This window comes from Heterodontus francisci, chromosome 34 (assembly GCF_036365525.1).
Source record: "Heterodontus francisci isolate sHetFra1 chromosome 34, sHetFra1.hap1, whole genome shotgun sequence".
Taxonomy (NCBI): domain Eukaryota; kingdom Metazoa; phylum Chordata; class Chondrichthyes; order Heterodontiformes; family Heterodontidae; genus Heterodontus; species Heterodontus francisci.
In genome coordinates this window covers 14,247,500-14,824,215 of record NC_090404.1, presented here as the reverse complement: position 1 = coordinate 14,824,215, position 576,716 = coordinate 14,247,500, and the positions used below count along the sequence as shown (strand labels likewise).

Sequence of the window (576,716 nt, the reverse complement as noted above, 5' to 3'; positions counted from 1 at the left end):
AGAGCGAGAGCAAGTGAGAGAGGGAGAGACAGAGAAAGCGAGAGAGAGAGACAGAGAGAGACAGATAGACAAGAGACAGAGAGAGACAGAGAGAGAGAGACAGGGAGACAGGAGACAGAGAGGGAGAGAGAGGGAGAGAGACAGAGAGACAAGAGAGAGAGAGAGAAAAAGGTACAGAACGAAGGATGGAGAGGTTGAGAGAGAAAACGGCACCGTGATACAGAAAGACACAGAGAACAGAAAAGTGATATGGCGAGGTAGCTAGAGGGGAGGAGATGGAGACAAGGAGAAGAGATCTCTAATTCGCCTCTCACTGAGAGTGGATCTGACTACAGGTCCCAGATGGTGAAAGGTCAGATATGACCCACTGCTCCACCCAGTCCTGACGCTCTCAGTCAATGTGTTGAGGACATATTTTATTGTCCAGCTGTAAACGTGGCAGGAGTCTGGAGCCCAGGGCTTCCTGGCGCAGGCTCGGTGAAGTGGGGGTGGGACAGCAGACGGGCACAGTGCAGACCTGGCACTGCACATCAGAACATGCCACTGAAGGTGGCGTCAGGGCCAGGTGTAGTTGAAGGGTAAGCGGGGAAGGGGAGCTGGCATAGGACAGATAGGTCGAAACCTGACTGGTACTGTACGGCCCGTGTGTGTGTGTGTGTGTGTGTGTGTCTCAGTGTCAGCTCCTGTACATGTGCAGTACACAGCGGGTAAAAGGGAATGCTTCAGACCCGTCTGGTACTGTACGGCCCGTGTGTGTGTGTGTCTGTGTTTGTCTGTGTTTGTTTATGTGTGTATTTCAGTATCAGCTCTTGTATGTATACAGCAAACAGGCGGGAGTCAGTCTTTGATTGGACTCCTGCGAGACAGATGGGCCGAGGATTACATCCCCTCTGCGTTTATATGAAAGCAGATAATGATATTTCCTGAATCCCAGCGGCCTCCTGGCTGCAGCAAGAAAGAAGATTGATGTGCAGAAGATTGATTCTGTCTTTGACATCCCTGAACCTTGACCCCGGTGCGAAGCCACTGAGGGACCGGCTGCCTGGATCTGCCCAGCTGCAGGTTCACTGGAGCTGAGAGGTACCTGCAACTCTACTGAACCAAAGAGTTTTAGGGTCGGTTTTTTAATCCTTGGCTTCACCGTGACACCGTCAGGTGGTCAGAATTGAGCGAGCGACTTAACTCAATGATCTTTCGCCTGTATTCCACCATCAGACATTTCAATCTGTGATTGCAGGGGGGCCAAAGGGCAAAGAGCAGAGGTGCAGCTCGGGACAACAAAATGTCAATGAGGCAACATTGTGATTTGAAATCTTTGGTCAAATGAGGGGATGATGAGGAGCAGAACCTTGTACCTGTCCTGGGAGTGTTTGATGGGGACAGTGCAGAGGGAGCTTTACTCTGTATCTAACCCCCGTGCTGTACCTGTCCTGGGAGTGTTTGATGGGGACAGTATAGAGGGAGCTTTACTCTGTATCTAACCCCCGTGCTGTACCTGTCCTGGGAGTGTTTGATGGGGACAGTGTAGAGGGAGCTTTACTCTGTATCTAACCCCCGTACTGTACCTGTCCTGGGAGTGTTTGATGGGGACAGTGTAGAGGGAGCTGTACTCTGTATCTAACCCCCGTACTGTACCTGTCCTGGGAGTGTTTGATGGGGACAGTGTAGAGGGAGCTTTACTCTGTATCTAACCCCCGTACTGTACCTGTCCTGGGAGTGTTTGATGGGGACAGTGTAGAGGGAGCTTTACTCTGTATCTAACCCCCGTACTGTACCTGTCCTGGGAGTGTTTGATGGGGACAGTGTAGAGGGAGCTGTACTCTGTATCTAACCCCCGTACTGTACCTGTCCTGGGAGTGTTTGATGGGGACAGTGTAGAGGGAGCTTTACTCTGTATCTAACCCCCGTACTGTACCTGTCCTGGGAGTGTTTGATGGGGACAGTGTAGAGGGAGCTGTACTCTGTATCTAACCCCGTGCTGTACCTGTGTTTGATGGGGACAGTGTAGAGGGAGCTGTACTCTGTATCTAACCCCGTGCTGTACCTGTGTTTGATGGGGACAGAGTGTTACTCTGCCAGTAACTGGCACTGATAATCTCCTGTCGCAGTCCTTGACGACTCTCCTGACCTTCTCAAACCTGAAACAAGAAGTGTAATGCAGTTTGCACTCAGACTGATTTCCGGTGGTCTCTGACCTCCCTTTGAGCTGCTGTTTGCACAATGTCAGCACAAGTCGGAAACAGCGGGGGCTTGGCTCAGTATCCTGCAACACTTGATTGAATTGGACCCACCGATGTGGTGTCTGGAGACCTCAATTCTCTTTCTGACTGTCATTTCTGTCGAGGTAGGCGATAATATCACAGCAACTTTTGATGAAGGAGAGGCAGATCTTATGAGCTGAATTATTTTGAACACAAACATCTCTCAGCTCATCACAGAGTGTCTGATTTTAGATTTAATGAACTGCACGAGGGGACTGGGAGACATTCAGAAACAATTAAAGGGACTGCCTGTCAAGACACAGGGATCAGATTAATTCCCTGCTTCACCAGCACAAGGTCAGCACCCAAAACATCTCCCAGTTAAAGAGGGTCACAGACTGCTGAACACCGACTCAGCACCCCACTGACAGTGAGAGTAATGGGGCATATCAGAGAGTGTTACAGTGAGGGTACAGGGTATATCAGAGAGTGTTACAGTGAGGGTACAGAGTATATCAGAGAGTGTTACAGTGAGGGGTGTGGGATATATCAGAGAGTGTTACAGTGAGGGTACAGGGTATATCAGAGAGTATTACAGTGAGGGGTGTGGGATATATCAGAGAGTATTACAGAGAGTGTTACAGTGAGGGTACAGGGTATATCAGAGAGTGTTACAGTGAGGGTACAGGGTATATCAGAGAGTATTACAGTGAGGGTACAGGGTATATCAGAGAGTGTTACTGTGAGGGTACAGGGTATATCAGAGAGTATTACAGTGAGGGTACAGGGTATATCAGAGAGTATTACTGTGAGGGTACAGGGTATATCAGAGAGTGTTACTGTGAGGGTACAGGGTATATCAGAGAGTGTTACAGTGAGGGTACAGGGTATATCAGAGAGTGTTACTGTGAGGGTACAGGGTATATCAGAGAGTGTTACAGTGAGGGGTGTGGGATATATCAGAGAGTGTTACAGTGAGGGGTGTGGGAGATATCAGAGAGTGTTACAGTGAGGGGTGTGGGATATATCAGAGAGTGTTACAGTGAGGGGTGTGGGATATATCAGACAGTGTTACAGTGAGGGGTGTGGGATATATCAGAGAGTGTTACAGTGAGGGGTGTGGGATATATCAGAGAGTGTTACAGTGAGGGGTGTGGGATATATCAGAGAGTGTTGCAGTGAGGGGTGTGGGATATATCAGAGAGTGTTGCAGTGAGGGGTGTGGGATATATCAGACAGTGTTACAGTGAGGGGTGTGGGATATATCAGACAGTGTTACAGTGAGGGGTGTGGGATATATCAGAGAGTGTTACAGTGAGGGGTGTGGGATATATCAGAGAGTGTTGCAGTGAGGGGTGTTGGATATATCAGAGAGTGTTACAGTGAGGGGTGTGGGATATATCAGAGAGTGTTACAGTGAGGGGTGTGGGATATATCAGAGAGTGTTACAGTGAGGGGTGTGGCATATATCAGAGAGTGTTACAGTGAGGGGTGTGGGATATATCAGAGAGTGTTGCAGTGAGGGGTGTTGGATATATCAGAGAGTGTTACATTGAGGGGTGTGGGATATATCAGAGTGTGTTACAGTGAGGGGTGTGGGATATATCAGAGAGTGTTACAGTGAGGGGTGTGGGATATATCAGAGAGTGTGACAGTGAGGGGTGTGGGATATATCAGAGAGTGTTACAGTGAGGGGTGTGGGATATATCAGAGAATGTTACAGTGAGGGGTGTGGGATATATCAGAGAGTGTTACAGTGAGGGGTGTGGGATATATCAGAGAGTGTTACAGTGAGGGGTGTGGGGTATATCAGAGAGTGTTATAGTGAGGGGTGTGGGATATATCAGAGAATGTTACAGTGAGGGGTGTGGGATATATCAGAGAGTGTTACAGTGAGGGGTGTGGGATATATCAGAGAGTGTTACATTGAGGGGTGTGGGATATATCAGTGATTGTTACATTGAGGGGTGTGGGATATATCAGAGAGTGTTGCAGTGAGGGTTGTGGGGTTTATCAGAGAATGTTACAGTGAGGGGTGTGGGGTATATCAGAGAGTGTCACAGTGAGGTGTGTGGGATATATCAGAGAATGTTACAGTGAGGTGTGTGGGATATATCAGAGAGTGTTACAGTGAGGGGTGTGGGATATATCAGAGAGTGTTGCAGTGAGGGGTGTTGGATATATCAGAGAGTGTTGCAGTGAGGGTTGTGGGGTTTATCAGAGAATGTTACAGTGAGGGGTGTGGGGTATATCAGAGAGTGTCACAGTGAGGTGTGTGGGATATATCAGAGAATGTTACAGTGAGGTGTGTGGGATATATCAGAGAATGTTACAGTGACGGGTGTGGGATATATCAGAGTGTGTTACGGTGAGGGGTGTTGGATATATCAGAGAGTGTTACAGTGAGGGGTGTGGGATATATCAGAGAATGTTACATTGAGGGTTGTGGGATATATCAGAGAGTGTTTCAGTGAGGGGTGTGGGATATATCAGAGTGTTACAGTGAGGGGTGTGGGATATATCAGAGAGTGTTACAGTGAAGGGTGTGGGGTTTATCAGAGAATGTTACAGTGAGGGGTGTGGGATATATCAGAGACTGTCACATTGAGGTGTGTGGGATATATCAGAGAATGTTACAGTGAGGTGTGTGGGATATATCAGAGAGTGTTTCAGTGAGGGGTGTGGGATATATCAGAGTGTTACAGTGAGGGGTGTGGGATATATCAGAGAGTGTTACAGTGAAGGGTGTGGGATATATCAGAGAGTGTTACAGTGAAGGGTGTGGGATATATCAGAGTGTGTCACAGTGAGGGGTATGGGATATATCAGAGAGTGTTACAGTGAGGGGTGTGGGATATATCAGAGAGTGTTACAATGAGGGGTGTGGGATATATCAGAGAGTGTTACAGTGAGGGGTGTGGGATATATCAGAGATTGTTACAATGAGGGGTGTGGGATATATCAGAGAGTGTTACAGTGAGAGGTGTGGGATATATCAGAGAGTGTTACATTGAGGGGTGTGGGATATATCAGAGTGTTACAGTGAAGGGTGTGGGATATATCAGAGAGTGTTACAGTGAGAGGTGTGGGATATATCAGAGAGTGTTACAGTGAGAGGTGTGGGATATATCAGAGTGTGTTACAGTGAGGGGTGTGGGATATATCAGAGTGTTACAGTGAGGGGTGTGGGATATATCAGAGTGTTACAGTGAGGGGTGTGGGATATATCAGAGAGTGTTACAGTGAGGGGTGTGGGATATATCAGAGTGTGTTACAGTGAGGTGTGTGGGGTATATCAGAGATTGTTACATTGAGGGGTGTGGGATATATCAGAGAGTGTTACAGTGAGGGGTGTGGGATATATCAGAGTGTGTTACAGTGAGGTGTGTGGGGTATATCAGAGATTGTTACATTGAGGGGTGTGGGATATATCAGAGAGTGTTACAGTGAGTGGTGTGGGATATATCAGAGAGTGTTGCAGTGAGGGGTGTGGGATATATCAGAGTGTGTTACAGTGAGGGGTGTGGCATATATCAGAGAGTGTTGCAGTGAGGGGTGTTGGATATATCAGAGAGTGTTACAGTGAGGGGTGTGGGATATATCAGAGAGTGTTACAGTGAGGGGTGTGGGATATATCAGAGAGTGTTACAGTGAGGGGTGTGGCATATATCAGAGAGTGTTACAGTGAGGGGTGTGGGATATATCAGAGAGTGTTGCAGTGAGGGGTGTTGGATATATCAGAGAGTGTTACATTGAGGGGTGTGGGATATATCAGAGTGTGTTACAGTGAGGGGTGTGGGATATATCAGAGAGTGCTACAGTGAGGGGTGTGGGATATATCAGAGAGTGTGACAGTGAGGGGTGTGGGATATATCAGAGAGTGTTACAGTGAGGGGTGTGGGATATATCAGAGAATGTTACAGTGAGGGGTGTGGGATATATCAGAGAGTGTTACAGTGAGGGGTGTGGGATATATCAGAGAGTGTTACAGTGAGGGGTGTGGGGTATATCAGAGAGTGTTATAGTGAGGGGTGTGGGATATATCAGAGAATGTTACAGTGAGGGGTGTGGGATATATCAGAGAGTGTTACAGTGAGGGGTGTGGGATATATCAGAGAGTGTTACATTGAGGGGTGTGGGATATATCAGTGATTGTTACATTGAGGGGTGTGGGATATATCAGAGAGTGTTGCAGTGAGGGTTGTGGGGTTTATCAGAGAATGTTACAGTGAGGGGTGTGGGGTATATCAGAGAGTGTCACAGTGAGGTGTGTGGGATATATCAGAGAATGTTACAGTGAGGTGTGTGGGATATATCAGAGAGTGTTACAGTGAGGGGTGTGGGATATATCAGAGAGTGTTGCAGTGAGGGGTGTTGGATATATCAGAGAGTGTTGCAGTGAGGGTTGTGGGGTTTATCAGAGAATGTTACAGTGAGGGGTGTGGGGTATATCAGAGAGTGTCACAGTGAGGTGTGTGGGATATATCAGAGAATGTTACAGTGAGGTGTGTGGGATATATCAGAGAATGTTACAGTGACGGGTGTGGGATATATCAGAGTGTGTTACGGTGAGGGGTGTTGGATATATCAGAGAGTGTTACAGTGAGGGGTGTGGGATATATCAGAGAATGTTACATTGAGGGTTGTGGGATATATCAGAGAGTGTTTCAGTGAGGGGTGTGGGATATATCAGAGTGTTACAGTGAGGGGTGTGGGATATATCAGAGAGTGTTACAGTGAAGGGTGTGGGGTTTATCAGAGAATGTTACAGTGAGGGGTGTGGGATATATCAGAGACTGTCACATTGAGGTGTGTGGGATATATCAGAGAATGTTACAGTGAGGTGTGTGGGATATATCAGAGAGTGTTTCAGTGAGGGGTGTGGGATATATCAGAGTGTTACAGTGAGGGGTGTGGGATATATCAGAGAGTGTTACAGTGAAGGGTGTGGGATATATCAGAGAGTGTTACAGTGAAGGGTGTGGGATATATCAGAGTGTGTCACAGTGAGGGGTATGGGATATATCAGAGAGTGTTACAGTGAGGGGTGTGGGATATATCAGAGAGTGTTACAATGAGGGGTGTGGGATATATCAGAGAGTGTTACAGTGAGGGGTGTGGGATATATCAGAGATTGTTACAATGAGGGGTGTGGGATATATCAGAGAGTGTTACAGTGAGAGGTGTGGGATATATCAGAGAGTGTTACATTGAGGGGTGTGGGATATATCAGAGTGTTACAGTGAAGGGTGTGGGATATATCAGAGAGTGTTACAGTGAGAGGTGTGGGATATATCAGAGAGTGTTACAGTGAGAGGTGTGGGATATATCAGAGTGTGTTACAGTGAGGGGTGTGGGATATATCAGAGTGTTACAGTGAGGGGTGTGGGATATATCAGAGTGTTACAGTGAGGGGTGTGGGATATATCAGAGAGTGTTACAGTGAGGGGTGTGGGATATATCAGAGTGTGTTACAGTGAGGTGTGTGGGGTATATCAGAGATTGTTACATTGAGGGGTGTGGGATATATCAGAGAGTGTTACAGTGAGGGGTGTGGGATATATCAGAGTGTGTTACAGTGAGGTGTGTGGGGTATATCAGAGATTGTTACATTGAGGGGTGTGGGATATATCAGAGAGTGTTACAGTGAGTGGTGTGGGATATATCAGAGAGTGTTGCAGTGAGGGGTGTGGGATATATCAGAGTGTGTTACAGTGAGGGGTGTGGCATATATCAGAGTGTGTTACAGTGAGGGGTGTGGGATATATCAGAGAGTGTTGCAGTGAGGGGTGTGGCATATATCAGAGTGTGTTACAGTGAGGGGTGTGGGATATATCAGAGAGTGTTGCAGTGAGGGGTGTGGGATATATCAGAGAGTGTTACAGTGAGGGGTGTGGCATATATCAGAGTGTGTTACAGTGAGGGGTGTGGCATATATCAGAGAGTGTTGCAGTGAGGGGTGTGGCATATATCAGAGTGTGTTACAGTGAGGGGTGTGGCATATATCAGAGAGTGTTGCAGTGAGGGGTGTGGCATATATCAGAGTGTGTTACAGTGAGGGGTGTGGGATATATCAGAGAGTGTTGCAGTGAGGGGTGTGGGATATATCAGAGAGTGTTACAGTGAGGGGTGTGGCATATATCAGAGTGTGTTACAGTGAGGGGTGTGGGATATATCAGAGAGTGTTACAGTGAGGTGTGTGGGGTGTATCAGAGATTGTTACATTGAGGGGTGTGGGATATATCAGATTGTTACAGTGAGGGGTGTGGGATATTTCAGAGAGTGTTACAGTGAGGGGTGTGGGATATATCAGAGAGTGTTATTGTGAGGGGTGTGGGATATATCAGAGAGTGTTACAGTGAGGGGTGTGGCATATATCAGAGTGTGTTACAGTGAGGGGTGTGGGATATATCAGAGTGTGTTAGATTGAGGGGTGTGGGATATATCAGAGAGTGTTACAGTGAGGGGTGTGGCATATATCAGAGTGTGTTAGATTGAGGGGTGTGGGATATATCAGAGAGTGTTCCAGTCAGGTGTGTGGTTTATATCAGAGTATGTTACAGTGAGGTGTGTGGTTTATATCAGAGTGTGTTACAGTGAGGTGTGTGGGCTTTATTTCAGTGTCACATTGAGGTGTAGACATGTGTAGCTCCTATCGTGACCCTCTGCGATTCAGTCCCACTTGTTTTCTTCGACCCTCGGTGCAGTAATTGTTTATTTGTCCTTGATTCAAGGTTGCTGTATTGTGCGCAGCCTGTTGCTTTTCCTGACAGTGACAGCTGTCGGGAGCTGCAGTCAGTGTCTATCCCAAGCAGAGATTTGTCCCCCTGGTGTCTTCCCTCCCTGACATTTTCCCTGTGGAATCTCTATCCCCTGGACACCCCGGCAACAGGTATCGCCTTGGTGCACGGTCCCTTTAAGCGTTAAACACCTAACTGCAGTTCACAGGAGTAAAAATCTCACTATGTTTGACATCAATGCACAGCATGAGAAATTAAGACAAGGAGTTGTGATGAGCGTCTTAGAGGGGGAAGGACGGGCAGAGAGATTTAGGGAGGGAATTCCAGAGCTTTGGAGTCAGGCAGCTGAAGGACAGCCTGAATTGTTTGGACCCCACCTGACATCATTGCCTTCAGTTCTGGGCACCGTACCATTTTGAGGCAGCAGTGCAGATCCGAGGCTGAAAGGGTTACCTGCTGAGGCTAGCAGTGCTGAGGAGTCAGGGATAATCTCATTGAGGTGTTTAAAATGATGACAGGACATAGGGTAGAGAGAAAGATCCCAGGTCATCCGGTGTGGCGAGGGCGTGTCCAGAACAGTGGAGGAGTCCCACAGTGCTGAGGGAGCAGAGGAGTTGCACAGTGCTGAGGGAGAAGAGGCTGAGGGACGGAGGCTGAGGAAGGGAAGAAGTTCCACAGTGTTGAGGGAGGGGAGGTGTCTCACAGTGCTGAGGGAGAGGAGGCTGAGGGAGGGGAGGCTGAGGGAGGGGAGGAGTCTCACAGTGCTGAGGGAGGGGTGACTGCGGGAGGGGGAGTCCCACGGTGCTGATGTGGGGAAGCTGAAGGAGGGAGGCTGAAGGAGGGGAGGCTGAGGGAGGGGAGGTATCAGACAGTGCTGAGGGAGAGGAGGCTGAGGGAGGGGAGGCTGAGGGCGGGGAGGTGTCCACAGTTCCGAGGGAAGTGCGGGGGTGCCACGGCACTATGGGAGGGGAGGAGTGAGGAGGGGGGTGTGAGAATTCCAGGGGATTTGGAAGGACAAGCGATGGGAAGTTCAGAGACGCACTGACCAAGAGTAGAATCGGGAAGAGAAAGAGAGAGAGAGCGAGGGGCTGAGCTCAGTCACGTCTGTCCCCTCATTCGAGCTCTTTCAGGCACGTGTCGAGTGCAGGAATTGCACACGGGCCTTTCACACTCGTGTACAGATGACCATTTGTCACACAATGGCGTTCGAATGGGTCCAGATCATTGCGACGGATGGCAACAATGAGGGGGGTGCGTCTCAGATCTGTCTATTGAGAACCATTGCCTCACTCCCAAGGAAAGACATTGTTGCTGGGGATCCTTCAATTTTTTCAGAGCACGAAGGGAAGTTCAGTCGCCATGGAAACTGTTGTGCGCGGCCTATTCAGGCTAACCTTGAAATGTGCTGGCTCAGCCTCCTCGTCCCACTCCTCCGCTTCGCCTTCCTGAGCCGATGGAACAAGATGGTGCCTTGCTGCCTGCCAATCACAGGCCTCGCGACAAGGCCCCAGGCCTCAAGGACAGCCGCCATGTCTGTGAAGACTGGGGTCAGTCAGAGTGTGGTGAAGAGAGAGAGAGAGAGAAGGAGGGAAAGGTATAAAGAAAGGAAAAGAGAGTCACTGGTGTGACGTGTGGCAACATGGCAGCCGATTTGCGCACAGCAAGATCCCACAAGCAGCAAGGTGATCACTGACCAGGTCATCCCCTTTTTCTTTTATAAAGTGATGTCGGTTAAGGTATAAATATTGGCCCCAGAATGCGGGGGAGAACTGGGATATTTGACGTCCAGTTCATAGGGCAGAGGGGGGATCTCGGTTTTACACCTCATCCGGCAGTGCAGGGCTCCCTCAGTACTCGCACCGGAGTAGGGGGAAAGAGGAGGGGGAGGAATCTCCACGGTGCTGAAACTCCTGGGATAGGATGGATCAGCCGGGGCAAGTGCCTAGGCCAGGGTGGGGGCTGGGATTTGCAGGGACAATATAAAATATAAATTTGCACAGTTGCTGGGACAAGAGAGAGAAGGATCAGAGAGAGAGAGAGAGGGACTAGAGAGAGAGAGGGAAGGAAGGATAGAGGAGAGAGAGGGATCGGAGAGAGAGAGAAGGATTAGAGAGAGGGAGAGGAGGATTAGAGAGAGAGGGAGAGAAAGATTAGAGAGAGGGAGAGAAGGATTAGAGTGGGAGAGAGGGATTGGAGAGGGAAGGAAGAATAGAAGAGAGAGCGAGGGATCAGAGAGAGAGAAGGATTAGAGAGAGAGGGAGAGAAGGATAGAAGAGAGAGAGAGGGATCGGAGAGAGAGAGATAGAGAAGGATAGAAGAGAGAGAGAAGGATTGGAGAGGGAGGGAGAGAAGGATCGGAGAGAGAGAGAGGATAGAAGAGAGAGAGAAGGATAGAAGAGAGGGAGAGAAGGATGGGAGAGGGAGGGAGAGAAGGATGGGAGAGGGAGGGAGAGAAGGATAGAAGAGAGAGAGAGAAGGATAGAAGAGAGGGATGGAAGGATCGGAGAGAGAGAGAGAGAGAGAAGGATGGGAGAGGGAGGGAGAGAAGGGTCAGAGAGACAAGTTCCACATTCTCACCACTCTGTGGGTAAAGAAGTTTCTCCTGAATTCCCTGCTGGATTTATCATTGACTATCTATATTTCCAGCTCTTGCCTGCCCCCCGCAGGTGGAACCATCTTTATATCGATCCTATCGAACGAACCCCTTCACAATTTTAAAAGCCTCTCCCTGCTCACCCCCTCAACCTTCTCCTTCCTGAAGAACAGAGACTCCAGCCTGTTCAGTCTTTCCCTGTCCTTAATATCCTCTCAGTTCTGGTAACATCCATCTGAATCTTTTTTGCACCATCTCCAGTGTCTCGATATCCTTTGTATAACATGGAGAGCGGAACTGAGTACAATAACTCCGAGTGTGGTCTGACCAAGGTTCGATACAAGTTCAACATAACTTACGATGTGAAGAAGATATGTAGAGAGAGAGAGAGAGAGTTTGTCTGGAGAAACATCTGTGCTTTTTTTTTAGATTAGATTCGAGATACAGCACTGAAACAGGCCCTTCGGCCCACCGAGTCTGTGCCGAACATCAACCACCCATTTATACTAATCCTATATTCCTACCAAACATCCCCACCTGTCCCTATATTGCCCTACCACCTACCTATACTAGTGACAATTTATAACGGCCAATTTACCTGTCAACCTGCAAGTCTTTTGGCTTGTGGGAGGAAACCGGAGCACCCGGAGAAAACCCACACAGACACAGGGAGAACTTGCAAACTCCACACAGGCAGTACCCGGAATCGAACCCGGGTCCCTGGAGCTGTGAGGCTGCAGTGCTAACCACTGCGCCACTGTGCCGCCCCTGGAAAACAGGAGTTTGAAGAAGGGAAAAGGTTTTCCATTCTGAATGTGAAGAGAGGGGGTGAATGTGTACAGGAGAAGGGAAAAGGTCTTCCTAAACCGGGCAGCACCCAGACTGCTCTACTTGTCTCAGTTGTCAAAGAAAGAGAGAAACAAAGAGAGAAACACAGGCAGAGGGCGTCAGAAACACCCCCTGAACCCCCTCCCCATCACCCCCTCCCCATCACCCCCCACACACACAAAAACACAGGCAGGCAGCACAATGACAGCCAGAGAATGGGAGAGAGAGAGACGGAGGAGAGAGAGAGACAGAGAGAGACAGACAGAGAGAGAGAAAGACAGAGACAGTGAGAGAGAGAAAGAGAGAGAGAGAGACAGTGAGAGAGAGAGAGACAGAGAGAGAGAGAGACAGAGGAAGAGAGAGAGAGAGAGAGGAAGAGAGAAAGACAGCGGAAAAGTGAGAGGACAGAAGAAGAGAGTGACAGACAGAGAGACAGAGAGGGAGAGAGGGATAGAGAGAGAGAGAGATAGAGACAGAATCAGAGAGACAGAGGAAAAGAGAGAGAGACAGAGGAGGAGAGTGACAGACAGAGGAAGAGACAGAGACAGAGGAAGAGAGAGACAGAGGGAGACCGAGAGAGATATAGAGACAGAATCAGAGAGACAGAGGAAGACAGAGAGAAAGAGGAGGAGGGAGACAGAGACAGAGGAAGAGAGACACAGAGAGGAAGAGAGAGAGACAGGAAGAGAGAGAGAGGGAGAGAGAGACAGAGAGAGAGGGACAAAGGAAGAGAGAGAGACAGAGAGAGAAATAGACTGAGAGAGCCAGAGGGAGAAAGAGAGCGACTCAGAGAAACAGACAGAGAGGGAGAGAGAGAGAAAGAGAGAGAGAGGCAGACAGTGGGAGAGAGAAAGGAGAGAGAGGACGAAAGACAGAGAGGGAAAAACTGTTCCCATTAACTAATGTTACAAGGACTTGGGGACACAGATTAAAGGTTTTGGGTAAGAGATGCAGGGGGGAATATGAGGAAGAACTTTTTTACACAGTGGGTGGTAATGAGCTGGAACTCACTGTCCAGGAGGGGGGTGGAAGCGGAGACGAGCAATGACTTCAAGAGGAAGTTGGATGGGCACTTGAAGGAAATAAATTTGCGGGGGGCTACGGGGATCAAGCTGGGGAATGGGACTGACTGCACAGCTCCGCGGAGAGCCAGCATGGACGCGATGGACAGAATGGCCTCCTTCTGTACTGTAAATGACTCGAGGGAGAGAAAGAAAAGTAATGGGGAGAAAGAGACGGATGGAGAGAGACAGACAGAGAGAGAGAAAAAAACAGAGAAAAAGACAAAGGGGGAACAGAGCGAGAGAGAGAGAGAGAGTAAGAAAGAGAAATAGAGAGAGAGAGAGAAAGGAAGGAGAGAAAGTGAGCACAAAGGTGAAAGATTCAGCAGCTTGCGGTTCCTCCATCATTCCTCCCTGTGTTAGTTTTGGATGTAATTGCTTGCTCTCTCAGTCCCTTCTCAGTACTCTGTAATCAAACAGCAAGCTGGCAAATTACAGAAGAATGACTCGAAGCTCCCAGGGGCCCCATACTGGCTGTGATTCCCTGAATTCATCAACTCAAACAGAAAACCCAAAGAGTTTGAGCAAAGCAAGCCAGAATATCGTAACCCTTTCATTCCGGGGTCAAACTGAGTACCAAACACCCCCAGGGCAGGTACAGCACGGGGTTAGATACTGAGTCTCCCGATTGAGGAGGGCGGCCAGTCGCTGGTGTGCGTCCGCACCCCAGGCTGCGTCTCTCCGCCTTCGGACCCTGCAGAGATACCTGTACGTCGAGCGTCCTCCCAGATGGTGTGCGCTGGCGACGTGTTTTTTCCACCAGTGTCACTGCCTTCAAGACGACACGCAGCTCCCGGTGGAGTCCGTTAGCCGCGCCTCTCTGAGGGAGTTGCCTGTCTTTTACCGGGATCTTTTCCGAGTCTGGAACATGGTCGCCTCCAGTCAGGACGCTCCCCCGCCGGTGGAGGAGAGCGCCTCGGCTGCCCGGGCGGCCGACTCCGGGGACGGACCGGGGGGCGGAGAAGTGGCCGAAACCCCCGGAACGACCCTCACTGCGGGGGGCGAGGGGGCTTGGGAGTGTGGAGCGATCCCGGCCGAGCGGGAGTCAGCTCGTCCGGAACTGCTCATCGGACCCAGGCCCCGAAACCCTCCTCGGGAGCCGGGCTCTCACAACCCGAGCCGCCTCTCGGAAATGCCCTCCGTGCCATTCCAATTGGTGCGGAGGGGTTTCCTGTATGGGCTGCTCCTGCACACTCTCCACTTCCTCGCCCTCGTCAGCCGGCCAGACACGCCCTGGCGGTCCGCGTTGCCATCTGGCGGCGAGGGGAAACCCCGATGGAGGTCTCTCTACACGGGAGTCTTCCCCCTTTACATCGGGGACCTGGGGTGGAGGGTGCTGCACAGGGCAGTCCCGTGCAATAGGCTTTTAAGTAGGTTCATGGACTCCAAGGCCGCCTGTACTTTCTGCGGCCTGGACGAGTCCGTGTTCCACATTTATACGGAGTGTGCAAGGTTGCAGCCCCTCTTTGAGTATCTGAAGAGGCTGCTCCTCAAATTCTGGCTGCACTTCAGTCCCACGCTCCTGATCTTTGGGCACCCGGTGCGGAGGGGCTTGGGCCGGGAGGAGGATCTCCTCGTCGGTCTGCTCCTGGGCCTGGCCAAGGTGGCAATTCACAGGTCCAGGTTGCGGGCCGTCGGGGGTTCCGTCCTCCCCGACTGCCTGCCCCTCTTCCGCGGTTACGTTCGCGCCCGGGTGTCCCTGGAGAAGGAGAATGCGGTGTCCGCCGGTACGCTTGAGGCCTTCCGCGACCGGTGGGCACCGCAGGGACTGGAGTGCATTGTCAACGCCGAGAATGGCATTTTAATTTGAGTTTTTTGTTTATTTATCTGTTTTAATAAAGTTATTTTAAAACTGTAAATATGTACATAAAGGGGGCCTGAGGGATAAAGGCCCCCTCGATGTGAAAAATATAAAAGGGGCCTGGGGTATAAAGGTCACCTTGTGAAAAGAAAAAAAAAACAGGGGTTAGATAAAAAAAACAAAACGGGATTGGATCCTCTGTGATTGGGAATACTGAGTGCTGAGTGCCTCAACGAGATGCAGCTGTCAGTTGCTGGAGAAGGAGTGCTGAGGAGACACTGCAAAAACTTTTGCTGCAGAGGAGGAAAGACTTTTGGATTAAGCCTGTATTTCGAGGTGGGTGTTGAGCATCAGACTCTTACTTTATTTGGACTGTTGTGGGATGTGGAAGAGGCCAGAAGAACAAGGGGTGGGGGCTATACAATTCTGCAGGGAGCTGTGCAGTTGCACTAAAGTTGCAGGGAGACGCCTCCCCCAACCAGAAGACCAGGAGTGTTTACAGTGCTCAGAGTACCACCCTTTAAGGAGAAAAAAAAGCAAAGTCTTTCCCCTTTCCTGTATACCCTCAGCCTCTCCCCAAACCTCCTAGTTGGTTTCTTTGTTTGTTTGCCTGCAATTTGGGGGTGGGTTTGGCTCTTGAGCCATGGCAAGCCCATCATCACTGGTGGCGGGGCCTTCTCATACCTATGCGGCTGTAGCCTCTGTGGCCACCCGTGTGACCCCGTCACCTTTTAAATTCATTACTTCAAACCATGGGGGTAAAGAGCTATCCCCACCCCAATATGTCTATAGAGGCCTGCGTAAAGGCAATGGCCGAGGTTCTCGGCCCCTCGGCCATTGTGGCAGCCTCAGAAATGTATGGGAAGTCTGTGTTCTTCCTGAAGACCGAGCGGGCCGTGTCCCTGGCTCTGAATAAAGGGCTCACTGTGGGTGGGACTTTCCTACCGGTGGACCCTCTAGGGGCCACTGCGCAGCGGTTAATGTTATCAAACGTCCCGCCCTTTATTCCCAGTGAGCTCCTCCTTCTCCACCTGCACCACATGGGGGAGGTGAGGTCAGGGATCACCCCAGTCCGGCTTGGTCTTCGGGAGCGTAGCCTCCAACATGTCTACTCCTTCCGCCGCCAGTTATTTATGCAGCTGGCGCGGGAGGAGGACTCGGAAGGCCAGTTTGATGTGCAGTTCCAGGGGACGGCCTACCGCGTCTTTTGGACCTCGGACGGGGCACGGTGCCATGTCTGCAAGGGGGTGGGGCATGTTTGTAAGAACTGCCCCAACCTCCTGGCTGCCAGCTCAACCTCGGCGGCCCAGGGTCCTCCCACTCCCCCCACGCATCCAACAGACACCGCTCAGTCGGTTCCGGAGGCTGTGGTTTTCACAGCCTCCAGCGGGGAGGGGAGTGCCCATCCGAGTGGAAGGAAGACGCGGAGGCAAAAGAAACAGCAAGAGGCGCATCCCCTGGACACATTGAAACAACCCGAGCCTGAGCTCAGCCCAAAGCCCGTTCTCATGGAATCCACCTGTCCCAGGGCTGGGCTCAGGCCCAGGGTGACTAAAAAGAAGGAGGGTGCGGAGGCCTCTGATGACATGGAGGTCTCTGAGCCTCTGCGCCCTGGTGGGAAAAAGAGGAGAAGGCACCCCTCCACAGAAATAACACAGGGCCCTGAGGTGCAGGGCCCATCTGTTGGAGGGGAGCTGTCTCCTGTTTCGGGTCCCCAGGTTTCCCCAGCCGCCACCACCAAGGCTACAAAGTCGGGGCAGGAGCACCCTATTCCTCAGGATGGAGGGGAGGGGAAGGCCCTGGTACATGAGGCCCCACCTGAAGGAGTAAGTGGGGCCCTGCTTGTGGTGGGGGAGCCTGGCGACGCTGCCATTCTGCCACTGCTACTGGGTCGGGTGCCCTGAGTGAAGGGGAGGGCGAGGCCCCAGAGGGTCAGCACTCCCGTCCGGAGTCCACCACCTACCAGGAGACACCCGACCCAGTTATAACTGAGAATGCTGCCCCATCTGCTGGGCCTGTGGGTGCTGGCGGAGCGGGAGATGGCCTCCTCTCTCCGCCTCCGGTCTCGGCTCCGGCTGGATTTCCGGAGTCGGGAACTTCTGTCTCCCCTGGACCACTCATTGGCCTGGGGACGGAGGTGGAGGGGGGTCCTGAACTGCTGGCGCCCACAGGCTCCAGTTTCACAGTAAAACCCAGAGAGGACTCCTCCGCCATCGATCCTGGGGGTGGGATCGTGACGGAGGCAGGACCAGCTGGCGCGGCTGGGACGTCCGCCCCACAGTGTGCGGTGGATGTGTCGGCCGCTGGCGGTGACGACCCGGAGGAGGATGGGGATTCGGTGCGGGGCACGGAGGATGATCTTGATTCCATCGCCAGTGAGGTGGTGGAGTCCCTCGTGCCTCCCACCGAATCTCCTCTCATCCCCACGGCGGAACTCCGGGATTTCCTCGCGGCTTGCAGGGGTTGCCGCGATAAAGTTCAGCTGGCCCTCGGCCGTTGGTCGAATCTGGCGCTGATCATACAGTCCATCCGTGCCGCCCTGAAGATAGCGGGCAAGCGCGCGGGCGTGAAACTGGTTGAGAGGCGCCGTTGTAATGTGTTCCTCAATGGGTTGCTGGGGGAGTAGAGGGCCAGGTGCACTTCCACTCCCTCCTCACAGTGAGGTATTGGTGAAGGGTTTTAAGTACCTTTGACATGAAGATAACCATAGCCAGCCTCAACATCAACGGCAGCAGGGGGTCTCACCGCAGATTTCACAATCTCTCAGTCATCAAGGAAGGGAGATACGCGGTGAGCTTTCTGCAGGAAACCCACACCGTTCTGGGAGACGAAGCCACCTGGCTCCTGGAGTGGCAGGGTGGGGTCTACATGAGTCACCTCACCCCTATTTCTAGTGGGGTGGCTATCTTGTTGGCCCCGACTTTTCAGCCGGAGATCTTGGGGGTCAAGGAGCTAGTGCCGGGCCGCTTGCTCCACCTCGCCGTTCGCCTGGGTAGTGTGCTGCTCCACTTTGTGAACGTGTACGCGCCCAGGCCCGGCGCGTTGCAAGCGCGCTTCTTTGAAGAAGTGTCCGCTCTCTTGAGCTCCATCGATAGCGGCGAGTGCATCATCCTCGGGGGGATTTTAACTGCACCCTCGAGGTGGGGGATTGTTCCGGTCCCCAGCGCGGCCAAGCGTCGGTGGAGAAGTTGAGGGGACTGATCAGCTCCCTTAACTTGGTGGACGTCTGGCGGAATCTCCATCCTGACTCCAGCGCCTTCACGTGGAGGTCTGGAGGAGGGGGGTCGCGAATCGACCGCCTCTACATTTCGCAGGCGTACGTCTCCCGCATCTCGGCGGCCTCCATGCGGCTGGTGCCGTGCTCGGACCACCGCCTGGTGTGGGCGGAGTTCACTCCGCTCCGCACGCGGGCGGAGTCCGCGTACTGGCACTTTAACAACTGGCTGCTGGAGGACAAGCGATTTCGGGACTCGTTCTGTCGATTCTGGGCCGACTGGAGAAGGAAGCAGGGGGGCTTCCCCTCCTTGAGGCTATGGTGGGATGTGGGCAAGTCTCACATCCGCGTCTTCTGTCAGGAGTACGTGAAGGGGTCGACCAAGAGGCGGGAAGCCGAGATCGGGCACCTTGAGAGGGAGGTGCTCGACTTGGAGACTCGACTCGGTCATGCCGTCGTGGACCCGGCCCTGTGGCAGGCATACAAAGAGAAGAAGGGCGCGCTGAGGGACCTGCAGCTCATCGGGTCCCGAGGCGCGTACGTGAGGTTGCGGAACCAGATCCTGGAAGATTTGGACCGTGCCTCACCCTTCTTCTACTCGCTGGAAAAATGGCGGGGGGTCCGTAAGCAACTCGTTGAGCTGCTGGCCGACGACGGATCCTCCATCACGGATCCGGAGGGAATGGGCCTCCTGGTCTGTACTTATTACAGTGCGTTGTTCTCTCCGGATCTGTCTAGCGAGGACGCGCGCAGAGTTTTGTGGGAGGACCTGCCGCAGGTCAGCCCGGAGGGTGCCGAAGGATTGGAGCCTCCGCTCACGTTGGCGGAGATGACTAGCGCCCTCCACCAGCTCTCAAGGGGCAAATCCCCAGGGCTGGACGGGTTGACCGTGGAGTTCCTCAGGGCGTTCTGGGACGTCCTGGGGGACGATTACGCGCGGGTCCTGGGGGAAAGCCTGGCGACCGGGGGATGCCCCTCTCGTGGCGCAGGGCGGTCGTCGTCCTGCTGCCGAAGAAGGGCGATCTCCGCCTGCTTAAAAACTGGCGTCCGGTCTCCCTCCTCAGCATGGATTATAAGATCTTTGCCCGGGCTATGTCTACCCGCCTGGGCTCCGTGCTGGCCCACATGATCCACCCCAACCTGTCCTACACGGTCCCGGGCCGGTCCATCCAAGACAACATCCACCTGGTCCGGGACCTGATCCATCTTTCCCAGAGGACTGGTCAGTCGGTCGCCTTTCTCTCCCTCGATCAGAAGAAGGCGTTCGACAGGGTGGATCACGAATACCTTTTCGGGACTCTGCGCGCTTTCGGACTCGGGCCGCATTTCGTGGCCCGTGTCCGACTTTTATACGCTGCCGCAGAGTGTCTAGTCAAAGTTAACGGGTCCTTGACGGCGCCCCTTCGCTTTGGGAGAGGAGTGCGTCAGGGATGCCCCATGTCCGGCCAATTGTATACCATCTGCGTGGAGCCCTTCCTGTGCCTGCTTCGCAGGAGGTTGACGGGATTGGCTCTGCGCGAGCCGGCCATGCGGGTCGTCCTCTCGGCTTACGCCGACGACATGCTCCTCGCAATCACAGATCCCGTTGACTTGCGGAGGATGCGCGACTGCCAGCAGACCTTTTCTGCTGCGTCCTCCGCGAGGATCAATTGGGAGAAATGTTCCGGACTCCTGGTGGGTCAGTGGCGGGTGGGCTCCCTGCCGGAGGAGATGACACCTTTTGCGTGGAGCACCACACATTTCCTCTATCTGGGACTCCATCTTAGCCCTGCTGAGGAAGCCTGGCCGGCAAACTGGCAGGAGTTGGAGGCGAAAGTCACCGCTCGGCTGGGGCGCTGGACAGGACTGCTCCGAGTGCTTTCCGACAGGGGCCGAGCGTTGGTCATAAACCAACTGGTGGCCTCCATGTTGTGGTACCGGTTGGTCACTTTGGCCCCGCCCCCTGTACTTGCCACCAAGATCCAGAAGAAACTCGTCGATTTCTTCTGGGGCAAGAGGAAACACTGGGTCTCTGCCGCGGTCCTGAGTCTCCCGATTGAGGAGGGCGGTCAGTCGCTGGTGTGCGTCCGCACCCAGGCTGCGACTCTCCGCCTTCGGACCCTGCAGAGATACCTGTACGTTGAGCGTCCTCCAAGATGGTGTGCGCTGGCGATGTATTTTTTCCGCCAGTGTCACTGCCTTCAAGACGACACGCAGCTCCCAGTGGAGTCTGTTCGCCGCACCACTCTGAGGGAGTTGCCTGCCTTTTACCGGGATCTATTCCGAGTCTGGAACATGGTTGCCTCCAGTCAGGGCGCTCCCCCGCCGGCGGAGGAGAGCGTCTCGGCTGTCCGGGCGGCCGACTCCTGGGACGGTCCAGCGGGCGGAGGAGTAGCCGAAACCCCCGCGACGCCCCTCACTGCGGGTGGCGAGGGGGCTCGGGAGTGCGGAGAGATCCCGGCCGAGCTGATCCCCGCTCGGCCGGAACTGCTCATTGGACCCAGGCCCCGAAACCCCCCTCAGGAGCTGGTCCCGCACAACCCGAGCCGCCTCTTGGAAATGCCCTCTGTGCCATTCCAATCGGCGCGGAGGGGTTTCCTGTACGGGCTGCTCCTGCACACTCTCCACTTCCTCGCCCTCGTCAGCCGGCCGGACACGCCCTGGCGGTCCGCGTTGCGATCTGGCGGCGAGGGGAATCCCCAATGGAGGTCTCTCTACGCGGGAGTCTTCCCCCTTTACATCGGGGACCTGGGGTGGAGGGTGCTGCACAGAGCAGTCCCGTGCAATAGGCTTTTAAGTAGGTTCACGGACTCCCAGGCCATCTGTACTTTCTGCGGCCTGGACTAGTCCGTGTTTCACGTTTATACGGAGTGTGCAAGGTTGCAGCCCCTTTTTGAGTATCTGAAGGGGCTGCTCCTCAAATTCTGGCTGCACTTCAGTCCCACGCTCCTGATCTTTGGGCACCCAGTGCGGAGGGGCTTGGGCCGGGAGGAGGATCTCCTCGTCGGTCTGCTCCTGGGCCTGGCCAAGGTGGCAATTCACAGGTCCAGGTTGCGGGCCGTCGGGGGATCCGTCCTCCCCGATTGCCTGCCCTTCTTCCGCGATTACGTTCGCGCCCGGGTGTCCCTGGAGAAGGAGCATGCGCTGTCCGCCGGTACGCTTGAGGCCTTCCGCGACCGGTGGGCACCGCAGGGACTGGAGTGCATCGTTGACGCCGAGAATGGCATTTTAATTTGAGTTTATTGTTTAATTATCTGATTTTAATAAAGTTATTTTCGAACTGTAAATATGTATATAAAGGGGGCCTGAGGAATAAAGGCCCCCTCGACGTGAAAAATATAAAAGGGGCCTGGGGTATGAAGGCCACCTAAAAAAAAAACGGGGTTAGATACAGAGTAAAGCTCCCTCTACACTGTCCCCATCAAACACAAAGATGATTTTAGGATTTGTGAAAAATCTATAATGTTGAGTCATGCAGAATTGAGAATAAATTCTCAGCAAAATTATACAACACTAAATTTATTCACCAGTCAAAAATATAATTTCTCAATCGGGGCCCCTTTTAAAGAGGGAGTCTCTCCATCAGGGACCCCTTTTAAAGAGGGAGTCTCTCCATCAGGGACCCCCTTTTAAAGAGGGAGTCTCTCCATCAGGGACCCCCTTTTAAAGAGGGAGTCTCTCCATCAGGGACCCCCTTTTAAAGAGGGAGTCTCTCCATCAGGGACCCCCTTTTAAAGAGGGAGTCTCTCCATCAGGGACCCCTTTTAAAGAGGGAGTCTCTCCATCAGGGACCCCCTTTTAAAGAGGGAGTCTCTCCATCAGGGACCCCTTTTAAAGAGGGAGTCTCTCCATCAGGGACCCCCTTTTAAAGAGGGAGTCTCTCCATTAGGGACCCCCTTTTAAAGAGGGAGTCTCTCCGTCTGGGACCCCCTTTTAAAGAGGGAGTCTCTCCGTCTGGGACCCCCTTTTAAAGAGGGAGTCTCTCCATCAGGGACCCCCTTTTAAAGAGGGAGTCTCTCCATCAGGGACCCCCTTTTAAAGAGGGAGTATCTCCGTCTGGGACCCCCTTTTAAAGAGGGAGTCTCTCCATCTGGGACCCCCTTTTAAAGAGGGAGTCTCTCCATCAGGGACCCCCTTTTAAAGAGGGAGTCTCTCCGTCAGGGACCCCCTTTTAAAGAGGGAGTCTCTCCGTCAGGGACCCCCTTTTAAAGAGGGAGTATCTCCGTCTGGGACCCCCTTTTAAAGAGGGAGTCTCTCCGTCAGGGACCCCCTTTTAAAGAGGGAGTCTCTCCGTCAGGGACCCCCTTTTAAAGAGGGAGTCTCTCCGTCAGGGACCCCCTTTTAAAGAGGGAGTCTCTCCGTCAGGGACCCCCTTTTAAAGAGGGAGTCTCTCTGTCAGGGACCCCCTTTTAAAGAGGGAGTCTCTCTGTCAGGGACCCCCTTTTAAAGAGGGAGTCTCTCTGTCAGGGACCCCCTTTTAAAGAGGGAGTATCTCCGTCTGGGACCCCCTTTTAAAGAGGGAGTCTCTCCGTCAGGGACCCCCTTTTAAAGAGGGAGTCTCTCCGTCAGGGATCTCAATACAGGTTTTTCAGTTAAATTAACAGAGCAGACACTGTTTAAAATATTTTGTCACATTTATTTAATATTTTCTCTCGGTCTATGGTTATGAAGCAGATACAGATTGGAAATAGATAATGTACTGAATTTGTCACAAACACATAACTGGAGATGACAAACCTGGTTTGATTATATATATCCTGAGTTGTGTCGGGAGGAGGGGAGCGGGGACGAGGGTCTGAGCCAAATCTGGATCTTACTGAAGGATTCATGATCCTTTTTCCTTCAATGAATCCATTGCTATATGCTCCGGGGCACCTCTGATCCTAGCTGGAACTCTCCCATGTCTTCCACTTCTAAATTCCCCTCTAACAAGCTCAATCTCATCCCAAACACCTACCACTCAACAACTCTTCAGTCTCTACAAAATTCCAATTCCAAGACACTCCTGTATCTGGGAAAGTCCACCTAACCCCTTCTCTCGCACTCCAGTATCTGGGGAGGTCCCTCTAATTTCCCTCTCTCATTCTCCTGTATCTGGCGCGGAACCTCTAACCCCTATCTCACACTTCTGTATCTGGGAAGCTCCTCTAACCCCTCTCTCTCTCATCTGTATCTGGGGAGATCCCTCTAACCCCCTCTCTCACAGTCCTCTAACTGGGGAGGGCCCTCTAACTCCTCTCTCACACATCTGTATCTGGTGAGGGCCCTCTAACCCCTCTCTCACACATCTGTATCTGGGGAGGACCCTCTAACCTCTCTCTCAGGGGAAATTACAGGGACAATTACTTAACAAAATATTCCTCACAACCAGATCTCTGATGGTTTGAAATGAGGCCTTGCAGTAGGCCCCAAACCCAGCCTCTGTGGACAAGTAGAAGCAGAGGTAATATTTTTGACAGGTTGGCGTCTCATCAGCCGCCCTTTGACCCCATCACGTTCCCCCAGATCCCCCACACCCAGCCCTGCCAGCGTTGACAACTCTGCTTGGATGGATTTCTGGCCGTTTTATCACATGACCTCTGACCTCCAGCAACCGCCCCCTACCCCCGCCCACTCAGACAGCCCTTATTTCTGATCTTCAATGTGTTGATGACGAATAAAACAAACTGATCAAAGCAATATGTTTTTGACCTGACAATGGCTTGCTGCCAGTATTTCTTTTCCCCTGTTTGTCGCTGTCTCCAGGTGATTAACATTTCATTCCTGGAGACGTCTAACGCCAATAAGCAGAACGCACCAGGTTCAAACGGACCCCGGCTCATTTCCCAGAGGGGGTGAAAGGTCAGCATCTGACCTCGCCGACCTCCACCCAGCATCCCCCCCCTCCTCAGAGAGAGAAAGCAGGCCTTCCGCCCTTTCTGTCTGGCTGTAGATTTGACCCCAGGTGCTCAGAGGGTGGGAGGTCGGCGTCTGACCCCCTGGCTGCCTGTTCCCCGCTCCCCCCACCCCATTCCTTCAGGCCACCAGGCCACACCCGGCTCAATTCACCTTCCGCCTGATGGCTTGTGCCTGCTGCCACTGCAACATGCCAGGGCCTGAGATCGCCCTGAGCGAGGGTCACTGTGGTGGTGGGGGGGTGTCAGGGGATAACAGTGGTCACAAACCGGCACCCAGCCATCCCTCCATGTCAACTGGGGGGAACTCCCTTCCTAACAGCACTGTGGGTGTACCCACCCCACATGGACTGCAGCGGTTCAAGAAGGCAGCTCACCACCACCTTCTCAAGGGCAGTTAGTGATGGGCAATAAATGCTGGCCTGGCCAGCGACGCCCACGTCCCATGATTAAATAAATTGAGGAAACAAATACTGATTGGCTGCTCAGCCTGCCAATCAATACGTGCCCTTATTTCATTGGCTCTTTCTTGGTCGGCCAGCTCTGCCACTCCGCCCCATCCCTTCCCCTCTCCCTCCCGTCACGTCCCTCCTGGATCGGTGTCAAGGCCCAGGTTTTGCAGGCCCAGGCTTCGCTCCTGTGTTCAGGTGTGAGGCCAGGTATTCGAGCGAGGAAGGGGAATATGGGGCCTATCCCGCTCGGGGTGCGTCTCGGTCCCACGCACCGGGCTGGCCGGTTAAGGGGGTGTATGAGGGGTGGGAGGGGCGGCGGTGCAGTGGGGAAGAAGAGATAGTCGCACACAAGCTACGTCCTGTCACTGAAGGCGAGGCTTGCTGGGAAATATTCCCGGCCCAAGGCCAGTTGAGATCCCGTTGGTTGGCGTTGCATCAATTCTGGGCCGAGCTGAAGTCATCAGGGGCCTGATCCGGGGAGGTCAAAGGTCAGGGAGCTGCCCCTGCCGTGTGCTCCCTGACTAATACGCAGTTTAAGGCCAGTATAATCATGGTCCAGCACCAACTGCATTGGTTCAATCGTCAATGAATGAAAAACGAATGCAAGAAAAATGAAGGGATTGAGCGTAATGTATCCAAGTTTGCAGAGGTTACAAAGCTAGGCAGGAGATTAAGCTGTGAGTGGCATTAAAGGAATTAGAGACAGGTCCAGTGAGTAGACAAGGAGGTGGCAGATGGAATATAACGTGGGGCAGTATGAGGTTGTTCGCTTTCGTGGGAAGAATGGCAAAGCTGAATATGTTTTTAAAAAGGTGAGGGACTTTTAAATGTCGGGATTCAGGGGGATTTGGGGGTTCCATGCACACGTATCACAGAAAGTGAGCATGCGGGCACACCAAGCAATTAGGAAGGCAAATGGTATGTTGGCCTTTATTGCAAAGGGGATTGGAGTGCAGGAATAAAGAAATCTTGCTGCAGGTGTGCAGGGCTTTGGTGAGACCGCCCCTGGAGTACTGTGTGCAGTCTTGGTCTCCTTGCCTAAGGAAGGATGTACTTGCCATACAGGGAGTGCAACAAAGGGGGGGGGAAGAAGAGGACCCAAAAGGGTTGAAGGGGGAGCCTAAAACAGCATCGGCAAAAATTTAAAGGGGCAGTGTCTGATTAAAGGGATGGTGTGGAATAAAACGTATGGGGTAAATAAAAGGGACAGTGCGTGTCACTAAAGGGACGTTGTGGTTAAAAGGAATGGACTGTTGATTTTGTGTGATTAAAGGAATGGGAATAATTAAAGGGGCATTGTGCTCCATTAAAGGGATGGTGTGGAATAAAAGTTATGGGGTAAATAAAGGGACCGTGCATGTTGTTAAAGGGGCGTTGTGGTTAAAAAGTTAATGGGCAATTTTGTGGTGCGATTAAAGGGATGGGAATAATTACAGGGGCATCTTGTGCTCCATTAAAGGGGTGGAACAATTAAAGGGATGGTGTGAAAATGGGATTGGAATAGTTAGGTGCTTTATGGCTGGCACAGATACGATGAGCCAAAGGGCCTGTTTCTGTGCTGTATGACTCCATGACCGAGATGAGGAGACATGTCTTCACTCAGAGGGCGGTGAATCTTTGGGAATTCTCTACCCCAGAGGGTTGTGGATGTTCAGTCATTGAGCACATTCAAGACTGGGATGATGGAGACATTTTTGCATATCAAGGGATTTGAGGGATACGGGGATTGGGCCGGAAAGTCGAGTTGAGGTTGAAGACCAGCCATTGAATGGTACAGCAGGCCCGAGGGGCCGAATGGCCTACCCCTGCTCCTATTTCTTAAGTTCCTGTTAATAATAGCGTTCGCAAGATGAATGCTGAAAGTGGAATGATTTACAGGGCTGTGGGGAAAGCACGGCGGGAATGGGGAACTAATGAGACAACACTTTCAAAGAGCCAGTACAGGGGGTGACGGGCCGAATGGGCTCCTTCTAGGACTTGGCCATTCTATGGCAAGGCGACCTGATCCTCATATCCCCCTTCCCCACCCTACCGCAAGCCCGTGAATTTTGGGTCCTTTCTCCCTCCGTAGCTGTCCCCTGTTACACTCGTACCTTCTCCAGCAAAGTTCTCGACGGGCAGCGCACGCTGCCCAGCTCGGACCCTCAGCGGCCGACCTTTGTCGCCGAGAATGCCTTGACAGAACCGTCCGTACGTTCCCCCTCAGCTGTCCGCCCGCATCTCTATCTGCACCCCCCCCCCTCCCCCACCACCTCCCCCGCTGCTAAAACCCTCCGCGGGATTGGACCGAAAGCATGGGGCCCTTACAGAGAGGATGCTGGGTGGCAGACGTGGGGGTAATTGTGGGGGGTGGGGGGGGGGGGCGTTCGTGTGACACGGGAGAAACATTGTGTAGGATCGCTCAGAATTAAATGTCAATTTTGGGAAGGATTTGCGGAAAGGGAAGGAAGGCCGATTGAAAATTGGGTCCCCAAAACGTTGCTGCTTGCACAATCCCCCTTGGAATTATGGGTCAGTTGGCCAACCATCGCTGTTTCCATGGGGGAGGGGTGGATACTGGGGGTGGGGGGGAGTCGGGGGTTTGGTGTGCGTGACGGAGACACGAAAATACATTCAGCTGCGTGGAGGACCAATCCTGTCGGGACTGGGCCACTGGTTGGGAACCGCTCCGGAAGGCCGCGAGGACGTCACAGCGGGAAGACCAGGAAGCCAGAGAACGTGGAGTACTTCCAGCCGCCCATCAGATTGCCTCGCTCCAGCTTCAGGGAGGCCCGGTCCCCTTTCTCCATCTGCATGAGGCCGGCGTTGGTGGCGGCCTCCCGGGTCACATCCTGGTCCCCGGCGAAGGCCGAGATCACCGGCCGGCCGTTGAGCGTCAGGCTGACCTGGGGGGGTGGGGGGAAAGGGAAGAAAGTCGAGACGTTAGCGGCAGGCCAGTGGTGGAGTAAGATGGCGGGGAGGGGAAAATAGAGCCATCGAGTCACTTGCAGTACAGAAGGAGGCCGTTCGGCCCATCGAGTCTGTGCCGGCTCTCCCCGGAGCTCAGTCCCCCACCCCCGCTCGATCCCCGTAGCCCCTGCAAGTCTATTTCCCTCGAATGCCCATCCAACTTCCTCCTAAAGTCATTGATCGACTCCGCTTCCATCACCCTCCTGGGCAGTGAGTTCCAGCTCATTACCACCCACTGTGTAAAAAGGTTCTTCCTCACGTTCCCCCCCCCCCCCCGCATCTCTTACCCAAAATCTACAATCTGTGCTCCCTAGTCCTTGAACGATTTGTTTTTGGGAATAGTTTTTCCTTGTCTAACTTATCTCAGCCTGTCATAATTTTGTGCACCTCTATCAACTTTCTGCTCAATCGCCTTTGCTCCAGGGAGAACAAACCCAGTTTTTCCAACCTGACCTTGTAACTAAAATTCCCCCATCCCTGGAACCAGTCTGGTAAATCTCCTCTGCACCCTCCCAAGGACCCCCACACCCTTCCTGAAGTGTGGGGACCAGATATTCTTGGAGAATGTGCTGGACTCTCCAACATCCGAGAGAGAGCGAGCTTTCTTGCCTTCTGTTTGAGGCTGGGTTTGACCCTAGTGCCCAGAGGGTGAAAGGTCAGTGATGCGCCCATTGACCCCATGCCCCAGTCCATCGTTAGAGAGAGGAGACCTTCTTTGCCATCTGTCTGAGGGTAGGGTTGACCCCAAGGCCCCAGAGGTTAAAGGTCAGTCTTTGGCCCACCCAGCACCCTATCATCCCTCTCGACGAGCCGCGTGCCCATGCTGACTGACCTGAATGGTCTGACGGTTGTACACCTTGACGACATGGAAGGTGAAGCTATAGATCCCCCTGTGAGGTGCAATGAAGGCACTGATCTCTCGGTTGAAGTGGCTGCCAATATTCACCAGCACCTGGGGCAAAACAGACAAGATGGTCAGACTGGGAGCAACATCCAGAGTCACTGATAGGACAATCAGGAACATCAGACAGAGAGAGAGAGTGAAAGACAGAGAGAGAGAGTGACAGACTGACAGACAGACAGAAAAAGAGTGAGACAGAGACAGAGGACAGTGACAGAAAGAGAGAGTGAGAGAGACGGAGACTGAGAGAGACAGAGAAAGAGCAAAGGACAGACAGAGAGAGGGAGAGAAACAGAAAGATAGAGAGACGGGAGGGACAGAGAGAGAGAGTGACAGACAGAGAGAGGGGAGAGACAAAGAGAGGGAGAGAGACAGAGAGATAGAGACAGAAAGAGACTGAAAGAGACTGAGAGACAGAGAGCAATAGAGAGCTAGAGACAGACAGAAACAGAGAGAGAGAGGGATAGTTCCTGGGAGTGTTTGATGGGACAGTGTAGAGGGAGCTTTACTCTGTATCTAACCCCCGTGCTGTACCTGTCCTGGGAGTGTTTGATGGGGACAGTGTAGAGGGAGCTTTACTCTGTATCTAACCCCGTTTTTTTTTTCTTTTTTTCTTTTTTTTTTGTGGAGGGAGCTTTACTCTGTATCTAACCCCATGCTGTACCTGTCCAGGGAGGGTTTGATGGGGAGTATGAAGGGTTACAGAATCAAGGCAGGTAAATGGAGTTAAGATACAGATCAGTCATTGAATTCTGGACAAGGCTCGAGGGGCTGAATGGCCTCCTCCTGTTCCTAAGCACCTTTACGGCCATTCGGCCAGCACTGTCCATGCCCTCCAGCAGGGTCTGTCCCCTCCAATCCCATTTGCGTCTATCCTTCCGTTCCCTTTCCAATGTTGTTCCCGTCTCTCCCTCGGGAAACCCCTTGCGATTGACCGTTCCCTGCTGTAGCAGCCCTCGGTGTGAAAATATTTCCCTCCAATACTCCCTCTTCCAGTTGTGAGGCCATTCCCCAGTGGGAAGGAGCCCTTCACTATTCACCCTCTCGAAGCCTCTCTGCATTCTGGAAGGCCTGCACTCAGCCTCCCCTGAACCCCTCCCCTTTCCACCAGGCTGATGGCCATCTTAGAATGGGGAGGTGGGATCCCAGTACAACTGCCCAGGTGGCAGCCGCAGGTCAGTCCCTCTCGCTTTGCCCGCTGCCGAGTCAGTGGCTTCAATGAACGTGGGGGGGGCGGGTGGTGATGGGGCAAATTGAATAGCTGTTTCAAAGTGCTGGCACAGACAGGGTGGGCTGAATGGCTTCCCCCCTCTGTGCCGGGAGATTCCGCGAGAACGCACGGCTTCCCCAGCCTCGGACATCTGCCAGTGCACCCGCTGAGCTCCCTTGCGGCCTCCGCCACAATCTCCGAATATGGCGCATTTCCTGCCACAGTGCGGTGCCCACCGCAGTCGAAAAGCCCGCCGGCACTCGCAGCATCCGCGCTCCCCTGGGAAGAATGTTGTCTGGATGCTCCCTCCCCTCTTCTCACCCCACAACCTGACCCCCCTCCCACCCCCGCCGACCGACCTCACTCACCTGGTCGAAGTAGATGGTCATGCTGTGGTTGCTCATCTCCGAGGGCTCGTGGTTGGTGCCCCGGATGGCGGAGAAGGCGGCCTTGCTGCCGGCGGAGCGTACCGACATGCCCAGGACACCCGTCCCGCCGGCCGTCTCGGTCAGGGGGTCGGAGTCGCACACCACCAGGCACTTGCCCTCCAGCACCACCGGCTCTGTGTCGTTCTGGGCCCGGCCTGGGCCGACCGTGAGCAGCGTCCACAGCAGCAGCGGGCAAAGCGGGCACGGCATGGCAGAGACGATCCCAGGCGGATGCAAGGCCCGGCCTCTTTCTCTCTCTCTCTCCCTCTTTCCCTCCAATGCACCCTTAGCGTCACTCAGCAACCAGCTGGCTCCGCCTGTACCTAGGCCCAGAGTCCTCCAACTGCGGGCCTCCTGGTGACCTCAGTAACCTGGAAGTCAACAACAACAGGAGCTGCCCGGGGCGGTGGGAGGGGTGGTTACCTCTCCAAAGGCGGAGGCAGGCGTGGAATTTTGAACCGGTCGTGTAGGCCCTCCTCACTCCGGAAGACGTGGGGGGGGGGTCAAAGGTTGGAGGTCGGACTTCAGTCTGGATGGAATATGCCCGCAGGCGGCTAGGGCCGTCTCCCAGGTGACCCGGCCACGGGCGAGGCCTGGAGCTCAGTCAACTCTCTCCTTACGACCTCCTCCTGCCCCCACCGCCAGCCAGTGCCGCTGAGTTCGGTTCTTCCCTGTGGCGGGAGGTGTGGGGGGGGTCAGGTGTCCCGGCTCCCCGGAGTCTAGTGACGTTTCTTCTCAGCCGCACCCTCCTCGTCCTCTCCTCCGAAGGCCTGCTGGGTGATTTGAGCCCTCCTTCAATGTTGAGTTGGGGGGGGCGGTGGCAGTGGTCGTTGAGATCGGTGGTCTGTGCAGGGAGGGTGGGATGTCCCCCCACTTGTCTTGGTTGCACAATCAGCTGAAATTCTGAAAGGAGAAGGAAGTATGACAGATGTCAGTGCGAGCTCTGCAGATACCGACCGAGACAAGTTTGGCTGTTATTTTCTACAGGCTGCCTCTACGACACATCCCCTATTAAAGAGGGAGTGATTCACTCCCGTCTGGGACTGTACGGCCCGTGTGTGTGCCTCAGTGTCCTGGTACTAATTCGGAGGTGCCAGCGACTGATTTACCCGATGCCCCTCGTCCCATGCTGCAATCGGAGGCAGGACTATTGGGCCTCCTCTCAATAACTTTCACACTGACATTACTAAGAGCGCCTGGGCTGAGAGAATCTCAGAAATCCCTCAGCATTGGGCCCGACAAGCTGCGGACAGCACGAGCGGAGGCACTCGGCTGGAAGGGCAGCGATACCGTCCGGTGCTCGGCCACACGATTACCGCCCTTGGCACAAATGCAGCCAGAGATTGCTCGAATCTGGAACTCGCCTGATCTCCGCTCTCAGTTCATTCCCTCTGATCCTGCCTGATTCCCTCACCCCCTCACACTGACATCCCATTCAGACTTTGCTTATTTGTCGGTGTAGCACAGACCTGTTCACTCCGTGCTGCCTTTCTCTCTCTCTCTTGGCGTCACCCGAAGACTCGGCTTAAATTCCAAGCCTGCTCTGTTCATCTGTCAGTGCTGATTCTCTTCTGCTTCAATGGTCCAACTCTGCTGTTTCATTATCTCTCTCTCTCTCTTAGTCTCTCTGTCCTTGCCTCCCACTCTTTCTTGTTCTCTCTATATCCCCGTCTCTCTCTCTCTCTCTCTTTCTCAGTCCCTTTCTATGCCTTTTAATCTATCTGCCTCTCTCTGTCTCCGTGTCTCTCTCCGCCTCTCTGTCTCTCCCTCTCTCTAACGGTCTGTCTCTATGTCTCACTCTGTCTCTTTCTCTCTCTGTCTCTGTCTCTCTCCCTGTCACTCTCTCTAATGGTCTGTCTCTGTGTGTCTCTCTCTCTGTCTCTGTGTGTGTGTGTCTCTCTCTCTCTCTTTGATTCCCTCTCTCTCTCTCTCTGCCTCGCTGTCTCTCTTTCACACTCTCCCTCTCCTCTCTGTCTCTCCCTCTCTTTTTGTATCTTTCTAATGGCCTGTCTCTGTGTCTGTCTCTCTCTGTCTCTGTGTCTCTCTCTTTCTCTGATTCCCTCTATCTCTCTCTCTCTCTGCCTCGCTGTCTCTCTCTCACACCCTCTCCCTCTCCCTCTCCCTCTCCCTCTCCCTCTCCCTCTCCCTCTCCCTCTGTATCCCTCTCCCTCTCCCTCTGTATCCCTCTCCCTCTCCCTCTGTATCCCTCTCTATTCCCCTATTTCTCTGCTGTCTAACTCCCTCTACCTGGTTATATATATCTGTCCCTACCTCTCACAGTGTTCCTCTCCAATTGCCTGGATCTCTGTGAGTCACTTTTGCTGTGTGGAGCTCCTTTACTCGAGCTCCATGCTCTCTCCCTCCTCAACACTGCCCCCTCTCTCTCCCACCGTTAAAAGCATCTCTTTAATTTGCTGCCATGAGCTTTACTTCACTGCCCCACCTCCAATATCCACCCCCCACCCCCCCCACAGAATTTGAACACGATCATCTGTCTCCATCAATACAAATTCTATTAGCCTCAGAGAGCTTGTTGAATTATGAAGGACTGAACATGTCCTGCATGACAACCCTCAGCACCTTCACCCAATCTCTTCATTAACTGCCAAGATTTATATCAAACTTTCATTCAGGGCAAGACGTCGGTCAGGATTGCACCTCAGTGTTCCTGTCCCCATCAAAGATACGCGGTGAGCTTTCTGCAGGAAATCCACACCGTTCCGGGAGACGAAGCCACCTGGCTCATGGAGTGGCAGGGTGGGGTCTACATGAGTCACCTCACCCCTATTTCTAGTGGGGTGGCTATCTTGTTGGCCCCGACTTTTCAGCTGGAGATCTTGGGGGTCAAGGAGCTAGTGCCGGGCCGCTTGCTCCACCTCGCCGTTCGCCTGGGTAGCGTGCCGCTCCACTTTGTGAACGTGTACGCGCCCAGGCCCGGCGCATTGCAAGCACACTTCTTTGAAGAAGTGTCCGCTCTCTTGAGCTCCATCGATAGCGGCGAGTGCATCATCCTCGGGGGGGATTTTAACTGCACCCTCGAGGTGGGGGATCGCTCCGGTTCGCAGCGCGGCCAAGCGTCGGTGGAGAAGTTGAGGTGACTGATCAGCTCCCTTAACTTGGTGGACGTCTGGCGGAATCTCCATCCCGACTCCAGCGCCTTCACGTGGAGGTCTGGAGGAGGAGGGTCCCGAATCGACCGCCTCTACATTTCACAGGCGTATGTCTCCCGCGTCTTGACGGCCTCCATGCGGCTGGTGCCGTGCTCGGATCACTGCCTGGTGTGGGTGGAGTTCACTCCGCTCCGCACGCGGGCGGGGTCCGCATACTGGCACTTTAACAACGGGCTGCTGGAGGACGAGCGATTCCGGGACTTGTTCTGTCGATTCTGGGCCGATTGGAGAAGGAAGCAGGGGAGCTTCCCCTCCTTGAGGCTATGGTGGGATGTGGGCAAGACTCACATCCGCATCTTCTGTCAGCAGTACGCGAAGGGGTCGACCAAGAGGCAGGAAGCCGAGATCGGGCGCCTTGAGAGGGAGGTGCTCGACTTGGAGTACCGCCTTGGTCATGCCGTCGTGGACCCGGCCCTGTGGCAGGCGTACAAAGAGAAGAAGGGCGCGCTGAGGGACCTGCAGCTCATAGGGTCCCGAGGCGCGTACGTGAGATCGCGGATCGCGGATCCAGATCCTGGAAGATTTGGACCGCGCCTCACCCTTCTTCTACTCGCTGGAAAAATGGCGGGGGGTCCGGAAGCAGCTCGTTGAGCTGCTGGCCGACGACGGATCCTCCATCACGGATCCGGAGGGAATGGGCCTCCTGGTCCGTACTTATTCCAGTGCGTTGTTCTCTCCAGATCCGTCCAGCGAGGATGCGCGCAGAGTTTTGTGGGAGGACCTACCGCAGGTCAGCCCGGAGGGCGCCGAAGGATTGGTGGCTCCGTTCACGTTGGTGGAGCTGACTGGCGCCCTCCACCAGCTCTCGAGGGGCAAATCCCCGGGGCTGGATGGGTTGACCGTGGAGTTCCTCAGGGCATTATGGGACGTCCTGGGGGACGATAACGCGCGGGTCCTGGGGGAAAGCCTGGCGACCGGGGAGATGCCCCTCTCGTGGCGCAGGGCGGTCATCGTCCTGCTGCCGAAGAGGGGCGATCTCCGCCTGCTTAAAAACTGGCGTCTGGTCTCCCTCCTCAGCACGGATTATAAGATCTTTGCCCGGGCTATGTCTACCCGCCTGGGCTCCGTGCTGGCCCACATGATCCACCCCGACCAGTCCTACAGGGTCCCGGGCTGGTCCATCCAAGACAACATCCACCTGGTCCGGGACCTGATCCATCTTTCCCAGAGAACTGGTCAGTCGGTCGCCTTTCTCTCCCTCGATCAGGAGATGGCGTTCGACAGGGTGGATCACAAATACCTTTTCGGGACTCTGCGCGCTTTCGGACTCGGGCCGCATTTCGTGGCCCGTGTCCGACTTTTATACGCTGCCGCAGAGTGTCTAGTCAAAGTTAACGGGTCCTTGACGGCGCCCCTTCACTTTGGGAGAGGAGTGCGTCAGGGATGCCCCATGTCCGGCCAATTATATACCATCTGCGTGGAGCCGTTCCTGTGCCTGCTTCGCAGGAGGTTGACGGATTTGGCTCTGCGTGAGCCGGCCATGCGGGTCGTCCTCTCGGCTTACGCCAACGACGTGCTCCTCGCAATCACAGATCCCGTTGACTTGCGGAGGATTAGCGACTGCCAGCAGACATTTTCTGCCACGTCCTCCGTGAGGATCAATTGGGAGAAATGTTCCGGACTCCTGGTGGGTCAGTGGCGGGTAGACTCCCTGCCGGAGGAGATGACACCTTTTGTGTGGAGCACCACGCACCTCCTCTATCTGGGAGTCCACCTTAGCCCCGCTGAGGAAGCCTGGCCGGCAAACTGGCAGGAGTTGGAGGCAAAAGTCACCACTCGACTGGGGCGCTGGACAGGACTGCTCCGAGTGCTTTCCTTCAGGGGCCAAGCGCAGGTCATAAACCAACTGGTGGCCTCCATGCTGTGGTTCCGGTTGGTCACTTTGGCCCCGCCCCCTGCATTCGCCACCAAGGTCCAGAAGAAACTCGTCGATTCCTTCTGGGGCAAGAGGAAACACTGGGTCTCTGCCGCGGTCCTGAGTCTCCCAATTGAGGAGGGCGGCCAGTCGCTGGTGTGCGTCCGCACCCAGGCTGCGACTCTCCGCCTTCGGACCCTGCAGAGATACCTGTATGTCGAGCGTCCTCCCAGATGGTGTGCGCTGGCGATGTATTTTTTCCGCCAGTGTCACTGCCTTCAAGACGACACGCAACTCCCGGTGGAGTCCGTTCGCCGCGCCTCTCTGAGGGAGTTGCCTGTCTTTTACCGGAATCTATTCCTAGTTTGGAACATGGTCGCCTCCAGTCAGGGCGCTCCCCCGCGTCTACGTTTCGCAGGCATACGTCTCCCACGTCTCGGCGGCCTCCATGCGGCTGGTGCCGTGCTCGGACCACCGCCTGGTGTGGGCGGAGTTCACTCCGCTCCGCACGCGGGCGGGGTCCGCGTACTGGCACTTTAACAACCGGCTGCTGGAGGACGAGCGATTCCGGGACTTGTTCTGTCGATTCTGGGCCGACTGGAGAAGGAAGCAGGGGGGCTTCCCCTCCTTGAGGCTATGTTGGGATGTGGGCTAGACTCACATACGCATCTTCTGTCAGCAGTACGCGAAGGGGTCGACCAAGAGGCGGGAAGCCGAGATCGGGCGCCTAGAGAGGGAGGTGCTCGACTTGGAGTCCCGCCTTGGTCATGCCGTCGTGGACCCGGCCCTGTGGCAGGCGTGCAAAGAGAAGAAGGGCGCGCTGAGGGACCTGCAGCTCATAGGGTCCCGAGGCGCGAACGTGAGATCACGGATCCAGATCCTGGAAGATTTGGACCTGGAGTGAGACTCACTGAACCATGGCTGCAGTTGGGATTTCATGGAAAGTAAGAGAAACCCCAAAGCTGGGGGTGAAATTCCCAAAGGGAATGTTCAGACCGAATGGAAATATAAGAGGTCATTATGAAATCTCACATGGCAGCCGTACTTACTCAAGTGATAGGAACATAGGAGCAGGAGTAGGCCATTCAGTCCATTGAGCCTGTCCTGCCATTCAATACAATCATGGCTGATCTTTCACTTCAATGCCTTTTCCCCACACTATCCTCATAACTCTTTATGTCATTGGTATTTAGAAATCTGTCAATCTCTGCTTTAAACTTACTCAATGACTGAGCTTCCACAGCCCTCTGGGGTAGAGAATTCCAAAGATTCACAACCCTCTGAGTAAAGAAAGTTCTCCTCATCTCTGTCCTAAGTGGCTTCCCCCTTATTTTGAAATTGTATCCCCTGGTTCTAGACTCCCTAACCAAGGGAAACATCTTAGCTGCATCTACCCTGTCTATCCCCTTTCAGTATTTTGTAGGTTTCAATGAGATCACTCCAGAGAATATAGACCCAGTTTCACAATCTCTCTTCAGAGGACATTCCTCCCATCCTGGGAATAAGCCTGGTGATCTGAGGGGCTTACTCCGAAAACTACAACAACAATCTACATTAATGCAGCACCTTTTAATGCCCCGGGAGTGTTATTGAACAACATTTGACAGTGAGCCACATGAGGAGATATGAGGACCACACAGTCGCTGAGCTGTTGCATCACTGGACTAATAATCCAGAGGGCTGGTCCCCATATGACATAAAGGAGACAGAGGCACTGGGCGAGGTGCAAAACAGATTCACGAGGATGACTGCGTAGCTCAGAGTTTCGAACTATCAGGAGGGACTGAACAGACTTGCATCTTTCCTCTAGAAAAGAGAAGGCTGAGAGGTGACTTGATAAGAGTTCCATGGTGTCTATGTCGGGAAGATGTTTCCACTTGTGGGGAGACCAGAGACAGGGGCCATAAGTAAGAGCATAAGAGCATAAGATCATAAGACATAGGAGTAGACCATTTGGCCCATCGAGCCTGCTCCGCCATTCAATACGATCACGGCTGATCTTGGGCTTCAATTCCACTTTCCCGCCCACTCCCCATATCCCTTGATTCCCTGAGAGACCAAAAATCTATCTATCCCAGCCTTAAATGTATTCAATGATGGAGCATCCACAACCCTCTGGGTCAGAGAATTCCAAAGATTCACAAACCCTTTGAGTGAAGTAATTTCTCCTCATCTCAGTCCTGAATGATTGACATCTTTATCCTGAGACTGTGTCCCCGTGTTCTAGATTCCCTGACCAATCTGTCACTGTCTACCCTATCAAGCCCTTTCAGAATCTTGTTTGTCTCGATTAGATCACCTCTCATTCTTCTAAACTCCAGAGAATATCGGCCCAATCTACTCAATCTGTCATCATAGGACATCCCAACATCCCAGGGACCAATCTAGTGAACCTTCGCTGCCTCCAGTGCAAGTATATCCTTTCTTAAATGTGGAGACCAAAACTGCGCACAGTATTCCAGATGTGGTCTCACCAAAACCCTGTACATTTCTAACAATACTTCCTTATTCCTGTACACCAATCCCCTTTCAGTAAATGCCAACATGCCATTTGCCTTCCTAATTGATTGCTGTACCTACATGTTAACATTCTGCATTTCTTTTACAAGCACACCCAAGTCTCTTTGAACAGCAACAGTTACATGTTGCATGCCTTTCAAAGAAATTCTGCTTTTCTTCCGACCAAAATGGATAACCTCACACTTCCCTACATTATACTCTATCTGCCATCTTGTTGTCCGTTCATGTAACCTGTCTATATGTCTTTGCAGCCTCTTTGTGTCCTCCTCACATCTTACCTTGCCACCGAGCTTTGTGTCATCAATAAACTTAGATACATTACTCTCTGTCTCTTCATCTAAGTCGTTAACATAGATTGTAAATAGCAGAGGCCCCAGCGTCACTCCACGAGTCACAACCTGCCAAATTGAGAAGGCCCTGCTTATCCCTACTCTCTGCTTCCTGTCCGTTAACCAATCCTCTATCCAAGTGAATATATCACCCCCAACTCCATGAGCCCTAATCTTGCGTAATAACCTTTTGTGTGGTATTTAATCGAATGCCTTTTGGAAATCCAAGTATATTACATCTACCAGTTCCCCTTTATCTACCCTACTAGTTACATCCTCTAAAGACTCTTAATAAATTTGTCAAACACTATTTCCCTTTTGTAAAACCATCTTGCCTCTGTCGGATCATACTATGATTTTCTTAGTGCCTTGTTAAGACTTCTTTAATAAACCATTCCAGCACTTTCCCGATGACTGATGTCAGGGTAACTGGCCTGTAGATCCTTGTTTTCTCTATCCCTCCTTTCTTGAATAGAAGTATTACATTTACTAAATTTCAAAATGCTGGGACTGGAATCTAGAGAGTTTTGGAAAATCATAACAAATGCATCCACTATCTCTGCACCTATCTCCTTTAGAACTTTAGGATGTAGGCCATCAGGTCCTGGGGATTTGTTGGATGTTAATGCCTCAAGCTTCTCCAATACTTTTTCTTTGCTGATATTAATCTCCTTAATTTCCGCACTCTTATTAGCGCCTAGGTTACACTTTGTTTTTGGTATGTAACTTGTGTCTTCTCCGGTGAATACAGACATAAAATATTTGTTCAATAGCTCTAAATTTCCTCATTCCCCATGATAATTTCTTCTTTCTCTGCTTCTAAGGTACCAAGTTCACTTTAGCTACTCTCCTCCTTTTTATATGCTCGTAAAAGCTTTACAATCTGTTTTTTATATTCCTGGTTAGTTTACTCTCATTCTATTTTTTCCCTTTTTATTAACTTTTTGGTGGCCCTCTGTTGGTTTCTAAAACACTCCCAACTCTTAGGCCCACTACTATTCTTTGCAACATTATAAGCCACATCTTTTAATCTAATGCTATCCTTAACTTTCTTGGTAAGCCACAGATGGATTTTTATTGCTGAGTTTTTATTTATTAATGGAATATGTTTTTGTTAAACATTTTGAATTGTTTCTTTCAAGGTTTCCCACTGTTTATTTACCACCATGCCTTTTAATCTATTTACCCAATCAACATTAGCCAGCTCTCCCCTCATACCAAAGTAATTGGCTTTGTTTAAGTTTAAGATTCTTGTTTGTGATTGCCATATGCCGTTTTCAAACTTAATATGGAATTCAATTGTATTATGATCACTCTTTCCCAGCAGATCTTTTACTATGAGATTACTAATTAACCCTGCCTCATTACACATTACTAGATCTAAAATAGCTTTATCCCTAGTTGGTTCCACAATGTAATGTTCCAAGAAACTGTCACAAAAGCATTCTGTAAACTCATCTTCCAGACCACCTGTGTCAATTTGATTTGTCCAGTTTATATGAAGATTAACGTCACCCGCAATTATTACATTGCTTATGTTACAAGCTCCAATTATTTCTTGCTTAATGCTCTTTCCAACAGTATAACTGCTGTTAGGGGCCCATAAATACTCCAATATATAAGACAGTAATGATAAATCCAATAGGAAATTCAGGAGAAACTTCATTCCCAGAGAATGGTGAGAATGTGGGAGTAGTTGAGGTGATTAATAGTATAAGGTGTATTTAAGGGGAAGCTGGATAAACAGATGAAGGAGAAAGGAATAGAAGGATATGGTGATGGGGGAGATGAAGAAGGGATGGGGGAAGGCTCGTGTGGAGCATAAACAGCCAGTATGGAACCGTTGGGCTGAATGGCCTTTTCTGTGCAGTAGCTAATAGGCTCTATCCCTACTCTTCCTCCTAAATTTAATCTCCATCCTTATCTTCATCTTCTTCATCAACACTCTCTGCCTCTACTCTTTCCCTTCAGTTCCATTGTTCTCCTCTCCATTCTTTTCATCCTCACTTCTTCCTCAATGCCCTCCATCCGTCCTTGTCCTCCTCAACTTAATTCTCATCCTCTTCTCTTCCCCTCTCACCTGTTCAGTCAATTGGTATGTCCTTCGCCAACAGTTGAAAGCCTCATCCGTGCCTTTGTTACCTTTAGTCTTGACTGTTCCAATGCATGCCTGACCGGCCTCCCACATTCTACCCTCCCTAAACTTAAGGTCATCCAAAGCTCAGCTGCCCTGTGCCTTAACTCGCGATCAAGTCCCGTTTCCCATCCCCCCCGGTGCCCGATGACCTGCATTGGCTCTCGGTCGAGCAATGCCTCGATTTTAAATTTCTCATCCTTGCTTTCCCATTCCCCTCACGGCCTCACCCCCTCTCTATCTCTGTAACTTCCTCCGGCCCCACAACCCTCCGAGATCTCTGCACCCCCCCCCCCCCTCTAATTCTGGCCTGTTGGACATCTCCCGGTTTTAATGGCTCCACCATTGGTGGCCATGCCTTCAGCTGCCTGGGCCCTGAGCTCCGGAATTCCCTCCCTAAACCTCTCCGCCTCTCTCTCTCTCCTCCTTTAGAAACGCTCCTTAAAACCGATCTCTTCGACCGAGCCGTTGGCCACCTGCCCTCATATCTCCTGATGTGTCTCGGTGTCATATTTCGTTCTGTAATGCTCCTGTGAAGCACCTTGGGAATGCTTTGCTATGTCGAAGGCGCTATATAAATGCAAGCTGTTGTCAGGGAAATGCGAGGTTATGGGGGGGGCGGAGGAGAGGAGGGAGGCGAAGCCGCAGAGGAAGAAGAGAAGTCGGAGGGTGTTAATTAAGGAGATGAGGATGAAGGGCTGAAGATTGTCACTGCCAAAGTACATAAGGATTGGGGGAGGGGGGGAGATGGGTAGTGAGGGCAGAAGGGATGAAGAGGCCAATGATGAGGCTGAGGAGGTGATGTTCTTGATGTAGAAGGCGAGAGGAATAAAGAGTGGGAAGAGGGAAATGAGGAGGAGGAATGCAAAAGAGATTGGCCCCATTCTACATCTTAAAGTCTGTAAGTCATTCGTCCCAGAAATGGCACGTTTTATTCAAATAGAACGGAGAAAAAAAAAACACAGAGCCTGGCAGAACAATAATTCATTACTCATAACCGATTGGTGACTTCTTGGGAGAGACGGTTGCCTTGTTTGGTGAAAGATCGAAAGGCAGGGGAGGGGATGGGAACAGGACAAATGAAAACAGAACTTCTTTTCTCTCTCTCTCTTTCTCCCTCAGTCTCTGGCTCTTTTTCTCTCTGACTAGCTGTCTCGTTCTCTCGCTCTCCCCCTGTTCCCCCCCCCCCCCCATTAGGGTGAGATTGGTTTCCTTTTCGAAGTCGCCCCCAGTTTGCTTTGCTGTTGCTGAGGGAAAGGTCAAAGGCTCAACCGAACAAGGACCTGGCAAGGCCGGAAAAGGTAGGCTGAGGTAAAAATGGAGAGGAGAGAGGAAAGGAGTCCCGAGGGAAGGGAGGGGTTCTACAGTGCTGAATGAGATGGGGGGGGGCGGGGCCTGCAGTCCTGAGGAAGGGAGGCTGAGGGTTCTCACAGTGCTGAGAGACAGGAGACTGAGGGAATGGAGACATTTCACAGTCCGGAGGGAGGGAGACGGGGTCCCATAGTCCTGAGAGAGGGGAGGAGTCCCACAGTGGTGAGGGAAGGGGGAATGAGGGAGGGGAGGAGCCCCACAGTACTGAGGGAAGGGAGGCTAAGGGAGGGGAGGAGTTGCGGAGTGAGGGGAGGAGTCCCACGGTACTGAGGGAAGGGAGGCTGAGGGAGGGGAGGAGTCGCAGAGTGAGGGGAGGAGTCCCACAGTGCTGAGGGAGGGGAAACTAGGGGGAAGGAAGGAGCCCCACAGCATGGGGAGAGGAGAGGCTGAGGGAGGAAAGGCGTCAGGCACAGGTGGAGTCCCAGAGGGCTGATGGAGGGAAGGCACCTCATAGTGTTGAGGGAAGGGAGGCTGAGGAAGGGGAGGAGGTTTGCGGAGTGCAGAGGGAGGGGAGGAGTCCCACAGTGGTGAGGGAAGGGGGAATGAGGGAGGGGAGGAGCCCCACAGTACTGAGGGAAGGGAGGCTGAGGGAGGGGAGGAGGTTTGCGGAGTGCAGAGGGAGGGGAGGAGTCCCACAGTGGAGAGTGGGAGGGGAGGCTGAGGGAGGGGAGGAGTGCGGAGTGCAGAGGGAGGGGAGGAGTCCCACAGTGGAGAGAGGGAGGGGAGGCTGAGGGAGGGGAGGAGGTTTGCGGAGTGCAGAGGGAGGGGAGGAGTCCCACAGTGGAGAGAGGGAGGGGAGGCTGAGGGAGGGGAGGAGGTTTGCGGAGTGCAGAGGGAGGGGAGGAGTCCCACAGTGGAGAGAGGGAGGGGAGGGTCATTTGCCCAGAATCTGAAAGATGGCACCAGGGATGTCAATGGGGAGTTTTATGCTCAAGTCTCCGAAGTGGGACTCGAAGCTACAACTTTCCGAGTCGGCGAAGAGCGTCCTATCCAGTGAGTCTAAAGGAGGCCATTCACCCATTGTGTCTGTGCTGACTCTTTGGTAGATCAGCCCAGTTTGTCCCAGACCTGCGCTCTATTCCCAGAGCTCTGAAAGCATTTCCTTTTCCATGATTGATCCAATTCCCGATTGAAAGTTACGACTGAATCTGCTTCCACCTCCCTTTCAGGCAGCGCGTTCCAGATCACAACAACTCGCTGTGATATCATATCCTTCTTGGGGCCACCTCCGACCCTCCTATTACTGATATTAAATCTGAGTCCCTCTGGTTACCAACCCTGGGAATTGGACACAGTCTTAGCTTCTTTCCTCGATGTAAATTTCGCACCTCGATTAAATCTCCCCTTCCCCTTCTCTGCTTGAAGGAGAACAACCCCAACCTCTCCAGTCCTTGCACCTAACTGAAGACCCTCCCTTCGAGTCAAACCCCTCTGCTCCCCCTCTCCAAGTCCCTCGCATCCTTCTGAAAGTCCGTTGTCCGGATTCGAAGGCAATGCCCCAGCTGAGGCCTCATCAGTGGCTTGGAAAGTTTCAACATCACTTCTCGACTTGTGGGATCTTTGCCTCAAATCAAACCCTGGAAAGGGACAACCTAGGCCGAGGAGAGAGGTCTAGCAGACCGGCCTCGTATTAAATGTCAAACAGCTGTTCTGCCAAATGTTTTCGACATTGTGGTGTTTTGGTTGCCATAGTTCCTTTAACAACCAATTTGAACATGACTGATCGAGGATGGGTAAAGGGGAATGATTCACTCCTGTCTGATACTGTACGGACCATGTGTGTGTCTCAGTGTCAGCTCCTGTACATGTACAGTACACAGTGGGTATACGGGAATGATTCACTCCTGTCTGGTACTGTACGGACTGTGTGTGAGTCTCAGTGTCAGCTCCTGTACATGTACAGTACACAGTGGGTAAACAAGAATGATTCACTCCTGTCTGGTACTGTACGGACCGTGTGTGTGTCTCAGTGTCAGCTCCTGTACATGTACAGTACACAGTGGGTAAATGGGAATGATTCACTCCTGTCTGGTACTGTACGGACTGTGTGTGTGTCTCAGTGTCAGCTCCTGTACATGTACAGTACACAGTGGGTATACGGGAATGATTCACTCCTGTCTGGTACTGTACGGACTGTGTGTGAGTCTCAGTGTCAGCTCCTGTCCGTGTACAGTACACAGTGGGTAAACGGGAATGATTCACTCCTGTCTGGTACTGTACGGACCGTGTGTGTGTCTCAGTGTCAGCTCCTGTACAGGTACAGGACACAGTGGGTAAACGGGAATGATTCACTCCTGTCTGGTACTGTACGGACTGTGTGTGTGTCTCAGTGTCAGCTCCTGTACATGTACAGTACACAGTGGGTATACGGGAATGATTCACTCCTGTCTGGTACTGTACGGACCGTGTGTGTGTCTCAGTGTCAGCTCCTGTCCGTGTACAGTACACAGTGGGTAAACGGGAATGATTCACTCCTGTCTGGTACTGTACGGACCGTGTGTGTGTCTCAGTGTCAGCTCCTGTACAGGTACAGGACACAGTGGGTAAACGGGAATGATTCACTCCTGTCTGGTACTGTACGGACCGTGTGAGTGTCTCAGTGTCAGCTCCTGTACATGTACAGTACACAGTGGGGAAAAGGGAATGATTCACTCCTGTCTGGTACTGTACGGACCGTGTGTGTGTCTCAGTGTCAGCTCCTGTACAGGTACAGGACACAGTGGGTAAACGGGAATGATTCACTCCTGTCTGTACCGGAGTTCGCCCTCACTAGTTGTGACGAAATGATTCATTTTCCTCTTGCTCCATCCTTTGGGCAGGAAATGATGGGGGAACATTTCTTTTGTGCTGTTGAAATGGATTCCGTCCAGTGAAGAAATCGTGACCGCACATTGTACAAGAGCTTACGCAATCCCATTGCTCGTATCTGGAGGAGCTGCAGCCTCCTGCCCTTCGCCCAGCTCTGGCTGTGCCCGCTGCCGGGGCATGCTGGATAGGGGCTGCCCATCACCAGCACCCTTTCCAGGCCTTTCTATCTCTTCTCATCAGCTCTCCTGAAGGGGCTGTGCCCTGTGTTCTATGGGCACTCGCTGCGCTCCTGGTATATCACCAATCCCGTGCCCATGTGACGTAGTGCCTGACTATTCGACTGCGTGGGGAAATTCAGGGCCCACCGATCGGTCCCATGCTTTGCCGTTTCCCCCACTCCCACTCCCATCGACCCTCCCAACACCCACCCTTGGATTCCCAGCTGGAATCACTGGACAGTATCAGGAGTAGGAGTTAGGCCAGATTCTGTTCTGCCTTCCACATTCCGAATCCCGGGGATGCCCAATCGTTGTCGCCTCTGTCTCTGACTCGCTGCTTGTCTTCCAATAGTGACCGTGGGAGTTTTAACATCTGCCCACAAGGGCAGATGGAGCCGTCCTTCACATTCACCAATGGCGTGTTGGTCTCCAGGCTCACCATTGACTTATATGGTCATGGGTTCAAGCCTCCTAATCCAGGGCTGACACGCACCCCCCCACCTCCCCCCGTGCCAGTACTGTGGGAGGGCCAGTACTGAGGGAGGGCCGCACTGTGGGAGGGTCAGTACTGAGGGAGGGCCGCACTGTGGGAGGGTCAGTACTGAGGGAGGGCCGCACTGTGGGAGGGTCAGTATTCATGGAGGGCAGCACTGCACTGTCGGAGGGTCAGTACTGAGGGAGGGCCGCACTGTGGGAGGGTCAGTACTGAGGGAGGGCCGTACTGAGGGAGGGCCGCACTGTGGGAGGGTCCATACTGAGGGAGCACTGCACTGTTGGAGGGTCAGTACTGAGGGAGGGCCGCACTGTGGGAGGGTCAGCACTGAGGGAGTGCTGCACTGTCAGAGGGTCAGTACTGAGGGAGCAATGCACTGTCGGAGGGTCAGTACTGAGGGAGTGCTGCACTGTTGGAGGGTCAGTACTGAGGGAGGGCTGCACTGTCGGAGGGTCAGTACTGAGGGAGGGCTGCACTGTCGGAGGGTCAGTACTGAGGGAGGGCCGCACTGTGGGAGGGTCCGTACTGAGGGAGCAATGCACTGTTGGAGGGTCAGTACTGAGGGAGGGCCGCACTGTGGGGAGGGTCAGTACTGAGGGAGTGCCGCACTGTCGGAGGGTCAGTACTGAGGGAGTGCCGCACTGTCGGAGGGTCAGTACTGAGGGAGTGCCGCATTGTCGGAGGGTCAGTACTGAGGGAGGGCCGCACTGTCGGAGGGTCAGTACTGAGGGAGTGCCGCACTGTCGGAGGGTCAGTACTGAGGGAGTGCCGCACTGTCGGAGGGTCAGTACTGAGGGAGTGCCGCACTGTCGGAGGGTCAGTACTGAGGGAGTGCTGCACTGTCGGAGGGTCAGTACTAAGGGAGTGCTGCACTATTGAAGGTGCCGCACTGTCGGATGAGACGTGAAGCCGATGCCCCCATCTCCCCTCTCGGATGAACATAAAGAATCCCACCACCACTGTCATGCCGGTTATGAGTGCCATTCCCTCTTTCTCCAAGCTGGTTCAGCAACAGAGTCTTTGCACCTGCCCGACCCGTGTTGGTGTCCGAATCTCTGCCGAGCGGGAGTCCTATTCCTCTCAGTCCGCCTCCTCGTGCCTCACCAAGGTGCTGGGCTCCCTCTTTCCCCAGCTGGCTTCCCTGAGGTCCCTGGCTCGCGCTGGGGGGCCAAGGCACTGACGGCACCCGCTCCTCCCTGACGACTGACCACCCTATTGCCTCTTGGGAGCCCTTTGGCAGCGATAGTCAGCAGGTTATTCCTCCCTGCAGGGGAAGGGGAACTCTTGACAGGATTCCCAGCTCTGAATGAAAAGGGCAAGGCTGGAGTGAGGGGCTCCATTTGTTTTCTAGCTTTTGAGGAACTTTTTCGATGTCCAGCAAGTAATAAAGAAGGCGAATGGAATGCTATCCTTTATTACAAGAGGAATTGAAAATAAAAGTAAGGATGTTGTGCTTCAGTTATACAGGGCATTGGTGAGACCACATCTCGAATACTGTGTGCAGTTTTGGTCTCCTTATTTAAGGAAGGATGTGAATGCATTGGAGGCGGTTCAGAGGAGGTTTACTAGATTGATACCTGGAATGAGCGGGTTGTCTTATGAGGAAAGGTTGGACAGACTGGGCTTGTTTTCACTGGAGTTTAGAAGAGTGAGGGGAGACTTGATTGAAGTTTATAAGATCCTGAACGGTCTTGACAAGGTGGATGTGGAGAGGATGTTTCCTCTTGTGGGTGTGTCCAGAACTAGGGGGCACTGTTTTAAAATTAAGGGTCGCCCTTTTAGGACAGAGATGAGGAGAAATGTTTTCTCTCTGAGGGTTGTGCGACTTTGGAACTCTCTGCCTCAGAAGGTTTTGGAGGCGGGGTCAGTGAATATTTTTAAGGCGGAGGTAGATAGATTATTGTTATGCGAGGGAATCAAAGGTTATCGGGGGGTAGATGGGAATGTGGAATTCCAGACACAAACAGATCAGCCGTGATCTTATTGAATGGCGGAGCAGGCTTGATGGGCCGAATGGCCTACTTCTGCTCCTGATTTGTACATTCGTGTGTCCGCATGTATGTGCAACAAGTCCTGGTTGAGTCGAAAATTTCCTCCAACGAAATATCGGGAAGGCCGAAGCCATTTTTTTTTTTTCAATCCCCGCCACAAACTCCCTTCCCTAGCTACCGACTCCGTCCCTCTCCCTGGCAGCAGTCTGAGGCTGAACCAGCCTGTTCGCACCCTTGGGATCATGCCGGATCCTGGGATGAGCTTCCGACCGCGCATCCGCACCATCCCGCCAAAAAAAAACTTGCCGCATTTCCACCTCCGTAACACCGCCGGTCTCCGCCCCTGTCTCAGCTCATCGGCTGCTGAAACCCTCACTCATGCCTATTGTTTCCTCTAGATTCGACAATTCCAACACTCGCTTGGCCAACCTCCCACACTCTACCCTCCGTAAACCTGAGGCCTCGTGTCCGAACTCGCACCGGGTCCCGTTCACCCATCGTCCGCTGTGCCCACTGACTTGGTAAGATTTGCTTGGGTAAAGAAAGACGTGCATTTCGATAGCGCCCTTCAGAGCTTCAGAATGCCCCACAGGCACTTTACAGCCAATGAAGTACTCACTGCTGGAATGCAGGGAACGTGGCAGCCAGAATGCGCACAGCAAGATCCCACAGACAGCAACGTGACAATAACCCGATCATTGGTTTTTTGTGATGTTGATTGAGGGACAAGTATTGGCCGGGACACTGGGGTTAACTCCCCCACTATTCTTCGAAATAGCGTCATTGGATCTTTCACATCTACCTGGGTGGGAAGGCGGGGTGCAGACAGGCCCTCCGTTTAATATCACCCAACAACAAGAACAATTTGCATTTATAAAGTGCCTTTAAAGTACTAAAACGTCCAAGGCATTTCACAGGAGAACAAGCAAATTTGGACAATGGGCCGCTGAATGAGACATTAGGGCAGACGGGCAAAAGCTCGGTCGGTTTTGAGGAGCGTTTTAAAGGGGGAGGGAGAGAGGCGGAGAGGATCAGGGAGGGAATTCCAGAGCTCGGGGGCCCCAGGCAGCTGAAGGCACGGCCGCCAGTGGTGGAGAGATTAAAATCGGGGGATGCTCGAGAGGCCGGAATTAGAGGGGAGCGGAGATCTCGGAGGGTCGTGGGAGCTGGAGCAGGTTACAGAGATGGGGACGGGGTGGGGGGAGGAGGAGGGGCAAGGCCATGGGGTGAATGGCCTCCTTCAATGCTACAGGCTTCTACTTCCTGTCGCCAACCACGAGCGTGCTTGCTGGCACGTCCCACCAAAAAACCATGCACTGAATGGAAAATCCCGTCTTCCTCCTCAGGGTGTGTCACGCCTCATTTTGCCAGCATTTCTGCATTTCCACCCTGTGTGACTCCTCTGAAGCCATGCTGCATCTCTCTCACATGTGATCTCTTGCATCATCTTTACACTTGCTCAACATTAACCCTTTCAGACCCTTACACTACAGTTACCAACTGCGACTGTGCTGGTAACTCCCTGAGTCAGAAGGCTTGACTCCTTAGTACATCGTCCAGGACTGACATTGCTAATTTTTTAAATCCTTTTTTTTTTTGTGGAATGTGGAGGTCACTGTCAAGGTCAGTATTTGCTGCCCATCCCTAATTTTCCCTTGAACTGAGTGGCTTTCTCAGCCATTGCTGTGAGTCTGCAATCACCTGTAGGCCAGACCAGGTAAGGACAGCAGATTTCCTACCCGGAAGAACATGACTGAATGGGTTTGTACAACGCCTATTTCATGGCCGTCATTAGACTAGCTCTTAATTCCGGGTTTATTAATTAAATTCAAATTTCACCATCCGCTGTGGTGGGATTCGAACCCACGTCCCCACACTCTTAGCCTCGCCTTTGAATTACGAAATCTGGTGACATTACCACTCCGCCACCGGCTCCCCAAATCCCACAGCTTCAAATTCCACCTCGGCAGCCGGTGGAATTTAAACTCAATTAATTCAAATCGGGAATTGAGGTCTAGTCTCAGTAATGGTGGCCATGAAACTCTCATCAATTTCACTGCTGTCCTTTAGGGGAGGAAATCTGCCGTCCTTGCCCGGTCTGGCCTACGTGGGACTCCAGACCCACAGCGAATTGGTTGACTCTGAGCTGCCCTCTGAAATGGCCGAGCAAGCCACTCAGTTCTCAAGGGCAATTAAGGGTGGACAACAAATGCTGGCCTTGTCAGCGGTGCCCACGTCTCAAGTGCCAGTACATAGGGAGCACTGGCCATCGAGCCTGTTAGACAGGAACCGGGGGGAGGCCATTCTGCCCATCGAGTCTGTTAGACAGGAACCGGGGGGAGGCCATTCTGCCCATCGAGCCTGTTAGACAGGAACAGGAGGAGGCCATTCAGCCCCTCGAGCCTGTTACACAGGGACAGGAGGAGGCCATTCAGCCCCTCGAGCCTGTTACACAGGAACAGGAGGAGGCCATTCAGCCCCTGGAGCCTGTTCTGTCTTTCAATGAGATATTAGCTGATCCGTGACCTAACTCCACATACCCGCCTTTGCCCCATATCCCTTCATACCTTTGATGAACAAAAAATCTATCAATCTCAGATTTATAATTAATAATTGATCGAGAATCAATTGCCATTTGCGGAAGAGAATTCCAAGCTTCGACCGCCCTCTGTGTGTAGAAATGTTTCCTAATTTCACTGTGAAAGCTCTGGCTCAAATATTCAGACTTTGCCCCCCAGTCCTCGACTCCCCAAACAGTAGAAATAGTTTCTCTCTCTCTTTACTCTGTTCCCCTTGATATCTTGTAAAGTTCAATCAAATCACCCCGTAACCTTCCAAATTCCAGGGGATACAACGCTAGTTTGTGTAAACTCTCCTCGTAATTTAACCCTTGGAGTCCTGGTGCCATTCTGGTAAATCTACACTGCACTCCCTCCGAGGCCTATCTGTCTTTGCTAAGGTGTGCTGCCCAGAACTGCTCAGAGTTCTCCAGGTGTGGTCGAACCAGGGTTTTGTACAGCTTCTAAATTCAGAGGGGGAGAGGCCAGAGATTTCCTGCGCTTTGCAAGCTGCTCAGCTTTGGTTATGTCACGCCCAGTTCTCCTCCTTATATCAACTCAGGAAATGGTAGAAGGAATCACTAACAGATGTGTCGGAGAAATTGGAAGGCTGCTGGGGATGGTAGTGTGGTGGAGGGAAGGGAGGAGGAGCTTGGTGCTGCAGTTTGAGTTTGTCTAATTCCTTTGGCACTGTGAACGGGGGATTTCGAGACACCCTCCACTGCAGGCATCGCCTAAAAATGCACGAAGGGCTGCTCCTCCAGGTAATGTGAATGCTTATGAGTTGTGATCAGACGACACTGGGAAGGGAGCCAACATGCAGTTGTCCGTGCCTAAGAGGGTGACTCTCTTGCCTCTGAGTCAGAAGGTTGTGGGCCCCAGTACCTACTCCAGCACAAACTCCAGAGTGGCACACTGGGGGTCAGTACCGAGGGAGTGCCGCACTGTCAGATGTGCAGTCATATGCATGAGACGTTAAAGCAAGGGCCGTGTCTGTGTGAAAGATCCCATGACCGCGATTGGAAAAACGAGCAAAGGATAGATCTTCCTGGTGCGCTGGGGCCAATGGGTAGAGCCCGCAATCAACAAGACACGATGAATTGGTCATTTAACACTTTGCAGCTTGTGGGGCCTTGCAGTGCACAAGTTAACAGTCGCCTGTCCGGCATTGCAACATATTTTTTTCTTGGTTGGAGGGAGGTTGGCATCACTGGCTCGTCCAGCATTTATTGCCCATCCCCAATTGCCCTTGAGAAGGTGGTGGTGAGCTGCCCTCTTGAACCGCTGCAGTCCATGTGGGGTAGGTACACCCACAGTGCTGTTAGGAAGGGAGGTCCAGGATTTTGACCCAGCAACAGTGAAGGAACGGCGATATAGTTCCAAGTCAGGATGGTGTGTGACTTGGAGGGGGACTTGCAGGTGGTGGTGTTCCCATGCATTTGCTGCCCTTGTCCTTCTAGTTGGCAGAGGTCGTGGGTTTGGAAGGTGCTGTCTAAGCAGCCTTGGTGAGTTGCTGCAGTGCATCTTGTAGATGGTACACACTGCTGCCACTGTGCGTCAGTGGTGGAGGGACTGAATGTTTGTGGATGGGATGCCAATCGAGCGGGCTGCTTTGTCCTGGATGGTGTCGAGCTTCTTGAGTGTTGTTGGAGCTGCACCCATCCAGGCAAGTATTTCATCACACTCCTGACTTGTGCCTTGTAGATGGTGGACAGGCTTTGGGGAGTCAGGAGGTGAGTTACTCGCCACAGGATTCCTAGCCTCTGACCTGCTCCTGTAGCCACGGTATTTATATGGCTACTCCAGTTCAGATTCTGGGTAATTGTAAGCCCCAGGATACAGATAGTGGGGGATTCAGCGATGGTAATGCCGTTGAATGTCAAGGGTAGATGGTTAGATTCTCTCTTGTTTGAGATGATCATAGCCTGGCAATTGTGTGGTGTGAATATTACTTGCCACTTTTCAGCCCATGTGTGTCTCAATATCAGCTCCTGTACTTGTACACAGCGGGTAAAAGGAAATGATTCATTCCCGCCTGGTACTGCACGGATGGTGGGTGCCTCAATGTTAGCTGCTGTCCATGTATCTGAGAGTGGGACAGGCTGTGTGTTAGTGATGGAGGAGCTGGTATCTGAGAGTGGGACAGGCTGTGTGTTAGTGATGGAGGAGCTGGTATGATTAGATTAGATTAGATATACAGCACTGAAACAGGCCCTTCGGCCCACCGAGTCTGTGCCGAACATCAACCACCCATTTATACTAATCCTACACTAATCCCATATTCCTACCAAACATCCCCACCTGTCCCTATATTTCCCTACCACCTACCTATACTAGGGGCAATTTATAATGGCCAATTTACCTATCAACCTGCAAGTCTTTTGGCTTGTGGGAGGAAACCGGAGCACCCGGAGAAAACCCACGCAGACACAGGGAGAACTTGCAAACTCCACACAGGCAGTACCCGGAATCGAACCCGGGTCCCTGGAGCTGTGAGGCTGCGGTGCTAACCACTGCGCCACTGTGCCGGTATCTGAGAGTGAGACAGGCTGTGTGTTAGTGATGGAGGAGCTGGTATCTGAGAGTGGGACAGGCTGTGTGTTAGTGATGGAGGAGCTGGTATCTGAGAGTGGGACAGGCTGTGTGTTAGTGATGGAGGAGCTGGTATCTGAGAGTGAGACAGGCTGCGTGTTAGTGATGGAGGAGCTGGTATCTGAGAGTGAGACAGGCTGTGTTAGTGATGGAGGAGCTGGTATCTGAGAGTGGGACAGGCTGTGTGTTAGTGATGGAGGAGCTGGTATCTGAGAGTGAGACAGGCTGTGTGTTAGTGATGGAGGAGCTGGTATCTGAGAGTGAGACAGGCTGTGTGTTAGTGATGGAGGAGCTGGTATCTGAGAGTGAGACAGGCTGTTTTAGTGATGGAGGAGCTGGTATCTGAGAGTGGGACAGGCTGTGTGTTAGTGATGGAGGAGCTGGTATCTGAGAGTGAGACAGGCTGCGTGTTAGTGATGGAGGAGCTGGTATCTGAGAGTGGGACAGGCTGTGTGTTAGTGATGGAGGAGCTGGTATCTGAGAGTGGGACAGGCTGTATGTCAGTGATGGAGGAGCTGGTATCGGAGAGTGAGACAGGCTGTGTGTTAGTGATGGAGGAGCTGGTATCTGAGAGTGAGACAGGCTGCGTGTTAGTGATGGAGGAGCTGGTATCTGAGAGTGGGACAGGCTGTGTGTTAGTGATGGAGGAGCTGGTATCTGAGAGTGGGACAGGCTGTATGTCAGTGATGGAGGAGCTGGTATCGGAGAGTGAGACAGACTGTGTGTTAGTGATGGAGGAGCTGGTATCTGAGAGTGAGACAGGCTGCGTGTTAGTGATGGAGGAGCTGGTATCTCAGAGTGAGACAGGCTGTGTTAGTGATGGAGGAGCTGGTATCTGAGACTGAGACAGGCTGTGTTAGTGATGGAGGAGCTGGTATCTGAGACTGAGACAGGCTGTGTGTCAGTGATGGAGGAGCTGGTATCTGAGAGTGAGACAGGCTGTGTGTTAGTGATGGAGGAGCTGGTATCTGAGAATGAGACAGACTGTGTTAGTGGTGGAGGAGCTGGTATCTCAGAGTGAGACAGGCTGTGTTAGTGATGGAGGAGCTGGTATGATTAGATTAGATTAGATATACAGCACTGAAACAGGCCCTTCGGCCCACCGAGTCTGTGCCGAACATCAACCACCCATTTATACTAATCCTACACTAATCCCATATTCCTACCAAACATCTCCACCTGTCCCTATATTTCCCTACCACCTACCAATACTAGGGGCAATTTATAATGGCCAATTTACCTATCAACCTGCAAGTCTTTTGGCTTGTGGGAGGAAACCGGAGCACCCGGAGAAAACCCACGCAGACACAGGGAGAACTTGCAAACTCCACACAGGCAGTACCCGGAATCGAACCCGGGTCCCTGGAGCTGTGAGGCTGCGGTGCTAACCACTGCGCCACTGTGCCGGTATCTGAGAGTGGGACAGGCTGTGTGTTAGTGATGGAGGAGCTGGTATCGGAGAGTGAGACAGACTGTGTGTTAGTGATGGAGGAGCTGGTATCTGAGAGTGGGACAGGCTGTATGTCAGTGATGGAGGAGCTGGTATCGGAGAGTGAGACAGGCTGTGTGTTAGTGATGGAGGAGCTGGTATCTGAGACTGAGACAGGCTGCGTGTTAGTGATGGAGGAGCTGGTATCTCAGAGTGAGACAGGCTGTGTTAGTGATGGAGGAGCTGGTATCTGAGACTGAGACAGGCTGTGTTAGTGATGGAGGAGCTGGTATCTGAGACTGAGACAGGCTGTGTGTCAGTGATGGAGGAGCTGGTATCTGAGAGTGAGACAGGCTGTGTGTTAGTGATGGAGGAGCTGGTATCTGAGAGTGAGACAGGCTGTGTGTTAGTGATGGAGGAGCTGGTATCTGAGAATGAGACAGACTGTGTTAGTGGTGGAGGAGCTGGTATCTCAGAGTGAGACAGGCTGTGTTAGTGATGGAGGAGCTGGTATCTGAGAGTGAGACAGACTGTGTGTTAGTGATGGAGGAGCTGGTATCTGAGAGTGGGACAGGCTGTGTGTTAGTGATGGAGGAGCTGGTATCTGAGAGTGAGACAGGCTGTGTGTTAGTGATGGAGGAGCTGGTATCTGAGAGTGAGACAGACTGTGTGTTAGTGATGGAGGAGCTGGTATCTGAGAGTGGGACAGGCTGTGTGTTAATGATGGAGGAGCTGGTATCTGAGAGTGAGACAGGCTGTGTGTTAGTGATGGAGGAGCTGGTATCTGAGACTGAGACAGGCTGTGTTAGTGATGGTGGAGCTGGTATCTGAGAGTGAGACGGGCTGTGTGTTAGTGATGGAGGAGCTGGTATCTGAGAGTGGGACAGGCTGTGTGTTAGTGATGGAGGAGCTGGTATCTGAGAGTGGGACAGGCTGTGTGTTAGTGATGGAGGAGCTGGTATCTGAGAGTGAGACAGGCTGCGTGTTAGTGATGGAGGAGCTGGTATCTGAGAGTGAGACAGGCTGTGTTAGTGATGGAGGAGCTGGTATCTGAGAGTGGGACAGGCTGTGTGTTAGTGATGGAGGAGCTGGTATCTGAGAGTGAGACAGGCTGTGTGTTAGTGATGGAGGAGCTGGTATCTGAGAGTGAGACAGGCTGTGTGTTAGTGATGGAGGAGCTGGTATCTGAGAGCGAGACAGGCTGTTTTAGTGATGGAGGAGCTGGTATCTGAGAGTGGGACAGGCTGTGTGTTAGTGATGGAGGAGCTGGTATCTGAGAGTGAGACAGGCTGCGTGTTAGTGATGGAGGAGCTGGTATCTGAGAGTGAGACAGGCTGTGTTAGTGATGGAGGAGCTGGTATCTGAGAGTGGGACAGGCTGTGTGTTAGTGATGGAGGAGCTGGTATCTGAGAGTGAGACAGGCTGTGTGTTAGTGATGGAGGAGCTGGTATCTGAGAGTGAGACAGGCTGTGTGTTAGTGATGGAGGAGCTGGTATCTGAGAGTGGGACAGGCTGTGTGTTAGTGATGGAGGAGCTGGTATCTGAGAGTGAGACAGGCTGTGTGTTAGTGATGGAGGAGCTGGTATCTGAGAGTGAGACAGACTGTGTGTTAGTGATGGAGGAGCTGGTATCTGAGAGTGGGACAGGCTGTGTGTTAGTGATGGAGGAACTGGTATCTGAGAGTGAGACAGGCTGTGTGTTAGTGATGGAGGAGCTGGTATCTGAGAGTGAGACAGACTGTGTGTTAGTGATGGAGGAGCTGGTATCTGAGAGTGGGACAGGCTGTGTGTTAATGATGGAGGAGCTGGTATCTGAGAGTGAGACAGGCTGTGTGTTAGTGATGGAGGAGCTGGTATCTGAGAGTGGGACTGGCTGTGTTAGTGATGGAGGAGCTGGTATCTGAGAGTGGGACAGGCTGTGTGTTAGTGATGGAGGAGCTGGTATCTGAGAGTGAGACAGGCTGTGTGTTAGTGATGGAGGAGCTGGTATCTGAGAGTGAGACAGGCTGTGTGTTAATGATGGAGGAGCTGGTATCTGAGAGTGAGACAGGCTGTGTGTTAGTGATGGAGGAGCTGGTATCTGAGAGTGGGACTGGCTGTGTTAGTGATGGAGGAGCTGGTATCTGAGAGTGGGACAGGCTGTGTGTTAGTGATGGAGGAGCTGGTATCTGAGAGTGAGACAGGCTGTGTGTTAGTGATGGAGGAGCTGGTATCTGAGAGTGAGACAGGCTGTGTTAGTGATGGAGGAGCTGGTATCTGAGACTGAGACAGGCTGTGTTAGTGATGGTGGAGCTGGTATCTGAGAGTGAGACGGGCGGTGTGTTAGTGATGGAGGAGCTGGTATCTGAGAGTGGGACAGGCTGTGTGTTAGTGATGGAGGAGCTGGTATCTGAGAGTGGGACAGGCTGTGTGTTAGTGATGGAGGAGCTGGTATCTGAGAGTGAGACAGGCTGCGTGTTAGTGATGGAGGAGCTGGTATCTGAGAGTGAGACAGGCTGTGTTAGTGATGGAGGAGCTGGTATCTGAGAGTGGGACAGGCTGTGTGTTAGTGATGGAGGAGCTGGTATCTGAGAGTGAGACAGGCTGTGTGTTAGTGATGGAGGAGCTGGTATCAGAGAGTGAGACAGGCTGTGTTAGTGATGGAGGAGCTGGTATCTGAGAGTGAGACAGACTGTGTTAGTGATGGAGGGGCTGGTATCAGAGAGTGAGACAGGCTGTGTGTTAGTGATGGAGGAGCTGGTATCTGAGAGTGAGACAGACTGTGTGTTAGTGATGGAGGAGCTGGTATCTGAGAGTGGAACAGACTGTGTGTTAGTGATGGAGGAGCTGGTATCTGAGAGTGAGACAGGCTGTGTGTTAGTGATGGAGGAGCTGGTATCTGAGAGTGAGACAGTCTGTGTGTTAGTGATGGAGGAGCTGGTATCTGAGAGTGAGACAGGCTGTGTGTTAGTGATGGAGGAGCTGGTATCTGAGAGTGAGACAGGCTGTGTGTTAGTGATGGAGGAGCTGGTATCTGAGAGTGAGACAGGCTGTGTGTTAGTGATGGAGGAGCTGGTATCTGAGAGTGGGACAGGCTGTGTGTTAGTGATGGAGGAGCTGGTATCTGAGAGTGGTACAGGCTGTGTGTTAGTGATGGAGGAGCTGGTATCTGAGAGTGGGACAGGCTGTGTGTTAGGATGGAGGAGCTGGTATCTGAGAGTGAGACAGGCTGTGTGTTAGTGATGGAGGAGCTGGTATCTGAGAGTGGGACAGGCTGTGTGTTAGTGATGGAGGAGCTGGTATCTGAGAGTGAGACAGGCTGTGTGTTAGTGATGGAGGAGCTGGTATCTGAGAATGAGACAGACTGTGTTAGTGGTGGAGGAGCTGGTATCTCAGAGTGAGACAGGCTGTGTTAGTGATGGAGGAGCTGGTATGATTAGATTAGATTAGATATACAGCACTGAAACAGGCCCTTCGGCCCACCGAGTCTGTGCCGAACATCAACCACCCATTTATACTAATCCTACACTAATCCCATATTCCTACCAAACATCTCCACCTGTCCCTATATTTCCCTACCACCTACCAATACTAGGGGCAATTTATAATGGCCAATTTACCTATCAACCTGCAAGTCTTTTGGCTTGTGGGAGGAAACCGGAGCACCCGGAGAAAACCCACGCAGACACAGGGAGAACTTGCAAACTCCACACAGGCAGTACCCGGAATCGAACCCGGGTCCCTGGAGCTGTGAGGCTGCGGTGCTAACCACTGCGCCACTGTGCCGGTATCTGAGAGTGGGACAGGCTGTGTGTTAGTGATGGAGGAGCTGGTATCGGAGAGTGAGACAGACTGTGTGTTAGTGATGGAGGAGCTGGTATCTGAGAGTGGTACAGGCTGTATGTCAGTGATGGAGGAGCTGGTATCGGAGAGTGAGACAGGCTGTGTGTTAGTGATGGAGGAGCTGGTATCTGAGACTGAGACAGGCTGCGTGTTAGTGATGGAGGAGCTGGTATCTCAGAGTGAGACAGGCTGTGTTAGTGATGGAGGAGCTGGTATCTGAGACTGAGACAGGCTGTGTTAGTGATGGAGGAGCTGGTATCTGAGACTGAGACAGGCTGTGTGTCAGTGATGGAGGAGCTGGTATCTGAGAGTGAGACAGGCTGTGTGTTAGTGATGGAGGAGCTGGTATCTGAGAGTGAGACAGGCTGTGTGTTAGTGATGGAGGAGCTGGTATCTGAGAATGAGACAGACTGTGTTAGTGGTGGAGGAGCTGGTATCTGAGAGTGAGACAGGCTGTGTGTTAGTGATGGAGGAGCTGGTATCTGAGAGTGAGACAGACTGTGTGTTAGTGATGGAGGAGCTGGTATCTGAGAGTGGGACAGGCTGTGTGTTAATGATGGAGGAGCTGGTATCTGAGAGTGAGACAGGCTGTGTGTTAGTGATGGAGGAGCTGGTATCTGAGACTGAGACAGGCTGTGTTAGTGATGGTGGAGCTGGTATCTGAGAGTGAGACGGGCTGTGTGTTAGTGATGGAGGAGCTGGTATCTGAGAGTGGGACAGGCTGTGTGTTAGTGATGGAGGAGCTGGTATCTGAGAGTGGGACAGGCTGTGTGTTAGTGATGGAGGAGCTGGTATCTGAGAGTGAGACAGGCTGCGTGTTAGTGATGGAGGAGCTGGTATCTGAGAGTGAGACAGGCTGTGTTAGTGATGGAGGAGCTGGTATCTGAGAGTGGGACAGGCTGTGTGTTAGTGATGGAGGAGCTGGTATCTGAGAGTGAGACAGGCTGTGTGTTAGTGATGGAGGAGCTGGTATCTGAGAGTGAGACAGGCTGTGTGTTAGTGATGGAGGAGCTGGTATCTGAGAGTGAGACAGGCTGTTTTAGTGATGGAGGAGCTGGTATCTGAGAGTGGGACAGGCTGTGTGTTAGTGATGGAGGAGCTGGTATCTGAGAGTGAGACAGGCTGCGTGTTAGTGATGGAGGAGCTGGTATCTGAGAGTGAGACAGGCTGTGTTAGTGATGGAGGAGCTGGTATCTGAGAGTGGGACAGGCTGTGTGTTAGTGATGGAGGAGCTGGTATCTGAGAGTGAGACAGGCTGTGTGTTAGTGATGGAGGAGCTGGTATCTGAGAGTGAGACAGGCTGTGTGTTAGTGATGGAGGAGCTGGTATCTGAGAGTGGGACAGGCTGTGTGTTAGTGATGGAGGAGCTGGTATCTGAGAGTGAGACAGGCTGTGTGTTAGTGATGGAGGAGCTGGTATCTGAGAGTGAGACAGACTGTGTGTTAGTGATGGAGGAGCTGGTATCTGAGAGTGGGACAGGCTGTGTGTTAGTGATGGAGGAACTGGTATCTGAGAGTGAGACAGGCTGTGTGTTAGTGATGGAGGAGCTGGTATCTGAGAGTGAGACAGACTGTGTGTTAGTGATGGAGGAGCTGGTATCTGAGAGTGGGACAGGCTGTGTGTTAATGATGGAGGAGCTGGTATCTGAGAGTGAGACAGGCTGTGTGTTAGTGATGGAGGAGCTGGTATCTGAGAGTGAGACAGGCTGTGTTAGTGATGGAGGAGCTGGTATCTGAGACTGAGACAGGCTGTGTTAGTGATGGTGGAGCTGGTATCTGAGAGTGAGACGGGCGGTGTGTTAGTGATGGAGGAGCTGGTATCTGAGAGTGGGACAGGCTGTGTGTTAGTGATGGAGGAGCTGGTATCTGAGAGTGGGACAGGCTGTGTGTTAGTGATGGAGGAGCTGGTATCTGAGAGTGAGACAGGCTGCGTGTTAGTGATGGAGGAGCTGGTATCTGAGAGTGAGACAGGCTGTGTTAGTGATGGAGGAGCTGGTATCTGAGAGTGGGACAGGCTGTGTGTTAGTGATGGAGGAGCTGGTATCTGAGAGTGAGACAGGCTGTGTGTTAGTGATGGAGGAGCTGGTATCAGAGAGTGAGACAGGCTGTGTGTTAGTGATGGAGGAGCTGGTATCTGAGAGTGAGACAGACTGTGTTAGTGATGGAGGGGCTGGTATCAGAGAGTGAGACAGGCTGTGTGTTAGTGATGGAGGAGCTGGTATCTGAGAGTGAGACAGACTGTGTGTTAGTGATGGAGGAGCTGGTATCTGAGAGTGGAACAGACTGTGTGTTAGTGATGGAGGAGCTGGTATCTGAGAGTGAGACAGGCTGTGTGTTAGTGATGGAGGAGCTGGTATCTGAGAGTGAGACAGTCTGTGTGTTAGTGATGGAGGAGCTGGTATCTGAGAGTGAGACAGGCTGTGTGTTAGTGATGGAGGAGCTGGTATCTGAGAGTGAGACAGGCTGTGTGTTAGTGATGGAGGAGCTGGTATCTGAGAGTGAGACAGGCTGTGTGTTAGTGATGGAGGAGCTGGTATCTGAGAGTGGGACAGGCTGTGTGTTAGTGATGGAGGAGCTGGTATCTGAGAGTGGTACAGGCTGTGTGTTAGTGATGGAGGAGCTGGTATCTGAGAGTGGGACAGGCTGTGTGTTAGGATGGAGGAGCTGGTATCTGAGAGTGAGACAGACTGTGTGTTAGTGATGGAGGAGCTGGTATCTGAGAGTGAGACAGGCTGTGTGTTAGTGATGGAGGAGCTGGTATCTGAGAGTGGGACAGGCTGTGTGTTAGTGATGGAGGAGCTGGTATCTGAGAGTGAGACAGGCTGCGTGTTAGTGATGGAGGAGCTGGTATCTCAGAGTGAGACAGGCTGTGTTAGTGATGGAGGAGCTGGTATCTGAGACTGAGACAGGCTGTGTTAGTGATGGAGGAGCTGGTATCTGAGACTGAGACAGGCTGTGTGTCAGTGATGGAGGAGCTGGTATCTGAGAGTGAGACAGGCTGTGTGTTAGTGATGGAGGAGCTGGTATCTGAGAGTGAGACAGGCTGTGTGTTAGTGATGGAGGAGCTGGTATCTGAGAATGAGACAGACTGTGTTAGTGGTGGAGGAGCTGGTATCTCAGAGTGAGACAGGCTGTGTTAGTGATGGAGGAGCTGGTATCTGAGAGTGAGACAGACTGTGTGTTAGTGATGGAGGAGCTGGTATCTGAGAGTGGGACAGGCTGTGTGTTAGTGATGGAGGAGCTGGTATCTGAGAGTGAGACAGGCTGTGTGTTAGTGATGGAGGAGCTGGTATCTGAGAGTGAGACAGACTGTGTGTTAGTGATGGAGGAGCTGGTATCTGAGAGTGGGACAGGCTGTGTGTTAATGATGGAGGAGCTGGTATCTGAGAGTGAGACAGGCTGTGTGTTAGTGATGGAGGAGCTGGTATCTGAGACTGAGACAGGCTGTGTTAGTGATGGTGGAGCTGGTATCTGAGAGTGAGACGGGCTGTGTGTTAGTGATGGAGGAGCTGGTATCTGAGAGTGGGACAGGCTGTGTGTTAGTGATGGAGGAGCTGGTATCTGAGAGTGAGACGGGCTGTGTGTTAGTGATGGTGGAGCTGGTATCTGAGAGTGGGACAGGCTGTGTGTTAGTGATGGAGGAGCTGGTATCTGAGAGTGAGACAGGCTGTGTTAGTGATGGAGGAGCTGGTATCTGAGAGTGAGACAGGCTGTGTGTTAGTGATGGAGGAGCTGGTATCTGAGAGTGAGACAGACTGTGTGTTAGTGATGGAGGAGCTGGTATCTGAGAGTGGGACAGGCTGTGTGTTAATGATGGAGGAGCTGGTATCTGAGAGTGAGACAGGCTGTGTGTTAGTGATGGAGGAGCTGGTATCTGAGACTGAGACAGGCTGTGTTAGTGATGGTGGAGCTGGTATCTGAGAGTGAGACGGGCTGTGTGTTAGTGATGGAGGAGCTGGTATCTGAGAGTGGGACAGGCTGTGTGTTAGTGATGGAGGAGCTGGTATCTGAGAGTGAGACGGGCTGTGTGTTAGTGATGGTGGAGCTGGTATCTGAGAGTGGGACAGGCTGTGTGTTAGTGATGGAGGAGCTGGTATCTGAGAGTGAGACAGGCTGTGTTAGTGATGGAGGAGCTGGTATCTGAGAGTGGGACAGGCTGTGTGTTAGTGATGGAGGAGCTGGTATCTGAGAGTGAGACAGGCTGTGTGTTAGTGATGGAGGAGCTGGTATCTGAGAGTGAGACAGGCTGTGTGTTAGTGATGGAGGAGCTGGTATCTGAGAGTGGGACAGGCTGTGTTTTGCTTGTTTGTTGATCTATGCATCTGTAACCTGGGAGCTCTCTGCATCTCTGCTCTTTCTACACTCCCATTTCCCGAGGTCTTTTTTGCGTCCTTTGTTTTCCTGCCACAATATCCTGCCTGGCACGTATCTATATTTGAATGTTTTTTGCCACGTTCATGCCCAGTCTCCAAGTTTAATCTTGTAATCCTTTATTTTCTTACCATGCTCCTCTAATTAGCTGCACCTGCCATTTTGTGGTTGCCACAAATTTTTGCAAATGTATTTCCGATTCCTGAGTTTGAATCATTGCTGATCTGATCCCAAGCACCAATTCCCGTGGAACGCCACTTCCCACTTTCCGCCAGTCTGAGCGAATACCTCTAATCCCTGTTTTCTGGCTTGTAGCCAGCTTGCGATCCTTTCTGCTGCCTGATCCACCAACTCCTCATGTTCTGACCTTCGTCTTGGATCTATTATGTGTTATCGTATTGAGAATCAACTGCATTGCCGTCACTGTATTCCAACTGTGTACCCTCTCTGTACATCTTCAAATTCTGTCAGCTTGCTCACACATCCCGTTGCCTTTCGAATTCTGTGCAGGCTACTCTTTATTTGATTTTATAGCTGTTTCTATATTCTATCTTTGAGTTGGTACTCTGTTATCTTTCACTGAGGTTTAGCTGCTGGTTGTATAGCTCCCTGCACTTGTTCTATCTCCCTTTATAAAGATATGAATCACCTTAACACTTCACCCATCCTCCGGTACAATTTCCTTCTCAAATGATTTTTAAAATAAATATATAGTTGTGTCTCTGACACCTCTTCCCTATCCTCTGCTAGACTGTAGAGATTAACCAGCAGTCAGTGATTGTCAAAGGGAGGGCACGAGAGATGGAGAGAAGGGAACAGAGAAGGAGAAAAAGCAGTCACAAGCGGGAGGGAAATTCGTCAGTAGAGAGGGAGAGAGGTGAGAGAGGCAGAGAATAAAGAAAGGGAGAGGCGAGAAGGGGAGGGAGAAACTGAGAGGGAGAGGGGGGAGAAGAGAGAGAGACAGAGAAAGAGAAACAGAGAAACAGAGAGAAAGGAGTGAGCGGAGAGAGAGTGAAAGAGCGAAGGAGAGAAGGAGAGAAAGGCACATACTCTATCTCCTTCTGCCCCTTTCTCTCTCACTACCACATTCTCTTTTGCTATCATCTCTCTCTCTCTCTCTCCCTCCACTTGTGTTTTCTCTCTCTCTTACCTCTGTCCCTTTCCTGAGCTCCCTGCCTCACCCTCTCCCCCACTATCTCCCTTTGTTCCTTTCTCTCGCTCTCTGTCTCTCTCTCTCTCTCTCTGTCACTGTATTTCTCTCTCTCTCTGTCTGTCTCTCTGTCTGTCTCTCTGTCTCTTTCTGTCTGTCTCTCTGTGTTTCTCACTGCCTCTCTCTCTGTCAATTTCTATCACTCTCACTGCCTCTCTCTCTCTGCCTTTCTCTCTTTTTGCCTCACTGTGTTTCTGTCTGTCTCTCTCACTGTCTCTGTCTCACTGTCTCTGTCTCACTGTCTCTTTCTCTCTGTCTCTCTCTCACTGTCTCTCTCTCACTGTCTCTCTCTCACTGTCTCTCTCTGTCTCTCTGCCTCTCTGTCTCTGTCTCTGCCTCTCACTGTCTCTCTCTTTCTCACTGTCTTCCTTTTTCTCTCACTCTCACTGACTCTCTCTCTTCCCTTGCTCTCTCCTTCTCTCTGTGTCTCTTTTGCACACCCCCCCACCACGCCCCCCCACCCACTCCCTGACCCCGGCTCCCCCCACGCCCCCCGACCCTGGCTCCCAGCAATGCTCCTTCTTGTCCCAGTGCAAGCTCGGTTGGCAGACAGCTGCAGCAGGCAGGAAGTTGAGCTGCTTTTCCCCCAGATGCCTGTATGGAGGGAGAGGGTGCGGTGAGAGGACAGGGAAAGGGGGCGAGTCTGGGCAGGTGAGCCCAGCCCAGTCTGTCGATGACAGCCTCCAACACTCTCTCACAAGCTCCTGGCTCCACTCCTGCCTTTCGCAGCTCCAGCCTGGAACATTCTGCAGCTGGGAGGACGAGTGCCGGATGACTCTTGAGGAGGTGAAGAACTCGGTGGACCTTCCTGAGGGAACCCCCCACCCGCTACCCTGTAACTCCGTGAGGGGGGCCTCCTGCAAAAATGGTAAGTCGTGTGGTGACTCCTCACTCCATTCGCCTGCTATGGGAGGTAGAGAGAAAACAGGGAATTATAGACCAGTCAGCCTGACGTCGGTAGTGGGGAAAATTCTGGAGTCCATTATCAAAGATTTTATAGCAGAGTACTTGGAGAACAGTGGTAGAATCGGACAGAGTCAGCATAGATTTACGAAAGGGAAATCATGCTTGACAAATCGACTAGAATTCTTCGAGGATGTAACTAGTAAAGTTGATGAGGGGGAGCCAGTGGATGTGGTTTATTTGGAATTTCAGAAGGCTTTCGATAAAGTCCCACATAAGAGATTAGCGTGTAAAATTAAAGCGCATGGGATTGGGGGTAGTGTATTGCAATGGAGAGAAAATTGGCTGGTGGACAGGAAACAAAGAGTAGGGATAAATGGGTCTTTTTCCAAATGGCAGGCTGTGACTAGTGGGGTACTTCAGGGATCGGTGCTAGGACCCCAGCTATTCACAATATATATTAATGATTTAGATGAGGGAACTAAATGTAATATATCCAAATTTGCAGACAACACAAAACTGGGTGGGAGGGTAAGTTGTGAGGAGGATGCAGAGAGGCTTCAGGGTGATTTGGACAAGTTGAGTGAGTGGGCTAATGCATGGCAGATGCAGTATAATGTGGATAAATGTGAGTTTATCCACTTTGGGAGCAAAAACGGGAAGGCAGATTATTATCTGAACGGCTGTAAACTGAGAGAGGGGAATATGCAGCGAGACCTGGGTGTTCTCGTACACCAGTCGCTGAAGGTAAGCATGCAGGTGCAACAGGGGGTAAAAAAGGGCAAATGTTATGTTGGCCTTCATAGCGAGAGGATTCGAGTACAGGAGCAGGGATGTCCTGCTGCAATTATACAGGGTCTTGGTGAGGCCACACCTGGAATATTGTGTGTAGTTTTGGTCTCTTTATCTGAGGAAGGATGTTCTTGCTCTAGAGGGAGTGCAGCGAAGGTTTACCAGACTGATTCCTGGGATGGCAGGACTGACGTATGAGGAGAGATTGAGTCGGTTAGGATTATATTCACTGGAGTTCAGAAGAGTGAGGGGGGATCTCATAGAAACCTATACAATTCTAACAGGACTTGACAGGGTAGATGCAGGAAGGATGTTCCCGATGGTGGGGGAGTCCAGAACCAGGGGTCACAGTCTAAGGATACGGGGTAAACCTTTCAGGACTGAGATGAGGAGAAATCTCTTCACCCAGAGAGTGGTGAACCTGTGGAGTTCGCTACCACAGAAAGCAGTTGAGGCAAAAACATTGTATGTTTTCAAGAAGGAGTTAGCTATAGCTCTTGGGTCTAAAGGGATCAAAGGATATGGGGGTGGGGAAGCGGGAACAGGTTACTGAGTTGGATGATCAGCCATGATCATAATGAATGGTGGAGCAGGCTCGAAGGGCCAAATGGCCTACTCCTGCTCCTACTTTCTATGTTTCTATGCTACCCCACACCACTCCTCTGTCCTCCTCCTACTGGATGGTGCGGGTTCCACGGACACCTTCCCCACACCACCCCTTCCCCCCCTCTACTATTGGCCCGACTATTCGACTGCAGATTGCATCTCAGCCTGATCCTCTCCACTGAGGAGAGGCTTCAGTTGGGTTGGAGCAGGGTCAGGAGCTCAGTTGTTATTCCTCCTGTACCGGGGGTGGGGGTGTTTCGGAGAGTGGGGGAGGGGCTTGGAGACTGGGTGACGGAAGTGCGGAGGGGTGGCGGGGGTTGTTTGCAGGGAGTTCAGGAGGCTGTGTGTGTGTGTGTGTGTGTGGGGGGGGGGGGGGTGGGGGGGATGGAGGGAGACAGTGCTAGACTGGGGGTTGAGGATGGTTTAAGGGCATGCTAGAGATGCCCAAACGGTCAGTCACTGTGGAGGGGTGGCATCTGAGGGATTGGGCAAGGGAGAGGGCATGGTCCCACTCTCAGTGGCATGCATAACACCTCATTTCAGGATCTCGCCATGCTGCGAAGCATAGCCGTGGCAATGCAGGCAAATGTAGTGCACAGCAAGATCCCACGATCAGGTATCCGACGAGCCGCACCTGGTTCCGGGCACCCGTACCTCAGGGAGGACTTTGAGAGGGGGGCGCAGAGCAGATTGGCCAGAATGAGACAGGGGCTGAGAGGGTTTAAATGACCGAGGCGAGGCAGCAGTGAGTAGGCCTGTATTCCCTCGAGTGTCGAACAATGAAGAGGTGTGCAAGACGCTTAAAGCACTCGATGGGACGGACAGATGGAAACTATTTCTTCCAGTAGGGGCGAGTTCAGGACAAGACAGCGTAACCTTAAAATGAGAGCGGGGCCATGTACTGCACACGTACAGGAGCTGACACTGAGACACAGGCAGGATGCATAGCAGACGGGAGTGAATCACTACCTTTCACTCACTGTGCTGTCAGACTGGTTAAGCAACTTGTGTGATTTACAAGAATCCTACTTATGAATGAGAGGCTCATCCTGAGACTGGTGCTGGTGCTGTTAGAATTCTGCATTTTTTCTTTTTTTTTTCTTAGAGATACAGCACTGAAACAGGCCCTTCGGCCCACCGAGTCTGTGCCGACCATCAACCACCCATTTATACTAATCCTACACTAATCCCATATTCCTACCAAACATCCCCACCTGTCCCTATATTTCCCTACCACCTACCTATACTAGTGACAATTTATAATGGCCAATTTGCCTACCAACCTGCAAGTCTTTTGGCTTGTGGGAGGAAACCGGAGCACCCGGAGGAAACCCACGCAGACACAGGGAGAACTTGCAAACTCCGCACAGGCAGTGCCCAGAATCGAACCCGGGTCCCTGGAGCTGTGAGGCTACAGTGCTAACCACTGTGCCACTGTGCCGCCCCGCATTACTGTCAGGCAAGCACCAACTTCCGCCCCTCCGCCCGCCCATCCCCCACACCTGCCAAGAATGAGGAAAATTCATTTCGCCACATGAACATTGATTTTGGACTGTTGTTGGTGAAGAAAGAACTTGCTTTAAAAAACAATTGGAGACTTTGGCTGGAGAGGGACATTAGCATATCAACGGAGAAGTACTTCAAAGGAGCTGTTACCTGCTCCAATTTAATTCACGATGGACTTTTGATGACCAGACGTTGAAGGTGGAAAGGCTAGCATTCTAGGTTAACTGCGCAGATGGCCGAATACACAAACAGACGTGGTTGGACCGGGTTGGGTCACCTGACTAACTGACTGTTGGAGTTTTTTGAATTTGAACGTCCAACAGGGAATTGAAAATCAGAAGGCTGTTTTCTCCTGGACTGAGAACACCTCTCTCCTGTCTGCTCTCATCCCACTCTCACCAGCTTCAGAAACCATGGAAGACCCATGAACCCCAAGAGGGAAAAGTCTCCTACAGAAGAATACTAGGCCCCAATGAAAAGCAAGACTACTTACAAAAGGACTGTAGTGAACTCAAAGCACAGTAGACAAGAAACTCTTCTGATGTTGCCTCAAACCTCTACTTATTTTTTTCTTCTGCTCTTTTCTGTCCCTATTTGCATGTATATATTGCGTGCGTGTGCTAGCGTGGGCGCGGGGTATATCCGTAGGAATTAACCATGTTAGAGTTTAAGGTTTAATAGATTTCACTTTTCTTCTTTAAATCTAAGAAAGCCCATTTATGCTCATTTCTTTGCCTTATAATTGGAAAGTGGTGAACAAGGATTCACCAAAGGGGGAGCTCAAAACAATGTGTTTAAAATTAAACCCTGTTACAATAAGACCAGGTGAAGACAGTAAAAGACCCCTAGATACCTTTCTCACCTGGTCGTAACAGTTACACTGAAGATGCCGAGTGCAGAGAGAGTGCTATAGAAACATAGATTGACACAGGAGGCCATTCGGCCCATTGGTAGAGTTAGCGACCCAGACCCCTGCTCTTTCCCTAACGCCCTGTAAATTGCTTCCAATTTAAGCGTTTATCCATTTCCCTTTAGAAACTTATTGAACCTCCTTCCCTGTCCATTCAATTGGTGTGTTCCAGATCGCAACAACTCGTTGCAAGACTGTTCCCCTCATTGGCCATGGAGCCAGAGGTGACAATCACCTTCAATCTGCTTCCTCTAGTTAGCAACCCTTCTGCCGTTGGAAACAGTTTCTCCTCATTTGCTCGATCGAAACCTTTCACGATTTTGAGCACCTCCAGTCAGCTGCCCCTCCGGCCTCTCCAAGGCATTGATGCCCCTCCTAAAATATGGCACCTCGAGTCGAGCATAAAATTCCAGCTGAGGACCTAGCTCGTGTTTTCGAAAGGTTTATCACAACTTCCCTGCCTTGGTAACCCATTAATAAAGTCAAGGATCCCGTATGCTTTTCAAAAGCCTTCTCAACTTGTCCCATCACCTTCAAAGATACATTAGTCACCAGTTATGTCTCTGTTCCTGCACCCCTTTAAAAATTGCGCCATTTGGATTCAACAGCCCAGGTAAGTTTACCATTTTGAGTGCTGCCAACCTTTGAAGTATTCATTTTTTTGCCGGTTTTCATGCTATCAAATGTCTCTACCTCCTCCTCCTTTACTGTGAGATTGGCCGCATCCTCTTTCTTAGTGAAGACAGATGCAAAGTACTCATTGAATACCTTAGTCATGCCCTGTACGTCCACAGGAATTTTCTAGTCCCACCCTTACTTTGACTGGATTTAGGTGGCCTTCCTTTCCCGCTCATGTGTCTCCTCTGTTCCCGAACCATCTCCTGTTTGAAGGCCATCCCTTTGCCCGTGCACTGTTTCACCTGCGAATGTTTGATTCCAGTCCACCTGGAGCAGATCCCCCTTTCCACTCCCTGAAATTAATCCTCCTCCCTGAAGTATTTGCATGCTCGATTGTTTTTAGTCCTTTCCCATAACTATTCTAAAACCTGACGATATTAGTATCACTCTTCCCCAAATGCTCCCTCACTGATTCATGCTCCACTTGCCCCACTTCATTCCCCATATCTTGGTCCAGCTCTGCTTCCTTGCTCGGGCACTGATCGAGAGAGTTCTCTTGTACACATTTCAGAAATTCCTTCCCTATTTGCCCTTTACAGTTACGATCCCCGTCTCGATTAGAATAATTGATGTCTCAGTTGAGCCTTCAGCTATTTCACCCATTTCCAGTGTTGCTATAGTTTCTTTGATCAATACTGCCATTGACTCCTCCTTAGTTTCCCTCCCTTTCTTTCCTGAAGACCTTGTAAACCAAGCATATTAAGCGCCCAATCAAAGAACAAAGAACAAAGAACAGTACAGCACAGGAACAGGACATTCAGCCCTCCAAGCCTGCGCCGATCTTGATGCCTGCCGAAACTAACACCTTCTGTACATCCGGGGCCCATATCCCTCTATTCCCTTCCTATTCATATATTTGTCAAGATGTCTCTTAAACATCGCTATTGTATCTGCTTCCACCACCTCCCCTGGCAGCAAGTTCCAGGCACTCACCACCCTCTGTGTAAAAAAAAAACTTGCCTCGCACATCCTCTCTAAACTTTGCCCCTCGCACCTTAAACCTATGTCCCCTAGTAACTGACTCTTCCACCCTGGGAAAAAGCTTCTGACTATCCACTCTGTCCATTCCGCTCATAACTTTGTAAACCTCTATCATGTCGCCCCTCCACCTCCGTCGTTCCAGTGAAAACAATCAGAGTTTATCCAACCTCTCCTCATAGCTAATGCCCTCCAGATCAGGCAACATCCTGGTAAACCTCCTCTGTACCCTCTCCAAAGCCTCCACATCCTTCTGGTAGTGTGGCGACCAAAATTGCATGCAATATTCTAAGTGTGGCCTAACTAAGGTTCTGTACATATGCAACATGACTTGTCAATTTTTATACTCTATGCCCCGACCGATGAAGGCAAGCATGCCGTATGCCTTCTTGACTACCTTATCCACCTGCGTTGCCACTTTCAGTGACCTGTGGACCTGTACGCCCAGATCTCTCTGCCTGTCAATACTCCTAAGGGTTCTGCCATTTACTGTATACCTCCCACCTGCATTATACCTTCCAAAATGCATTACCTCACATTTGTCCGGATTTAACTCCATCTGCCAATTCTCCGCCCAAGTCTCCAACCGATCTATATCCTGCTGCATCCTTTGACAATCCTCATCATTATCCGCAACTCCACCAACCTTTGTGTCGTCCGCAAACTTACTAATCAGACCAGCTACATTTTCCTCCAAATCATTTATATATACTACAAACAGCAAAGGTCCCAGCACTGATCCCTGCGGAACACCACTAGTCACATCCCTCCATTCAGAAAAACACCCATCCACTATCACCCTCTGTGACTGAGCCAGTTCTGTATCCATCTTGCCGGCTCACCTCTGATCCCGTGTGACTTCACCTTTTGTACCAGTCTGCCATGCGGGACCTTGTCAAAGGCTTTATTAAAGTCCATATAGAAAACATCCACTGCCCTTCCTTCATCAATCATCTTTGTCACTTCCTCAAAAAACTCAATCAAATTAGTAAGACACGACCTCCCCTTCACAAAACCATGTTGTCTCTCGCTAATAAGTCCTCATCTTTGAGCCAAGTCTCTGTGAGTGCCACTATATCAAAGTCCCACATGGTGCCCTGTGCCCATATGTCTGCATCACACGGAGGCAGTGGCGTAGTAGTAAAGTCATTGGACTAGTAATCCGGAGGGCCAGGCTAATGCTGTGGGAACATGGGTTCGAATCCCACCACGGCAGATGGTGGAATTTGAATTCAATCAATAAATCTGGAATTAAACTCTAGTCTAATGATGGCCATGAAGCCATTGTCGATTGTTATAAAAACCCATCTGGCTGACTAATGTCCTTTAGGGAAGGGAATCCTCCGTCCTTACCCGGTCTGGCCTACACGTGACTCCAGACCCACAGCAGTGTGGCTGACGCTTAACTGCCCTCTGAAATGGTCGCTCAGTTGTCAAGGGCAATTAGGGATGGGCAACAAATGCTGGCCTTTCCAGCGAAGCTCACATCCACCCAAATGAAAAAAAAAACACGCGACTTGCATTTACAGACGTGCAACTCCAATTTAGGTGGCCTCGTACCCCCCTCTGCACCCGCACCCACCCCCCCCACCAAACCCCAGCCATCATCCCTCCTAATTCTGAATTATGCTTAATAACTGAGAGTGTTGTATTGAGGACGGAACACACTGAGACCTTCTCACTCATTTTCACTTGCCACGGCTGATGCTGAGGGGGTTTGATCAATGAACGTACTGCTGGCTGGTTTGTTCCTGCCCTTTCCCCCCGCCCCCTCCCCAACTTCCCCCCCCAACAACTCTCCTCGCAGCTGAGTCTCACCTCCATCTCTCTCCCTCTCTCTCCAGGACACTTTCCCTACAGAGCAGTCGGCGCTGTGCAACAAGTCCAATTCTACAAAGGATAACCTGCTGAGCTCCGATGCCTCAACCATCATTGGCAGCGTGATCCTCAGCTTGACCTTCCTGGCGGGCATCCCGGGCAACGCCTTCGTGGTCTGGACCATCCTGTTCCGCATGAGGCGGCGGACGGTCACCTGCATCCTCATCCTCAACCTGGCGGTGGCCGACGGGGTCACCCTGCTGACCACGCCCTTCTGGATCCACTTCCTGGTCAAAGAGCAATGGGTCTTCGGCTCGGCCCTGTGCAAGACCTTCCACTACGTCTGCTGCCTCAACATGTACGCCAGTGTCTTCATCATCGCCTTCATGAGCGTGGACCGCTTCGTGGCAGTGGCCCGCCCCTTCACCGCCTCCCGCCTGCGCCGCAAGGCCGTGGCCCTCAAGGTGCTGGTGGCGCTGTGGGCCTTTGCCGCCCTCATGGCCTTGCCCGCCCCCTACTACCGGGACGTGCGGTGGGGCAAGATCTGGTGCAAGCTCATCTGCGAGCCCATTCACAAGACCAAGGGCGACACCATCTTCCACTACACGGCGGAAACGGTGGTGGGCTTCCTTGTGCCCTACGCCATCATCGTCGTGAGCTATGTCTTTGTCAGCCGCAAGATGCAGAGCCTGCGGTTTCGGAAGAGGAGCAAGACCGAGCGGCTCATCGTGGCCATCGTGGTGGCCTTCGGCCTCTTCTGGCTGCCCTACCACGTGGTCAACCTGGTGCAGGTGGGGGCGAAGGTGGCCGGACAGGACGGCCTGCGCAACCTGATGAAGGAGCAGCGGCCCATTGTCACCGCCCTGGCCTTCATCAGCTCCAGCGTCAACCCCGTGCTCTACGCCTTCTCGGGCATCGAGCTGATCCGCAGCTCGGGCCCCAACTTCATGGCCAAGCTCTTTGAGGTCACTACCGTCGAGGGCAGCATCAGCCAGCCCAAGAGCCGCGCTGGGAGGAACGAGTCGGCCTGCCTGGATCAGCTGACTGGGCTCTAGGGCCCCTCTCCAAATTGGTCAATAGATGGGGTGAAGGGGGGGAGGGGGGAGGGAGGGAAGAGGGCCCATTGGGGCATTTGGGGGAACCGACTAGACGCTCACCAAAGATTGGAGACCCTCCCCTCCGAGGGTGGAGAGGGGGTGGGTGGGGGTGCAGAGTGGGTCATTGCAGAGATGGTCATGGAGGCTTTGTTGGTCCAGACGATTCACCATTGCCGTGCCGTCCGCATCGCCTCGCACCCGATTCTGTCTCTCCCAAGCCCTCATTCCCTCTCCCTCCGTCCCTCGCCCACCCCAACTTCCTTCGCTCCGCCCGTCCAGCATCCCATTGTGGCCGAGCCTGACCCCTGTTCCCACCTGTTGGAGGTCAGGAGCTCGGAGCTGCCAAATTGGGATCTGTCGGAGGGTGGTTACGGTGAAGGGAGAGAATAGGGAAGGAATTTGGGTGTGGGTACAAAGGCAGGGACAGGAGGAGGCCATTCAGCCCCTCGAGCCTGTTCCACCATTCAAGCAGATCATGGCTGATCTGTCTTACGTCCGTCTACCCGCCTTTGTTCTGTAACCCTTAATAGACCAAACCCAACAAAAAACCTATCGACCCCCGTTTTGAAATTTTTAATTGACCACCCACTCACAACAGCTTTCCTTTTGCGCGGGAGAGACAGTAAAAGCAGAGAAACCATCTCAACTGGATGGGATTGGGACAGCAAAGTCTATCAGATGGGGGTAAGGGATGCGCTAATGTATCATTCAGGTAGGGGGGAATGTGAGGGAGAGGGAAAGTGTCAGCCAGTGAATTCATCACGTCAGGTTTGCGGTGGGGGTGGGGGGGGGGAATTTCGTCAAGGGTGTTTCCTGGTGTAGGCCTCACTGAAGCCTCCAGATAGGCCCGAAACCCTTAGCAACCAACAGATACCCAGTCCCGGACGGGACGGACTCCCCGAACGTTTCCACCGCTCACCCGAGGAGTGTGGGATGAAACCTTTCGCTGCCCTTTAGACCTTCCTGAGCTTCTCTCCCGCCCTGCAGTGCTGGACATCCTGGAATTCATGCATTCCATGGCCAATGGTCATCTCTCCCAATCCGTCTCCCGGTTCACCCCTTTTATTTGGTGTCGCCGACAAGCCTGGATCTCGTAGGCCTTGATTTCTAAGTTGATGTACATAGGATGTGTAAATAAATGTGACCTAATCTTCTCAATAAAAGACACTACACTGTACCATCCCCGACTCTCACAACTTTGTATCAGTCTTTACGGTAGAGGGCGAGGCTAACGTGCCAGAGATACGAGGAAAATGCAAACTAAATCAAGTGGAGGAGCTTACGAGGCTCATGGCAAGCCAAACAAAATAGCGACGGGGAAAATAAGAGGCGGAATTTTCCGGGCCGCGTGGCAACGGGTTAGCCGGCGAGGCAGAGGCTGGGAGAGGAGCGGGAAACCCCGTCGGGACAACTCCCTGACGCCGTCCCCGCCTCCGGGGTGGTGGGGGGGGGGACTTTCCCACCCGGAATGGACAGCTGTCTCCACTGAGGCCTGCGAGCAATGACGCCCAATTAAGGCCCCGAGCAAGGGCCACTTTCCTCCAGCACTGTAACTTCCCTGGCTCCGCACGGGCTACCACTCTCCCCCCCACTGCCCCTTCGCTGTGTCAGGAGCCCAGCAACACTGTGGAGAAGGCCTCTCGTCGGTAGGCCGGAGAGCCCCGGGTAGCTGAAGGAATTGGCAGTGCCGGGCGTGGAGGCGGTGCAGGAGGGGGGGAGGCGGCAGGGCACTGAGGGGGTTAGCCGCGAAGCTCACAGGCATTCAGCAGCACTCTCCTGGAGGGGCGTGCTCAACCCTCCACCTTCAGGCCCCTCACAGTACTGTGTCATCTTTTCATTTTCACTACTGAAGCGGAGAGCCTTTGTGAGTGCCTGCATGTTAAGGTGACCCCTGCAGGACGATATAGATGGGCTGGTAAGATGGGTGGAGCAGTGGCAAATGGAATTTAATCCTGAGAAGTGTAAGGTGATGCATTTTGGGAGGATTAACAAGGCAAGGGAATATGGTAGGACCCTAGGAAGTACAGAGGGTCAGAGGAACCTTGGTGTACTTGTCCATAGATCACTGAAGGCAACAGCACAGATAGATAAGGTGGTTAGGAAGGCACATGGGATACTTGCCTTTATTAGCCGAGGCATAGAATATAAGAGCAGGGAGGTTATGATGGAGCTGTATAAAACACTAGTTAGGCCACAGCTGGAGTACTGTGTACAGTTCTGGTCACCACACTATAGGAAGGATGTGATTGCACTGGAGAAGGTGCAGAGGAGATTCACCAGGATGTTGCCTGGGCTGGAGCATTTCAGCTATGAAAAGAGAATGAAAAGGCTAGGGTTGTTTTCCTTAGAGCAGAGAAGGCTGAGGAGGGACCTGATTGAGGTATACAAAATTATGAGGGGCATTGATAGGAAGAAACTTTTTCCCTTAGTGGAGGGGTCAATAACCAGGGGGCATTGATTTAAGGTAAGGGGCAGGAGGTTTAGAGGGGATTTGAGTATTTATTTTTTCACCCAGAGGGTGGTTGGAATCTGGAATCTGCCTGAAGAGGCGGTGGAGGCAGGAACCCTCACAACATTTAAGAAGTATTTAGATTTTGAAACACCATAGCATACAAGGCTACGGGCCAAGTGCAGGAATATGGGATTAGAATAGATAGGTGCTTGATGGCCGGCACAGACACGATGGCCGAAGGGCCTGTTTCTGTGCTGTATAACACTATGACTCTATAGGCCTCCCTCTTCTCCAGCAGTGCTCACCCCTCCTGGTTGGGCTCCCGTCCGGCATCACTTTATAGTTCTCCTATTTGTACTTCCTAAACTGGATGGTCAAAGAAAGGTAGGAGAGATAAACGGGGAAACGAGAGGGCCTTTCAGTCTAACGCCCATCGGGGAGGAAGTTACTCGATTCTGTCCGTAGGGACCGAGGGACCCAGAATTTGCAGAAATATGAGCTGATCAGCAAGAAACGAAAGGGTAAGTCAGGTCAGAGGAATCGCATTAAATTCCTTGAGGAGGTCACTAACAAGGCAGGTGTTGGGATGTCCATGGACATTTATGAGATGGATTTCCAGAAGACATTCAACAAGGTCCCCACGTAAGAAGCTGTTTCACAAAGATGGGGAGTGCTTGGAACTGAGGGCAAGATATTGGCTCGGACGGTGAACTGGTAATGAGCTAGGAGACAGAGTTTAGGGATAATGGATGTGCAGATCTTCACAACCGACTGCGATGAAAGATTAGAGAGATGTACAACTACCGATAGAGGGAGGGAGGGAGAGCTGTGTATCTATGGAGAGGGGGAGGGAGGGAGGGATGGAGGGAGAGCTGTATATCTATGGAGAAAGGGAGGGAGAGAGGGACGGAGGCAGAGCTGTATATCTATGGAGAGAGGGAGGGAGAGAGGGACGGAGAGAGAGCTGTATATCTATGGAGGGAGAGAGGGATGGAGGGAGAGCTGTATATCTATGGAGAGAGGGAGGGAGGGAGGGATGGAGGGAGAGCTGTATATCTATGGAGAGAGGGAGGGAGGGATGGACGGAGAGAGAGCTGTATATCTATGGAGAAAGGGAGGGAGAGAGGGATGGAGGCAGAGCTGTATATCTATGGAGAGAGGGAGGGAGGGATGGACGGAGAGAGAGCTGTATATCTATGGAGAGAGGGAGGGAGAGAGGGACGGAGAGAGAGCTGTATATCTATGGAGAGAGGGAATGAGGGATGGACGGAGGGAGAGCTGTATATCTATGGAGAGAGGGAGGGAGAGAGGGACGGAGAGAGAGCTGTATATCTATGGAGAGAGGGAATGAGGGATGGACGGAGGGAGAGCTGTATATCTATGGAGAGAGGGAGGGAGAGAGGGATGGAGGGAGAGCTGTATATCTATGGAGAGAGGGAGGGAGGGATGGACGGAGAGAGAGCTGTATATCTATGGAGAGAGGGAATGAGGGATGGACGGAGAGAGAGCTGTATATCTATGGAGAGAGGGAGGGAGAGAGGGACGGAGAGAGAGCTGTATATCTATGGAGAGAGGGAATGAGGGATGGACGGAGGGAGAGCTGTATATCTATGGAGAGAGGGAGGGAGAGAGGGACGGAGAGAGAGCTGTATATCTATGGAGGGAGAGAGGGATGGAGGGAGAGCTGTATATCTATGGAGAGAGGGAATGAGGGATGGACGGAGGGAGAGCTGTATATCTATGGAGAGAGGGAGGGAGAGAGGGACGGAGAGAGAGCTGTATATCTATGGAGGGAGAGAGGGATGGAGGGAGAGCTGTATATCTATGGAGAGAGGGAATGAGGGATGGACGGAGGGAGAGCTGTATATCTATGGAGAGAGGGAGGGAGGGATGGACGGAGAGAGAGCTGTATATCTATGGAGAGAGGGAGGGAGAGAGGGACGGAGAGAGAGCTGTATATCTATGGAGAGAGGGAGGGAGTGAGGGACGGAGGCAGAGCTGTATATCTATGGAGAGAGGGAATGAGGGATGGACGGAGAGAGAGCTGTATATCTATGGAGAGAGGGAGGGAGAGAGGGACGGAGAGAGAGCTGTATATCTATGGAGAGAGGGAATGAGGGATGGACGGAGGGAGAGCTGTATATCTATGGAGAGAGGGAGGGAGAGAGGGACGGAGAGAGAGCTGTATATCTATGGAGAGAGGGAATGAGGGATGGACGGAGGGAGAGCTGTATATCTATGGAGAGAGGGAGGGAGAGAGGTACGGAGAGAGAGCTGTATATCTATGGAGGGAGAGAGGGATGGAGGGAGAGCTGTATATCTATGGAGAGAGGGAGGGAGGGATGGACGGAGAGAGAGCTGTATATCTATGGAGAGAGGGAATGAGGGATGGACGGAGGGAGAGCTGTATATCTATGGAGAGAGGGAGGGAGTGAGGGACGGAGGCAGAGCTGTATATCTATGGAGAGAGGGAGGGAGAGAGGGACGGAGAGAGAGCTGTATATCTATGGAGAGAGGGAGGGAGTGAGGGACGGAGGCAGAGCTGTATATCTATGGAGAGAGGGAGGGAGAGAGGGACGGAGAGAGAGCTGTATATCTATGGAGAGAGGGAGGGAGGGAGGGACGGAGAGAGAGCTGTATATCTATGGAGAGAGGGAGGGAGTGAGGGACGGAGGCAGAGCTGTATATCTATGGAGAGAGGGAGGGAGAGAGGGACGGAGAGAGAGCTGTATATCTATGGAGAGAGGGAATGAGGGATGGACGGAGGGAGAGCTGTATATCTATGGAGAGAGGGAGGGAGGGATGGACGGAGAGAGAGCTGTATATCTATGGAGAGAGGGAGGGAGAGAGGGACGGAGAGAGAGCTGTATATCTATGGAGGGAGAGAGGGATGGAGGGAGAGCTGTATATCTATGGAGAGAGGGAGGGAGAGAGGGACGGAGGGAGAGCTGTATATCTATGGAGAGAGGGAGGGAGGGATGGACGGAGAGAGAGCTGTATATCTATGGAGAGAGGGAGGGAGGGAGGGACGGAGGCAGAGCTGTATATCTATGGAGAGAGTGAGGGAGGGAGGGACGGAGGGAGAGCTGTATATCTATGGAGAGAGGGAGGGAGGGAGGGACGGAGGCAGAGCTGTATATCTATGGAGAGAGTGAGGGAGGGAGGGACGGAGGGAGAGCTGTATATCTATGGAGAGAGGGAGGGAGGGAGGGACGGAGGGAGAGCTGTATATCTATGGAGAGAGGGAGGGAGGGATGGACGGAGAGAGAGCTGTATATCTATGGAGAGAGGGAATGAGGGATGGACGGAGAGAGAGCTGTATATCTATGGAGAGAGGGAGGGAGGGAGGGACGGAGGGAGAGCTGTATATCTATGGAGAGAGGGAGGGAGGGAGGGACGGAGGGAGAGCTGTATATCTATGGAGAGAGGGAATGAGGGATGGACGGAGAGAGAGCTGTATATCTATGGAGAGAGGGAATGAGGGATGGACGGAGAGAGAGCTGTATATCTATGGAGAGAGGGAATGAGGGATGGACGGAGAGAGAGCTGTATATCTATGGAGAGAGTGAGGGAGGGAGGGATGGAGGGAGAGCTGTATATCTATGGAGAAAGGGAGGGAGAGAGGGATGGAGGCAGAGCTGTATATCTATGGAGAGAGTGAGGGAGGGAGGGACGGAGGGAGAGCTGTATATCTATGGAGAGAGGGAGGGAGAGAGGGACGGAGGCAGAGCTGTATATCTATGGAGAGAGTGAGGGAGGGATGGACGGAGAGAGAGCTGTATATCTATGGAGAGAGGGAATGAGGGATGGACGGAGAGAGAGCTGTATATCTATGGAGAGAGTGAGGGAGGGATGGACGGAGAGAGAGCTGTATATCTATGGAGAGAGGGAGGGAGAGAGGGACGGAGGCAGAGCTGTATATCTATGGAGAGAGTGAGGGAGGGAGGGACGGAGGGAGAGCTGTATATCTATGGAGAGAGGGAGGGAGAGAGGGACGGAGGCAGAGCTGTATATCTATGGAGAGAGTGAGGGAGGGATGGACGGAGAGAGAGCTGTATATCTATGGAGAGAGGGAGGGAGAGAGGGACGGAGGCAGAGCTGTATATCTATGGAGAGAGTGAGGGAGGGAGGGATGGAGGGAGAGCTGTATATCTATGGAGAGAGGGAGGGAGGGATGGACGGAGAGAGAGCTGTATATCTATGGAGAGAGGGAGGGAGGGATGGACGGAGAGAGAGCTGTATATCTATGGAGAGAGGGAGGGAGGGATGGACGGAGGGAGAGCTGTATATCTATGGAGAGAGTGAGGGAGGGAGGGATGGAGGGAGAGCTGTATATCTATGGAGAGAGTGAGGGAGGGAGGGATGGAGGGAGAGCTGTATATCTATGGAGAGAGGGAGGGAGGGAGGGACGGAGGCAGAGCTGTATATCTATGGAGAGAGTGAGGGAGGGAGGGATGGAGGGAGAGCTGTATATCTATGGAGAGAGGGAGGGAGGGAGGGACGGAGGCAGAGCTGTATATCTATGGAGAGAGTGAGGGAGGGAGGGATGGAGGGAGAGCTGTATATCTATGGAGAGAGGGAGGGAGGGATGGACGGAGGCAGAGCTGTATATCTATGGAGAGAGGGAGGGAGGGATGGACGGAGGGAGAGCTGTATATCTATGGAGGGAGGGAGGGACGGAGGGAGAGCTGTATATCTATGGAGAGAGGGAGGGAGAGAGGGACGGAGAGAGAGCTGTATATCTATGGAGAGAGGGAGGGAGGGATGGACGGAGAGAGAGCTGTATATCTATGGAGAGAGGGAATGAGGGATGGACGGAGGGAGAGCTGTATATCTATGGAGAGAGGGAGGGAGGGACGGAGGGAGAGCTGTATATCTATGGAGAGAGGGAGGGAGGGGGAGGATTGATGGATAGGTTGAGGGAGGGAAAGGGGTGAAAATTGAGGTTGGATGGAGAGTCAGATAGAGGGAGAGGGTTTGATTGAGGGCAGGGAATTGAAGGAGAGAGAAGGATGGCGGGATGAATTGATGGTGGCTTGGAAGGAGGGAGGGAGCGGGATGGACAGAGTGACCGACGACCATTGTCTCTCCCTCTCTCTTTCCTTCTTGGCCTGTAAGGTCGAGCACTGGCCCTGATCGCTCAGTGAAGGTTCGGGGGATGTGTGGTCATTATCTGTGGCTGCCATCCTTCAGAAACCTCCTGTAACTAGGCCTTCCCTTTCTCTCCACTTGCCGGCTGTGTTGGTGTCGGTGGGGTATTCAACTGCAGGGGCATCACAGCTCTCCTCGCATTACCAATTGTAGCCGCGCCCCACTCTATTGCCTGGCCCCGGCTGGGATTCGATCTCACCCAGCACAGACTGGGAAGGGGATGAAAAACTGAGCCTCTTCCTGTTTTGTGTGTGTGTGTGCGTGTGTTATCGAGGTGCCGGCGGAGGTTGTGCACAGTGTGTTTCGACAGCTCTCTGCGCCCCGGCGTGCCTGGGCAATCTCGGCCGGAGCCAGCGCCTCCCAGATCCTGCAGTCTGTCAGCCAGAAACTTGCCGATATCTGTCAGCAAGTGGCTGCCAACAAACACCCTCCAGGGGAAATAAGGCAGCTACCTGGTTACGTGCTCGAACTTGATGCAGACACAACCCAGCCCGACATCGGGCTGAACCTGGTCTGCGGGTCTGGTAGCTGAGTGGTTATGTTCATGAATTAATAATCCTGAAGCATGGGTTGATGATTTTGAGACACAAGTTCAAATCCCACCATGGCAGATGAGGGAACTTAATTTCAATCAGTTAAATAAATCCAGAGTTAAACCTCAGTTGCAGTAAAAGTGACCTGTGGCTCATTGTAAAAACCCACCTAGTTCACAAATGGTCCTTCAGGGAAGGAAATCGGCCGTCCTTACCCGGTCTGGCCTACATGTGACTCCAGACCCACAGAAATGTGGTTATCATAGCCTAGCAAGCCACTGAGTCCTCTTCAAGGAGGTGGCTCCCCCACTGCCTGCTGGAGACAGTGGGGGCCGTGCCAATGAAACCCACATCCTGTCAAAGAATTGAAAGGAAAATATTCTCCAGATGTGGGATTTTGGCCAAGATTTTCCCTGTGGCAGAGTGGGAGGCCTGGAAAATAGCAGAGAGTTGTGTCAGTACAGAGTCCTGCTGCTGGGGAACTTTCTGGACGCCGATTACGATATCGGGCAGGAAAGGTGGGCTCTCCAGAGGTCGTGCGCCCTCCGATCCACAGGGCCTGCCTGCTTGACCTTTCACCCACTGGGCCCAGGGTCCGACCCCAGAGCCCAAAGCAGCTGGTTCACTGAACACTCTACAGTTCTCAAACGACCCAAGTTGTCCCCTTAACCGTTCCCCTCCACGACCCCCTTCCGCCATCATCAAATAGGCCCGGATCACCTCTGCAATGCATATCAGGAATGGTCGGCCGTTATAAGGAGGCGATGGTTTCCATGGACGCTGGAAGCAGATGCAGGGCCTTCGTCACACCGGGTAGTCGAACAGCTCAATCTGACGGAGAGACTCCCCCTTTAAAATGGGTCCCTGATGGACAGACTCCCTCTTTAAAAGGGGTCCCTGACGGAGAGACTCCCTCTTTAAAAGGGGTCCCTGACAAAGAGATGCCCCCTTTAAAATGGGTCCCTGATGGAGAGACTCCCTCTTTAAAATGGGTCCCTGACGGAGAGACTCCCTCTTTAAAAGGGGTCCCTGACGGAGAGATGCCCCCTTTAAAATGGGTCCCTGACGGAGAGACTCCCTCTTTAAAATGGGTCCCTGACGGAGAGATGCCCCCTTTAAAATGGGTCCCTGACGGAGAGACTCGCTCTTTAAAATAGGTCCCTGACGGAGAGACACCCTCTTTAAAAGGGGTCCCTGATGGAGAGACTCCCTCTTTAAAAGGGGTCCCTGACGGAGTGACACCCTCTTTAAAAGGGGACCTGGGCAGAGATACTCCCTCTTTAAAAGCGGTCCCTGACGGAGAGACTCCCTCTTTAAAATAGGTCCCTGACGGAGAGACTCCCTCTTTAAAAGGGGTCCCTGACAGAGAGACTCCCTCTTTAAAAGGGGTCCCTGGCGGAGTGACTCCCTCTTTAAAAGGGGTCCCTGGCATAGATACTCCCTCTTTAAAAAGGGTCCCTGACGGAGAGACTCCCTCTTTAATAGGGGTCCTTGATGGAGAGAATCCCTTTTTAAAAGGGGTCCCTGACGGAGAGACTCCCTTTTTAAAAGGGGTCCCTGACGGAGAGACTCCCTTTTTAAAAGGGGTCCCTGATGGAGAGACTCCCTCTTTAAAAGTGGTTCCTGACGGACAGATTCCCTCTTTAAAAGGGGCCCGTGACAGAGAGACTCCCTCTTTAATCGGGGTCCCTGACGGAGAGACTCCCTTTTTAAAAGGGGTCTCTGACGAAGAGAATCCCTCTTTAAAAGGGGTCCCTGGCGGAGTGACTCCCTCTTTAAAAGGGGCCCGTGACAGAGAGACCCCCTCTTTAAAAGGGGTCCCAAACGAAGAGACTCCCTCTTTAAAAGGGGTCCCTGACGGAGAGACTCCCTCTTTAAAAGGGGTCCCTGATGGAGAGACTCCCTCTTTAAAAGGGGTCCCTGACAGAGAGACTCCCTCTTTAAAAGGGGTCCCTGGCGGAGTGACTCCCTCTTTAAAAGGGGTCCCTGGCATAGATACTCCCTCTTTAAAAAGGGTCCCTGACGGAGAGACTCCCTCTTTAATAGGGGTCCTTGATGGAGAGACTCCCTTTTTAAAAGGGGTCCCTGACGGAGAGACTCCCTTTTTAAAAGGGGTCCCTGACGGAGAGACTCCCTCTTTAAAAGGGGTCCCTGACGGAGAGACTCCCTCTTTAAAAGGGGTCCCTGACGGAGAGACTCCCCCTATAAAAAGGGTCCCTGACGGAGAGACTCCCTCTTTAAAAGGGGTCACTGACGGAGAGACTCCCTCTTTAAAAGGGGTCCCTGACGGAGAGACTCCCCCTTTAAAAGGGGTCCCTGACGGAGAGACTCCCTCTTTAAAAGGGGTCCCGGACGGAAAAACTCCCTCTTTAAAAGGGCCTCTGATAGAGGGAGTCTCTCCATCAAGGACTACTTTTCAATCTCCCCACAGCCCATGAACTGCTGAGATGTGACTGAGACAGTGTGATATTTACCCAGTAACTCTGAACTGCTGAGATGTGACTGAGACAGTGTGATATTTACCCAGTAACTCTGAACTGCTGAGATGTGACTGAGACAGTGTGATATTTACCCGGTAACTCTGAACTGCTGAGATGTGACTGAGACAGTGTGATATTTACCCGGTAACTCTGAACTGCTGAGATGTGACTGAGACAGTGTGATATTTACCCGGTAACTCTGAACTGCTGAGATGTGACTGAGACAGTGTGATATTTATCCAGTAACTCTGAACTGCTGAGATGTGACTGAGACAGTGTGATATTTACCCAGTAATTCTGAACTGCTGAGATGTGACTGAGACAGTGTGATATTTACCCGGTAACTCTGAACTGCTGAGATGTGACAGAGGCAGTGTGATATTTACCCAGTAACTCTGAACTGCTGTGATGTGACTGAGACAGTGTGATATTTACCCGGTAACTCTGAACTGCTGAGATGTGACTGAGACAGTGTGATATTTACCCGGTAACTCTGAACTGCTGAGATGTGACTGAGACAGTGTGATATTTACCCGGTAACTCTGAACTGCTGAGATGTGACTGAGACAGTGTGATATTTACCCAGTAACTCTGAACTGCTGAGATGTGACTGAGACAGTGTGATATTTACCCAGTAACTCTGAACTGCTGAGATGTGACTGAGACAGTGTGATATTTACCCAGTAACTTTGAACTGCTGAGATGTGACTGAGACAGTGTGATATTTACCCGGTAACTCTGAACTGCTGAGATGTGACTGAGACAGTGTGATATTTATCCAGTAACTCTGAACTGCTGAGACGTGACTGAGACAGTGTGATATTTACCCAGTAACTTTGAACTGCTGAGATGTGACTGAGACAGTGTGATATTTACCCAGTAACTTTGAACTGCTGAGATGTGACTGAGACAGTGTGATATTTACCCAGTAACTTTGAACTGCTGAGATGTGACTGAGACAGTGTGATATTTACCCGGTAACTCTGAACTGCTGAGATGTGACTGAGACAGTGTGATATTTATCCAGTAACTCTGAACTGCTGAGATGTGACTGAGACAGTGTGATATTTACCCAGTAACTTTGAACTGCTGAGACGTGACTGAGACAGTGTGATATTTACCCGGTAACTTTGAACTGCTGAGATGTGACTGAGACAGTGTGATATTTACCCAGTAAATCTGAACTGCTGAGACGTGACTGAGAGAGTGTGATATTTACCCAGTAACTCTGAACTGCTGAGACGTGACTGAGACAGTGTGATATTTACCCGGTAACTCTGAACTGCTGAGATGTGACTGAGACAGTGTGATATTTACCCGGTAACTCTGAACTGCTGAGATGTGACTGAGACAGTGTGATATTTACCCAGTAACTCTGAACTGCTGAGATGTGACTGAGACAGTGTGATATTTACCCTGTAACTCTGAACTGCTGAGATGTGACTGAGACAGTGTGATATTTACCCAGTAACTCTGAACTGCTGAGATGTGACTGAGACAGTGTGATATTTACCCAGTAACTCTGAACTGCTGAGATGTGACTGAGACAGTGTGATATTTACCCAGTAACTTTGAACTGCTGAGATGTGACTGAGACAGTGTGATGTTTACCCGGTAACTCTGAACTGCTGAGATGTCACTGAGACAGTGTGATATTTACCCGGTAACTCTGAACTGCTGAGATGTGACTGAGACAGTGTGATATTTATCCAGTAACTCTGAACTGCTGAGATGTGACTGAGACAGTGTGATATTTACCCAGTAACTTTGAACTGCTGAGATGTGACTGAGACAGTGTGATATTTACCCAGTAACTTTGAACTGCTGAGATGTGACTGAGACAGTGTGATATTTACCCAGTAACTTTGAACTGCTGAGATGTGACTGAGACAGTGTGATATTTACCCGGTAACTCTGAACTGCTGAGATGTGACTGAGACAGTGTGATATTTATCCAGTAACTCTGAACTGCTGAGATGTGACTGAGACAGTGTGATATTTACCCAGTAACTTTGAACTGCTGAGACGTGACTGAGACAGTGTGATATTTACCCGGTAACTTTGAACTGCTGAGATGTGACTGAGACAGTGTGATATTTACCCGGTAACTCTGAACTGCTGAGACGTGACTGAGAGAGTGTGATATTTACCCAGTAACTCTGAACTGCTGAGACGTGACTGAGAAAGTGTGATATTTACCCGGTAACTCTGAACTGCTGAGATGTGACTGAGACAGTGTGATATTTACCCGGTAACTCTGAACTGCTGAGATGTGACTGAGACAGTGTGATATTTACCCAGTAACTCTGAACTGCTGAGATGTGACTGAGACAGTGTGATATTTACCCAGTAACTCTGAACTGCTGAGATGTGACTGAGACAGTGTGATATTTACCCAGTAACTCTGAACTGCTGAGATGTGACTGAGACAGTGTGATATTTACCCAGTAACTCTGAACTGCTGAGATGTGACTGAGACAGTGTGATATTTACCCGGTAACTCTGAACTGCTGAGATGTGACTGAGACAGTGTGATATTTGCCCAGTAACTCTGAACAGCTGAGATGTGACTGAGACAGTGTGATATTTACCCAGTAACTTTGAACTGCTGAGATGTGACTGAGACAGTGTGATATTTACCCAGTAACTCTGAACTGCTGAGATGTGACTGAGACAGTGTGATATTTGCCTAGTAACTCTGAACTGCTGAGATGTGACTGAGACAGTGTGATATTTAGCCGGTAACTCTGAACTGCTGAGATGTGACTGAGGCAGTGTGATATTTACCCGGTAACTCTGAACTGCTGAGATGTGACTGAGACAGTGTGATATTTACCCGGTAACTCTGAACTGCTGAGATGTGACTGAGACAGTGTGATATTTACCCAGTAAATCTGAACTGCTGAGACGTGACTGAGAGAGTGTGATATTTACCCAGTAACTCTGAACTGCTGAGACGTGACTGAGACAGTGTGATATTTACCCGGTAACTCTGAACTGCTGAGATGTGACTGAGACAGTGTGATATTTACCCGGTAACTCTGAACTGCTGAGATGTGACTGAGACAGTGTGATATTTACCCAGTAACTCTGAACTGCTGAGATGTGACTGAGACAGTGTGATATTTACCCTGTAACTCTGAACTGCTGAGATGTGACTGAGACAGTGTGATATTTACCCAGTAACTCTGAACTGCTGAGATGTGACTGAGACAGTGTGATATTTACCCAGTAACTCTGAACTGCTGAGATGTGACTGAGACAGTGTGATATTTACCCAGTAACTTTGAACTGCTGAGATGTGACTGAGACAGTGTGATGTTTACCCGGTAACTCTGAACTGCTGAGATGTCACTGAGACAGTGTGATATTTACCCGGTAACTCTGAACTGCTGAGATGTGACTGAGACAGTGTGATATTTATCCAGTAACTCTGAACTGCTGAGATGTGACTGAGACAGTGTGATATTTACCCAGTAACTTTGAACTGCTGAGATGTGACTGAGACAGTGTGATATTTAGCCGGTAACTCTGAACTGCTGAGATGTGACTGAGACAGTGTGATATTTACCCAGTAACTCTGAACTGCTGAGATGTGACTGAGACAGTGTGATATTTACCCAGTAACTCTGAACTGCTGAGATGTGACTGAGACAGTGTGATATTTACCCAGTAACTTTGAACTGCTGAGATGTGACTGAGACAGTGTGATATTTACCCAGTAACTTTGAACTGCTGAGATGTGACTGAGACAGTGTGATATTTACCCGGTAACTCTGAACTGCTGAGATGTGACTGAGACAGTGTGATATTTATCCAGTAACTCTGAACTGCTGAGATGTGACTGAGACAGTGTGATATTTACCCAGTAACTTTGAACTGCTGAGACGTGACTGAGACAGTGTGATATTTACCCGGTAACTTTGAACTGCTGAGATGTGACTGAGACAGTGTGATATTTACCCAGTAAATCTGAACTGCTGAGACGTGACTGAGAGAGTGTGATATTTACCCAGTAACTCTGAACTGCTGAGACGTGACTGAGACAGTGTGATATTTACCCGGTAACTCTGAACTGCTGAGATGTGACTGAGACAGTGTGATATTTACCCGGTAACTCTGAACTGCTGAGATGTGACTGAGACAGTGTGATATTTACCCAGTAACTCTGAACTGCTGAGATGTGACTGAGACAGTGTGATATTTACCCTGTAACTCTGAACTGCTGAGATGTGACTGAGACAGTGTGATATTTACCCAGTAACTCTGAACTGCTGAGATGTGACTGAGACAGTGTGATATTTACCCAGTAACTCTGAACTGCTGAGATGTGACTGAGACAGTGTGATATTTACCCAGTAACTTTGAACTGCTGAGATGTGACTGAGACAGTGTGATGTTTACCCGGTAACTCTGAACTGCTGAGATGTCACTGAGACAGTGTGATATTTACCCGGTAACTCTGAACTGCTGAGATGTGACTGAGACAGTGTGATATTTATCCAGTAACTCTGAACTGCTGAGATGTGACTGAGACAGTGTGATATTTACCCAGTAACTTTGAACTGCTGAGATGTGACTGAGACAGTGTGATATTTACCCAGTAACTTTGAACTGCTGAGATGTGACTGAGACAGTGTGATATTTACCCAGTAACTTTGAACTGCTGAGATGTGACTGAGACAGTGTGATATTTACCCGGTAACTCTGAACTGCTGAGATGTGACTGAGACAGTGTGATATTTATCCAGTAACTCTGAACTGCTGAGATGTGACTGAGACAGTGTGATATTTACCCAGTAACTTTGAACTGCTGAGACGTGACTGAGACAGTGTGATATTTACCCGGTAACTTTGAACTGCTGAGATGTGACTGAGACAGTGTGATATTTACCCGGTAACTCTGAACTGCTGAGACGTGACTGAGAGAGTGTGATATTTACCCAGTAACTCTGAACTGCTGAGACGTGACTGAGAAAGTGTGATATTTACCCGGTAACTCTGAACTGCTGAGATGTGACTGAGACAGTGTGATATTTACCCGGTAACTCTGAACTGCTGAGATGTGACTGAGACAGTGTGATATTTACCCAGTAACTCTGAACTGCTGAGATGTGACTGAGACAGTGTGATATTTACCCAGTAACTCTGAACTGCTGAGATGTGACTGAGACAGTGTGATATTTACCCAGTAACTCTGAACTGCTGAGATGTGACTGAGACAGTGTGATATTTACCCAGTAACTCTGAACTGCTGAGATGTGACTGAGACAGTGTGATATTTACCCGGTAACTCTGAACTGCTGAGATGTGACTGAGACAGTGTGATATTTGCCCAGTAACTCTGAACAGCTGAGATGTGACTGAGACAGTGTGATATTTACCCAGTAACTTTGAACTGCTGAGATGTGACTGAGACAGTGTGATATTTACCCAGTAACTCTGAACTGCTGAGATGTGACTGAGACAGTGTGATATTTGCCTAGTAACTCTGAACTGCTGAGATGTGACTGAGACAGTGTGATATTTAGCCGGTAACTCTGAACTGCTGAGATGTGACTGAGGCAGTGTGATATTTACCCGGTAACTCTGAACTGCTGAGATGTGACTGAGACAGTGTGATATTTACCCGGTAACTCTGAACTGCTGAGATGTGACTGAGACAGTGTGATATTTACCCAGTAAATCTGAACTGCTGAGACGTGACTGAGAGAGTGTGATATTTACCCAGTAACTCTGAACTGCTGAGACGTGACTGAGACAGTGTGATATTTACCCGGTAACTCTGAACTGCTGAGATGTGACTGAGACAGTGTGATATTTACCCGGTAACTCTGAACTGCTGAGATGTGACTGAGACAGTGTGATATTTACCCAGTAACTCTGAACTGCTGAGATGTGACTGAGACAGTGTGATATTTACCCTGTAACTCTGAACTGCTGAGATGTGACTGAGACAGTGTGATATTTACCCAGTAACTCTGAACTGCTGAGATGTGACTGAGACAGTGTGATATTTACCCAGTAACTCTGAACTGCTGAGATGTGACTGAGACAGTGTGATATTTACCCAGTAACTTTGAACTGCTGAGATGTGACTGAGACAGTGTGATGTTTACCCGGTAACTCTGAACTGCTGAGATGTCACTGAGACAGTGTGATATTTACCCGGTAACTCTGAACTGCTGAGATGTGACTGAGACAGTGTGATATTTATCCAGTAACTCTGAACTGCTGAGATGTGACTGAGACAGTGTGATATTTACCCAGTAACTTTGAACTGCTGAGATGTGACTGAGACAGTGTGATATTTACCCGGTAACTCTGAACTGCTGAGATGTGACTGAGACAGTGTGATATTTATCCAGTAACTCTGAACTGCTGAGATGTGACTGAGACAGTGTGATATTTACCCAGTAACTTTGAACTGCTGAGACGTGACTGAGACAGTGTGATATTTACCCGGTAACTTTGAACTGCTGAGATGTGACTGAGACAGTGTGATATTTACCCGGTAACTCTGAACTGCTGAGACGTGACTGAGAGAGTGTGATATTTACCCAGTAACTCTGAACTGCTGAGACGTGACTGAGAAAGTGTGATATTTACCCGGTAACTCTGAACTGCTGAGATGTGACTGAGACAGTGTGATATTTACCCGGTAACTCTGAACTGCTGAGATGTGACTGAGACAGTGTGATATTTACCCAGTAACTCTGAACTGCTGAGATGTGACTGAGACAGTGTGATATTTACCCAGTAACTCTGAACTGCTGAGATGTGACTGAGACAGTGTGATATTTACCCAGTAACTCTGAACTGCTGAGATGTGACTGAGACAGTGTGATATTTACCCAGTAACTCTGAACTGCTGAGATGTGACTGAGACAGTGTGATATTTACCCGGTAACTCTGAACTGCTGAGATGTGACTGAGACAGTGTGATATTTGCCCAGTAACTCTGAACAGCTGAGATGTGACTGAGACAGTGTGATATTTACCCAGTAACTTTGAACTGCTGAGATGTGACTGAGACAGTGTGATATTTACCCAGTAACTCTGAACTGCTGAGATGTGACTGAGACAGTGTGATATTTGCCTAGTAACTCTGAACTGCTGAGATGTGACTGAGACAGTGTGATATTTAGCCGGTAACTCTGAACTGCTGAGATGTGACTGAGGCAGTGTGATATTTACCCGGTAACTCTGAACTGCTGAGATGTGACTGAGACAGTGTGATATTTACCCGGTAACTCTGAACTGCTGAGATGTGACTGAGACAGTGTGATATTTACCCAGTAAATCTGAACTGCTGAGACGTGACTGAGAGAGTGTGATATTTACCCAGTAACTCTGAACTGCTGAGACGTGACTGAGACAGTGTGATATTTACCCGGTAACTCTGAACTGCTGAGATGTGACTGAGACAGTGTGATATTTACCCGGTAACTCTGAACTGCTGAGATGTGACTGAGACAGTGTGATATTTACCCAGTAACTCTGAACTGCTGAGATGTGACTGAGACAGTGTGATATTTACCCTGTAACTCTGAACTGCTGAGATGTGACTGAGACAGTGTGATATTTACCCAGTAACTCTGAACTGCTGAGATGTGACTGAGACAGTGTGATATTTACCCAGTAACTCTGAACTGCTGAGATGTGACTGAGACAGTGTGATATTTACCCGGTAACTCTGAACTGCTGAGATGTGACTGAGACAGTGTGATATTTACCCAGTAACTCTGAACTGCTGAGATGTGACTGAGACAGTGTGATATTTACCCAGTAACTCTGAACTGCTGAGATGTGACTGAGACAGTGTGATATTTACCCAGTAACTTTGAACTGCTGAGATGTGACTGAGACAGTGTGATGTTTACCCGGTAACTCTGAACTGCTGAGATGTCACTGAGACAGTGTGATATTTACCCGGTAACTCTGAACTGCTGAGATGTGACTGAGACAGTGTGATATTTATCCAGTAACTCTGAACTGCTGAGATGTGACTGAGACAGTGTGATATTTACCCAGTAACTTTGAACTGCTGAGATGTGACTGAGACAGTGTGATATTTACCCAGTAACTTTGAACTGCTGAGATGTGACTGAGACAGTGTGATATTTACCCAGTAACTTTGAACTGCTGAGATGTGACTGAGACAGTGTGATATTTACCCGGTAACTCTGAACTGCTGAGATGTGACTGAGACAGTGTGATATTTATCCAGTAACTCTGAACTGCTGAGATGTGACTGAGACAGTGTGATATTTACCCAGTAACTTTGAACTGCTGAGACGTGACTGAGACAGTGTGATATTTACCCGGTAACTTTGAACTGCTGAGATGTGACTGAGACAGTGTGATATTTACCCGGTAACTCTGAACTGCTGAGACGTGACTGAGAGAGTGTGATATTTACCCAGTAACTCTGAACTGCTGAGACGTGACTGAGAAAGTGTGATATTTACCCGGTAACTCTGAACTGCTGAGATGTGACTGAGACAGTGTGATATTTACCCGGTAACTCTGAACTGCTGAGATGTGACTGAGACAGTGTGATATTTACCCAGTAACTCTGAACTGCTGAGATGTGACTGAGACAGTGTGATATTCACCCAGTAACTCTGAACTGCTGAGATGTGACTGAGACAGTGTGATATTTACCCAGTAACTCTGAACTGCTGAGATGTGACTGAGACAGTGTGATATTTACCCAGTAACTCTGAACTGCTGAGATGTGACTGAGACAGTGTGATATTTACCCGGTAACTCTGAACTGCTGAGATGTGACTGAGACAGTGTGATATTTGCCCAGTAACTCTGAACAGCTGAGATGTGACTGAGACAGTGTGATATTTACCCAGTAACTTTGAACTGCTGAGATGTGACTGAGACAGTGTGATATTTACCCAGTAACTCTGAACTGCTGAGATGTGACTGAGACAGTGTGATATTTACCCAGTAACTTTGAACTGCTGAGATGTGACTGAGACAGTGTGATATTTACCCAGTAACTTTGAACTGCTGAGATGTGACTGAGACAGTGTGATATTTACCCAGTAACTTTGAACTGCTGAGATGTGACTGAGACAGTGTGATATTTACCCGGTAACTCTGAACTGCTGAGATGTGACTGAGACAGTGTGATATTTATCCAGTAACTCTGAACTGCTGAGATGTGACTGAGACAGTGTGATATTTACCCAGTAACTTTGAACTGCTGAGACGTGACTGAGACAGTGTGATATTTACCCGGTAACTTTGAACTGCTGAGATGTGACTGAGACAGTGTGATATTTACCCGGTAACTCTGAACTGCTGAGACGTGACTGAGAGAGTGTGATATTTACCCAGTAACTCTGAACTGCTGAGACGTGACTGAGAAAGTGTGATATTTACCCGGTAACTCTGAACTGCTGAGATGTGACTGAGACAGTGTGATATTTACCCGGTAACTCTGAACTGCTGAGATGTGACTGAGACAGTGTGATATTTACCCAGTAACTCTGAACTGCTGAGATGTGACTGAGACAGTGTGATATTTACCCAGTAACTCTGAACTGCTGAGATGTGACTGAGACAGTGTGATATTTACCCAGTAACTCTGAACTGCTGAGATGTGACTGAGATAGTGTGATATTTACCCAGTAACTCTGAACTGCTGAGATGTGACTGAGACAGTGTGATATTTACCCGGTAACACTGAACTGCTGAGATGTGACTGAGACAGTGTGATATTTGCCCAGTAACTCTGAACAGCTGAGATGTGACTGAGACAGTGTGATATTTACCCAGTAACTTTGAACTGCTGAGATGTGACTGAGACAGTGTGATATTTACCCAGTAACTCTGAACTGCTGAGATGTGACTGAGACAGTGTGATATTTGCCTAGTAACTCTGAACTGCTGAGATGTGACTGAGACAGTGTGATATTTAGCCGGTAACTCTGAACTGCTGAGATGTGACTGAGGCAGTGTGATATTTACCCGGTAACTCTGAACTGCTGAGATGTGACTGAGACAGTGTGATATTTACCCGGTAACTCTGAACTGCTGAGATGTGACTGAGACAGTGTGATATTTACCCAGTAAATCTGAACTGCTGAGACGTGACTGAGAGAGTGTGATATTTACCCAGTAACTCTGAACTGCTGAGACGTGACTGAGACAGTGTGATATTTACCCGGTAACTCTGAACTGCTGAGATGTGACTGAGACAGTGTGATATTTACCCGGTAACTCTGAACTGCTGAGATGTGACTGAGACAGTGTGATATTTACCCAGTAACTCTGAACAGCTGAGATGTGACTGAGACAGTGTGATATTTACCCTGTAACTCTGAACTGCTGAGATGTGACTGAGACAGTGTGATATTTACCCAGTAACTCTGAACTGCTGAGATGTGACTGAGACAGTGTGATATTTACCCAGTAACTCTGAACTGCTGAGATGTGACTGAGACAGTGTGATATTTACCCAGTAACTTTGAACTGCTGAGATGTGACTGAGACAGTGTGATGTTTACCCGGTAACTCTGAACTGCTGAGATGTCACTGAGACAGTGTGATATTTACCCGGTAACTCTGAACTGCTGAGATGTGACTGAGACAGTGTGATATTTATCCAGTAACTCTGAACTGCTGAGATGTGACTGAGACAGTGTGATATTTACCCAGTAACTTTGAACTGCTGAGATGTGACTGAGACAGTGTGATATTTACCCAGTAACTTTGAACTGCTGAGATGTGACTGAGACAGTGTGATATTTACCCAGTAACTTTGAACTGCTGAGATGTGACTGAGACAGTGTGATATTTACCCGGTAACTCTGAACTGCTGAGATGTGACTGAGACAGTGTGATATTTATCCAGTAACTCTGAACTGCTGAGATGTGACTGAGACAGTGTGATATTTACCCAGTAACTTTGAACTGCTGAGACGTGACTGAGACAGTGTGATATTTACCCGGTAACTTTGAACTGCTGAGATGTGACTGAGACAGTGTGATATTTACCCGGTAACTCTGAACTGCTGAGACGTGACTGAGAGAGTGTGATATTTACCCAGTAACTCTGAACTGCTGAGACGTGACTGAGAAAGTGTGATATTTACCCGGTAACTCTGAACTGCTGAGATGTGACTGAGACAGTGTGATATTTACCCGGTAACTCTGAACTGCTGAGATGTGACTGAGACAGTGTGATATTTACCCAGTAACTCTGAACTGCTGAGATGTGACTGAGACAGTGTGATATTCACCCAGTAACTCTGAACTGCTGAGATGTGACTGAGACAGTGTGATATTTACCCAGTAACTCTGAACTGCTGAGATGTGACTGAGACAGTGTGATATTTACCCAGTAACTCTGAACTGCTGAGATGTGACTGAGACAGTGTGATATTTACCCGGTAACTCTGAACTGCTGAGATGTGACTGAGACAGTGTGATATTTGCCCAGTAACTCTGAACAGCTGAGATGTGACTGAGACAGTGTGATATTTACCCAGTAACTTTGAACTGCTGAGATGTGACTGAGACAGTGTGATATTTACCCAGTAACTCTGAACTGCTGAGATGTGACTGAGACAGTGTGATATTTGCCTAGTAACTCTGAACTGCTGAGATGTGACTGAGACAGTGTGATATTTAGCCGGTAACTCTGAACTGCTGAGATGTGACTGAGGCAGTGTGATATTTACCCGGTAACTCTGAACTGCTGAGATGTGACTGAGACAGTGTGATATTTACCCGGTAACTCTGAACTGCTGAGATGTGACTGAGACAGTGTGATATTTACCCAGTAAATCTGAACTGCTGAGATGTGACTGAGACAGTGTGATATTTACCCGATAACTCTGAACTGCTGTGATGTGACTGAGACAGTGTGATATTTACCCGATAACTCTGAACTGCTGAGATGTGACTGAGACAGTGTGATATTTACCCAGTAACACTGAACTGCTGTGATGTGACTGAGACAGTGTGATATTTACCCGGTAACTCTGAACTGCTGAGATGTGACTGAGACAGTGTGATATTTACCCGGTAACTCTGAACTGCTGAGATGTGACTGAGACAGTGTGATATTTACCCAGTAAATCTGAACTGCTGAGATGTGACTGAGACAGTGTGATATTTACCCGATAACTCTGAACTGCTGTGATGTGACTGAGACAGTGTGATATTTACCCGATAACTCTGAACTGCTGAGATGTGACTGAGACAGTGTGATATTTACCCAGTAACTTTGAACTGCTGAGATGTGACTGAGACAGTGTGATATTTACCCAGTAACTCTGAACTGCTGAGATGTGACTGAGACAGTGTGATGTTTACCCAGTAACTCTGAACTGCTGAGATGTGACTGAGACAGTGTGATATTTACCCAGTAACTCTGAACTGCTGAGATGTGACTGAGACAGTGTGATATTTACCCAGTAACTCTGAACTGCTGAGATGTGACTGAGACAGTGTGATGTTTACCCAGTAACACTGAACTGCTGAGATGTGACTGAGACAGTGTGATATTTATCCAGTAACTCTGAACTGCTGAGATGTGACTGAGACAGTGTGATATTTACCCAGTAACTCTGAACTGCTGAGATGTGACTGAGACAGTGTGATATTTACCCAGTAACTCTGAACTGCTGAGATGTGACTGAGACAGTGTGATGTTTACCCAGTAACTCTGAACTGCTGAGATGTGACTGAGACAGTGTGATATTTATCCAGTAACTCTGAACTGCTGAGATGTCACTGAGACAGTGTGATATTTACCCGGTAACTCTGAACTGCTGAGATGTGACTGAGACAGTGTGATATTTACCCAGTAACTCTGAACTGCTGAGATGTGACTGAGACAGTGTGATATTTACCCAGTAACTTTGAACTGCTGAGATGTGACTGAGACAGTGTGATACTTACCCGGTAACTCTGAACTGCTGAGATGTGACTGAGACAGTGTGATATTTACCCGGTAACTCTGAACTGCTGTGATGTGACTGAGACAGTGTGATATTTGCCCAGTAACTCTGAACTGCTGAGGTGTGACTGAGACAGTGTGATATTTACCCAGTAACTTTGAACTGCGGAGATGTGACTGAGACAGTGTGATATTTACCCAGTAACTCTGAACTGCTGTGATGTGACTGAGACAGTGTGATATTTGCCCAGTAACTCTGAACTGCTGAGATGTGACTGAGACAGTGTGATATTTGCCCAGTAACTCTGAACTGCTGAGATGTGACTGAGACAGTGTGATATTTACCCGGTAACTCTGAACTGCTGAGATGTCACTGAGACAGTGTGATATTTACCCAGTAACTCTGAACTGCTGAGATGTCACTGAGACAGTGTGATATTTACCCAGTAACTCTGAACTGCTGTGATGTGACTGAGACAGTGTGATATTTGCCCAGTAACTCTGAACTGCTGAGATGTGACTGAGACAGTGTGATATTTACCCAGTAACTTTGAACTGCGGAGATGTGACTGAGACAGTGTGATATTTACCCAGTAACTCTGAACTGCTGTGATGTGACTGAGACAGTGTGATATTTGCCCAGTAACTCTGAACTGCTGAGATGTGACTGAGACAGTGTGATATTTGCCCAGTAACTCTGAACTGCTGAGATGTCACTGAGACAGTGTGATATTTACCCGGTAACTCTGAACTGCTGAGATGTGACTGAGACAGTGTGATATTTACCCAGTAACTCTGAACTGCTGAGATGTGACTGAGACAGTGTGATATTTACCCAGTAACTTTGAACTGCTGAGATGTGACTGAGACAGTGTGATACTTACCCGGTAACTCTGAACTGCTGAGATGTGACTGAGACAGTGTGATATTTACCCAGTAACTCTGAACTGCTGAGATGTGACTGAGACAGTGTGATATTTACCCAGTAACTCTGAACTGCGGAGATGTGACTGAGACAGTGTGATATTTACCCAGTAACTCTGAACTGCTGAGATGTGACTGAGACAGTGTGATATTTACCCAGTAACTCTGAACTGCTGAGATGTGACTGAGACAGTGTGATATTTACCCAGTAACTCTGAACTGCTGAGATGTGACTGAGACAGTGTGATATTTACCCAGTAACTCTGAACTGCTGAGATGTCACTGAGACAGTGTGATATTTACCCAGTAACTCTGAACTGCTGAGATGTGACTGAGACAGTGTGATATTTACCCAGTAACTCTGAACTGCTGAGATGTGACTGAGACAGTGTGATATTTACCCAGTAACTCTGAACTGCTGAGATGTGACTGAGACAGTGTGATATTTACCCAGTAACTCTGAACTGCTGAGATGTGACTGAGACAGTGTGATATTTACCCAGTAACTCTGAACTGCTGAGATGTCACTGAGACAGTGTGATATTTACCCAGTAACTCTGAACTGCTGAGATGTGACTGAGACAGTGTGATATTTACCCAGTAACTCTGAACTGCTGAGATGTGACTGAGACAGTGTGATATTTACCCAGTAACTCTGAACTGCTGAGATGTGACTGAGACAGTGTGATATTTACCCAGTAACTTTGAACTGCTGAGATGTGACTGAGACAGTGTGATATTTACCCAGTAACTCTGAACTGCTGAGATGTGACTGAGACAGTGTGATATTTACCCAGTAACTCTGAACTGCTGAGATGTGACTGAGACAGTGTGATATTTATCCAGTAACTCTGAACTGCTGAGATGTGACTGAGACAGTGTGATATTTATCCAGTAACTCTGAACTGCTGAGATGTGACTGAGACAGTGTGATATTTACCCAGTAACTTTGAACTGCTGAGACGTGACTGAGACAGTGTGATATTTACCCGGTAACTTTGAACTGCTGAGATGTGACTGAGACAGTGTGATATTTACCCGGTAACTCTGAACTGCTGAGACGTGACTGAGACAGTGTGATATTTACCCAGTAACTCTGAACTGCTGAGACGTGACTGAGACAGTGTGATATTTACCCAGTAACTCTGAACTGCTGAGATGTGACTGAGACAGTGTGATATTTACCCAGTAACTCTGAACTGCTGAGATGTGACTGAGACAGTGTGATATTTACCCAGTAACGCTGAACTACTGAGATGTGACTGAGACAGTGTGATATTTACCCAGTAACTCTGAACTACTGAGATGTGACTGAGACAGTGTGATATTTACCCAGTAACTCTGAACTGCTGAGATGTGACTGAGACAGTGTGATATTTATCCAGTAACTCTGAACTGCTGAGATGTGACTGAGACAGTGTGATATTTACCCAGTAACTCTGAACTGCTGAGATGTGACTGAGACAGTGTGATATTTATCCAGTAACTCTGAACTGCTGAGATGTGACTGAGACAGTGTGATATTTATCCAGTAACTCTGAACTGCTGAGATGTGACTGAGACAGTGTGATATTTACCCGGTAACTCTGAACTGCTGTGATGTGACTGAGACAGTGTGATATTTATCCAGTAACTCTGAACTGCTGAGATGTGACTGAGACAGTGTGATATTTACCCGGTAACTCTGAACTGCTGTGATGTGACTGAGACAGTGTGATATTTACCCGGTAACTCTGAACTGCTGTGATGTGACTGAGACAGTGTGATATTTACCCGGTAACTCTGAACTGCTGTGATGTGACTGAGACAGTGTGATATTTACCCAGTAACCTTGAACTGCTGAGATGTGACTGAGACAGTGTGATATTTACCCAGTTACTCTGAACTGCTGAGATGTGACTGAGACAGTGTGATATTTACCCAGTAACTCTGAACTGCTGAGATGTGACTGAGACAGTGTGATATTTACCCAGTAAATCTGAACTGCTGAGATGTGACTGAGACAGTGTGATATTTACCCGGTAATTCTGAACTGCTGAGATGTGACTGAGACAGTGTGATATTTATCCAGTAACTCTGAACTGCTGAGATGTGACTGAGACAGTGTGATATTTACCCAGTAACTCTGAACTGCTGAGATGTGACTGAGACAGTGTGATATTTACCCAGTAACTCTGAACTGCTGAGATGTGACTGAGACAGTGTGATATTTACCCAGTAAATCTGAACTGCTGAGATGTGACTGAGACAGTGTGATATTTATCCAGTAACTCTGAACTGCTGAGATGTGACTGAGACAGTGTGATATTTATCCGGTAACTCTGAACTGCTGAGATGTGACTGAGACAGTGTGATATTTACCCAGTAACTTTGAACTGCTGAGATGTGACTGAGACAGTGTGATATTTGCCCAGTAACTCTGAACTGCTGAGATGTGACTGAGACAGTGTGATATTTACCCAGTAACTCTGAACTGCTGAGATGTGACTGAGACAGTGTGATATTTACCCAGTAACTTTGAACTGCCGAGATGTGACTGAGACAGTGTGATGTTTACCCGGTAACTCTGAACTGCTGAGATGTGACTGAGACAGTGTGATATTTGCCCAGTAACTCTGAACTGCTGAGATGAGACTGAGACAGTGTGATATTTACCCAGTAACTCTGAACTGCTGAGATGTGACTGAGACAGTGTGATATTTACCCAGTAACTTTGAATTGCCGAGATGTGACTGAGACAGTGTGATGTTTACCCGATAACTCTGAACTGCTGAGATGTGACTGAGACAGTGTGATATTTACCCAGTAACTCTGAACTGCTGAGATGTGACTGAGACAGTGTGATATTTACCCAGTAACTCTGAACTGCTGAGATGTGACTGAGACAGTGTGATATTTACCCAGTAACTCTGAACTGCTGAGATGTGACTGAGACAGTGTGATATTTACCCAGTAACTCTGAACTGCTGAGATGTGACTGAGACAGTGTGATATTTACCCAGTAACTCTGAACTGCTGAGATGTGACTGAGACAGTGTGATATTTACCCAGTAACTCTGAACTGCTGAGATGTGACTGAGACAGTGTGATATTTATCCAGTAACTCTGAACTGCTGAGATGTGACTGAGACAGTGTGATATTTGCCCAGTAACTCTGAACTGCTGAGATGTGACTGAGACAGTGTGATATTTACCCAGTAACTCTGAACTGCTGAGATGTGACTGAGACAGTGTGATATTTATCCGGTAACTCTGAACTGCTGAGATGTGACTGAGACAGTGTGATATTTACCCAGTAACTTTGAACTGCTGAGATGTGACTGAGACAGTGTGATATTTGCCCAGTAACTCTGAACTGCTGAGATGTGACTGAGACAGTGTGATATTTACCCAGTAACTCTGAACTGCTGAGATGTGACTGAGACAGTGTGATATTTACCCAGTAACTCTGAACTGCTGAGATGTGACTGAGACAGTGTGATATTTACCCAGTAACTTTGAACTGCCGAGATGTGACTGAGACAGTGTGATGTTTACCCGGTAACTCTGAACTGCTGAGATGTGACTGAGACAGTGTGATATTTACCCGGTAACTCTGAACTGCTGTGATGTGACTGAGACAGTGTGATATTTACCCGGTAACTCTGAACTGCTGTGATGTGACTGAGACAGTGTGATATTTACCCGGTAACTCTGAACTGCTGTGATGTGACTGAGACAGTGTGATATTTACCCAGTAACCTTGAACTGCTGAGATGTGACTGAGACAGTGTGATATTTACCCAGTAACTCTGAACTGCTGAGATGTGACTGAGACAGTGTGATATTTACCCAGTAACTCTGAACTGCTGAGATGTGACTGAGACAGTGTGATATTTACCCAGTAACTCTGAACTGCTGAGATGTGACTGAGACAGTGTGATATTTACCCGGTAACTCTGAACTGCTGAGATGTGACTGAGACAGTGTGATATTTATCCAGTAACTCTGAACTGCTGAGATGTGACTGAGACAGTGTGATATTTACCCAGTAACTCTGAACTGCTGAGATGTGACTGAGACAGTGTGATATTTACCCAGTAACTCTGAACTGCTGAGATGTGACTGAGACAGTGTGATATTTATCCAGTAACTCTGAACTGCTGAGATGTGACTGAGACAGTGTGATATTTACCCAGTAACTCTGAACTGCTGAGATGTGACTGAGACAGTGTGATATTTATCCAGTAACTCTGAACTGCTGAGATGTGACTGAGACAGTGTGATTTTTATCCGGTAACTCTGAACTGCTGAGATGTGACTGAGACAGTGTGATATTTATCCAGTAACTCTGAACTGCTGAGATGTGACTGAGACAGTGTGATATTTACCCAGTAACTTTGAACTGCTGAGACGTGACTGAGACAGTGTGATATTTACCCGGTAACTTTGAACTGCTGAGATGTGACTGAGACAGTGTGATATTTACCCGGTAACTCTGAACTGCTGTGATGTGACTGAGACAGTGTGATATTTACCCGGTAACTCTGAACTGCTGTGATGTGACTGAGACAGTGTGATATTTACCCGGTAACTCTGAACTGCTGTGATGTGACTGAGACAGTGTGATATTTACCCAGTAACCTTGAACTGCTGAGATGTGACTGAGACAGTGTGATATTTACCCAGTAACTCTGAACTGCTGAGATGTGACTGAGACAGTGTGATATTTACCCGGTAACTTTGAACTGCTGTGATGTGACTGAGACAGTGTGATATTTACCCAGTAACTCTGAACTGCTGAGATGTGACTGAGACAGTGTGATATTTACCCAGTAACTCTGAACTGCTGAGATGTGACTGAGACAGTGTGATATTTACCCGGTAACTCTGAACTGCTGAGATGTGACTGAGACAGTGTGATATTTATCCAGTAACTCTGAACTGCTGAGATGTGACTGAGACAGTGTGATATTTACCCAGTAACTCTGAACTGCTGAGATGTGACTGAGACAGTGTGATATTTACCCAGTAACTCTGAACTGCTGAGATGTGACTGAGACAGTGTGATATTTATCCAGTAACTCTGAACTGATGAGATGTGACTGAGACAGTGTGATATTTACCCAGTAACTCTGAACTGCTGAGATGTGACTGAGACAGTGTGATATTTATCCAGTAACTCTGAACTGCTGAGATGTGACTGAGACAGTGTGATATTTATCCGGTAACTCTGAACTTCTGAGATGTGACTGAGACAGTGTGATATTTATCCAGTAACTCTGAACTGCTGAGATGTGACTGAGACAGTGTGATATTTACCCAGTAACTCTGAACTGCTGAGATGTGACTGAGACAGTGTGATATTTACCCGGTAACTTTGAACTGCTGTGATGTGACTGAGACAGTGTGATATTTACCCAGTAACTCTGAACTGCTGAGATGTGACTGAGACAGTGTGATATTTACCCAGTAACTCTGAACTGCTGAGATGTGACTGAGACAGTGTGATATTTACCCGGTAACTCTGAACTGCTGAGATGTGACTGAGACAGTGTGATATTTATCCAGTAACTCTGAACTGCTGAGATGTGACTGAGACAGTGTGATATTTACCCAGTAACTCTGAACTGCTGAGATGTGACTGAGACAGTGTGATATTTACCCAGTAACTCTGAACTGCTGAGATGTGACTGAGACAGTGTGATATTTATCCAGTAACTCTGAACTGATGAGATGTGACTGAGACAGTGTGATATTTACCCAGTAACTCTGAACTGCTGAGATGTGACTGAGACAGTGTGATATTTATCCAGTAACTCTGAACTGCTGAGATGTGACTGAGACAGTGTGATATTTATCCGGTAACTCTGAACTTCTGAGATGTGACTGAGACAGTGTGATATTTATCCAGTAACTCTGAACTGCTGAGATGTGACTGAGACAGTGTGATATTTACCCAGTAACTTTGAACTGCTGAGACGTGACTGAGGCAGTGTGATATTTACCCGGTAACTTTGAACTGCTGAGATGTGACTGAGACAGTGTGATATTTACCCGGTAACTCTGAACTGCTGAGACGTGACTGAGACAGTGTGATATTTACCCAGTAACTCTGAACTGCTGAGACGTGACTGAGACAGTGTGATATTTACCCGGTAACTTTGAACTGCTGAGATGTGACTGAGACAGTGTGATATTTACCCGGTAACTCTGAACTGCTGAGATGTGACTGAGACAGTGTGATATTTACCCGGTAACTCTGAACTGCTGAGACGTGACTGAGACAGTGTGATATTTACCCAGTAACTCTGAACTGCTGAGACGTGACTGAGACAGTGTGATATTTACCCGGTAACTCTGAACTGCTGAGATGTGACTGAGACAGTGTGATATTTACCCGGTAACTCTGAACTGCTGAGATGTGACTGAGACAGTGTGATATTTACCCAGTAACTCTGAACTGCTGAGATGTGACTGAGACAGTGTGATATTTACCGAGTAACTCTGAACTGCTGAGATGTGACTGAGACAGTGTGATATTTACCCAGTAACTCTGAACTGCTGAGATGTGACTGAGACAGTGTGATATTTATCCAGTAATTCTGAACTGCTGAGATGTGACTGGGACAGTGTGATATTTACCCAGTAACTCTGAACTGCTGAGATGTGACTGAGACAGTGTGATATTTACCCAGTAACTTTGAACTGCCGAGATGTGACTGAGACAGTGTGATGTTTACCCGGTAACTCTGAACTGCTGAGATGTGACTGAGACAGTGTGATATTTACCCGGTAACTCTGAACTGCTGTGATGTGACTGAGACAGTGTGATATTTACCCGGTAACTCTGAACTGCTGTGATGTGACTGAGACAGTGTGATATTTACCCGGTAACTCTGAACTGCTGTGATGTGACTGAGACAGTGTGATATTTACCCAGTAACCTTGAACTGCTGAGATGTGACTGAGACAGTGTGATATTTACCCAGTAACTCTGAACTGCTGAGATGTGACTGAGACAGTGTGATATTTACCCAGTAACTCTGAACTGCTGAGATGTGACTGAGACAGTGTGATATTTACCCAGTAACTCTGAACTGCTGAGATGTGACTGAGACAGTGTGATATTTACCCGGTAACTCTGAACTGCTGAGATGTGACTGAGACAGTGTGATATTTATCCAGTAACTCTGAACTGCTGAGATGTGACTGAGACAGTGTGATATTTACCCAGTAACTCTGAACTGCTGAGATGTGACTGAGACAGTGTGATATTTACCCAGTAACTCTGAACTGCTGAGATGTGACTGAGACAGTGTGATATTTATCCAGTAACTCTGAACTGCTGAGATGTGACTGAGACAGTGTGATATTTACCCAGTAACTCTGAACTGCTGAGATGTGACTGAGACAGTGTGATATTTATCCAGTAACTCTGAACTGCTGAGATGTGACTGAGACAGTGTGATTTTTATCCGGTAACTCTGAACTGCTGAGATGTGACTGAGACAGTGTGATATTTATCCAGTAACTCTGAACTGCTGAGATGTGACTGAGACAGTGTGATATTTACCCAGTAACTTTGAACTGCTGAGACGTGACTGAGACAGTGTGATATTTACCCGGTAACTTTGAACTGCTGAGATGTGACTGAGACAGTGTGATATTTACCCGGTAACTCTGAACTGCTGTGATGTGACTGAGACAGTGTGATATTTACCCGGTAACTCTGAACTGCTGTGATGTGACTGAGACAGTGTGATATTTACCCGGTAACTCTGAACTGCTGTGATGTGACTGAGACAGTGTGATATTTACCCAGTAACCTTGAACTGCTGAGATGTGACTGAGACAGTGTGATATTTACCCAGTAACTCTGAACTGCTGAGATGTGACTGAGACAGTGTGATATTTACCCGGTAACTTTGAACTGCTGTGATGTGACTGAGACAGTGTGATATTTACCCAGTAACTCTGAACTGCTGAGATGTGACTGAGACAGTGTGATATTTACCCAGTAACTCTGAACTGCTGAGATGTGACTGAGACAGTGTGATATTTACCCGGTAACTCTGAACTGCTGAGATGTGACTGAGACAGTGTGATATTTATCCAGTAACTCTGAACTGCTGAGATGTGACTGAGACAGTGTGATATTTACCCAGTAACTCTGAACTGCTGAGATGTGACTGAGACAGTGTGATATTTACCCAGTAACTCTGAACTGCTGAGATGTGACTGAGACAGTGTGATATTTATCCAGTAACTCTGAACTGATGAGATGTGACTGAGACAGTGTGATATTTACCCAGTAACTCTGAACTGCTGAGATGTGACTGAGACAGTGTGATATTTATCCAGTAACTCTGAACTGCTGAGATGTGACTGAGACAGTGTGATATTTATCCGGTAACTCTGAACTTCTGAGATGTGACTGAGACAGTGTGATATTTATCCAGTAACTCTGAACTGCTGAGATGTGACTGAGACAGTGTGATATTTACCCAGTAACTTTGAACTGCTGAGACGTGACTGAGGCAGTGTGATATTTACCCGGTAACTTTGAACTGCTGAGATGTGACTGAGACAGTGTGATATTTACCCGGTAACTCTGAACTGCTGAGACGTGACTGAGACAGTGTGATATTTACCCAGTAACTCTGAACTGCTGAGACGTGACTGAGACAGTGTGATATTTACCCGGTAACTTTGAACTGCTGAGATGTGACTGAGACAGTGTGATATTTACCCGGTAACTCTGAACTGCTGAGATGTGACTGAGACAGTGTGATATTTACCCGGTAACTCTGAACTGCTGAGACGTGACTGAGACAGTGTGATATTTACCCAGTAACTCTGAACTGCTGAGACGTGACTGAGACAGTGTGATATTTACCCGGTAACTCTGAACTGCTGAGATGTGACTGAGACAGTGTGATATTTACCCGGTAACTCTGAACTGCTGAGATGTGACTGAGACAGTGTGATATTTACCCAGTAACTCTGAACTGCTGAGATGTGACTGAGACAGTGTGATATTTACCGAGTAACTCTGAACTGCTGAGATGTGACTGAGACAGTGTGATATTTACCCAGTAACTCTGAACTGCTGAGATGTGACTGAGACAGTGTGATATTTGCCCAGTAACTCTGAACTGCTGAGATGTGACTGAGACAGTGTGATATTTACCCAGTAACTCTGAACTGCTGAGATGTGACTGAGACAGTGTGATATTTACCCAGTAACTCTGAACTGCTGAGATGTGACTGAGACAGTGTGATATTTACCCAGTAACTCTGAACTGCTGAGATGTGACTGAGACAGTGTGATATTTATCCAGTAATTCTGAACTGCTGAGATGTGACTGGGACAGTGTGATATTTATCCAGTAACTCTGAACTGCTGAGATGTGACTGAGACAGTGTGATATTTACCCGGTAACTCTGAACTGCTGTGATGTGACTGAGACAGTGTGATATTTACCCAGTAACTTTGAACTGCTGAGATGTGACTGAGACAGTGTGATATTTACCCGGTAACTCTGAACTGCTGTGATGTGACTGAGACAGTGTGATATTTACCCGGTAACTCTGAACTGCTGTGATGTGACTGAGACAGTGTGATATTTACCCGGTAACTCTGAACTGCTGTGATGTGACTGAGACAGTGTGATATTTACCCAGTAACCTTGAACTGCTGAGATGTGACTGAGACAGTGTGATATTTACCCAGTAACTCTGAACTGCTGAGATGTCACTGAGACAGTGTGATATTTACCCAGTAACTCTGAACTGCTGAGATGTGACTGAGACAGTGTGATATTTACCCAGTAACTCTGAACTGCTGAGATGTGACTGAGACAGTGTGATATTTACCCGGTAACTCTGAACTGCTGAGATGTGACTGAGACAGTGTGATATTTATCCAGTAACTCTGAACTGCTGAGATGTGACTGAGACAGTGTGATATTTACCCAGTAACTCTGAACTGCTGAGATGTGACTGAGACAGTGTGATATTTACCCAGTAACTCTGAACTGCTGAGATGTGACTGAGACAGTGTGATATTTATCCAGTAACTCTGAACTGCTGAGATGTGACTGAGACAGTGTGATATTTACCCAGTAACTCTGAACTGCTGAGATGTGACTGAGACAGTGTGATATTTATCCAGAAACTCTGAACTGCTGAGATGTGACTGAGACAGTGTGATATTTATCCGGTAACTCTGAACTGCTGAGATGTGACTGAGACAGTGTGATATTTATCCAGTAACTCTGAACTGCTGAGATGTGACTGAGACAGTGTGATATTTATCCAGTAACTCTGAACTGCTGAGATGTGACTGAGACAGTGTGATATTTACCCAGTAACTTTGAACTGCTGAGATGTGACTGAGACAGTGTGATATTTACCCAGTAACTTTGAACTGCTGAGATGTGACTGAGACAGTGTGATATTTACCCGGTAACTTTGAACTGCTGAGATGTGACTGAGACAGTGTGATATTTACCCAGTAACTCTGAACTGCTGAGATGTGACTGAGACAGTGTGATATTTACCCAGTAACTCTGAACTGCTGAGATGTGACTGAGACAGTGTGATATTTACCCACTAACTCTGAACTGCTGAGATGTGACTGAGACAGTGTGATATTTACCCAGTAACTTTGAACTGCTGAGATGTGACTGAGACAGTGTGATATTTGCCCAGTAACTCTGAACTGCTGAGATGTGACTGAGACAGTGTGATATTTACCCAGTAACTCTGAACTGCTGAGATGTGACTGAGACAGTGTGATGTCTACCCGGTAACTCTGAACTGCTGAGATGTCACTGAGACAGTGTAATATTTACCCGGTAACTCTGAACTGCTGAGATGTGACTGAGACAGTGTGATATTTATCCAGTAACTCTGAACTGCTGAGATGTGACTGAGACAGTGTGATATTTACCCAGTAACTTTGAACTGCTGAGATGTGACTGAGACAGTGTGATATTTACCCAGTAACTTTGAACTGCTGAGATGTGACTGAGACAGTGTGATATTTACCCAGTAACTTTGAACTGCTGAGATGTGACTGAGACAGTGTGATATTTACCCGGTAACTCTGAACTGCTGAGATGTGACTGAGACAGTGTGATATTTATCCAGTAACTCTGAACTGCTGAGATGTGACTGAGACAGTGTGATATTTACCCAGTAACTTTGAACTGCTGAGACGTGACTGAGACAGTGTGATATTTACCCGGTAACTTTGAACTGCTGAGACGTGACTGAGACAGTGTGATATTTACCCGGTAACTCTGAACTGCTGAGACGTGACTGAGACAGTGTGATATTTACCCAGTAACTCTGAACTGCTGAGACCTGACTGAGACAGTGTGATATTTACCCAGTAACTCTGAACTGCTGAGACGTGACTGAGACAGTGTGATATTTACCCGGTAACTCTGAACTGCTGAGACGTGACTGAGACAGTGTGATATTTACCCGGTAACTCTGAACTGCTGAGATGTGACTGAGACAGTGTGATATTTACCCAGTAACTCTGAACTGCTGAGATGTGACTGAGACAGTGTGATATTTACCCAGTAACTCTGAACTGCTGAGATGTGACTGAGACAGTGTGATATTTACCCAGTAACTCTGAACTGCTGAGATGTGACTGAGACAGTGTGATATTTACCCAGTAACTCTGAACTGCTGAGATGTGACTGAGACAGTGTGATATTTATCCAGTAACTCTGAACTGCTGAGATGTGACTGGGACAGTGTGATATTTACCCAGTAACTCTGAACTGCTGAGATGTGACTGAGACAGTGTGATATTTACCCGGTAACTCTGAACTGCTGTGATGTGACTGAGACAGTGTGATATTTACCCAGTAACTTTGAACTGCTGAGATGTGACTGAGACAGTGTGATATTTACCCGGTAACTCTGAACTGCTGTGATGTGACTGAGACAGTGTGATATTTACCCAGTAACTCTGAACTGCTGAGATGTGACTGAGACAGTGTGATATTTACCCAGTAACTCTGAACTGCTGAGATGTGACTGAGACAGTGTGATATTTATCCAGTAACTCTGAACTGCTGAGATGTGACTGGGACAGTGTGATATTTACCCAGTAACTCTGAACTGCTGAGATGTGACTGAGACAGTGTGATATTTACCCGGTAACTCTGAACTGCTGTGATGTGACTGAGACAGTGTGATATTTACGCAGTAACTTTGAACTGCTGAGATGTGACTGAGACAGTGTGATATTTACCCGGTAACTCTGAACTGCTGTGATGTGACTGAGACAGTGTGATATTTACCCGGTAACTCTGAACTGCTGTGATGTGACTGAGACAGTGTGATATTTACCCGGTAACTCTGAACTGCTGAGATGTGACTGAGACAGTGTGATATTTATCCAGTAACTCTGAACTGCTGAGATGTGACTGAGACAGTGTGATATTTACCCAGTAACTCTGAACTGCTGAGATGTGACTGAGACAGTGTGATATTTACCCAGTAACTCTGAACTGCTGAGATGTGACTGAGACAGTGTGATATTTATCCAGTAACTCTGAACTGCTGAGATGTGACTGAGACAGTGTGATATTTATCCAGTAACTCTGAACTGCTGAGATGTGACTGAGACAGTGTGATATTTACCCAGTAACTCTGAACTGCTGAGATGTGACTGAGACAGTGTGATATTTACCCAGTAACTCTGAACTGCTGAGATGTGACTGAGACAGTGTGATATTTATCCAGTAACTCTGAACTGCTGAGATGTGACTGAGACAGTGTGATATTTATCCGGTAACTCTGAACTGCTGAGATGTGACTGAGACAGTGTGATATTTATCCAGTAACTCTGAACTGCTGAGATGTGACTGAGACAGTGTGATATTTATCCAGTAACTCTGAACTGCTGAGATGTGACTGAGACAGTGTGATATTTACCCAGTAACTTTGAACTGCTGAGATGTGACTGAGGCAGTGTGATATTTGCCCAGTAACTCTGAACTGCTGAGATGTGACTGAGACAGTGTGATATTTACCCAGTAACTTTGAACTGCTGAGATGTGACTGAGACAGTGTGATATTTACCCGGTAACTTTGAACTGCTGAGATGTGACTGAGACAGTGTGATATTTACCCAGTAACTCTGAACTGCTGAGATGTGACTGAGACAGTGTGATATTTACCCAGTAACTCTGAACTGCTGAGATGTGACTGAGACAGTGTGATATTTACCCAGTAACTCTGAACTGCTGAGATGTGACTGAGACAGTGTGATATTTACCCAGTAACTCTGAACTGCTGAGATGTGACTGAGACAGTGTGATATTTACCCAGTAACTCTGAACTGCTGAGACGTGACTGAGACAGTGTGATATTTACCCAGTAACTCTGAACTGCTGAGATGTGACTGAGACAGTGTGATATTTACCCAGTAACTTTGAACTGCTGAGATGTGACTGAGACAGTGTGATATTTACCCAGTAACTCTGAACTGCTGAGATGTGACTGAGACAGTGTGATATTTACCCAGTAACTCTGAACTGCTGAGATGTGACTGAGACAGTGTGATATTTACCCAGTAACTCTGAACTGCTGAGATGTGACTGAGACAGTGTGATATTTACCCAGTAACTCTGAACTGCTGAGATGTGACTGAGACAGTGTGATATTTACCCAGTAACTCTGAACTGCTGAGATGTGACTGAGACAGTGTGATATTTACCCAGTAACTCTGAACTGCTGAGATGTGACTGAGACAGTGTGATATTTACCCAGAAACTCTGAACTGCTGAGATGTGACTGAGACAGTGTGATATTTACCCGGTAGCTCCGTAGGTTGAACATTTGCTCATTTCAAGTGATCTTGTCCCCGTACTGTTTGAGCACAGGATCAGCAAACACTGCAAAGGTTACACTGACCATCGTAGCCTGGGCTCGATGACAGCTCCTGCTGAATACTGACAGGACTGTGAAGCTCTGGGAATCAGCCAAAGTGTGATGTGAAGTGTGTCGCTTCTGTGCTGGTAGTCAGGAGACAGCACCGAGCCGAGAGAGGGAACAGAGAGACAGAGAGAGAGAGAGAAGTTTGAGAAGTGTGAGAGAGAAACAGAGTGAAAGAGAGAAACAGGGGAAAGAGACATAGGGAGAAAGAGAGAGAGAGAGAGAGAAATACATTGAGAGACAGAGTCAGAGAAAGACAGAGCGAGACAGACAGTCAGAGAGAAAGATAGAGAGAGACAGAGTGAGAGACAGACAGAGAGAATGAGAGAGAGAGAGAGAGAGAGAGAGAGAGAGAGAGAGAAAGACATCAAGAGACAGGGTCAGAGAAAGGCAGAGAGACAGAGAGTCAGAGAGAGAGGCAGAGAGAGGGAGAGGGACAGACAGAGAGAAAGAGAGACAGAGAGAGAGAGAGAGAAAGAGAGACATCAAACAGATGGAGAGAGTCATAGAGAGATCCGACAGAGAGAGATCAGCCAGAGAGAGAGAGAGAGACAGAGAGAGAGAGAGCGAGAGAGAGACTCAGAGTTAGAGAGAGAGAGAGAGACAGAGAGAGAGAGAAAGAGAGAGAGAGATCAAACAGATGGAGAGAGTCAGCGAGAGAGATCAGACAGAGAGAGAGATCAGCCAGAGAGAGAGAGAGACAGAGAGAGAAAGCGAGAGAGAGAGAAAGAGACAGAGAGAGAGAGAGAGAGAGAGAGAGAGAAGGAGAGAGAGAGATCAAACAGATGGAGAGAGTCAGAGAGAGATCAGCCAGAGAGAGAGAGGGAGAGACAGTGGGATACATTGTGTTAGAGAGAACGTGAGAAAGAGAGACAGAGACAGAGAGAAGGAGAGGGAGAATGAGAGACAGAGAGAGAGATTGAGCAGGGGGATGCAGGTCTCCTCTCTGATGGTGGATTGGGGGGGGCGGGCTCATTGGATCAGACACTGACCTTTCACCCTGTGCTATTGTGGCCAAGGTGCTACTTGTATTTTCTGTACCCAGTGCGGTGAGTGAAGACTCTCAACCACTCCATGCTGATATCTGGGCAGTGAGGAGATCCATCGATGAGACTGCCTGAAATTAGTCTTGAAACTGCTCGTCCCTTGGGGCCTGAGAAAAGGAAGTTGAGTCGGGAGTTTACCCTCTCATCTGAAAGACGGCACCTCTGGCAGTGCAGCACTCCCTCAGTACTGGAACTGGGAACATCAGCCCTGGGGCAGGGGGACTCAAACGCGAGACCTTCTGACTCGGGAGAGTCGAGAGGGAGAGGGACTGAGCAAAGGTTTGTGCATCTTTGAAAGGAATTGGAGGTGAAGGGTGTGTTTCCCCCTTTAAGAAGGTTTGAGTGGGTCCCACAAGTGAAGGAGCTCCTCGCGATGTGGTCTCTGCCACCCACCCCCCCCCCCCCGCCCCCTTGCTGGCAGGAGGTCAGGCACTGCACTGACAGAAAACTCATTAAAGGCAATTACCCTGCTTTAAAGGGGTGGGCACATTTCAGCCAACCCCAAAATCTGGGCCACAGAAAGAAGTGGCAAAGGGCTGCTACCTATCTGATGGTGGACTGGGAGGAGGTGGGGGAGCAGTTGGACAGGCACTGACCTTTCACCTTCTGAGACTTGGGGTCAAAGGTGAGAAGTGAGGTGAGAGCTCCTAACCCAAAGTTAGCCCTGTTTGCAAGGCTCAATACCACACACTTAAAACCCATTGATGCAGCGTGTACAGTTTTGGTCTTTTAACCCATGGAAGGATATACTTTGTCCTCAAGGGAGTGCAGCGAAGATTGACTACACTGATTCCTGGGATGAGAGGGCTGTCCTATGAGGAGAAATTGAGTAGTGTGGGCTGATACTGTTATGATTGTTTCCATTTTTTTTGTTGAATTTTGAGAATTTGTGTTTTGAAACTGAAAATAATTCCATAGATGCTGGAACCTTGGGTGTTTTTTTTTAAAAAAAGGTCACCAGAAGGGTTGAACTGTAAACAGTCACTGGAAGGCACCTGTTTTCAAATAACCCAGCAGGGGTTGTTTTTTTTTTTGACTTGGGGAGATGTTTACAAAGAAGTGACAAGCCAAGATTTATGGTTGTTGGGAGGCTTGCTTTCAGAACTGCTTGAGTTTCAATTTGAACTGTTTTAAAAGCCAGTTGGTGTTTCTGGCTTCCAGAAGAAGACAAAGATGTTCCTCTCTCTCTCTTGAAAAGAAACTTTGTATTTCCATTGTGTCAGATTCCTATTTCCTCCTGTAGTTGAAGAAACCCTGCATGTTCGAAGAAGCCTTTGCATATCCAACGTGTGGGACTGAAACCTTGTTGCTGCATCTCTGTTGTAAGACCTATTTGGAGCCTCTGTAGCTGCACCTCTTGGAAAGCCTACCCAAACTGATCTTCGACATCGTCTGGAGAGAACTGTTCCAGGAAGATCCTAATGACGGCCACCGAGTCGCATTTGGGACTCTTAACCAAACCAAAGGACGTCTTGACATACCTTCTTTTCAGCCTAAGTGGTTTTTCTTTTATTCCTTCTATTTCTTTGCAACAGCTGTGAACAAAAATCCCTTTTATTTTTTTCCTGGTTAACCAGTGTGTCTGCATGTGTGTGTGTGTGTGTGTGTGTGTGTGAGGGCTAGGATAAATAAGGGGCCTTAATATTTAAATTTGTTTGTATCCTTTACTTCAATATTGGTTAGGACTTGGTTTATAACAAACTAATAATTTTGTTGTTTATTAAAGAAACCTGGTTGGTGTATTTTATTCTGGGTAAAATAGAGGTATATGGTTGACCGATTCAGTAAGTGGGAAAATATGTGTTGTGAACCGTGGAGAAGCGGGACTGAATTAACAGGGCACTCCTCCCGCCTCGGTCATGACAATAATCTCTGGAGTTTAGAAGAATGAGAGGTGATTTCATTCAAACGTAGATAATTCTGAGAGGGTTCGTCAGGGTAGAAGCTGAGGACTGTTTCCACACCACCCCCCACCCCCACCACCCCCCTGGCTGGGGAACCTAGAACTAGGGGTCATAATCTCAGGATAAGGGGTTGGCCATTTTGGACTGAGATGAGGAGAAATTTCTTCTTCAACTACAACAACAACAACAACTTACATTTATACAGCACCTTTAACAGAATAAATCATCCCAAGGGGTTTCAGAGGGGCACTATAAAACATTATGTGACACCAAGCTACATAAGGCGATATTAGGTCAGGTGATCAAAAGCTTGGCCAAAGAGGTCGGTTTTAAGGAGCGTCTTAAAGGAGGAGAGAGAGATGCGGAGAGGTTCAGGGAGGGAATTCCAGAGCTCGGGGCCCAGGCAGCTGCATTCACGGCCGCCAATGGTGGAGCGATTAAAATCGGGGGATGCTCGAGAGGCCGGAATTAGAGGAGCGCAGAGATCTCGGAGGGTTGCGAGGCTGGAGGAGGTTACAGAGATAGGGAGGGGGTGAGACCCTGGAGGGATTTGTAAAATAGGATGAGAGTTTTAAACTCAAGGTGTTTCTTGACTGGGAGCCGGTGCAGGTCAGCCAGCACAGGGGGTGATAGGGGAACGGGACTTGGTGCGAGTTAGGACATGGGGCAGCAGAGTTTTGGATGAGCTCAAGGTTACGAAGAGTAGAATTGGAGGCCGCCAGGCGAGCATTGGAATAGTCAAGTCCAGAGGTAACGAAGGCAGTGGATTCACTCAGAAGGTTGTGAATCTTTTAAATTCTCTATCCCAGAATGCTGTGGAAGCATCATCGGTCAATATATTCAATTGTTAGATTTCTGGACACTAAGAGAATTGAGGGATAGTCCGGGAAGGTGGAGTTGAGGTAGAAGATCAGCCAAGATCTTATTGAATGGAGGAGCAGCCTCGAGGGGGCGAATAGCCCACTCTTGCTCCTGTTTCTTCTGCTCGTTTGTTCTTAAGAAAGAGTTGGCCAGGACAGTCCACACAGAAATGCTGAAATAAACGCGGTTTAATATTCACGGTTGGAGGGAGCAGCTTTTTTTTCCACCCCCACCAACACCCAACAACCGCCCCCACCGAAATTGTGTCCCAGGTTTCCGGAATGATCCGCAAGGTCGAGCTTGGGGGGGGGGGGTGGGTGGCGGGGGGGGGGTGGTGTGTGCAGTCATCCTGTGTCGAGGGGTCGGAGTTCAGGGGTGGCACATCTGGGTACGGCGCTAACGTTTGGCTTTCCTCTTGGCCCGGCCTTTCTTGGTGATGTTCATGGTGTTTCGATGTCCGACCTGAAGCCCTTCAATATTGGAACTCAGGATGCAGATTGACCCTGCAGGCGGAGAGAGAGAGAGAGAGAGAGAGAGAGAAGAGGACTTCAAGGAGGTAGGCCATCCTGGCTCTGTCCGCGGTCACATGACACAAAACACCGCCACTCAGTCTGCAAGACCTCCCTCACCCCTCGATGAGTCACTTCTACAGCCCTCCGGACTCAACATCCAGGTCGACAATTTCAGATCAGAACCTCTGCTCCCATTTGCCGTTTACACCTCCTCCAGACCCATCTCTTGTTCCTTTATTTGTCCCATTACCATCTCCTTCTGCCTTGCACCGTCCTCCCTTCTGTCATTCACTCTCTCCTGCCTTCCCACTCTATCACGGACCTTCCTTTTTGTTCGTTCCTCCTCTCCCCCTTCCCCTGCCTCTGCATTTGTTTAAAACCTGCTGCATCGCCAACTTTTCCCAGTTCTGATGAGAGGTCACCGGCCCTCAAATGTTGACTCTGTTACTCTCTCTCTCAGCCTGACCTGCTGAGGATTTTCGGCATTCCCTGTTTTTTAAGTCACTTTGAAGCCTTCATTCCCCCCACTCTGGTTGAGGCCTGATTTGACACCAAGTCCCAGAGAGTGAAAGGTCAGAAGTCAGCCACTGGTTAGCAAAAATCTATCAATCTCAGAGTTAAAGTTAACAATTGATTTAGCATCAATTGCCGTCTGCGGAAGCGAGTACCAAACTTCTACACGCCTTTGCGTACCGAAACGTTTCCCAACTTCACTCCGAATTTTGGAGACTGCGCCCCCAGCCCTGGACTCCCCAACCAGCGGAAATAGTTACTCCCTCTCTACCCGACCCCTTCCCCTTTAATATTGTGAAAACTTCAATCAAATCATTCCTGTAAACTTCCAAATTCCAGGAAATACAACTCGAGTTGGTGTAACTTGGCTTGAAAGAGCTGCCGTGCTCGGTCTCCCGTCCTCGGTTTCTGTCTGTGACCCTGTGAGTTCCCATTCCTCGTTGACCTCTTCAACTTGCTGTCACAATGACCCATAGAATCAGCCTCCACCGCCTTTCCAGGTGGCACGTTCCACATCCTGGCAAATCTGAGCAACAAAAATTCTCCTCATCCGCCCTCGAAATCATTTGCCAATGATTTTGAATCCCGGGCCTCTGGTTATTGACCCACTCGCCAGAGGGAATAGTTTTTCTCGACCTACCCGATCAAAATCTCACATCACCTCCAAAAACCTCAACTCGGTCACCAGTGCGAAGAAATAAGTTTGACTCTTACCAAGACTGTGCCCTGATGCTCCTGTGACCATCTCCTGAAACACAAAGAAAGACAACTTCAGGCTCCCATCATTGTTTTTTTAATATTCGTTCATGGGATGTGGGCTTCGCTGGCCAGGCCAGCGTTTATTGCCCATCCCTAATTGCCCTTGAGAAGGTGGTGGTGAGCTGCCTTCTTGAACCGCTGCAGTCCGTGTGGGGTAGGTACACCCACAGTGCTGTTAGGAAGGGAGGTCCAGGATGTTGACCCAGCGACAGTGAAGGAACGGTGATATAGTTCCAAGTCAGGATGGTGTGTGACTTGGAGGGGAACTTGCAGGTGGTGGTGTTCCCATGCATCTGCTGCCCTTGTCCTTCTAGTTGGTAGAGGTCGCAGGTTTGGAAGGTTGTGTCGAAGGAGTCTTGGCACGTTGCTGCAGTGCATCTTGTAGATGGTACACACTGCTGCCACTGTGCGTTGGTGGTGGAGGGAGTGAATGTTTCTGGATGGGGTGCCAATCAATCGAGCTGCTTTGTCCTGGATGGTGTCGAGCTTCTTGAGTGTTGTTGGAGCTGCACCCATCCAGGCAAGTGGAGAGTATTCCATCACACTTGTGCCTTGTGGATGGTGGACAGGCTTTGGGGAGTCAGGAGGTGAGTTACTAACCACAAAATTCCCAGCCTCTGACCTGCTCTTGCAGCCACGGTATTTATATGGCTACTCCAGTTCAGTTTCTGGTTAATGGTGACCTCTAGGATGTTGATAGTGGGGGATTCAATTATGGTAATGCCATTGCCCTTGCAAAAAATGTTTCTCTCCGTCTGACCTTTGCATCTGACCTTTTGGTAGAGTTACCTGAGCACCTGGCTTCTGAATGGCTGGTTCCCAGTCCTGGCGGTTATTCAGTGAAGGCCCAGGTGACATTTTGCTGTCCAGTTGATAAGAAACTGGGGTTTGAAATCAGGACAGACAGATGTTAAAACAGCTGTTAGAAGTGTCTCCAATCACAGCTTCCCATTCACTCCCATTGTACACAATCCCAATGGACCCAAACCCCTTCCCATTCACTCCATTGTACACAATCCCAATGGACTCAAACCCCTTCCCATTCACTCCCATTGTACACAATCCCAATGGACCCAAACCCCTTCCCATTCACTCCCACTGTACACAATCCCAATGGACCCAAACCCCTTCCCATTCACTCCCATTGTACACAATCCCAATGGACCCAAACCTCTTCCCATTCATTCCCATTGTACACAATCCCAATGGACCCAAACCCCTTCCCATTCACTCCCATTGTACACAATCCCAATGGACCCAAACCCCTTCCCATTCACTCCCATTGTACACAATCCCAATGGACACAAACCCCTTCCCATTCACTCGCATTGTACACAATCCCAATGGACCCAAATCCCTTCCCATTCACTCCCATTGTACACAATCCCAATGGACACAAACCCCTTCCCATTCACTCGCATTGTACACAATCCCAATGGACTCAAACCCCTTCCCATTCATTCCCATTGTACACAATCCCAATGGACCCAAACCCCTTCCCATTCACTCCCATTGTACACAATCCCAATGGACACAAACCCCTTCCCATTCACTCGCATTGTACACAATCCCAATGGACCCAAATCCCTTCCCATTCACTCCCATTGTACACAATCCCAATGGACACAAACCCCTTCCCATTCACTCCCATTGTACACAATCCCAATGGACCCAAACCCCTTCCCATTCACTCCCATTATACACAATCCCAATGGACCCAAACCTCTTCCCATTCATTCCCATTGTACACAATCCCAATGGACACAAACCCCTTCCCATTCACTCCCATTATACACAATCCCAATGGACCCAAACCTCTTCCCATTCATTCCCATTATACACAATCCCAATGGACCCAAACCCCTTCCCATTCACTCCCATTATACACAATCCCAATGGACCCAAACCTCTTCCCATTCACTCCCATTGTACACAATCCCAATGGACTCAAACCCTTTCCCATTCACTCCCATTATACACAATCCCAATGGACTCAAACCGCTTCCCATTCACTCCCACTGTACACAATCCCAATGGACCCAAACCCCTTCTCATTCACTCTCACTGTACACAATCCCAATGGAGCCAAACCCCTTCCCATTCACTCCCATTGTACACAATCCCAATGGAGCCAAACCCCTTCCCATTCACTCCCATTGTACACAATCCCAATGGAGCCAAACCCCTTCCCATTCACTCCCATTGTACACAATCCCAATGGACCCAAACCCCTTCCCATTCATTCCCATTGTATACAATCCCAATGGACACAAACCCCTTCCCATTCACTCCATTATACACAATCCCAATGGACCCAAACCCTTTCCCATTCACTCCCATTGTACACAATCCCAATGGACACAAACCCCTTCCCATTCACTCCCATTGTACACAATCCCAATGGACCCAAACCCCTTCCCATTCACTCCCATTGTACACAATCCCAATGGAGCCAAACCCCTTCCCATTCACTCCCATTGTACACAATCCCAATGGAGCCAAACCCCTTCCCATTCACTCCCATTGTACACAATCCCAATGGACCCAAACCCCTTCCCATTCATTCCCATTGTATACAATCCCAATGGACACAAACCCCTTCCCATTCACTCCATTATACACAATCCCAATGGACCCAAACCCTTTCCCATTCACTCCCATTGTACACAATCCCAATGGACACAAACCCCTTCCCATTCACTCCCATTGTACACAATCCCAATGGAGCCAAACCCCTTCCCATTCACTCCCATTGTACACAATCCCAATGGAGCCAAACCCCTTCCCATTCACTCCCATTGTACACAATCCCAATGGACCCAAACCCCTTCCCATTCATTCCCATTGTATACAATCCCAATGGACCCAAACCCCTTCCCATTCACTCCATTATACACAATCCCAATGGACACAAACCCCTTCCCATTCACTCCATTATACACAATCCCAATGGACACAAACCCCTTCCCATTCACTCTCATTATACACAATCCCAATGGACCCAAACCCCTTCCCATTCACTCCCATTATACACAATCCCAATGGACCCAAACCTCTTCCCATTCACTCCCATTGTACACAATCCTAATGGACTCAAACCCTTTCCCATTCACTCCCATTATACACAATCCCAATGGACCCAAACCTCTTCCCATTCACTCCCATTGTACACAATCCTAATGGACACAAACCCCTTCCCATTCACTCCATTATACACAATCCCAATGGACCCAAACCCCTTCCCATTCACTCTCATTGTACACAATCCCAATGGACCCAAACCCCTTCCCATTCACTCCCATTGTACACAATCCCAATGGACCCAAACCCCTTCCCATTCACTCTCATTGTACACAATCCCAATGGACCCAAACCCCTTCCCATTCACTCCCATTGTACACAATCCCAATGGACCCAAACCCCTTCCCATTCACTCTCATTGTACACAATCCCAATGGACCCAAACCCCTTCCCATTCACTCCCATTGTACACAATCCCAATGGACCCAAACCCCTTCCCATTCACTCTCATTGTACACAATCCCAAAGGTCCTACTCCCCTTCCCATTCATTCCCATTGTATACAATCCCAATGGACACAAACCCCTTCCCATTCACTCTCATTGTACACAATCCCAATGGACCCAAACCCCTTCCCATTCACTCCCATTGTACACAATCCTAATGGACCCAAACCCCTTCCCATTCATTCCCATTGTATACAATCCCAATGGACACAAACCCCTTCCCATTCACTCCCATTGTGCACAATCCCAATGGACCCAAACCCCTTCCCATTCACTCCCATTGTACACAATCCCAATGGACCCAAACCCCTTCCCATTCACTCCCATTGTACACAATCCCAGTGGACCCAATCCCCTTCCCATTCACTCCCATTGTACACAATCCCAATGGACCCAAACCCCTTCCCATTCACTCCCGTTGTACACAATCCCAGTGGATCCAATCCCCTTCCCATTCACTCCCATTGTGCACAATCCCAGTGGACCCAAACCCCTTCCCATTCACTCCCATTGTACACAATCCCAGTGGATCCAATCCCCTTCCCATTCACTCCCATTGTACACAATCCCAATGGACCCAAACCCCTTCCCATTCACTCCCATTGTACACAATCCCAGTGGACCCATTCCCCTTCCCATTCACTCCCATTGTACACAATCCCAATGGACCCAAACCCTTTCCCATTCACTCCCATTGTACACAATCCCAGTGGACCCAAACCCCTTCCCATTCACTCCCATTGTACACAATCCCAGTGGATCCAATCCCCTTCCCATTCACTCCCATTGTACACAATCCCAATGGACCCAAACCCCTTCCCATTCACTCCCATTGTACACAATCCCAGTGGACCCAATCCCCTTCCCATTCACTCCCATTGTACACAATCCCAATGGACCCAAACCCCTTCCCATTCACTCCCATTGTACACAATCCCAGTGGACCCAAACCCCTTCCCATTCACTCCCATTGTACACAATCCCAGTGGACCCAATCACCTTCCCATTCACTTTGCTTGTCAAATTTTGTCTGATAATTGCTCCTGCGAAGCTCTTTTTGAAATTATGTATCATTAAATGCGTTCTGTAAATGCCAGTCTTTGGTGTTCTTGAACAGTGTGCCACAATACCTGGCTTGTTGTCTTCTAATGCGGGTTTTGATTGCTGATTTTTTGTTGTCTCCTGTCGTGTCTGTTGAGAAAAAAAATACGCTTTTCATTGCCCTTGTTGTTGAGGACATTTTTATGTCCCTTCACCTCCCTCTACCCTCCTTGCTCCTTCCCCACTGGACTGGCTGACGGAGAGTCTGTGTTCTTACCCCTATGAGCCTGGGCAGCGAGTGTCGGTAGGTACCTGCTCCCTCGGACCTCTGAAGGGATTCATGGGAAATGTAGGCCTGAGGCTTTGGGCCCAGCCCTGTTCTGATTGGAGAGCAGATTAGAAGCAGCCTCAATCCCCTGAAAATGTCACCCACTGCCTTCCTTGACAGCAAATCATGCCAGGGATCAGCTTGTAGTATTTGTTTGGTTGTTCCTCGTCCGCCGATAGGCTCCCAGTTGCAGGATGTCAGGGTGTCGATCAGCCGGAGCTCAATTGCCCTCATTCCTCCACTGCAATGATTTACAGATAATGAAAAGGCTGCCTGAACACAAATCTCCCCAATCTTTCACTCCAGCATTGACTTGCTGTGACAACAATTTTGTCTGCCTTCTCGGGTTTTGCTAATGGCCGCTTTGCAGCTGTCATGGCGATGGATGCCTTCATGTCTTCTTACCCGTGCAATCAATCTCATCTCCTTTGGATCAATTCCACACCTGTCCCACTGCACACACTACCCACCATTCTGCACCTCCCCCCACTGCCGCACCAGCTTCTCTTCTGTGCCTCAAGCCCTTAGAAGGCCTCGTAGTCATGGGGATTCACTGACCGGTGCTCCCTTTCCCAGAGATGGGACAGCCGCCGCGAGTGGAGGAGAGTCAGGCCTCATGGACTCTTCAGTACGTAGCTCCCCTGCAGAGACAAGATTGCAGATTAGGAACGGAGCAAAAGGGGAAAGGCCGTTTATCCCCTCAAGCCTAACTGCATCACTCAGTGTGATCATGGCTGATCAGTGACCTAACTCCATACACCCGCCTTTGCTGCCTTTTTATTAATACCTTTGATTAACAAAAATCTCCCAATCTCAGGTTTCAATTTCACAATTGACATGGCATCAAATGCCATTTGCGGAAGAGAGTTTCAAAATTCTACCACCCTTTGTGTGCAGAAGTGTTTCCAAATTTCACTGTGAACGGTCTGGCTCTAATTTTTAGACTTTGCCCCCAAGGCCTCGACTTCCCAACTAGCAGAAAGTTTCTCTCTCTCTCTCTACCCTGTCTGTTCCCCTTAATATGTTGAAAACTTCAAACAAATCACTCCTAACCTACTAAATTCCAGGGATTACAACACTGGTTTGTGTCATCTCTCCTGGGAATTTAACGCCTGTAGTCCAGGTGCCATTCTGGTAAATCTACACTGCACCCCCTCCAAGGCCAGTCTATCCTTCCTCAGGTGTGATGCCCAGAACTGTTCACAGTTCTCCAGGTGTGGACAAACAGCTGAAGCATGGCTTCTACCCCCAGACTGGTGAACAGTCTCGGCCTCGATCTGAGATTGTCATTCCCTCTTGGCTGCAGTTGGATTTGACCCCCAAGGCCCGTAAGGTGAAAGGTCAGTGTCTGACCCACTGTCCCCACCCAGTCTTGTTGGGAGCACATCACCCATTACATTCACCGCAGTGGAGTCTACTGGCTCGAGAGATCAGGGAAACAGATGCTAATATCTCACCAATTCCTTCTGACGCACTGTCTTGTAGGCTGAGGTCACGCATTCCATCTGAGAAGCTCCCAAAGCTGCTACTGGTGGCCAGGTTACTCTGCAAAAAAAAACACAACCCCCTTTATCCAGTGGCCACACTTCTCTGGGATAGGGAGGATCCCCTTTATCCAGTGGCCACACTTCTCTGGGATAGGGAGGATCCCCTTTATCCAGTGGCCACACCTCTCTGGGATAGGGAGGATCCCCTTTATCCAGTGGCCACACTTCTCTGGGATAGGGAGGAACCCTTTATCCAGTGGCCACACTTCTCTGGGATAGGGAGGATCCCCTTTATCCAGTGGCCACACCTCTCTGGGATAGGGAGGATCCCCTTTATCCAGTGGCCACACCTCTCTGGGATAGGGAGGATCCCCTTTATCCAGTGGCCACACCTCTCTGGGATAGGGAGGATCCCCTTTATCCAGTGGCCACACTTCTCTGGGATTGGGAGGATCCCCTTTATCCAGTGGCCACACCTCTCTGGGATAGGGAGGATCTCCTTTATCCAGTGTCCACACTTCTCTGGGATAGGGAGGATCCCCTTTAACCAGTGGCCACACTTCTCTGGGATAGGGAGGATCTCCTTTATCCAGTGGCCACACCTCTCTGGGATAGGGAGGATCTCCTTTATCCAGTGGCCACACTTCTCTGGGATAGGGAGGATCTCCTTTATCCAGTGGCCACACCTCTCTGGGATAGGGAGGATCTCCTTTATCCACTGTCCACACTTCTCTGGGATAGGGAGGATCTCCTTTATCCAGTGGCCACACTTCTCTGGGATAGGGAGGATCTCCTTTATCCAGTGGCCACACTTCTCTGGGATAGGGAGGATCTCCTTTATCCACTGTCCACACTTCTCTGGGATAGGGAGGATCTCCTTTATCCAGTGGCCACACTTCTCTGGGATAGGGAGGATCTCCTTTATCCAGTGGCCACACTTCTCTGGGATAGGGAGGATCTCCTTTATCCAGTGGCCACACTTCTCTGGGATAGGGAGGATCTCCTTTATCCAGTGGCCACACTTCTCTGGGATAGGGAGGATCTCCTTTATCCAGTGGCCACACTTCTCTGGGATAGGGAGGATCTCCTTTATCCAGTGTCCACACTTCTCTGGGATAGGGAGGATCTCCTTTATCCAGTGTCCACACTTCTCTGGGATAGGGAGGATCTCCTTTATCCAGTGTCCACACTTCTCTGGGATAGGGAGGATCTCCTTTATCCGGTGTCCACACTTCTCTGGGATAGGGAGGATCCCCTTTATCCGGTGGCCACACTTCTCTGGGATAGGGAGGATCTCCTTTATCCAGTGGCCACACTTCTCTGGGATAGGGAGGATCTCCTTTATCCACTGTCCACACTTCTCTGGGATAGGGAGGATCTCCTTTATCCAGTGTCCACACTTCTCTGGGATAGGGAGGATCTCCTTTATCCAGTGTCCACACTTCTCTGGGATAGGGAGGATCTCCTTTATCCAGTGTCCACACTTCTCTGGGATAGGGAGGATCCCCTTTATCCACTGTCCACACTTCTCTGGGATAGGGAGGATCTCCTTTATCCAGTGTCCACACTTCTCTGGGATAGGGAGGATCTCCTTTATCCAGTGGCCACACTTCTCTGGGATAGGGAGGATCTCCTTTATCCACTGTCCACACTTCTCTGGGATAGGGAGGATCTCCTTTATCCAGTGTCCACACTTCTCTGGGATAGGGAGGATCTCCTTTATCCAGTGTCCACACTTCTCTGGGATAGGGAGGATCTCCTTTATCCACTGTCCACACTTCTCTGGGATAGGGAGGATCTCCTTTATCCAGTGTCCACACTTCTCTGGGATAGGGAGGATCTCCTTTATCCAGTGTCCACACTTCTCTGGGATAGGGAGGATCTCCTTTATCCACTGTCCACACTTCTCTGGGATAGGGAGGATCTCCTTTATCCAGTGTCCACACTTCTCTGGGATAGGGAGGATCTCCTTTATCCAGTGTCCACACTTCTCTGGGATAGGGAGGATCTCCTTTATCCAGTGTCCACACTTCTCTGGGATAGGGAGGATCTCCTTTATCCAGTGTCCACACTTCTCTGGGATAGGGAGGATCTCCTTTATCCGGTGTCCACACTTCTCTGGGATAGGGAGGATCTCCTTTATCCAGTGGCCACACTTCTCTGGGATAGGGAGGATCTCCTTTATCCAGTGGCCACACTTCTCTGGGATAGGGAGGATCTCCTTTATCCACTGTCCACACTTCTCTGGGATAGGGAGGATCTCCTTTATCCAGTGTCCACACTTCTCTGGGATAGGGAGGATCTCCTTTATCCAGTGTCCACACTTCTCTGGGATAGGGAGGATCCCCTTTATCCACTGTCCACACTTCTCTGGGATAGGGAGGATCTCCTTTATCCAGTGGCCACACCTCTCTGGGATAGGGAGGATCCCCTTTATCCAGTGGCCACACTTCTCTGGGATAGGGAGGATCCCCTTTATCCAGTGGCCACACTTCTCTGGGATAGGGAGGATCTCCTTTATCCAGTGGCCACACCTCTCTGGGATAGGGAGGATCCCCTTTATCCACTGTCCACACTTCTCTGGGATAGGGAGGATCTCCTTTATCCAGTGGCCACACCTCTCTGGGATAGGGAGGATCCCCTTTATCCACTGTCCACACTTCTCTGGGATAGGGAGGATCTCCTTTATCCAGTGGCCACACTTCTCTGGGATAGGGAGGATCTCCTTTATCCAGTGGCCACACTTCTCTGGGATAGGGAGGATCTCCTTTATCCAGTGGCCACACTTCTCTGGGATAGGGAGGATCCCCTTTATCCGGTGTCCACACTTCTCTGGGATAGGGAGGATCTCCTTTATCCGGTGTCCACACTTCTCTGGGATAGGGAGGATCCCCTTTATCCGGTGTCCACACTTCTCTGGGATAGGGAGGATCTCCTTTATCCAGTGTCCACACTTCTCTGGGATAGGGAGGATCCCCTTTATCCGGTGTCCACACTTCTCTGGGATAGGGAGGATCTCCTTTATCCAGTGTCCACACTTCTCTGGGATAGGGAGGATCTCCTTTATCCAGTGTCCACACTTCTCTGGGATAGGGAGGATCTCCTTTATCCAGTGTCCACACTTCTCTGGGATAGGGAGGATCTCCTTTATCCGGTGTCCACACTTCTCTGGGATAGGGAGGATCCCCTTTATCCAGTGGCCACACTTCTCTGGGATAGGGAGGATCTCCTTTATCCGGTGTCCACACTTCTCTGGGATAGGGAGGATCTCCTTTATCCGGTGTCCACACTTCTCTGGGATAGGGAGGATCCCCTTTATCCGGTGGCCACACTTCTCTGGGATAGGGAGGATCCCCTTTATCCGGTGTCCACACTTCTCTGGGATAGGGAGGATCTCCTTTATCCGGTGTCCACACTTCTCTGGGATAGGGAGGATCCCCTTTATCCAGTGGCCACACTTCTCTGGGATAGGGAGGATCTCCTTTATCCGGTGTCCACACTTCTCTGGGATAGGGAGGATCCCCTTTATCCAGTGGCCACACTTCTCTGGGATAGGGAGGATCTCCTTTATCCGGTGTCCACACTTCTCTGGGATAGGGAGGATCCCCTTTATCCGGTGGCCACACTTCTCTGGGATAGGGAGGATCCCCTTTATCCGGTGTCCACACTTCTCTGGGATAGGGAGGATCCCCTTTATCCGGTGGCCACACCTCTGGGATAGGGAGGATCCCCTTTATCCGGTGTCCACACTTCTCTGGGATAGGGAGGATCTCCTTTATCCAGTGTCCACACTTCTCTGGGATAGGGAGGATCCCCTTTATCCAGTGTCCACACTTCTCTGGGATAGGGAGGATCTCCTTTATCCAGTGGCCACACTTCTCTGGGATAGGGAGGATCTCCTTTATCCAGTGTCCACACTTCTCTGGGATAGGGAGGATCTCCTTTATCCAGTGGCCACACTTCTCTGGGATAGGGAGGATCTCCTTTATCCAGTGTCCACACTTCTCTGGGATAGGAAGGATCTCCTTTATCCAGTGTCCACACTTCTCTGGGATAGGGAGGATCCCCTTTATCCAGTGGCCACACTTCTCTGGGATAGGGAGGATCTCCTTTATCCAGTGGCCACACTTCTCTGGGATAGGGAGGATCTCCTTTATCCAGTGGCCACACTTCTCTGGGATAGGGAGGATCTCCTTTATCCATTGGCCACACTTCTCTGGGATAGGGAGGATCTCCTTTATCCAGTGGCCACACTTCTCTGGGATAGGGAGGATCTCCTTTATCCAGTGGCCACACTTCTCTGGGATAGGGAGGATCTCCTTTATCCAGTGGCCACACTTCTCTGGGATAGGGAGGATCTCCTTTATCCAGTGTCCACACTTCTCTGGGATAGGGAGGATCTCCTTTATCCAGTGTCCACACTTCTCTGGGATAGGGAGGATCTCCTTTATCCAGTGGCCACACTTCTCTGGGATAGGGAGGATCCCCTTTATCCAGTGGCCACACTTCTCTGGGATAGGGAGGATCTCCTTTATCCAGTGTCCACACTTCTCTGGGATAGGGAGGATCTCCTTTATCCAGTGGCCACACTTCTCTGGGATAGGGAGGATCTCCTTTATCCAGTGTCCACACTTCTCTGGGATAGGGAGGATCTCCTTTATCCAGTGGCCACACTTCTCTGGGATAGGGAGGATCCCCTTTATCCAGTGGCCACACTTCTCTGGGATAGGGAGGATCCCCTTTATCCAGTGGCCACACTTCTCTGGGATAGGGAGGATCTCCTTTATCCAGTGGCCACACTTCTCTGGGATAGGGAGGATCTCCTTTATCCAGTGGCCACACCTCTCTGGGATAGGGAGGATCTCCTTTATCCAGTGGCTACACCTCTCTGGGATAGGGAGGATCCCCTTTATCCAGTGGCCACACCTCTCTGGGATAGGGAGGATCTCCTTTATCCAGTGGCTACACCTCTCTGGGATATGGAAGATCCCCTTTATCCAGTGGCCACGCTCCCCGGGGCAGAGGATCCCCTTCATCCAGTGTCGGCACTCCCGGGGGATACAGACTACCCTTTACCCAGTGTCCACACTCCCTGAGGTTAGACAATCCCCTTTATCCAGTGTCCACACTTCTCGGGAATATAGAGGCCCTTTATCCAGTTTCCACACACCCTGGGGATAGACAATCACCTTTATTCAGTGTCCACACTCCCCAGAGATACAGAATCACCTTTATTCACTGTCCACCCTCCTCGGAGAAACCCAATCCCCATTAACCAGTGTCCCACTCCTTGGAAATACAGAATTTCCATTATCAATTGCTGACACTCCTCAGGGATACAGATTCCCCTTTATCCAGTGTCTTCACTCTATTAAGGTAGCCAATCCCCTTTACCCACCGCAACCACCTATAAGAGACAGGTACAGCAGCCCCTCACACCCTCTCTCTACTCCACTCTGCACTCACCAGTATAGTCCCGACTCTGTGAACAGCATCAGCGACACTTGCCCTGTGAGCTTCGAAGGCTTCCTCAGTCCGAGTGCGGCAAACTGCAAAAATAGCAGTATAAGGAATCTAATCTTCACAGACATACAGTTGGCAATGTGTTTTCCGGTATCTAACCTGTTTTTTCTCTTTCTTTTTTTTTTCTGTCCTGGGAGTGTTTGATGAGGACAGTGTAGAGGGAGCTTTACTCTGTATCTAACCCCGTGCTGTACCTGTCCTGGGAGTGTTTGATGGGGACAGTGTAGAGGGAGCTTTACTCTGTATCTAACCCCGTGCTGTACCTGTCCTGGGAGTGTTTGATGGGGACAGTGTCGAGGGAGCTTTACTCTGTACCTAACCCCGTGCTGTACCTGTCCTGGGAGTGTTTGATGAGGACAGTGTAGAGGGAGCTTTACTCTGTACCTAACCCCGTGCTGTACCTGTCCTGGGAGTGTTTGATGGGGACAGTGTAGAGGGAGCTTTACTCTGTATCTAACCCCGTGCTGTACCTGTCCTGGGAGTGTTTGATGGGGACAGTGTAGAGGGAGCTTTACTCTGTATCTAACCCCGTGCTGTGCCTGTCCTGGGGAGTGTTTGATGGGGACAGTGTAGAGGGAGCTTTACTCTGTATCTAACCCTGTGCTGTACCTGTCCTGGGAGTGCATAGGATGTCCTTCCTCTGTAAGAAGGAAGTTTTTATGATGCCCTGTCCCTCAGCTTACTTGTAAAAGCTGGCCGCTGACTTGGTTCATTGTGCCAACATTCCTCCATCAGTGTCTTCAACTCTTCAAGCCCCTCCACGGATTCCTGGCTGGGCAGTTGGCTGAGATCCGGCCTTTGGTTCTGAGGGATGAGGATGTGGATGAGCGCCCGATTCCCACCTTCGAGAGTTGAGGGAAGTGGGAGCCCATTAAATCGGCAACAGGGCCTACAAAAACAGGCTTCTGGAGACAGATTGCTGAATACAGAGTGAAGGTTGGCCTCTGAGGTGTCGGTGTCTGCAAAGCAGATCCCGCCCTTTAGTTCCGCAAATCACGATAAAGGGGGACGATGTCAGTGCTGACTCGCTGGGGGGGCGGGCGGGGGGGTGGCGGAAGCAGCAGTTATTCAGGGACGTTGGCTGGAATTCGCTAACTCACCCAAAGAATTGTGTGGGGGGGGGTTGGGAAGGGGGCAGGGCGGGGGTGGGGAGGTGGGCCCTTCCTGCTCTGAGTGGTGGTAGGGGATGGGGAGCAGTGGGGCTCAGTACCGTGACATGCAACCACCCTCATCCTGAGTAACGATTGGTGGGATTTGTTTGGGTTCTAAAAACAAAAATGACCAATTCCCGCAATGTGGCTCCGAGGTCCAGTTCGCCTCCCTCCTGGGTTTCCCAGCAATGCCAGTGTTCCGAAAATTCCACCTTTCTGCGGAGTCCGGACGCGACAGTCCCAATGTCCTCCTACCGGCCTCCCACATCTTACCCTCTGTAAACTTGCACTCGACCGAAACTCCACTACCCCGTGTCCTAACTCGCACCAAGTCCCGTTTACCCATCACCCCCTCTGCTCGCTGACCTACACTGGCTCCCGGTCCGCCAATGTCTGGATTTAAAAATTCTCGTCCTTGTTTTCAAATCCCTCCACGGCCTCGCGCCCCCTCCTCATCTCTGTAACCTCCTCCAGCCCCACGACCCTCCGAGATCTCTGCTCCCCTCTAATTCCGGCCTCTCGAGCATCCCCCGATTTTAATCGCTCCACCATTGGCGGCCATGCCTTCAGCTGCCTGGGCCCCGAGCTCTGGAATTCCCTCCCTGTCGTGAGACGACCTGAAGGCGGACCACCTTAAGAGCTGTAAGTGAAGGTCACCAGAGGAAGTGATGGCATATCATATGTGACCAGTCAGTTGTGGGTGGAGCTGTACCTGGTACAGACATGGTAAGACATGTTCAGATGGGCTTGTGCAGCAACTGTTATGTTGCAGTTTAGTGATAATAATCCCCACATTCATTTTGGGTATCACTTGTAGTCCTGTGACTCTTCACAAGAGATCACACACCAAGGGACAAGTAATATTACATCCACCTCTCTATCCTTCTCTCCTCCTTTAAGATGTCCATAAAACCTACCTCTTTCACCAAGATTTTGGTCACTTGTCCTAATATCTCCTCATCTGGCTCGGCGGTATTGTTTGGTAATTGCCCCCATGAAGAACTATCAGGCACTTCACTATGAAGTAATTTCAGCACTTTCGAATATCAAAACAGGGAAGTTTCACTGCAGCTGTGCAGGACCTTGGTCAGACTACATCTGGAGTACCGAGTACGGATTTGGTCTCCTTATTTGAAAAAGGATATAATTACATTAGAAGCAGTTCAGAAAAGGCTCATTCGACTAGTTCCAGGGATTATCATATGAGGAAAGGTTGAACAGGTTGGGCCTATATTCATTGGTGTTTCGAGGAATGAGAGGTGATCTTACCGAAACATGGGAGATCCTGAGAGGAAGTGATAGAGTGGATACCAGGAGGGCGTTTCCTGTTGTGGGGGAGACTAGAACTAGGGAACACAGCTGAAGAATATGAGGTCTCCCCTTTAAGACGGAGACGAGGAATTTTTTTTTTTCTCAAAGGGTGGTTAGTCTGTGGAATTCTCAGCCCCAGAGAGCAGTATTCAAGGTTGAGTTAGATCGAGTTTTGATAGACAAGGGAGTCAAGGGTGATGGAGGGGGGGGGGGGGAGCGGAGAATAGGAAAGTGGAGTTGAGACCACAACCACATCAGTCACGATCTTATCGAACGGCGGAGCAGGCTGGAAGGGCCGAATGGCCTACTCCCGCTGCCGAGTCCGATGTTCCTCGGTTCCTATTGGGCCCAGCTGGTTTGTGCCTCTGTTTATGCTCCACATGAACCTCTACCCTGCACCCGGCCCCCTCTTCATCTCACCCCGGTAACATGATGTACCTTGCCACTATTATAAATGCAAGTTTCTGGTATCTGCAGGAGCAGTAACAAGGCACAGAGCCTCGTGTGCAGGGCGGCTCAGGAGGCCCGGTGGGGGGAGGTTATGACGACGGCGCCGTGCTCCACCCAGCCGCTCGCTGTCGGCCCCAGGCCCTCGCTCCCCCCCCCTCGCCCCGCCTTCCTTACCGCCGTAGGGCTGCTTCCCGCTCAGGATGCTCCACATCAGGATCCCGAAGCTGCAATCGAAACGGGGGCGTGCATGTCAGAAAACAGGCGTGGCAACAACGCGTGTCCCAGTATCCCGCACTCCCGGAGAGCGGGAGGTCATCGTCTGACCCGCTGACCCCTTCCCTCTCCTCCACTCCGCACCCGATCCCCCATCAGAGAGAGAGAGAGAGACAGAGAGCCAGAGTGACATTGAGATCGGCCATTTTCCTACGCCAGGGCCTCGGCCCACTCCAATCCCTTAATCCACGGAACATCTCGAGGTGGTTGCCGTCGGGAACACGGCACAATCTGGACACTTCCCGTTCTCCCAGCTCGTTGCCGCCGACCTACAATCCTTTGAATTTAGCTCTGCGTACTCCTCGCCCCTCCCCCAAACCATTCCACCACCACCCCCCCCCTCTGCCGCCGTGGGAGCCTCCGTCTCAAAAGCCCCTCGTGGTCAAGCATTGCTGCCCACAATCCCCTCCTCTGTGGGCCAGCCTAGTCGTCGCCTTCATTTTTCCAATGTGAGGTGGGAGGGGGCAATGGAGAGGCGGGGGGGGGGGGGGGGGGGTCACAATCCCCTATCCCTAATGGCATCGTATTCGGCCCAGTATGTGGCAGGGGAGGAGTGTGCGGGAGGGGGCGGGGTCAGTGGAGGGGTCATGATCCTGCCCCCGACCCGTATGGCATTGGGTTCAGCCCCATTATGAAGGGGTTGGCAATCCAGGGGTCATGACCCCACCCCGATGGTATTGCACTCAGGCAATTATGGAGGGGGTGTCAATAGAGGGGTCATGACCTTTTCCTAAACCAATTGACAGCGAACTGTGCTGAATACGTAGGGGTTAGTGGGGGCGGGGATCATAACCCCTTTCCCTCCATTGACATCAAACTCAGCTACTTATGTCGGGGGTCAGTGACAGGGTCGTGACCCCTTTCTGCCAATGACATTAGCCGCAGGCAATTATGTGTGTCCTTCCTGATGTGGGGGGTGGAGGAAGGCAGCTGTTCAGCGGAGGGGGGGTCATGACTCTCCAAGCTACACAGCTGCGCAAAAATATTTAAAGGGCCTGCGCACATAAATAAATAGCCCACGCACTCTGACAATACTTAGAGGGTAGGATGGTCCTGAGCCCTCTCCCCGAGGGGCCACACTGACCTGTACACGTCTGTGGCAGCCGTGGGCTTGTACTGATTGATATCAGAGTCAAGGGCTTCTGGCGGGAGATATTCGAGGGTCCCGGCGACAGAACTCACTGGTAGGCTCGAAGCAATCTGTTTCAGCTTAGACAGGCCGAAGTCTGCAATCTGCAACAGAAGACGAGACGTCAGGGGATTTGGAGCATGGCGGTCGAGTGATATAGCCGACAGCTCCAGAAAACGTGTGCAAACTCCAGGATTAGATACAGAGTAAAGCTCCCTCTACACTGTCCCCATCAAACACTCCCAGGACAGGTACAGCACGGGGGGGTTAAATACAGAGTAAAGCTCCCTCTACACTGTCCCCATCAGGCACTCCCAGGACAGATACAAAAAAAAAAAAAAAAAAAAACGGGGTTAGATACAGGGTAAAGCTCACTCTACACTGTCCCCATCAAACACTCCCAGGACAGGTACAGCACTGGGATTGGCTGCTCTCTGATTTGGGATCCTGAGTGCATCAACGAGGTGCAGCTGACTGTGGCTGTGTGCAGAGGTTGGAGGCTGCAGGCTGTGTGACTGCTGCAAGAGGGAGAGACTCAAACTGAAACAAAAGTTTTTTTCAAAATTTCAACAAAGGAAGGAAGGCAGAGAACTGGAAGAACTGGAAGAACTGGAAGCTCTTTTTGTGAGTTTGCTTGGTACTGAAAGTCTTTTTCATTGATTGTTGGGGGTGGGGAAAGAAGAGACCTGAAGACCTTGGGTGGGGCTGTATTGTTCAATAGGGAGCTCCTGTGTTTAACATCTTTGGATAGGGAGCTCCCTCCCCACCACAACTATTAAGCCTGGGACAGCTGGAGCTGCCCAGGTGAAGAGACTTATTATCTGAACATCGAAGGAGGCGTGTGCCTGGGCAGCTTACAGCTGACCCAGGTGAAGACATCACCCCACCCTCCCAACTGGAAGACCAGCTACAAGACTTGTGCAATACTAACAAAGACTGATTCCTCTTGGCCTTCCTCTCCCTCAGCCTCTTCCCCTGTGCTACATCCTTTAAGTGTTACATTTTTGATTTATTGTATTTGCTCTTTTCTTTTTTTTTCTCTCAGCAAAGTGCCTGTAACTCTTCCACCCCATGACTTCTCAGTCCTCTCCGGTGGCGGGGCCCTCCTATGCTGCAGCAGCTGCGACAGCTGCTCCTGTGGCCCCGTCACCATTTAAAATCTTAACATCAAAGCATGGGGTGAAGAGTTACACCCATCCTAATATGACTATTGAGGCTTGTGTTAAGGCAATGGCCGTGGTTGTCGGCCCCTCGGCCATTGTCGCAGCCTCAAAGATGTATGGGAAGGCTGTGTTCTTCCTGAAGACCGAGCGGGCTGTGTCCCTCGCCCTAAGTACGGGGCTCACAGTGGGTGGGATTTTCCTGCCAGTGGACCCTCTGGGGGCCACTGCACATCGGGTAACCTTGTCGAACGTCCCACCCTTCATTCCTGATGAGCTCCTCCTCCCCCATCTACACCATCTGGGGGAGGTGAGGTCAGGGATCACCCCAGTCACGCTTGGTCTTCGGGAGCACAGCCTCCGACATGTCTACTCCTTCCGCCGCCAGCTATTAATGCAGCTGGCGCGGGAGGAGGTCTTGGAGGGCCACTTCAGTATAGAGTTTCAGGGGACGGCCTACCGCGTCTTCTGGACCTCGGATGGAGCGCGGTGCCACGTCTGCAAGGGGGTGGGGCATGTTCGTAAGAACTGCCCCAACCTCCCGGCCGCCAGCTCCACCTCGGCGGCCCAGAGTGGTTCCACAGCACCTCCTCCCACTCCCCCCGCAGATCCAACAGACACCGCTCAGTCGGTTCCGGAGGCTGTGGTTTTCACAGCCTCCGGTGGGGAGGGGAGCGTCCGTCCGAGCGGAAGGAAGACGCGGGGAAAAAAGAAACATCATGAGGCGCGTCCCCTGGACACTTTGACTCAACCCGAGCCTGAGCTCAGCCCAAAGCCCATTCCCATGGAATCCACCTGTGCCAGGGCTGGGCTCAGGCCCAGGGTGACTAAAAAGGGAAAAAAGGGTGCGGAGGCGGAGGCCTCTGATGACATGGAGGTCTCTGAGTCTCCGCGCCCAAGTGCGAAAAAGAGGAGAAGGCACCCCTCCACAGAAATAACACAGGGCCCTGAGGTGCAGGGCCCATCTGTTGGAGGGGAGCTGCCTCCTGTTTCTGGTCCTCAGGTTCCCCCTACCGCCACCACCAAGGCTGCAAAGTCCGGGCAGGAGCACTCTATTCCTCAGGATGGAGGGGAGGGGATGGCCCCGGTACATGAGGCCCCTCCTGAAGGAGTAAGTGGGGCCCTGCTTGTGGTGGGGGAGCCTGGGGAAGCCGCCCATTCTGCCACTGCTACTGGGTCGGGTGTCCTGAATGAAGGGGAGGGCGAGGCCCCAGAGGGTCGGGCCTCCCAGCCAGAGTCCACCACCAACCAGGAGACACCCGACCCAGTTATAACTGAGAATGCTGCCCCATCTGCTGGGCCTGTGGGTGCTGGCGGAGCAGGAGATAGCCTCCTCCCTCCGCCTCCAGTCTCGGCTCCGGCTGGTTTCCCGGAGTCGGGAACTTCTGTCTCCCCTGGACCACTCATTGCCCTGGGGACGGAGGTGGAGGGGGGTCCTGGGCCGCTGGTGCCTACAGGCTCCAGTTTCACAATAGAACCCAGAGAGGACTCCTCCGCCATCGTTCCTGGGGGTGGGATCGTGACGGAGGCGGGACCAGCTGGCGCGGCCGGGACGTCCGCCCCACAGTGTGTGGTAGATGTGTCGGCCGCTGGCGGTGACGACCCGGAGGAGGATGGGGATTCGGTGCGGGGCACGGAGGATGATCTTGATTCCATCGCCAGTGAGGTGGTGGAGTCCCTCGTGCCTCCCACCGAATCTCCTCTCATCCCCACGGCGGAACTCCGGGATTTCCTCGCGGCTTGCAGGGGTTGCCGCAATAAAGTTCAGCTGGCCCTCGACCGTTGGTCGAATCTGGCGCTGATCATACAGTCCGTCCGTGCCGCCCTTAAGATAGCGGGCAAGCGCGCGGACGTGAAACTGGTTGAGAGGCGCCGTTTTAATGTGTTCCTCAATGGGTTGCTGGGGGAGTGGAGGGCCAGGTGCACTTCCACTCCCTCCTCACAGTGAGCTGTTGGTGACGGGTTTTAAGTACCTTTGACATGAAGATAACCATAGCCAGCCTCAACATCAACGGCAGCAGAGGGGCTCACCGCAGATTTCACAATCTCTCAGTCCTCAGGGAAGGGAGATACGCGGTGAGCTTTCTGCAGGAAACCCACACCGTTCCGGGAGACGAAGCCACCTGGCTCCTGGAGTGGCAGGGTGGGGTCTACATGAGTCACCTCACCCCTATTTCTAGTGGGGTGGCTATCTTGTTAGCCCCGACTTTTCAGCCGGAGATCTTGGGGGTCAAGGAGCTAGTGCCGGGCCGCTTGCTCCACCTCGCCGTTCGCCTGGGTAGTGTGCCGCTCCACTTTGTGAACGTGTACGCGCCCAGGCCCGGCGCGTTGCAAGCGCGCTTCTTTGAAGAAGTGTCCGCTCTCCTGAGCTCCATCGATAGCGGCGAGTGCATCATCCTCGGGGGGGATTTTAACTGCACCCTCGAGGTGGGGGATCGCTCCGGTCCCCAGCGCGGCCAAGCGTCGCTGGAGAAGTTGAGGGGACTGATCAGCTCCCTTAACTTGGTGGACGTCTGGCGGAATCTCCATCCCGACTCCAGCGCCTTCACGTGGAGGTCTGGAGGAGGGGGGTCGCGAATCGACCGCCTCTACATTTCGCAGGCGTACGTCTCCCGCGTTTCGGCGGCCTCCATGCGGCTGGTGCCGTGCTCGGACCACCGCCTGGTGTGGGCGGAGTTCACTCCGCTCCGCACGCGGACGGGGTCCGCGTACTGGCACTTTAACAACCGGCTGCTGGAGGACGTGCGATTTCGGGACTCGTTCTGTCGATTCTGGGCCGACTGGAGAAGGAAGCAGGGGGGCTTCCCCTCCTTGAGGCTATGGTGGGATGTGGGCAAGACTCACATCCGCGTCTTCTGTCAGGAGTACGCGAAGGGGTCGACCAAGAGGCGGGAAGCCGAGATCGGGCGCCTTGAGAGGGAGGTGCTCGACTTGGAGTCCCGCCTCGGTCATGCCGTCGTGGACCCGGCTCTGTGGCAGGCGTACAAAGAGAAGATGGGCGCGCTGAGGGACCTGCAGCTCATAGGGTCCCGAGGCGCGTACGTGAGGACGCGGATCCAGATCCCGGAAGATTTGGACCGCGCCTCTCCCTTCTTCTACTCGCTGGAAAAATGGCGGGGGGTCCGTAAGCAGCTCGTCGAGCTGCTGGCCGACGACGGATCCTCCATCACGGATCCGGAGGGAATGGGCCTCCTGGTCCGGACTTATTACAGTGCGTTGATATCTCCGGATCCGTCCAGCGAGGATGCGCGCAGAGTTTTGTGGGAGGACCTGCCGCAGGTCAGCCCGGAGGGCGCCGAAGGATTGGAGGCTCCGCTCACGTTGGCGGAGCTGACTGGCGCCCTCCACCAGCTCTCGAGGGGCAAATCCCCAGGGCTGGATGGGTTGACCGTGGAGTTCCTCAGGGCGTTCTGGGACGTCCTGGGGGACGATTACGCGCGGGTCCTGGGGGAAAGCCTGGCGACCGGGGAGATGCCCCTCTCGTGGCGCAGGGCGGTCATCGTCCTGCTGCCGAAGAGGGGCGATCTCCGCCTGCTTAAAAACTGGCGTCCGGTCTCCGTCCTCAGCACGGATTATAAGATCTTTGCCCGGGCTATGTCTACCCGCCTGGCCTCCGTGCTGGCCCACATGATCCACCCCGACCAGTCCTACACGGTCCCGGGCCGGTCCATCCAGGACAACATCCACCTGGTCCGGGACCTGATCCATCTTTCCCAGAGGACTGGTCAGTCGGTCGCCTTTCTCTCCCTCGATCAGGAGAAGGCGTTCGACAGGGTGGATCACGATTACCTTTTCGGGACTCTGCGCGCTTTCGGACTCGGGCCGCATTTCGTGGCCCGGGTCCGACTTTTATACGCCGCCGCAGAGTGTCTAGTCAAAGTTAACGGGTCCTTGACGGCGCCCCTTCGATTTGGGAGAGGAGTGCGTCAGGGGTGCCCCATGTCCGGCCAATTGTATACCATCTGCGTGGAGCCCTTCCTGTGCCTGCTTCGCAGGAGGTTGACGGGATTGGCTCTGCGCGAGCCGGCCATGCGGGTCGTCCTCTCGGCTTACGCCGACGACGTGCTCCTCGCAATCACAGATCCCGTTGACTTGCGGAGGATGCGCGACTGCCAGCAGACCTTTTCTGCCGCGTCCTCCGCGAGGATCAATTGGGAGAAATGTTCCGGACTCCTGGTTGGTCAGTGGCGGGTGGACTCCCTGCCGGAGGAGATGACACCTTTTGCGTGGAGCACCACGCACCTCCTCTATCTGGGAGTCCACCTTAGCCCCGCTGAGGAAGCCTGGCCGGCAAACTGGCAGGAGTTGGAGGCGAAAGTCACCGCTCGGCTGGGGCGCTGGACAGGACTGCTCCGATTGCTTTCCTACAGGGGCCGAGCGTTGGTCATAAACCAACTGGTGGCCTCCATGCTGTGGTACCGGTTGGTCACTTTGGCCCCGCCCCCTGTATTTGCCACCAAGATCCAGAAGAAACTCGTCGATTTCTTCTGGGGCAAGAGGAAACACTGGGTCTCTGCCGCGGTCCTGAGTCTCCCGATCGAGGAGGGCGGTCAGTCGCTGGTGTGCGTCCGCACCCAGGCTGCGACTCTCCGCCTTCGGACCCTGCAGAGATACCTGTACGTCGAGCGTCCTCCCAGATGGTGTGCGCTGGCGACGTATTTTTTCCGCCAGTGTCACTGCCTTCAAGACGACACGCAGCTCCCGGTGGAGTCCGTTAGCCGCGCCTCTCTGAGGGAGTTGCCTGTCTTTTACCGGGATCTTTTCCGAGTCTGGAACATGGTCGCCTCCAGTCAGGGCGCTCCCCCGCCGGCGGAGGAGAGCGCCTCGGCTGTCCGGGCGGCCGACTCCGGGGACGGTCCGGCTGGCGGAGGAGTAGCCGAAACCCCCAGGACGCCCCTCACTGCGGGTGGCGAGGGGGCTCGGGAGTGCGGAGCGATCCCGGCCGAGCTGACCCCCGCTCGGCCGGAACTGCTCATCGGACCCAGGCCCCGAAACCCTCCTCGGGAGCCGGTCCCGCACAACCCGAGCCGCCTCTCGGAAATGCCCTCCGTGCCATTCCAATCGGCGCGGAGGGGTTTCCTGTACGGGCTGCTCCTGCACACTCTCCACTTCCTCGCCCTCGTCAGCCGGCCGGACACGCCCTGGCGGTCCGCGTTGCCATCTGGCGGCGAGGGGAAACCCCGATGGAGGTCTCTCTACGCGGGAGTCTTCCCCCTTTACATCGGGGACCTGGGGTGGAGGGTGCTGCACAGAGCAGTCCCGTGCAATAGGCTTTTAAGTAGGTGCACGGACTCCCAGGCCACCTGTACTTTCTGCGGCCTGGACGAGTCCGTGTTCCACATTTATATGGAGTGTGCGAGGTTGCAGCCCCTATTTGAGTATCTGAAGGGGCTGCTCCTCAGATTCTGGCTGCACTTCAGTCCCACGCTCCTGATCTTTGGGCACCCGGTGCGGAGGGGCTTGGGCCGGGAGGAGGATCTCCTCGTCGGTCTGCTCCTGGGCCTGGCCAAGGTGGCAATTCACAGGTCCAGGTTGCGGGCCGTCGGGGGGTCCGTCCTCCCCGATTGCCTGCCCCTCTTCCGCGGTTACGTTCGCGCCCGGGTGTCCCTGGAAAAGGAGCATGCGGTGTCCGCCGGTACGCTTGAGGCCTTCCGCGACCGGTGGGCACCGCAGGGACTGGAGTGCATCGTCGACGCCGAGAATGGCATTTTAATTTGAGTTTTTTGTTTATTTATCTGGTTTTAATAAAGTTATTTTAAAAATATAAGTGTGTATATAAAGGGGGCCTGAGGAATAAAGGCCCCCTCGACATAAAAAATATATAAAAGGGGCCTGGGGTATAAAGGTCACCTTAAAAAAAAAACGGGGGGTTAGATACAGAAAAAAAAACAGGTTAGATACAGAGTAAAGCTCTTGTAATTAACTTGCTGAAAAAAAAACGGGGTTAGATACAGAGCAAAGCTCCCTCTATTATATTGAGAAATGTATCCCTTCCTGCACCACTGTGACATTTCCATTTCTCCTTTACCCTGAGCTTGTGGTCTGGCTGTTGCACTGATCATAATTATCACTAGTTTGCTTTCTTTTCCCAAGCCCGCTGGACTGAGAATCAAAGGAGAAAAGTAAGGGGAAAATGCTGACTGTATTCAATCTGATCAGAATTGACGAGTTTTGAAATTGCTTCTACCTGGAAATGATTCTGACAACATGTAAATCTTGTTATAAAAAGGTGAATAAAACCAAAAAAAAAAACAGGGTTAGATACAGAGTAAAGCTCCCTCTGCACTGTCCCCATCAAACACTCCCAGGACAGGTACAGCACTGGGATTGGTTGCTCTCTGATTTGGGAGCCTGAGTGCATCAACGAGGTGCAGCTGACTGTGGCTGAGTGCAGAGGTTGGAGGCTGCAGGCTGTGTAACTGCTGCAAGAGGGGGACTCAAACTGAAACAAAAGTTTTTTCCAAATTTCAACAAAGGAAGGAAGGCAAAGAACTGGAAGCTCTTTTTGTGAGTGTTTTATCCTGAAGTCTTTTTCATTGATTGTTGGGGGTGGGGAAAGAAGAGACCTGAAGACCTTGGGTGGGGCTGTATTGTTCAATAGGGAGCTCCTGTGTTTAACATCTTTGGATAGGGAGCTCCCTCCCCACTCCAACTACGAAGCCTGGGACAGATGGAGCTGCCCAGGTGAAGAGACTTCTCTTATCTGAACATCGAAGGAGGCGTGTGCCTTGGCAGCTTACAGCTGACCCAGGTGAAGAGACTTCTCTTATCTGAACATCGAAGGAGGCGTGTGCCTTGGCAGCTAACAGCTGACCCAGGTGAAGTCATCACCCCACCCTCCCAACTGGAAGACCAGCTACAAGAATTCTTTAAAATACCAACAAAGACTGATTCCTCTTGGCCTTCCTCTCCCTCAGCCTTTTCCCCTGTGCTACATCCTTTAAGTGTTGCTTTTTTGATTTATTGTATTTGCTCTTTTTTTTTCTCTCAACAAAGTGCCTGTAACTCTTCCGCCCCATGACTTCTCAGTCCTCTCCGGTGGCGGGGCCCTCCTATGCTGCAGCAGCTGCGACAGCTGCTCCTGTGGCCCCGTCACCATTTAAAATCTTAACATCAAAGCATGGGGTGAAGAGTTACACCCATCCTAATATGACTATTGAGGCATGTGTTAAGGCAATGGTCGTGGTTGTCGGCCCCTCGGCCATTGTTGCAGCCTCAAAGATGTATGGGAAGGCTGTGTTCTTCCTGAAGACCGAGCGGGCTGTGTCCCTCGCCCTAAGTACGGGGCTCACAGTGGGTGGGATTTTACTGCCAGTGGACCCTCTGGGGGCCACTGCGCATCGGGTAATCTTGTCGAACGTCCCACCCTTCATTCCTGATGAGCTCCTCCTCCCCCACCAACACCATCTGGGGGAGGTGAGGTCAGGGATCACCCCAGTCCCGCTCGGTCTTCGGGAGCACAGCCTCCGACATGTGTACTCCTTCCGCCGCCAGCTATTCATGCAGCTGGCGCGGGAGGAGGTCTTGGAGGGCCACTTCGGTATAGAGTTTCAGGGGACGGCCTACCGTGTCTTCTGGACTTCAGATGGGGCGCGGTGCCACGTCTGCAAGGGGGTGGGGCATGTTCGTAAGAACTGCCCCAACCTCCCGGCCGCCAGCTCCACCTCGGCGGCCCAGAGTGGTTCCACAGCACCTCCTCCCACTCCCCCCACACATCCAACAGACACCGCTCAGTCGATTCCGGAGGCTGTGGTTTTCACAGCCTCCAGCGGGGAGGGGAGCGTCCGTCCGAGCGGAAGGAAGACGCGGGGAAAAAAGAAACATCATGAAGCGCGTCTCCTGGACACTTTGACTCAACCCGAGCCTGAGCTCAGCCCAAAGCCCATTCCCATGGAATCCACCTGTCCCAGGGCTGGGCTCAGACCCAGGGTGACTAAAAAGGAAAGAAAGGGTGCGGAGGCCTCTGATGACATGGAGGTCTCTGAGCCGCTGCGCCCCAGTGGGAAAAAGAGGAGAAGGCACCCCTCCACAGAAATAACACAGGGCCCTGAGGTGCAGGGCCCATCTGTTGGAGGGGAGCTGTCTCCTGTTTCGGGTCCTCAGGTACCCCTGCCGCCACCACCAAGGCTACAAAGTCCGGGCAGGAGCACCCTATTCCTCAGGATGGAGGGGAGGGGAAGGCCCTGGTACTTGAGGCCCCTCCTGAAGGAGTAAGTGGGGCCCTGCTTGTGGTGGGGGAGCCTGGGGACGCCGCCCATTCTGCCACTGCTACTGGGTCGGGTGCCCTGAATGAAGGGGAGGGCGAGGCCCCAGAGGGTCGGCCCTCCCAGCCGGAGTCCACCATCAACCAGGAGACACCCGACCCGGATATAACCGAGAATGCTGCCCCATCTGCTGGGCCTGTGGGTGCTGGCGGAGCGGGAGATAGCCTCCTCCCTCCGCCTCCGGTCTCGGCTCCGGCTGGATTTCCGGAGTCGGGAACCTCTGTCTCCCCTGGACCACTCATTGGCCTGGGGACGGAAATGGAGGTGGGTCCTGAACTGCTGGCGCCCACAGGCTCCAGTTTCACAGTAGAACCCAGAGAGGACTCCTCCGCCATCGATCCTGGGGGTGGGATCATGACGGATGCAGGACCAGCTGGCGCGGCCGGGACGTCCGCCCCATAGTGTGTGGTGGATGTGTCGGCCGCTGGCGGTGATGACCCGGAGGAGGATGGGGATTCGGTGTGGGGCACGGATGTTGACCTTGATTCGATCACCAGTGAGGTGGTGGAGTCCCTCGTGCCTCCCACCGAATCTCCCCTTATCACCACGGCGGAACTCCGGGATTTCCTCGTGGCTTGCAGGGGTTGCCGCGATAAAGTTCAGCTGGCCCTCGGCCGTTGGTCGAATCTGGCGCTGATCATCCAGACCGTCCGTGCCGCTCTGAAGAAGGCAGGCAAGCGCGCGGGCGTGAAACTGGTTGAGTGGCGCCATTTTAATGTGTTCCTCAATGGGTTGCTGGGGGAGTGGAGGGCCAGATGCACTTCCACTGCCTCCTCACAGTGAGGTGTTTGTGACGGGTTTTAAGTACCTTTGACATGAAGATAACCATAGCCAGCCTCAACATCAACGGCAGCAGGGGGTCTCACCGCACATTTCACAATCTCTCAGTCCTTAGGGAAGGGAGATACGCGGTGAGCTTTCTGCAGGAAACCCACACTGTTCCGGGAGACGAAGCCACCTGGCTCCTGGAGTTGCAGGGTGGGGTCTAGATGAATCACCTCACCCCTATTTCTAGTGGGGTGGCGATCTTGTTGGCACCAACTTTTCAGCCGGAGATCTTGGGGGTCAAGGAGCTAGTGCCGGGCCGCTTGCTCCACCTCGCCGTTCGCCTGGGTAGTGTGCCGCTCCACTTTGTGAACGTGTACACGCCCAGGCCCGGCGCGTTGCAAGTGCGCTTCTTTGAAGAAGTGTCCGCTCTCTTGAGCTCCATCGATAGCGACGAGTGCATCATCCTTGGGGGGGATTTTAACTGCACCCTCGAGGTGGGGGATCGCTCCGATCCCCAGCGCAGCCAAGCGTCGGTGGAGAAGTTGAGGGGACTGATCAGCTCCCTTAACTTGGTGGATGTCTGGCGGAATCTCCATCCTGACTGCAGCGCCTTCACGTGGAGGTCTGGAGGAGGAGGGTCCCGAATCGACTGCCTCTACTTTTCGCAGGCGTACGTCTCCCGCGTCTCAGCGGCCTCCATGCGGCTGGTGCCATGCTCGGACCACCGCCTGGTGTGGGCGGAGTTCATTCCGCTCCGCACGCGGGCGGGGTCCACGTACTGGCACTTGAACAACCGGCTGCTGGAGGACGAGCGATTTCGGGACTCATTCTGTCGATTCTGGGCGGACTGGAGAAGGAAGCAGGGGGGCTTCCCCTCCTTGAGGCTATGGTGGGATGTGGGCAAGACTCACATCCGCGTCTTCTGTCAGGAGTACGCGAAGGGGTCGACCAAGAGGCGGGAAGCCGAGATCGGGCGCCTAGAGAGGGAGGTGCTCGACTTGGAGTCCCGCCTCGGTCATGCCGTCGTGGACCCGGCCCTGTGGCAGGCTTACAAAGAGAAGAAGGGCGCGCTGAGGGACCTGCAGCTCATAGGGTCCCGAGGCGCGTACGTGAGGTCGCGGATCCAGATCCTGGAAGATTTGGACCGCGCCTCACCCTTCTTCGACTCGCTGGAAAAATAGCGGGGGGTCCATAAGCAGCTCATCGAGCTGCTGGCCGACGACGGATCCTCCATCACGGATCCGGAGGGAATGGGCCGCCTGGTCTGTACTTATTACAGTGCGTTGTTCTCTCCGGATCTGTCCAGCGAGGATGCGCGCAGAGTTTTGTGGGAGGACCTGCAGCAGGTCAGCCCGGAGGGCGCCGAATGACTGGAGGCTCCGCTCACGTTGGTGGAGCTGACTGGCGCCCTCTACCAGCTCTCAAGGGGCAAATCCCCAGGGTTGGATGGGTTGACCGTGGAGTTCCTCAGGGCGTTCTGGGACGTCCTGGGGGACGATTACGCGCGGGTCCTGGGGGAAAGCCTGGCGACCGGGGAGATGCCCCTCTCGTGGCGCAGGGCGGTCATCGTCCTGCTGCAGAAGAGGGGCGATCTCCGCCTGCTTAAAAACTGGCGTCCGGTCTCCCTCCTCAGCACGGATTATAAGATCTTTGCCCGGGCTATGTCGACCCGCCTGGGCTCCGTGCTGGCCCACATGATCCACCCCGACCAGTCCGACACGGTCCCGGGCCGGTCCATCCAGGACAACATCCACCTGGTCCGGGACCTGATCCATCAGTCGGTCGCCTTTCTCTCCCTCGATCAGGAGAAGGCGTTCGAAAGGGTGGATCACGATTACCTTTTCGGGACTCTGCACCCTTTCGGACTCGGGCCTCATTTCGTGGCCCGGGTCCGACTTTTATACGCCGCCGCAGAGTGTCTAGTCAAAGTTAACAGGTCCTTGACGGCGCCCCTTCGCTTTGGGAGAGGAGTGCGTCAGGGATGCCCCATGTCCGGCCAATTGTATACCATCTGCGTGGAGCCCTTCCTGTGCCTGCTTCACAGGAGGTTGACGGGATTGGCTCTACGTGAGCCGGCCATGCGGGTCATCCTCTCGGCTTACGCCGACGACGTGCCCCTTGCAGTCACAGATCCCGTTGACTTGCGGAGGATGCGCGACTGCCAGCAGACCTTTTCTGCCGCGTCCTCTGCGAGGATCAATTGGGAGAAATGTTCTGGACTCCTGGTGGGTCAGTGGCGGGTGGACTCCCTGCCGGAGGAGATGACACCTTTTGCGTGGAGCACCACGCACCTCCTCTATCTGGGAGTCCACCTTAGCCCCGCTGAGGAAGCCTGGCCGGCAAACTGGCAGGAGTTGGAGGCGAAAGTCACCGCTCGGCTGGGGCGCTGGACAGGACTGCTCCAAGTGCTTTCCTTCCGGGGCCAAGCGCTGGTCATAAACCAACTGGTGGCTTCCAAGCTGTGGTACTGGTTGGTCACTTTGGCCCCGCCCCCTGTATTTGCCACCAAGATCCAGAAGAAACTCGTCGATTTCTTCTGGGGCAAGAGGAAACACTGGGTCTCTGCTGCGGTCCTGAGTCTCCCGATTGAGGAGGGCGGTCAGTCGCTGGTGTGCGTCCGCACCCAGGCTGCGACTCTCCGCCTTCGGACCCTGCAGAGATACCTGTACGTCGAGCGTCCTCCCAGATGGTGTGCGCTGGCGACATATTTTTTCCGCAGTGTCACTGCCTTCAAGACGACACGCAGCTCCTGGTGGAGTCCGTTAGCCGCGCCTCTCTGAGGGAGTTGCCTGTCTTTTACTGGGATCTATTCCGAGTCTGGAACATGGTCGCCTCCAGTCAGGGCGCTCCCCCGCCGGCGGAGGAGAGCGCCTTGGCTGACCACCGCTCGGCCGGAACTGCTCATCGGACCCAGGCCCCGAAACCCTCCTCGGGAGCCGGTCCCGCACAACCCGAGCTGCCTCTCGGAAATGCCGGGCTGCTCCTGCACACACTCCACTTCCTCATCCTCGTCAGCCGGCCGGACACGCCCTGGCGGTCCGCGATGCCATCTGGCGGCGAGGGGAAACCCCGATGGAGGTCTCTCTACGCGGGAGTCTTCCCCCTTTACATCGGGGACCTGGGGTGGAGGGTGCTGCACAGAGCAGTCCCGTGCAATAGGCTTTTAAGTAGGTTCACGGACTCCCAGGCCACCTGTACTTTCTGCGGCCTGGACGAGTCCGTGTTCCATGTTTATACAGAGTGTGCGAGGTTGCAGCCCCTCTTTGAGTATCTGAAGGGGCTGCTCCTCAAATTCTGGCTGCACTTCAGTCCCACGCTCCTGATCTTTGGGCACCCGGTGCGGAGGGGCTAGGGCCGGGAGGAGGATCTCCTCGTCGGTCTGCTCCTGGGCCTGGCCAAGGTGGCAATTCACAGGTCCAGGTTGCGGGCCGTCGGGGGTTCCGTCCTCCCCGATTGCCCGCCCCTCTTCCGCGGTTACATTCGCGCCCGGGTGTCCCTGGAGAAGGAGCATGCGGTGTCCGCCGGTACGCTTGAGGCCTTCTGCGACCGGTGGGCTCCGCAAGGACTGGAGTGCATCGTCGACGCCGAGAATGGCATTTTAATTTGAGTTTTTGTTTATTTATCTGGTTTTAATTTTTAAAAAAAGAAAAAAAAAAACGGGGTTAGATACAGAGTAAAGCTCCCTCTACACTGTCCCCATCAAACACTGCCAGAGTGGGGATGAAGGCCTCCTCTCTCTGTTGGGGGATTGGGTGCGTGCTGTGGGTTAGGCAATGACGTTTCACCCAGGGAAGCTGGGGGTCAGAGGAGAAGGATCGAAGGTCACGTTGTAAGCCAGCGAGCCCCCTGTGAAGGTCGGTGAGGAGGGGAGGGGTGGCCTCACCTTGGCGTGGAATCCATCATCCAGCAGCACATTCCTGGGGTTGAGGTCGAGGTGCAGGAGAGGGGGTTTCAGGCCGTGAAGGTAGTTCATTCCCAGGGTCACCTCATGGATGAGGCGGACCTTCAGCGTCCAGGGCACCATCAGCCTCTCCTGCAGCGAAGCCAGCGAGCCGTTCTCCATGAACTCCATGACAATCCCGAGGGGCTCACCTGGATCCCGGTACAATCCGATCAGGCACACGATGTGCCGGAACCGCAGGCTGTTCATCAGCTTCGCCTCATGCAGGAGCTCTTGGTTGTGCGCACTGCAGGAAAGAGAGGGGTAGAGAGATAAATAGTAAAATGGTGGGAAAAGGAGGAGTGGGGCCAATTAGGGACCTAAAAGGGGATTTATGCATGGAAGCATGGGGCAAGACTGAGCTACTAAATGAGAACTTTGCATCTGTCTTTACCAAGGAAGAAGATGCTGCCCAGGTCATCATGAAAGAGGAGGTAGTTGAGACATTGAATGGGTTAAGAATTGATAAAGAGGAGATATGAGATAGGCTGGTTGTACTTAGTGTTGATAAGTCACCAGGACCAGATGAGATGCATCCAGGGATACTGAGGGAAGTAAGGGTGGAAATTGTGGAGGCACTGGCCACAATCTTCTAATCCTCCTTCGATACAGAGATGGTGCCAGAGGACTGGAGAATTGCAAATGTTACACCCTAGTTCACAAAATGTGTGTAAGCATAAACCCAGCAACTACAGTCCAGTCAGTTTAACCTCAGTGGTGGGAAAGCTTTTAGAAACAATAATCCTGGACCAAATTAATAGTCACTTGGACAAATGTGGATTAATTAAGGAAAGCCAGCGCGGATTTGTTAAGGGCAAATGGTGTTTAACTAACTTGCTTGAGTTTTTTTGGGATGAGGTAATAGAGAAGGTTGATGAGGGTAATGCAGTTGATATGGTGAACATGGACTTCCAAAAGGCTTTTGATAAAGTGCCACATAACAGGCTTGTCAGCAAAGTTCCCATTGAATAAAAGGGATAGTAGCGGTAAGGGTACGATGTTGGCTGAGTGACAGGAAACAGAGAGTAATTTAGTTTAGTTTAGTTTAGAGATACAGCAGTGAAACAGGCCCTTCGGCCCACCGAGTCTGTGCCGACCATCAACCACCCATTTATACTAATCCTACACTAATCCCATATTCCTACCACATCCCCACCTGTCCCTATATTTTCCTACCATCTACCTATACTAGGGGCAATTGCTAATGGCCAATTTACCTATCAACCTGCAAGTCTTTGGCATGTGGGAGGAAACTGGAGCACCCGGAGGAAACCCACACAGACACAGGGAGAACTAGCAAACTCCACACAGGCAGTACCCGGAATTGAACCCGGGTCGCTGGAGCTGTGGTGAACAGTTGTATTTCGGACTGGAGGGACTATACTAGTGGGGTTCCCCGGGGATCGGTACTAGGACCACTGCTTTTCTTGATCTATATTAATCACCTAGACTTGGATGTAAAGGGCAGAGTTTCAAAATTTGCAGATGACACAAAACTTGGAAGTATTGTGAACTGTGAGGAGGATAGTGATAAACTTCAAGAGGACTTAGATCGGCTGGTGGAATGGGCAGACAAGTGGTGGATGAAATGTAATGCAGAAAAGTGTAAAGTGATACATTTTGATCGGAAGAACAAGGAAAGGTAATATCTTGTAAAGTCTACAATTCGAAAGTGGGGGCTTGCAGGAGCAGAGGGACCTGGGGGTATCCGTGCACACATCACTGAAGGTGGTAAGGTGGGTTGAGAAAGTGGTTAATGAAGCAAAGGGGATCCTGGGCTTTATAAACAGAGGCACAGCGAGCGAAAACAAGGAAGTTGTGATAAACCTGTATAAAACACCGATTCGGCTGCAACTGGAGTATTGTGTCCAGTTCTGGGCACCGCACTTTAGGAAGGATGTGAAGGCTTTAGAGGGGATGCAGAAAAGATTCACAAGAATGGTTCCAGGGATGAGGAACTTCAGTTTCGTGGATAGATTATGGAAGTTGGGACTGTTTTCCTTGGAGAAGAGAAGGCTGAGAGGAGATTTGATAGAGGTGTTCAAAAGCATGAGGGGTCTGGACAGAGTAGATAGAGAGAAACTGTTCCCACTGGGGGAAGCATCGAGAACGAGAGGGCATGGATTTAAAGTGATTGGCAAAAGAACCAATGGTGACATGAGGAAGAACTCTTTCACGCAGCGAGTGGTTCGGATCTGGAACGCTCTGCCTCAGAGTGTGGTGGAGGCAGACTCAATCGAGGCTTTCGAAAAGGAATTGGATAAGAACCCGAAGAGAAAACATTTGCAGGGCTACAGGGAAAGGACAGGAGGAGCAGGACTAGCTAAGTTGTTCTTGCAGAGAGCCAGCATGGACAGGGTGGGCTGAATGGCCTCCTTCTGTACTGTGATTCTATGAGGAAAGAGACTCCGAGTGAAAACACTGGGAAGAATTCACTCCCCCTCTGGTCCTGCCCGTATGTGTCTCCGTGTCAGCTCCTGGACACCGGTCGGAACTCCACTCTCCCCCTGCTCTCTTCCCAGTAGTGACCAGGGATATTTGCTTCCCAGCTGAGGCGGGGGGCAGACGGGTCCCTCACTTCAACATCTCATCTGAAAGACGGCCTCTCTAGGCAGTGCAGCACTCCGTCAGTACTGGCACCCAGGCATCTCAGCCCTGGATTATGGAGTAAAAAAACAAGAAGTGCTGGAAATTCTCAGCAGGTCAGGCAGCATCTGTGGAGAGAGAAGCAGAGTTAACGTTTCAGGTCAGTGACCCTTCATCAGAACTGGCAAAGGTTAGAAACGTAAGAGATTTTAAGCAAATAACGCCGGGGGTGGGGCAAGAGATAACAAAAGGGAAGGTGTTGATAGGACAAGGTCACGGAGAATAACTGACCAAAAGGTCATGGAGCAAAGGCAAAAGGTATGTTAATGGTGTGCTGAGAGACAAAGCGTTAGTGCAGAGAGGGTGTTAATTGACATAAAAATGAACAGCCCTGGCCCAAAGCACAAACATGGAAAAAAAAGCGGGTAGGCACAATAGAAACAAACTAAACAAACTAGAATAAAATAAACAAATAAAAAAAAAGTGGACTTGAGGCATCACTAACAAAGCAAGTCCCTAATTGCCCTTGATAACTGAGCGGTTTGCACAGCCATTTCAAAGCACAGTTAACAGTCAACCACATCACATGTGGGTCAGACCAGCGAAGGATGACAGATTTCCTTCCCGAAAGGACATTGGTGAATGAGATGGGACTTTTATGACAATCAGTGACAGGCACCATTATTGAGACTAGCTTTCAATTCTAGATTTCTATTATATAACTGAACTTATTCATTAGTGGAATTTAAACCCCACCAGCAGCCCTGGTGGGATTTGAACCCACATTCCCAGGATTACTAACTCAGTGATATTGCCACTACACCACCATCTCCCCGGAGTGATGGTACGATGTAGTTAGGAGGACACGCTTGCTGTCCCGGACCAGTGGGCTAACGTGGACAACCCCTGACCTGGAAGCAATCAGTCTGTAGTCAGCTGCCTTCCTCCAGCTCATAAGTGATGTCATTCAACTTGGGCTCTTCCTGCTTAGTGTGGGCCTCAGTACCGCACGCACCGGGAACATATTGCTCCTCCCTGTCGCCTCCCCCGCCCCCACCGACCCCGCAACCCCCACCCCCCGCCAGCCGCAGAATCCCGGCCGCTCTGCTTACCACTGGTCATTGGTCCCGTGGAGCATCTTGAGGGCCACATCGATGCCCCAGTCGGTGTGCCTGGCCCGCAGGATCCGGCCGAAGCCTCCCGTCCCGATCGGCCTCTTGTCCGCCAGCTTGCCGGCCGTGACGACGGCCAGGCCCGCGCTCTCCGCCATCTGTTCCCTGCAGCCAGAACGCAAGAGCACGGTCAGATCGGCGGTGCCGCCCATCAGCGCCACCCGGTCCGGGCGCGAGCGGCCACCGGCTCGATGAGGGGCTGAATGGCCTCCTCCCGTTCTGCTGCCCTCTGCCCTGAGATGCAGCATCGGCAGCCAACGTAGTCGGCGACGCCGGGATATTCGACTGCACCGGGCTTCACATTCCTGTACCAACCATTCCATGCTGCCGCTGAATACCTTTATTTTCCAACCCTGGCCCACTAATTCGGAATGTCACTGAAGCAGGAGGGTTACAGACTGCCCACTGCGCCTCTCTCTCTCTCTCTCATACATCGGATCACAGGGACAGGAGGAGGCCCATTCAGCCCGCACAAGCCTGTCACACAGGGACAGGAGGAAGGCCATTCAGCCTGCTCGAGCCTGTCACACAGGGACAGGAGGAAGGCCATTCAGCCCGTTCGAGCCTGTCACACAGGGACAGGAGGAAGGCCATTCAGCCCGCTCGAGCCTGTCACACAGGGACAGGAGGAGGCCAATCAGCACAGACAAAAATCTATCAATCTCAGAGTTAACATGAATAATTGATCAATTGCCGTTTGTGGAAGTGTTTCCTAATTTCACTCCTGAAAGGTCCGGCTCTAATTTTTAGACTTTGCCCCCCTGCCCTGCCCCGCCCGCCCAGTCCTCGACTCCCCAAGCAGTGGAAATTAATTCTCTCTCTTTACCCTATCAGTTCTGATTAAAATCTTGAAAACTTCAATTCTTAAATTCCAGGGGACACAACCCGAGTCAGTTTCACCTCTCTCTCTCTCTCTCTGTGTCTCTCTGACCCCTCCCAACACACCCAGGCCCAGAGAATCCGGGTTCGGGACTTTGCAGCCAACTCCAGTGCCGGGCAGTGGGCACTGTCGCAGTTTCGCACTAAAACCAGGAGGGAATCGGGAAGCTCACTCCTCACAGCTGCCTGGGCCCCGAGCTCCGAGCTCTGGAATTCCCTCCCCCCTACCTCTCCCCCCCCCTCTCTCTCTCCTCCGTTGAGGCGCGCCTGAAAACCTACCTCTCTGACCTAGCTCTTTTGTTTGCATCGATAACCGCTCCCGCGAAGCCGCTCGGGACATGTCACCGCCTCGAAGGGGGCAGCCGCGTAAACGCCAGAAGTTGTTGTTGCTGCGGCTCTGCGTTCCGCCGGCCCTGCCCTCCTCACCCCTATTTCGAAGGGTTGGGGATGCTGCCCAATCCGGCAGCGGCCTCGCCTCGATTGACAGCGGGCTCGTCCAATCGAGCAGCGCGAGGGGCGAACGAACTGGCCAATCGGGGTGGGGGAGCAGTTGCGGGTGGTCGCATCTCCCGGACTGAGTCCAACAAAACTCCACCGTCCCTGACTGGACACAAACACAAGAGCCGGAATGGGGGGTCAAACCCGCCCCCCCCCCCCCCCACCACTACCCCACTCTCCCCCTCATCGTGCCGGCCAGCATCCCCCACCTCCGCTGTCCCCTTCTGCTGCTCCCCTGTTCATTTCGGGGCAGGATGAGGTCAGGGGAATAAATTTCTTGGCCAATGACAGTGGAACTTTAAGGACCAGCACTTCCCCTTTAAATTGGAGCTGAGTCGAATGCAGGGAGGGGCGGTCTCGAATGCAGGGAGGGGCGGTCTCGAATGCAGGGAGGGGCGGTCTCGAATGCAGGGAGGGGCGGTCCTCTTTGGGTAACAGCAGCTGCTTGAGTTGGCAGATCGACTGGACTGGGTGGAGTGGACACGAGGCGGAGTGAGGGGAGCCCCACGTTCGAAAACAGGAGAGCGATTGTTGGAAATGATTCGTCTGTCAGAAAGAGGGAGAGAAAGAGAGGGGGGTGAGTCAGAGAGAGAGAGAGACAGAGAGAGATAGGGAGAAACAGAGAGAGTGAGAGAGAGACAGAAAGAGATAGGGAGAAACAGAGAGTGAGACAGAGAGACAGGAGTAGAGAGAAGCTTCAATGCTGACTGTTGTCTCTAAGTGTTGAGAATGTCCCCATTTACAATGAGCTGTTGTTTGTCTGTGTGCAGATTGTAAAATGAGAGCTGATCCCAGGATAGCCGAGGGTCACAGAGAGAGAGAGAGAGAGAGAGTCAAAGAGAGAGAGAGAGAGTCAAAGAGAGAGAGAGAGAGTCAGAGAGAGAGAGAGAGAGACAGACAGACAGTCAGAGAGAGAGAGAGAGAGAGAGAGAGAGAGGGAGACAGACAGACAGAGAGAGGGAGACACAGAGAGTCAGAGAGGGAGAGAGTCAGAGAGAGAGAGAGACACAGAGAGTCAGAGAGGGAGAGAGTCAGAGAGAGAGAGAGTCAGAGAGAGAGACAGAAAGAGAGACAGAGAGAGAGTCAGAGTCAGAGAGAGAGACACAGAGAGAGACACAGAGAGAGACAGAGAGAGAGACAGAGAGAGAGACAGAAAGAGATGGGGAGAAACAGAGAGTGAGACAGAGAGACAGGAGTAGAGAGAGAAGCTTCAATGCTGACTGTTGTCTCTAAGTGTTGAGAATGTCCCCATTTACAATGAACAGTTGCTTGTCTGTGTGCAGATTGTAAAATGAGAGCTGATCCCAGGATAGCCGAGGGTCACAGAGAGAGAGAGAGAGAGAGAGAGAGACACAGAGAGTCAGAGACACAGAGAGTCAGAGAGAGAGAGGGAGAGGGAGTCAGAGAGAGTCAGAGAGAGAGAGGGAGTCAGAGAGAGAGAGGGAGTCAGAGAGAAAGAGAAGGAGAGAGAGACAGAGAGAGAGACAGTGTCAGAGAGTGAGACAGACAGAGAGAGAGAGAGACAGAGAGAGAGACAGACAGAGGCACAGAGGGAGAGACAGTGTCAGAGAGAGAGAGAGACAGACAGACAGAGAAAGAGAGAGAGACAGAAACACAGAGAGACAGAGACACTGAGAGAGACAGAGAGAGAGAGAGAGAGAGAGAGAGAGACAGAGACACAGTGTGTGAGAGAGAGACAGAGACACTGAGAGAGACAGAGACAGACAGACAGAGAGAGAGAGAGAGACAGAGAGAGAGACAGAGACACAGTGTGTGAGAGAGAGACACAGAGAGAGAGACAGACAGAGAGAGACAGAGACACAGTGTGTGTGGGAGAGAGAGACAGAGAGACAGAGACATAGTGTGTGTGAGAGAGAGAGAGAGAGAGACAGGGACACAGAGAAAGAGAGAGAGACAGAGACACAGAGAGAGTGACAGAAAGGGAGAGAGAGAGAGCGAGAGACAGTGAGAGAGACAGTGTCAGAGAGTGAGACAGACAGAGAGAGAGAGAGACAGAGAGAGAGACAGACAGAGGCACAGAGGGAGAGACAGTGTCAGAGAGAGAGAGAGACAGACAGACAGAGAAAGAGAGAGAGACAGAAACACAGAGAGACAGAGACACTGAGAGAGACAGAGAGAGAGAGAGAGAGAGAGAGAGAGAGAGAGACACAGTGTGTGAGAGAGAGAGACAGAGACACTGAGAGAGACAGAGACAGACAGACAGAGAGAGAGAGAGAGACAGAGAGAGAGACAGAGACACAGTGTGTGAGAGAGAGACACAGAGAGAGAGACAGACAGAGAGAGACAGAGACACAGTGTGTGTGAGAGAGAGAGAGACAGAGAGACAGAGACATAGTGTGTGTGAGAGAGAGAGAGAGAGACAGGGACACAGAGAAAGAGAGAGAGACAGAGACACAGAGAGAGTGACAGAAAGGGAGAGAGAGAGAGCGAGAGACAGTGAGAGAGACAGTGTCAGAGAGTGAGACAGACAGAGAGAGAGAGAGACAGAGAGAGAGACAGACAGAGGCACAGAGGGAGAGACAGTGTCAGAGAGAGAGAGAGACAGACAGACAGAGAAAGAGAGAGAGAGAGACAGAAACACAGAGAGACAGAGACACTGAGAGAGACAGAGAGAGAGACAGAGACACAATGTGTGAGAGAGAGACAGAGACACAGAGAGAGAGACAGACAGAGAGAGACAGAGACACAGTGTGTGTGTGAGAGAGAGAGAGAGAGACAGGGACACAGAGAAAGAGAGAGAGACAGGGACACAGAGAAAGAGAGAGAGACAGAGACACAGAGAGAGTGACAGAAAGGGAGAGAGAGAGACAGAGACACAGAGAGAGACAGAGAGAGCGAGAGACAGTGAGAGAGAGAGAGAGAGAGAGAGACAGAGACACAGAGACAGAGAGAGACAGTGTCAGAGAGAGAGAGAGAGCGCGACAGACAGAGAAAGAGAGAGAGACACAGTGAGAGACAGAGAGAGACACAGTGTGAGAGAGAGAGAGAGACAGGGACACAGAGAAAGAGAGAGAGACAGAGACACAGAGCGAGACAGGGAGAGTGACAGAAAGAGAGAGTGACAGAGACACTGAGAGACAGACAGAGACAGAGACAGACAGCGAGAGAGAGAAACACACAGAGACTGGTACAAAAGGTGAAGTCACGTGGGATCAAAGGTGAGCTGGCAAGATGGATACAGAACTGGCTCGGTCATAGAAGTCAGAGGGTATCAGTGGATGGGTGTTTTTCTGAATGGAGGGCTGTGACTAGTGGTGTTCCGCAGTGATCAGTGCTGGGACCTTTGCTGTTTGTAGTATATATAAATGATTTGGAGGAAAATGTAGCTGGACTGATTAGTAAGTTTGCGGACGACACAAAGGTTGGTGGAGTTGCGGACAGTGATGAGGATTGTCAGAGGATACAGCAGGATATAGATCGGTTGGAGACTTGGGCGGAGAAATGGCAGATGGAGTTTAATCCGGACAAATGTGAGGTAATGCATTTTGGAAGGTCTAATGCAGGTGGGAAGTATACAGTAAATGGCAGAACCCTTAGGAGTATTGACAGGCAGAGAGATCTGGGCGTACAGGTCCACAGGTCACTGAAAGTGGCAACGCAGGTGGATAAGGTAGTCAAGAAGGCATACGGCATGCTTGCCTTCATCGGTCGGGGCACAGAGTATAAAAATTGGCAAGTCATGTTGCAGCTGTACAGAACCTTAGTTAGGCCACACTTAGAATATTGCGTGCAATTCTGGTCGCCACACTACCAGAAAGACGTGGAGGCTTTGGAGAGGGTACAGAAGAGATTTACCAGGATGTTGCCTGGTCTGGAGGGCATTAGCTATGAGGAGAGGTTGGATAAACTCGGATTGTTTTCACTGGAACGACGGAGGTGGAGGGGCGACATGATAGAGGTTTACAAAGTTATGAGCGGCATGGACAGAGTGGATAGTCAGAAGCTTTTTCTCAGGGTGGAAGAGTCAGTTACTAGGGGACATAGGTTTAAGGTGAGAGGGGCAAATTTAGAGGGGATGTGCGAGGCAAGTTTTTTTACACAGAGGGTGGTGAGTGCCTGGAACTTGCTGCTGGGTGAGGTGGTGGAAGCAGGTACGATAGTGATGTTTAAGAGACATCTTGACAAATATATGGATAGGATGGGAATAGAGGGATATGGTCCCCGGAAGTGCAGAAGGTTTTAGTTTAGGCAGGCATCAAGATCGGCGCAGGCTTGGAGGGCCGAATGGCCTGTTCCTGAGCTGTACTGTTCTTTGTTCTTTGTTCAGTGAGAGAGAGACAGAGAGAGAGACAGAAAGAGAGAGAGACAGAGAGAGAGACAGAAAGAGAGAGAGACAGAGAGAGACAGAAAGTGAGAGAGAGAGAGACAGACAGAGAGAGAGAGAGAGACAGAGAGAGAGACAGAAACAGAGAGAGACAGAAAGAGAGAGAGACAGAGAGAGACAGAAAGTGAGAGAGAGAGAGAGAGACAGAGAGAGAGAGAGAGAGAGAGACAGAGACACAGTGTGTGTGGGAGAGAGAGACAGAGAGACAGAGACATAGTGTGTGTGAGAGAGAGAGAGAGAGAGACAGGGACACAGAGAAAGAGAGAGAGACAGAGACACAGAGAGAGTGACAGAAAGGGAGAGAGAGAGAGCGAGAGACAGTGAGAGAGACAGTGTCAGAGAGTGAGACAGACAGAGAGAGAGAGAGACAGAGAGAGAGACAGACAGAGGCACAGAGGGAGAGACAGTGTCAGAGAGAGAGAGAGACAGACAGACAGAGAAAGAGAGAGAGACAGAAACACAGAGAGACAGAGACACTGAGAGAGACAGAGAGAGAGAGAGAGAGAGAGAGAGAGAGAGAGACACAGTGTGTGAGAGAGAGAGACAGAGACACTGAGAGAGACAGAGACAGACAGACAGAGAGAGAGAGAGAGACAGAGAGAGAGACAGAGACACAGTGTGTGAGAGAGAGACACAGAGAGAGAGACAGACAGAGAGAGACAGAGACACAGTGTGTGTGAGAGAGAGAGAGACAGAGAGACAGAGACATAGTGTGTGTGAGAGAGAGAGAGAGAGACAGGGACACAGAGAAAGAGAGAGAGACAGAGACACAGAGAGAGTGACAGAAAGGGAGAGAGAGAGAGCGAGAGACAGTGAGAGAGACAGTGTCAGAGAGTGAGACAGACAGAGAGAGAGAGAGACAGAGAGAGAGACAGACAGAGGCACAGAGGGAGAGACAGTGTCAGAGAGAGAGAGAGACAGACAGACAGAGAAAGAGAGAGAGAGAGACAGAAACACAGAGAGACAGAGACACTGAGAGAGACAGAGAGAGAGACAGAGACACAATGTGTGAGAGAGAGACAGAGACACAGAGAGAGAGACAGACAGAGAGAGACAGAGACACAGTGTGTGTGTGAGAGAGAGAGAGAGAGACAGGGACACAGAGAAAGAGAGAGAGACAGGGACACAGAGAAAGAGAGAGAGACAGAGACACAGAGAGAGTGACAGAAAGGGAGAGAGAGAGACAGAGACACAGAGAGAGACAGAGAGAGCGAGAGACAGTGAGAGAGAGAGAGAGAGAGAGAGACAGAGACACAGAGACAGAGAGAGACAGTGTCAGAGAGAGAGAGAGAGCGCGACAGACAGAGAAAGAGAGAGAGACACAGTGAGAGACAGAGAGAGACACAGTGTGAGAGAGAGAGAGAGACAGGGACACAGAGAAAGAGAGAGAGACAGAGACACAGAGCGAGACAGGGAGAGTGACAGAAAGAGAGAGTGACAGAGACACTGAGAGACAGACAGAGACAGAGACAGACAGCGAGAGAGAGAAACACACAGAGACTGGTACAAAAGGTGAAGTCACGTGGGATCAAAGGTGAGCTGGCAAGATGGATACAGAACTGGCTCGGTCATAGAAGTCAGAGGGTATCAGTGGATGGGTGTTTTTCTGAATGGAGGGCTGTGACTAGTGGTGTTCCGCAGTGATCAGTGCTGGGACCTTTGCTGTTTGTAGTATATATAAATGATTTGGAGGAAAATGTAGCTGGACTGATTAGTAAGTTTGCGGACGACACAAAGGTTGGTGGAGTTGCGGACAGTGATGAGGATTGTCAGAGGATACAGCAGGATATAGATCGGTTGGAGACTTGGGCGGAGAAATGGCAGATGGAGTTTAATCCGGACAAATGTGAGGTAATGCATTTTGGAAGGTCTAATGCAGGTGGGAAGTATACAGTAAATGGCAGAACCCTTAGGAGTATTGACAGGCAGAGAGATCTGGGCGTACAGGTCCACAGGTCACTGAAAGTGGCAACGCAGGTGGATAAGGTAGTCAAGAAGGCATACGGCATGCTTGCCTTCATCGGTCGGGGCACAGAGTATAAAAATTGGCAAGTCATGTTGCAGCTGTACAGAACCTTAGTTAGGCCACACTTAGAATATTGCGTGCAATTCTGGTCGCCACACTACCAGAAAGACGTGGAGGCTTTGGAGAGGGTACAGAAGAGATTTACCAGGATGTTGCCTGGTCTGGAGGGCATTAGCTATGAGGAGAGGTTGGATAAACTCGGATTGTTTTCACTGGAACGACGGAGGTGGAGGGGCGACATGATAGAGGTTTACAAAGTTATGAGCGGCATGGACAGAGTGGATAGTCAGAAGCTTTTTCTCAGGGTGGAAGAGTCAGTTACTAGGGGACATAGGTTTAAGGTGAGAGGGGCAAATTTAGAGGGGATGTGCGAGGCAAGTTTTTTTACACAGAGGGTGGTGAGTGCCTGGAACTTGCTGCTGGGTGAGGTGGTGGAAGCAGGTACGATAGTGATGTTTAAGAGACATCTTGACAAATATATGGATAGGATGGGAATAGAGGGATATGGTCCCCGGAAGTGCAGAAGGTTTTAGTTTAGGCAGGCATCAAGATCGGCGCAGGCTTGGAGGGCCGAATGGCCTGTTCCTGAGCTGTACTGTTCTTTGTTCTTTGTTCAGTGAGAGAGAGACAGAGAGAGAGACAGAAAGAGAGAGAGACAGAGAGAGAGACAGAAAGAGAGAGAGACAGAGAGAGACAGAAAGTGAGAGAGAGAGAGACAGACAGAGAGAGAGAGAGAGACAGAGAGAGAGACAGAAACAGAGAGAGACAGAAAGAGAGAGAGACAGAGAGAGACAGAAAGTGAGAGAGAGAGAGAGAGACAGAGAGAGAGAGAGAGAGAGACAGACAGAGAGCTGGGCTAATTTGGGATCCTGTGTCCGGCTGCCACAACTCAGCATGGGTGTGTCCCAGGCCTCGGAAACTACTGTAAACCAGTTTGAACTCTCTCTTCCTGCCCGGCTTGCTCGAGCTGTTTAGTAAACAGTGAGGCTCTGCACTTCCCCGCTCACCTCCCCAGCTCCACTCCCTTCCTCCCCTCCCCCCCCACCCGGCCCCGTGCCCCTCACCTTCAGCTCAGCCTCTCGTGGGTCCTCTCACCATCGCCCCCCCCGGGCACGCTCTGGTGGTCAGGCACCCGTCAGGGAGGGAGAGAGAGAGAGAGAGAGAGAGAAAACCAGTCAGCGACAGGGTGGGTGAATGGAAAACGAAACCAGACACTTGAGAAAAGTTCCTCATTGCCTCGGCACCGGGTGCTCTCCCCACGCCCACTGGGCTTTCTTCGCCTCAAGGCTGGTGGGGATTGGATAGCTTTCCGGAGAGGCGGAGCCCAGCCGGGGGGGTTGTGGGGGGGGGGGGGGTGGACGCGGGGCGGTGGTGGTAGGGGGAGTGGGGGGGGTGTGGAGGCAGGTTTGGGAGGGAGAGGGGGAGGGGGAGGGGAAGTGGAAGGTACAGGACCAGGCAATGGGCAAACACTCTCCACCTCTCTCTCCTCCTTGAACAGGCTCCTTAAAAGAAAAACTCCACCCCCACCTTGGCAGGTTTTGGCCGCCTGCCCTAACATCTCCTCACATGGCAAACGTTGCGGAGCGTCCTGGGGACGTTTGGCAACAGTAAAGACGCCAGATAAATTCAGGTTGTTGTTGGTGTTGAGAAAATGAGCATCGACAATGAGGGGTTTGTTACCTTGAGGGAGGAAGCGCGGGTGGTGTTTTTGTGTATGTGTGTGTGTGTGTGTGTGGGGGGGGGAGGGACAATAGGGGGTAGGGAAGGGTGGGGGAAGGTAAGCCGTCAAACTGAGCTCCTGCTACGTTGATGCCCAGTCAGGAGGAGGCATCGCATTGCCCCATGACCTTAGCTTAACGGCCAAGTCCACCTCCGCGCCAACGTTGCCCTCCCGAGCTCCCACTTAGAGTTGTCGGCGGTCTCCGCTCTGGGTGCTGGGGCCGTAGGTCAGACACTGACCTTTCACCCTCTGGGGCCTAGTCCTTTCAGGCCTCATAGTAGCCCTGGCCACACACCATTGACTGCTTTCAGTCCTGACCAACAGATATGGACAAACACATAGAGAGAGAGTGAGAGAGACTACGGCTGCATAGCAACCAGCAAGCTATCGGCTGTAATTTTAAGGCAATATCGGAGAGGAACACAAGCTGGAGAAAGAGTTGAGCAAGCTGAGGGACAGTTGCCAAGCAACAGGAGCGGCCGACTGACGTCCCGCCCTTCACCTGACCGTCCACAGGTGAAACCGGATTCCCGACTTGACTGAAGTGCAGCCCAAAGACGGAATACGGCAGGAACTTTCTGGGGCCTCAGTTTTAACCCTTGGCAGGGCCTTGGGAATGATGGTTGCTGTGGAGTTCGGTGCACGACCAATGTTTTCTCTCCTTTTATCTGTCTGTGTTGGGGGAGGTTGGGTTGAGCGGGCTTCAATCTCGGGCCTTCCCAACACTTCCACCATCCCAGACTACATCTGTCGAATCACAACCGAGAAAGAAAGACCTTAAATGGCCCCAGGACCTCCCAAAGTGCTTTGCAGCCAGTCGATAACTTTTCAGTTGAGGTGCTGGTGCACAAAGTTGGGAAACACGGCAGCCGATTTGCCACACAGCAAGATCCCACACACAGCCCTGACTTTAAAGGCTCGGATAAATGATTTTGAGTGGTTGAACGTTGGTCCCAGGACACGGGTGAATCCCACTGCATTTTCTTCAAATAGTGACCGTGCGATCTTTCATATCCAACCGAGAGGCAAAACAGGTCCAGCGGTTTAACAGGACAGATACAGCACGGGGTTAGATACAGAGTAAATCTCTCTCCACACTTTCCCCATCAAACACTCCCAGGACAGGTACAGCATGGGGTTAGATCCACAAGGTGGCAATTCACAGGTCCAGGTTGCGGGCCGTCGGGGGGTCCGTCCTCCCCGATTGCCTGCCCCTCTTCCGCGGTTACGTTCGCGCCCGGGTGTCCCTGGAAAAGGAGCATGCGGTGTCCGCCGGTACGCTTGAGGCCTTCCGCGACCGGTGGGCACCGCAGGGACTGGAGTGCATCGTCGACGCCGAGAATGGCATTTTAATTTGAGTTTTTTGTTTAAAAAGAAAAAAAAAAAAATGGGGTTAGATCCACAAGGTGGCAATTCACAGGTCCAGGTTGCGGGCCGTCGGGGGGTCCGTCCTCCCCGATTGCCTGCCCCTCTTCCGCGGTTATGTTCGTGCCCGGGTGGCCCTGGAGAAGGAGCATGCAGTGTCCGCCGGTACGCTTGAGGCCTTCCGCGACCGGTGGGCACCGCAGGGACTGGAGTGCATCGTTGACGCCGAGAATGGCATTTTAATTTGAGTTTTTTGTTTATTTATCTGGTTTTAATAAAGTTATTTTAAAAACATAAGTGTGCATATAAAGGGGGCCTGAGGAATAAAGGCCCCCTCGACATAAAAAATATATAAAAGGGGCCTGGGGTATAAAGGTCACCTTAAAAAAAGAAAAAAAAAAAATGGTGTTAGATACCCAAGGTGGCAATTCACAGGTCCAGGTTGCGGGCTGTCGGGGGGTCCGTCCTCCCCGATTGCCTGCCCCTCTTCCGCGGTTATGTTCGTGCCCGGGTGGCCCTGGAGAAGGAGCATGCGGTGTCCGCCGGTACGCTTGAGGCCTTCCGCGACCGGTGGGCACCGCAGGGACTGGAGTGCATCGTTGACGCCGAGAATGGCATTTTAATTTGAGTTTTTTGTTTATTTATCTGGTTTTAATGAAGTTATTTTAATAATATAAGTGTGTATATAAAGGGGACCTGAGGAATAAAGGCCCCCTCGACATGAAAAATATAAAAGGGGCCTGGGGTATAAAGGCCACCTTAAAAAAAAAGAAAAAAAAATGGGGTTAGATACAGAGTAAAGCTCCCTCGACACTGTCTCATCAAACACTCCCAGGACAGGTATAGCACTGGGATTGGCTGCTCTCTGATTTCGGAGCCTGAGTGCATCAATGGGGTGCAGCTGACTGTGGCTGTGTGCAGAGTTTGGAGGCTGCAGGCTGTGTGACTGCTGCAAGAGGGGGACTCAAACTTTCCAAATTTCAACAAAGGAAGGAAGGCAAAGAACTGGAAGCTCTTTTGTGAGTTTGTTTTATCCTGAAGTCTTTTTCATTGATTGTTGGGGGTGGGGAAAGAAAAGACCTGAAGACCTTGGGTGGGGCTGCATTGTTCAATAGGGAGCTCCTGTGTTTAACATCTTTGGATAGGGAGCTCCCTCCCCACCACAACTACGAAGCCTGGGACAGCTGGAGCTGCCCAGGTGAAGAGACTTCTCTTATCTGAACATCGAAGGAGGCGTGTGCCTTGGCAGCTTACAGCTGACCCAGGTGAAGACATCACCCCACCCTCCCAACTGGAAGACCAGCTACAAGACTTCTTTAAAATACCAACAAAGACTGATTCCTCTTGGCCTTCCTCTCCCTCAGCCTTTTCCCCTGTGCTACATCCTTTAAGTGTTGCTTTTTTGATTTATTGTATTTGCTCTTTTTTTTTCTCTCAACAAAGTGCCTGTAACTCTTCTACCCCATGACTTCTCAGTCCTCTCCGGTGTCGGGGCCTTCCTATGCTACAGCAGCTGCGACAGCTGCTCCTGTGGCCCCGTCACCATTTAAAATCTTAACATCAAAGCATGGGGTGAAGAGTTACACCCATCCTAATATGACTATTGGGGCTTGTGTTAAGGCAATGGCCGTGGTTGTCGGCCCCTCGGCCATTGTTGCAGCCTCAAAGATGTATGGGAAGGCTGTGTTCTTCCTGAAGACCAAGCGGGCTGTGTCCCTCGCCCTAAGTACGGGGCTCACAGTGGGTGGGATTTTCCTGCCAGTGGACCCTCTGGGGGCCACTGCGCATCGGGTAACCTTGTCGAACGTCCCACCCTTCATTCCTGATGAGCTCCTCCTCCCCCACCAACACCATCTGGGGGAGGTGAGGTCAGGGATCACCCCAGTCCCGCTCGGTCTTCGGGAGCACAGCCTCCGACATGTGTACTCCTTCCGCCACCAGCTATTCATGCAGCTGGCGCGGGAGGAGGTCTTGGAGGGCCACTTCGGTATAGAGTTTCAGGGGACGGCCCACTGCGTCTTCTGGACCTCGGATGGGGCGCGGTGCCACGTCTGCAAGGGGGTGGGTCATGTTCGTAGGAACTGCCCCAACCTCCCGGCCGCCAGCAAGACCTCGGCGGCCCAGAGTGGTTCCACAGCACCTCCTCCCACTCCCCCCACACATCCAATAGACACCGCTCAGTCGGTTCCGGAGGCTGTGGTTTTCACAGCCTCCGGCGGGGAGGGGAGCGTCCGTCCGAGCGGAAGGAAGACACGGGGAAAAAAGAAACATCGTGAGGCGCGTCCCCTGGACACTTTGACTCAATCCGAGCCTGAGCTCAGACCAAAGCCCATTCCCATGGAATCCACCTGTCCCAGGGTGACTAAAAAGGAAAAAAAGGGTGCGGAGGCGGAGGCCTCTGATGACATGGAGGTCTCTGAGCCTCCGCGCCCTAGTGGGAAAAAGAGGAGAAGGCACCCCTCCACAGAAATAACACAGGGCCCTGAGGTGCTGGGCCCATCTGTTGGAGGGGAGCTGCCTCCTGTTTCTGGTCCTCAGGTACCCCCTACCGCCACCACCAAGGCTACAAAGTCTGGGCAGGAGCTCCCTATTCCTCAGGATGGAGGGGAGGGGATGGCCCCGGTACGTGAGGCCCCTCCTGAAGGAGTAAGTGGGGCCCTGCTTGTGATGGGGGAGCCTGGGGACGCCGCCCATTCCGCCACTGCTACTGGGTCGAGTGCCCTGAATGAAGGGGAGGGCGACGCCCCAGAGGGTCGGCCCTCCCAGCCGGAGTCCACCACCAACCAGGAGATACCCGACTCGGTGAGAACTGAGAATGCTGCCCCATCTGCTGGGCCTGTGGGTGCTGGCGGAGCGGGAGATGGCCTCCTCTCTCCGCCTCCAGTCTCGGCTCCGGCTGGATTTCCGGAGTCGGGATCTTATGTCTCCCCTGGACCACTCATTGGCCTGGAGACGGAGGTGGAGGGCGGTCCTGGGCTGCTGGCGCCTACAGGCTCCAGTTTCACAATAGAACCCAGAGAGGACTCCTCCGCCATCGATCCTGGGGGTGGGATCGTGACGGAGGCGGGACCAGCTGGCGCGGCCGGGACGTCCGCCCCACAGTGTGTGGTGGATGTGTCGGCCGCTGGCGGTGACGACCCGGAGGAGGATGGGGATTCGGTGCGGGGCACGGAGGATGATCTTGATTCCATCGCCAGTGAGGTGGTGGAGTCCCTCGTGCCTCCCACCGAATCTCCTCTCATCCCCACGGCGGAACTCCGGCATTTCCTCGCGGCTTGCAGGGGTTGCCACGATAAAGTTCAGCTGGCCCTCGACCGTTGGTCGAATCTGGCGCTGATCATACAGTCCGTCCGTGCCGCCCTTAAGATAGCGGGCAAGCGCGCGGACGTGAAACTGGTTGAGAGGCGCCGTTTTAATGTGTTCCTCAATGGGTTGCTGGGGGAGTGGAGGGCCAGGTGCACTTCCACTCCCTCCTCACAATGAGATGTTGGTGACGGGTTTTAAGTACCTTTGACATGAAGATAACCATAGCCAGCCTCAACATCAACGGCAGCAGGGGGTCTCACCGCATATTTCACAATCTCTCAGTCTTCAGGGAAGGGAGATACGCGGTGAGCTTTCTGCAGGAAACCCACACCGTTCCGGGAGACAAAGCCACCTGGCTCCTGGAGTGGCAGGGTGGGGTCTACATGAGTCACCTCACCCCTATTTCTAGTGGGGTGGCGATCTTGTTTGCCCCAACTTTTCAGCCGGAGATCTTGGGGGTCAAGGAGCTAGTGCCGGGCCGCTTGCTCCACCTCGCCGTTCGCCTGGGTAGCGTGCCGCTCCACTTTGTGAACGTGTACGCGCCCAGGCCCGGCGCGTTGCAAGCGCGCTTCTTTGAAGAAGTGTCCGCTCTCTTGAGCTCCATCGATAGCGGCGAGTGCATCATCCTCGGGGGGGATTTTAACTGCACCCTCGAGGTGGGGGATCGCTCCGGTCCCCAGCGCGGCCAAGCGTCGGTGGAGAAGTTGAGGGGACTGATCAGCTCCCTTAACTTGGTGGACGTCTGGCGGAATCTCCATCCCGACTCCAGCGCCTTCACGTGGAGGTCTGGAGGAGGGGGGTCGCGAATCGACCGCCTCTACATTTCGCAGGCGTACGTCTCCCGCGTCGGCGGGTGCCGTGCTCGGAACACCGCCTGGTGTGGGCGGAGTTCACTCCGCTCCGCACGTGGGCGGGGTCCGTGTACTGGCACTTTAACAACCAGCTGCTGGAGGACGAGTGATTTCGGGACTCGTTCTGTCGATTCTGGGCTGACTGGAGAAGGAAGCAGGGGGGCTTCCCCTCCTTGAGGCTATGGTGGGATGTGGGCAAGACTCACATCCGCGTCTTCTGTCAGGAGTACGCGAAGGGGTCGACCAAGAGACGGGAAGCCGAGATCGGGGGCCTTGAGAGGGAGGTGCTCGACTTGGAGTCCCGCCTCGGTCATGCCGTCGCTGACCCGGCCCTGTGGCAGGCGTACAAAGAGAAGAAGGGCGCGCTGAGGGACCTGCAGCTCATAGGGTCCCGAGGCGCGTACGTGAGGTCGCGGATCCAGATCCTGGAAGATTTGGACCGCGCCTCACCCTTCTTCTACTCGCTGGAAAAATGGCGGGGAGTCCGTAAGCAGCTCGTTGAGCTGCTGGCCGACGACGGATCCTCCATCACGGATCCGGAGGGAATGGGCCTCCTGGTCCGGACGTATTACAGTGCGTTGTTCTCTCCGGATCCGTCCAGCGAGGATGCGCGCAGAGTTTTGTAGGAGGACCTGCCGCAGGTCAGCCTGGAGGGCGCCGAAGGATTGGAGGCTCCGCTCACGTTGGCGGAGCTGACTGGCGCCCTCCACCAGCTCTCGAGGGGCAAATCCCCGGTTCTGGATGGGTTGACCGTGGAGTTCCTCAGGGCGTTCTGGGACGTCCTGGGGGACGATTACGCGCGGGTCCTGGGGGAAAGCCTGGCGACCGGGGAGATGCCCCTCTCGTGGCGCAGGGCGGTCATTGTCCTGCTGCCGAAGAGGGGCGATCTCCGCCTGCTTAAAAACTGGCGGCTGGTCTCCCTCCTCAGCACGGATTATAAGATCTTTGCCCGGGCTATGTCTACCCACCTGGGCTCCGTGCTGGCTCACATGATCCACCCCGACCAGTCCTACACGGTCCCGGGCCGGTCCATCCAGGACAACATCCACCTGGTCCAGGACCTGATCCATCTTTCCCAGAGGACCGGTCAGTCGGTCACCTTTCTCTCCCTCGATCAGGAGAAGGCGTTCGACAGGGTGGATCACGAATACCTTTTCGGGACTCTGCGCGCTTTTGTCCTTGGCCGCAATTCATGGCCCGGGTCCGACTTTTATACGCCGCCGCAGAGTGTCTAGTCAAGGTTAACGGGTCCTTGACGGCGCTCCTTCGCTTTGGGAGAGGAGTGCGTCAGGGGTGCCCCATGTCCGGCCAATTGTATACCATCTGCGTGGAGCCCTTCCTGTGCCTGCTTCGCAGGAGGTTGACGGGATTGGCTCTGCGCGAGCCGGCCATGCGGGTCGTCCTCTCGGCTTACGCCGACGACGTGCTCCTCGCAATCACAGATCCCGTTGACTTGCGGAGGATGCGCGACTGCCAGCAGACCTTTTCCTCCGTTTCCTCCACGAGGATCAATTGGGAGAAATGTTCCGGACTCCTGGTTGGTCAGTGGCGGGTGGACTCCCTGCCGGAGGAGATGACACCTTTTGTGTGGAGCACCACGCACCTCCTCTATCTGGGAATCCACCTTAGCCCCGCTGAGGAAGCCTGGCCGGCAAACTGGCAGGAGTTGGAGGCGAATGTCACCGCTCGGCTGGGCGCTGGACAGGACTGCTCCGAGTGCTTTCCTACAGGGGCCGAGCGCTGGTCATAAACCAACTGGTGGCCTCCATGCTGTGGTACCGGTTGGTCACTTTGGCCCCGCCCCCTGTACTTGCCACCAAGATCAAGAAGAAACTCGTCGATTTCTTCTGGGGCAAGAGGAAACACTGGGTCTCTGCCGCGGTCCTGAGTCTCCCGATCGAGGAGGGCGGCCAGTCGCTGGTGTGCGTCCGCACCCAGGCTGCGACTCTCCGCCTTCGGACCCTGCAGAGATACCTGTACGTCAAGCGTCCTCCCAGATGGTGTGCGCTGGCGACGTATTTTTTCCGCCAGTGTCACTGCCTTCAAGACGACACGCAGCTCCCGGTGGAGTCCGTTAGCCGCGCCTCTCTGAGGGAGTTGCCTGTCTTTTACCGGGATCTATTCCGAGTCTGGAACATGGTCGCCTCCAGTCAGAGCGCTCCCCCGCCGGTGGAGGAGAGTGCCTCGGCTGTCCAGGCGGCCGACTCTGGGGACAGTCCGGTGGGCGGAGGAGTAGCCGAAACCCCCGGGACACCCCTCACTGCGGGTGGCGAGGGGGCTTGGGAGTGTGGAGCGATCCCGGCCGAGCTGACCACCACTCGGCCGGAACTGCTCATCGAACCCAGGCCCCGAAACCCTCCTCGGGAGCCGGTCCCACACAACCCGAGCCGCCTCTCGGAAATGCCCTCCGTGCCATTCCAATCGGCGCGGAGGGGTTTCCTGTACGGGAAAGTTCCCTCTGCACTGGTCCCCATCAAACACTCCCAGGGCAGGTATCGATGTGCAAATGCAGTGATGTGCCTGCAGGTGTCAGCATCACTCTGTCAACGGGAAGGATGCAGATGGAGTGGCATCGGGGGAAAAGGGAGTGGGGAAGAAGACTGCAAAGATCGGAGCGGAGATCAGATCCCGAAGCAGGAGTGGAGACTGCCGGCTGTAGATGTCAAAACGGTGAGGAAGACACTGCCCTCACAGCAGAAAGCAGGTTAGTGCTGCAGAAATTAACTCAGTCACTGACCCGGGATCGGGGTCTGTCACTCACTGTCCCGGGATTGGTGTCTGTCACTCACTGTCCTGGGATCAGTGTCTGTCACTCACTGTCCCGGGATAGGTGTCTGTCACTCACTGTCCCGGGATCGGAGTCTGTCACTCACTGTCCCGGGATCGGAGTCTGTCACTCATTGTCCCGTGATCGGGGTCTGTCACTCTCTGTCCCGGGATCGGTGTCTGTCTCTCTCTGTCCCGGGATCGGGGTCTGTCTCTCTCTGTCCCGGGATCGGGGTCTGTCACTCACTGTCCCGGGATCGGGGTCTGTCACTCATTGTCCCGGGATCGGGGTCTGTCTCTCACTGTCCCGGGATCGGGGTCTGTCTCTCACGGTCCCGGGATCGGTGTCTGTCTCTCTCTGTCCCGGGATCGGGGTCTGTCTCTCACTGTCCCGGGATCCGTGTCTGTCACTCATTGTCCCGGGATCGTGGTCTGTCACTCACTCTCCCGGGATCAGGGTCTGTCACTCACTGTCCCGGGATCTGTGTCTGTCACTCATTGTCCCGGGATCAGAGTCTGTCACTCACGGTCCTGGGATCGGGGTCTGTCACTCTCTGTCCCGGGATCGGGGTCTGTCTATCACTGTCCCGGGATCGGGGTCTGTCTCTCACTGTCCCGGGATCGGGGTCTGTCACTCTCTGTCCCGGGATCGGGGTCTGTCTCTCACTGTCCCGGGATCGGGGTCTGTCTATCTCTGTCCCGGGATCGGGGTCTGTCTCTCACTGTCCCGGGATCAGGGTCTGTCTCTCACTGTCCCGGGATCGGGGTCTGTCACTCTCTGTCCCGGGATCGTGGTCTGTCACTCACGGTCCTGGGATCGGGGTCTGTCTCTCACTGTCCCGGGATCAGGGTCTGTCACTCTCTGTCCCGGGATCGGGGTCTGTCACTCTCTGTCCCGGGATCGGGGTCTGTCACTCTCTGTCCCGGGATCGGGGTCTGTCACTCATTGTCTTGGGATCGGGGTCTGTCACTCATTGTCCCGGGATCCGTGTCTGTCACTCTCTGTCCCGGGATCGGGGTCTGTCTCTCATTGTCCCGGGATCGGGGTCTGTCACTCTCTGTCCCGGGATCGGGGTCTGTCGCTCTCTGACCCGGGATCGTGGTCTGTCACTCACTGTCCCGGGATCGGGGTCTGTCTCTCACTGTCCCGGGATCGTGGTCTGTCACTCACTGTCCCGGGATCGGGGTCTGTCACTCACTGTCCCGGGATCGTGGTCTGTCACTCACTGTCCCGGGATCGGGGTCTGTCTCTCACTGTCCCGGGATCGGGGTCTTTCTCTCACTGTCCCGGGATCGGGGTCTGTCACTCTCTGTCCCGGGATCGGGGTCTGTCTCTCACTGTCCCGGGATCGGGGTCTGTCTATCACTGTCCCGGGATCGGGGTCTGTCTCTCACTGTCCCGGGATCGGGGTCTGTCACTCTCTGTCCCGGGATCGGGGTCTGTCTCTCACTGTCCCGGGATCGGGGTCTGTCTATCTCTGTCCCGGGATCGGGGTCTGTCTCTCACTGTCCCGGGATCGGGGTCTGTCTCTCACTGTCCCGGGATCGGGGTCTGTCACTCTCTGTCCCGGGATCGTGGTCTGTCACTCACGGTCCTGGGATCGGGGTCTGTCTCTCACTGTCCCGGGATCGGGGTCTGTCACTCTCTGTCCCGGGATCGGGGTCTGTCTCTCATTGCCCCGGGATCGGGGTCTGTCACTCTCTGTCCCGGGATCGGGGTCTGTCACTCTCTGTCCCGGGATTGTGGTCTGTCACTCATTGTCCCGGGATCGGGGTCTGTCACTTACTGTCCCGGGATCGGGGTCTGTCACTCTCTGTCCCGGGATCGGGGTCTGTCACTCTCTGTCCCGGGATTGGGGTCTGTCACTCACTGTCCCGGGATCGGGGTACATCACTATCTGTCCCTGGATCAGGGTCTGTCACTCTCTGTCCCGGGATCAGGGTCTGTCACTCTCTGTCCCGGGATCGGGGTCTGTCACTCTCTGTCCCGGGATCGGGGTACATCACTATCTGTCCCGGGATCAGGGTCTGTCTATCTCTGTCCCGGGATCGGGGTCTGTCTCTCATTGTCCCGGGCTCGGGGTCTGTCACTATCTGTCCCGGGATCGGGGTCTGTCACTCTCTGTCCCGGGATCGGGGTCTGTCTCTCATTGTCCCGGGATCGGGGTCTGTCGCTCTCTGACCCGGGATCGGGGTCTGTCACTCACTGTCCCGGGATCGGGGTCTGTCTCTCTCTGTCCCGGGATCGGGGTCTGTCACTCACTGTCCCGGGATCGGGGTCTGTCACTCTCTGTCCCGGGATCGGGGTACATCACTATCTGTCCCGGGATCAGGGTCTGTCTATCTCTGTCCCGGGATCGGGGTCTGTCTCTCATTGTCCCGGGCTCGGGGTCTGTCACTATCTGTCCCGGGATCGGGGTCTGTCACTCTCTGTCCCGGGATCGGGGTCTGTCTCTCATTGTCCCGGGATCGGGGTCTGTCACTCTCTGTCCCGGGATCGGGGTCTGTCACTCACTGTCCCGGGATCGGGGTCTGTCACTCACTGTCCCGGGATCGGGGTCTGTCGCTCTCTGACCCGGGATCGGGGTCTGTCACTCACTGTCCCGGGATCGGGGTCTGTCTCTCACTGTCCCGGGATCGGGGTCTGTCTATCTCTGTCCCGGGATCGGGGTCTGTCTCTCACTGTCCCGGGATCGGGGTCTGTCTCTCACTGTCCCGGGATCGGGGTCTGTCACTCTCTGTCCCGGGATCGTGGTCTGTCACTCACGGTCCTGGGATCGGGGTCTGTCTCTCACTGTCCCGGGATCGGGGTCTGTCACTCTCTGTCCCGGGATCGGGGTCTGTCTCTCATTGCCCCGGGATCGGGGTCTGTCACTCTCTGTCCCGGGATCGGGGTCTGTCACTCTCTGTCCCGGGATTGTGGTCTGTCACTCATTGTCCCGGGATCGGGGTCTGTCACTTACTGTCCCGGGATCGGGGTCTGTCACTCTCTGTCCCGGGATCGGGGTCTGTCACTCTCTGTCCCGGGATTGGGGTCTGTCACTCACTGTCCCGGGATCGGGGTACATCACTATCTGTCCCGGGATCAGGGTCTGTCACTCTCTGTCCCGGGATCAGGGTCTGTCACTCTCTGTCCCGGGATCGGGGTCTGTCACTCTCTGTCCCGGGATCGGGGTCTGTCACTCTCTGTCCCGGGATCGGGGTACATCACTATCTGTCCCGGGATCAGGGTCTGTCTATCTCTGTCCCGGGATCGGGGTCTGTCTCTCATTGTCCCGGGCTCGGGGTCTGTCACTATCTGTCCCGGGATCGGGGTCTGTCACTCTCTGTCCCGGGATCGGGGTCTGTCTCTCATTGTCCCGGGATCGGGGTCTGTCGCTCTCTGACCCGGGATCGGGGTCTGTCACTCACTGTCCCGGGATCGGGGTCTGTCTCTCTCTGTCCCGGGATCGGGGTCTGTCACTCACTGTCCCGGGATCGGGGTCTGTCACTCTCTGTCCCGGGATCGGGGTACATCACTATCTGTCCCGGGATCAGGGTCTGTCTATCTCTGTCCCGGGATCGGGGTCTGTCTCTCATTGTCCCGGGCTCGGGGTCTGTCACTATCTGTCCCGGGATCGGGGTCTGTCACTCTCTGTCCCGGGATCGGGGTCTGTCTCTCATTGTCCCGGGATCGGGGTCTGTCACTCTCTGTCCCGGGATCGGGGTCTGTCACTCACTGTCCCGGGATCGGGGTCTGTCACTCACTGTCCCGGGATCGGGGTCTGTCGCTCTCTGACCCGGGATCGGGGTCTGTCACTCACTGTCCCGGGATCGGGGTCTGTCTCTCACTGTCCCGGGATCGTGGTCTGTCACTCACTGTCCCGGGATCGGGGTCTGTCGCTCTCTGACCCGGGATCGGGGTCTGTCGCTCTCTGACCCGGGATCGGGGTCTGTCACTCACTGTCCCGGGATCGGGGTCTGTCGCTCTCTGACCCGGGATCGGGGTCTGTCACTCACTGTCCCGGGATCGGGGTCTGTCACTCACTGTCCCGGGATCGGGGTCTGTCACTCACTGTCCCGGGATCGGAGTCTGTCACTCACTGTCCCGGGATCGGGGTCTGTCACTCACTGTCCCGGGATCGGGGTCTGTCACTCACTGTCCCGGGATCGGGGTCTGTCACTCACTGTCCCAGGATCGGGGTCTGTCACTCACTGTCCCGGGATCGGGGTCTGTCTATCTCTGTCCCGGGATCGGGGTCTGTCTCTCACTGTCCCGGGATCAGGGTCTGTCTCTCACTGTCCCGGATCGGGGTCTGTCACTATCTGTCCCGGGATCGTGGTCTGTCACTCTCTGTCCCGGGATCGGGGTCTGTCTCTCATTGTCCCGGGATCGGGGTCTGTCACTCTCTGTCCCGGGATCGGGGTCTGTCACTCACTGTCCCGGGATCGGGGTCTGTCACTCACTGTCCCGGGATCGGGGTCTGTCGCTCTCTGACCCGGGATCGGGGTCTGTCACTCACTGTCCCGGGATCGGGGTCTGTCTCTCACTGTCCCGGGATCGTGGTCTGTCACTCACTGTCCCGGGATCGGGGTCTGTCGCTCTCTGACCCGGGATCGGGGTCTGTCACTCACTGTCCCGGGATCGGGGTCTGTCACTCACTGTCCCGGGATCGGGGTCTGTCACTCACTGTCCCAGGATCGGGGTCTGTCACTCACTGTCCCGGGATCGGGGTCTGTCTCTCTCTGTCCCGGGATCGGGGTCTGTCTCTCTCTGTCCCGGGATCGGGGTCTGTCACTCACTGTCCCGGGATCGGGGTCTGTCACTCACTGTCCCGGGATCGGAGTCTGTCACTCACTGTCCCGGGATCGGGGTCTGTCACTCACTGTCCCGGGATCGGGGTCTGTCACTCACTGTCCCGGGATCGGGGTCTGTCACTCACTGTCCCGGGATCGGAGTCTGTCACTCACTGTCCCGGGATCGGGGTCTGTCACTCACTGTCCCGGGATCGGGGTCTGTCACTCACTGTCCCGGGATCGGGGTCTGTCACTCACTGTCCCAGGATCGGGGTCTGTCACTCACTGTCCCGGGATCGGGGTCTGTCTATCTCTGTCCCGGGATCGGGGTCTGTCTCTCACTGTCCCGGGATCAGGGTCTGTCTCTCACTGTCCCGGGATCGGGGTCTGTCACTCTCTGTCCCGGGATCGTGGTCTGTCACTCACGGTCCTGGGATCGGGGTCTGTCTCTCACTGTCCCGGGATCAGGGTCTGTCACTCTCTGTCCCGGGATCGGGGTCTGTCACTCTCTGTCCCGGGATCGGGGTCTGTCACTCTCTGTCCCGGGATCGGGGTCTGTCACTCATTGTCTTGGGATCGGAGTCTGTCTCTCACTGTCCCGGGATCGGGGTCTGTCACTGATTGTCCCGGGATCCGTGTCTGTCACTCTCTGTCCCGGGATCGGGGTCTGTCTCTCATTGTCCCGGAATCGGGGTCTGTCACTCTCTGTCCCGGGATCGGGGTCTGTCGCTCTCTGACCCGGGATCGTGGTCTGTCACTCACTGTCCCGGGATCGGGGTCTGTCTCTCACTGTCCCGGGATCGTGGTCTGTCACTCACTGTCCCGGGATCGGGGTCTGTCACTCACTGTCCCGGGATCGTGGTCTGTCACTCACTGTCCCGGGATCGGGGTCTGTCTCTCACTGTCCCGGGATCGGGGTCTGTCTCTCACTGTCCCGGGATCGGGGTCTGTCACTCTCTGTCCCGGGATCGGGGTCTGTCTCTCACTGTCCCGGGATCGGGGTCTGTCTATCACTGTCCCGGGATCGGGGTCTGTCTCTCACTGTCCCGGGATCGGGGTCTGTCACTCTCTGTCCCGGGATCGGGGTCTGTCTCTCACTGTCCCGGGATCGGGGTCTGTCTATCTCTGTCCCGGGATCGGGGTCTGTCTCTCACTGTCCCGGGATCGGGGTCTGTCTCTCACTGTCCCGGGATCGGGGTCTGTCACTCTCTGTCCCGGGATCGTGGTCTGTCACTCACGGTCCTGGGATCGGGGTCTGTCTCTCACTGTCCCGGGATCGGGGTCTGTCACTCTCTGTCCCGGGATCGGGGTCTGTCTCTCATTGCCCCGGGATCGGGGTCTGTCACTCTCTGTCCCGGGATCGGGGTCTGTCACTCTCTGTCCCGGGATTGTGGTCTGTCACTCATTGTCCCGGGATCGGGGTCTGTCACTTACTGTCCCGGGATCGGGGTCTGTCACTCTCTGTCCCGGGATCGGGGTCTGTCACTCTCTGTCCCGGGATCGGGGTCTGTCACTCACTGTCCCGGGATCGGGGTACATCACTATCTGTCCCGGGATCAGGGTCTGTCACTCTCTGTCCCGGGATCGGGGTCTGTCACTCTCTGTCCCGGGATCGGGGTCTGTCACTCTCTGTCCCGGGATCGGGGTACATCACTATCTGTCCCGGGATCAGGGTCTGTCTATCTCTGTCCCGGGATCGAGGTCTGTCTCTGATTGTCCCGGGCTCGGGGTCTGTCACTATCTGTCCCGGGATCGGGGTCTGTCACTCTCTGTCCCGGGATCGGGGTCTGTCTCTCATTGTCCCGGGATCGGGGTCTGTCGCTCTCTGACCCGGGATCGGGGTCTGTCACTCACTGTCCCGGGATCGGGGTCTGTCTCTCTCTGTCCCGGGATCGGGGTCTGTCACTCACTGTCCCGGGATCGGGGTCTGTCACTCACTGTCCCGGGATCGGGGTACATCACTATCTGTCCCGGGATCAGGGTCTGTCTATCTCTGTCCCGGGATCGGGGTCTGTCTCTCATTGTCCCGGGCTCGGGGTCTGTCACTATCTGTCCCGGGATCGGGGTCTGTCACTCTCTGTCCCGGGATCGGGGTCTGTCTCTCATTGTCCCGGGATCGGGGTCTGTCACTCTCTGTCCCGGGATCGGGGTCTGTCACTCACTGTCCCGGGATCGGGGTCTGTCACTCCCTGTCCCGGGATCGGGGTCTGTCGCTCTCTGACCCGGGATCGGGGTCTGTCACTCACTGTCCCGGGATCGGGGTCTGTCTCTCACTGTCCCGGGATCGTGGTCTGTCACTCACTGTCCCGGGATCGGGGTCTGTCGCTCTCTGACCCGGGATCGGGGTCTGTCACTCACTGTCCCGGGATCGGGGTCTGTCACTCACTGTCCCAGGATCGGGGTCTGTCACTCACTGTCCCGGGATCGGGGTCTGTCTCTCACTGTCCCGGGATCGGGGTCTGTCTCTCTCTGTCCCGGGATCGGGGTCTGTCTCTCTCTGTCCCGGGATCGGGGTCTGTCACTCACTGTCCCGGGATCGGGGTCTGTCACTCACTGTCCCGGGATCGGAGTCTGTCACTCACTGTCCCGGGATCGGGGTCTGTCACTCACTGTCCCGGGATCGGGGTCTGTCACTCACTGTCCCGGGATCGGAGTCTGTCACTCACTGTCCCGGGATCGGGGTCTGTCACTCACTGTCCCGGGATCGGGGTCTGTCACTCACTGTCCCGGGATCGGGGTCTGTCACTCACTGTCCCAGGATCGGGGTCTGTCACTCACTGTCCCGGGATCGGGGTCTGTCTCTCACTGTCCCGGGATCGGGGTCTGTCTCTCTCTGTCCCGGGATCGGGGTCTGTCACTCACTGTCCCAGGATCGGGGTCTGTCGATCACTGTCCCGGGATCCGTGTCGGTCACTCACTGTCCCGGGATCGGGGTCTGTCACTCATTGTCCCGGGATCGGGGTCTGTCTCTCTCTGTCCCGGGATCCGTGTCTGTCACTCACTGTCCCGGGATCGGGGTCTGTCTCTCACTGTCCCGGGATCGGGGTCTGTCTCTCACTGTCCCGGGATCGGTGTCTGTCACTCTCTGTCCCGGGATCGGGGTCTGTCTCTCACTGTCCCGGGATCGTGGTCTGTCTCTCACTGTCCCGGGATCGGTGTCTGTCACTCACTGTCCCGGGATCGGGGTCTGTCTCTCACTGTCCCGGGATCGGGGTCTGTCACTCACTGTCCCGGGATCGGGGTCTGTCTCTCACTGTCCCGGGATCGGGGTCTGTCACTTACTGTCCCGGGATCGGGGTCTGTCACTCACTGTCCCGGGATCGGGGTCTGTCACTCTCTGTCCCGGGATCGGGGTCTGTCTCTCACTGTCCCGGGATCGGGGTCTGTCACTCTCTGTCCCGGGATCGGGGTCTGTCACTCACTGTCCCGGGATCGGGGTCTGTCTCTCACTGTACCGGGATCGGGGTCTGTCACTCTCTGTCCCGGGATCGGGGTCTGTCACTCACTGTCCCGGGATCGGGGTCTGTCTCTCACTGTCCCGGGATCGGGGTCTGTCACTTACTGTCCCGGGATCGGGGTCTGTCACTTACTGTCCCGGGATCGGGGTCTGTCACTCTCTGTCCCGGGATCGGGGTCTGTCACTCACTGTCCCGGGATCGGGGTCTGTCACTCTCTGTCCCGGGATCGGGGTCTGTCACTCACTGTCCCGGGATCGGGGTCTGTCTCTCACTGTACCGGGATCGGGGTCTGTCTCTCACTGTACCGGGATCGGGGTCTGTCACTCACTGTCCCGGGATCGGGGTCTGTCACTTACTGTCCCGGGATCGGGGTCTGTCACTTACTGTCCCGGGATCGGGGTCTGTCACTCTCTGTCCCGGGATCGGGGTCTGTCACTCACTGTCCCGGGATCGGGGTCTGTCACTTACTGTCCCGGGATCGGGGTCTGTCACTTACTGTCCCGGGATCGGGGTCTGTCACTCTCTGTCCCGGGATCGGGGTCTGTCTCTCACTGTCCCGGGATCGGGGTCTGTCACTCTCTGTCCCGGGATCGGGGTCTGTCACTCACTGTCCCGGGATCGGGGTCTGTCTCTCACTGTACCGGGATCGGGGTCTGTCTCTCACTGTACCGGGATCGGGGTCTGTCACTCAATGTCCCGGGATCGGGGTCTGTCACTCTCTGTCCCGGGATCGGGGTCTGTCTCTCACTGTCCCGGGATCGGGGTCTGTCACTCTCTGTCCCGGGATCGGGGTCTGTCACTCACTGTCCCGGGATCGGGGTCTGTCTATCACTGTCCCGGGATCGGGGTCTGTCTCTCACTGTCCCGGGATCGGGGTCTGTCACTCTCTGTCCCGGGATCGGGGTCTGTCACTCACTGTCCCGGGATCGGGGTCTGTCTCTCACTGTCCCGGGATCGGGGTCTGTCTCTCACTGTACCGGGATCGGGGTCTGTCACTCAATGTCCCGGGATCGGGGTCTGTCACTCATTGTCCCGGGATCAGAGTCTGTCACTCACTGTAGTGGGATCGGGGTCTGTCACTCACTGTCCCGGGATCGGGGTCTGTCACTCTCTGTCCCGGGATCAGAGTCTGTCACTCACTGTCCCGGGATCGGGGTCTGTCACTCTCTGTCCCGGGATCAGAGTCTGTCACTCTCTGTCCCGGGATCGGGGTCTATCTCTCACTGTCCCGGGATCGGGGTCTGTCACTCCCTGTCCCGGGATCGGGGTTTGTCTCTCACTGTCCCGGTATCGGGGTCTGTCTCTCACTGTCCCGGGATCGGGGTCTGTCACTCCCTGTCCCGGGATCGGGGTCTGTCTCTCACTGTCCCTGTATCGGGGTCTGTCTCTCACTGTCCCGGGATCGGGGTCTGTCACTCACTGTCCCGGGATCGTGGTCTGTCTCTCACTGTCCCGGGATCGGGGTCTGTCTCTCATTGTCCCGGGATCGGGGTCTGTCACTCACTGTCCCGGGATCGGGGTCTGTCTCTCACTGTCCCGGGATCGGGGTCTGTCACTCTCTGTCCCGGGATCGGGGTCTGTCTCTCACTGTCCCGGGATCGGGGTCTGTCTCTCACTGTCCCGGGATCGGTGTCTGTCACTCCCTGTCCCGGGATCGGGGTCTGTCACTCACTGTCCCGGGATCGGGGTCTGTCTCTCACTGTCCCGGGATCGGTGTCTGTCACTCCCTGTCCCGGGATCGGGGTCTGTCACTCACTGTCCCGGGATCGGGGTCTGTCTCTCACTGTCGTGGGATCGGGGTCTGTCACTCTCTGTCCCGGGATCAGAGTCTGTCACTCTCTGTCCTGGGATCGGGGTCTGTCACTCACTGTCGTGGGATCGGGGTCTGTCACTCTCTGTCCCGGGATCGGGGTCTGTCACTCACTGTCCCGGGATCGGGGTCTGTCTCTCACTGTCGTGGGATCGGGGTCTGTCACTCTCTGTCCCGGGATCAGAGTCTGTCACTCATTGTCCCGGGATCGGGGTCTGTCTCTCACTGTCCCGGGATTGGGGTCTGTCACTCTCTGTCCCGGGATCGGGGTCTGTCTCTCACTGTCCCGGGATCGGGGTCTGTCACTCTCTGTCCCGGGATCAGAGTCTGTCTATCACTGTCCCGGGATTGGGGTCTGTCTCTCACTGTCCCGGGATCGGGGTCTGTCACTCTCTGTCCCGGGATCGGGGTCTGTCTCTCACTGTCCCGGGATCGGGGTCTGTCACTCTCTGTCCCGGGATCAGAGTCTGTCTATCACTGTCCCGGGATCGGGGTCTGTCTCTCACTGTCCCGGGATCGGGGTCTGTCACTCTCTGTCCCGGGATCGGGGTCTGTCTCTCACTGTCCCGGGATTGGGGTCTGTCACTCACTGTCGTGGGATCGGGGTCTGTCACTCACTGTCCCGGGATCGGGGTCTGTCACTCTCTGTCCCGGGATCAGAGTCTGTCTATCACTGTCCCGGGATTGGGGTCTGTCACTCTCTGTTCCGGGATCGGGGTCTGTCTCTCACTGTCCCGGGATTGGGGTCTGTCACTCTCTGTCCCGGGATCGGGGTCTGTCACTCTCTGTCCCGGGATCGGGGTCTGTCACTCTCTGTCCCGGGATCAGAGTCTGTCACTCATTGTCCCGGGATCGGGGTCTGTCTCTCACTGTCCCGGGATTGGGGTCTGTCACTCCCTGTCCCGGGATCGGGGTTTGTCTCTCACTGTCCCGGTATCGGGGTCTGTCTCTCACTGTCCCGGGATCGGGGTCTGTCACTCTCTGTCCCGGGATCGGGGTCTGTCACTCACTGTCCCGGGATCGGGGTCTGTCTCTCACTGTCGTGGGATCGGGGTCTGTCACTCTCTGTCCCGGGATCAGAGTCTGTCACTCTCTGTCCTGGGATCGGGGTCTGTCACTCACTGTCGTGGGATCGGGGTCTGTCACTCTCTGTCCCGGGATCGGGGTCTGTCACTCACTGTCCCGGGATCGGGGTCTGTCTCTCACTGTCGTGGGATCGGGGTCTGTCACTCTCTGTCCCGGGATCAGAGTCTGTCACTCATTGTCCCGGGATCGGGGTCTGTCTCTCACTGTCCCGGGATTGGGGTCTGTCACTCTCTGTCCCGGGATCGGGGTCTGTCTCTCACTGTCCCGGGATCGGGGTCTGTCACTCTCTGTCCCGGGATCAGAGTCTGTCTATCACTGTCCCGGGATTGGGGTCTGTCTCTCACTGTCCCGGGATCGGGGTCTGTCACTCTCTGTCCCGGGATCGGGGTCTGTCTCTCACTGTCCCGGGATCGGGGTCTGTCACTCTCTGTCCCGGGATCAGAGTCTGTCTATCACTGTCCCGGGATCGGGGTCTGTCTCTCACTGTCCCGGGATCGGGGTCTGTCACTCTCTGTCCCGGGATCGGGGTCTGTCTCTCACTGTCCCGGGATTGGGGTCTGTCACTCACTGTCGTGGGATCGGGGTCTGTCACTCACTGTCCCGGGATCGGGGTCTGTCACTCTCTGTCCCGGGATCAGAGTCTGTCTATCACTGTCCCGGGATTGGGGTCTGTCACTCTCTGTCCCGGGATCGGGGTCTGTCTCTCACTGTCCCGGGATTGGGGTCTGTCACTCTCTGTCCCGGGATCGGGGTCTGTCTCTCACTGTCCCGGGATCGGGGTCTGTCACTCTCTGTCCCGGGATCAGAGTCTGTCTATCACTGTCCCGGGATTGGGGTCTGTCTCTCACTGTCCCGGGATCGGGGTCTGTCACTCTCTGTCCCGGGATCGGGGTCTGTCTCTCACTGTCCCGGGATCGGGGTCTGTCACTCTCTGTCCCGGGATCAGAGTCTGTCTATCACTGTCCCGGGATCGGGGTCTGTCTCTCACTGTCCCGGGATCGGGGTCTGTCACTCTCTGTCCCGGGATCGGGGTCTGTCTCTCACTGTCCCGGGATTGGGGTCTGTCACTCACTGTCGTGGGATCGGGGTCTGTCACTCACTGTCCCGGGATCGGGGTCTGTCACTCTCTGTCCCGGGATCAGAGTCTGTCTATCACTGTCCCGGGATTGGGGTCTGTCACTCTCTGTCCCGGGATCGGGGTCTGTCTCTCACTGTCCCGGGATTGGGGTCTGTCACTCTCTGTCCCGGGATCGGGGTCTGTCACTCTCTGTCCCGGGATCGGGGTCTGTCACTCTCTGTCCCGGGATCAGAGTCTGTCACTCATTGTCCCGGGATCGGGGTCTGTCTCTCACTGTCCCGGGATTGGGGTCTGTCACTCACTGTCCCGGGATTGGGGTCTGTCACTCACTGTCCCGGGATCGGGGTCTGTCACTCTCTGTCCCGGGATTGGGGTCTGTCACTCACTGTCCCGGGATTGGGGTCTGTCACTCCCTGTCCCGGGATCGGGGTCTGTCTCTCACTGTCCCGGGATCGGGGTCTGTCACTCCCTGTCCCGGGATCGGGGTCTGTCACTCCCTGTCCCGGGATCGGGGTCTGTCTCTCACTGTCCCGGGATCGGGGTCTGTCACTCACTGTCGTGGGATCGGGGTCTGTCACTCTCTGTCCCGGGATCAGAGTCTGTCACTCATTGTCCCGGTATCGGGGTCTGTCTCTCACTGTCCCGGGATTGGGGTCTGTCACTCTCTGTCCCGGGATCAGAGTCTGTCACTCACTGTCCTGGGATCGGGGTCTGTCACTCTCTGTCCCGGGATCGGGGTCTGTCTCTCACTGTCCCGGGATTGGGGTCTGTCACTCTCTGTCCCGGGATCAGAGTCTGTCACTCTCTGTCCCGGGATCGGGGTCTGTCACTCTCTGTCCCGGGATCGGGGTCTGTCTCTCACTGTCCCGGGATTGGGGTCTGTCACTCACTGTCCCGGGATCGGGGTCTGTCACTCTCTGTCCCGGGATCAGAGTCTGTCACTCATTGTCCCGGGATCGGGGTCTGTCTCTCACTGTCCCGGGATTGGGGTCTGTCTCTCACTGTCCCGGGATTGGGGTCTGTCACTCTCTGTCCCGGGATCGGGGTCTGTCACTCTCTGTCCCGGGATCGGGGTCGGTCACTCATTGTCCCGGGATCAGAGTCTGTCACTCACTGTCGTGGGATTGGGGTCTGTCACTCACTGTCCTGGGACCGGGTTCTGTCACTCACTGTCCCGGGATCAGAGTCTGTCACTCACTGTCCTGGGATCGGGTTCTGTCACTCACTGTCCCGGGATCAGAGTCTGTCACTCACTGTCCTGGGATCGGGTTCTGTCACTCACTGTCCCGGGATCGGGATCTGTCACTCACTGTCCCGGGATCAGAGTCTGTCACTCACTGTAGTGGGATCGGGGTCTGTCACTCACTGTCCTGGGATCAGAGTCTGTCACTCACTGTAGTGGGATCGGGGTCTGTCTCTTACTGTAGTGGGATCGGGGTCTGTCACTCACTTTAGTGGGATCGGGGTCTGTCTCTCACTGTCCCGGGATCGGGGTCTGTCACTCACTGTACCGGGATCGGGGTCTGTCACTCTCTGTCCCGGGATCGGGTTCTGTCACTCACTGTCCCGGGATCGGGGTCTGTCTCTCACTGTCCCGGGATCGGGGTCTGTCACTTACTGTCCCGGGATCGGGGTCTGTCACTTACTGTCCCGGGATCGGGGTCTGTCACTTACTGTCCCGGGATCGGGGTCTGTCACTCTCTGTCCCGGGATCGGGGTCTGTCACTCACTGTCCCGGGATCGGGGTCTGTCACTCTCTGTCCCGGGATCGGGGTCTGTCACTCACTGTCCCGGGATCGGGGTCTGTCACTCCCTGTCCCGGGATCGGGGTCTGTCGCTCTCTGACCCGGGATCGGGGTCTGTCACTCACTGTCCCGGGATCGGGGTCTGTCTCTCACTGTCCCGGGATCGTGGTCTGTCACTCACTGTCCCGGGATCGGGGTCTGTCGCTCTCTGACCCGGGATCGGGGTCTGTCACTCACTGTCCCGGGATCGGGGTCTGTCACTCACTGTCCCAGGATCGGGGTCTGTCACTCACTGTCCCGGGATCGGGGTCTGTCTCTCACTGTCCCGGGATCGGGGTCTGTCTCTCTCTGTCCCGGGATCGGGGTCTGTCTCTCTCTGTCCCGGGATCGGGGTCTGTCACTCACTGTCCCGGGATCGGGGTCTGTCACTCACTGTCCCGGGATCGGAGTCTGTCACTCACTGTCCCGGGATCGGGGTCTGTCACTCACTGTCCCGGGATCGGGGTCTGTCACTCACTGTCCCGGGATCGGAGTCTGTCACTCACTGTCCCGGGATCGGGGTCTGTCACTCACTGTCCCGGGATCGGGGTCTGTCACTCACTGTCCCAGGATCGGGGTCTGTCACTCACTGTCCCGGGATCGGGGTCTGTCTCTCACTGTCCCGGGATCGGGGTCTGTCTCTCTCTGTCCCGGGATCGGGGTCTGTCACTCACTGTCCCAGGATCGGGGTCTGTCGATCACTGTCCCGGGATCCGTGTCGGTCACTCACTGTCCCGGGATCGGGGTCTGTCACTCATTGTCCCGGGATCGGGGTCTGTCTCTCTCTGTCCCGGGATCCGTGTCTGTCACTCACTGTCCCGGAATCGGGGTCTGTCTCTCACTGTCCCGGGATCGGGGTCTGTCTCTCACTGTCCCGGGATCGGTGTCTGTCACTCTCTGTCCCGGGATCGGGGTCTGTCTCTCACTGTCCCGGGATCGTGGTCTGTCTCTCACTGTCCCGGGATCGGTGTCTGTCACTCACTGTCCCGGGATCGGGGTCTGTCTCTCACTGTCCCGGGATCGGGGTCTGTCACTTACTGTCCCGGGATCGGGGTCTGTCTCTCACTGTCCCGGGATCGGGGTCTGTCACTTACTGTCCCGGGATCGGGGTCTGTCACTCACTGTCCCGGGATCGGGGTCTGTCACTCTCTGTCCCGGGATCGGGGTCTGTCTCTCACTGTCCCGGGATCGGGGTCTGTCACTCTCTGTCCCGGGATCGGGGTCTGTCACTCACTGTCCCGGGATCGGGGTCTGTCTCTCACTGTACCGGGATCGGGGTCTGTCACTCTCTGTCCCGGGATCGGGGTCTGTCACTCACTGTCCCGGGATCGGGGTCTGTCTCTCACTGTCCCGGGATCGGGGTCTGTCACTTACTGTCCCGGGATCGGGGTCTGTCACTTACTGTCCCGGGATCGGGGTCTGTCACTCTCTGTCCCGGGATCGGGGTCTGTCACTCACTGTCCCGGGATCGGGGTCTGTCACTTATTGTCCCGGGATCGGGGTCTGTCACTTACTGTCCCGGGATCGGGGTCTGTCACTTACTGTCCTGGGATCGGGGTCTGTCACTTACTGTCCCGGGATCGGGGTCTGTCTCTCACTGTACCGGGATCGGGGTCTGTCTCTCACTGTACCGGGATCGGGGTCTGTCACTCACTGTCCCGGGATCGGGGTCTGTCACTTACTGTCCCGGGATCGGGGTCTGTCACTCTCTGTCCCGGGATCGGGGTCTGTCACTCACTGTCCCGGGATCGGGGTCTGTCACTTACTGTCCCGGGATCGGGGTCTGTCACTTACTGTCCCGGGATCGGGGTCTGTCACTCTCTGTCCCGGGATCGGGGTCTGTCTCTCACTGTCCCGGGATCGGGGTCTGTCACTCTCTGTCCCGGGATCGGGGTCTGTCACTCACTGTCCCGGGATCGGGGTCTGTCTCTCACTGTACCGGGATCGGGGTCTGTCTCTCACTGTACCGGGATCGGGGTCTGTCACTCAATGTCCCGGGATCGGGGTCTGTCACTCACTGTCCCGGGATCGGGGTCTGTCTCTCACTGTCCCGGGATCGGGGTCTGTCTCTCACTGTCCCGGGATCGGGGTCTGTCTCTCACTGTACCGGGATCGGGGTCTGTCACTCAATGTCCCGGGATCGGGGTCTGTCACTCATTGTCCCGGGATCAGAGTCTGTCACTCACTGTAGTGGGATCGGGGTCTGTCACTCACTGTCCCGGGATCGGGGTCTGTCACTCTCTGTCCCGGGATCAGAGTCTGTCACTCACTGTCCCGGGATCGGGGTCTGTCATTCTCTGTCCCGGGATCAGAGTCTGTCACTCTCTGTCCCGGGATCGGGGTCTATCTCTCACTGTCCCGGGATCGGGGTCTGTCACTCCCTGTCCCGGGATCGGGGTTTGTCTCTCACTGTCCCGGTATCGGGGTCTGTCTCTCACTGTCCCGGGATCGGGGTCTGTCACTCCCTGTCCCGGGATCGGGGTCTGTCTCTCACTGTCCCGGTATCGGGGTCTGTCTCTCACTGTCCCGGGATCGGGGTCTGTCACTCACTGTCCCGGGATCGTGGTCTGTCTCTCACTGTCCCGGGATCGGGGTCTGTCTCTCATTGTCCCGGGATCGGGGTCTGTCACTCACTGTCCCGGGATCGGGGTCTGTCTCTCACTGTCCCGGGATCGGGGTCTGTCACTCTCTGTCCCGGGATCGGGGTCTGTCTCTCACTGTCCCGGGATCGGGGTCTGTCTCTCACTGTCCCGGGATCGGTGTCTGTCACTCCCTGTCCCGGGATCGGGGTCTGTCACTCACTGTCCCGGGATCGGGGTCTGTCTCTCACTGTCCCGGGATCGGTGTCTGTCACTCCCTGTCCCGGGATCGGGGTCTGTCACTCACTGTCCCGGGATCGGGGTCTGTCTCTCACTGTCGTGGGATCGGGGTCTGTCACTCTCTGTCCCGGGATCAGAGTCTGTCACTCTCTGTCCTGGGATCGGGGTCTGTCACTCACTGTCGTGGGATCGGGGTCTGTCACTCTCTGTCCCGGGATCGGGGTCTGTCACTCACTGTCCCGGGATCGGGGTCTGTCTCTCACTGTCGTGGGATCGGGGTCTGTCACTCACTGTCCCGGGATCAGAGTCTGTCACTCATTGTCCCGGGATCGGGGTCTGTCTCTCACTGTCCCGGGATTGGGGTCTGTCACTCTCTGTCCCGGGATCGGGGTCTGTCTCTCACTGTCCCGGGATCGGGGTCTGTCACTCTCTGTCCCGGGATCAGAGTCTGTCTATCACTGTCCCGGGATTGGGGTCTGTCTCTCACTGTCCCGGGATCGGGGTCTGTCACTCTCTGTCCCGGGATCGGGGTCTGTCTCTCACTGTCCCGGGATCGGGGTCTGTCACTCTCTGTCCCGGGATCAGAGTCTGTCTATCACTGTCCCGGGATCGGGGTCTGTCTCTCACTGTCCCGGGATCGGGGTCTGTCACTCTCTGTCCCGGGATCGGGGTCTGTCTCTCACTGTCCCGGGATTGGGGTCTGTCACTCACTGTCGTGGGATCGGGGTCTGTCACTCACTGTCCCGGGATCGGGGTCTGTCACTCTCTGTCCCGGGATCAGAGTCTGTCTATCACTGTCCCGGGATTGGGGTCTGTCACTCTCTGTCCCGGGATCGGGGTCTGTCACTCACTGTCCCGGGATTGGGGTCTGTCACTCTCTGTCCCGGGATCGGGGTCTGTCACTCTCTGTCCCGGGATCGGGGTCTGTCACTCTCTGTCCCGGGATCAGAGTCTGTCACTCATTGTCCCGGGATCGGGGTCTGTCTCTCACTGTCCCGGGATTGGGGTCTGTCACTCACTGTCCCGGGATTGGGGTCTGTCACTCACTGTCCCGGGATCGGGGTCTGTCACTCTCTGTCCCGGGATTGGGGTCTGTCACTCACTGTCCCGGGATTGGGGTCTGTCACTCCCTGTCCCGGGATCGGGGTCTGTCTCTCACTGTCCCGGGATCGGGGTCTGTCACTCCCTGTCCCGGGATCGGGGTCTGTCACTCCCTGTCCCGGGATCGGGGTCTGTCTCTCACTGTCCCGGGATCGGGGTCTGTCACTCACTGTCGTGGGATCGGGGTCTGTCACTCTCTGTCCCGGGATCAGAGTCTGTCACTCATTGTCCCGGTATCGGGGTCTGTCTCTCACTGTCCCGGGATTGGGGTCTGTCACTCTCTGTCCCGGGATCAGAGTCTGTCACTCACTGTCCTGGGATCGGGGTCTGTCACTCTCTGTCCCGGGATCGGGGTCTGTCTCTCACTGTCCCGGGATTGGGGTCTGTCACTCTCTGTCCCGGAATCAGAGTCTGTCACTCTCTGTCCCGGGATCGGGGTCTGTCACTCTCTGTCCCGGGATCGGGGTCTGTCTCTCACTGTCCCGGGATTGGGGTCTGTCACTCACTGTCCCGGGATCGGGGTCTGTCACTCTCTGTCCCGGGATCAGAGTCTGTTACTCATTGTCCCGGGATCGGGGTCTGTCTCTCACTGTCCCGGGATTGGGGTCTGTCTCTCACTGTCCCGGGATTGGGGTCTGTCACTCTCTGTCCCGGGATCGGGGTCTGTCACTCTCTGTCCCGGGATCGGGGTCGGTCACTCATTGTCCCGGGATCAGAGTCTGTCACTCACTGTCGTGGGATTGGGGTCTGTCACTCACTGTCCTGGGACCGGGTTCTGTCACTCACTGTCCCGGGATCAGAGTCTGTCACTCACTGTCCTGGGATCGGGTTCTGTCACTCACTGTCCCGGGATCAGAGTCTGTCACTCACTGTCCTGGGATCGGGTTCTGTCACTCACTGTCCCGGGATCGGGATCTGTCACTCACTGTCCCGGGATCAGAGTCTGTCACTCACTGTAGTGGGATCGGGGTCTGTCACTCACTGTCCTGGGATCAGAGTCTGTCACTCACTGTAGTGGGATCGGGGTCTGTCTCTTACTGTAGTGGGATCGGGGTCTGTCACTCACTTTAGTGGGATCGGGGTCTGTCACTCACTGTCCCGGGATCGGGGTCTGTCACTCACTGTACCGGGATCGGGGTCTGTCACTCTCTGTCCCGGGATCGGGGTCTGTCACTCACTGTCCCGGGATCGGGGTCTGTCTCTCACTGTCCCGGGATCGGGGTCTGTCACTTACTGTCACGGGATCGGGGTCTGTCACTTACTGTCCCGGGATCGGGGTCTGTCACTTACTGTCCCGGGATCGGGGTCTGTCACTCTCTGTCCCGGGATCGGGGTCTGTCACTCACTGTCCCGGGATCGGGGTCTGTCACTTACTGTCCCGGGATCGGGGTCTGTCACTTACTGTCCCGGGATCGGGGTCTGTCACTTACTGTCCTGGGATCGGGGTCTGTCACTTACTGTCCCGGGATCGGGGTCTGTCTCTCACTGTACCGGGATCGGGGTCTGTCTCTCACTGTACCGGGATCGGGGTCTGTCACTTACTGTCCCGGGATCGGGGTCTGTCACTCACTGTCCCGGGATCGGGGTCTGTCACTTACTGTCCCGGGATCGGGGTCTGTCACTCTCTGTCCCGGGATCGGGGTCTGTCACTCACTGTCCCGGGATCAGGGTCTGTCACTTACTGTCCCGGGATCGGGGTCTGTCACTTACTGTCCCGGGATCGGGGTCTGTCTCTCACTGTACCGGGATCGGGGTCTGTCTCTCACTGTCCCGGGATCGGGGTCTGTCACTCAATGTCCCGGGATCGGGGTCTGTCACTCTCTGTCCCGGGATCGGGGTCTGTCTCTCACTGTCCCGGGATCGGGGTCTGTCACTCTCTGTCCCGGGATCGGGGTCTGTCACTCACTGTCCCGGGATCGGGGTCTGTCTATCACTGTCCCGGGATCGGGGTCTGTCTCTCACTGTCCCGGGATCGGGGTCTGTCACTCTCTGTCCCGGGATCGGGGTCTGTCACTCACTGTCCCGGGATCGGGGTCTGTCTCTCACTGTCCCGGGATCGGGGTCTGTCTCTCACTGTCCCGGGATCGGGGTCTGTCTCTCACTGTACCGGGATCGGGGTCTGTCACTCAATGTCCCGGGATCGGGGTCTGTCACTCATTGTCCCGGGATCAGAGTCTGTCACTCACTGTAGTGGGATCGGGGTCTGTCACTCACTGTCCCGGGATCGGGGTCTGTCACTCTCTGTCCCGGGATCAGAGTCTGTCACTCACTGTCCCGGGATCGGGGTCTGTCACTCTCTGTCCCGGGATCAGAGTCTGTCACTCTCTGTCCCGGGATCGGGGTCTATCTCTCACTGTCCCGGGATCGGGGTCTGTCACTCCCTGTCCCGGGATCGGGGTTTGTCTCTCACTGTCCCGGTATCGGGGTCTGTCTCTCACTGTCCCGGGATCGGGGTCTGTCACTCCCTGTCCCGGGATCGGGGTCTGTCTCTCACTGTCCCGGTATCGGGGTCTGTCTCTCACTGTCCCGGGATCGGGGTCTGTCACTCACTGTCCCGGGATCGTGGTCTGTCTCTCACTGTCCCGGGATCGGGGTCTGTCTCTCATTGTCCCGGGATCGGGGTCTGTCACTCACTGTCCCGGGATCGGGGTCTGTCTCTCACTGTCCCGGGATCGGGGTCTGTCACTCTCTGTCCCGGGATCGGGGTCTGTCTCTCACTGTCCCGGGATCGGGGTCTGTCTCTCACTGTCCCGGGATCGGTGTCTGTCACTCCCTGTCCCGGGATCTTGGTCTGTCACTCACTGTCCCGGGATCGGGGTCTGTCTCTCACTGTCCCGGGATCGGTGTCTGTCACTCCCTGTCCCGGGATCGGGGTCTGTCACTCACTGTCCCGGGATCGGGGTCTGTCTCTCACTGTCGTGGGATCGGGGTCTGTCACTCTCTGTCCCGGGATCAGAGTCTGTCACTCTCTGTCCCGGGATCGGGGTCTGTCACTCCCTGTCGTGGGATCGGGGTCTGTCACTCTCTGTCCCGGGATCGGGGTCTGTCACTCACTGTCCCGGGATCGGGGTCTGTCTCTCACTGTCGTGGGATCGGGGTCTGTCACTCTCTGTCCCGGGATCAGAGTCTGTCACTCATTGTCCCGGGATCGGGGTCTGTCTCTCACTGTCCCGGGATTGGGGTCTGTCACTCTCTGTCCCGGGATCGGGGTCTGTCTCTCACTGTCCCGGGATCGGGGTCTGTCACTCTCTGTCCCGGGATCAGAGTCTGTCTATCACTGTCCCGGGATTGGGGTCTGTCGCTCTCTGTCCCGGGATCGGGGTCTGTCACTCTCTGTCCCGGGATTGGGGTCTGTCACTCTCTGTCCCGGGATCGGGGTCTGTCACTCTCTGTCCCGGGATCGGGGTCTGTCACTCTCTGTCCCGGGATCGGGGTCTGTCACTCTCTGTCCCGGGATCAGAGTCTGTCTATCACTGTCCCGGGATTGGGGTCTGTCACTCTCTGTCCCGGGATCGGGGTCTGTCTCTCACTGTCCCGGGATTGGGGTCTGTCACTCTCTGTCCCGGGATCGGGGTCTGTCACTCTCTGTCCCGGGATCGGGGTCTGTCACTCTCTGTCCCGGGATCAGAGTCTGTCACTCATTGTCCCGGGATCGGGGTCTGTCTCTCACTGTCCCGGGATTGGGGTCTGTCACTCACTGTCCCGGGATTGGGGTCTGTCACTCACTGTCCCGGGATCGGGGTCTGTCACTCTCTGTCCCGGGATTGGGGTCTGTCACTCACTGTCCCGGGATTGGGGTCTGTCACTCCCTGTCCCGGGATCGGGGTCTGTCTCTCACTGTCCCGGGATCGGGGTCTGTCACTCCCTGTCCCGGGATCGGGGTCTGTCACTCCCTGTCCCGGGATCGTGGTCTGTCTCTCTCTGTCCCGGGATCGGGGTCTGTCACTCACTGTCGTGGGATCGGGGTCTGTCACTCTCTGTCCCGGGATCAGAGTCTGTCACTCATTGTCCCGGTATCGGGGTCTGTCTCTCACTGTCCCGGGATTGGGGTCTGTCACTCTCTGTCCCGGGATCAGAGTCTGTCACTCACTGTCCTGGGATCGGGGTCTGTCACTCTCTGTCCCGGGATCGGGGTCTGTCTCTCACTGTCCCGGGATTGGGGTCTGTCACTCTCTGTCCCGGGATCAGAGTCTGTCACTCTCTGTCCCGGGATCGGGGTCTGTCACTCTCTGTCCCGGGATCGGGGTCTGTCTCTCACTGTCCCGGGATTGGGGTCTGTCACTCACTGTCCCGGGATCGGGGTCTGTCACTCTCTGTCCCGGGATCAGAGTCTGTCACTCATTGTCCCGGGATCGGGGTCTGTCTCTCACTGTCCCGGGATTGGGGTCTGTCTCTCACTGTCCCGGGATTGGGGTCTGTCACTCTCTGTCCCGGGATCGGGGTCTGTCACTCTCTGTCCCGGGATCGGGGTCGGTCACTCATTGTCCCGGGATCAGAGTCTGTCACTCACTGTCGTGGGATTGGGGTCTGTCACTCACTGTCCTGGGACCGGGTTCTGTCACTCACTGTCCCGGGATCAGAGTCTGTCACTCACTGTCCTGGGATCGGGTTCTGTCACTCACTGTCCCGGGATCAGAGTCTGTCACTCACTGTCCTGGGATCGGGTTCTGTCACTCACTGTCCCGGGATCGGGATCTGTCACTCACTGTCCCGGGATCAGAGTCTGTCACTCACTGTAGTGGGATCGGGGTCTGTCACTCACTGTCCTGGGATCAGAGTCTGTCACTCACTGTAGTGGGATCGGGGTCTGTCACTCACTTTAGTGGGATCGGGGTCTGTCACTCACTGTCCCGGGATCGGGGTCTGTCACTCACTGTACCGGGATCGGGGTCTGTCACTCTCTGTCCCGGGATCGGGGTCTGTCACTCACTGTCCCGGGATCGGGGTCTGTCTCTCACTGTCCCGGGATCGGGGTCTGTCACTTACTGTCCCGGGATCGGGGTCTGTCACTTACTGTCCCGGGATCGGGGTCTGTCACTTACTGTCCCGGGATCGGGGTCTGTCACTCTCTGTCCCGGGATCGGGGTCTGTCACTCACTGTCCCGGGATCGGGGTCTGTCACTTACTGTCCCGGGATCGGGGTCTGTCACTTACTGTCCCGGGATCGGGGTCTGTCACTTACTGTCCTGGGATCGGGGTCTGTCACTTACTGTCCCGGGATCGGGGTCTGTCTCTCACTGTACCGGGATCGGGGTCTGTCTCTCACTGTACCGGGATCGGGGTCTGTCACTTACTGTCCCGGGATCGGGGTCTGTCACTCACTGTCCCGGGATCGGGGTCTGTCACTTACTGTCCCGGGATCGGGGTCTGTCACTCTCTGTCCCGGGATCGGGGTCTGTCACTCACTGTCCCGGGATCAGGGTCTGTCACTTACTGTCCCGGGATCGGGGTCTGTCACTTACTGTCCCGGGATCGGGGTCTGTCACTCTCTGTCCCGGGATCGGGGTCTGTCTCTCACTGTCCCGGGATCGGGGTCTGTCACTCTCTGTCCCGGGATCGGGGTCTGTCACTCACTGTCCCGGGATCGGGGTCTGTCTCTCACTGTACCGGGATCGGGGTCTGTCTCTCACTGTACCGGGATCGGGGTCTGTCACTCAATGTCCCGGGATCGGGGTCTGTCACTCTCTGTCCCGGGATCGGGGTCTGTCTCTCACTGTCCCGGGATCGGGGTCTGTCACTCTCTGTCCCGGGATCGGGGTCTGTCACTCACTGTCCCGGGATCGGGGTCTGTCTATCACTGTCCCGGGATCGGGGTCTGTCTCTCACTGTCCCGGGATCGGGGTCTGTCACTCTCTGTCCCGGGATCGGGGTCTGTCACTCACTGTCCCGGGATCGGGGTCTGTCTCTCACTGTCCCGGGATCGGGGTCTGTCTCTCACTGTACCGGGATCGGGGTCTGTCACTCAATGTCCCGGGATCGGGGTCTGTCACTCATTGTCCCGGGATCAGAGTCTGTCACTCACTGTAGTGGGATCGGGGTCTGTCACTCACTGTCCCGGGATCGGGGTCTGTCACTCTCTGTCCCGGGATCAGAGTCTGTCACTCACTGTCCCGGGATCGGGGTCTGTCACTCTCTGTCCCGGGATCAGAGTCTGTCACTCTCTGTCCCGGGATCGGGGTCTATCTCTCACTGTCCCGGGATCGGGGTCTGTCACTCCCTGTCCCGGGATCGGGGTTTGTCTCTCACTGTCCCGGTATCGGGGTCTGTCTCTCACTGTCCCGGGATCGGGGTCTGTCTCTCACTGTCCCGGTATCGGGGTCTGTCTCTCACTGTCCCGGGATCGGGATCTGTCGCTCACTGTCCCGGGATCGTGGTCTGTCTCTCACTGTCCCGGGATCGGGGTCTGTCTCTCACTGTCCCGGTATCGGGGTCTGTCTCTCACTGTCCCGGGATCGGGGTCTGTCACTCTCTGTCCCGGGATCGGGGTCTGTCTCTCACTGTCCCGGGATCGGGGTCTGTCTCTCACTGTCCCGGGATCGGTGTCTGTCACTCCCTGTCCCGGGATCGGGGTCTGTCACTCACTGTCCCGGGATCGGGGTCTGTCTCTCACTGTCCCGGGATCGGTGTCTGTCACTCCCTGTCCCGGGATCGGGGTCTGTCACTCACTGTCCCGGGATCGGGGTCTGTCTCTCACTGTCGTGGGATCGGGGTCTGTCACTCTCTGTCCCGGGATCAGAGTCTGTCACTCTCTGTCCCGGGATCGGGGTCTGTCACTCACTGTCGTGGGATCGGGGTCTGTCACTCTCTGTCCCGGGATCGGGGTCTGTCACTCACTGTCCCGGGATCGGGGTCTGTCTCTCACTGTCGTGGGATCGGGGTCTGTCACTCTCTGTCCCGGGATCAGAGTCTGTCACTCATTGTCCCGGGATCGGGGTCTGTCTCTCACTGTCCCGGGATTTGGGTCTGTCACTCTCTGTCCCGGGATCGGGGTCTGTCTCTCACTGTCCCGGGATCGGGGTCTGTCACTCTCTGTCCCGGGATCAGAGTCTGTCTATCACTGTCCCGGGATTGGGGTCTGTCTCTCACTGTCCCGGGATCGGGGTCTGTCACTCTCTGTCCCGGGATCGGGGTCTGTCTCTCACTGTCCCGGGATCGGGGTCTGTCACTCTCTGTCCCGGGATCAGAGTCTGTCTATCACTGTCCCGGGATCGGGGTCTGTCTCTCACTGTCCCGGGATCGGGGTCTGTCACTCTCTGTCCCGGGATCGGGGTCTGTCTCTCACTGTCCCGGGATTGGGGTCTGTCACTCACTGTCGTGGGATCGGGGTCTGTCACTCACTGTCCCGGGATCGGGGTCTGTCACTCTCTGTCCCGGGATCAGAGTCTGTCTATCACTGTCCCGGGATTGGGGTCTGTCACTCTCTGTCCCGGGATCGGGGTCTGTCTCTCACTGTCCCGGGATTGGGGTCTGTCACTCTCTGTCCCGGGATCGGGGTCTGTCACTCTCTGTCCCGGGATCGGGGTCTGTCACTCTCTGTCCCGGGATCAGAGTCTGTCACTCATTGTCCCGGGATCGGGGTCTGTCTCTCACTGTCCCGGGATTGGGGTCTGTCACTCTCTGTCCCGGGATTGGGGTCTGTCACTCACTGTCCCGGGATCGGGGTCTGTCACTCTCTGTCCCGGGATTGGGGTCTGTCACTCACTGTCCCGGGATTGGGGTCTGTCACTCCCTGTCCCGGGATCGGGGTCTGTCTCTCACTGTCCCGGGATCGGGGTCTGTCACTCCCTGTCCCGGGATCGGGGTCTGTCACTCCCTGTCCCGGGATCGGGGTCTGTCTCTCACTGTCCCGGGATCGGGGTCTGTCACTCACTGTCGTGGGATCGGGGTCTGTCACTCTCTGTCCCGGGATCAGAGTCTGTCACTCATTGTCCAGGGATCGGGGTCTGTCTCTCACTGTCCCGGGATCGGGGTCTGTCACTCTCTGTCCCGGGATCAGAGTCTGTCACTCACTGTCCTGGGATCGGGGTCTGTCACTCTCTGTCCCGGGATCGGGGTCTGTCTCTCACTGTCCCGGGATTGGGGTCTGTCACTCTCTGTCCCGGGATCAGAGTCTGTCACTCTCTGTCCCGGGATCGGGGTCTGTCACTCTCTGTCCCGGGATCGGGGTCTGTCTCTCACTGTCCCGGGATTGGGGTCTGTCACTCACTGTCCCGGGATCGGGGTCTGTCACTCTCTGTCCCGGGATCAGAGTCTGTCACTCATTGTCCCGGGATCGGGGTCTGTCTCTCACTGTCCCGGGATTGGGGTCTGTCTCTCACTGTCCCGGGATTGGGGTCTGTCACTCTCTGTCCCGGGATCGGGGTCTGTCACTCTCTGTCCCGGGATCGGGGTCGGTCACTCATTGTCCCGGGATCAGAGTCTGTCACTCACTGTCGTGGGATTGGGGTCTGTCACTCACTGTCCTGGGACCGGGTTCTGTCACTCACTGTCCCGGGATCAGAGTCTGTCACTCACTGTCCTGGGATCGGGTTCTGTCACTCACTGTCCCGGGATCAGAGTCTGTCACTCACTGTCCTGGGATCGGGTTCTGTCACTCACTGTCCCGGGATCGGGATCTGTCACTCACTGTCCCGGGATCAGAGTCTGTCACTCACTGTAGTGGGATCGGGGTCTGTCACTCACTGTCCTGGGATCAGAGTCTGTCACTCACTGTAGTGGGATCGGGGTCTGTCTCTTACTGTAGTGGGATCGGGGTCTGTCACTCACTTTAGTGGGATCGGGGTCTGTCACTCACTGTCCCGGGATCGGGGCCTGTCACTCTCTGTCCCGGGATCGGGGTCTGTCACTCACTGTCCCGGGATCGGGGTCTGTCACTCTCTGTCCCGGGATCGGGGTCGGTCACTCATTGTCCCGGGATCAGAGTCTGTCACTCACTGTCGTGGGATTGGGTTCTGTCACTCACTGTCCTGGGACTGGGTTCTGTCACTCACTGTCCCGGGATCAGAGTCTGTCACTCACTGTCCTGGGATCGGGTTCTGTCACTCACTGTCCCGGGATCAGAGTCTGTCACTCACTGTAGTGGGATCGGGGTCTGTCACTCACTGTAGTGGGATCGGGGTCTGTCACTCACTGTCCTGGGATCAGAGTCTGTCACTCACTGTCCTGGGATCGGGGTCTGTCTCTTACTGTAGTGGGATCGGGGTCTGTCACTCACTTTAGTGGGATCGGGGTCTGTCACTCACTGTCCCGGGATCGGGGTCTGTCACTCACTGTCCCGGGATCAGGGTCTGTCACTCACTGTCCTGGGATCAGAGTCTGTCACTCACTGTCCTGGGATCGGGGTCTGTCTCTTACTGTAGTGGGATCGGGGTCTGTCTCTCACTGTCCCGGGATCGGGATCTGTCACTCACTGTCCCGGGATCAGAGTCTGTCACTCACTGTAGTGGGATCGGGGTCTGTCACTCACTGTAGTGGGATCGGGGTCTGTCACTCACTGTCCTGGGATCAGAGTCTGTCACTCACTGTCCTGGGATCGGGGTCTGTCTCTTACTGTAGTGGGATCGGGGTCTGTCACTCACTTTAGTGGGATCGGGGTCTGTCACTCACTGTCCCGGGATCGGGGTCTGTCACTCACTGTACCGGGATCGGGGTCTGTCACTCACTGTCCTGGGATCAGCGTCTGTCACTCACTGTCCTGGGATCGGGGTCTGTCACTCACTGTAGTGGGATTGCAGTCTGTCACTCACTGTAGTGGGACCGGGTTCTGTCACTCACTGTCCTGGGATCGGAGTCTGTCACTCACTGTATTGGGACCGGGTTCTGTCACTCACTGTCCTGGGATCGGAGTCTGTCACTCACTGTAGTGGGATCGGGGTCTGTCACTCACTGTCCTGGGATCGGGGTCTGTCTCTCACTGTCCTGGGATTGGAGTCTTTCACTCACTGTAGTGGGATCGGGGTCTGTCACTCACTGTAGTGGGATCGGAGTCTGTCACTCACTGTAGTGAGATCGGGGTCTGTCTGTCACTGTCCTGGGATTGGAGTCTGTCACTCACTGTAGTGGGATCGGGGTCTGTCACTCACTGTAGTGGGATTGGAGTCTGTCACTCACTGTAGTGGGATTGCAGTCTGTCACTCACTGTCCTGGGACCGGGTTCTGTCACTCACTGTCCCGGGATCAGAGTCTGTCACTCACTGTCCTGGGACCGGGTTCTGTCACTCACTGTCCCGGGACCGGGTTCTGTCACTCACTAAAATAAAAGCAAAATACTGCGGATGCTGGAAATCTGAAACAAAAACAAGAAATGCTGGATTCACTCAGCAGGTCTGGCAGCATCTGTGGAAAGAGAAGCAGAGTTAACGTTTCGGGTCAGTGACCCTTCTTCGGAACTGACAAATATTAGAAAAGTCACAGATTATAAACAAGTGAGGTGGGGGTTGGGCAAGAGATAACAAAGGAGAAGGTGCAGATTGGACCAGGCCACATAGCTATGTCACTGACCCGAAACGTTAACTCTGCTTCTCTTTCCACAGATGCTGCCAGACCTGCTGAGTGAATCCAGCATTTCTTGTTTTTGTTTCTGTCACTCACTATCCTGGGATTGGAGTCTGTCACTCACTGTAGTGGGATCGGGGTCTGTCACTCACTGTCCTGGGATCGGGGCCTGTCACTCACTGTCCTGGGATCGGAGTCTGTCACTCACTGTAGTGGGATTGCAGTCTGTCACTCACTGTCCCGGGATTTCAGTTTTACGAAGACTCCTTGATGTCATTCTCGATTAAATGCTGCTTTGATCTCGAGGGCAGTCTCTCTCACCTCACCTCACCTCTGGAATTCATGTTTGTCCATGTTTGGACCAAGGCTGTAATGAGGTCAGGAGTTGAGTGGCCCTGGCGGAACCCAAACTGAGCGTCACTGAGCAGGTTATTACGAAGCAAGTGCTGCTTGATAGCACTGTCGACGACACCTTTACTGACGATCGAGAGTAGACTGATGGGGCGGTAATTGGCCAGGTTGGACTTGTCCTGCTTTTTGTGTGTAGGACATACCTGGGCAATTTGCCACCTTGTTGGGTAGGTGCCAGTGTTGTAGCTGTACTGGACCAGCTTGGCTACTTCTGCAGCGCAAGTCTTCAGCACTGCAGTCGGGATGCTGTCAGGGCCCGTAGCCTTTGCAGTATCCAGCGCCCTCAACCATTTCTTGACATGAAGAATTCTGGATCTTTGGGCCCAGGCAGCTGAAGGCTTGGCCACTAATGGCAGAGGGATTAATACAGGGAGTCCGGATGAGGGTACAATTAAAGGAGTGAAGATGCTATGACCAAGGTGGGAGGAGTGTACTATCTGTCTCTAGTTCCACTTCTCCGCGTGTCAAAACAAATGTTTTACCCAGTTACAATACGGCCAATTATATACTTGATCTATTTTAGGTTCAGAATAAAATCAACCAGGTTTCTTTATTAATTTATTATACATTTTATGTTTTATTAAACTAACTTATTCAGCAAAGATGTAAAGCTTATTAACACACAGGTTGAAATATGAAAATTCCCCACTCAATAACCCAACGCGTGCACGCAATCAGACACAGCCCGGTTAAAGAAAAAATAAGGAAGTTATCTCTGCAAATATCAGTTTACAAAAAAATACTTTGTCCAAATACTTGTTAATTCTTGAAGAAAGAGTATAAGGTATGGAATGTTTCCAAAAGGCCCTTTTGCTCTCTCGTCCAGGTACACGTCAACAGCTGTCACGGGGATCTTTCTGGAGCAGTTCTTTTCAGGTGACGTCGGGGGTTAGTCTGGCAGGTTTCTCAGGAGAAATGTAACATCTGTTTCTCCAGTTCTCCCACTGGATTCGCAACGAGGTGGTAAAGTTGGCTTCTCTCTCTCAGCAGGCTTTCAACCAATATCCAAAAACAGAATCAAAACTCCTGAGCCATAAAGCCAGACATGTGACTTCACTGTTTAAAAAAAAAATCCAAAGTTTCTTTCCAGTGACTCTTGCTAAAAAAAAACCCAGCACATCCATGGAATCTTTTCAGTCTTTCAAATGAGCCACAATTTCCACAATCTTTTAAGCACGAGTCCTCAAAAAAAACATATTAGTAATTGAAGCACCTTCATAAAAGTGGATGTTGGGTGGGGTTGCAGGGCTGGTTACAGAGATGGGGATTTGAAAACAAGGGTGAGAATTTTAAAATTGAGGAAAGGTTGGACAGGCTGGGCTTGTATCCACTGGAGTTTAAAAGAGTCAGAGGCGACTTGATTGAAACATACAAGATCCTGAGGGGTCTTGACAGGGTGGATGTGGAAAGGATGTTTCCACTTGTGGGAGAATCTAGAACTAGGGGTCACTGTTTAAAAATAAGGGGTCGCCCATTTAAGACAGAGATGAGGAGAATTTTTTTCTCTGAGGGTCGTGAGTCTTTGGAATTCTCTTCCTCAAAAGGCGGTGGAAGCAGATAAGGCAGACGTAGATAGATTCTTGATAAGCAAGGGGGTGAAAGGTTGTCGGGGGTAGGTGGGAATGTGGAGTTGAGGTTACAATCAGATCAGCCACGGTCTAGTTGAGTGGCGGAGCAGTCTCGAGGGGCCGAGTGGCCTCCTCCTGCTCCTAATCATATGTTTGTATGTGGCACTGAAGGCTGGTGTATGTCAATGAGCGCAGGGTGACATACAAACAAGACGAGTTCGCAGAGGTTTGGAGGAGTGCGGGGATTACCGAGGCTGTAAGATGGGTGCCAATCAGGAACAGACAAGTCTAGAGGTAACGAAGGCATGAATGAGAGTTTCAGCAGCAGATGAGCTGAGACAGGGGCGGAGTCGGGCGATGTTACGGAGGTTGAATTAGGCAGTCTTCGTGATGGTGGGGGGGGGGGGGGTGGTGAAGAGAAGCTCGGAAGCTCATCTCCGCGTCAAATGCAACATCATTCTCCTTCTCCCTCTGTCACTCTCTCAGTGCCTGACCGCTTGACCCCGTCCTGTGACCCATTAATTGCCTCTGTTTAGGCTCCACGCCCTTCCCTAGGAACTGCTCCCACAAAGTCAGGAAGTGATTAAGAGGAAGCCGGCTGCTCGTTCCAGGACGACTTCTGATGCCTCGAGCTGATCTCTCCAGCTCCTTTTGAAGTCGCCAACCCCAACGCCCCCCCCCTTCCCCATCCCCAGCAAGCATTTAACTCCACTCGCCTCTCATCCCAACTGAACCGGCCTGTTGGCCGTGTATTGGGAGGTCTCGCTCTCTGCTGACACAACAGGTGCTGGGTTCGAGCCTCCACTCCAGAGACCTGAGCACCCCCACACCGCCCCCCCTGTAATCCAGGGCCGACCCTCACCCACCGGTGCCAGCACTGAGGGAGGGCTGCCCTGTCAGAGGTGCCGTCTTTCGGATGAGACGTTAAACCCAGGGCCCCGTCACAGCCAAGACTGAGAGAAGGGCAAGGGGAAGGGTACTCTCTATGGGCTGGGGCCCATTATTTATCCCTCAGCCATCAGATGATCTGATCAATATCTCACAACTGTTGGTGGGATCTTGCTGTGTGCACATTGCTGGCCATGTTTCCCAAATGGCAGCAGGGATTTCAAAATAAAAGTTCCTCCACTCTGAGTTTCTGTCAGTCCCCACTCCCTCACGAAGGAGAACCTTACTGAGATCCCTTTGTAACCTTTGATCACTGAGCATCCCTCTTTTGTCTGACTGTAACTGGGAAGAGCTGGGTGAGAGGGTTAATCCTCTCTGATAGGATCAGGCTGCCCGGTGTCTGACTGTAACTGGGAAGAGGTGGGTGTGAGGGTTAATCCTCTCTGATAGGAACAGGCTGCCCGGTGTCTGACTGTAACTGGGAAGAGGTGGGTGAGAGGGTTAATCCTTTCTGATAGGAACAGGCTGCCCGGTGTCTGACTGTAACTGGGAAGAGGTGGGTGAGAGGGTTAATTCTCTCTGATAGGAACAGGCTGCCCGGTGAGTGACAGTCACTGGGAAGAGGTGGGTGAGAGGGTTAATCCCCTCCGAAAGGAACAGGCTGCCCGGTGTCTGATAGTAACTGAGAAGGGGTGGGTGAGAGCGTTAATCCCCTCCGATAGGAACAGGCTGCGCGGTGTCTGACTGTAACTGAGAAGAGGTGGGTGAGAGGGTTAAACCCCTGCGATAGGAACAGGCTGCCCGGTGTCTGACTGTAACTGGGAAGAGGTGGGTGAGAGGGTTAATCCCCTCCGATAGGAACAGGCTGCCCGGCGTCTGACTGTAACTGAGAAGAGGTGGGTGAGAGGGTTAATCCTCTCCGATAGGAACAGGCTGCGCGGTGTCTGACTGTAACTGGGAAGAGGTGGGTGAGAAGGTTAATCCCCTCCGATAGGAACAGGCTGCCCGGTGTCTGACTGTAACTGGGAAGAGGTGGGTCAGAGGGTTAATCCCCTCCGATAGGAACAGGCTGCCCGGTGTCTGACTGTAACTGAGAAGAGGTGGGTGAGAGGGTTAATCCCCTCCGATAGGAACAGGCTGCCCGGTGTCTGACTGTAACTGGGAAGAGGTGGGTGAGAGGGTTAATCCCCTCCGATAGGAACAGGCTGCCCGGTGTCTGACTGAAACTGGGAAGAGGTGGGTGAGAGGGTTAATCCCCTCCGATAGCAACAGGCTGCCCGATGTCTGACTGTAACTGGGAAGAGGTGGGTGAGAGGGTTAATCCCCTCCGATAGGAACAGGCTGCCCGATGTCTGACTGTAACTGGGAAGAGGTGGGTGAGAGGGTAAATCCTCTCTGATAGGAACAGGCTGCCTGGTGTCTGACTGTAACTGGGAAGAGGTGGGTGAGAGGGTTAATCCCCTCCGATAGGAACAGGCTGCCCGGTGTCTGACTGGAACTCAGAAGAGGTGGGTGAGAGGGTTAATCCCCTCCAATAGGAACAGGCTGCGTGGTGTCTGACTGTAACTGGGAAGAGGTGGGTGAGAGGGTTAATCCCCTCCGATAGGAACAGGCTGCCCGGTGTCTGACTGTAACTGGGAAGAGGTGGGTGAGAGGGTTAATCCCCTCCGATAGGAACAGGCTGCCCGGTGTCTGACTGTAACTGGGAAGAGGTGGGTGAGAGGGTTAATCCCCTACGATAGCAACAGGCTGCCCGATGTCTGACTGTAACTGGGAAGAGGTGGGTGAGAGGGTTAATCCCCTCCGATAGGAACAGGCTGCCCGATGTCTGACTGTAACTGGGAAGAGGTGGGTGAGAGGGTAAATCCTCTCTGATAGGAACAGGCTGCCTGGTGTCTGACTGTAACTGGGAAGAGGTGGGTGAGAGGGTTAATCCCCTCCGATAGGAACAGGCTGCCCGATGTCTGACTGTAACTGAGAAGAGGTGGGTGAGAGGGTTAATCCCCTCCGATAGGAACAGGCTGTGTGGTGTCTGACTGTAACTGGGAAGAGGTGGGTGAGAGGGTTAATCCCCTCCGATAGGAACAGGCTGCCCGGTGTCTGACTGTAACTGGGAAGAGGTGGGTGAGAGGGTTAATCCCCTCCGATCGGAACAGGCTGCCCGGTGTCTGACTGTAACTGAGAAGAGGTGGGTGAGAGGGTTAATCCCTTCCGATAGGAACAGGCTGCGCGGTGTCTGACTGTAACTGAGAAGAGGTGGGTGAGAGGGTTAATCCCCTCCGATGGGAACAGGCTGCCCTGTGTCTGACTGTAACTGAGAAGAGGTGGGTGAGAGGGTTAATCCCTTCCGATAGGAACAGGCTGCGCGGTGTCTGACTGTAACTGAGAAGAGGTGGGTGAGAGGGTTAATCCCCTCCGATGGGAACAGGCTGCCCTGTGTCTGACTGTAACTGAGAAGAGGTGGGTGAGAGGGTTAATCCCCTCCGATGGGAACAGGCTGCCCTGTGTCTGACTGTAACTGAGAAGAGGTGGGTGAGAGGGTTAATCCCCTCCGATGGGAACAGGCTGCCCGGTGTCTGATAGTAACTGAGAAGAGGTGGGTGAGAGGGTGAATCCCCTCCAATAGGAACAGGCTGCCCGGTGTGTGACAGTCACTGGGAAGAGGTGGGTGAGAGGGTTAATCCCCTCCGATAGGAACAGGCTGCGCGGTGTCTGACTGTAACTGAGAAGAGGTGGGTGAGAGGGTTAATCCCCTCCGAAAGGAACAGGCTGCCCGGTGTCTGACTGTAACTGAGAAGAGGTGGGTGAGAGGGTTAATCCCCTCCGAAAGGAACAGGCTGCCCGGTGCCTGACTGTAACTGGGAAGAGGTGGGTGAGAGGGTGAATCCCCTCCGATTGGAACAGGCTGCCCTGGTATCTGACTGTTACTGGGAAGAGGTGGGTGAGAGGGTTAATCCCCTCCGATAGGAACAAGCTGCCTGGTGTCTGACTGTAACTGGGAAGAGGTGGGTGAGAGGGTTAATCCCCTCCGATAGGAACAGGCTGCCTGCTGTCTGACTGTAACTGGGAAGAGGTGGGTGAGAGGGTGAATCCCCTCCGTTGGGAACAGGCTGCCTGGTGTCTGACTGTAACTGGGAAGAGGTGGGTGAGAGGGTTAATACCCTCTGATAGGAACAGGCTGCCCGGTGTCTGACTGTCACTGGGAATGGGTATTTGAGAGAGGGTTAATCCTCCACAGGAAGCCTGAATGAACTTTCATGACTTTTCTAATTAAAATAAACCAATTTGATTTCCAGATAAGTTAGATACTCGTAACTGAACTTCCTCAGATCATTTACAGACCAGATCTGGCATTAAACTAGCTTTATCTCCCCTCCTCCCCCGGCACTGACTCTCACTGGGGTACAGGTCCCACTGTCACTGACTCTCACTGAGGTACAGGTCCCACTGTCACTGACTCTCACTGAGTTACAGGTCCCATTGTCACTGACTCTCACTGAGGTACAGGTCCCACTGGCACTGACTCTCACTGAGGTACAGGTCCCACTGGCACTGACTCTCACTGGTGTATAGGTCCCACTGTGACTGACTCTCACTGAGGTACAGGTCCCACTGGCACTGACTCTCACTGGTGTATAGGTCCCACTGTGACTGACTCTCACTGAGGTACAGGTCCCACTGTCACTGACTCTCACTGAGTTACAGGTCCCATTGTCACTGACTCTCACTGAGGTACAGGTCCCACTGGCACTGACTCTCACTGAGGTACAGGTCCCACTGGCACTGACTCTCACTGAGGTACAGGTCCCACTGGCACTGACTCTCACTGGTGTATAGGTCCCACTGTGACTGACTCTCACTGAGGTACAGGTCCCACTGGCACTGACTCTCACTGGTGTATAGGTCCCACTGTGACTGACTCTCACTGAGGTACAGGTCCCACTGTCACTGACACTCACTGAGGTACAGGTCCCACTGGCACTGACTCTCACTGGTGTATAGGTCCCACTGTGACTGACTCTCACTGAGGTACAGGTCCCACTGGCACTGACTCTCACTGGTGTATAGGTCCCACTGTGACTGACTCTCACTGAGGTACAGGTCCCACTGGCACTGACTCTCACTGGGGTACAGGTCCCACTGTCACTGACTCTCACTGAGGTACAGGTCCCACTGTCACTGACTCTCACTGAGGTACAGGTCCCACTGTCACTGACTCTCACTGAGGTACAGGTCCCACTATCACTGAATCTCACTGAGGTACAGGTCCCACTGTCACTGACTCTCACTGAGCTACAGGTCCCACTGTCACTGACTCTCACTGAGCTACATGTCCCACTGTCACTGCCTCTCACTGAGGTACAGGTCCCATTGTCACTGACTCTCACTGAGCTACAGGTCCCACTGTCACTGACTCTCACTGAGCTACAGGTCCCACTGTCACTGCCTCTCACTGAGGTACAGGTCCCATTGTCACTGACTCTCACTGAGCTACAGGTCCCATTGTCACTGACTCTCACTGAGCTACAGGTCCCACTGTCACTGACTCTCACTGGGGTACAGGTCCCACTGTCACTGACTCTCACTGAGGTACATGTCCCACTGTCACTGACTCTCACTGAGGTACAGGTCCCACTGTCACTGACTCTCACTGAGGTACAGGTCCCACTATCACTGAATCTCACTGAGGTACATGTCCCACTGTCACTGACTCTCACTGAGGTACAGGTCCCACTGTCACTGACTCTCACTGAGCTACAGGTCCCACTGTCACTGACTCTCACTGAGCTACATGTCCCACTGTCACTGCCTCTCACTGAGGTACAGGTCCCATTGTCACTGACTCTCACTGAGCTACAGGTCCCACTGTCACTGACTCTCACTGAGGTGCAGGTCCCACTGTCACTGACTCTCACTGAGGTACAGGTCCCACTGTCACTGACTCTCACTGAGCTACAGGTCCCACTGTCACTGACTCTCACTGAGGTACAGGTCCCACTGTCACTGACTCTCACTGGGGTAAAGGTCCCACTGGCAATGACTCTCACTGAGGTATAGGCCGCACTGGCACTGACTCTCACTGGGGTACAGGTCCCAATGTCACTGACTCTCACTGAGGTATAGGTCGCACTGTCACTGACTCTCACTGGGGTACAGGTCCCAATGTCACTGACTCTCACTGAGGTATAGGTCGCACTGTCACTGACTCTCACTGGGGTACAGGTCCCACTGGCACTGACTCTCACTGGGGTACAGGTCCCACTGTCACTGACTCTCACTGGGGTACAGGTCCCACTGTCACTGACTCTCACTGAGCTGCAGGTCCCACTGTCACTGACTCTCACTGGGGTATAGGTCCCACTGTCACTGACTCTCACTGAGCTACAGGTCGTTCTGTCACTGACTCTCACTGGGGTACAGGTCTCACTGGCACTGACTCTCACTGAGGTACAGGTCCCACTGTCACTGACACTCACCGAGGTACAGGTCCCACTGGCACTGGCTCTCACTGAGGGACAGGTCCCACTGTCACTGACTCTCTCTGAGGTTCAGGTCCCACTGTCACTGACTCTCACTGAGGTACAGGTCCCACTGTCAATGACTCACACTGAGGTACAGGTCCCACTGTCACTGACACTCACTGAGGTACAGGTCCCACTGTCACTGACTCTCACTGAGGTATAGGTCGCACTGTCACTGACTCTCACTGGGGTACAGGTCCCAATGTCACTGACTCTCACTGAGGTATAGGTCGCACTGTCACTGACTCTCACTGGGGTACAGGTCCCACTGGCACTGACTCTCACTGGGGTACAGGTCCCACTGTCACTGACTCTCACTGGGGTATAGGTCCCACTGTCACTGACTCTCACTGAGCTACAGGTCGCACTGTCACTGACTCTCACTGGGGTACAGGTCTCACTGGCACTGACTCTCACTGAGGTACAGGTCCCACTGTCACTGACTCTTACTGAGGTACATGTCCCACTGTCACTGACTCTCACTGAGCTACAGGTCCCACTGTCACTGACTCTCACTGAGGTACAGGTCCCACTGGCACTGACTCTCACTGGGGTATAGGTCCCACTGTCACTGGCTCTCACTGGGGTATCGGGCCCACTGTCAGTGACTCTCACTGAGCTGCAGGTCCCACTGACACTGCCTCTCATTGAGGTACATGTCCCACTGTCACTGACTCTCACTGGGGTACATGTCCCACTGTCACTGACTCTCACTGATGTACAGGTCCCACTGTCACTGACTCTGACTGGGGTACAGGGCCCACTGTCACTGACTCTCACTGAGGTACAGTTCCCACTGTCACTGACTCTCACTGGGGTACAAGTCCCACTGTCACTGACTCTCACTGAGGTACAGGTCCCACCGTCACTGACTCTCACTGAGTTACAGGTCCCACTGTCACTGACTCTCACTGCGGTATATGTCCCACTGTCACTGACTCTCACTGAGGTCCAGGTCCCACTGTCACTGACTCTCACTGAGGTGCAGGTCCCACTGTCACTGACTCTCACTGAGGTACAGGTCCCACTGTCACTGACTCTCACTGAGGAATATGTCCCACTGTCACTCACTCTCACTCAGGTACAGGTCCCACTGTCAGTGACTTTCACTGGGGTACAGGTCCCACTGTCACTGACTCTCAGTGGGGTACAGGTCCCACTGGCATTGACTCTCACTGAGGTACAGGTCCCACTGTCACTGACTCTCACTGAGCTACAGGTCCCACTGTCACTGACTCTCACTGAGGTACTGGTCCCACTGTCACTGACTCTCACTGAGCTACAGGTCCCACTGTCACTAACTCTCACTGAGGTACAGGTCCCACTGTCACTGACTCTCACTGAGGTTCAGGTCCCACTGTCACTGACTCACACGGAGGTACTGGGCCCACTGTCACTGACTCTCACTGGGGTATCGGTCCCACTGTCACTGACTCTCACTGGGGTACAGGTCCCACTGTCACTCACTCTCACTGGGGTAGAGGTCCCACTGTCACTGACTCTCACTGAGGTACATGTCCCACTGTCACTGACTCTCACTGAGCTACAGGTCCCACTGTCACTGACTCTCACTGAGGTACAGGTCCCACTGGCACTGGCTCTCACTGAGGGACACAGTCCCACTGTCACTGACACTCACCGAGGTACAGGTCCCACTGTCACTGACTCTCACTGAGCTGCAGGTCCCACTGGCACTGACTTTCACTGAGCTACAGGTCCCAATGTCACTGACTCTCACTGAGGTACAGGTCCCACTGTCACTTACTCTCACTGGGGTACAGGTCCCACTGTCACTGACTCTCACTGAGGTACAGGTCCCACTGTCACTTACTCTCACTGGGGTACAGGTCCCACTGTCACTGACTCTCACTGAGGTACAGGTCCCACTGTCACTGACTCTCAGTGAGCAACAGGTCCCACTGGCACTGACTCTCACTGGGGTACAGCTCCCACTGTCACTAACTCTCACTGAGGTACAGGTCCCACGGTCACTGACTCTCACTGAGGTACAGGTCCCACTGTCACTGACTCTCACTGAGGTACAGGTCCCACTGTCACTGACTCTCACAGGTACAGGTCCCACTGTCACTAACTCTCACTGAGCTACAGGTCCCACGGTCACTGACTCTCACTGAGGTACAGGTCCCACTGTCACTGACTCTCACTGAGGTACAGGTCCCACTGTCACTGACTCTCAGTGAGCAACAGGTCCCACTGGCACTGACTCTCACTGGGGTACAGGTCCCACTGTCACTGACTCTCACTGAGGTACAGGTCCCACGGTCACTGACTCTCACTGAGGTACAGGTCCCACTGTCACTGACTCTCACTGAGGTACAGGTCCCACTGTCACTGACTCTCACAGGTACAGGTCCCACTGGCACTGACTCTCACTGAGGTACAGGTCCCACTGTCACTGACTCTCACAGGTACAGGTCCCACTGTCACTGACTCTCACTGAGGTTCAGGTCCCACTGTCACTGACTCTCACTGAGGTACAGGTCCCACTGGCACTGACTCTCACTGAGGTACAGGTCCCACTGTCACTGACTCTCACAGGTACAGGTCCCACTGTCACTGACTCTCACTGAGGTTCAGGTCCCACTGTCACTGACTCTCACTGAGGTACAGGTCCCACTGTCACTGACTCTCACTGAGTTACAGGTCCCATTGTCACTGACTCTCACTGAGGTACAGGTCCCACTGTCACTGACTCTCACTGAGGTACATGTCCCACTGTCAGTGACTCTCACTGAGGTACATGTCCCACTGTCACTGACTCTCACTGAGTTACAGGTCCCAATGTCACTGACTCTCACTGAGGTACAGGTCCCAATGTCACTGACTCTCACTGAGTTACAGGTCCCATTGTCACTGACACTCACGGAGGTACAGGTCCCACTGGCACTGGCTCTCACTGAGGGACACAGTCCCACTGTCACTGACACTCACTGAGGTACAGGTCCCACTGTCACTGACTCTCACTGAGGTACAGGTCCCACTGTCACTGACTCTCACTGAGGTACAGGTCCCACTGTCACTGACTCTCACTGAGTTACAGGTCCCATTGTCACTGACTCTCACTGAGGTACATGTCCCACTGTCACTGACTCTCACTGGTGTATAGGTCCCACTGTGACTGACTCTCACTGAGGTACAGGTCCCACTGGCACTGACTCTCACTGGTGTATACGTCCCACTGTGACTGACTCTCACTGAGGTACAGGTCCCACTGGCACTGACTCTCACTGGTGTATAGGTCCCACTGTGACTGACTCTCACTGAGGTACAGGTCCCACTGGCACTGACTCTCACTGGTGTATAGGTCCCACTGTGACTGACTCTCACTGAGGTACAGGTCCCACTGGCACTGACTCTCACTGGTGTATAGGTCCCACTGTGACTGACTCTCACTGAGGTACAGGTCCCACTGTCACTGACACTCACTGAGGTACAGGTCCCACTGGCACTGACTCTCACTGGTGTATAGGTCCCACTGTGACTGACTCTCACTGAGGTACAGGTCCCACTGGCACTGACTCTCACTGGTGTACAGGTCCCACTGTCACTGACTCTCACTGAGGTACAGGTCCCACTGTCACTGACTCTCACTGAGGTACAGGTCCCACTGTCACTGACTCTCACTGAGGTACAGGTCCCACTATCACTGAATCTCACTGAGGTACAGGTCCCACTGTCACTGACTCTCACTGAGCTACAGGTCCCACTGTCACTGACTCTCACTGAGCTACATGTCCCACTGTCACTGCCTCTCACTGAGGTACAGGTCCCATTGTCACTGACTCTCACTGAGCTACATGTCCCACTGTCACTGCCTCTCACTGAGGTGCAGGTCCCACTGTCACTGCCTCTCACTGAGGTACAGGTCCCATTGTCACTGACTCTCACTGAGCTACAGGTCCCACTGTCACTGACTCTCACTGGGGTACAGGTCCCACTGTCACTGACTCTCACTGAGGTACATGTCCCACTGTCACTGACTCTCACTGAGGTACAGGTCCCACTGTCACTGACTCTCACTGAGGTACAGGTCCCACTATCACTGAATCTCACTGAGGTACATGTCCCACTGTCACTGACTCTCACTGAGGTACAGGTCCCACTGTCACTGACTCTCACTGAGCTACAGGTCCCACTGTCACTGACTCTCACTGAGCTACATGTCCCACTGTCACTGCCTCTCACTGAGGTACAGGTCCCATTGTCACTGACTCTCACTGAGCTACAGGTCCCACTGTCACTGACTCTCACTGAGGTGCAGGTCCCACTGTCACTGACTCTCACTGAGGTACAGGTCCCACTGTCACTGACTCTCACTGAGCTACAGGTCCCACTGTCACTGACTCTCACTGAGGTACAGGTCCCACTGTCACTGACTCTCACTGGGGTAAAGGTCCCACTGGCAATGACTCTCACTGAGGTATAGGCCGCACTGGCACTGACTCTCACTGGGGTACAGGTCCCAATGTCACTGACTCTCACTGAGGTATAGGTCGCACTGTCACTGACTCTCACTGGGGTACAGGTCCCAATGTCACTGACTCTCACTGAGGTATAGGTCGCACTGTCACTGACTCTCACTGGGGTACAGGTCCCACTGGCACTGACTCTCACTGGGGTACAGGTCCCACTGTCACTGACTCTCACTGGGGTACAGGTCCCACTGTCACTGACTCTCACTGAGCTGCAGGTCCCACTGTCACTGACTCTCACTGGGGTATAGGTCCCACTGTCACTGACTCTCACTGAGCTACAGGTCGTTCTGTCACTGACTCTCACTGGGGTACAGGTCTCACTGGCACTGACTCTCACTGAGGTACAGGTCCCACTGTCACTGACACTCACCGAGGTACAGGTCCCACTGGCACTGGCTCTCACTGAGGGACAGGTCCCACTGTCACTGACTCTCTCTGAGGTTCAGGTCCCACTGTCACTGACTCTCACTGAGGTACAGGTCCCACTGTCAATGACTCACACTGAGGTACAGGTCCCACTGTCACTGACACTCACTGAGGTACAGGTCCCACTGTCACTGACTCTCACTGAGGTATAGGTCGCACTGTCACTGACTCTCACTGGGGTACAGGTCCCAATGTCACTGACTCTCACTGAGGTATAGGTCGCACTGTCACTGACTCTCACTGGGGTACAGGTCCCACTGGCACTGACTCTCACTGGGGTACAGGTCCCACTGTCACTGACTCTCACTGAGCTACAGGTCGCACTGTCACTGACTCTCACTGGGGTACAGGTCTCACTGGCACTGACTCTCACTGAGGTACAGGTCCCACTGTCACTGACTCTTACTGAGGTACATGTCCCACTGTCACTGACTCTCACTGAGCTACAGGTCCCACTGTCACTGACTCTCACTGAGGTACAGGTCCCACTGGCACTGACTCTCACTGGGGTATAGGTCCCACTGTCACTGGCTCTCACTGGGGTATCGGGACCACTGTCAGTGACTCTCACTGAGCTGCAGGTCCCACTGACACTGCCTCTCATTGAGGTACATGTCCCACTGTCACTGACTCTCACTGGGGTACATGTCCCACTGTCACTGACTCTCACTGATGTACAGGTCCCACTGTCACTGACTCTGACTGGGGTACAGGGCCCACTGTCACTGACTCTCACTGAGGTACAGTTCCCACTGTCACTGACTCTCACTGGGGTACAAGTCCCACTGTCACTGACTCTCACTGAGGTACAGGTCCCACCGTCACTGACTCTCACTGAGTTACAGGTCCCACTGTCACTGACTCTCACTGCGGTATATGTCCCACTGTCACTGACTCTCACTGAGGTCCAGGTCCCACTGTCACTGACTCTCACTGAGGTGCAGGTCCCACTGTCACTGACTCTCACTGAGGTACAGGTCCCACTGTCACTGACTCTCACTGAGGAATATGTCCCACTGTCACTCACTCTCACTCAGGTACAGGTCCCACTGTCAGTGACTTTCAGTGGGGTACAGGTCCCACTGGCATTGACTCTCACTGAGGTACAGGTCCCACTGTCACTGACTCTCACTGAGCTACAGGTCCCACTGTCACTGACTCTCACTGAGGTACTGGTCCCACTGTCACTAACTCTCACTGAGGTACAGGTCCCACTGTCACTAACTCTCACTGAGGTACAGGTCCCACTGTCACTGACTCTCACTGAGGTTCAGGTCCCACTGTCACTGACTCTCACTGAGGTGCAGGTCCCACTGTCACTCACTCTCACTGGGGTAGAGGTCCCACTGTCACTGACTCTCACTGGGGTACAGGTCCCACTGTCACTCACTCTCACTGGGGTAGAGGTCCCACTGTCACTGACTCTCACTGAGGTACATGTCCCACTGTCACTGACTCTCACTGAGCTACAGGTCCCACTGTCACTGACTCTCACTGAGGTACAGGTCCCACTGTCACTGACTCTCACTGAGGTTCAGGTCCCACTGTCACTGACACTCACGGAGGTACAGGTCCCACTGGCACTGGCTCTCACTGAGGGACACAGTCCCACTGTCACTGACACTCACCGAGGTACAGGTCCCACTGTCACTGACTCTCACTGAGCTGCAGGTCCCACTGGCACTGACTTTCACTGAGCTACAGGTCCCAATGTCACTGACTCTCACTGAGGTACAGGTCCCACTGTCACTTACTCTCACTGGGGTACAGGTCCCACTGTCACTGACTCTCAGTGAGCAACAGGTCCCACTGGCACTGACTCTCACTGGGGTACAGCTCCCACTGTCACTAACTCTCACTGAGGTACAGGTCCCACGGTCACTGACTCTCACTGAGGTACAGGTCCCACTGTCACTGACTCTCACTGAGGTACAGGTCCCACTGTCACTGACTCTCACTGAGGTTCAGGTCCCACTGTCACTGACACTCACCGAGGTACAGGTCCCACTGGCACTGGCTCTCATAGAGGGACACAGTCCCACTGTCACTGAATCTCACTGGGTACAGGTCCATCTGTCACTGACTCTCACTGAGCTACAGGTCCCACTGGCACTGACTCTCACTGGGGTACAGGTCCCACTGTCACTGACTCTCACTGGGGAGTAGGTCCCACTGTCACTGACACTCACTGAGGTACAGGTCCCACTGTCACTGACACTCACTGAGGTACAGGTCCCACTGTCACTGACTCTCATTGAGCTACAGGTCCCACTGGCACTGACTCTCACTGGGGTACAGGACCCACTGTCACTGACTCTCATTGAGCTACAGGTCCCACTGGCACTGACTCTCACTGGGGTACAGGTCCCACTGTCACTGACTCTCACTGGGGAGTAGGTCCCACTGTCACTGACACTCACTGAGGTACAGGTCCCACTGTCACTGACTCTCACTGAGCTGCAGGTCCCACTGGCACTGACTTTCTCTGAGCTACAGGTCCCACTGTCACTGACTCTCACTTCGGTATCGGTCCCACTGTTACTGACTCTGACTGGGGTTTAGGTCCCACTGTCACTGACTCTCACTGAGCTACAGGTCCCTCTGTCACTGACTCTCACTGAGGTACAGGTCCCACTGTCACTGACTCTCATTGAGCTACAGGTCCCACTGGCACTGACTCTCACTGGGGAATAGGTCCCACTGTCACTGACTCTCATTGAGCTACAGGTCCCACTGGCACTGACTCTCACTGGGGAATAGGTCCCACTGTCACTGACTCTCACTGAGCTACAGGTCCCACTGGCACTGACTTTCACTGAGCTGCAGGACCCACTGTCACTGACTCTCACTGGGGTACAGGTCCCACTGTCACTGATTCTCACTGATCTACAGGTCGCACTGGCTCTGACTTTCACTGAGCTGCAGGTCGCACTGTCAGTGACTCTCACTGAGGTACAGGTCCCACTGGCACTGACTCTCACTGGGGTACAGGTTCCACTGGCGCTGACTCTCACTGAGGTACAGGTCCCACTGCCACTGACTCTCACTGGGGTACAGGTTCCACTGGCGCTGACTCTCACTGAGGTACAGGTCCCACTGTCACTGACTCTCACTGAGGGACACAGTCCCACTCACTCTGTTCCCATCAAGCCGTGCTGCCTCATATTATCCTCCTACACTTTGTTCCCCCCCATCACACCAGCCCTTTATGCACTGTCCCTCTGCACACCTCCCCTCACCATTCTGCCCTCACACTGTCCCCTGTCACAACATCCCCCTGCCACCATCTCTCCGCCCCCCCATACTGTCTCCCCTTACTCCGTCCCCTGTCATGCCAACCCCCAGCACAACATCTGACTATGGAAGCGGGATTACAGCCAATCTTTAATCCCCAAGGCCCAGAAGGGGTTAAGCATCATTCGACTGGTTTGTTTCAAACAGACGACCAGTGCAGGGATAGGGCGCTTGACATTTGGAAAAAAGAGATGTTGCTCGAATCTTATCTCTTAAGAGGCTGGTTACCCATGACAACCAAGGCCAACAACAGGAAGTCCGATACTAATTAGCTCCCACCCAGAGTTTGCACTCTGGTTCTTCAAACATTGGAGAGGCAATTATAACAATCCGTCAAACCGTCTAATAATCAGTGCCATTGCCACATTAAATGTTCAAACTCCCTCATTAATAAGATTGACAAATCTACAGAATACATTTCAGGGTATGTTGTTACATAGTATATACAGGGATATTACACCTGGGAAGGCAAAATGCGTTACTATACAATCTCAGTAGTGTTATTTCCAGGAGCACAGAGTGTGTTTTCACATATACAGTGTTGTACCCAGGAACTTATGGTGTATTATATAACATATACAGGAATGTTCTACACATTAATGTACTGTGTTATTATATAATATATACAGTGTTGTACCCAGTATCACACTGTGATATATAATATTTAGTGTTGTGCCCAGTATCACACTGCATAATTTTATATAATATATACAGTGTTGTGCCCAGTATCACACTGCGTGATTTTATATAATATATACAGTGTTGTACCCAGTATCACACTGTGATATATAATATATACAGTGTTGTACCCAGTATCACACTGTGATATATAATATATAGTGTTGTGCCCAGTATCATACTGCATAATTTTATATAATATATACAGTGTTGTACCCAGTATCACACTGTGATATATAATATATACAGTGTTGTACCCAGTATCACACTGTGATATATAATATATAGTGTTGTGCCCAGTATCATACTGCATAATTTTATATAATATATACAGTGTTGTACCCAGTATCACACTGTGATATATAATATATACAGTGTTGTACCCAGTATCACACTGTGATATATAATATATAGTGTTGTGCCCAGTATCACACTGCATAATTTTATATAATATATACAGTGTTGTACCCAGTATCACACTGTGATATATAATATACAGTGTTGTGCCCAGTATCACACTGCGTGATTTTATATAATATATACAGTGTTGTACCCAGTATCACACTGTGATATATAATATATACAGTGTTGTACCCAGTATCACACTGTGATATATAATATATAGTGTTGTGCCCAGTATCACACTGCATAATTTTATATAGTAGTTGGTAGTTGACTTAGTAGTTGGCAGGAAAAAAGACAGAGGCGCAAGGGGAGAGCTAACTGTGCAACAGCCCCAACAAACAAATTTCTCTGCAGCACCTGTGGAAGAGCCTGTCACTCCAGAATTGGCCTTTATAGCCACTCCAGGCGCTGCTTCACAAACCACTGACCACCTCCAGGCGCGTATCCATTGTCTCTCGAGATAAGGAGGCCCAAAAGAATTTTATATAATATATACAGTGTTGTGCCCAGTATCACACTGTGATATATAATATAGTGTTGTACCCAGTATCACACTGCGTGATTTTATATAATATATACAGTGTTGTACCCAGTATCACACTGTGATATATAATATATACAGTGTTGTACCCAGTATCACACTGTGATATATAATATACAGTGTTGTGCCCAGTATCACACTGCATGATATTATATAATATATACAGTGTTCTATCTAATAACACACTTTATGTTGTTCAATGGTATATAGACGTAACAGATGCCAATGTCAAAAACAACAACTCACAGCGTCACTCGGCAGCTTCACCTGCAGCACTTGTGGCAGAACCTGCCTGTCAAGGATTGGCCTTCACAGCAATAGCGAAGGTGAACCAAGTGAAGACACCCCACTTAAATGGATTGTTAGATGTGTGTCTATCATTTTTCGTAGATGGAAGGATGCCAGTTTGATACCCAGTAACACACGATACATTATTATCTAAAATATACAATGTTATCTGCAGTAACATATTGTGAGTTATGACATAATATATGCACTGCTATGCCTGGCAACACAATGTGTTATAAAACATGGTGTTACTGTAGTCCTATATACTCAGTATCCAATATCGACATGCAAAGCTTAATGAATCCAACAGGACCATTGTCATGCAGGCCCCCCCACCAGCCAAGAATGAGGCACACATATTTCGCCACATGAACATTGATTTTTAAACTGTTACTGGAGTAAAGAAAGAACTTGTTTTTTAAAAAAAACACCAGATCCTTGACTGGAAAGACATTTGCATAGTAACAGACAGCACTTGGAAAGGACAAAGGAGCCACTCCCTGCTTCAATTTAATCCACAATGGACTTTTGATTACCAGACCTTGAAGGTGGAGAGGCTAGCATTCAAGGTTAACTACTAAGATGGCCGAATACACAAACATGACTAACTGGCTGTTGGAGTTTTTTTTGAATTTGAACTTGCCACAGAGTTTTTTTTTTAAACTCAGAAAGCTGTTTGCTCCTGGACCGGAAAAGACCTGTCTCCTGTCTGCTCTCATCTCATTCTCACCAGCTTCGGAATCCATTGAAGACATATGAACCTCCGAAGAAGAAAAATCTCCTGCAGTGAACAAGGATTAAGAAGAATACTGGGCCCCAATGAAAAGCAAGATCGACCGACAAGCAACTACAGCGAGCTCGAAGCACAGTAAAAAAAAGGCCCTCTTCAGAGATTGCCTCAAACCTCTCCACTATTTTTCTTCTGTTCTTTTCTGTCTCTATATGCATGCTAGTGTGGGGCGCGGCATGTATCCATAGGCATTAACCGAATTAGAGTTTAAGTTTTAATAAATTTCTCTTTTCTTCTTTAAACCTAAGAAGGCCTGTTTGTGCTCATTTCATTGCCTTATAATTGGAAAATGGTGAACAAGGATTCACCAAGGGGGGAGCTCTAAACACAATGTGTTTAATAATTAAATCCTGTTATAGTAAGACCAGGTGAAGGCTGAAAGAGACCCCTAGACACCTTTCTCACCTAGTTTAAACTCTGAGGTCAAGTGGACAAAATCCCTTTTGTTCACAGGATGGCATTTTTCTTCTTATAGATGAAAATTCCATCTGTAAACGCTGGAAAGAATATTTTGAACAACTCCTGAACTGTGCATCCACAATGGAAGCTGATACTCTCCAGGCTATCCCCTGTGGTAGAATGCATGAGTAAACCACTCTCAATGGGAGAGCTGCAACAAGCAATCCAACGGATGAAAAGACAACAAACCCTGGGGCTCTGATCGTATCCCAGCTGAGGTCCTCAATACCAACAGACCATGAATCTGGGAGGAAAAAGAGGCGTTGACAGAAAGTGGGAATCTACAGACCAGTTCGCCTGACATCTGCCACTGGGGAAATGCTGGAATCCATCATTAAGGAAGTAGCAGCAGGACATTTAGAAAAGCATAATGCAATAAGGCAGAGTCAACATGGTTTTGTGAAAGGGAAATCGTGTTTGACAAATTTATTAGAGTTCTTTGAGGAAGTAACAAGCAGGGTGGATAAAGGGGAACCAGTAGATGTAGTGTATTTGGATTTCCCAAAGGCATTCAGTAAGGTGCCACATAAAAGGTAACTGCACAAGATAAGAGCTCATTGTGTTGGGGGTAATAAGTTAGCCTGGATAGAGGATTGGCTAATTAACAGGAAAGAGAGTCAGTTCCGAATTTTGTCAGCGGCAGGAAAACAGCATGGCAGCTTTGACACCCGGACGTGACGGGGAGCTATTTTAAATGGCTGATCTGCTCTTGTAAATGCATTTAAATGTAATTCATTGCAATTTGATAACAGGCTCTCGATTATATGATGGGTGGGCGGCACTCACGTGCCTTCGAGTGAACGTCCATGAAGTGAGGGGTCCTATTGCCGCCACGGGGAAGCAGCTCTGTGCACTGCTGCATAGGGGAAGAGGTGGGCCCGGTGCGGAGAGGCCATTGTCGGATTGTGTTGCTGTGGGCTGACCGAGGGGTCTCGGGGTCTCGGTGGGGGAGGGGGGAGGTGGGTGCTCTCCTAGGGGGTTCGGGGGCTCTGCAAGTGTTCAGTGTGTGTGCGGGGGTCGCATTGGCATTGTGCTAAGAGGGGGGAAGGGCTAACCACAGCTTACAATTCTGGCGGAATTGATGGCTTTCAGACAATAATGGCTAATGATCTGTGCAAAAGAACATTTAATTGATGAAGGCATTACCTGTGAAGTTCACCCCTCAGTTCCCCCAAGTGTGACTAGGTGGTTTTTCTTAAAACACCTGTGAGTGCCCCCACGCAGTGCGATCCCAGCAACAGCAGCTGGGGCTGGAGTCAGGCTGCCCCCTTTGGCCTATAATTACTTTGCCAGGCGTCCTCTTCGTGCCTGAGGCCTGGAAGGTCCTGGCTGCGCCTGTACTGGTGCAGGCCTCGCAGCTGCTGGAGCTGAGCTGAGGAGCTGTTGCCCACACTCGGAGTGCCCCTCCCCTCCCTCATTGCACCTGCCACGCTGCCTCACACACAGGCTCCACTAAATCCAGCCCGAGTATGTTAATATACGATGTGATTTATACAGTGCTCTACTCAGTAACACATGGAGTGCTATATAATATACAGGAGGGTTAAACCCACTAACAATGTGTTATATAATATATACAGGAGGCCTTTACCCAGTAACACATTGTGTTGTATAGTATTCACTGTTACACCCAGAAACACATGGCGTATTACACAATATATACAGTGATATGGCCAGTAACAAACAGTATGTTATTACATATTATATACAGTGTTATACCCAGTAACACAGGTGTGTTATTGTATTACACATACAGTGTTGTACCCAATCACATAGCCCGTTATTATAAAATACATTCAGTGTTATAACCTGTAATACACTGTGTATGATATAATATATACAGTGTTATTACCGAGTAACACACAGTGTGTTATTGTATTGTTACGAGTAGGTGAGAAAGGGGTCTAGGGTTCCCTTTCAGCCTTCACCTGGTCTTACCGTAACAGGGTATAATTTTAAACACACCGCGTTTTTCGCTCCCCCTTGGTGAATCCTTGTTCACCGCTTTGCAATTATAAGGCAAGGAAACCAGCACAAACAGGCTTTCTTAGGTTTAAAGAAGAAAGGTGAAATTTTATTAAACTTAAACTCCAATTCGGTTAACGCCTACGGATACACGACGCGCCCATACTAGCATACACGATACACACATGCAGATCGGGACAGAAAGAGTAGAAGATAAATCAAGTGGAAAGGTTTGCGGCAATATCCGAAGAGTTTTTGTTACGGTTCTTCGAGCTCACTGTGGAGTCTTTGATTGTAGGTAGATCTTGCTTTTCGTTGGGGCCCAGTATTCTTCTTAAACCTTGTTCACTGTAGGAGACTTTTCTGTCTTGGGGTTCATGTGTTTTCAGTGGGTTTTTTGGAGTTCCGCAAGAAAGAGATGGGAGCAGACAGGAGAGGCTGTGGTGAGCCAGCCAGGGGAGCTCTTTTCAATCCAGGAGCAAACAGCTTTCTGCCCAAACTGTACAAATTCAAAAAGCTCAGGTTGCCCAGCAGGTTAGTCATGTGACTAGCTGATTTGACCATGTCCGTTTGTATATTCAGCCATCTTAGCAGTCAACCTGGAATGAGAGCTCCCCCACCTTCAACGTCTGGTGATCAAAAGTCCATTATGGGTTGAATGTGTCAGGGAATGGCTGCTTTGTCCTTCCAAATACTGTCTGTTAATATGCAAATGTCTTTTCCAGCCACGGCTGATCTGTTTAACAAGTCCTTTCTTCACTCCAGTAACAGTTTAAAATCAATGTTCATGACAAAATTAATGTACCTCATTCTTGGCAGGTGGGGGCCTAACATGACAACCTAGTATATATACATGGCTATCCTCAGTAATTTAAAATAAATTATTCAGGGGATGTGGGCGTCGCTGGCTATGCCAGCATTTATTGCCCATCCCTTAATACCCTTGAGAAGGTGGTGGTGAGCTACCTTCTTGAACAGCTGCAGTCCATGTGGGGTAGGTGCACCCACAGTGCTGTTAGGAAGGGAGTTCCAGGGTTTTGACCCAGCGACAGTGAAGGAACGGCAATATAGTTCCAAGTCAGGATGGTGTGTGACTTGGAGGGGAATTTGCAGGTGGTGGTGTTCCCATGCATCTGCTGCCCTTGTCCTTCTAGGTGGTAGAGGTCGCAGGTTTGAAAGGTGCTGTCGAAGGAGACTTGGTGCATCTTGTAGATGGTACACACTGCTGCTGCTGTGCATCGGTGGTGAAGGGAGTGAATGTTTGTAGATGGGGTGCCAATCAAGCGGGCTGCTTTGTCCTGGATGGTGACGAGCTTCTTGAGTGTTGTTGGAGCTGCACCCATCCAGGGAAGTGGAGAGTATTCCATCACACTCCTGACTTGTGCCTTGTAGATGGTGGACAGGCTTTGGGGAGTCAGGAGGTGAGTTATTCGCCTCAGGATTCCTAGCCTCTGGGAATATAATATATACAGTGCTGTGCCCAGAAACACAGTGTTATTATAAAATATATACAGGAATGAAATACCCAGTAACACACATTGTGATATTACATAATATCAAGAGCAGACTGTGTTATTCTGTAATATAAATGGAGATGCATTAGTATCAGCTCCCTATGTGCAGGGTTGAGAGACGGGGGCAGGGAGAGGGACCTCCCCGATACAGGAGTAAGAGAGAGAGGGGCAGCAGGGTTGGAGAGGCCTCCCCAGACAGAGGAATAGGATTGAGGCCTTACAGTTTGATTGATAGTGTAAGGGTTCTTTTTTGGGATAATTCCAGAGATCTTCATGCTCTGTTGGTTTCTGTCTTTTACAATGAATTCCCTTCGGATCGAAAGATCCGGAAAAAGGAGGGCTGAACGCCTTCCGCCGTTTTCATTATCCCGCTTGTCTTCCTTTGTAGCCTGCAGGGAGCTGGGTTGGCCTCACCCACCGATGTCAAAGGTCGTCAGCCCCGCCTGGGTCAAAAGTCACCATCCAGCTTGCTTCCTGTAGAGCGGGGAGATGGATAAAACAGTCTCTTGTCTGGGTTTTGGCAACTGCACAAAAGATCAGGCCTTGGATATACCTGGCTGAGGCCACTCTCCTCACTTAAAGGGACAGTGTCCATGGAAAAGCAAAGCCCCACTTTAGGCTAATAGAATATTTTCATACCAAGTGGTGCAGTGGTTAGCACCGCAGCCCCACAGCTCCAGTGAACCGGGTTCAGTTCTGGGTACTGCCTGTGTGGAGTTTGCACGTTCTCTCTGTGACTGTGTGGGTTTCCGCCGGGTGCTCCGGTTTCCTCCCACTGCCAAAGACTTGCAGGTTGATAGGTAAATTGGCCATTATAAATTGCCCCTAGTATAGGTAGGGAATATGGGATTAATATAGGAGGGGATGTGGTAGGGAATTTGGGATTATTGTAGGATTAGTATCAATGGGTGGTTGATGGACTCGGTGGGCCGAAGGGCCTGTTTCAGTGCTGTATTGCTCTATGACTCTATATAGCACCCGTCCCATCCAAAAGTGGTTTACAGTCAATGCAGCACTTCTTTTTGAAGTGTAGTCACGGCTATAAAAGTCAGAAACTATCTGTGCGAAGCGAGAGCACACATAAGCAGCAATGAGGTAACTGACCCGATCATTAGCCTTCTTTTTTTCTCGTGATGTTGAGTTGAGGGGTAAATATTTGCCCTGGGACACCGGGCAGATCGTCTCACCATGCGACCTCCAATTGCAGCCGTGGGATCTTTTATGTCCGCCTTAGAGGCGCCCTCGGTTTAAACATCCTGAGGGACTGCCCCTCCGAAAGCGCCGTGCACCCTATGCCAGCCGTGACTCAGTTGCTAGCTTTCTTGGTTTAAACATCTAGCTTTCTCGGTTTAAACATCTCGAGGGACTACCCCTCCGAAAGCGCCGTGCACCGCGTGCCAGCCGTGACTCAGTTGCTAGCTTTCCGCGTCGGAAAGATGTGGGTCAAGTCCCGCTGCAGAGATCGAAGCGCAACAAATCTCGGCTGGTGGTCTGATGCAGTGCTGAGGGAGGGCTGTGCTGTCAGAGGTGCCGTCTTTTGGGCGAGACGTTACACCGAGGCACCCCCCCCCCCGCGCCCTCTCGGGTGGATGTAAAAGGTCCCATGGCACTATTTTGAAGAGCAGGGAGGGGGGTTCACCTCGGTGTCCTGGCCAATATTTATCCCTCAGGTAACATCACAGGAACAAATTGTCATGGCGCTGTTTTGTGGGATCTTGCTGTGCGCATATTGGCTGCTGAGTTCCTTGCATTACAGCTGTGACTACACTACAAGTAGGTACCTCAATGGCTGCAAAGTGCTTTGGGTATTGAAAGGCGCTATAAAAACTCAAGCCTTTCGTCCTCAGTGCCTCTCGCCAGAGCATCAACTGTGGGCCACAAGGATTAAACCCACCACCATGTGAATCAGAGGCAAGAGTGAAAGCCACAGAGCTACAGCTGGCATTGCCCTGACCGAGCCAAGGTAGGCGGATAACTAGCATTTACATCCGTCCACCCTCACCATTTAGGAGCATAGGAAATAGGGGCAGGAGTAGGCCATTCGGCCCCTCAAGCCTGCTCCGCCATTCAGTCAGATCCTGGCTGATCATCTACCTCCACATTATCTTCCCTCACTATCCCCCCATCCCTTGAGATCTTTAATCTGCAGAAATCTATCGATCTCAGTGTTGAACATACTCAGTAGCTGAGCTTCCACAGCCATGTGCGGTAGAAAATTCCAAAGATTCACCACCCTCTGAGTGAAGAAATTCCTCCTCATCTCAGTCTTAAATGTCCTGCCCCTTATTCTGAGATTGTTCCCTCTTGTTCTAGACTCACCAGCCAGAGGAAACATCCTATCCACATCCACCCTGTCACGTCCTGTAAGAATTTTGTAAGTTTCAATGAGATCACCTTTCATTCTTTGAAACTCTAGAGAATATAGGTCCAGTTTCTGCAATCTCTTCTCATTAGACAATCCTGCCATCCCAGGGATTAGTCTGGTGAACCTCCACTGCACTCCCTCTATGGCAGGTATATCCTTCCTTAGATAAGGAGACCAAAACTGGACACAATACTCCAGGTGCGGTCTCACCAAGGCTCTATACAACTGCAGCAAGACTTAGGTCAACAGAAACACCTTGCATTTAAATAGCACCTTTTACAAGGTATAAGAGGCCCCAAGGTGCTCAACAGGAGCGATGATTGAACAGAATTTGACTCTGAGACACGTCGAGAGATGGTGGGATGGTGGGTGAGAGACAGGTGGCCAAAAGCTCGGTCAAAGAGGTCGGTTTTAAGGAGAGTCTTAAAGGAGGAGAGAGAGAGGAGGAGAGGTTTAGGGAGGGAATTCCAGAGCTCGGGGCCCAGACAGCTGAAGGCACGGCCGCCAATGGTGGAGCGATTAAAATCGGGGGATGCTCGAGAGGCCGGAATTAGAGGAGGGCAGAGATCTCGGAGGGTCGTGAGGCTGGAGAAGGTTACAGAGATAGGGAGGGGGCGAGGGATTTGAAAACAAGCATGAGAAATTTAAAATCGAGGTATTGCTTGACCGGGAGCCAGTGTAGGTCAGCGTGCACAGTGGGTAACAGGGGAACGGGATGTGGGACGAGCCAGGACACGGGCAGCAGAGTTTTGGGTGAGCTCAAGTTTATGAAGAGTGGACAATGGGTGGACGGCCAGGAGAGCATTAGAATAGTTTTTTCTTAAGTCTTCCTGAAATGATAACTGCAGGCTTTATACTAAGATTCAACCCAAACACTATTTGCTCTCTTACTTATCTACATTGCACGAGCTCAGGTCCAGGTCCTTTCCTCGCCGGTGTGCATCAGCTCTCGTGAGCCCTATACTGAGTGTGCCTGCTCCTTATATACGTCTGATGATCTCATTAGTTGGCATCGGTGGCCTGATCTCTTAAAGGTACCGCTTCTTAAAGGTGAAGGTAGCGAAGGCACGGATGAGGGTTTCTGCGGCAGTTGAGCTGAGGCAGGGGCAGAACCGGGTGACATTGCCGGGGCAGGGGCAAGCGGTGTCAGTAATGGAGCAGATATGCAGGCGGATGTTCACCTCAGGGTCGAATGGGATGGGCAAGGTCATCAGCGGTATGGTTCAGACTCGAACAGCGGCCAAGGAGAGGGGACGGTGCTTGTGGTAAGGGAGCGGCGGTGAGGGTGGTTTTGGTGAGGGAGAAGATGATGGGTTGGTTTACACACCGGAAGAGCAATGATGAGCGGATCAGCCTGGTGTTCAAACTCATTTGGGCTGGATTTTATGGCCTCTTCCCCCTCACCCTCCCTCTGCAATGGGTTCGGAGGCAGGGGGTCCCATATAAATGCTACAGGAGGCCGAAGGTGGTGGGGGGGGGGGCCGTTTGCTAAGGGTCCGTCACTTCCCCATTGCAATGCAATTTTGTCGGGGGGGGTCGCGGGAAAGGCCAAAGGCGGCTTTCCTGCCCAGCGGCCAATTGAGGCCCTCAAGTGGTCTATTAACATAAACTTAAGGGCCTCTTCGTGCACCTCTGGGATTTAACAGCGGCCAGGAGGGGGACCCCTGCCACGTGAGGAGGTTGCCCAGTAAAATGAGGTGCCCTCCGTCTGGGCAGGAGGCGAAGGGGAGGAACCTCCTCTGTGCCCCACAGAGGGCCCCCGCTGTGGGAAACCTGCACCTCCCTGATCCACCCCCTCCTCCATGCTCTGGGGCCTGCAGTCTGACCCCGGTGACCCCACCTCACTTACCTTGGATCTAGGTCTCCAGCGCTGGGCCTGGCTCCAGGGCCCTTGTTGTACCAGCAGTGGCACCACTCCCGGCCCTGTGATCGGCCGGCAGCTCTTGGCGGTGGGATTGCCCATCCTTAAGGGATGAGGGATCTCGACACCGGACTGTTAATTGGCCTGGCACCATAGAACCGCTCCAGAGTTGGGGAGGGGGGCTCCAGCTGGCCTAGGCGGGGATCCGGCCTGCCTTTTTAGCCCAGCACCAGGAGGCCCACCATGGCACAAAATTCAGCCAACCGTCAGAGGCTGGTCCTACTCGCTGTCTATCTGTCTCTCTCACTATCTCGCACACACTCTCTCTCTCACTGTCCCACTCTGTCTCACTTTTGCTCCATCTCTCTCTCTGCCCCACTATGTGATGCACTCTGTTCACTCTCTCTCTCTCTGTCTCTCTCCCTCTCTCTCTCTCTCTTTCTCTCTCCCTGTCTCATTCTCTGTCTCCTTCTCCCTCTCTCCGTCTCTCTCCCTCTCTCCCCGTCTCCCTCTTTTCCTTTCTCCCTGTCTCTCTCCTGTCTCCCTTTCTGTCTCTCTCTCTTTCACACTTTCTCTCTCCCTCTCTCTCTCTCCTCTCTCTGTCTCTCTTTCCGTCTCTCTCTGTCTCTCTCCTGCTCCCTGTCTCTCTCTCCCTCTCTGTTTCCCATTCCCTCCCTTTGTGTCTCCCTGTCTCTCGCCCTGTCACTCTCCCTGTGTCTCTCTCCCTCTCTCTGTCGCTCTTTCCGTCTCACTCTTTCTCCCACTCTCTCTCCCTGTCTCCCTCTCTCACTGTCTCTCTCTCTCACACACTCTCCCTCTCCCTCTCTCTCTCTCTGTCTCCCTCTCTTGCTCACACCTCTCCCGCTCTCACCGTCCTTCACTTTCCCTCTCTCTCTCCCTCTCTTCCTATCTCCCTCTCTTTCCACACTCCCCTCTCTCCCCGTCTCACCCTCTCTCTCCCTGTCTCTCTCTCACAACACTCTCTATCTCTCTCTCTCCTTCTCTCTCCCTCTCTCTCTCCCTGTCTCTCCCTCTCTCCCCCATCTCAGTCTCCCTCTCTCCCTCTCTTTCTCTCCCTCTCCCTCTCCCTGTCTCACTCTCCCTCTCTCTATCCCTGTCTCCCTCTCCCTCTCTCTCCCTCTTCTCTCTCCCTGTCTCCCTCTCTTTCTCTCACTCTCCCTCCGCTCTCTCCTAGTCTCACTCTCCCTCTCTCTCTCCCTGTCTCTCTCTCTCCCCTGTCTCCCTCTCCCTCTCTCTCTCTCCCTCTCTCCCTGTCTCACTCTCCCTCTCTCTCTCCCCGTCTCTCTCTCTATCCCTGTCTCCTCCTCTCTCTCTCTCTCTCCCTGTCTCTCTCTCTCGCTCCCTGTCTCTCTCTCTCTCTCTCTCTGTCTCTCTCTCTCTCTCCCTGTATCTCTCTCTCTCCCCCCGTCTCTCTCTCTCTCCCCTCTCCCTCTCTCTCTCCCTGTCTCACTCTCCCTCTCTCTCTCCTCGTCTCTCCCCCAATCCCTGTATCTCTCTCTCTCTCTATCCCTGTCTCTCTCTCTCTCTCTCTCTCTCCCTGTCTCTTGCTCTCTCTCTCTCCCTGGTCTCATCGCTCTCTCTCCCTGTCCCTCTCCCTGTCTCTCTCTCCCTGTCTCTCTCTCCCTGTGTCCTCTCTCTCTCTCTATCCCTGTCTCTCTCTCTCTCTCCTGTTTCTCGCTCTCTCTCTCTCCCTGTCTCTCGCTCTCTCTCCCTCTCCCTCTCTCTCTCCCTGTCTCACTCTCCCTCTCTCTCTCCCATCTCTCTCTCTCTCTACCCCTGTCTCTCTCTCTCTCTCTCTCTCTCTCTCTCTCTCCCTTCTCTCTCTCTCTCTCTCTCCCTGTCTCTCTCTCTCCCCCATTCTCTCTCTCCCTCTTCCCTCTCTCTCTCCCTGTCTCACTCTCCCTCTCTCTCTCCCCGTCTCTCTCTCTATCTCTGTCTCTCTCTCTCTATCCCTGTCTCTCTCTCTCCCTGTCTCTCTCTCTCTCTCCCTGTCTCTCTCTCTCTCTCTCTCCCTGTCTCTCTCTCTCTCCCTGTCTCACTCTCCCTCTCTCTCTCCCCGTCTCTCTCTCGATCCCCCGTCTCTCTTCTTCTCTTTCTCTCCCTGTCTCTCTCTCTCTCTCTCTATCCCTGTCTCTCTCTCTCTCCCTGTCTCTCTCTCTCTCTCCCTCCCTGTCTCTCCCTGTCCCTCTCTCTCTCTCTCCCTGTCTCTCTCTCTCTCTCTCCCTGTCTCTCCTCTCTCCCCCAGTCTCTCTCTCTCTCCCCCGTCTCTCTCTCTCTCCCTGTCTCTCTCCCTGTCTCACTCTCCCTCTCTCTCTCCCCATCTCTCTCTCTATCCCTGTCTCTCTCTCTCTCTCTCTCTTCTCTCTCCCTGTCTCTCTCTCTCTCTCTCTCCCTGACTCTCTCTCTCCCCCCATTCTCTCTCTCCCTCTCCCTCTCTCTCTCCCTGTCTCACTCTCCCTCTCTCTCTCCCCGTCTCTCTCTCTATCCCTGTCTCTCTCTCTCTATCCCTGTCGCTCTCTCTCTCTCTCTCTCCCTGTCTCTCTCTCTCTCCCTGTCTCACTCTCCCTCTCTCTCTCCCCGTCTCTCTCTCTATCCCCGTCTCTCTCTCTCTCCCTGTCTCTCTCTCGCTCTCCCTCCCTGTCTCTCCCTGTCCCTCTCTCTCTCTCTCCCTGTCTCTCTCTCTCTCTCTCCCTGTCTCTCTCTCTCCCCAGTCTCTCTCTCTCTCCCCCGTCTCTCTCTCTCTCCCTGTCTCTCTCCCTGTCTCACTCTCCCTCTCTCTCTCCCCTGTCTCTCTCTCTCCCCTGTCTCTCTTCTCCCTCTCTCTCTCTCCCTCTCTCCCTGTCTCACCCTCTCTCTCTCCCCGTCTCTCTCTCTATCCCTGTCTCTCTCTCTCTCTCTCTCCCTGTCTCTCTCTCTCGCTCCCTGTCTCTCTCTCTCTCTCTCTGTCTCTCTCTCATCTCTCTCTCTCCCTGTCGCTCTCTCTCTCCCCCGTCTCTCTCTCTCTCCCTCTCCCTCTCTCTCTCCCTGTCTCACTCTCCCTCTCTCTCTCCTCGTCTCTCCCCCAATCCCTGTATCTCTCTCTCTCTCTCTCTCCCTGTCTCTTGCTCTCTCTCTCTCCCTGTCTCTCGCTCTCTCTCCCTGTCCCTCTCCCTGTCTCTCTCTCCCTGTCTCTCTCTCCCTGTCTCTCTCTCTCTCTCTATCCCTGTCTCTCTCTCTCTCCTGTCTCTCGCTCTCTCTCTCTCCCTGTCTCTCGCTCTCGCTCCCCTCTCCTCTCTCTCTCCCTGTCTCACTCTCCCTCTCTCTCTCCCCATCTCTCTCTCTACCCCTGTCTCTCTCTCTCTCTCTCTCTCTCTCCCTGTCTCTCTCTCTCTCTCTCTCCCTGTCTCTCTCTCTCCCCCCATTCTCTCTCTCCCTCTCCCTCTCTCTCTCCCTGTCTCACTCTCCCTCTCTCTCTCCCCGTCTCTCTCTCTATCTCTGTCTCTCTCTCTCTATCCCTGTCTCTCTCTCTTCCCTGTCTCTCTCTCTCTCCTCCTGTCTCTCTCTCTCTCTCTCTCCCTGTCTCTCTCTCTCTCCCTGTCTCACTCTCCCTCTCTCTCTATCCCCGTCTCTCTCTCTATCCCCGTCTCTCTCTCTCTCCCTGTCTTTCTCTCTCTCTATCCCTGTCTCTCTCTCTCTCCCTGTCTCTCTCTCTCTCTCCCTCCCTGTCTCTCCTTGTCCCTCTCTCTCTCTCTCCCTGTCTCTCTCTCTCTCCCTGTCTCTCTCTCTCCCAGTCTCTCTCTCTCTCCCCCGTCTCTCTCTCTCTCCCTGTCTCTCTCCCTGTCTCACTCTTGTCTCACTCTCCCTCTCTCTCTCCCCATCTCTCTCTCTATCCCTGTCTCTCTCTCTCTCTCTCTCTCTCTCTCTCCCTGTCTCTCTCTCTCTCTCTCTCTCTCCCTGTCTCTCTCTCTCCCCCCATTCTCTCTCTCCCTCTCTCTCTCCCTGTCTCACTCTCCCTCTCTCTCTCCCCGTCTCTCTCTCTATCCCTGTCTCTCTCTCTCTATCCCTGTCTCTCTCTCTCTATCCCTGTCTCTCTCTCTCTCTCTCTCTCCCTGTCTCTCTCTCTCTCCCTGTCTCACTCTCCCTCTCTCTCTCCCCGTCTCTCTCTCTATCCCCGTCTCTCTCTCTCTCCCTGTCTCTCTCTCGCTCTCCCTCCCTGTCTCTCCCTGTCCCTCTCTCTCTCTCTCCCTGTCTCTCTCTCTCTCTCTCTCTGTCTCTCTCCCTGTCTCACTCTCCCTCTCTCTCTCCCCGTCTCTCTCTCTCTCCCTGTCTCTCTCCCTATCTCACTCTCCCTCTCTCTCTCCCCATCTCTCTCTCTATCCCTCTCTCTCTCTCTCTCTCTCTCTCTCTCTCTCTCTCTCTCTCCCTGTCCCTCTCTCTCTCCCTGTCTCTCTCTCTCGCTCTCTCTCCCGTCTCTCTCTCTATCCCTGTCTCTCTCTCTCTCTCTCTCTCCCTGTCTCTCTCTCTCTCCCCCATCTCTCTCACTCTCCCTCTCCCTCCCTCTCTCTCTCCCCGTCTCTCTCTCTATCCCTGTCTCTCTCTCTCTCCCCCCGTCTCTCTCTCTCTCTCTCTCTCCGTCTCTCTCTCTCTCCCCGTCTCTCTCTCTCTCTCTCCCCGTCTCTCTCTCTATCCCTGTCTCTCTCTCTCTCCCCCGTCTCTCTCTCTCTCTCTCTCTCCGTCTCTCTCTCTCCCCCCGTCTCTCTCTCTCTCTCTCTCTCCGTCTCTCTCTCTCTCCCCGTCTCTCTCTCTCTCTATCCCTGTCTCTCTCTCTCTCTCTCTCCCTGTCTCTCTCTCTCTCCCCCGTCTCTCTCTCTCTCTCTCTCCCTGTCTCTCTCTCTCTCTCTCTCCCCGTCTCTCTCTCTCTCCCTGTCTCTCTCTCTCTATCCCTGTCTCTCTCTCTCTCTCTCTCTCCCCGTCTCTCTCTCTATCCCTGTTTCTCTCTCTCCTGTCTCTCTCTTCTCTCCCTGTCTCTCTCCCTCTCTCTCTCCCCGTCTCTCTCTCTATCCCTGTCTCTCTCTCTCTCTCTCTCCCTGTCTCTCTCTCTCTCCCCCCGTCTCTCTCTCTCTCTCTATCCCTGTCTCTCTCTCTCTCTCTCTCTCTCCCTGTCTCTCTCTCTCTCTCCCCGTCTCTCTCTCTCTCTCCGTCTCTCTCTCTCTATCCTGTCTCTCTCTCTCTCTCTCTCTCCCCGTCTCTCTCTCTCTCCCTGTCTCTCTCTCTCTCCCCCCTGTCTCTCTGCTCTCTCTCTCTCCCTGTCTCTCTCCCTCTCTCTCTCCCGTCTCTCTCTCTATCCCTGTCTCTCTCTCTCTCTCTCCCTGTCTCTCTCTCTCTCCCCCCCGTCTCTCTCTCTCTCTCTCTCCCTGTCTCTCTCTCTCTCTCTCTCCCTGTCTCTCTCCCTCTCTCTCTCCCGGTCTCTCTCTCTATCCCTGTCTCTCTCTCTCTCCCTGTCTCTCTCTCTCTCTCTCTCCCTGTCTCTCTCTCTCTCTCCCCGTCTCTCTCTCTCCCTCTCTTTCTCTCTCTCCCCCGTCTCTCTCTCTCTCTCTCCCTGTCTCTCTCTCTCTCCCTGTCTCTCTCCCTCTCTCTCTCTCTATCCCTGTCTCTCTCTCTCTCTCCCTGTCTCTCTCTCTCTCTCTCTCTCCCTGTCTCTCTCTCTCTCCCCCGTCACTCTCTCTCTATCCCTGTCTCTCTCTCTCTCTCTCTCCCTGTCTCTCTCTCTCTCTCCCTGTCTCTCTCTCTCTCTCTCTCCCCCGTCTCTCTCTCTCTCTCCCTGTCTCTCTCTCTCTCCCTGTCTCTCTCTCTCTCTCCCCCCATCTCTCTCTCTCCCCGTCTCTCTCTCTCTCCCTGTCTCTCTCTCTATCCCTGTCTCCCTCCCTCTCTCTCTCCCCGTCTCTCTCTCTCTCCCTGTCTCTCTCTCTCTCTCTCTTCCCGTCTCTCTCTCTCCCTGTTTCTCTCTCTCTCTCTCTCCCTGTCTCTCTCTCTCTCTCCCCCGTCTCTCTCTCTCTCTCTCCCTGTCTCTCTCTGCCCCACTGTGCGGTACAGTCTGTACACTGACAGCCTGCGTGCAATTGGTTGACAGCTCCAGTTTGATTCTGGACCCAGCCTCTGGCGGCCGGGCTGAATTGTGCGCCCATGGCGGGACTCCCGGTGCTGGGCCGAAAAGGCGGGGGAGGGAATCCCGCCTTGGCCAGTTGGAGCCCACCCCCCACACCCCACCTCCCCACCTCCCCACTTCACCCCCTCCACAACTCTGGAGCAATTCTATGGTGCCAGGATCCCCGTCCCTTTAAAGAGGAGGATCCCGTCTCCAAATGCTGCCTGCTGATCACAGGACGAGAGAAAGTGAGAGAGTGTGAGAGACAGAGTAAGAGAGAGACAGAGTGATAGAGATAGAGATTGGGTGAGGCAGAGAGAGAGAGCGAGTGTGAGAGAGAGCAAGAGATAGACAAAGTGGCAGAGCCCTGGGTGATGGAAACCAGGCCCTGTGGTTTGTTGTCTTTAAGTTAGGAGCTCTCTTCTCTCTGGTGGCGATCGATAATCCTTTGTCCCGCACCCACACTACAAGCTGTGCTGCTGGCGTCGATCAATATGAACCGGCCTCATTAGCAGGCTCCATTAGCTGTAGGAGTAAGGGGCAGGCTCCCAGTGGGCCTGTGAAAGGTTGTTAATGGACCAGGAGACATGATGGGTCAGCATTCAACTCTCTCCTGTAGTAATGATGCCTCGTGCTCACACAAATGGAGGGGGAGCAGGGGAGGGGGGGGGTGCGGGGGAGGGGTGCACTGGGAGGGAACTGAGGCCTTTTCGGCGGGAGCTGGGAATACATCGTCGCCGTTGGAAAATTCCGGGATGTCGTTTCGGACAACGTGCCCAAACTTGCAAGAGATCCGGGCTTGGTTAGAGAGGGATAAATATCTCCTCTCCCTGATGGGGGACTGCAGGGAGGTCAGTGGGTCAGACACTGACCTTTCACCCTCTGAGACCGTGGGCAGGGGGCGAGGAGGGGTGAGAGGTCGAATTTGGTCTGGAGTCATGTTTGGAGTAAGGACGGGCAGCTTTCTTCCCAAAAGAGGGCGTCGGCAAGACGGTCGGATGTTTCCGGAAATCCTGAGCAGTATTTTTTTATTTCCAGATCTTGATCAAACTGAATTCAAATTCTCAAGGGACCGGGTGCAGGATTCTAAATCTGCCTTTGGTTCTCTCGTCCAGTAAGGTGGGCGTAGTGTTCCAGCACATTCTTACGTAGCCGCCATCATAGGCTGTGGTCTTGAATCCTGCCTCCGTGGCTCAATGGGTCTAATGTTTGCCTCGGAGTTGGAGAGTAGTGGGTTCAAATCCCCACTCTGGGTACTTGAGCCCCATTATCTATTGCTGCCTCTCCCAGTGCCTATATTGAGGGAGTGCTGCTCTGTCAGCGACACTGTTTTGTGGATGAGGTATTAAAATGAGGGCTGCCCTCTCGGGCGGATGCAAAGAACCCCATGGCTGCTGTTGATCACGGTGGTGGGAGGGGGTTTCGGATTTCCCTGAGGTCAATATTTAACCCTCAGCCAGCAGCTCTAACAAAATAATGATCTGCTCATCTATCACATCGCTGTTTGTGGGCTCTTGCTCTGCACAAATGATCTGCTGTATTTCTGTCTGTCACAGTGGAGAGAACTCCGCAAAGCAAGCAGTTCATTGGCTGTAAAGTGCTGAGGGACTTCCAGAGCTCGTAGAATGCAAGTTTGTCTATCATTTCCCCTTGTGTTCACCTTTTAAATTGTGTTGACGTTTCCGCTGTGTATCGCCAGCTATTTCGAGCGCACTTCCTTAATAACACTTATCCAGCCTGAACAACCAGCTTGGCAACTTTACTCTGACTGCGGGGAGTTTTCAATCACAGACACAGAGAGAGAGAGAGAGAGAGAATCCAACAACACACAACACGTACAAACACGAGAGTGTATTCATCTTCAAGAACACACCTTGCCATCGACATCAGACCAGATCCGGAGTCGTCAACCTCGCCAAGAAACACCAGCATCCCTTCAGCCCCCGCCCACACCCACTCCCCCAAACCACTCGGCCAGTTATCTCAGATCACTCGGCGACAGCTTTTGGTATGTAACTAATCCTTCTGGCAATTGGGAGAGTCAGTGGGCCAAGCACTGATTGGAAATGATGGTGCTTACAGTCAGCGCATCTGGAGAGAGCGACAGGTTAGAGAGAGAGAGAGAGAGAGAGAGAAGAATGAGCAGACAGGAATGAGTTACAAGATAGAATCTAATCGAGGGATGAGGGTGATTTATATATAGAATAACAGATACACGGGAGTGAGTTACAGACTGGAATCTAATCGAGGGGTTTGGGTGGTTTATATATAGAATAACAGATACCTGGGAGTGAGTTACAGACTGGAATCTAATCGAGGGGTTCGGGTGGTTTATATACAGAATAACAGATACCTGGGAGTGAGTTACAGACTGGAATCGAATCGAGGGGTTCGGGTGGTTTATATACAGAATAACAGATACCCGGGAGTGAGTTACAGACTGGAATCTAATCGAGGGGTTCGGGTGGTTTATATATAGAATAACAGATACCTGGGAGTGAGTTACAGACTGGAATCTAATCGAGGGGTTCGGGTGGTTTATATATAGAATAACAGATACCCGGGAGTGAGTTACAGACTGGAATCTAATCGAGGGGTTCGGGTGGTTTATATATAGAATAACAGATACCCGGGAGTGAGTTACAGACTGGAATCTAATCGAGGGGTTCGGGTGGTTTATATATAGAATAACAGATACCCGGGAGTGAGTTACTGACTGGAATCTAATCGAAGGGTTCTGGTGGTTTATATATAGAATAACAGATACCCGGGAGTGAGTTACAGACTGGAATCTAATCGAGTGGTTCGGGTGGTTTATATATAGAATAACAGATACCCGGGAGTGAGTTACAGACTGGAATCTAATCGAGGGGTTCTGGTGGTTTATATATAGAATAACAGATACCCGGGAGTGAGTTACAGACTGGAATCTAATCGAGGGGTTCTGGTGGTTTATATATAGAATAACAGATACCCAGGAGTGAGTTACAGACTGGAATCTAATCGAGGTGTTCGGGTGGTTTATATATAGAATAACAGATACCCGGGAGTGAGTTACAGACTGGAATATAATCGAGGGGTTCTGGTGGTTTATATAAGAATAATAGATACCCGGGAGTGAGTTACAGACTGGAATCTAATCGAGGGGTTCTGGTGGTTTATATATAGAATAACAGATACCCGGGAGTGAGTTACAGACTGGAATCTAATCGAGGGGTTCGGGTGGTTTATATATAGAATAACAGATACCCGGGAGTGAGTTACAGACTGGAATCTAATCGAGGTGTTCGGGTGGTTTATATATCGAATAACAGATACCCGGGAGTGAGTTACAGACTGGAATCTAATCGAGGGGTTGGGGTGGTTTATATATAGAATAACAGATACCCGGGAGTGAGTTACAGACTGGAATCTAATTGAGGGGTTGGGGTGGTTTATATATAGAATAACAGATACCCGGGAGTGAGTTACAGACTGGAATCTAATCGAGGGGTTCGGGTGGTTTATATATAGAATAACAGATACCCGGGAGTGAGTTACAGACTGGAATCTAATCGAGGGATTCGGGTGGTTTATATATAGAATAACAGATACCCGGGAGTGAGTTACAGACTGGAATCTAATTGAGGGGTTGGGGTGGTTTATATATAGAATAACAGATACCCGGGAGTGAGTTACAGACTGGAATCTAATTGAGGGGTTGGGGTGGTTTATATATAGAATAACAGATACCCGGGAGTGAGTTACAGACTGGAATCTAATCGAGGGATTCGGGTGGTTTATATATAGAATAACAGATACCCGGGAGTGAGTTACAGACTGGATTCTAATCGAGGGGTTCGTGTGGTTTATATATAGAATAACAGATACCCGGGAGTGAGTTACAGACTGGAATCTAATCGAGGTGTTCGGGTGGTTTATATACAGAATAACAGATACCCGGGAGTGAGTTACAGACTGGAATCCAATCGAGGGGTTGGGGTGGTTTATATATAGAATAACAGATACCCGGGAGTGAGTTACAGACTGGAATCTAATCGAGGGGTTCGGGTGGTTTATATATAGAATAACAGATACCCGGGAGTGAGTTACAGACTGGAATCTAATCGAGGGGTTGGGGTGGTTTACATATAGAATAACAGATACCCGGGAGTGAGTTACAGACTGGAATCTAATCGAGGTGTTCGGGTGGTTTATATATAGAATAACAGATACCCGGGAGTGAGTTACAGACTGGAATCTAATCGAGGGGTTCGGGTGGTTTATATATAGAATAACAGATACCCGGGAGTGAGTTACAGACTGGAATCTGTACGAGGGGTTCGGGTGGTTTATATATAGAATAACAGATACCCGGGAGTGAGTTACAGACTGGAATCTAATCGAGGGGTTGGGGTGGTTTACATATAGAATAACAGATACCCGGGAGTGAGTTACAGACTGGAATCTAATCGAGGTGTTCGGGTGGTTTATATACAGAATAACAGATACCCGGGAGTGAGTTACAGACTGGAATCTAATCGAGGGGTTGGGGTGGTTTATATATAGAATAACAGATACCCGGGAGTGAGTTACAGACTGGAATCTAATCGAGGGGTTGGGGTGGTTTATATATAGAATAACAGATACCCGGGAGTGAGTTACAGATTGGAATCTAATCGAGGGGTTGGGGTGGTTGACATGTAGAGCACCAGACCCTGGGGGAGGTGGTGGTATCATGGTAATATAACTGGGCTAGTAATCCAGAGGCCAGGCTAATGCTCCGCTGGTAAATGTTCGAAACCCGCCACAGCAGATGGTGAAATTTGATTTCAATTCATAAGTTTGGAATCAAATCGTGACTAATAGTGACTGTGGAACCGTTGGCTTTTGTTGTAAAAACCAAATATCTGTTTCACTTCTGTCATTTCAGGAAGGAAATCTGGCCTACTTGTGATTGCAGATCCCCAGCAATGTGGTGTTGACTCTTAAAATGCCATCTGTAATGGCCGAGCAAGCCACTCAGTTCAAGGGCAACTCGGGATCAGTAATAAATGCCTGTACATCCCAGAAATGAATAAAATTAAACCTGGGAGTGAGTTGCAGACTGGAAACCATGGCAATTGTGATTATCTCGGTGGAATATAAGTAGAATCACAGATACACTGTGACAATCACAACTTATATTTATGTCGTGCTTTTAACCTTACAGCTTCCCAAGGTGCTTCACACGATTGAGTTTGTCAGAACATTTGACACTGACCCACGTGCGGGGATATTGGGGCATTTGCCCACAACTTGGTCAAAAGTAGAGATTGGAATGAAGGTCTTCAAGGAGAGAGAGGTTTAGGGAAGTTATTCAAGAGATTAAGGCCCAGCCAGCTGAAGATACGGCCTCTGTTACTCTTCCTTCTTTGCAAATCCCTCCACAGCCTCGCCCCCCTCTCTATCTCTGTAACCTCCTCCAGCCCCACGACCCTCCGAGATCTCTGCTCTCCTCTAATTCCGGCCTCTCGAGCATCCCCCGATTTTAATCGCTCCACCATTGGCGGCCGTGCCTTCAGCTGCCTGGGCCCCGAGCTCTGGAATTCCCTTCCTGATCCTCTCAGCCTTTCTCCATCTTGATGACCCTGTTGAAAACCTACCTCTTTCCGTCACCTGTCTTTATATCGTTTTATGTTGGTCTCTGCCAAATTGCTGATGTCAGGTTTTACGTGCTGGCTCCCCCGTGAAGCACCTTAGGGTATATTTCTACCTTCAAGGCACTATGTTAATGTAAGTTGTTGTTGTTATGGGTTTTGTGTGTCTCAGTGTCAGCTCCTGTACATGTACAGGACACAGTGTGTAAACAAGAATGATTCACTCCTGTCTGATACTGTACGGACGGTGTGTGTGTCTCAGTGTCAGCTCCTGTACATGTACAGGACACAGTGTGTAAACGAGAATGATTCACTCCCGTCTGGTACTGTACGGACGGTGTGTGTGTCTCAGTGTCAGCTCCTGTACCTGTACAGGACACAGTGTGTAAACAAGAATGATTCACTCCCGTCTGGTACTGTACGGACGGTGTGTGTGTCTCAGTGTCAGCTCCTGTCTGTGTACAGTACACAGTGTGTAAACGAGAATGATTCACTCCTGTCTGGTACTGTACGGACTGTGTGTGTGTCTCAGTGTCAGCTCCTGTACATGTACAGTACACAGTGTGTAAACGAGAATGATTCACTCCTGTCTGGTACTGTACGGACTGTGTGTGTGTCTCAGTGTCAGCTCCTGTACCTGTACAGGACACAGTGTGTAAACGAGAATGATTCACTCCTGTCTGATACTGTACGGACGGTGTGTGTGTCTCAGTGTCAGCTCCTGTACCTGTACAGGACACAGTGTGTAAACGAGAATGATTCACTCCTGTCTGGTACTGTACGGACCGTGTGTGTGTCTCAGTGTCAGCTCCTGTCTGTGTACAGTACACAGTGTGTAAACGAGAATGATTCACTCCTGTCTGGTACTGTACGGACCGTGTGTGTGTCTCAGTGTCAGCTCCTGTCTGTGTACAGTACACAGTGTGTAAACGAGAATGATTCACTCCTGTCTGGTACTGTACGGACTGTGTGTGTGTCTCAGTGTCAGCTCCTGTACATGTACAGTACACAGTGTGTAAACGAGAATGATTCACTCCTGTCTGGTACTGTACGGACTGTGTGTGTGTCTCAGTGTCAGCTCCTGTACCTGTACAGGACACAGTGTGTAAACGAGAATGATTCACTCCTGTCTGATACTGTACGGACGGTGTGTGTGTCTCAGTGTCAGCTCCTGTACCTGTACAGGACACAGTGTGTAAACGAGAATGATTCACTCCTGTCTGGTACTGTACGGACCGTGTGTGTGTCTCAGTGTCAGCTCCTGTCTGTGTACAGTACACAGTGTGTAAACGAGAATGATTCACTCCTGTCTGGTACTGTACGGACCGTGTGTGTGTCTCAATTGGTGTTGCTCTCACCTGTGAGTTAGTAAGTCATATATCCGGTTCCCCATTCCAGGGACATGAACCCCCATTATCCTGAGCTGATACTTCTGGTATCTGTACTGAGGGAGCACTACACTGTTGCAGTTGCTGCTGTTTGGATGAGATGTTTAACCAAGGGCCCCGTCTGGCCTCTTGGGTGAACGTAAAAGATCCTGTGGCCGCTTTTTAAAAAAGAGTAGGTGAGTTCGACCCACTGTCCAAGACCCAATAATTATCCTCATTAAAACAGGTGATTGGCTCTTTCAAACATTACTGCTTCTGGGATCTTCCTGTGTACAAATTAGCTGCCATTTTCAGCATTACAACCATGACTATAATTCAAAGAAGTACTTCATTGAATGTAAAACGCCATTGGGAAATCCTGATGCAATGGATGAATGCAAGTCCTTCATTGTTTCTCTCTCTGTTTCTCTTTCTCTCTCTGTCTCTGTCTCTCTCTGTCTCTCTTTCTCTCTCTCAACCTCTCTCTCTGTCACTCTGTCACTCTGTCTCTCTCTCTGTCACTCTGTCTCTCTTTGCCCCTTTCTCTCTGTCTCTCTCTGCCTCAATCTCCCTCTGTCTCTCTCTCGCCCTCCCTCTCTCTCTTTTTGCCTCTCTCTCTCCCTCTCTGTCTCTCTCTTTCTGTCTCTCTCTCTTCCTTGCTCTGTCTCTTTCTGCCTCTCTCTCTCTGTCCCTCTCTCTGCCTCACTATCTCTCTTGCTCTCTGTCTCGCTCTCTGTCCCTCCATCTCTGCCTCAGTCTCTGTCTATTTCTCTCTCTCTCCCTCTGTCTCTGTCTGTGTTTTGCTCTCTGCCTATCTCTCTGTCTGTCTCTCTTTCTCTGTCTCTCTCTGTCACTCTCTCTGTCACCCTCAGTCCCTCGCTCTCTCAGCCTCTCTCTCTCTCTGTCTTCTCTATCTCTGACTCTCTCACTGTGTCTGTCTAATTTTGTCTCATCCTTTGCCAATCTCCCTCACTCTGTCTCTCTCTGATTCTCTCTCCCTCTCTCTGAATCTGTCACTCTGTTTCTCTCTGTTTCGCTCTTTCTCTCTCTGCCTCTCTCTCTCTCGGGTATTCTCTCTCTCTCACTCTCTATCTCTCTCTGATTCTCTCTGTCTCTGTTTTTCACCCTGGGTTTGTTTCTCTCTCTGTCTCTCTCTCACTTTCTTTCAATTAGTCGTCCATCCCTCCTCTCCACTCATCTCACGAAGCAGACATCAGCGAGCCTGCTCAGTGACTCAGACTGACTGGCTGATAAACAGTTAAAATGCTGGATGCAAACCTGCCTCAGGGCTGCCGGCCCCTCATCAACAGCCAGTTTGATTAAACTCTCTCTGTGCCTCACCCTTCCCATTAAATCCCTCAGGGGCAGGCGCAGTCATCTGCAGGCTTCCAGTCCCTGGCAGTGCGTGCCCAGAGAATCATCTCCTCATCGCTAGGGAAGAGCCCTTCCCACAATAAATCCCTCAATTCACTTCATCGTGAGCAGGCTTCCCAGCTGTGAGCTGAGAGTCTCCTCTCATTGTCGGGTGGGCTCAGACAGTGAGATTACATCCACTGAGACACAGGCTCAAATAGAGCTCCATACAAAGGGGGTAAGGTTTCCACTTACCGAATGGAGGAGGGGAACTTAGTAGGGAAGAGGCTGGAATCTAATCGAGGGGTTTGGGTGGTTTATATATAGAATAAGAGATACCCGGGAGTGAGTTACAGACTGGAATCTAATCGAGGGGTTTGGGTGGTTTATATTTAGAATTACAGATACCCGGGAGTGAGTTACAGACTGGAATCTAATCGAGGGGTTCTGGTGGTTTATATATAGAATTACAGATACCCGGGAGTGAGTTACAGACTAGAATCTAATCGAGGGATTCGGGTGGTTTATATATCGAATTACAGATACCCGGGAGTGAGTTACAGACTGGAATCTAATCGAGGGGTTCTGGTGGTTTATATATAGAATAACAGATACCCAGGAGTGAGTTACAGACTGGAATCTAATCGAGGGGTTCGGGTGGTTTATACATAGAATTACAGATACCCGGGAGTGAGTTACAGACTGGAATCTAATCGAGGGATTCGGGTGGTTTATGTATAGAACAGCAGGTACCCGGGAATGAGTTACAGACTGGAATCTAATCGAGGGATTCGGGTGGTTTATATATAGAATTACAGATACCCGGGAGTGAGTTACAGACTGGAATCTAATCGAGGGGTTCTGGTGGTTTATATATAGAATTACAGATACCCGGGACTGAGTTATTGACTGGAATCTAATCGAGGGGTTCGGGTGGTTTATACATAGAATTACAGATACCCGGGAGTGAGTTACAGACTAGAATCTAATCGAGGGGTTCGGGTGGTTTATATATAGAATAACAGATACCCGGGAGTGAGTAACAGACTGGAATCTAATCGACGGGTTCGGGTGGTTTATTCATAGAATTACAGATACCCGGGAGTGAGTTACAGACTGGAATCTAATGGAGGGGTTGGGGTGGTTTATATATAGAATAACAGATACCCGGGACTGAGTTATGGACTGGAAACTAATCGAGGGGTTCGGGTGGTTTATATATAGAATTACAGATACCCGGGAGTGAGTAACAGACTGGAATCTAATCGAGGGGTTGGGGTGGTTTATATATAGAATAACAGATACCCGGGACTGAGTTATGGACTGGAAACTAATCGAGGGGTTCGGGTGGTTTATACATAGAATTACAGATACCCGGGAGTGAGTTACAGACTGGAATCTAATCGAGGGGTTTGGGTGGTTTATATATAGAATAACAGATACCCGGGAGTGAGTTACAGACTGGAATCTAATCGAGGGGTTCGGGTGGTTAAAAATTGAATAACAGATACCCGGGAGTGAGTTACAGACTGGAATCTAATCGAGGGGTTCGGGTGGTTTATTCATAGAATTACAGATACCTGGGAGTGAGTTACAGACTGGAATCTAATCGAGGGGTTCTGGTGGTTTATATATAGAAGAACAGATATCCGGGAGTGAGTTACAGACTGGAATATAATCGAGGGGTTCGGGTGGTTTATATATAGAATAACAGATACCCGGGAGTGAGTTACAAACTGGAATCTAATCGAGGGGTTCGGGTGGTTTATTCATAGAATTACAGATACCTGGGAGTGAGGTACAGACTGGAATCTAATCAAGGCGTTCGGTGGTTTATATATAGAATAACAGATGCCCGGGAGTGAGTTACAGACAGGAATCTAATCGAGGGGTTCGGTGGTTTATATATAGAATAACAGATGCCCGGGAGTGAGTTACAGACTGGAATCTAATCGAGGGGTTCGGGTGGTTTATATATAGAATAACAGATACCCGGGACTGAGTTATAGACTGGAAACTAATCGAGGGGTTCGGGTGGTTTATATATAGAATAACAGATACCTGGGAGTGAGTTACAGACTGGAATCTAATCGAGGGGTTCGGGTGGTTGATATATAGAATAACAGATACCCGAGAGTGAGTTATAGACTGGAAACTAATCGAGGGGTTCGGGTGGTTTATATATAGAATAACAGATACCTGGGAGTGAGTTACAGACAGGAATCTAATCGAGGGGTTCGGGTGGTTGATATATAGAATAACAGATACCCGGGAGTGAGTTACAGACTGGAATCTAATCGAGGGGGTCGGGTGGTTAAAAATTGAATAACAGATACCCGGGAGTGAGTTACAGACTGGAATCTAATCGAGGGGTTCGGGTGGTTTATTCATAGAATTACAGATACCCGGGAGTGAGTTACAGACTGGAATCTAATCGAGGGGTTCGGGTGGTTTATTCATAGAATTACAGATACCCGGGAGTGAGTTACAGACTGGAATCTAATCGAGGGGTTCGGGTGGTTGATATATAGAATAACAGATACCCGGGAGTGAGTTACAGACTGGAATCTAATCGAGGGGTTCGGGTGGTTTATATATAGAATAACAGATGCCCGGGAGTGAGTTACAGACTGGAATCTAATCGAGAGGTTCTGGTGGTTTATATATAGAATAACAGATACCCGGGAGTGAGTTACAGACTGGAATCTAATCGAGGGGTTCGGCTGGTTTATATATAGAATAACAGATACCCGGGAGTGAGTTACAGACTGGAATCTAATCGAGGGGTTGGGGTGGTTTATATATAGAATAACAGATACCCGGGACTGAGTTACAGACTGGAATCTAATCAAGGCGTTCGGGTGGTTTATATATAGAATAACAGATACCCGGGAGTGAGTTACAGACTGGAATCTAATCGAGGGGTTCGGTGGTTTATATATAGAATAACAGATACCCGGGAGTGAGTTACAGACTGGAATCTAATCGAGGGGTTCGGTGGTTTATATATAGAATAACAGATACCCGGGAGTGAGTTACAGACTGGAATCTAATCGAGGGGTTCGGTGGTTTATATATAGAATAACAGATACCCGGGAGTGAGTTACAGACTGGAATCTAATCGAGGGGTTCGGGTGGTTTATATATAGAATAACAGATACCCGGGAGTGAGTTACAGACTGGAATCTAATCGAGGGGTTCGGGTGGTTGATATATAGAATAACAGATACCCGGGAGTGAATTACAGACTGGAATCTAATCGAGGGGTTCGGCTGGTTTATATATAGAATCACAGATACCCGGGAGTGAGTTACAGACTGGAATCTAATCGAGGGATTCGGGTGGTTTATATATAGAATAACAGATACCCGGGAGTGAGTTACAGACTGGAATCTAATCGAGGGGTTCGGGTGGTTTATATATAGAATAACAGATACCCGGGAGTGAGTTACAGACTGGAATCTAATCGAGGGGTTCGGGTGGTTGATATATAGAATAACAGATACCCGGGAGTGAATTACAGACTGGAATCTAATCGAGGGGTTCGGCTGGTTTATATATAGAATAACAGATACCCGGGAGTGAGTTACAGACTGGAATCTAATCGAGGGGTTCGGCTGGTTTATATATAGAATAACAGATACCCGGGAGTGAGTTACAGACTGGAATCTAATCGAGGGGTTCGGGTGGTTTATATATAGAATAACAGATACCCGGGAGTGAGTTACAGACTGGAATCTAATCGAGGGGTTCGGGTGGTTTATATATAGAATAACAGATACCCGGGAGTGAGTTACAGACTGGAATCTAATCGAGGGGTTGGGGTGGTTTATATATAGAATAACAGATACTCGGGAGTGAGTTACAGACTGGAATCTAATCGAGGGGTTCGGGTGGTTTATATATAGAATAACAGATACCCGGGAGTGAGTTACAGACTGGAATCTAATCGAGGGGTTCGGGTGGTTTATATATAGAATAACAGGTACCCGGGAGTGAGTTACAGACTGGAATCTAATCGAGGGATTCGGGTGGTTTATATATAGAATTACAGATACTCGGGAGTGAGTTACAGACTGGAATCTAATTGAGGGGTTCTGGTGGTTGATACATAGAATGACAGATAACCGGGGGTGAGTTACAGGGTGGAATCTAATCGAGGGGTTCGGGTGGTTTATATATAGAATAACAGATACCCGGGAGTGAGATACAGACTGGAATCTGTACGAGGGGTTCTGGTGGTTTATATATAGAATAACAGATACCCGGGAGTGAGTTACAGACTGGAATCTGTACGAGGGGTTCGGGTGGTTTATATATAGAATAACAGATACCCGGGAGTGAGATACAGACTGGAATCTGTACGAGGGGTTCGGGTGGTTTATATATAGAATAACAGATACCCGGGAGTGAGTTACAGACTGGAATCTAATCGAGGGGTTCGGGTGGTTTATATATAGAATAACAGATACCCGGGAGTGAATTATAGATTGGAATCTAATCGAGGGGTTCTGGTGGTTTATATATTGAATAACAGATACCCGGCAGTGAGTTACAGACTGGAATCTAATCGAGGGGTTCGGGTGGTTTATGTATAGAATAACAGATACCCGGCAGTGAGTTACAGACTGGAATCTAATCGAGGTGTTCGGGTGGTTTATTCATAGAATTACAGATACCCGGGAGTGAGTTACAGACTGGAATCTAATCGAGGGGTTCGGGTGGTTTATATATAGAATAACAGATGCCCGGGAGTGAGTTACAGACAGGAATCTAATCGAGGGGTTCGGGTGGTTTATATATAGAATAACAGATACTCGGGAGTGAGTTACAGACTGGAATCTAATCGAGGGGTTCGGGTGGTTTATATATAGAATAACAGATACCCGGGAGTGAGTTACAGACTGGAATCTAATCGAGGGGTTCGGCTGGTTTATATATAGAATAACAGATACCCGGGAGTGAGTTACAGACTGGAATCTAATCGAGGGGTTCGGCTGGTTTATATATAGAATAACAGATACCCGGGAGTGAGTTACAGACTGGAATCTAATCGAGGGGTTCGGGTGGTTGATATATAGAATAACAGATACCCGGGAGTGAATTACAGACTGGAATCTAATCGAGGGATTCGGGTGGTTTATATATAGAATTACAGATACTCGGGAGTGAGTTACAGACTGGAATCTAATTGAGGGGTTCTGGTGGTTTATACATAGAATGACAGATAACCGGGGGTGAGTTACAGACTGGAATCTAATCGAGGTGTTCGGGTGGTTTATACATAGAATAACAGATACCCGGGAGTGAGTTACAGACTGGAATCTGTACGAGGGGTTCGGGTGGTTTATATATAGAATAACAGATACCCGGGAGTGAGTTACAGACTGGAATCTAATCGAGGGTTTTGGGTGGTTTATATATAGAATAACAGATACCCGGGAGTGAGTTACAGACTGGAATCTAATTGAGGGGTTCTGGTGGTTTATATATAGAATAACAGATACCCGGGAGCGAATTACAGATTGGAATCTAATCGAGGGGTTCAGTGGTTTATATATAGATTAACAGATTCCCGGGAGTGAGTTACAGACTGGAATCTAATCGAGGGGTTCGGGTGGTTTATATATAGAATAACAGATACCCGGGAGTGAGTTACAGACTGGAATCTAATCGAGGGGTTCGGGTGGTTTATAGATAGAATAACAGATACCCGGGAGTGAGTTACAGACTGGAATCTAATCGAGGGGTTCGGGTGGTTTATAGATAGAATAACAGATACCCGGGAGTGAGTTACAGACTGGAATCTAATCGAGGGGTTCGGGTGGTTTATATTTAGAATAACAGATACCCGGGAGTGAGTTACAGACTGGAATCTAATCGAGGGGTTCGGGTGGTTTATATTTAGAATAACAGATACCTGGGAGTGAGTTACAGGCTGGAATCTAATCGAGGGGTTCGGGTGCTTTATATTTAGAATAACAGATACCCGGGAGTGAGTTACAGACTGGAATCTAATCGAGGGGTTCGGGTGGTTTATATTTAGAATAACAGATACCCGGGAGTGAGTTACAGGCTGGAATCTAATCGAGGGGTTCGGGTGGTTTATATTTAGAATAACAGATACCCGGGAGTGAGTTACAGGCTGGAATCTAATCGAGGGGTTCGGGTGGTTTATATTTAGAATAACAGATACCCGGAAGTGATTTACAGACTGGAATCTAATCGAGATATCACATTTGTTTATATCTGGACTAGCAACATTCCTTGCCATCCCTGTCATTCCTGCTGCTCCTCCGTCACCAGCATTCCTGTGCTTACCTCAGCCCCTCCCTTCGCCCTTGAGTGACTGTTCCCCTCCTCACAGCCCTGCCCCCCTTTCACCAAGCCACCTGATCCTTGTTGTAATCTTCTGCTTTTCACTGCCGAAACCTTTGAGTCCAATAAAGATTTTCAGACACCTAATCGTCCCTTTCCAGTGAAGCTGCCCTGCTTGAACTTTGCCCCCTGAAACAGGTAATCAGAGTTCAGATTGCTTAAGCCCTGGGGCACCTTTGCAACGATGCTGAGATTAACCCATAGACTGCTGGCGTTAATCTGGTCTCACTCCCTTTCCCCCACCAGCGCCCACTCTGACGTCCGTCAGTTAAGCTTTCACGCTCCCAGACTTGAGCTTGTAATCTGTGCCGACACACCCGGTGCTGGTACCGAGGGAGGGCTGCATTGTCCGAGGTGCTGTCTTTCAGATGAGACATTCAACCCAGGACCCTTTCGGGTGCACAGAAAAGGTCCCACAGAGTTCTCCCTGGGGCCAGTGTTGGTCCCTTAACCAGCACACTGGAAAAGAAAGCTCCTTTGCATTACAGACGCTGCTAATTCAGGAACTCACAGTGTGCCAATGAGCCCCAAGGGTCTGAAGCCAGGGTTCCTGCTCCCGATAACCATCAGTGACCCCCGCTGCTCAGAGTTGGGTAAGAAGGGGAGTGCGGACCTTTGCGGTGACGCATCCCTTGGTTGACCTTCCTGAAGAAGATGGCGGGCGCCTGCGAAGGAAGCCCCCACTCCAGGATCTCAACAACATAAGAACCTCGGCACGAGGACCTGCAGTCGGCCATTCGGCCCTTCGCGCTTACTCCACCATTTAACAAGACCATGGCTGATCTTTTGCCTCAACCCCACCTTCCCATATTCCTCAATTCCCTTAATTTATGGACGTCAGTCTTGAACATACTCAACGATGGAGCAGCCACAGCTCCCTGGCGGAGAGAATTCCAAAGATTCACAACCTTCTGAGTGGAGAAATTTCTCCTCTTCTCAGTCCTAAATGGCCAACCACTTGACCTTGCTTTCAAACAGCAACAACTAGTGTGTATTAATGTAGTAAAATGCCCCAAGGTGTTTAATAGGAGTGTTATACAACCAAATAGGGCACTGAGCCACATAAGGAGATATCAGAGCAGGTGACTGAAAGCTTGGTCAAAGAGGCATGTTTTAAGGAGTATCATGAAGGAGGAGAGGTTAGAGAGGTGGAGAGGTTCAGGGAGGGAATTCCAGAGCTCGGGGCCCAGGCAGCTGAAGGCACGGCCGCCAATGGTGGAGAGATTAAAATCGGGGGATGCTCGAGAGGCCGGAATTAGAGGAGGGCAGAGATAGAGTCGTAGAGTTATACAGCACAGAAACAGGCCCTTCGGCCCATCATGTCTGTGCTGGCCATCAAGCACCTATCTATTCTAATCCCATTTTCCAGCACTTGGCCCGTAGCCTCGTATGCTATGGCGTTTCAAGTGCTCATCTAAATACTTCTTAAATGCTGCGAGGGATCTCGGAGGGTTGTGGGGCTGGAGGAGGTTACAGAGATAGGGAGGGGGTGGGGGAGGCGAGGTCACGGAGGGTTTGGAAAGCAAGGATGAGAATTTTAAAATCGAGGCGTTGGGAGCCAATAGGTGATGGGCGAACGGGACATGGTGTGAGTTAGGACACGGGGCAGCAGAGTTTCAGATGACCTCAAGTTTACGGAGGGTAGAATGTGGGACAGCAGCCAGGAGTGTGTTTGAATAGTCAAGTGTAGAGGAAACAAAGGTACGAATGGGGGTTTCAGCAACAGATGAGCTGAGACAAGGGCGGAGTTGGGCGCTATTAAGGCAGAACCTGCACTGAGGGGAGGGAATATGGGAGGAGGAAGGGGAGAGGGTGAAGAGGCGAGGGAGGGCGGTTATTGAAGTGAACATTCTTGTCGGGATCGGTTTAATTTTTATTTCCCTTTATGTCTTTCAGGGACAGCTCCAGCTCCCGCCCCGCACCCACAATCCCACCGCCTCTCCCGGGCAACCATCAGGAGGAATCGAGTGTCGGGAGAGCGGGAATTCTTCACGGGAACAAGGGGCCACAGGAATTGGGGGAGGGGCGCTCCCCGGTGGGATGGGCTGCGTTGAGGCAAGCGCATCTGGCGGGGCGTGAGGCAGAAGCAGGCACAAAATGGGCGCTAGGGGGACACGTTTGACTGGGGCGCCCGGTCCGCTGTCGTAATCGCTCCCCCCCCCCCCACCGCCCACACCCCACTCCGACCCCTTGCAACCTTGAAGCGGGAACTTTTGGTTCTTCTCCCTTTCCACACCGCCCCTCACCCCACCCCCCCCCCCCCCCAGCCAACTGTGGTGACGAGAGATGCCCTCTCCCCCACCAGCACAAATGCCGGCCCACAAGAGCCATTTTTTCGGCAAGGCGAAGCAGGAGGAGGATTGTCGGAGGAGGGACTATCTGTATGAGACGTATTACTGCAATAGCCAGCAGTATCCCCTCATCCTTATGGTGCTAGTGATTATCATCGGAATCTGCGTGGCGCTCATTGCTGTCTTCTTCATCAGTGGTATGGTAGGTGGTCTCGACAACATCGGCGCTCTCTCTCTCTCTCTCTCTCTCACTCTCTCCCCGGCCAGTCTCCCACCTTCCACCCTCTGTGAACCCTAGCTTGTCCTGCGTCCCCCCACTCCCCGTCCCAGGTTCAGTGCTCACCAACGTACATTGGCTCTATTCCCTCTCCTTGGCCACTGTCCGAGGCCGAAGACAACCATTCACAGCCTTGGCGTCCCATTTGAACCCCGAGCCGAGCTTCTGGACCCATCTCTGAGTCCAGCGCCCAGACCGCCTCCTTCCTCCTCCCTCATCTCACCCGTCTCCGCCTCGCCTCGCTGCTGAAGCCCTCAGCCGCGCCTCTGCTACCTTCAGACTAGACCGTTCCAATGCTCCGACCTCCCTCAATTTCGCTCGTCGTCTCATTGTCGTTGATTCAGAGTGCAGGAGGAGGCCCTTCGGCCCAGTGACCTCATGCCAGCTCCCTGGAGAGCGATCCAGCCCGGCCCGTTCCTCCGCTCGATCCTCGTGGCCCCGCACCTTTATTTCCCTCGCATGCCTGTCCAATTTCCTTTTGAAATCGTCCGCCATCTCTGCTTCCACCGTCCTCGTGGGCAGCAAGTTCCAAGTCCTTGCCACCCGCTGTGTAAAAAAAGTTCTTCCTCACATCCCCCGCCTCCCCACCCCCCCCCCCCCCAAGGCATCTCTTGCCCAAAACCTTGAATCTGTTTTCCCCTAATCCTTGTACCATCAGCTAATGGGAACAGCTTTACTTTGTCTACCTTATCTAAACCTGTCAATCTTGTACACCTCTCTCAAACCTCCCCTCAATCTCCTTTGCTCCAAGGAGAACAACCCCAGTTTCTCCAAACTAACTCTGTAACTAAAATCCTCCATCATTGGAACCATTCAGGGCGGAAGAGTGGCGCAGTGGTTAGCACCGCAGCCTCACAGCTCCAGCGACCCGGGTTCAATTCTGGGTACTGCCTGTGTGGAGTTTGCAAGTTCTCCCTGTGTCTGCGTGGGTTTCCTCCGGGTGCTCCGGTTTCCTCCCACATGCCAAAGAATTGCTGGTTGATAGGTTAATTGGCCATTATAAATTGCCCCTAGTGTAGGTAGGTGGTAGGGGAATATAGGGCCAGGTGGGGATGTGGTAGGAATATGGAATGAGTGTAGGATTAGTATAAATGGGTGGTTGATGGTCAGCACAGACTCAGTGGGCCGAAGGGCCTGTTTCAGTGCTGTATCTCTAAAATAAAAAGACACCCTCTCAAGGACCCTCACATCCTTCCTAAAGTGCGGTGACCAGAACTGGACATAATACTCTAGTTGGGGTCTAACTGGAGTTTTCTCTCTCCATTTCTGTGGACAGACTGTCAATCAATGTCTACCGAAAGCCCACTGACCCTTGATTACACTTGCTCCCGCTCCGTTTCCTGGAAGGAGTCTATTCCATTCTCCCAGTCTTCACCTTTACTTCCGATATGCCCTCCTTTTTCCTCAAGCGAGGATTCCCCTCCACCATGTTTGACAGGGCTCAAAGGAACATAGCAACAAAGCACTTAGGAGCAGGAGTAGGCCATTCGGCCCTTCAAGCCTGCTCCGCCATTCGCTAAGATCAAGGTTGATCTTGTTGTGGGCTCAACTCCACTTTCCTATCTGCCCCGCACCCCCCCACCCACCCCCCCAACCCCATAGCCCTTGACCTGTGACCTTGCCCGGTCCATTTCTCACAATTCTGCTCTCAGCCATTCCTCTCCCTCCCAGAACCATGATCGGGTGCCCCCCGTCCTCCCCCGGACTCCGTACTCAATGGATCATCCACCACCATTTCTGCCACCTCCAGCGTGATGCCACCACCAAACACATCTTCCACTCCCCTCCCCTTTGAACATTCCTCAGGAATTGTTCCCTCTGCGACACCCTGGTCCACTCTTCAGTTAACCCCAATACCCCGTCCCCTTCCCATGGCATCTACGCATGCAAGTGCAGGAGATGTAATACCTGCCCGTTTACCTCCTCGCTCCTCACTATCCAAGGTCCCAAACATTCCTTCCAGGTGAAGCAGGGATTTACTTGTCCTTCCTTCAATGTAGTATACTGTATTCACTGTTCACAATGCAGTCGCCTCTACACTGGGGAGACCAAACACAGATTGGGTGACCGCTTTGCGGAACACCTCCACTCAGTCCGTAAGTTCGCCTGTCATTTTAATTCACCGCTCCACTCGCACTCCGACCTCTCTGTCCTCGGCCTCCTGCACCGTTCCAGCGACGTTCAGTCTAAGCTTGAGGAACAGCCCCCTCATCTTTCAATGAGGCACTTTTACAGCCCTCTTGGGCTCAACATCGAGATCGATAATTTCAGATCAAACCTCTGCTCCCATTATTTTCAGGCTGCGGCAGCTGTTGGTAATGATTCAGCTGCTGCCGTTTGCACCTCCTCCAGTCCTTTGTTCCTTTACTCATCCCGTTACCATCTCCGTCTGCCTTGCACCATCCTCCCTTTTGTTATTCAGTCTCTCCTGCCTTCCACCCTATCACTGACCTTCCCTTTTGTTCGTTCCTCCTCTCCCCCTCTCCCTGCCTCTGTATTCAATTAAAACCTGTTACATCTCAAACTTTTCCCAGAAAGGTCTCTCTCCATGGATGCTTTCTGACCCGCTGAGAATCTCCAGCGTTTCTTGTTTTTCAGATTTCCAGCCTCCGCAGTATTTTGCTTCTGTTCCAACGCTCTCCTGGCCGGCATCCCATCTTCCACCCTCCCTCAACTTCAGCTCATCCGCAACTCTGCTGCCCATGTTCTAACTCTCCCTAAGTCCCGTTCCCTTATTCCCCCTCCCCCACCCCCGCCACTGTGCTAGCTGACATACATTGGCTCCGGGTCCAGCAACAACTTGATTTTAAAATCCACTTCCTTTTTTTCCAATCCCCCCATGGCCTCACCCCCTCCTTCCCTACCTCTCCAACCCCATGACCCTCCGAGATCTCTGCCCCCCTCTAATTCCGGCCTCTTGAGCATCCCCCGATTTTAATGGCTCCACCATTGGCGGCCGTGCCTTCAGCTGCCTGGGCCCCAAGCTCTGGAATTCCCTCCTTGAACCTCTCTGCCTCTCTACACCCCTCTCTCTCCTCCGTTAAGACGCTCCTTAAAACCTACCTCTTTGACCGAGCTTTTGGTCACCCGTCCCAATGTTTCCTTATGTGGCATGGTGTCAAATTTTGTTTGATAAATGCTCTTGTGAAGTGCCTTGGGATATTTTACATTTAAGGTGATATATAAATGCTAGATTTTGTTGTTGTCGATATCACTAGGGAGTGATTGGGGCCCAGCATGGGAAGGCACTAGTTGTCCAATCAGAATCCCACAGGGCATGGGCTCCCGTTATATCTCTCAAGGTACCTGGGCCCTGCTCTGAGTGAGGCCCAGGTACCACATCGGGACAGAGTGGGCCCTCTAACATCTAACAGTGTCTCTCTCTTGGCAGAAAGTATCGGAGAACCTAGCGTTCATCATCACGGTCTTTGTGGCCTTGGGCGTCTTCTTCTCCACCTTGCTCCTCGTCTGCATCGAGTCCGTGTTCCAGAAGTGCAAGAGGGCTTTCTCGCTCTTCATCTGGGCCTGCCTCGTCGCCATGGGTTACGTCTTCATCTTTGAGGGTGGGGTGATCAGCGCCTGGGACCAGGTAATGGAGTGGTGACTCTTGGAGCACTGAGTGCGGTGGGGTGGGGGAGGGGAGAGGCGGGGGTGGGGGGGGGGGGGGGGTGAGGGGGTGTTGGCGGGAGAACAGAGGCTCGGAGTGTGTCCTGTACACAGCGGGATATTGGGAATGTCCGGGGCACAGTTTGCCTCTCAGTCTCCACCTCACTCCATCGCTCACTTTCTCCCCCTATGTCAGTCTCTGTCTCTCTCCCTCTCTCTTTCTCTCTCTCTGTCATCCTCTCCTGTCACTCCCTCTCTCTCTGTCACCCTCGGGCTGTTACTCTCTCTGATGTACGCAGGGGGTACTATTCCCTATAATTTACACACTTTCTGTCACCCCTTGTCCAGTTTCCTCTGTGTCTCTCCTTTTCTATCATGTTACTTTCTGTCAGTCTTTGCCTCTCTTTCTAGCTATCCGCATCTGTTTCTGTCTATTTCTCTCTTTCTCTCTCTCCTCTGTTTTTCTCTCTCTCCTTCACTCTGTCTGCCTCTTTATCACCCTCGCTGTCTCCTTCTCTTTCTCTTTGTCTCTCTGTCTCTCTCTCTCTCCTCGCCCCCCATCTTTCTGTCCCCCTCTTCTTCTTCCTATCTCTATCCCTGTCGCTCTCCCTCTTTCCCTCTCGCTGCCCCTCTCTTTCTCTGTCTCTCCATTCCTGTCTTTTTCTCTCTTTGTCTCTCCCTCTCTTTCCCTGTCTCATTCTATATCTGTCCCTGACTCTCTTTGTCCCTGTCTCTCTCTTTCTCATTCTCTGTTCCTCTCTCTCTCTCCACTCTCTTTCTGTCCCTGGCTCTCTCTCTCCCTCTCTCTATGTTCCTCTCTCTCTGTTCCTGTCTCGCTCTCGCTCTCTCTCTCTCTCGCTCTCTCTCTACGTTCCTCTCTCTATGTTCCTGTCTCTATCTCTCTGTCTCTCTCTTTCTCTCTGTCTGTGTCTCTCTCTGTTTCCCTGTCTCTCTCTCACTCTCCCTCTCACTCTCTCTATGTTCCTGTCTCTATCTCCCTGTTCCTGTCTCTCTCTCTCCCTCTCTCTATGTTCCTCTCTCTCTGTCCCTGTCTCTCTCTCTCTTTCTCACACACACTCTCTATGTTCCTGTCTCTATCTCTCTAAGTTCCAGTCTCCATCTCACACTCTCTCGCTCGCTCTCTCTCTACGTTCCTCTCTCTGTCCCTGTCTTTCTCTCTCGTTCTCACACACACTCTCTATGTTCCTCTCTCTCTGTCCCTGTCTCTCTCTCTCCCTCTCTCTATGTTCCTGTCTCTATCTCTCTGTCCCTGTCTCTCTCTCTCTCCCTCTCTCTATGTTCCTGTCTCTATCTCTCTGTCCCTGTCTCTCTCTCTCCCTCTCTCTATGTTCCTGTCTCTATCTCTCTGTCCCTGTCTCTCTCTCCCTCTCTCTATGTTCTTGTCTCTATCTCTCTTTCCCTGTCTCTCTCTTTCCCTCTCTCTATGTTCCTGTCTCTATCTCTCTGTCCCTGTCTCTCTCTCTCCCTCTCTCTATGTTCCTGTCTCTATCTCTCTGTCCCTGTCTCTCTCTCTCCCTCTCTCTATGTTCCTGTCTCTATCTCTCTGTCCCTGTCTCTCTCTTTCCCTCTCTCTATGTTCCTGTCTCTATCCCTCTGTCCCTGTCTCTCTCTCTTTCCCTCTCTCTATGTTCCTGTCTCTATCTCTCTGACCCTGTCTCTCTCTTTTCCTCTCTCTATGTTCCTGTCTCTATCTCTCTGTCCCTGTCTCTCTCTCTCTCCCGCTCTCTATGTTCCTGTCTCTACCTCCCTGTCCCTGTCTCTCTCTCTCTCCCTCTCTCTATGTTCCTGTCTCTCTCTCTCTTTCTCACACACACTCTCTATGTTCCTGTCTCTATCTCCCTGTCCCTGTCTCTCTCTCTCTCCCTCTCTCTATGTTCCTGTCTCTATCTCTCTCTCGCTCTCTCTCTGCGTTCCTCTCTCTATGTCCCTGTCTCTCTCTTTTCCTCTCTCTCTGTCCCTGTCTCTATCTCTCTCTCCCTGTCTCTCTCTTTTCCTCTCTCTATGTTCCTGTCTCTATCTCTCTGTCCCTGTCTCTCTCTTTCCCTCTCTCTATGTTCCTGTCTCTATCTCTCTGTCCCTGTCTCTCTCTTTCCCTCTCTCTATGTTCTTGTCTCTATCTCTCTGTCCCTGTCTCTCTCTTTCCCTCTTTCTATGTTCCTGTCTCTATCTCTCTGTCCCTGTCTCTCTCTTTCCCTCTCTCTATGTTCCTGTCTCTATCTCTCTGTCCCTGTCTCTCTCTTTTCCTCTCTCTATGTTCCTGTCTCTATCTCTCTGTCCCTGTCTCTCTCTCTCCCTCTCTCTATGTTCCTGTCTCTATCTCCCTGTCCCTGTCTCTCTCTCTCCCTCTCTCTATGTTCCTGTCTCTATCTCCCTGTCCCTGTCTCTCTCTTTCCCTCTCTCTATGTTCCTGTCTCTATCTCCCTGTCTCTGTCTCTCTCTTTCTCTTTCCCTCTCTCTATGTTCCTGTCTCTATCTCTCTGTCCCTGTCGCTCTCTTTTCCTCTCTCTATGTTCCTGTCTCTATCTTTCTGACCCTGTCTCTCTCTCTCTCCCTCTCTCTATGTTCCTGTCTCTATATCTCTGTCCCTGTCTCTCTCTTTTCCTCTCTCTATGTTCCTGTCTCTATCTCTCTGTCCCTGTCTCTCTCTTTCCCTCTCTCTATGTTCCTGTCTCTATCTCCCTGTCCCTGTCTCTCTCTCTTTCCCTCTCTCTATGTTCCTGTCTCTATCTCTCTGTCCCTGTCTCTCTCTCTCTCCCTCTCTCTATGTTCCTGTCTCCATCTCACTCTCTCTCTTTTGTTCTTGTCTCTATCTCCCTGTCCCTGTCTCTCCCTCTCTCCCTCTCTCTATGTTCCTGTCTCTATCTCTCTGTTCCTGTCTCTCTCTCTCCCTCTCTCTATGTTCTTGTCTCTATCTCTCTGTCCCTGTCTCTCTCTCTCCCTCTCTCTATGTTCCTGTCTCTATCTCCCTGTCCCTGTCTCTCTCTCCCTCTCTCTATGTTCCTGTCTCTAGATCTCTGTCCCTGTCTCTCTCTTTCCCTCTCTCTATGTTCCTGTCTCTATCTCTCTGTCCCTGTCTCTCTCTCTCTCCCTCTCTCTATGTTCCTGTCTCTATCTCTCTGTCCCTGTCTCTCTCTTTTCCTCTCTCTCTGTCCCTGTCTCTCTCTTTCCCTATCTCTATTTTCCTCTCTCTCTGTCCCTGTCTCTCTCTCTCCCTCTCTCTATGTTCCTCTCTCTCTCTCTCTCTGTGCCCCTGTCTCGTTCCCTCTCTGTCCCTGTCTCTATCTCCCTGTCCCTGTCTCTCTCTCTCTCCCTCTCTCTATGTTCCTGTCTCCATCTCACTCTCTCTCTCTCGTTACGTTCCTCTCTCTCTCTCGCTCTCTCGCTACGTTCCTCTCTCTCTGTCCCTGTCTCTCTCTCTCTTCTCTGTGCCCGTCTCGCTCCCTCTCTGTCCCTGTCTCTATCTCTCTGTCCCTGTCTCTCTCTCTCTCCCTCTCTCTATGTGCCTGTCTCTATCTCCCTGTCCCTGTCCCTGTCTCTCTCTCTCTCCCTCTCTCTATGTTCCTGTCTCTATCTCTCTATGTTCCTGTCTCCATCTCACTCTCTCTCTCTTGCTCTCTCGCTACGTTCCTCTCTCTCTGTCCCTGTCTCTCTCTCTCTCTCTTCTCTGTGCCCATGTCTCGTTCCCTCTCTGTCCGTGTCTCTATCTCTCTGTCCCTGTCTCTCTCTCTCCCTCTCTCTATGTGCCTGTCTCTATCTCCCTGTCCCTGTCTCTCTCTCTCTCCCTCTCTCTATGTTCCTGTCTCTATCTCTCTATGTTCCTGTCTCCATCTCACTCTCTCTCGCTCTCTCGCTACGTTCCTCTCTCTCTGTCCCTGTCTCTCTCTCTCTCTTTCTCACACACACTCTCTATGTTCCTGTCTCTATGTTCCTGTCTCCATCTCACTCTCTCTCTTTTGTTCTTGTCTCTATCTCTCTGTTCCTGTCTCTCTCTCTCCCTCTCTCTATGTTCTTGTCTCTATCTCTCTGTCCCTGTCTCTCTCTCTCTCTCTCCCTCTCTCTATTTTCCTGTCTCTCTCTCTCTTTCTCACACACACTCTCTATGTTCTTGTCTCTATCTCTCTGTCCCTGTCTCTCTCTCTCTCTCTCTCTCTATGTTCCTGTCTCTATCTCTCTGTCCCTGTCTCTCTCTCTCCCTCTCTCTATGTTCTTGTCTCTATCTCTCTGTCCCTGTCTCTCTCTCTCTCCCTCTCTCTATGTTCCTGTCTCTATCTCTCTTTCCCTGTCTCTCTCTCTCTCCCTCTCTCTATGTTCTTGTCTCTATCTCTCTGTCCCTGTCTCTCTCTCTCTTATCTCTCTCTATGTTCTTGTCTCTATCTCTCTGTCCCTGTCTCTCTCTCTCTCCCTCTCTCTATGTTCCTGTCTCTATCTCTCTATCCCTGTCTCTCTCTCTCTCCCTCTCTCTATGTTCTTGTCTCTATCTCTCTGTCCCTGTCTCTCTCTCTCTCCCTCTCTCTATGTTCTTGTCTCTATCTCTCTTTCTCTCACACACTCTCTATGTTCTTGTCTCTATCTTTCTGTCCCTGTCTCTCTCTCTCTCCCTCTCTCTATGTTCCTGTCTCTATCTCTCTGTCCCTGTCTCTCTCTCTCTCCCTCTCTCTATGTTCTTGTCTCTATCTCTCTGTCCCTGTCTCTCTCTCTCCCTCTCTCTATGTTCTTGTCTCTATCTCTCTGTCCCTGTCTCTCTCTCTCCCACTCTCTATGTTCTTGTCTCTATCTCTCTGTCCCTGTCTCTCTCTCTTCCTCTCTCTATGTTCCTCTCTCTCTGTCCCTGTCTCTCTGTCCCTCTCTCTATTTTCCTCTCTCTCTGTCCCTGTCTCTCTCTCTTCCTCTCTCTATGTTCCTCTCTCTCTGTCCCTGTCTCTCTGTCCCTCTCTCTATTTTCCTCTCTCTCTGTCCCTGTCTCTCTTTCCCTCTCTCTCTCTTCCTCTCTCTATGTTCCTCTCTCTCTGTCCCTGTCTCTCTCTCTCCCTCTCTCTCTGTCCCTGTCTCTCTCTTCCTCTCTCTTTGTTCCTCTCTCTCTGTCCCTGTCTCTCTCTCTCCCTCTCTCTCTGTTCCTGTCTCTCTCTCTCCCTCTCGATGTTCCTGTCACTCTCTCTCTGTGTCCCTGTCTCGTTCCCTCTCTATCCCTGTCTCTATCTCTCTGTCCCTGTCTCTCTCTCTCTCTCTCTGTGCCCCTGTCTCGTTCCCTCTCTGTCCCTCTCTCTATCTCTCTGTCCCTGTCTCTTTCTCTCTCTGTCCCTGTCTTGTTCCCTCTCTGTCCTTGTCTCTATCTCTCTGTCCCTGTCTCTCTCTCTCTCTCTCTCTCTGCCCCTGTCTCGTTCCCTCTCTGTCCCTGTCTCTATCTCTCTGGCCCTGTCTCTCTCTCTCTCTCTGTGCCCCTGTCTCGTTCCCTCTCTGTCCTTGTCTCTATCTCTCTGTCCCTGTCTCTCTCTCTGCCTCTGATTTCTCTGCTTCCTTTTCTGTGTCTTTCTGTGACTCTACCTGCCTGCCACTGTATTTCTCTCTCTCTATTACTCTATGTGGGAAAGGGGGAAATTGTCCATTTTGGCAGTAAGAATTAAACAGCATATTATCTGAATGGTGAGAGATTGCAGAGCTCTGAGATACAGAGGGATCTGGGTGTCCCAGTGCATGAATTGCAAAAGGTTAGTATGTAGGTACAGCACGTAATTAGGAAAGCGAATAGAATGTTATTGTTTATCGCGAGGGGAATTGAATACAAAAGTAGGGAGGTTATGCTTCCACTATACAGGGCATTGGTGAGACCACATCTGGAGTACTGTGTACAGTACTGGTCTCTTTATTTAAGGAAGGATGTAAATGCATTGGAAGCACTTCAGAGAAGGTTTACTAGACTAATACCTGAAATGGGCGGGTTGTCTTATGAGGAAAGGTTGGACAGGCTAGGCTTGTATCTGCTGGAGTTTAGAAGAGTAAGAGGTGACTTGATTGAAACATGCAAGATCCTGAGGGGTCTTGACAGGGTGGATGTGGAAAGGATGTTTCCCCTTGTGGGAGAATCTAGAACTAGGGGTCACTGTTTAAAAATAAGGGGTCGCCCATTTAAGACAGAGATGAGGAGAATTTTTTTCTCTCAGAGGATCGTGAGTCTGTGGAATTCTCTTCCTCAAAAGGCGGTGGAAGCAGAGTCTTTGAATATTTTTAAGACAGAGGTAGATAGATTCTTGATAAGCAAGGGGGTGAAAAATTATCGGGGGGTAGGTGGAAATGTGGAGTAATCAGTTCAGCCATGAACATATTGAATAGCGGAGCATGCTCGATGGGCCGAGTGGCCTCCTCCTGCTCCTAATTCGTATGTTCGTATGTATACATGGGGCTGCTATTCTCTATAACATGCACAGGGGGTGCTATTTCCTATGATATACACAAGGGCTGCTATTACGAACATACGAATTAAGAGCAGAAGTAGGCCATTCGGCCCCTCTAGCCTGCTCCGCCATTCAATAAGATCATGGCTGATCTGTTTGTGTCTCTAATTCCACATTCCCATCTACCCCCCGATAACCTTTGATTCCCTTTCCTAACAAGAATCTATCTACCTCCGCCTTAAAAATATTCAATGACCCTGCCTCCATCACCATGAGAGGCCCAGAGTTCCAAAGTCACACAACCCTCTGAGAGAAAACATTTCTCCTCATCTCTGTCCTAAAAGGGTGACCCCTAATTTTAAAACTGTGCCCCCCAGTTCTGGACTCACCGACAAGAGGAAACATCCTCTCCACATCCACCTTGTCAAGACCGTTCAGGATCTTATATACTTCAGTCAAGTCTCCCCTCACTCTTCTAAACTCCAGTGAAAACAAGCCAGTCTGTCCAACCTTTCCTCATATGACAACCCCCTCATTCCAGGTATCAATCTAGTAAACCTCCTCTGAACTGCCTCCAATGCATTTATATCCTTGATTAAATAAGGAGACCAAAACTGCACACTGTATTCGAGATGTGGTCTCACCAATGCCCTGTATAACTAAAGCATAACATCCTTACTTTTATTTTCAATTCCTCTTGTAATAAAGGATAGCATTCCATTAGCCACCTTCTTTATTACTTGCTGTACCTGTATATTAACTTTTTGTGACTCATGCACTAGAATACCTCGATCCCTCTGCACCTCAGAATTCTGCAGTCGTTCTCCGTTTAAGTAATACTCTGCTTTTTTATTCTTCCTGCCAAAGTGAACAACTTCACATTTTCCCACATTATACTCCAGCTGTCAGATTTTTGCCCACTCACTCAACCTATCTATATCAGTCTGCAACCTCCTTATGTCCTCTTCACAACATACTTTCCTACCTATCTTTGCGTCATCTGCAAATTTGGCTACCAAGCCATCACTCCCCTCATCTAAGTCATTGATATAAATTGTAAAAAGTTGAGGCCCCAGCACAGACCCCTGCAGGACTCCACTCTTCATGTCCTGCCAATCAGAAAAGGACCCATTTATGCATACTCTCTGTTTTCTGCCAGACAATCTTCTATCCACACAAATATGTTACCCACTACACCATGAGCTCCTACTTTGCACAATTACCTTTTATGTGGCATCTTGTCAAGTACCTTCCGGAAATCCAAGTACATTACGTCAATGGGCTCCCCTTTATCCATGGCATATGTTACTCCTTCAAAGAACTCCAATAAATTGGTTAAATACGATCTCCCTTTCACAAAATCATGCTGACTATTCCTGATTACCTTGAGTTTTTCTAAATGCCCAGCTATAGCCTCCTTAATGATCGATTCTAACACCTTCCCCATGACAGACGTCAAGCTAACTGGCCTGTAGTTACCTGTTTTCTGTTTCCCCCCTTTCTTGAATAGAGGGGTTATATTTGCTACTTTCCAGTCTGATGGAACCTTTCCAGAATCTCGCAAGTTTTGAAAAATTAACACCAACGCATCTACTATCTCATTAGCCCCTCTTTTAAGACCCTCGGATGGAGTCCATCAGGACCCGGAGACTTGTCAGCCCGCAGCTCCATCAGTTTGCTCAGTACCGTTTCCATGGTGATTGTAATTTCACCAAGTTCCTCTCTTCCGTCCACCTCCTGATTTACAGCTATTACTGGAATGGTTTTTGTATCCTCTATAGCGAAGACAGAAGCAAAGTATTTGTACATTTCATTCACCATTTCCTTATTATCCACTATTAACTCCCCATTCTCACTCTCTAGAGGACCAACACTCAATTTACTTACTCTTAAAATCTCCTATGATTATTGCCGTCCCTTTATCACAAGCTCCCAATATTTCTTCTTGTATACTTGGTCCTACATTGTGGTCACTGTTAGGGGACCTTTAGATCACTCCCACTAGTGACTTCTTTCCCCTATTCTCCTCATCTCCACCCAAACCGATTCTTTATCCTGATCTCCTGAACCAAGGTCATCTCTAACTATTGTACCAATGCCTTTCTTGATTAAGAGTGCTACCCCTCCACCTTTACCTAGCTTCCTATTCTATTTGAATGTCATATACCCCTCAATATTCAGGACCCAATCCTGGTCATCCTGCAGCCACGTCTCCGTAATGGTTATGGGATCATATTTATTTACTTCAATGTGCACTATCAGTTTGTCTACTTTGTTATGAATGCTACGTGCATTCAGATACAGAACCTTTAGTTTTGTCTTTTTGTTATCTTTGTAACATCTAGTCTTGATTGTCAGTGTGGTCTTAGGTTTTTTTACTCTGTGTCCCTTCCTGCCATTCTCTGACCTTCATTTCCCATATGGCTATTCTGCTCTCTTGCCTTGGCTCTGCCCCTTGATTTGTTATATCTACCCAAGCTTGATCCCTCTCCCCCTTGTTTAGTTTAAAGCCCTCTCTACTTCCCTAGTTAAATGTTTGCTAGAACTCTGGTCCCAGCAAAGTTCGGGTGAAGACCGTCCCAACGGTACAGCCCCCACTTTCCCCTCGTTTTAAACGAAAACATTCTAATAGCTTTCCTAATTACATGCTGTACCTACATACTAACCTTTACTCTGTATCTATTTTTTTTATTCATTCATGGGATGTGGGCGATGCTGGCCAGACCAGCATTTATTGCCCATCCCTAATTGCCCTTGAGAAGGTGAGCTGCCTTCTTGAACCGCTACAGTCCGTGTGGGGTAGGTACACCCACAGTGCTGTTAGGAAGGGAGTTCCAGGATTTTGACCCAGCGACAGTGAAGGAACGGCAATATAGTTCCAAGTCAGGATGGTGTGTGACTTGGAGGGGAACTTGCAGGTGGTGGTGTTCCCATGCATCTGCTGCTCTTGTCCTTCTAGGTGGTAGAGGTCGCGGGTTTGGAAGGTGCTGTCTAAGGAGCCTTGGTGCATTGCTGCAGTGCATCTTGTAGATGGTACACACTGCTGCCACTGTGCGTTGGTGGTGGAGGGTGTGAATGTTTGTAGATGGGGTGCCAATCAAGCGGGCTGCTTTGTTCTGGATGGTGTCGAGCTTCTTGAGTGTTGTTGGAGCTGTACCCATCCAGGCAAGTGGAGAGTATTCCATCACACTCCTGACTTGTGCCTTGTAGATGGTGGCCAGGCTTTGGGGAGTCAGGAGGTGAGTTACTCACCGCAGGATTCCTAGCCTCTGACCTGCTCTTGTAGCCACGTTATTTATATGGCTACTCCAGTTCAGTTTCTGGTCAATGGTAGCCTCTAGGATGTTGATAGTGGGTGATTCAGCGATGGTAATGCCATTGAATGTCGAGGGTAGATGGTTAGATTATCTCCTGTTGGAGATGGTCATTGCCTGTCACTTGTGTGGTGTGAATGTTACTTGCCACTTATCAGCCCAAGCCTGGATATTGTCCAGGTCTTGCTGCATTTCTACACGGACTGCTTCAGTATTTGAGGAGTCACGAATGGTGCTGAACATTGTGCAATCATCAGCAAACATCCCCTCTTCTGACCTTATGACTGAAGGAAGGTCATTGATGAAGCAGCTGAAGATGGTTGGGCCTCGGACACTACCCTGAGGAACTCCTGCAGTGATGTCCTGGAGCTCAGATGTTTGACCTCCAAGAACCACAACCATCTTCCTTTGCGCTAGGTATGACTCCAACCAGCAGAGAGTTTTCCCCCTGATTCCCATTGAATGTCGAGGGTAGATGGGGCGGCACAGTGGCGCAGTGGTTAGCACCGCAGCCTCGCAGCTCCAGTGACCCGGGTTCAATTCTGGGGACTGCCTGTGTGGAGTTTGCAAGTTCTCCCTGTGTCTGCGTGGGTTTCCTCCGGGTGCTCCGGTTTCCTCCCACATGCCAAAGACTTGCAGGTTGATAGGTTAATTGGCCCTCATAAATTGCCCCTAGTATAGGTAGCTGGCAGGGAAATATAGGGACAGGTGGGGATGTGGTAGGAATATGGGATTAGTGTAGGATTAGTATAAATGGGTGGTTGATGGTCGGCACAGACTCGGTGGGCCGTAGGGCCTGTTTCAGTGCTGTATCTCTAAACTAAACAGTTTTGCGAGGGCTCCTTGATGCCATACTCGGTCAAATGCTACCTTGATGTCAAGGGCAGTCACTCTCACCTCACCTCTTGAGTTCAGCTCTTTTGTCCATGTTTAAACCCAGGGTGTAACGAGGTCAGGAGCTGAGTGGCCCTGGCGGAACCCAAACTGAGCATCACTGAGCAGGTTGTTGCTAAGCAAGTGCCGCTTGATGGCACTGTTGATAACACCTTCCATCACTTTACTGATGATAGAGAGTAGGCTGATGGGGCGGTAATTGGCCGGGTTGTACTTGTCATGCTTTTTGTGTACAGGACATTTCTGGGCAATTTTCCACATTGCAGGGTAGATGCCAGTGTTGTAGCTGTACTGGAACAGCTTGGCTAGGGGTGCGGCAAGTTCTGGAGCACAGGTCTTCAGTACTATTGCCAGAATATTGTCAGGACCCATAGCCTTTGCAGTATCCAGTGCCTTCAGTCGTTTCTTGATATCACACGAAGTGAATCGAATTGGCTGAGGTCTGGCATCTGTGATGCTGGGGACTTCAGGAGGAGGCCAAGATGGATCATCAACTCGGCACTTCTGGCTGAAGATTGTTGCAAATGCTTCAGCCTTATCTTTCGCACTGATGTGCTGGGCTCCCCCATCATCGAGGATGGGGATATTTGTGGAGCCACCTCCTCCAGTTAGTTGTTTAATTGTCCACCACCATTCACGACTGGATGTGGCAGGAGTGCAGAGCTTAGATCTGATCCGTTGGTTATGGGATCGCTTAGCTCTGTCTATCGCATGCTGCTTCCGCTGTTTAACATGCAAGTAGTCCTGTGTTGTAGCTCCACCGGGTTGACACCTCATTTTGAGGTATGCCTGGTGCTGCTCCTGGCATGCCCTCCTGCACTCTTCATTGAACCAGGGTTGGTCTCCTGGCTTGATGGTAATGGTAGAGTGGGGGATATGCCGGGCTCTGAGGTTACAGATTGTGGTTGAGTACAATTCTGCTGCTGCTGATGGCCCACAGCGCCTCATGGATGCCCAGTTTTGCATTGCTATATCTGATCGAAATCTATCCCATTTAGCACAGTGGTAGTGCCACACAACACGATGGACGGTATCCTCAATGTGAAGGCGGACTTTGTCTCCACAAGGACTGTGCGGTGGTCACTCCTACCAATACTGTCATGGACAGAAGCATCTGCAGCAGGCAGATTGGTGAGGATGAGGTCAAGTATGTTTTTCCCTCGTGTTGGTTCCCCCACCACCTGCCGCAGACCCAGTCTAGCAGCTATGTCTTTTAGGACTCGGCCAGCTTGGTCAGGAGTGGTGCTACTGAGCCACTCTTGGTGATGGACATTGAAGTCCCCCACCCAGAGTACATTTTGTGCCCTTGCCACCCTCAGTGCTTCCTCCAAGTGGTGTTCAACATGGAGGAGTACTGATTCATCAGTTGAGGGAGGGCGGTCGGTGGTAATCAGTTGGAGGTTACCTTGCCCATGTTTGACCTGATGCCATGAGACTTCATGGGGCCCGGAGTCGATGTTGAGGACTCCCAGGGCAACTCCTTCCCTAATGTATACCGCTGTGCCACCACCTCTGCTGGGTCTGTCCTGCCGGTGGGAAAGGACGTACCCGGGGATGGTGATGGCAGTGTCTGGGACATTGTCTGTAAGCTATGATTCCGTGAGTATGACTATGTCAGGCTGTTGCTTGACTAGTCTGTGGGACAGCTCTCCCAACTTTGGCACAAGCCCCCAGATGTTAGTAAGGAGGACTTTACAGGGTCGACAGGGCTGGGTTTGCCGTTGTCATTTCCGGTGCCCAGGTCGATGCCGGGTGGTCCGTCCGGTTTCATTCTTTTTTATTGACTTCGTAGCGGTTAGATACAACTGAGTGACTTGTTAGGCCATTTCAGAGGGCATGTAAGAGTTAACCACATTGCTGTGGGTCTGGAGTCACATGTTGGCCAGAGCAGGTGATGACAGCAAATTTCCTTTCCTAAAGGACATTAATGAACCAGATGGGTTTTTACAACAATCGACAATGGTTTCATGGTCATCATTAGACTAGCTTTTAATTCCAAATTTATTAATTAAATTCAAATTCCACCTTCTACTGTGGTGGGATTCGAACCCATGTCTCCAGATCAATACCACTACACCACCGCCTACCCTGTCCTGGGAGTGTTTGATGAGGACAGTGTAGAGGGAGTTTTACTCTGTATCTCACCCCGTGCTGTACCTGTCCTGGGAGTGTTTGATGGTGACAGTGTAGAGGGAGCTTTACTCTGTATCTAACCCCCGTGCTGTACCTGTCCTGGGAGTGTTTGATGGTGACAGTGTAGAGGGAGCTTTACTCTGTATCTAACCCCCGTTTTTTTTTTTTTTTTTTTTTTTTTTTTTTTTTTTTTTTTTTTGTTAGGTGAGTCATCAGCCCCCTGGGAGTGTTTGATGGGGGACAGTGTAGAGGGAGCTTTACTCTGTATCTAACCCCCCGTACTGTACCTGTCCTGGGAGTGTTTGATGGGGGACAGTGTAGAGGGAGCTTTACTCTGTATCTAACCCCCCCGTACTGTACCTGTCCTGGGGAGTGTTTGATGAGGGACAGTGTAGAGGGAGCTTTACTCTGTATCTAACCCCCCCGTACTGTACCTGTCCTGGGGAGTGTTTGATGAGGGACAGTGTAGAGGGAGCTTTACTCTGTATCTAACCCCCCCGTACTGTACCTGTCCTGGGGAGTGTTTGATGAGGGACAGTGTAGAGGGAGCTTTACTCTGTATCTAACCCCCGTACTGTACCTGTCCTGGGAGTGTTTGATGGGGACAGTGTAAGGGGAGATTTACTCTGTATCTAACCCCCGTACTGTACCTGTCCTGGGAGTGTTTGATGAGGGACAGTGTAGAGGGAGCTTTACTCTGTATCTAACCCCGCGTACTGTACCTGTCCTGGGAGTGTTTGATGGGGGACAGTGTAGAGGGAGCTTTACTCTGTATCTAACCCCCCGTACTGTACCTGTCCTGGGAGTGTTTGATGGGGGACAGTGTAGAGGGAGCTTTACTCTGTATCTAACCCCCCGTACTGTACCTGTCCTGGGAGTGTTTGATGGGGACAGTGTAGAGGGAGCTTTACTCTGTATCTAACCCCGTGCTGTACCTGTCCTGGGAGTGTTTGATGGGGACAGTGTAGAGGGAGCTTTACTCTGTATCTAACCCCGTGCTGTACCGTGCCATTTTCTTTGAAGCTTCGTCGCTTGCTTTTGCAGGTTTCCTTCTTCCTCTTCATCACCTTCATTGTGTACACCATGCTGCCGCTGTGTATGAGGGACGCCATCATCGCCAGCCTCGTATCCTCTGCGTCCCATGTCGTGTCCTTGAGTGTTTACCTGTCGCTCGCTGAACGCCCGCAGGTGCAGCTGCCTCACCAGGTAAGCGGGGGAGGGAAAAGGGAAAGAGGGATTGCGGGAAGGAGAGAAAGAGGAATAGAAAGGAATGAAGGAGAGAGAGAGCGTGGGATGGCAGAAGGGAGGAAAGGATTGCCATTTCTGCAGCGTCCTTTCCCACCTTCAGAACTTCTCGCACTGCTCTGCAGCCAATGACGTCCCATTGAAGTGGGGTCACGGTTGAAATCTAGGGTAAGCACGCTGGCTAATGGGTGCACAGCAAGATCCCGCAAGCAGCGGCCCCGATGAATGATCACGGCATCTGTTCTTGGTGCTGTTGGTTGAGGGGTAAATATTGAGCCCAGCACGCTGGTGGCAACTCCCCCCAAACCGCCCCCAATCCCCAACCTCCGCCCACTCCTCCTCGTCCAGTAGTGGCCGTGGGGTCTTTCATGTCTGCCCAAGAGGGTAGATGGTGAGCGGGGTGGGGGAGAGGGGGTGGGGTGACTCGGCCTCATCCACCTCCGACTGTGCTGCGCACCCTCAGTACTGGCACCTGGGAATGTCGGCTCCGGATTATGGGGGCTCGAGTCACTGCAGTCGCTAGTCGAACTCACAACCCTCCGACTCAGGTGCAACAGCCCAACCTCCCCTCCCCACCCCCTCCTGCAGTCCAGGTGTTGCCTAAAAGATTCCTGGGTGTCCTTCTGTCTGGGAATCCATTGCAGGTAGTTGCCACTCTGTTTGTGTGTGATCCCAAGTCCGAATCTTGCCTTTGTCCTAATTCCACCCCCCACCCCGTGGTCCCTCAATTCACGGTTTAATCTGAAGTAACATTGAGGTGGTACCTGTTTAGGGTCTTGTAGATTTCTAGAAGGTCGCACTGAGTCAGTATCTCGAGGTGTCCAAACCTGCCTTCTTCAGAATCACAGTCTGACTCAACAACACAGGCAATGACTTGCATTTATCTAGCACCTGTAACCCAGTGAGACACTTCTCAGGAGCGTTATTAAGCAGATTTTGACACTGAGCCACCCAAGGAGACTTTAGGACAGGTGATTAAAAGCTCGGTCAAAAACGTGGGTTTTAAGGAGCGCCTTAGAGAGAGAGAGAGAGAGGCGGAGAGCTTCAGGGAGGGAATTCCAGAGCTCGGGGCCCAGGCAGCTGAAGGCACGGCCACCAAATGGTGGAGCCATTAAAATCGGGGGATGCTCGAGAGGCCGGAATTAAAGGGGGGGCAGAGATCTCGGAGGGTCGTGGGGCTGGAGGAGGTTACAGAGATAGGGAGAGGGGGGCGAGGTCACAGAGGGGAATTTGAAAGCAAGGACGAGAATTTGAAAATCGAGGCGTCGTTGGACCGAGGGGTCTCATGTGTCACGGAAGTGCAAACGGGGTCAAGGGTCTGAGCACAGCTCAGTCACGGGGCGCCACTAATGACTGGTGATTGAAAACAGAAAAATGCTGGAAATTCTCAGCAGGTCAGGCGGCCTCCGAGGGAGAGAGAAGCAGAGAGAACGTCTCAGGTCAGTGTGACCTTTCATCAGAACCCGAGCAGTCATGTGCGACCTATTTATTGTGTAACATTTTTAAATAAGTATCATGATTTCATTTGTGACATTATTTGCTCAGTAACGTGAGACAGTGGTGTCGTGGCAATGTCACTGAGCTAGTGATCCAGAGACCCAGGCTAATACCATGGGGACATGGGTTCAAATGTGGTTGACTCTTGAGGGCAATTGTTGCCCATCCCTAATTGCCCCTGACGACTGAGAGGCTCGCACGGCGATTTCAGAGGGCAGTTAAGAGCCAACCACATGGCTGTAGGTCTGGATTCACATGTAGGCCAGACCGGGTCAGGATGGCAGATTTCCTTCCCTAAAGGACATTAGTGAACCAGATGGGTTTTGACTGCAATCGATGACAGGTCCATGGCCACTATTACTAAGACGAGCTTTTTAATTAAATTCCAGTTTTTATTTAAGGAACTAAATTTAAATTCCCTCCTGCTGTCATGGTGGGATTCGAACTCCAAGTCAATGGATTATGAGTGCGTTGATCAGGGTTTGAGTTGTCATAGAGTCATAGAGTTATACAGCACAGAAACAGGCCCTTCGGCCCATCGTGTCTGTGCTCACCATCAAGCACCCAACTATTCTAATCCCATATTCCTTCCCGTAGCCCTGTATGCTATGGCATTTCAAGTGCTCATCTAAATACTACTCAAATGTTGTGAGGGTTCCTGCCTCTACCACCTCTTCAGGCAGTGTGTTCCAGATTCCAACCACCCTCTGGCTGAAAAAATGTTTCCTCAAATCTCCCCTAAACCTCCTGCCCCTTACCCTAAATCTATGTCCCCTGGTTCTTGACCCTCCACTAAGGGAAAAAGTTTCCTCCTATCTAACCTATCAATGCCCCTCATAATTTTGTATACCTCAATCATGTCCCCCCTCAGCCTTTTCTGCTCTAAGGAAAATAACCCTAGCCTATCCAGTCTCTCTTCATAGCTGAAATGCTCCAGCCCAGGCAACATCCTGGTGAATCTCCTCTGCACCCTCTCCAGTTCAGTCACATCCTTCCTATAGTGTGGTGCCCAGAACTGTACACAGTACTCCAGCTGTGGCCTAACTAGCATTTTATACAGCTCCATCATAACCTCCCTGCTCTTATAGTCTATGCCTCGGCTAATAAAGGCAAGTATCCCATATGCCTTCCTAACCACCTTATCTACCTGTGCTGCTGCCTTCAGTGATCTATGGACAAGTACACCAAGTTCCCTCTGACTCTCTGTACTTCCTAGGGTCCTACCATCCATTGTATATTCCCTTGCCTTGTTAGTTCTCCCAAAATACATCACCTCATACTTCTCAGGATTAAATTCCATTTGCCACTGCTCCACCCATCTTACCAGCCCATCTATATCGTCCTGTAATCTAAGGCTTTCCTCCTCACTATTTATGACACCACCAATTTTCGTGTCATCTGCGAACTTACTGATCATACCTCCTATATTCACGTCTAAATCGTTAATGTACACTGCAAGCAGGAAGGGTCCCAGCACCGGATCCCTGTGGTACACCACTGGTCACAGGCTTCCAATCGCAAAAACAGCACTCGACCATTACCCTCTGCCTCCTGCCACGAAGCCAATTTTGGATCCTATTTGCCAAGTTGCCCTGGATCCCATGGACTCTTACCTTCTTAACCAATCTCCCATGTGGGACCTTATCAAAAGTCTTACTGAAATCCATGTATACTACATCTACTGCTTTACCCTCATCTACATATCTAGTCACCTCCTCGATTGTATCAGTCTGTCCGCGATCTGTGTTCACTGTGTTTGATTGCTTAAGCCTCCGGGTGGAGCTGCAGGACAAAAGTGAAACCAGAACACACGGCTTGTATCTTTGACAGAAAACATTCTGGCTGCTTTGAGAAGACGTGTACTGGGATTGTGTAAGAACCTTTAATAGTTACGTGCTGAAAATAAACCAGTTGGTTATTTAACGCAAGTGTGATATCTGCATTGCTCTGAGATTAATCGGATATTGACATTAAACCCAGTAATCCAGCCTAAACATAACAGTGCCAGCTTTGTGATTCCTTGCCCAGTAACATAACCACAATGCTACCACTCCTCTCGGAAATGTGTGATGCTATTTAACATGTAACACTGTTGATTGTTTATCACTATTTAATGTGGGACTCATGGTTTGACCTCTCCTGCTCTCGTTCTCTCTCTCCTCCCTCCGGCAGTTATTGGCCAATGCCGCGATCTTTATCTGTGGGAACTTGGTTGGGGCCTATCACAAGCATCTCATGGATCGCGCTCTGCAGAAAACCTTCAAGGACACTCTCAACTGCATCAAGTCGCACATGAAGCTCGAGTCAGAGAAACGACAGCAGGTTTGTGAGTTGGCAAGGGTGGGGGGGTGTGCAGATTTGTGTGTGGGGGTGTGGAGGCGGTGAGTAGGTCAGACACTGACCTTTCGTCCTCTGGGAGGGCGCAAACTCGATTAGGAGAGGAAACACACCGGGAGGGGGGAATGGGGTGAGAAGGGGTGCTCGGGGAGTGGAGTCGGGAGGGTGCGGTTGGGGGAAGGCTAGTTCAGTGGGTGGTTAATGGCCTCTTTTATGCTCTGGCTCCAGGACCACCTGCTTCTGTCTGTGCTGCCCCTCTACATCGCCCTGGAGATGAAGGCGGAAATCATCGAGAGGTTGACTGGCCCCAGGGACGGCCAACCCCAGCTGGAAAACACCAACAACTTTCACAACTTGTATGTGAAACATCACAAGGACGTGAGGTACTCCGGACAGACCCTCGCACGCAAGCGATGGAAGGGGTTGACGCGGTGGTGCGGGGTGGGGGGGGGGTAGTGCAGGGGAACGGTGGGAAGGGGCATTGGGGGAAATGAGGCATTGGGAGAAAGTGGTAGGATTTAGAGAGATAGTGTGGCATGGGGAAAAGGGGGAATGGGGGTAAGTGAAGAGAGGGCATTGGGGACAAAATGGGAGAGAAAGTGGGTGGGTGGGATTGAGGGATATGGGGAGAAGGTGGGTGGGATTGAGGGATATGGGGAGGGGATGGCTGGGTGGGATGGAGGGATACGGGGAGGGGGTGAGTGGGATTGAGGGATACGGGGAGGAAGTGGATGGGTGGGATTGCTGGATATGGGGGGAAGGTGGGTGGGATTGAGGGATATGAGGAGGGGGTGGCTGGGTGGGATGGAGGGATACGGGGAGGGGATGAGTGGGTGGGATTGAGGGATACATGGAGAGGGTGGGTAGGTGGGATTGAGGGATACGGGGAGACAGTGTGGGATTGAGGGATACTGGGAGGGGGTGAGTGGGTGGGATTGAGGGTTAGGGGGAGGGGGTGGGTGGGTGGGATTGAGGGATACATGGAGAGGGTGGGTAGGTGGGACTGAGGGATACGGGGAGACAGTGAGTGGGATTGAGGGATATGCGGAGGAGATGGGTGGGATTGAGGGTTAGGGGGAGGGGGTGGGTGGGGTTGAGGGTTACAGGGAGAGGGCGATTGGGTGGGATTGAGGGACACGGGGAGCGGGTGAGTGGGTGAGATTGAGGGATACATGGAGGGGGTGGGTGGGATTGAGGGATAAGGGGAGGGGGTGGTTGGGATTGAGGGATATGGGGAGGGGGTGGGTGGGTGGGATTGAGGGATATGGGGAGGGGGTGGGTAGGTGGGATTGAGGGAATCGGGGAGGGGGTGGGTAGGTGGGATTGAGGGATACGGGGAGGGGGTGGATAAGTGGTATTGAGGGATACGGTGAGGGGGTGGGTGTGATTGAGGGATATGGGGAGGGGGTGGATAAGTGGGATTGAGGGATATGGGGAGGGGGTGGGTGTGATTTAGGGATACGGGGAGCAGGGTGGTTGGTGGGATTGAGGGAATCGGGGAGGGGGTGGGTAAGTGGGATTGAGGGATATGGGGAGGGGGTGTGTGGGTGGGATTGAGGGATACGGGGGAGGGGGTGGATAAGTGGGATTGAGGAATATGGGGAGGGGGTGGGTGGGATTTAGGGATACGGGGAGCAGGGTGGTTGGTGGGATTGAGGGAATCGGGGAGGGGGTGTGTGGGTGGAATTGAGGGATACGGGGATGGGGTGTGTGGGTGGGATTGAGGGATACGGGGATGGGGTGTGTGGGTGGGATTGAGGGATTCGGGGATAAGGTGGGTGGGTGGGATTGAGGGATACGGGGATGGGGTGGGTGGGTGGGATTGACGGATACGGGGAGGGGGTGGGTGGGATTGAGGGATACGGGGAGGGGGTGTGTGGGTGGGATTGAGGGAAACGGGGAGGGGGTGTGTGGGTGGGATTGACGGATACGGGGAGGGGGTGTGTGGGTGGGATTGAGGGATACGGGGAGGGGGTGTGTGGGTGGGATTGAGGGATACGGGGATGAGGTGGGTGGGTGGGATTGAGGGATACGGGGAGGGGGTGTGTGGGTGGGATTGAGGGAAACGGGGAGGGGGTGTGTGGGTGGGATTGACGGATACGGGGAGGGGGTGTGTGGGTGGGATTGAGGGATACGGGGAGGGGGTGTGTGGGTGGGATTGAGGGATACGGGGAGGGGGTGTGTGGGTGGGATTGAGGGATACGGGGAGGGGGTGTGTGGGTGGGATTGAGGGATACGGGGATGGGGTGTGTGGGTGGGATTGAGGGATACGGGGAGGGGGTGGGTGGGTGGGATTGAGGGATACGGGGAGGGGGTGTGTGGGTGGGATTGAGGGATACGGGGAGGGGGTGTGTGGGTGGGATTGAGGGATACGGGGAGGGGGTGTGTGGGTGGGATTGAGGGAAACGGGGATGGGGCGTGTGGGTGGGATTGACGGATACGGGGAGGGGGTGGGTGGGTGGGATTGAGGGATACGGGGAGGGGGTGTGTGGGTGGGACTGAGAGAATGGCCAGGCCGGGAGAACGCCGCACTAACGCTCTCGCACACTGGTTCCCGCAGCATCCTGTACGCAGACATAGTTGGCTTCACTCGTCTGGCCAGTGAGTGCTCGCCCAAGGAACTGGTCCTCATGCTGAATGAACTCTTTGGGAAATTCGACCAGATCGCAAAGGTGAGGGCTCCAACCACCCATCGATGGCGGGCGTGATCCCTGACTCTCCTCGGGCACCCGTGAGTGGGCGGTGTGCGGGGGGTGGCTCAGGCGGGTGCGGGGCGGGGGAAGGGGGACGAGGTGGGTCAATCAGTTAGGGTAGGGCTCCGAGCCCCGGACGTGACCCCCACTTTCGGTGGAATGGACTGTCTCCGCCCGCCTGCGGCTTGGGCCTCACACACGAAGATTGGGGCAGGTGGGCGAGGTTACAAGAGCGGGTGGCAGGGTGGAACCTGTACCCTGGCCGCAGGACAACGCCCGCAGGGGAGAAGGGCGGGGATCGCGGTCGGAAGGAAGCGGCGGCCATTTTGGATCTGCTACCATTTGACAAGAGCGTAAGGAAGAGGGGCCAGATCCGGCCGTACAGTCCCCTTGAGGTTGCTCCAACCATTCACCCTCTCACCATCTACCTCCTGCGCTCTCTTCTCTCTCTCTCTCTTTCAGGACAATGAGTGTATGAGGATCAAGATACTGGGCGACTGCTATTACTGTGTCTCGGGCCTGCCTGTCTCGCTACCCACACACGCCAGGAGCTGCGTCAAAATGGGCCTCGACATGTGCGAAGCTATCAAGTGAGCCATCAAACCGTGCATTGGGGGGGGGGTCAGGTTTAGCCCCCTGGACAGAGGGGTGGAAGGTCGCTGCTATCTGACAGGAGACTGGGTGGGGTCAGCGGGGTCAGACGCTGACCTTTCACCCTCTGGAGGCCTGGAGACAATTCCTGCCCCAGACAGGAAGGGTGAAAGGTCACCTCTCTCTCATGGGTGCCTGGTTGGGGTCATGGGTCAGATGGAGGATTTGAAGGGTTGCCTTTCTCGCTCTGGTGGGGACCTGGTTCAGGGCATGGGTCAGACAGAGGGGGTAAAAGGTCACCCCTCTCCCCCCCGTTTCTCTCTCTCTCTGGCGGGGACCTGGTTCAGGTCATGGGTCAGACAGAGGGAGTAAAAGGTCACCCCCGCCGCCCCCCTCCCCGTTTCTCTCTCTCCTTGATGGGGACCGGGTCGGGGCCATGAGCTGTCATCTCTTTGATCGATCTCCTTCTCTCTCCCACAGGAAGCTTCGTGATGCCACAGGGGTCGACATCAACATGCGTGTGGGGGTACACTCGGGGAACGTGCTGTGTGGGGTTATCGGGCTCCAAAAATGGCAATATGATGTCTGGTCACATGATGTCACGCTGGCCAATCACATGGAGGCTGGTGGTGTCCCTGGGTAAGTCTCTTTCTCTCTCCATCTATCATTCTCTCCTTCTGTCCATCTCTGCCTACATCATTCTCTTTCTCTCTCCATTTCTCTCTCTCTCTCTCTATCTCTCTCTCTCTCTCTGTCTTTCTTTCTGTCTCTCTTTGTCTCTTTCTCTCTGTCTTTCTCTCTCTCCCCTCCTCTGCCTGTCTCTCTCTGTATCTCTTTCTCCCTGTCTCTCTTTCTGTCTCTCTCTGTCCGTCTGTCTCTCTCTGTTGGTCTCTCTCTCTGTCTTTCTCTCTCTCCCCTCCTCTGCCTGTCTCTCTCTCTCTCTCTTTCTCTATCTCTGTTTCTCTCTCTTTCTGTCTCTGTCTCTCTCTTTCGGTCTCTTTTTCTCTCTCTCTCTGTCCCCTCTCTCTATCTCTGTCTCTCTTTCTGTCTCGCTCTGTCTCTCTCCCTCTCTGTCCCCTCTCTCTCTGTCTCTCTCTGTCTGTCTGTCTGTCTCTCTCTCTGTCTCTCTCTCTCTTTCTGTCTCTTTCTCTCTCTCTCTCTGTCTTCCTACTTGCCCTGCCTTTCCGCCTCTCTTCCACTATCATTGTCTCTTTCTGTCCATCGCTGGCTAAATAATTCTCTGTCTGTCTCTCTTTCCCTCTCTCTCCTGCTCTGCTTTTCACTCTCTCTCTCTCGCTCCCTCTCCCTCTCTCTGCCCCATTGACTCACTCTCTTTTGCTCCTTCCCTCTCTCTCTGTCTCTTTCTCCCTCTCCATCTCTCTTTCTCACTTTCCTGTCTCACATCCTCCCTCTCTCTCTCTCTCTCTCTCTCTCTCCCTTTCTCTCCATCTTTTGCTCTCACTCCCCCTCTCTCTCTCCCGGCCCCCCACACCCTCCTGTTGCAATCAGTGGTGCGTGGCGTTGTTCCAGAAGGTTCTCACTGCTGTGATCCACTTGTCCTTCCCTTTGGCAGACGCGTGCACATCACGGACTCCACGCTGCGCCACCTGGGTGGGGCGTACCAGGTGCAGGATGGCAACGGACATCTGAGGGACCCCTACCTGAAGGAGCACCAAATCACCACCTATCTGGTCATCGACCCGAGAGTGAGTCACACAGAGGGAACCGAGGAAAACAGCCGGAGCTGGAGGAGGGAGAGAGGGTGGGAGAGGCTCCCCACTGGGGTGCGGGGTAGGACAGGGTAGGGTAGAGTAGGCAGCCTACTGGGGGCCACAGGAGGAGGGCCCTGAGGCCGAGTGGTGCAGGAATTGAGGCCTGAGTCAGGGTCTCAGGGACGCACGTGGAATCGGAGTGAACAAATAGGGTCCAGGGTTATTCTGTGGAGTTAGTAGAAACACAGACAATGTGGGATATGGATATAAAGTGGGTTTAAGGAATATGGGGATGATGTGGGATTGAGGGCATGAGGTGGGATTGAGGGTATGAGGTGGAATTGAGGGTGGAAAGTAGGATTGAGGGTTCAAGGTAAGATTGAGGGATGAGCAGGGGCTAAGGGACGAGGTAGGGTTGAGTGATGAGGTGGGATGAGGTGGAGTTGAGGGACGAGGGAGGATTGAGGGACGAGGCAGGGTTGAGGGATGAAGCCTTTCGTTTCGAATGGCCTCTGTTTCTAGCGAACTGCTTTTGGTAAAATCGAGTGAGAATCCAAGATGGCGCCCCTTGCCACGGTGAGCAGGGCCACCTGCTGCGAGGTCAAAGGGCACGGTGTTAACGCTCCCTGTTTCTATCCTGTTTCCCCCTCCCGCCCCAACTCCGGCCCTCCCTCCCTCTACAGGCCGAGGAACATTACGGCGAGCAGTGCCTGGCCCAGGACCCCAGTGAGAGCGCCAAGATCAGAGCCTCGGTCCGCATGACCCGCTACCTGGAATCGTGGGGTGCTGCCAAGCCCTTCGCCCACCTCAACCACCGGGACAGCCTGCCCGTCGAGACGCCGACCATCAACCGGATCATCAGCAGCGTGAGTTGGCCTAACGCCTCCATTTCCCATCCATTGAGGGGGGGCAGCGAGGGAGGGGAATGTGGGCGAGGAGTGGGGGGGGAGGTGGGGGGAGCGGTCTCCCAGCTTGCTGTTACATTCTCACCTCCGAGTCAGAAGGTCCCTGGTTCAAATCCTCGCTCTGTAAATCCAGGGGTGACCCTCCCTCCCGGAGGGTGACCCTCCCTCCCCCTCAGTGCCTGTACTGAGTACCCCATTGGCTGCAAAGCACCGTGGCACATCCTGGGGCCCTGAAAGGCGCGGTAGCAATGCGAGTCTTCCTTCCGTTTTCAGTCAGTGCGGCTATTCGGCAATGGGAGGCATCGCACGCAGGCCGCTCCCTTCCGAAACGGAGTCATTTCCCACCCCCCCTTTCCCCGCCTCCTGAGTCGAAGAGGCACTGAGGTCAATTGTAGCACTACACCGGCACCCTCCCCCCCCACCACCCCAGATTCCCCGCCCCCAGTCGCGCCCCCCCCCCAACCTCGTCCACCGCAACCACTGCCCCCCCCTTCCGTCGAGATGAGCTAACCCAGGGCCTGGGTCCTTCATGCTGTGTGTGTGTGTGTGTGTGTGTGTGTGTGTGTGTGTGTGTGTGTGTGTGTGTGTGTGTGTGTGTGTGTGTGTGTGTGTGTGTGTGTGTGTGTGTGTGTGTGTGTGTATGTGTGTGTAGGGGGCTCAGTGCCAATTGTCGCCCCGCTACTGCCGTTTCTGAAGGGAGAGAGGGAGAGGACCGTACGCGATGCCTCCTATTGCCGAATGACCACATAACCACTCTGATTGAAAAGGAAGGAAGACTCACATTGCTAAAGTGCCTTTCACGACCCTAGGGCATCCCAGAGTGCTTTGTAGCCAATGGGTTGCTTACACCAACCTGCGTTCGCTGGGGGTCTATTGCCCAAGGTGTTCACCGACAGGGGCATCCCAGGGGTTGTCCGCCCCGTGCGGAGGAAACCCGCGTGGCTGGGCCCATAATCCTGGGGCCCAGAATCCGATCTCACCCTGGGACGGTTTGAGAATTTGAATTCGGTTGAAGTAATGTGGGAAGGAAAGACTCTTGTCTCATGAAAGTGGCCGTGTAGCTCTGCCCCTTGGGGAAGGAAACCTGCTGTCCTTACCTGCATGTGACTCCAGTCCCAACCCAATGAGGCTGACACCCAACGGCCGCCTGAAGTGGGTCAAGAGCCCTTCCTGAACCGCGACTAAAAGACTGAAGTGGGTCAATGAGAAGACGAGGGCAGTGAAGGCGACAAGTGCCGGGTGATAGACACAGGCCTCGCCTGCAATGCCGACACTGTGGGAATGAATCAAGTAATTGCCATTTTCTCTTGCACTTGTATCGTTTCGACTCTCCTTCGCTGACGAACCTGAATCCTTTCAAACCAAAGTCTGAGGCCGAACAATCTATGAGAGCCTGGGACACAGGCCCAATTTCCTGTCAGAGCCTGGGATACAGGCCCAATTTCCTGTCAGAGCCTGGGACACAGGCCCGATATCCTGTCAGAGCCTGGGATACAGGCCCAATTTCCTGTCAGAGCCTGGGACACAGGCCCAATTTCCTGTCAGAGCCTGGGATACAGGCCCAATTTCCTGTCAGAGCCTGGGACATAGGCTCAGTTTCCTGTCAGAGCCTGAAATACAGGCCCAATTCCCTGTCAGAGCCTGGGATACAGGCCCAATTTCCTGTCAGAGCCTGGCACACAGGCCCAATATCCTGACAGAGAATGCACACAGGCCTGATATTCTGATGGAGCCTATAGGATACAGGCCCGATATCATCAGAAACGCTGAGACAAAGCCCCACTCGCCTGTGGGATGGGATCGCTATGCACATGGATGTGAGGAGCAATCGAAAATGTAATAAAATTCAAATCACGTTCTTATTCCTTTTTTCTCCTTTGTAGGACATCCCGATGGGAAATCTCGGCTCACACCGAAACATCGACAGGTATGAGAAATATTGCATTTCATTCCAGTCTCCCTCAGGGTGATAGCTGTACACTGACTTGTGTCTCTCAGTCCCTCTCTCTCAGGGATATATCTGTACACTGACTGGTGTCTATCAGTCCCTTTCTCTCAGGGTGCTATCTCTACACTGACTGGTGTCTCTCAGTCCCTCTCTCAGGGTGATGTCTGTACACTGACTGGTGTCTCTCAGTCCTTCTCTCTCAGGGTGATATCGGTACACTGGTGTCTCTCAGTCCCTCTCTCTCAGGGTGATATCTGTACACTGAATGGTGTCTATCAGTCCCTCTCTCAGGGTGATGTCTGTACACTGACTGGTGTCTCTCAGTCCCTCTCTCTCAGGGAGTAGTGCCAGCAGTAGTTATCGATGGGTGAAATTTGTTGTTATCAATGCGTGACAGTTGTTGTTATCGATGGTTGACAGTTGTTATCGATGGTTGACAGTTGTTGTTCTTGATGGGTGACAACTGCTAATAGCGATGGGTGAAAGTTATTGTTATCAATGAGTGACAGTTGTTATCGATGGGTGACAGCTGTTGTTATCGATGGTTGAAAACTGTTGTTATCAATGGGTGACAGTTGTTGTTATCGATGAGTGACAGCTGTTGTTATCGATGGGTGACGGCTGTTGATATCGATGGGTGACATTTGTTCCGATCAATGGGTGACAGTTGTTGTTATCGATGGGTGACAGTTGTTGATATCGATGGGTGACAGTTGTTGTTCACGATGCGTGACAGTTGTTGTTATCAATGCGTGACAGTTGTTGTTAACGATGGGTGACAGTTGTTATCGATGGGTGACATTTGTTATTGATGGGTGACAGTTGTGGTTATCGATGGGTGACATTTGTTGTTATCCATGGGTGACAGTTGTAGTTATCGATCTGTGACAGTTGTTGTTATCGATGGGTGACAGTTGTTATCGATGGGTGACAGTTGTTGTTATCAATGGGTGACAGTTGTTATCAATGGGTGACAGTTGTTGTTATCGATGGGTGTTAGCTGTTGTTGACGATGGGTGACAGTTGTTATCGATGGGTGACAGTAGTTGTTATCGATGGGTGACAGTTGTTATCGATGGGAGACAGTTGTTATCGATGGATGACAACTGTTGTTATCAATGGGTGACAGTTGTTATTATCAATGGGTGCCAGTTGTTGTTATCGATGGGTGACAGTTGTTGTTATCAATGGGTGACAGTTGTTATCGATGGGTGACAACTGTTGTTATCAATGGGTGACAGTTGTCATCGATGGGTGACAGTTGTTGTTATCGATGGGTGACAGTTGTTGATAGCGATGGGTGATAGTTGTTGTTATCGATGGGTGACAGTTGTTGATATTGATGGGAGACAGTTGTTGTTATCGATGGTTCACAGTTGTTGCTATGGATGGGTGACAGTTGTTATCGATGGGTGCCAGTTGCAGTTATCGATGAGTGAGAGTTGTTGATATCGATGGTTGATAGTTGTTGTTATCAATGGGTGACAGTTGTTGTTATCGATGGGTGACAGTTGTTATCGATGGGTGACAGTTATCAATGGGTGACAGTTGTTGTTATCGATGGGTGACACTTGTTGTTATCGATGGCTGCTAGCTGTTGTTATCGATGGGTGACAGTTGTTGTTAACGATGCGTGACAGTTGTTATCGATGGGTTACAACTGTTATCAATGGGTGACAGTTGTCATCGATGGGTGACAGTTGTTGTTATCGATGGGTGACAGCTGTTGTTATGGATGGGTCACAGTTGTTGTTATCAATGGGTGACAGTTGTAGTTATCGATGGGTGACAGTTGTTGTTATCGATGGGTGACAGTTGTTGTTATAGATGGGTGACAGTTGTAGTTATCAATGGGTGACAGTTGTTGTTATCAATGGCTGACAGCTGTTGTTACCGATGGGTGACAGTTGTAGTTATCGATGGGTGACAGTTGTTGTTATCGATGTGTGACAGTTGTTGTTATAGATGGGTGACAGTTGTTGTTATCAATGGCTGACAGCTGTTGTTACCGATGGGTGACAGTTGTTATCGATGTGTTACAGTTGTTATAGATGGGTGACAGTTGTTATCAATGGGTGACAGTTGTTGTTATCAATGGTGACAGTTGTTATCGATGGGTGACACTTGTTGATATCGATGGGTGACAGTTGTTATCGATGGGTGACAGTTGTTGATATCGATGAGTGACAGTTGTTGTTATCGATGGGTGACAGCTGTTGTTATCGATGGGTGACAGCTGTTGTTATCGATGAGTGACAGTTGTTGATATCGATGGGTGACAGTTGTTGTTATCAATGGGTGACAGCTGTTGTTATCGATGGGTGACACTTGTTGATATCGATGGGTGACAGTTGTTATCGGTGGGTTACAGTTGTTATCGATGGGTGATAGTTGTTGTTATCGATGGGTGACATTTGTTGTTATTTGATTTTGATTTAGATTTAGATTTTTTGATTTGGAAATACAGCACTGAAACAGGCCCATCGGCCCACCGAGTCTGTGCCGACCATTAACCACCCATTTATACTAATCCTACACTAATCCCATATTCCTACCACATCCTCACCTGTCCCTATATTCCCCTAACACCTACCTGCAGTCGGGGCCTTTTATAATGTGCAATTTAACTATCAACCTGCAAGTCTTTTGGCTGTGGGAGGAAACCGGAGCACCCGGAGGAAAGCCACGCTTATCGATGGGTGACAGTTGTTGTTATCGATGGGCGACAGCTGTTGTTATCGATGGGTGACAGTTGTTGTTAACGATGCATGACAGATGTTATCGATGGGTGACAGTTGTTGCTATCGATGGGTGACAGTTGTTGTTAACGATGCGTGACAGTTGTTGTCATCGATGGGTGACAGTTGTTATCGATGGATGACAGTTGTTGTTATCGATGGGTGACAGTTGTTGTTATTGATGGGTGACACCTGTTGTTCTTGATGGGTGACAACTGCTAATAGCGATGGGTGAAAGTTATTGTTATCAATGAGTGACAGTTGTTATCGATGGGTGACAGCTGTTGTTATCGATGGTTGAAAACTGTTGTTATCAATGGGTGACAGTTGTTGTTATCGATGAGTGACAGCTGTTGTTATCGATGGGTGACGGCTGTTGATATCGATGGGTGACATTTGTTCCGATCAATGGGTGACAGTTGTTGTTATCGATGGGTGACAGTTGTTGATATCGATGGGTGACAGTTGTTGTTCACGATGCGTGACAGTTGTTGTTATCAATGCGTGACAGTTGTAGTTATCGATCTGTGACAGTTGTAGTTATCGATCTGTGACAGCTGTTGTTATCGATGGGTGACAGTTGTTATCGATGGGTGACAGTTGTTGTTAACGATGCGTGACAGTTGTTGTCATCGATGGGTGACAGTTGTTATCGATGGATGACAGTTGTTGTTATCGATGGGTGACACCTGTTGTTCTTGATGGGTGACACCTGTTGTTCTTGATGGGTGACAACTGCTAATAGCGATGGGTGAAAGTTATTGTTATCAATGAGTGACAGTTGTTGTTATCGATGGGTGTTAGCTGTTGTTGTCGATGGGTGACAGTTGTTATCGATGGGTGACAGTTGTTATCGATGGGAGACAGTTGTTATTATCAATGGGTGCCAGTTGTTGTTATCGATGGGTGACAGTTGTTGTTATCAATGGGTGACAGTTGTTATCGATGGGTGACAACTGTTGTTATCAATGGGTGACAGTTGTCATCGATGGGTGACAGTTGTTGTTATCGATGGGTGACAGTTGTTGATAGCGATGGGTGATAGTTGTTGTTATCGATGGGTGACAGTTGTTGATATTGATGGGAGACAGTTGTTGTTATCGATGGTTCACAGTTGTTGCTATGGATGGGTGACAGTTGTTATCGATGGGTGCCAGTTGCAGTTATCGATGAGTGAGAGTTGTTGATATCGATGGTTGATAGTTGTTGTTATCAATGGGTGACAGTTGTTGTTATCGATGGGTGACAGTTGTTATCGATGGGTGACAGTTATCAATGGGTGACAGTTGTTGTTATCGATGGGTGACACTTGTTGTTATCGATGGCTGCTAGCTGTTGTTATCGATGGGTGACAGTTGTTGTTAACGATGCGTGACAGTTGTTATCGATGGGTTACAACTGTTATCAATGGGTGACAGTTGTCATCGATGGGTGACAGTTGTTGTTATCGATGGGTGACAGCTGTTGTTATGGATGGGTCACAGTTGTTGTTATCAATGGGTGACAGTTGTAGTTATCGATGGGTGACAGTTGTTGTTATCGATGGGTGACAGTTGTTGTTATAGATGGGTGACAGTTGTTGTTATCAATGGGTGACAGTTGTTGTTATCAATGGCTGACAGCTGTTGTTACCGATGGGAGACAGTTGTAGTTATCGATGGGTGACAGTTGTTGTTATCGATGGGTGACAGTTGTTGTTATAGATGGGTGACAGTTGTTGTTATCGATGGTTGACAGTTGTTGTTATCAATGGCTGACAGCTGTTGTTACCGATGGGTGACAGTTGTTATCGATGTGTTACAGTTGTTATAGATGGGTGACAGTTGTTATCAATGGGTGACAGTTGTTGTTATCAATGGTGACAGTTGTTATCGATGGGTGACACTTGTTGATATCGATGGGTGACAGTTGTTATCGATGGGTGACAGTTGTTGATATCGATGAGTGACAGTTGTTGTTATCGATGGGTGACAGCTGTTGTTATCGATGGGTGACAGCTGTTGTTATCGATGAGTGACAGTTGTTGATATCGATGGGTGACAGTTGTTGTTATCAATGGGTGACAGCTGTTGTTATCGATGGGTGACACTTGTTGATATCGATGGGTGACAGTTGTTATCGGTGGGTTACACTTGTTATCGATGGGTGATAGTTGTTGTTATCGATGGGTGACATTTGTTGTTATTTGATTTTGATTTAGATTTAGATTTTTTGATTTGGAAATACAGCACTGAAACAGGCCCATCGGCCCACCGAGTCTGTGCCGACCATTAACCACCCATTTATACTAATCCTACACTAATCCCATATTCCTACCACATCCTCACCTGTCCCTATATTCCCCTAACACCTACCTGCAGTCGGGGCCTTTTATAATGTGCAATTTAACTATCAACCTGCAAGTCTTTTGGCTGTGGGAGGAAACCGGAGCACCCGGAGGAAAGCCACGATTATCGATGGGTGACAGTTGTTGTTATCGATGGGCGACAGCTGTTGTTATCGATGGGTGACAGTTGTTGTTAACGATGCATGACAGATGTTATCGATGGGTGACAGTTGTTGCTATCGATGGGTGACAGTTGTTGTTAACGATGCGTGACAGTTGTTGTCATCGATGGGTGACAGTTGTTATCGATGGATGACAGTTGTTGTTATCGATGGGTGACAGTTGTTGTTATTGATGGGTGACACCTGTTGTTCTTGATGGGTGACAACTGCTAATAGCGATGGGTGAAAGTTATTGTTATCAATGAGTGACAGTTGTTATCGATGGGTGACAGCTGTTGTTATCGATGGTTGAAAACTGTTGTTATCAATGGGTGACAGTTGTTGTTATCGATGAGTGACAGCTGTTGTTATCGATGGGTGACGGCTGTTGATATCGATGGGTGACATTTGTTCCGATCAATGGGTGACAGTTGTTGTTATCGATGGGTGACAGTTGTTGATATCGATGGGTGACAGTTGTTGTTCACGATGCGTGACAGTTGTTGTTAACGATGCGTGACAGTTGTTGTCATCGATGGGTGACAGTTGTTATCGATGGATGACAGTTGTTGTTATCGATGGGTGACAGTTGTTGTTATTGATGGGTGACACCTGTTGTTCTTGATGGGTGACAACTGCTAATAGCGATGGGTGAAAGTTATTGTTATCAATGAGTGACAGTTGTTATCGATGGGTGACAGCTGTTGTTATCGATGGTTGAAAACTGTTGTTATCAATGGGTGACAGTTGTTGTTATCGATGAGTGACAGCTGTTGTTATCGATGGGTGACGGCTGTTGATATCGATGGGTGACATTTGTTCCGATCAATGGGTGACAGTTGTTGTTATCGATGGGTGACAGTTGTTGATATCGATGGGTGACAGTTGTTGTTCACGATGCGTGACAGTTGTTGTTATCAATGCGTGACAGTTGTAGTTATCGATCTGTGACAGTTGTAGTTATCGATCTGTGACAGTTGTTGTTATCGATGGGTGACAGTTGTTATCGATGGGTGACAGTTGTTGTTATCAATGGGTGACAGTTGTTATCAATGGGTGACAGTTGTTGTTATCGATGGGTGTTAGCCGTTGTTGTCGATGGGTGACAGTTGTTATCGATGGGTGACAGTTGTTATCGATGGGAGACAGTTGTTATCGATGGGAGACAGTTGTTATCGATGGGTGACAGTTGTTGTTATCGATGGGTGACAGTTGTTGATAGCGATGGGTGATAGTTGTTGTTATCGATGGGTGACAGTTGTTGATATTGATGGGAGACAGTTGTTGTTATCGATGGTTCACAGTTGTTGCTATGGATGGGTGACAGTTGTTATCGATGGGTGCCAGTTGCAGTTATCGATGAGTGAGAGTTGTTGATATCGATGGTTGATAGTTGTTGTTATCAATGGGTGACAGTTGTTGTTATCGATGGGTGACAGTTGTTATCGATGGGTGACAGTTATCAATGGGTGACAGTTGTTGTTATCGATGGGTGACACTTGTTGTTATCGATGGCTGCTAGCTGTTGTTATCGATGGGTGACAGTTGTTGTTAACGATGCGTGACAGTTGTTATCGATGGGTTACAACTGTTATCAATGGGTGACAGTTGTCATCGATGGGTGACAGTTGTTGTTATCGATGGGTGACAGCTGTTGTTATGGATGGGTCACAGTTGTTGTTATCAATGGGTGACAGTTGTAGTTATCGATGGGTGACAGTTGTTGTTATCGATGGGTGACAGTTGTTGTTATAGATGGGTGACAGTTGTTGTTATCAATGGGTGACAGTTGTTGTTATCAATGGCTGACAGCTGTTGTTACCGATGGGTGACAGTTGTAGTTAGCGATGGATGACAGTTGTTGTTATCGATGGGTGACTGTTGTTGTTATAGATGGGTGACAGTTGTTGTTATCGATGGTTGACAGTTGTTGTTATCAATGGCTGACAGCTGTTGTTACCGATGGGTGACAGTTGTTATCGATGTGTTACAGTTGTTATAGATGGGTGACAGTTGTTATCAATGGGTGACAGTTGTTGTTATCAATGGTGACAGTTGTTATCGATGGGTGACACTTGTTGATATCGATGGGTGACAGTTGTTATCGATGGGTGACAGTTGTTGATATCGATGAGTGACAGTTGTTGTTATCGATGGGTGACAGCTGTTGTTATCGATGGGTGACACTTGTTGATATCGATGGGTGACAGTTGTTATCGGTGGGTTACAGTTGTTATCGATGGGTGATAGTTGTTGTTATCGATGGGTGACATTTGTTGTTATTTGATTTTGATTTAGATTTAGATTTTTTGATTTGGAAATACAGCACTGAAACAGGCCCATCGGCCCACCGAGTCTGTGCCGACCATTAACCACCCATTTATACTAATCCTACACTAATCCCATATTCCTACCACATCCTCACCTGTCCCTATATTCCCCTAACACCTACCTGCAGTCGGGGCCTTTTATAATGTGCAATTTAACTATCAACCTGCAAGTCTTTTGGCTGTGGGAGGAAACCGGAGCACCCGGAGGAAAGCCACGCTTATCGATGGGTGACAGTTGTTGTTATCGATGGGCGACAGCTGTTGTTATCGATGGGTGACAGTTGTTGTTAACGATGCATGACAGATGTTATCGATGGGTGACAGTTGTTGCTATCGATGGGTGACAGTTGTTGTTAACGATGCGTGACAGTTGTTGTCATCGATGGGTGACAGTTGTTATCGATGGATGACAGTTGTTGTTATCGATGGGTGACAGTTGTTGTTATTGATGGGTGACACCTGTTGTTCTTGATGGGTGACAACTGCTAATAGCGATGGGTGAAAGTTATTGTTATCAATGAGTGACAGTTGTTATCGATGGGTGACAGCTGTTGTTATCGATGGTTGAAAACTGTTGTTATCAATGGGTGACAGTTGTTGTTATCGATGAGTGACAGCTGTTGTTATCGATGGGTGACGGCTGTTGATATCGATGGGTGACATTTGTTCTGATCAATGGGTGACAGTTGTTGTTATCGATGGGTGACAGTTGTTGATATCGATGGGTGACAGTTGTTGTTCACGATGCGTGACAGTTGTTGTTATCAATGCGTGACAGTTGTAGTTATCGATCTGTGACAGTTGTAGTTATCGATCTGTGACAGTTGTTGTTATCGATGGGTGACAGTTGTTATCGATGGGTGACAGTTGTTGTTAACGATGCGTGACAGTTGTTGTCATCGATGGGTGACAGTTGTTATCGATGGATGACAGTTGTTGTTATCGATGGGTGACAGTTGTTGTTATTGATGGGTGACACCTGTTGTTCTTGATGGGTGACAACTGCTAATAGCGATGGGTGAAAGTTATTGTTATCAATGAGTGACAGTTGTTGTTATCGATGGGTGTTAGCTGTTGTTGTCGATGGGTGACAGTTGTTATCGATGGGTGACAGTTGTTATCGATGGGAGACAGTTGTTATCGATGGGAGACAGTTGTTATCGATGGATGACAACTGTTGTTATCAATGGGTGACAGTTGTTATTATCAATGGGTGCCAGTTGTTGTTATCGATGGGTGACAGTTGTTGTTATCAATGGGTGACAGTTGTTATCGATGGGTGACAACTGTTGTTATCAATGGGTGACAGTTGTCATCGATGGGTGACAGTTGTTGTTATCGATGGGTGACAGTTGTTGATAGCGATGGGTGATAGTTGTTGTTATCGATGGGTGACAGTTGTTGATATTGATGGGAGACAGTTGTTGTTATCGATGGTTCACAGTTGTTGCTATGGATGGGTGACAGTTGTTATCGATGGGTGCCAGTTGCAGTTATCGATGAGTGAGAGTTGTTGATATCGATGGTTGATAGTTGTTGTTATCAATGGGTGACAGTTGTTGTTATCGATGGGTGACAGTTGTTATCGATGGGTGACAGTTATCAATGGGTGACAGTTGTTGTTATCGATGGGTGACACTTGTTGTTATCGATGGCTGCTAGCTGTTGTTATCGATGGGTGACAGTTGTTGTTAACGATGCGTGACAGTTGTTATCGATGGGTTACAACTGTTATCAATGGGTGACAGTTGTCATCGATGGGTGACAGTTGTTGTTATCGATGGGTGACAGCTGTTGTTATGGATGGGTCACAGTTGTTGTTATCAATGGGTGACAGTTGTAGTTATCGATGGGTGACAGTTGTTGTTATCGATGGGTGACAGTTGTTGTTATAGATGGGTGACAGTTGTTGTTATCAATGGGTGACAGTTGTTGTTATCAATGGCTGACAGCTGTTGTTACCGATGGGAGACAGTTGTAGTTATCGATGGGTGACAGTTGTTGTTATCGATGGGTGACAGTTGTTGTTATAGATGGGTGACAGTTGTTGTTATCGATGGTTGACAGTTGTTGTTATCAATGGCTGACAGCTGTTGTTACCGATGGGTGACAGTTGTTATCGATGTGTTACAGTTGTTATAGATGGGTGACAGTTGTTATCAATGGGTGACAGTTGTTGTTATCAATGGTGACAGTTGTTATCGATGGGTGACACTTGTTGATATCGATGGGTGACAGTTGTTATCGATGGGTGACAGTTGTTGATATCGATGAGTGACAGTTGTTGTTATCGATGGGTGACAGCTGTTGTTATCGATGGGTGACAGCTGTTGTTATCGATGAGTGACAGTTGTTGATATCGATGGGTGACAGTTGTTGTTATCAATGGGTGACAGCTGTTGTTATCGATGGGTGACACTTGTTGATATCGATGGGTGACAGTTGTTATCGGTGGGTTACACTTGTTATCGATGGGTGATAGTTGTTGTTATCGATGGGTGACATTTGTTGTTATTTGATTTTGATTTAGATTTAGATTTTTTGATTTGGAAATACAGCACTGAAACAGGCCCATCGGCCCACCGAGTCTGTGCCGACCATTAACCACCCATTTATACTAATCCTACACTAATCCCATATTCCTACCACATCCTCACCTGTCCCTATATTCCCCTAACACCTACCTGCAGTCGGGGCCTTTTATAATGTGCAATTTAACTATCAACCTGCAAGTCTTTTGGCTGTGGGAGGAAACCGGAGCACCCGGAGGAAAGCCACGCTTATCGATGGGTGACAGTTGTTGTTATCGATGGGCGTCAGCTGTTGTTATCGATGGGTGACAGTTGTTGTTAACGATGCATGACAGATGTTATCGATGGGTGACAGTTGTTGCTATCGATGGGTGACAGTTGTTGTTAACGATGCGTGACAGTTGTTGTCATCGATGGGTGACAGTTGTTATCGATGGATGACAGTTGTTGTTATCGATGGGTGACAGTTGTTGTTATTGATGGGTGACACCTGTTGTTCTTGATGGGTGACAACTGCTAATAGCGATGGGTGAAAGTTATTGTTATCAATGAGTGACAGTTGTTATCGATGGGTGACAGCTGTTGTTATCGATGGTTGAAAACTGTTGTTATCAATGGGTGACAGTTGTTGTTATCGATGAGTGACAGCTGTTGTTATCGATGGGTGACGGCTGTTGATATCGATGGGTGACATTTGTTCCGATCAATGGGTGACAGTTGTTGTTATCGATGGGTGACAGTTGTTGATATCGATGGGTGACAGTTGTTGTTCACGATGCGTGACAGTTGTTGTTAACGATGCGTGACAGTTGTTGTCATCGATGGGTGACAGTTGTTATCGATGGATGACAGTTGTTGTTATCGATGGGTGACAGTTGTTGTTATTGATGGGTGACACCTGTTGTTCTTGATGGGTGACAACTGCTAATAGCGATGGGTGAAAGTTATTGTTATCAATGAGTGACAGTTGTTATCGATGGGTGACAGCTGTTGTTATCGATGGTTGAAAACTGTTGTTATCAATGGGTGACAGTTGTTGTTATCGATGAGTGACAGCTGTTGTTATCGATGGGTGACGGCTGTTGATATCGATGGGTGACATTTGTTCCGATCAATGGGTGACAGTTGTTGTTATCGATGGGTGACAGTTGTTGATATCGATGGGTGACAGTTGTTGTTCACGATGCGTGACAGTTGTTGTTATCAATGCGTGACAGTTGTAGTTATCGATCTGTGACAGTTGTAGTTATCGATCTGTGACAGTTGTTGTTATCGATGGGTGACAGTTGTTATCGATGGGTGACAGTTGTTGTTATCAATGGGTGACAGTTGTTATCAATGGGTGACAGTTGTTGTTATCGATGGGTGTTAGCCGTTGTTGTCGATGGGTGACAGTTGTTATCGATGGGTGACAGTTGTTATCGATGGGAGACAGTTGTTATCGATGGGAGACAGTTGTTATCGATGGGTGACAGTTGTTGTTATCGATGGGTGACAGTTGTTGATAGCGATGGGTGATAGTTGTTGTTATCGATGGGTGACAGTTGTTGATATTGATGGGAGACAGTTGTTGTTATCGATGGTTCACAGTTGTTGCTATGGATGGGTGACAGTTGTTATCGATGGGTGCCAGTTGCAGTTATCGATGAGTGAGAGTTGTTGATATCGATGGTTGATAGTTGTTGTTATCAATGGGTGACAGTTGTTGTTTTCGATGGGTGACAGTTGTTATCGATGGGTGACAGTTATCAATGGGTGACAGTTGTTGTTATCGATGGGTGACACTTGTTGTTATCGATGGCTGCTAGCTGTTGTTATCGATGGGTGACAGTTGTTGTTAACGATGCGTGACAGTTGTTATCGATGGGTTACAACTGTTATCAATGGGTGACAGTTGTCATCGATGGGTGACAGTTGTTGTTATCGATGGGTGACAGCTGTTGTTATGGATGGGTCACAGTTGTTGTTATCAATGGGTGACAGTTGTAGTTATCGATGGGTGACAGTTGTTGTTATCGATGGGTGACAGTTGTTGTTATAGATGGGTGACAGTTGTTGTTATCAATGGGTGACAGTTGTTGTTATCAATGGCTGACAGCTGTTGTTACCGATGGGTGACAGTTGTAGTTAGCGATGGATGACAGTTGTTGTTATCGATGGGTGACTGTTGTTGTTATAGATGGGTGACAGTTGTTGTTATCGATGGTTGACAGTTGTTGTTATCAATGGCTGACAGCTGTTGTTACCGATGGGTGACAGTTGTTATCGATGTGTTACAGTTGTTATAGATGGGTGACAGTTGTTATCAATGGGTGACAGTTGTTGTTATCAATGGTGACAGTTGTTATCGATGGGTGACACTTGTTGATATCGATGGGTGACAGTTGTTATCGATGGGTGACAGTTGTTGATATCGATGAGTGACAGTTGTTGTTATCGATGGGTGACAGCTGTTGTTATCGATGGGTGACACTTGTTGATATCGATGGGTGACAGTTGTTATCGGTGGGTTACAGTTGTTATCGATGGGTGATAGTTGTTGTTATCGATGGGTGACATTTGTTGTTATTTGATTTTGATTTAGATTTAGATTTTTTGATTTGGAAATACAGCACTGAAACAGGCCCATCGGCCCACCGAGTCTGTGCCGACCATTAACCACCCATTTATACTAATCCTACACTAATCCCATATTCCTACCACATCCTCACCTGTCCCTATATTCCCCTAACACCTACCTGCAGTCGGGGCCTTTTATAATGTGCAATTTAACTATCAACCTGCAAGTCTTTTGGCTGTGGGAGGAAACCGGAGCACCCGGAGGAAAGCCACGCTTATCGATGGGTGACAGTTGTTGTTATCGATGGGCGACAGCTGTTGTTATCGATGGGTGACAGTTGTTGTTAACGATGCATGACAGATGTTATCGATGGGTGACAGTTGTTGCTATCGATGGGTGACAGTTGTTGTTAACGATGCGTGACAGTTGTTGTCATCGATGGGTGACAGTTGTTATCGATGGATGACAGTTGTTGTTATCGATGGGTGACAGTTGTTGTTATTGATGGGTGACACCTGTTGTTCTTGATGGGTGACAACTGCTAATAGCGATGGGTGAAAGTTATTGTTATCAATGAGTGACAGTTGTTATCGATGGGTGACAGCTGTTGTTATCGATGGTTGAAAACTGTTGTTATCAATGGGTGACAGTTGTTGTTATCGATGAGTGACAGCTGTTGTTATCGATGGGTGACGGCTGTTGATATCGATGGGTGACATTTGTTCCGATCAATGGGTGACAGTTGTTGTTATCGATGGGTGACAGTTGTTGATATCGATGGGTGACAGTTGTTGTTCACGATGCGTGACAGTTGTTGTTATCAATGCGTGACAGTTGTAGTTATCGATCTGTGACAGTTGTAGTTATCGATCTGTGACAGTTGTTGTTATTGATGGGTGACAGTTGTTATCGATGGGTGACAGTTGTTGTTAACGATGCGTGACAGTTGTTGTCATCGATGGGTGACAGTTGTTATCGATGGATGACAGTTGTTGTTATCGATGGGTGACAGTTGTTGTTATTGATGGGTGACACCTGTTGTTCTTGATGGGTGACAACTGCTAATAGCGATGGGTGAAAGTTATTGTTATCAATGAGTGACAGTTGTTGTTATCGATGGGTGTTAGCTGTTGTTGTCGATGGGTGACAGTTGTTATCGATGGGTGACAGTTGTTATCGATGGGAGACAGTTGTTATCGATGGGAGACAGTTGTTATCGATGGATGACAACTGTTGTTATCAATGGGTGACAGTTGTTATTATCAATGGGTGCCAGTTGTTGTTATCGATGGGTGACAGTTGTTGTTATCAATGGGTGACAGTTGTTATCGATGGGTGACAACTGTTGTTATCAATGGGTGACAGTTGTCATCGATGGGTGACAGTTGTTGTTATCGATGGGTGACAGTTGTTGATAGCGATGGGTGATAGTTGTTGTTATCGATGGGTGACAGTTGTTGATATTGATGGGAGACAGTTGTTGTTATCGATGGTTCACAGTTGTTGCTATGGATGGGTGACAGTTGTTATCGATGGGTGCCAGTTGCAGTTATCGATGAGTGAGAGTTGTTGATATCGATGGTTGATAGTTGTTGTTATCAATGGGTGACAGTTGTTGTTATCGATGGGTGACAGTTGTTATCGATGGGTGACAGTTATCAATGGGTGACAGTTGTTGTTATCGATGGGTGACACTTGTTGTTATCGATGGCTGCTAGCTGTTGTTATCGATGGGTGACAGTTGTTGTTAACGATGCGTGACAGTTGTTATCGATGGGTTACAACTGTTATCAATGGGTGACAGTTGTCATCGATGGGTGACAGTTGTTGTTATCGATGGGTGACAGCTGTTGTTATGGATGGGTCACAGTTGTTGTTATCAATGGGTGACAGTTGTAGTTATCGATGGGTGACAGTTGTTGTTATCGATGGGTGACAGTTGTTGTTATAGATGGGTGACAGTTGTTGTTATCAATGGGTGACAGTTGTTGTTATCAATGGCTGACAGCTGTTGTTACCGATGGGAGACAGTTGTAGTTATCGATGGGTGACAGTTGTTGTTATCGATGGGTGACAGTTGTTGTTATAGATGGGTGACAGTTGTTGTTATCGATGGTTGACAGTTGTTGTTATCAATGGCTGACAGCTGTTGTTACCGATGGGTGACAGTTGTTATCGATGTGTTACAGTTGTTATAGATGGGTGACAGTTGTTATCAATGGGTGACAGTTGTTGTTATCAATGGTGACAGTTGTTATCGATGGGTGACACTTGTTGATATCGATGGGTGACAGTTGTTATCGATGGGTGACAGTTGTTGATATCGATGAGTGACAGTTGTTGTTATCGATGGGTGACAGCTGTTGTTATCGATGGGTGACAGCTGTTGTTATCGATGAGTGACAGTTGTTGATATCGATGGGTGACAGTTGTTGTTATCAATGGGTGACAGCTGTTGTTATCGATGGGTGACACTTGTTGATATCGATGGGTGACAGTTGTTATCGGTGGGTTACACTTGTTATCGATGGGTGATAGTTGTTGTTATCGATGGGTGACATTTGTTGTTATTTGATTTTGATTTAGATTTAGATTTTTTGATTTGGAAATACAGCACTGAAACAGGCCCATCGGCCCACCGAGTCTGTGCCGACCATTAACCACCCATTTATACTAATCCTACACTAATCCCATATTCCTACCACATCCTCACCTGTCCCTATATTCCCCTAACACCTACCTGCAGTCGGGGCCTTTTATAATGTGCAATTTAACTATCAACCTGCAAGTCTTTTGGCTGTGGGAGGAAACCGGAGCACCCGGAGGAAAGCCACGCTTATCGATGGGTGACAGTTGTTGTTATCGATGGGCGTCAGCTGTTGTTATCGATGGGTGACAGTTGTTGTTAACGATGCATGACAGATGTTATCGATGGGTGACAGTTGTTGCTATCGATGGGTGACAGTTGTTGTTAACGATGCGTGACAGTTGTTGTCATCGATGGGTGACAGTTGTTATCGATGGATGACAGTTGTTGTTATCGATGGGTGACAGTTGTTGTTATTGATGGGTGACACCTGTTGTTCTTGATGGGTGACAACTGCTAATAGCGATGGGTGAAAGTTATTGTTATCAATGAGTGACAGTTGTTATCGATGGGTGACAGCTGTTGTTATCGATGGTTGAAAACTGTTGTTATCAATGGGTGACAGTTGTTGTTATCGATGAGTGACAGCTGTTGTTATCGATGGGTGACGGCTGTTGATATCGATGGGTGACATTTGTTCCGATCAATGGGTGACAGTTGTTGTTATCGATGGGTGACAGTTGTTGATATCGATGGGTGACAGTTGTTGTTCACGATGCGTGACAGTTGTTGTTAACGATGCGTGACAGTTGTTGTCATCGATGGGTGACAGTTGTTATCGATGGATGACAGTTGTTGTTATCGATGGGTGACAGTTGTTGTTATTGATGGGTGACACCTGTTGTTCTTGATGGGTGACAACTGCTAATAGCGATGGGTGAAAGTTATTGTTATCAATGAGTGACAGTTGTTATCGATGGGTGACAGCTGTTGTTATCGATGGTTGAAAACTGTTGTTATCAATGGGTGACAGTTGTTGTTATCGATGAGTGACAGCTGTTGTTATCGATGGGTGACGGCTGTTGATATCGATGGGTGACATTTGTTCCGATCAATGGGTGACAGTTGTTGTTATCGATGGGTGACAGTTGTTGATATCGATGGGTGACAGTTGTTGTTCACGATGCGTGACAGTTGTTGTTATCAATGCGTGACAGTTGTAGTTATCGATCTGTGACAGTTGTAGTTATCGATCTGTGACAGTTGTAGTTATCGATGGGTGACAGTTGTTATCGATGGGTGACAGTTGTTGTTATCAATGGGTGACAGTTGTTATCAATGGGTGACAGTTGTTGTTATCGATGGGTGTTAGCCGTTGTTGTCGATGGGTGACAGTTGTTCTTGATGGGTGACAGTTGTTATCGATGGGAGACAGTTGTTATCGATGGGAGACAGTTGTTATCGATGGGTGACAGTTGTTGTTATCGATGGGTGACAGTTGTTGATAGCGATGGGTGATAGTTGTTGTTATCGATGGGTGACAGTTGTTGATATTGATGGGAGACAGTTGTTGTTATCGATGGTTCACAGTTGTTGCTATGGATGGGTGACAGTTGTTATCGATGGGTGCCAGTTGCAGTTATCGATGAGTGAGAGTTGTTGATATCGATGGTTGATAGTTGTTGTTATCAATGGGTGACAGTTGTTGTTTTCGATGGGTGACAGTTGTTATCGATGGGTGACAGTTATCAATGGGTGACAGTTGTTGTTATCGATGGGTGACACTTGTTGTTATCGATGGCTGCTAGCTGTTGTTATCGATGGGTGACAGTTGTTGTTAACGATGCGTGACAGTTGTTATCGATGGGTTACAACTGTTATCAATGGGTGACAGTTGTCATCGATGGGTGACAGTTGTTGTTATCGATGGGTGACAGCTGTTGTTATGGATGGGTCACAGTTGTTGTTATCAATGGGTGACAGTTGTAGTTATCGATGGGTGACAGTTGTTGTTATCGATGGGTGACAGTTGTTGTTATAGATGGGTGACAGTTGTTGTTATCAATGGGTGACAGTTGTTGTTATCAATGGCTGACAGCTGTTGTTACCGATGGGTGACAGTTGTAGTTAGCGATGGATGACAGTTGTTGTTATCGATGGGTGACTGTTGTTGTTATAGATGGGTGACAGTTGTTGTTATCGATGGTTGACAGTTGTTGTTATCAATGGCTGACAGCTGTTGTTACCGATGGGTGACAGTTGTTATCGATGTGTTACAGTTGTTATAGATGGGTGACAGTTGTTATCAATGGGTGACAGTTGTTGTTATCAATGGTGACAGTTGTTATCGATGGGTGACACTTGTTGATATCGATGGGTGACAGTTGTTATCGATGGGTGACAGTTGTTGATATCGATGAGTGACAGCTGTTGTTATCGATGGGTGACAGCTGTTGTTATCGATGAGTGACAGTTGTTGTTATCGATGGGTGATAGTTGTTGTTATCGATGGGTGACACTTGTTGATATCGATGGGTGACAGTTGTTATCGGTGGGTTACAGTTGTTATCGATGGGTGATAGTTGTTGTTATCGATGGGTGACATTTGTTGTTATTTGATTTAGATTTAGATTTAGATTTTTTGATTTGGAAATACAGCACTGAAACAGGCCCATCGGCCCACCGAGTCTGTGCCGACCATTAACCACCCATTTATACTAATCCTACACTAATCCCATATTCCTACCACATCCTCACCTGTCCCTATATTCCCCTAACACCTACCTGCAGTCGGGGCCTTTTATAATGTGCAATTTAACTATCAACCTGCAAGTCTTTTGGCTGTGGGAGGAAACCGGAGCACCCGGAGGAAAGCCACGCTTATCGATGGGTGACAGTTGTTGTTATCGATGGGCGACAGCTGTTGTTATCGATGGGTGACAGTTGTTGTTAACGATGCATGACAGATGTTATCGATGGGTGACAGTTGTTGCTATCGATGGGTGACAGTTGTTGTTAACGATGCGTGACAGTTGTTGTCATCGATGGGTGACAGTTGTTATTGATGGATGACAGTTGTTATCGATGGGTGACAGTTGTTGTTATCGATGGGTGACAGTTGTTGTTATCGATGGCTGCTAGCTGTTGTTATCAATGGGTAACAGTTGTTGTTCACGATGCGTGACAGTTGTTGTTATCAATGCGTGACAGTTGTTGTTAACGATGAGTAACAGTTGTTGTTTTCGATGGGTGACAGTTGTTATCGATGGGTGACATTTGTTATTGATGGGTGACAGTTGTGGTTATCGATGGGTGACAGCTGTTATCGATGGCTGCTAGCTGTTGTTATCAATGGGTAACAGTTGTTGTTCACGATGCGTGACAGTTGTTGTTATCAATGCGTGACAGTTGTTGTTAACGATGAGTAACAGTTGTTGTTTTCGATGGGTGACAGTTGTTATCGATGGGTGACATTTGTTATTGATGGGTGACAGTTGTGCTTATCGATGGGTGACAGCTGTTATCGATTGGTGCCAGCAGTAGTTATCGATGGGTGACATTTGTTGTTATCCATGGGTGACAGTTGTAGTTATCGATCTGTGACAGTTGTAGTTATCGATCTGTGACAGTTGTTGTTATCGATGGGTGACAGTTGTTGTTAGCGATGGGTGACAGTTGTTATCGATGGGTGACAGTTGTTGTTATCAATGGGTGACAGTTGTTATCAATGGGTGACAGTTGTTGTTATCGATGGGTGTTAGCTGTTGTTATCGATGGGTGACAGTAGTTGTTATCGATGGGTGACAGTAGTTGTTATCGATGGGTGACAGTTGTTATCGATGGGAGACAGTTGTTATCGATGGATGACAACTGTTGTTATCAATGGGTGACAGTTGTTATCAATGGGTGACAGTTGTTGTTATCGATGGGTGTTAGCTGTTGTTATCGATGGGTGACAGTAGTTGTTATCGATGGGTGACAGTAGTTGTTATCGATGGGTGACAGTTGTTATCGATGGGAGACAGTTCTTATCGATGGATGACAACTGTTGTTATCAATGGGTGACAGTTGTTATTATCAATGGGTGACAGTTGTTGTTATCGATGGGTGACAGTTGTTATCAATGGGTGACAGTTGTTATCGATCGGTGACAGTTGTTGATAGCGATGGGTGATAGTTGTTGTTATCGATGGGTGACAGTTGTTGATATCGATGGGTGACAGTTGTTGTTATCAATGGGTGACAGTTGTCATCGATGGGTGACAGTTGTTGATAGCGATGGGTGATAGTTGTTGTTATCGATGGGTGACAGTTGTTGATATCGATGGGTGACAGTTGTTGTTATCAATGGTTCACAGTTGTTGTCATGGATGGGTGACAGTTGTTGTTATCGATGGGTGCCAGTTGTTATCGATGGGTGACAGTTATCAATGGGTGACAGTTGTTGTTATCAATGGTGACAGTTGTTATCGATGGGTGACACTTGTTGATATCGATGGGTGCCAGTTGTTATCGATGGCTGCTAGCTGTTGTTATCGATGGGTGACAGTTGTTGTTAACGATGCGTGACAGTTGTTATCGATGGGTGACAACTGTTATCAATGGGTGACAGTTGTCATCGATGGGTGACAGATGTTGTTATCGATGGGTGACAGCTGTTGTTAACGATGGGTGACAGTTGTTATCAATGGATGACAGTAGTTGATAGCGATGGGTGATAGTTGTTGTTATCGATGGGTGACAGTTGTTGATATCGATGGGTGACAGTTGTTGTTATCGATGGTTCACAGTTGTTGTTATGGATGGGTGACAGTTGTTGTTATCGATGGGTGCCAGTTGCAGTTATCGATGGGTGAGAGTTGTTGATATCGATGGTTGATAGTTGTTGTTATCAATGGCTGACAGCTGTTGATATCGATGGGTGACATTTGTTCTTATCAATGGGTGACAGTTGTTGTTATCGATGGGTGACAGTTGTTATCGATGGGTGACAGTTATCAATGGGTGACAGTTGTTGTTATCAATGGTGACAGTTGTTATCGATGGGTGGCACTTGTTGATATCGATAGGTGACAGTTGTTATCAATGGGTGACAGTTGTTGTTATCAATGGTGACAGTTGTTATCGATGGGTGACACTTGTTGATATCGATGGGTGACACTTGTTGTTATCGATGGGTGACACATGTTGATATCGATAGGTGACAGTTGTTATCAATGGGTGACAGTTGTTGTTATCAATGGTGACAGTTGTTATCGATGGGTGCCAGTTGCAGTTATCGATGAGTGAGAGTTGTTGATATCGATGGTTGATAGTTGTTGTTATCAATGGGTGACAGTTGTTGTTTTCGATGGGTGACAGTTGTTATCGATGGGTGACAGTTATCAATGGGTGACAGTTGTTGTTATCGATGGGTGACACTTGTTGTTATCGATGGCTGCTAGCTGTTGTTATCGATGGGTGACAGTTGTTGTTAACGATGCGTGACAGTTGTTATCGATGGGTTACAACTGTTATCAATGGGTGACAGTTGTCATCGATGGGTGACAGTTGTTGTTAGCGATGGGTGACAGTTGTTATCGATGGGTGACAGTTGTTGTTATCAATGGGTGACAGTTGTTATCAATGGGTGACAGTTGTTGTTATCGATGGGTGTTAGCTGTTGTTATCGATGGGTGACAGTAGTTGTTATCGATGGGTGACAGTAGTTGTTATCGATGGGTGACAGTTGTTATCGATGGGAGACAGTTGTTATCGATGGATGACAACTGTTGTTATCAATGGGTGACAGTTGTTATCAATGGGTGACAGTTGTTGTTATCGATGGGTGTTAGCTGTTGTTATCGATGGGTGACAGTAGTTGTTATCGATGGGTGACAGTAGTTGTTATCGATGGGTGACAGTTGTTATCGATGGGAGACAGTTCTTATCGATGGATGACAACTGTTGTTATCAATGGGTGACAGTTGTTATTATCAATGGGTGACAGTTGTTGTTATCGATGGGTGACAGTTGTTATCAATGGGTGACAGTTGTTATCGATCGGTGACAGTTGTTGATAGCGATGGGTGATAGTTGTTGTTATCGATGGGTGACAGTTGTTGATATCGATGGGTGACAGTTGTTGTTATCAATGGGTGACAGTTGTCATCGATGGGTGACAGTTGTTGATAGCGATGGGTGATAGTTGTTGTTATCGATGGGTGACAGTTGTTGATATCGATGGGTGACAGTTGTTGTTATCAATGGTTCACAGTTGTTGTCATGGATGGGTGACAGTTGTTGTTATCGATGGGTGCCAGTTGTTATCGATGGGTGACAGTTATCAATGGGTGACAGTTGTTGTTATCAATGGTGACAGTTGTTATCGATGGGTGACACTTGTTGATATCGATGGGTGCCAGTTGTTATCGATGGCTGCTAGCTGTTGTTATCGATGGGTGACAGTTGTTGTTAACGATGCGTGACAGTTGTTATCGATGGGTGACAACTGTTATCAATGGGTGACAGTTGTCATCGATGGGTGACAGATGTTGTTATCGATGGGTGACAGCTGTTGTTAACGATGGGTGACAGTTGTTATCAATGGATGACAGTAGTTGATAGCGATGGGTGATAGTTGTTGTTATCGATGGGTGACAGTTGTTGATATCGATGGGTGACAGTTGTTGTTATCGATGGTTCACAGTTGTTGTTATGGATGGGTGACAGTTGTTGTTATCGATGGGTGCCAGTTGCAGTTATCGATGGGTGAGAGTTGTTGATATCGATGGTTGATAGTTGTTGTTATCAATGGCTGACAGCTGTTGATATCGATGGGTGACATTTGTTCTTATCAATGGGTGACAGTTGTTGTTATCGATGGGTGACAGTTGTTATCGATGGGTGACAGTTATCAATGGGTGACAGTTGTTGTTATCAATGGTGACAGTTGTTATCGATGGGTGGCACTTGTTGATATCGATAGGTGACAGTTGTTATCAATGGGTGACAGTTGTTGTTATCAATGGTGACAGTTGTTATCGATGGGTGACACTTGTTGATATCGATGGGTGACACTTGTTGTTATCGATGGGTGACACATGTTGATGTCGATAGGTGACAGTTGTTATCAATGGGTGACAGTTGTTGTTATCAATGGTGACAGTTGTTATCGATGGGTGCCAGTTGCAGTTATCGATGAGTGAGAGTTGTTGATATCGATGGTTGATAGTTGTTGTTATCAATGGGTGACAGTTGTTGTTTTCGATGGGTGACAGTTGTTATCGATGGGTGACAGTTATCAATGGGTGACAGTTGTTGTTATCGATGGGTGACACTTGTTGTTATCGATGGCTGCTAGCTGTTGTTATCGATGGGTGACAGTTGTTGTTAACGATGCGTGACAGTTGTTATCGATGGGTTACAACTGTTATCAATGGGTGACAGTTGTCATCGATGGGTGACAGTTGTTGTTATCGATGGGTGACAGCTGTTGTTATGGATGGGTCACAGTTGTTGTTATCAATGGGTGACAGTTGTAGTTATCGATGGGTGACAGTTGTTGTTATCGATGGGTGACAGTTGTTGTTATAGATGGGTGACAGTTGTTGTTATCAATGGGTGACAGTTGTTGTTATCAATGGCTGACAGCTGTTGTTACCGATGGGTGACAGTTGTAGTTAGCGATGGATGACAGTTGTTGTTATCGATGGGTGACTGTTGTTGTTATAGATGGGTGACAGTTGTTGTTATCAATGGCTGACAGCTGTTGTTACCGATGGGTGACAGTTGTTATCGATGTGTTACAGTTGTTATAGATGGGTGACAGTTGTTATCAATGGGTGACAGTTGTTGTTATCAATGGTGACAGTTGTTATCGATGGGTGACACTTGTTGATATCGATGGGTGACAGTTGTTATCGATGGGTGACAGTTGTTGATATCGATGAGTGACAGTTGTTGTTATCGATGGGTGACAGCTGTTGTTATCGATGGGTGACAGCTGTTGTTATCGATGAGTGACAGTTGTTGTTATCGATGGGTGATAGTTGTTGTTATCGATGGGTGACACTTGTTGATATCGATGGGTGACAGTTGTTATCGGTGGGTTACAGTTGTTATCGATGGGTGATAGTTGTTGTTATCGATGGGTGACATTTGTTGTTATTTGATTTAGATTTAGATTTAGATTTTTTGATTTGGAAATACAGCACTGAAACAGGCCCATCGGCCCACCGAGTCTGTGCCGACCATTAACCACCCATTTATACTAATCCTACACTAATCCCATATTCCTACCACATCCTCACCTGTCCCTATATTCCCCTAACACCTACCTGCAGTCGGGGCCTTTTATAATGTGCAATTTAACTATCAACCTGCAAGTCTTTTGGCTGTGGGAGGAAACCGGAGCACCCGGAGGAAAGCCACGCTTATCGATGGGTGACAGTTGTTGTTATCGATGGGCGACAGCTGTTGTTATCGATGGGTGACAGTTGTTGTTAACGATGCATGACAGATGTTATCGATGGGTGACAGTTGTTGCTATCGATGGGTGACAGTTGTTGTTAACGATGCGTGACAGTTGTTGTCATCGATGGGTGACAGTTGTTATTGATGGATGACAGTTGTTATTGATGGGTGACAGTTGTTGTTATCGATGGGTGACAGTTGTTGTTATCGATGGCTGCTAGCTGTTGTTATCAATGGGTAACAGTTGTTGTTCACGATGCGTGACAGTTGTTGTTATCAATGCGTGACAGTTGTTGTTAACGATGAGTAACAGTTGTTGTTTTCGATGGGTGACAGTTGTTATCGATGGGTGACATTTGTTATTGATGGGTGACAGTTGTGGTTATCGATGGGTGACAGCTGTTATCGATGGCTGCTAGCTGTTGTTATCAATGGGTAACAGTTGTTGTTCACGATGCGTGACAGTTGTTGTTATCAATGCGTGACAGTTGTTGTTAACGATGAGTAACAGTTGTTGTTTTCGATGGGTGACAGTTGTTATCGATGGGTGACATTTGTTATTGATGGGTGACAGTTGTGCTTATCGATGGGTGACAGCTGTTATCGATTGGTGCCAGCAGTAGTTATCGATGGGTGACATTTGTTGTTATCCATGGGTGACAGTTGTAGTTATCGATCTGTGACAGTTGTAGTTATCGATCTGTGACAGTTGTTGTTATCGATGGGTGACAGTTGTTGTTAGCGATGGGTGACAGTTGTTATCGATGGGTGACAGTTGTTGTTATCAATGGGTGACAGTTGTTATCAATGGGTGACAGCTGTTGTTATCGATGGGTGTTAGCTGTTGTTATCGATGGGTGACAGTAGTTGTTATCGATGGGTGACAGTAGTTGTTATCGATGGGTGACAGTTGTTATCGATGGGAGACAGTTGTTATCGATGGATGACAACTGTTGTTATCAATGGGTGACAGTTGTTATCAATGGGTGACAGTTGTTGTTATCGATGGGTGCCAGTTGTTATCGATGGGTGACAGTTATCAATGGGTGACAGTTGTTGTTATCAATGGTGACAGTTGTTATCGATGGGTGACACTTGTTGATATCGATGGGTGCCAGTTGTTATCGATGGCTGCTAGCTGTTGTTATCGATGGGTGACAGTTGTTGTTAACGATGCGTGACAGTTGTTATCGATGGGTGACAACTGTTATCAATGGGTGACAGTTGTCATCGATGGGTGACAGATGTTGTTATCGATGGGTGACAGCTGTTGTTAACGATGGGTGACAGTTGTTATCAATGGATGACAGTAGTTGATAGCGATGGGTGATAGTTGTTGTTATCGATGGGTGACAGTTGTTGATATCGATGGGTGACAGTTGTTGTTATCGATGGTTCACAGTTGTTGTTATGGATGGGTGACAGTTGTTGTTATCGATGGGTGCCAGTTGCAGTTATCGATGGGTGAGAGTTGTTGATATCGATGGTTGATAGTTGTTGTTATCAATGGCTGACAGCTGTTGATATCGATGGGTGACATTTGTTCTTATCAATGGGTGACAGTTGTTGTTATCGATGGGTGACAGTTGTTATCGATGGGTGACAGTTATCAATGGGTGACAGTTGTTGTTATCAATGGTGACAGTTGTTATCGATGGGTGGCACTTGTTGATATCGATAGGTGACAGTTGTTATCAATGGGTGACAGTTGTTGTTATCAATGGTGACAGTTGTTATCGATGGGTGACACTTGTTGATATCGATGGGTGACACTTGTTGTTATCGATGGGTGACACATGTTGATATCGATAGGTGACAGTTGTTATCAATGGGTGACAGTTGTTGTTATCAATGGTGACAGTTGTTATCGATGGGTGCCAGTTGCAGTTATCGATGAGTGAGAGTTGTTGATATCGATGGTTGATAGTTGTTGTTATCAATGGGTGACAGTTGTTGTTTTCGATGGGTGACAGTTGTTATCGATGGGTGACAGTTATCAATGGGTGACAGTTGTTGTTATCGATGGGTGACACTTGTTGTTATCGATGGCTGCTAGCTGTTGTTATCGATGGGTGACAGTTGTTGTTAACGATGCGTGACAGTTGTTATCGATGGGTTACAACTGTTATCAATGGGTGACAGTTGTCATCGATGGGTGACAGTTGTTGTTATCGATGGGTGACAGCTGTTGTTATGGATGGGTCACAGTTGTTGTTATCAATGGGTGACAGTTGTAGTTATCGATGGGTGACAGTTGTTGTTATCGATGGGTGACAGTTGTTGTTATAGATGGGTGACAGTTGTTGTTATCAATGGGTGACAGTTGTTGTTATCAATGGCTGACAGCTGTTGTTACCGATGGGTGACAGTTGTAGTTAGCGATGGATGACAGTTGTTGTTATCGATGGGTGACTGTTGTTGTTATAGATGGGTGACAGTTGTTGTTATCAATGGCTGACAGCTGTTGTTACCGATGGGTGACAGTTGTTATCGATGTGTTACAGTTGTTATAGATGGGTGACAGTTGTTATCAATGGGTGACAGTTGTTGTTATCAATGGTGACAGTTGTTATCGATGGGTGACACTTGTTGATATCGATGGGTGACAGTTGTTATCGATGGGTGACAGTTGTTGATATCGATGAGTGACAGTTGTTGTTATCGATGGGTGACAGCTGTTGTTATCGATGGGTGACAGCTGTTGTTATCGATGAGTGACAGTTGTTGTTATCGATGGGTGATAGTTGTTGTTATCGATGGGTGACACTTGTTGATATCGATGGGTGACAGTTGTTATCGGTGGGTTACAGTTGTTATCGATGGGTGATAGTTGTTGTTATCGATGGGTGACATTTGTTGTTATTTGATTTAGATTTAGATTTAGATTTTTTGATTTGGAAATACAGCACTGAAACAGGCCCATCGGCCCACCGAGTCTGTGCCGACCATTAACCACCCATTTATACTAATCCTACACTAATCCCATATTCCTACCACATCCTCACCTGTCCCTATATTCCCCTAACACCTACCTGCAGTCGGGGCCTTTTATAATGTGCAATTTAACTATCAACCTGCAAGTCTTTTGGCTGTGGGAGGAAACCGGAGCACCCGGAGGAAAGCCACGCTTATCGATGGGTGACAGTTGTTGTTATCGATGGGCGACAGCTGTTGTTATCGATGGGTGACAGTTGTTGTTAACGATGCATGACAGATGTTATCGATGGGTGACAGTTGTTGCTATCGATGGGTGACAGTTGTTGTTAACGATGCGTGACAGTTGTTGTCATCGATGGGTGACAGTTGTTATTGATGGATGACAGTTGTTATCGATGGGTGACAGTTGTTGTTATCGATGGGTGACAGTTGTTGTTATCGATGGCTGCTAGCTGTTGTTATCAATGGGTAACAGTTGTTGTTCACGATGCGTGACAGTTGTTGTTATCAATGCGTGACAGTTGTTGTTAACGATGAGTAACAGTTGTTGTTTTCGATGGGTGACAGTTGTTATCGATGGGTGACATTTGTTATTGATGGGTGACAGTTGTGGTTATCGATGGGTGACAGCTGTTATCGATGGCTGCTAGCTGTTGTTATCAATGGGTAACAGTTGTTGTTCACGATGCGTGACAGTTGTTGTTATCAATGCGTGACAGTTGTTGTTAACGATGAGTAACAGTTGTTGTTTTCGATGGGTGACAGTTGTTATCGATGGGTGACATTTGTTATTGATGGGTGACAGTTGTGCTTATCGATGGGTGACAGCTGTTATCGATTGGTGCCAGCAGTAGTTATCGATGGGTGACATTTGTTGTTATCCATGGGTGACAGTTGTAGTTATCGATCTGTGACAGTTGTAGTTATCGATCTGTGACAGTTGTTGTTATCGATGGGTGACAGTTGTTGTTAGCGATGGGTGACAGTTGTTATCGATGGGTGACAGTTGTTGTTATCAATGGGTGACAGTTGTTATCAATGGGTGACAGCTGTTGTTATCGATGGGTGTTAGCTGTTGTTATCGATGGGTGACAGTAGTTGTTATCGATGGGTGACAGTAGTTGTTATCGATGGGTGACAGTTGTTATCGATGGGAGACAGTTGTTATCGATGGATGACAACTGTTGTTATCAATGGGTGACAGTTGTTATCAATGGGTGACAGTTGTTGTTATCGATGGGTGTTAGCTGTTGTTATCGATGGGTGACAGTAGTTGTTATCGATGGGTGACAGTAGTTGTTATCGATGGGTGACAGTTGTTATCGATGGGAGACAGTTCTTATCGATGGATGACAACTGATGTTATCAATGGGTGACAGTTGTTATTATCAATGGGTGACAGTTGTTGTTATCGATGGGTGACAGTTGTTATCAATGGGTGACAGTTGTTATCGATCGGTGACAGTTGTTGATAGCGATGGGTGATAGTTGTTGTTATCGATGGGTGACAGTTGTTGATATCGATGGGTGACAGTTGTTGTTATCAATGGGTGACAGTTGTCATCGATGGGTGACAGTTGTTGATAGCGATGGGTGATAGTTGTTGTTATCGATGGGTGACAGTTGTTGATATCGATGGGTGACAGTTGTTGTTATCAATGGTTCACAGTTGTTGTCATGGATGGGTGACAGTTGTTGTTATCGATGGGTGCCAGTTGTTATCGATGGGTGACAGTTATCAATGGGTGACAGTTGTTGTTATCAATGGTGACAGTTGTTATCGATGGGTGACACTTGTTGATATCGATGGGTGCCAGTTGTTATCGCTGGCTGCTAGCTGTTGTTATCGATGGGTGACAGTTGTTGTTAACGATGCGTGACAGTTGTTATCGATGGGTGACAACTGTTATCAATGGGTGACAGTTGTCATCGATGGGTGACAGATGTTGTTATCGATGGGTGACAGCTGTTGTTAACGATGGGTGACAGTTGTTATCAATGGATGACAGTAGTTGATAGCGATGGGTGATAGTTGTTGTTATCGATGGGTGACAGTTGTTGATATCGATGGGTGACAGTTGTTGTTATCGATGGTTCACAGTTGTTGTTATGGATGGGTGACAGTTGTTGTTATCGATGGGTGCCAGTTGCAGTTATCAATGGGTGAGAGTTGTTGATATCGATGGTTGATAGTTGTTGTTATCAATGGCTGACAGCTGTTGATATCGATGGGTGACATTTGTTCTTATCAATGGGTGACAGTTGTTGTTATCGATGGGTGACAGTTGTTATCGATGGGTGACAGTTATCAATGGGTGACAGTTGTTGTTATCAATGGTGACAGTTGTTATCGATGGGTGGCACTTGTTGATATCGATAGGTGACAGTTGTTATCAATGGGTGACAGTTGTTGTTATCAATGGTGACAGTTGTTATCGATGGGTGACACTTGTTGATATCGATGGGTGACACTTGTTGTTATCGATGGGTGACACTTGTTGATATCGATAGGTGACAGTTGTTATCAATGGGTGACAGTTGTTGTTATCAATGGTGACAGTTGTTATCGATGGGTGACACTTGTTGATATCGATAGGTGACACTTGTTGTTATCGATGGGTGACAGTTGTTATCGATGGGTGACAGTTGTTGATATCGATGGGTGACAGTTGTTGTTATCGATGGGTGACAGCTGTTGTTATTGAAGGGTGACAGCTGTTGTTATCGATGATTGACAGTTGTTGATATCGATGGGTGACAGTTGTTGTTATCAATGGGTGACAGCTGTTGTTATCGATGGGTGACACTTGTTGATATCGATGGGTGACAGTTGTTATCGGTGGGTTACATTTGTTGTTATTTGATTTAGATTTAGATTTAGATTTTTTGATTTGGAAGTACAGCACTGAAACAGGCCCATCGGCCCACCGAGTCTGTGCCGACCATTAACCACCCATTTATACTAATCCTACACTAATCCCATATTCCTACCACATCCTCACCTGTCCCTATATTCCCCAAACACCGACCTGTGGTAGGGGCCTTTTATAATGTGCAATTTAACTATCAACCTGCAAGTCTTTTGGCTGTGGGAGGAAACCGGAGCACCCGGAGGAAAGCCACACTTATCGATGGGTGACAGTTGTTGTTATCGATGGGTGACAGTTGTTGTTATCGATGGGCGACAGCTGTTGTTATCGATGGGTGACAGTTGTTGTTAACGATGCATGACAGATGTTATCAATGGGTGACAGTTGTTGCTATCGATGGGTGACAGTTGTTGTTAACGATGCGTGACAGTTGTTGTCATCGATGGGTGACAGTTGTTATCGATGGATGACAGTTGTTGTTATCGATGGGTGACAGTTGTTGTTATCGATGGGTGACAGTTGTTGTTATCGATGGGTGACAGTTGTTATCGATGGATGACAGTTGTTATCGATGGCTGCCAGCTGTTGTTATCAATGGGTAACAGTTGTTGTTCACGATGCGTGACAGTTGTTGTTATCAATGCGTGACAGTTGTTGTTAACGATGCGTAACAGTTGTTGTTTTCGATGGGTGACAGTTGTTATCGATGGGTGACATTTGTTATTGATGGGTGACAGTTGTGGTTATCGATGGGGGACAGCTGTTATCGATTGGTGCCAGCAGTAGTTATCGATGGGTGACATTTGTTGTTATCCATGGGTGACAGTTGTAGTTATCGATCTGTGACAGTTGTAGTTATCGATCTGTGACAGTTGTTGTTATCGATGGGTGACAGTTGTTGTTATCGATGGGTGACAGTTGTTGTTATCAATGGGTGACAGTTGTTATCAATGGGTGACAGTTGTTGTTATCGATGGGTGACAGTAGTTGTTATCGATGGGTGACAGTTGTTATCAATGGGAGGCAGTTGTTATCGATGGATGACAACTGTTGTTATCAATGGGTGACAGTTGTTATTATCAATGGGTGACAGTTGTTGTTATCGATGGGTGACATTTGTTGTTATCCATGGGTGACAGTTGTAGTTATCGATCTGTGACAGTTGTAGTTATCGATCTGTGACAGTTGTTGTTATCGATGGGTGACAGTTGTTGTTAGCGATGGGTGACAGTTGTTATCGATGGGTGACAGTTGTTGTTATCAATGGGTGACAGTTGTTATCAATGGGTGACAGCTGTTGTTATCGATGGGTGTTAGCTGTTGTTATCGATGGGTGACAGTAGTTGTTATCGATGGGTGACAGTAGTTGTTATCGATGGGTGACAGTTGTTATCGATGGGAGACAGTTGTTATCGATGGATGACAACTGTTGTTATCAATGGGTGACAGTTGTTATCAATGGGTGACAGTTGTTGTTATCGATGGGTGTTAGCTGTTGTTATCGATGGGTGACAGTAGTTGTTATCGATGGGTGACAGTAGTTGTTATCGATGGGTGACAGTTGTTATCGATGGGAGACAGTTCTTATCGATGGATGACAACTGTTGTTATCAATGGGTGACAGTTGTTATTATCAATGGGTGACAGTTGTTGTTATCGATGGGTGACAGTTGTTATCAATGGGTGACAGTTGTTATCGATCGGTGACAGTTGTTGATAGCGATGGGTGATAGTTGTTGTTATCGATGGGTGACAGTTGTTGATTTCGATGGGTGACAGTTGTTGTTATCAATGGTTCACAGTTGTTGTCATGGATGGGTGACAGTTGTTGTTATCGATGGGTGCCAGTTGTTATCGATGGGTGACAGTTATCAATGGGTGACAGTTGTTGTTATCAATGGTGACAGTTGTTATCGATGGGTGACACTTGTTGATATCGATGGGTGCCAGTTGTTATCGATGGCTGCTAGCTGTTGTTATCGATGGGTGACAGTTGTTGTTAACGATGCGTGACAGTTGTTATCGATGGGTGACAACTGTTATCAATGGGTGACAGTTGTCATCGATGGGTGACAGATGTTGTTATCGATGGGTGACAGCTGTTGTTAACGATGGGTGACAGTTGTTATCAATGGATGACAGTAGTTGATAGCGATGGGTGATAGTTGTTGTTATCGATGGGTGACAGTTGTTGATATCGATGGGTGACAGTTGTTGTTATCGATGGTTCACAGTTGTTGTTATGGATGGGTGACAGTTGTTGTTATCGATGGTTGCCAGTTGCAGTTATTGATGGGTGAGAGTTGTTGATATCGATGGTTGATAGTTGTTGTTATCAATGGCTGACAGCTGTTGATATCGATGGGTGACATTTGTTCTTATCAATGGGTGACAGTTGTTGTTATCGATGGGTGACAGTTGTTATCGATGGGTGACAGTTATCAATGGGTGACAGTTGTTGTTATCAATGGTGACAGTTGTTATCGATGGGTGGCACTTGTTGATATCGATAGGTGACAGTTGTTATCAATGGGTGACAGTTGTTGTTATCAATGGTGACAGTTGTTATCGATGGGTGACACTTGTTGATATCGATGGGTGACACTTGTTGTTATCGATGGGTGACACTTGTTGATATCGATAGGTGACAGTTGTTATCAATGGGTGACAGTTGTTGTTATCAATGGTGACAGTTGTTATCGATGGGTGACACTTGTTGATATCGATAGGTGACACTTGTTGTTATCGATGGGTGACAGTTGTTATCGATGGGTGACAGTTGTTGATATCGATGGGTGACAGTTGTTGTTATCGATGGGTGACAGCTGTTGTTATTGAAGGGTGACAGCTGTTGTTATCGATGATTGACAGTTGTTGATATCGATGGGTGACAGTTGTTGTTATCAATGGGTGACAGCTGTTGTTATCGATGGGTGACACTTGTTGATATCGATGGGTGACAGTTGTTATCGGTGGGTTACATTTGTTGTTATTTGATTTAGATTTAGATTTAGATTTTTTGATTTGGAAGTACAGCACTGAAACAGGCCCATCGGCCCACCGAGTCTGTGCCAACCATTAACCACCCATTTATACTAATCCTACACTAATCCCATATTCCTACCACATCCTCACCTGTCCCTATATTCCCCAAACACCGACCTGTGGTAGGGGCCTTTTATAATGTGCAATTTAACTATCAACCTGCAAGTCTTTTGGCTGTGGGAGGAAACCGGAGCACCCGGAGGAAAGCCACACTTATCGATGGGTGACAGTTGTTGTTATCGATGGGTGACAGTTGTTGTTATCGATGGGCGACAGCTGTTGTTATCGATGGGTGACAGTTGTTGTTAACGATGCATGACAGATGTTATCAATGGGTGACAGTTGTTGCTATCGATGGGTGACAGTTGTTGTTAACGATGCGTGACAGTTGTTGTCATCGATGGGTGACAGTTGTTATCGATGGATGACAGTTGTTGTTATCGATGGGTGACAGTTGTTGTTATCGATGGGTGACAGTTGTTGTTATCGATGGGTGACAGTTGTTATCGATGGATGACAGTTGTTATCGATGGCTGCCAGCTGTTGTTATCAATGGGTAACAGTTGTTGTTCACGATGCGTGACAGTTGTTGTTATCAATGCGTGACAGTTGTTGTTAACGATGCGTAACAGTTGTTGTTTTCGATGGGTGACAGTTGTTATCGATGGGTGACATTTGTTATTGATGGGTGACAGTTGTGGTTATCGATGGGGGACAGCTGTTATCGATTGGTGCCAGCAGTAGTTATCGATGGGTGACATTTGTTGTTATCCATGGGTGACAGTTGTAGTTATCGATCTGTGACAGTTGTAGTTATCGATCTGTGACAGTTGTTGTTATCGATGGGTGACAGTTGTTGTTATCGATGGGTGACAGTTGTTGTTATCAATGGGTGACAGTTGTTATCAATGGGTGACAGTTGTTGTTATCGATGGGTGACAGTAGTTGTTATCGATGGGTGACAGTTGTTATCAATGGGAGGCAGTTGTTATCGATGGATGACAACTGTTGTTATCAATGGGTGACAGTTGTTATTATCAATGGGTGACAGTTGTTGTTATCGATGGGTGACATTTGTTGTTATCCATGGGTGACAGTTGTAGTTATCGATCTGTGACAGTTGTAGTTATCGATCTGTGACAGTTGTAGTTATCGATGGGTGACAGTTGTTGTTATCGATGGGTGACAGTTGTTGTTATCAATGGGTGACAGTTGTTATCAATGGGTGACAGTTGTTGTTATCGATGGGTGACAGTAGTTGTTATCGATGGGTGACAGTTGTTATCGATGGGAGGCAGTTGTTATCGATGGATGACAACTGTTGTTATCAATGGGTGACAGTTGTTGTTATCGATGGGTGACAGTTGTTGTTATCAATGGGTGACAGTTGTTATCGATCGGTGACAACTGTTGTTATCAATGGGTGACAGTTGTCATCGATGGGTGACAGTTGTTGTTATCGATGTGTGACAGCTGTTGTTATCGATGGGTGACAGTTGTTATCAATGGATGACAGTTGTTATGGATGGGTGACAGTTGTTGATAGCGATGGGTGATAGTTGTTGTTATCGATGGGTGACAGTTGTTGTTATCGATGGGTGCCAGTTGCAGTTATCGATGGGTGAGAGTTGTTGATATCGATGGTTGATAGTTGTTCTTATCAATGGGTGACAGTTGTTGTTATCGATAGGTGACAGTTGTTATCGATGGGTGACAGTTATCAATGGGTGACAGTTGTTGTTATCAATGGTGACAGTTGTTATCGATGGGTGACACTTGTTGATATCGATGGGTGACAGTTGTTATCGATGGCTGCTAGCTGTTGTTATCGATGGGTGACAGTTGTTGTTAACGATGCGTGACAGTTGTTATCGATGGGTTACAACTGTTATCAATGGGTGACAGTTGTCATCGATGGGTTACAACTGTTATCAATGGGTGACAGTTGTCATCAATGGGTGACAGTTGTTGTTATCGATGGGTGACAGCTGTTGTTAACGATGGGTGACAGTTGATATCAATGGATGACAGTAGTTGATAGCGATGGGTGATAGTTGTTGTTATCAATGGGTGACAGTTGTTTTTATCGATGTGTGACAGCTGTTGATAGCGATGGGTGATAGTTGTTGTTATCGATGGGTGACAGTTGTTGATACCGATGGGTGACAGTTGTTGTTATCAATGGCTGACAGCTGTTGATATCGATGGGTGACATTTGTTCTTATCAATGGGTGACAGTTGTTGTTATCGATGGGTGACAGTTGTTATCGATGGGTGACAGTTATCAATGGGTGACAGTTGTTGTTATCAATGGTGACAGTTGTTATCGATGGGTGACACTTGTTGATTTCGATGGGTGACACTTGTTGTTATCGATGGGTGACACTTGTTGATATCGATGGGTGACAGTTGTTATCGATGGGTGACAGTTATTGATATCGATGGGTGACAGTTGTTGTTATCGATGGGTGACAGCTGTTGTTATCGATGGGTGACAGCTGTTGTTATCGATGAGTGACAGTTGTTGATATCGATGGGTGATAGTTGTTGTTATCAATGGGTGACAGCTGTTGTTATTGATGGGTGACAGTTGTTGTTATCAATGCGTGACAGTTGTTATCAATGTGTGACAGTTGATATCGGTGGGTTACAGTTGTTATCGATGGGTGATAGTTGTTGATATCGATGGGTGATAGTTGTTGTTATCAATGGGTGACAGCTGTTGTTCTCGAAGGGTGACAGTTGTTGATATCGATGGGTGATAGTTGTTGTTATCGATGGGTGATAGTTGTTGATATCGATGGGTGATAGTTGTTGTTATCAATGGGTGACAGCTGTTGTTATCGATGGGTGACATTTGTTGTTATTTGATTTTGATTTAGATTTAGATTTTTTGATTTGGAAGTACAGCACTGAAACAGGCCCATCGGCCCACCGATTCTGTGCCGACCATTAACCACCCATTTATACTAATCCTACACTAATCCCATATTCCTACCACATCCTCACCTGTCCCTATATTCCCCTAACACCTACCTGCAGTCGGGGCCTTTTATAATGTGCAATTTAACTATCAACCTGCAAGTCTTTTGGCTGTGGGAGGAAACCGGAGCACCCGGAGGAAAGCCACGCTTATCGATGGGTGACAGTTGTTGTTATCGATGGGTGACAGTTGTTGTTATCGATGGGCGACAGCTGTTGTTATCGATGGGTGACAGTTGTTGTTAACGATGCATGACAGATGTTATCGATGGGTGACAGTTGTTGCTGTCGATGGGTGACAGTTGTTGTTAACGATGCGTGACAGTTGTTGTCATCGACGGGTGACAGTTGTTATCGATGGATGACAGTTGTTGTTATCGATGGGTGACAGTTGTTGTTATCGATGGGTGACAGTTGTTATCGATGGATGACAGTTGTTATCGATGGCTGCTAGCTGTTGTTATCAATGGGTAACAGTTGTTGTTCACGATGTGTGACAGTTGTTGTTATCAATGCATGACAGTTGTTGTTAACGATGCGTAACAGTTGTTGTTTTAGATGGGTGACAGTTGTTATCGATGGGTGACATTTGTTATTGATGGGTGACAGTTGTGGTTATCGATGGGTGACAGCTGTTATCGATTGGTGCCAGCAGTAGTTATCGATGGGTGACATTTGTTGTTATCCATGGGTGACAGTTGTAGTTATCGATCTGTGACAGTTGTTGTTATCGATGGGTGACAGTTGTTGTTATCGATGGGTGACAGTTGTTATCGATGGATGACAGTTGTTATCGATGGCTGCCAGCTGTTGTTATCAATGGGTAACAGTTGTTGTTCACGATGCGTGACAGTTGTTGTTATCAATGCGTGACAGTTGTTGTTAACGATGCGTAACAGTTGTTGTTTTCGATGGGTGACAGTTGTTATCGATGGGTGACATTTGTTATTGATGGGTGACAGTTGTGGTTATCGATGGGTGACAGCTGTTATCGATTGGTGCCAGCAGTAGTTATCGATGGGTGACATTTGTTGTTATCCATGGGTGACAGTTGTAGTTATCGATCTGTGACAGTTGTAGTTATCGATCTGTGACAGTTGTTGTTATCGATGGGTGACAGTTGTTGTTATCGATGGGTGACAGTTGTTATCGATGGGTGACAGTTGTTGTTATCAATGGGTGACAGTTGTTATCAATGGGTGACAGTTGTTGTTATCGATGGGTGACAGTAGTTGTTATCGATGGGTGACAGTTGTTATCGATGGGAGGCAGTTGTTATCGATGGATGACAACTGTTGTTATCAATGGGTGACAGTTGTTATTATCAATGGGTGACAGTTGTTGTTATCGATGGGTGACAGTTGTTATCGATGGGTGACAGTTATCAATGGGTGACAGTTGTTGTTATCAATGGTGACAGTTGTTATCGATGGGTGACACTTGTTGATATCGATGGGTGACACTTGTTGTTATCGATGGGTGACACTTGTTGATATCGATGGGTGACAGTTGTTATCGATGGGTGACAGTTGTTGATATCGATGGGTGACAGTTGTTGTTATCGATGGGTGACAGCTGTTGTTATCGATGGGTGACAGCTGTTGTTATCGATGAGTGACAGTTGTTGATATCGATGGGTGACAGTTGTTGTTATCAATGGGTGACAGCTGTTGTTTTTGATGGGTGACAGTTGTTGTTATCAATGCGTGACAGTTGTTATCAATGTGTGACAGTTGATATCGGTGGGTTACAGTTGTTATCGATGGGTGATAGTTGTTGATATCGATGGGTGATAGTTGTTGTTATCAATGGGTGACAGCTGTTGTTCTCGAAGGGTGACAGTTGTTGATATCGATGGGTGATAGTTGTTGTTATCGATGGGTGATAGTTGTTGATATCGATGGGTGATAGTTGTTGTTATCAATGGGTGACAGCTGTTGTTATCGTTGGGTGACATTTGTTGTTATTTGATTTTGATTTAGATTTAGATTTTTTGATTTGGAAGTACAGCACTGAAACAGGCCCATCGGCCCACCGATTCTGTGCCGACCATTAACCACCCATTTATACTAATCCTACACTAATCCTATATTCCTACCACATCCTCACCTGTCCCTATATTCCCCTAACACCTACCTGTAGTAGGGGCCTTTTATAATGTGCAATTTAACTGTCAACCTGCAAGTCTTTTGGCTGTGGGAGGAAACCGGAGCACCCGGAGGAAAGCCACGCTTATCGATGGGTGACAGTTGTTGTTATCGATGGGTGACAGTTGTTGTTATCGATGGGCGACAGCTGTTGTTATCGATGGGTGACAGTTGTTGTTAACGATGCATGACAGATGTTATCAATGGGTGACAGTTGTTGCTATCGATGGGTGACAGTTGTTGTTAACGATGCGTGACAGTTGTTGTCATCGATGGGTGACAGTTGTTATCGATGGATGACAGTTGTTGTTATCGATGGGTGACAGTTGTTGTTATCGATGGGTGACAGTTGCTATCGATGGATGACAGTTGTTATCGATGGCTGCTAGCTGTTGTTATCAATGGGTAACAGTTGTTGTTCACGATGTGTGACAGTTGTTGTTATCAATGCGTGACAGTTGTTGTTAACGATGCGTAACAGTTGTTGTTTTAGATGGGTGACAGTTGTTATCGATGGGTGACATTTGTTATTGATGGGTGACAGTTGTGGTTATCGATGGGTGACAGCTGTTATCGATTGGTGCCAGCAGTAGTTATCGATGGGTGACAGTTGTTGTTATCCATGGGTGACAGTTGTAGTTATCGATCTGTGACAGTTGTTGTTATCGATGGGTGACAGTTGTTGTTATCGATGGATGACAGTTGTTATCGATGGGTGACAGTTGTTGTTATCAATGGGTGACAGTTGTTATCAATGGGTGACAGTTGTTGTTATCGATGGGTGTTAGCTGTTGTTGTCGATGGGTGACAGTTGTTATCGATGGGTGACAGTTGTTGTTATCAATGGGAGACAGTTGTTATCAATGGGTGACAGTTGTTGTTATCGATGGGTGTTAGCTGTTGTTATCGATGGGTGACATTTGTTGTTATCCATGGGTGACAGTTGTAGTTATCGATCTGTGACAGTTGTTGTTATCGATGGGTGACAGTTGTTGTTATCGATGGGTGACAGTTGTTATCGATGGGTGACAGTTGTTGTTATCAATGGGTGACAGTTGTTATCAATGGGTGACAGTTGTTGTTATCGATGGGTGTTAGCTGTTGTTGTCGATGGGTGACAGTTGTTATCGATGGGTGACAGTAGTTGTTATCGATGGGTGACAGTTGTTATCGATGGGAGACAGTTGTTATCGATGGATGACAACTGTTGTTATCAATGGGTGACAGTTGTTATTATCAATGGGTGACAGTTGTTGTTATCGATGGGTGACAGTTGTTGTTATCAATGGGTGACAGTTGTTATCGATGGGTGACAACTGTTGTTATCAATGGGTGACAGTTGTTGTTATCGATGTGTGACAGCTGTTGTTATCGATGGGTGACAGTTGTTGATATCGATGGGTGACAGTTGTTGTTATCGATGGTTCACAGTTGTTGTTATGGATGGGTGACAGTTGTTGTTATCGATGGGTGCCAGTTGCAGTTATCGATGGGTGAGAGTTGTTGATATCGATGGTTGATAGTTGTTGTTATCAATGGCTGACAGCTGTTGATATCGATGGGTGACATTTGTTCTTATCAATGGGTGACAGTTGTTGTTATCGATGGGTGACAGCTGTTGATATCAATGGGTGACAGTTGTTGTTATCGATGGGTGACAGTTGTTATCGATGGGTGACAGTTATCAATGGGTGACAGTTGTTGTTATCAATGGTGACAGTTGTTATCGATGGGTGACACTTGTTGATATCGATGGGTGCCAGTTGTTATCGATGGCTGCTAGCTGTTGTTATCGATGGGTGACAGTTGTTGTTAACGATGCGTGACATTTGTTATCGATGGGTTGCAACTGTTATCAATGGGTGACAGTTGTCATCGATGGGTGACAGTTGTTGTTATCGATGGGTGACAGCTGTTGTTAACGATGGGTGACAGTTGTTATCAATGGATGACAGTAGTTGATAGCGATGGGTGATAGTTGTTGTTATCGATGGGTGACAGTTGTTATCAATGGGTGACAGTTGTTATCGATCGGTGACAACTGTTGTTATCAATGGGTGACAGTTGTTGTTATCGATGTGTGACAGCTGTTGATAGCGATGGGTGATAGTTGTTGTTATCGATGGGTGAGAGTTGTTGATATCGATGGTTGATAGTTGTTGTTATCGATGGTTCACAGTTGTTGTTATGGATGGGTGACAGTTGTTGTCATCGATGGGTGCCAGTTGCAGTTATCGATGGGTGAGTGTTGTTGATATCGATGGTTGATAGTTGTTGTTATCAATGGCTGACAGCTGTTGATATCGATGGGTGACATTTGTTCTGATCAATGGGTGACAGTTGTTGTTATCGATGGGTGACAGTTGTTATCGACGGGTGACAGTTATCAATGGGTGACAGTTGTTGTTATCAATGGTGACAGTTGTTATCGATGGGTGACACTTGTTGATATCGATGGGTGACAGTTGTTATCGATGGCTGCTAGCTGTTGTTATCGATGGGTGACAGTTGTTGTTAACGATGCGTGACAGATGTTATCGATGGGTGACAGTTGTTGCTATCGATGGGTGACGGCTGTTGATATCGATGAGTGACATTTGTTCTTATCAATGGGTGACAGTTGTTGTTATCGATGGGTGAGAATTGTTGTTATCAATGGGTGACAGTTGTTATCGATGGGTTACAACTGTTATCAATGGGTGACAGTTGTCATCGATGGGTGACAGTTGTTGTTATCGATGGGTGACAGCTGTTGTTATCGATGGGTGACAGTTGTTGTTATCAATGGGTGACAGTTGTTATCGATCGGTGACAACTGTTGTTATCAATGGGTGACAGTTGTTGTTATCGATGGTTGACAGTTGTTGTTATCGATGGGTGCCAGTTGCAGTTATCGATGGGTGAGAGTTGTTGATATCGATGGTTGATAGTTGTTGTTATCAATGGCTGACAGCTGTTGATATCGATGGGTGACATTTGTTCTTATCAATGGGTGACAGTTGTTGTTATCGATGGGTGACAGCTGTTGATATCAATGGGTGACAGTTGTTGTTATCGATGGGTGACAGTTGTTATCGATGGGTGACAGTTATCAATGGGTGACAGTTGTTGTTATCAATGGTGACAGTTGTTATCGATGGGTGACACTTGTTGATATCGATGGGTGCCAGTTGTTATCGATGGCTGCTAGCTGTTGTTATCGATGGGTGACAGTTGTTGTTAACGATGCGTGACATTTGTTATCGATGGGTTGCAACTGTTATCAATGGGTGACAGTTGTCATCGATGGGTGACAGTTGTTGTTATCGATGGGTGACAGCTGTTGTTAACGATGGGTGACAGTTGTTATCAATGGATTACAGTAGTTGATAGCGATGGGTGATAGTTGTTGTTATCGATGGGTGACAGTTGTTGTTATCAATGGGTGACAGTTGTTATCGATCGGTGACAACTGTTGTTATCAATGGGTGACAGTTGTTGTTATCGATGTGTGACAGCTGTTGATAGCGATGGGTGATAGTTGTTGTTATCGATGGGTGAGAGTTGTTGATATCGATGGTTGATAGTTGTTGTTATCGATGGTTCACAGTTGTTGTTATGGATGGGTGACAGTTGTTGTCATCGATGGGTGCCAGTTGCAGTTATCGATGGGTGAGTGTTGTTGATATCGATGGTTGATAGTTGTTGTTATCAATGGCTGACAGCTGTTGATATCGATGGGTGACATTTGTTCTTATCAATGGGTGACAGTTGTTGTTATCGATGGGTGACAGTTGTTATCGACGGGTGACAGTTATCAATGGGTGACAGTTGTTGTTATCAATGGTGACAGTTGTTATCGATGGGTGACACTTGTTGATATCGATGGGTGACAGTTGTTATCGATGGCTGCTAGCTGTTGTTATCGATGGGTGACAGTTGTTGTTAACGATGCGTGACAGATGTTATCGATGGGTGACATTTGTTGCTATCGATGGGTGACGGCTGTTGATATCGATGGGTGACATTTGTTCTTATCAATGGGTGACAGTTGTTGTTATCGATGGGTGAGAATTGTTGTTATCAATGGGTGACAGTTGTTATCGATGGGTTACAACTGTTATCAATGGGTGACAGTTGTCATCGATGGGTGACAGTTGTTGTTATCGATGGGTGACAGCTGTTGTTAACGATGGGTGACAGTTGTTATCAATGGATGACTGTTGTTATCGATGGGTGACAGTTGTTGTTATTGATGGGTGCCAGTTGTTGTTATGGATGGGTGACAGTTGTTGTTATCGATGGGTGACAGTTGTAGTTATCGATGGGTGACAGTTGTTGTTATCGATGGGTGACAGTTGGTGTTATCGATGGGTGGACAGTTGTTATCGATGGGTGACAGTTGTTGTTATCAATGGGTGACAGTTGTTATCAATGAGTGACAGCTGTTGTTATCAATAAGTGACAGTTGTTATCAATGGGTGACAGTTGTTGATATCGATGGGTGAATGATGTTATCGATGGTTGACAGCTGTTGTTATCGATGAGTGACAGTTGTTATCAATGGGTGACAGTTGTTGATATCGATGGTTGAATGTTGTTATCGATGGTTGACAGCTGTTGTTATCGATGAGTGACAGTTGTTATCAATGGGTGACAGTTGTTGTTATCGATGGGTGATAGTTGTTGATATCGATGGGTGAATGTTGTTATCGATGGGTGACAGCTGTTGTTATCGATGAGTGACAGTTGTTATCAATGGGTGACAGTTGTTGATATCGATGGGTGACAGTTGTTATAGATGGGTGACAGTTGTTGTTATCAAAGGTGACAGTTGTTATCAATGAGTGACAGCTGTTGTTATCAATAAGTGACAGTTGTTATCGATGGGTGACAGTTGTTGATATCGATGGTTGACAGTTGTGATCGATGAGTGACAGCTGTTGTTATCAATAATTGACAGTTGTTATTGTTGGGTGACAGTTGTTGTTATCAATGGGTGACAGTTGTTGTTATCGATGGGTGGCAGTGGTTGTTAACAATGCGTAACAGTTGTAATCAATGCGTGACAGTTGTTATCGGTGGGTTACAGTTGTTATCGATGGGTGATAGTTGTTGATATCGATGGGTGGCAGTTGTTGTTAACAATGGGTGACAGTTGTTGTTATCGATGGGTGGCAGTTGTTGTTAACAATGCGTAACAGTTGTTATCAATGCGTGACAGTTGTTATCGGTGGGTTACAGTTGTTATCGATGGGTGATAGTTGTTGATATCGATTGGTGATAGTTGTTGTTATCGATGGGTGACAGTTGTTGTTATCAATGGGTGACAGTTGTTGTTATCGATGGGTGGCAGTTGTTGTTAACAATGCGTAACAGTTGTTATCAATGCGTGACAGTTGTTATCGGTGGGTTACAGTTGTTATCGATGGGTGATAGTTGTTGATATCGATTGGTGATAGTTGTTGTTATCGATGGGTGACAGTTGTTGTATTTTGATTTTGATTTTGATTTTTTGATTTAGAGATACAGCACTGAAACAGGCCCTTCGGTGCACCGAGTCTGTGCCAACCATTAACCACCCATTTATCATAATCCTACACTAATCCCATATTCTTACCACATCCTCACCTGTCCCTATATTCCCCTAACATCTACCTGTACTAGGGGCATTTTATAATGGCCAATTTAACTATCAACCTGCAAGTCTTTTGGCTGTGGGAGGAAACCGGAGCACCCGGAGGAAAGCCACGCTTATCGATGGGTGACAGTTGTTGTTATCGATGGGTGACAGTTGTTGTTATCGATGGGTGACAGCTGTTGTTATCGATGGGTGACAGTTGTTGATATCGACGGTTAACAGTTGTTGTTATCAATGGGTGACAGTTGTTATCGATGGGTGACAGGTGTTATTTTACGATGGGTGACAGTTGTTATCGATTGCTGCTAGCTGTTGTTATCGATGGGTGACAGTTGTTGTTAACGATGTGTGACAGATGTTATCGATGGGTGACAGTTGTTGCTATCGATGGGTGACAGTTGTTGTTAATGATGCGTGGCAGTTGTTGTTATCGATGGGTGACAGTTGTTGTTATCAATGGATGACAGTTGTTATCAATGGATGACAGTTGTTATCGATGGGTGACGGCTGTTGATATCGATGGGTGACATTTGTTCTTATCAATGGGTGACAGTTGTTGTTATCGATGGGTGACAGCTGTTGTTAACGATGGGTGACAGTTGGTATCAATGGATGACAGTTGTTATCGATGGGTGACAGTTGTTGTTATCCATGGGTGACAGTTGTAGTTATCGATCTGTGACAGTTGTTGTTATCGATGGGTGACAGTTGTTGTTATCGATGGGTGACAGTTGTTGTTATCAATGGGTGACAGTTGTTATCAATGGGTGACAGTTGTTGTTATCGATGGGTGTTTGCTGTTGTTGTCGATGGGTGACAGTTGTTATCGATGGGAGACAGTAGTCGTTATCGATGGGTGACAGTTGTTATCGATGGGTGACAACTGTTGTTATCAATGGGTGACAGTTGTCATCGATGGGTGACAGTTGTTGTTATCGATGGGTGACAGTTGTTGATATCGATGGGTGACAGCTGTTGTTATGGATGGGTGACAGTTGTTGTTATGGATGGGTGACAGTTGTTGTTATCGATGGGTGCCAGTTGCAGTTATCGATGGGTGAGAGTTGTTGATATCGATGGTTGATAGTTGTTGTTATCAATGTCTGACAGCTGTTGATATTGATGGGTGACATTTGTTCTTATCAATTGGTGACAGTTGTTATCAATGGGTGACAGTTGTTGATATCGATGGGTGAATGTTGTTATCGATGGTTGACAGCTGTTGTTATCAATGAGTGACAGTTGTTATCAATGGGTGACATTTGTTGATATCGATGGGTGAATGTTGTTATCGATGGTTGACAGCTGTTGTTATCAATGAGTGACAGTTGTTATCAATGGGTGACAGTTGTTGATATCGATGGGTGAATGTTGTTATCGATGGTTGACAGCTGTTGTTATCAATGAGTGACAGTTGTTATCAATGGGTGACAGTTGTTGATATCGATGGGTGAATGTTGTTATCGATGGTTGACAGCTGTTGTTATCGATGAGTGACAGTTGTTATCAATGGGTAACAGTTGTTGATATCGATGGGTGAATGTTGTTATCAATGGATGACAGTTGTTATCAATGGATGACAGTTGTTATCGATGGGTGACGGCTGTTGATATCGATGGGTGACATTTGTTCTTATCAATGGGTGACAGTTGTTGTTATCGATGGGTGACAGCTGTTGTTAACGATGGGTGACAGTTGGTATCAATGGATGACAGTTGTTATCGATGGGTGACAGTTGTTGTTATCCATGGGTGACAGTTGTAGTTATCGATCTGTGACAGTTGTTGTTATCGATGGGTGACAGCTGTTGTTATCGATGGGTGACAGTTGTTGATATTGACGGTTAACAGTTGTTGTTATCAATGGGTGACAGTTGTTATCGATGGGTGATAGTTGTTGTTATCGTTGGGTGACAGTTGTTATCGATGGGTGACAGGTGTTATTTTACGATGGGTGACAGTTGTTATCGATTGCTGCTAGCTGTTGTTATCGATGGGTGACAGTTGTTGTTAACGATGTGTGACAGATGTTATCGATGGGTGACAGTTGTTGCTATCGATGGGTGACAGTTGTTGTTAATGATGCGTGGCAGTTGTTGTTATCGATGGGTGACAGTTGTTGTTATCAATGGATGACAGTTGTTATCAATGGATGACAGTTGTTATCGATGGGTGACGGCTGTTGATATCGATGGGTGACATTTGTTCTTATCAATGGGTGACAGTTGTTGTTATCGATGGGTGACAGCTGTTGTTAACGATGGGTGACAGTTGGTATCAATGGATGACAGTTGTTATCGATGGGTGACAGTTGTTGTTATCCATGGGTGACAGTTGTAGTTATCGATCTGTGACAGTTGTTGTTATCGATGGGTGACAGTTGTTGTTATCGATGGGTGACAGTTGTTGTTATCAATGGGTGACAGTTGTTATCAATGGGTGACAGTTGTTGTTATCGATGGGTGTTTGCTGTTGTTGTCGATGGGTGACAGTTGTTATCGATGGGAGACAGTAGTCGTTATCGATGGGTGACAGTTGTTATCGATGGGTGACAACTGTTGTTATCAATGGGTGACAGTTGTCATCAATGGGTGACAGTTGTTGTTATCGATGGGTGACAGTTGTTGATATCGATGGGTGACAGCTGTTGTTATGGATGGGTGACAGTTGTTGTTATGGATGGGTGACAGTTGTTGTTATCGATGGGTGCCAGTTGCAGTTATCGATGGGTGAGAGTTGTTGATATCGATGGTTGATAGTTGTTGTTATCAATGTCTGACAGCTGTTGATATTGATGGGTGACATTTGTTCTTATCAATTGGTGACAGTTGTTATCAATGGGTGACAGTTGTTGATATCGATGGGTGAATGTTGTTATCGATGGTTGACAGCTGTTGTTATCAATGAGTGACAGTTGTTATCAATGGGTGACAGTTGTTGATATCGATGGGTGAATGTTGTTATCGATGGTTGACAGCTGTTGTTATCAATGAGTGACAGTTGTTATCAATGGGTGACAGTTGTTGATATCGATGGGTGAATGTTGTTATCGATGGTTGACAGCTGTTGTTATCAATGAGTGACAGTTGTTATCAATGGGTGACAGTTGTTGATATCGATGGGTGAATGTTGTTATCGATGGTTGACAGCTGTTGTTATCGATGAGTGACAGTTGTTATCAATGGGTAACAGTTGTTGATATCGATGGGTGAATGTTGTTATCGATGGTTGACAGCTGTTGTTATCGATGAGTGACAGTTGTTATCAATGGGTGACAGTTGTTGTTATCGATGGGTGATAGTTGTTGATATCGATGGGTGAATGTTGTTATCGATGGGTGACAGCTGTTGTTATCGATGAGTGACAGTTGTTATCAATGGGTGACAGTTGTTGATATCGATGGGTGACATTTGTTCTTATCAATGGGTGACAGTTGTTGTTATCGATGGGTGACAGTTGTTATAGATGGGTGACAGTTGTTGTTATCAAAGGTGACAGTTGTTATCAATGAGTGACAGCTGTTGTTATCAATAAGTGACAGTTGTTATCGATGGGTGACAGTTGTTGTTATCAATAATTGACAGTTGTTATCGATGGGTGACAGTTGTTGTTATCAATGGGTGACAGTTGTTGTTATCGATGGGTGACAGTTGTTATCGATGAGTGACAGCTGTTGTTATCAATAATTGACAGTTGTTATCGATGGGTGACAGTTGTTGTTATCAATAATTGACAGTTGTTATCGATGGGTGGCAGTTGTTGTTATCAATGGGTGACAGTTGTTGTTATCGATGGGTGGCAGTTGTTGTTAACAATGCGTTACAGTTGTTATCAATGCGTGACAGTTGTTATCGGTGGGTTACAGTTGTTTTCGATGGGTGATAGTTGTTGATATCGATTGGTGATAGTTGTTGTTATCGATGGGTGACAGTTGTTGTATTTTGATTTTGATTTTGATTTTGATTTTTTGATTTGGAGATACAGCACTGAAACAGGCCCTTCGGTGCACCGAGTCTGTGCCAACCATTAACCACCCATTTATACTAATCCTACACTAATCCCATATTCTTACCACATCCTCACCTGTCCCTATATTCCCCTAACATCTACCTGTACTCGGGGCATTTTATAATGGCCAATTTAACTATCAACCTGCAAGTCTTTTGGCTGTGGGAGGAAACCGGAGCACCCGGAGGAAAGCCACGCTTATCGATGGGTGACAGTTGTTGTTATCGATGGGTGACAGTTGTTGTTATCGATGGGTGACAGCTGTTGTTATCGATGGGTGACAGTTGTTGATATCGACGGTTAACAGTTGTTGTTATGGATGGGTGACAGTTGTTGTTATCGATGGGTGCCAGTTGCAGTTATCGATGGGTGAGAGTTGTTGATATCGATGGTTGATAGTTGTTCTTATCAATGGGTGACAGTTGTTGTTATCGATAGGTGACAGTTGTTATCGATGGGTGACAGTTATCAATGGGTGACAGTTGTTGTTATCAATGGTGACAGTTGTTATCGATGGGTGACACTTGTTGATATCGATGGGTGACAGTTGTTATCGATGGCTGCTAGCTGTTGTTATCGATGGGTGACAGTTGTTGTTAACGATGCGTGACAGTTGTTATCGATGGGTTACAACTGTTATCAATGGGTGACAGTTGTCATCGATGGGTTACAACTGTTATCAATGGGTGACAGTTGTCATCGATGGGTGACAGTTGTTGTTATCGATGGGTGACAGCTGTTGTTAACGATGGGTGACAGTTGATATCAATGGATGACAGTAGTTGATAGCGATGGGTGATAGTTGTTGTTATCAATGGGTGACAGTTGTTGTTATCGATGTGTGACAGCTGTTGATAGCGATGGGTGATAGTTGTTGTTATCGATGGGTGACAGTTGTTGATACCGATGGGTGACAGTTGTTGTTATCAATGGCTGACAGCTGTTGATATCGATGGGTGACATTTGTTCTTATCAATGGGTGACAGTTGTTGTTATCGATGGGTGACAGTTGTTATCGATGGGTGACAGTTATCAATGGGTGACAGTTGTTGTTATCAATGGTGACAGTTGTTATCGATGGGTGACACTTGTTGATTTCGATGGGTGACACTTGTTGTTATCGATGGGTGACACTTGTTGATATCGATGGGTGACAGTTGTTATCGATGGGTGACAGTTATTGATATCGATGGGTGACAGTTGTTGTTATCGATGGGTGACAGCTGTTGTTATCGATGGGTGACAGCTGTTGTTATCGATGAGTGACAGTTGTTGATATCGATGGGTGATAGTTGTTGTTATCAATGGGTGACAGCTGTTGTTATTGATGGGTGACAGTTGTTGTTATCAATGTGTGACAGTTGATATCGGTGGGTTACAGTTGTTATCGATGGGTGATAGTTGTTGATATCGATGGGTGATAGTTGTTGTTATCAATGGGTGACAGCTGTTGTTCTCGAAGGGTGACAGTTGTTGATATCGATGGGTGATAGTTGTTGTTATCGATGGGTGATAGTTGTTGATATCGATGGGTGATAGTTGTTGTTATCAATGGGTGACAGCTGTTGTTATCGATGGGTGACATTTGTTGTTATTTGATTTTGATTTAGATTTAGATTTTTTGATTTGGAAGTACAGCACTGAAACAGGCCCATCGGCCCACCGATTCTGTGCCGACCATTAACCACCCATTTATACTAATCCTACACTAATCCCATATTCCTACCACATCCTCACCTGTCCCTATATTCCCCTAACACCTACCTGCAGTCGGGGCCTTTTATAATGTGCAATTTAACTATCAACCTGCAAGTCTTTTGGCTGTGGGAGGAAACCGGAGCACCCGGAGGAAAGCCACGCTTATCGATGGGTGACAGTTGTTGTTATCGATGGGTGACAGTTGTTGTTATCGATGGGCGACAGCTGTTGTTATCGATGGGTGACAGTTGTTGTTAACGATGCATGACAGATGTTATCGATGGGTGACAGTTGTTGCTGTCGATGGGTGACAGTTGTTGTTAACGATGCGTGACAGTTGTTGTCATCGACGGGTGACAGTTGTTATCGATGGATGACAGTTGTTGTTATCGATGGGTGACAGTTGTTGTTATCGATGGGTGACAGTTGTTATCGATGGATGACAGTTGTTATCGATGGCTGCTAGCTGTTGTTATCAATGGGTAACAGTTGTTGTTCACGATGTGTGACAGTTGTTGTTATCAATGCATGACAGTTGTTGTTAACGATGCGTAACAGTTGTTGTTTTAGATGGGTGACAGTTGTTATCGATGGGTGACATTTGTTATTGATGGGTGACAGTTGTGGTTATCGATGGGTGACAGCTGTTATCGATTGGTGCCAGCAGTAGTTATCGATGGGTGACATTTGTTGTTATCCATGGGTGACAGTTGTAGTTATCGATCTGTGACAGTTGTTGTTATCGATGGGTGACAGTTGTTGTTATCGATGGGTGACAGTTGTTATCGATGGATGACAGTTGTTATCGATGGCTGCCAGCTGTTGTTATCAATGGGTAACAGTTGTTGTTCACGATGCGTGACAGTTGTTGTTATCAATGCGTGACAGTTGTTGTTAACGATGCGTAACAGTTGTTGTTTTCGATGGGTGACAGTTGTTATCGATGGGTGACATTTGTTATTGATGGGTGACAGTTGTGGTTATCGATGGGTGACAGCTGTTATCGATTGGTGCCAGCAGTAGTTATCGATGGGTGACATTTGTTGTTATCCATGGGTGACAGTTGTAGTTATCGATCTGTGACAGTTGTAGTTATCGATCTGTGACAGTTGTTGTTATCGATGGGTGACAGTTGTTGTTATCGATGGGTGACAGTTGTTATCGATGGGTGACAGTTGTTGTTATCAATGGGTGACAGTTGTTATCAATGGGTGACAGTTGTTGTTATCGATGGGTGACAGTAGTTGTTATCGATGGGTGACAGTTGTTATCGATGGGAGGCAGTTGTTATCGATGGATGACAACTGTTGTTATCAATGGGTGACAGTTGTTATTATCAATGGGTGACAGTTGTTGTTATCGATGGGTGACAGTTGTTATCGATGGGTGACAGTTATCAATGGGTGACAGTTGTTGTTATCAATGGTGACAGTTGTTATCGATGGGTGACACTTGTTGATATCGATGGGTGACACTTGTTGTTATCGATGGGTGACACTTGTTGATATCGATGGGTGACAGTTGTTATCGATGGGTGACAGTTGTTGATATCGATGGGTGACAGTTGTTGTTATCGATGGGTGACAGCTGTTGTTATCGATGGGTGACAGCTGTTGTTATCGATGAGTGACAGTTGTTGATATCGATGGGTGACAGTTGTTGTTATCAATGGGTGACAGCTGTTGTTTTTGATGGGTGACAGTTGTTGTTATCAATGCGTGACAGTTGTTATCAATGTGTGACAGTTGATATCGGTGGGTTACAGTTGTTATCGATGGGTGATAGTTGTTGATATCGATGGGTGATAGTTGTTGTTATCAATGGGTGACAGCTGTTGTTCTCGAAGGGTGACAGTTGTTGATATCGATGGGTGATAGTTGTTGTTATCGATGGGTGATAGTTGTTGATATCGATGGGTGATAGTTGTTGTTATCAATGGGTGACAGCTGTTGTTATCGTTGGGTGACATTTGTTGTTATTTGATTTTGATTTAGATTTAGATTTTTTGATTTGGAAGTACAGCACTGAAACAGGCCCATCGGCCCACCGATTCTGTGCCGACCATTAACCACCCATTTATACTAATCCTACACTAATCCTATATTCCTACCACATCCTCACCTGTCCCTATATTCCCCTAACACCTACCTGTAGTAGGGGCCTTTTATAATGTGCAATTTAACTATCAACCTGCAAGTCTTTTGGCTGTGGGAGGAAACCGGAGCACCCGGAGGAAAGCCACGCTTATCGATGGGTGACAGTTGTTGTTATCGATGGGTGACAGTTGTTGTTATCGATGGGCGACAGCTGTTGTTATCGATGGGTGACAGTTGTTGTTAACGATGCATGACAGATGTTATCAATGGGTGACAGTTGTTGCTATCGATGGGTGACAGTTGTTGTTAACGATGCGTGACAGTTGTTGTCATCGATGGGTGACAGTTGTTATCGATGGATGACAGTTGTTGTTATCGATGGGTGACAGTTGTTGTTATCGATGGGTGACAGTTGCTATCGATGGATGACAGTTGTTATCGATGGCTGCTAGCTGTTGTTATCAATGGGTAACAGTTGTTGTTCACGATGTGTGACAGTTGTTGTTATCAATGCGTGACAGTTGTTGTTAACGATGCGTAACAGTTGTTGTTTTAGATGGGTGACAGTTGTTATCGATGGGTGACATTTGTTATTGATGGGTGACAGTTGTGGTTATCGATGGGTGACAGCTGTTATCGATTGGTGCCAGCAGTAGTTATCGATGGGTGACAGTTGTTGTTATCCATGGGTGACAGTTGTAGTTATCGATCTGTGACAGTTGTTGTTATCGATGGGTGACAGTTGTTGTTATCGATGGATGACAGTTGTTATCGATGGGTGACAGTTGTTGTTATCAATGGGTGACAGTTGTTATCAATGGGTGACAGTTGTTGTTATCGATGGGTGTTAGCTGTTGTTGTCGATGGGTGACAGTTGTTATCGATGGGTGACAGTTGTTGTTATCAATGGGAGACAGTTGTTATCAATGGGTGACAGTTGTTGTTATCGATGGGTGTTAGCTGTTGTTATCGATGGGTGACATTTGTTGTTATCCATGGGTGACAGTTGTAGTTATCGATCTGTGACAGTTGTTGTTATCGATGGGTGACAGTTGTTGTTATCGATGGGTGACAGTTGTTATCGATGGGTGACAGTTGTTGTTATCAATGGGTGACAGTTGTTATCAATGGGTGACAGTTGTTGTTATCGATGGGTGTTAGCTGTTGTTGTCGATGGGTGACAGTTGTTATCGATGGGTGACAGTAGTTGTTATCGATGGGTGACAGTTGTTATCGATGGGAGACAGTTGTTATCGATGGATGACAACTGTTGTTATCAATGGGTGACAGTTGTTATTATCAATGGGTGACAGTTGTTGTTATCGATGGGTGACAGTTGTTGTTATCAATGGGTGACAGTTGTTATCGATGGGTGACAACTGTTGTTATCAATGGGTGACAGTTGTTGTTATCGATGTGTGACAGCTGTTGTTATCGATGGGTGACAGTTGTTGATATCGATGGGTGACAGTTGTTGTTATCGATGGTTCACAGTTGTTGTTATGGATGGGTGACAGTTGTTGTTATCGATGGGTGCCAGTTGCAGTTATCGATGGGTGAGAGTTGTTGATATCGATGGTTGATAGTTGTTGTTATCAATGGCTGACAGCTGTTGATATCGATGGGTGACATTTGTTCTTATCAATGGGTGACAGTTGTTGTTATCGATGGGTGACAGCTGTTGATATCAATGGGTGACAGTTGTTGTTATCGATGGGTGACAGTTGTTATCGATGGGTGACAGTTATCAATGGGTGACAGTTGTTGTTATCAATGGTGACAGTTGTTATCGATGGGTGACACTTGTTGATATCGATGGGTGCCAGTTGTTATCGATGGCTGCTAGCTGTTGTTATCGATGGGTGACAGTTGTTGTTAACGATGCGTGACATTTGTTATCGATGGGTTGCAACTGTTATCAATGGGTGACAGTTGTCATCGATGGGTGACAGTTGTTGTTATCGATGGGTGACAGCTGTTGTTAACGATGGGTGACAGTTGTTATCAATGGATGACAGTAGTTGATAGCGATGGGTGATAGTTGTTGTTATCGATGGGTGACAGTTGTTATCAATGGGTGACAGTTGTTATCGATCGGTGACAACTGTTGTTATCAATGGGTGACAGTTGTTGTTATCGATGTGTGACAGCTGTTGATAGCGATGGGTGATAGTTGTTGTTATCGATGGGTGAGAGTTGTTGATATCGATGGTTGATAGTTGTTGTTATCGATGGTTCACAGTTGTTGTTATGGATGGGTGACAGTTGTTGTCATCGATGGGTGCCAGTTGCAGTTATCGATGGGTGAGTGTTGTTGATATCGATGGTTGATAGTTGTTGTTATCAATGGCTGACAGCTGTTGATATCGATGGGTGACATTTGTTCTGATCAATGGGTGACAGTTGTTGTTATCGATGGGTGACAGTTGTTATCGACGGGTGACAGTTATCAATGGGTGACAGTTGTTGTTATCAATGGTGACAGTTGTTATCGATGGGTGACACTTGTTGATATCGATGGGTGACAGTTGTTATCGATGGCTGCTAGCTGTTGTTATCGATGGGTGACAGTTGTTGTTAACGATGCGTGACAGATGTTATCGATGGGTGACAGTTGTTGCTATCGATGGGTGACGGCTGTTGATATCGATGAGTGACATTTGTTCTTATCAATGGGTGACAGTTGTTGTTATCGATGGGTGAGAATTGTTGTTATCAATGGGTGACAGTTGTTATCGATGGGTTACAACTGTTATCAATGGGTGACAGTTGTCATCGATGGGTGACAGTTGTTGTTATCGATGGGTGACAGCTGTTGTTATCGATGGGTGACAGTTGTTGTTATCAATGGGTGACAGTTGTTATCGATCGGTGACAACTGTTGTTATCAATGGGTGACAGTTGTTGTTATCGATGGGTGACAGTTGTTGTTATCGATGGTTCACAGTTGTTGTTATGGATGGTTGACAGTTGTTGTTATCGATGGGTGCCAGTTGCAGTTATCGATGGGTGAGAGTTGTTGATATCGATGGTTGATAGTTGTTATTATCAATGGCTGACAGCTGTTGATATCGATGGGTGACATTTGTTCTTATCAATGGGTGACAGTTGTTGTTATCGATGGGTGACAGCTGTTGATATCAATGGGTGACAGTTGTTGTTATCGATGGGTGACAGTTGTTATCGATGGGTGACAGTTATCAATGGGTGACAGTTGTTGTTATCAATGGTGACAGTTGTTATCGATGGGTGACACTTGTTGATATCGATGGGTGCCAGTTGTTATCGATGGCTGCCAGCTGTTGTTATCGATGGGTGACAGTTGTTGTTAACGATGCGTGACATTTGTTATCGATGGGTTGCAACTGTTATCAATGGGTGACAGTTGTCATCGATGGGTGACAGTTGTTGTTATCGATGGGTGACAGCTGTTGTTAACGATGGGTGACAGTTGTTATCAATGGATTACAGTAGTTGATAGCGATGGGTGATAGTTGTTGTTATCGATGGGTGACAGTTGTTGTTATCAATGGGTGACAGTTGTTATCGATCGGTGACAACTGTTGTTATCAATGGGTGACAGTTGTTGTTATCGATGTGTGACAGCTGTTGATAGCGATGGGTGATAGTTGTTGTTATCGATGGGTGAGAGTTGTTGATATCGATGGTTGATAGTTGTTGTTATCGATGGTTCACAGTTGTTGTTATGGATGGGTGACAGTTGTTGTCATCGATGGGTGCCAGTTGCAGTTATCGATGGGTGAGTGTTGTTGATATCGATGGTTGATAGTTGTTGTTATCAATGGCTGACAGCTGTTGATATCGATGGGTGACATTTGTTCTTATCAATGGGTGACAGTTGTTGTTATCGATGGGTGACAGTTGTTATCGACGGGTGACAGTTATCAATGGGTGACAGTTGTTGTTATCAATGGTGACAGTTGTTATCGATGGGTGACACTTGTTGATATCGATGGGTGACAGTTGTTATCGATGGCTGCTAGCTGTTGTTATCGATGGGTGACAGTTGTTGTTAACGATGCGTGACAGATGTTATCGATGGGTGACAGTTGTTGCTATCGATGGGTGACGGCTGTTGATATCGATGGGTGACATTTGTTCTTATCAATGGGTGACAGTTGTTGTTATCGATGGGTGAGAATTGTTGTTATCAATGGGTGACAGTTGTTATCGATGGGTTACAACTGTTATCAATGGGTGACAGTTGTCATCGATGGGTGACAGTTGTTGTTATCGATGGGTGACAGCTGTTGTTAACGATGGGTGACAGTTGTTATCAATGGATGACTGTTGTTATCGATGGGTGACAGTTGTTGTTATTGATGGGTGCCAGTTGTTGTTATGGATGGGTGACAGTTGTTGTTATCGATGGGTGACAGTTGTAGTTATCGATGGGTGACAGTTGTTGTTATCGATGGGTGACAGTTGGTGTTATCGATGGGTGGACAGTTGTTATCGATGGGTGACAGTTGTTGTTATCAATGGGTGACAGTTGTTATCAATGAGTGACAGCTGTTGTTATCAATAAGTGACAGTTGTTATCAATGGGTGACAGTTGTTGATATCGATGGGTGAATGATGTTATCGATGGTTGACAGCTGTTGTTATCGATGAGTGACAGTTGTTATCAATGGGTGACAGTTGTTGATATCGATGGTTGAATGTTGTTATCGATGGTTGACAGCTGTTGTTATCGATGAGTGACAGTTGTTATCAATGGGTGACAGTTGTTGTTATCGATGGGTGATAGTTGTTGATATCGATGGGTGAATGTTGTTATCGATGGGTGACAGCTGTTGTTATCGATGAGTGACAGTTGTTATCAATGGGTGACAGTTGTTGATATCGATGGGTGACAGTTGTTATAGATGGGTGACAGTTGTTGTTATCAAAGGTGACAGTTGTTATCAATGAGTGACAGCTGTTGTTATCAATAAGTGACAGTTGTTATCGATGGGTGACAGTTGTTGATATCGATGGTTGACAGTTGTGATCGATGAGTGACAGCTGTTGTTATCAATAATTGACAGTTGTTATTGTTGGGTGACAGTTGTTGTTATCAATGGGTGACAGTTGTTGTTATCGATGGGTGGCAGTGGTTGTTAACAATGCGTAACAGTTGTAATCAATGCGTGACAGTTGTTATCGGTGGGTTACAGTTGTTATCGATGGGTGATAGTTGTTGATATCGATGGGTGGCAGTTGTTGTTAACAATGGGTGACAGTTGTTGTTATCGATGGGTGGCAGTTGTTGTTAACAATGCGTAACAGTTGTTATCAATGCGTGACAGTTGTTATCGGTGGGTTACAGTTGTTATCGATGGGTGATAGTTGTTGATATCGATTGGTGATAGTTGTTGTTATCGATGGGTGACAGTTGTTGTTATCAATGGGTGACAGTTGTTGTTATCGATGGGTGGCAGTTGTTGTTAACAATGCGTAACAGTTGTTATCAATGCGTGACAGTTGTTATCGGTGGGTTACAGTTGTTATCGATGGGTGATAGTTGTTGATATCGATTGGTGATAGTTGTTGTTATCGATGGGTGACAGTTGTTGTATTTTGATTTTGATTTTGATTTTTTGATTTAGAGATACAGCACTGAAACAGGCCCTTCGGTGCACCGAGTCTGTGCCAACCATTAACCACCCATTTATCATAATCCTACACTAATCCCATATTCTTACCACATCCTCACCTGTCCCTATATTCCCCTAACATCTACCTGTACTAGGGGCATTTTATAATGGCCAATTTAACTATCAACCTGCAAGTCTTTTGGCTGTGGGAGGAAACCGGAGCACCCGGAGAAAAGCCACGCTTATCGATGGGTGACAGTTGTTGTTATCGATGGGTGACAGTTGTTGTTATCGATGGGTGACAGCTGTTGTTATCGATGGGTGACAGTTGTTGATATCGACGGTTAACAGTTGTTGTTATCAATGGGTGACAGTTGTTATCGATGGGTGACAGGTGTTATTTTACGATGGGTGACAGTTGTTATCGATTGCTGCTAGCTGTTGTTATCGATGGGTGACAGTTGTTGTTAACGATGTGTGACAGATGTTATCGATGGGTGACAGTTGTTGCTATCGATGGGTGACAGTTGTTGTTAATGATGCGTGGCAGTTGTTGTTATCGATGGGTGACAGTTGTTGTTATCAATGGATGACAGTTGTTATCAATGGATGACAGTTGTTATCGATGGGTGACGGCTGTTGATATCGATGGGTGACATTTGTTCTTATCAATGGGTGACAGTTGTTGTTATCGATGGGTGACAGCTGTTGTTAACGATGGGTGACAGTTGGTATCAATGGATGACAGTTGTTATCGATGGGTGACAGTTGTTGTTATCCATGGGTGACAGTTGTAGTTATCGATCTGTGACAGTTGTTGTTATCGATGGGTGACAGTTGTTGTTATCGATGGGTGACAGTTGTTGTTATCAATGGGTGACAGTTGTTATCAATGGGTGACAGTTGTTGTTATCGATGGGTGTTTGCTGTTGTTGTCGATGGGTGACAGTTGTTATCGATGGGAGACAGTAGTCGTTATCGATGGGTGACAGTTGTTATCGATGGGTGACAACTGTTGTTATCAATGGGTGACAGTTGTCATCGATGGGTGACAGTTGTTGTTATCGATGGGTGACAGTTGTTGATATCGATGGGTGACAGCTGTTGTTATGGATGGGTGACAGTTGTTGTTATGGATGGGTGACAGTTGTTGTTATCGATGGGTGCCAGTTGCAGTTATCGATGGGTGAGAGTTGTTGATATCGATGGTTGATAGTTGTTGTTATCAATGTCTGACAGCTGTTGATATTGATGGGTGACATTTGTTCTTATCAATTGGTGACAGTTGTTATCAATGGGTGACAGTTGTTGATATCGATGGGTGAATGTTGTTATCGATGGTTGACAGCTGTTGTTATCAATGAGTGACAGTTGTTATCAATGGGTGACAGTTGTTGATATCGATGGGTGAATGTTGTTATCGATGGTTGACAGCTGTTGTTATCAATGAGTGACAGTTGTTATCAATGGGTGACAGTTGTTGATATCGATGGGTGAATGTTGTTATCGATGGTTGACAGCTGTTGTTATCAATGAGTGACAGTTGTTATCAATGGGTGACAGTTGTTGATATCGATGGGTGAATGTTGTTATCGATGGTTGACAGCTGTTGTTATCGATGAGTGACAGTTGTTATCAATGGGTAACAGTTGTTGATATCGATGGGTGAATGTTGTTATCGATGGTTGACAGCTGTTGTTATCGATGAGTGACAGTTGTTATCAATGGGTGACAGTTGTTGTTATCGATGGGTGATAGTTGTTGATATCGATGGGTGAATGTTGTTATCGATGGGTGACAGCTGTTGTTATCGATGAGTGACAGTTGTTATCAATGGGTGACAGTTGTTGATATCGATGGGTGACATTTGTTCTTATCAATGGGTGACAGTTGTTGTTATCGATGGGTGACAGTTGTTATAGATGGGTGACAGTTGTTGTTATCAAAGGTGACAGTTGTTATCAATGAGTGACAGCTGTTGTTATCAATAAGTGACAGTTGTTATCGATGGGTGACAGTTGTTGTTATCAATAATTGACAGTTGTTATCGATGGGTGACAGTTGTTGTTATCAATGGGTGACAGTTGTTGTTATCGATGGGTGACAGTTGTTATCGATGAGTGACAGCTGTTGTTATCAATAATTGACAGTTGTTATCGATGGGTGACAGTTGTTGTTATCAATAATTGACAGTTGTTATCGATGGGTGGCAGTTGTTGTTATCAATGGGTGACAGTTGTTGTTATCGATGGGTGGCAGTTGTTGTTAACAATGCGTTACAGTTGTTATCAATGCGTGACAGTTGTTATCGGTGGGTTACAGTTGTTTTCGATGGGTGATAGTTGTTGATATCGATTGGTGATAGTTGTTGTTATCGATGGGTGACAGTTGTTGTATTTTGATTTTGATTTTGATTTTGATTTTTTGATTTGGAGATACAGCACTGAAACAGGCCCTTCGGTGCACCGAGTCTGTGCCAACCATTAACCACCCATTTATACTAATCCTACACTAATCCCATATTCTTACCACATCCTCACCTGTCCCTATATTCCCCTAACATCTACCTGTACTCGGGGCATTTTATAATGGCCAATTTAACTATCAACCTGCAAGTCTTTTGGCTGTGGGAGGAAACCGGAGCACCCGGAGGAAAGCCACGCTTATCGATGGGTGACAGTTGTTGTTATCGATGGGTGACAGTTGTTGTTATCGATGGGTGACAGCTGTTGTTATCGATGGGTGACAGTTGTTGATATCGACGGTTAACAGTTGTTGTTATCAATGGGTGACAGTTGTTATCGATGGGTGATAGTTGTTGTTATCAATGGGTGACAGTTGTTATCGATGGGTGACAGGTGTTATTTTACGATGGGTGACAGTTGTTATCGATTGCTGCTAGCTGTTGTTATCGATGGGTGACAGTTGTTGTTAACGATGTGTGACAGATGTTATCGATGGGTGACAGTTGTTGCTATCGATGGGTGACAGTTGTTGTTAATGATGCGTGGCAGTTGCTGTTATCGATGGGTGACAGTTGTTGTTATCAATGGATGACAGTTGTTATCAATGGATGACAGTTGTTATCGATGGGTGACGGCTGTTGATATCGATGGGTGACATTTGTTCTTATCAATGGGTGACAGTTGTTGTTATCGATGGGTGACAGCTGTTGTTAACGATGGGTGACAGTTGGTATCAATGGATGACAGTTGTTATCGATGGGTGACAGTTGTTGTTATCCATGGGTGACAGTTGTAGTTATCGATCTGTGACAGTTGTTGTTATCGATGGGTGACAGCTGTTGTTATCGATGGGTGACAGTTGTTGATATCGACGGTTAACAGTTGTTGTTATCAATGGGTGACAGTTGTTATCGATGGGTGATAGTTGTTGTTTTACGATGGGTGACAGTTGTTATCGATTGCTGCTAGCTGTTGTTATCGATGGGTGACAGTTGTTGTTAACGATGTGTGACAGATGTTATCGATGGGTGACAGTTGTTGCTATCGATGGGTGACAGTTGTTGTTAATGATGCGTGGCAGTTGTTGTTATCGATGGGTGACAGTTGTTGTTATCAATGGATGACAGATGTTATCAATGGATGACAGTTGTTATCGATGGGTGACGGCTGTTGATATCGATGGGTGACATTTGTTCTTATCAATGGGTGACAGTTGTTGTTATCGATGGGTGACAGCTGTTGTTAACGATGGGTGACAGTTGGTATCAATGGATGACAGTTGTTATCGATGGGTGACAGTTGTTGTTATCCATGGGTGACAGTTGTAGTTATCGATCTGTGACAGTTGTTGTTATCGATGGGTGACAGTTGTTGTTATCGATGGGTGACAGTTGTTATCGATGGGTGACAGTTGTTGTTATCAATGGGTGACAGTTGTTATCAATGGGTGACAGTTGTTGTTATCGATGGGTGTTAGCTGTTGTTGTCGATGGGTGACAGTTGTTATCGATGGGTGACAGTAGTCGTTATCGATGGGTGACAGTTGTTATCGATGGGAGACAGTTGTTATCGATGGATGACAACTGTTGTTATCAATGGGTGACAGTTGTTATTATCAATGGGTGACAGTTGTTGTTATCGATGGGTGACAGTTGTTGTTACCAATAGGTGACAGTTGTTATCGATGGGTGACAACTGTTGTTATCAATGGGTGACAGTTGTCATCGATGGGTGACAGTTGTTGATATCGATGGGTGACAGTTGTTGATATCGATGGGTGACAGCTGTTGTTATCGATGGGTGACAGTTGTTGTTATCGATGGTTCACAGTTGTTGTTATGGATGGGTGACAGTTGTTGTTATCGATGGGTGCCAGTTGCAGTTATCGATGGGTGAGAGTTGTTGATATCGATGGTTGATAGTTGTTGTTATCAATGGCTGACAGCTGTTGATATCGATGGGTGACATTTGTTCTTATCAATGGGTGACAGTTGTTGTTATCGATGGGTGACAGTTGTTATCGATGGGTGACAGTTATCAATGGGTGACAGTTGTTGTTATCAATGGTGACAGTTGTTATCGATGGGTGACACTTGTTGTTAACAATGCGTGACAGATGTTATCGATGGGTGACAGTTGTTGCTATCGATGGGTGACGGCTGTTGATATTGATGGGTGACATTTGTTCTTATCAATGGGTGACAGTTGTTGTTGTCGATGGGTGACAATTGTTGTTATCAATGGGTGACAGTTGTTATTGATGGGTTACAACTGTTATCAATGGGTGACATTTGTCATCGATGGGAGACAGTTGCTGTTATCGATGGGTGACAGCTGTTGTTAACGATGGGTGACAGTTGTTATCAATGGATGACAGTTGTTATCGATGGGTGACAGTTGTAGTTATTGATGGGTGCCAGTTGTTGTTATGGATGGGTGACAGTTGTTTTTATCGATGGGTGACAGTTGTTGTTATCAATGGGTGACAGCTGTTGTTATCGATGGTTGACAGTTGTTGTTATCAATGGATGACAGCTGTTGTTACCGATGGGTGACAGTTGTTATCGCTGTGTTACTGTTGTTATAGATGGGTGACAGTTGTTGTTATCAATGGGTGACAGTTGTTGTTATCAATGGTGACAGTTGTTATCGATGGGTGACACTTGTTGGTATCGATGGGTGACAGTTGTTATCGATGGGTGACAGTTGTTGATATCGATGGGTGACAGTTGTTGTTATCGATGGGTGACAGCTGTTGTTATCGATGAGTGACAGTTGTTGATATCGATGGGTGACAGTTGTTGTTATCAATGGGTGACAGCTGTTGTTATCGATGGGTGACAGTTGTCGTTATCAATGCGTGACAGTTGTTATCAATGCGTGACAGTTGTTATCGGTGGGTTACAGTTGTTATCGATGGGTGATAGTTGTTGTTGTCGATGGGTGACAGTTGTTATCGATGGGTGACAGTAGTCGTTATCGATGGGTGACAGTTGTTATCGATGGGAGACAGTTGTTATCGATGGATGACAACTGTTGTTATCAATGGGTGACAGTTGTTATTATCAATGGGTGACAGTTGTTGTTATCGATGGGTGACAGTTGTTGTTACCAATAGGTGACAGTTGTTATCGATGGGTGACAACTGTTGTTATCAATGGGTGACAGTTGTCATCGATGGGTGACAGTTGTTGATATCGATGGGTGACAGTTGTTGATATCGATGGGTGACAGCTGTTGTTATCGATGGGTGACAGTTGTTGTTATCAATGGGTGACAGTTGATATCAATGGGTGACAGTTGTTGTTATCGATGGGTGTTAGCTGTTGTTGTCGATGGGTGACAGTTGTTATCGATGGGTGACAGTAGTCGTTATCGATGGGTGACAGTTGTTATCGATGGGAGACAGTTGTTATCGATGGATGACAACTGTTGTTATCAATGGGTGACAGTTGTTATTATCAATGGGTGACAGTTGTTGTTATCGATGGGTGACAGTTGTTGTTACCAATAGGTGACAGTTGTTATCGATGGGTGACAACTGTTGTTATCAATGGGTGACAGTTGTCATCGATGGGTGACAGTTGTTGATATCGATGGGTGACAGTTGTTGATATCGATGGGTGACAGCTGTTGTTATCGATGGGTGACAGTTGTTGTTATCGATGGTTCACAGTTGTTGTTATGGGTGGGTGACAGTTGTTGTTATCGATGGGAGCCAGTTGCAGTTATCGATGGGTGAGAGTTGTTGATATCGATGGTTGATAGTTGTTGTTATCAATGGCTGACAGCTGTTGATATCGATGGGTGACATTTGTTCTTATCAATGGGTGACAGTTGTTGTTATCGATGGGTGACAGTTGTTATCGATGGGTGACAGTTATCAATGGGTGACAGTTGTTGTTATCAATGGTGACAGTTGTTATCGATGGGTGACACTTGTTGTTAACAATGCGTGACAGATGTTATCGATGGGTGACAGTTGTTGCTATCGATGGGTGACGGCTGTTGATATTGATGGGTGACATTTGTTCTTATCAATGGGTGACAGTTGTTGTTGTCGATGGGTGACAATTGTTGTTATCAATGGGTGACAGTTGTTATTGATGGGTTACAACTGTTATCAATGGGTGACATTTGTCATCGATGGGAGACAGTTGCTGTTATCGATGGGTGACAGCTGTTGTTAACGATGGGTGACAGTTGTTATCAATGGATGACAGTTGTTATCGATGGGTGACATTTGTAGTTATTGATGGGTGCCAGTTGTTGTTATGGATGGGTGACAGTTGTTGTTATCGATGGGTGACAGTTGTTGTTATCAATGGGTGACAGCTGTTGTTATCGATGGTTGACAGTTGTTGTTATCAATGGATGACAGCTGTTGTTACCGATGGGTGACAGTTGTTATCGCTGTGTTACTGTTGTTATAGATGGGTGACAGTTGTTGTTATCAATGGGTGACAGTTGTTGTTATCAATGGTGACAGTTGTTATCGATGGGTGACACTTGTTGGTATCGATGGGTGACAGTTGTTATCGATGGGTGACAGTTGTTGATATCGATGGGTGACAGTTGTTGTTATCGATGGGTGACAGCTGTTGTTATCGATGAGTGACAGTTGTTGATATCGATGGGTGACAGTTGTTGTTATCAATGGGTGACAGCTGTTGTTATCGATGGGTGACAGTTGTCGTTATCAATGCGTGACAGTTGTTATCAATGCGTGACAGTTGTTATCGGTGGGTTACAGTTGTTATCGATGGGTGATAGTTGTTGTTGTCGATGGGTGACAGTTGTTATCGATGGGTGACAGTAGTCGTTATCGATGGGTGACAGTTGTTATCGATGGGAGACAGTTGTTATCGATGGATGACAACTGTTGTTATCAATGGGTGACAGTTGTTATTATCAATGGGTGACAGTTGTTGTTATCGATGGGTGACAGTTGTTGTTACCAATAGGTGACAGTTGTTATCGATGGGTGACAACTGTTGTTATCAATGGGTGACAGTTGTCATCGATGGGTGACAGTTGTTGATATCGATGGGTGACAGTTGTTGATATCGATGGGTGACAGCTGTTGTTATCGATGGGTGACAGTTGTTGTTATCAATGGGTGACAGTTGATATCAATGGGTGACAGTTGTTGTTATCGATGGGTGTTAGCTGTTGTTGTCGATGGGTGACAGTTGTTATCGATGGGTGACAGTAGTCGTTATCGATGGGTGACAGTTGTTATCGATGGGAGACAGTTGTTATCGATGGATGACAACTGTTGTTATCAATGGGTGACAGTTGTTATTATCAATGGGTGACAGTTGTTGTTATCGATGGGTGACAGTTGTTGTTACCAATAGGTGACAGTTGTTATCGATGGGTGACAACTGTTGTTATCAATGGGTGACAGTTGTCATCGATGGGTGACAGTTGTTGATATCGATGGGTGACAGTTGTTGATATCGATGGGTGACAGCTGTTGTTATCGATGGGTGACAGTTGTTGTTATCGATGGTTCACAGTTGTTGTTATGGATGGGTGACAGTTGTTGTTATCGATGGGAGCCAGTTGCAGTTATCGATGGGTGAGAGTTGTTGATATCGATGGTTGATAGTTGTTGTTATCAATGGCTGACAGCTGTTGATATCGATGGGTGACATTTGTTCTTATCAATGGGTGACAGTTGTTGTTATCGATGGGTGACAGTTGTTATCGATGGGTGACAGTTATCAATGGGTGACAGTTGTTGTTATCAATGGTGACAGTTGTTATCGATGGGTGACACTTGTTGTTAACAATGCGTGACAGATGTTATCGATGGGTGACAGTTGTTGCTATCGATGGGTGACGGCTGTTGATATTGATGGGTGACATTTGTTCTTATCAATGGGTGACAGTTGTTGTTGTCGATGGGTGACAATTGTTGTTATCAATGGGTGACAGTTGTTATTGATGGGTTACAACTGTTATCAATGGGTGACATTTGTCATCGATGGGAGACAGTTGCTGTTATCGATGGGTGACAGCTGTTGTTAACGATGGGTGACAGTTGTTATCAATGGATGACAGTTGTTATCGATGGGTGACATTTGTAGTTATTGATGGGTGCCAGTTGTTGTTATGGATGGGTGACAGTTGTTGTTATCGATGGGTGACAGTTGTTGTTATCAATGGGTGACAGCTGTTGTTATCGATGGTTGACAGTTGTTGTTATCAATGGATGACAGCTGTTGTTACCGATGGGTGACAGTTGTTATCGCTGTGTTACTGTTGTTATAGATGGGTGACAGTTGTTGTTATCAATGGGTGACAGTTGTTGTTATCAATGGTGACAGTTGTTATCGATGGGTGACACTTGTTGGTATCGATGGGTGACAGTTGTTATCGATGGGTGACAGTTGTTGATATCGATGGGTGACAGTTGTTGTTATCGATGGGTGACAGCTGTTGTTATCGATGAGTGACAGTTGTTGATATCGATGGGTGACAGTTGTTGTTATCAATGGGTGACAGCTGTTGTTATCGATGGGTGACAGTTGTCGTTATCAATGCGTGACAGTTGTTATCAATGCGTGACAGTTGTTATCGGTGGGTTACAGTTGTTATCGATGGGTGATAGTTGTTGTTGTCGATGGGTGACAGTTGTTATCGATGGGTGACAGTAGTCGTTATCGATGGGTGACAGTTGTTATTATCAATGGGTGACAGTTGTTGTTATCGATGGGTGACAGTTGTTGTTACCAATAGGTGACAGTTGTTATCGATGGGTGACAACTGTTGTTATCAATGGGTGACAGTTGTCATCGATGGGTGACAGTTGTTGATATCGATGGGTGACAGTTGTTGATATCGATGGGTGACAGCTGTTGTTATCGATGGGTGACAGTTGTTGTTATCAATGGGTGACAGTTGTTATCAATGGGTGACAGTTGTTGTTATCGATGGGTGTTAGCTGTTGTTGTCGATGGGTGACAGTTGTTATCGATGGGTGACAGTAGTCGTTATCGATGGGTGACAGTTGTTATCGATGGGAGACAGTTGTTATCGATGGATGACAACTGCTGTTATCAATGGGTGACAGTTGTTATTATCAATGGGTGACAGTTGTTGTTATCGATGGGTGACAGTTGTTGTTACCAATAGGTGACAGTTGTTATCGATGGGTGACAACTGTTGTTATCAATGGGTGACAGTTGTCATCGATGGGTGACAGTTGTTGATATCGATGGGTGACAGTTGTTGATATCGATGGGTGACAGCTGTTGTTATCGATGGGTGACAGTTGTTGTTATCGATGGTTCACAGTTGTTGTTATGGATGGGTGACAGTTGTTGTTATCGATGGGAGCCAGTTGCAGTTATCGATGGGTGAGAGTTGTTGATATCGATGGTTGATAGTTGTTGTTATCAATGGCTGACAGCTGTTGATATCGATGGGTGACATTTGTTCTTATCAATGGGTGACAGTTGTTGTTATCGATGGGTGACAGTTGTTATCGATGGGTGACAGTTATCAATGGGTGACAGTTGTTGTTATCAATGGTGACAGTTGTTATCGATGGGTGACACTTGTTGTTAACAATGCGTGACAGATGTTATCGATGGGTGACAGTTGTTGCTATCGATGGGTGACGGCTGTTGATATTGATGGGTGACATTTGTTCTTATCAATGGGTGACAGTTGTTGTTGTCGATGGGTGACAATTGTTGTTATCAATGGGTGACAGTTGTTATTGATGGGTTACAACTGTTATCAATGGGTGACATTTGTCATCGATGGGAGACAGTTGCTGTTATCGATGGGTGACAGCTGTTGTTAACGATGGGTGACAGTTGTTATCAATGGATGACAGTTGTTATCGATGGGTGACAGTTGTAGTTATTGATGGGTGCCAGTTGTTGTTATGGATGGGTGACAGTTGTTGTTATCGATGGGTGACAGTTGTTGTTATCAATGGGTGACAGTTGTTGATATCGATGGGTGACAGCTGTTGTTATCGATGGGTGACAGTTGTTGTTATCGATGGTTCACAGTTGTTGTTATGGATGGGTGACAGTTGTTGTTATCGATGGGTGCCAGTTGCAGTTATCGATGGGTGAGAGTTGTTGATATCGATGGTTGATAGTTGTTGTTATCAATGGCTGACAGCTGTTGATATCGATGGGTGACATTTGTTCTTATCAATGGGTGACAGTTGTTGTTATCGATGGGTGACAGTTGTTATCGATGGGTGACAGTTATCAATGGGTGACAGTTGTTGTTATCAATGGTGACAGTTGTTATCGATGGGTGACACTTGTTGTTAACAATGCGTGACAGATGTTATCGATGGGTGACAGTTGTTGCTATCGATGGGTGACGGCTGTTGATATTGATGGGTGACATTTGTTCTTATCAATGGGTGACAGTTGTTGTTGTCGATGGGTGACAATTGTTGTTATCAATGGGTGACAGTTGTTATTGATGGGTTACAACTGTTATCAATGGGTGACATTTGTCATCGATGGGACACAGTTGCTGTTATCGATGGGTGACAGCTGTTGTTAACGATGGGTGACAGTTGTTATCAATGGATGACAGTTGTTATCGATGGGTGACAGTTGTAGTTATTGATGGGTGCCAGTTGTTGTTATGGATGGGTGACAGTTGTTGTTATCGATGGGTGACAGTTGTTGTTATCAATGGGTGACAGCTGTTGTTATCGATGGTTGACAGTTGTTGTTATCAATGGATGACAGCTGTTGTTACCGATGGGTGACAGTTGTTATCGCTGTGTTACTGTTGTTATAGATGGGTGACAGTTGTTGTTATCAATGGGTGACAGTTGTTGTTATCAATGGTGGCAGTTGTTATCGATGGGTGACACTTGTTGGTATCGATGGGTGACAGTTGTTATCGATGGGTGACAGTTGTTGATATCGATGGGTGACAGTTGTTGTTATCGATGGGTGACAGCTGTTGTTATCGATGAGTGACAGTTGTTGATATCGATGGGTGACAGTTGTTGTTATCAATGGGTGACAGCTGTTGTTATCGATGGGTGACAGTTGTCGTTATCAATGCGTGACAGTTGTTATCAATGCGTGACAGTTGTTATCGGTGGGTTACAGTTGTTATCGATGGGTGATAGTTGTTGTTGTCGATGGGTGACAGTTGTTATCGATGGGTGACTGTAGTCGTTATCGATGGGTGACAGTTGTTATCGATGGGAGACAGTTGTTATCGATGGATGACAACTGTTGTTATCAATGGGTGACAGTTGTTATTATCAATGGGTGACAGTTGTTGTTATCGATGGGTGACAGTTGTTGTTACCAATAGGTGACAGTTGTTATCGATGGGTGACAACTGTTGTTATCAATGGGTGACAGTTGTCATCGATGGGTGACAGTTGTTGATATCGATGGGTGACAGTTGTTGATATCGATGGGTGACAGCTGTTGTTATCGATGGGTGACAGTTGTTGTTATCGATGGTTCACAGTTGTTGTTATGGATGGGTGACAGTTGTTGTTATCGATGGGTGCCAGTTGCAGTTATCGATGGGTGAGAGTTGTTGATATCGATGGTTGATAGTTGTTGTTATCAATGGCTGACAGCTGTTGATATCGATGGGTGACATTTGTTCTTATCAATGGGTGACAGTTGTTGTTATCGATGGGTGACAGTTGTTATCGATGGGTGACAGTTATCAATGGGTGACAGTTGTTGTTATCAATGGTGACAGTTGTTATCGATGGGTGACACTTGTTGTTAACAATGCGTGACAGATGTTATCGATGGGTGACAGTTGTTGCTATCGATGTGTGACGGCTGTTGATATTGATGGGTGACATTTGTTCTTATCAATGGGTGACAGTTGTTGTTGTCGATGGGTGACAATTGTTGTTATCAATGGGTGACAGTTGTTATTGATGGGTTACAACTGTTATCAATGGGTGACATTTGTCATCGATGGGAGACAGTTGCTGTTATCGATGGGTGACAGCTGTTGTTAACGATGGGTGACAGTTGTTATCAATGGATGACAGTTGTTATCGATGGGTGACAGTTGTAGTTATTGATGGGTGCCAGTTGTTGTTATGGATGGGTGACAGTTGTTGTTATCGATGGGTGACAGTTGTTGTTATAGATGGGTGACAGCTGTTGTTATCGATGGTTGACAGTTGTTGTTATCAATGGATGACAGCTGTTGTTACCGATGGGTGACAGTTGTTATCGCTGTGTTACTGTTGTTATAGATGGGTGACAGTTGTTGTTATCAATGGGTGACAGTTGTTGTTATCAATGGTGACAGTTGTTATCGATGGGTGACACTTGTTGGTATCGATGGGTGACAGTTGTTATCGATGGGTGACAGTTGTTGATATCGATGGGTGACAGTTGTTGTTATCGATGGGTGACAGCTGTTGTTATCGATGAGTGACAGTTGTTGATATCGATGGGTGACAGTTGTTGTTATCAATGGGTGACAGCTGTTGTTATCGATGGGTGACAGTTGTCGTTATCAATGCGTGACAGTTGTTATCAATGCGTGACAGTTGTTATCGGTGGGTTACAGTTGTTATCGATGGGTGATAGTTGTTGATATCGATGGGTGATAGTTGTTGTTATCAATGGGTGACAGCTGTTGTTCTCGAAGGGTGACAGTTGTTGATATCGATGGGTGATAGTTGTTGTTATCGATCGGTGACATTTGTTGTTATTTGATTTTGATTTAGATTTTGATTTTTTGATTTGGAAATACAGCACTGAAACAGGCCCATCAGCCCACCGAGTCTGTGCCGACCATTAACCACCCATTTATACTAATCCGACACTAATCCCATATTCCTACCACATCCTCACCTGTCCCTATATTCCCCTAACATCTACCTGTACTAGGGGCCTTTTATAATGTGCAATTTAACTATCAACCTGCAAGTCTTTTGGCTGTGGGAGGAAACCGGAGCACCCGGAGGAAAGCCACGCTTATCGATGGGTGACAGTTGTTGTTATCGATGGGTGACAGTTGTTGTTAACGATGCGTGACAGATGTTATCGATGGGTGACAGTTGTTGCTTTCGATGGGTGACAGTTGTTGTTAACGATGCGTGACAGTTGTTGTCATCGATGGATGACAGTTGTTATCGATGGCTGCTAGCTGTTGTTATCAATGGGTAACAGTTGTTGTTCACGATGCGTGACAGTTGTTGTTATCAATGCGTGACAGTTGTTGTTAACGATGCGTAACAGTTGTTGTTTTCGATGGGTGACAGTTGTTATCGATGGGTGACATTTGTTATTGATGGGTGACAGTTGTTGTTATCGATGGGTGCCAGTTGTTGTTATTGATGGATGACAGCTGTTGTTATCGATGGACGACAGCTGTTGTTATCGATGGGTGACAGTTGTTGTTATCGATGGGTGACAGTTGTTATTGATGGGTGACAGTTGTTGTTATCAATGGGTGACAGCTGTTGTTATTGATGGGTGCCAGTTGTTGTTATCGATGGGTGACAGTTGTAGTCGATGGGTGACAGTTGTTTTTATCGATGTGTGACACTTGTTATCGAAGGGTGACAAATGTTATCGATGGGTGACAGTTGTTGTTATCGATGTGTGACACTTGTTATCGAAGGGTGACAACTGTTATCGATGGGTGACAGTTGTTGTTATCGATGGGTGCCAGTTGTTGTTGTCAACGGGTGACAGTGTTTGTTATCGATGGGTGACAGCTGTTGTTATCGATGGGTGACAGTTGTTAACGATTGGTGACAGTTGTTATTGATGGGTGCCAGTTGTTGTTATTGATGGGTGCCAGTTGTTGTTATTGATTGGTGACAGTTGTTGTTATCGATGGGTGACAGTTGTTGTTATCGATGGGTGACAGCTGTTATCAATGGGTGGCAGTTGTTGTTTTTGATGGGTGACAGTTGTTGTTATCGATGGGTGACAGTTGTTATCGATGGATGACAGTTGTTATCAATGGCTGCCAGCTGTTGTTATCAATGGGTAACAGTTGTTGTTCACGATGCGTGACAGTTGTTGTTATCAATGCGTGACAGTTGTTGTTAACGATGCGTAACAGTTGTTGTTTTCGATGGGTGACAGTTGTTGTTATCGATGGGTGACAGCTGTTATCGATGGGTGACAGTTGTTGTTAGCGATGGGTGACAGCTGTTGTTATCGATGGGTGACAGCTGTTATCGATGGGTGCCAGTTGTTGTTATCGATGGGTGACAGTTGTTGTTATCGATGGGTGACAGTTGTTGTTATCGATGGGTGACAGTCGTTATCGATGGATGACAGTTGTTATCGATGGCTGCCAGCTGTTGTTATCAATGGGTGACAGTTGTTGTTCACGATGCGTGACAGTTGTTGTTATCAATGCGTGACAGTTGTTGTTAACGATGCGTAACAGTTGTTGTTTTCGATGGGTGACAGTTGTTGTTATCGATGGGTGACAGCTGTTATCGATGGGTGACAGTTGTTGTTAGCGATGGGTGACAGCTGTTGTTATCGATGGGTGACAGCTGTTATCGATGGGTGCCAGTTGCTGTTATAGATGGGTGACATTTGTTGTTATCGATGAGTGACAGCTGTTGTTATCAATGGGTGATAGTTGTTGTTATCGCTGGTTGACAGTTATTGTTAAAGATGCGTGACAGTTGTTGTTATCAATGGGTGACAGTTGTTGTTATCGAAGGGTGACAGTTGTTGATATCGAAGGGTGACTGCTGTTGTTATTGATGGGTGACAGTTGTTATTGATGGGTGACAGCTGTTGTTATTGATGGGTGACAGTTGTAGTCGATGGGTGACAGTTGTTTTTATCGATGTGTGACACTTGTTATCGAAGGGTGACAAATGTTATCGATGGGTGACAGTTGTTGTTATCGATGTGTGACACTTGTTATCGAAGGGTGACAACTGTTATCGATGGGTGACAGTTGTTGTTATCGATGGGTGCCAGTTGTTGTTGTCAACGGGTGACAGTGTTTGTTATCGATGGGTGACAGCTGTTGTTATCGATGGGTGACAGTTGTTAACGATTGGTGACAGTTGTTATTGATGGGTGCCAGTTGTTGTTATTGATGGGTGCCAGTTGTTGTTATTGATTGGTGACAGTTGTTGTTATCGATGGGTGACAGTTGTTGTTATCGATGGGTGACAACTGTTATCAATGGGTGGCAGTTGTTGTTTTTGATGGGTGACAGTTGTTGTTATCGATGGGTGACAGCTGTTGTTATCGATGGGTGACAGTTGTTAACGATTGGTGACAGTTGTTATTGATGGGTGGCAGTTGTTGTTATTGATGGGTGCCAGTTGTTGTTATTGATTGGTGACAGTTGTTGTTATCGATGGGTGACAGTGGTTGATATCGATGGGTGACAGCTGTTATCAATGGGTGACAGTTGTTGTTATCGATGGGTGACAGTTGTTGTTATCGATGGGTGACAGCTGTTATCGATGGGTGATAGTTCTTATTAGCGATGGGTGACAGTTGTTAACGATTGGTGACAGTTGTTATTGATGGGTGCCAGTTGTTGTTATTGATGGGTGCCAGTTGTTGTTATTGATTGGTGACAGTTGTTGTTATCGATGGGTGACAGTTGTTGTTATCGATGGGTGACAGCTGTTATCAATGGGTGCCAGTTGTTGTTTTTGATGGGTGACAGTTGTTGTTATTGATTGGTGACAGTTGTTGTTATCGATGGGTGACAGTGGTTGATATCGATGGGTGACAGCTGTTATCAATGGGTGGCAGTTGTTGTTTTTGATGGGTGACAGTTGTTGTTATCGATGGGTGACAGCTGTTATCGATGGGTGACAGTTGTTGTTAGCGATGGGTGACAGCTGTTGTTATCGATGGGTGACAGCTGTTATCGATGGGTGCCAGTTGCTGTTATAGATGGGTGACGTTTGTTGTTATCGATGAGTGACAGCTGTTGTTATCAATGGGTGATAGTTGTTGTTATCGCTGGTTGACAGTTATTGTTAAAGTTGCGTGACAGTTGTTGTTATCAATGGGTGACAGTTGTTGTTATCGAAGGGTGACAGTTGTTGATATCGAAGGGTGATAGTTGTTGTTATCGATTGGTGACAGTTGTTGTTAACGATGCGTGACAGTTGTTGATATCAAAGGGTGACAGTTGTTGTTATGCATGGGTGACTGCTGTTGTTATTGATGGATGACAGCTGTTGTTATCAATGGATGACAGCTGTTGTTATCGATGGGTGACAGTTGTTGTTATCGATGGGTGACAGTTGTTATCAATGGGTGACAGCTGTTGTTACCGATGGGTAACAGCTTTTATCAATGAGTGACAGTTGTTGTTATCGATGGGTGACAGCTGTTGTTATTGATGGGTGACAGCTGTTGTCAATGGGTGACTGCTGTTGTTATTGATGGGTGACAGCTGTTGTTATCGATGGGTGCTAGTTGCTGTTATCGATGGGTGCCAGTTGTTGTTTTCGATGGATGTCAGCTGTTGTCAATGGGTGACAGCTGTTGTTCTCGATGGGTGACAGTTGTTCTCGATGGGTGACAGTTGTTATCGATGGGTGACAACTATTGTTATCAATGTGTACCAGTTGTTATTGATGGGTGACAGTTGTTGTTATCAATGGGTGACAGCTGTTGTTATTGATGGGTGCCAGTTGTTGTTATCGATGGGTGACAGTTGTAGTCGATGGGTGACAGTTCTTTTTATCGATGTGTGACACTTGTCATCGAAGGGTGACAACTGTTATCGATGGGTGACAGTTGTTGTTATCGATGAGTGACAGCTGTTGTTATCGATGGGTGACAGCTGTTGTTATCGATGGGTGACAGTTGTTGTTATTGATGGGTGACAGTTGTTGTTATCGATGGGTGACTGCTGTTATCGATGGGTGACAGCTGTTGTTCTCGATGGGTGACAGTTGTTCTCGATGGGTGACAGTTGTTATCGATGGGTGACAACTATTGTTATCAATGTGTACCAGTTGTTATTGATGGGTGACAGTTGTTGTTATCAATGGGTGACAGCTGTTGTTATTGATGGGTGCCAGTTGTTGTTATCGATGGGTGACAGTTGTAGTCGATGGGTGACAGTTCTTTTTATCGATGTGTGACACTTGTCATCGAAGGGTGACAACTGTTATCGATGGGTGACAGTTGTTGTTATCGATGGGTGACAGTTGTTGTTATTGATGGGTGACAGTTGTTGTTATCGATGGGTGACAGCTGTTATCGATGGGTGACAGTTGTTGTTATCGATGGGTGACTGCTGTTGTTATCGATGGGTGACAGCATTTATTGATGGTTGCCAGTTGTTGTTATCGATGGGTGCCAGCTGTAGTTATCGATGGGTGCCAGTTGTTGTTGTCAATGGGTGACAGTGTTTGTTATCTATGGGTGACAGCTGTTGTTATTGATGGGTGACAGTTGTTAACGATTGGTGACAGTTGTTATTGATGGGTGCTAGTTGTTATCAATGGGTGCCAGCTGTTGTTACCGATGGGTAACAGCTGTTCTCAATGAATGACAGTTGTTGTTATCGATGGGTGACAGCTATTGTTATCAATAGGTGACAGTTGTTGTCGATGGGTGACAGCAGTTGTTATCAATGGAAGACAGCTGTTGTTGTCAATGGGTGACAGCTGTTATCAATGAGTGACAGTTGTTGTTATCGATGGGTGACAGTTGTTGTTATCGATGGGTGACTGCTGTTGTTATTGATGGGTGACAGTTGTTATCGATGGATGACAGCTGTTGTTATCGATGGGTGTCAGTTGTTGTTATTGATGGGTGACAGCAGTTGTTATTGATGGGTGACAGCTGTTGTCAATGGGTTACAGCAGTTGTTATTGATGGGTGACAGTTGTTATCGATGGATGACAGCTGTTGTTATCGATGGGTGCTAGTTGTTGTTATCGATGGGTGCCAGTTGTTGTTTTCGATGGGTGTCAGCTGTTGTCAATGGGTGACAGCTGTTGTTCTTGATGGGTGACAGTTGTTATCGATGGGTGACAGTTGTTATAGATGGGTGACAGCTCTTGTATCGATGGGTGACAACTATTGTTATCAATGTGTACCAGTTGTTATTGATGGGTGACAGATGTTGTTATCAATGGGTGACAGCTGTTGTTATTGATGGGTGACAGTCGTTGTTATCGATGGGTGACTGCTGTTGTTATCGATGGGTGACAGCTTTTATTGATGGTTGCCAGTTGTTGTTATCGATGGGTGCCAGCTGTTGTTATCGATGGGTGCCAGTTGCTGTTGTCAACGGGTGACAGTGTTTTTTATCTATGGGTGACAGCTGTTGTTATCGATGGGTGACAGTTGTTAACGATTGGTGACAGTTGTTATTGATGGGTGCCAGTTGTTATCAATGGGTGCCAGCTGTTGTTACCGATGGGTAACAGCTGTTCTCAATGAATGACAGTTGTTGTTATCGATGGGTGACAGCTATTGTTATCAATAGGTGACAGTTGTTCTCGATGGGTGACAGCTGTTGTTATCGATGGGTGACAGTTGTTATCAATGGGTGACAGCTGTTGTTGTCAATGGGTGACAGCTGTTATCAATGAGTGACAGTTGTTGTTATCGATGGGTGACTGCTGTTGTTATTGATGGGTGACAGTTGTTATCGATGGATGACAGCTGTTGTTATCGATGTGTGTCAGTTGTTGTTATTGATGGGTGACAGCTGTTGTCAATGGGTTACAGCTGTTGTTATCGATGGGTGACAGTTGTTGTTATCAATGGGTGACAGTTGTTATCAATGGGTGACAGTTGTTGTTATCGATGGGTGACAGTTGTAGTCGATGGGTGACAGTTCTTTTTATCGATGTGTGACACTTGTCATCGAAGGGTGACAACTGTTATCGATGGGTGACAGTTGTTGTTATCGATGGGTGACAGTTGTTGTTATCGATGGGTGACAGTTGTTGTTATCGATGGGTGACTGCTGTTGTTATCGATGGGTGACAGCATTTATTGATGGTTGCCAGTTGTTGTTATCGATGGGTGCCAGCTGTAGTTATCGATGGGTGCCAGTTGTTGTTGTCAATGGGTGACAGTGTTTGTTATCTATGGGTGACAGCTGTTGTTATTGATGGGTGACAGTTGTTAACGATTGGTGACAGTTGTTATTGATGGGTGCCAGTTGTTATCAATGGGTGCCAGCTGTTGTTACCGATGGGTAACAGCTGTTCTCAATGAATGACAGTTGTTGTTATCGATGGGTGACAGCTATTGTTATCAATAGGTGACAGTTGTTGTCGATGGGTGACAGCAGTTGTTATCAATGGAAGACAGCTGTTGTTGTCAATGGGTGACAGCTGTTATCAATGAGTGACAGTTGTTGTTATCGATGGGTGACAGTTGTTGTTATCGATGGGTGACTGCTGTTGTTATTGATGGGTGACAGTTGTTATCGATGGATGACAGCTGTTGTTATCGATGGGTGTCAGTTGTTGTTATTGATGGGTGACAGCAGTTGTTATTGATGGGTGACAGCTGTTGTCAATGGGTTACAGCAGTTGTTATTGATGGGTGACAGTTGTTATCGATGGATGACAGCTGTTGTTATCGATGGGTGCTAGTTGTTGTTATCGATGGGTGCCAGTTGTTGTTTTCGATGGGTGTCAGCTGTTGTCAATGGGTGACAGCTGTTGTTCTTGATGGGTGACAGTTGTTATCGATGGGTGACAGTTGTTATAGATGGGTGACAGCTCTTGTATCGATGGGTGACAACTATTGTTATCAATGTGTACCAGTTGTTATTGATGGGTGACAGATGTTGTTATCAATGGGTGACAGCTGTTGTTATTGATGGGTGACAGTCGTTGTTATCGATGGGTGACTGCTGTTGTTATCGATGGGTGACAGCTTTTATTGATGGTTGCCAGTTGTTGTTATCGATGGGTGCCAGCTGTTGTTATCGATGGGTGCCAGTTGTTGTTGTCAACGGGTGACAGTGTTTTTTATCTATGGGTGACAGCTGTTGTTATCGATGGGTGACAGTTGTTAACGATTGGTGACAGTTGTTATTGATGGGTGCCAGTTGTTATCAATGGGTGCCAGCTGTTGTTACCGATGGGTAACAGCTGTTCTCAATGAATGACAGTTGTTGTTATCGATGGGTGACAGCTATTGTTATCAATAGGTGACAGTTGTTCTCGATGGGTGACAGCTGTTGTTATCGATGGGTGACAGTTGTTATCAATGGGTGACAGCTGTTGTTGTCAATGGGTGACAGCTGTTATCAATGAGTGACAGTTGTTGTTATCGATGGGTGACTGCTGTTGTTATTGATGGGTGACAGTTGTTATCGATGGATGACAGCTGTTGTTATCGATGTGTGTCAGTTGTTGTTATTGATGGGTGACAGCTGTTGTCAATGGGTTACAGCTGTTGTTATCGATGGGTGACAGTTGTTGTTATCAATGGGTGACAGTTGTTATCAATGGGTGACAGTTGTTGTTATCGATGGGTGTTAGCTGTTGTTGTCGATGGGTGACAGTTGTTATCGATGGGAGACAGTAGTCGTTATCGATGGGTGACAGTTGTTATCGATGGGTGACAACTGTTGTTATCAATGGGTGACAGTTGTCATCGATGGGTGACAGTTGTTGTTATCGATGGGTGACAGTTGTTGATATCGATGGGTGACAGCTGTTGTTATGGATGGGTGACAGTTGTTGTTATGGATGGGTGACAGTTGTTGTTATCGATGGGTGCCAGTTGCAGTTATCGATGGGTGAGAGTTGTTGATATCGATGGTTGATAGTTGTTGTTATCAATGTCTGACAGCTGTTGATATTGATGGGTGACATTTGTTCTTATCAATGGGTGACAGTTGTTATCAATGGGTGACAGTTGTTGATATCGATGGGTGAATGTTGTTATCGATGGTTGACAGCTGTTGTTATCAATGAGTGACAGTTGTTATCAATGGGTGACAGTTGTTGATATCGATGGGTGAATGTTGTTATCGATGGTTGACAGCTGTTGTTATCGATGAGTGACAGTTGTTATCAATGGGTAACAGTTGTTGATATCGATGGGTGAATGTTGTTATCGATGGTTGACAGCTGTTGTTATCGATGAGTGACAGTTGTTATCAATGGGTGACAGTTGTTGTTATCGATGGGTGATAGTTGTTGATATCGATGGGTGAATGTTGTTATCGATGGGTGACAGCTGTTGTTATCGATGAGTGACAGTTGTTATCAATGGGTGACAGTTGTTGATATCGATGGGTGACATTTGTTCTTATCAATGGGTGACAGCTGTTGTTATCGATGGGTGACAGTTGTTATAGATGGGTGACAGTTGTTGTTATCAAAGGTGACAGTTGTTATCAATGAGTGACAGCTGTTGTTATCAATAAGTGACAGTTGTTATCGATGGGTGACAGTTGTTGTTATCAATAATTGACAGTTGTTATCGATGGGTGACAGTTGTTGTTATCAATGGGTGACAGTTGTTGTTATCGATGGGTGACAGTTGTTATCGATGAGTGACAGCTGTTGTTATCAATAATTGACAGTTGTTATCGATGGGTGACAGTTGTTGTTATCAATAATTGACAGTTGTTATCGATGGGTGACAGTTGTTGTTATCAATGGGTGACAGTTGTTGTTATCGATGGGTGGCAGTTGTTGTTAACAATGCGTTACAGTTGTTATCAATGCGTGACAGTTGTTATCGGTGGGTTACAGTTGTTTTCGATGGGTGATAGTTGTTGATATCGATTGGTGATAGTTGTTGTTATCGATGGGTGACAGTTGTTGTATTTTGATTTTGATTTTTTGATTTGGAGATACAGCACTGAAACAGGCCCTTCGGTGCACCGAGTCTGTGCCAACCATTAACCACCCATTTATACTAATCCTACACTAATCCCATATTCTTACCACATCCTCACCTGTCCCTATATTCCCCTAACATCTACCTGTACTCGGGGCATTTTATAATGGCCAATTTAACTATCAACCTGCAAGTCTTTTGGCTGTGGGAGGAAACCGGAGCACCCGGAGGAAAGCCACGCTTATCGATGGGTGACAGTTGTTGTTATCGATGGGTGACAGTTGTTGTTATCGATGGGTGACAGCTGTTGTTATCGATGGGTGACAGTTGTTGATATCGACGGTTAACAGTTGTTGTTATCAATGGGTGACAGTTGTTATCGATGGGTGATAGTTGTTGTTATCGATGGGTGACAGTTGTTATCGATGGGTGACAGGTGTTATTTTACGATGGGTGACAGTTGTTATCGATTGCTGCTAGCTGTTGTTATCGATGGGTGACAGTTGTTGTTAACGATGTGTGACAGATGTTATCGATGGGTGACAGTTGTTGCTATCGATGGGTGACAGTTGTTGTTAATGATGCGTGGCAGTTGTTGTTATCGATGGGTGACAGTTGTTGTTATCAATGGATGACAGTTGTTATCAATGGATGACAGTTGTTATCGATGGGTGACGGCTGTTGATATCGATGGGTGACATTTGTTCTTATCAATGGGTGACAGTTGTTGTTATCGATGGGTGACAGCTGTTGTTAACGATGGGTGACAGTTGGTATCAATGGATGACAGTTGTTATCGATGGGTGACAGTTGTTGTTATCCATGGGTGACAGTTGTAGTTATCGATCTGTGACAGTTGTTGTTATCGATGGGTGACAGCTGTTGTTATCGATGGGTGACAGTTGTTGATATCGACGGTTAACAGTTGTTGTTATCAATGGGTGACAGTTGTTATCGATGGGTGATAGTTGTTGTTATCGTTGGGTGACAGTTGTTATCGATGGGTGACAGGTGTTATTTTACGATGGGTGACAGTTGTTATCGATTGCTGCTAGCTGTTGTTATCGATGGGTGACAGTTGTTGTTAACGATGTGTGACAGATGTTATCGATGGGTGACAGTTGTTGCTATCGATGGGTGACAGTTGTTGTTAATGATGCGTGGCAGTTGTTGTTATCGATGGGTGACAGTTGTTGTTATCAATGGATGACAGTTGTTATCAATGGATGACAGTTGTTATCGATGGGTGACGGCTGTTGATATCGATGGGTGACATTTGTTCTTATCAATGGGTGACAGTTGTTGTTATCGATGGGTGACAGCTGTTGTTAACGATGGGTGACAGTTGGTATCAATGGATGACAGTTGTTATCGATGGGTGACAGTTGTTGTTATCCATGGGTGACAGTTGTAGTTATCGATCTGTGACAGTTGTTGTTATCGATGGGTGACAGTTGTTGTTATCGATGGGTGACAGTTGTTATCGATGGGTGACAGTTGTTGTTATCAATGGGTGACAGTTGTTATCAATGGGTGACAGTTGTTGTTGTCGATGGGTGTTAGCTGTTGTTGTCGATGGGTGACAGTTGTTATCGATGGGTGACAGTAGTCGTTATCGATGGGTGACAGTTGTTATCGATGGGAGACAGTGTTATCGATGGATGACAACTGTTGTTATCAATGGGTGACAGTTGTTATTATCAATGGGTGACAGTTGTTGTTATCGATGGGTGACAGTTGTTGTTACCAATAGGTGACAGTTGTTATCGATGGGTGACATCTGTTGTTATCAATGGGTGACAGTTGTCATCGATGGGTGACAGTTGTTGATATCGATGGGTGACAGTTGTTGATATCGATGGGTGACAGCTGTTGTTATCGATGGGTGACAGTTGTTGTTATCGATGGTTCACAGTTGTTGTTATGGATGGGTGACAGTTGTTGTTATCAATGGTTGATAGTTGTTGTTATCAATGGCTGACAGCTGTTGATATCGATGGGTGACATTTGTTCTTATCAATGGGTGACAGTTGTTGTTATCGATGGGTGACAGTTGTTATCGATGGGTGACAGTTATCAATGGGTGACAGTTGTTGTTATCAATGGTGACAGTTGTTATCGATGGGTGACACTTGTTGTTAACAATGCGTGACAGATGTTATCGATGGGTGACAGTTGTTGCTATCGATGGGTGACGGCTGTTGATATTGATGGGTGACATTTGTTCTTATCAATGGGTGACAGTTGTTGTTGTCGATGGGTGACAATTGTTGTTATCAATGGGTGACAGTTGTTATTGATGAGTTACAACTGTTATCAATGGGTGACATTTGTCATCGATGGGAGACAGTTGCTGTTATCGATGGGTGACAACTGTTGTTAACGATGGGTGACAGTTGTTATCAATGGATGACAGTTGTTATCGATGGGTGACAGTTGTAGTTATTGATGGGTGCCAGTTGTTGTTATGGATGGGTGACAGTTGTTGTTATCGATGGGTGACAGCTGTTGTTATCGATGTGTGTCAGTTGTTGTTATTGATGGGTGACAGCTGTTGTCAATGGGTTACAGCTGTTGTTATCGATGGGTGACAGTTGTTGTTATCAATGGGTGACAGTTGTTATCAATGGGTGACAGTTGTTGTTATCGATGGGTGTTAGCTGTTGTTGTCGATGGGTGACAGTTGTTATCGATGGGAGACAGTAGTCGTTATCGATGGGTGACAGTTGTTGTTATCGATGGGTGCCAGTTGCAGTTATCGATGGGTGAGAGTTGTTGATATCGATGGTTGATAGTTGTTGTTATCAATGTCTGACAGCTGTTGATATTGATGGGTGACATTTGTTCTTATCAATGGGTGACAGTTGTTATCAATGGGTGACAGTTGTTGATATCGATGGGTGAATGTTGTTATCGATGGTTGACAGCTGTTGTTATCAATGAGTGACAGTTGTTATCAATGGGTGACAGTTGTTGATATCGATGGGTGAATGTTGTTATCGATGGTTGACAGCTGTTGTTATCGATGAGTGACAGTTGTTATCAATGGGTAACAGTTGTTGATATCGATGGGTGAATGTTGTTATCGATGGTTGACAGCTGTTGTTATCGATGAGTGACAGTTGTTATCAATGGGTGACAGTTGTTGTTATCGATGGGTGATAGTTGTTGATATCGATGGGTGAATGTTGTTATCGATGGGTGACAGCTGTTGTTATCGATGAGTGACAGTTGTTATCAATGGGTGACAGTTGTTGATATCGATGGGTGACATTTGTTCTTATCAATGGGTGACAGTTGTTGTTATCGATGGGTGACAGTTGTTATAGATGGGTGACAGTTGTTGTTATCAAAGGTGACAGTTGTTATCAATGAGTGACAGCTGTTGTTATCAATAAGTGACAGTTGTTATCGATGGGTGACAGTTGTTGTTATCAATAATTGACAGTTGTTATCGATGGGTGACAGTTGTTGTTATCAATGGGTGACAGTTGTTGTTATCGATGGGTGACAGTTGTTATCGATGAGTGACAGCTGTTGTTATCAATAATTGACAGTTGTTATCGATGGGTGACAGTTGTTGTTATCAATAATTGACAGTTGTTATCGATGGGTGACAGTTGTTGTTATCAATGGGTGACAGTTGTTGTTATCGATGGGTGGCAGTTGTTGTTAACAATGCGTTACAGTTGTTATCAATGCGTGACAGTTGTTATCGGTGGGTTACAGTTGTTTTCGATGGGTGATAGTTGTTGATATCGATTGGTGATAGTTGTTGTTATCGATGGGTGACAGTTGTTGTATTTTGATTTTGATTTTGATTTTGATTTTTTGATTTGGAGATACAGCACTGAAACAGGCCCTTCGGTGCACCGAGTCTGTGCCAACCATTAACCACCCATTTATACTAATCCTACACTAATCCCATATTCTTACCACATCCTCACCTGTCCCTATATTCCCCTAACATCTACCTGTACTCGGGGCATTTTATAATGGCCAATTTAACTATCAACCTGCAAGTCTTTTGGCTGTGGGAGGAAACCGGAGCACCCGGAGGAAAGCCACGCTTATCGATGGGTGACAGTTGTTGTTATCGATGGGTGACAGTTGTTGTTATCGATGGGTGACAGCTGTTGTTATCAATGGGTGACAGTTGTTATCGATGGGTGATAGTTGTTGTTATCGATGGGTGACAGTTGTTATCGATGGGTGACAGGTGTTATTTTACGATGGGTGACAGTTGTTATCGATTGCTGCTAGCTGTTGTTATCGATGGGTGACAGTTGTTGTTAACGATGTGTGACAGATGTTATCGATGGGTGACAGTTGTTGCTATCGATGGGTGACAGTTGTTGTTAATGATGCGTGGCAGTTGTTGTTATCGATGGGTGACAGTTGTTGTTATCAATGGATGACAGTTGTTATCAATGGATGACAGTTGTTATCGATGGGTGACGGCTGTTGATATCGATGGGTGACATTTGTTCTTATCAATGGGTGACAGTTGTTGTTATCGATGGGTGACAGCTGTTGTTAACGATGGGTGACAGTTGGTATCAATGGATGACAGTTGTTATCGATGGGTGACAGTTGTTGTTATCCATGGGTGACAGTTGTAGTTATCGATCTGTGACAGTTGTTGTTATCGATGGGTGACAGCTGTTGTTATCGATGGGTGACAGTTGTTGATATCGACGGTTAACAGTTGTTGTTATCAATGGGTGACAGTTGTTATCGATGGGTGATAGTTGTTGTTATCGTTGGGTGACAGTTGTTATCGATGGGTGACAGGTGTTATTTTACGATGGGTGACAGTTGTTATCGATTGCTGCTAGCTGTTGTTATCGATGGGTGACAGTTGTTGTTAACGATGTGTGACAGATGTTATCGATGGGTGACAGTTGTTGATATCGATGGGTGACATTTGTTCTTATTAATGGGTGACAGTTGTTGTTATCGATGGGTGACAGCTGTTGTTAACGATGGGTGACAGTTGGTATCAATGGATGACAGTTGTTATCGATGGGTGACAGTTGTTGTTATCCATGGGTGACAGTTGTAGTTATCGATCTGTGACAGTTGTTGTTATCGATGGGTGACAGTTGTTGTTATCGATGGGTGACAGTTGTTATCGATGGGTGACAGTTGTTGTTATCAATGGGTGACAGTTGTTATCAATGGGTGACAGTTGTTGTTGTCGATGGGTGTTAGCTGTTGTTGTCGATGGGTGACAGTTGTTATCAATGGGTGACAGTAGTCGTTATCGATGGGTGACAGTTGTTATCGATGGGAGACAGTGTTATCGATGGATGACAACTGTTGTTATCAATGGGTGACAGTTGTTATTATCAATGGGTGACAGTTGTTGTTATCGATGGGTGACAGTTGTTGTTACCAATAGGTGACAGTTGTTATCGATGGGTGACAACTGTTGTTATCAATGGGTGACAGTTGTCATCGATGGGTGACAGTTGTTGATATCGATGGGTGACAGTTGTTGATATCGATGGGTGACAGCTGTTGTTATCGATGGGTGACAGTTGTTGTTATCGATGGTTCACAGTTGTTGTTATGGATGGGTGACAGTTGTTGTTATCAATGGTTGATAGTTGTTGTTATCAATGGCTGACAGCTGTTGATATCGATGGGTGACATTTGTTCTTATCAATGGGTGACAGTTGTTGTTATCGATGGGTGACAGTTGTTATCGATGGGTGACAGTTATCAATGGGTGACAGTTGTTGTTATCAATGGTGACAGTTGTTATCGATGGGTGACACTTGTTGTTAACAATGCGTGACAGATGTTATCGATGGGTGACAGTTGTTGCTATCGATGGGTGACGGCTGTTGATATTGATGGGTGACATTTGTTCTTATCAATGGGTGACAGTTGTTGTTGTCGATGGGTGACAATTGTTGTTATCAATGGGTGACAGTTGTTATTGATGGGTTACAACTGTTATCAATGGGTGACATTTGTCATCGATGGGAGACAGTTGCTGTTATCGATGGGTGACAACTGTTGTTAACGATGGGTGACAGTTGTTATCAATGGATGACAGTTGTTATCGATGGGTGACAGTTGTAGTTATTGATGGGTGCCAGTTGTTGTTATGGATGGGTGACAGTTGTTGTTATCGATGGGTGACAGCTGTTGTTATCGATGTGTGTCAGTTGTTGTTATTGATGGGTGACAGCTGTTGTCAATGGGTTACAGCTGTTGTTATCGATGGGTGACAGTTGTTGTTATCAATGGGTGACAGTTGTTATCAATGGGTGACAGTTGTTGTTATCGATGGGTGTTAGCTGTTGTTGTCGATGGGTGACAGTTGTTATCGATGGGAGACAGTAGTCGTTATCGATGGGTGACAGTTGTTGTTATCGATGGGTGCCAGTTGCAGTTATCGATGGGTGAGAGTTGTTGATATCGATGGTTGATAGTTGTTGTTATCAATGTCTGACAGCTGTTGATATTGATGGGTGACATTTGTTCTTATCAATGGGTGACAGTTGTTATCAATGGGTGACAGTTGTTGATATCGATGGGTGAATGTTGTTATCGATGGTTGACAGCTGTTGTTATCAATGAGTGACAGTTGTTATCAATGGGTGACAGTTGTTGATATCGATGGGTGAATGTTGTTATCGATGGTTGACAGCTGTTGTTATCGATGAGTGACAGTTGTTATCAATGGGTAACAGTTGTTGATATCGATGGGTGAATGTTGTTATCGATGGTTGACAGCTGTTGTTATCGATGAGTGACAGTTGTTATCAATGGGTGACAGTTGTTGTTATCGATGGGTGATAGTTGTTGATATCGATGGGTGAATGTTGTTATCGATGGGTGACAGCTGTTGTTATCGATGAGTGACAGTTGTTATCAATGGGTGACAGTTGTTGATATCGATGGGTGACATTTGTTCTTATCAATGGGTGACAGTTGTTGTTATCGATGGGTGACAGTTGTTATAGATGGGTGACAGTTGTTGTTATCAAAGGTGACAGTTGTTATCAATGAGTGACAGCTGTTGTTATCAATAAGTGACAGTTGTTATCGATGGGTGACAGTTGTTGTTATCAATAATTGACAGTTGTTATCGATGGGTGACAGTTGTTGTTATCAATGGGTGACAGTTGTTGTTATCGATGGGTGACAGTTGTTATCGATGAGTGACAGCTGTTGTTATCAATAATTGACAGTTGTTATCGATGGGTGACAGTTGTTGTTATCAATAATTGACAGTTGTTATCGATGGGTGACAGTTGTTGTTATCAATGGGTGACAGTTGTTGTTATCGATGGGTGGCAGTTGTTGTTAACAATGCGTTACAGTTGTTATCAATGCGTGACAGTTGTTATCGGTGGGTTACAGTTGTTTTCGATGGGTGATAGTTGTTGATATCGATTGGTGATAGTTGTTGTTATCGATGGGTGACAGTTGTTGTATTTTGATTTTGATTTTGATTTTGATTTTTTGATTTGGAGATACAGCACTGAAACAGGCCCTTCGGTGCACCGAGTCTGTGCCAACCATTAACCACCCATTTATACTAATCCTACACTAATCCCATATTCTTACCACATCCTCACCTGTCCCTATATTCCCCTAACATCTACCTGTACTCGGGGCATTTTATAATGGCCAATTTAACTATCAACCTGCAAGTCTTTTGGCTGTGGGAGGAAACCGGAGCACCCGGAGGAAAGCCACGCTTATCGATGGGTGACAGTTGTTGTTATCGATGGGTGACAGTTGTTGTTATCGATGGGTGACAGCTGTTGTTATCAATGGGTGACAGTTGTTATCGATGGGTGATAGTTGTTGTTATCGATGGGTGACAGTTGTTATCGATGGGTGACAGGTGTTATTTTACGATGGGTGACAGTTGTTATCGATTGCTGCTAGCTGTTGTTATCGATGGGTGACAGTTGTTGTTAACGATGTGTGACAGATGTTATCGATGGGTGACAGTTGTTGCTATCGATGGGTGACAGTTGTTGTTAATGATGCGTGGCAGTTGTTGTTATCGATGGGTGACAGTTGTTGTTATCAATGGATGACAGTTGTTATCAATGGATGACAGTTGTTATCGATGGGTGACGGCTGTTGATATCGATGGGTGACATTTGTTCTTATCAATGGGTGACAGTTGTTGTTATCGATGGGTGACAGCTGTTGTTAACGATGGGTGACAGTTGGTATCAATGGATGACAGTTGTTATCGATGGGTGACAGTTGTTGTTATCCATGGGTGACAGTTGTAGTTATCGATCTGTGACAGTTGTTGTTATCGATGGGTGACAGCTGTTGTTATCGATGGGTGACAGTTGTTGATATCGACGGTTAACAGTTGTTGTTATCAATGGGTGACAGTTGTTATCGATGGGTGATAGTTGTTGTTATCGTTGGGTGACAGTTGTTATCGATGGGTGACAGGTGTTATTTTACGATGGGTGACAGTTGTTATCGATTGCTGCTAGCTGTTGTTATCGATGGGTGACAGTTGTTGTTAACGATGTGTGACAGATGTTATCGATGGGTGACAGTTGTTGATATCGATGGGTGACATTTGTTCTTATTAATGGGTGACAGTTGTTGTTATCGATGGGTGACAGCTGTTGTTAACGATGGGTGACAGTTGGTATCAATGGATGACAGTTGTTATCGATGGGTGACAGTTGTTGTTATCCATGGGTGACAGTTGTAGTTATCGATCTGTGACAGTTGTTGTTATCGATGGGTGACAGTTGTTGTTATCGATGGGTGACAGTTGTTATCGATGGGTGACAGTTGTTGTTATCAATGGGTGACAGTTGTTATCAATGGGTGACAGTTGTTGTTGTCGATGGGTGTTAGCTGTTGTTGTCGATGGGTGACAGTTGTTATCAATGGGTGACAGTAGTCGTTATCGATGGGTGACAGTTGTTATCGATGGGAGACAGTGTTATCGATGGATGACAACTGTTGTTATCAATGGGTGACAGTTGTTATTATCAATGGGTGACAGTTGTTGTTATCGATGGGTGACAGTTGTTGTTACCAATAGGTGACAGTTGTTATCGATGGGTGACAACTGTTGTTATCAATGGGTGACAGTTGTCATCGATGGGTGACAGTTGTTGATATCGATGGGTGACAGTTGTTGATATCGATGGGTGACAGCTGTTGTTATCGATGGGTGACAGTTGTTGTTATCGATGGTTCACAGTTGTTGTTATGGATGGGTGACAGTTGTTGTTATCAATGGTTGATAGTTGTTGTTATCAATGGCTGACAGCTGTTGATATCGATGGGTGACATTTGTTCTTATCAATGGGTGACAGTTGTTGTTATCGATGGGTGACAGTTGTTATCGATGGGTGACAGTTATCAATGGGTGACAGTTGTTGTTATCAATGGTGACAGTTGTTATCGATGGGTGACACTTGTTGTTAACAATGCGTGACAGATGTTATCGATGGGTGACAGTTGTTGCTATCGATGGGTGACGGCTGTTGATATTGATGGGTGACATTTGTTCTTATCAATGGGTGACAGTTGTTGTTGTCGATGGGTGACAATTGTTGTTATCAATGGGTGACAGTTGTTATTGATGGGTTACAACTGTTATCAATGGGTGACATTTGTCATCGATGGGAGACAGTTGCTGTTATCGATGGGTGACAACTGTTGTTAACGATGGGTGACAGTTGTTATCAATGGATGACAGTTGTTATCGATGGGTGACAGTTGTAGTTATTGATGGGTGCCAGTTGTTGTTATGGATGGGTGACAGTTGTTGTTATCGATGGGTGACAGCTGTTGTTATCGATGTGTGTCAGTTGTTGTTATTGATGGGTGACAGCTGTTGTCAATGGGTTACAGCTGTTGTTATCGATGGGTGACAGTTGTTGTTATCAATGGGTGACAGTTGTTATCAATGGGTGACAGTTGTTGTTATCGATGGGTGTTAGCTGTTGTTGTCGATGGGTGACAGTTGTTATCGATGGGAGACAGTAGTCGTTATCGATGGGTGACAGTTGTTGTTATCGATGGGTGCCAGTTGCAGTTATCGATGGGTGAGAGTTGTTGATATCGATGGTTGATAGTTGTTGTTATCAATGTCTGACAGCTGTTGATATTGATGGGTGACATTTGTTCTTATCAATGGGTGACAGTTGTTATCAATGGGTGACAGTTGTTGATATCGATGGGTGAATGTTGTTATCGATGGTTGACAGCTGTTGTTATCAATGAGTGACAGTTGTTATCAATGGGTGACAGTTGTTGATATCGATGGGTGAATGTTGTTATCGATGGTTGACAGCTGTTGTTATCGATGAGTGACAGTTGTTATCAATGGGTAACAGTTGTTGATATCGATGGGTGAATGTTGTTATCGATGGTTGACAGCTGTTGTTATCGATGAGTGACAGTTGTTATCAATGGGTGACAGTTGTTGTTATCGATGGGTGATAGTTGTTGATATCGATGGGTGAATGTTGTTATCGATGGGTGACAGCTGTTGTTATCGATGAGTGACAGTTGTTATCAATGGGTGACAGTTGTTGATATCGATGGGTGACATTTGTTCTTATCAATGGGTGACAGTTGTTGTTATCGATGGGTGACAGTTGTTATAGATGGGTGACAGTTGTTGTTATCAAAGGTGACAGTTGTTATCAATGAGTGACAGCTGTTGTTATCAATAAGTGACAGTTGTTATCGATGGGTGACAGTTGTTGTTATCAATAATTGACAGTTGTTATCGATGGGTGACAGTTGTTGTTATCAATGGGTGACAGTTGTTGTTATCGATGGGTGACAGTTGTTATCGATGAGTGACAGCTGTTGTTATCAATAATTGACAGTTGTTATCGATGGGTGACAGTTGTTGTTATCAATAATTGACAGTTGTTATCGATGGGTGACAGTTGTTGTTATCAATGGGTGACAGTTGTTGTTATCGATGGGTGGCAGTTGTTGTTAACAATGCGTTACAGTTGTTATCAATGCGTGACAGTTGTTATCGGTGGGTTACAGTTGTTTTCGATGGGTGATAGTTGTTGATATCGATTGGTGATAGTTGTTGTTATCGATGGGTGACAGTTGTTGTATTTTGATTTTGATTTTGATTTTGATTTTTTGATTTGGAGATACAGCACTGAAACAGGCCCTTCGGTGCACCGAGTCTGTGCCAACCATTAACCACCCATTTATACTAATCCTACACTAATCCCATATTCTTACCACATCCTCACCTGTCCCTATATTCCCCTAACATCTACCTGTACTCGGGGCATTTTATAATGGCCAATTTAACTATCAACCTGCAAGTCTTTTGGCTGTGGGAGGAAACCGGAGCACCCGGAGGAAAGCCACGCTTATCGATGGGTGACAGTTGTTGTTATCGATGGGTGACAGTTGTTGTTATCGATGGGTGACAGCTGTTGTTATCAATGGGTGACAGTTGTTATCGATGGGTGATAGTTGTTGTTATCGATGGGTGACAGTTGTTATCGATGGGTGACAGGTGTTATTTTACGATGGGTGACAGTTGTTATCGATTGCTGCTAGCTGTTGTTATCGATGGGTGACAGTTGTTGTTAACGATGTGTGACAGATGTTATCGATGGGTGACAGTTGTTGCTATCGATGGGTGACAGTTGTTGTTAATGATGCGTGGCAGTTGTTGTTATCGATGGGTGACAGTTGTTGTTATCAATGGATGACAGTTGTTATCAATGGATGACAGTTGTTATCGATGGGTGACGGCTGTTGATATCGATGGGTGACATTTGTTCTTATCAATGGGTGACAGTTGTTGTTATCGATGGGTGACAGCTGTTGTTAACGATGGGTGACAGTTGGTATCAATGGATGACAGTTGTTATCGATGGGTGACAGTTGTTGTTATCCATGGGTGACAGTTGTAGTTATCGATCTGTGACAGTTGTTGTTATCGATGGGTGACAGCTGTTGTTATCGATGGGTGACAGTTGTTGATATCGACGGTTAACAGTTGTTGTTATCGTTGGGTGACAGTTGTTATCGATGGGTGATAGTTGTTGTTATCGTTGGGTGACAGTTGTTATCGATGGGTGACAGGTGTTATTTTACGATGGGTGACAGTTGTTATCGATTGCTGCTAGCTGTTGTTATCGATGGGTGACAGTTGTTGTTAACGATGTGTGACAGATGTTATCGATGGGTGACAGTTGTTGCTATCGATGGGTGACAGTTGTTGTTAATGATGCGTGGCAGTTGTTGTTATCGATGGGTGACAGTTGTTGTTATCAATGGATGACAGTTGTTATCAATGGATGACAGTTGTTATCGATGGGTGACGGCTGTTGATATCGATGGGTGACATTTGTTCTTATCAATGGGTGACAGTTGTTGTTATCGATGGGTGACAGCTGTTGTTAACGATGGGTGACAGTTGGTATCAATGGATGACAGTTGTTATCGATGGGTGACAGTTGTTGTTATCCATGGGTGACAGTTGTAGTTATCGATCTGTGACAGTTGTTGTTATCGATGGGTGACAGTTGTTGTTATCGATGGGTGACAGTTGTTATCGATGGGTGACAGTTGTTGTTATCAATGGGTGACAGTTGTTATCAATGGGTGACAGTTGTTGTTGTCGATGGGTGTTAGCTGTTGTTGTCGATGGGTGACAGTTGTTATCGATGGGTGACAGTAGTCGTTATCGATGGGTGACAGTTGTTATCGATGGGAGACAGTGTTATCGATGGATGACAACTGTTGTTATCAATGGGTGACAGTTGTTATTATCAATGGGTGACAGTTGTTGTTATCGATGGGTGACAGTTGTTGTTACCAATAGGTGACAGTTGTTATCGATGGGTGACAACTGTTGTTATCAATGGGTGACAGTTGTCATCGATGGGTGACAGTTGTTGATATCGATGGGTGACAGTTGTTGATATCGATGGGTGACAGCTGTTGTTATCGATGGGTGACAGTTGTTGTTATCGATGGTTCACAGTTGTTGTTATGGATGGGTGACAGTTGTTGTTATCAATGGTTGATAGTTGTTGTTATCAATGGCTGACAGCTGTTGATATCGATGGGTGACATTTGTTCTTATCAATGGGTGACAGTTGTTGTTATCGATGGGTGACAGTTGTTATCGATGGGTGACAGTTATCAATGGGTGACAGTTGTTGTTATCAATGGTGACAGTTGTTATCGATGGGTGACACTTGTTGTTAACAATGCGTGACAGATGTTATCGATGGGTGACAGTTGTTGCTATCGATGGGTGACGGCTGTTGATATTGATGGGTGACATTTGTTCTTATCAATGGGTGACAGTTGTTGTTGTCGATGGGTGACAATTGTTGTTATCAATGGGTGACAGTTGTTATTGATGGGTTACAACTGTTATCAATGGGTGACATTTGTCATCGATGGGAGACAGTTGCTGTTATCGATGGGTGACAACTGTTGTTAACGATGGGTGACAGTTGTTATCAATGGATGACAGTTGTTATCGATGGGTGACAGTTGTAGTTATTGATGGGTGCCAGTTGTTGTTATGGATGGGTGACAGTTGTTGTTATCGATGGGTGACAGCTGTTGTTATCGATGTGTGTCAGTTGTTGTTATTGATGGGTGACAGCTGTTGTCAATGGGTTACAGCTGTTGTTATCAATGGGTGACAGTTGTTGTTATCAATGGGTGACAGTTGTTATCAATGGGTGACAGTTGTTGTTATCGATGGGTGTTAGCTGTTGTTGTCGATGGGTGACAGTTGTTATCGATGGGAGACAGTAGTCGTTATCGATGGGTGACAGTTGTTGTTATCGATGGGTGCCAGTTGCAGTTATCGATGGGTGAGAGTTGTTGATATCGATGGTTGATAGTTGTTGTTATCAATGTCTGACAGCTGTTGATATTGATGGGTGACATTTGTTCTTATCAATGGGTGACAGTTGTTATCAATGGGTGACAGTTGTTGATATCGATGGGTGAATGTTGTTATCGATGGTTGACAGCTGTTGTTATCAATGAGTGACAGTTGTTATCAATGGGTGACAGTTGTTGATATCGATGGGTGAATGTTGTTATCGATGGTTGACAGCTGTTGTTATCGATGAGTGACAGTTGTTATCAATGGGTAACAGTTGTTGATATCGATGGGTGAATGTTGTTATCGATGGTTGACAGCTGTTGTTATCGATGAGTGACAGTTGTTATCAATGGGTGACAGTTGTTGTTATCGATGGGTGATAGTTGTTGATATCGATGGGTGAATGTTGTTATCGATGGGTGACAGCTGTTGTTATCGATGAGTGACAGTTGTTATCAATGGGTGACAGTTGTTGATATCGATGGGTGACATTTGTTCTTATCAATGGGTGACAGTTGTTGTTATCGATGGGTGACAGTTGTTATAGATGGGTGACAGTTGTTGTTATCAAAGGTGACAGTTGTTATCAATGAGTGACAGCTGTTGTTATCAATAAGTGACAGTTGTTATCGATGGGTGACAGTTGTTGTTATCAATAATTGACAGTTGTTATCGATGGGTGACAGTTGTTGTTATCAATGGGTGACAGTTGTTGTTATCGATGGGTGACAGTTGTTATCGATGAGTGACAGCTGTTGTTATCAATAATTGACAGTTGTTATCGATGGGTGACAGTTGTTGTTATCAATAATTGACAGTTGTTATCGATGGGTGACAGTTGTTGTTATCAATGGGTGACAGTTGTTGTTATCGATGGGTGGCAGTTGTTGTTAACAATGCGTTACAGTTGTTATCAATGCGTGACAGTTGTTATCGGTGGGTTACAGTTGTTTTCGATGGGTGATAGTTGTTGATATCGATTGGTGATAGTTGTTGTTATCGATGGGTGACAGTTGTTGTATTTTGATTTTGATTTTGATTTTGATTTTTTGATTTGGAGATACAGCACTGAAACAGGCCCTTCGGTGCACCGAGTCTGTGCCAACCATTAACCACCCATTTATACTAATCCTACACTAATCCCATATTCTTACCACATCCTCACCTGTCCCTATATTCCCCTAACATCTACCTGTACTCGGGGCATTTTATAATGGCCAATTTAACTATCAACCTGCAAGTCTTTTGGCTGTGGGAGGAAACCGGAGCACCCGGAGGAAAGCCACACTTATCGATGGGTGACAGTTGTTGTTATCGATGGGTGACAGTTGTTGTTATCGATGGGTGACAGCTGTTGTTATCAATGGGTGACAGTTGTTATCGATGGGTGATAGTTGTTGTTATCGATGGGTGACAGTTGTTATCGATGGGTGACAGGTGTTATTTTACGATGGGTGACAGTTGTTATCGATTGCTGCTAGCTGTTGTTATCGATGGGTGACAGTTGTTGTTAACGATGTGTGACAGATGTTATCGATGGGTGACAGTTGTTGCTATCGATGGGTGACAGTTGTTGTTAATGATGCGTGGCAGTTGTTGTTATCGATGGGTGACAGTTGTTGTTATCAATGGATGACAGTTGTTATCAATGGATGACAGTTGTTATCGATGGGTGACGGCTGTTGATATCGATGGGTGACATTTGTTCTTATCAATGGGTGACAGTTGTTGTTATCGATGGGTGACAGCTGTTGTTAACGATGGGTGACAGTTGGTATCAATGGATGACAGTTGTTATCGATGGGTGACAGTTGTTGTTATCCATGGGTGACAGTTGTAGTTATCGATCTGTGACAGTTGTTGTTATCGATGGGTGACAGCTGTTGTTATCGATGGGTGACAGTTGTTGATATCGACGGTTAACAGTTGTTGTTATCAATGGGTGACAGTTGTTATCGATGGGTGATAGTTGTTGTTATCGTTGGGTGACAGTTGTTATCGATGGGTGACAGGTGTTATTTTACGATGGGTGACAGTTGTTATCGATTGCTGCTAGCTGTTGTTATCGATGGGTGACAGTTGTTGTTAACGATGTGTGACAGATGTTATCGATGGGTGACAGTTGTTGCTATCGATGGGTGACAGTTGTTGTTAATGATGCGTGGCAGTTGTTGTTATCGATGGGTGACAGTTGTTGTTATCAATGGATGACAGTTGTTATCAATGGATGACAGTTGTTATCGATGGGTGACGGCTGTTGATATCGATGGGTGACATTTGTTCTTATCAATGGGTGACAGTTGTTGTTATCGATGGGTGACAGCTGTTGTTAACGATGGGTGACAGTTGGTATCAATGGATGACAGTTGTTATCGATGGGTGACAGTTGTTGTTATCCATGGGTGACAGTTGTAGTTATCGATCTGTGACAGTTGTTGTTATCGATGGGTGACAGTTGTTGTTATCGATGGGTGACAGTTGTTATCGATGGGTGACAGTTGTTGTTATCAATGGGTGACAGTTGTTGTTGTCGATGGGTGTTAGCTGTTGTTGTCGATGGCTGACAGTTGTTATCGATGGGTGACAGTAGTCGTTATCGATGGGTGACAGTTGTTATCGATGGGAGACAGTGTTATCGATGGATGACAACTGTTGTTATCAATGGGTGACAGTTGTTATTATCAATGGGTGACAGTTGTTGTTATCGATGGGTGACAGTTGTTGTTACCAATAGGTGACAGTTGTTATCGATGGGTGACAACTGTTGTTATCAATGGGTGACAGTTGTCATCGATGGGTGACAGTTGTTGATATCGATGGGTGACAGTTGTTGATATCGATGGGTGACAGCTGTTGTTATCGATGGGTGACAGTTGTTGTTATCGATGGTTCACAGTTGTTGTTATGGATGGGTGACAGTTGTTGTTATCAATGGTTGATAGTTGTTGTTATCAATGGCTGACAGCTGTTGATATCGATGGGTGACATTTGTTCTTATCAATGGGTGACAGTTGTTGTTATCGATGGGTGACAGTTGTTGTTATCGATGGGTGACAGTTATCAATGGGTGACAGTTGTTGTTATCAATGGTGACAGTTGTTATCGATGGGTGACACTTGTTGTTAACAATGCGTGACAGATGTTATCGATGGGTGACAGTTGTTGCTATCGATGGGTGACGGCTGTTGATATTGATGGGTGACATTTGTTCTTATCAATGGGTGACAGTTGTTGTTGTCGATGGGTGACAATTGTTGTTATCAATGGGTGACAGTTGTTATTGATGGGTTACAACTGTTATCAATGGGTGACATTTGTCATCGATGGGAGACAGTTGCTGTTATCGATGGGTGACAACTGTTGTTAACGATGGGTGACAGTTGTTATCAATGGATGACAGTTGTTATCGATGGGTGACAGTTGTAGTTATTGATGGGTGCCAGTTGTTGTTATGGATGGGTGACAGTTGTTGTTATCGATGGGTGACAGCTGTTGTTATCGATGTGTGTCAGTTGTTGTTATTGATGGGTGACAGCTGTTGTCAATGGGTTACAGCTGTTGTTATCGATGGGTGACAGTTGTTGTTATCAATGGGTGACAGTTGTTATCAATGGGTGACAGTTGTTGTTATCGATGGGTGTTAGCTGTTGTTGTCGATGGGTGACAGTTGTTATCGATGGGAGACAGTAGTCGTTATCGATGGGTGACAGTTGTTATCGATGGGTGACAACTGTTGTTATCAATGGGTGACAGTTGTCATCGATGGGTGACAGTTGTTGTTATCGATGGGTGACAGTTGTTGATATCGATGGGTGACAGCTGTTGTTATGGATGGGTGACAGTTGTTGTTATGGATGGGTGACAGTTGTTGTTATCGATGGGTGCCAGTTGCAGTTATCGATGGGTGAGAGTTGTTGATATCGATGGTTGATAGTTGTTGTTATCAATGTCTGACAGCTGTTGATATTGATGGGTGACATTTGTTCTTATCAATGGGTGACAGTTGTTATCAATGGGTGACAGTTGTTGATATCGATGGGTGAATGTTGTTATCGATGGTTGACAGCTGTTGTTGTCAATGAGTGACAGTTGTTATCAATGGGTGACAGTTGTTGATATCGATGGGTGAATGTTGTTATCGATGGTTGACAGCTGTTGTTATCGATGAGTGACAGTTGTTATCAATGGGTAACAGTTGTTGATATCGATGGGTGAATGTTGTTATCGATGGTTGACAGCTGTTGTTATCGATGAGTGACAGTTGTTATCAATGGGTGACAGTTGTTGTTATCGATGGGTGATAGTTGTTGATATCGATGGGTGAATGTTGTTATCGATGGGTGACAGCTGTTGTTATCGATGAGTGACAGTTGTTATCAATGGGTGACAGTTGTTGATATCGATGGGTGACATTTGTTCTTATCAATGGGTGACAGTTGTTGTTATCGATGGGTGACAGTTGTTATAGATGGGTGACAGTTGTTGTTATCAAAGGTGACAGTTGTTATCAATGAGTGACAGCTGTTGTTATCAATAAGTGACAGTTGTTATCGATGGGTGACAGTTGTTGTTATCAATAATTGACAGTTGTTATCGATGGGTGACAGTTGTTGTTATCAATGGGTGACAGCTGTTATCGATGGGTGACAGTTGTTGTTATCGATGGGTGACTGCTGTTGTTATCGATGGGTGACAGCATTTATTGATGGTTGCCAGTTGTTGTTATCGATGGGTGCCAGCTGTAGTTATCGATGGGTGCCAGTTGTTGTTGTCAATGGGTGACAGTGTTTGTTATCTATGGGTGACAGCTGTTGTTATTGATGGGTGACAGTTGTTAACGATTGGTGACAGTTGTTATTGATGGGTGCCAGTTGTTATCAATGGGTGCCAGCTGTTGTTACCGATGGGTAACAGCTGTTCTCAATGAATGACAGTTGTTGTTATCGATGGGTGACAGCTATTGTTATCAATAGGTGACAGTTGTTGTCGATGGGTGACAGCAGTTGTTATCAATGGAAGACAGCTGTTGTTGTCAATGGGTGACAGCTGTTATCAATGAGTGACAGTTGTTGTTATCGATGGGTGACAGTTGTTGTTATCGATGGGTGACTGCTGTTGTTATTGATGGGTGACAGTTGTTATCGATGGATGACAGCTGTTGTTATCGATGGGTGTCAGTTGTTGTTATTGATGGGTGACAGCAGTTGTTATTGATGGGTGACAGCTGTTGTCAATGGGTTACAGCAGTTGTTATTGATGGGTGACAGTTGTTATCGATGGATGACAGCTGTTGTTATCGATGGGTGCTAGTTGTTGTTATCGATGGGTGCCAGTTGTTGTTTTCGATGGGTGTCAGCTGTTGTCAATGGGTGACAGCTGTTGTTCTTGATGGGTGACAGTTGTTATCGATGGGTGACAGTTGTTATAGATGGGTGACAGCTCTTGTATCGATGGGTGACAACTATTGTTATCAATGTGTACCAGTTGTTATTGATGGGTGACAGATGTTGTTATCAATGGGTGACAGCTGTTGTTATTGATGGGTGCCAGTTGTTGTTATCGATGGGTGACACTTGTTATCGAAGGGTGACAAATGTTATCGATGGGTGACAGTTGTTGTTATCGATGTGTGACACTTGTTATCGAAGGGTGACAACAGTTATCGATGGGTGACAGTTGTTGTTTTCGATGGGTGCCAGTTGTTGTTCTCAACGGGTGACAGTGTTTGTTATCGATGGGTGACAGCTGTTGTTATCGATGGGTGACAGTTGTTGTTATTGATGGGTGACAGTTGTTGTTATCAATGCGTGACAGCTGTTAACGATGGGTGACAGTCGTTGTTATCGATGGGTGACTGCTGTTGTTATCGATGGGTGCCAGTTGTTGTTGTCAACGGGTGACAGTGTTTTTTATCTATGGGTGACAGCTGTTGTTATCGATGGGTGACAGTTGTTAACGATTGGTGACAGTTGTTATTGATGGGTGCCAGTTATCAATGGGTGCCAGCTGTTGTTACCGATGGGTAACAGCTGTTCTCAATGAATGACAGTTGTTGTTATCGATGGGTGACAGCTATTGTTATCAATAGGTGACAGTTGTTCTCGATGGGTGACAGCTGTTGTTATCGATGGGTGACAGTTGTTATCAATGGGTGACAGCTGTTGTTGTCAATGGGTGACAGCTGTTATCAATGAGTGACAGTTGTTGTTATCGATGGGTGACTGCTGTTGTTATTGATGGGTGACAGTTGTTATCGATGGATGACAGCTGTTGTTATCGATGTGTGTCAGTTGTTGTTATTGATGGGTGACAGCTGTTGTCAATGGGTTACAGCTGTTGTTATCGATGGGTGACAGTTGTTGTTATCAATGGGTGACAGTTGTTATCAATGGGTGACAGTTGTTGTTATCGATGGGTGTTAGCTGTTGTTGTCGATGGGTGACAGTTGTTATCGATGGGAGACAGTAGTCGTTATCGATGGGTGACAGTTGTTATCGATGGGTGACAACTGTTGTTATCAATGGGTGACAGTTGTCATCGATGGGTGACAGTTGTTGTTATCGATGGGTGACAGTTGTTGATATCGATGGGTGACAGCTGTTGTTATGGATGGGTGACAGTTGTTGTTATGGATGGGTGACAGTTGTTGTTATCGATGGGTGCCAGTTGCAGTTATCGATGGGTGAGAGTTGTTGATATCGATGGTTGATAGTTGTTGTTATCAATGTCTGACAGCTGTTGATATTGATGGGTGACATTTGTTCTTATCAATGGGTGACAGTTGTTATCAATGGGTGACAGTTGTTGATATCGATGGGTGAATGTTGTTATCGATGGTTGACAGCTGTTGTTATCAATGAGTGACAGTTGTTATCAATGGGTGACAGTTGTTGATATCGATGGGTGAATGTTGTTATCGATGGTTGACAGCTGTTGTTATCGATGAGTGACAGTTGTTATCAATGGGTAACAGTTGTTGATATCGATGGGTGAATGTTGTTATCGATGGTTGACAGCTGTTGTTATCGATGAGTGACAGTTGTTATCAATGGGTGACAGTTGTTGTTATCGATGGGTGATAGTTGTTGATATCGATGGGTGAATGTTGTTATCGATGGGTGACAGCTGTTGTTATCGATGAGTGACAGTTGTTATCAATGGGTGACAGTTGTTGATATCGATGGGTGACATTTGTTCTTATCAATGGGTGACAGTTGTTGTTATCGATGGGTGACAGTTGTTATAGATGGGTGACAGTTGTTGTTATCAAAGGTGACAGTTGTTATCAATGAGTGACAGCTGTTGTTATCAATAAGTGACAGTTGTTATCGATGGGTGACAGTTGTTGTTATCAATAATTGACAGTTGTTATCGATGGGTGACAGTTGTTGTTATCAATGGGTGACAGTTGTTGTTATCGATGGGTGACAGTTGTTATCGATGAGTGACAGCTGTTGTTATCAATAATTGACAGTTGTTATCGATGGGTGACAGTTGTTGTTATCAATAATTGACAGTTGTTATCGATGGGTGACAGTTGTTGTTATCAATGGGTGACAGTTGTTGTTATCGATGGGTGGCAGTTGTTGTTAACAATGCGTTACAGTTGTTATCAATGCGTGACAGTTGTTATCGGTGGGTTACAGTTGTTTTCGATGGGTGATAGTTGTTGATATCGATTGGTGATAGTTGTTGTTATCGATGGGTGACAGTTGTTGTATTTTGATTTTGATTTTGATTTTGATTTTTTGATTTGGAGATACAGCACTGAAACAGGCCCTTCGGTGCACCGAGTCTGTGCCAACCATTAACCACCCATTTATACTAATCCTACACTAATCCCATATTCTTACCACATCCTCACCTGTCCCTATATTCCCCTAACATCTACCTGTACTCGGGGCATTTTATAATGGCCAATTTAACTATCAACCTGCAAGTCTTTTGGCTGTGGGAGGAAACCGGAGCACCCGGAGGAAAGCCACGCTTATCGATGGGTGACAGTTGTTGTTATCGATGGGTGACAGTTGTTGTTATCGATGGGTGACAGCTGTTGTTATCGATGGGTGACAGTTGTTGATATCGACGGTTAACAGTTGTTGTTATCAATGGGTGACAGTTGTTATCGATGGGTGATAGTTGTTGTTATCGATGGGTGACAGTTGTTATCGATGGGTGACAGGTGTTATTTTACGATGGGTGACAGTTGTTATCGATTGCTGCTAGCTGTTGTTATCGATGGGTGACAGTTGTTGTTAACGATGTGTGACAGATGTTATCGATGGGTGACAGTTGTTGCTATCGATGGGTGACAGTTGTTGTTAATGATGCGTGGCAGTTGTTGTTATCGATGGGTGACAGTTGTTGTTATCAATGGATGACAGTTGTTATCAATGGATGACAGTTGTTATCGATGGGTGACGGCTGTTGATATCGATGGGTGACATTTGTTCTTATCAATGGGTGACAGTTGTTGTTATCGATGGGTGACAGCTGTTGTTAACGATGGGTGACAGTTGGTATCAATGGATGACAGTTGTTATCGATGGGTGACAGTTGTTGTTATCCATGGGTGACAGTTGTAGTTATCGATCTGTGACAGTTGTTGTTATCGATGGGTGACAGCTGTTGTTATCGATGGGTGACAGTTGTTGATATTGACGGTTAACAGTTGTTGATATCAATGGGTGACAGTTGTTATCGATGGGTGATAGTTGTTGTTATCGTTGGGTGACAGTTGTTATCGATGGGTGACAGGTGTTATTTTACGATGGGTGACAGTTGTTATCGATTGCTGCTAGCTGTTGTTATCGATGGGTGACAGTTGTTGTTAACGATGTGTGACAGATGTTATCGATGGGTGACAGTTGTTGCTATCGATGGGTGACAGTTGTTGTTAATGATGCGTGGCAGTTGTTGTTATCGATGGGTGACAGTTGTTGTTATCAATGGATGACAGTTGTTATCAATGGATGACAGTTGTTATCGATGGGTGACGGCTGTTGATATCGATGGGTGACATTTGTTCTTATCAATGGGTGACAGTTGTTGTTATCGATGGGTGACAGCTGTTGTTAACGATGGGTGACAGTTGGTATCAATGGATGACAGTTGTTATCGATGGGTGACAGTTGTTGTTATCCATGGGTGACAGTTGTAGTTATCGATCTGTGACAGTTGTTGTTATCGATGGGTGACAGTTGTTGTTATCGATGGGTGACAGTTGTTATCGATGGGTGACAGTTGTTGTTATCAATGGGTGACAGTTGTTATCAATGGGTGACAGTTGTTGTTGTCGATGGGTGTTAGCTGTTGTTGTCGATGGGTGACAGTTGTTATCGATGGGTGACAGTAGTCGTTATCGATGGGTGACAGTTGTTATCGATGGGAGACAGTGTTATCGATGGATGACAACTGTTGTTATCAATGGGTGACAGTTGTTATTATCAATGGGTGACAGTTGTTGTTATCGATGGGTGACAACTGTTGTTATCAATGGGTGACAGTTGTCATCGATGGGTGACAGTTGTTGATATCGATGGGTGACAGTTGTTGATATCGATGGGTGACAGCTGTTGTTATCGATGGGTGACAGTTGTTGTTATCGATGGTTCACAGTTGTTGTTATGGATGGGTGACAGTTGTTGTTATCAATGGTTGATAGTTGTTGTTATCAATGGCTGACAGCTGTTGAAATCGATGGGTGACATTTGTTCTTATCAATGGGTGACAGTTGTTGTTATCGATGGGTGACAGTTGTTATCGATGGGTGACAGTTATCAATGGGTGACAGTTGTTGTTATCAATGGTGACAGTTGTTATCGATGGGTGACACTTGTTGTTAACAATGCGTGACAGATGTTATCGATGGGTGACAGTTGTTGCTATCGATGGGTGACGGCTGTTGATATTGATGGGTGACATTTGTTCTTATCAATGGGTGACAGTTGTTGTTGTCGATGGGTGACAATTGTTGTTATCAATGGGTGACAGTTGTTATTGATGGGTTACAACTGTTATCAATGGGTGACATTTGTCATCGATGGGAGACAGTTGCTGTTATCGATGGGTGACAACTGTTGTTAACGATGGGTGACAGTTGTTATCAATGGATGACAGTTGTTATCGATGGGTGACAGTTGTAGTTATTGATGGGTGCCAGTTGTTGTTATGGATGGGTGACAGTTGTTGTTATCGATGGGTGACAGCTGTTGTTATCGATGTGTGTCAGTTGTTGTTATTGATGGGTGACAGCTGTTGTCAATGGGTTACAGCTGTTGTTATCGATGGGTGACAGTTGTTGTTATCAATGGGTGACAGTTGTTATCAATGGGTGACAGTTGTTGTTATCGATGGGTGTTAGCTGTTGTTGTCGATGGGTGACAGTTGTTATCGATGGGAGACAGTAGTCGTTATCGATGGGTGACAGTTGTTATCGATGGGTGACAACTGTTGTTATCAATGGGTGACAGTTGTCATCGATGGGTGACAGTTGTTGTTATCGATGGGTGACAGTTGTTGATATCGATGGGTGACAGCTGTTGTTATGGATGGGTGACAGTTGTTGTTATGGATGGGTGACAGTTGTTGTTATCGATGGGTGCCAGTTGTTGTTATCAATGTCTGACAGCTGTTGATATTGATGGGTGACATTTGTTCTTATCAATGGGTGACAGTTGTTATCAATGGGTGACAGTTGTTGATATCGATGGGTGAATGTTGTTATCGATGGTTGACAGCTGTTGTTATCAATGAGTGACAGTTGTTATCAATGGGTGACAGTTGTTGATATCGATGGGTGAATGTTGTTATCGATGGTTGACAGCTGTTGTTATCGATGAGTGACAGTTGTTATCAATGGGTAACAGTTGTTGATATCGATGGGTGAATGTTGTTATCGATGGTTGACAGCTGTTGTTATCGATGAGTGACAGTTGTTATCAATGGGTGACAGTTGTTGTTATCGATGGGTGATAGTTGTTGATATCGATGGGTGAATGTTGTTATCGATGGGTGACAGCTGTTGTTATCGATGAGTGACAGTTGTTATCAATGGGTGACAGTTGTTGATATCGATGGGTGACATTTGTTCTTATCAATGGGTGACAGTTGTTGTTATCGATGGGTGACAGTTGTTATAGATGGGTGACAGTTGTTGTTATCAAAGGTGACAGTTGTTATCAATGAGTGACAGCTGTTGTTATCAATAAGTGACAGTTGTTATCGATGGGTGACAGTTGTTGTTATCAATAATTGACAGTTGTTATCGATGGGTGACAGTTGTTGTTATCAATGGGTGTTAGCTGTTGTTGTCGATGGGTGACAGTTGTTATCGATGGGAGACAGTAGTCGTTATCGATGGGTGACAGTTGTTATCGATGGGTGACAACTGTTGTTATCGATGGGTGACAGTTGTTGATATCGATGGGTGACAGCTGTTGTTATGGATGGGTGACAGTTGTTGTTATGGATGGGTGACAGTTGTTGTTATCGATGGGTGCCAGTTGTTGTTATCAATGTCTGACAGCTGTTGATATTGATGGGTGACATTTGTTCTTATCAATGGGTGACAGTTGTTATCAATGGGTGACAGTTGTTGATATCGATGGGTGAATGTTGTTATCGATGGTTGACAGCTGTTGTTATCAATGAGTGACAGTTGTTATCAATGGGTGACAGTTGTTGATATCGATGGGTGAATGTTGTTATCGATGGTTGACAGCTGTTGTTATCGATGAGTGACAGTTGTTATCAATGGGTAACAGTTGTTGATATCGATGGGTGAATGTTGTTATCGATGGTTGACAGCTGTTGTTATCGATGAGTGACAGTTGTTATCAATGGGTGACAGTTGTTGTTATCGATGGGTGATAGTTGTTGATATCGATGGGTGAATGTTGTTATCGATGGGTGACAGCTGTTGTTATCGATGAGTGACAGTTGTTATCAATGGGTGACAGTTGTTGATATCGATGGGTGACATTTGTTCTTATCAATGGGTGACAGTTGTTGTTATCGATGGGTGACAGTTGTTATAGATGGGTGACAGTTGTTGTTATCAAAGGTGACAGTTGTTATCAATGAGTGACAGCTGTTGTTATCAATAAGTGACAGTTGTTATCGATGGGTGACAGTTGTTGTTATCAATAATTGACAGTTGTTATCGATGGGTGACAGTTGTTGTTATCAATGGGTGACAGTTGTTGTTATCGATGGGTGACAGTTGTTATCGATGAGTGACAGCTGTTGTTATCAATAATTGACAGTTGTTATCGATGGGTGACAGTTGTTGTTATCAATAATTGACAGTTGTTATCGATGGGTGACAGTTGTTGTTATCAATGGGTGACAGTTGTTGTTATCGATGGGTGGCAGTTGTTGTTAACAATGCGTTACAGTTGTTATCAATGCGTGACAGTTGTTATCGGTGGGTTACAGTTGTTTTCGATGGGTGATAGTTGTTGATATCGATTGGTGATAGTTGTTGTTATCGATGGGTGACAGTTGTTGTATTTTGATTTTGATTTTGATTTTTTGATTTGGAGATACAGCACTGAAACAGGCCCTTCGGTGCACCAAGTCTGTGCCAACCATTAACCACCCATTTATACTAATCCTACACTAATCCCATATTCTTACCACATCCTCACCTGTCCCTATATTCCCCTAACATCTACCTGTACTCGGGGCATTTTATAATGGCCAATTTAACTATCAACCTGCAAGTCTTTTGGCTGTGGGAGGAAACCGGAGCACCCGGAGGAAAGCCACGCTTATCGATGGGTGACAGTTGTTGTTATCGATGGGTGACAGTTGTTGTTATCGATGGGTGACAGCTGTTGTTATCGATGGGTGACAGTTGTTGATATCGACGGTTAACAGTTGTTGTTATCAATGGTGACAGTTGTTATCGATGGGTGACACTTGTTGTTAACAATGCGTGACAGATGTTATCGATGGGTGACAGTTGTTGCTATCGATGGGTGACGGCTGTTGATATTGATGGGTGACATTTGTTCTTATCAATGGGTGACAGTTGTTGTTGTCGATGGGTGACAATTGTTGTTATCAATGGGTGACAGTTGTTATTGATGGGTTACAACTGTTATCAATGGGTGACATTTGTCATCGATGGGAGACAGTTGCTGTTATCGATGGGTGACAACTGTTGTTAACGATGGGTGACAGTTGTTATCAATGGATGACAGTTGTTATCGATGGGTGACAGTTGTAGTTATTGATGGGTGCCAGTTGTTGTTATGGATGGGTGACAGTTGTTGTTATCGATGGGTGACAGTTGTTGTTATCGATGGTTGACAGTTGTTGTTATCAATGGATGACAGCTGTTGTTACCGATGGGTGACAGTTGTTATCGCTGTGTTACTGTTGTTATAGATGGGTGACAGTTGTTGTTATCAATGGGTGACAGTTGTTGTTATCAATGGTGACAGTTGTTATCGATGGGTGACACTTGTTGGTATCGATGGGTGACAGTTGTTATCGATGGGTGACAGTTGTTGATATCGATGGGTGACAGTTGTTGTTATCGATGGGTGACAGCTGTTGTTATCGATGAGTGACAGTTGTTGATATCGATGGGTGACAGTTGTTGTTATCAATGGGTGACAGCTGTTGTTATCGATGGGTGACAGTTGTCGTTATCAATGCGTGACAGTTGTTATCAATGCGTGACAGTTGTTATCGGTGGGTTACAGTTGTTATCGATGGGTGATAGTTGTTGATATCGATGGGTGATAGTTGTTGTTATCAATGGGTGACAGCTGTTGTTCTCGAAGGGTGACAGTTGTTGATATCGATGGGTGATAGTTGTTGTTATCGATCGGTGACATTTGTTGTTATTTGATTTTGATTTAGATTTTGATTTTTTGATTTGGAAATACAGCACTGAAACAGGCCCATCAGCCCACCGAGTCTGTGCCGACCATTAACCACCCATTTATACTAATCCGACACTAATCCCATATTCCTACCACATCCTCACCTGTCCCTATATTCCCCTAACATCTACCTGTACTAGGGGCATTTTATAATGTGCAATTTAACTATCAACCTGCAAGTCTTTTGGCTGTGGGAGGAAACCGGAGCACCCGGAGGAAAGCCACGCTTATCGATGGGTGACAGTTGTTGTTATCGATGGGTGACAGTTGTTGTTAACGATGCGTGACAGATGTTATCGATGGGTGACAGTTGTTGCTTTCGATGGGTGACAGTTGTTGTTAACGATGCGTGACAGTTGTTGTCATCGATGGATGACAGTTGTTATCGATGGCTGCTAGCTGTTGTTATCAATGGGTAACAGTTGTTGTTCACGATGCGTGACAGTTGTTGTTATCAATGCGTGACAGTTGTTGTTAACGATGCGTAACAGTTGTTGTTTTCGATGGGTGACAGTTGTTATCGATGGGTGACATTTGTTATTGATGGGTGACAGTTGTTGTTATCGATGGGTGCCAGTTGTTGTTATTGATGGATGACAGCTGTTGTTATCGATGGACGACAGCTGTTGTTATCGATGGGTGACAGTTGTTGTTATCGATGGGTGACAGTTGTTATTGATGGGTGACAGTTGTTGTTATCAATGGGTGACAGCTGTTGTTATTGATGGGTGCCAGTTGTTGTTATCGATGGGTGACAGTTGTAGTCGATGGGTGACAGTTGTTTTTATCGATGTGTGACACTTGTTATCGAAGGGTGACAAATGTTATCGATGGGTGACAGTTGTTGTTATCGATGTGTGACACTTGTTATCGAAGGGTGACAACTGTTATCGATGGGTGACAGTTGTTGTTATCGATGGGTGCCAGTTGTTGTTGTCAACGGGTGACAGTGTTTGTTATCGATGCGTGACAGTTGTTGTTATCGATGGGTGACAGTTGTTAACGATTGGTGACAGTTGTTATTGATGGGTGCCAGTTGTTGTTATTGATGGGTGCCAGTTGTTGTTATTGATTGGTGACAGTTGTTGTTATCGATGGGTGACAGTTGTTGTTATCGATGGGTGACAGCTGTTATCAATGGGTGGCAGTTGTTGTTTTTGATGGGTGACAGTTGTTGTTATCGATGGGTGACAGTTGTTATCGATGGATGACAGTTGTTATCGATGGCTGCCAGCTGTTGTTATCAATGGGTAACAGTTGTTGTTCACGATGCGTGACAGTTGTTGTTATCAATGCGTGACAGTTGTTGTTAACGATGCGTAACAGTTGTTGTTTTCGATGGGTGACAGTTGTTGTTATCGATGGGTGACAGCTGTTATCGATGGGTGACAGTTGTTGTTAGCGATGGGTGACAGCTGTTGTTATCGATGGGTGACAGCTGTTATCGATGGGTGCCAGTTGTTGTTATCGATGGGTGACAGTTGTTGTTATCGATGGGTGACAGTTGTTGTTATCGATGGGTGACAGTTGTTATCGATGGATGACAGTTGTTATCGATGGCTGCCAGCTGTTGTTATCAATGGGTAACAGTTGTTGTTCACGATGCGTGACAGTTGTTGTTATCAATGCGTGACAGTTGTTGTTAACGATGCGTAACAGTTGTTGTTTTCGATGGGTGACAGTTGTTGTTATCGATGGGTGACAGCTGTTATCGATGGGTGACAGTTGTTGTTAGCGATGGGTGACAGCTGTTGTTATCGATGGGTGACAGCTGTTATCGATGGGTGCCAGTTGCTGTTATAGATGGGTGACATTTGTTGTTATCGATGAGTGACAGCTGTTGTTATCAATGGGTGATAGTTGTTGTTATCGCTGGTTGACAGTTATTGTTAAAGATGCGTGACAGTTGTTGTTATCGATGGGTGACAGTTGTTATCGATGGGTGACAGGTGTTATTTTACGATGGGTGACAGTTGTTATCGATTGCTGCTAGCTGTTGTTATCGATGGGTGACAGTTGTTGTTAACGATGTGTGACAGATGTTATCGATGGGTGACAGTTGTTGCTATCGATGGGTGACAGTTGTTGTTAATGATGCGTGGCAGTTGTTGTTATCGATGGGTGACAGTTGTTGTTATCAATGGATGACAGTTGTTATCAATGGATGACAGTTGTTATCGATGGGTGACGGCTGTTGATATCGATGGGTGACATTTGTTCTTATCAATGGGTGACAGTTGTTGTTATCGATGGGTGACAGCTGTTGTTAACGATGGGTGACAGTTGGTATCAATGGATGACAGTTGTTATCGATGGGTGACAGTTGTTGTTATCCATGGGTGACAGTTGTAGTTATCGATCTGTGACAGTTGTTGTTATCGATGGGTGACAGTTGTTGTTATCGATGGGTGACAGTTGTTATCGATGGGTGACAGTTGTTGTTATCAATGGGTGACAGTTGTTATCAATGGGTGACAGTTGTTGTTGTCGATGGGTGTTAGCTGTTGTTGTCGATGGGTGACAGTTGTTATCGATGGGTGACAGTAGTCGTTATCGATGGGTGACAGTTGTTATCGATGGGAGACAGTTGTTATCGATGGATGACAACTGTTGTTATCAATGGGTGACAGTTGTTATTATCAATGGGTGACAGTTGTTGTTATCGATGGGTGACAGTTGTTGTTACCAATAGGTGACAGTTGTTATCGATGGGTGACAACTGTTGTTATCAATGGGTGACAGTTGTTGATATCGATGGGTGACAGTTGTTGATATCGATGGGTGACAGCTGTTGTTATCGATGGGTGACAGTTGTTGTTATCGATGGTTCACAGTTGTTGTTATGGATGGGTGACAGTTGTTGTTATCAATGGTTGATAGTTGTTGTTATCAATGGCTGACAGCTGTTGATATCGATGGGTGACATTTGTTCTTATCAATGGGTGACAGTTGTTGTTGTCGATGGGTGACAATTGTTGTTATCAATGGGTGACAGTTGTTATTGATGGGTTACAACTGTTATCAATGGGTGACATTTGTCATCGATGGGAGACAGTTGCTGTTATCGATGGGTGACAACTGTTGTTAACGATGGGTGACAGTTGTTATCAATGGATGACAGTTGTTATCGATGGGTGACAGTTGTAGTTATTGATGGGTGCCAGTTGTTGTTATGGATGGGTGACAGTTGTTGTTATCGATGGGTGACAGCTGTTGTTATCGATGTGTGTCAGTTGTTGTTATTGATGGGTGACAGCTGTTGTCAATGGGTGACAGTTGTTGTTATCGATGGGTGTTAGCTGTTGTTGTCGATGGGTGACAGTTGTTATCGATGGGAGACAGTAGTCGTTATCGATGGGTGACAGTTGTTATCGATGGGTGACAACTGTTGTTATCAATGGGTGACAGTTGTCATCGATGGGTGACAGTTGTTGTTATCGATGGGTGACAGTTGTTGATATCGATGGGTGACAGCTGTTGTTATGGATGGGTGACAGTTGTTGTTATGGATGGGTGACAGTTGTTGTTATCGATGGGTGCCAGTTGTTGTTATCAATGTCTGACAGCTGTTGATATTGATGGGTGACATTTGTTCTTATCAATGGGTGACAGTTGTTATCAATGGGTGACAGTTGTTGATATCGATGGGTGAATGTTGTTATCGATGGTTGACAGCTGTTGTTATCAATGAGTGACAGTTGTTATCAATGGGTGACAGTTGTTGATATCGATGGGTGAATGTTGTTATCGATGGTTGACAGCTGTTGTTATCGATGAGTGACAGTTGTTATCAATGGGTAACAGTTGTTGATATCGATGGGTGAATGTTGTTATCGATGGTTGACAGCTGTTGTTATCGATGAGTGACAGTTGTTATCAATGGGTGACAGTTGTTGTTATCGATGGGTGATAGTTGTTGATATCGATGGGTGAATGTTGTTATCGATGGGTGACAGCTGTTGTTATCGATGAGTGACAGTTGTTATCAATGGGTGACAGTTGTTGATATCGATGGGTGACATTTGTTCTTATCAATGGGTGACAGTTGTTGTTATCGATGGGTGACAGTTGTTATAGATGGGTGACAGTTGTTGTTATCAAAGGTGACAGTTGTTATCAATGAGTGACAGCTGTTGTTATCAATAAGTGACAGTTGTTATCGATGGGTGACAGTTGTTGTTATCAATAATTGACAGTTGTTATCGATGGGTGACAGTTGTTGTTATCAATGGGTGTTAGCTGTTGTTGTCGATGGGTGACAGTTGTTATCGATGGGAGACAGTAGTCGTTATCGATGGGTGACAGTTGTTATCGATGGGTGACAACTGTTGTTATCGATGGGTGACAGTTGTTGATATCGATGGGTGACAGCTGTTGTTATGGATGGGTGACAGTTGTTGTTATGGATGGGTGACAGTTGTTGTTATCGATGGGTGCCAGTTGTTGTTATCAATGTCTGACAGCTGTTGATATTGATGGGTGACATTTGTTCTTATCAATGGGTGACAGTTGTTATCAATGGGTGACAGTTGTTGATATCGATGGGTGAATGTTGTTATCGATGGTTGACAGCTGTTGTTATCAATGAGTGACAGTTGTTATCAATGGGTGACAGTTGTTGATATCGATGGGTGAATGTTGTTATCGATGGTTGACAGCTGTTGTTATCGATGAGTGACAGTTGTTATCAATGGGTAACAGTTGTTGATATCGATGGGTGAATGTTGTTATCGATGGTTGACAGCTGTTGTTATCGATGAGTGACAGTTGTTATCAATGGGTGACAGTTGTTGTTATCGATGGGTGATAGTTGTTGATATCGATGGGTGAATGTTGTTATCGATGGGTGACAGCTGTTGTTATCGATGAGTGACAGTTGTTATCAATGGGTGACAGTTGTTGATATCGATGGGTGACATTTGTTCTTATCAATGGGTGACAGTTGTTGTTATCGATGGGTGACAGTTGTTATAGATGGGTGACAGTTGTTGTTATCAAAGGTGACAGTTGTTATCAATGAGTGACAGCTGTTGTTATCAATAAGTGACAGTTGTTATCGATGGGTGACAGTTGTTGTTATCAATAATTGACAGTTGTTATCGATGGGTGACAGTTGTTGTTATCAATGGGTGACAGTTGTTGTTATCGATGGGTGACAGTTGTTATCGATGAGTGACAGCTGTTGTTATCAATAATTGACAGTTGTTATCGATGGGTGACAGTTGTTGTTATCAATAATTGACAGTTGTTATCGATGGGTGACAGTTGTTGTTATCAATGGGTGACAGTTGTTGTTATCGATGGGTGGCAGTTGTTGTTAACAATGCGTTACAGTTGTTATCAATGCGTGACAGTTGTTATCGGTGGGTTACAGTTGTTTTCGATGGGTGATAGTTGTTGATATCGATTGGTGATAGTTGTTGTTATCGATGGGTGACAGTTGTTGTATTTTGATTTTGATTTTGATTTTTTGATTTGGAGATACAGCACTGAAACAGGCCCTTCGGTGCACCAAGTCTGTGCCAACCATTAACCACCCATTTATACTAATCCTACACTAATCCCATATTCTTACCACATCCTCACCTGTCCCTATATTCCCCTAACATCTACCTGTACTCGGGGCATTTTATAATGGCCAATTTAACTATCAACCTGCAAGTCTTTTGGCTGTGGGAGGAAACCGGAGCACCCGGAGGAAAGCCACGCTTATCGATGGGTGACAGTTGTTGTTATCGATGGGTGACAGTTGTTGTTATCGATGGGTGACAGCTGTTGTTATCGATGGGTGACAGTTGTTGATATCGACGGTTAACAGTTGTTGTTATCAATGGTGACAGTTGTTATCGATGGGTGACACTTGTTGTTAACAATGCGTGACAGATGTTATCGATGGGTGACAGTTGTTGCTATCGATGGGTGACGGCTGTTGATATTGATGGGTGACATTTGTTCTTATCAATGGGTGACAGTTGTTGTTGTCGATGGGTGACAATTGTTGTTATCAATGGGTGACAGTTGTTATTGATGGGTTACAACTGTTATCAATGGGTGACATTTGTCATCGATGGGAGACAGTTGCTGTTATCGATGGGTGACAACTGTTGTTAACGATGGGTGACAGTTGTTATCAATGGATGACAGTTGTTATCGATGGGTGACAGTTGTAGTTATTGATGGGTGCCAGTTGTTGTTATGGATGGGTGACAGTTGTTGTTATCGATGGGTGACAGTTGTTGTTATCGATGGTTGACAGTTGTTGTTATCAATGGATGACAGCTGTTGTTACCGATGGGTGACAGTTGTTATCGCTGTGTTACTGTTGTTATAGATGGGTGACAGTTGTTGTTATCAATGGGTGACAGTTGTTGTTATCAATGGTGACAGTTGTTATCGATGGGTGACACTTGTTGGTATCGATGGGTGACAGTTGTTATCGATGGGTGACAGTTGTTGATATCGATGGGTGACAGTTGTTGTTATCGATGGGTGACAGCTGTTGTTATCGATGAGTGACAGTTGTTGATATCGATGGGTGACAGTTGTTGTTATCAATGGGTGACAGCTGTTGTTATCGATGGGTGACAGTTGTCGTTATCAATGCGTGACAGTTGTTATCAATGCGTGACAGTTGTTATCGGTGGGTTACAGTTGTTATCGATGGGTGATAGTTGTTGATATCGATGGGTGATAGTTGTTGTTATCAATGGGTGACAGCTGTTGTTCTCGAAGGGTGACAGTTGTTGATATCGATGGGTGATAGTTGTTGTTATCGATCGGTGACATTTGTTGTTATTTGATTTTGATTTAGATTTTGATTTTTTGATTTGGAAATACAGCACTGAAACAGGCCCATCAGCCCACCGAGTCTGTGCCGACCATTAACCACCCATTTATACTAATCCGACACTAATCCCATATTCCTACCACATCCTCACCTGTCCCTATATTCCCCTAACATCTACCTGTACTAGGGGCATTTTATAATGTGCAATTTAACTATCAACCTGCAAGTCTTTTGGCTGTGGGAGGAAACCGGAGCACCCGGAGGAAAGCCACGCTTATCGATGGGTGACAGTTGTTGTTATCGATGGGTGACAGTTGTTGTTAACGATGCGTGACAGATGTTATCGATGGGTGACAGTTGTTGCTTTCGATGGGTGACAGTTGTTGTTAACGATGCGTGACAGTTGTTGTCATCGATGGATGACAGTTGTTATCGATGGCTGCTAGCTGTTGTTATCAATGGGTAACAGTTGTTGTTCACGATGCGTGACAGTTGTTGTTATCAATGCGTGACAGTTGTTGTTAACGATGCGTAACAGTTGTTGTTTTCGATGGGTGACAGTTGTTATCGATGGGTGACATTTGTTATTGATGGGTGACAGTTGTTGTTATCGATGGGTGCCAGTTGTTGTTATTGATGGATGACAGCTGTTGTTATCGATGGACGACAGCTGTTGTTATCGATGGGTGACAGTTGTTGTTATCGATGGGTGACAGTTGTTATTGATGGGTGACAGTTGTTGTTATCAATGGGTGACAGCTGTTGTTATTGATGGGTGCCAGTTGTTGTTATCGATGGGTGACAGTTGTAGTCGATGGGTGACAGTTGTTTTTATCGATGTGTGACACTTGTTATCGAAGGGTGACAAATGTTATCGATGGGTGACAGTTGTTGTTATCGATGTGTGACACTTGTTATCGAAGGGTGACAACTGTTATCGATGGGTGACAGTTGTTGTTATCGATGGGTGCCAGTTGTTGTTGTCAACGGGTGACAGTGTTTGTTATCGATGCGTGACAGTTGTTGTTATCGATGGGTGACAGTTGTTAACGATTGGTGACAGTTGTTATTGATGGGTGCCAGTTGTTGTTATTGATGGGTGCCAGTTGTTGTTATTGATTGGTGACAGTTGTTGTTATCGATGGGTGACAGTTGTTGTTATCGATGGGTGACAGCTGTTATCAATGGGTGGCAGTTGTTGTTTTTGATGGGTGACAGTTGTTGTTATCGATGGGTGACAGTTGTTATCGATGGATGACAGTTGTTATCGATGGCTGCCAGCTGTTGTTATCAATGGGTAACAGTTGTTGTTCACGATGCGTGACAGTTGTTGTTATCAATGCGTGACAGTTGTTGTTAACGATGCGTAACAGTTGTTGTTTTCGATGGGTGACAGTTGTTGTTATCGATGGGTGACAGCTGTTATCGATGGGTGACAGTTGTTGTTAGCGATGGGTGACAGCTGTTGTTATCGATGGGTGACAGCTGTTATCGATGGGTGCCAGTTGTTGTTATCGATGGGTGACAGTTGTTGTTATCGATGGGTGACAGTTGTTGTTATCGATGGGTGACAGTTGTTATCGATGGATGACAGTTGTTATCGATGGCTGCCAGCTGTTGTTATCAATGGGTAACAGTTGTTGTTCACGATGCGTGACAGTTGTTGTTATCAATGCGTGACAGTTGTTGTTAACGATGCGTAACAGTTGTTGTTTTCGATGGGTGACAGTTGTTGTTATCGATGGGTGACAGCTGTTATCGATGGGTGACAGTTGTTGTTAGCGATGGGTGACAGCTGTTGTTATCGATGGGTGACAGCTGTTATCGATGGGTGCCAGTTGCTGTTATAGATGGGTGACATTTGTTGTTATCGATGAGTGACAGCTGTTGTTATCAATGGGTGATAGTTGTTGTTATCGCTGGTTGACAGTTATTGTTAAAGATGCGTGACAGTTGTTGTTATCGATGGGTGACAGTTGTTATCGATGGGTGACAGGTGTTATTTTACGATGGGTGACAGTTGTTATCGATTGCTGCTAGCTGTTGTTATCGATGGGTGACAGTTGTTGTTAACGATGTGTGACAGATGTTATCGATGGGTGACAGTTGTTGCTATCGATGGGTGACAGTTGTTGTTAATGATGCGTGGCAGTTGTTGTTATCGATGGGTGACAGTTGTTGTTATCAATGGATGACAGTTGTTATCAATGGATGACAGTTGTTATCGATGGGTGACGGCTGTTGATATCGATGGGTGACATTTGTTCTTATCAATGGGTGACAGTTGTTGTTATCGATGGGTGACAGCTGTTGTTAACGATGGGTGACAGTTGGTATCAATGGATGACAGTTGTTATCGATGGGTGACAGTTGTTGTTATCCATGGGTGACAGTTGTAGTTATCGATCTGTGACAGTTGTTGTTATCGATGGGTGACAGTTGTTGTTATCGATGGGTGACAGTTGTTATCGATGGGTGACAGTTGTTGTTATCAATGGGTGACAGTTGTTATCAATGGGTGACAGTTGTTGTTGTCGATGGGTGTTAGCTGTTGTTGTCGATGGGTGACAGTTGTTATCGATGGGTGACAGTAGTCGTTATCGATGGGTGACAGTTGTTATCGATGGGAGACAGTTGTTATCGATGGATGACAACTGTTGTTATCAATGGGTGACAGTTGTTATTATCAATGGGTGACAGTTGTTGTTATCGATGGGTGACAGTTGTTGTTACCAATAGGTGACAGTTGTTATCGATGGGTGACAACTGTTGTTATCAATGGGTGACAGTTGTTGATATCGATGGGTGACAGTTGTTGATATCGATGGGTGACAGCTGTTGTTATCGATGGGTGACAGTTGTTGTTATCGATGGTTCACAGTTGTTGTTATGGATGGGTGACAGTTGTTGTTATCAATGGTTGATAGTTGTTGTTATCAATGGCTGACAGCTGTTGATATCGATGGGTGACATTTGTTCTTATCAATGGGTGACAGTTGTTGTTGTCGATGGGTGACAATTGTTGTTATCAATGGGTGACAGTTGTTATTGATGGGTTACAACTGTTATCAATGGGTGACATTTGTCATCGATGGGAGACAGTTGCTGTTATCGATGGGTGACAACTGTTGTTAACGATGGGTGACAGTTGTTATCAATGGATGACAGTTGTTATCGATGGGTGACAGTTGTAGTTATTGATGGGTGCCAGTTGTTGTTATGGATGGGTGACAGTTGTTGTTATCGATGGGTGACAGCTGTTGTTATCGATGTGTGTCAGTTGTTGTTATTGATGGGTGACAGCTGTTGTCAATGGGTGACAGTTGTTGTTATCGATGGGTGTTAGCTGTTGTTGTCGATGGGTGACAGTTGTTATCGATGGGAGACAGTAGTCGTTATCGATGGGTGACAGTTGTTATCGATGGGTGACAACTGTTGTTATCAATGGGTGACAGTTGTCATCGATGGGTGACAGTTGTTGTTATCGATGGGTGACAGTTGTTGATATCGATGGGTGACAGCTGTTGTTATGGATGGGTGACAGTTGTTGTTATGGATGGGTGACAGTTGTTGTTATCGATGGGTGCCAGTTGTTGTTATCAATGTCTGACAGCTGTTGATATTGATGGGTGACATTTGTTCTTATCAATGGGTGACAGTTGTTATCAATGGGTGACAGTTGTTGATATCGATGGGTGAATGTTGTTATCGATGGTTGACAGCTGTTGTTATCAATGAGTGACAGTTGTTATCAATGGGTGACAGTTGTTGATATCGATGGGTGAATGTTGTTATCGATGGTTGACAGCTGTTGTTATCGATGAGTGACAGTTGTTATCAATGGGTAACAGTTGTTGATATCGATGGGTGAATGTTGTTATCGATGGTTGACAGCTGTTGTTATCGATGAGTGACAGTTGTTATCAATGGGTGACAGTTGTTGTTATCGATGGGTGATAGTTGTTGATATCGATGGGTGAATGTTGTTATCGATGGGTGACAGCTGTTGTTATCGATGAGTGACAGTTGTTATCAATGGGTGACAGTTGTTGATATCGATGGGTGACATTTGTTCTTATCAATGGGTGACAGTTGTTGTTATCGATGGGTGACAGTTGTTATAGATGGGTGACAGTTGTTGTTATCAAAGGTGACAGTTGTTATCAATGAGTGACAGCTGTTGTTATCAATAAGTGACAGTTGTTATCGATGGGTGACAGTTGTTGTTATCAATAATTGACAGTTGTTATCGATGGGTGACAGTTGTTGTTATCAATGGGTGACAGTTGTTGTTATCGATGGGTGACAGTTGTTATCGATGAGTGACAGCTGTTGTTATCAATAATTGACAGTTGTTATCGATGGGTGACAGTTGTTGTTATCAATAATTGACAGTTGTTATCGATGGGTGACAGTTGTTGTTATCAATGGGTGACAGTTGTTGTTATCGATGGGTGGCAGTTGTTGTTAACAATGCGTTACAGTTGTTATCAATGCGTGACAGTTGTTATCGGTGGGTTACAGTTGTTTTCGATGGGTGATAGTTGTTGATATCGATTGGTGATAGTTGTTGTTATCGATGGGTGACAGTTGTTGTATTTTGATTTTGATTTTGATTTTGATTTTTTCATTTGGAGATACAGCACTGAAACAGGCCCTTCGGTGCACCAAGTCTGTGCCAACCATTAACCACCCATTTATACTAATCCTACACTAATCCCATATTCTTACCACATCCTCACCTGTCCCTATATTCCCCTAACATCTACCTGTACTCGGGGCATTTTATAATGGCCAATTTAACTATCAACCTGCAAGTCTTTTGGCTGTGGGAGGAAACCGGAGCACCCGGAGGAAAGCCACGCTTATCGATGGGTGACAGTTGTTGTTATCGATGGGTGACAGTTGTTGTTATCGATGGGTGACAGCTGTTGTTATCGATGGGTGACAGTTGTTGATATCGACGGTTAACAGTTGTTGTTATCAATGGGTGACAGTTGTTATCGATGGGTGATAGTTGTTGTTATCGATGGGTGACAGTTGTTATCGATGGGTGACAGGTGTTATTTTACGATGGGTGACAGTTGTTATCGATTGCTGCTAGCTGTTGTTATCGATGGGTGACAGTTGTTGTTAACGATGTGTGACAGATGTTATCGATGGGTGACAGTTGTTGCTATCGATGGGTGACAGTTGTTGTTAATGATGCGTGGCAGTTGTTGTTATCAATGGGTGACAATTGTTGTTATCAATGGATGACAGTTGTTATCAATGGATGACAGTTGTTATCGATGGGTGACGGCTGTTGATATCGATGGGTGACATTTGTTCTTATCAATGGGTGACAGTTGTTGTTATCGATGGGTGACAGCTGTTGTTAACGATGGGTGACAGTTGGTATCAATGGATGACAGTTGTTATCGATGGGTGACAGTTGTTGTTATCCATGGGTGACAGTTGTAGTTATCGATCTGTGACAGTTGTTGTTATCGATGGGTGACAGCTGTTGTTATCGATGGGTGACAGTTGTTGATATCGACGGTTAACAGTTGTTGTTATCAATGGGTGACAGTTGTTATCGATGGGTGATAGTTGTTGTTATCGTTGGGTGACAGTTGTTATCGATGGGTGACAGGTGTTATTTTACGATGGGTGACAGTTGTTATCGATTGCTGCTAGCTGTTGTTATCGATGGGTGACAGTTGTTGTTAACGATGTGTGACAGATGTTATCGATGGGTGACAGTTGTTGCTATCGATGGGTGACAGTTGTTGTTAATGATGCGTGGCAGTTGTTGTTATCGATGGGTGACAGTTGTTGTTATCAATGGATGACAGTTGTTATCAATGGATGACAGTTGTTATCGATGGGTGACGGCTGTTGATATCGATGGGTGACATTTGTTCTTATCAATGGGTGACAGTTGTTGTTATCGATGGGTGACAGCTGTTGTTAACGATGGGTGACAGTTGGTATCAATGGATGACAGTTGTTATCGATGGGTGACAGTTGTTGTTATCCATGGGTGACAGTTGTAGTTATCGATCTGTGACAGTTGTTGTTATCGATGGGTGACAGTTGTTGTTATCGATGGGTGACAGTTGTTATCGATGGGTGACAGTTGTTGTTATCAATGGGTGACAGTTGTTAACAATGGGTGACAGTTGTTGTTGTCGATGGGTGTTAGCTGTTGTTGTCGATGGGTGACAGTTGTTATCGATGGGTGACAGTAGTCGTTATCGATGGGTGACAGTTGTTATCGATGGGAGACAGTTGTTATCGATGGATGACAACTGTTGTTATCAATGGGTGACAGTTGTTATTATCAATGGGTGACAGTTGTTGTTATCGATGGGTGACAGTTGTTGTTACCAATAGGTGACAGTTGTTATCGATGGGTGACAACTGTTGTTATCAATGGGTGACAGTTGTCATCGATGGGTGACAGTTGTTGATATCGATGGGTGACAGTTGTTGATATCGATGGGTGACAGCTGTTGTTATCGATGGGTGACAGTTGTTGTTATCGATGGTTCACAGTTGTTGTTATGGATGGGTGACATTTGTTATCGATGGGTGACAGTTGTTGTTATCGATGGGTGACAGTTGTTATCGATGGGTGACAGTTATCAATGGGTGACAGTTGTTGTTATCAATGGTGACAGTTGTTATCGATGGGTGACACTTGTTGTTAACAATGCGTGACAGATGTTATCGATGGGTGACAGTTGTTGCTATCGATGGGTGACGGCTGTTGATATTGATGGGTGACATTTGTTCTTATCAATGGGTGACAGTTGTTGTTGTCGATGGGTGACAATTGTTGTTATCAATGGGTGACAGTTGTTATTGATGGGTTACAACTGTTATCAATGGGTGACATTTGTCATCGATGGGAGACAGTTGCTGTTATCGATGGGTGACAACTGTTGTTAACGATGGGTGACAGTTGTTATCAATGGATGACAGTTGTTATCGATGGGTGACAGTTGTAGTTATTGATGGGTGCCAGTTGTTGTTATGGATGGGTGACAGTTGTTGTTATCGATGGGTGACAGTTGTTGTTATCAATGGGTGACAGCTGTTGTTATCGATGGTTGACAGTTGTTGTTATCAATGGATGACAGCTGTTGTTACCGATGGGTGACAGTTGTTATCGCTGTGTTACTGTTGTTATAGATGGGTGACAGTTGTTGTTATCAATGGGTGACAGTTGTTGTTATCAATGGTGACAGTTGTTATCGATGGGTGACACTTGTTGGTATCGATGGGTGACAGTTGTTATCGATGGGTGACAGTTGTTGATATCGATGGGTGACAGTTGTTGTTATCGATGGGTGACAGCTGTTGTTATCGATGAGTGACAGTTGTTGATATCGATGGGTGACAGTTGTTGTTATCAATGGGTGACAGCTGTTGTTATCGATGGGTGACAGTTGTTGTTATCAATGCGTGACAGTTGTTATCAATGCGTGACAGTTGTTATCGGTGGGTTACAGTTGTTATCGATGGGTGATAGTTGTTGATATCGATGGGTGATAGTTGTTGTTATCAATGGGTGACAGCTGTTGTTCTCGAAGGGTGACAGTTGTTGATATCGATGGGTGATAGTTGTTGTTATCGATCGGTGACATTTGTTGTTATTTGATTTTGATTTAGATTTTGATTTTTTGATTTGGAAATACAGCACTGAAACAGGCCCATCAGCCCACCGAGTCTGTGCCGACCATTAACCACCCATTTATACTAATCCGACACTAATCCCATATTCCTACCACATCCTCACCTGTCCCTATATTCCCCTAACATCTACCTGTACTAGGGGCCTTTTATAATGTGCAATTTAACTATCAACCTGCAAGTCTTTTGGCTGTGGGAGGAAACCGGAGCACCCGGAGGAAAGCCACGCTTATCGATGGGTGACAGTTGTTGTTATCGATGGGTGACAGTTGTTGTTAACGATGCGTGACAGATGTTATCGATGGGTGACAGTTGTTGCTTTCGATGGGTGACAGTTGTTGTTAACGATGCGTGACAGTTGTTGTCATCGATGGATGACAGTTGTTATCGATGGCTGCTAGCTGTTGTTATCAATGGGTAACAGTTGTTGTTCACGATGCGTGATAGTTGTTGTTATCAATGCGTGACAGTTGTTGTTAACGATGCGTAACAGTTGTTGTTTTCGATGGGTGACAGTTGTTATCGATGGGTGACATTTGTTATTGATGGGTGACAGTTGTTGTTATCGATGGGTGCCAGTTGTTGTTATTGATGGATGACAGCTGTTGTTATCGATGGACGACAGCTGTTGTTATCGATGGGTGACAGTTGTTGTTATCGATGGGTGACAGTTGTTATTGATGGGTGACAGTTGTTGTTATCAATGGGTGACAGCTGTTGTTATTGATGGGTGCCAGTTGTTGTTATCGATGGGTGACAGTTGTAGTCGATGGGTGACAGTTGTTTTTATCGATGTGTGACACTTGTTATCGAAGGGTGACAAATGTTATCGATGGGTGACAGTTGTTGTTATCGATGTGTGACACTTGTTATCGAAGGGTGACAACTGTTATCGATGGGTGACAGTTGTTGTTATCGATGGGTGCCAGTTGTTGTTGTCAACGGGTGACAGTGTTTGTTATCGATGCGTGACAGTTGTTGTTATCGATGGGTGACAGTTGTTAACGATTGGTGACAGTTGTTATTGATGGGTGCCAGTTGTTGTTATTGATGGGTGCCAGTTGTTGTTATTGATTGGTGACAGTTGTTGTTATCGATGGGTGACAGTTGTTGTTATCGATGGGTGACAGCTGTTATCAATGGGTGGCAGTTGTTGTTTTTGATGGGTGACAGTTGTTGTTATCGATGGGTGACAGTTGTTATCGATGGATGACAGTTGTTATCGATGGCTGCCAGCTGTTGTTATCAATGGGTAACAGTTGTTGTTCACGATGCGTGACAGTTGTTGTTATCAATGCGTGACAGTTGTTGTTAACGATGCGTAACAGTTGTTGTTTTCGATGGGTGACAGTTGTTGTTATCGATGGGTGACAGCTGTTATCGATGGGTGACAGTTGTTGTTAGCGATGGGTGACAGCTGTTGTTATCGATGGGTGACAGCTGTTATCGATGGGTGCCAGTTGTTGTTATCGATGGGTGACAGTTGTTGTTATCGATGGGTGACAGTTGTTGTTATCGATGGGTGACAGTTGTTATCGATGGATGACAGTTGTTATCGATGGCTGCCAGCTGTTGTTATCAATGGGTAACAGTTGTTGTTCACGATGCGTGACAGTTGTTGTTATCAATGCGTGACAGTTGTTGTTAACGATGCGTAACAGTTGTTGTTTTCGATGGGTGACAGTTGTTGTTATCGATGGGTGACAGCTGTTATCGATGGGTGACAGTTGTTGTTAGCGATGGGTGACAGCTGTTGTTATCGATGGGTGACAGCTGTTATCGATGGGTGCCAGTTGTTGTTATCGATGGGTGACAGTTGTTGTTATCGATGGGTGACAGTTGTTGTTATCGATGGGTGACAGTTGTTATCGATGGATGACAGTTGTTATCGATGGCTGCCAGCTGTTGTTATCAATGGGTAACAGTTGTTATCAATGGATGACAGTTGTTATCGATGGGTGACGGCTGTTGATATCGATGGGTGACATTTGTTCTTATCAATGGGTGACAGTTGTTGTTATCGATGGGTGACAGCTGTTGTTAACGATGGGTGACAGTTGGTATCAATGGATGACAGTTGTTATCGATGGGTGACAGTTGTTGTTATCCATGGGTGACAGTTGTAGTTATCGATCTGTGACAGTTGTTGTTATCGATGGGTGACAGTTGTTGTTATCGATGGGTGACAGTTGTTATCGATGGGTGACAGTTGTTGTTATCAATGGGTGACAGTTGTTATCAATGGGTGACAGTTGTTGTTGTCGATGGGTGTTAGCTGTTGTTGTCGATGGGTGACAGTTGTTATCGATGGGTGACAGTAGTCGTTATCGATGGGTGACAGTTGTTATCGATGGGAGACAGTGTTATCGATGGATGACAACTGTTGTTATCAATGGGTGACAGTTGTTATTATCAATGGGTGACAGTTGTTGTTATCGATGGGTGACAGTTGTTGTTACCAATAGGTGACAGTTGTTATCGATGGGTGACAACTGTTGTTATCAATGGGTGACAGTTGTCATCGATGGGTGACAGTTGTTGATATCGATGGGTGACAGTTGTTGATATCGATGGGTGACAGCTGTTGTTATCGATGGGTGACAGTTGTTGTTATCGATGGTTCACAGTTGTTGTTATGGATGGGTGACAGTTGTTGTTATCAATGGTTGATAGTTGTTGTTATCAATGGCTGACAGCTGTTGATATCGATGGGTGACATTTGTTCTTATCGATGGGTGACAGTTGTTGTTATCGATGGGTGACAGTTGTTGTTATCGATGGGTGACAGTTGTTATCGATGGATGACAGTTGTTATCGATGGCTGCCAGCTGTTGTTATCAATGGGTAACAGTTGTTGTTCACGATGCGTGACAGTTGTTGTTATCAATGCGTGACAGTTGTTGTTATCGATGGGTGACAGTTGTTATCGATGGATGACAGTTGTTATCGATGGCTGCCAGCTATTGTTATCAATGGGTAACAGTTGTTATCAATGGATGACAGTTGTTATCGATGGGTGACGGCTGTTGATATCGATGGGTGACATTTGTTCTTATCAATGGGTGACAGTTGTTGTTATCGATGGGTGACAGCTGTTGTTAACGATGGGTGACAGTTGGTATCAATGGATGACAGTTGTTATCGATGGGTGACAGTTGTTGTTATCCATGGGTGACAGTTGTAGTTATCGATCTGTGACAGTTGTTGTTATCGATGGGTGACAGCTGTTGTTATCGATGGGTGACAGTTGTTATCGATGGATGACAGTTGTTATCGATGGCTGCCAGCTGTTGTTATCAATGGGTAACAGTTGTTGTTCACGATGCGTGACAGTTGTTGTTATCAATGCGTGACAGTTGTTGTTAACGATGCGTAACAGTTGTTGTTTTCGATGGGTGACAGTTGTTGTTATCGATGGGTGACAGCTGTTATCGATGGGTGACAGTTGTTGTTAGCGATGGGTGACAGTTGTTGTTATCGATGGGTGACAGCTGTTATCGTTGGGTGCCAGTTGTTGTTATCGATGGGTGACAGTTGTTGTTATCGATGGGTGACAGTTGTTGTTATCGATGGGTGACAGTTGTTATCGATGGATGACAGTTGTTATCGATGGCTGCCAGCTGTTGTTATCAATGGGTAACAGTTGTTATCAATGGATGACAGTTGTTATCGATGGGTGACGGCTGTTGATATCGATGGGTGACATTTGTTCTTATCAATGGGTGACAGTTGTTGTTATCGATGGGTGACAGCTGTTGTTAACGATGGGTGACAGTTGGTATCAATGGATGACAGTTGTTATCGATGGGTGACAGTTGTTGTTATCCATGGGTGACAGTTGTAGTTATCGATCTGTGACAGTTGTTGTTATCGATGGGTGACAGCTGTTGTTATCGATGGGTGACAGTTGTTGATATCGACGGTTAACAGTTGTTGTTATCAATGGGTGACAGTTGTTATCGATGGGTGATAGTTGTTGTTATCGTTGGGTGACAGTTGTTATCGATGGGTGACAGGTGTTATTTTACGATGGGTGACAGTTGTTATCGATTGCTGCTAGCTGTTGTTATCGATGGGTGACAGTTGTTGTTAACGATGTGTGACAGATGTTATCGATGGGTGACAGTTGTTGCTATCGATGGGTGACAGTTGTTGTTAATGATGCGTGGCAGTTGTTGTTATCAATGGGTGACAGTTGTTGTTATCAATGGATGACAGTTGTTATCAATGGATGACAGTTGTTATCGATGGGTGACGGCTGTTGATATCGATGGGTGACATTTGTTCTTATCAATGGGTGACAGTTGTTGTTATCGATGGGTGACAGCTGTTGTTAACGATGGGTGACAGTTGGTATCAATGGATGACAGTTGTTATCGATGGGTGACAGTTGTTGTTATCCATGGGTGACAGTTGTAGTTATCGATCTGTGACAGTTGTTGTTATCGATGGGTGACAGTTGTTGTTATCGATGGGTGACAGTTGTTATCGATGGGTGACAGTTGTTGTTATCAATGGGTGACAGTTGTTATCAATGGGTGACAGTTGTTGTTGTCGATGGGTGTTAGCTGTTGTTGTCGATGGGTGACAGTTGTTATCGATGGGTGACAGTAGTCGTTATCGATGGGTGACAGTTGTTATCGATGGGAGACAGTTGTTATCGATGGATGACAACTGTTGTTATCAATGGGTGACAGTTGTTATTATCAATGGGTGACAGTTGTTGTTATCGATGGGTGACAGTTGTTGTTACCAATAGGTGACAGTTGTTATCGATGGGTGACAACTGTTGTTATCAATGGGTGACAGTTGTCATCGATGGGTGACAGTTGTTGATATCGATGGGTGACAGTTGTTGATATCGATGGGTGACAGCTGTTGTTATCGATGGGTGACAGTTGTTGTTATCGATGGTTCACAGTTGTTGTTATGGATGGGTGACAGTTGTTGTTATCAATGGTTGATAGTTGTTGTTATCAATGGCTGACAGCTGTTGATATCGATGGGTGACATTTGTTCTTATCAATGGGTGACAGTTGTTGTTATCGATGGGTGACAGTTGTTATCGATGGGTGACAGTTATCAATGGGTGACAGTTGTTGTTATCAATGGTGACAGTTGTTATCGATGGGTGACACTTGTTGTTAACAATGCGTGACAGATGTTATCGATGGGTGACAGTTGTTGCTATCGATGGGTGACGGCTGTTGATATTGATGGGTGACATTTGTTCTTATCAATGGGTGACAGTTGTTGTTGTCGATGGGTGACAATTGTTGTTATCAATGGGTGACAGTTGTTATTGATGGGTTACAACTGTTATCAATGGGTGACATTTGTCATCGATGGGAGACAGTTGCTGTTATCGATGGGTGACAACTGTTGTTAACGATGGGTGACAGTTGTTATCAATGGATGACAGTTGTTATCGATGGGTGACAGTTGTAGTTATTGATGGGTGCCAGTTGTTGTTATGGATGGGTGACAGTTGTTGTTATCGATGGGTGACAGTTGTTGTTATCAATGGGTGACAGCTGTTGTTATCGATGGTTGACAGTTGTTGTTATCAATGGATGACAGCTGTTGTTACCGATGGGTGACAGTTGTTATCGCTGTGTTACTGTTGTTATAGATGGGTGACAGTTGTTGTTATCAATGGGTGACAGTTGTTGTTATCAATGGTGACAGTTGTTATCGATGGGTGACACTTGTTGGTATCGATGGGTGACAGTTGTTATCGATGGGTGACAGTTGTTGATATCGATGGGTGACAGTTGTTGTTATCGATGGGTGACAGCTGTTGTTATCGATGAGTGACAGTTGTTGATATCGATGGGTGACAGTTGTTGTTATCAATGGGTGACAGCTGTTGTTATCGATGGGTGACAGTTGTCGTTATCAATGCGTGACAGTTGTTATCAATGCGTGACAGTTGTTATCGGTGGGTTACAGTTGTTATCGATGGGTGATAGTTGTTGATATCGATGGGTGATAGTTGTTGTTATCAATGGGTGACAGCTGTTGTTCTCGAAGGGTGACAGTTGTTGATATCGATGGGTGATAGTTGTTGTTATCGATCGGTGACATTTGTTGTTATTTGATTTTGATTTAGATTTTGATTTTTTGATTTGGAAATACAGCACTGAAACAGGCCCATCAGCCCACCGAGTCTGTGCCGACCATTAACCACCCATTTATACTAATCCGACACTAATCCCATATTCCTACCACATCCTCACCTGTCCCTATATTCCCCTAACATCTACCTGTACTAGGGGCCTTTTATAATGTGCAATTTAACTATCAACCTGCAAGTCTTTTGGCTGTGGGAGGAAACCGGAGCACCCGGAGGAAAGCCACGCTTATCGATGGGTGACAGTTGTTGTTATCGATGGGTGACAGTTGTTGTTAACGATGCGTGACAGATGTTATCGATGGGTGACAGTTGTTGCTTTCGATGGGTGACAGTTGTTGTTAACGATGCGTGACAGTTGTTGTCATCGATGGATGACAGTTGTTATCGATGGCTGCTAGCTGTTGTTATCAATGGGTAACAGTTGTTGTTCACGATGCGTGACAGTTGTTGTTATCAATGCGTGACAGTTGTTGTTAACGATGCGTAACAGTTGTTGTTTTCGATGGGTGACAGTTGTTATCGATGGGTGACATTTGTTATTGATGGGTGACAGTTGTTGTTATCGATGGGTGCCAGTTGTTGTTATTGATGGATGACAGCTGTTGTTATCGATGGACGACAGCTGTTGTTATCGATGGGTGACAGTTGTTGTTATCGATGGGTGACAGTTGTTATTGATGGGTGACAGTTGTTGTTATCAATGGGTGACAGCTGTTGTTATTGATGGGTGCCAGTTGTTGTTATCGATGGGTGACAGTTGTAGTCGATGGGTGACAGTTGTTTTTATCGATGTGTGACACTTGTTATCGAAGGGTGACAAATGTTATCGATGGGTGACAGTTGTTGTTATCGATGTGTGACACTTGTTATCGAAGGGTGACAACTGTTATCGATGGGTGACAGTTGTTGTTATCGATGGGTGCCAGTTGTTGTTGTCAACGGGTGACAGTGTTTGTTATCGATGCGTGACAGTTGTTGTTATCGATGGGTGACAGTTGTTATTGATGGGTGCCAGTTGTTGTTATTGATGGGTGCCAGTTGTTGTTATTGATTGGTGACGGTTGTTGTTATCGATGGGTGACAGTTGTTGTTATCGATGGGTGACAGCTGTTATCAATGGGTGGCAGTTGTTGTTTTTGATGGGTGACAGTTGTTGTTATCGATGGGTGACAGTTGTTATCGATGGATGACAGTTGTTATCGATGGCTGCCAGCTGTTGTTATCAATGGGTAACAGTTGTTGTTCACGATGCGTGACAGTTGTTGTTATCAATGCATGACAGTTGTTGTTAACGATGCGTAACAGTTGTTGTTTTCGATGGGTGACAGTTGTTGTTATCGATGGGTGACAGCTGTTATCGATGGGTGACAGTTGTTGTTAGCGATGGGTGACAGCTGTTGTTATCGATGGGTGACAGCTGTTATCGATGGGTGCCAGTTGTTGTTATCGATGGGTGACAGTTGTTGTTATCGATGGGTGACAGTTGTTGTTATCGATGGGTGACAGTTGTTATCGATGGATGACAGTTGTTATCGATGGCTGCCAGCTGTTGTTATCAATGGGTAACAGTTGTTGTTCACGATGCGTGACAGTTGTTGTTATCAATGCGTGACAGTTGTTGTTAACGATGCGTAACAGTTGTTGTTTTCGATGGGTGACAGTTGTTGTTATCGATGGGTGACAGCTGTTATCGATGGGTGACAGTTGTTGTTAGCGATGGGTGACAGCTGTTGTTATCGATGGGTGACAGCTGTTATCGATGGGTGCCAGTTGTTGTTATCGATGGGTGACAGTTGTTGTTATCGATGGGTGACAGTTGTTGTTATCGATGGGTGACAGTTGTTATCGATGGATGACAGTTGTTATCGATGGCTGCCAGCTGTTGTTATCAATGGGTAACAGTTGTTATCAATGGATGACAGTTGTTATCGATGGGTGACGGCTGTTGATATCGATGGGTGACATTTGTTCTTATCAATGGGTGACAGTTGTTGTTATCGATGGGTGACAGCTGTTGTTAACGATGGGTGACAGTTGGTATCAATGGATGACAGTTGTTATCGATGGGTGACAGTTGTTGTTATCCATGGGTGACAGTTGTAGTTATCGATCTGTGACAGTTGTTGTTATCGATGGGTGACAGTTGTTGTTATCAATGGGTGACAGTTGTTATTATCAATGGGTGACAGTTGTTGTTATCGATGGTTGACAGTTGTTGTTACCAATAGGTGACAGTTGTTATCGATGGGTGACAACTGTTGTTATCAATGGGTGACAGTTGTCATCGATGGGTGACAGTTGTTGATATCGATGGGTGACAGTTGTTGATATCGATGGGTGACAGCTGTTGTTATCGATGGGTGACAGTTGTTGTTATCGATGGTTCACAGTTGTTGTTATGGATGGGTGACAGTTGTTGTTATCAATGGTTGATAGTTGTTGTTATCAATGGCTGACAGCTGTTGATATCGATGGGTGACATTTGTTCTTATCAATGGGTGACAGTTGTTGTTATCGATGGGTGACAGTTGTTATCGATGGGTGACAGTTATCAATGGGTGACAGTTGTTGTTATCAATGGTGACAGTTGTTATCGATGGGTGACACTTGTTGTTAACAATGCGTGACAGATGTTATCGATGGGTGACAGTTGTTGCTATCGATGGGTGACGGCTGTTGATATTGATGGGTGACATTTGTTCTTATCAATGGGTGACAGTTGTTGTTGTCGATGGGTGACAATTGTTGTTATCAATGGGTGACAGTTGTTATTGATGGGTTACAACTGTTATCAATGGGTGACATTTGTCATCGATGGGAGACAGTTGCTGTTATCGATGGGTGACAACTGTTGTTAACGATGGGTGACAGTTGTTATCAATGGATGACAGTTGTTATCGATGGGTGACAGTTGTAGTTATTGATGGGTGCCAGTTGTTGTTATGGATGGGTGACAGTTGTTGTTATCGATGGGTGACAGTTGTTGTTATCAATGGGTGACAGCTGTTGTTATCGATGGTTGACAGTTGTTGTTATCAATGGATGACAGCTGTTGTTACCGATGGGTGACAGTTGTTATCGCTGTGTTACTGTTGTTATAGATGGGTGACAGTTGTTGTTATCAATGGGTGACAGTTGTTGTTATCAATGGTGACAGTTGTTATCGATGGGTGACACTTGTTGGTATCGATGGGTGACAGTTGTTATCGATGGGTGACAGTTGTTGATATCGATGGGTGACAGTTGTTGTTATCGATGGGTGACAGCTGTTGTTATCGATGAGTGACAGTTGTTGATATCGATGGGTGACAGTTGTTGTTATCAATGGGTGACAGCTGTTGTTATCGATGGGTGACAGTTGTCGTTATCAATGCGTGACAGTTGTTATCAATGCGTGACAGTTGTTATCGGTGGGTTACAGTTGTTATCGATGGGTGATAGTTGTTGATATCGATGGGTGATAGTTGTTGTTATCAATGGGTGACAGCTGTTGTTCTCGAAGGGTGACAGTTGTTGATATCGATGGGTGATAGTTGTTGTTATCGATCGGTGACATTTGTTGTTATTTGATTTTGATTTAGATTTTGATTTTTTGATTTGGAAATACAGCACTGAAACAGGCCCATCAGCCCACCGAGTCTGTGCCGACCATTAACCACCCATTTATACTAATCCGACACTAATCCCATATTCCTACCACATCCTCACCTGTCCCTATATTCCCCTAACATCTACCTGTACTAGGGGCCTTTTATAATGTGCAATTTAACTATCAACCTGCAAGTCTTTTGGCTGTGGGAGGAAACCGGAGCACCCGGAGGAAAGCCACGCTTATCGATGGGTGACAGTTGTTGTTATCGATGGGTGACAGTTGTTGTTAACGATGCGTGACAGATGTTATCGATGGGTGACAGTTGTTGCTTTCGATGGGTGACAGTTGTTGTTAACGATGCATGACAGTTGTTGTCATCGATGGATGACAGTTGTTATCGATGGCTGCTAGCTGTTGTTATCAATGGGTAACAGTTGTTGTTCACGATGCGTGACAGTTGTTGTTATCAATGCGTGACAGTTGTTGTTAACGATGCGTAACAGTTGTTGTTTTCGATGGGTGACAGTTGTTATCGATGGGTGACATTTGTTATTGATGGGTGACAGTTGTTGTTATCGATGGGTGCCAGTTGTTGTTATTGATGGATGACAGCTGTTGTTATCGATGGACGACAGCTGTTGTTATCGATGGGTGACAGTTGTTGTTATCGATGGGTGACAGTTGTTATTGATGGGTGACAGTTGTTGTTATCAATGGGTGACAGCTGTTGTTATTGATGGGTGCCAGTTGTTGTTATCGATGGGTGACAGTTGTAGTCGATGGGTGACAGTTGTTTTTATCGATGTGTGACACTTGTTATCGAAGGGTGACAAATGTTATCGATGGGTGACAGTTGTTGTTATCGATGTGTGACACTTGTTATCGAAGGGTGACAACTGTTATCGATGGGTGACAGTTGTTGTTATCGATGGGTGCCAGTTGTTGTTGTCAACGGGTGACAGTGTTTGTTATCGATGCGTGACAGTTGTTGTTATCGATGGGTGACAGTTGTTAACGATTGGTGACAGTTGTTATTGATGGGTGCCAGTTGTTGTTATTGATGGGTGCCAGTTGTTGTTATTGATTGGTGACAGTTGTTGTTATCGATGGGTGACAGTTGTTGTTATCGATGGGTGACAGCTGTTATCAATGGGTGGCAGTTGTTGTTTTTGATGGGTGACAGTTGTTGTTATCGATGGGTGACAGTTGTTATCGATGGATGACAGTTGTTATCGATGGCTGCCAGCTGTTGTTATCAATGGGTAACAGTTGTTGTTCACGATGCGTGACAGTTGTTGTTATCAATGCGTGACAGTTGTTGTTAACGATGCGTAACAGTTGTTGTTTTCGATGGGTGACAGTTGTTGTTATCGATGGGTGACAGCTGTTATCGATGGGTGACAGTTGTTGTTAGCGATGGGTGACAGCTGTTGTTATCGATGGGTGACAGCTGTTATCGATGGGTGCCAGTTGTTGTTATCGATGGGTGACAGTTGTTGTTATCGATGGGTGACAGTTGTTGTTATCGATGGGTGACAGTTGTTATCGATGGATGACAGTTGTTATCGATGGCTGCCAGCTGTTGTTATCAATGGGTAACAGTTGTTGTTCACGATGCGTGACAGTTGTTGTTATCAATGCGTGACAGTTGTTGTTAACGATGCGTAACAGTTGTTGTTTTCGATGGGTGACAGTTGTTGTTATCGATGGGTGACAGCTGTTATCGATGGGTGACAGTTGTTGTTAGCGATGGGTGACAGCTGTTGTTATCGATGGGTGACAGCTGTTATCGATGGGTGCCAGTTGCTGTTATAGATGGGTGACATTTGTTGTTATCGATGAGTGACAGCTGTTGTTATCAATGGGTGATAGTTGTTGTTATCGCTGGTTGACAGTTATTGTTAAAGATGCGTGACAGTTGTTGTTATCGATGGGTGACAGTTGTTATCGATGGGTGACAGGTGTTATTTTACGATGGGTGACAGTTGTTATCGATTGCTGCTAGCTGTTGTTATCGATGGGTGACAGTTGTTGTTAACGATGTGTGACAGATGTTATCGATGGGTGACAGTTGTTGCTATCGATGGGTGACAGTTGTTGTTAATGATGCGTGGCAGTTGTTGTTATCGATGGGTGACAGTTGTTGTTATCAATGGATGACAGTTGTTATCAATGGATGACAGTTGTTATCGATGGGTGACGGCTGTTGATATCGATGGGTGACATTTGTTCTTATCAATGGGTGACAGTTGTTGTTATCGATGGGTGACAGCTGTTGTTAACGATGGGTGACAGTTGGTATCAATGGATGACAGTTGTTATCGATGGGTGACAGTTGTTGTTATCCATGGGTGACAGTTGTAGTTATCGATCTGTGACAGTTGTTGTTATCGATGGGTGACAGTTGTTGTTATCGATGGGTGACAGTTGTTATCGATGGGTGACAGTTGTTGTTATCAATGGGTGACAGTTGTTATCAATGGGTGACAGTTGTTGTTGTCGATGGGTGTTAGCTGTTGTTGTCGATGGGTGACAGTTGTTATCGATGGGTGACAGTAGTCGTTATCGATGGGTGACAGTTGTTATCGATGGGAGACAGTTGTTATCGATGGATGACAACTGTTGTTATCAATGGGTGACAGTTGTTATTATCAATGGGTGACAGTTGTTGTTATCGATGGGTGACAGTTGTTGTTAGCAATAGGTGACAGTTGTTATCGATGGGTGACAACTGTTGTTATCAATGGGTGACAGTTGTCATCGATGGGTGACAGTTGTTGATATCGATGGGTGACAGTTGTTGATATCGATGGGTGACAGCTGTTGTTATCGATGGGTGACAGTTGTTGTTATCGATGGTTCACAGTTGTTGTTATGGATGGGTGACAGTTGTTGTTATCAATGGTTGATAGTTGTTGTTATCAATGGCTGACAGCTGTTGATATCGATGGGTGACATTTGTTCTTATCAATGGGTGACAATTGTTGTTATCGATGGGTGACAGTTGTTATCGATGGGTGACAGTTATCAATGGGTGACAGTTGTTGTTATCAATGGTGACAGTTGTTATCGATGGGTGACACTTGTTGTTAACAATGCGTGACAGATGTTATCGATGGGTGACAGTTGTTGCTATCGATGGGTGACGGCTGTTGATATTGATGGGTGACATTTGTTCTTATCAATGGGTGACAGTTGTTGTTGTCGATGGGTGACAATTGTTGTTATCAATGGGTGACAGTTGTTATTGATGGGTTACAACTGTTATCAATGGGTGACATTTGTCATCGATGGGAGACAGTTGCTGTTATCGATGGGTGACAACTGTTGTTAACGATGGGTGACAGTTGTTATCAATGGATGACAGTTGTTATCGATGGGTGACAGTTGTAGTTATTGATGGGTGCCAGTTGTTGTTATGGATGGGTGACAGTTGTTGTTATCGATGGGTGACAGTTGTTGTTATCAATGGGTGACAGCTGTTGTTATCGATGGTTGACAGTTGTTGTTATCAATGGATGACAGCTGTTGTTACCGATGGGTGACAGTTGTTATCGCTGTGTTACTGTTGTTATAGATGGGTGACAGTTGTTGTTATCAATGGGTGACAGTTGTTGTTATCAATGGTGACAGTTGTTATCGATGGGTGACACTTGTTGGTATCGATGGGTGACAGTTGTTATCGATGGGTGACAGTTGTTAACGATTGGTGTCAGTTGTTATTGATGGGTGCCAGTTGTTGTTATTGATGGGTGCCAGTTGTTGTTATTGATTGGTGACAGTTGTTGTTATCGATGGGTGACAGTTGTTGTTATCGATGGGTGACAGCTGTTATCAATGGGTGGCAGTTGTTGTTTTTGATGGGTGACAGTTGTTGTTATCGATGGGTGACAGTTGTTATCGATGGATGACAGTTGTTATCGATGGCTGCCAGCTGTTGTTATCAATGGGTAACAGTTGTTGTTCACGATGCGTGACAGTTGTTGTTATCAATGCGTGACAGTTGTTGTTAACGATGCGTAACAGTTGTTGTTTTCGATGGGTGACAGTTGTTGTTATCGATGGGTGACAGCTGTTATCGATGGGTGACAGTTGTTGTTAGCGATGGGTGACAGCTGTTGTTATCGATGGGTGACAGCTGTTATCGATGGGTGCCAGTTGTTGTTATCGATGGGTGACAGTTGTTGTTATCGATGGGTGACAGTTGTTGTTATCGATGGGTGATAGTTGTTGTTATCGATGGATGACAGTTGTTATCGATGGCTGCCAGCTGTTGTTATCAATGGGTAACAGTTGTTGTTCACGATGCGTGACAGTTGTTGTTATCAATGCGTGACAGTTGTTGTTAACGATGCGTAACAGTTGTTGTTTTCGATGGGTGACAGTTGTTGTTATCGATGGGTGACAGCTGTTATCGATGGGTGACAGTTGTTGTTAGCGATGGGTGACAGCTGTTGTTATCGATGGGTGACAGCTGTTATCGATGGGTGCCAGTTGTTGTTATCGATGGGTGACAGTTGTTGTTATTGATGGGTGACAGTTGTTGTTATCGATGGGTGACAGTTGTTATCGATGGATGACAGTTGTTATCGATGGCTGCCAGCTGTTGTTATCAATGGGTAACAGTTGTTATCAATGGATGACAGTTGTTATCGATGGGTGACGGCTGTTGATATCGATGGGTGACATTTGTTCTTATCAATGGGTGACAGTTGTTGTTATCGATGGGTGACAGCTGTTGTTAACGATGGGTGACAGTTGGTATCAATGGATGACAGTTGTTATCGATGGGTGACAGTTGTTGTTATCCATGGGTGACAGTTGTAGTTATCGATCTGTGACAGTTGTTGTTATCGATGGGTGACAGTTGTTGTTATCGATGGGTGACAGTTGTTGTTATCGATGGGTGACAGTTGTTATCAATGGATGACAGTTGTTATCGATGGGTGACAGTTGTTGTTATCCATGGGTGACAGTTGTAGTTATCGATCTGTGACAGTTGTTGTTATCGATGGGTGACAGTTGTTGTTATCGATGGGTGACAGTTGTTGTTATCGATGGGTGACAGTTGTTGTTATCCATGGGTGACAGTTGTAGTTATCGATCTGTGACAGTTGTTGTTATCAATGGGTAACAGTTGTTGTTCACGATGCGTGACAGTTGTTGTTATCAATGCGTGACAGTTGTTGTTAACGATGGGTGACAGTTGTTAACGATTGGTGACAGTTGTTATTGATGGGTGCCAGTTGTTGTTATTGATGGGTGCCAGTTGTTGTTATTGATTGGTGACAGTTGTTGTTATCGATGGGTGACAGTTGTTGTTATCGATGGGTGACAGCTGTTATCAATGGGTGGCAGTTGTTGTTTTTGATGGGTGACAGTTGTTGTTATCGATGGGTGACAGTTGTTATCGATGGATGACAGTTGTTATCGATGGCTGTCAGCTGTTGTTATCAATGGGTAACAGTTGTTGTTCACGATGCGTGACAGTTGTTGTTATCAATGCGTGACAGTTGTTGTTAACGATGCGTAACAGTTGTTGTTTTCGATGGGTGACAGTTGTTGTTATCGATGGGTGACAGCTGTTATCGATGGGTGACAGTTGTTGTTAGCGATGGGTGACAGCTGTTGTTATCGATGGGTGACAGCTGTTATCGATGGGTGCCAGTTGTTGTTATCGATGGGTGACAGTTGTTGTTATCGATGGGTGACAGTTGTTGTTATCGATGGGTGACAGTTGTTATCGATGGATGACAGTTGTTATCGATGGCTGCCAGCTGTTGTTATCAATGGGTAACAGTTGTTGTTCACGATGCGTGACAGTTGTTGTTATCAATGCGTGACAGTTGTTGTTAACGATGCGTAACAGTTGTTGTTTTCGATGGGTGACAGTTGTTGTTATCGATGGGTGACAGCTGTTATCGATGGGTGACAGTTGTTGTTAGCGATGGGTGACAGCTGTTGTTATCGATGGGTGACAGCTGTTATCGATGGGTGCCAGTTGCTGTTATAGATGGGTGACATTTGTTGTTATCGATGAGTGACAGCTGTTGTTATCAATGGGTGATAGTTGTTGTTATCGCTGGTTGACAGTTATTGTTAAAGATGCGTGACAGTTGTTGTTATCGATGGGTGACAGTTGTTATCGATGGGTGACAGGTGTTATTTTACGATGGGTGACAGTTGTTATCGATTGCTGCTAGCTGTTGTTATCGATGGGTGACAGTTGTTGTTAACGATGTGTGACAGATGTTATCGATGGGTGACAGTTGTTGCTATCGATGGGTGACAGTTGTTGTTAATGATGCGTGGCAGTTGTTGTTATCGATGGGTGACAGTTGTTGTTATCAATGGATGACAGTTGTTATCAATGGATGACAGTTGTTATCGATGGGTGACGGCTGTTGATATCGATGGGTGACATTTGTTCTTATCAATGGGTGACAGTTGTTGTTATCGATGGGTGACAGCTGTTGTTAACGATGGGTGACAGTTGTTATCGATGGGTGACAACTGTTGTTATCAATGGGTGACAGTTGTCATCGATGGGTGACAGTTGTTGATATCGATGGGTGACAGTTGTTGATATCGATGGGTGACAGCTGTTGTTATCGATGGGTGACAGTTGTTGTTATCGATGGTTCACAGTTGTTGTTATGGATGGGTGACAGCTGTTATCGATGGGTGACAGTTGTTGTTATCAATGGTTGATAGTTGTTGTTATCAATGGCTGACAGCTGTTGATATCGATGGGTGACATTTGTTCTTATCAATGGGTGACAGTTGTTGTTATCGATGGGTGACAGTTGTTATCGATGGGTGACAGTTATCAATGGGTGACAGTTGTTGTTATCAATGGTGACAGTTGTTATCGATGGGTGACACTTGTTGTTAACAATGCGTGACAGATGTTATCGATGGGTGACAGTTGTTGCTATCGATGGGTGACGGCTGTTGATATTGATGGGTGACATTTGTTCTTATCAATGGGTGACAGTTGTTGTTGTCGATGGGTGACAATTGTTGTTATCAATGGGTGACAGTTGTTGTTATCAATGGGTGACAGCTGTTGTTATCGATGGTTGACAGTTGTTGTTATCAATGGATGACAGCTGTTGTTACCGATGGGTGACAGTTGTTATCGCTGTGTTACTGTTGTTATAGATGGGTGACAGTTGTTGTTATCAATGGGTGACAGTTGTTGTTATCAATGGTGACAGTTGTTATCGATGGGTGACACTTGTTGGTATCGATGGGTGACAGTTGTTATCGATGGGTGACAGTTGTTAACGATTGGTGTCAGTTGTTATTGATGGGTGCCAGTTGTTGTTATTGATGGGTGCCAGTTGTTGTTATTGATTGGTGACAGTTGTTGTTATCGATGGGTGACAGTTGTTGTTATCGATGGGTGACAGCTGTTATCAATGGGTGGCAGTTGTTGTTTTTGATGGGTGACAGTTGTTGTTATCGATGGGTGACAGTTGTTATCGATGGATGACAGTTGTTATCGATGGCTGCCAGCTGTTGTTATCAATGGGTAACAGTTGTTGTTCACGATGCGTGACAGTTGTTGTTATCAATGCGTGACAGTTGTTGTTAACGATGCGTAACAGTTGTTGTTTTCGATGGGTGACAGTTGTTGTTATCGATGGGTGACAGCTGTTATCGATGGGTGACAGTTGTTGTTAGCGATGGGTGACAGCTGTTGTTATCGATGGGTGACAGCTGTTATCGATGGGTGACAGTTGTTGTTATCGATGGGTGACAGTTGTTGTTATCGATGGGTGATAGTTGTTGTTATCGATGGATGACAGTTGTTATCGATGGCTGCCAGCTGTTGTTATCAATGGGTAACAGTTGTTGTTCACGATGCGTGACAGTTGTTGTTATCAATGCGTGACAGTTGTTGTTAACGATGCGTAACAGTTGTTGTTTTCGATGGGTGACAGTTGTTGTTATCGATGGGTGACAGCTGTTATCGATGGGTGACAGTTGTTGTTAGCGATGGGTGACAGCTGTTGTTATCGATGGGTGACAGCTGTTATCGATGGGTGCCAGTTGTTGTTATCGATGGGTGACAGTTGTTGTTATTGATGGGTGACAGTTGTTGTTATCGATGGGTGACAGTTGTTATCGATGGATGACAGTTGTTATCGATGGCTGCCAGCTGTTGTTATCAATGGGTAACAGTTGTTATCAATGGATGACAGTTGTTATCGATGGGTGACGGCTGTTGATATCGATGGGTGACATTTGTTCTTATCAATGGGTGACAGTTGTTGTTATCGATGGGTGACAGCTGTTGTTAACGATGGGTGACAGTTGGTATCAATGGATGACAGTTGTTATCGATGGGTGACAGTTGTTGTTATCCATGGGTGACAGTTGTAGTTATCGATCTGTGACAGTTGTTGTTATCGATGGGTGACAGTTGTTGTTATCGATGGGTGACAGTTGTTGTTATCGATGGGTGACAGTTGTTATCAATGGATGACAGTTGTTATCGATGGGTGACAGTTGTTGTTATCCATGGGTGACAGTTGTAGTTATCGATCTGTGACAGTTGTTGTTATCGATGGGTGACAGTTGTTGTTATCGATGGGTGACAGTTGTTGTTATCGATGGGTGACAGTTGTTGTTATCCATGGGTGACAGTTGTAGTTATCGATCTGTGACAGTTGTTGTTATCAATGGGTAACAGTTGTTGTTCACGATGCGTGACAGTTGTTGTTATCAATGCGTGACAGTTGTTGTTAACGATGGGTGACAGTTGTTAACGATTGGTGACAGTTGTTATTGATGGGTGCCAGTTGTTGTTATTGATGGGTGCCAGTTGTTGTTATTGATTGGTGACAGTTGTTGTTATCGATGGGTGACAGTTGTTGTTATCGATGGGTGACAGCTGTTATCAATGGGTGGCAGTTGTTGTTTTTGATGGGTGACAGTTGTTGTTATCGATGGGTGACAGTTGTTATCGATGGATGACAGTTGTTATCGATGGCTGTCAGCTGTTGTTATCAATGGGTAACAGTTGTTGTTCACGATGCGTGACAGTTGTTGTTATCAATGCGTGACAGTTGTTGTTAACGATGCGTAACAGTTGTTGTTTTCGATGGGTGACAGTTGTTGTTATCGATGGGTGACAGCTGTTATCGATGGGTGACAGTTGTTGTTAGCGATGGGTGACAGCTGTTGTTATCGATGGGTGACAGCTGTTATCGATGGGTGCCAGTTGTTGTTATCGATGGGTGACAGTTGTTGTTATCGATGGGTGACAGTTGTTGTTATCGATGGGTGACAGTTGTTATCGATGGATGACAGTTGTTATCGATGGCTGCCAGCTGTTGTTATCAATGGGTAACAGTTGTTGTTCACGATGCGTGACAGTTGTTGTTATCAATGCGTGACAGTTGTTGTTAACGATGCGTAACAGTTGTTGTTTTCGATGGGTGACAGTTGTTGTTATCGATGGGTGACAGCTGTTATCGATGGGTGACAGTTGTTGTTAGCGATGGGTGACAGCTGTTGTTATCGATGGGTGACAGCTGTTATCGATGGGTGCCAGTTGCTGTTATAGATGGGTGACATTTGTTGTTATCGATGAGTGACAGCTGTTGTTATCAATGGGTGATAGTTGTTGTTATCGCTGGTTGACAGTTATTGTTAAAGATGCGTGACAGTTGTTGTTATCGATGGGTGACAGTTGTTATCGATGGGTGACAGGTGTTATTTTACGATGGGTGACAGTTGTTATCGATTGCTGCTAGCTGTTGTTATCGATGGGTGACAGTTGTTGTTAACGATGTGTGACAGATGTTATCGATGGGTGACAGTTGTTGCTATCGATGGGTGACAGTTGTTGTTAATGATGCGTGGCAGTTGTTGTTATCGATGGGTGACAGTTGTTGTTATCAATGGATGACAGTTGTTATCAATGGATGACAGTTGTTATCGATGGGTGACGGCTGTTGATATCGATGGGTGACATTTGTTCTTATCAATGGGTGACAGTTGTTGTTATCGATGGGTGACAGCTGTTGTTAACGATGGGTGACAGTTGGTATCAATGGATGACAGTTGTTATCGATGGGTGACAGTTGTTGTTATCCATGGGTGACAGTTGTAGTTATCGATCTGTGACAGTTGTTGTTATCGATGGGTGACAGTTGTTGTTATCGATGGGTGACAGTTGTTATCGATGGGTGACAGTTGTTGTTATCAATGGGTGACAGTTGTTATCAATGGGTGACAGTTGTTGTTGTCGATGGGTGTTAGCTGTTGTTGTCGATGGGTGACAGTTGTTATCGATGGGTGACAGTAGTCGTTATCGATGGGTGACAGTTGTTATCGATGGGAGACAGTTGTTATCGATGGATGACAACTGTTGTTATCAATGGGTGACAGTTGTTATTATCAATGGGTGACAGTTGTTGTTATCGATGGGTGACAGTTGTTGTTACCAATAGGTGACAGTTGTTATCGATGGGTGACAACTGTTGTTATCAATGGGTGACAGTTGTTGATATCGATGGGTGACAGTTGTTGATATCGATGGGTGACAGCTGTTGTTATCGATGGGTGACAGTTGTTGTTATCGATGGGTGACAGTTGTTATCGATGGATGACAGTTGTTATCGATGGCTGCCAGCTGTTGTTATCAATGGGTAACAGTTGTTATCAATGGATGACAGTTGTTATCGATGGGTGACGGCTGTTGATATCGATGGGTGACATTTGTTCTTATCAATGGGTGACAGTTGTTGTTATCGATGGGTGACAGCTGTTGTTAACGATGGGTGACAGTTGGTATCAATGGATGACAGTTGTTATCGATGGGTGACAGTTGTTGTTATCCATGGGTGACAGTTGTAGTTATCGATCTGTGACAGTTGTTGTTATCGATGGGTGACAGTTGTTGTTATCGATGGGTGACAGTTGTTGTTATCGATGGGTGACAGTTGTTATCAATGGATGACAGTTGTTATCGATGGGTGACAGTTGTTGTTATCCATGGGTGACAGTTGTAGTTATCGATCTGTGACAGTTGTTGTTATCGATGGGTGACAGTTGTTGTTATCGATGGGTGACAGTTGTTGTTATCGATGGGTGACAGTTGTTGTTATCCATGGGTGACAGTTGTAGTTATCGATCTGTGACAGTTGTTGTTATCAATGGGTAACAGTTGTTGTTCACGATGCGTGACAGTTGTTGTTATCAATGCGTGACAGTTGTTGTTAACGATGGGTGACAGTTGTTAACGATTGGTGACAGTTGTTATTGATGGGTGCCAGTTGTTGTTATTGATGGGTGCCAGTTGTTGTTATTGATTGGTGACAGTTGTTGTTATCGATGGGTGACAGTTGTTGTTATCGATGGGTGACAGCTGTTATCAATGGGTGGCAGTTGTTGTTTTTGATGGGTGACAGTTGTTGTTATCGATGGGTGACAGTTGTTATCGATGGATGACAGTTGTTATCGATGGCTGTCAGCTGTTGTTATCAATGGGTAACAGTTGTTGTTCACGATGCGTGACAGTTGTTGTTATCAATGCGTGACAGTTGTTGTTAACGATGCGTAACAGTTGTTGTTTTCGATGGGTGACAGTTGTTGTTATCGATGGGTGACAGCTGTTATCGATGGGTGACAGTTGTTGTTAGCGATGGGTGACAGCTGTTGTTATCGATGGGTGACAGCTGTTATCGATGGGTGCCAGTTGTTGTTATCGATGGGTGACAGTTGTTGTTATCGATGGGTGACAGTTGTTGTTATCGATGGGTGACAGTTGTTATCGATGGATGACAGTTGTTATCGATGGCTGCCAGCTGTTGTTATCAATGGGTAACAGTTGTTGTTCACGATGCGTGACAGTTGTTGTTATCAATGCGTGACAGTTGTTGTTAACGATGCGTAACAGTTGTTGTTTTCGATGGGTGACAGTTGTTGTTATCGATGGGTGACAGCTGTTATCGATGGGTGACAGTTGTTGTTAGCGATGGGTGACAGCTGTTGTTATCGATGGGTGACAGCTGTTATCGATGGGTGCCAGTTGCTGTTATAGATGGGTGACATTTGTTGTTATCGATGAGTGACAGCTGTTGTTATCAATGGGTGATAGTTGTTGTTATCGCTGGTTGACAGTTATTGTTAAAGATGCGTGACAGTTGTTGTTATCGATGGGTGACAGTTGTTATCGATGGGTGACAGGTGTTATTTTACGATGGGTGACAGTTGTTATCGATTGCTGCTAGCTGTTGTTATCGATGGGTGACAGTTGTTGTTAACGATGTGTGACAGATGTTATCGATGGGTGACAGTTGTTGCTATCGATGGGTGACAGTTGTTGTTAATGATGCGTGGCAGTTGTTGTTATCGATGGGTGACAGTTGTTGTTATCAATGGATGACAGTTGTTATCAATGGATGACAGTTGTTATCGATGGGTGACGGCTGTTGATATCGATGGGTGACATTTGTTCTTATCAATGGGTGACAGTTGTTGTTATCGATGGGTGACAGCTGTTGTTAACGATGGGTGACAGTTGTTATCGATGGGTGACAACTGTTGTTATCAATGGGTGACAGTTGTCATCGATGGGTGACAGTTGTTGATATCGATGGGTGACAGTTGTTGATATCGATGGGTGACAGCTGTTGTTATCGATGGGTGACAGTTGTTGTTATCGATGGTTCACAGTTGTTGTTATGGATGGGTGACAGCTGTTATCGATGGGTGACAGTTGTTGTTATCAATGGTTGATAGTTGTTGTTATCAATGGCTGACAGCTGTTGATATCGATGGGTGACATTTGTTCTTATCAATGGGTGACAGTTGTTGTTATCGATGGGTGACAGTTGTTATCGATGGGTGACAGTTATCAATGGGTGACAGTTGTTGTTATCAATGGTGACAGTTGTTATCGATGGGTGACACTTGTTGTTAACAATGCGTGACAGATGTTATCGATGGGTGACAGTTGTTGCTATCGATGGGTGACGGCTGTTGATATTGATGGGTGACATTTGTTCTTATCAATGGGTGACAGTTGTTGTTGTCGATGGGTGACAATTGTTGTTATCAATGGGTGACAGTTGTTATTGATGGGTTACAACTGTTATCAATGGGTGACATTTGTCATCGATGGGAGACAGTTGCTGTTATCGATGGGTGACAACTGTTGTTAACGATGGGTGACAGTTGTTATCAATGGATGACAGTTGTTATCGTTGGGTGACAGTTGTAGTTATTGATGGGTGCCAGTTGTTGTTATGGATGGGTGACAGTTGTTGTTATCGATGGGTGACAGTTGTTGTTATCAATGGGTGACAGCTGTTGTTATCGATGGTTGACAGTTGTTGTTATCAATGGATGACAGCTGTTGTTACCGATGGGTGACAGTTGTTATCGCTGTGTTACTGTTGTTATAGATGGGTGACAGTTGTTGTTATCAATGGGTGACAGTTGTTGTTATCAATGGTGACAGTTGTTATCGATGGGTGACACTTGTTGGTATCGATGGGTGACAGTTGTTATCGATGGGTGACAGTTGTTAACGATTGGTGACAGTTGTTATTGATGGGTGCCAGTTGTTGTTATTGATGGGTGCCAGTTGTTGTTATTGATTGGTGACAGTTGTTGTTATCGATGGGTGACAGTTGTTGTTATCGATGGGTGACAGCTGTTATCAATGGGTGGCAGTTGTTGTTTTTGATGGGTGACAGTTGTTGTTATCGATGGGTGACAGTTGTTATCGATGGATGACAGTTGTTATCGATGGCTGCCAGCTGTTGTTATCAATGGGTAACAGTTGTTGTTCACGATGCGTGACAGTTGTTGTTATCAATGCGTGACAGTTGTTGTTAACGATGCGTAACAGTTGTTGTTTTCGATGGGTGACAGTTGTTGTTATCGATGGGTGACAGCTGTTATCGATGGGTGACAGTTGTTGTTAGCGATGGGTGACAGCTGTTGTTATCGATGGGTGACAGCTGTTATCGATGGGTGCCAGTTGTTGTTATCGATGGGTGACAGTTGTTGTTATCGATGGGTGACAGTTGTTGTTATCGATGGGTGACAGTTGTTATCGATGGATGACAGTTGTTATCGATGGCTGCCAGCTGTTGTTATCAATGGGTAACAGTTGTTGTTCACGATGCGTGACAGTTGTTGTTATCAATGCGTGACAGTTGTTGTTAACGATGCGTAACAGTTGTTGTTTTCGATGGGTGACAGTTGTTGTTATCATGGGTGACAGCTGTTATCGATGGGTGACAGTTGTTGTTAGCGATGGGTGACAGCTGTTGTTATCGATGGGTGACAGCTGTTATCGATGGGTGCCAGTTGCTGTTATAGATGGGTGACATTTGTTGTTATCGATGAGTGACAGCTGTTGTTATCAATGGGTGATAGTTGTTGTTATCGCTGGTTGACAGTTATTGTTAAAGATGCGTGACAGTTGTTGTTTTCGATGGGTGACAGTTGTTATCGATGGGTGACAGGTGTTATTTTACGATGGGTGACAGTTGTTATCGATTGCTGCTAGCTGTTGTTATCGATGGGTGACAGTTGTTGTTAACGATGTGTGACAGATGTTATCGATGGGTGACAGTTGTTGCTATCGATGGGTGCCAGTTGTTGTTAATGATGCGTGGCAGTTGTTGTTATCGATGGGTGACAGTTGTTGTTATCAATGGATGACAGTTGTTATCAATGGATGACAGTTGTTATCGATGGGTGACGGCTGTTGATATCGATGGGTGACATTTGTTCTTATCAATGGGTGACAGTTGTTGTTATCGATGGGTGACAGCTGTTGTTAACGATGGGTGACAGTTGGTATCAATGGATGACAGTTGTTATCGATGGGTGACAGTTGTTGTTATCCATGGGTGACAGTTGTAGTTATCGATCTGTGACAGTTGTTGTTATCGATGGGTGACAGTTGTTGTTATCGATGGGTGACAGTTGTTATCGATGGGTGACAGTTGTTGTTATCAATGGGTGACAGTTGTTATCAATGGGTGACAGTTGTTGTTGTCGATGGGTGTTAGCTGTTGTTGTCGATGGGTGACAGTTGTTATCGATGGGTGACAGTAGTCGTTATCGATGGGTGACAGTTGTTATCGATGGGAGACAGTTGTTATCGATGGATGACAACTGTTGTTATCAATGGGTGACAGTTGTTATTATCAATGGGTGACAGTTGTTGTTATCGATGGGTGACAGTTGTTGTTAGCAATAGGTGACAGTTGTTATCGATGGGTGACAACTGTTGTTATCAATGGGTGACAGTTGTCATCGATGGGTGACAGTTGTTGATATCGATGGGTGACAGTTGTTGATATCGATGGGTGACAGCTGTTGTTATCGATGGGTGACAGTTGTTGTTATCGATGGTTCACAGTTGTTGTTATGGATGGGTGACAGTTGTTGTTATCAATGGTTGATAGTTGTTGTTATCAATGGCTGACAGCTGTTGATATCGATGGGTGACATTTGTTCTTATCAATGGGTGACAATTGTTGTTATCGATGGGTGACAGTTGTTATCGATGGGTGACAGTTATCAATGGGTGACAGTTGTTGTTATCAATGGTGACAGTTGTTATCGATGGGTGACACTTGTTGTTAACAATGCGTGACAGATGTTATCGATGGGTGACAGTTGTTGCTATCGATGGGTGACGGCTGTTGATATTGATGGGTGACATTTGTTCTTATCAATGGGTGACAGTTGTTGTTGTCGATGGGTGACAATTGTTGTTATCAATGGGTGACAGTTGTTATTGATGGGTTACAACTGTTATCAATGGGTGACATTTGTCATCGATGGGAGACAGTTGCTGTTATCGATGGGTGACAACTGTTGTTAACGATGGGTGACAGTTGTTATCAATGGATGACAGTTGTTATCGATGGGTGACAGTTGTAGTTATTGATGGGTGCCAGTTGTTGTTATGGATGGGTGACAGTTGTTGTTATCGATGGGTGACAGTTGTTGTTATCAATGGGTGACAGCTGTTGTTATCGATGGTTGACAGTTGTTGTTATCAATGGATGACAGCTGTTGTTACCGATGGGTGACAGTTGTTATCGCTGTGTTACTGTTGTTATAGATGGGTGACAGTTGTTGTTATCAATGGGTGACAGTTGTTGTTATCAATGGTGACAGTTGTTATCGATGGGTGACACTTGTTGGTATCGATGGGTGACAGTTGTTATCGATGGGTGACAGTTGTTAACGATTGGTGTCAGTTGTTATTGATGGGTGCCAGTTGTTGTTATTGATGGGTGCCAGTTGTTGTTATTGATTGGTGACAGTTGTTGTTATCGATGGGTGACAGTTGTTGTTATCGATGGGTGACAGCTGTTATCAATGGGTGGCAGTTGTTGTTTTTGATGGGTGACAGTTGTTGTTATCGATGGGTGACAGTTGTTATCGATGGATGACAGTTGTTATCGATGGCTGCCAGCTGTTGTTATCAATGGGTAACAGTTGTTGTTCACGATGCGTGACAGTTGTTGTTATCAATGCGTGACAGTTGTTGTTAACGATGCGTAACAGTTGTTGTTTTCGATGGGTGACAGTTGTTGTTATCGATGGGTGACAGCTGTTATCGATGGGTGACAGTTGTTGTTAGCGATGGGTGACAGCTGTTGTTATCGATGGGTGACAGCTGTTATCGATGGGTGCCAGTTGTTGTTATCGATGGGTGACAGTTGTTGTTATCGATGGGTGACAGTTGTTGTTATCGATGGGTGATAGTTGTTGTTATCGATGGATGACAGTTGTTATCGATGGCTGCCAGCTGTTGTTATCAATGGGTAACAGTTGTTGTTCACGATGCGTGACAGTTGTTGTTATCAATGCGTGACAGTTGTTGTTAACGATGCGTAACAGTTGTTGTTTTCGATGGGTGACAGTTGTTGTTATCGATGGGTGACAGCTGTTATCGATGGGTGACAGTTGTTGTTAGCGATGGGTGACAGCTGTTGTTATCGATGGGTGACAGCTGTTATCGATGGGTGCCAGTTGTTGTTATCGATGGGTGACAGTTGTTGTTATTGATGGGTGACAGTTGTTGTTATCGATGGGTGACAGTTGTTATCGATGGATGACAGTTGTTATCGATGGCTGCCAGCTGTTGTTATCAATGGGTAACAGTTGTTATCAATGGATGACAGTTGTTATCGATGGGTGACGGCTGTTGATATCGATGGGTGACATTTGTTCTTATCAATGGGTGACAGTTGTTGTTATCGATGGGTGACAGCTGTTGTTAACGATGGGTGACAGTTGGTATCAATGGATGACAGTTGTTATCGATGGGTGACAGTTGTTGTTATCCATGGGTGACAGTTGTAGTTATCGATCTGTGACAGTTGTTGTTATCGATGGGTGACAGTTGTTGTTATCGATGGGTGACAGTTGTTATCAATGGATGACAGTTGTTATCGATGGGTGACAGTTGTTGTTATCCATGAGTGACAGTTGTAGTTATCGATCTGTGACAGTTGTTGTTATCGATGGGTGACAGTTGTTGTTATCGATGGGTGACAGTTGTTGTTATCGATGGGTGACAGTTGTTGTTATCCATGGGTGACAGTTGTAGTTATCGATCTGTGACAGTTGTTGTTATCAATGGGTAACAGTTGTTGTTCACGATGCGTGACAGTTGTTGTTATCAATGCGTGACAGTTGTTGTTAACGATGGGTGACAGTTGTTAACGATTGGTGACAGTTGTTATTGATGGGTGCCAGTTGTTGTTATTGATGGGTGCCAGTTGTTGTTATTGATTGGTGACAGTTGTTGTTATCGATGGGTGACAGTTGTTGTTATCGATGGGTGACAGCTGTTATCAATGGGTGGCAGTTGTTGTTTTTGATGGGTGACAGTTGTTGTTATCGATGGGTGACAGTTGTTATCGATGGATGACAGTTGTTATCGATGGCTGTCAGCTGTTGTTATCAATGGGTAACAGTTGTTGTTCACGATGCGTGACAGTTGTTGTTATCAATGCGTGACAGTTGTTGTTAACGATGCGTAACAGTTGTTGTTTTCGATGGGTGACAGTTGTTGTTATCGATGGGTGACAGCTGTTATCGATGGGTGACAGTTGTTGTTAGCGATGGGTGACAGCTGTTGTTATCGATGGGTGACAGCTGTTATCGATGGGTGCCAGTTGTTGTTATCGATGGGTGACAGTTGTTGTTATCGATGGGTGACAGTTGTTGTTATCGATGGGTGACAGTTGTTATCGATGGATGACAGTTGTTATCGATGGCTGCCAGCTGTTGTTATCAATGGGTAACAGTTGTTGTTCACGATGCGTGACAGTTGTTGTTATCAATGCGTGACAGTTGTTGTTAACGATGCGTAACAGTTGTTGTTTTCGATGGGTGACAGTTGTTGTTATCGATGGGTGACAGCTGTTATCGATGGGTGACAGTTGTTGTTAGCGATGGGTGACAGCTGTTGTTATCGATGGGTGACAGCTGTTATCGATGGGTGCCAGTTGCTGTTATAGATGGGTGACATTTGTTGTTATCGATGAGTGACAGCTGTTGTTATCAATGGGTGATAGTTGTTGTTATCGCTGGTTGACAGTTATTGTTAAAGATGCGTGACAGTTGTTGTTATCGATGGGTGACAGTTGTTATCGATGGGTGACAGGTGTTATTTTACGATGGGTGACAGTTGTTATCGATTGCTGCTAGCTGTTGTTATCGATGGGTGACAGTTGTTGTTAACGATGTGTGACAGATGTTATCGATGGGTGACAGTTGTTGCTATCGATGGGTGACAGTTGTTGTTAATGATGCGTGGCAGTTGTTGTTATCGATGGGTGACAGTTGTTGTTATCAATGGATGACAGTTGTTATCAATGGATGACAGTTGTTATCGATGGGTGACGGCTGTTGATATCGATGGGTGACATTTGTTCTTATCAATGGGTGACAGTTGTTGTTATCGATGGGTGACAGCTGTTGTTAACGATGGGTGACAGTTGTTATCGATGGGTGACAACTGTTGTTATCAATGGGTGACAGTTGTCATCGATGGGTGACAGTTGTTGATATCGATGGGTGACAGTTGTTGATATCGATGGGTGACAGCTGTTGTTATCGATGGGTGACAGTTGTTGTTATCGATGGTTCACAGTTGTTGTTATGGATGGGTGACAGCTGTTATCGATGGGTGACAGTTGTTGTTATCAATGGTTGATAGTTGTTGTTATCAATGGCTGACAGCTGTTGATATCGATGGGTGACATTTGTTCTTATCAATGGGTGACAGTTGTTGTTATCGATGGGTGACAGTTGTTATCGATGGGTGACAGTTATCAATGGGTGACAGTTGTTGTTATCAATGGTGACAGTTGTTATCGATGGGTGACACTTGTTGTTAACAATGCGTGACAGATGTTATCGATGGGTGACAGTTGTTGCTATCGATGGGTGACGGCTGTTGATATTGATGGGTGACATTTGTTCTTATCAATGGGTGACAGTTGTTGTTGTCGATGGGTGACAATTGTTGTTATCAATGGGTGACAGTTGTTATTGATGGGTTACAACTGTTATCAATGGGTGACATTTGTCATCGATGGGAGACAGTTGCTGTTATCGATGGGTGACAACTGTTGTTAACGATGGGTGACAGTTGTTATCAATGGATGACAGTTGTTATCGATGGGTGACAGTTGTAGTTATTGATGGGTGCCAGTTGTTGTTATGGATGGGTGACAGTTGTTGTTATCGATGGGTGACAGTTGTTGTTATCAATGGGTGACAGCTGTTGTTATCGATGGTTGACAGTTGTTGTTATCAATGGATGACAGCTGTTGTTACCGATGGGTGACAGTTGTTATCGCTGTGTTACTGTTGTTATAGATGGGTGACAGTTGTTGTTATCAATGGGTGACAGTTGTTGTTATCAATGGTGACAGTTGTTATCGATGGGTGACACTTGTTGGTATCGATGGGTGACAGTTGTTATCGATGGGTGACAGTTGTTAACGATTGGTGACAGTTGTTATTGATGGGTGCCAGTTGTTGTTATTGATGGGTGCCAGTTGTTGTTATTGATTGGTGACAGTTGTTGTTATCGATGGGTGACAGTTGTTGTTATCGATGGGTGACAGCTGTTATCAATGGGTGGCAGTTGTTGTTTTTGATGGGTGACAGTTGTTGTTATCGATGGGTGACAGTTGTTATCGATGGATGACAGTTGTTATCGATGGCTGCCAGCTGTTGTTATCAATGGGTAACAGTTGTTGTTCACGATGCGTGACAGTTGTTGTTATCAATGCGTGACAGTTGTTGTTAACGATGCGTAACAGTTGTTGTTTTCGATGGGTGACAGTTGTTGTTATCGAAAGGGGGACAGCTGTTATCGATGGGTGACAGTTGTTGTTAGCGATGGGTGACAGCTGTTGTTATCGATGGGTGACAGCTGTTATCGATGGGTGCCAGTTGTTGTTATCGATGGGTGACAGTTGTTGTTATCGATGGGTGACAGTTGTTATCGATGGATGACAGTTGTTATCGATGGCTGCCAGCTGTTGTTATCAATGGGTAACAGTTGTTGTTCACGATGCGTGACAGTTGTTGTTATCAATGCGTGACAGTTGTTGTTAACGATGCGTAACAGTTGTTGTTTTCGATGGGTGACAGTTGTTGTTATCGATGGGTGACAGCTGTTATCGATGGGTGACAGTTGTTGTTAGCGATGGGTGACAGCTGTTGTTATCGATGGGTGACAGCTGTTATCGATGGGTGCCAGTTGTTGTTATCGATGGGTGACAGTTGTTGTTATCGATGGGTGACAGTTGTTGTTATCGATGGGTGACAGTTGTTATCGATGGATGACAGTTGTTATCGATGGCTGCCAGCTGTTGTTATCAATGGGTAACAGTTGTTATCAATGGATGACAGTTGTTATTGATGGGTGCCAGTTGTTGTTATTGATGGGTGCCAGTTGTTGTTATTGATTGGTGACAGTTGTTGTTATCGATGGGTGACAGTTGTTGTTATCGATGGGTGACAGCTGTTATCAATGGGTGGCAGTTGTTGTTTTTGATGGGTGACAGTTGTTGTTATCGATGGGTGACAGTTGTTATCGATGGATGACAGTTGTTATCGATGGCTGTCAGCTGTTGTTATCAATGGGTAACAGTTGTTGTTCACGATGCGTGACAGTTGTTGTTATCAATGCGTGACAGTTGTTGTTAACGATGCGTAACAGTTGTTGTTTTCGATGGGTGACAGTTGTTGTTATCGATGGGTGACAGCTGTTATCGATGGGTGACAGTTGTTGTTAGCGATGGGTGACAGCTGTTGTTATCGATGGGTGACAGCTGTTATCGATGGGTGCCAGTTGTTGTTATCGATGGGTGACAGTTGTTGTTATCGATGGGTGACAGTTGTTGTTATCGATGGGTGACAGTTGTTATCGATGGATGACAGTTGTTATCGATGGCTGCCAGCTGTTGTTATCAATGGGTAACAGTTGTTGTTCACGATGCGTGACAGTTGTTGTTATCAATGCGTGACAGTTGTTGTTAACGATGCGTAACATTTGTTGTTTTCGATGGGTGACAGTTGTTGTTATCGATGGGTTACAGCTGTTATCGATGGGTGACAGTTGTTGTTAGCGATGGGTGACAGCTGTTGTTATCGATGGGTGACAGCTGTTATCGATGGGTGCCAGTTGCTGTTATAGATGGGTGACATTTGTTGTTATCGATGAGTGACAGCTGTTGTTATCAATGGGTGATAGTTGTTGTTATCGCTGGTTGACAGTTATTGTTAAAGATGCGTGACAGTTGTTGTTATCGATGGGTGACAGTTGTTATCGATGGGTGACAGGTGTTATTTTACGATGGGTGACAGTTGTTATCGATTGCTGCTAGCTGTTGTTATCGATGGGTGACAGTTGTTGTTAACGATGTGTGACAGATGTTATCGATGGGTGACAGTTGTTGCTATCGATGGGTGACAGTTGTTGTTAATGATGCGTGGCAGTTGTTGTTATCGATGGGTGACAGTTGTTGTTATCAATGGATGACAGTTGTTATCAATGGATGACAGTTGTTATCGATGGGTGACGGCTGTTGATATCGATGGGTGACATTTGTTCTTATCAATGGGTGACAGTTGTTGTTATCGATGGGTGACAGCTGTTGTTAACGATGGGTGACAGTTGTTATCGATGGGTGACAACTGTTGTTATCAATGGGTGACAGTTGTCATCGATGGGTGACAGTTGTTGATATCGATGGGTGACAGTTGTTGATATCGATGGGTGACAGCTGTTGTTATCGATGGGTGACAGTTGTTGTTATCGATGGTTCACAGTTGTTGTTATGGATGGGTGACAGCTGTTATCGATGGGTGACAGTTGTTGTTATCAATGGTTGATAGTTGTTGTTATCAATGGCTGACAGCTGTTGATATCGATGGGTGACATTTGTTCTTATCAATGGGTGACAGTTGTTGTTATCGATGGGTGACAGTTGTTATCGATGGGTGACAGTTATCAATGGGTGACAGTTGTTGTTATCAATGGTGACAGTTGTTATCGATGGGTGACACTTGTTGTTAACAATGCGTGACAGATGTTATCGATGGGTGACAGTTGTTGCTATCGATGGGTGACGGCTGTTGATATTGATGGGTGACATTTGTTCTTATCAATGGGTGACAGTTGTTGTTGTCGATGGGTGACAATTGTTGTTATCAATGGGTGACAGTTGTTATTGATGGGTTACAACTGTTATCAATGGGTGACATTTGTCATCGATGGGAGACAGTTGCTGTTATCGATGGGTGACAACTGTTGTTAACGATGGGTGACAGTTGTTATCAATGGATGACAGTTGTTATCGATGGGTGACAGTTGTAGTTATTGATGGGTGCCAGTTGTTGTTATGGATGGGTGACAGTTGTTGTTATCGATGGGTGACAGTTGTTGTTATCAATGGGTGACAGCTGTTGTTATCGATGGTTGACAGTTGTTGTTATCAATGGATGACAGCTGTTGTTACCGATGGGTGACAGTTGTTATCGCTGTGTTACTGTTGTTATAGATGGGTGACAGTTGTTGTTATCAATGGGTGACAGTTGTTGTTATCAATGGTGACAGTTGTTATCGATGGGTGACACTTGTTGGTATCGATGGGTGACAGTTGTTATCGATGGGTGACAGTTGTTAACGATTGGTGACAGTTGTTATTGATGGGTGCCAGTTGTTGTTATTGATGGGTGCCAGTTGTTGTTATTGATTGGTGACAGTTGTTGTTATCGATGGGTGACAGTTGTTGTTATCGATGGGTGACAGCTGTTATCAATGGGTGGCAGTTGTTGTTTTTGATGGGTGACAGTTGTTGTTATCGATGGGTGACAGTTGTTATCGATGGATGACAGTTGTTATCGATGGCTGCCAGCTGTTGTTATCAATGGGTAACAGTTGTTGTTCACGATGCGTGACAGTTGTTGTTATCAATGCGTGACAGTTGTTGTTAACGATGCGTAACAGTTGTTGTTTTCGATGGGTGACAGTTGTTGTTATCGAAAGGGGGACAGCTGTTATCGATGGGTGACAGTTGTTGTTAGCGATGGGTGACAGCTGTTGTTATCGATGGGTGACAGCTGTTATCGATGGGTGCCAGTTGTTGTTATCGATGGGTGACAGTTGTTGTTATCGATGGGTGACAGTTGTTATCGATGGATGACAGTTGTTATCGATGGCTGCCAGCTGTTGTTATCAATGGGTAACAGTTGTTGTTCACGATGCGTGACAGTTGTTGTTATCAATGCGTGACAGTTGTTGTTAACGATGCGTAACAGTTGTTGTTTTCGATGGGTGACAGTTGTTGTTATCGATGGGTGACAGCTGTTATCGATGGGTGACAGTTGTTGTTAGCGATGGGTGACAGCTGTTGTTATCGATGGGTGACAGCTGTTATCGATGGGTGCCAGTTGTTGTTATCGATGGGTGACAGTTGTTGTTATCGATGGGTGACAGTTGTTGTTATCGATGGGTGACAGTTGTTATCGATGGATGACAGTTGTTATCGATGGCTGCCAGCTGTTGTTATCAATGGGTAACAGTTGTTATCAATGGATGACAGTTGTTATCGATGGGTGACGGCTGTTGATATCGATGGGTGACATTTGTTCTTATCAATGGGTGACAGTTGTTGTTATCGATGGGTGACAGCTGTTGTTAACGATGGGTGACAGTTGGTATCAATGGATGACAGTTGTTATCGATGGGTGACAGTTGTTGTTATCCATGGGTGACAGTTGGAGTTATCGATCTGTGACAGTTGTTGTTATCGATGGGTGACAGCTGTTGTTATCGATGGGTGACAGTTGTTGTTATCGATGGGTGACAGTTGTTATCGATGGATGACAGTTGTTATCGATGGCTGCCAGCTGTTGTTATCAATGGGTAACAGTTGTTGTTCACGATGCGTGACAGTTGTTGTTATCAATGCGTGACAGTTGTTGTTAACGATGGGTGACAGTTGTTAACGATTGGTGACAGTTGTTATTGATGGGTGCCAGTTGTTGTTATTGATGGGTGCCAGTTGTTGTTATTGATTGGTGACAGTTGTTGTTATCGATGGGTGACAGTTGTTGTTATCGATGGGTGACAGCTGTTATCAATGGGTGGCAGTTGTTGTTTTTGATGGGTGACAGTTGTTGTTATCGATGGGTGACAGTTGTTATCGATGGATGACAGTTGTTATCGATGGCTGCCAGCTGTTGTTATCAATGGGTAACAGTTGTTGTTCACGATGCGTGACAGTTGTTGTTATCAATGCGTGACAGTTGTTGTTAACGATGCGTAACAGTTGTTGTTTTCGATGGGTGACAGTTGTTGTTATCGATGGGTGACAGCTGTTATCGATGGGTGACAGTTGTTGTTAGCGATGGGTGACAGCTGTTGTTATCGATGGGTGACAGCTGTTATCGATGGGTGCCAGTTGTTGTTATCGATGGGTGACAGTTGTTGTTATCGATGGGTGACAGTTGTTGTTATCGATGGGTGACAGTTGTTATCGATGGATGACAGTTGTTATCGATGGCTGCCAGCTGTTGTTATCAATGGGTAACAGTTGTTGTTCACGATGCGTGACAGTTGTTGTTATCAATGCGTGACAGTTGTTGTTAACGATGCGTAACAGTTGTTGTTTTCGATGGGTGACAGTTGTTGTTATCGATGGGTGACAGCTGTTATCGATGGGTGACAGTTGTTGTTAGCGATGGGTGACAGCTGTTGTTATCGATGGGTGACAGCTGTTATCGATGGGTGCCAGTTGCTGTTATAGATGGGTGACATTTGTTGTTATCGATGAGTGACAGCTGTTGTTATCAATGGGTGATAGTTGTTGTTATCGCTGGTTGACAGTTATTGTTAAAGATGCGTGACAGTTGTTGTTATCGATGGGTGACAGTTGTTATCGATGGGTGACAGGTGTTATTTTACGATGGGTGACAGTTGTTATCGATTGCTGCTAGCTGTTGTTATCGATGGGTGACAGTTGTTGTTAACGATGTGTGACAGATGTTATCGATGGGTGACAGTTGTTGCTATCGATGGGTGACAGTTGTTGTTAATGATGCGTGGCAGTTGTTGTTATCGATGGGTGACAGTTGTTGTTATCAATGGATGACAGTTGTTATCAATGGATGACAGTTGTTATCGATGGGTGACGGCTGTTGATATCGATGGGTGACATTTGTTCTTATCAATGGGTGACAGTTGTTGTTATCGATGGGTGACAGCTGTTGTTAACGATGGGTGACAGTTGGTATCAATGGATGACAGTTGTTATCGATGGGTGACAGTTGTTGTTATTCATGGGTGACAGTTGTAGTTATCGATCTGTGACAGTTGTTGTTATCGATGGGTGACAGTTGTTATCGATGGGTGACAGTTGTTGTTATCAATGGGTGACAGTTGTTATCAATGGGTGACATTTGTTGTTATCGATGAGTGACAGCTGTTGTTATCAATGGGTGATAGTTGTTGTTATCGCTGGTTGACAGTTATTGTTAAAGATGCGTGACAGTTGTTGTTATCGATGGGTGACAGTTGTTATCGATGGGTGACAGGTGTTATTTTACGATGGGTGACAGTTGTTATCGATTGCTGCTAGCTGTTGTTATCGATGGGTGACAGTTGTTGTTAACGATGTGTGACAGATGTTATCGATGGGTGACAGTTGTTGCTATCGATGGGTGACAGTTGTTGTTAATGATGCGTGGCAGTTGTTGTTATCGATGGGTGACAGTTGTTGTTATCAATGGATGACAGTTGTTATCAATGGATGACAGTTGTTATCGATGGGTGACGGCTGTTGATATCGATGGGTGACATTTGTTCTTATCAATGGGTGACAGTTGTTGTTATCGATGGGTGACAGCTGTTGTTAACGATGGGTGACAGTTGGTATCAATGGATGACAGTTGTTATCGATGGGTGACAGTTGTTGTTATCCATGGGTGACAGTTGTAGTTATCGATCTGTGACAGTTGTTGTTATCGATGGGTGACAGTTGTTGTTATCGATGGGTGACAGTTGTTATCGATGGGTGACAGTTGTTGTTATCAATGGGTGACAGTTGTTATCAATGGGTGACAGTTGTTGTTGTCGATGGGTGTTAGCTGTTGTTGTCGATGGGTGACAGTTGTTATCGATGGGTGACAGTAGTCGTTATCGATGGGTGACAGTTGTTATCGATGGGAGACAGTTGTTATCGATGGATGACAACTGTTGTTATCAATGGGTGACAGTTGTTATTATCAATGGGTGACAGTTGTTGTTATCGATGGGTGACAGTTGTTGTTACCAATAGGTGACAGTTGTTATCGATGGGTGACAACTGTTGTTATCAATGGGTGACAGTTGTCATCGATGGGTGACAGTTGTTGATATCGATGGGTGACAGTTGTTGATATCGATGGGTGACAGCTGTTGTTATCGATGGGTGACAGTTGTTGTTATCGATGGTTCACAGTTGTTGTTATGGATGGGTGACAGTTGTTGTTATCAATGGTTGATAGTTGTTGTTATCAATGGCTGACAGCTGTTGATATCGATGGGTGACATTTGTTCTTATCAATGGGTGACAGTTGTTGTTATCGATGGGTGACAGTTGTTATCGATGGGTGACAGTTATCAATGGGTGACAGTTGTTGTTATCAATGGTGACAGTTGTTATCGATGGGTGACACTTGTTGTTAACAATGCGTGACAGATGTTATCGATGGGTGACAGTTGTTGCTATCGATGGGTGACGGCTGTTGATATTGATGGGTGACATTTGTTCTTATCAATGGGTGACAGTTGTTGTTGTCGATGGGTGACAATTGTTGTTATCAATGGGTGACAGTTGTTATTGATGGGTTACAACTGTTATCAATGGGTGACATTTGTCATCGATGGGAGACAGTTGCTGTTATCGATGGGTGACAACTGTTGTTAACGATGGGTGACAGTTGTTATCAATGGATGACAGTTGTTATCGATGGGTGACAGTTGTAGTTATTGATGGGTGCCAGTTGTTGTTATGGATGGGTGACAGTTGTTGTTATCGATGGGTGACAGTTGTTGTTATCAATGGGTGACAGCTGTTGTTATCGATGGTTGACAGTTGTTGTTATCAATGGATGACAGCTGTTGTTACCGATGGGTGACAGTTGTTATCGCTGTGTTACTGTTGTTATAGATGGGTGACAGTTGTTGTTATCAATGGGTGACAGTTGTTGTTATCAATGGTGACAGTTGTTATCGATGGGTGACACTTGTTGGTATCGATGGGTGACAGTTGTTATCGATGGGTGACAGTTGTTGATATCGATGGGTGACAGTTGTTGTTATCGATGGGTGACAGCTGTTGTTATCGATGAGTGACAGTTGTTGATATCGATGGGTGACAGTTGTTGTTATCAATGGGTGACAGCTGTTGTTATCGATGGGTGACAGTTGTCGTTATCAATGCGTGACAGTTGTTATCAATGCGTGACAGTTGTTATCGGTGGGTTACAGTTGTTATCGATGGGTGATAGTTGTTGATATCGATGGGTGATAGTTGTTGTTATCAATGGGTGACAGCTGTTGTTCTCGAAGGGTGACAGTTGTTGATATCGATGGGTGATAGTTGTTGTTATCGATCGGTGACATTTGTTGTTATTTGATTTTGATTTAGATTTTGATTTTTTGATTTGGAAATACAGCACTGAAACAGGCCCATCAGCCCACCGAGTCTGTGCCGACCATTAACCACCCATTTATACTAATCCGACACTAATCCCATATTCCTACCACATCCTCACCTGTCCCTATATTCCCCTAACATCTACCTGTACTAGGGGCCTTTTATAATGTGCAATTTAACTATCAACCTGCAAGTCTTTTGGCTGTGGGAGGAAACCGGAGCACCCGGAGGAAAGCCACGCTTATCGATGGGTGACAGTTGTTGTTATCGATGGGTGACAGTTGTTGTTAACGATGCGTGACAGATGTTATCGATGGGTGACAGTTGTTGCTTTCGATGGGTGACAGTTGTTGTTAACGATGCGTGACAGTTGTTGTCATCGATGGATGACAGTTGTTATCGATGGCTGCTAGCTGTTGTTATCAATGGGTAACAGTTGTTGTTCACGATGCGTGACAGTTGTTGTTATCAATGCGTGACAGTTGTTGTTAACGATGCGTAACAGTTGTTGTTTTCGATGGGTGACAGTTGTTATCGATGGGTGACATTTGTTATTGATGGGTGACAGTTGTTGTTATCGATGGGTGCCAGTTGTTGTTATTGATGGATGACAGCTGTTGTTATCGATGGACGACAGCTGTTGTTATCGATGGGTGACAGTTGTTGTTATCGATGGGTGACAGTTGTTATTGATGGGTGACAGTTGTTGTTATCAATGGGTGACAGCTGTTGTTATTGATGGGTGCCAGTTGTTGTTATCGATGGGTGACAGTTGTAGTCGATGGGTGACAGTTGTTTTTATCGATGTGTGACACTTGTTATCGAAGGGTGACAAATGTTATCGATGGGTGACAGTTGTTGTTATCGATGTGTGACACTTGTTATCGAAGGGTGACAACTGTTATCGATGGGTGACAGTTGTTGTTATCGATGGGTGCCAGTTGTTGTTGTCAACGGGTGACAGTGTTTGTTATCGATGCGTGACAGTTGTTGTTATCGATGGGTGACAGTTGTTAACGATTGGTGACAGTTGTTATTGATGGGTGCCAGTTGTTGTTATTGATGGGTGCCAGTTGTTGTTATTGATTGGTGACAGTTGTTGTTATCGATGGGTGACAGATGTTGTTATCGATGGGTGACAGCTGTTATCAATGGGTGGCAGTTGTTGTTTTTGATGGGTGACAGTTGTTGTTATCGATGGGTGACAGTTGTTATCGATGGATGACAGTTGTTATCGATGGCTGCCAGCTGTTGTTATCAATGGGTAACAGTTGTTGTTCACGATGCGTGACAGTTGTTGTTATCAATGCGTGACAGTTGTTGTTAACGATGCGTAACAGTTGTTGTTTTCGATGGGTGACAGTTGTTGTTATCGATGGGTGACAGCTGTTATCGATGGGTGACAGTTGTTGTTATCGATGGGTGACAGTTGTTATCGATGGATGACAGTTGTTATCGATGGCTGCCAGCTGTTGTTATCAATGGGTAACAGTTGTTGTTCACGATGCGTGACAGTTGTTGTTATCAATGCGTGACAGTTGTTGTTAACGATGCGTAACAGTTGTTGTTATCGATGGGTGACAGCTGTTATCGATGGGTGACAGTTGTTGTTAGCGATGGGTGACAGCTGTTGTTATCGATGGGTGACAGCTGTTATCGATGGGTGCCAGTTGCTGTTATAGATGGGTGACATTTGTTGTTATCGATGAGTGACAGCTGTTGTTATCAATGGGTGATAGTTGTTGTTATCGCTGGTTGACAGTTATTGTTAAAGATGCGTGACAGTTGTTGTTATCGATGGGTGACAGTTGTTATCGATGGGTGACAGGTGTTATTTTACGATGGGTGACAGTTGTTATCGATTGCTGCTAGCTGTTGTTATCGATGGGTGACAGTTGTTGTTAACGATGTGTGACAGATGTTATCGATGGGTGACAGTTGTTGCTATCGATGGGTGACAGTTGTTGTTAATGATGCGTGGCAGTTGTTGTTATCGATGGGTGACAGTTGTTGTTATCAATGGATGACAGTTGTTATCAATGGATGACAGTTGTTATCGATGGGTGACGGCTGTTGATATCGATGGGTGACATTTGTTCTTATCAATGGGTGACAGTTGTTGTTATCGATGGGTGACAGCTGTTGTTAACGATGGGTGACAGTTGGTATCAATGGATGACAGTTGTTATCGATGGGTGACAGTTGTTGTTATCCATGGGTGACAGTTGTAGTTATCGATCTGTGACAGTTGTTGTTATCGATGGGTGACAGTTGTTATCGATGGGTGACAGTTGTTGTTATCAATGGGTGACAGTTGTTATCAATGGGTGACAGTTGTTATCGATGAGTGACAGCTGTTGTTATCAATGGGTGATAGTTGTTGTTATCGCTGGTTGACAGTTATTGTTAAAGATGCGTGACAGTTGTTGTTATCGATGGGTGACAGTTGTTATCGATGGGTGACAGGTGTTATTTTACGATGGGTGACAGTTGTTATCGATTGCTGCTAGCTGTTGTTATCGATGGGTGACAGTTGTTGTTAACGATGTGTGACAGATGTTATCGATGGGTGACAGTTGTTGCTATCGATGGGTGACAGTTGTTGTTAATGATGCGTGGCAGTTGTTGTTATCGATGGGTGACAGTTGTTGTTATCAATGGATGACAGTTGTTATCAATGGATGACAGTTGTTATCGATGGGTGACGGCTGTTGATATCGATGGGTGACATTTGTTCTTATCAATGGGTGACAGTTGTTGTTATCGATGGGTGACAGCTGTTGTTAACGATGGGTGACAGTTGGTATCAATGGATGACAGTTGTTATCGATGGGTGACAGTTGTTGTTATCCATGGGTGACAGTTGTAGTTATCGATCTGTGACAGTTGTTGTTATCGATGGGTGACAGTTGTTGTTATCGATGGGTGACAGTTGTTATCGATGGGTGACAGTTGTTGTTATCAATGGGTGACAGTTGTTATCAATGGGTGACAGTTGTTGTTGTCGATGGGTGTTAGCTGTTGTTGTCGATGGGTGACAGTTGTTATCGATGGGTGACAGTAGTCGTTATCGATGGGTGACAGTTGTTATCGATGGGAGACAGTTGTTATCGATGGATGACAACTGTTGTTATCAATGGGTGACAGTTGTTATTATCAATGGGTGACAGTTGTTGTTATCGATGGGTGACAGTTGTTGTTACCAATAGGTGACAGTTGTTATCGATGGGTGACAACTGTTGTTATCAATGGGTGACAGTTGTCATCGATGGGTGACAGTTGTTGATATCGATGGGTGACAGTTGTTGATATCGATGGGTGACAGCTGTTGTTATCGATGGGTGACAGTTGTTGTTATCGATGGTTCACAGTTGTTGTTATGGATGGGTGACAGCTGTTGATATCGATGGGTGACATTTGTTCTTATCAATGGGTGACAGTTGTTGTTATCGATGGGTGACAGTTGTTATCGATGGGTGACAGTTATCAATGGGTGACAGTTGTTGTTATCAATGGTGACAGTTGTTATCGATGGGTGACACTTGTTGTTAACAATGCGTGACAGATGTTATCGATGGGTGACAGTTGTTGCTATCGATGGGTGACGGCTGTTGATATTGATGGGTGACATTTGTTCTTATCAATGGGTGACAGTTGTTGTTGTCGATGGGTGACAATTGTTGTTATCAATGGGTGACAGTTGTTATTGATGGGTTACAACTGTTATCAATGGGTGACATTTGTCATCGATGGGAGACAGTTGCTGTTATCGATGGGTGACAACTGTTGTTAACGATGGGTGACAGTTGTTATCAATGGATGACAGTTGTTATCGATGGGTGACAGTTGTAGTTATTGATGGGTGCCAGTTGTTGTTATGGATGGGTGACAGTTGTTGTTATCGATTGGTGACAGTTGTTGTTATCAATGGGTGACAGCTGTTGTTATCGATGGTTGACAGTTGTTGTTATCAATGGATGACAGCTGTTGTTACCGATGGGTGACAGTTGTTATCGCTGTGTTACTGTTGTTATAGATGGGTGACAGTTGTTGTTATCAATGGGTGACAGTTGTTGTTATCAATGGTGACAGTTGTTATCGATGGGTGACAGTTGTTGATATCGATGGGTGACAGTTGTTGTTATCGATGGGTGACAGCTGTTGTTATCGATGAGTGACAGTTGTTGATATCGATGGGTGACAGTTGTTGTTATCAATGGGTGACAGCTGTTGTTATCGATGGGTGACAGTTGTTGTTATCAATGCGTGACAGTTGTTATCAATGCGTGACAGTTGTTATCGGTGGGTTACAGTTGTTATCGATGGGTGATAGTTGTTGATATCGATGGGTGATAGTTGTTGTTATCAATGGGTGACAGCTGTTGTTCTCGAAGGGTGACAGTTGTTGATATCGATGGGTGATAGTTGTTGTTATCGATCGGTGACATTTGTTGTTATTTGATTTTGATTTAGATTTTGATTTTTTGATTTGGAAATACAGCACTGAAACAGGCCCATCAGCCCACCGAGTCTGTGCCGACCATTAACCACCCATTTATACTAATCCGACACTAATCCCATATTCCTACCACATCCTCACCTGTCCCTATATTCCCCTAACATCTACCTGTACTAGGGGCCTTTTATAATGTGCAATTTAACTATCAACCTGCAAGTCTTTTGGCTGTGGGAGGAAACCGGAGCACCCGGAGGAAAGCCACGCTTATCGATGGGTGACAGTTGTTGTTATCGATGGGTGACAGTTGTTGTTAACGATGCGTGACAGATGTTATCGATGGGTGACAGTTGTTGCTTTCGATGGGTGACAGTTGTTGTTAACGATGCGTGACAGTTGTTGTCATCGATGGATGACAGTTGTTATCGATGGCTGCTAGCTGTTGTTATCAATGGGTAACAGTTGTTGTTCACGATGCGTGACAGTTGTTGTTATCAATGCGTGACAGTTGTTGTTAACGATGCGTAACAGTTGTTGTTTTCGATGGGTGACAGTTGTTATCGATGGGTGACATTTGTTATTGATGGGTGACAGTTGTTGTTATCGATGGGTGACAGTTGTTGTTATTGATGGATGACAGCTGTTGTTATCGATGGACGACAGCTGTTGTTATCGATGGGTGACAGTTGTTGTTATCGATGGGTGACAGTTGTTATTGATGGGTGACAGTTGTTGTTATCAATGGGTGACAGCTGTTGTTATTGATGGGTGCCAGTTGTTGTTATCGATGGGTGACAGTTGTAGTCGATGGGTGACAGTTGTTTTTATCGATGTGTGACACTTGTTATCGAAGGGTGACAAATGTTATCGATGGGTGACAGTTGTTGTTATCGATGTGTGACACTTGTTATCGAAGGGTGACAACTGTTATCGATGGGTGACAGTTGTTGTTATCGATGGGTGCCAGTTGTTGTTGTCAACGGGTGACAGTGTTTGTTATCGATGCGTGACAGTTGTTGTTATCGATGGGTGACAGTTGTTAACGATTGGTGACAGTTGTTATTGATGGGTGCCAGTTGTTGTTATTGATGGGTGCCAGTTGTTGTTATTGATTGGTGACAGTTGTTGTTATCGATGGGTGACAGTTGTTGTTATCGATGGGTGACAGCTGTTATCAATGGGTGGCAGTTGTTGTTTTTGATGGGTGACAGTTGTTGTTATCGATGGGTGACAGTTGTTATCGATGGATGACAGTTGTTATCGATGGCTGCCAGCTGTTGTTATCAATGGGTAACAGTTGTTGTTCACGATGCGTGACAGTTGTTGTTATCAATGCGTGACAGTTGTTGTTAACGATGCGTAACAGTTGTTGTTTTCGATGGGTGACAGTTGTTGTTATCGATGGGTGACAGCTGTTATCGATGGGTGACAGTTGTTGTTAGCGATGGGTGACAGCTGTTGTTATCGATGGGTGACAGCTGTTATCGATGGGTGCCAGTTGTTGTTATCGATGGGTGACAGTTGTTGTTATCGATGGGTGACAGTTGTTGTTATCGATGGGTGACAGTTGTTATCGATGGATGACAGTTGTTATCGATGGCTGCCAGCTGTTGTTATCAATGGGTAACAGTTGTTGTTCACGATGCGTGACAGTTGTTGTTATCAATGCGTGACAGTTGTTGTTAACGATGCGTAACAGTTGTTGTTTTCGATGGGTGACAGTTGTTGTTATCGATGGGTGACAGCTGTTATCGATGGGTGACAGTTGTTGTTAGCGATGGGTGACAGCTGTTGTTATCGATGGGTGACAGCTGTTATCGATGGGTGCCAGTTGTTGTTATCGATGGGTGACAGTTGTTGTTATCGATGGGTGACAGTTGTTGTTATCGATGGGTGACAGTTGTTATCGATGGGTGACAGTTGTTATCGATGGCTGCCAGCTGTTGTTATCAATGGGTAACAGTTGTTATCAATGGATGACAGTTGTTATCGATGGGTGACGGCTGTTGATATCGATGGGTGACATTTGTTCTTATCAATGGGTGACAGTTGTTGTTATCGATGGGTGACAGCTGTTGTTAACGATGGGTGACAGTTGGTATCAATGGATGACAGTTGTTATCGATGGGTGACAGTTGTTGTTATCCATGGGTGACAGTTGTAGTTATCGATCTGTGACAGTTGTTGTTATCGATGGGTGACAGCTGTTGTTATCGATGGGTGACAGTTGTTGTTATCGATGGGTGACAGTTGTTATCGATGGATGACAGTTGTTATCGATGGCTGCCAGCTGTTGTTATCAATGGGTAACAGTTGTTGTTCACGATGCGTGACAGTTGTTGTTATCAATGCGTGTCAGTTGTTGTTAACGATGGGTGACAGTTGTTAACGATTGGTGACAGTTGTTATTGATGGGTGCCAGTTGTTGTTATTGATGGGTGCCAGTTGTTGTTATTGATTGGTGACAGTTGTTGTTATCGATGGGTGACAGTTGTTGTTATCGATGGGTGACAGCTGTTATCAATGGGTGGCAGTTGTTGTTTTTGATGGGTGACAGTTGTTGTTATCGATGGGTGACAGTTGTTATCGATGGATGACAGTTGTTATCGATGGCTGCCAGCTGTTGTTATCAATGGGTAACAGTTGTTGTTCACGATGCGTGACAGTTGTTGTTATCAATGCGTGACAGTTGTTGTTAACGATGCGTAACAGTTGTTGTTTTCGATGGGTGACAGTTGTTGTTATCGATGGGTGACAGCTGTTATCGATGGGTGACAGTTGTTGTTAGCGATGGGTGACAGCTGTTGTTATCGATGGGTGACAGCTGTTATCGATGGGTGCCAGTTGTTGTTATCGATGGGTGACAGTTGTTGTTATCGATGGGTGACAGTTGTTGTTATCGATGGGTGACAGTTGTTATCGATGGATGACAGTTGTTATCGATGGCTGCCAGCTGTTGTTATCAATGGGTAACAGTTGTTGTTCACGATGCGTGACAGTTGTTGTTATCAATGCGTGACAGTTGTTGTTAACGATGCGTAACAGTTGTTGTTTTCGATGGGTGACAGTTGTTGTTATCGATGGGTGACAGCTGTTATCGATGGGTGACAGTTGTTGTTAGCGATGGGTGACAGCTGTTGTTATCGATGGGTGACAGCTGTTATCGATGGGTGCCAGTTGCTGTTATAGATGGGTGACATTTGTTGTTATCGATGAGTGACAGCTGTTGTTATCAATGGGTGATAGTTGTTGTTATCGCTGGTTGACAGTTATTGTTAAAGATGCGTGACAGTTGTTGTTATCGATGGGTGACAGTTGTTATCGATGGGTGACAGGTGTTATTTTACGATGGGTGACAGTTGTTATCGATTGCTGCTAGCTGTTGTTATCGATGGGTGACAGTTGTTGTTAACGATGTGTGACAGATGTTATCGATGGGTGACAGTTGTTGCTATCGATGGGTGACAGTTGTTGTTAATGATGCGTGGCAGTTGTTGTTATCGATGGGTGACAGTTGTTGTTATCAATGGATGACAGTTGTTATCAATGGATGACAGTTGTTATCGATGGGTGATGGCTGTTGATATCGATGGGTGACATTTGTTCTTATCAATGGGTGACAGTTGTTGTTATCGATGGGTGACAGCTGTTGTTAACGATGGGTGACAGTTGGTATCAATGGATGACAGTTGTTATCGATGGGTGACAGTTGTTGTTATCCATGGGTGACAGTTGTAGTTATCGATCTGTGACAGTTGTTGTTATCGATGGGTGACAGTTGTTGTTATCGATGGGTGACAGTTGTTATCGATGGGTGACAGTTGTTGTTATCAATGGGTGACAGTTGTTATCAATGGGTGACAGTTGTTGTTGTCGATGGGTGTTAGCTGTTGTTGTCGATGGGTGACAGTTGTTATCGATGGGTGACAGTAGTCGTTATCGATGGGTGACAGTTGTTATCGATGGGAGACAGTTGTTATCGATGGATGACAACTGTTGTTATCAATGGGTGACAGTTGTTATTATCAATGGGTGACAGTTGTTGTTATCGATGGGTGACAGTTGTTGTTACCAATAGGTGACAGTTGTTATCGATGGGTGACAACTGTTGTTATCAATGGGTGACAGTTGTCATCGATGGGTGACAGTTGTTGATATCGATGGGTGACAGTTGTTGATATCGATGGGTGACAGCTGTTGTTATCGATGGGTGACAGTTGTTGTTATCGATGGTTCACAGTTGTTGTTATGGATGGGTGACAGTTGTTGTTATCAATGGTTGATAGTTGTTGTTATCAATGGCTGACAGCTGTTGATATCGATGGGTGACATTTGTTCTTATCAATGGGTGACAGTTGTTGTTATCGATGGGTGACAGTTGTTATCGATGGGTGACAGTTATCAATGGGTGACAGTTGTTGTTATCAATGGTGACAGTTGTTATCGATGGGTGACACTTGTTGTTAACAATGCGTGACAGATGTTATCGATGGGTGACAGTTGTTGCTATCGATGGGTGACGGCTGTTGATATTGATGGGTGACATTTGTTCTTATCAATGGGTGACAGTTGTTGTTATCGATGTGTGACACTTGTTATCGAAGGGTGACAACTGTTATCGATGGGTGACAGTTGTTGTTATCGATGGGTGCCAGTTGTTGTTGTCAACGGGTGACAGTGTTTGTTATCGATGCGTGACAGTTGTTGTTATCGATGGGTGACAGTTGTTAACGATTGGTGACAGTTGTTATTGATGGGTGCCAGTTGTTGTTATTGATGGGTGCCAGTTGTTGTTATTGATTGGTGACAGTTGTTGTTATCGATGGGTGACAGTTGTTGTTATCGATGGGTGACAGCTGTTATCAATGGGTGGCAGTTGTTGTTTTTGATGGGTGACAGTTGTTGTTATCGATGGTTGACAGTTGTTATCGATGGATGACAGTTGTTATCGATGGCTGCCAGCTTTTGTTATCAATGGGTAACAGTTGTTGTTCACGATGCGTGACAGTTGTTGTTATCAATGCGTGACAGTTGTTGTTAACGATGCGTAACAGTTGTTGTTTTCGATGGGTGACAGTTGTTGTTATCGATGGGTGACAGCTGTTATCGATGGGTGACAGTTGTTGTTAGCGATGGGTGACAGCTGTTGTTATCGATGGGTGACAGCTGTTATCGATGGGTGCCAGTTGTTGTTATCGATGGGTGACAGTTGTTGTTATCGATGGGTGACAGTTGTTGTTATCGATGGGTGACAGTTGTTATCGATGGATGACAGTTGTTATCGATGGCTGCCAGCTGTTGTTATCAATGGGTAACAGTTGTTGTTCACGATGCGTGACAGTTGTTGTTATCAATGCGTGACAGTTGTTGTTAACGATGCGTAACAGTTGTTGTTTTCGATGGGTGACAGTTGTTGTTATCGATGGGTGACAGCTGTTATCGATGGGTGACAGTTGTTGTTAGCGATGGGTGACAGCTGTTGTTATCGATGGGTGACAGCTGTTATCGATGGGTGCCAGTTGCTGTTATAGATGGGTGACATTTGTTGTTATCGATGAGTGACAGCTGTTGTTATCAATGGGTGATAGTTGTTGTTATCGCTGGTTGACAGTTATTGTTAAAGATGCGTGACAGTTGTTGTTATCAATGGGTGACAGTTGTTGTTATCGAAGGGTGACAGTTGTTGATATCGAAGGGTGACAAATGTTATCGATGGGTGACAGTTGTTGTTATCGATGTGTGACACTTGTTATCGAAGGGTGACAACTGTTATCGATGGGTGACAGTTGTTGTTATCGATGGGTGCCAGTTGTTGTTGTCAACGGGTGACAGTGTTTGTTATCGATGGGTGACAGCTGTTGTTATCGATGGGTGACAGTTGTTAACGATTGGTGACAGTTGTTATTGATGGGTGCCAGTTGTTGTTATTGATGGGTGCCAGTTGTTGTTATTGATTGGTGACAGTTGTTGTTATCGATGGGTGACAGTTGTTGTTATCGATGGGTGACAACTGTTATCAATGGGTGGCAGTTGTTGTTTTTGATGGGTGACAGTTGTTGTTATCGATGGGTGACAGCTGTTGTTATCGATGGGTGACAGTTGTTAACGATTGGTGACAGTTGTTATTGATGGGTGGCAGTTGTTGTTATTGATGGGTGCCAGTTGTTGTTATTGATTGGTGACAGTTGTTGTTATCGATGGGTGACAGTGGTTGATATCGATGGGTGACAGCTGTTATCAATGGGTGACAGTTGTTGTTATCGATGGGTGACAGTTGTTGTTATCGATGGGTGACAGCTGTTATCGATGGGTGATAGTTGTTATTAGCGATGGGTGACAGTTGTTAATGATTGGTGACAGTTGTTATTGATGGGTGCCAGTTGTTGTTATTGATGGGTGCCAGTTGTTGTTATTGATTGGTGACAGTTGTTGTTATCGATGGGTGACAGTTGTTGTTATCGATGGGTGACAGCTGTTATCAATGGGTGGCAGTTGTTGTTTTTGATGGGTGACAGTTGTTGTTATCGATGGGTGACAGCTGTTGTTATCGATGGGTGACAGTTGTTAACGATTGGTGACAGTTGTTATTGATGGGTGCCAGTTGTTGTTATTGATTGGTGACAGTTGTTGTTATCGATGGGTGACAGTGGTTGATATCGATGGGTGACAGCTGTTATCAATGGGTGGCAGTTGTTGTTTTTGATGGGTGACAGTTGTTGTTATCGATGGGTGACAGCTGTTATCGATGGGTGACAGTTGTTGTTAGCGATGGGTGACAGCTGTTGTTATCGATGGGTGACAGCTGTTATCGATGGGTGCCAGTTGCTGTTACAGATGGGTGACATTTGTTGTTATCGATGGGTGACAGCTGTTGTTATCGATGGGTGATAGTTGTTGTTATCGCTGGTTGACAGTTATTGTTAAAGATGCGTGACAATTGTTGTTATCAATGGGTGACAGTTGTTGTTATCGAAGGGTGACAGTTGTTGATATCGAAGGGTGATAGTTGTTGTTATCGATTGGTGACAGTTGTTGTTAACGATGCGTGACAGTTGTTGATATCAAAGGGTGACAGTTGTTGTTATGCATGGGTGACTGCTGTTGTTATTGATGGATGACAGCTGTTGTTATCAATGGATGACAGCTGTTGTTATCGATGGGTGACAGTTGTTGTTATCGATGGGTGACAGTTGTTATCAATGGGTGACAGCTGTTGTTACCGATGGGTAACAGCTTTTATCAATGAGTGACAGTTGTTGTTATCGATGGGTGACAGCTGTTGTTATTGATGGGTGACAGCTGTTGTCAATGGGTGACTGCTGTTGTTATTGATGGGTGACAGCTGTTGTTATCGATGGGTGCTAGTTGCTGTTATCGATGGGTGCCAGTTGTTGTTTTCGATGGATGTCAGCTGTTGTCAATGGGTGACAGCTGTTGTTCTCGATGGGTGACAGTTGTTCTCGATGGGTGACAGTTGTTATCGATGGGTGACAACTATTGTTATCAATGTGTACCAGTTGTTATTGATGGGTGACAGTTGTTGTTATCAATGGGTGACAGCTGTTGTTATTGATGGGTGCCAGTTGTTGTTATCGATGGGTGACAGTTGTAGTCGATGGGTGACAGTTCTTTTTATCGATGTGTGACACTTGTCATCGAAGGGTGACAACTGTTATCGATGGGTGACAGTTGTTGTTATCGATGAGTGACAGCTGTTGTTATCGATGGGTGACAGCTGTTGTTATCGATGGGTGACAGTTGTTGTTATCGATGGGTGACAGTTGTTGTTATCGATGGGTGACTGCTGTTATCGATGGGTGACAGCTGTTGTTCTCGATGGGTGACAGTTGTTATCGAAGGGTGACAACTGTTATCGATGGGTGCCAGTTGCTGTTATCGATGGGTGCCAGTTGTTGTTGTCAACGGGTGACAGCTGTTGTTATCGATGGGTGATAGTTGTTGTTATCGCTGGTTGACAGTTATTGTTAAAGATGCGTGACAGTTGTTGTTATGCATGGGTGACTGCTGTTGTTATTGATGGATGACAGCTGTTGTTATCGATGGATGACAGCTGTTGTTATCGATGGGTGACAGTTGTTGTTATCGATGGGTGACAGTTGTTATCAATGGGTGACAGCTGTTGTTACCGATGGGTAACAGCTTTTATCAATGAGTGACAGTTGTTGTTATCGATGGGTGACAGCTGTTGTTATTGATGGGTGACAGCTGTTGTCAATGGGTGACTGCTGTTGTTATTGATGGGTGACAGCTGTTGTTATCGATGGGTGCTAGTTGCTGTTATCGATGGGTGCCAGTTGTTGTTTTCGATGGATGTCAGCTGTTGTCAATGGGTGACAGCTGTTGTTCTCGATGGGTGACAGTTGTTCTCGATGGGTGACAGTTGTTATCGATGGGTGACAACTATTGTTATCAATGTGTACCAGTTGTTATTGATGGGTGACAGTTGTTGTTATCAATGGGTGACAGCTGTTGTTATTGATGGGTGCCAGTTGTTGTTATCAATGGGTGACAGTTGTAGTCGATGGGTGACAGTTCTTTTTATCGATGTGTGACACTTGTCATCGAAGGGTGACAACTGTTATCGATGGGTGACAGTTGTTGTTATCGATGAGTGACAGCTGTTGTTATCGATGGGTGACAGCTGTTGTTATCGATGGGTGACAGTTGTTGTTATTGATGGGTGACAGTTGTTGTTATCGATGGGTGACTGCTGTTATCGATGGGTGACAGCTGTTGTTCTCGATGGGTGACAGTTGTTCTCGATGGGTGACAGTTGTTATCGATGGGTGACAACTATTGTTATCAATGTGTACCAGTTGTTATTGATGGGTGACAGTTGTTGTTATCAATGGGTGACAGCTGTTGTTATTGATGGGTGCCAGTTGTTGTTATCGATGGGTGACAGTTGTAGTCGATGGGTGACAGTTCTTTTTATCGATGTGTGACACTTGTCATCGAAGGGTGACAACTGTTATCGATGGGTGACAGTTGTTGTTATCGATGGGTGACAGTTGTTGTTATTGATGGGTGACAGTTGTTGCTATCGATGGGTGACAGCTGTTATCGATGGGTGACAGTTGTTGTTATCGATGGGTGACTGCTGTTGTTATCGATGGGTGACAGCTGTTGTTATTGATGGGTGACAGTTGTTAACGATTGGTGACAGTTGTTATTGATGGGTGCCAGTTGTTATCAATGGGTGCCAGCTGTTGTTACCGATGGGTAACAGCTGTTCTCAATGAATGACAGTTGTTGTTATCGATGGGTGACAGCTATTGTTATCAATAGGTGACAGTTGTTGTCGATGGGTGACAGCAGTTGTTATCAATGGAAGACAGCTGTTGTTGTCAATGGGTGACAGCTGTTATCAATGAGTGACAGTTGTTGTTATCGATGGGTGACAGTTGTTGTTATCGATGGGTGACTGCTGTTGTTAACGATGGGTGACAGTTGGTATCAATGGATGACAGTTGTTATCGATGGGTGACAGTTGTTGTTATCCATGGGTGACAGTTGTAGTTATCGATCTGTGACAGTTGTTGTTATCGATGGGTGACAGCTGTTGTTATCGATGGGTGACAGTTGTTGTTATCGATGGGTGACAGTTGTTATCGATGGATGACAGTTGTTATCGATGGCTGCCAGCTGTTGTTATCAATGGGTAACAGTTGTTGTTCACGATGCGTGACAGTTGTTGTTATCAATGCGTGACAGTTGTTGTTAACGATGCGTAACAGTTGTTGTTTTCGATGGGTGACAGTTGTTGTTATCGATGGGTGACAGCTGTTATCGATGGGTGACAGTTGTTGTTAGCGATGGGTGACAGCTGTTGTTATCGATGGGTGACAGCTGTTATCGATGGGTGCCAGTTGTTGTTATCGATGGGTGACAGTTGTTGTTATCGATGGGTGACAGTTGTTATCGATGGATGACAGTTGTTATCGATGGCTGCCAGCTGTTGTTATCAATGGGTAACAGTTGTTATCAATGGATGACAGTTGTTATCGATGGGTGACGGCTGTTGATATCGATGGGTGACATTTGTTCTTATCAATGGGTGACAGTTGTTGTTATCGATGGGTGACAGCTGTTGTTAACGATGGGTGACAGTTGGTATCAATGGATGACAGTTGTTATCGATGGGTGACAGTTGTTGTTATCCATGGGTGACAGTTGGAGTTATCGATCTGTGACAGTTGTTGTTATCGATGGGTGACAGCTGTTGTTATCGATGGGTGACAGTTGTTGTTATCGATGGGTGACAGCTGTTGTTATCGATGGGTGATAGTTGTTGTTATCGCTGGTTGACAGTTATTGTTAAAGATGCGTGACAATTGTTGTTATCAATGGGTGACAGTTGTTGTTATCGAAGGGTGACAGTTGTTGATATCGAAGGGTGATAGTTGTTGTTATCGATTGGTGACAGTTGTTGTTAACGATGCGTGACAGTTGTTGATATCAAAGGGTGACAGTTGTTGTTATGCATGGGTGACTGCTGTTGTTATTGATGGATGACAGCTGTTGTTATCAATGGATGACAGCTGTTGTTATCGATGGGTGACAGTTGTTGTTATCGATGGGTGACAGTTGTTATCAATGGGTGACAGCTGTTGTTACCGATGGGTAACAGCTTTTATCAATGAGTGACAGTTGTTGTTATCGATGGGTGACAGCTGTTGTTATTGATGGGTGACAGCTGTTGTCAATGGGTGACTGCTGTTGTTATTGATGGGTGACAGCTGTTGTTATCAATGGGTAACAGTTGTTGTTCACGATGCGTGACAGTTGTTGTTATCAATGCGTGACAGTTGTTGTTAACGATGCGTAACAGTTGTTGTTTTCGATGGGTGACAGTTGTTGTTATCGATGGGTGACAGCTGTTATCGATGGGTGACAGTTGTTGTTAGCGATGGGTGACAGCTGTTGTTATCGATGGGTGACAGCTGTTATCGATGGGTGCCAGTTGTTGTTATCGATGGGTGACAGTTGTTGTTATCGATGGGTGACAGTTGTTATCGATGGATGACAGTTGTTATCGATGGCTGCCAGCTGTTGTTATCAATGGGTAACAGTTGTTATCAATGGATGACAGTTGTTATCGATGGGTGACGGCTGTTGATATCGATGGGTGACATTTGTTCTTATCAATGGGTGACAGTTGTTGTTATCGATGGGTGACAGCTGTTGTTAACGATGGGTGACAGTTGGTATCAATGGATGACAGTTGTTATCGATGGGTGACAGTTGTTGTTATCCATGGGTGACAGTTGTAGTTATCGATCTGTGACAGTTGTTGTTATCGATGGGTGACAGCTGTTGTTATCGATGGGTGACAGTTGTTGTTATCGATGGGTGACAGTTGTTATCGATGGATGACAGTTGTTATCGATGGCTGCCAGCTGTTGTTATCAATGGGTAACAGTTGTTGTTCACGATGCGTGACAGTTGTTGTTATCAATGCGTGTCAGTTGTTGTTAACGATGGGTGACAGTTGTTAACGATTGGTGACAGTTGTTATTGATGGGTGCCAGTTGTTGTTATTGATGGGTGCCAGTTGTTGTTATTGATTGGTGACAGTTGTTGTTATCGATGGGTGACAGTTGTTGTTATCGATGGGTGACAGCTGTTATCAATGGGTGGCAGTTGTTGTTTTTGATGGGTGACAGTTGTTGTTATCGATGGGTGACAGTTGTTATCGATGGATGACAGTTGTTATCGATGGCTGCCAGCTGTTGTTATCAATGGGTAACAGTTGTTGTTCACGATGCGTGACAGTTGTTGTTATCAATGCGTGACAGTTGTTGTTAACGATGCGTAACAGTTGTTGTTTTCGATGGGTGACAGTTGTTGTTATCGATGGGTGACAGCTGTTATCGATGGGTGACAGTTGTTGTTAGCGATGGGTGACAGCTGTTGTTATCGATGGGTGACAGCTGTTATCGATGGGTGCCAGTTGTTGTTATCGATGGGTGACAGTTGTTGTTATCGATGGGTGACAGTTGTTGTTATCGATGGGTGACAGTTGTTATCGATGGATGACAGTCGTTATCGATGGCTGCCAGCTGTTGTTATCAATGGGTAACAGTTGTTGTTCACGATGCGTGACAGTTGTTGTTATCAATGCGTGACAGTTGTTGTTAACGATGCGTAACAGTTGTTGTTTTCGATGGGTGACAGTTGTTGTTATCGATGGGTGACAGCTGTTATCGATGGGTGACAGTTGTTGTTAGCGATGGGTGACAGCTGTTGTTATCGATGGGTGACAGCTGTTATCGATGGGTGCCAGTTGCTGTTATAGATGGGTGACATTTGTTGTTATCGATGAGTGACAGCTGTTGTTATCAATGGGTGATAGTTGTTGTTATCGCTGGTTGACAGTTATTGTTAAAGATGCGTGACAGTTGTTGTTATCGATGGGTGACAGTTGTTATCGATGGGTGACAGGTGTTATTTTACGATGGGTGACAGTTGTTATCGATTGCTGCTAGCTGTTGTTATCGATGGGTGACAGTTGTTGTTAACGATGTGTGACAGATGTTATCGATGGGTGACAGTTGTTGCTATCGATGGGTGACAGTTGTTGTTAATGATGCGTGGCAGTTGTTGTTATCGATGGGTGACAGTTGTTGTTATCAATGGATGACAGTTGTTATCAATGGATGACAGTTGTTATCGATGGGTGATGGCTGTTGATATCGATGGGTGACATTTGTTCTTATCAATGGGTGACAGTTGTTGTTATCGATGGGTGACAGCTGTTGTTAACGATGGGTGACAGTTGGTATCAATGGATGACAGTTGTTATCGATGGGTGACAGTTGTTGTTATCGATGGGTGACAGTTGTTATCGATGGGTGACAGTTGTTGTTATCAATGGGTGACAGTTGTTATCAATGGGTGACAGTTGTTGTTGTCGATGGGTGTTAGCTGTTGTTGTCGATGGGTGACAGTTGTTATCGATGGGTGACAGTAGTCGTTATCGATGGGTGACAGTTGTTATCGATGGGAGACAGTTGTTATCGATGGATGACAACTGTTGTTATCAATGGGTGACAGTTGTTATTATCAATGGGTGACAGTTGTTGTTATCGATGGGTGACAGTTGTTGTTACCAATAGGTGACAGTTGTTATCGATGGGTGACAACTGTTGTTATCAATGGGTGACAGTTGTCATCGATGGGTGACAGTTGTTGATATCGATGGGTGACAGTTGTTGATATCGATGGGTGACAGCTGTTGTTATCGATGGGTGACAGTTGTTGTTATTGATGGTTCACAGTTGTTGTTATGGATGGGTGACAGTTGTTGTTATCAATGGTTGATAGTTGTTGTTATCAATGGCTGACAGCTGTTGATATCGATGGGTGACATTTGTTCTTATCAATGGGTGACAGTTGTTGTTATCGATGGGTGACAGTTGTTATCGATGGGTGACAGTTATCAATGGGTGACAGTTGTTGTTATCAATGGTGACAGTTGTTATCGATGGGTGACACTTGTTGTTAACAATGCGTGACAGATGTTATCGATGGGTGACAGTTGTTGCTATCGATGGGTGACGGCTGTTGATATTGATGGGTGACATTTGTTCTTATCAATGGGTGACAGTTGTTGTTATCGATGTGTGACACTTGTTATCGAAGGGTGACAACTGTTATCGATGGGTGACAGTTGTTGTTATCGATGGGTGCCAGTTCTTGTTGTCAACGGGTGACAGTGTTTGTTATCGATGCGTGACAGTTGTTGTTATCGATGGGTGACAGTTGTTAACGATTGGTGACAGTTGTTATTGATGGGTGCCAGTTGTTGTTATTGATGGGTGCCAGTTGTTGTTATTGATTGGTGACAGTTGTTGTTATCGATGGGTGACAGTTGTTGTTATCGATGGGTGACAGCTGTTATCAATGGGTGGCAGTTGTTGTTTTTGATGGGTGACAGTTGTTGTTATCGATGGGTGACAGTTGTTATCGATGGATGACAGTTGTTATCGATGGCTGCCAGCTTTTGTTATCAATGGGTAACAGTTGTTGTTCACGATGCGTGACAGTTGTTGTTATCAATGCGTGACAGTTGTTGTTAACGATGCGTAACAGTTGTTGTTTTCGATGGGTGACAGTTGTTGTTATCGATGGGTGACAGCTGTTATCGATGGGTGACAGTTGTTGTTAGCGATGGGTGACAGCTGTTGTTATCGATGGGTGACAGCTGTTATCGATGGGTGCCAGTTGTTGTTATCGATGGGTGACAGTTGTTGTTATCGATGGGTGACAGTTGTTGTTATCGATGGGTGACAGTTGTTATCGATGGATGACAGTTGTTATCGATGGCTGCCAGCTGTTGTTATCAATGGGTAACAGTTGTTGTTCACGATGCGTGACAGTTGTTGTTATCAATGCGTGACAGTTGTTGTTAACGATGCGTAACAGTTGTTGTTTTCGATGGGTGACAGTTGTTGTTATCGATGGGTGACAGCTGTTATCGATGGGTGACAGTTGTTGTTAGCGATGGGTGACAGCTGTTGTTATCGATGGGTGACAGCTGTTATCGATGGGTGCCAGTTGCTGTTATAGATGGGTGACATTTGTTGTTATCGATGAGTGACAGCTGTTGTTATCAATGGGTGATAGTTGTTGTTATCGCTGGTTGACAGTTATTGTTAAAGATGCGTGACAGTTGTTGTTATCAATGGGTGACAGTTGTTGTTATCGAAGGGTGACAGTTGTTGATATCGAAGGGTGACAAATGTTATCGATGGGTGACAGTTGTTGTTATCGATGTGTGACACTTGTTATCGAAGGGTGACAACTGTTATCGATGGGTGACAGTTGTTGTTATCGATGGGTGCCAGTTGTTGTTGTCAACGGGTGACAGTGTTTGTTATCGATGGGTGACAGCTGTTGTTATCGATGGGTGACAGTTGTTAACGATTGGTGACAGTTGTTATTGATGGGTGCCAGTTGTTGTTATTGATGGGTGCCAGTTGTTGTTATTGATTGGTGACAGTTGTTGTTATCGATGGGTGACAGTTGTTGTTATCGATGGGTGACAACTGTTATCAATGGGTGGCAGTTGTTGTTTTTGATGGGTGACAGTTGTTGTTATCGATGGGTGACAGTTGTTGTTATCGATGGGTGACAGTTGTTAACGATTGGTGACAGTTGTTATTGATGGGTGGCAGTTGTTGTTATTGATGGGTGCCAGTTGTTGTTATTGATTGGTGACAGTTGTTGTTATCGATGGGTGACAGTGGTTGATATCGATGGGTGACAGCTGTTATCAATGGGTGACAGTTGTTGTTATCGATGGGTGACAGTTGTTGTTATCGATGGGTGACAGCTGTTATCGATGGGTGATAGTTGTTATTAGCGATGGGTGACAGTTGTTAATGATTGGTGACAGTTGTTATTGATGGGTGCCAGTTGTTGTTATTGATGGGTGCCAGTTGTTGTTATTGATTGGTGACAGTTGTTGTTATCGATGGGTGACAGTTGTTGTTATCGATGGGTGACAGCTGTTATCAATGGGTGGCAGTTGTTGTTTTTGATGGGTGACAGTTGTTGTTATCGATGGGTGACAGCTGTTGTTATCGATGGGTGACAGTTGTTAACGATTGGTGACAGTTGTTATTGATGGGTGCCAGTTGTTGTTATTGATGGGTGCCAGTTGTTGTTATTGATTGGTGACAGTTGTTGTTATCGATGGGTGACAGTGGTTGATATCGATGGGTGACAGCTGTTATCAATGGGTGGCAGTTGTTGTTTTTGATGGGTGACAGTTGTTGTTATCGATGGGTGACAGCTGTTATCGATGGGTGACAGTTGTTGTTAGCGATGGGTGACAGCTGTTGTTATCGATGGGTGACAGCTGTTATCGATGGGTGCCAGTTGCTGTTACAGATGGGTGACATTTGTTGTTATCGATGGGTGACAGCTGTTGTTATCGATGGGTGATAGTTGTTGTTATCGCTGGTTGACAGTTATTGTTAAAGATGCGTGACAATTGTTGTTATCAATGGGTGACAGTTGTTGTTATCGAAGGGTGACAGTTGTTGATATCGAAGGGTGATAGTTGTTGTTATCGATTGGTGACAGTTGTTGTTAACGATGCGTGACAGTTGTTGATATCAAAGGGTGACAGTTGTTGTTATGCATGGGTGACTGCTGTTGTTATTGATGGATGACAGCTGTTGTTATCAATGGATGACAGCTGTTGTTATCGATGGGTGACAGTTGTTGTTATCGATGGGTGACAGTTGTTATCAATGGGTGACAGCTGTTGTTACCGATGGGTAACAGCTTTTATCAATGAGTGACAGTTGTTGTTATCGATGGGTGACAGCTGTTGTTATTGATGGGTGACAGCTGTTGTCAATGGGTGACTGCTGTTGTTATTGATGGGTGACAGCTGTTGTTATCGATGGGTGCTAGTTGCTGTTATCGATGGGTGCCAGTTGTTGTTTTCGATGGATGTCAGCTGTTGTCAATGGGTGACAGCTGTTGTTCTCGATGGGTGACAGTTGTTCTCGATGGGTGACAGTTGTTATCGATGGGTGACAACTATTGTTATCAATGTGTACCAGTTGTTATTGATGGGTGACAGTTGTTGTTATCAATGGGTGACAGCTGTTGTTATTGATGGGTGCCAGTTGTTGTTATCAATGGGTGACAGTTGTAGTCGATGGGTGACAGTTCTTTTTATCGATGTGTGACACTTGTCATCGAAGGGTGACAACTGTTATCGATGGGTGACAGTTGTTGTTATCGATGAGTGACAGCTGTTGTTATCGATGGGTGACAGCTGTTGTTATCGATGGGTGACAGTTGTTGTTATTGATGGGTGACAGTTGTTGTTATCGATGGGTGACTGCTGTTATCGATGGGTGACAGCTGTTGTTCTCGATGGGTGACAGTTGTTCTCGATGGGTGACAGTTGTTATCGATGGGTGACAACTATTGTTATCAATGTGTACCAGTTGTTATTGATGGGTGACAGTTGTTGTTATCAATGGGTGACAGCTGTTGTTATTGATGGGTGCCAGTTGTTGTTATCGATGGGTGACAGTTGTAGTCGATGGGTGACAGTTCTTTTTATCGATGTGTGACACTTGTCATCGAAGGGTGACAACTGTTATCGATGGGTGACAGTTGTTGTTATCGATGGGTGACAGTTGTTGTTATTGATGGGTGACAGTTGTTGCTATCGATGGGTGACAGCTGTTATCGATGGGTGACAGTTGTTGTTATCGATGGGTGACTGCTGTTGTTATCGATGGGTGACAGCTGTTGTTATTGATGGGTGACAGTTGTTAACGATTGGTGACAGTTGTTATTGATGGGTGCCAGTTGTTATCAATGGGTGCCAGCTGTTGTTACCGATGGGTAACAGCTGTTCTCAATGAATGACAGTTGTTGTTATCGATGGGTGACAGCTATTGTTATCAATAGGTGACAGTTGTTGTCGATGGGTGACAGCAGTTGTTATCAATGGAAGACAGCTGTTGTTGTCAATGGGTGACAGCTGTTATCAATGAGTGACAGTTGTTGTTATCGATGGGTGACAGTTGTTGTTATCGATGGGTGACTGCTGTTGTTAACGATGGGTGACAGTTGGTATCAATGGATGACAGTTGTTATCGATGGGTGACAGTTGTTGTTATCCATGGGTGACAGTTGTAGTTATCGATCTGTGACAGTTGTTGTTATCGATGGGTGACAGCTGTTGTTATCGATGGGTGACAGTTGTTGTTATCGATGGGTGACAGTTGTTATCGATGGATGACAGTTGTTATCGATGGCTGCCAGCTGTTGTTATCAATGGGTAACAGTTGTTGTTCACGATGCGTGACAGTTGTTGTTATCAATGCGTGACAGTTGTTGTTAACGATGCGTAACAGTTGTTGTTTTCGATGGGTGACAGTTGTTGTTATCGATGGGTGACAGCTGTTATCGATGGGTGACAGTTGTTGTTAGCGATGGGTGACAGCTGTTGTTATCGATGGGTGACAGCTGTTATCGATGGGTGCCAGTTGTTGTTATCGATGGGTGACAGTTGTTGTTATCGATGGGTGACAGTTGTTATCGATGGATGACAGTTGTTATCGATGGCTGCCAGCTGTTGTTATCAATGGGTAACAGTTGTTATCAATGGATGACAGTTGTTATCGATGGGTGACGGCTGTTGATATCGATGGGTGACATTTGTTCTTATCAATGGGTGACAGTTGTTGTTATCGATGGGTGACAGCTGTTGTTAACGATGGGTGACAGTTGGTATCAATGGATGACAGTTGTTATCGATGGGTGACAGTTGTTGTTATCCATGGGTGACAGTTTGAGTTATCGATCTGTGACAGTTGTTGTTATCGATGGGTGACAGCTGTTGTTATCGATGGGTGACAGTTGTTGTTATCGATGGGTGACAGCTGTTGTTATCGATGGGTGATAGTTGTTGTTATCGCTGGTTGACAGTTATTGTTAAAGATGCGTGACAATTGTTGTTATCAATGGGTGACAGTTGTTGTTATCGAAGGGTGACAGTTGTTGATATCGAAGGGTGATAGTTGTTGTTATCGATTGGTGACAGTTGTTGTTAACGATGCGTGACAGTTGTTGATATCAAAGGGTGACAGTTGTTGTTATGCATGGGTGACTGCTGTTGTTATTGATGGATGACAGCTGTTGTTATCAATGGATGACAGCTGTTGTTATCGATGGGTGACAGTTGTTGTTATCGATGGGTGACAGTTGTTATCAATGGGTGACAGCTGTTGTTACCGATGGGTAACAGCTTTTATCAATGAGTGACAGTTGTTGTTATCGATGGGTGACAGCTGTTGTTATTGATGGGTGACAGCTGTTGTCAATGGGTGACTGCTGTTGTTATTGATGGGTGACAGCTGTTGTTATCGATGGGTGCTAGTTGCTGTTATCGATGGGTGCCAGTTGTTGTTTTCGATGGATGTCAGCTGTTGTCAATGGGTGACAGCTGTTGTTCTCGATGGGTGACAGTTGTTCTCGATGGGTGACAGTTGTTATCGATGGGTGACAACTATTGTTATCAATGTGTACCAGTTGTTATTGATGGGTGACAGTTGTTGTTATCAATGGGTGACAGCTGTTGTTATTGATGGGTGCCAGTTGTTGTTATCAATGGGTGACAGTTGTAGTCGATGGGTGACAGTTCTTTTTATCGATGTGTGACACTTGTCATCGAAGGGTGACAACTGTTATCGATGGGTGACAGTTGTTGTTATCGATGAGTGACAGCTGTTGTTATCGATGGGTGACAGCTGTTGTTATCGATGGGTGACAGTTGTTGTTATTGATGGGTGACAGTTGTTGTTATCGATGGGTGACTGCTGTTATCGATGGGTGACAGCTGTTGTTCTCGATGGGTGACAGTTGTTCTCGATGGGTGACAGTTGTTATCGATGGGTGACAACTATTGTTATCAATGTGTACCAGTTGTTATTGATGGGTGACAGTTGTTGTTATCAATGGGTGACAGCTGTTGTTATTGATGGGTGCCAGTTGTTGTTATCGATGGGTGACAGTTGTAGTCGATGGGTGACAGTTCTTTTTATCGATGTGTGACACTTGTCATCGAAGGGTGACAACTGTTATCGATGGGTGACAGTTGTTGTTATCGATGGGTGACAGTTGTTGTTATTGATGGGTGACAGTTGTTGCTATCAATGGGTGACAGCTGTTATCGATGGGTGACAGTTGTTGTTATCGATGGGTGACTGCTGTTGTTATCGATGGGTGACAGCTGTTGTTATTGATGGGTGACAGTTGTTAACGATTGGTGACAGTTGTTATTGATGGGTGCCAGTTGTTATCAATGGGTGCCAGCTGTTGTTACCGATGGGTAACAGCTGTTCTCAATGAATGACAGTTGTTGTTATCGATGGGTGACAGCTATTGTTATCAATAGGTGACAGTTGTTGTCGATGGGTGACAGCAGTTGTTATCAATGGAAGACAGCTGTTGTTGTCAATGGGTGACAGCTGTTATCAATGAGTGACAGTTGTTGTTATCGATGGGTGACAGTTGTTGTTATCGATGGGTGACTGCTGTTGTTAACGATGGGTGACAGTTGGTATCAATGGATGACAGTTGTTATCGATGGGTGACAGTTGTTGTTATCCATGGGTGACAGTTGTAGTTATCGATCTGTGACAGTTGTTGTTATCGATGGGTGACAGCTGTTGTTATCGATGGGTGACAGTTGTTGTTATCGATGGGTGACAGTTGTTATCGATGGATGACAGTTGTTATCGATGGCTGCCAGCTGTTGTTATCAATGGGTAACAGTTGTTGTTCACGATGCGTGACAGTTGTTGTTATCAATGCGTGACAGTTGTTGTTAACGATGGGTGACAGTTGTTAACGATTGGTGACAGTTGTTATTGATGGGTGCCAGTTGTTGTTATTGATGGGTGCCAGTTGTTGTTATTGATTGGTGACAGTTGTTGTTGTCGATGGGTGACAGTTGTTGTTATCGATGGGTGACAGCTGTTATCAATGGGTGGCAGTTGTTGTTTTTGATGGGTGACAGTTGTTGTTATCGATGGGTGACAGTTGTTATCGATGGATGACAGTTGTTATCGATGGCTGCCAGCTGTTGTTATCAATGGGTAACAGTTGTTGTTCACGATGCGTGACAGTTGTTGTTATCAATGCGTGACAGTTGTTGTTAACGATGCGTAACAGTTGTTGTTTTCGATGGGTGACAGTTGTTGTTATCGATGGGTGACAGCTGTTATCGATGGGTGACAGTTGTTGTTAGCGATGGGTGACAGCTGTTGTTATCGATGGGTGACAGCTGTTATCGATGGGTGCCAGTTGTTGTTATCGATGGGTGACAGTTGTTGTTATCGATGGGTGACAGTTGTTGTTATCGATGGGTGACAGTTGTTATCGATGGATGACAGTTGTTATCGATGGCTGCCAGCTGTTGTTATCAATGGGTAACAGTTGTTGTTCACGATGCGTGACAGTTGTTGTTATCAATGCGTGACAGTTGTTGTTAACGATGCGTAACAGTTGTTGTTTTCGATGGGTGACAGTTGTTGTTATCGATGGGTGACAGCTGTTATCGATGGGTGACAGTTGTTGTTAGCGATGGGTGACAGCTGTTGTTATCGATGGGTGACAGCTGTTATCGATGGGTGCCAGTTGCTGTTATAGATGGGTGACATTTGTTGTTATCGATGAGTGACAGCTGTTGTTATCAATGGGTGATAGTTGTTGTTATCGCTGGTTGACAGTTATTGTTAAAGATGCGTGACAGTTGTTGTTATCGATGGGTGACAGTTGTTATCGATGGGTGACAGGTGTTATTTTACGATGGGTGACAGTTGTTATCGATTGCTGCTAGCTGTTGTTATCGATGGGTGACAGTTGTTGTTAACGATGTGTGACAGATGTTATCGATGGGTGACAGTTGTTGCTATCGATGGGTGACAGTTGTTGTTAATGATGCGTGGCAGTTGTTGTTATCGATGGGTGACAGTTGTTGTTATCAATGGATGACAGTTGTTATCAATGGATGACAGTTGTTATCGATGGGTGACGGCTGTTGATATCGATGGGTGACATTTGTTCTTATCAATGGGTGACAGTTGTTGTTATCGATGGGTGACAGCTGTTGTTAACGATGGGTGACAGTTGGTATCAATGGATGACAGTTGTTATCGATGGGTGACAGTTGTTGTTATCCATGGGTGACAGTTGTAGTTATCGATCTGTGACAGTTGTTGTTATCGATGGGTGACAGTTGTTGTTATCGATGGGTGACAGTTGTTATCGATGGGTGACAGTTGTTGTTATCAATGGGTGACAGTTGTTATCAATGGGTGACAGTTGTTGTTGTCGATGGGTGTTAGCTGTTGTTGTCGATGGGTGACAGTTGTTATCGATGGGTGACAGTAGTCGTTATCGATGGGTGACAGTTGTTATCGATGGGAGACAGTTGTTATCGATGGATGACAACTGTTGTTATCAATGGGTGACAGTTGTTATTATCAATGGGTGACAGTTGTTGTTATCGATGGGTGACAGTTGTTGTTACCAATAGGTGACAGTTGTTATCGATGGGTGACAACTGTTGTTATCAATGGGTGACAGTTGTCATCGATGGGTGACAGTTGTTGATATCGATGGGTGACAGTTGTTGATATCGATGGGTGACAGCTGTTGTTATCGATGGGTGACAGTTGTTGTTATCGATGGTTCACCGTTGTTGTTATGGATGGGTGACAGTTGTTGTTATCAATGGTTGATAGTTGTTGTTATCAATGGCTGACAGCTGTTGATATCGATGGGTGACATTTGTTCTTATCAATGGGTGACAGTTGTTGTTATCGATGGGTGACAGTTGTTATCGATGGGTGACAGTTATCAATGGGTGACAGTTGTTGTTATCAATGGTGACAGTTGTTATCGATGGGTGACACTTGTTGTTAACAATGCGTGACAGATGTTATCGATGGGTGACAGTTGTTGCTATCGATGGGTGGCGGCTGTTGATATTGATGGGTGACATTTGTTCTTATCAATGGGTGACAGTTGTTGTTATCGATGTGTGACACTTGTTATCGAAGGGTGACAACTGTTATCGATGGGTGACAGTTGTTGTTATCGATGGGTGCCAGTTCTTGTTGTCAACGGGTGACAGTGTTTGTTATCGATGCGTGACAGTTGTTGTTATCGATGGGTGACAGTTGTTAACGATTGGTGACAGTTGCTATTGATGGGTGCCAGTTGTTGTTATTGATGGGTGCCAGTTGTTGTTATTGATTGGTGACAGTTGTTGTTATCGATGGGTGACAGTTGTTGTTATCGATGGGTGACAGCTGTTATCAATGGGTGGCAGTTGTTGTTTTTGATGGGTGACAGTTGTTGTTATCGATGGGTGACAGTTGTTATCGATGGATGACAGTTGTTATCGATGGCTGCCAGCTGTTGTTATCAATGGGTAACAGTTGTTGTTCACGATGCGTGACAGTTGTTGTTATCAATGCGTGACAGTTGTTGTTAACGATGCGTAACAGTTGTTGTTTTCGATGGGTGACAGTTGTTGTTATCGATGGGTGACAGCTGTTATCGATGGGTGACAGTTGTTGTTAGCGATGGGTGACAGCTGTTGTTATCGATGGGTGACAGCTGTTATCGATGGGTGCCAGTTGTTGTTATCGATGGGTGACAGTTGTTGTTATCGATGGGTGACAGTTGTTGTTATCGATGGGTGACAGTTGTTATCGATGGATGACAGTTGTTATCGATGGCTGCCAGCTGTTGTTATCAATGGGTAACAGTTGTTGTTCACGATGCGTGACAGTTGTTGTTATCAATGCGTGACAGTTGTTGTTAACGATGCGTAACAGTTGTTGTTTTCGATGGGTGACAGTTGTTGTTATCGATGGGTGACAGCTGTTATCGATGGGTGACAGTTGTTGTTAGCGATGGGTGACAGCTGTTGTTATCGATGGGTGACAGCTGTTATCGATGGGTGCCAGTTGCTGTTATAGATGGGTGACATTTGTTGTTATCGATGAGTGACAGCTGTTGTTATCAATGGGTGATAGTTGTTGTTATCGCTGGTTGACAGTTATTGTTAAAGATGCGTGACAGTTGTTGTTATCAATGGGTGACAGTTGTTGTTATCGAAGGGTGACAGTTGTTGATATCGAAGGGTGACTGCTGTTGTTATTGATGGGTGACAGTTGTTATTGATGGGTGACAGCTGTTGTTATTGATGGGTGACAGTTGTAGTCGATGGGTGACAGTTGTTTTTATCGATGTGTGACACTTGTTATCGAAGGGTGACAAATGTTATCGATGGGTGACAGTTGTTGTTATCGATGTGTGACACTTGTTATCGAAGGGTGACAACTGTTATCGATGGGTGACAGTTGTTGTTATCGATGGGTGCCAGTTGTTGTTGTCAACGGGTGACAGTGTTTGTTATCGATGGGTGACAGCTGTTGTTATCGATGGGTGACAGTTGTTAACGATTGGTGACAGTTGTTATTGATGGGTGCCAGTTGTTGTTATTGATGGGTGCCAGTTGTTGTTATTGATTGGTGACAGTTGTTGTTATCGATGGGTGACAGTTGTTGTTATCGATGGGTGACAACTGTTATCAATGGGTGGCAGTTGTTGTTTTTGATGGGTGACAGTTGTTGTTATCGATGGGTGACAGCTGTTGTTATCGATGGGTGACAGTTGTTAACGATTGGTGACAGTTGTTATTGATGGGTGGCAGTTGTTGTTATTGATGGGTGCCAGTTGTTGTTATTGATTGGTGACAGTTGTTGTTATCGATGGGTGACAGTGGTTGATATCGATGGGTGACAGCTGTTATCAATGGGTGACAGTTGTTGTTATCGATGGGTGACAGTTGTTGTTATCGATGGGTGACAGCTGTTATCGATGGGTGATAGTTGTTATTAGCGATGGGTGACAGTTGTTAACGATTGGTGACAGTTGTTATTGATGGGTGCCAGTTGTTGTTATTGATGGGTGCCAGTTGTTGTTATTGATTGGTGACAGTTGTTGTTATCGATGGGTGACAGTTGTTGTTATCGATGGGTGACAGCTGTTATCAATGGGTGGCAGTTGTTGTTTTTGATGGGTGACAGTTGTTGTTATCGATGGGTGACAGCTGTTGTTATCGATGGGTGACAGTTGTTAACGATTGGTGACAGTTGTTATTGATGGGTGCCAGTTGTTGTTATTGATGGGTGCCAGTTGTTGTTATTGATTGGTGACAGTTGTTGTTATCGATGGGTGACAGTGGTTGATATCGATGGGTGACAGCTGTTATCAATGGGTGGCAGTTGTTGTTTTTGATGGGTGACAGTTGTTGTTATCGATGGGTGACAGCTGTTATCGATGGGTGACAGTTGTTGTTAGCGATGGGTGACAGCTGTTGTTATCGATGGGTGACAGCTGTAATCGATGGGTGCCAGTTGCTGTTACAGATGGGTGACATTTGTTGTTATCGATGGGTGACAGCTGTTGTTATCGATGGGTGATAGTTGTTGTTATCGCTGGTTGACAGTTATTGTTAAAGATGCGTGACAATTGTTGTTATCAATGGGTGACAGTTGTTGTTATCGAAGGGTGACAGTTGTTGATATCGAAGGGTGATAGTTGTTGTTATCGATTGGTGACAGTTGTTGTTAACGATGCGTGACAGTTGTTGATATCAAAGGGTGACAGTTGTTGTTATGCATGGGTGACTGCTGTTGTTATTGATGGATGACAGCTGTTGTTATCAATGGATGACAGCTGTTGTTATCGATGGGTGACAGTTGTTGTTATCGATGGGTGACAGTTGTTATCAATGGGTGACAGCTGTTGTTACCGATGGGTAACAGCTTTTATCAATGAGTGACAGTTGTTGTTATCGATGGGTGACAGCTGTTGTTATTGATGGGTGACAGCTGTTGTCAATGGGTGACTGCTGTTGTTATTGATGGGTGACAGCTGTTGTTATCGATGGGTGCTAGTTGCTGTTATCGATGGGTGCCAGTTGTTGTTTTCGATGGATGTCAGCTGTTGTCAATGGGTGACAGCTGTTGTTCTCGATGGGTGACAGTTGTTCTCGATGGGTGACAGTTGTTATCGATGGGTGACAACTATTGTTATCAATGTGTACCAGTTGTTATTGATGGGTGACAGTTGTTGTTATCAATGGGTGACAGCTGTTGTTATTGATGGGTGCCAGTTGTTGTTATCGATGGGTGACAGTTGTAGTCGATGGGTGACAGTTCTTTTTATCGATGTGTGACACTTGTCATCGAAGGGTGACAACTGTTATCGATGGGTGACAGTTGTTGTTATCGATGAGTGACAGCTGTTGTTATCGATGGGTGACAGCTGTTGTTATCGATGGGTGACAGTTGTTGTTATCGATGGGTGACAGTTGTTGTTATCGATGGGTGACTGCTGTTATCGATGGGTGACAGCTGTTGTTCTCGATGGGTGACAGTTGTTCTCGATGGGTGACAGTTGTTATCGATGGGTGACAACTATTGTTATCAATGTGTACCAGTTGTTATTGATGGGTGACAGTTGTTGTTATCAATGGGTGACAGCTGTTGTTATTGATGGGTGCCAGTTGTTGTTATCGATGGGTGACAGTTGTAGTCGATGGGTGACAGTTCTTTTTATCGATGTGTGACACTTGTCATCGAAGGGTGACAACTGTTATCGATGGGTGACAGTTGTTGTTATCGATGGGTGACAGTTGTTGTTATTGATGGGTGACAGTTGTTGCTATCGATGGGTGACAGCTGTTATCGATGGGTGACAGTTGTTGTTATCGATGGGTGACTGCTGTTGTTATCGATGGGTGACAGCATTTATTGATGGTTGCCAGTTGTTGTTATCGATGGGTGCCAGCTGTAGTTATCGATGGGTGCCAGTTGTTGTTGTCAATGGGTGACAGTGTTTGTTATCTATGGGTGACAGCTGTTGTTATTGATGGGTGACAGTTGTTAACGATTGGTGACAGTTGTTATTGATGGGTGCCAGTTGTTATCAATGGGTGCCAGCTGTTGTTACCGATGGGTAACAGCTGTTCTCAATGAATGACAGTTGTTGTTATCGATGGGTGACAGCTATTGTTATCAATAGGTGACAGTTGTTGTCGATGGGTGACAGCAGTTGTTATCAATGGAAGACAGCTGTTGTTGTCAATGGGTGACAGCTGTTATCAATGAGTGACAGTTGTTGTTATCGATGGGTGACAGTTGTTGTTATCGATGGGTGACTGCTGTTGTTATTGATGGGTGACAGTTGTTATCGATGGATGACAGCTGTTGTTATCGATGGGTGTCAGTTGTTGTTATTGATGGGTGACAGCAGTTGTTATTGATGGGTGACAGCTGTTGTCAATGGGTTACAGCAGTTGTTATTGATGGGTGACAGTTGTTATCGATGGATGACAGCTGTTGTTATCGATGGGTGCTAGTTGTTGTTATCGATGGGTGCCAGTTGTTGTTTTCGATGGGTGTCAGCTGTTGTCAATGGGTGACAGCTGTTGTTCTTGATGGGTGACAGTTGTTATCGATGGGTGACAGTTGTTATAGATGGGTGACAGCTCTTGTATCGATGGGTGACAACTATTGTTATCAATGTGTACCAGTTGTTATTGATGGGTGACAGATGTTGTTATCAATGGGTGACAGCTGTTGTTATTGATGGGTGCCAGTTGTTGTTATCGATGGGTGACACTTGTTATCGAAGGGTGACAACAGTTATCGATGGGTGACAGTTGTTGTTTTCGATGGGTGCCAGTTGTTGTTCTCAACGGGTGACAGTGTTTGTTATCGATGGGTGACAGCTGTTGTTATCGATCGGTGACAGTTGTTGTTATTGATGGGTGACAGTTGTTGTTATCAATGCGTGACAGCTGTTAACGATGGGTGACAGTCGTTGTTATCGATGGGTGACTGCTGTTGTTATCGATGGGTGACAGCTTTTATTGATGGTTGCCAGTTGTTATTATCGATGGGTGCCAGCTGTTGTTATCGATGGGTGCCAGTTGTTGTTGTCAACGGGTGACAGTGTTTTTTATCTATGGGTGACAGCTGTTGTTATCGATGGGTGACAGTTGTTAACGATTGGTGACAGTTGTTATTGATGGGTGCCAGTTGTTATCAATGGGTGCCAGCTGTTGTTACCGATGGGTAACAGCTGTTCTCAATGAATGACAGTTGTTGTTATCGATGGGTGACAGCTATTGTTATCAATAGGTGACAGTTGTTCTCGATGGGTGACAGCTGTTGTTATCGATGGGTGACAGTTGTTATCAATGGGTGACAGCTGTTGTTGTCAATGGGTGACAGCTGTTATCAATGAGTGACAGTTGTTGTTATCGATGGGTGACTGCTGTTGTTATTGATGGGTGACAGTTGTTATCGATGGATGACAGCTGTTGTTATCGATGTGTGTCAGTTGTTGTTATTGATGGGTGACAGCTGTTGTCAATGGGTTACAGCTGTTGTTATCGATGGGTGACAGTTGTTGTTATCAATGGGTGACAGTTGTTATCAATGGGTGACAGTTGTTGTTATCGATGGGTGTTAGCTGTTGTTGTCGATGGGTGACAGTTGTTATCGATGGGAGACAGTAGTCGTTATCGATGGGTGACAGTTGTTATCGATGGGTGACAACTGTTGTTATCAATGGGTGACAGTTGTCATCGATGGGTGACAGTTGTTGTTATCGATGGGTGACAGTTGTTGATATCGATGGGTGACAGCTGTTGTTATGGATGGGTGACAGTTGTTGTTATGGATGGGTGACAGTTGTTGTTATCGATGGGTGCCAGTTGCAGTTATCGATGGGTGAGAGTTGTTGATATCGATGGTTGATAGTTGTTGTTATCAATGTCTGACAGCTGTTGATATTGATGGGTGACATTTGTTCTTATCAATGGGTGACAGTTGTTATCAATGGGTGACAGTTGTTGATATCGATGGGTGAATGTTGTTATCGATGGTTGACAGCTGTTGTTATCAATGAGTGACAGTTGTTATCAATGGGTGACAGTTGTTGATATCGATGGGTGAATGTTGTTATCGATGGTTGACAGCTGTTGTTATCGATGAGTGACAGTTGTTATCAATGGGTAACAGTTGTTGATATCGATGGGTGAATGTTGTTATCGATGGTTGACAGCTGTTGTTATCGATGAGTGACAGTTGTTATCAATGGGTGACAGTTGTTGTTATCGATGGGTGATAGTTGTTGATATCGATGGGTGAATGTTGTTATCGATGGGTGACAGCTGTTGTTATCGATGAGTGACAGTTGTTATCAATGGGTGACAGTTGTTGATATCGATGGGTGACATTTGTTCTTATCAATGGGTGACAGTTGTTGTTATCGATGGGTGACAGTTGTTATAGATGGGTGACAGTTGTTGTTATCAAAGGTGACAGTTGTTATCAATGAGTGACAGCTGTTGTTATCAATAAGTGACAGTTGTTATCGATGGGTGACAGTTGTTGTTATCAATAATTGACAGTTGTTATCGATGGGTGACAGTTGTTGTTATCAATGGGTGACAGTTGTTGTTATCGATGGGTGACAGTTGTTATCGATGAGTGACAGCTGTTGTTATCAATAATTGACAGTTGTTATCGATGGGTGACAGTTGTTGTTATCAATAATTGACAGTTGTTATCGATGGGTGACAGTTGTTGTTATCAATGGGTGACAGTTGTTGTTATCGATGGGTGGCAGTTGTTGTTAACAATGCGTTACAGTTGTTATCAATGCGTGACAGTTGTTATCGGTGGGTTACAGTTGTTTTCGATGGGTGATAGTTGTTGATATCGATTGGTGATAGTTGTTGTTATCGATGGGTGACAGTTGTTGTATTTTGATTTTGATTTTGATTTTGATTTTTTGATTTGGAGATACAGCACTGAAACAGGCCCTTCGGTGCACCGAGTCTGTGCCAACCATTAACCACCCATTTATACTAATCCTACACTAATCCCATATTCTTACCACATCCTCACCTGTCCCTATATTCCCCTAACATCTACCTGTACTCGGGGCATTTTATAATGGCCAATTTAACTATCAACCTGCAAGACTTTTGGCTGTGGGAGGAAACCGGAGCACCCGGAGGAAAGCCACGCTTATCGATGGGTGACAGTTGTTGTTATCGATGGGTGACAGTTGTTGTTATCGATGGGTGACAGCTGTTGTTATCGATGGGTGACAGTTGTTGATATCGACGGTTAACAGTTGTTGTTATCAATGGGTGACAGTTGTTATCGATGGGTGATAGTTGTTGTTATCGATGGGTGACAGTTGTTATCGATGGGTGACAGGTGTTATTTTACGATGGGTGACAGTTGTTATCGATTGCTGCTAGCTGTTGTTATCGATGGGTGACAGTTGTTGTTAACGATGTGTGACAGATGTTATCGATGGGTGACAGTTGTTGCTATCGATGGGTGACAGTTGTTGTTAATGATGCGTGGCAGTTGTTGTTATCGATGGGTGACAGTTGTTGTTATCAATGGATGACAGTTGTTATCAATGGATGACAGTTGTTATCGATGGGTGACGGCTGTTGATATCGATGGGTGACATTTGTTCTTATCAATGGGTGACAGTTGTTGTTATCGATGGGTGACAGCTGTTGTTAACGATGGGTGACAGTTGGTATCAATGGATGACAGTTGTTATCGATGGGTGACAGTTGTTGTTATCCATGGGTGACAGTTGTAGTTATCGATCTGTGACAGTTGTTGTTATCGATGGGTGACAGCTGTTGTTATCGATGGGTGACAGTTGTTGATATCGACGGTTAACAGTTGTTGTTATCAATGGGTGACAGTTGTTATCGATGGGTGATAGTTGTTGTTATCGTTGGGTGACAGTTGTTATCGATGGGTGACAGGTGTTATTTTACGATGGGTGACAGTTGTTATCGATTGCTGCTAGCTGTTGTTATCGATGGGTGACAGTTGTTGTTAACGATGTGTGACAGATGTTATCGATGGGTGACAGTTGTTGCTATCGATGGGTGACAGTTGTTGTTAATGATGCGTGGCAGTTGTTGTTATCGATGGGTGACAGTTGTTGTTATCAATGGATGACAGTTGTTATCAATGGATGACAGTTGTTATCGATGGGTGACGGCTGTTGATATCGATGGGTGACATTTGTTCTTATCAATGGGTGACAGTTGTTGTTATCGATGGGTGACAGCTGTTGTTAACGATGGGTGACAGTTGGTATCAATGGATGACAGTTGTTATCGATGGGTGACAGTTGTTGTTATCGATGGGTGACAGTTGTTATCGATGGGTGACAGTTGTTGTTATCAATGGGTGACAGTTGTTATCAATGGGTGACAGTTGTTGTTATCGATGGGTGTTAGCTGTTGTTGTCGATGGGTGACAGTTGTTATCGATGGGTGACAGTAGTCGTTATCGATGGGTGACAGTTGTTATCGATGGGAGACAGTTGTTATCGATGGATGACAACTGTTGTTATCAATGGGTGACAGTTGTTATTATCAATGGGTGACAGTTGTTGTTATCGATGGGTGACAGTTGTTGTTACCAATAGGTGACAGTTGTTATCGATGGACGACAGCTGTTGTTATCGATGGGTGACAGTTGTTGTTATCGATGGTTCACAGTTGTTGTTATGGATGGGTGACAGTTGCTGATATCGATGGGTGACAGTTGTTGATATCGATGGGTGACAGCTGTTGTTATCGATGGGTGACAGTTGTTGTTATCGATGGTTCACAGTTGTTGTTATGGATGGGTGACAGTTGTTGTTATCGATGGGTGCCAGTTGCAGTTATCGATGGGTGAGAGTTGTTGATATCGATGGTTGATAGTTGTTGTTATCAATGGCTGACAGCTGTTGATATCGATGGGTGACATTTGTTCTTATCAATGGGTGACAGTTGTTGTTATCGATGGGTGACAGTTGTTATCGATGGGTGACAGTTATCAATGGGTGACAGTTGTTGTTATCAATGGTGACAGTTGTTATCGATGGGTGACACTTGTTGTTAACAATGCGTGACAGATGTTATCGATGGGTGACAGTTGTTGCTATCGATGGGTGACGGCTGTTGATATTGATGGGTGACATTTGTTCTTATCAATGGGTGACAGTTGTTGTTGTCGATGGGTGACAATTGTTGTTATCAATGGGTGACAGTTGTTATTGATGGGTTACAACTGTTATCAATGGGTGACATTTGTCATCGATGGGAGACAGTTGCTGTTATCGATGGGTGACAGCTGTTGTTAACGATGGGTGACAGTTGTTATCAATGGATGACAGTTGTTATCGATGGGTGACAGTTGTAGTTATTGATGGGTGCCAGTTGTTGTTATGGATGGGTGACAGTTGTTGTTATCGATGGGTGACAGTTGTTGTTATCAATGGGTGACAGCTGTTGTTATCGATGGTTGACAGTTGTTGTTATCAATGGATGACAGCTGTTGTTACCGATGGGTGACAGTTGTTATCGCTGTGTTACTGTTGTTATAGATGGGTGACAGTTGTTGTTATCAATGGGTGACAGTTGTTGTTATCAATGGTGACAGTTGTTATCGATGGGTGACACTTGTTGGTATCGATGGGTGACAGTTGTTATCGATGGGTGACAGTTGTTGATATCGATGGGTGACAGTTGTTGTTATCGATGGGTGACAGCTGTTGTTATCGATGAGTGACAGTTGTTGATATCGATGGGTGACAGTTGTTGTTATCAATGGGTGACAGCTGTTGTTATCGATGGGTGACAGTTGTCGTTATCAATGCGTGACAGTTGTTATCAATGCGTGACAGTTGTTATCGGTGGGTTACAGTTGTTATCGATGGGTGATAGTTGTTGATATCGATGGGTGATAGTTGTTGTTATCAATGGGTGACAGCTGTTGTTCTCGAAGGGTGACAGTTGTTGATATCGATGGGTGATAGTTGTTGTTATCGATCGGTGACATTTGTTGTTATTTGATTTTGATTTAGATTTTGATTTTTTGATTTGGAAATACAGCACTGAAACAGGCCCATCAGCCCACCGAGTCTGTGCCGACCATTAACCACCCATTTATACTAATCCGACACTAATCCCATATTCCTACCACATCCTCACCTGTCCCTATATTCCCCTAACATCTACCTGTACTAGGGGCCTTTTATAATGTGCAATTTAACTATCAACCTGCAAGTCTTTTGGCTGTGGGAGGAAACCGGAGCACCCGGAGGAAAGCCACGCTTATCGATGGGTGACAGTTGTTGTTATCGATGGGTGACAGTTGTTGTTAACGATGCGTGACAGATGTTATCGATGGGTGACAGTTGTTGCTTTCGATGGGTGACAGTTGTTGTTAACGATGCGTGACAGTTGTTGTCATCGATGGATGACAGTTGTTATCGATGGCTGCTAGCTGTTGTTATCAATGGGTAACAGTTGTTGTTCACGATGCGTGACAGTTGTTGTTATCAATGCGTGACAGTTGTTGTTAACGATGCGTAACAGTTGTTGTTTTCGATGGGTGACAGTTGTTATCGATGGGTGACATTTGTTATTGATGGGTGACAGTTGTTGTTATCGATGGGTGCCAGTTGTTGTTATTGATGGATGACAGCTGTTGTTATCGATGGACGACAGCTGTTGTTATCGATGGGTGACAGTTGTTGTTATCGATGGGTGACAGTTGTTATTGATGGGTGACAGTTGTTGTTATCAATGGGTGACAGCTGTTGTTATTGATGGGTGCCAGTTGTTGTTATCGATGGGTGACAGTTGTAGTCGATGGGTGACAGTTGTTTTTATCGATGTGTGACACTTGTTATCGAAGGGTGACAAATGTTATCGATGGGTGACAGTTGTTGTTATCGATGTGTGACACTTGTTATCGAAGGGTGACAACTGTTATCGATGGGTGACAGATGTTGTTATCGATGGGTGCCAGTTGTTGTTGTCAACGGGTGACAGTGTTTGTTATCGATGGGTGACAGTTGTTGTTATCGATGGGTGACAGTTGTTAACGATTGGTGACAGTTGTTATTGATGGGTGCCAGTTGTTGTTATTGATGGGTGCCAGTTGTTGTTATTGATTGGTGACAGTTGTTGTTATCGATGGGTGACAGTTGTTGTTATCGATGGGTGACAGCTGTTATCAATGGGTGGCAGTTGTTGTTTTTGATGGGTGACAGTTGTTGTTATCGATGGGTGACAGCTGTTATCGATGGGTGACAGTTGTTGTTAGCGGTGGGTGACAGCTGTTGTTATCGATTGGTGACAGCTGTTATCGATGGGTGCCAGTTGCTGTTATAGATGGGTGACATTTGTTGTTATCGATGAGTGACAGCTGTTGTTATCAATGGGTGATAGTTGTTGTTATCGCTGGTTGACAGTTATTGTTAAAGATGCGTGACAGTTGTTGTTATCAATGGGTGACAGTTGTTGTTATCGAAGGGTGACAGTTGTTGATATCGAAGGGTGACTGCTGTTGTTGTTGATGGGTGACAGTTGTTATTGATGGGTGACAGCTGTTGTTATTGATGGGCGACAGTTGTAGTCGATGGGTGACAGTTGTTTTTATCGATGTGTGACACTTGTTATCGAAGGGTGACAAATGTTATCGATGGGTGACAGTTGTTGTTATCGATGTGTGACACTTGTTATCGAAGGGTGACAACTGTTATCGATGGGTGCCAGTTGCTGTTATCGATGGGTGCCAGTTGTTGTTATCAATAATTGACAGTTGTTATCGATGGGTGACAGTTGTTGTTATCAATGGGTGACAGTTGTTGTTATCGATGGGTGACAGTTGTTATCGATGAGTGACAGCTGTTGTTATCAATAATTGACAGTTGTTATCGATGGGTGACAGTTGTTGTTATCAATAATTGACAGTTGTTATCGATGGGTGACAGTTGTTGTTATCAATGGGTGACAGTTGTTGTTATCGATGGGTGGCAGTTGTTGTTAACAATGCGTTACAGTTGTTATCAATGCGTGACAGTTGTTATCGGTGGGTTACAGTTGTTTTCGATGGGTGATAGTTGTTGATATCGATTGGTGATAGTTGTTGTTATCGATGGGTGACAGTTGTTGTATTTTGATTTTGATTTTGATTTTGATTTTTTGATTTGGAGATACAGCACTGAAACAGGCCCTTCGGTGCACCGAGTCTGTGCCAACCATTAACCACCCATTTATACTAATCCTACACTAATCCCATATTCTTACCACATCCTCACCTGTCCCTATATTCCCCTAACATCTACCTGTACTCGGGGCATTTTATAATGGCCAATTTAACTATCAACCTGCAAGACTTTTGGCTGTGGGAGGAAACCGGAGCACCCGGAGGAAAGCCACGCTTATCGATGGGTGACAGTTGTTGTTATCGATGGGTGACAGTTGTTGTTATCGATGGGTGACAGCTGTTGTTATCGATGGGTGACAGTTGTTGATATCGACGGTTAACAGTTGTTGTTATCAATGGGTGACAGTTGTTGCTATCGATGGGTGACAGTTGTTGTTAATGATGCGTGGCAGTTGTTGTTATCGATGGGTGACAGTTGTTGTTATCAATGGATGACAGTTGTTATCAATGGATGACAGTTGTTATCGATGGGTGACGGCTGTTGATATCGATGGGTGACATTTGTTCTTATCAATGGGTGACAGTTGTTGTTATCGATGGGTGACAGTTGTTGTTATCGATGGGTGACAGCTGTTGTTATCGATGGGTGACAGTTGTTGATATCGACGGTTAACAGTTGTTGTTATCAATGGGTGACAGTTGTTATCGATGGGTGATAGTTGTTGTTATCGATGGGTGACAGTTGTTATCGATGGGTGACAGGTGTTATTTTACGATGGGTGACAGTTGTTATCGATTGCTGCTAGCTGTTGTTATCGATGGGTGACAGTTGTTGTTAACGATGTGTGACAGATGTTATCGATGGGTGACAGTTGTTGCTATCGATGGGTGACAGTTGTTGTTAATGATGCGTGGCAGTTGTTGTTATCGATGGGTGACAGTTGTTGTTATCAATGGATGACAGTTGTTATCAATGGATGACAGTTGTTATCGATGGGTGACGGCTGTTGATATCGATGGGTGACATTTGTTCTTATCAATGGGTGACAGTTGTTGTTATCGATGGGTGACAGCTGTTGTTAACGATGGGTGACAGTTGGTATCAATGGATGACAGTTGTTATCGATGGGTGACAGTTGTTGTTATCCATGGGTGACAGTTGTAGTTATCGATCTGTGACAGTTGTTGTTATCGATGGGTGACAGCTGTTGTTATCGATGGGTGACAGTTGTTGATATCGACGGTTAACAGTTGTTGTTATCAATGGGTGACAGTTGTTATCGATGGGTGATAGTTGTTGTTATCGTTGGGTGACAGTTGTTATCGATGGGTGACAGGTGTTATTTTACGATGGGTGACAGTTGTTATCGATTGCTGCTAGCTGTTGTTATCGATGGGTGACAGTTGTTGTTAACGATGTGTGACAGATGTTATCGATGGGTGACAGTTGTTGCTATCGATGGGTGACAGTTGTTGTTAATGATGCGTGGCAGTTGTTGTTATCGATGGGTGACAGTTGTTGTTATCAATGGATGACAGTTGTTATCAATGGATGACAGTTGTTATCGATGGGTGACGGCTGTTGATATCGATGGGTGACATTTGTTCTTATCAATGGGTGACAGTTGTTGTTATCGATGGGTGACAGCTGTTGTTAACGATGGGTGACAGTTGGTATCAATGGATGACAGTTGTTATCGATGGGTGACAGTTGTTGTTATCCATGGGTGACAGTTGTAGTTATCGATCTGTGACAGTTGTTGTTATCGATGGGTGACAGTTGTTGTTATCGATGGGTGACAGTTGTTATCGATGGGTGACAGTTGTTGTTATCAATGGGTGACAGTTGTTATCAATGGGTGACAGTTGTTGTTATCGATGGGTGTTAGCTGTTGTTGTCGATGGGTGACAGTTGTTATCGATGGGTGACAGTAGTCGTTATCGATGGGTGACAGTTGTTATCGATGGGAGACAGTTGTTATCGATGGATGACAACTGTTGTTATCAATGGGTGACAGTTGTTATTATCAATGGGTGACAGTTGTTGTTATCGATGGGTGACAGTTGTTGTTACCAATAGGTGACAGTTGTTATCGATGGACGACAGCTGTTGTTATCGATGGGTGACAGTTGTTGTTATCGATGGTTCACAGTTGTTGTTATGGATGGGTGACAGTTGCTGATATCGATGGGTGACAGTTGTTGATATCGATGGGTGACAGCTGTTGTTATCGATGGGTGACAGTTGTTGTTATCGATGGTTCACAGTTGTTGTTATGGATGGGTGACAGTTGTTGTTATCGATGGGTGCCAGTTGCAGTTATCGATGGGTGAGAGTTGTTGATATCGATGGTTGATAGTTGTTGTTATCAATGGCTGACAGCTGTTGATATCGATGGGTGACATTTGTTCTTATCAATGGGTGACAGTTGTTGTTATCGATGGGTGACAGTTGTTATCGATGGGTGACAGTTATCAATGGGTGACAGTTGTTGTTATCAATGGTGACAGTTGTTATCGATGGGTGACACTTGTTGTTAACGATGCGTGACAGATGTTATCGATGGGTGACAGTTGTTGCTATCGATGGGTGACGGCTGTTGATATTGATGGGTGACATTTGTTCTTATCAATGGGTGACAGTTGTTGTTGTCGATGGGTGACAATTGTTGTTATCAATGGGTGACAGTTGTTATTGATGGGTTACAACTGTTATCAATGGGTGACATTTGTCATCGATGGGAGACAGTTGCTGTTATCGATGGGTGACAGCTGTTGTTAACGATGGGTGACAGTTGTTATCAATGGATGACAGTTGTTATCGATGGGTGACAGTTGTAGTTATTGATGGGTGCCAGTTGTTGTTATGGATGGGTGACAGTTGTTGTTATCGATGGGTGACAGTTGTTGTTATCAATGGGTGACAGCTGTTGTTATCGATGGTTGACAGTTGTTGTTATCAATGGATGACAGCTGTTGTTACCGATGGGTGACAGTTGTTATCGCTGTGTTACTGTTGTTATAGATGGGTGACAGTTGTTGTTATCAATGGGTGACAGTTGTTGTTATCAATGGTGACAGTTGTTATCGATGGGTGACACTTGTTGGTATCGATGGGTGACAGTTGTTATCGATGGGTGACAGTTGTTGATATCGATGGGTGACAGTTGTTGTTATCGATGGGTGACAGCTGTTGTTATCGATGAGTGACAGTTGTTGATATCGATGGGTGACAGTTGTTGTTATCAATGGGTGACAGCTGTTGTTATCGATGGGTGACAGTTGTCGTTATCAATGCGTGACAGTTGTTATCAATGCGTGACAGTTGTTATCGGTGGGTTACAGTTGTTATCGATGGGTGATAGTTGTTGATATCGATGGGTGATAGTTGTTGTTATCAATGGGTGACAGCTGTTGTTCTCGAAGGGTGACAGTTGTTGATATCGATGGGTGATAGTTGTTGTTATCGATCGGTGACATTTGTTGTTATTTGATTTTGATTTAGATTTTGATTTTTTGATTTGGAAATACAGCACTGAAACAGGCCCATCAGCCCACCGAGTCTGTGCCGACCATTAACCACCCATTTATACTAATCCGACACTAATCCCATATTCCTACCACATCCTCACCTGTCCCTATATTCCCCTAACATCTACCTGTACTAGGGGCCTTTTATAATGTGCAATTTAACTATCAACCTGCAAGTCTTTTGGCTGTGGGAGGAAACCGGAGCACCCGGAGGAAAGCCACGCTTATCGATGGGTGACAGTTGTTGTTATCGATGGGTGACAGTTGTTGTTAACGATGCGTGACAGATGTTATCGATGGGTGACAGTTGTTGCTTTCGATGGGTGACAGTTGTTGTTAACGATGCGTGACAGTTGTTGTCATCGATGGATGACAGTTGTTATCGATGGCTGCTAGCTGTTGTTATCAATGGGTAACAGTTGTTGTTCACGATGCGTGACAGTTGTTGTTATCAATGCGTGACAGTTGTTGTTAACGATGCGTAACAGTTGTTGTTTTCGATGGGTGACAGTTGTTATCGATGGGTGACATTTGTTATTGATGGGTGACAGTTGTTGTTATCGATGGGTGCCAGTTGTTGTTATTGATGGATGACAGCTGTTGTTATCGATGGACGACAGCTGTTGTTATCGATGGGTGACAGTTGTTGTTATCGATGGGTGACAGTTGTTATTGATGGGTGACAGTTGTTGTTATCAATGGGTGACAGCTGTTGTTATTGATGGGTGCCAGTTGTTGTTATCGATGGGTGACAGTTGTAGTCGATGGGTGACAGTTGTTTTTATCGATGTGTGACACTTGTTATCGAAGGGTGACAAATGTTATCGATGGGTGACAGTTGTTGTTATCGATGTGTGACACTTGTTATCGAAGGGTGACAACTGTTATCGATGGGTGACAGATGTTGTTATCGATGGGTGCCAGTTGTTGTTGTCAACGGGTGACAGTGTTTGTTATCGATGGGTGACAGTTGTTGTTATCGATGGGTGACAGTTGTTAACGATTGGTGACAGTTGTTATTGATGGGTGCCAGTTGTTGTTATTGATGGGTGCCAGTTGTTGTTATTGATTGGTGACAGTTGTTGTTATCGATGGGTGACAGTTGTTGTTATCGATGGGTGACAGCTGTTATCAATGGGTGGCAGTTGTTGTTTTTGATGGGTGACAGTTGTTGTTATCGATGGGTGACAGCTGTTATCGATGGGTGACAGTTGTTGTTAGCGATGGGTGACAGCTGTTGTTATCGATTGGTGACAGCTGTTATCGATGGGTGCCAGTTGCTGTTATAGATGGGTGACATTTGTTGTTATCGATGAGTGACAGCTGTTGTTATCAATGGGTGATAGTTGTTGTTATCGCTGGTTGACAGTTATTGTTAAAGATGCGTGACAGTTGTTGTTATCAATGGGTGACAGTTGTTGTTATCGAAGGGTGACAGTTGTTGATATCGAAGGGTGACTGCTGTTGTTGTTGATGGGTGACAGTTGTTATTGATGGGTGACAGCTGTTGTTATTGATGGGCGACAGTTGTAGTCGATGGGTGACAGTTGTTTTTATCGATGTGTGACACTTGTTATCGAAGGGTGACAAATGTTATCGATGGGTGACAGTTGTTGTTATCGATGTGTGACACTTGTTATCGAAGGGTGACAACTGTTATCGATGGGTGCCAGTTGCTGTTATCGATGGGTGCCAGTTGTTGTTGTCAACGGGTGACAGCTGTTGTTATCGATGGGTGATAGTTGTTGTTATCGCTGGTTGACAGTTATTGTTAAAGATGCGTGACAGTTGTTGTTATGCATGGGTGACTGCTGTTGTTATTGATGGATGACAGCTGTTGTTATCGATGGATGACAGCTGTTGTTATCGATGGGTGACAGTTGTTGTTATCGATGGGTGACAGTTGTTATCAATGGGTGACAGCTGTTGTTACCGATGGGTAACAGCTTTTATCAATGAGTGACAGTTGTTGTTATCGATGGGTGACAGCTGTTGTTATTGATGGGTGACAGCTGTTGTCAATGGGTGACTGCTGTTGTTATTGATGGGTGACAGCTGTTGTTATCGATGGGTGCTAGTTGCTGTTATCGATGGGTGCCAGTTGTTGTTTTCGATGGATGTCAGCTGTTGTCAATGGGTGACAGCTGTTGTTCTCGATGGGTGACAGTTGTTCTCGATGGGTGACAGTTGTTATCGATGGGTGACAACTATTGTTATCAATGTGTACCAGTTGTTATTGATGGGTGACAGTTGTTGTTATCAATGGGTGACAGCTGTTGTTATTGATGGGTGCCAGTTGTTGTTATCGATGGGTGACAGTTGTAGTCGATGGGTGACAGTTCTTTTTATCGATGTGTGACACTTGTCATCGAAGGGTGACAACTGTTATCGATGGGTGACAGTTGTTGTTATCGATGAGTGACAGCTGTTGTTATCGATGGGTGACAGCTGTTGTTATCGATGGGTGACAGTTGTTGTTATTGATGGGTGACAGTTGTTGTTATCGATGGGTGACTGCTGTTATCGATGGGTGACAGCTGTTGTTCTCGATGGGTGACAGTTGTTCTCGATGGGTGACAGTTGTTATCGATGGGTGACAACTATTGTTATCAATGTGTACCAGTTGTTATTGATGGGTGACAGTTGTTGTTATCAATGGGTGACAGCTGTTGTTATTGATGGGTGCCAGTTGTTGTTATCGATGGGTGACAGTTGTAGTCGATGGGTGACAGTTCTTTTTATCGATGTGTGACACTTGTCATCGAAGGGTGACAACTGTTATCGATGGGTGACAGTTGTTGTTATCGATGGGTGACAGTTGTTGTTATTGATGGGTGACAGTTGTTGTTATCGATGGGTGACAGCTGTTATCGATGGGTGACAGTTGTTGTTATCGATGGGTGACTGCTCTTGTTATCGATGGGTGACAGCATTTATTGATGGTTGCCAGTTGTTGTTATCTATGGGTGACAGCTGTTGTTATTGATGGGTGACAGTTGTTAACGATTGGTGACAGTTGTTATTGATGGGTGCCAGTTGTTATCAATGGGTGCCAGCTGTTGTTACCGATGGGTAACAGCTGTTCTCAATGAATGACAGTTGTTGTTATCGATGGGTGACAGCTATTGTTATCAATAGGTGACAGTTGTTGTCGATGGGTGACAGCAGTTGTTATCAATGGAAGACAGCTGTTGTTGTCAATGGGTGACAGCTGTTATCAATGAGTGACAGTTGTTGTTATCGATGGGTGACAGTTGTTGTTATCGATGGGTGACTGCTGTTGTTATTGATGGGTGACAGTTGTTATCGATGGATGACAGCTGTTGTTATCGATGGGTGTCAGTTGTTGTTATTGATGGGTGACAGCAGTTGTTATTGATGGGTGACAGCTGTTGTCAATGGGTTACAGCAGTTGTTATTGATGGGTGACAGTTGTTATCGATGGATGACAGCTGTTGTTATCGATGGGTGCTAGTTGTTGTTATCGATGGGTGCCAGTTGTTGTTTTCGATGGGTGTCAGCTGTTGTCAATGGGTGACAGCTGTTGTTCTTGATGGGTGACAGTTGTTATCGATGGGTGACAGTTGTTATAGATGGGTGACAGCTCTTGTATCGATGGGTGACAACTATTGTTATCAATGTGTACCAGTTGTTATTGATGGGTGACAGATGTTGTTATCAATGGGTGACAGCTGTTGTTATTGATGGGTGCCAGTTGTTGTTATCGATGGGTGACACTTGTTATCGAAGGGTGACAAATGTTATCGATGGGTGACAGTTGTTGTTATCGATGTGTGACACTTGTTATCGAAGGGTGACAACAGTTATCGATGGGTGACAGTTGTTGTTTTCGAAAGGTGCCAGTTGTTGTTCTCAACGGGTGACAGTGTTTGTTATCGATGGGTGACAGCTGTTGTTATCGATGGGTGACAGTTGTTGTTATTGATGGGTGACAGTTGTTGTTATCAATGCGTGACAGCTGTTATCGATGGGTGACAGTCGTTGTTATCGATGGGTGACTTTGTTGTTATCGATGGGTGACAGCTTTTATTGATGGTTGCCAGTTGTTGTTATCGATGGGTGCCAGCTGTTGTTATCGATGGGTGCCAGTTGTTGTTGTCAACGGGTGACAGTGTTTTTTATCTATGGGTGACAGCTGTTGTTATCGATGGGTGACAGTTGTTAACGATTGGTGACAGTTGTTATTGATGGGTGCCAGTTGTTATCAATGGGTGCCAGCTGTTGTTACCGATGGGTAACAGCTGTTCTCAATGAATGACAATTGTTGTTATCGATGGGTGACAGCTATTGTTATCAATAGGTGACAGTTGTTCTCGATGGGTGACAGCTGTTGTTATCGATGGGTGACAGTTGTTATCAATGGTTGACAGCTGTTGTTGTCAATGGGTGACAGCTGTTATCAATGAGTGACAGTTGTTGTTATCGATGGGTGACTGCTGTTGTTATTGATGGGTGACAGTTGTTATCGATGGATGACAGCTGTTGTTATCGATGGGTGCTAGTTGTTGTTATCGATGGGTGCCAGTTGTTGTTTTCGATGGGTGTCAGCTGTTGTCAATGGGTGACAGCTGTTGTTCTTGATGGGTGACAGTTGTTATCGATGGGTGACAGTTGTTATAGATGGGTGACAGCTCTTGTATCGATGGGTGACAACTATTGTTATCAATGTGTACCAGTTATTATTGATAGGTGACAGTTGTTGTTATCAATGGGTGACAGCTGTTGTTATTGATGGGTGCCTGTTGTTGTTATCGATGGGTGACAGTTGTAGTCGATGGGTGACAGTTGTTTTTATCGATGTGTGACACTTGTTATCGAAGGGTGACAACTGTTATCGATGGGTGACAGTTGTTGTTATCGATGGGTGCCAGTTGTTGTTGTCAACGGGTGACAGTGTTTGTTATCGATGGGTGACAGCTGTTGTTATCGATGGGTGACAGTTGTTAACGATTGGTGACAGTTGTTATTGATGGGTGCCAGTTGATGTTATTGATAGGTGCCAGTTGTTGTTATTGATTGGTGACAGTTGTTGTTATCGATGGGTGACAGTTGTTGTTATCGATGGGTGACAGCTGTTATCAATGGGTGGCAGTTGTTGTTTTTGATGGGTGACAGTTGTTGTTATCGATGGGTGACAGCTGTTATCGATGGGTGACAGTTGTTGTTAGCGATGGGTGACATTTGTTGTTATCGATGGGTGACAGCTGTTGTTATCAATGTGTGATAAAGCTGCGTGACAGTTGTTGTTATCAATGGGTGACAGTTGTTGTTATCGAAGGGTGACAGTTGTTGATATCGAAGGGTGATAGTTGTTGTTATCGATTGGTGACAGTTGTTGTTAACGACGCGTGACAGTTGTTGATATCAAAGGGTGATAGTTGTTGTTCTCGATGGGTGACTGCTGTTGTTATCGATGGGTGACAGTTGCTATCGATGGGTGACAGTTGTTGTTATTGATGGATGACAGCTGTTGTTATCGATGGATGACAGCTGTTGTTATCGATGGGTGACAGTTGTTGTTATCGATGGGTGACAGTTGTTATCGATGGGTGACAGCTGTTGTTACCGACGGGTAACAGCTTTTATCAATGAGTGACAGTTGTTGTTATCGACGGGTGACACCTGTTGTTATCGATGGGTGACAGTTGTTAACGATTGGTGACAGTTGTTATTGATGGGTGCCAGTTGTTATCAATGGGTGCCAGCTGTTGTTACCGATGGGTAACAGCTGTTATCAATGAGTGACAGTTGTTGTTATCGATGGGTGACAGCTATTGTTATCAATAGGTGACAGTTGTTATCGATGGGTGACAGCTGTTGTTATCGATGGGTGACAGTTGTTATCAATGGATGACAGCTGTTGTTGTCAATGGGTGACAGCTGTTATCAATGAGTGACAGTGGTTATCGATGGGTGACAGTTGTTGTTATCGATGGGTGACTGCTGTTGTTATTGATGGGTGACAGTTGTTATTGATGGGTGACAGCTGTTGTTATCGATGGGTGCTAGTTGTTGTTATCGATGGGTGCCAGCTGTTGTTACCGATGGGTGACAGCTGTTGTTATCGATGGGTGACAGTTGTTATCAATGGGTGACAGCTGTTGTTACCGATGGCTAACAGCTTTTATCAATGAGTGACAGTTGTTGTTATCGATGGGTGCCAGTTGCAGTTATCGATGGGTGAGAGTTGTTGATATCGATGGTTGATAGTTGTTGTTATCAATGGCTGACAGCTGTTGATATCGATGGGTGACATTTGTTCTTATCAATGGGTGACAGTTGTTGTTATCGATGGGTGACAGTTGTTATCGATGGGTGACAGTTATCAATGGGTGACAGTTGTTGTTATCAATGGTGACAGTTGTTATCGATGGGTGACACTTGTTGTTAACAATGCGTGACAGATGTTATCGATGGGTGACAGTTGTTGCTATCGATGGGTGACGGCTGTTGATATTGATGGGTGACATTTGTTCTTATCAATGGGTGACAGTTGTTGTTGTCGATGGGTGACAATTGTTGTTATCAATGGGTGACAGTTGTTATTGATGGGTTACAACTGTTATCAATGGGTGACATTTGTCATCGATGGGAGACAGTTGCTGTTATCGATGGGTGACAGCTGTTGTTAACGATGGGTGACAGTTGTTATCAATGGATGACAGTTGTTATCGATGGGTGACAGTTGTAGTTATTGATGGGTGCCAGTTGTTGTTATGGATGGGTGACAGTTGTTGTTATCGATGGATGACAGTTGTTGTTATCAATGGGTGACAGCTGTTGTTATCGATGGTTGACAGTTGTTGTTATCAATGGATGACAGCTGTTGTTACCGATGGGTGACAGTTGTTATCGCTGTGTTACTGTTGTTATAGATGGGTGACAGTTGTTGTTATCAATGGGTGACAGTTGTTGTTATCAATGGTGACAGTTGTTATCGATGGGTGACACTTGTTGGTATCGATGGGTGACAGTTGTTATCGATGGGTGACAGTTGTTGATATCGATGGGTGACAGTTGTTGTTATCGATGGGTGACAGCTGTTGTTATCGATGAGTGACAGTTGTTGATATCGATGGGTGACAGTTGTTGTTATCAATGGGTGACAGCTGTTGTTATCGATGGGTGACAGTTGTCGTTATCAATGCGTGACAGTTGTTATCAATGCGTGACAGTTGTTATCGGTGGGTTACAGTTGTTATCGATGGGTGATAGTTGTTGATATCGATGGGTGATAGTTGTTGTTATCAATGGGTGACAGCTGTTGTTCTCGAAGGGTGACAGTTGTTGATATCGATGGGTGATAGTTGTTGTTATCGATCGGTGACATTTGTTGTTATTTGATTTTGATTTAGATTTTGATTTTTTGATTTGGAAATACAGCACTGAAACAGGCCCATCAGCCCACCGAGTCTGTGCCGACCATTAACCACCCATTTATACTAATCCGACACTAATCCCATATTCCTACCACATCCTCACCTGTCCCTATATTCCCCTAACATCTACCTGTACTAGGGGCCTTTTATAATGTGCAATTTAACTATCAACCTGCAAGTCTTTTGGCTGTGGGAGGAAACCGGAGCACCCGGAGGAAAGCCACGCTTATCGATGGGTGACAGTTGTTGTTATCGATGGGTGACAGTTGTTGTTAACGATGCGTGACAGATGTTATCGATGGGTGACAGTTGTTGCTTTCGATGGGTGACAGTTGTTGTTAACGATGCGTGACAGTTGTTGTCATCGATGGATGACAGTTGTTATCGATGGCTGCTAGCTGTTGTTATCAATGGGTAACAGTTGTTGTTCACGATGCGTGACAGTTGTTGTTATCAATGCGTGACAGTTGTTGTTAACGATGCGTAACAGTTGTTGTTTTCGATGGGTGACAGTTGTTATCGATGGGTGACATTTGTTATTGATGGGTGACAGTTGTTGTTATCGATGGACGACAGCTGTTGTTATCGATGGGTGACAGTTGTTGTTATCGATGGGTGACAGTTGTTATTGATGGGTGACAGTTGTTGTTATCAATGGGTGACAGCTGTTGTTATTGATGGGTGCCAGTTGTTGTTATCGATGGGTGACAGTTGTAGTCGATGGGTGACAGTTGTTTTTATCGATGTGTGACACTTGTTATCGAAGGGTGACAAATGTTATCGATGGGTGACAGTTGTTGTTATCGATGTGTGACACTTGTTATCGAAGGGTGACAACTGTTATCGATGGGTGACAGATGTTGTTATCGATGGGTGCCAGTTGTTGTTGTCAACGGGTGACAGTGTTTGTTATCGATGGGTGACAGTTGTTGTTATCGATGGGTGACAGTTGTTAACGATTGGTGACAGTTGTTATTGATGGGTGCCAGTTGTTGTTATTGATGGGTGCCAGTTGTTGTTATTGATTGGTGACAGTTGTTGTTATCGATGGGTGACAGTTGTTGTTATCGATGGGTGACAGCTGTTATCAATGGGTGGCAGTTGTTGTTTTTGATGGGTGACAGTTGTTGTTATCGATGGGTGACAGCTGTTATCGATGGGTGACAGTTGTTGTTAGCGATGGGTGACAGCTGTTGTTATCGATTGGTGACAGCTGTTATCGATGGGTGCCAGTTGCTGTTATAGATGGGTGACATTTGTTGTTATCGATGAGTGACAGCTGTTGTTATCAATGGGTGATAGTTGTTGTTATCGCTGGTTGACAGTTATTGTTAAAGATGCGTGACAGTTGTTGTTATCAATGGGTGACAGTTGTTGTTATCGAAGGGTGACAGTTGTTGATATCGAAGGGTGACTGCTGTTGTTGTTGATGGGTGACAGTTGTTATTGATGGGTGACAGCTGTTGTTATTGATGGGCGACAGTTGTAGTCGATGGGTGACAGTTGTTTTTATCGATGTGTGACACTTGTTATCGAAGGGTGACAAATGTTATCGATGGGTGACAGTTGTTGTTATCGATGTGTGACACTTGTTATCGAAGGGTGACAACTGTTATCGATGGGTGCCAGTTGCTGTTATCGATGGGTGCCAGTTGTTGTTGTCAACGGGTGACAGCTGTTGTTATCGATGGGTGATAGTTGTTGTTATCGCTGGTTGACAGTTATTGTTAAAGATGCGTGACAGTTGTTGTTATGCATGGGTGACTGCTGTTGTTATTGATGGATGACAGCTGTTGTTATCGATGGATGACAGCTGTTGTTATCGATGGGTGACAGTTGTTGTTATCGATGGGTGACAGTTGTTATCAATGGGTGACAGCTGTTGTTACCGATGGGTAACAGCTTTTATCAATGAGTGACAGTTGTTGTTATCGATGGGTGACAGCTGTTGTTATTGATGGGTGACAGCTGTTGTCAATGGGTGACTGCTGTTGTTATTGATGGGTGACAGCTGTTGTTATCGATGGGTGCTAGTTGCTGTTATCGATGGGTGCCAGTTGTTGTTTTCGATGGATGTCAGCTGTTGTCAATGGGTGACAGCTGTTGTTCTCGATGGGTGACAGTTGTTCTCGATGGGTGACAGTTGTTATCGATGGGTGACAACTATTGTTATCAATGTGTACCAGTTGTTATTGATGGGTGACAGTTGTTGTTATCAATGGGTGACAGCTGTTGTTATTGATGGGTGCCAGTTGTTGTTATCGATGGGTGACAGTTGTAGTCGATGGGTGACAGTTCTTTTTATCGATGTGTGACACTTGTCATCGAAGGGTGACAACTGTTATCGATGGGTGACAGTTGTTGTTATCGATGAGTGACAGCTGTTGTTATCGATGGGTGACAGCTGTTGTTATCGATGGGTGACAGTTGTTGTTATTGATGGGTGACAGTTGTTGTTATCGATGGGTGACTGCTGTTATCGATGGGTGACAGCTGTTGTTCTCGATGGGTGACAGTTGTTCTCGATGGGTGACAGTTGTTATCGATGGGTGACAACTATTGTTATCAATGTGTACCAGTTGTTATTGATGGGTGACAGTTGTTGTTATCAATGGGTGACAGCTGTTGTTATTGATGGGTGCCAGTTGTTGTTATCGATGGGTGACAGTTGTAGTCGATGGGTGACAGTTCTTTTTATCGATGTGTGACACTTGTCATCGAAGGGTGACAACTGTTATCGATGGGTGACAGTTGTTGTTATCGATGGGTGACAGTTGTTGTTATTGATGGGTGACAGTTGTTGTTATCGATGGGTGACAGCTGTTATCGATGGGTGACAGTTGTTGTTATCGATGGGTGACTGCTCTTGTTATCGATGGGTGACAGCATTTATTGATGGTTGCCAGTTGTTGTTATCTATGGGTGACAGCTGTTGTTATTGATGGGTGACAGTTGTTAACGATTGGTGACAGTTGTTATTGATGGGTGCCAGTTGTTATCAATGGGTGCCAGCTGTTGTTACCGATGGGTAACAGCTGTTCTCAATGAATGACAGTTGTTGTTATCGATGGGTGACAGCTATTGTTATCAATAGGTGACAGTTGTTGTCGATGGGTGACAGCAGTTGTTATCAATGGAAGACAGCTGTTGTTGTCAATGGGTGACAGCTGTTATCAATGAGTGACAGTTGTTGTTATCGATGGGTGACAGTTGTTGTTATCGATGGGTGACTGCTGTTGTTATTGATGGGTGACAGTTGTTATCGATGGATGACAGCTGTTGTTATCGATGGGTGTCAGTTGTTGTTATTGATGGGTGACAGCATTTGTTATTGATGGGTGACAGCTGTTGTCAATGGGTTACAGCAGTTGTTATTGATGGGTGACAGTTGTTATCGATGGATGACAGCTGTTGTTATCGATGGGTGCTAGTTGTTGTTATCGATGGGTGCCAGTTGTTGTTTTCGATGGGTGTCAGCTGTTGTCAATGGGTGACAGCTGTTGTTCTTGATGGGTGACAGTTGTTATCGATGGGTGACAGTTGTTATAGATGGGTGACAGCTCTTGTATCGATGGGTGACAACTATTGTTATCAATGTGTACCAGTTGTTATTGATGGGTGACAGATGTTGTTATCAATGGGTGACAGCTGTTGTTATTGATGGGTGCCAGTTGTTGTTATCGATGGGTGACACTTGTTATCGAAGGGTGACAAATGTTATCGATGGGTGACAGTTGTTGTTATCGATGTGTGACACTTGTTATCGAAGGGTGACAACAGTTATCGATGGGTGACAGTTGTTGTTTTCGAAAGGTGCCAGTTGTTGTTCTCAACGGGTGACAGTGTTTGTTATCGATGGGTGACAGCTGTTGTTATCGATGGGTGACAGTTGTTGTTATTGATGGGTGACAGTTGTTGTTATCAATGCGTGACAGCTGTTATCGATGGGTGACAGTCGTTGTTATCGATGGGTGACTTTGTTGTTATCGATGGGTGACAGCTTTTATTGATGGTTGCCAGTTGTTGTTATCGATGGGTGCCAGCTGTTGTTATCGATGGGTGCCAGTTGTTGTTGTCAACGGGTGACAGTGTTTTTTATCTATGGGTGACAGCTGTTGTTATCGATGGGTGACAGTTGTTAACGATTGGTGACAGTTGTTATTGATGGGTGCCAGTTGTTATCAATGGGTGCCAGCTGTTGTTACCGATGGGTAACAGCTGTTCTCAATGAATGACAATTGTTGTTATCGATGGGTGACAGCTATTGTTATCAATAGGTGACAGTTGTTCTCGATGGGTGACAGCTGTTGTTATCGATGGGTGACAGTTGTTATCAATGGTTGACAGCTGTTGTTGTCAATGGGTGACAGCTGTTATCAATGAGTGACAGTTGTTGTTATCGATGGGTGACTGCTGTTGTTATTGATGGGTGACAGTTGTTATCGATGGATGACAGCTGTTGTTATCGATGGGTGCTAGTTGTTGTTATCGATGGGTGCCAGTTGTTGTTTTCGATGGGTGTCAGCTGTTGTCAATGGGTGACAGCTGTTGTTCTTGATGGGTGACAGTTGTTATCGATGGGTGACAGTTGTTATAGATGGGTGACAGCTCTTGTATCGATGGGTGACAACTATTGTTATCAATGTGTACCAGTTATTATTGATAGGTGACAGTTGTTGTTATCAATGGGTGACAGCTGTTGTTATTGATGGGTGCCTGTTGTTGTTATCGATGGGTGACAGTTGTAGTCGATGGGTGACAGTTGTTTTTATCGATGTGTGACACTTGTTATCGAAGGGTGACAACTGTTATCGATGGGTGACAGTTGTTGTTATCGATGGGTGCCAGTTGTTGTTGTCAACGGGTGACAGTGTTTGTTATCGATGGGTGACAGCTGTTGTTATCAATACGTGACAGTTGTTCTCGATGGGTGACAGCTGTTGTTATCGATGGGTGACAGTTGTTATCAATGGTTGACAGCTGTTGTTGTCAATGGGTGACAGCTGTTATCAATGAGTGACAGTTGTTGTTATCGATGGGTGACTGCTGTTGTTATTGATGGGTGACAGTTGTTCTCGATGGGTGACAGCTGTTGTTATCGATGGGTGACAGTTGTTATCAATGGTTGACAGCTGTTGTTGTCAATGGGTGACAGCTGTTATCAATGAGTGACAGTTGTTGTTATCGATGGGTGACTGCTGTTGTTATTGATGGGTGACAGTTGTTATCGATGGATGACAGCTGTTGTTATCGATGTGTGTCAGTTGTTGTTATTGATGGGTGACAGCTGTTGTCAATGGGTTACAGCTGTTGTTATTGATGGGTGACAGTTGTTATCGATGGATGACAGCTGTTGTTATCGATGGGTGCTAGTTGTTGTTATCGATGGGTGCCAGTTGTTGTTTTCGATGGGTGTCAGCTGTTGTCAATGGGTGACAGCTGTTGTTCTTGATGGGTGACAGTTGTTATCGATGGGTGACAGTTGTTATAGATGGGTGACAGCTCTTGTATCGATGGGTGACAACTATTGTTATCAATGTGTACCAGTTATTATTGATAGGTGACAGTTGTTGTTATCAATGGGTGACAGCTGTTGTTATTGATGGGTGCCTGTTGTTGTTATCGATGGGTGACAGTTGTAGTCGATGGGTGACAGTTGTTTTTATCGATGTGTGACACTTGTTATCGAAGGGTGACAACTGTTATCGATGGGTGACAGTTGTTGTTATCGATGGGTGCCAGTTGTTGTTGTCAACGGGTGACAGTGTTTGTTATCGATGGGTGACAGCTGTTGTTATCGATGGGTGACAGTTGTTAACGATTGGTGACAGTTGTTATTGATGGGTGCCAGTTGATGTTATTGATAGGTGCCAGTTGTTGTTATTGATTGGTGACAGTTGTTGTTATCGATGGGTGACAGTTGTTGTTATCGATGGGTGACAGCTGTTATCAATGGGTGGCAGTTGTTGTTTTTGATGGGTGACAGTTGTTGTTATCGATGGGTGACAGCTGTTATCGATGGGTGACAGTTGTTGTTAGCGATGGGTGACATTTGTTGTTATCGATGGGTGACAGCTGTTGTTATCAATGTGTGATAAAGCTGCTTGACAGTTGTTGTTATCAATGGGTGACAGTTGTTGTTATCGAAGGGTGACAGTTGTTGATATCGAAGGGTGATAGTTGTTGTTATCGATTGGTGACAGTTGTTGTTAACGACGCGTGACAGTTGTTGATATCAAAGGGTGATAGTTGTTGTTCTCGATGGGTGACTGCTGTTGTTATCGATGGGTGACAGTTGCTATCGATGGGTGACAGTTGTTGTTATTAATGGATGACAGCTGTTGTTATCGATGTTTGACAGCTGTTGTTATCGATGGGTGACAGTTGTTGTTATCGATGGGTGACAGTTGTTATCGATGGGTGACAGCTGTTGTTACCGACGGGTAACAGCTTTTATCAATGAGTGACAGTTGTTGTTATCGACGGGTGACACCTGTTGTTATCGATGGGTGACAGTTGTTAACGATTGGTGACAGTTGTTATTGATGGGTGCCAGTTGTTATCAATGGGTGCCAGCTGTTGTTACCGATGGGTAACAGCTGTTATCAATGAGTGACAGTTGTTGTTATCGATGGGTGACAGCTATTGTTATCAATAGGTGACAGTTGTTATCGATGGGTGACAGCTGTTGTTATCGATGGGTGACAGTTGTTATCAATGGATGACAGCTGTTGTTGTCAATGGGTGACAGCTGTTATCAATGAGTGACAGTGGTTATCGATGGGTGACAGTTGTTGTTATCGATGGGTGACTGCTGTTGTTATTGATGGGTGACAGTTGTTATTGATGGGTGACAGCTGTTGTTATCGATGGGTGCTAGTTGTTGTTATCGATGGGTGCCAGCTGTTGTTACCGATGGGTGACAGCTGTTGTTATCGATGGGTGACAGTTGTTATCAATGGGTGACAGCTGTTGTTACCGATGGCTAACAGCTTTTATCAATGAGTGACAGTTGTTGTTATCGATGGGTGACAGCTGTTGTCATCAATAGGTGACAGTTGTTGTCGATGGGTGACAGCTGTTGTTATCGATGGGTGACAGTTGTTATCAATGGGTGACAGCTGTTGTTGTCAATGGGTGACAGCAGTTATTAATGAGTGACAGTTGTTGTTATCGATGGATGACAGCTGTTGTTATCGATGGGTCACAGCTGTTGTTATCGATGGGTGACAGCTGTTGTTATTGATGGGTGACAGCTGTTATCAATGGGTGACAGCTGTTGTTATTGATGGGTGACAGCTGTTGTTATCGGTGCGTGACAGTTGTTGTTATGGATGGGTGACAGCCGTTATCGATGGGTGACAGCTGTTGTTGTCGATGGGTGACAGTTGTTATCAATGGGTGACTGCTGTTGTTATTGATGGGTGACAGTTGTTATCGATGGATGACAGCTGTTGTTATCGATGGGTGTCAGTTGTTGTTATTGATGGGTGACAGCTGTTGTTATTGATGGGTGACAGCAGTTGTCAATGGGTGACAGCTGTTATCAATGAGTGACAGCTGTTGTCAATGGGTGACAGCTGTTGTTATTGATGGGTGACAGTTGTTATCGATGGATGGCAGCTGTTGTTATCGATGGGTGCTAGTTGTTGTTATCGATGGGTGCCAGTTGTTGTTTTCGATGTGTGTCAGCTGTTGTCAATGGGTGACAGCTGTTGTTCTTGATGGGTGACAGTTGTTATCGATGGGTGACAGTTGTTATAGATGGGTGAAAGCTCTTGTATCGATGGGTGACAACTATTGTTATCAACGTGTACCGGTTGTTATTGATGGGTGACAGTTGTTGTTATCAATGGGTGACAGTTGTTGTTATTGATGGGTGCCAGTTGTTGTTATTGATTGGTGACAGTTGTTGTTATCGATGGGTGACAGTTGTTGTTATCGATGGGTGACAGCTGTTATCAATGGGTGGCAGTTGTTGTTTTTGATGGGTGCCAGTTGTTGTTATCGATGGGTGACAGCTGTTATCGATGGGTGACAGTTGTTGTTAGCGATGGGTGACAGCTGTTGTGATCGATGAGTGACAGCTGTTATCGATGGGTGCCAGTTGCTGTTACAGATGGGTGACATTTGTTGTTATCGATGGGTGACAGCTGTTGTTATCGATGGGTGATAGTTGTTGTTATCGCTGGTTGACAGTTATTGTTAAAGATGCGTGACAGTTGTTGTTATCAATGGGTGACAGTTGTTGTTATCGAAGGGTGACAGTTGTTGATATCGAAGGGTGATAGTTGTTGTTATCGATTGGTGACAGTTGTTGTTGTCAATGGATGACAGTGTCTGTTATCGATGGGTGACAGCTGTTGTTATCGATGGGTGACAGTTGTTGTTATCGATGGGTGACAGCTGTTGTTATTGATGGGTGCCAGTTGTTGTTATGGGTGGGTGACAGCTGTTATCGATGGGTGACATCTGTTCTCATTGGGTGACAGTTGTTGTTATCGATGGGTGACAGTTGTTGATATTGATAGGTGACAGTTGTTGTTATCGATGGGTGACAGCTGTTATCGATGGGTGCCAGTTGTTGTTATCGATGGGTGCCAGTTGTTGTTATCGATGGGTGCCAGCTGTTGTTATCGATGGGTGCCAGCTGTTGATATTTTTTGGGTGACAGCTGTTATTATTGATGGTTACCAGTTGTTGTTATCGATGGGTGACAGTTGTTATCGATCTTTGACAGCTGTTGATATCGATGGGCGCCAGTTGTTGTTATTGATGGGTGCCAGCTGTTGTTATCGATGGGTGACAGTTGTTGTTATCGATAGGTGACAGCTGTTGTTATCGATGGGTGACATTTGTTGTTATCGATGGGTGACAGTTGTTGTTATCGGTGGGTGACAGTTGTTAACGATTGGTGACAGTTGTTATTGATGGGTGCCAGTTGTTATTATTGATGGGTGCCCGTTGTTGTTATTGATTGGTGACTGTTGTTATCGATGGATGACAGTTGTCGTTATCGATGGGTGACAGCTGTTATCAATGGGTGACAGTTGTTATTGATGGGTGACAGTTGTTGTTATCGATGGGTGACAGCTGTTAATGATGGGTGACAGTTGTTGTTAGCGATGGGTGACAGCTGTTGTGATCGATGAGTGACAGCTGTTATCGATGGGTGCCAGTTGCTGTTACAGATGGGTGACATTTGTTGTTATCGATGGGTGACAGCTGTTGTTATCGATGGGTGATAGTTGTTGTTATCGCTGGTTGACAGTTATTGTTAAAGATGCGTGACAGTTGTTGTTATCAATGGGTGACAGTTGTTGTTATCGAAGGGTGACAGTTGTTGATATCGAAGGGTGATAGTTGTTGTTATCGATTGGTGACAGTTGTTGTTGTCAATGGATGACAGTGTCTGTTATCGATGGGTGACAGCTGTTGTTATCGATGGGTGACAGTTGTTGTTATCGATGGGTGACAGCTGTTGTTATTGATGGGTGCCAGTTGTTGTTATGGGTGGGTGACAGCTGTTATCGATGGGTGACATCTGTTCTCATTGGGTGACAGTTGTTGTTATCGATGGGTGACAGTTGTTGATATTGATAGGTGACAGTTGTTGTTATCGATGGGTGACAGCTGTTATCGATGGGTGCCAGTTGTTGTTATCGATGGGTGCCAGTTGTTGTTATCGATGGGTGCCAGCTGTTGTTATCGATGGGTGCCAGCTGTTGATATTTTTTGGGTGACAGCTGTTATTATTGATGGTTACCAGTTGTTGTTATCGATGGGTGACAGTTGTTATCGATCTTTGACAGCTGTTGATATCGATGGGCGCCAGTTGTTGTTATTGATGGGTGCCAGCTGTTGTTATCGATGGGTGACAGTTGTTGTTATCGATAGGTGACAGCTGTTGTTATCGATGGGTGACATTTGTTGTTATTGATGGGTGACAGTTGTTGTTATCGGTGGGTGACAGTTGTTAACGATTGGTGACAGTTGTTATTGATGGGTGCCAGTTGTTATTATTGATGGGTGCCCGTTGTTGTTATTGATTGGTGACTGTTGTTATCGATGGATGACAGTTGTCGTTATCGATGGGTGACAGCTGTTATCAATGGGTGACAGTTGTTATTGATGGGTGACAGTTGTTGTTATCGATGGGTGACAGCTGTTAATGATGGGTGACAGTTGTTGTTATCGATGGGTGACAGCTGTTGTTATCGATGGGTGACAGCTGTTATTGATGGGTGACAGTTGTTGTTATCGATCGGTGACAGCTGTTGTTATCGATGGGTGATAGTGTTTATTATCGATGGGTGACAGCTGTTGTTATCGATGGGTGATAGTTGTTGTTAAAGATGCATGACAGTTGTTGTTATCAATGGGTGACAGTTGTTGTTATCGAAGGGTGACAGTTGTTGATATCGAAGGGTGATAGTTGTTGTTATCGATGGGTGATATTTGTTGATATTGATTGGTGATAGTTGTTGTTATCGATTGGTGACAGTTGTTGTTAACGATGCGTGACAGTTGTTGATATCAAAGGGTGATAGTTGTTGTTCTCGATGGGTGACTGCTGTTGTTATCGATGGGTAACAGTTGCTATCGATGGGTGACAGTTGTTTTTATCGAAGGGTGATAGTTGTTGATATCGATGGGTGACAGTTGTTGTTATCGATGGGTGACAGTTGTTGTTATCGATGGGTGACGGTTGTTGTTATCAATGGGTGCCAGTTGTTGTTATGGGTGGGTGACAGCTGTTATCGATGGGTGACACTTGTTATCGAAGGGTGACAAATGTTATCGATGGGTGACAGTTGTTGTTATCGATGTGTGACACTTGTTATCGAAGGGTGACAACTGTTATCGATGGGTGACAGTTGTTGTTTTCGATGGGTGCCAGTTGTTGTTCTCAACGGGTGACAGTGTTTGTTATCGATGGGTGACAGCTGTTGTTATCGATGGGTGACAGTTGTTGTTATTGATGGGTGACAGTTGTTGTTATCAATGCGTGACAGCTGTTATCGATGGGTGACAGTCGTTGTTATCGATGGGTGACTGCTGTTGTTATCGATGGGTGACAGCTTTTATTGATGGTTGCCAGTTGTTGTTATCGATGGGTGCCAGCTGTTGTTATCGATGGGTGCCAGTTGTTGTTGTCAACGGGTGACAGTGTTTGTTATCTATGGGTGACAGCTGTTGTTATCGATGGGTGACAGTTGTTAACGATTGGTGACAGTTGTTATTGATGGGTGCCAGTTGTTATCAATGGGTGCCAGCTGTTGTTACCGATGGGTAACAGCTGTTCTCAATGAATGACAGTTGTTGTTATCGATGGGTGACAGCTTTTATTGATGGTTGCCAGTTGTTGTTATCGATGGGTGCCAGCTGTTGTTATCGATGGGTGCCAGTTGTTGTTGTCAACGGGTGACAGTGTTTGTTATCTATGGGTGACAGCTGTTGTTATCGATGGGTGACAGTTGTTAACGATTGGTGACAGTTGTTATTGATGGGTGCCAGTTGTTATCAATGGGTGCCAGCTGTTGTTACCGATGGGTAACAGCTGTTCTCAATGAATGACAGTTGTTGTTATCGATGGGTGACAGCTATTGTTATCAATAGGTGACAGTTGTTCTCGATGGGTGACAGTTGTTGTTATCGATGGGTGACAGTTGTTATCAATGGGTGACAGCTGTTGTTGTCAATGGGTGACAGCTGTTATCAATGAGTGACAGTTGTTGTTATCGATGGGTGACTGCTGTTGTTATTGATGGGTGACAGTTGTTATCGATGGATGACAGCTGTTGTTATCGATGTGTGTCAGTTGTTGTTATTGATGGGTGACAGCTGTTGTTATTGATGGGTGACAGCTGTTGTCAATGGGTTACAGCTGTTGTTATCGATGGGTGACAGTTGTTATCGATGGATGACAGCTGTTGTTATCGATGGGTGCTAGTTGTTGTTATCGATGGGTGCCAGTTGTTGTTTTCGATGGGTGTCAGCTGTTGTGAATGGGTGACAGCTGTTGTTCTTGATGGGTGACAGTTGTTATCGATGGGTGACAGTTGTTATAGATGGGTGACAGCTCTTGTATCGATAGGTGACAACTATTGTTATCAATGTGTACCAGTTGTTATTGATAGGTGACAGTTGTTGTTATCAATGGGTGACAGCTGTTGTTATTGATGGGTGCCTGTTGTTGTGATCGATGGGTGACAGTTGTAGTCGATGGGTGACAGTTGTTTTTATCGATGTGTGACACTTGTTATCGAAGGGTGACAAATGTTATCGATGGGTGACAGTTGTTGTTATCGATGTGTGACACTTGTTATCGAAGGGTGACAACTGTTATCGATGGGTGCCAGTTGTTGTTGTCAATGGGTGACAGTGGTTGTTATCGATGGGTGAGAGCTGTTGTTATCGATGGGTGCCAGTTGTTGTTATCGATGGGTGATAGTTGTAATCGATGGGTGACAGTTGTTTTTATCGATGTGTGACACTTGTTATCGAAGGGTGACAACTGTTATCGATGGGTGACAGTTGTTGTTATCGATGTGTGACACTTGTTATCGAAGGGTGACAACTGTTATCGATGGGTGACAGTTGTTGTTATCGATGGGTGACAGTTGTTGTTATCGATGGGTGACAGCTGTTGTTATCGATGGGTGACAGTTGTTGTTTTTGATGGGTGACAGTTGTTGTTATCGATGGGTGACAGCTGTTATCGATGGGTGACAGTTGTTGTTATCGATGGGTGACTGCTGTTGTTATCGATGGGTGACAGCTGTTATCATTGGGTGGCAGTTGTTGTTTTTGATGGGTGACAGTTGTTGTTATCGATGGGTGACAGCTGTTATCAATGGGTGGCAGTTGTTGTTTTTGATGGGTGACAGTTGTTGTTATCGATGGGTGACAGCTGTTATCGATGGGTGACAGTTGTTGTTAGCGATGGGTGACAGCTGTTGTTATCGATGGGTGACAGCTGTTATCGATGGGTGCCAGTTGCTGTTATAGATGGGTGACATTTGTTGTTATCGATGGGTGACAGCTGTTGTTATCAATGTGTGATAAAGATGCGTGACAGTTGTTGTTATCAATGGGTGACAGTTGTTGTAATTGAAGGGTGACAGTTGTTGATATCGAAGGGTGATAGTTGTTGTTATCGAATGGTGACAGTTGTTGTTAACGACGCGTGACAGTTGTTGATATCAAAGGGTGATAGTTGTTGTTCTCGATGGGTAACTGCTGTTGTTATCGATGGGTGACAGTTGCTATCGATGGGTGACAGTTGTTGTTATTGATGGATGACAGCTGTTGTTATCGATGGATGACAGCTGTTGTTATCGATGGGTGACAGTTGTTGTTATCGATGGGTGACAGTTGTTATCGATGGGTGACAGCTGTTGTTACCGACGGGTAACAGCTTTTATCAATGAGTGACAGTTGTTGTTATCGACGGGTGACAGCTGTTGTTATCGATGGGTGACAGTTGTTAACGATTGGTGACAGTTGTTATTGATGGGTGCCAGTTGTTATCAATGGGTGCCAGTGTTGTTACCGATGGGTAACAGCTGTTATCAATGAGTGACAGTTTTTGTTATCGATGGGTGACAGCTATTGTTATCAATAGGTGACAGTTGTTATCGATGGCTGACAGCTGTTGTTATCGATGGGTGACAGTTGTTATCAATGGATGACAGCTGTTGTTGTCAATGGGTGACAGCTGTTATCAATGAGTGACAGTTGTTATCGATGGGTGACAGTTGTTGTTATCGATGGGTGACTGCTGTTGTTATTGATGGGTGACAGTTGTTATTGATGGGTGACAGCTGTTGTTATCGATGGGTGCTAGTTGTTGTTATCGATGGGAGCCAGCTGTTGTTACCGATGGGTAACAGCTGTTATCAATGAGTGATAGTTGTTATCGATTGGTGACAGTTGTTGTTAACGATGCGTGACAGTTGTTGTTATTGATGGGTGACAGTTGTTATCAATGGGTGACAGCTGTTGTTACCGATGGGTAACAGCTTTTATCAATGAGTGACAGTTGTTGTTATCGATGGGTGACAGCTGTTGTTATCGATGGGTGACAGTTGTTGTTATCGATGGGTGACAGTTGTTATCAATGGGTGACAGCTGTTGTTACCGATGGCTAACAGCTTTTATCAATGAGTGACAGTTGTTGTTATCGATGGGTGACAGCTGTTGTCATCAATAGGTGACAGTTGTTGTCGATGGGTGACAGCTGTTGTTATCGATGGGTGACAGTTGTTATCAATGGGTGACAGCTGTTGTTGTCAATGGGTGACAGCAGTTATTAATGAGTGACAGTTGTTGTTATCGATGGATGACAGCTGTTGTTATCGATGGGTCACAGCTGTTGTTATCGATGGGTGACAGCTGTTGTTATTGATGGGTGACAGCTGTTGTTATCGGTGCGTGACAGTTGTTGTTATGGATGGGTGACAGCCGTTATCGATGGTGGACAGCTGTTGTTATTGATGGGTGACAGTTGTTATCGATGGATGACAGCTGTTGTTTTCGATGGGTGTCAGTTGTTGTTATTGATGGGTGACAGCTGTTGTTATTGATGGGTGACAGCTGTTGTCAATGGGTGACAGCTGTTATCAATGAGTGACAGCTGTTGTCAATGTGTGACAGCTGTTGTTATTGATGGGTGACAGTTGTTATCGATGGATGGCAGCTGTTGTTATCGATGGGTGCTAGTTGTTGTTATCGATGGGTGCCAGTTGTTGTTTTCGATGTGTGTCAGCTGTTATCGATGGGTGACAGCTGTTGTTACCGACGGGTAACAGCTTTTATCAATGAGTGACAGTTGTTGTTATCGACGGGTGACAGCTGTTGTTATCGATGGGTGACAGTTGTTATCAATGGATGACAGCTGTTGTTGTCAATGGGTGACAGCTGTTATCAATGAGTGACAGTTGTTATCGATGGGTGACAGTTGTTGTTATCGATGGGTGACTGCTGTTGTTATTGATGGGTGACAGTTGTTATTGATGGGTGACAGCTGTTGTTATCGATGGGTGCTAGTTGTTGTTATTGATGGGAGCCAGCTGTTGTTACCGATGGGTAACAGCTGTTATCAATGAGTGATAGTTGTTATCGATTGGTGACAGTTGTTGTTAACGATGCGTGACAGTTGTTGTTATTGATGGGTGACAGTTGTTATCAATGGGTGACAGCTGTTGTTACCGATGGGTAACAGCTGTTATCAATGAGTGATAGTTGTTGTTATCGATTGGTGACAGTTGTTGTTAACGATGCGTGACAGTTGTTGTTATTGATGGGTGACAGTTGTTATCAATGGGTGACAGCTGTTGTTACCGATGGGTAACAGCTTTTATCAATGAGTGACAGTTGTTGTTATCGATGGGTGACAGCTGTTGTTATCGATGGGTGACAGTTGTTGTTATCGATGGGTGACAGTTGTTATCAATGGGTGACAGCTGTTGTTACCGATGGCTAACAGCTTTTATCAATGAGTGACAGTTGTTGTTATCGATGGGTGACGGCTGTTGTCATCAATAGGTGACAGTTGTTGTCGATGGGTGACAGCTGTTGTTATCGATGGGTGACAGTTGTTATCAATGGGTGACAGCTATTGTTGTCAATGGGTGACAGCAGTTATTAATGAGTGACAGTTGTTGTTATCGATGGATGACAGCTGTTGTTATCGATGGGTCACAGCTGTTGTTATCGATGGGTGACAGCTGTTGTTATTGATGGGTGACAGCTGTTATCAATGGGTGACAGCTGTTGTTATTGATGGGTGACAGCTGTTGTTATCGGTGCGTGACAGTTGTTGTTATGGATGGGTGACAGCCGTTATCGATGGTGGACAGCTGTTGTTATCGATGGGTGACAGTTGTTATCAATGGGTGACTGCTGTTGTTATTGATGGGTGACAGTTGTTATCGATGGATGACAGCTGTTGTTTTCGATGGGTGTCAGTTGTTGTTATTGATGGGTGACAGCTGTTGTTATTGATGGGTGACAGCTGTTGTCAATGGGTGACAGCTGTTATCAATGAGTGACAGCTGTTGTCAATGTGTGACAGCTGTTGTTATTGATGGGTGACAGTTGTTATCGATGGATGGCAGCTGTTGTTATCGATGGGTGCTAGTTGTTGTTATCGATGGGTGCCAGTTGTTGTTTTCGATGTGTGTCAGCTGTTATCGATGGGTGACAGCTGTTGTTACCGACGGGTAACAGCTTTTATCAATGAGTGACAGTTGTTGTTATCGACGGGTGACAGCTGTTGTTATCGATGGGTGACAGTTGTTATCAATGGATGACAGCTGTTGTTGTCAATGGGTGACAGCTGTTATCAATGAGTGACAGTTGTTATCGATGGGTGACAGTTGTTGTTATCGATGGGTGACTGCTGTTGTTATTGATGGGTGACAGTTGTTATTGATGGGTGACAGCTGTTGTTATCGATGGGTGCTAGTTGTTGTTATTGATGGGAGCCAGCTGTAGTTACCGATGGGTGACAGCTGTTATCAATGAGTGATAGTTGTTATCGATTGGTGACAGTTGTTGTTAACGATGCGTGACAGTTGTTGTTATTGATGGGTGACAGTTGTTATCAATGGGTGACAGCTGTTGTTACCGATGGGTAACAGCTTTTATCAATGAGTGACAGTTGTTGTTATCGATGGGTGACAGCTGTTGTTATCGATGTGTGACAGTTGTTGTTATCGATGGGTGACAGCTGTTATCAATGGGTGACAGCTGTTGTTACCGATGGCTAACAGCTTTTATCAATGAGTGACAGTTGTTGTTATCGATGGGTGACAGCTGTTGTCATCAATAGGTGACAGTTGTTGTCGATGGGTGACAGCTGTTGTTATCGATGGGTGACAGTTGTTATCAATGGGTGACAGCTGTTGTTGTCAATGGGTGACAGCAGTTATTAATGAGTGACAGTTGTTGTTATCGATGGATGACAGCTGTTGTTATCGATGGGTCACAGCTGTTGTTATCGATGGGTGACAGCTGTTGTTATTGATGGGTGACAGCTGTTATCAATGGGTGACAGCTGTTGTTATTGATGGGTGACAGCTGTTGTTATCGGTGCGTGACAGTTGTTGTTATGGATGGGTGACAGCCGTTATCGATGGTGGACAGCTGTTGTTATCGATGGGTGACAGTTGTTATCAATGGGTGACTGCTGTTGTTATTGATGGGTGACAGTTGTTATCGATGGATGACAGCTGTTGTTTTCGATGGGTGTCAGTTGTTGTTATTGATGGGTGACAGCTGTTGTTATTGATGGGTGACAGCTGTTGTCAATGGGTGACAGCTGTTATCAATGAGTGACAGCTGTTGTCAATGGGTGACAGCTGTTGTTATTGATGGGTGACAGTTGTTATCGATGGATGGCAGCTGTTGTTATCGATGGGTGCTAGTTGTTGTTATCGATGGGTGCCAGTTGTTGTTTTCGATGTGTGTCAGCTGTTGTCAATGGGTGACAGCTGTTGTTCTTGATGGGTGACAGTTGTTATCAATGGGTGACAGTTGTTATAGATGGGTGACAGCTCTTGTAACGATGGGTGACAACTATTGTTATCAACGTGTACCAGTTGTTATTGATGGGTGACAGTTGTTGTTATCAATGGGTGACAGCTGTTGTTATTGATGGGTGCCAGTTGTTGTTATCAATGGGTGACAGTTGTAGTCGATGGGTGACAGTTGTTGTTATCGATGTGTGACACTTGTTATCGAAGGGTGACAAATGTTATCGATGGGTGATAGTTGTTGTTATCGATGTGTGACACTTGTTATCGAAGGGTGACAACTGTTATCGATGGGTGACAGCTGTTGTTATCGATGGGTGACAGTTGTTAATGATTGTTGACAGTTGTTATTGATGGGTGACAGTTGTTCTTATTGATGGGTGCCAGTTGTTGTTATCGATGGGTGACAGTTGTTGTTATCGATGGGTGACAGTTGTTGTTATCGATGGGTGACAGCTGTTATCAATGGGTGGCAGTTATTGTTTTTGATGGGTGCCAGTTGTTGTTATCAATGGGTGACAGCTGTTATCGATGGGTGACAGTTGTTGTTAGCGATGGGTGACAGCTGTTGTTATCGATGGGTGACAGCTGTTATCGATGGGTGCCAGTTGCTGTTACAGATGGGTGACATTTGTTGTTATCGATGGGTGACAGCTGTTGATATCGATGGGTGATAGTTGTTGTTATCGCTGGTTGACAGTTATTGTTAAAGATGCGTGACAGTTGTTGTTATCAATGGGTGACAGTTGTTGTTATCGAAGGGTGACAGTTGTTGATATCGAAGGGTGATAGTTGTTGTTATCGATGGGTGACAGCTGTTGTTATCGATGGGTGACAGCTGTTATTGATGGGTGACAGTTGTTGTTATCGATGGGTGACAGCTGTTGTTATCGATGGGTGATAGTGTTTATTATCGATGGGTGACAGCTGTTGTTATCGATGGGTGATAGTTGTTGTTAAAGATGCATGACAGTTGTTGTTATCAATGGGTGACAGCTGTTGTTATCGAAGGGTGACAGTTGTTGATATCGAAGGGTGATAGTTGTTGTTATCGATGGGTGATATTTGTTGATATTGATTGGTGATAGTTGTTGTTATCGATTGGTGACAGTTGTTGTTAACGATGCGTGACAGTTGTTGATATCAAAGGGTGATAGTTGTTGTTCTCGATGGGTGACTGCTGTTGTTATCGATGGGTAACAGTTGCTATCGATGGGTGACAGTTGTTTTTATCGAAGGGTGACAGTTGTTGATATCGATGGGTGACAGTTGTTGTTATCGATGGGTGACAGTTGTTATCAATGGGTGACAGCTGTTGTTACCGATGGCTAACAGCTTTTATCAATGAGTGACAGTTGTTGTTATCGATGGGTGACAGCTGGTGTCATCAATAGGTGACAGTTGTTGTCGATGGGTGACAGCTGTTGTTATCGATGGGTGACAGTTGTTATCAATGGGTGACAGCTGTTGTTGTCAATGGGTGACAGCAGTTATTAATGAGTGACAGTTGTTGTTATCGATGGATGACAGCTGTTGTTATCGATGGGTCACAGCTGTTGTTATCGATGGGTGACAGCTGTTGTTATTGATAGGTGACAGCTGTTATCAATGGGTGACAGCTGTTGTTATTGATGGGTGACAGCTGTTGTTATTGGTGCGTGACAGTTGTTGTTATGGATGGGTGACAGCCGTTATCGATGGTGGACAGCTGTTGTTATCGACGGGTGACAGTTGTTATCAATGGGTGACTGCTGTTGTTATTGATGGGTGACAGTTGTTATCGGTGGATGACAGCTGTTGTTTTCGATGGGTGTCAGTTGTTGTTATTGATGGGTGACAGCTGTTGTTATTGATGGGTGACAGCTGTTGTCAATGGGTGACAGCTGTTATCAATGAGTGACAGCTGTTGTCAATGGGTGACAGCTGTTGTTATTGATGGGTGACAGTTGTTATCGATGGATGGCAGCTGTTGTTATCGATGGGTGCTAGTTGTTGTTATCGATGGGTGCCAGTTGTTGTTTTCGATGTGTGTCAGCTGTTGTCAATGGGTGACAGCTGTTGTTCTTGATGGGTGACAGTTGTTATCAATGGGTGACAGTTGTTATAGATGGGTGACAGCTCTTGTAACGATGGGTGACAACTATTGTTATCAACGTGTACCAGTTGTTATTGATGGGTGACAGTTGTTGTTATCAATGGGTGACAGCTGTTGTTATTGATGGGTGCCAGTTGTTGTTATCAATGGGTGACAGTTGTAGTCGATGGGTGACAGTTGTTGTTATCGATGTGTGACACTTGTTATCGAAGGGTGACAAATGTTATCGATGGGTGATAGTTGTTGTTATCGATGTGTGACACTTGTTATCGAAGGGTGACAACTGTTATCGATGGGTGACAGCTGTTGTTATCGATGGGTGACAGTTGTTAATGATTGTTGACAGTTGTTATTGATGGGTGACAGTTGTTGTTATTGATGGGTGCCAGTTGTTGTTATTGATTGGTGACAGTTGTTGTTATCGATGGTTGACAGCTGTTATCAATGGGTGGCAGTTATTGTTTTTGATTGGTGCCAGTTGTTGTTATCGATGGGTGACAGCTGTTATCGATGGGTGACAGTTGTTGTGAGCGATGGGTGACAGCTGTTGTTATCGATGGGTGACAGCTGTTATCGATGGGTGCCAGTTGCTGTTACAGATGGGTGACATTTGTTGTTATCGATGGGTGACAGCTGTTGTTATCGATGGGTGATAGTTGTTGTTATCAATGGGTGACAGTTGTTGTTATCGAAGGGTGACAGTTGTTGATATCGATGTGTGACACTTGTTATCGAAGGGTGACAAATGTTATCGATGGGTGACAGCTGTTGTTATTGATGGGTGACAGTTGTTATCGATGGATGGCAGCTGTTGTTATCGATGGGTGCTAGTTGTTGTTATCGATGGGTGCCAGTTGTTGTTTTCGATGTGTGTCAGCTGTTGTCAATGGGTGACAGCTGTTGTTCTTGATGGGTGACAGTTGTTATCAATGGGTGACAGTTGTTATAGATGGGTGACAGCTCTTGTAACGATGGGTGACAACTATTGTTATCAACGTGTACCAGTTGTTATTGATGGGTGACAGTTGTTGTTATCAATGGGTGACAGCTGTTGTTATTGATGGGTGCCAGTTGTTGTTATCAATGGGTGACAGTTGTAGTCGATGGGTGACAGTTGTTGTTATCGATGTGTGACACTTGTTATCGAAGGGTGACAAATGTTATCGATGGGTGATAGTTGTTGTTATCGATGTGTGTCACTTGTTATCAAAGGGTGACAACTGTTATCGATGGGTGACAGCTGTTGTTATCGATGGGTGACAGTTGTTAATGATTGTTGACAGTTGTTATTGATGGGTGACAGTTGTTGTTATTGATGGGTGCCAGTTGTTGTTATTGATTGGTGACAGTTGTTGTTATCGATGGGTGACAGCTGTTATCAATGGGTGGCAGTTATTGTTTTTGATTGGTGCCAGTTGTTGTTATCGATGGGTGACAGCTGTTATCGATGGGTGACAGTTGTTGTGAGCGATGGGTGACAGCTGTTGTTATCGATGGGTGACAGCTGTTATCGATGGGTGCCAGTTGCTGTTACAGATGGGTGACATTTGTTGTTATCGATGGGTGACAGCTGTTGTTATCGATGGGTGATAGTTGTTGTTATCAATGGGTGACAGTTGTTGTTATCGAAGGGTGACAGTTGTTGATATCGAAGGGTGATAGTTGTTGTTATCGATGGGTGACAGTTGTTGATATTGATAGGTGACAGTTGTTGTTATCGATGGGTGACAGCTGTTATCGATGGGTGCCAGTTGTTGTTATCGATGGGTGCCAGTTGTTGTTTTCAATGGGTGCCAGCTGTTGTTATCGATGGGTGCCAGCTGTTGATATTTTTTGGGTGACAGCTGTTATTATTGATGGTTACCAGTTGTTGTTATCGATGGGTGACAGTTGTTATCGATCTTTGACAGCTGTTGATATCGATGGGCGCCAGTTGTTGTTATTGATGGGTGCCAGCTGTTGTTATCGATGGGTGACAGTTGTTGTTATCGATAGGTGACAGCTGTTGTTATCGATGGGTGACATTTGTTGTTATCGATGGGTGACAGTTGTTGTTATCGATGGGTGACAGTTGTTAACGATTGGTGACAGTTGTTATTGATGGGTGCCAGTTGTTGTTATTGATGGGTGCCCGTTGTTGTTATTGATTGGTGACTGTTGTTATCGATGGGTGACAGTTGTCGTTATCGATGGGTGACAGCTGTTATTGATGGGTGACAGTTGTTGTTATCGATGGGTGACAGCTGTTGTTATCGATGGGTGATAGTGTTTATTATCGATGGGTGACAGCTGTTGTTATCGATGGGTGATAGTTGTTGTTAAAGATGCATGACAGTTGTTGTTATCAATGGGTGACAGTTGTTGTTATCGAAGGGTGACAGTTGTTGATATCGAAGGGTGATAGTTGTTGTTATCGATGGGTGATATTTGTTGATATTGATTGGTGATAGTTGTTGTTATCGATTGGTGACAGTTGTTGTTAACGATGCGTGACAGTTGTTGATATCAAAGGGTGATAGTTGTTGTTCTCGATGGGTGACTGCTGTTGTTATCGATGGGTAACAGTTGCTATCGATGGGTGACAGTTGTTTTTATCGAAGGGTGACAGTTGTTGATATCGATGGGTGACAGTTGTTGTTATCGATGGGTGACAGTTGTTGTTATCGATGGGTGACGGTTGTTGTTATCAATGGGTGCCAGTTGTTGTTATGGGTGTGTGACAGCTGTTATCGATGGGTGACAGCTGTTATCATTGGGTGACCGTTGTTGTTGTCAATGGGTGATAGTGTTTATTATTGATGGGTGACAGCTGTTGTTATCGATGGGTGACAGTTGTTGTTATCGATGGGTGATAGTTGTTGTTATTGATGGGTGACAGTTGTTGTTATCGATGGGTGACAGCTGTTATCGTTGGGTGCCTGTTGTTATCGATGGGTGCCAGCTGTTGTTATCGATGTGTGACACTTGTTATCGAAGGGTGACAACTATTATCGATGTGTGACAGTTGTTGTTATCGATGTGTGACACTTGTTATCGAAGGGTGACAACTGTTATCAATGGGTGACAGCTGTTGTTATCGATGGGTGCCAGTTGTTGTTATCGATGGGTGCCAGTTGTTGTTATCGATGGGTGTCAGCTGTTGTCAATGGGTGACAGCTGTTGTAATCGATGGGTGACAGTTGTTGTTATCGATGGGTGACAGTTGTTATCAATGGGAGACAGCTGTTGTTCTCGATAGGTGATAGCTGTTGCTATCGATGGGTGCCAGTTGTTGTTATCGATGGGTGCCAGTTGTTGTTATCGATGGGTGTCCCTTGTTGTCAATGGGTGACAGCTGTTGTTATCAATGGGTGACCGTTGTTGTTATCGATGGGTGACAGTTGTTGTTATCGATGGGTGACAGTTGTTATCAATGGGAGACAGCTGTTGTTACCGATGGGTAACAGCTTTTATCAATGAGTGACAGTTGTTATTATCGATGGGTGACAGCTGTTGTTATCAATAGGTGACAGTTGTTGTCGATGGGTGACAGCTGTTGTTATCGATGGGTGACAGTTGTTATCAATGGGTGACAGCTGTTGTTGTCAATGGGTGACAGCTGTTATTAATGAGTGACAGTTGTTGTTATCGATGGGTGACAGTTGTTGTTATCGATGGGTGACTGCTGTTGTTATCGGTGGGTGACAGTTGTTGTTATGGATGGGTGACAGCCGTTATCGATGGGTGACAGCTGTTGTTATCGATCGGTGACAGCTGTTATCATTGGGTGACAGTTGTTGTTGTCAATGGGTTACAGTGTTTGTTATCGATGGGTGACAGCTGTTGTTATCGATGGGTGACAGTTGTTCTTATCATTGGGTGACAGTTGTTGTTATCGATGGGTGACAGCTGTTGTTATCGATGGGTGACAGTTGTTGTTATCATTGGGTGACAGTTGTTGTTATCGATGGGTGACAGCTGTTATCATTGGGTGACAGTTGTTGTTATCGATGGGTTGCAGTTGTTGTTATCGATGGGTGACAGCTGTTGTTATCGATGGGTGACAGCTGTTATCGATGGGTGACAGTTGTTGTTATCGATGGGTGACAGCTGTTGTTATCGATGGGTGACAGCTGTTATCGATGGGTGCCAGTTGTTGTTATCGATGGGTGCCAGTTGTTGTTATCGATGGGTGCCAGCTGTTGATATCGATGTGTGCCAGCTGTTGATATCGATGGGTGACAGCTGTTATTATTGATGGTTGCCAGTTGTTGTTATCGATGGGTGACAGTTGTTATCGATCTTTGACAGCTGTTGATATCGATGGGCGCCAGTCGTTGTTATTGATGGGTGCCAGCTGTTGTTATCGATGGGTGACAGTTGTTGTTATCGATGGGTGGCAGTTGTTGTTATCGATGGGTGACAGTTGTTAACGATGGGTGACATTTGTTATTGATGGGTGCCAGTTGTTGTTATTGATGGGTGACAGTTGGTGTTATAGATTGGTGACAGTTGTTGTTATCGATGGGTGACAGTTGTTGTTATCGATGGGTGACAGCTGTTATCAATGGGTGACAGTTGTTGTTATTGATGGGTGACAGTTGTTATCGATGGGTGACAGCTGTTATCGATGGGTGACAGTTGTTGTTATCGATGGGTGACAGCTGTTGTTATCGATGGGTGACAGCTGTTATCGATGGGTGCCAGTTGTTGTTATCGATGGGTGCCAGCTGTTGTTATCAATGGGTGCCAGCTGTTGTTATCGATGGGTGACAGTTGTTGTTATCGATGGGTGTCAGCTGTTTTCAATGGGTGACAGCTGTTGTTATCGATGGGTGACCGTTGTTGTTATCGATGGGTGACAGTTGTTATCAATGTGTGACAGCTGTTATCAATGATTGACAGTTGTTGTTATCGATGGGTGACAGTTGTTGTTATCGATGGGTGACTGCTGTTGTTATTGATGGGTGACAGTTGTTATCGATGGATGACAGCTGTTGTTATCGATGGGTGTCAGTTGTTGTTATTGATGGGTGACAGCTGTTGTTATTGATGGGTGACAGTTGTTATCGATGAATGACAGCTCTTGTTATCGATGGGTGCTAGTTGTTGTTATCGATGGGTGCCAGTTGTTGTTTTCGATGGGTGTCAGCTGTTGTCAATGGGTGACAGCTGTTGTTCTTGATGGGTGACAGTTGTTATCGATGGGTGACAACTATTGTTATCAATGTGTACCAGTTGTTATTGATGGGTGACAGTTGTTGTTATCAATGGGTGACAGCTGTTGTTATTGATGGGTGCCAGTTGTTGTTATCGATGGGTGATAGTTGTAATCGATGGGTGACAGTTGTTTTTATCGATGTGTGACACTTGTTATCGAAGGGTGACAACTGTTATCGATGGGTGACAGTTGTTGTTATCGATGTGTGACACTTGTTATCGAAGGGTGACAACTGTTATCGATGGGTGACAGTTGTTGTTATCGATGGGTGACAGTTGTTGTTATCGATGGGTGACAGCTGTTGTTATCGATGGGTGACAGTTGTTGTTTTTGATGGGTGACAGTTGTTGTTATCGATGGGTGACAGCTGTTATCGATGGGTGACAGTTGTTGTTATCGATGGGTGACTGCTGTTGTTATCGATGGGTGACAGCTTTTATTGATGGTTGCCAGTTGTTGTTATCGATGAGTGCCAGCTGCTGTTATCGATGGGTGCCAGTTGTTGTTGTCAGTGGGTGACTTTGTTTGTTATCGATGGGTGACAGCTGTTGTTATCGATGGGTGACAGTTGTTGTTATCGATGGGTGACGGTTGTTGTTATCAATGGGTGCCAGTTGTTGTTATGGGTGGGTGACAGCTGTTATCGATGGGTGACAGCTGTTATCATTGGGTAACAGTTGTTGTTGTCAATGGGGGATAGTGTTTATTATCGATGGGTGACAGCTGTTGTTATCGATGGGTGACAGTTGTTGTTATCGATGGGTGATAGTTGTTGTTATTGATGGGTGACAGTTGTTATCGATGTGTGACAGTTGTTATCGATGTGTGACACTTGTTATCGAAGGGTGACAACTGTTATCAATGGGTGACAGCTGTTGTTATCGATGGGTGCCAGTTGTTGTTATCGATGGGTGCCAGTTGTTGTTATCGATGGGTGTCAGCTGTTGTCAATGGGTGACAGCTGTTGTAATCGATGGGTGACAGTTGTTGTTATCGATGGGTGACAGTTGTTATCAATGGGAGACAGCTGTTGTTCTCGATAGGTGATAGCTGTTGCTATCGATGGGTGCCAGTTGTTGTTATCGATGGGTGCCAGTTGTTGTTATCGATGGGTGTCCCTTGTTGTCAATGGGTGACAGCTGTTGTTATCAATGGGTGACCGTTGTTGTTATCGATGGGTGACAGTTGTTGTTATCGATGGGTGACAGTTGTTATCAATGGGAGACAGCTGTTGTTACCGATGGGTAACAGCTTTTATCAATGAGTGACAGTTGTTATTATCGATGGGTGACAGCTGTTGTTATCAATAGGTGACAGTTGTTGTCGATGGGTGACAGCTGTTGTTATCGATGGGTGACAGTTGTTATCAATGGGTGACAGCTGTTGTTGTCAATGGGTGACAGCTGTTATTAATGAGTGACAGTTGTTGTTATCGATGGGTGACAGTTGTTGTTATCGATGGGTGACTGCTGTTGTTATCGGTGGGTGACAGTTGTTGTTATGGATGGGTGACAGCCGTTATCGATGGGTGACAGCTGTTGTTATCGATCGGTGACAGCTGTTATCATTGGGTGACAGTTGTTGTTGTCAATGGGTTACAGTGTTTGTTATCGATGGGTGACAGCTGTTGTTATCGATGGGTGACAGTTGTTCTTATCATTGGGTGACAGTTGTTGTTATCGATGGGTGACAGCTGTTGTTATCGATGGGTGACAGTTGTTCTTATCATTGGGTGACAGTTGTTGTTATCGATGGGTGACAGCTGTTATCATTGGGTGACAGTTGTTGTTATCGATGGGTTGCAGTTGTTGTTATCGATGGGTGACAGCTGTTGTTATCGATGGGTGACAGCTGTTATCGATGGGTGACAGTTGTTGTTATCGATGGGTGACAGCTGTTGTTATCGATGGGTGACAGCTGTTATCGATGGGTGCCAGTTGTTGTTATCGATGGGTGCCAGTTGTTGTTATCGATGGTTGCCAGCTGTTGATATCGATGTGTGCCAGCTGTTGATATCGATGGGTGACAGCTGTTATTATTGATGGTTGCCAGTTGTTGTTATCGATGGGTGACAGTTGTTATCGATCTTTGACAGCTGTTGATATCGATGGGCGCCAGTCGTTGTTATTGATGGGTGCCAGCTGTTGTTATCGATGGGTGACAGTTGTTGTTATCGATGGGTGGCAGTTGTTGTTATCGATGGGTGACAGTTGTTAACGATGGGTGACATTTGTTATTGATGGGTGCCAGTTGTTGTTATTGATGGGTGACAGTTGGTGTTATAGATTGGTGACAGTTGTTGTTATCGATGGGTGACAGTTGTTGTTATCGATGGGTGACAGCTGTTATCAATGGGTGACAGTTGTTGTTATTGATGGGTGACAGTTGTTGTTATCGATGGGTGACAGCTGTTATCGATGGGTGACAGTTGTTGTTATCGATGGGTGACAGCTGTTGTTATCGATGGGTGACAGCTGTTATCGATGGGTGCCAGTTGTTGTTATCGATGGGTGCCAGCTGTTGTTATCAATGGGTGCCAGCTGTTGTTATTGATGGGTGACAGTTGTTGTTATCGATGGGTGTCAGCTGTTTTCAATGGGTGACAGCTGTTGTTATCGATGGGTGACCGTTGTTGTTATCGATGGGTGACAGTTGTTATCAATGTGTGACAGCTGTTATCAATGAGTGACAGTTGTTGTTATCGATGGGTGACAGTTGTTGTTATCGATGGGTGACTGCTGTTGTTATTGATGGGTGACAGTTGTTATCGATGGATGACAGCTGTTGTTATCGATGGGTGTCAGTTGTTGTTATTGATGGGTGACAGCTGTTGTTATTGATGGGTGACAGTTGTTATCGATGAATGACAGCTCTTGTTATCGATGGGTGCTAGTTGTTGTTATCGATGGGTGCCAGTTGTTGTTTTCGATGGGTGTCAGCTGTTGTCAATGGGTGACAGCTGTTGTTCTTGATGGGTGACAGTTGTTATCGATGGGTGACAACTATTGTTATCAATGTGTACCAGTTGTTATTGATGGGTGACAGTTGTTGTTATCAATGGGTGACAGCTGTTGTTATTGATGGGTGCCAGTTGTTGTTATCGATGGGTGATAGTTGTAATCGATGGGTGACAGTTGTTTTTATCGATGTGTGACACTTGTTATCGAAGGGTGACAACTGTTATCGATGGGTGACAGTTGTTGTTATCGATGTGTGACACTTGTTATCGAAGGGTGACAACTGTTATCGATGGGTGACAGTTGTTGTTATCGATGGGTGACAGTTGTTGTTATCGATGGGTGACAGCTGTTGTTATCGATGGGTGACAGTTGTTGTTTTTGATGGGTGACAGTTGTTGTTATCGATGGGTGACAGCTGTTATCGATGGGTGACAGTTGTTGTTATCGATGGGTGACTGCTGTTGTTATCGATGGGTGACAGCTTTTATTGATGGTTGCCAGTTGTTGTTATCGATGAGTGCCAGCTGCTGTTATCGATGGGTGCCAGTTGTTGTTGTCAGTGGGTGACTTTGTTTGTTATCGATGGGTGACAGCTGTTGTTATCGATGGGTGACAGTTGTTGTTATCGATGGGTGACGGTTGTTGTTATCAATGGGTGCCAGTTGTTGTTATGGGTGGGTGACAGCTGTTATCGATGGGTGACAGCTGTTATCATTGGGTAACAGTTGTTGTTGTCAATGGGGGATAGTGTTTATTATCGATGGGTGACAGCTGTTGTTATCGATGGGTGACAGTTGTTGTTATCGATGGGTGATAGTTGTTGTTATTGATGGGTGACAGTTGTTATCGATGTGTGACAGTTGTTATCGATGTGTGACACATGTTATCGAAGGGTGACAACTGTTATCAATGGGTGACAGCTGTTGCTATCGATGGGTGCCAGTTGTTGTTATCGATGGGTGTCAGCTGTTGCCAATGGGTGACAGTTGTTGTAATCGATGGGTGACCGTTGTTGTTATCGATGGGTGACCGTTGTTGTTATCGATGGGTGACAGTTGTTGTTATCGATGGGTGACAGTTGTTATCAATGGGAGACAGCTGTTGTTATCGATAGGTGATAGCTGTTGCTATCGATGGGTGCCAGTTGTTGTTATCGATGAGTGCCAGTTGTTGTTATCAATGGGTGTCACCTGTTGTCAATGGGTGACAGCTGTTGTTATCAATGGGTGACCGTTGTTGTTATCGATGGGTGACAGTTGTTGTTATCGATGGGGGACAGTTGTTATCAATGGGAGACAGCTGTTGTTACCGATGGGTAACAGCTTTTATCAATGAGTGACAGTTGTTATTATCGATGGGTGACAGCTGTTGTTATCAATAGGTGACAGTTGTTGTCGATGGGTGACAGCTGTTGTTATCGATGGGTGACAGTTGTTATCAATGGGTGACAGCTGTTGTTGTCAATGGGTGACAGCTGTTATTAATGAGTGACAGTTGTTGTTATCGATGGGTGACAGTTGTTGTTATCGATGGGTGACTGCTGTTGTTATCGGTGGGTGACAGTTGTTGTTATGGATGGGTGACAGCCGTTATCGATGGGTGACAGCTGTTGTTATCGATTGGTGACAGCTGTTATCATTGGGTGACAGTTGTTGTTGTCAATGGGTTACAGTGTTTGTTATCGATGGGTGACAGCTGTTGTTATCGATGGGTGACAGTTGTTCTTATCATTGGGTGACAGTTGTTGTTATCGATGGGTGACAGCTGTTGTTATCGATGGGTGCCAATTGTTGTTATCGATGGGTGACAGCTGTTGTTATTAATGGGTGACAGTTGTTGATATTGATGGGTGACAGTTGTTGTTATCGATGGGTGACAGCTGTTATCGATGGGTGACAGTTGTTGTTATCGATGGGTGACAGCTGTTGTTATCGATGGGTGACAGCTGTTATCGATGGGTGCCAGTTGTTGTTATCGATGGGTGCCAGTTGTTGTTCTCGATGGGTGCCAGCTGTTGATATCGATGTGTGCCAGCTGTTGATATCGATGGGTGACAGCTGTTATTATTGATGGTTGCCTTTTGTTGTTATCGATGGGTGACAGTTGTTATCGATCTTTGACAGCTGTTGATATCGATGGGCGCCAGTTGTTGTTATCGATGGGTGCCAGCTGTTGTTATCGATGGGTGACAGTTGTTGTTATCGATGGGTGGCAGTTGTAGTTATCGATGGGTGACAGTTGTTGTTATCGATGGGTGACAGTTGTTAACGATGGGTGACATTTGTTATTGATGGGTGCCAGTTGTTGTTATTGATGGGTGCCAGTTGTTGTTATTGATTGGTGACAGTTGTTGTTATCGATGGGTGACAGTTGTTGTTATCGATGTGTGACAGCTGTTATCAATGGGTGATAGTTGTTGTTATTGATGGGTGACAGTTGTTGTTATCGATGGGTGACAGCTGTTATCGATGGGTGACAGTTGTTGTTATACGATGGGTGACAGCTGTTGTTATCGATGGGTGACAGCTGTTATCGATGGGTGCCAGTTGCTGATATCAATGGGTGCCAGCTGTTGTTATCAATGGGTGCCAGCTGTTCTTATTGATGGGTGACAGTTGTTGTAATCGATGGGTGACAGTTGTTGTTATCGATGGGAGACAGCTGTTGTTATCGATGGGTGACAGCTGTTATCAATGGGTGCCAGCTGTTGTTATCGATGGGTGCCAGCTGTTGTTATCATGGGTGCCAGCTGTTGTTATCGATGGGTGACAGTTGTTGTTATCGATGGGTGACAGCTGTTGTTATGGATGGGTGACAGCTGTTATCGATGGGTGACAGTTGTTGTTATCGATGGGTAACAGTTGTTGTTATCGATGGGTGACAGCTGTTATCGATGGGTGACAGGGTGTTGTTATCGATGGGTGACAGCTGTTGTTATCGATGGGTGACAGCTGTTATCGATGGGTGCCAGTTGTTGTTATCGATGGGTGCCAGCTGTTGTTATCGATGGGTGCCAGCTTGTTGTTATCGATGGCTGACAGTTGTTATCGATGGGTGCCAGCTGTTGTTATCGATGGGTGCCAGCTTGTTGTTATCGATGGCTGACAGTTGTTATCGATGGGTGACAGTTGTTGTTATCGATGGGTGACTGCTGTTGTTATCGATGGGTGACAGCTTTTATTGATGGTTGCCAGTTGTTGTTATCGATGAGTGCCAGCTGCTGTTATCGATGGGTGCCAGTTGTTGTTGTCAGTGGGTGACTTTGTTTGTTATCGATGGGTGACAGCTGTTGTTATCGATGGGTGACAGTTGTTGTTATCGATGGGTGACGGTTGTTGTTATCAATGGGTGCCAGTTGTTGTTATGGGTGGGTGACAGCTGTTATCGATGGGTGACAGCTGTTATCATTGGGTAACAGTTGTTGTTGTCAATGGGGGATAGTGTTTATTATCGATGGGTGACAGCTGTTGTTATCGATGGGTGACAGTTGTTGTTATCGATGGGTGATAGTTGTTGTTATTGATGGGTGACAGTTGTTATCGATGGGTGACAGCTGTTATCGTTGGGTGCCTGTTGTTATCGATGGGTGACAGCTGCTGTTATCGATGTGTGACACTTGTTATCGAAGGGTGACAGCTGTTGCTATCGATGGGTGCCAGTTGTTGTTATCGATGGGTGTCAGCTGTTGCCAATGGGTGACAGTTGTTGTAATCGATGGGTGACCGTTGTTGTTATCGATGGGTGACCGTTGTTGTTATCGATGGGTGACCGTTGTTGTTATCGATGGGTGACAGTTGTTGTTATCGATGGGTGACAGTTGTTATCAATGGGAGACAGCTGTTGTTATCGATAGGTGATAGCTGTTGCTATCGATGGGTGCCAGTTGTTGTTATCGATGAGTGCCAGTTGTTGTTATCAATGGGTGTCACCTGTTGTCAATGGGTGACAGCTGTTGTTATCAATGGGTGACCGTTGTTGTTCTCGATGGGTGACAGTTGTTGTTATCGATGGGTGACAGTTGTTATCAATGGGAGACAGCTGTTGTTACCGATGGGTAACAGCTTTTATCAATGAGTGACAGTTGTTATTATCGATGGGTGACAGCTGTTGTTATCAATAGGTGACAGTTGTTGTCGATGGGTGACAGCTGTTGTTATCGATGGGTGACAGTTGTTATCAATGGGTGACAGCTGTTGTTGTCAATGGGTGACAGCTGTTATTAATGAGTGACAGTTGTTGTTATCGATGGGTGACAGTTGTTGTTATCGATGGGTACTGCTGTTGTTATCGGTGGGTGACAGTTGTTGTTATGGATGGGTGACAGCCGTTATCGATGGGTGACAGCTGTTGTTATCGATTGGTGACAGCTGTTATCATTGGGTGACAGTTGTTGTTGTCAATGGGTTACAGTGTTTGTTATCGATGGGTGACAGCTGTTGTTATCGATGGGTGACAGTTGTTCTTATCATTGGGTGACAGTTGTTCTTATCATTGGGTGACAGTTGTTGTTATCGATGGGTGACAGCTGTTGTTATCGATGGGTGCCAATTGTTGTTATTGGTGGGTGGCAGCTGTTATCATTGGGTGACAGTTGTTGTTATCGATGGGTTGCAGTTGTTGTTATCGATGGGTGACAGCTGTTGTTATTAATGGGTGACAGTTGTTGATATTGATGGGTGACAGTTGTTGTTATCAATGGGTGACAGCTGTTATCGATGGGTGACAGTTGTTGTTATCGATGGGTGACAGCTGTTGTTATCGATGGGTGACAGCTGTTATCGAAGGGTGCCAGTTGTTGTTATCGATGGGTGCCAGTTGTTGTTCTCGATGGGTGCCAGCTGTTGATATCGATGTGTGCCAGCTGTTGATATCGATGGGTGACAGCTGTTATTATTGATGGTTGCCTTTTGTTGTTATCGATGGGTGACAGTTGTTATCGATCTTTGACAGCTGTTGATATCGATGGGCGCCAGTTGTTGTTATCGATGGGTGCCAGCTGTTGTTATCGATGGGTGACAGTTGTTGTTATCGATGGGTGGCAGTTGTAGTTATCGATGGGTGACAGTTGTTGTTATCGATGGGTGACAGTTGTTAACGATGGGTGACATTTGTTATTGATGGGTGCCAGTTGTTGTTATTGATGGGTGCCAGTTGTTGTTATTGATTGGTGACAGTTGTTGTTATCGATGGGTGACAGTTGTTGTTATCGATGTGTGACAGCTGTTATCAATGGGTGACAGTTGTTGTTATTGATGGGTGACAGTTATTGTTATCGATGGGTGACAGCTGTTATCGATGGGTGACAGTTGTTGTTATACGATGGGTGACAGCTGTTGTTATCGATGGGTGACAGCTGTTATCGATGGGTGCCAGTTGCTGATATCAATGGGTGCCAGCTGTTGTTATCAATGGGTGCCAGCTGTTCTTATTGATGGGTGACAGTTGTTGTTATCGATGGGTGACAGTTGTTGTTATCGATGGGTGACAGCTGTTGTTATCGATGGGTGACAGCTGTTATCAATGGGTGCCAGCTGTTGTTATCGATGGGTGCCAGCTGTTGTTATCAATGGGTGCCAGCTGTTGTTATCGATGGGTGACAGTTGTTGTTATCGATGGGTGACAGCTGTTGTTATGGATGGGTGACAGCTGTTATCGATGGGTGACAGTTGTTGTTATCGATGGGTAACAGTTGTTGTTATCGATGGGTGACAGCTGTTATCGATGGGTGACAGGGTGTTGTTATCGATGGGTGACAGCTGTTGTTAATGATTGTTTACAGTTGTTATTGATGGGTGACAGTTGTTGTTATTGATGGGTGCCAGTTGTTGTTATTGATTGGTGACAGTTGTTGTTATCGATGGGTGACAGTTGTTTTTATCGATGGGTGACAGCTGTTATCAATGGGTGGCAGTTATTGTTTTTGATGGGTGCCAGTTGTTGTTATCGATGGGTGACAGCTGTTATCGATGGGTGACAGTTGTTGTTAGCGATGGGTGACAGCTGTTGTTATCGATGGGTGACAGCTGTTGTTATCGATGGGTGATAGTTATTGTTAAAGATGCGTGACAGTTGTTGTTATCAATGGGTGACAGTTGTTGTTATCGAAGGGTGACAGTTGTTGATATCGAAGGGTGATAGTTGTTGTTATCGATGGGTGACAGTTGTTGATATTGATAGGTGACAGTTGTTGTTATCGATGGGTGACAGCTGTTGTTATCGATGGGTGATAGTTGTTATCGCTGGTTGACAGTTATTGTTAAAGATGCGTGACAGTTGTTGTTATCAATGGGTGACAGTTGTTGTTATCGAAGGGTGACAGTTGTTGATATCGAAGGGTGATAGTTGTTGTTATCGATGGGTGACAGTTGTTGATATTGATAGGTGACAATTGTTGTTATCGATGGGTGACAGCTGTTATCGATGGGTGCCAGTTGTTGTTATCGATGGGTGCCAGTTGTTGTTTTCAATGGGTGCCAGCTGTTGTTATCGATGGGTGCCAGCTGTTGATATTTTTTGGGTGACAGCTGTTATTATTGATGGTTACCAGTTGTTGTTATCGATGGGTGACAGTTGTTATCGATCTTTGACAGCTGTTGATATCGATGGGCGCCAGTTGTTGTTATTGATGGGTGCCAGCTGTTGTTATCGATGGGTGACAGTTGTTGTTATCGATAGGTGACAGCTGTTGTTATCGATGGGTGACATTTGTTGTTATCGATGGGTGACAGTTGTTGTTATCGATGGGTGACAGTTGTTAACGATTGGTGACAGTTGTTATTGATGGGTGCCAGTTGTTGTTATTGATGGGTGCCCGTTGTTGTTATTGATTGGTGACTATTGTTATCGATGGGTGACAGTTGTCGTTATCGATGGGTGACAGCTGTTATCAATGGGTGACAGTTGTTATTGATGGGTGACTGTTGTTGTTATCGATGGGTGACAGCTGTTGTTATCGATGGGTGACAGCTGTTATTGATGGGTGCCAGCTTGTTGTTATCGATGGGTGACAGCTGTTATCGATGGGTGACAGTTGTTGTTATCGATGGGTAACAGTTGTCGTTATCGATGGGTGACAGCTGTTATCGATGGGTGACAGGGTGTTGTTATCGATGGGTGACAGCTGTTGTTATCGATGGGTGACAGCTGTTATCGATGGGTGCCAGCTTGTTGTTATCGATGGCTGACAGCTGTTATCGATGGGTGACAGGGTGTTGTTATCGATGGGTGACAGCTGTTATCGATTGGTGCCAGTTGTTGTTATCAATGGTTGCCAGTTGTTGTTATTGATGGGTGCCAGTTGTTGTTGTTTTCCTGATCTTGCCACTTGCTAACTGCCGTGTGATTGGTTGACAGGTACCGGTCTCAGAGGGGTCTGGAAGAGGAAGTTCAGGAGAAGATTAGTGAAGTGATCGATGGGTTGAACTCCCAGAGGTACGTGGCCGTCGAGTGTGCGATGATCCCATTCCACACTGTTCAACCCGAACCATCAGGTGGCAGCAGCTAGTCGGGCACAGAGACAGCGAGGCAGAGACCGGGTCAAACAAGGGGTGAGGCTGGTGACACAAGGATCACCTACTCGGTGACAGGGACATCTGACCTTTCAACTCCCTCTCTCTGTCTCCCTCCTTCTCACTCTATCTCTCCCTCTGTCTTTCTTCCTATCTCTCTCTCTCTCTCTCTCTCTGTCTCTGTCAGTCTCTGTCTCTCTGTATCTGTTTCTCTCTGTCTGTCTGTCCATCTATCTCTCGCTCTGTCTATCTGTTTCTCTCTCATGGTCTCTTTCTCTCAGTCTCTGTCTCTCTCTCTCTCTCTCTGTCTCTCTATCTCTGTTCCTGTCTCTGTCTCAGCCTCTTCCATGTTTCCCTCTTTTCTCTCTGTGTGTTTTTCTCTCTCTCTGTCTCTCTCTCTCTCTGACTGTCTCTCTGTCTTTCAATATATCCCTGTGACTGTCTCGCTCTCTCTCTCTCTATCACTATCGCTCTCCCTCTCTATCTCTCTATTTCTGTCTCTGTCTCAGCCTCCACCCTGTCACTCTCTGTCATTCTTACTTTGTCAATCTCTCTCCTCTCTCTGTTTCCATCTCTGTTTCTCTCCTTCTTTCGATCTCTTCTCTGTCTCAGTCACTCTCCCTCTCTCCAGCTCTCTGCCTTTCTCTCTCCATCTTCCTCCCAGACTGTCTCTATCTCTCTCATCACTTTCTCTCCCCTTCTCTCACTCTCTCTCCATCTCCTCTCACTTCTCTCCCACTGTCTCCTCTCTCTGTCATTCTCACTCCCCCTCCTCCCACCCCATCCCTGCACTTCACTCACTCAAAGTTCAGTGGCTGAAAGTCAGAGCTGAGGACTGCGGGACGCTGAGTGTGGGCACAGGGGGCACGGCGGAGTTTAAGCATCGAAAACCCCACCGATCTCCCCCTCTCAGCCTCTGCCGGGGCAGTGTGTTATACAATCCCCCTCCCACAATCCCCGCCCAGAGCTCAGTGGGTCCTGCCCAGGTCAAGTAACCCAATTCAGAGGGGGCACTTTTCCCTCTTGGGCCCAGCTTGACCCCACAGTGACTGACCCTGCCTCCCCACCAAGGTTGCATTCAGTAACTGGACGTTTGTTGGTATAGGACATCACTGCCATCTACTGGCTGAGAGGCCATACTGCCTCTCGCTCATCTCCAGCGCTGGTCTTCCCATGGATAAACTGCCTGGGCAGAATGGTGAAGGGGTCCCTGGCAGAGAGACTCCCTCTTTAAAAGGAGTCCCTGGCGGAGAGTCTCCATCTTTAAAAGGGGTCCCTGGCAGAGTGACTCCCTCTTTAAAAGGGGTCCCTGGCGGAGAGACTCCCTCTTTAAAAGGGGTCCCTGGCGGAGAGACTCCCTCTTTAAAAGGGATCCCTGGCAGAGTGACTCCCTCTTTAAAAGGGGTCCCTGAGGGAGAGACTCCCTCTTTAAAAGGGGTCCCTGAAGGATAGACTCCTTCTTTCAAAGGAGTCCCAGATGGAGAAACTGCCTCCTTAAAAGGGGTCCCTGACGGAGAGACTCCCTCCTTTAAAGGGGTCCCTGACGGAGAGACTCCCTCTTTAAAAGGGGTCCCTGGCGGAGCGTCTCCCTCCTTAAAAGGGGTCCCTGGCAGAGTGACTCCCTCTTTAAAAGGGGTCCCTGACGGAGTCTCCCTCTTTAAAAGGGTTCCCTGGCGGAGAGACTCCCTCTTTAAAAGGGGTCCCTGGCAGAGTGACTCCCTCTTTAAAAGGGGTCCCTGAGGGAGAGACTCCCTCTTTAAAAGGGGTCCCTGAAGGATAGACTCCTTCTTTCAAAGGAGTCCCAGATGGAGAATTTGCCTCCTTAAAAGGGGTCCCTGACGGAGAGACTCCCTCCTTTAAAGGGGTCCCTGACGGAGAGACTCCCTCTTTAAAAGGGGTCCCTGGCGGAGAGTCTCCCTCCTTAAAAGGGGTCCCTGACGGAGAGACTCCCTCCTTAAAAGGGGTCCCTGACGGAGAGACTCCCTCTTTAAAAGGGGTCCCTGACGGAGAGACTCCCTCTTTAAAAGGGGTCCCTGACGGAGAGAATCCCTCTTTAAAAGGGGTCCCTGGTGGAGAGTCGCCCTCTTTAAAAGGGGTCCCTGAAGGAGTGACTCCCTCTTTAAAAGGAGTCCCTGAGGGAGTGACTCCCTCTTTAAAAGGGGTCCCTGACGGAGACTCCCTCTTTAAAAGGAGTCCCTGACGGAGTGACTCCCTCTTTAAAAGGGGTCCCTGACGGAGTCTCCCTCTTTAAAAGGGGTCCCTGAAGGAGTGACTCCCTCTTTAAAAGGAGTCCCTGAAGGAGTGACTCCCTCTTTAAAAGGAGTCCCTGAGGGAGTGACTCCCTCTTTAAAAGGGGTCCCTGAAGGATAGACTCCTTCTTTCAAAGGAGTCCCAGATGGAGAAATTGCCTCCTTAAAAGGGGTCCCTGACGGAGAGACTCCCTCCTTTAAAGGGGTCCCTGACGGAGAGACTCCCTCTTTAAAAGGGGTCCCTGGCGGAGAGTCTCCCTCCTTAAAAGGGGTCCCTGACGGAGAGACTCCCTCCTTAAAAGGGGTCCCTGACGGAGAGACTCCCTCTTTAAAAGGGGTCCCTGACGGAGAGACTCCCTCTTTAAAAGGGGTCCCTGACGGAGAGAATCCCTCTTTAAAAGGGGTCCCTGGTGGAGAGTCTCCCTCTTTAAAAGGGGTCCCTGAAGGAGTGACTCCCTCTTTAAAAGGAGTCCCTGAGGGAGTGACTCCCTCTTTAAAAGGGGTCCCTGACGGAGACTCCCTCTTTAAAAGGAGTCCCTGAGGGAGTGACTCCCTCTTTAAAAGGGGTCCCTGACGGAGTCTCCCTCTTTAAAAGGGGTCCCTGAAGGAGTGACTCCCTCTTTAAAAGGAGTCCCTGAAGGAGTGACTCCCTCTTTAAAAGGAGTCCCTGAGGGAGTGACTCCCTCTTTAAAAGGGGTCCCTGAAGGATAGACTCCTTCTTTCAAAGGGGTCCCAGATGGAGAAACTGCCTCCTTAAAAGAGGTCCCTGACGGAGAGACTCCCTCTTTAAAAGGGGCCCCTGACGGAGTCTCCCTCTTTAAAAGGAGTCCCTGAGGGAGTGACTCCCTCTTTAAAAGGGGTCCCTGACGGAGTGACTCCCTCTTTAAAAGGGGTCCCTGGCGGAGAGTCTCCCTCTTTAAAATGGGTCCCTGATGGAGAGACTCCCTCCTTAAAAGAGGTCCCTGACGGAGACTCCCTCTTTAAAAGGGGTCCCTGACGGAGAGACACCCTCTTTAAAAGGGGCCCCTGACGGAGAGACTCCCTCTTTAAAAGGGGTCCCTGACGGAGAGACACCCTCTTTAAAAGGGGCCCCTGACGGAGAGACTCCCTCTTTAAAAGGGGTCCCTGACGGAGAGACTCCCTCTTTAAAAGGGGTCCCTGACGGAGAGACTCCCTCTGTAAAACTTGTTGTAAGAGATGGGAAGGCTGGTGAAGGATTGATTATTTAACCTCTGTGTCTTTCCCCTCCAGGCAATGGGTTAAATCGGAGCATTTTAACAGGATCACCCTGTATTTCAGCACAAAAGCGGTGGAGAAAGAGGTGAGCGGGAAACGCCTGTCGCAGATGGCGGTGGCCGTATATCACGTTGTGTTTTTACTCTGGGCAGTTCTCCCCTTCCCTCGCTCATTCCGGCTGGGGGTCGGGGGTTAAAGGGCATCGGCCGCCCTCTGCTACTTCACCCTGCGGGGGGCTCATTGCTCGAGCATCGAGCCGGGTTAGTGACCCTCGACAGTGTATTCACCTGAGAGGCACAGCCAAGCCCGGATCCTCATCGAATCATCAGTACAGAAGTAGACCATTGGGCCCATCGTGGACGTGCTATCTCTTAAAAAGTACTCGCTTTAATAGTCCCACTCCTCTTCTCGAACCCCATAGTTCTGCAAATCCATCCTTTTCAAGTGCTCATTCCCATCTTTGCCGGGATTCCCACATGGAGTTCTGGCAATCGGGTTTCTGCCCCGCTACAGTACGGACACAGATCTTATCAAAGTCACAAGTGATATTCTATGTGTCTGTGACAAAGGTAAACTATCCCTCCTCGTCCTTCTCGACCTGCCTGCAGCCTTTCACACCGTCAACCACACCATCCTCCTCCAATGTCTCTTCACTGTCGTCCAGCTGGGTGGGACCTGGTTCCATTCTTGTATGTCTAATCGTAGCGAGGGAATCACTTGCAATGGCTTCTCTTTCCTCTCCCGCCATCTCGAGGGGCAACTTGGGATGGGCAATAAATACCGCCGTTGCCAGCAACGTTCCCATTCCGAGAATCGGAGACCGGCCCCGTGACTCCTGGTTCACTCGCTGTCCTGGGGTGACACCTGCTTCACTCCGGTGTGATTTCGGATTTACTCCGGTCTGACTCCTGGTTCACTCCGGTCTGACTCCTGGTTCATTTCTTTGTGATTCCTGGTTCACTCCGGTGTGACTCCTGGTTCACTCTGGTATGCATCCTGGTTCACTCCGGTGTCACTCCTGTTTCACTCCGATGTCACTCCTGGTTCACTCCGGTGTGACTCCTGGTTCACTCCGGTGTGATTTCGGGTTCACTCCGGTGTAACTCCTGGTTCACTCCGGTGTGATTCTGGTTCACTCCGGTGTGACTCCTGGTTCATTCCGGTGTCACTCCTGGTTCACTCTGGTGTAACTCTGCCTCCCTCACTAACTGTGATTGTCCTGTTTTTGTTTGTTGTCCTCAGTATCGCTCCATCTGTATCCCGGCCTTCATGTACTACGTGGCCTGTGCCTGTCTGATCTTCATCTGTAACTTCATCATTCAGATCCTGGTCTCACAGAAGTAAGTGGGAGCGGGGGGGCGAGGGGAGAGGGGGGAGGGGAGTGAGGGGGAAGGGAGTGAGGGGGAGGGGCAGGGGAACAGAGAGAGGAGAGTGAGGGCAGGGAGGGTGAGGGATGTGCGAGAGGGGAGGCTGAGGAGAGTGGGAGAAGGGTGTATGTGAGGGAAGGGTGAGAGAGTGGGAGAGGAGAGGGTCTCGGGGTTGGGAGAGGGGAGGGTGTAGGGAGGGTTAGAGGTTGGGAGAGGGGAGGGTGTAGGGAGGGTGAGGGGTTAGGAGAGGGGAGGGTGTAGGAAGGGTTAGGGGTTGGGAGAGGGGAGGGTGTAGGGAGGGTTAGAGGTTAGGAGAGGGGACGGTGTAGGGAGGGTGAGGGGTTAGGAGAGGGGAGGGTGTAGGAAGGGTTAGGGGTTGGGAGAGGGGAGGGTGTAGGGAGGGTGAGGGGTTGGGAGAGGGGAGGGTGTAGGGAGGGTTAGAGGTAAGGAGAGGGGAGGGTGTAGGGAGGGTGAGGGGTTAGGAGAGGGGAGGGTGTAGGGAGGGTTAGGGGTTTGGAGAGGGGAGGGTGTAGGGAGGGTTCGGCGTTGGGAGAGGGGAGGGTGTAGGGAGGGTTAGGGGTTGGGAGAGGGGAGGGTGTAGGGAGGGTTAGAGGTTAGGAGAGGGGAGGGTGTAGGGAGAGTGAGCGGTTAGGAGAGGGGAGGGTGTAGGAAGGGTTAGGGGTTGGGAGAGGGGAGTGCGTAGGGAGGGTGAGGGGTTGGGAGAGGGGAGGTTGTAGGGAGGGTGAGGGGTTAGGAGAGGGGAGGGTGTAGGGAGGGTGAGGGGTTAGGAGAGGGGAGGGTGTAGGGAGGGTTAGGGGTTGGGAGAGGGGAGGGTGTAGGGAGGGTTAGGGGTTGGGAGAGGGGAGGGTGTAGGGAGGGTTAGGGGTTGGGAGAGGGGAGTGTGTAGGGAGGGTGAGGGGTTAGGAGAGGGGAGGGTGTAGGGAGGGTGAGGGGTTAGGAGAGGGGAGGGTGTAGGGAGGGTGAGGGGTTAGGAGAGGGGAGGGTGTAGGGAGGGTTAGGGGTTGGGAGAGGGGAGGGTGTAGGGAGGGTTAGGGGTTGGGAGAGGGGAGGGTGTAGGGAGGGTTAGGGGTTGGGAGAGGGGAGGGTGTAGGGAGGGTGAGGGGGCGGGAAAGTGGAGGGTGTAGGGAGGGTGAGGGACTGGGAGATGGTGGGTGCAGGGGAGGGTGAGGGCGAGGGTACAGGGGAAGATGAGGGGTAGGGAGAGGGGTGTGTGAGAGGGCAGCATGTAGGGGAGAGTGAGGGGGTGGGAGAGGGCACAGTGAGGGAGGAGGGTGAGGGGACGTGTTTGTGTCTGGAAGTCTGATATCTGTGGTTATTACTACACTTTCCCTGCCCACCAATCTAAGAGTCCCTTTCTGCTGAGCTGGATTATCCGACCTGAACAGACCAGGTTAAGCCTGTCCAGAATTACTCTGGTCAGCTCGGAGCCCACTCGGAATATGTCTGGCTATAAATTCAGCCTCTTCCATAACTGTCACACTTATGTCCTGTTACACTTCCCCGTCACACTCCGATTGTTCCAAGACAGGTTATCTATTAGATATGGGAGAGAGGAGGCAGGGAAACTGCCAGAGAGAGATAGACAGAGAGAAGGGGACAGAGAATGAAATAGTGAGAAAGACACTGATAGATAAAATGGAGAAGTCGGGAGAGAGATAGGAACAGAGAAGAGACAGACAGAAATAGGGATAGATAGAGAGACAGAGAGAAACACGGAGCAGTGTTGGAGAGAGAGAGACAGATGGAGAGAGAGAGAGAGGCAGAGCGAGAGAGAGAGACAGATGGAGAGAGTGAGGCAGAGAGAAAGGGAGAGATTGAGAGAGAGAGAGAAACCAGGAGAAAGACTTGAACTGAGCTGACAGAGAGAGATGGCTAGATAGAGGCACATAGAGAGAGAGAGAGAGACAGAGGCTGAGAGAGTGTGAGAGATGGAGAGAGTGAGGCAGAGACATATCGAGATTGAGACAGGTTTTACTTTTGTGATTTACTTACACAAACGTTCTGCATTATGCAAACAGCACAAACCCACACACAAGAAAAATAACCAATCTATCTGGCGATTAGTCATTTAGTACGACAGAACTTGACTATTGCTGAAAATAGGGACATGTTGTCCAAGCTTTTCGTCTTGCACTCATCAGGACAATCCACAAGAATAACCAATGTAAGGGAAAACAACATTCGGCCCCTCCGGCCTGCACTGCCCTTGAATACAGCTGATCATCTGCCCCAACTCCACTCAGCTGCTACCCTGTCAAGCTCTCTCGCAATTATCTATGTTTCAATGAGATCGCCTCTCGTTCTTCTAAACTCCAGAGAGTAAGGGCCCATACTACTCAATCTCATAGGACAGCCCTCTCATCCGAGGAATCGGTGTAGCGAACCTTTGCCGCACTCCCTCAAAGGCAAGTACATCCTCCCTTAGATACGGAGAGCACAATTGTACACGGTGCTGCAGTCTCACCATTTTTTCTTTGACCGTGAGGAAAGTGCGGGGCCTTCCCTGGAGCCCACCCATTCTGATCCTCCCCTCCAGTCTCTTACTCTCGTCTCCCCTCTTCTCCTCAGGAACGTGGCGCTGGGGGCCTCGTACGGCGTGTCCTTCTTCCTCTTCCTCCTCATCCTGTTCACCTGCTTCGCCGGCCACTTCTCGGTAAGGATTTTGGAGAGGGCGCTGAGAGAGCCTGCGGGCATCGCCCGCGTCTGGTGGGGTCCAATGGGCGTGCACACCGAATGCCCCAATTGGGAGTGGGGGGGGAGGGGCCGAGGCGGAAGGTCTCCTGTCTCTGTTGGTGGGGGGGGGGGAATGGGGGCAACTGGGTGCTTCAGTGGGTCAGACCTTGACCTTTCACCCTTTGTGACCTGGGGTGGCGGAGGGGTCACAAAAGGTCAAGTTCGATCGAGGTTCCTGAAGTAAGTGAGGAGTGGGGGAGGGGCGGTCGCAGGGCAGTGAGGTGGGATCAGCACCTTTAACTGTCGCTTAAAGGCCATGAAGGTTTATAAATAGAACATAAAAGAAAAGAGATGGTGCCGGAACTTTCTAAATCCCTGGTCGGGCCTCAGCCGGAGTATTGCGGACAATTCAGGAACGTTGTGTCTGCGGGGGCGCAGAGGAGGTTCACCAGGGTGGAATTTAGAAAATTAACGCAGTCTTTGATCGGAGTTTTCAAAATATTAAGGGGAAGAGATAGAGCGGAGAGAGAGAGAGAAAATATTTCTGCTGGTTGGGGAGTCTCGGCCCAGGGGGCAAAGTCTAAAAATTAGAGCCAGACCTTTCAGGAGTGAAATTTGGAAACAGAAATGGGGCAAAGGGGGGTTTCTGGAGTTAGGTTACAGATCAGCTATGATCTCAGTGACTGGCGAAGATCAGGCTTGAAGGGCTGAATGGCCTCCTCCTGTTCCTGTTACCAGACCGGAGGGATTTCAGTCATTGAGGAGAGGTTGGAAAAGTTGGAACTTGGAGCAGGGACGGTTTGGAGGCGAGGCGAATCGAGGTTTTCCAAGATGATGTGAGGTTTTTTTGAGGGAGTGGATGGAGCAAAACTGTTCTGAGTAAAACTGTTCTGAGGACCTGGGACGAGCTGCCTGAAAAGGCGGCGGAAGGCTGATTCCAGAGAGAATTTTAAAAGGGAATTGGCATTCGGGGCTGAGGAACTCCCAGGGTTCAGAGGGTCAGATATTGACCTTTCACCCTGGGGTCCGGTGTGGGGGTGGTGGAGGGGGGGGGGGGGGGTCACAAACCGTCAAGTTCCTGAAGTAAACGAGGAATGGTGGAGTGGTTGGAGGGGCGGAAGGTCGGGGTGGAGGGGACAGATGAAAGGCGAGGATGGGGGAATGAAACACAACTGTTCTTCCAAAGAGCTAGCACGGGCACGATGGCCCGAATGGCCGTCTCTTTGACTGTATGTTTCTGTGGTTCTATGAATTGTAACGCCCCCTCCCCCTCTGTTTGACATATGACAGAGATGCACCCAGAAGGGTCCCATAGGCCTCCAGTGGATCTCCTCCATCTCAGCCTCGGTCAGCAGTAAACCCTGGCTTCGTGTTACACTGGCTATCATCACCATTGTCCTGGTACTGGCCATGGCACTCTTCAATTACGTGAGTAGCCTCCGCGTTTCGCACTCTTCCCTCCTTCCCCCCCCCCCCCCCCCCACTATGGCTCGATACATAGGTGCCAGCTGAGGCTCGGTCACTCTCACTCTCACCCTTGCTGGTCGTGTGTTCGAGCCCCCACTCGGGAGACTTGAGCCCCATAATCCAGGGCCGACCCTCCCCAGGGAGCGCTGCACCATCGGAGGTGCCGTCTTTCGGATGAGACGATAAACCCAGAGCCCCGTCTGCCCTCTCGAGCAGGCGTAAAAGATCCCACGGCCACTGCTCGGAGGAGGAACAATGGGGGAGTTCTCCCCCCACCTCCCCGGGTGTCCGGCGGTCAATATTTATCCTTTCAAAACAACATCATTGGTTGTCCGGTTATTGTCAAGTTGCTGGTTAAGGGATCTTGCTGTGCCCGAATTGGGTGAGTGGGTGTGACAGTACAAAGAGAGGGAGAGAAAGAGAGCAAGGGAGGGACAGAGAGAAGGAGGCAGAAGAGAGAGAGTCAGCGAGACAGAGCGAGAGAGAAGGAGATGGAAGAGAGAGGGCGAGAGAGAGAGAGAGAAACAGAGAGGAAGAGGAGATAGAGAGACAGAGAGAGCGAAGGAGAGGGAAAGAGACAGAGAGAGAGAGAAACAAAGTGAAGGAGACAGATGGAGACCAAGAGAAAGAGAGACAGTGACAGAGAGAGAAGCAGAGGCAGACAGAGAGAGGAGAGATAGAGAGAGAGACAGACAGACAGACAGACAGAGAGAAGGAGGCGGAAGAGAGAGAGTCAGCGAGACAGAGCGAGAGACAAGGAGATGGAAGAGAGAGAGAGAAACAAAGAGGGAGAGGAGATAGAGAGCGAGAGTCAGAGAGGAGAGGGAAAGAGACAGATAGAGAGAGGAGATGGAGAAAGAAAGAGTCAGAGAAACAAAGAGGAGACAGATGGAGACCAAGAGAAAGAGAGACAGTGACAGACAGAGAGACAGTGACAGTGACACAGAGAGAGAGAGAGACAGTGACAGAGAGAGAGAGACAGTGACAGAGTGAGAGAGAGAGACAGTGACAGAGAGAGAGAGAGGCAGACAGAGAGAGGAGAGATAGACAGTGACACAGAGAGAGGAGACAGATACAGACCAAGAAAATTGAGAGACGGAGGCAGAGAGTGCGAGTGAGAGAGTCTCTCTGTATTGTGTGTCTATATTGGGGAGGAAAGGGTCAGGTGAGCACAGGATTAACTGTGATGGCCCCCATGACCGAACATCCCACCTGCACGCTCGGTCATTGGGCAGCGAATGTCCTTACAGGACACAGAAGCAGAAAGGCCTTTGGGCCCTGCGCCAGATCTAAGGCAGAATCTGCGGGGGCGGCAGTGAAGGTATGCTGTAAATCCAATCAGAGTCATTGACATCTGGCCCAACTCATCAATCTGCTTCTCTCTCTCTCTCCTGTCACCAGTTTTTCCTTCCGGAACCGTCCGGCCCCTTACCGTGCGACAACTTGACTCTCTCCCTGACGCTCAACGAGGACGAGGGGGCCTCCGAGGCTCAGCTTCTCTTCACCATCCCCGTGAGTGATGACGCCAACATCCGCGGCCTGTGCTTCTTCACATCTCCGTAACTAGGCCCAAGGCCTGTAGGAGTCTGACTAGGCCCCTGGTCCCATTCGGTTTGCCAGCTCTGGCTTAATGTATTCATGCAGGTCTCAGCAGCAGCTTGCCTGCCTCCTGTCAGCCGTGGCTCAGTGGGTAGCACTCTCAACTCTTCAAACAGAAAATTCTGGGTTCAAATCCCCCTCTAGGCCTTGAAGACAAAAATCAAGATTGATAATCCAGTGCAGTACTGAGGGAGCACTGCGCTGTCCGAGGTGCCGTCTCTCAAATGAGACGTTAAACCGAGGCACCGTCTGCTTGTTGGGTGGATGTAAAAGATCCCATGGCACTATTTTGAAGAAAAGCAGTCCTGGCCACTATTTATCCCTCAATCAACATCACAAAAAAACAGATTATCTGGTCATCATCACAGTGCTGTTTGTGGGATCTTGCTGTGTGTGTCCTGGCTGCCACGTTTCCTACATTACAAACAGTGACGACACTTCAAAAAGATCTTCATTGGCTGTAAAAGGACTTTGAGATGTCCAGTGGTCGTGAAAGGTGCTAGACAAATGCAAGTCTTCCTTTGCCCCGGCCCCACACTCCCACCATTGGTCCATTCTCGTGGTTTCAGAGCCAATTGGGGAGCAAACAGACTCTCCATTAGCCCAACTGGATGATGCTTGACTGTCTCATCAAACAGCCTCCTCCCTCCCTCATCTCCAACATTTTTTGTAACTGATAATCGAAACTGTTCAACTAAAAAAACTATTTAAAACCAGATTTTTTTCGCTGCCCCAATGAGCTTTCTCCCGATTGGTGCAGTGCCTTGGAGATTAATCTTTGCTTACTGGAGGCACCATGGCAATCCTAGAGGGTTGCTAACCCTAGGCCTGAGATCTAACAGGCCCCAGGCCCTGGGGGAAACTGACAGGGTCTGGGGCCTGAGATTTATCAGGTGCGAGGCTCTGGGGCAGTCTGACTGGGGCTCTGGCCTCATATTTAACAGGCCCTGTGAAGCCTCTAGCCTCACATTTAACAGGCCCCAGGCCCTGTGGGCATCTGACTGGGCCTCCAGTCTCATATTTATTTTTATTTAGAGATACAGCACTGAAACAGGCCCTTCGGCCCACCGAGTCTGTGCCGACCATCAACCACCCATTTACACTAATCCTACACTATTCCCATATTCCTACCACATCCCCACCTGTCCCTATATTTCCCTACCACCTACCTATACTAGGGGCAATTTATAATGGCCAATTTACCTACCAACCTGCAAGTCTTTTGGCTGTGGGAGGAAACCGGAGCACCAGGAGAAAACCCACGCAGACACAGGGAGAACTTGCAAACTCCACACAGACAGTACCCAGAATTGAACCCGGGTCGCTGGAGCTGTGAGGCTGCGGTGCTAACCACTGCGCCACTGTGCTGCCCTATGGGAGTATGACTGGGCCTGGGGCCTCATACTTATCAGGCCTAGGCCCTGTGGGAGTCTACAGACCCCAGGCGCTGGGGGAGTCTGACTGGGCCTCGGTTCTCAGATCTAACAGGCCCACAAGCCCTATGGAAGTTTGGCTAGGCCTCTCATCCTGGGGGAGTCTGACTGGGCCTCTGGTCTCAGATCTAACAGGCCCACAAGCCCTATGGAAGCTTGGGTAAGCCTCTCTCCCTGGGGGAATCTGATTGGGCTTCTGACCTCAGATCTGATAGGCTCCCAGGCCCTGTGGGAGCCTGACTGAATCTCTGCGCTCACATTTAACAGGTTCCCCAGGCATGGGGACCAGTGGGAGTATAAATGATTTTGGAGCTTGTACCATTAACACACGATTCCTTGCTTCTTCTTCCTTCAGTATTACATGTACTGCTGTCTGCTGGGCCTGCTGTCCTGCTCCCTGTTTTTCCGCATGAACTTTGAACTGAAGATGATCTTATTGGTCCTGGCGCTGGTGATCTACAACGTCATCTTCCTCTACACCCACTCCAGGATGTCCGACTACTACACGTGTCACCTCTACCCCAATTCATCCCTGGATAGGTAAGGGACCTTTCCCCAGTCATTGCCTTGCATCAATGCCATTCCATGCTGGAAGGAACCCAGCTAGTGGAACCAGGCCCACTGAAGGGGGCAGCCCGAGGGTGAGAAAGGGCAAAGGGGACAGCAAGAGGAACGACCGCTGTTCCTAAAATGTCATAGAACTGGCCGGAGATACTTTGCAACAAGGGTTCGGTGAGAGGCATTTGTTATGAAATCTGCCAGGTCCCCGTCTAGGCTGAGAGCTTTACTCTGTATCTAACCCCGTGCTGTACCTGTCCTGGGGAGTGTTTGCTGGGGACAGTGTAAAGGGAGCTTTACTCTGTATCTAACCCCGTGCTGTACCTGTCCTGGGGAGTGTTTGCTGGGGACAGTGTAAAGGGAGCTTTACTCTGTATCTAACCCCGTGCTGTACCTGTCCTGGGTGTGTTTGCTGGGGACAGTGTAAAGGGAGCTTTACTCTGTATCTAATCTGTGTTGTACCTGCACCAGAGTGTGAGAGAGGGGTTAGAGAGACCTCCCCAGATACAGGAATGTGAGAGAGGGGGTTAGAGGGACTTCCCCAGATACAGGAACAGAATAGAAGTCTTGGAGAGACTCGAGGCGCTGTAGAGACTAATGGTTTATTGCGGGTAAATGAAACCTTGTTGTTGCCAGTTTAATGAACGGAGAGGTTGGGGGAATGCCGCTGTGGGAAGTTAATCGTGTCAGTATTTACCAGCGATGGATATCTCATTTCCTGCCGATGCCATCTGCCATTGTCCTTTGTCTTCCAGCGCCCTCCGTCCCGGAGTGTTGAAGGATCCCAAGCTGATGGGGAGCATCTCCTTCTTCATCTTTTTCTTCACCCTCCTTGTTCTGGCCAGGCAGGTACGGAGACGCAGTGGGAAGTGGGTCGGAAATGGGTAGGGGAGGGTATCTGTGGGTGACAGTGATGCCCGTGTCAGGGCTGGTGTTGGGGAGGGGGAGTGGGGGTGGCGGGAGGGAGGAAATTGAACGTTGACTGTAACCATTGAAGCAATACTCCGGGCAGGCAAACAAGATCTCAGAGTGTGACTGGGACTGGGGGGAATGGAGGGGAATCTTTGCCCCGCCAAACCCTGCCCCAGCCTACCTGAAGTGCGCAGGCCCCCGCCTGACAAGAGGCGGGCATGTTGAGGCATCGACTGCGGCTCGGTGGTCGTGCGTTCAAGTCCCCACTCTGGACCCTCCAGCTCCATGCTCCAGGTCCGGCACTCCTGGTGTCAGTGCTGAGGGAGTGCTGCGCTGTCGGAGGCGCCGTCTTTCGGAGAAAACATTGAACCAAGGGGCCCGTCTGCCCTCTCGGTTGAAGATCCCATGGCCGCTGTTTGGGACAAGTGCAGGAGGAGTTCCCCCCCCGCTGCAGTCCTGGCCTATATTATCTCTCAATTAACAGTAATCCAGAGCCCAGGCTAATGCTCTGGAGACATGGGTTCAAATCCCACCATGGTAAATGGTGAAATTTGAATTAAATTAATAAATGTGAAATTAAAAAACTAGTCTAATGGTGACCATGAAACCATTGTCAATTGTTGCAAAAACCCATCTGGTTCACTAATGTCTTTAGTGAAGGAAATCTGCCGTCCTTACCTGGTCTGGCCGACATGTGTCTCCAGACCCACAACAATGTGGTTGACTCTTAACTGCCCTCTGAAATGGCCTAGCAAGCCACTCATGTCAAGGGCAATTAGGGATGGGCAGCAAATTCCGGGCTTGCCAGCGATGCCCACATCCCACAAACGTATTAAAAAAAAGCAGCCCATGTCCAGATGCAGCAAGACCTGAACAAGTCAGCATGGTTTTACTCAAGGCAAAACCTGTTTGACAAATTTATTAGAGTTTTTTGAGGATGTAACTAGTAGGGGTAGATAAAGGGGAACCAGTAGATGTAGTATATCTGGATTTTCAAAAGGCATCCGAAAAGGTGCCACATAAAAGATTAATAGGCAAGACGGTGTTGGGGTAATATATTAGCATGGATAGAGGATTGGTTAACAGACAGGAAGCAGAGAGTGGGCATAAACGGGGCATTTTCAAGTTGGCAGGCAGTGAATAGTGGGGCCGCAAGGATCAGTGCTGGGGCGTCTGCTATTTACACTCTATATTAATGACTTGGATGAAGAGACAGAGAGTCATGTATCTAAGTTTGCTGATGATACAAGGCTCAGTGGAAAAGTAAGCTGCAGAGAGGATGTAGAGTGGCTGGAAAGAGATATAGACAGGTTCAGTGAGTGGGCAACAAGATGGCAAATGGTGTATAATGTAGGGAAGTGTGAAGTTGTTCACTTGGGTTGTAAAAATAGAAAGGCAGAATATTTCTTAAAAGGTGTGAAATTGGTAAATGTTGATGTTCAGAGAGACTTGGGGGTACTCGTACTAGGAACGCACAAAGTTAACATAAAAACAAAATACTGCAGATGCTGGAAATCTGAAATAAAAACGAGAAATGCTGGAAATGCTCAGCAGGTCTGGCAGCATCTGTGGCGAGAGAGAACAGAAAGTTAGCATGCAGGTACAGCAAGCAATTCGGAAGGCAAATAGCATGTTGACCTTTATTGAAAGGGGATTGGAGTACAGGAATAAGGAAATATTGCTACAATTGTACAGGGTTTTGGTGAGACCACATCTGGAATACTGTGTGCAGTTTTGGTCTCCATATTTAAGAAAGGATATACTTGCACTGGAGGCAGTGCAGGGAAGATTTACTAAATTGGTCCCTGGGATGAGGGGGTTGTCCTATGATGAGAGGCTGAGTAAATTGAGCCTATATTCTCTGTAGTTTAGAAGAATGAGAGGCGACCTAATTGAGACATACAAGATTCTGAAAGGGCTTGATAGGGTAGAAGCTGAGAGATTGTTCCCACTGGTCAGGGAATCTAGAACACAGGGACACAGTCTCAGGATAAAGGGGCCAATCATTCAGGACTGAGATGAGGAGAAATTACTTACTCAAAGGGTTGTGAATCTTTGGAATTCTCTGCCCCAGAGAGTTTGTGGATGCTCCATCATTGAATACATTTAAGGCTGGGATAGATAGATTTTTGGTCTCTCAGGGAATCATGGGATATGGGGAGTGGGTGGGAAAGTGGAATTGAAGCCCAAGATCAGCCATGTTTGTATTGAATGGCGGAGCAGGCTCGATGGGCCATATGGTCTACTCCTGCTCCTATTTCTTGTGTGTTCTTCTGTTCTTGTGACATAGACAAGATCCAGGCTTGGGCTGATAAGTGGCACGTTACATTCGTGCCACACAAGTGCCAGGCAATGACCATCTCCAACAAGAGAGAATCTAACCATCTCCCCTTGATGTTCAACGGCATTGCCATCACTGAATCCCCCACTATCAACATTCTGCGGGTTACCATTGACCAGAAACTGAACTGGTCCAGCCACATCAGTACTGCGGCTAAAAGAGCAGGTCAGAGGCTAGGAATACTGTAACTCACCTCCTGTCTGCCTAACGTCTGTCCACCATCTACAAAGCACAAGACAGGAGTGTGATGGAATACTCTCCACTTGCCTGGATGGGTGCAGCTCCAACAACACTCAAGAAGCTCGACACCATCCAGGACAAAGCAGCCTGCTTGATTGACACCCCATCCACCACCTTCAATATTCCAATGTTGTTGGAGCTGCACCCATCCAGGCAAGTGGAGAGTATTCCATCACACTCCTGACTTGTGCCTTGTAGATGGTGGACAGGCTTTGGGGAGTTAGGAGGTGAGTTACTTGCCACAGGATTCCTAGCCTCTGACCTGCTCTTGTAGCCACAGTATTTATATGGCTACTCCAGTTCAGTTTCTGGTCAATGGTAGCCCCTAGGATGTTGATAGTGGGGGATTCAGTGATGGCAATGCCATTGAATGTCATGGGGAGATGGTGAGATTTTCTCTTGTTGGAGATGGTCATTGCCTGGCACTTGTGTGGCACGAATGCTACTTGCCACTTATCAGCCCAAGCCTGGATATTGTCCAGGTCTTGCTGCATTTCTACATGGACTGCTTCAGTATGTGAGGAGTCACGAATGGTGCTGAACATTGTGCAATCATCAGCGAACATCCCCACTTCTGACCTTATGACTGAAGGAAGGTCATTGATGAAGCAGCTGAAGATGGTTGGGCCTAGGACACTACCCTGAGGAACTCCTGCAGTGATGTCCTGGAGCTCAGATGATTGACCTCCAAGAACCACAGCCATCTTCCTTTGCGCTCGGTATGACTCCAACCAGTGGAGAGTTTTCCCCCTGATTCCCATTAACTCCAGTTTTGCTAGGGCTCCTTGATGCCATACTCGGTCAAATGCTGCCTTGATGTCAAGGGCAGTCACTTTCACCTCACCTCTGGAGTTCAGCCCTTTTGTCCATGTTTGGACCAAGGCTATAATGAGGTCAGAAGCTGAGTCGTCTTGTCCAGGTATGACTCCAGCTAGTTTCTGAGTTTGCCCTCACACGGTGCCCACTCTCACCTCCCCTTCTCCCCCCAGAATGAGTACAGCTGCCGGCTGGATTTCCACTGGAAGAAGAAATTCCGACAGGAGCGGGAGAAGATCGAGACCATGGAGAACCTGAACCGGGTGCTGCTGGAGAACGTGCTGCCGGCCCACGTGGCTGTGCAGTTCATCGGGCAGAACCGCAAGAACGAGGTGGGCGCCCGCGGGCGGGGGAGGGGCTGGGGCGAAGCGGCATCGGCCTCAGGTGTGGCGGCAATCAGAGGGTGAGGGGCTGTGCGAGTGCAGATCAGAGGTGGGGGCCGGGAGCGGGGGAGGGGGTTGGGGTGAGGTGGGGTGGGGTGGGGTGGATGAAGAGAGGGAGGGTGGAAGAAGGGGGAGGGGGTGTTGGGGGGTGGTGATCGGAGGGGGAGGGTGGGGATGCAGGGGAGTTCGGAGGGGGAGAGGGAAGAAGGGGTCAGACACACTGGCCTTTTGCCCTCTGGGACCTCGGGGTGGATTCCAGTCACAGAGAGAGAGAGAGGGGGGTGAAGATCTCTCTCTCTCTCTCCCTCTCTCTCTGGTGTGGGATGATTGGACTAGGGTTGTTAGTGCGGGAGGTGGAGTCACTCTGCGTTCCATCCGCCTGCCTCACCTGCTGCGCTCTCGCCCTCAGGACCTCTACCACCAGTCCTACGACTGCGTCTGCATCATGTTTGCCTCCATCCCGGATTTCAAGGGGTTTTACTCGGAATCGGATGTCAACAGGGAAGGCCTGGAGTGCCTCAGGTTACTGAACGAGATCATTGCTGATTTCGATGAGGTGAGCTTAAAGTGACGTATGAACAAGGACACCCAGGGGTCCCTTTGGATATCAGCACTTCCCAACCTCTCACCACTGAAGAAACACTCTGCCTTTCGGTTTTTCCGACCAAACTGAACAACTTCACATTTTGTTGTTACGGAAGAGAGTTACACTAAGCCTTGCAAAATGGTCAGTTAGACAGAGAGAGAGAGAGGGAGATCAGCTGAGCGATAATCAGTGGGTTCAAGCAAGACCTTGAGGATGAATCTTGACATCCAAACAATAAAAATATCCCAAGACATCGCATCAAGGACACTGCAACGTGGGTGATCTGCTGACAATGTGCAAAGGCCATTTTCCACATGGTCGAGCTAATTTAAATCTAGGCAATGTGTCATCCCTCAGAATAGGCATTGAAGTGAGGGATGCAGCACTGGGCCAGAGACCACCATATAAGGCAATGTCAGTTCCTGTTTGATAAAAAGGATGGTGTATAACAGGGTTGTCCAACCTTTTCACGTGGGAGGCCACATTACAATTTTTGTCTTACGTGGGGTGGGGGTGGTTGGCAGTGAGAAATTTCAGAAAGATAAAGGCGTTGAAAAGCTATCTTACTATTAATCAAAACAACAACAAATGTGCATTTTTGTGAAGAGGCTTTACACGAGAAGACTAATTTATTGACTTACTTTCTCGTTACTATGTTGGACACTGATTTAGTGAGATTGCTGGCATTTTTTGCTTGCACAAGTAGTCAATGTCTGCCCACCCACTTCTTGTAGTGATGCGGAGATGGACATCCATCTGTCAGGAATGACCTTGATCTCTCTCTCTGTTTATCTCTCTCTCTCTCCATTCCTGTGTTCTCTCCCTCCCCACACTGTGTTGTCCTCCCTCTCTGTGTCCCCCCCCCAATATTTGTCCCTCCTTTCTCTCTCTGACACCCTCTCTCTCTGTCCCCCCCTCTTTCTGTTTCACCCTTTGTTTCTGTTCCCCCCTCTCTCTCTGTCCCCCTCTCACTCTCTTTCTGTCCTCCCCTCGTTCTCTGCCCCCCCCGTCCACCCTCTCATTCTGTTCCCCCCTTTCTTTCTATTCCCCCCCTCTCTCTGTCCCCCTCCCACTCTCTCTCTCTCTGTTCCCCCCTCTCTCTCTGTCCCCCTCTCACTCTCTCTCTGTTCCTGTCTCTCTCTCTCTCTCTCTGACAGTTGCAGGGAGTGGGAGCGCTCAGCACAGCTGCATTGTGGTTGGTCGTTCAGTTTAAAAAACATCACGCTGTCAGTTTCACAGCTGCCGTAGCAGGGACACGCTTCCGAACGTCAGACCGATTCGGTGTTTTCCGGCGGGCTTTCAAAAAATAGTCGGAAAACCCTGAATCTGTCGGAAGTTGGGAAGCGCATTACTGCTTCAGCAGCTGTCAGCGGTGAAACCGACAACGCCATGTTTTTAAAAAGGCCGCTCTGCAAGAAGGAGACAAAGGTAAAATTTCCCATCTCCAGTCACGGAGCCCTGGTGAGGATGAGGAACGGCCCCAGGTACAGTTTGCACCCGCAGGCCAGATGGAAACCTTTGGCGGGCCAGATCCTGGTCCGCGGGCAGTATGTTGGACAACCCTGGTGTATAAGAACAGGCCTTTCTCCCTTGCTCGCAGACACAAGAAGGAATGCCTGCCGAGGATTCTAGTGTATCCGACACATTAACACCACTCTGTAAATTGCTTGAAACGCTGAACTTGAAAGAATGACATGATTATAATCACCTTCTCGCCTTTGCAACTACACAAGGCGACAACACAGGTTTTCTGGCCATGATGGCGGGAGGCATGGAAGTAAGTGTGTTTTGAAACATAATCTGTTCCTCTCCTCTGCAGCTCCTCTCGAAACCCAAATTCAGTGGGGTGGAGAAGATTAAGACGATTGGCAGCACTTACATGGCAGTGTCGGGACTGAATGCAGCCCTGGGACAGGAGGGTCCGCAGGTAATGGGACGAGGGGCTTTTTTTTCCCTTTGGTGCTGGAGATTTCTCTATTTTGCCCTCCTCTGATTGGTTGGCCAGTCAGGAATGGTCCTCCCGCACTCTCTGGGATCTGGGCGAGTCAGTGGGTCAGACATGCTGACCTTTTGCCCTCTAGGATCTGGGGTCAAATGTCAGCTTCGGTCAGAGTTTGGTGGGGGGGAAGATGGGGGTGATTGCTGAAGGTATCCACTCTCTCCGATGGGGGTGGGGAGGGGGATTGAATTGGGGGAGGTGTGTTTTTTTGTGGCACTAACTTAGCTTCAAGGTAATGCAGGTTGCTAACTCCTGGAGGTTGCTGGTTGACCCTCTTTCCGTCTCTCTGCTGCCCCTCCCCCCCCCTTCTCAGGACTCCGAGCGGAATTGCAGCCACATCGGGGTGATGGTGGAGTTCGCGGTGGCCCTCATGGGGAAGCTAGACTTCATCAACAAGCACTCCTTCAACAACTTCAAGCTCCGCATTGGTGAGTGAGCCTTGACTGAGGGCGCGTTGAACTTTGGATACCGAGGCCCATATGTCCTTGATCCCCTCCCCCTTAGCACTTGGGTTGTTTTAATGGACGTCAATGCAAGGACGATGATAACTGAAACCCTCACCCATGTCTTCAGTACTCAACTATTCCAACTCTGTCCCGGATGGCCTCCCATCTTCGGCTCTCAGCTCATCCAAAACTCCACTGCCTGTGTCCTAACTCGCACCAAGTCCCTTTCACCCATCACCCACTGTGCTGTCTGACTGTCTTTGGCCCCCCTGGTTAAGCAATGCCTCCAATTTAAAATTCTCATCTTCGTGCTCAACTTGCTCCATCGTCTCATTCATTCCTATCTCGATCCTCCAGCCTGGCCCGCCGAGATCTTTGCACTGCCCCAGTTCTAACCGCTTGAGCATCCCCCGATTTTAATCTCTCCACCCTTGGCGGCCGTGCCTTCACCTGCCTGGGCCCCAAGCTCTGGAATTCTCTCCCTGAACCTCTCCGCCTCTCTCTCTCCTCCTTTAAGACGCTCCTTAAAATCAACCTCTTTGACCAGTCTTTTGACCAGCTGACCGAACATCTCCTTATGGGGCTCGGTGTCTCACTTCGTTCGCTAACGTTCCTGTGACGAACATTGATCTGTTTACTGCATTAAAGGCGCTATCCAAATGCAAGTTACGCTTGTTGATGTTGTCACCCGCACCTTTAATGGATGATCTTTTTTTATTCTGCCAGGAATTAACCATGGGCCTGTTGTTGCTGGGGTGATAGGTGCACAGAAACCGCAATATGATATTTGGGGCAACAGCGTGAACGTGGCCAGTAGAATGGACAGCACCGGGGTCCTGGGAAAAATACAGGTACAAAGCAATTGGATACCACCAGAGACACAATCAATGACTATTCACCAGCAATGGACCCAAACCCCTTCCCATTCACTCCCATTGTACACAATCCCAATGGACTCAAACCCCTTCCCATTCACTCCCATTGTACACAATCCCAATGGACCCAAACCCCTTACCATTCACTCCCATTATACACAATCCCAATGGACACAAACCCCTTCCCATTCACTCCCATTGTACACAATCCCAATGGACCCAAACCCCTTACCATTCACTCCCATTGTACACAATCCCAATGGACCCAAACCCCTTCCCATTCACTCCCATTGTACACAATCCCAATGGACTCAAACCCTTCCCATTCACTCCCATTATACACAATCCCAATGGACTCAAACCCTTATCATTCACTCCCATTGTGCACAATCCCAATGGACCCAAACCCCTTCCCATTCACTCCCATTGTACACAATCCCAATGGACTCAAACCCCTTCCCATTCACTCCCATTGTGCACAATCCCAATGGACTCAAATCCCTTCCCATTCACTCCCATTGTACACAATCCCAATGGACCCAAACCCCTTACCATTCACTCCCATTGTACACAATCCCAATGGACCCAAACCCCTTCCCATTCACTCCCATTGTACACAATCCCAATGGACTCAAACCCTTCCCATTCACTCCCATTATACACAATCCCAATGGACTCAAACCCTTATCATTCACTCCCATTGTGCACAATCCCAATGGACCCAAACCCCTTCCCAATCACTCCCATTGTACACAATCCCAATGGATCCAATTCTCTTCCCATTCACTTCCATCATGCACAATCCCAATGGATCCAATTCCCTTCCCATCCACTCCCATTGTACACAATCCCAACGGGTTCAAACTCCTTCCCATTCACTCCTATTTTTCACAATCCCAATGGACCCAAACCCCTTCCCAATCACTCCCATTGTACACAATCCCAATGGATCCAATTCTCTTCCCATTCACTTCCATCATGCACAATCCCAATGGATCCAATTCCCTTCCCATCCACTCCCATTGTACACAATCCCAACGGGTTCAAACCCCTTACCATTCGCTCCCATTGTACACAATCCCAATGGACACAAACCTCTTCTCATTCACTCCATTGTACACAATCCCAATGGACCCAAACCCCTTCCCATTTATTCCCATTGTACACAATCCTGGTGGACACAAACCCCTTCCCATTCACTCCCATTGTACACAATCCCAATGGACCCAAACCCCTTGCCATTCACTCCCATTATACACAATCCCAATGGACCCAAACCGCTTCTCATTCACTCCCATTGTACACAATCCCAATGGACTCAGACCCTTTCACATTTACTCCCATTCTGCCAGCACCTACAACCTTTTGCGAGAAAAAGCTCTCGATTTTCACTCCCCTTTTTGTGAAGAAGTGCTTCCTCATTTCACTCGTGAGCGAATTACCTCTAATTTTAAGAGTATCCCCCTTTATTCTGGACTCCATCACCCACCCCCCCCAACAGCCCCCCACCCTCCAAGAGGAACTACCGTCTCCATATTTGGCTGAATGCATCCCATTTTCAGATTAAACACCTCGATGGATTCGCTCCTCAATCTGCTAAATTCGAGAGTTAAAGCCAAGTTTATGCAGCCTCTCCTCATAATTTAACCCTCTAAGCCTCCGTATAAGAACACAATAATATAAGAGAAAGGAGCAGGAGTAGGCCAGACAGCCCCTAAGGCCTGCTCCGCCATTCAATAAGATTGTGGCTGTTCTTGTACCTCAACTTCACTTTTCCCATCCAATCCTGGCATTCCTTGATTCCTGTATCTTCCTGCACTGCACTCCAAATGGCCAGTGTATCCTCTCGGAGACAAATGCAGTTCTCCAGATCAGGTCTAACCTGAGCCCTGTTCAGCTGAAGTATAAGTTCCACTCCTCTGTGTTGCAGCCCGCGAGACAATTGTAAGAGCCCCCTGTCGGGTCGAAAGGTTATTGTCTTTACTCTTGATATTAATGGCACCCAACCACTTGGAGACAGTTTCGCTAAATGTGATACATCTTTATTAGCAATAGTACACAGTCAACTGTGAGCTAGGGTCCGTCTCGGGTGGTCAGTCTTTCGATAGATCTCCAGGTGCAACTTTGCAATGGATGACCAGGGCCCTCTACCGACTGCCCTTGAGGGCTGTGGCTTTATACACCTTCCTGACCCTGGGCGCTAGGCATATAAGGCAATACCTTAAACTGGGTCATCCGATTGGGTTATTAATCCCACCCTGGCCATCCAGGACCACCCCCACCTGGTCATATCCTGCCCTCAGCATGGTTGCATGCCAATAATGGGTGTATCTTGGGGCAGGACGACCATTCACACCTTCCCGAGTGGCCATTGTCCAGTTCCCTTTCTGGAGACAGAGTGTCTGCGGGAATCCACCACCTCAGGCACATGCCCTGACATGTCTGTGTGTGTGTCTGTTTTAGTTAAGACTGCCCCAATAGTGTCTTCAGTCAGAATTCTCCCTTCGTAACTCTGTCTTCTTACCGCCATGAGACAGCCTCTGCCCACAACACTCCACCACGGCCAGCTGACGTTCATTAATAGCAAAGGAAATAAAATCGTTTCCCGTTGCGTTGCTTTGAATCTGTTCACTGGCTTTATTCTGGCCTCTGTTTCCCTCCTCGCAGGTGACGGAGGAGACCAGCAAGATCCTGAGCCGGTTAGGCTACACCTGTCACAGCCGGGGCGTGATCAAAGTGAAGGGGAAAGGGGAGCTGAGCACCTACTTTGTCTCCACGGACATGGCGCGCTCCACCTCGCAGGGGAACATGCTGAACTAACGGCGAGCGGCACCCCACCCCCCTTCAACCCCCACCAGGCCTGGGCCCGAGGTCAAAGGGCAAAGCCTCCTCTGGCCGGAAGGATGCGGATCCGTGAGAAAAGGAGGGGTAATTCTGCCTCTGGGACTCCACTTTGCCACTGTCCTTCCGACCAGGGCAAGATCCAGACATGTCCCGGGCACAGGCGGATCGGGACTACCCTGAGGAAAGAGACTCGCCAAGGGGTTAAAGGTCGTCTTCCCCACACAAGTCACAGCAAACGCCTCATCGGCAAATTTTTTTCTCACCGCTATCCTGCATATACTGAACCTGGTGTATTTAACCTGCGATGTCAATTCCTGCTCCTCATCAACACCTCATGGCAATTGGGACAGTGGAGACAGAGCTTTACTCTGTATCTAACCTGCTTTTTTTCTTTTCTTTTCTTTCTCAAATCAGGATTACAGGTCATTAATGGGACAGTGTAGAGGGAGCTTTACTCTGTATCTAACCCCCGTGCTGTACCTGTCCTGGGAGTGTTTGATGGGGACAGTGTAGAGGGAGCTTTACTCTGTATCTAACCCCCGTGCTGTACCTGTCCTGGGAGTGTTTGACAGGAACATTAAAAATGAAGAATTTTGAATTTCATTCTGACTGGCAGTGTGGTGACGTGACCTCTGTGAGCACGCTGTAGGTGCGAGTTACCCGTAGACTTCTCAGCGTCCCTGATTCGATGAGTCATTGTAGGCTATCTCTCAATCTCTGACCAAGACGACTGATAGTTGTAGATTGCCATTATGTATGATGGTGCAATAAAAGAATTCCCTTTTGTTGACAGTGTGACTGCTTCCCGTTCCTGCTTTGTCCCCGGGTATCCCACCTAACCCTCTAGACTGTAGTTGGGGGTGGGGGGGGGGGGGGGTGGGATGGGGGGGAGAGGGGGAGAGGGTTCGGATTTGGGATCTTCCAATATCTCCGATATTTCAATAGGGTGCGATCCAAGTATAAAACTCTTAGAGGGCTTGATCAGGTAGAAGTGAGAGGCTGCCTCCCCTGGCATGTGAATCTAGAACTAGTGGGTCACAATCACAGGCTAAAGGGTTGACCATAGGGGAGGCGGTGGCATAGTAGTAATGCCACTGGACTAGTAGTCCAGAGCCCAGGCTAATGCTCAGGGGTCATCAGTTCAAATCCCACCACAGGAGAATGCGGAATTTCAATTCAATTAATAAATCTGGAATTAAAAGCTGGTCTAATGATGACCATAAAAACATTGTCGATTCTTGTAAAAACCCATCTGGTTCACGAATGCCCTTTAGGGAAGGAACTCTGCTGTCCTTACCTGGTCTGGCCTACATGTGATTCCAGGACCACTTGTGAGCCAAACTGCGTAAGCAGCATACGATAGACAGAACCAAGCGATCCCATAAGCAACAGATCAGATCTAAATTCTGCAGTCCTGTCACCTCCAGCCATGAATGGTGGTGGACAATTAAACAACTAACAGGAGGAGGTGGCTCCACAAATATCCCCATCCTCAGTGATGGGGGAGCCCAGCACATCAGTGCAAAAGATAAGGCTGAAGCATTTGCAACAATCTTCAGTCAGAAGTGCCGAGTTGATGATCAATCTCGGCCTCCTCCTGAAGTCCCCAGAATCACAGATGCCAGTCTTCATCCAATTCGATTCACTCCGCGTGATATCAAGAAACGACTGAAGGCACTGGATACTGCAAAGGCTATGGGCCCTGACAATAAAGGCCTGCTACCTGATCCAAATCCGACGGGACCTGGCAACATGTGTCGGGTTCAGGCCGGGTCGGGTCACACTTCCGTGCGCGGAGCTTGGGTCAGGCCCGATCGGACATGCACCTCAGGTAAGTGATTTTCATGTTAATTTACTTTTTGGACTTTGAAGGTGGTTTTGCTACGGTTGTTTTAAGCTTGTGCAGGTAAGGAACAAAGTGAAAAACGGAAGGTAGGTTAACTGATGGTCAGGTCGGGCGCGGGAAAAAATGGAAGAACTCGGGCCGGGTCGGGCTTGGGGTCGGATGGGGTTCTATCGGGCTCGGGTCGGTTCTCATTTGCAGACCTGAGCAGGCCTTTACCTGACAACATTCTGGCAATAGTACTGAAGACCTGTGCTCCAGAACTTTCCGCGCCCCTAGCCAAGCTGTTCCAGTATAGCTACAACACTGGCATCTACCCTGCAATGTGGAAAATTGCCCAGGTATGTCCTGTACACAAAAAGCAGGACAAGTCCGACCCAGCCAATTACCGCCCCATCAGCCTACTCTCATTCATCAGTAAAGTGATGGAAGGTGTCATCAACAGTGACATCAAGCAGCACTTGCTTAGCAATAACCTGCTCAGTGACACTCCATTTGGGTTCTGCCAAGGGCCACTCAGCTCCTGGCCTCATTACAGCCTTGGTTCAAACATGGACAAAAGAGCTGAACTCCAGAGGTGAGGGGAGAGTGACTGCCCTTGACATCATGCAGCATTTGACCAAGTGTGGCATCAAGGAGCCCTAGCAAAACTGGAGTCAATGGGAATCAGGGGAAAAAGCCTCCGCTGGTTGGAGTCATACCTAGTGCAAAGGAAGATGGTTGTGGTTGTTGGAGGTCAATCAGCTCAGCTCCAGGACATAACTGCCTCCTCAGGGTAGTGTCCTAGGCCCAACCATCTTCAGCTGCTTTATCAATGACCTTCCTTCAATCATAAGTTCAGAAGTGGGGATGTTCACTGATGATTGCACAATGTTCAGCACCATTTGCAACTCCTCAGATACTAAAGTAGTCTGTGTAGAAATGCAGCAAGACCTGGACAATATCCAGGCTTGGGTTGATCAGTGGCAAGTAATATTTGTGCCACACAAGTGCCAGGCAATGACCATCTCCAACAAGAGAGAATCTAACCATCTCCCCTTGACATTCAATGGCATTACCATCGCTGAATCCCTCACCATCAACATCCTGGGGGTTACCATTGACCGGAAACTGAACTGAAGTAGCCATTTAAATACCGTGGCTACAAGAGTAGGTCAGAGGCTAGGAATCCTGAGGCGGTAACTCACCACCTGACTCCCCAAAGCCTGCCCACCATCTACAAGGCACAAGTCAGGAGTGTGATGGAATAATAGTCACCGGGGAGTGGAGGTAGAGCGGACCCAGAGGGGCGGGGCATCGGAGCTGAGAGTATAAATAACTTACATCGGGGATTTTGCGGCCTAGTCAACAGGGAGTGGAGGTAGGGCAGACCCGGAGGGGCGGAGCTGCTTGAGTGTTCAAACTGAATGAGAAAAATCTGAAAAAAGTGACGTCACAGGAAAACTGGTAGGAATCTGCACTAAATTTGAAAAACTAATTAACTAAAGTAAAGTAGAGACATCAGGGCAGGCGATATGCCATAGCTGCATGATGTGGGAGCTGGTAGATCCCATTGCGAGCCACAGCGACCACATCTGCAGCAAGAGCTTGCAGATCAAAGAACTTCGGCTCAGAGTTGATGGGCTGGAGTCTGAGCTTCAGATACTGCAGCACATCGGGGAGGGGGAGAGGTTCCTGGACACTGTGCTTGAGGCAGTCACACCCCATAGATTAAGTATCTCAAATTCGGCCAGTGGTCAGGGACAGGAGGGTGTGTCTGCAAATGAGGCAGGTAGAGGGATCCTGAATTCAGCAATGGAGGAGCCTCAGCTCTTGACCTTGCCTAACAGGTATGAGGTACTTGCTCCCTGTGTGGATGAGGAAAAGGACTGTAGGGAGGATGAGCAAACTGACCACTGCATCATGGTACAGGAGGCCATTCAAGCGGGGGGAGCAAAAAGAAAAGTGGTAGGGGATTCCATAATTAGGGGTACTAATAGCATCCTTTGTAAACAGGACCGAGAGTCCCACATGGTATGTTGCCTACCTGGTGCCAGGGCGATGGGACATCTCTAACCTGCTTGAAAGGATATTGGAGAGGGAGGGGGAGGATCCAGTTGTTGTGGTCCACGTTGGGACAACCAACCTAGGCAAGACTAGGCAACAGGACCTGTTTGGGGATTATCAGGAACTAGGAACAAAATTAAAAAACAGGTCCTCAAGGGTTATAATCTCTGGATTATTACCCGAAATACGTGCAAATTGGCATAGGGATAAGAAAATTAGGGAAATAAACATGTGGCTAAAGGAGTGGTGTGGAAAAGAGAGGTTCCATTTCATGGGGCACTGGCATCAGTATTGGGACAGGAGTGAACTGTACCGTTGGGACGGACTCCACCTGAACCGATCTGGGACCAGAGTCCTAGCTGAAAGGATAAATAGGGTGGTCACAAGGACTTTAAACTAGTAAATGGGGAGGGGGGCAGGGGAAGGGGAGCCTCAGGGGAAGTCAATACAGTTTCAAAAACAAGTAACAGGGCACAGAGTAAAGAAACAGTCAGGAACCCTACTTCAAGAACTGCAAGTAATGGCAAGAAGTATACTGGTTAAACCAGAAGAGGGAAATAATAAACAGGTGAATAAAGCATCAGTGCTGAGGGACAGGTTAGGGGGTATAGCCCAAATAAGAGTTCTATATACAAATGCATGGAGTGTAAGGAATAAATTAGATGAGCTGCAGGCGCAAATTCAAATGGAAGGTTACGATGTGGTGGCCATTGCGAAGACGTGGCTACAGGATGGTCGGGACTGGGAACTAAATATACAGAAGGGACAGGGAAAATGGCAGAGGGGGTAGAGTAGCCTTACTGATTGGTGAGGGAAGATATAATGAGGGGAAAGCATCCAGTGGAGACCTTATGGGTGGAATTGAGGAACAGAAAAGGATCTAAAACTGTAATAGGTGTTGGGTATAGACCCCCTGGTAGCAGTTCTGAGGTGTTAGATTGTATAAGTGCACAAATTAGGCAAGTGTGTAACAAAGGCAGAGTAGTATTAATGGGGGATTTTAACTTACACATAGATTGGGAGAGGTAGACTAGCACCTGTCAGAAAGGTAGTGAATTTCTGGAACATGTCCGGGATAGTTTCCTACAGCAATATGTCCTAGATGTAACAAGGGACAGGCAATATTAGATTTAGTTATGAATAATGAGCCAAATTTAATTAGTAGCCTAACTGTGCGTGAACATTTATCAAATAGTGATCACAACATGATCGAATTCAAGGTAGCGTTTGAAAGTGAAAAGCACGAATCAGCTACTAGAATTTTAGACTTGGGTAAGGCTGACTTTCACAGGATGAGACAGAGACAGTCCACAGTAAACTGGGTAGATCTGTTAAAGGGTCAAACGACTGCAGAACAGTGGAGAATATTTAAAGAAACATTTCACGAAATACAGAGCGAGTATATACCCCTGAGAGGAAAAAGCTCCACTTCACAGAAAAAACAGCCATGGACAACTAGAGATTAGGGATAGCATAAAACTAAAAGAAAGGGCGTATAAAAATGCAAAACGCACCACAGATCCGATCAAATGGGATAGATACAAAGACCAGCAAAGGGTCACAAAGCAGCTTATAACAGCTACTAAAAGGGATTATGAAAGGAAACTTGCAAGGGACATCAAAATCAATAAGACGACATTTTATCATTACATAAAGGGAAAGCGGGTGGTCAAGAGTAATGTAGGCCCACTAAAAGCTGAAAATGGAGACATTGTCATTGATAATGTGGAAATGGCAGACACGTTGAACAATTACTTTGCCTCAGTATTTAGTTGAAGAGGAGGATAACTTGCCGGAAGTCCCGAAATAATTAATAGCCGATAGGGGACAGGGACCTAATACAATTAACATAAGTAAAACATCAGTAACAAGGAAATAAATGGAACTAAACAGTGAGAAATCCCCAGGACCTGACGGTTTCCATCCGAGAGTGTTAAAGGAAGTAGGCGAGCACATTATAGATGCTCTAACTATAGTCTTTCAGAGTTCCCTAGATTCAGGAGTGGTCCCTCTGGATTGGAAAGTTGCACATGTCACTCCACTTTTTAAGAAGGGTGGAAGGGGGAACCAAGGAAATTACAGACCAGTTAGCCTGACATCTGTGGTGGGCAAGTTGCTGGCGTCTATAATCAAGGATAGGGTGACTAAACACCTAGAAAAATTTCAGTTAATTAGGGACAGCCAGCATGGATTCATGACAGGAAGGTCATGCCTGACAAATATCATTGAATTTTCTGAAGAGGTGACTAAGGTAGTGGACAGGGGAGTGTCTATGGATGTTATTTGTATGGACTTCCAGAAGGCATTTGATAAATTCCCACATAAGAGACTGTTAACTAAGGTAGAATCCCATGGTGTTGAGGGTAAATTATTGACATGGTTAGGAAGTTGGTTGAGTGGTAGGCGACAGAGAGTGGGGATAATGGGTAAGTACTCCGATTGGCAGGATGTGACTCGTGGTGCCCCACAGGGATCTGTGTTGGGGCCTCAATTATTCACATTATTCATTAACGACTTGGATGATGGCATAGTAAGTCATAAATCCAAATTTGCTGATGATACAAAGTTAGGCAGCATTGTAGACAGTCTAGATGATAGTATAAAATTGCAAAGAGATATTGACAGACTAGTTGAATGGGCAAAACTGTGGCAGATGGATTTCAATGTGGGCAAGTGTGAGGTTATCCATTTGGACCAAAAAAGGATAGAACAGGGTACTTTCTAAATGGGAAGAGGTTAAGTACAGTGGATGTCCAAAGAGACTTGGGGGTTCAGGTTCATAGATCTTTAAAATGCCACGAGCAAGTGCAGAAAATAATCAAAATGGCTAATGGAATGCTAGCCTTTATATCTAGAGGATTGGAGTATAAAGACACAGAGGTTATGCTGCAGCTGTACAAAACCCTGGTTAGACCCCACTTGGAGTACTGTGAGCAGTTCTGGGCACCACACCCGAGGAAGGATATATTGGCCTTGGAGGGAGTGCAACGTAGGTTTACAAGAATGATACCTGGACTGCAGGGGTTAAGTTGCCAAACCCTAGCCAGGTCAGTGGCTCAACCAATGCCCAATCCCGAGATGAGAGATCTTCATCACATTCTGTCCAGGACTGGATTTGAGCCCAGCATTCAGAGGGCGAAAAGTTATTGTTTAACCCACTGATGCCCACCCAGGATCACGTCTCCCCAATAACCTGGGCTAGGATTGATCCGAGTTCTGATAGTTTAAGGGAATAGAACGAATAAAGGGGATTAGTGGCTGAAGTTAGTTGGGGAATGAAGGGGGTCAGGAAACGACGGTGTTAAGGGTTGACTAGAACAATGAATGGAGTTGGTTCAGCAGGTTAGGGTGTGAAGGGGGTTATGGGGTGGATTATCAGGTAAAGATTTTTAATGGTGATCGGGTTATGGGGTCATGGGGTCATGGGATGAAGTGGTCATGGGGTGATGGGGTTATGGGATGATGGGATTATGAGGTGAAGGACATATGGGGTGAAGGAGTGAAGGGGTGATGGGGTGAAGGGGTTATGGAGTGAAGGGGTTATGGGGTGAAGGGGTGATGGGGTGATGGGATTATGGGGTGAAGGAGTTATGGGGTGATGGGGTTATGGGGTGATGGGGTGAAGGAGTTATGGGGTGATGGGGTGATGGGGTTATGGGGTGATGGGGTGAAGGGTTTATGGGTTGATGGGGTGAAGGGTTTATGGGGTGATGGGGTTATTGTGTGATGGGGTGATGGGGTGAAGGGGTTATAGGGTGATGGGGTTATGGGGTGACAGGGTTATGGGGTGACAGGGTTATGGGGTGATGGGGTTATGGGGTGATGGGGTTATTGTGTGATGGGGTGATGGGGTGAAGGGGTGATGGGGTGATGGGGTAATGGGGTGATGGGGTGAAGGGTTTATGGGTTGATGGGGAGAAGGGTTTATGGGGTGATGGGGTTATTGTGAGATGGGGTGATGGGGTTATGGGGTGATGGGGTGAAGGAGTTATGGGGTGATGGGGTTATGGGGTGAGGGAGTGATGGGGTGAAGGGGTTATGTGTTGAAGGAGTTATGGGGTGATAGGGTGAAGGGGTGATTGGGTGAAGAGGTGAAGGGGTTATGGGGTGATGGGGTGAAGTGTTTATGGGGTGATGGGGTTATGGGGTGAAGGGGTTACGGGGTGAAGGGGTTATTGTGTGATGGGGTGATGGGGTAATGGGGTGATGGGGTGAAGGGTTTATGGGTTGATGGGGAGAAGGGTTTATGGGGTGATGGGGTTATTGTGAGATGGGGTGATGGGGTTATGGGGTGATGGGGTGAAGGAGTTATGGGGTGATGGGGTTATGGGGTGAGGGAGTGATGGGGTGAAGGGGTTATGTGTTGAAGGAGTTATGGGGTGATAGGGTGAAGGGGTGATTGGGTGAAGAGGTGAAGGGGTTATGGGGTGATGGGGTGAAGTGTTTATGGGGTGATGGGGTTATGGGGTGAAGGGGTTACGGGGTGAAGGGGTTATTGGGTAATGGAGTTATGGGGTGAAGGGGTTCTGCGGTGAAGGGATTATGGGGTTATGGGATAAAGGGGTTATGGGTTATAGGGTGAAGGGGTTATGGGGTGTAGGACTTCTGGGATGAAGGCGGTTATGAGGTGAAGGGGTTATGGGGTTTAGGGGTTATGGGATGATGTGGTAAAGGTGTTATGGGGTGAAGGGGTTTTGGGGTGACGAGGTTATGGTGTGATATGGTTATGGGGTGATGGGGTGAAGGGATTCGGTGGTGTTGGGGTGAAGGGGTTATGGGTGAAGGGGTTATGGGGTTATGGGGTGAAGGGGTGATGGGGTGAAGGGATTCGGTGGTGTTGGGGTGAAGGGGTTATGGGTGAAGGGGTTATGGGGTTATGGGGTGAAGGGGTGAAGGGGTGATGGGGTGAAGGGGTTATGGGGTGAAGGGGTTATGGGGTGATGGCGTGAAGGGGTTATGGGGTTATGGGGTGAAGGGGTGAAGAGGTTATGGGGTGATGGGGTTATGGGGTGAAGGGGTTATGGGGTAATGGGGCTATGGGTTATAGGGTGAAGGGGTTATGGGATGTAGGGGTTCTGGGATGAAGGCGGTTATGAGGTGAAGGGGTTATGGGGTTAAGGGGTTATGGGGTGATGTGGTAAAGGTGTTATGGGGTGAAGGGGTTATGGGGTGAAGGGGGTATGGGGTGTAGGGGTTATGGGGTGAAGGGGTTCTGCGGTGATGGGGTGAAGGGCTGAAGGGCTGAAGGGGTGATGGGGTTATAGGGTGAAGGGGTTATGGGGTGTAGGGGTTATAGGGTGAAGGGGTTATGGGGTGTAGGGGTTCTGGGATGAAGGCGGTTATGGGGTTATAGGGTGAAGGGGTTATGGGGTGTAGGGGTTCTGGGATGAAGGCGATTATGGGGTGGAGCGGTTATGGGGTTAAGGGGTTATGGGGTGATGTGGTGAAGGGGTTTTGGGGTGAAGAGGTTATGGTGTGATATGTTTATGGGGTGATGGGTTGAAGGGGTTCTGGGGTGAAAGGATTCTGGGGTGTTGGTGTTATGGGGTGAATGGGTTATGGGGTGAAGGGGTTCTGGGGTGAAGGGGTTATGGGGTGAAGGGGTTATGGGGTGAAGGGGTTTATGGGGTGAAGGGGTTATGGGGTGAAGGGGTGATGGGGTTATGGGGTGAAGGGGTTATTGGGTGATGGGGTGAATGGGTGATGGGGTGATGTGGTAAAGGTGTTTTGGGGTGAAGGGGTTTTGGGGTGAAGAGGTTATGGTGTGATATGTTTATGGGGTGATGGGGTGAAGGGGTTCTAGGGTGAAGGGATTCTGGGGTGTTGGGGTTATGGGGTGAAGGGGTTTATGGGGTGAAGGGGTTATTGAGTGATGGGGTGAATGGGTTATGGGGTTAAGGGTTTATGGGGTGATGTGGTGAAGGGCTTTTTGGTGAAGAGGTTATGGTGTGATATGTTTATGGGGTGATGGGGTGAAGGGGTTCTGGGGTGAAGGGATTCTGGGGTGTTGGGGTTATGGGATGAATGGGTTATGGGGTGAAGGGGTTATGAGGTGAAGGGGTGAAGGGGTTATGGGGTGAAGGGGTTATGGGGTGAAGGGGTTATGGGGTGATGGGGTGAAGGGGTTATTGGGTGATGGGGTGAAGGGGTGATGGGGTGATGTGGTAAAGGTGTTATGGGGTGAAGGGGTTTTGGGGTGAAGAGGTTATGGTGTGATATGTTTATGGGGTGATGGGGTGAAGGGATTCTGGGGTGTTGGGGTTATGGGGTTATAGGGTGAAGGGGTTATGGGGTGCAGGGGTTCTGGGATGAAGGCGGTTATGGGGTGGAGCAGTTATGGGGTTAAGGGGTTATGGGGTGATGTGGTAAAGGTGTTATGGGGTGAAGGGGCTTTGGGGTGAAGAGGTTATGGTGTGATATGGTTATGGGGTGATGGGCTGAAGGGGTTCTGGGCTGAAGGGGTTCTGGGCTGAAGGGGTTCTGGGGTGTTGGGGTGAAGGGGTGATGGGGTAAAGGGGCTATGGGGTGTAGGGGTTATGGGGTTATGGGGTGAAGGGGTTCTGGGGTGATGGGGTTAGGGGATGAAGGTACTTATAGGATGAAGGGGTTATGGGGTGAAGTGGTTATGGTGTGATGGGGTTATGGGTTGATGGGGTGAAGGGTTTATGGGGTGATGGGTTATTGTGTGATGGGGTGATGGGGTGAAGGGGTGATGGGGTAATGGGGTGATGGGGTGATGGGGTTATTGTGAGATGGGGTGATGGGGTTATGGGGTGATGGGGTGAAGGAGTTATGGGGTGATGGGGTTATGGGGTGAGGGAGTGATGGGGTGAAGGGGTTATGTGTTGAAGGAGTTATGGGGTGATAGGGTGAAGGGGTGATTGGGTGAAGAGGTGAAGGGGTTATGGGGTGATGGGGTGAAGTGTTTATGGGGTGATGGGGTTATGGGGTGAAGGGGTTACGGGGTGAAGGGGTTATTGGGTAATGGAGTTATGGGGTGAAGGGGTTCTGCGGTGAAGGGATTATGGGGTTATGGGATAAAGGGGTTATGGGTTATAGGGTGAAGGGGTTATGGGGTGTAGGACTTCTGGGATGAAGGCGGTTATGAGGTGAAGGGGTTATGGGGTTTAGGGGTTATGGGATGATGTGGTAAAGGTGTTATGGGGTGAAGGGGTTTTGGGGTGACGAGGTTATGGTGTGATATGGTTATGGGGTGATGGGGTGAAGGGATTCGGTGGTGTTGGGGTGAAGGGGTTATGGGGTGAAGGGGTGATGGGGTGAAGGGGTTATGGGGTGAAGGGGTTATGGGGTGATGGCGTGAAGGGGTTATGGGGTGAAGGGGTGAAGAGGTTATGGGGTGATGGGGTTATGGGGTGAAGGGGTTATGGGGTAATGGGGCTATGGGTTATAGGGTGAAGGGGTTATGGGATGTAGGGGTTCTGGGATGAAGGCGGTTATGAGATGAAGGGGTTATGGGGTTAAGGGGTTATGGGGTGATGTGGTAAAGGTGTTATGGGGTGAAGAGGTTATGGTGTGATATGTTTATGGGGTGATGGGTTGAAGGGGTTCTGGGGTGTAAGGGTTATGGGGTTATAGGGTGAAGGGGTTATGGGGTGTAGGGGTTCTGGGATGAAGGGGTTATGGGGTTATAGGGTGAAGGGGTTATGGGGTGTAGGGGTTATGGGGTGAAGGGGTTATGGGGTTATAGGGTGAAGGGGTTATGGGGTGTAAGGGTTATGGGGTTATAGGGTGAAGGGGTTATGGGGTGTAGGGGTTCTGGGATGAAGGGGTTATGGGGTTATAGGGTGAAGGGGTTATGGGGTGTAGGGGTTCTGGGATGAAGGCGATTATGGGGTGGAGCGGTTATGGGGTTAAGGGGTTATGGGGTGATGTGGTGAAGGGGTTTTGGGGTGAAGAGGTTATGGTGTGATATGTTTATGGGGTGATGGGTTGAAGGGGTTCTGGGGTGAAAGGATTCTGGGGTGTTGGTGTTATGGGGTGAATGGGTTCTGGGGTGAAGGGGTTCTGGGGTGAAGGGGTTATGGGGTGAAGGGGTTATGGGGTGAAGGGGTTTATGGGGTGAAGGGGTTATGGGGTGAAGGGGTGATGGGGTTATGGGGTGAAGGGGTTATTGGGTGATGGGGTGAATGGGTGATGGGGTGATGTGGTAAAGGTGTTTTGGGGTGAAGGGGTTTTGGGGTGAAGAGGTTATGGTGTGATATGTTTATGGGGTGATGGGGTGAAGGGGTTCTAGGGTGAAGGGATTCTGGGGTGTTGGGGTTATGGGGTGAAGGGGTTTATGGGGTGAAGGGGTTATTGAGTGATGGGGTGAATGGGTTATGGGGTTAAGGGTTTATGGGGTGATGTGGTGAAGGGCTTTTTGGTGAAGAGGTTATGGTGTGATATGTTTATGGGGTGATGGGGTGAAGGGGTTCTGGGGTGAAGGGATTCTGGGGTGTTGGGGTTATGGGGTGAATGGGTTATGGGGTGAAGGGGTTATGAGGTGAAGGGGTGAAGGGGTTATGGGGTGAAGGGGTTATGGGGTGAAGGGGTTTATGGGGTGATGGGGTGAAGGGGTTATTGGGTGATGGGGTGAAGGGGTGATGGGGTGATGTGGTAAAGGTGTTATGGGGTGAAGGGGTTTTGGGGTGAAGAGGTTATGGTGTGATATGTTTATGGGGTGATGGGGTGAAGGGATTCTGGGGTGTTGGGGTTATGGGGTTATAGGGTGAAGGGGTTATGGGGTGCAGGGGTTCTGGGATGAAGGCGGTTATGGGGTGGAGCAGTTATGGGGTTAAGGGGTTATGGGGTGATGTGGTAAAGGTGTTATGGGGTGAAGGGGCTTTGGGGTGAAGAGGTTATGGTGTGATATGGTTATGGGGTGATGGGCTGAAGGGGTTCTGGGCTGAAGGGGTTCTGGGCTGAAGGGGTTCTGGGGTGTTGGGGTGAAGGGGTGATGGGGTAAAGGGGCTATGGGGTGTAGGGGTTATGGGGTTATGGGGTGAAGGGGTTCTGGGGTGATGGGGTTAGGGGATGAAGGTACTTATAGGATGAAGGGGTTATGGGGTGAAGTGGTTATGGTGTGATGGGGTTATGGGTTGATGGGGTGAAGGGTTTATGGGGTGATGGGTTATTGTGTGATGGGGTGATGGGGTGAAGGGGTGATGGGGTAATGGGGTGATGGGGTGATGGGGTTATTGTGAGATGGGGTGATGGGGTTATGGGGTGATGGGGTGAAGGAGTTATGGGGTGATGGGGTTATGGGGTGAGGGAGTGATGGGGTGAAGGGGTTATGTGTTGAAGGAGTTATGGGGTGATAGGGTGAAGGGGTGATTGGGTGAAGAGGTGAAGGGGTTATGGGGTGATGGGGTGAAGTGTTTATGGGGTGATGGGGTTATGGGGTGAAGGGGTTACGGGGTGAAGGGGTTATTGGGTAATGGAGTTATGGGGTGAAGGGGTTCTGCGGTGAAGGGATTATGGGGTTATGGGATAAAGGGGTTATGGGTTATAGGGTGAAGGGGTTATGGGGTGTAGGACTTCTGGGATGAAGGCGGTTATGAGGTGAAGGGGTTATGGGGTTTAGGGGTTATGGGATGATGTGGTAAAGGTGTTATGGGGTGAAGGGGTTTTGGGGTGACGAGGTTATGGTGTGATATGGTTATGGGGTGATGGGGTGAAGGGATTCGGTGGTGTTGGGGTGAAGGGGTTATGGGGTGAAGGGGTGATGGGGTGAAGGGGTTATGGGGTGAAGGGGTTATGGGGTGATGGCGTGAAGGGGTTATGGGGTGAAGGGGTGAAGAGGTTATGGGGTGATGGGGTTATGGGGTGAAGGGGTTATGGGGTAATGGGGCTATGGGTTATAGGGTGAAGGGGTTATGGGATGTAGGGGTTCTGGGATGAAGGCGGTTATGAGATGAAGGGGTTATGGGGTTAAGGGGTTATGGGGTGATGTGGTAAAGGTGTTATGGGGTGAAGAGGTTATGGTGTGATATGTTTATGGGGTGATGGGTTGAAGGGGTTCTGGGGTGTAAGGGTTATGGGGTTATAGGGTGAAGGGGTTATGGGGTGTAGGGGTTCTGGGATGAAGGGGTTATGGGGTTATAGGGTGAAGGGGTTATGGGGTGTAGGGGTTATGGGGTGAAGGGGTTATGGGGTTATAGGGTGAAGGGGTTATGGGGTGTAAGGGTTATGGGGTTATAGGGTGAAGGGGTTATGGGGTGTAGGGGTTCTGGGATGAAGGGGTTATGGGGTTATAGGGTGAAGGGGTTATGGGGTGTAGGGGTTCTGGGATGAAGGCGATTATGGGGTGGAGCGGTTATGGGGTTAAGGGGTTATGGGGTGATGTGGTGAAGGGGTTTTGGGGTGAAGAGGTTATGGTGTGATATGTTTATGGGGTGATGGGTTGAAGGGGTTCTGGGGTGAAAGGATTCTGGGGTGTTGGTGTTATGGGGTGAATGGGTTCTGGGGTGAAGGGGTTCTGGGGTGAAGGGGTTATGGGGTGAAGGGGTTATGGGGTGAAGGGGTTTATGGGGTGAAGGGGTTATGGGGTGAAGGGGTGATGGGGTTATGGGGTGAAGGGGTTATTGGGTGATGGGGTGAATGGGTGATGGGGTGATGTGGTAAAGGTGTTTTGGGGTGAAGGGGTTTTGGGGTGAAGAGGTTATGGTGTGATATGTTTATGGGGTGATGGGGTGAAGGGGTTCTAGGGTGAAGGGATTCTGGGGTGTTGGGGTTATGGGGTGAAGGGGTTTATGGGGTGAAGGGGTTATTGAGTGATGGGGTGAATGGGTTATGGGGTTAAGGGTTTATGGGGTGATGTGGTGAAGGGCTTTTTGGTGAAGAGGTTATGGTGTGATATGTTTATGGGGTGATGGGGTGAAGGGGTTCTGGGGTGAAGGGATTCTGGGGTGTTGGGGTTATGGGGTGAATGGGTTATGGGGTGAAGGGGTTATGAGGTGAAGGGGTGAAGGGGTTATGGGGTGAAGGGGTTATGGGGTGAAGGGGTTTATGGGGTGATGGGGTGAAGGGGTTATTGGGTGATGGGGTGAAGGGGTGATGGGGTGATGTGGTAAAGGTGTTATGGGGTGAAGGGGTTTTGGGGTGAAGAGGTTATGGTGTGATATGTTTATGGGGTGATGGGGTGAAGGGATTCTGGGGTGTTGGGGTTATGGGGTTATAGGGTGAAGGGGTTATGGGGTGCAGGGGTTCTGGGATGAAGGCGGTTATGGGGTGGAGCAGTTATGGGGTTAAGGGGTTATGGGGTGATGTGGTAAAGGTGTTATGGGGTGAAGGGGCTTTGGGGTGAAGAGGTTATGGTGTGATATGGTTATGGGGTGATGGGCTGAAGGGGTTCTGGGCTGAAGGGGTTCTGGGCTGAAGGGGTTCTGGGGTGTTGGGGTGAAGGGGTGATGGGGTAAAGGGGCTATGGGGTGTAGGGGTTATGGGGTGTAGGGGTTATGGGGTGAAGGGGTTCTGGGGTGATGGGGTTAGGGGATGAAGGTACTTATAGGGTGAAGGGGTTATGGGGTGAAGTGGTTATGGTGTGATGGGGTTATGGGTTGATGGGGTGAAGGGTTTATGGGGTGATGGGTTATTGTGTGATGGGGTGATGGGGTGAAGGGGTGATGGGGTAATGGGGTGATGGGGTGATGGGGTTATTGTGAGATGGGGTGATGGGGTTATGGGGTGATGGGGTGAAGGAGTTATGGGGTGATGGGGTTATGGGGTGAGGGAGTGATGGGGTGAAGGGGTTATGTGTTGAAGGAGTTATGGGGTGATAGGGTGAAGGGGTGATTGGGTGAAGAGGTGAAGGGGTTATGGGGTGATGGGGTGAAGTGTTTATGGGGTGATGGGGTTATGGGGTGAAGGGGTTACGGGGTGAAGGGGTTATTGGGTAATGGAGTTATGGGGTGAAGGGGTTCTGCGGTGAAGGGATTATGGGGTTATGGGATAAAGGGGTTATGGGTTATAGGGTGAAGGGGTTATGGGGTGTAGGACTTCTGGGATGAAGGCGGTTATGAGGTGAAGGGGTTATGGGGTTTAGGGGTTATGGGATGATGTGGTAAAGGTGTTATGGGGTGAAGGGGTTTTGGGGTGACGAGGTTATGGTGTGATATGGTTATGGGGTGATGGGGTGAAGGGATTCGGTGGTGTTGGGGTGAAGGGGTTATGGGGTGAAGGGGTGATGGGGTGAAGGGGTTATGGGGTGAAGGGGTTATGGGGTGATGGCGTGAAGGGGTTATGGGGTGAAGGGGTGAAGAGGTTATGGGGTGATGGGGTTATGGGGTGAAGGGGTTATGGGGTAATGGGGCTATGGGTTATAGGGTGAAGGGGTTATGGGATGTAGGGGTTCTGGGATGAAGGCGGTTATGAGGTGAAGGGGTTATGGGGTTAAGGGGTTATGGGGTGATGCGGTAAAGGTGTTATGGGGTGAAGGGGTTATGGGGTGAAGGGGGTATGGGGTGTAGGGGTTATGGGGTGAAGGGGTTCTGCGGTGATGGGGTGAAGGGCTGAAGGGCTGAAGGGGTGATGGGGTTATAGGGTGAAGGGGTTATGGGGTGTAGGGGTTATGGGGTTATGGGGTGAAGGGGTTATGGGGTTATAGGGTGAAGGGGTTATGGGGTGTAGGGGCTCTGGGATGAAGGGGTTATGGGGTTATAGGGTGAAGGGGTTATGGGGTGTAGGGGTTCTGGGATGAAGGCGGTTATGGGGTGGAGCGGTTATGGGGTTAAGGGGTTATGGGGTGATGTGGTGAAGGGGTTTTGGGGTGAAGAGGTTATGGTGTGATATGTTTATGGGGTGATGGGTTGAAGGGGTTCTGGGGTGAAGGGATTCTGGGGTGTTGGTGTTATGGGGTGAATGGGTTATGGGGTGAAGGGGTTCTGGGGTGAAGGGGTTATGGGGTGAAGGGGTTATGGGGTGAAGGGGTTTATGGGGTGAAGGGGTTATGGGGTGATGGGGTTATGGGGTGAAGGGGTTATTGGGTGATGGGGTGAATGGGTGATGGGGTGATGTGGTAAAGGTGTTTTGGGGTGAAGGGGTTTTGGGGTGAAGAGGTTATGGTGTGATATGTTTATGGGGTGATGGGGTGAAGGGGTTCTAGGGTGAAGGGATTCTGGGGTGTTGGGGTTATGGGGTGAAGGGGTTTATGGGGTGAAGGGGTTATTGAGTGATGGGGTGAATGGGTTATGGGGTTAAGGGTTTATGGGGTGATGTGGTGAAGGTCTTTTGGGGTGAAGAGGTTATGGTGTGATATGTTTATGGGGTGATGGGGTGAAGGGGTTCTGGGGTGAAGGGATTCTGGGGTGTTGGGGTTATGGGGTGAATGGGTTATGGGGTGAAGGGGTTATGGGGTGAAGGGGTGAAGGGGTTATGGGGTGAAGGGGTTATGGGGTGAAGGGGTTTATGGGGTGATGGGGTGAAGGGGTTATTGGGTGATGGGGTGAAGGGGTGATGGGGATATGTGGTAAAGGTGTTATGGGGTGAAGGGGTTTTGGGGTGAAGAGGTTATGGTGTGATATGTTTATGGGGTGATGGGGTGAAGGGATTCTGGGGTGTTGGGGTTATGGGGTTATAGGGTGAAGGGGTTATGGGGTGCAGGGGTTCTGGGATGAAGGCGGTTATGGGGTGGAGCAGTTATGGGGTTAAGGGGTTATGGGGTGAGGTGGTGATGGGCTGAAGGGGTTCTGGGCTGAAGGGGTTCTGGGCTGAAGGGGTTCTGGGGTGTTGGGGTGAAGGGGTGATGGGGTAAAGGGGCTATGGGGTGAAGAGGTTATGGTGTGATATGGTTATGGGCTGATGGGGCTTTGGGGTGAAGAGGTTATGGTGTGATATGGTTATGGGGTGATGGGCTGAAGGGGTGATGGGCTGAAGGGGTTCTGGGCTGAAGGGGTTCTGGGGTGTTGGGGTGAAGGGGTGATGGGGTAAAGGGGCTATGGGGTGTAGGGGTTATGGGGTGTAGGGGTTATGGGGTGAAGGGGTTCTGGGGTGATGGGGTTAGGGGATGAAGGTACTTATAGGGTGAAGGGGTTATGGGGTGAAGTGGTTATGGTGTGATGGGGTTATGGGTTGATGGGGATATGGGGTAGTAGGTTACATGGTTATGGGATATGGGGTGATGGGGCGAAGCGATTATGAGGTGCAGGACTTATGGGGTGAAGGAGTGAAGGGGTTATGGGGTGATGGGTTATGGGCGATGGGGTTATGGGGTGATGGAGTGAAGGGGTTATGGGGTGATGGGTTATGGGCGATGGGGTTATGGGGTGATGGGTTATGGGCGATGGGGTTATGGGGTGATGGGGTGAAGGGGATATGGAGTGAATGGGTTATGGGGTGATGGGGTGAAGCCATTATGGAGTGATGGGGTTATGGAGTAATATGTTACACGGTTATGGGGTATGGGGATATGGCGTTATGGGGTGATGGGGTTATGGGTGATGGGGTTATGGGGTAATAGGTTACACGGTTATGGGGTATGGGGATATGGTGTTATGGGGTGATGGCGTTATGGGGTGATGCGGTTATGGGATGATGGGGTGATGCGGTTATGGGATGATGGAGTGATGGGGTGAAGGGGTTATGGGGTGATGTGGTTATGGGGTGAAGGGGTGATGGGGTGATGGGGTGGTGGGGTGAAGGGGTGATGGGGTGAATGGGTTATGGGGTGATGGGGTTATGGAGTGATGGGGTGAAGGGGTGATGGGGTGAATGGGTTCTGGGGTGAAGGGGTGATGGGGTGAAGGGGTGATGGGGTGAAGGGGTTATGGGGTGAGGGGGTGAATGGGTTATGGGGTGATGGGGTTATGGGGTGAACGGGTGATGGGGTGAAGGGGTGATGGGGTGATGGGGTGAAGGGGTTATGGGGTGAAGGGGAGATGGAGTAATGGAGTGATGGAGTGATGGGGTGATGGGGTGATGGGGTTATGGGGTGATGGGGTTAAGGGGTGATGGGGTGAAGGGGTTATGGGGTGAAGGGGTTATGGGGTGAAGGGGTTATGGGGTGATGGGGTGAGGGGGTGAGGGGATGATGGGGCGATGGGGTGAAGGGGTTATGGGGTGAAGGGGTAATGGGGTGAATGGTTGAAGGGGTTATGGGGTGATGGGGTGAAGGGGTGATGGGGTGAAGGGGTTATGGGGTGAAGGGGTGATGGGGTGAAGGGGTGATGGAGTGATGGGGTTACGGGGTGATGGGGTTATGGGGTTATGGGGTGATGGGGTTAAGGGGTGATGGGGTGAAGGGGTGATGGGGTGAAGGGGTTATGGGGTGAAGGGGTTATGGGGTGAGGGGGTGATGGGGCGATGGGGTGAAGGGGTGATGGGGTGAAGGTGTTATGGGGTGAAGGGGTTATGGGGTTATGGGGTGAAGGGGTGGATGGAGTGATGGGGTTACGGGGTGATGGGTTTATGGGGTTATGGGGTTATGAGGTGAAGGGGTTATGGGGTGATGGGGTGATGGGGTGATGGGGTTATGGGGTGATGAAGTGATGGGGTGATGGGGTGCTGGGGTCATGGGGTGATGGGGTTATGGGGTGATGAAGTGATGGGGTTATGGGGTGATGAAGTTAAGGGGTTATGGGGTGATGGGGTTATGGGGTGATGGGGTGAACGGTTTACGGGGTGATGGGGTTATGGGGTGATGGAGTTATGGGGTGATGGGGTGATGGAGGTATAGAGTGATGGGGTGATGGAGTTATAGGGTGATGGGGTGAAGGGGTTATGGTGTTGATGGGGTGAAGGGGTTATGGGGTGATGGTGTGATGGGGTGATGGGGTGAAGGGTTTATGGTGTGATGGGGTGAAGGGTTTATGGGGTGATGGGGTTATTGTGTGATGGGGTGATGGGTTTATGGGGTGATGGTGAAGGGGTTATGGGGTGAAGGGGTTCTGGGGTGATGGGGTTAGGGGGTGAAGGTGCTTATCGGGTGAAGGGGTTATGGGGTGAAGTGGTTATCGTGTGATGGGGTTATGGGTTGATGGGGATACGGGGTGAACACATTATGGGGTTATGGGGTAATAGGTTACACGGTTATGGGATATGGGGTGATGGGGTGAAGGGATTATGAGGTGAAGTACTTATGGGGTGAAGGAGTGAAGGGGTTATGGGATGATGGGTTATGGGCGATGCGGATATGGGGTGATGGGTTATGGGGTTATGGGGTGAAGGGGTTATGGGGTGATGGGTTATGGGGTGAAGGAGTTATGGGGTGAAGGGGTTATGGGGTGATGGGTTATGGGCGATGGGGTTATGAGCTGATGGGTTATGGGCGATGCGGATATGGGGTGATGGGGTGAAGGGGTTATGGAGTGAAGGAGTTATGGGGTGAAGGGGTTATGAGCTGATGGGTTATGGGCGATGCGGATATGGGGTGATGGGGTGAAGGGGTTATGGGGTGAAGGAGTTATGGGGTGAAGGGGTTATGAGCTGATGGGTTATGGGCGATGCGGATATGGGGTGATGGGTTATGGGGTGATGGGGTGAAGGGGTTATGGGGTGAAGGGGTTATGGGCGATGGGGTTATGAGCTGATGGGTTATGGGCGATGCAGATATGGGGTGATGGGTTATGGGTTCATGGGGTGATGCGGTGAAAACATTATGGAGTGATGGGGTTATGGGGTAATAGGTTACACGGTTATGGGGTATGGGGATATGGGATGATGGGGTGAAGGGGTTATGGGGTGAAGGAGTTATGGGGTGAAGGGGTTTATGGGGTGAAGGGGTTATGGGGTGATGGGTGAAGGGGTTATGGGGTGATGCGATTATGGGGTGATGGGGTGAAGGGGTGATGGGGTTATGGGGTGAAGGGGTGATGGGGTTATGGGGTTATGAGGTGAAGGGGTTATGGGGTTATGGGGTGAAGGAGTTATGGGGTGAAGGGGTTATGGGGTTAGGAGGTGAAGGGGTTATGGGGTGAAGGAGTTATGGGGTGAAGGGGTTTATGGGGTGAAGGGGTTATGGGGTGAAGGGGTTTATGGGGTGAAGGGGTTATGGGGTGAAGGGGTTATGGGGTGAAGGGGTTATGGGGTGATGGGTGAAGGGGTTATGGGGTGATGCGGTTATGGGGTGATGCAGTGAAGGGTTTATGGGGTTATGGGGTTATGGGGTGATGGGGTTATGGGGTGATGGGGTTATGGGGTGATGGGGTGATGGGGTTATGGGGTGAAGGGGTGATGGGGTTATGGGGTGATGCGCTTATGGGGTGATGCAGTGAAGGGTTTATGGGGTGATGGGGTTATGGGGTGAAGGGGTGATGTGGCTATGGGGTGAAGGGGTTATGGGGTGATGGTGAAGGGGTTATGGGGTTATGGGGTGATGGGTGAAGGGGTTATGGGGTGATGTGGTTATGGGGTGATGCAGTGAAGGGTTTATGGGGTGATGGGGTTATGGGGTGATGGGGTTATGGGGTGATGGGGTTCTGGGGTGATGCGGTTATGGGGTGATGCGGTTATGGGGTGATGCAGTGAAAGGTTTATGGGGTGATGGGGTTATGGGGTGATGGGGTATGGGGTTATGGGGTTATGGGGTGAAGGGGTGAAGGGGTGATGGGTGAAGGGGTTTTGGGGTGATGGGTGAAGGGGTTATGGGGTTATGGGGTGATGGGGTGATGGGGTATGGGGTTATGGGGTGATGGGTGATGGGGTTAAGGGGTGATGCGGTTATGGGGTGATGCGGTTATGGGGTGATGCAGTGAAAGGTTTATGGGGTGATGGGGTTATGGGGTGATGGGGTATGGGGTTATGGGGTTATGGGGTGAAGGGGTGAAGGGGTGATGGGTGAAGGGGTTTTGGGGTGATGGGTGAAGGGGTTATGGGGTTATGGGGTGATGGGTGAAGGGTTTATGGGGTGATGTGGTTATGGGGTGATGCAGTGAAGGGTTTATGGGGTGATGGGGTTATGGGGTGATGCAGTGAAGGGTTTATGGGGTGATGGGGTTATAGCGTGATGGGGTGATGGGGTGATGGGGTGATGGGGTAATGGGGTTATGGGGTGATGGGGTTATGGGGTGTTGCGGTTATGGGGTGATGCGGTTATGGGGTGATGCAGTGAATGGTTTATGGGGTGATGGGGTTATGGCGTGATGGGGTTATGGGGTTATGGGGTGATGGGTTTATGGGGTAATGGGGTTATGGGGTGATGGGGTTATGGGGTGATGCGGTTATGGGGTGATGCGGTTATGGGGTGATGCAGTGAAGGGTTTATGGGGTTATGGGGTGAAGGGGTTATGGGGTGAAGGGGTGATGGGGTGATGGGGTGAAGGGGTGAAGGGGTTTTGGGGTGAAGAGGTTATGGTGTGATATGTTTATGGGGTGATGGGTTGAAGGGGTTCTGGGGTGAAGGGATTCTGGGGTGTTGGTGTTATGGGGTGAATGGGTTATGGGGTGAAGGGGTTCTGGGGTGTTGGGGTTATGGGGTTATAGGTTGAAGGGGTTATGGGGTGCAGGGGTTCTGGGATGAAGGCGGTTATGGGGTGGAGCAGTTATGGGGTTAAGGGGTTATGGGGTGAGGTGGTTATGGGGTGATGGGCTGAAGGGGTTCTGGGCTGAAGGGGTTCTGGGCTGAAGGGGTTCTGGGGTGTTGGGGTGAAGGGGTGATGGGGTAAAGGGGCTATGGGGTGAAGAGGTTATGGTGTGATATGGTTATGGGCTGATGGGGCTTTGGGGTGAAGAGGTTATGGTGTGATATGGTTATGGGGTGATGGGCTGAAGGGGTTCTGGGCTGAAGGGGTTCTGGGCTGAAGGGGTTCTGGGGTGTTGGGGTGAAGGGGTGATGGGGTAAAGGGGCTATGGGGTGTAGGGGTTATGGGGTGTAGGGGTTATGGGGTGAAGGGGTTCTGGGGTGATGGGGTTAGGGGATGAAGGTACTTATAGGGTGAAGGGGTTATGGGGTGAAGTGGTTATGGTGTGATGGGGTTATGGGTTGATGGGGATATGGGGTAGTAGGTTACATGGTTATGGGATATGGGGTGATGGGGCGAAGCGATTATGAGGTGCAGGACTTATGGGGTGATGGGTGAAGGGGTTATGGGGTGATGCGGTTATGGGGTGATGCAGTGAAGGGTTTATGGGGTGATGGGTTATGGGCGATGGGGTTATGGGGTGATGGAGTGAAGGGGTTATGGGGTGATGGGTTATGGGCGATGGGGTTATGGGGTGATGGGTTATGGGCGATGGGGTTATGGGGTGATGGGGTGAAGGGGATATGGAGTGAATGGGTTATGCGGTGATGGGGTGAAGACATTATGGAGTGATGGGGTTATGGAGTAATATGTTACACGGTTATGGGGTATGGGGATATGGCGTTATGGGGTGATGGGGTTATGGGTGATGGGGTTATGGGGTAATAGGTTACATGGTTATGGGGTATGGGGATATGGTGTTATGGGGTGATGGCGTTATGGGGTGATGCGGTTATGGGATGATGGGGTGATGCGGTTATGGGATGATGGGGTGATGGGGTGAAGGGGTTATGGGGTGATGTGGTTATGGGGTGAAGGGGTGATGGGGTGATGGGGTGGTGGGGTGAAGGGGTGATGGGGTGAATGGGTTATGGGGTGATGGGGTTATGGAGTGATGGGGTGAAGGGGTGATGGGGTGAATGGGTTCTGGGGTGATGGGGTTATGGAGTGATGGGGTGATGAGGTGAAGGGATGATGGGGTGATGTGGTTATGGGATGATGGGGTGAAGGGGTTATGGGGTGAATGGGTTATGGGGTGATGTGGTTATGGAGTGATGGGGTTATGGGGTGAAGGGGTGATGGGGTGAAGGGGTGATGGGGTGAAGGGGTTATGGGGTGAAAGGGTTAAGGGGTTATGGGGTTAAGGGGTTATGGGGTGATGGGGTTATGGGGTGAAGGGGTGATGGGGTTATGGGTTGAAGGGGTTATGGGTTGAAGGGGTTAAGGGGTGATGGGGTTAAGGGGTGATGGGGTTAAGGGGTGATGGGGTGATGGGGTGAGGGGGTGATGGGGCTATGGGGTGATGCGGTTATGGGATGATGGGGTGAAGGGGTGATGGGGTTATGGGGTGATGGGGTTATGGGGTGAGGGGGTTATGGGGTGATGGGGTAATAGGTTACACGGGTATGGGGTATGGGGATATGGCATTATGGGGTGATGGGGTTATGGGCGATGGGGTTATGGGGTGATGGGGTTATGGGGTGATGCAGTTATGGGATGATGGGGTTATGGGGTGATGTGGTTATGGGGTTATGGGGTGATGGGGTTATGGGGTGATGGGATGATGGGGTGAAGGGGTTATGGGGTTATGGGGTGAAGGGGTGATGGGGTGAAGGGGTTATGGGGTGAGGGGGTTATGGGGTGATGGGATGATGAGGTGAAGGGGTTATGGGGTGAAGGGGTGATGGGGTGAAGGGGTGATGGGGTGAAGGGGTTATGGGGTGAGGGGGTGAATGGGTTATGGGGTGATGGGGTTATGGGGTGAAGGGGTGATGGAGTGAAGGGGTGATGGGGTGATGGGGTGAAGAGGTTATGGGGTGAAGGGGTGATGGAGTAATGGAGTGATGGAGTGATGGGGTGATGGGGTGATGGGGTTATGGGGTGATGGGGTTAAGGGGTGATGGGGTGAAGGGGTTATGGGGTGAAGGGGTTATGGGGTGAAGGGGTTATGGGGTGATGGGGTGAGGGGGTTATGGGGTGAAGGGGTTATGGGGTGAAGGGTTGAAGGGGTTATGGGATGATGGGATGAAGGGGTGATGGGGTGAAGGGGTTATGGGGTGAAGGGGTGATGGGGTGAAGGGGTGATGGAGTGATGGGGTTACGGGGTGATGGGGTTATGGGGTGATGGGGTTAAGGGGTGATGGGGTGAAGGGGTGATGGGGTGAAGGGGTTATGGGGTGAAGGGGTTATGGGGTGAGGGGGTGATGGGGCGATGGGGTGAAGGGGTTATGGGGTGAAGGGGTTATGGGGTGAAGGGGTTATGGGGTTATGGGGTGAAGGGGTGGATGGAGTGATGGGGTTACGGGGTGATGGGTTTATGGGGTTATGGGGTTATGAGGTGAAGGGGTTATGGGGTGATGGGGTGATGGGGTGATGGGGTTATGGGGTGATGAAGTGATGGGGTGATGGGGTGCTGGGGTTATGGGGTGATGGGGTTATGGGGTGATGAAGTGATGGGGTTATGGGGTGATGAAGTGATGGGGTTATGGGGTGATGGGGTTTTGGGGTGATGGGGTGAACGGTTTACGGGGTGATGGGGTTATGGGGTGATGGAGTTATGGGGTGATGGGGTGATGGAGGTATAGGGTGATGGGGTGATGGAGTTATAGGGTGATGGGGTGAAGGGGTTATGGTGTTGATGGGGTGAAGGGGTTATGGGGTGATGGTGTGATGGGGTGATGGGGTGAAGGGTTTATGGTGTGATGGGGTGAAGGGTTTATGGGGTGATGGGGTTATTGTGTGATGGGGTGATGGGTTTATGGGGTGATGGTGAAGGGGTTATGGGGTGAAGGGGTTCTAGGGTGATGGGGTTAGGGGGTGAAGGTGCTTATCGGGTGAAGGGGTTATGGGGTGAAGTGGTTATCGTGTGATGGGGTTATGGGTTGATGGGGATACGGGGTGAACACATTATGGGGTTATGGGGTAATAGGTTACACGGTTATGGGATATGGGGTGATGGGGTGAAGGGATTATGAGGTGAAGTACTTATGGGGTGAAGGAGTGAAGGGGTTATGGGATGATGGGTTATGGGCGATGCGGATATGGGGTGATGGGTTATGGGGTGAAGGGGTTATGGGGTGATGGGTTATGGGGTGAAGGAGTTATGGGGTGAAGGGGTTATGGGGTGATGGGTTATGGGCGATGGGGTTATGAGCTGATGGGTTATGGGCGATTCGGATATGGGGTGATGGAGTGATGGGGTTATGGGGTAATAGGTTACACGGTTATGGGGTATGGCGATATGGGATGATGGGGTGAAGGGGTTATGGGGTGAAGGAGTTATGGGGTGAAGGGGTTTATGGGGTGAAGGGGTTATGGGGTGATGGGTGAAGGGGTTATGGGGTGATGCGGTTATGGGGTGAAGGGGTGATGGGGTTATGGGGTTATGAGATGAAGGGGTTATGGGGTTATGGGGTGAAGGAGTTATGGGGTGAAGGGGTTATGGGGTTAGGAGGTGAAGGGGTTATGGGGTGAAGGAGTTATGGGGTGAAGGGGTTTATGGGGTGAAGGGGTTATGGGGTGAAGGGGTTTATGGGGTGAAGGGGTTATGGGGTGAAGGGGTTATGGGGTGAAGGGGTTATGGGGTGATGGGTGAAGGGGTTATGGGGTGATGCGGTTATGGGGTGATGCAGTGAAAGGTTTATGGGGTTATGGGGTGATGGGGTTATGGGGTGATGGGGTGATGGGGTGATGGGGTTATGGGGTGAAGGGGTGATGGGGTTATGGGGTGATGCGCTTATGGGGTGATGCAGTGAAGGGTTTATGGGGTGATGGGGTTATGGGGTGAAGGGGTGATGTGGCTATGGGGTGAAGGGGTTATGGGGTGATGGTGAAGGGGTTATGGGGTTATGGGGTGATGGGTGAAGGGGTTATGGGGTGATGCGGTTATGGGGTGATGCAGTGAAGGGTTTATGGGGTGATGGGGTTATGGGGTGAAGGGGTGATGTGGCTATGGGGTGAAGGGGTTATGGGGTGATGGTGAAGGGGTTATGGGGTTATGGGGTGATGGGTGAAGGGGTTATGGGGTGATGCGGTTATGGGGTGATGCAGTGAAGGGTTTATGGGGTGATGGGGTTATGGGGTGATGGGGTTATGGGGTGATGGGGTTATGGGGTGATGGGGTTCTGGGGTGATGCGGTTATGGGGTGATGCAGTGAAGGGTTTATGGGGTGATGGGGTTATGGGGTGATGGGTGATGGGGTTAAGGGGTGATGCGGTTATGGGGTGATGCGGTTATGGGGTGATGCAGTGAAAGGTTTATGGGGTGATGGGGTTATGGGGTGATGGGGTATGGGGTTATGGGGTTATGGGGTGAAGGGGTGAAGGGGTGATGGGTGAAGGGGTTTTGGGGTGATGGGTGAAGGGGTTATGGGGTTATGGGGTGATGGGTGAAGGGTTTATGGGGTGATGGGTTATAGCGTGATGGGGTTATGGGGTGATGGGGTGATGGGGTAATGGGGTTATGGGGTGATGGGGTTATGGGGTGATGCGGTTATGGGGTGATGCGGTTATGGGGTGATGCAGTGAATGGTTTATGGGGTGATGGGGTGATGGGGTTATGGCGTGATGGGGTTATGGGGTTATGGGGTTATGGGGTGATGGGGTGATGGGGTGATGGGGTAATGGGGTTATGGGGTGATGGGGTTATGGGGTGATGCGGTTATGGGGTGATGCGGTTATGGGGTGATGCAGTGAAGGGTTTATGGGGTTATGGGGTGAAGGGGTTATGGGGTGAAGGGGTGTTGGGGTGATGGGGTGATGGGGTTATGGGGTGATGGGGTGATGGGGTGAAGGGGTTCTGGGGTGATGCGGTTATGGGGTGATGCAGTGAAGGGTTTATGGGGTGATGGGGTTATGGGGTGATGGGTGATGGGGTTAAGGGGTGATGCGGTTATGGGGTGATGCGGTTATGGGGTGATGCAGTGAAAGGTTTATGGGGTGATGGGGTTATGGGGTGATGGGGTATGGGGTTATGGGGTTATGGGGTGAAGGGGTGAAGGGGTGATGGGTGAAGGGGTTTTGGGGTGATGGGTGAAGGGGTTATGGGGTTATGGGGTGATGGGTGAAGGGTTTATGGGGTGATGGGTTATAGCGTGATGGGGTTATGGGGTGATGGGGTGATGGGGTAATGGGGTTATGGGGTGATGGGGTTATGGGGTGATGCGGTTATGGGGTGATGCGGTTATGGGGTGATGCAGTGAATGGTTTATGGGGTGATGGGGTGATGGGGTTATGGCGTGATGGGGTTATGGGGTTATGGGGTTATGGGGTGATGGGGTGATGGGGTGATGGGGTAATGGGGTTATGGGGTGATGGGGTTATGGGGTGATGCGGTTATGGGGTGATGCGGTTATGGGGTGATGCAGTGAAGGGTTTATGGGGTTATGGGGTGAAGGGGTTATGGGGTGAAGGGGTGTTGGGGTGATGGGGTGATGGGGTTATGGGGTGATGGGGTGATGGGGTGAAGGGGTGAAGGGGTGATGGGGTGATGGGGTTATGGGCTTATGGGGTGAAGGGGTTATTCCTTTGAGATTCTTAAAGTAACTGTGCATAAACATTTATGAAAATGGTTCCAGGGATGAAGACCTTCCGATCGGTGGTCAGAATAGTGATACCGGGACTGTTCTTGGTGAAGAGAAGGTTAAGAGGAGATATGATAGAGGTATTCAAAAGCATGAGGGGATAGGACAGAGCAAATAGGAAGAAACTGTTCCCATTGGTAGAAGGATCAAGAACCAGAGGGCACAGATTTAAGGTGGTGGGCAAAAGAACCAATGGCGACATGAGGAAAACCATTTTCACACAGCGAGCGGTTGGGATCTGGAATGCACGGCCTGAGAGTATGGTGGAGACAAATACAATTGGGGCTTTCAAAAGGGAATTGGAGAATTATCTGAAGAGAAAAGAAATGCAGGGCTACGGGGAAAAGGCAGGAGAGGGGGACAAGGTGAGATAATCTTCGAGAGAGTCAACACAAACATGACATGCCAAATGGAATCTTTCTATGAAGTAAACATCTATTATTTTTCTCGATGATTCTATGAACCAGCCAAACCTTGCGATTAGATTCCAGTCTGTAACTCACTCCCGGGTATCTGTTATTCTGTATATAAACCACCCGAACACCTCGATTAGATTCCAGTCTGTAACTCACTCCCGGTATCTGTTATTCTATATATAAACCACCCGAACCCCTCGATTAGATTCCAGTCTGCAACTCACTCCCGGGTATCTGTTATTCTATATATAAACCACCCGAACCCTCGATTAGATTCCAGTCTGTAACTCACTCCCGGGTATCTGTTATTCTATATATAAACCACCCGAATCCCTCGATGAGATTCCAGTCTGTAACTCACTCCCGGGTATCTGTTATTCTTTTTATAAACCACCTGAACACCTCGACTAGATTCCAGTCTGTAACTCACTCCCAGGTATCCGTTATTCTATATCTAAACCACCCAAACACCACGATTAGATTCCAGTCTGTAAGTCACTCCCGGGTATCTGTTATTCGATATATAATCCACCCGAACACCTCGATTAGATTCCAGTCTGTAACTCACTCCCGGGTATCCGTTATTCTATATATAATCCACCCGAAACCTCCATTAGATTCCAGTCTGTAACTCACTCCCGGGTATCTGTTATTCTATATATAAACCACCCGACCCCGTCGATGAGATCCAGTCTGTAACTCACTCCCGGGTATCTGTTATTCTGTATATAAACCACCCGAACACCTCGATTAGATTCCAGTCTGTAACTCACTCCCGGGTATCTGTTGTTCTATATATAAACTACCGAACCCCTCGATTAGATTCCAGTCTGTAACTCACTCCCGGGTATCTGTTATTCTATATATAAACCACCCGAACCCCTCGATTAGATTCCAGTCTGTAACTCACTCCCGGGTATCTGTTATTCTACATATAAACCACCCGAACCCTTCGATTAGATTCTAGTCTGTAACTCACTCCCGCATATCTGTTATTCTATATATAAACCATCCGAACCCTGCGATTAGATTCCAGACTGTAACACACTCCTGAGTATCTGTTATTCTATATATAAACCACCCGAATACCTCGATTAGATTCCAGTTTGTAACTCACTCCCGGGTATCTGTTGTTCTGTATATAAACCACCCAAATCCCTCGATTAGATTCCAGTTTGTAACTCACTCCCGGGTATCTGTTATTCTATAGATAAACCTCCCGATTAGATTCCTTCGATTAGATTCCAGTTTGTAACTCACTCCTGAGTATCTGTTATTCTACATATAAACCATCCGAATCCCTCAATTAGATTCCAGTTTGTAACTCACTCCCGGGTATCTGTTATTCTGTGTATAAACCACCTGAATCCCTCGATTAGATTCCAGTCTGTAACTCACTCCCGGGAATCTGTTATTCCATATATAAACCACCCGAATCCCTCGATTAGATTCCAGTCTGTAACTCACTCCCGGGTATCTGTTATTCTATATATAAACCACCCGAACCCCTCGATTAGATTCCAGTTTGTAACTCACTCCCGGGTATCTGTTATTCTGTATATAAACCACCCGAACCCCTCAATTAGATTCCAGTTTGTAACTCACTCCCGCGTATCTGTTATTCTATATGTAAACCACCCGAACACCTCGATTAGATTCCAGTCTGTAACTCACTCCCGGGTATCTGTTATTCTATATATAAACCACCCGAACCCCTCGATTAGATTCCAGTCTGTAACTCACTCCCGGGTATCTGTTATTCTATATATAAACCACCCGAACCCCTCGATTAGATTCCAGTCTGTAACTCACTCCCGGGTATCTGTTATTCTATATATAAACCACCCGAGCCCCTCGATTAGAATCCAGTCTGTAACTCACTCTCGGGTATCTGTTATTCTATATATAAACCACCCGAACCCCTCGATTAGATTCCAGTCTGTAACTCACTCCCGGGTATCTGTTATTCTATATATAAACCACCCGAGCCCCTCGTTTAGATTCCAGTTGGTAACTCACTCCCGGGTATCTGTTATTCTATATATAAACCACCCGAACCCCTCGATTAGATTCCAGTCTGTAACTCACTCCCGGGTATCTGTTATTCTATATATAAACCACCCGAATCCCTCGATTAGATTCCAGTCTGTAACTCAGTCCCGGGTATCTGTTATTCTGTATATAAACCACCTGAACCACTCGATTAGATTCCAGTCTGTAACTCACTCCCGGGAATCTGTTATTCTATATATAAACCACCCGAATCCCTCGATTAGATTCCAGTCTGTAACTCAGTCCCGGGTATCTGTTATTCTGTATATAAACCACCTGAACCACTCGATTAGATTCCAGTCTGTAACTCACTCCCCGGTATCTGTTATTCTATATATAAACCGCCCAAACACCTCGATTAGATTCCAGTCTGTAACTCACTCCCGGGTATCTGTTATTCTATGTTTCAACCACCCGAACCCCTCGATTAGATTCCAGTCTGTAACTCACTCCCGGGTATCTGTTATTCTATATATAAACCACCCGAACCCCTCGATTAGATTCCAGTCTGTAACTCACTCCCGGGTATCTGTTATTCTATATATAAACCACCCGAGCCCCTCGTTTAGATTCCAGTTTGTAACTCACTCCCGGGTATCTGTTATTCTATATATAAACCACCCGAACCCCTCGATTAGATTCCAGTCTGTAACTCACTCCCGGGTATCTGTTATTCTATATAGAAACCACCAGAACCCCTCGATTAGATTCCAGTCT

At 48.2% G+C, this 576,716-nt stretch overlaps 4 protein-coding genes across 14 annotated transcripts; 2 read left to right on the top strand and 2 right to left on the bottom strand.

Annotated features, from left to right (window-relative positions):
- The first annotated feature begins 15,484 nt into the window (after positions 1–15,484).
- On the top strand, positions 15,485–72,392 carry LOC137348512 (leukotriene B4 receptor 1-like). 6 transcript variants are annotated; one of them, XM_068013813.1, is made up of 3 exons: positions 15,485–15,560; positions 63,850–63,988; positions 71,338–72,392. In XM_068013813.1, the coding sequence occupies exons 2-3, from the start codon at positions 63,986–63,988 to the stop codon at positions 72,364–72,366; spliced, it is 1,032 nt and encodes a 343-aa protein (XP_067869914.1). In that variant the 5' UTR covers positions 15,485–15,560; positions 63,850–63,985; the 3' UTR covers positions 72,367–72,392. The 6 variants fall into 6 exon arrangements, with proteins under 6 accessions (XP_067869914.1, XP_067869915.1, XP_067869916.1 ...); XM_068013814.1 differs by lacking the exon at positions 15,485–15,560 and adding an exon at positions 47,595–47,661; XM_068013815.1 differs by lacking the exon at positions 15,485–15,560 and adding an exon at positions 48,831–48,857.
- On the bottom strand, positions 25,064–32,612 carry LOC137349098 (cerebellin-1-like). 2 transcript variants are annotated; one of them, XM_068014437.1, is made up of 4 exons: positions 32,523–32,612; positions 30,192–31,154; positions 28,545–28,664; positions 25,064–27,648 (listed from the first exon to the last, which is right to left on the bottom strand). In XM_068014437.1, exons 2-4 carry the CDS (start codon positions 30,459–30,461, stop codon positions 27,451–27,453), a joined length of 588 nt encoding a protein of 195 aa, XP_067870538.1. In that variant the 5' UTR covers positions 30,462–31,154; positions 32,523–32,612; the 3' UTR covers positions 25,064–27,450. The 2 variants fall into 2 exon arrangements, with proteins under 2 accessions (XP_067870538.1, XP_067870537.1); XM_068014436.1 differs by lacking the exon at positions 32,523–32,612 and adding an exon at positions 31,721–32,494.
- A 41,121-nt stretch (positions 72,393–113,513) lies between the features above and the next one.
- On the bottom strand, positions 113,514–159,549 carry LOC137349096 (receptor-interacting serine/threonine-protein kinase 3-like). 3 transcript variants are annotated; one of them, XM_068014432.1, is made up of 14 exons: positions 159,341–159,549; positions 151,687–152,011; positions 150,469–150,633; positions 146,714–147,017; positions 132,594–132,742; positions 131,411–131,460; positions 129,008–129,166; positions 128,268–128,350; positions 122,772–122,859; positions 121,873–121,955; positions 121,076–121,136; positions 117,208–117,299; positions 116,374–116,407; positions 113,514–115,137 (listed from the first exon to the last, which is right to left on the bottom strand). In XM_068014432.1, exons 3-14 carry the CDS (start codon positions 150,624–150,626, stop codon positions 115,031–115,033), a joined length of 1,368 nt encoding a protein of 455 aa, XP_067870533.1. In that variant the 5' UTR covers positions 150,627–150,633; positions 151,687–152,011; positions 159,341–159,549; the 3' UTR covers positions 113,514–115,030. The 3 variants fall into 3 exon arrangements, with proteins under 3 accessions (XP_067870533.1, XP_067870532.1, XP_067870534.1); XM_068014431.1 differs by lacking the exon at positions 151,687–152,011 and having other exon boundaries at positions 159,341–159,548; XM_068014433.1 differs by lacking the exons at positions 151,687–152,011; positions 159,341–159,549 and adding an exon at positions 151,355–151,609.
- Positions 159,550–168,152: 8,603 nt separating this feature from the next.
- LOC137349093 (adenylate cyclase type 2-like) lies at positions 168,153–546,149 on the top strand. 3 transcript variants are annotated; one of them, XM_068014426.1, is made up of 27 exons: positions 232,047–232,314; positions 235,219–235,380; positions 246,919–247,515; positions 250,982–251,179; positions 264,992–265,153; positions 268,862–269,011; positions 269,255–269,409; positions 271,587–271,698; positions 272,182–272,309; positions 272,791–272,949; positions 273,884–274,016; positions 274,706–274,888; positions 276,811–276,854; positions 521,190–521,267; positions 524,845–524,914; positions 526,072–526,169; positions 528,786–528,870; positions 530,181–530,318; positions 531,759–531,869; positions 533,745–533,929; positions 534,703–534,796; positions 538,430–538,588; positions 539,049–539,195; positions 541,045–541,152; positions 541,538–541,652; positions 542,397–542,521; positions 545,213–546,149. In XM_068014426.1, exons 3-27 carry the CDS (start codon positions 247,309–247,311, stop codon positions 545,363–545,365), a joined length of 3,297 nt encoding a protein of 1,098 aa, XP_067870527.1. In that variant the 5' UTR covers positions 232,047–232,314; positions 235,219–235,380; positions 246,919–247,308; the 3' UTR covers positions 545,366–546,149. The 3 variants fall into 3 exon arrangements, with proteins under 3 accessions (XP_067870528.1, XP_067870527.1, XP_067870526.1); XM_068014427.1 differs by lacking the exons at positions 232,047–232,314; positions 235,219–235,380 and adding an exon at positions 168,153–168,222; XM_068014425.1 differs by lacking the exon at positions 235,219–235,380.
- The last annotated feature ends 30,567 nt before the right edge of the window (positions 546,150–576,716 follow it).

What these genes read in the sequence shown, in the direction of transcription:
- LOC137349098 (XM_068014437.1), bottom strand. Translation starts at nt 30,461, where the DNA reads ATGCCGTGCCCGCTTTGCCCGCTGCTGCTGTGGACGCTGCTCACGGTC. An exon ending in TGACCATCTACTTCGACCAG is followed by an intron (nt 28,665 to 30,191) that starts GTGAGTGAGGTC and finishes GTTTTGCCCCAG; the next exon opens with GTGCTGGTGAATATTGGCAG. An exon ending in ACAACCGTCAGACCATTCAG is followed by an intron (nt 27,649 to 28,544) that starts GTCAGTCAGCAT and finishes CCACCCCCCCAG; the next exon opens with GTCAGCCTGACGCTCAACGG.
- LOC137348512 (XM_068013810.1), top strand. Translation starts at nt 50,439, where the DNA reads ATGCACGAAGGGCTGCTCCTCCAG. An exon ending in ACGAAGGGCTGCTCCTCCAG is followed by an intron (nt 50,463 to 71,337) that starts GTAATGTGAATG and finishes CTCTCTCTCCAG; the next exon opens with GACACTTTCCCTACAGAGCA.
- LOC137349096 (XM_068014432.1), bottom strand. Translation starts at nt 150,626, where the DNA reads ATGGCGGAGAGCGCGGGCCTGGCCGTCGTCACGGCCGGCAAGCTGGCG. An exon ending in CGGGAAGCAGCCCTACGGCG is followed by an intron (nt 129,167 to 131,410) that starts GTAAGGAAGGCG and finishes CAACTCTCGAAG; the next exon opens with GTGGGAATCGGGCGCTCATC. An exon ending in AGCATCAGGGCACAGTCTTG is followed by an intron (nt 115,138 to 116,373) that starts GTAAGAGTCAAA and finishes CTCCGCCTGCAG; the next exon opens with GGTCAATCTGCATCCTGAGT.
- LOC137349093 (XM_068014427.1), top strand. Translation starts at nt 247,309, where the DNA reads ATGCCCTCTCCCCCACCAGCACAAATGCCGGCCCACAAGAGCCATTTT. An exon ending in TCAACCGGATCATCAGCAGC is followed by an intron (nt 274,889 to 276,810) that starts GTGAGTTGGCCT and finishes TCTCCTTTGTAG; the next exon opens with GACATCCCGATGGGAAATCT. An exon ending in TCATTGCTGATTTCGATGAG is followed by an intron (nt 539,196 to 541,044) that starts GTGAGCTTAAAG and finishes TCTCCTCTGCAG; the next exon opens with CTCCTCTCGAAACCCAAATT.